General features: G+C 46.9%; 5 protein-coding genes, 2 long non-coding RNA genes and 3 pseudogenes across 16 annotated transcripts; 5 read left to right on the top strand and 5 right to left on the bottom strand.

Annotated features, from left to right (window-relative positions):
* The first annotated feature begins 22,589 nt into the window (after positions 1 to 22,589).
* On the top strand, positions 22,590 to 26,424 carry LOC142765183 (uncharacterized). The gene is made up of 2 exons (XR_012884078.1): positions 22,590 to 24,659; positions 24,820 to 26,424. It is a non-coding gene; the product is annotated as an uncharacterized LOC142765183 (long non-coding RNA).
* Positions 26,425 to 88,084: 61,660 nt separating this feature from the next.
* LOC119159477 (Aldehyde dehydrogenase) lies at positions 88,085 to 146,883 on the top strand. 3 transcript variants are annotated; one of them, XM_075865755.1, is made up of 12 exons: positions 88,085 to 88,216; positions 89,374 to 89,478; positions 90,841 to 90,981; positions 91,060 to 91,139; positions 93,029 to 93,140; positions 95,620 to 95,862; positions 105,000 to 105,102; positions 108,125 to 108,309; positions 109,443 to 109,607; positions 142,026 to 142,183; positions 146,068 to 146,182; positions 146,768 to 146,883. In XM_075865755.1, exons 1-12 carry the CDS (start codon positions 88,196 to 88,198, stop codon positions 146,798 to 146,800), a joined length of 1,461 nt encoding a protein of 486 aa, XP_075721870.1. In that variant the 5' UTR covers positions 88,085 to 88,195; the 3' UTR covers positions 146,801 to 146,883. The 3 variants fall into 3 exon arrangements, with proteins under 3 accessions (XP_075721870.1, XP_037268142.1, XP_075721875.1); XM_037412245.2 differs by lacking the exon at positions 88,085 to 88,216 and adding an exon at positions 88,958 to 89,221; XM_075865760.1 differs by lacking the exons at positions 88,085 to 88,216; positions 142,026 to 142,183 and adding an exon at positions 88,958 to 89,221.
* Positions 124,700 to 156,310, bottom strand: pr (6-pyruvoyl tetrahydrobiopterin synthase purple). 2 transcript variants are annotated; one of them, XM_075865776.1, is made up of 6 exons: positions 155,920 to 156,310; positions 149,136 to 149,215; positions 149,028 to 149,050; positions 148,889 to 148,945; positions 147,866 to 147,936; positions 124,700 to 124,886 (listed from the first exon to the last, which is right to left on the bottom strand). In XM_075865776.1, the coding sequence occupies exons 1-6, from the start codon at positions 156,267 to 156,269 to the stop codon at positions 124,850 to 124,852; spliced, it is 618 nt and encodes a 205-aa protein (XP_075721891.1). In that variant the 5' UTR covers positions 156,270 to 156,310; the 3' UTR covers positions 124,700 to 124,849. The 2 variants fall into 2 exon arrangements, with proteins under 2 accessions (XP_075721891.1, XP_075721889.1); XM_075865774.1 differs by lacking the exon at positions 124,700 to 124,886 and adding an exon at positions 147,018 to 147,321 and having other exon boundaries at positions 155,920 to 156,280.
* A 33,418-nt stretch (positions 156,311 to 189,728) lies between these two features.
* On the top strand, positions 189,729 to 301,758 carry LOC119159474 (mitochondrial mRNA pseudouridine synthase RPUSD3). Of its 3 annotated transcripts, XM_037412241.2 has the most exons (8): positions 190,046 to 190,390; positions 190,475 to 190,540; positions 191,073 to 191,208; positions 258,685 to 258,792; positions 271,948 to 272,035; positions 273,414 to 273,546; positions 273,846 to 273,991; positions 301,389 to 301,758. In XM_037412241.2, exons 1-8 carry the CDS (start codon positions 190,177 to 190,179, stop codon positions 301,596 to 301,598), a joined length of 1,101 nt encoding a protein of 366 aa, XP_037268138.1. In that variant the 5' UTR covers positions 190,046 to 190,176; the 3' UTR covers positions 301,599 to 301,758. The 3 variants fall into 3 exon arrangements, with proteins under 3 accessions (XP_075721831.1, XP_037268139.1, XP_037268138.1); XM_075865716.1 differs by lacking the exon at positions 190,475 to 190,540 and having other exon boundaries at positions 189,729 to 190,390; XM_037412242.2 differs by lacking the exon at positions 258,685 to 258,792 and having other exon boundaries at positions 189,730 to 190,390.
* On the top strand, positions 191,215 to 196,507 carry LOC142765166 (uncharacterized). Its single transcript, XR_012884063.1, has 2 exons — positions 191,215 to 196,172; positions 196,299 to 196,507. It is a non-coding gene; the product is annotated as an uncharacterized LOC142765166 (long non-coding RNA).
* On the bottom strand, positions 239,471 to 240,586 carry LOC142771378 (uncharacterized; annotated as a pseudogene).
* An 18,194-nt stretch (positions 301,759 to 319,952) lies between the features above and the next one.
* On the bottom strand, positions 319,953 to 329,026 carry RpL24-like (ribosomal protein L24-like). Of its 2 annotated transcripts, none has more exons than XM_075865735.1 (4): positions 328,894 to 329,026; positions 327,824 to 328,010; positions 327,686 to 327,749; positions 319,953 to 320,318 (listed from the first exon to the last, which is right to left on the bottom strand). In XM_075865735.1, the coding sequence occupies exons 1-4, from the start codon at positions 328,984 to 328,986 to the stop codon at positions 320,156 to 320,158; spliced, it is 507 nt and encodes a 168-aa protein (XP_075721850.1). In that variant the 5' UTR covers positions 328,987 to 329,026; the 3' UTR covers positions 319,953 to 320,155. The 2 variants fall into 2 exon arrangements, with proteins under 2 accessions (XP_075721850.1, XP_037268137.1); XM_037412240.2 differs by lacking the exon at positions 328,894 to 329,026 and adding an exon at positions 328,111 to 328,320.
* On the bottom strand, positions 320,292 to 325,462 carry LOC142765150 (uncharacterized; annotated as a pseudogene).
* LOC142765156 (uncharacterized) lies at positions 320,292 to 326,353 on the bottom strand (annotated as a pseudogene).
* On the top strand, positions 328,528 to 452,415 carry LOC119159472 (myogenesis-regulating glycosidase). 4 transcript variants are annotated; one of them, XM_075865691.1, is made up of 9 exons: positions 329,020 to 329,158; positions 336,235 to 336,321; positions 341,996 to 342,299; positions 356,548 to 356,784; positions 357,341 to 358,137; positions 370,601 to 370,751; positions 402,255 to 402,461; positions 402,669 to 402,857; positions 449,563 to 452,415. In XM_075865691.1, exons 1-9 carry the CDS (start codon positions 329,154 to 329,156, stop codon positions 449,884 to 449,886), a joined length of 2,301 nt encoding a protein of 766 aa, XP_075721806.1. In that variant the 5' UTR covers positions 329,020 to 329,153; the 3' UTR covers positions 449,887 to 452,415. The 4 variants fall into 4 exon arrangements, with proteins under 4 accessions (XP_075721813.1, XP_037268134.1, XP_075721806.1 ...); XM_075865698.1 differs by lacking the exons at positions 329,020 to 329,158; positions 336,235 to 336,321 and adding an exon at positions 328,528 to 328,613; XM_037412237.2 differs by lacking the exon at positions 336,235 to 336,321 and having other exon boundaries at positions 329,019 to 329,158.
* The last annotated feature ends 40,793 nt before the right edge of the window (positions 452,416 to 493,208 follow it).

The raw sequence follows: 493,208 nt of genomic DNA, 5'->3' as shown, positions 1-493,208 counted from the left end.
TTCACCATGGGGCGGTATGCGAGCTTTACTGCCGCGTTCAAGCTGAAGGCGCTAGACTACGCGCTAGAGCACGGCAACCGCGCTGCCAGCAGTCATTTCGGCGTCGATGAAATCCGGATCCGATATTGGAAAAAAAAGCGTGACATGCTCATGGTCACTAACAGCATGCGAGGGCTTTCCGCGGACCCAAATCTGGCAAGTTCCCTGACATTGAAAAGGCAGTTCTCGAATACGTGAAGGACATGTGTAAGGACAATTATGCAGTGTCATTAGACATAATACAGACGCAGGCGTGCACAGTTTCCTGGACGCTGTGAATAGTTACAAAGTACTTCCGTGCCAGTTCTGGCTGGACCACATGCTTCATGCGGCAGAATGGACTGTCGCTAGCATTTCCAACGCGCTCGACAGAACGGAAGATAAGATGAACCTCTGTGGGACAGTGAAGACATTGCCGGTTGCGACAGGGAATCCTGCGGCGGCGACACTGACGCCAGTGATGCTACGGAGTCTGAACGTTAGGGGGTCAGAGAGGTAAGAAATAAAAGGGCAGTGTGCCATGCATGTAGCTCCTGCGTAACGCGTGCATTTTATTACAAAGGTGAGCCTTAATTTACTTCTATTTTTGTTTATGTTCATGATAGCTACCGAAACCCCCGAACGCAGAGATGTTACTTGACTCGTACTTCACTGGTTCTTGACTCAAGACAGTCTTGCCGGTCACCATGAATCGTTCTCGAGTATGACTTGAAGGCGAGATGGCTTGGTCAAAGTCGGGACAAGTTTCAAGTCAGCTGCGGAGCTAGCTTGAAAGCGACTTCATGCGTTATTCCAACATGGCCACCTCTAGAATGGATGTCGCGCGGAGGGTGGCCGCTTTTGAGTTTGCTTGCCTCGCCATAAGCGTAGCATTTTCTGAGGCGCACTGCCTGGCGAAGATTCTTGGACCCGCTTTACGTAACCGTGGGAATTCGATGGAGTTGTACGACGAGGAACAATTCCACGCTCGATACAGATTCACGAAGAACGCCGTGCAGCAGCTACTGGGTATGTTGCCACTCTGTGAAAGTGGGGACAACGGCCTGTGCCCCCAGTGTTACAGCTACTGATGGCTCTCGGGTTTTACGGCGCTGGCACATTCCAGTCACCGGGAATCTCGTCCGCATTCCGTAGTCGACAGTTTGCGATGCTGTAGGAAAAGTTACGCTACTCGTCGCAAAGCACCTGTACGCAATGCTGGTGCGCATTCCGCAGCCGGCAGCACTTTCTATAGTTATGCGGGACTTCTATGAAGTGGCTGAGTTCCCAGGTGTTATAGGCTGTGTCCACTACACACACGTGCGTATTAATAGCTTCGGTGGGGACGACGCCGAAGTGTTCCGTAATCGCAACGGCCATTTCTGTTTTTCTTCAACGCGACAATTTCCGCCTCTTTCGGTGCAAAATTGACTCGGTGCTGTGTCTGTGTGCCTCGTCTATCCTTTCGTCCCGTCTAGGGCGCCGTTTCTCGCCCAGAAAGGCATCGCTTGTAGCACGACGCTACGTAAAATTCCACACACACAAAAAAAGAGGCGCCCCTATCACGGTTTTTTTTTATCCGCGTCGCCATGATGCAGCGAGACACTGCTGCACCCCGCGAGAGAGAATTCTGCTGAGGGCAATGTCCTGACCCCCGCTTTTTCTCTTGTTTACCAAGCTCAACAAAAGGATATGAATCACATTTGTTCCCAGAACTTGCGTTTTTTTTTTTTTTTCATGATAACTGCGACCTAGCCCATTACAGGCATGCACACAGGCGAACAGAAAGGCAACTACCGTGAAAATCGCGTCACCTCGTGAGCCAGGCCAGCACAAATACATGCCGTGGCGTTCGATTAAACAAAAAGACGAAAGAACCCAACGCGATGCTTGTTTCGCCTCCAAACAAGCAACCGTGGAGAAACGCGCCGCATTTGGGTGGCCACTAGAACCAGCGGGCAACGAACGCTTTACAGAAGCAACACTGCGCATCGCTGTGGCGGCAGGCACCACGTGCCGCTCGTTAGCCGTAAAATGGCAAGAATATGCTTGTGACCCTTCGTCTTTATAGTTATTTTAAAACGTATGGTTTTTTTTTTTTTTTTGCTGTAATGCATGCCTTACGCGAACAACTTCATTATTACCTTCGTTAGCAGGCGTGCAGCGTGTTCCTGCTTTGGAGCTTGTTCTCGACTTGACCAAGCAAGACAGCCTGACCCCCGAATGCAGAGTTGTGTGATAAGATTAGTTTGCCGTTCCGGCGCCCGGCGGCGTCGATGTTGCAAGGAAATAAATACGGTGCACATGACCAGCCAGTCAGTGTGGAACCCGCCAACGTACGTGTGTGTGATTCGGTCCAGCGACCGGCATGGCTCAGGACTATCCGGTTATCACAAGTGGCGACGAGGTCGACTGACGAACCGGACGGGCACAGCACAATCACACGTCGTCATGCCTGTCGTCGGGAAGCTGGATCCGTTCGACCCGAGTACATCGGAGTGGGCGGAATACCGTGAGCGGGCCGAGCTGTACATCGCGAACGACATCCCGAGCGACAGACAGACAGCCGTATTTTTGACATGCTGCGGTCCAGAGACTTATTCTCTGCTACGAGGCCTCCTAGCACCAAGCAGGATTGAGGAACTTTTTGCGCGACTTACAGGGGGCAAGAAGTTCACAAAGCTTGACTTGCAAGATGCCTACCAGCAGGTTCCACTCGATGAGGAGTGCCAATAGCTAGTCACCATTAACACTTCGAAGGGGTTATACCAATTCACAAGGCTGCCGTTCGGGGTTTCATCAGCTCCGGCTATATTTCAGCGAGAGATGGAAAATCTGTTGCACGACCTTGACAATGTCGTAGTGTACTTTGATGATATTCTGGTCACAGGAACCAGTGACAAAGAGCATTGGGAAAATTTGGGCCGAGTGTTGGATCGCCTGAAGACCGCGGGACTGCGACTGAAGTTATCCAAATGCGAATTCATGAAACCAGAAGTCCAGTACTTGGGCCATACCATTAGTGCGGCTGGGCTGCGTCCAAAGCCGGCTAAGACTGAAGCAGTGCTGGAAGCCCCCGCACCCCGAGTGGTCAAGGAACTTCAGAGTTACCTCGGGTTGGTTAATTTTTACAAAAGGTTTTTGCCGAACCTTTCTGCCGTATTACAGCCGCTCAATAGTTTGTTGGCGTCGGGAACACCATGGCGCTGGGAAACTGATGAAAAGCAGGCGTTTCGGAGAAGCAAGGAGCTATTGGCCTCTGCTGCTATATTGGCGCACTTTGACCCAGGAAAGCCCACTGTGGTTGTCACTGATGCATCTCCCTTCGGGATTGGAGCAGTACTGGCGCAACGAGAGTCATCTGGAGAAGAGCGCCCCATTGGTTTTGCCTCCCGAAGCCTGGCAACCGCGGAGAAAAACTACAGCCAATTAGATAAGGAGGCATTGAGCCTTGTATTTGGCGTTACAAAGTTCAGGCAGTACTTATGGGGCCGGCAATTCGAAGTCGTCACAGATTACAAACCGCTGCTCGGCTTGCTCGCAGTAGACAAGCCAGTTCCCGAATCCTGTTCTCCGAGAGTGCTAAGGTGGGCCTTGCTGTTGTCGGGGTACAGTTACGACCTGAAGTATAGGCCGGGTTCACAAATTGCACATGCTGATGGGTTAAGCCGGCTACCTCTGCTAGCTGCCGAATTTGTTGTTGACTGCCCTGCCGAAGTGTTGATGCTGGAAGGAGTATACCCAGGGGTGCTGTCGTCAAATGCTGTTGCGGCAGCCACCCCCGGAGACCCGGTGCTGTCACAAGTAAGAGCAGCGTTGTGGTCAGGCTGCCAGATAAACCTAGGGTCAGAGGAAAGACCCTACGAGACGCGCTTTCATGAGATGAGCGTGCAAGGGAACATTCTATTGTGGGGCAACAGAGTCATTGTTCCAAAATCCTTGCAAAAGGAAGTCCTCCAGCTGCAGCATGAGTCATCCAGGACTGTCCAAAATGAAGGCAGTTGCGCGTAGCCATGTGTGGTGGCCTAGCCTGGATAACGATATAGCGATAACCATTCAAAGGTGCCGTATTTGCCAGGAGCATCAAAGAGTGTCACGACCAGTGCCTGTCATGCCCTGGCCGTTCCCGGAGAAACCGTGGTCACGGCTGCATGTGGACTATGCCGGTCCTTACAGGAACACCTATTTTTTTTATCGCAGTTGATGCGTTTTCGAAGTGGATTGAAGTGTTCCCAGTCTCTACACCCTCGGCGGAAGCAACTATTTCCTGCATGCGCAGTATGTTCGCAAACCAAGGCCTTCCAGATGTGGTCGTGTCAGATAATGGGCCAGCATTTACCAGTGAGCTTTACTCCACATTCCTCAAGAAAAACGGGGTGAGGCGAATGCTGGTGCCGCCGTATCATCCAGCGTCAAACGGTGCTGCAGAGCGGGCCGTGCAGACTGTCAAAAACAAGTTGCGGAAGGCTGGCCCTGGAGATATTCGCACTCAAATTGCCCGCATGCTCCTGACATACAGGTCGACGCCTCACGAGGTCACGGGTTGCTGTCCGTCGAAGCTGCTGTTGGGGCGGAAGCTGAGGACTGCGTTGGACCTGCCACACCCAGACCTCAGGACCAAGGTGCTACAGAAGCAACTTAAGCAGAAAATCAGATGCGACAAAGGAACAAGACCCAGGGTTTTGGGCCACCCGGGTGACCAGGTGTTCTTCCGTCCAGGACCTGCGTGGCTCCCTGCAGTCGTCACCGAACAACGCACTTCGTCCATGGATGTTCTACTGGAAGACGGACGACGGTTAACTCGACATCTGGATCACATCCGCCAGGCCCCCGAGGAACTGAGTGCAGACAACCAAAAATCAGGCAGCCCAGTATCTACCGGTCTTGCTCCAAGCTTGGACGTGGGTCAGACGCAGCTAACTGGTCTTGCTCCAGGCTTGGACGTTGGTCAGAGGCAGCTATCTCCGGATCGTCTTGGGAACTGCTGTCACAGCACCCAGTACTCCTGTCCTGCGTCGAAGTACCAGAATTCGACGACCAGTATCGCGCTACGCACCTTAAACAATTCTTTGCAACCATTAATAAAGGGGGGAGGGACGTGATAAGATTAGTTTGCCGTTCCGGCGCCCGGCGGCGTCGATGTTGCAAGGAAATAAATACGGTGCACATGACCAGCCAGTCAGTGTGGAACCCGCCAACGTACGTGTGTGTGTGATTCGGTCCAGCGACCGGCATGGCTCAGGACGATCCGGTTATCACAAGTTGTTACTTGGCTCGCGACTTCGACTTGACTTGAGCAAGTCGGCGTGAAGCAAGCAGCGGACTTCACAACGCCCAAATCAGCCTTCGCGTTTCATAGATGCTCAGGCTGTCTTGCTTGGGCAAGTCAAGAACGAGCTTCAAAGCAGAAGCACGCTGCACGCCTGCTAACGAGGGTAATAATGAAGTTGTTCGCGTAAGGCATGCATTACATAAAAAAAATCCATACGTTTTCAAATAACTATAAAAACGAAGAGCCACAAGCATATTCTTGCCATTTTACGGCTAACGAGCGGCACGTGGTTAGGGTGGCTTGTTGCCCGCTGGTTTTAGTGACCACCCAAATGCGGGCCGTTTCTCCGCGGTTGCTTGTTTGGAGGCGAAACAAGCATCGCGTTGGGTTCTTCCGTCGTTTTTTTTTTTTTTTCAATCGAACGCCATGGCATGTATTTGTGCTGAGCTGGATCACGAGGTGACGCGATTTTCATGGAATTTGCCTTTCTGTTCGCCTGTGTGCATGCCTGTAATGGGTAGATCGCAATTATTATGAAAAAAAAAGGTTCTGGGAACAAATGTGATTCGTATCCTTTTGTTGAGCTTGGTAAACAAGAGAAAAGGCGGGGGTCAAGACATTGCCCTCAGCAGAATTCTGTCTCGTGGGGTGCAGCATTGTATCGCTGCATGATGGTGACACGGATAAAAAAACCCGTGATAGGGGCACCTCTTTCTTATGTGTGTGTAATTTTACGTAGCGTTGTGCTACAAGCGATGTCTTTCTGAGCGGGAAACAGCGCCCTATACGGGACGAAAGGATAGACGAGGGACACGGACACAGCACCGAGTCAATTTTTTTTTTTTTACCGAAAGAGACGGAAAATGTCGTCGTGTTATAGAAAAACAGAAATAGCCTTTGAGGTTATGGAACACTTCGGCGTTGTCGACACCGGGGCTATTAATACGCACGTGTGTGTAGTTGACACAACCTGTAACGCAAGGGAACTCAGCCACTTCATAACAGTCCGCCGGCTGCGGAAAGCGCACCAGCATCGCGTACAGGTGCTTTGCGATGAGTAGCGTAACTTTTCCGACTGCACGGCACACTGCCGACTACGGAATGTGGACGAAATTTCCGGTGACTGGTTGGTATGTGCCAGCGCTGTAAAACCTGAGAGCCATCAGTAGCTGTAACACTGGATGCATGGGCTGTCTTCGGTTGTCTCCACTTTCACGGAGCGGCATCATAACGAGCAGCTGCCCCACGGCGTTCTTCATGAATCTGTACCTAGCGTGGAATTGTTGCTCGTCGTACAACTCCATCGGATTTCCTTGGTCACGTAAAGCGGGTCCAAGAATCTTCGGCAGGCAGTGCGCCTCAGAAAATGCTATGCTTATGGCGAGGCAAGCAAACTCAAAAGAGGCCACCCTCCGCGCGACGTCCATTCGAGAGGTGGCCATGTTGGAATAACGCATGAAGTCGCTTTCAAGCTAGCCCCGCAGCTGACTTGAAACTTGTCCTGACTTCGACCGAGCCAAGTCGCCTTCAAGTCATCCGCAAGTTCGAGAACGATTTATGGCGACCGGCAAGACTGTCTTGAGTCAAGAACGAGTCAAGTACGAGTCAAGGAACATCTCTGCATTTGGGGGTGAGCATCTATGAAACGCGAAGGCTGACTTGGGCGTTTTGAAGTCTGCTGCGTGCTTCGCGTCGACTTGCTCAAGGTAAGTTGAAGTCGCGAGCCAAGTAACATCTCTGCATTCGGGGTCACAGTGAATAGCCTTCGCGTTTCATAGATGCTCAGGTTGTCTTGCTTGGTCGAGTCAAGAACGAGCTTCAAAGCAGAAACATGCTGCACGCCTGCTAACGAGGGTAGAAGTGAAGTTCGCGTAAGGCATGTATTACATTTAAAAACATACGTTTTAAAATAACTATAAAAACGAAGGGCTACAAGCATATTCTTGCCATTTTACGGCTAACGAGTGGCATGTGGTGCCAAGGAGGCTACATAAAACTTGCTGGAGTGGAAGCCGCCTATGCGCCGCTACAGGAGAGAGTGAAGCCGCGCCGAGCGTGCGGCGGCCATATTGCCAGTGGCAGAAAAGAGCCGAGTGCTGCAAATTTATGCTTCATCGTGCTGCGGGGGAAGTGACTCGTGTGTTTATAAAGCAACGAAAACAAGTCATTCTGGTTGTCAATGTTTATTGGGACTTGTACGCAGCCAAGTGGCATGTAGAGAACTCAAAGTGCATATGCGTCAAATAGCGATGCCTAAAGCAAACACATCATCGAGAACATAGGTGCCCTACATGTGGTTGAAAATTATTGCCCTTGTCAAAAGTGGTTCCACTTTACTTTTGACCGATTCTCGTTTTTTTTTTCCTTCGTCAAGTGTTGTATCCTCATTTTTACGTATTGTTCGGCGATTTGCCTGCACAAACCGTAAACCTGATTATCAAGCGTACTCAAAGTCTAGGACGTGTTGCTCTAGTTTATGAAACTAGTTTTTCTCGGAGGAAGCTCATAGAACTTTCAGGATGAGGTGTTTTCCTCTTCACTTCACCGTTGTGATGGAATCACATTCAGCCTATAGCCACCCCAGTCCTCGGCTTCTTTACAGAGGCTAATTACATCTCGCGACGGTGAAACAAGACCACCTCGCCTCTTACATTTAATTGAAGGTGTCAGATCATCTGAGTGCATGGCTGCTATGCACTCTTCACAGGTAGTTACAGTTCGACCTTTCGAACAATGAAGCCTTCTATGTATGGAACCACGGAACCGACAAAAGCAGAAAAGCTTTCAGGCTAGTCAATGCGATGCGTATTGTCGTGGTCATCGGGCTGCAGGACTGGGGCCTTGCGCATGTCAGTGAGATTGCTCCTTGGATCTACCATGGCTGCAGGAGTCATTGCATTTAATACAGAGAGAACATCTTGGGAGCAGTGTCCAGAACTTGAAGACATGACTTCCGTCTGAACCAATAGACGCTTATATGCAGCCATAAACTGTGAAGCTGTTGGGTTGTTGTTATGGCCGCCTCATCCACGTATTGATTCAAAGAAGTTTTCGGCATAGCCTTGACTGAGTTTGTGTGTCAGTAAGTATTTCGATCAGCTGACCCTGGCTGACAAGTCTGTGAAACATTCTTTCCGTGCTTGCCATGCGTATCCAAAAACCAATGAATCCGTTTTTTTAGGTCCTTCTGTCACTGCCGGATCTCTCAGCCCGTTTATGTACGCTTGAGTCTTTGCAAAAAACGACTTCCAGAATGCTTCGTTTCCCTGCCGAAGGGGCGCTTTGTACGACCTTGCCAGCGGGTTCCTGGAGTTTAAGATGTCAAACAAGCGATCAAAAGTTCTAATAAACGTAGATCTTGTGCTGACACCCTTGAATTGCAGCAGCTGTAGGTTTTGTTCGCAGAAGTCCAAAGCGTCGGCAACTGAGGCACTCGATCAGTTGTACAGCATATCATCACTTCATTTTCTTGCTTTTCCCATTGGACGTGGACTTTCGTAAGTTTGTTTCCGAGCCACAACCCTTCTTCACGTTGAAGTGCCTTCAATGCCACTTCATAACCCCATTTCAAATGCTTCCCTTCAATGCCAAAGAGGTGGTCAAAGCACTCTGGCGCGAAGTGCACAGAGCGAAGTGATCTCAGTCTTTCGCATTCTACCTCTCACGGCGAACAGCCCACTCCCAGAGGCTCCACGTTATGGGATCTTTAGGAAACCTGTAAAACAAATCCGGACTGTTATGTTTTCCCCGCTTAGATCGCGCCAGCTATGGCTCCCTTTAGTAACGAGTGCGGAATGGCTATGTTGAAGACGTTTTCGTGTACGTACAGATGGAATGTGAGGCCACAACCTTTTTTCAACCTGTTGGCACATTTGTAAACGACGCAAGAGGCAACCCTTGTAAACTATTTGTCTTTACATGCCGACAAGGTGAAACAAGAACGGACGAAATCAGCAGCTCGCGATGGCGCTGAGCACGCTTTTTGCCACTGGCAAGATGGCGGCGGCCGGCTTCACTCGCACAGCGCCCCTGCCACTCCAGCAAGTTTTATGTATCCTCCTTGCGTCAGCCACCCTACTTGCGTGGTGCCTGTCGCCCTCCGTGCTGCCGCCACAGTGACGCGCAGTGTTGCTTCTGTAGAGCGTTCGTTGCCCGCTGGTTTTAGTGGCCACCCAAATGCGGTGCGTTTCTCCACGGTTGCTTGTTTGGAGGTGAAGCAAGCATCGCGTTGGGTTCTTTCGTCGGTTTTTTTTTTTCAATCAAACGCCACGGCATGTATTTGGGCTGACCTGGCTCACGAGGCGATGCGATTTTCACGGTATTTGCCTTTCTGTTTACCTGTGTGCATGCTGTAGTGGGCTAGGTCGCAGTTATATATGAAAAAAAAAAACAAGTTCTGGGAACAAATGTGATTCGTATCCTTTTGTTGAGCTTGGTAAACAAGAGAAAAAGCGGGGGTCAGGACATTGCCCTCAGCAGAATTCTGTCTCGCGGGGTGCAGCAGTGTCTCGCTGCATGATGGTGAAGCGGATAAAAAACCCCGTGATAGGGGCACCTCTTTTTTATGTGTGTGGAATTCTAGGTAGCGTTGTGCTACAAGCGATGCTATCTGAGCGAGAAACAGTGCCCTAGACGGGACGAAAGGATAGACGGGGCACACAGACAGAGCACCGAGTCAATTTTGTACCGAAAGAGGCGGAAATTGTGGTCGTGTTTAAGAAAAACAGAAATGGCCTTTGCGCTTACGGAACACTTCGGCGTCGTCTCCACCGAAGCAATTAATATGCACGTGTGTGTAGTCGACACAGCCTGTAACACCAGGGAACTCAGCCACTTCATAAAAGTCCCGCATAACTATAAAAAGTGCTACCGGCTGCGGAAAGCGCACCAGCATTGCGTACAGGTGCTTTGCGATGAGTAGCGTAACTTTTCCTACTGCATGGCAAACTGTCGACTACGGAATGCGGACGAGATTCCCGGGGACTGTTTGGAATGTGCCAGCGCCGTAAAACTCGAGAGTCATCAGTAGCTGTAACACTGGGGGCACAGGCTGTCCTCGATTGTCTTCACTTTCACGGAGCGGCAACATACCCAGTAGATGCCGCACGGCGTTCTTCGTGAATCTGTATCGAGCGTGGAATTGTTCCTCGTCGTACAACTCCAACGGATTTCCTCGGTCACGTAAAGCGGGTCCAAGATTCTTCGGCAGGCAGTGCGCCTCGGAAAATGCTACGCTTATGGCGAGGCAAGCAAACTCGAAAGCGGCCACCCTCTGCGCGACGTCCATTCGAGAGGTGGCCATGTTGGAATAACGCACGAAGTCGCTTTCAAGCTAGCCCCGCAGCTGACTTGAAACTTGTCCTGGCTTCAATGGAGCCAAGTCGCCTTCAAGTCATCCGCAAGTTCGAGAACGATTTATGGTGACCGGCAAGACTGTCTTGAGTCAAGAACGAGTCAAGTACGAGTAAAGTAACATCTCTGCATTCGGGGGTCAGGCTGTCTTGCTTGGTCAAGAACGACCTTCAATGCAGAAGCACGTTGCTCGCCTGTTATCGAGGTTAATAATGAAGTTGTGTGCGTAAGGCATGTGTCAAAGCGAAAAAGTTCGTATATTTCAAAACACATCTCTGCTCAAAGTGCTAAAAGCACATTTTTTTCTTTTACTGCTACCGAATCGACGCATAAAACCGCGCGGACTACATTGATACCAAGTATTTCACTGTGGGTGAGCTTTTTGACCCTTTTTTGAGGCTCTTCTGGTTGCCCATCTGCTCAGCTGAGCGCGCTAGGCTGAGGCTACGGCGGAGCGGCCGCCGGCCCTTCTCGGAAGGGTGTTTCAGTACTCCACGCACGGAATGTCTATGCAAGTCTCTGTCAATGGGGAGGATATCGCTCCCAATGATCTTAAAGATTCTGGATGGCCTGTGGCTACCACTAAACGTAAACTTCGTGGGACGCATACCCCCAGGACCGAGACGCAAGCAAGCGTCTCCATGCACGGCGACGCGTGGTCGCCTCAACGCTCCCAGGCTGCGATGAAGAAGCGTCTTATCGTTGCTTCTAGACTTCCTTACCTTCCAAGAGATCACCATCGAGTCATCGTGAGACCTTGAAATGGCCTGGACATGAGAACTGTGAGTCAAATTAAGTTCGCGAAGGCACTCGCAGTGGCTGCAGCGCTGAGTGAGGAAGAAGTCACGGAAGACGTGGTATGCCCGAATATGATGCAGAACATTGCAGTTATGAGCACTCCAGCGGAGAGGAACGCCAGAGCGTATTCCAAGATCACCGCCATTACTCTCGGTACCGCCAGTTTTGATGTTAGTGCCTACCGAGCTGCCCCTGATGACAGCTACAAAGGTATCATCAGGGGTGTTGACGCGGACATCGGTCAAGAACAACTTTATTCACTTATTGTACACCCAAGGAACCCGACTGCACTCCAAGTGAAAAGAATCAAGAATTCCACCACGGTGATCATTCTCTTTGACGGACTAAAAGTGTCAAATTATGTCATATGTGGAAATATTTTGGTTCGCTGCACCCCGTATCGTCGACAGACGGATGTCTGTTATGCCTGTGGAAATCTAGGTCATCGAGCCGATGTTTGTCCCCATCCAGAGGAGGTGGTCTGTAGAAGGTGTGGTATGTCATCTCCTTCGGAAGATCACGCCTGCACTCAAGAATGCAAGTTGTGTGTGGGTTCCCATGTCACGGCAGACAAGACGTATAAGCATCGTTTTCAAGTGCCCTACATAGTCCGTCGACGAAGACGAGAGCGACGGATGCAATATACGATGGAATTTGCGGAACAAGACGCCGACGACATGAACATCACAGATGGTGGAGGAGACTTGCTATCGCTACCAGCCGCTGCAGGCGGCCGTACTACGACTGAGTGCCCGAGCAGAAGCTGGCGCCCGCTTGACGTCAGCCAACAGCTACAACCACCGCGAGGGCGATCCTGTTCCAGAGACAGAGCAAGGGGCCGTTCGAGATCCAGAGGGCATTCTAGATCCAAGGGCCGTTCTAACTCACGGGTGCCTACCATCCCGCAATGGCGTGCAGCAAGGAAATCAATACCAGACCTGGGCATCCAAGATCAAGGGCTCCCAACCACAGGTAAAGGGGGGTAGCAATCCAGAGCAACACTCAGATATATATGCGCAGTTGCAAAGGGAAAATGTTAATCTCAGGGCCATTGTCGAGCTACTCAGGGCTGAAATAGCCGACTTAAGGAAATCACAGCAGGTTTCGTCTCCGTCTCCCTCAAACACAGTTCCCTGTACGGCCACAGTTCCCTGTACAGAGGCCACATCGGATGCGAGTCACGATGAGGTACCCATGGACGTCCATCCAGGGGCAAAACCAACAAAAAGGAGAGCGCTAGCACAACCGGCCAATAACGAAGACATAGATTTCAAAACTGAGGTCAAGGATACCTTGAGTGATATCAAAAATGCTCTCAGGGCGGTGTTTGAGTCGATTGCGGTATTGGACAGCAGAGTCACAAAGATCCAGGCTGACCAAGTTAAAGCTTTACAATCTGCCGAGGCTACTCCGGCCCAAGTAATACCTAAGGTCAGGATCGTGCAGAAAGTAGCAACCCGTAGCGTCTCCCAGGAGAGAGCTCTTGAAGGTCCCAACTATGGCGGGACACCTTAACAATTTCGTAATTTGGCAGTGGAACTGCTGGGGCTTCCAATCAAAGAAGGGAGCTCTCCAGCAGTATATTAAATCCCAGCCAATTCGACCACATGTTATTACGCTACAGGAGACGCTTACGGAAACAATGAGCCTGCCAGGCTACACCCATCACATCACGAAACCTCCAGATGGCCGCGGTATCTGCACGTTTGTGTCCAAGAAGTATACTTACATTGAGCACAATTTGCACATGGCAAATAGCAAAATTGAACACTCTCTTTTAAAAATTATACCTAGCCGCAACCTTAAAAATAGCATTTTCATACTCCACATATATAGCTCTCCAAAAGGCAGGCACCATCGCTTCACCTTATTGTTATCGAAAGCCATTACGATCGCTAGAAAAGTGGACGCACCCATAGTTATAGCGAGAGATTTCAACGCACCCCATCAAGCTTGGGGCTACCCTCGCACCACTGCCAAGGGAGCCGAGCTCTGGCAAGCGGTATCGGATCTGAATCTTACTTTGGTCACTGACCCCACGTTTCCTATCCGCACTGGAAATTCTTGCTCTAGGGATACTACTCCGGACCTCACCTTTGTCGCAACCACGGGGGAGGTATCATGGTTAAACTTGGGAGAAAACTTGGGGAGTGACCATTGTGTTCTGAGCACGACATTACACATTCAAGCAAAACCCCCTAAAGCTTTCAAATTCACAGAATGGGACCTCTTCCGTAAGATCAGAGCGGAGAGGGCAGAGGAGATTAATGACTCACTGAATTTCGACACGTGGCTGTCTCAGCTGGTCGAAGACGTCAAGTCGGTCACCGAAACGATAGAGACTGATCTTCCGGTCAATAAAATGGATAGCAGGCTTGCTCATCTTCTTGAGGCTAAAAGCGCTCTCCTAGACAGGTGGAAAGCAGACCGTATGAATCGAAGACCGCGAAAACGCATTGCAAGTCTTAACCAGGAAATAACGACTTACTGTCAGACGCTGGAAAAACAGCACTGGGACCATATTTGCAACAAGGTGGGTGGTCATATGAAAGTTGGGGGAAAATGGAACCTCCTCAAACACCTGCTGCAGGATACCAAATTTAAATCCAACCAGATGCGCTTGGTAGACCGAATACTGCACTCAGAAAGGAAGGTTGAATCGGACATGGAAATAACGAAGTGTCTGGCAAAGAGATACCTCCCTTTGGACGCAACCCAGCCTCCTTCTGGCTACGCGCAATACACGGGATCACCAGCCTTCGAATGGGACAAGCCCTTCCAGGAAGCAGAGGTCCGGACCATATTAAACAATCTTAATGGAAACTCCAGCCCGAGCCCGGAGGGCATTACAAACAAGACACTACGCAATTTAGACGATGACTCTGTCACCTACCTCACCGAAGAAATCAATCGTATTTGGGAGACGGGGACTTTCCCTGAGCAATGGAAAAGAGCGTCGATTTTTCTCATACCTAAACCTGGCCAGAGTCCCAGTTTTAGCAACTTACGACCCATTTCACTGACGTCCTGTATAGGCAAGGTCGCCGAGCATGTCATCAACGATCGAATATCAAAGCACATAGAGAAAACTAACCTGTTCTCGTACAACATGGTGGGTTTTATACCACACCTATCTACTCAGGACGTCATGAAAATGGTTAAGCATCACATCATAGATCAGGAGACAAAAGACGTTAGAGCTATTCTTGGTCTGGATCTTGAAAAGGCCTTTGACAATGTCTCGCACTCCCACATACTTGCCTCCATCTCTTCCCTTAACTTAGGAGCCAACTCTCACAAGTTCACCAGCTCGTTCCTCAGGAACAGAAAAGCCACTATACAGCTTGGGGATCTCAAGTCTGAGCCCTGCGATCTCGGTTCCTTCTGCACCCCGCATGGAGCAGTCGTCTCTCCACTGCTTTTTAACATTGCAATGTGCGGCCTTGCTGCAAAGGCCTCAAACCAAGAAGGCATCAAGTTCGCCATCTACGCGGACGACATCACCATATGGGGTGTCGGTGGCTCGGAGGGCTCTGTGGAGAGCTCTCTTCAAGAGGCCATAGACTGTGTTGAGGTGTACATAAATAAAATGGGCCTCAAGCTCTCGCCAGCAAAGTCCGAACTTCTCTTATATCGACCCACGAGATGGGGACCCAAACCCAAAAGCTGGCAACCACTGGCCGACATCGACATTAGGTTGCACACGGCATCGGGGCAGCGTATTCCAAGGCTGGACTTCATACGCGTTCTGGGCATGATTATCGAGGCCAATGGACAGAAAGGCCGCACGATCGACCGTCTGACTTCCAAGGCGAAGGGGTCATCCGACTAACCTCACGCATTTCTAACAGTTGGGGTGGTCTTCGAGAGCACAACCTCCTCAGACTATTCCATGCATTCTTGATGAGCCACATAAGCTATGTCGCATCTATGCACAGGTTGCAATTCCATGAAAGAAATAAATTGAACATCCTCATAAGGAAAAACATCAAGAAAGTTCTTGGCATTCCTATGCGCACAAGCACTGAGAACCTTATGAAACTTGGAGTCCACAACACGCTTGAAGAAGTTATCGAGGCTCAACAAACGGCACAGGTTGCCAGGCTTTCGATAACACCAGCGGGGAGAAAGATTCTGGTTGACACTGGAATCAACCCCCTGACGCTCGAAGTGCAAAATACGCCACTCGATGATTATATACGCTCTCGCATCAAAGTGTGCCCCCTTCCACGAAATATGCATACACAGTACAACGCGGGCAGGCGTGTCGCTCGAGCCTCCTCTCGTTTAGCTCAAGCTCACAAACACTCGTCTGTTTTATGCTTTGTTGATGCCACCCAGTATGGCGTTTCCGTTTGCTTTGCGGTAGTATCCGTAGATACTAAGGGTCAGATTTTATCCTCGGCGTCGGTTCGAACCACTTCTTCTTACAAAGCAGAACAGATGGCCAGTGCAGCACTCCTTGATCCACAAAGGACTGATATTTATACCGACTCTAAATCCGCTGCTCGGGCCTTCGCTTCTGGTTCCGTGTGCAAGGAAGTTTTGAGAGCTCTCGCTCACAAGGAACTCACCTACCACACAATTATTTGGTTCCCTGCTCACCTTGGCTTGAGGGTCGGATGCCTTCCTAATGTCAACGAGCTAGCCCACTCCAAGGCGCGAGGCTTCACTTACCGCGCCGGGACTTAAGCTTCTCAGACAGAGGAGTCAGCCCCCAGCCTTCATTTTAGGGACATTTTGACTACCTTCAACGAGATCACGAAGCATTATCAATTAGGCCGTAGGTCCTTTTTATTGCCACACGAAAAGTTGTCTAGGCCACAGGCAATTTCTCTTCGCATGCTTCAGACGGGAACATACCCTATAGTCTCGTAACCTGTAGCCATTACTCCGATATTTCAGAACTTTGTCCGGACTGCCAAAATCGCAGTGATTTTAACCACATGCTCTGGAGGTGCCCCTCTTTACAAAGAAAAAATGAAGAATTTTCTGAGAACTCCTTTCATTTAATGCTCACGAGTCCGGTTCTCATACAACAACGTCCAGAAAGCCCATGATGCGGCAGTGAGGCTGGGCCTCCCCGTCCCAACGTCGGAGTGGCCCGCGATCCTACCCCTTTAAAACGGGGGTGGAATCCTTCAGGACCCCAATAAAAGTTTTTCATCCATCCATCCATACTGCTACCGAATGCCACATGACGCCCACGTGATGCCCGCCGCGCCGCGACGTGCAGTGTTGCTTGTGGAAAGCGTCCTTTTTCACCTGGTTTCAGTGGTCGCCCAAAGGGAGCGCGTTTCTCCAGCTGTTCATAATTCATCGTATTTTGGTGTCGAACGTATCGGAGTGTATATGCCCATCTCTGGGTCGCAACTGTTAACAAAGCATAGTGATTTCTCGTCATCCTCTCGTTTCCATTCGCCTGTGGACATGCCTGTGGCGGGCTACGTTGTAGTTATACCTGAATAAAAAAAAAGCAACAAGTACTAGACACGCAGTGTACAATGTCCCTGTGCACACCCACGTGGGTGTCCTAACATTAAAAAAGCTAAATAAAATCGGAGATGCTAACGGTTTGTCTAAGTTTATTGGGAAGAGAATAAGTGCGGATGAGGATCGCGGGCTTCTGCGGCACTTTTTTTTTCTAGAGGGGAGGGGTCGTAATAGTAATATTTATCTACTTTTATTTGGTGTCTGCATCGTGATTAGCAGGATCTACAGCTGAGAGCGTATGTGCTATAAATCCAGGGTTTGGTATTATGAGGAATGCCATATGAGAGTGCCTCGAAAATTTTGACCACCTGGTGTTCTTTATCGTGCATAGATAAGGGACAATATAAGGCCATGATCATTTTGTCTCTACCAAATGCGACGACCACCGGGGCGTACGGGGGGGGGATACAAATTTGTTTTGCGTGTTAGTGAGGGCCAGGGGGGGGGGCACGATCGCGGTCAGCCTCAGGATGTCTGCTGGAAGCTTTGTCAAGAACAATGAAAAGGGCACAGGCCTGCTAGGTGAACGAAGGGTTCATTCACCCTTTTGTATTGCATAGCTACGAGGAAATCCAAAGAAACCCTTCGTGTTTCTAGCAAAAAAAAAACTTGTTCCGTAGTCAATAGAGAAACCCCGAGTATGAGCAGCTTTTTTTGATAAATATTTGTAGCTTTGTGCTGCAGAGAAGGAGGACCGCCAGGCGGCCATGGAGTGCAGACACGCATGTCGCGTCGGCTCCGCAGATTTTCAGTGATTCTCAGCGTGAAATTGAATAATTGACGGACGCCTTCTTACAGTGAAGAAAGTGGAATTTCCACGGAACCCCGCGATACCACTCTCAAGTAGGTGGACGTTTCATTTTCGGCACATTGACCACATTTCTGTAACGCCGACGAACGCACGACGCCGTTGCCTCCTGCTGCTGTGCATAATGCGCTTGGCCTAGCCCACGGACGCTGGCGTCTTGAGCCCCTTCAAGGCGGCGTGTTATCGGGTTAATGCCACAGGATGGCTACGATGAGCGTGGATGGCGAAGATATCACGCAAAAAGAGTATGAGAACGACGCAGGTTGGCGCCTTGTGAACAGAAGAGGACGAGTCAACAAAGAAACCACAACGCATGAAGCCAAGGACCAAGAAACGCACTTCTCAAGCGAGAACGTGGTCAGTAATAGATGGAGGAAGGGACAGAGAGCAAGACAAATTGCGGCTGCGAGCAGAATGCCCCGTCTGCCGAAGGAAGATTACAAGATAATTGTGCGCCCACGTGACGGCTTCAAGGTCACTGACTACGGGATCAATCGTCTAGAATGCTGCATCGCCAACGCCGCTAAAATACCCAGGAATGAATCGGAAGAAGACACGGTATGTGCCAACTATAAACAGAACATTCTAGTGGTCAGCACACCATCAGAGGAGCGCGCCGAAAAATACAGAACCATCGCTAAACTGAAGATTGGGGACAAAGAATTCGAAGCCAATGCGTACGAGTCAGCTCCGGAAGATACATCTAAAGGGGCGATCCGAGGTGTAACGCAGGACGTGTCTCCAAGAGAGATCGTGGAAATGCTGGTAACCCCGAGAAATCCGACAGTCTTCATGGCCAAGAGGATGGGAAACACCACAAACGTCATCGTCCTCTTCGATGGGCATCGCGTTCCAAGTTATGTGAGCTACGGAAGAGCACTGGTCAAGTGCTCACTATACTGCAAGAAAATAGACGTGTGCTACCAGTGTGGACGCCTTGGTCACAGAGCTGACGTCTGCCCGAGCCCGAATAGCAGAATATGCAGAGGGTGTGGCACTAAGAACCCACCGCAGGAGCACGAGTGCGAAGTGAAGTGGTCTTTGCCAGCTGTGTGGCAAAGACCACCCGACGGCAGATTGCCATTGCAAGGCCAGATTTAAGGTACCGTATCTGGTGAAACGACGCCGCTGGGAACGAGCCCGACGGGAGGAAAAAGAAGCACTTTACTACGAGACGGAAGCGAAAGCACTTCACAGGCAAAGATGGGGCGACTCAGGTCAACGATCGGAACATCGGACGCGGGACGCATACGGACCAGAAGCCTTCACCAAGCTTCAAGCACAAAACAAAAACCGCTCTACGTTTACTACCACCACATCTATGTCGAGGTCGAGATCGAGGTCCAGATCGCGGTCCAGATCGAGGTCTAGACCCAAGACCGGCAACACCGGGTCTCCCCGATCAAAGGAGGGAGGAGGATCCCAAAGCTCAAAAGGACCGAGCGGCGTCCGTGGCACCGCGGGACCCTTCCAGGTGAGCTGGGCTGATGTGGCTTCCGGGGCGCGCGCGGAGGCAGAGGCTGCTTTTCAATGTAGGATTAAGGCGCTAGAGAACGAATTGGCGCAGATCAGGCAGAACAATGTTGCATTTATGAATGAGATTAGAAAACTCAGGGAAGAAAATGATTTTCTGAAAAACGGAGGGGTTTCACGCAACGAGGAAACCTCACAAGTTATAATGAAGGAAAAAGGCGCAGCAATGGAGGAAGAGGTAGCAGCCCTCACCCCTGTTAAACGTAAACCAGAGAACGCTCCGATTAAAAGCGTGGTAAAGAAACCAAAAGCAGTGGCGACGCCACAAGAAAGACAGGAGGAATTCGCAAACACCATGGAAGCTAAAATGGAACAAATTGAAAGAAAATTGCAAACTAAGCTCGAACAACAAGAAGTTAGATTTGAGGCAAACATAGAGGCCAAAATTGGGGAGCTAGGCAAGACGATATTGCAGAAAGTGCAGCAAATGGTGGCTGATTTCGACGCCAAGCTAGCAATATGGGGATCGCAGTAAAGTGGTGGGGGCCCAGTTAAGACGTCTTTTAAACCGTACGCTAGGACCTCGGCGCCCACCGAGGGATTAGAGAGCCTGTAACGCCGCCATGGACAGACAAAATAGCTACACGATTTGGCAATGGAATTGTCGAGGATATAATCGAAAACGATACATTTTGCAACAACATCTTAAAGACACCAGCACCCCGGATGTTATAATGGTGCAAGAAACGCACGGGCTGTTCAAACTGTCGGGATATAAGTCATTCGGCAGTGCTGATGGGGAGACAAAGGTATTAGCAACGTTGGTTAAGCGAAATCACGCGGTGGTGCAACATGACACGGAAATCAAGGCAATAAATCACATTCTCCTCGAACTCATACCCACGCGAAAAACAGAGGACAGTCTTTTCGTATTGAATATTTACAGCAGTCCTAAATGCAGAAAGCACGAATTCCGCACGCTGTTTCGAAAAACCCTCGCTATAACGGGCAACCGGGCGCTAGTGATTGGAGGAGATTTCAACGCCCCACACGGTGCATGGGGATACAGGATCGAAACCCAGAAAGGCAGGAACTTCTGGTTGGACGCACAGGAGGAGGGCCTGACGCTCGTGACCGATCCATCCATTCCTACAAGAACAGGTACTAGCGTTTGCGCGGATACCACGCCAGATTTGACGTTCACCAAAAATATACTGGACACGCAATGGACCAATACGCAACATGACTTGGGAAGCGATCATTTTATACTTGAAATGACGGTGAGGGCAGGGCCGCGGAAGGCAAAAGGCAGACAACTTAAACTTGTCGATTGGGACAAGTTCCGAAACATCAGAGAGGAGCCCGACGAAATGATACGGAGTATTGAGGAATGGACCGAAAAGTTAAAACGAGACGTGGAGGCCGCTACGCAAACGGTGCCACCGGAGGCGCAGCTAGAGTATATAGACAATAAGCTTCTCCACATGTGGGAAGCTAAGGAAGGTTTACAATGGAGGTGGAAAAACCAAAGGTACAACCGGACACTTCGTAGAAAGATAGCTAAATTGAACAGAGATATAGAGCAATACGCCCAGCAGCTGTGCAGACAACAGTGGGAGGAAAAGTGCAATGACATGGACAACCAGGTAGGAATGGCGAAAACGTGGACCATCCTTAGACATTTGTTAAACCCGGACGGAAACAAGTTGGCAGAAAGGCACAATATTAATCGGTTAATACAAAGATATCAAGGTACAGAGCAGGATTTCCTGAATGAAATCAAGAAAACATACATCTCTCGAGCGCTTCCGGTTACACACCCTGATTACACAGGGCTAGCAAATGATGATTTAGACAACGAGATCGGGGAGGCAGAAGTGAGGGCCGTCTTGCAAAAACTCAATACTAGATCAGCACCTGGACCAGATGGCATAACTAACAAAACGCTATGCAATTTGGATGACGAGTCCATAACTAAGTTAACTGAATTCATTAACAAATCATGGAAGGCAGGACAGATTCCGCAACAATGGAAGACGGCAAAAATCGTGTTAATACCCAAGCCAGGCAAGCGAGTGCAGATTGCGGACTTGAGACCCATATCTCTCACATCTTGCGTGGGGAAACTCATGGACCACGTGATTCTGGAGAGGATAACTACCTATCTAGAGGACCGGGATGCGCTTCCACCCACAATGATAGGGTTCAGGAGGAACCTCTCAACGCAAGACGCAATGATACAGTCAAAAACATCAGATTATAGATAATCCGGGAACAGTGACAAAGGCCATTCTAGGGTTAGACCTCAAGAAGGCCTTTGATAATGTAACCCATGCAACGGTGCTAAGTAGGGTAAGCGATCTAGATCTGGGACAACGGACGTACAATTACGTGCGTAATTTCCTGACGGGAAGGAAGGCAAAGATTATGATAGGGGACCTAGTTTCAGAGGAAATTGAGATGGGCAGTGCAGGTACGCCGCAAGGCTCGGTATTATCACCTATGTTATTCAATCTGGCTCTAATTGGACTGCCAACCAAACTCCAAGCAATCGAAGGACTGAATCATACTATATATGCAGATGACATCACCCTATGGGTGAGAAGTGGTAGTGATGGCGAAATAGAGGAAACGCTTCAAACAGCAGTCGAAACGGTTGAGCGGTATCTGGAAGGTACTGGGCTAGCCTGCTCTGCGGAAAAATCAGAGCTGTTGCTGTACAGACCTACTCGTAGAGGTCGCAAACCAGGCAACTGCCTGCAAGGTCTTGCTCATAGAGAAGAAATTCAGTTAAGAACAGCCGATGGAAAAACCATACCCATAGTCGACAGGATCAGAGTACTGGGTCTGCTCATCGAAGCCAAGGGCAACAATGGAGAAATCCTCAGGCGACTGAATGCAAATGTAGCCCAAATAATGGGACTCATAAAAAGGATAGCAACTAAGCACAGTGGCATGAGGGAGGAAAACACGATAAGGTTGATACAGGCATTCGTGATTAGCAGAATAGTATACGTAGCGCCATACTTAAAATGGCAAGTCGCGGAAAAGATCAAGCTAGACTGCCTCATTCGAAAAATATTCAAACTAGCTATAGGGCTACCGATTAGCACAAGCACCGACAAACTGTTACAGCTAGGCCTGCACAATACAATAGATGAGCTTATTGAGGCGCAGCGTACTGCGCAATATGAGCGTCTCTCTAAGACACGAGCAGGAAGACATATTCTAGAGCGACTAGGTATAACGTATCACACGCAACACGGCGTTAAGGTGGACATTCCAAAAGAGACCAGGGAAACAATGATGATACCACCCTTGCCAAAAAACATGCACCCCGAACACAATAAAGCTAGACGAGAGACAAGAGCAAAACAAATACAAAAAAAAAGTTCGGTAATGACAAGGACGCAGTTTTCGTAGACGCTGCTCGATACAAACGCAAACGGGGGTTTACCGCAGCCGTAATCGATAGCAACAAACGCTGTATGACATGCGCGACGATACGCACCACAAGTACCGAGACAGCGGAAGAGGTAGCCATAGCGCTCGCTGTAGCTCAGACAAACGCAACCGTGATAGTCAGTGACTCTCAAACGGCAGTGAGAAACTTTGCCAACGGCCGCATCTCCCCGGAGGCACTACGTATTCTCAAAGGAGGGTGTCGAACAAGCCCCAGAAATACATATATTATATGGACACCTGCTCATGCCATCGCGGGGGACAGCAACAATGGGGCTGTACATGACGCAGCTCGAGGGCTCACCGACCGAGCTGCCCTCTCAAGTGCCGCCCCAACCTCCTCCGGTGATTACGGCGTGGCAGACGAGTGGGAGTGGGAAGACAGAATGACCAGATACAATGAAATTACAAAGCATTTTAGATTGCAGAGGGGCATATTCCCGCCCCCTCACCCAAAATTAACAAAAAGACAGTCTGTCGAATGGCGGCAGTCACAAACTAGGACATATCCGAATCCTGCACTATCGCACATTATATATCCTGATATATACAAAACGGACAGGTGCAAGCGTTGCGACTCCAGAGCCACTCTGGAGCATATGTTATGGGAATGTAGAGGGATTAGTACTCATAACAAGTATGCGGCCCCTGCTGACAGCCTTCGCGCGCGCTGGGAAGCCGCAATGCTCAGTTCCGTCCTCGAAGACCAAATGTGGGCCGTCCAGCGGGCCGAGGAAGCCGCCAGGATTCAAGGACTCCTGGCCGTAACCTAGGCGGGGCCAATCACCCACCCCATCTACTCGCCGGACTCTGAATAAAGTTCTTTCCTCCTCCTTTGTGCTGCAGATGTCTGGCATTTTTTTTCAACCCCACACGTCTGCACCAAACGAAACAAAAATTCCTGATATGTGTGCTAGGAAATGGCTTTTGGGGAAAGCAAGGCTCACCGCCGCAGCGCGTCACTTTTCTGAGCGAAATCGTCGAGCCAAGGAGGAAAGACTATCCGCTCCGAGATGTCGCAGAAAAGTATGATATCGTCCCAAGAGACACCTCAACGCAGGGTGGCACCACGCTTCACCGAAGACGAAAAGATGGTGCTTTCTCTCTCGTGAGAGATTTCAAGCACATCATCGAGTGCAAGAAAACTGACGCAGCGTCGACAGCGAAAAAAAAAAATTAAACATGGAAAGAAATTGCCAAGCGCGGCAATTACAATCATGGAATCACCCGGCGCGACCACTTGCACCTCAAGAAGTGCTGGAATAACCTCAAGCAAAAATAGAAAGAGGAAACTGCCTGTGAAAAAAGAGAGAGCCACAAAACTGGTAAGCTGAACGTGTTATGCATGACTGGCTCACTTTTGATCTGCCACATGTTTTGTAGTCGGTAGAAATGCGAGTGCTGAGAGCAAATGGTCATGACCATTAAATTTTGCAGAGCATGTCGAAAAAAATAACTACTAAAAATTGCATTTTCCTCGAAGAACGGTCTTTAAGTTGGCCTATAACATGCGCGATCAGTGCAAGGTGTTTTCGAGAAACCTAATAAGATGCATTTGTAGACAACTGACGTATTTTGGCTTTTTACAAAAAAATGCATATAAACACGCTAACGTTTGTTCTGCGCAATGTTTTGCTATTTTTTCCTTGAGTTGAACCAAGTCAACTACATTGCACTCAACTTAGGAGAGAGGAACATCGGAACCGCTGTTTTTTGTGTGTGTGTGTGTGCAAGACGTTTATCAAAACTTGCTTCATTCTGCATTGAAACTTTATTTCTGATTAGGAGGGGGATCGGCGCCTTCCGCCATGGCTTCTATTTATGAATTGGTTGGGTCAATTGCGGATCACATGGTGATAAGGGTGGAGAACGCCTTTGATTCTGATGCCACAGGGTAACAGCCCTCCGTCGCAGGTCTCCCTGTCTTGAGGCTGCTACAGCCCATGACTGATGGTCGAGATGAAGCGGACTTCAATTGCCACGGTATGGTGTGTTGCATTTTAAGACGTAATGATGATCTCCTCAAAATTTAACCATTTATATTTCTCAGAAATTGCTCTTTTCTGCATGCAGTCGTGTACAGGTGTTTGCGTCATAGACAATACTCCGATAGTACCATAATACCATATTTTCTTTATTGCAGATGATCCGTGGCAAGGTGCCGCCGCTGTAGAGCCATCACAGCGGCCAATATCGAGATCTCGGTTTTGCCTGCGATCTCTAATCATGAAAGCTTGTTTTTAAACGTATCTTTTTGTGACTTAAAATTCTTGCTTTGTGCTGCTTATCGATCGCCTGATGCAACCGACTCGTTTCTTTGCAAATTGTACGATTATCTTTTGCCCTACCGTGGTCACCCGGTTATTGTAACAGGCGATTTTAATCTGCCGAGTTTTGACTGGAATCGACCTACTTATGGAGAGAGTGACCCATGTGATACTCTCTTAGACATGATGTTGGCTATAAGCTTAAAACAGTTAGTTTTGGAACCTACCCGTCTTGACGCCATTCTAGATTTATTTTTTGTTAGTGACGTATTTTCTAGTGGTGTAGCAAATGTAGATCCTGGTATTTCTGACCACCGGCTCTTATCGTTTTATTGTTCTTCTACCGGGTTTGGCAGTGTTGAAGACCAACCGGTCAACCATGTCAAAAATTTTGACCGTGCCGATGACGCTTCTATCATTGATTACTTAGAGTTAAAATTTGATATCCAAACTAGCAATGATGTGCACACGTTGTGGACGCACTTCAAGGAAACAATAAAATACTGCATCGAGCATTTTGTACCCTTAAGGAAGGTTAGAAATAAACGTCACAAAGAATGGATTACCCGAGATATCATTCAGACCAAGCGTAAGATTAAACGTCTTAGGAGAAACAGGAGTCTAGGGGAGCAACATTTACAAAGCTTGAAGCAGTCTTTGGAATGTAAAGTTAAATCAGCGAAATCTCATTATTTTACCGTAACACTTCCTGAGTTCATTAAAAATGACCCCTCTAAGTTTTGGCGGTTTTTGGGTGAACGGAAAAATATTCTGAAAGAAATAGCTGTAAATGGTAAAATTGTAAGAGACGACAAAGAAATAGCTCAATCATTCAATCATTACTTTCAATCAGTCTTTTCACCAGGCGGATCAGTTCCTAAACGCCCAACAGATTATTCAAATATACCTGTTATTTCGGATCTCGGAATACTGGCATTATTACGAAAGCTTGATCCTAGAAAAAGTCCCGGCCCCGATGATCTTCCTAATGGATTCTTGAAACGGTATGCTGATCAGCTATCTGCCTTTTTAACTAACATTTTCCAGATCTCTCTCACATCAGGTGAAGTCCCGTATGATTTTTTGGTTGCTAGGGTCAAACCACTGTTTAAAACGGGAGACAAACTTTCAATTTCTAACTACAGACCCATTTCCATCACAAGTAGCTGTTGTAAAATGTTGGAGCATGTTATTGTAGGGTTCATTCATGAATTTTTGGCTGAAAGGAACATTTTGTCGCCCTATCAACACGGTTTTAGAAAAAATATGTCCACTGTTACGCAATTGGTCACTACTGTTCATCACTTCTCTGCGGTATTGGACGAGTCTGGACAAGTTGATGTGGTTTTCCTCGACTTTAGCAAGGCCTTTGACAAAGTGCCACACGAAAAGCTTTTGTATAAACTTGAACACATTGGCCTTCCTGATTGCCTTTTGAACTGGATAAGAGCTTATTTAAATAAACAGTATGTTGATATTAATGGTTGTTTCTCTAATTTTCTTGCAGTTACCTCTGGGGTACCCCAGGGCAGCGTGCTGGGACCGTTGTTGTTTCTTCTTTATATAAATGATTTAGCCCACGTAGTTCCCGAAACTGTCTCCATCAGGCTGTTTGCCGATGATTGTGTTGTTTTTAGAGAAATTCGCTCACCTGATGACTGTGAAGTTTTGCAGGAATCCCTTGTTGCAATAGAGAGTTGGTGTGATCAGTGGGGAATGATGTTGAATGCTGGAAAATGTGCATTTCTACGAATAACGCGCAAAAAACATTTCTTCAACTCCCAGTACTTCTTGCAGAACACTTGTATTGCAGATGTTGGGGAGTACAAGTACTTGGGCCTCACTTTGAACTCTAATTTATCTTGGTCATCCCACGTAAAACGTATTTGTTCTGCTGCATTTACTAAGTTGTGTTTTTTGAGACGAAAATTAAGGCATTCTCCAAGTCACATTAAGCTTTTAGCCTATGAAACTTTTGTTAGGGCTAAACTCGAATATGCTTCCGTGATATGGGATCCGCACGTGAAAAAAGATATCTACATGCTTGAGCTCGTTCAGAGAAAAGCGGTGCGTTTCATTTTTAACAAATATGGGCGTTACGATTCTCCGTCGAAGCTCATGACTGACAATGGCATTCAAACCCTAGCAGTTCGTAGACGCTTGGCCCGTTTACTCTTCCTCAACAATATTGCTACTTCTAAGGTGAAAATAACTCCGTCAACTATGATTAAACCGCTAAGCACAAGAAGGACCCGTCACATGCATGCTCATTCCTTTCAGCCTATCTTCGCCAAAACTAATCAGTTTAAGCACAGCTTCTTCCCACGTACAATTTTCGAATGGAATGCGCTCCCGGAAGCAGTGATACAAGCTAAAAAATTTTCCCAAGCGCTCCAGGAAAGCATCTGTGGCTAAGTATATGCATTGTATGGTGTGCTATGCCTTGACCAATCTGTCTTGTACTCCTTTTTATTGTTTTTATTTTTATTCTTTGTATGCATGTGTAACAGTGTTATGTGTATTGCCAAATGCCCCTCCTGCTTGGGCCACAAACTGGCCTGCAGTATTCGCAATAAATAAATAAATAACAGGCACAGATGCCGACGAAGACGGCAGACCTTCTTCTGATTGCGAAGCGAATACTGCTGCCGAAGGTTGTGCAAACAGCCACCAGGCCGCCGGAGCTGCTGGAAGTAGCACTTCTGCAGCAACTGTTGCTGCTCAAGTATGCAGGACACTTAGGGGCCGGATGTCTGTTCTGGAAAAGACGCTGTCTGCGGAAAACGCAACTCGTGCGGAACTCCTTAAAGAAGAGCACACGGTCCGTGTCCGGCTTTTACAGGAGGACCACGATTATATGACGCTGGAATGGGTCGAAAAAAGAAAGCATGAAAATAAAGTGCGAGAGCTCGAGCTTTCAAGGCACAAAAAGGAGCTTGAAAATAAAAAAAAATGAGATTGAAATACTACAGATTGAAAAAGAATGAAAAGAGGAACAGCCTTACAGGCTGCAATGTAATGTGCCTCATTTGTAAATAAATGATGAGATCTCTCATAAAACTATGAAACCATGTAAGTGTATATTTTTATGCATGAATGATAAGCAGATGGGCGTGTACAGCAGCCCTAAAAGAGGATGTATGGCCGAGTTCTCGATATATGCAATTTTTGCCTATGTGAAGCTCTTGCGTATGAGCAGGTCCCGCGCTTGATTTCCTGAACGGCTGTCGGCGAGGAGATCAACAGGTGGCAGTTGCACTGTTCTTGTTGCCACTGTACTGATGGGGGAAGGCTGTGGAACCCTTTGAGCGGGTGGCTCTGGTTCCCTTAATAAGCAGGCCAAGTTGTGGAGTGCAGCACAAGCTGCGATTATGTGCACGATATTTTTGGCCTTGTGCTGCATTCGCATGTCCAGGCAAGGGACATGCGAATGCCTCTTACACACGCCGAACGCCCTCTCAACTGAGTTCCGAGTCTTTATTTGGGCTCTTTGGTACCTCGGTGAATGAAGCAATACTGTGCATCACCCCACAAGCGACTTGATTCAATGTAACACCACAAAACCATGCTCCGACTATCTGTGACCATGCACTGACACGTGAACTAACCTTTCCTTAGTCATCTGACGGAGGATGGTCAGAGAAGCAGCCATATTTACAAACCATTGTTACCCCCTTCCCCCCTACGTAATGTCCCATGAGAGGCCCTTGACTCTTTCATTACCGTGCTGAAATGGTTGTTTTTCATATGTCTCGGGAAGATCATTTTTGCCAGTTGGAAAAATACTCCAGCGCGCAGTGAAGCATTCCAAACTTGTCACAACAAAATGCTCATTCCATAAAATGTATGTTGTAGAGCAACAAAAACCTTTTAAAATGAAAAAAAAATTGAAAAGTGAAATTTTTGGTCACAATCTAGTAAACACTGCAATACAAAACACTATATATGTAAAAATATTCAGAACAAAGTAAATTCAGAATATGTATTTTGTAAATAAATGACTTAGGAACAGCATAAAAATGAATGTTGTACAAAAATGTTTCTGTTCACATAGACAAAGTCGGAACGGAGGTGCTGCTCCGTTGCTCGTGCCATGCGGTGAAGCGTTGCATGATATTTCGTGAGACACAAGTGAGACACTTGGTCCCGACGTGGGAGTCGCCCGCTGTGCGCTGACGTGCGCCTTGCAGGACCTCAATAAAGTTTCGCAACCAACCAACCAACAAGTGTACTTGTACACTTTTTCTCAGTAAATTTTGTTGTGTCGCTATAAGTGTTCGAATATAGGTAGATGGATACCTGTGATATAAATAACCCCTCTATAAATAAGATGTCCAATGAACTTGGCTATTTCATCTAGCATCGCCTCTTTCCATGAGCCACGTTACACCGCATAGGTTGGCGTTCCAATATATGCATCCAAGCATATTTCTTTCCATTTTTGCGCATATCGTATAAAAAAAAACAATATTGTGCGTAACTCTAAAGAGCTTCGCACTGCTCCGTAGTCTGAGCCAAGATGTGCTCCGAGGGCCTTCTTCTTGTTAGGAGAAGCTGTGCAGCCAGCGCCTAACACACTGCGCCCCAGCGAAGTGTGGACCACGCACGTAACCTGAGTAGCGACAATATTGCGCGCAAGGTCAGAAGCTATACGAACTTGCGGCGGAGGAAACAACTTGATGTGAACAAAAGAAGCCCATGAACGATTGCGGATATCTCAGGATGACACAAAACATCGTCGCCATAAAACTGACAACTGAAATGCTGTCATCCTCGAATGCCAAGCTCATCATCACTCCATTCAGGTGGGGTTGTAAGACAGCTACGAGCAGCGCATGCAGCGCTAATGCGCACCCATGCATGCGTGACTACTTCATAACGATGCAAGCAAAACCAAAGCTGCTGGAAACTGTGGCTATCATTACTGCTCAACATAGTCAAATTTCGAAGCTGGCTATTCAATTTGTTATTTGGCTTGCTGAAGTGCTTTTCATTACAGAACTTCGATATTACTGTACTATAAATCGCGAGGGGCACGCACTTCTATCAAGTTCCTCAGCCTAGTGCCCGACCGTGCACCCAGACAGCAGCCGCGGCCTGCCGGCTGCGCTCTAGATCATACTCTAGTTCACTATTAGCACTGAGCACAGCCGGGCTAGACTGCACCGTGCGCGCTCCCTTCTTACGGCCTTCGCAATGGGTGTAGTATATGCCTCTCGCCACTCCTTTGAGGGCGCCACTGCGACCCTGCCATCTTCCGCCGCCCCGTACAGCGCGCGAACACATGAATTCGGGTGAACTTCTGCATTCACCGTGCGTTTAAAAACAACTTGCCTAATTGTTAAAGGCACAGAAATAGTTTGTTTTGACTTCTTACTTGTGTTAGGCGCATCGAGCTTAAGTTTATTGAAAAATGTGTAAATGTAAGAGCCCGAAGTACAGCTATCCGCTATCAAACGTGTAGACCTTCTAAGGTCTGAAAATGAATATTTATTGCTCATAAGCATATGCAATAGTTGCAAATTTCAAGTAAGAAACTTTGCCGGATTTCACAAATGTCTTGATCACCGCCTAAAATGCTTCTTAGTCGGCTTGTGTGTGTATGTGGAAAGCTTGTCGTTTGCGTCAGCCAGTTATAGTTTGTGTGGTTGACGAGGAAAATCCGTAAGGATTTTTCGGCTATGAGATCTGCGGATCGCCGAGAGTGGCTGTCGTCAACGCTTTCAAAGCAGCTTAAGGTGGGAGTGCGTTGCAAGTAGGGCTGGACTGCTGGTTGGAAAACTTCTAGCACACTCCTGCGTGGCAGGTGTTCAGAGGCCTTATCAAAAAAGACCACTATCTTGTCCGAAAGAGCTAGAAACTCGAGCCTCGGGTAGTGTAGTTCGCGCTTCTCTTGTGCTCGCAGCAGCCTGTGCAGCTGATGCTGGTTGTTGGTCGTCAGCAGCGCAGCGCAAGAGTCGCATCCGAGGTCTGTAATAAGCTTAGCGATGTAACCGCCGAGGTATGCTAAGCTGGAGAAGGTGACAGATGGAGACGAACAAGCCTCGTACTGCAACAAAGATCTCAGGTCCGTATCAAGCATATTTGATATCATCGCAGCCTCCTCTTCAACTTTCAAATTTGATAAATTGATTTCTTTCGGTCTTGGGATGTGCAACTTAACGATGTGGTCCAGAGCGGTGATGACGGCTCTAGCATCCAGCATTTCATTCCCGCCGCATGTCATTTCCGCCGAATATTGCTTCCATGGGGTCACTGTTCAATTTCTTTGTTATGACATAACTGACGCTTCGCTCCAGGGGGGATTCTGTTGTTTCCACTGTCGACCTTGTAAAAAACAATATGCAGATCCCATGTACGGTGGTAATCGATGATATGCGAAGCACAAATAAGAAATTATGATATGCCACTTTAAAATGAGCACAACGTTACAAGGTGGAGTTAAATAATGCCCTACGTGACTTCCGTGTCATGATTATTATGCTTGGATGGGTCGTTTACCTTCGTCATCTATTTATGTCACGTGATACCAAATTTAGCATATGAGGAGTTAGCGAAACGACCGCGAGCCCGCTATGAGCGTGGTGTGTTGTCATGTTCTTACATGACACACGTGTCAAGATTACCATGTTTGTACGATTCATACATTTCGGCAACCATTGACGTCATGTAACACCAAATTCGGTGTATGTAGAGCTAGCTAAAGGGCCGCGAGCGCATCCTGAAGGGCCCAGTATACTCCTATGTAGCGTTGACGCGCGCGCACGCTGGGCACAGCGACGCTACGTTAGCAAAACGTGAGTACTCTATAGTCTGACGCCAGACGTGACCAGCGTCCGTCGTTGCGGCTCGACGGCAACCGGTGCGAAATGCGACATGCTGCATTTCACGCCGATGCGTTACCCATACTACACTGCGTCTCCCTTGAAGATGTCATCTCCCTTGAAGGCTTTACCCTGGAACATGTCGGCTGCAGTGCCAAAACATACGCCTACATGCTGCCTTTTCTCTCCAACCGCCCAGTCACTGTAGGGATTGCCAATATCCGGAGCGAGCTTTTTCAACTCCCTGATAAAGGCACGCCGCAAGGCTCAGTGATATCACCACTGCTTTTCAACCTGGTCCTCCTTAAGCTCCCACGTCTCTTGGACGCTGTCCCTGGGATACATCACGCGTTATACGCCGTTGATATCATTATGTGGACAAAAGGTTCAAGCGGGGATGAACAGGAGGACCGACTTCAAGAGGCGGTTAACATCACTGAAGGATATCTCAAGACATCCAATGTGCTCCAGAAAAGTCGGAACTGTTAATACTTGCGGCACGCACCCGGGGCAGACCACCAAGCTACAACACTCCTGACCTACAAGTCTTTCTACAGGGAGTCCACATACCACAAGTTGACCCGCTTCGAGTCCTTGGACTACATATACATAAAGATGGGTCTGGCTCCGCTGCCGTATACCCCGGCTGCAGAACACTGTGACACAACTCACTCACCTAATCCGAAGGGTGGCTAACCGCCGCAGTGGTTTCAAAGAGCATGACACCCTAAAAATGGTACAAGCTCTCCTTTACAGCCGCATAACGTACGGAACTCCCTACCTCAACCTGAAGACAGCGGAGAAACAAAAACTTAATCTGCTCATACAAAAGGCTACAAAGTTTGCCCTAGGACTGCCGCCAGCCGCCTCCACTGATCGACTGCTTCGCATGGGAGTTCACAATACGTGAGAAGAACTCACCGAAGCACCCCTCATCAACCAGGTCGAGAGACTCAAGCTGTCGCTCACAGGGCAAGCCGTCCTTCGACGCACAGGATACCAGACTACCCTAGAACCCAACGAAAAATGCAAAGGCAAAATACCGTCACACCTGCGAGAAAGCCTTGAAATTAAGCACATCCCTCGAAACATGCATCCTCAACATCACCGAGAAAGGCGGCTTGCCAGGGTTAACATGATTCGAAAAAAAAAACATGGCAATGACCCGCAGGCGCGATACGTGTACGCAGCCAAATATCCGGGACGTAATGCCTTCGCGATTACCGTCGCAGATTACAAAGGCGCGGTGCTGGCATCACCGACTATCCTCGCCAAACGTGTGGAAACAGCTGAAGAGGCTGCTATAGCACTCGCCACCCAGACGAATGAGGATCCCAACGTGGTCTTTACCGACTCACAAACAGCGGCACGGAACTACCTGAAGGGCAGGGTCTCCACGGTGGCGATTAGGTTACTAAAGTGCGTGGACGATCCCCCTCCCTACACATGCATCGTGTGAATTCCGGGCCGTGAAGGTCTCGAGGGAAATGAAGCGGCACACACCACAGCCCGTGAATGCGTCAACCGGGCATTCCCATACGAGATCCGAGGCACCTCCCACTCAACAACAAAATCAGTGGCAAGAGAAGCTGTACCACTAACGTATCATGCAATACTGCAACATTATCGGCTCGAACGCAGGTTATACCCTCCGCCACATCCAAAAGTCACAAGAGACGAAGGGACTGACCATAGGCGCCTTCAAAGCAACACGTTTACCCACGGCGTACTATTGCACCATATGAGGCCAACGTCGCACAGCTACATCTGCCCTCACTGCAATGTGGCAGACACTCTGGCGCACCTCCTACTGCAGTGCAAAGTAAGCGTCCGAAGACTACGAGCAGCAGCACCAGATGCGGACCAAACCTCCTCAGTGAAGCGTGGGAGGCTGCGATCTCCCAGCCGGACCTGGTTGAGCAGCGTCAACTCGTCGCTCGAGCTCGGCGGGCTCTCCAAGCCAGAGGGTTCCTAGAAAAAGGGACCCTCCCACCTTCACTCACAAGCTTCATTCAATAAATGTTTTCCTCTCTCTCTACTTGCCGAAAAGTTGGGGCGTCAGTTTCTCCTCCTAAACATGTTCTTCCACGAACTCGAAGTATAGCGCAGAAATGATTTGCACTGGAGATATTAGTTATTAAGTAAGCGGCTAGCGAGTGTAAGCAGCTGCATTTTTCACATTATTCATGGATGTAATTTTGCAGTACGAAGGAACGCAAAAGAGCTCGGGGTCTCCGGAATGAATGTTTACAGGTGGTGTTAACACTTTGACAATGCACGCCACTCCTCCAGGGCATGCCATCTGAAGGGGATATTCAGCAACAAAAGTTCACTTTTTTATATTTTTAACCGTTAAAGATACAAGTCACGTACGTGTTTCAAAGAGCTGTCAAACAGCAGACTACCGCTTTTAGCCCTGAAAAGCACTACAGATGTATTTGCAAAATTAAAGAAATAGAAAATAGCTAGCAAAGGGAAGGTGTGCTCGTCATTTCTGTAAGCGACCTTTAATTGCGGCCTCGTCCGATGAGAGCAAGTGCCAAAGGTGTTTGTTGCTCGCCGCTTGCTGAATAGATGCAGTGTTGTTTATCTCTCTCTCTCTCCGATCGTCGCCAATGCTTTATGCTTCATGCATTAAGCCTCTTTAGCCAGTCTTCAGCATTTTACTGAGCTTCAGCTCTAATTACCGACGAGCACATGTACACCTAAATTATGCGTTGAGCTGTCTGATAACATTAGTTTTTTTTTAAGGAGAGATGATTCCTCTGCCTCCGACTTCTTGAGTAATCCCCCTCCCCCTCATCGTCGAGAACCCTTATTCCACGATTTCACATCGACAATCTCCCTTGTGCCGTGTGCGCGGCGCAGAAGATGCAATGGCAGGGTCGCTACGCCCCTACCGCCGACGTGTGGCGAAACATACTCAGAAACTCTCCCATTGTATTCGTGACGGTTGAGAAGGAAGTTAGAGGTGTGTGCCGAGGGGTCAGCACGCCGACGCCGACAGTTTTTGCTACGCCGCCGCCGCCGACGCCAACCGATCGGCGGGCAATTCATGTGGGATACGTTGTTTTCCCCTTCTCTCAATGGGGGTTCGATGCCAAGTTCTGATGGTATTTTCCGTCCCGTTTTAGTGATGGCGAGGCGCATGACTTGATTCGTGTGGTGTGCATGAAATAGTTCGGATACGTATCCCACATGAATGGAGGCAAGACTTCATCATCAAACCACTACCACGCAACATGCATCCTCAGTTCCACGAACATCGACGTCGGGCACGGGCAAAAGTTCACGACAACTACTCAGATACTGAGGGCGCCTTCTTTGCCGATGCAGCTCGACCAGTGAATGGCAAATACACAGCAAGCGTCATTCCTTGTGGAAAACAGGTTGATTGTATATCAGCCTAGGAGACAGACACAACTAGTATGGAAGAAGCAGGAATCACCCTCGTCCTACGAAACCCAAGGTCCACCTTTGTTCTAACAGATTCAAAAGCAGGCCACCGAAATTTTTGTAAAGGCTACATTGGCCCCATCGCTCATCGACTTCTCACACAACTCTCATCCTCACGCGCAGAGGGCGAATGGAAACAGCTGATATGGATACCCGTCCAATGGCAATGAGCTCGCCCTTGCCTTGGCCCGAGAGCTAGTCTTCCGGACCTCCGACCCCGGCATATCGCACCCACCCTAAGCTATGCGTATGAACCCGCTCCTAACATGAACTGATATTCTAGAACATCAAAGACTCGAAAGATAGAAACTTCCGCCCCCGGGGCCAAAGCTCAGTAAAGAATCTCGGGTAGCGTGGCGTCGCCTGCAGACTTTGTCTTAGCCCAATTCATCCAAGATAGATCCCGACACATACGCACCACAGTGCAGGTTCTGCATCACTAAGACAGCCACCCTGTACCACATGGTATGGGAATGCCCACACAATCCACCTCTACAAGCCAGAGCACAGCACATCATTATAGGGTGGGAGGCAGCTCTGTCCAGCTCGGGTCCGAAGACCCCAGAGGCCCTCGTGAGACGAGCGAGGACAGCGGCCCGTGCCAATGGAATACCGGACTAAAAGGATACCACTCGCCGACATTTCTTCCTCGGCCGCAAAGAAATGTTTTATTCTCTGTCTCTCCGGCGTGCCATCTAAATAACTTTTTCCCAGCTGACCAACGTTTATTTTGCACCTTCTGTCACCAGTCAGGCCTTAATACTGTCGACTTCGCAAACGCATTGAACTTAGTTCACCTGCCATTTCAAGTTAAATAAGTGGACTATAAAAAAAAACAACTTGTCGACTGCTCCTAATCATGTTGAATTAGATTTAAACGTGAATTTTAAGATACTTTTGAGTTCACTGTATTTCAGCGAATCCCGGTCAGTGACAGCGCCAACGGCGGTGTATGGCGAGGACTGTCGACATATTCTAGCGGACGAGAATTTGTAATAAGTGAGGCGGGCTTTGAACAATGATCAAATGTGTAGAACTTCGGTACTGGAACATTCATAATTATGACTGTGCAAGCGAGTCGAAGAACAAAGGCAGATCAAATGCGAAGGGTGGGGGGCCAGAACTGGGGACGGGCAAGGTAGAAGCGCGATGTGTATGGAAGATAATGTTATAACTGAGGAAGGGCTAGCTGTTTAGGGCATATTTACAAAGAAATGTAAAATGACAATTATTATACCAAATGTTCTATTAAACATATTAAATCAACAATATGGGCGAAATCGTGATCACCATAATTTAAGTTTGTGTAAACTGTGAAGTAGCGCACAGAAGATGAATGCAGACAAAACAATGAAGCGTGGGTTTGCATTTTCAACGTGCTTTGTCCTACACACCGTGCGATGCTCCACGCGTGCTATCAAAACAAGTAATCTGCGTTTACTTCACCAGTTTTTATCTCGGAATTAATTCAACTAACTATGGATGCCGATTTATCACAACCGTGTTTCAAAAAGGACACCACATATGTAGCTTGTTCGGCGAGTTGGTTTCTAATATTTTTGGAAGAACAAACTAAGGAGATCAATCTGACAGGACATCGAGTGAAATGTTTATGGCGGAAAGTCCTCGAACCCATGTACCAGAAGCGCATTCATGAAAATTAGGCTGAGGCGTTCCACAGCTGTACACCTAACACTACAAAGGCAACAAGCGTGTCAAAATGGTTCGAAAAGCGCCCTTCTATGATCAACGTCACGTGCACCCGCTATCTATCAACGCGAATCCCTTATCTAGCTGTAAGGACAACTGAAGGATCACTTATACATGCGTTGCATTTTGCCCTTCTTTGTTTTTTTAAGGCTTCAAAATCTTCACGTTCATTCTATTCCTTTCTTTGCCGATGACACTGATATATTGGGGACGCAGAGACTAGCGAAGAGGTCAGTTTTGTGCCTGAAGGATGTTCACACTGCCTATAGGTGTCACTAGGCCTCGACCCGTCTGATCTCTGTAGACATAACAGCATGACAAAGGAACTTTTTTCAGGTCATTGTATGTCATTGGCAAAGGAAAAAAAAATGAACGCGAAACTGGTGAAGCCTTCGAAATAAAAACAGAGCGAAGTGTCATGTGAGTGATCCCCCAGCTTTCCTCACAGATAGACTTGGCGTTGTAAGAGGTTGAAAGGAGGACGGTCGCTGCTGATGGCATGCCACCGCTGCCACCAGTTGTTACGTTCGGAAGGAAGGACGCTGGAGGATACGAGAACGAAACAAGGTTTATGACACTATTTACACATATTTACAGAAAGGAAGGGTTAGTGGTTTCACAAACCACGAGCGTGGTGATTGAACATTACATAGTTCAGAGCTACGTCCAGCACTCTGCGACGTCGTTTTAAGCCCTGTTAGGCTCCTCCTCTCCAAGTGGAACACCAATCACACACACACAGGTGAGGGGGGCGAGCATGCACGGTCCACGTGAACACTGCACTGCAAGGTGGCGCCAGCAGGGCTCTTCCTCGTCGTGTGTGTGCCGCTAGTCGAGAGTTCCCAGGATCCTGGCAGCATACTTCAAAGGGTCCGCCGCACAGCTCGCCCAATTAGCGGGGCGATCTGCGGTGGCCGCCGCGGTCTTTTCCAGGAAGATGCTTTCTTTGTTGCCCTCCCTCGTTGTGCCGACACGACGTCTCATCCTCCGGCTAGCGGGGACAATGCCTGGCGGGCACAGGCAGCTGGCCGGTCGTCTACTTGATTGGGGATTAAAAGGAGCGCCACTCTCCTGTCAGTTCTGGCGCCGGTCACGCCAATTTCCCCGTCGCCCGATGAGTTGTCGAGGGCATCATTCACCGCTTCTGCTCCAAGAGACGACAAAAGGGTCCTCATTTGATAGACGGGAACTCGCCTTTGCTTGCTGCTTGGTCTGGATAATTGCTCAAATCTTCGGCAGCGTCGGCCAGACTGGGCGCCGAAGGGATTTAGAACCTCTCCAGTGGATCGGCTTACGCACAAAGGCGTCTGCCCAGACGAATTTCCAGGCCAAACTTAACAGCTCCTCCGCCGCCCGGAAAATCTCGGCTGGCCAGCGCTCCCAACCGCTGGGCACGAAGAGAATGGTTGTTGACGAGGACGATGGCCTGGCTTTCTCCCTCCAGCTGCGAACTCGAAAACAACTCTCAAACCAGCTCACAATGGTCCATACCAGCAAGGCCAACCACACAACACAATGCCATGCCGAAGTCAAGCACATTGGACCCGCTTAAAACCCTCCAGGCTTTTCAAGAAACGCAAACAAAAGAAAAACTTGCACGCTAAAATTTTGAGACACAATTTCGTGCCGCCAAAGTTACAACAATCATGGATGTGGAGATGCTTACTAAAGATGGAACAAATTGCCGTGTGAGAAAAACACACAAAGGCAAATACAATTTGGCCCCATATATCCGTAATCCCATTTTTACAATACTGGCTTTCTCCCACTATCCGCACTACTAAGTTGTAACTCACATTTAACATCATGACTAATTTCATGTAAGACAACTACTTAATTTCCACACAAATGCAGCCTGAACCCACAAAAGGTATCTGGGCGCATTTTCTATTCTCTCATTACAAAATTTACAAGGTGTAGTCGAGAGTACCTACTTTTATGTCACTCTGACGCCAACAAATCTCTCTCACACATGAGATCGAACTGCGTTTTTATACATCAGTAAAATGTATTTCTAGCCTCAGAATTTGGTGAACGCAATGCTCTCAATATATCGAACTGTGTAAATCTTTAAACGCTTCTCTAATCTCAACGTTCGCTATAACATAACGCTCAGCGAAAGAATTCACCTGATCCCTGAGCACATACTAAAATAATAAAAAGAAATGCAACTCGTGTGCTAACACGCTCATTTGCTGGATGTAGTTTCATGTCAGCCCATGTTTTTAAAGAACGCACATTGCTGTGCGCCCTAGCACGACATCATACTCTCATCCAAAGAGCGTCAGCACACCAATCGCACACCTAACCATAGGCCATTTCCCTGTAACTCAACTAAAAACACTTACAATGCCCTTAGAAAATCTAGAAGGGAAAACTGTATCCAAACAAACTAGCCTGGGAGAGGACAAAGGAGTATTACTTCAAAACCAAAAATAAGCAAAAAGCATGCTACTAAGAACACTCCTTTGTTCACTCACCAGCTTACAGTTGTCCCTCACTTCAATCGCACTCGTGGCGGTCGAGGACTTGGCGGATTTCGAGGGCGCCCGAGGCAACGCCGCGTAAGTGCTACAAGCTGAACAGCGCAGTCACGCATCATTCGCGATTTCTGCGGGCTTTTGTCAATCTGGCGGAGGGAATACGAGCAACGCGTGGGAAAGAGCGTCGGTGTCCTCTTTGGTCTAGCTCCCGAGTGGTGTTTAGCTATTGTGGCCTTTCTTCTAGGACCACGACGACACTCTTTTCCACGAAAAGCTCTAAATCTCCATCGCGCATTCCGTCGGGAGGACTCGCGCTGTACACTACCAGTTCGCCGCTTGTGCCTTACTGCACGACACAAAGACCTTGTTGTTGAACTGGCCGATGACCTACCCTTGTCTCGTTCGCCCGGCCGATTGCCGCCTTTTATATTCCTTAGTCGCTCCGCTTTCTTGCGGCAACGTTTGCGACCATTTCCCCCACTACTAGGAGGTTCGCCTCGGGTTGCGTCATCGGTGGCTTTGCAGCTCAATGGTGCACCATGACACTTGCTGTGGACGGAATCGGAAGACTGGTGCTTTACACGAGATTCCGTTTGCGAATCCGCTTTCTTTGTACTTTTCTTCCGACGGCTAGGACGCATGCACACAGAGTTTGACGCCGATGCAGAACCCCTAGTTCTGTTCGCTACGCTCAAACGCGTCGAGCCTTTCTTTACACCCGTAGTGCATTTTGTCTCGCTCATAACTCTCCGACGTCACCTGCGTCTGCGCCGCTTCTTGCGGGTTGTTTCCGAGCTTGCCGATAGCAACTCACACTCGTGAACCCTCTCACAGCTGTTTCAGTCGCGCAGTCTAAATGATTTTCAAAAAAAAAAATCACCTATTTCACACTCTAGACTGGCGGACAGCTTGACGCTCTCAGAAACAGCGCAGCTGCCTTCCCTCAAACACTCTAGCTCGCATTGCTGGGAGCTGTCGCCAACTGCACTGTTACCGTCACTCTCTACATTCGCTGCTTCTGAGCTTTCTCCGGTGTTCTTGGCTACTTCGACCTCCTTTGCAAGATCCACCGTCGCGACAAACACAGTTGAGGTCTGTGCCAGATTGTCTACAGCTATTCTAGCTGTTTCGCTTACAGTTAACTGGCACAGCACCTCGTCGCACTCGCTCTGGCCTTTGTCGGCCCCTCTAATTATAGCAGCATCTTCCGCAGCTCTCACATTCGGTTCATCTTCGAACCTGCTGCGCTCTTCACATGTGCTAGCCTTCTCTAAAGTTCTGGGCTGCACCTCGCACTTCTCGTGCGCTACACTTGCGAATGGCTGAAACTTCCGCTGCCTTGCCTCGACTTTTTCTTCCGACAGTTTAATCACTAGGCTGAGTGCTCGCTCACGCTCTTCACCTCGCTCTCGTTTTTCTATCTCCCATTTTCGCTCACTATCTACCTTTGTGCTATAAGAGACACGCGGACCTCTCTCAGGCTTGGTTTTTCTACCAGCACAACGTCGCGCGTTCTTCACGGGAGCGTTCGTGAGCTTGTACTTAATTCGCTTTCTGTCAACTTTGATGCCGAAGCACCGCAGTAAAGCTGCCTTAGCTACATCGTACCTATTGAACTGTTCCTCGGAAAGGTATAGTATCCTACCCATCAAGTTGCACGGAAGGACACTCGATAAGGCGATAGACCAATAGTCCTCGTCGAGCTCTAGTTCTCTGCAAACTTTCTCGTAAGAGGTTAGATAACTTTCTAAATCCTCACCCTCTTCAAATGCATGGATCCTCGAATTTACTTGAGACCATCTAAGGCACTGTATCGATCTTTTTCTCTCTTCCTGTTTTGATTTCAGGCTTTCCTCCCACTGCTCTCTCTCTTTCTGTCGTTCCAATCTTTCTTTTCCTTCTCTTTTTTTTTCAATCCCTGCTTTCCTTTTCTTTTATTTCCCGTTCCTTTCGTTTCCGTTCCTCTCGTTCGCGTTTCTCTCGCTCCCGTTCCTCCATTTCCTGTTTTTCAAAAATCTCCACTGCGTTTTTAATTTCCTCCTCACTGGCTTTTTGCAAGATCAGCCTTCAAATCGCTGTCCTGCCCATTCCTTCCTCTATTTCAATGCCTAAATGCTTACTCACACCCAAAAGTTCATCTCTTAGCATTGCCTTCCACGACATGATTGCCGTTGTACTTTGGTCCCGCATCTTACACATAATTAGGTGATCTCTACAACTCACAAAAGGTAATCTCCCTTATCCACTCACAATCCAGCTTCTAATAAACTCACACTCACAAAATGAAGCCTGGAAAGTTATAGCAAAGACCAAGCACTCACCACATTACAGCACCATGTCGCGAGGTCCGTCTCACCGCTGCCAACCAGTTGTAAGAGATGGAAAGGAAGGTCGCTGATGACATCCCACCGCTGCCACCAGTTGTAAGATCGGAAGGAGGAAGTAGCTGACGGCATCCCACCGCTGCCACCAGTTGTAAGATGTTGAAGGAAGGACGGTCGCTGCTGATGGCATCCCACCGCTGCCACCAGTTGTTACGTTCGGAAGGAAGGACGCTGGAGGATACGAGAACGAAACAAGGTTTATGACACTATTTACACATATTTACAGAAAAGAAGGGTTAGTGGTTTCATAAACCACGAGCGTGGTGATTGAACATTACATAGTTCAGAGTGACGTCCAGCACTCTGCGACGTCGTTTTAAGCCCTGTTAGGCTCCTCCTCTCCAAGTGGAACACCAATCACACACACACACAGGTGAGGGGGGCGAGCATGCATGGTCCATGTGAACACTGCACTGCAAGGTGGCGCCAGCAGGGCTCTTCCTCGTCGTGTGTGTGCCGTTAGTCGAGAGTTCCCACGATCCTGGCAGCATACTTCAAAGGGTCCGCCGCACAGCTCGCCCAATTAGTGGGGCGATCTGCGGTGGCCGCCGCGGTCTTTTCCAATAAGATGCTTTCTTTGTTGCCCTCCCTCGTCGTGGCGACACGACGTCTCATCCTCCGGCTAGCGGGGACAATGCCTGGCGGGCACAGGCAGCTGGCCGGTCGTCTACTTGATTGGGGATTAAAAGGAGCGCCACTCTCCTGTCAGCTCTGGCGCCGGTCACGCCAATTTCCCCGTCGCCCGATGAGTCGTCGAGGGCATCAGTCACCGCTTCTGCTCCAAGAGACGACAAAAGGGTCCGCATTTGAAAGACGGGAACTCGCCTTTGCTTGCTGCTTGGTCTGGATAATTGCTCAAGTTTTCGGCAGCGTCGGTCAGACTGGGCGCCGAAGGGATTTAGAACCTCTCCAGTGGATCGGCTTACGCACAAAGGCGTCTGCCCAGACGAATTTCCAGGCCAAACTTAACAGCGTTGACATTTTGGTGTTCCGTGGATATCGGCTGCTTCATACCACTACCTTGAAACTATATGTATGGTATGGGAAAAGAATGTATGGCTATATGTGCAGCTGTAGAGCCCTTTTAAGCATGTGCTTCTGGTTAGTATTTGTAGGGGCTTTCTTTAATAACATTTAGTTTTAAGTCCAGCGCTTGTCTTTTCTGGTTCCTATGCTGCATTCATGTTTTTTCTTTGATTTCTTCTTGAGTAGATCGGTAAATATTCCTATTATCGCCATGTGGGCATAGCAACCCCCTTCCTAATTCTCCCATATTTCACCATCTTGAACGCACACAAAAGGTCTTCATCCACGCGTGACGTCAACGAGAGATGTGTTCAGACTATAAGTCGGCAAACTCCTTTATGAGTCTGTTAGAGGAATCGAAAGACTCAGATTGAAGTGTGAGCCTTAGTCTGAGTGAGTCCGGCTGAGTTACACTTAGGTAAGCCTCAGTCCGAGTGAGCCCGGCTGAGTTTTACCACGGTGTGTCTGAGTTGAGCGAGTTCTTAGTTCGGTTCAGCAAAATTTTGGTTAGTCTGGGTCCTTGCGAGTCCTATGCGAAAAAAAAACTTATTTATTGAGAGCGTCTTTTTATTTTGCTGACCTATGGTTACAAACATTTAGTCTCATTTTATGGCGTGCATTGTAATCGTGTACGTGCCCGGCTTGTAAAGCCACAAAATTGATTTTTTAAATTGTAAATTTGTCTAATTCCCCACACCCTTTGAGCTCGTTCCAGTGAAGGTCCTTGATAAAAACCATTGGTTCATATTTTCGATTAAGGATGATAACCTTGACCTAAAGGCACGGAATGAAATGGCGACATAAAATGCACCACTGAGATGCGATATCAACATTAAAATCCTAACATGACTAACAAGCTAACGTATACTGCCTAATTCCAAGGTGCACATCTAGTTGTAAACTTGTTTGCAGTATCACGGACCTAATGTCGTATCGCACTGGCATGATTTTACGATTCGAAGTTCAAGTGTCGGGTTCAAGTGTCGGGAAAAGATCCGGGGCCATGCATCGATTATGGGCGTCTTAACGCCATAACTCGTGACCAAAATTACCCAATACCAAACCTAGAGGAGAGGGTAGAAACCGTGTCGCAGTCTAGCTATATTTCCACGTGACCTCGTGCGAGGGTATTGGCAAGTCCCCCTTACGGAGCGCGCAAGCCACTATGCCACATTCGTCTCTCCATTCGGAACTAATCGTCCACTTAAGCTGAGCTTTGGATTAAAAAATGCGCCCTTTTGTTTTTCAGGCTTAATTGACCGCGTTTTTAAAGGCATCTCTGAGTTCGCTCTGCCGTATCTTGACGAGGTCGCCATCTTCTCAAACAACTGGGAAGCACATGTCGAGCATTCACGCGTCGTGCTGAACAGGTGAAAGAAGCTGGTCTTACCGTGAAACCTACTAAATGTCACCTAGGTTGCGGCGAGGTGTCGTAGCTGGGACACGTTGTGGGGCGTGGCTGGCGTAGACCTTCAGAAATTAAGGTAGCCACAATCGTGAACTATCCACGACCAACCACAAAATCTGAGATGAGAGCATTCTTGGGCCTAGCTGGATACTATCAGCATTACGTGCAAAACTACTCTAGAATCGCCAGCCCTATAACTGACGCACTTCGAAAGTCCGAGCCGGTTAAAGTAGTATGGGACTCAGAAAAGGAGAATGCGTTTTGCCAGCTGAAACAGGCCTTAAGCAAAAAGCCCGTTCTCATGGCACCCGATTTCTTTCAAGACATTTGTGATTCAATGCGTAACGAAATGCCAGTTTTGTATTTACGTCGAAAACTCAGCTGCAGGGAAGAGGCATAAAGTACCTCTGAAAAGGATTGCGTTTGCCTCGTGTGGACCGTTCAAAAGCTAGCCTGTTATGTCTCCGGTTCGAGGTTTGTGGTCGAAACGGACCACTGTCCTCTAACCTGGGGAAATAACATGTCGCCTAAAAGTGGCCGGTTACTGAGGTGGAGCATAATACTCCGACAGCACAACTTTGACGTTCGCTACAAAAAAAAAAAGAAAGCTAAACGCCAATGAAGACGCATTGAGCCGTGCGTTTTAGTTAGAACCTTCTCAATCTTTCGGTTTCTCGCTGGCGATTCGGGGCAAAATTTTGTCCTCATTGCGGCCTTGGCTGAGCGCTGTCGTCCAGAGTGATCTCAAGGGGCCAACTTTATGTTGCATTCTATTTCATTACGTTGTTGTACGTGTAAAAATTTGAGTTCTCATTTTAAGAGTCTTTTGTCCCACATGCGCCTCTTGATGTAGAGGGAACGAAATTCTGATAGACACGTAGCTAGGTATATGTTGTACTATACTTTGTCTGGTGTTCTGTGGGGTAACCGAGGGCACTTGCTTTTGTCGTGTGTTGTCTGTTGTCGAACCGTTCTCGACAAGCTGCAGAACCATCGACAAGTGCTGAGACCAAAAATCGTCAGAAGGGACGAGTGAATCTGGCCAACAAGTTGTGGCGACAAGCCAGTGGAGCTGGGATCCGTCCTCAAGAAGGGAATGTGTGGACGGAACTGAGCCTAGAGCTACATTCTCCCCATAGCCCTGGAGGCAAACCTGGAGGGACCTGGTGAACGAGTGCGCCTGACATCCGAGCCACGTGGAAGCAGCTCGTCTTTCCGGTGCATTGTCTGGCGGCGGGGGCGCTGTTACGCCTGGGAGTCCACACTGAACGTCAATCCTCTGCAAAGGCAATCTGTGTCAAGTCCAGTGCTCGAGCCTGCCTGACGCGATCAAATCAACGACTTCATCAAGCGGCGGCGCCGGTCTGTCACGCAACGCACAGCGAGCTCCCTCAGTCCATGAGCCCGATGAAACAATCGGCGCCTTCCAGTCTGGCGAGTCTTACGCAATGCGTGGCAACATCCCTCGTCCTTGGGTGCAACCACGCGCAGCGGCGGGTCCCCATTGAATGATTCTGACATCACGGCCAGCGGCGCTTCTGGTTGCACGTTTAGTGACTCATAGGATTAACCCGGTGCCTATAAAAAAGCCCTGCGCGTCGCCAGCAGTAGACCTATGTGTCAGAGAAGGCTCTCGTTGCTTCGAGCGCTTTCACTGTCGGCGCGGTTGGTGTCCTTGTAAGCGGCAAGTTTCGTGGCGCCCATCGTAACCTCGTCGGCGGTGCGCTTCGTAACAGTTGACCTATGCGGCAGAGAAGAGCCGACGGATGCGTGCGAGAGAAGACATCTAGGCTCTTCGAGTCCCTAAGCTCTCGGCCCCAGTGCTGAATTTGTAACGCCTCTATTTCTATGCTGTACATAAACCTTGCCTGAACACACCGTCGTATCGTCCGCTCGTCTATCAGCTCTGCGGAGAAGCAATCGCGAGCTGAGAAACCTACGCTACCAAACGGCTGGCGACCTTGGCGGCGGAGTTCGGAGCAGTGGTGCCTTCGGGACTGTGTTGGCGTCTCGCCTTAGTAACAGTATTCAGATTCATTGAATGCTGCCGAATGAAAATCGCAGCGCACACTGGATTTCTAGTAGCTGAAGAGATTGCTGAAGCTGAAAATGATTGAATCAGGCATGTGCAGCAACAATCCTTCAGAGAAGAAATAAGCTCGATTCGGGAAGGCACAAGTGCAAAGGAGGACTCTATAATCAAAGACCTCAATTCGTTCTTAGATGACAACAGTATCCTTTGGGTCGGTGGGCGCTTGTTACACCTTGAAGCATTTGAAAAGTCAAAATACCCAGTCATCCTCCCGCACGATCATCACTTTTGCACATTATTGACAGTACGAGCACACTGCAAAACTTTACATGGGGGCGTGAGAGACACTTTGTCACATTTAAGAGAGCATTATTGGATCTGCCGGGCACGAACACTGATGAAGAAAGTGATACACGAATGCTATACGTGCAGATGCTTCAGTATAAGCTCCGGCGATGCTCCGACAGCTCCTATAGCACGCCATTGTTTGACAACGACGAACCCATTCGAAGTCACTGGAGATAACTTTGCAGGACCGCTCTTCGTTCTGACTACAGCCGGGGCCGCAGAGAGCAAATGCTACATAACATTTTTGTATGTGCTACATCCAGAGCAGTCCACCTGGAACTGGTTTCGAGCCTGACCTCAGAAGCCTTACTCATGTGTTTAGAACGCTGTGTAGCACGAAGGGGTCTCCCTCACGTAATTCATTCAGATAATGCAAGAACGTTCAAGAAGACGTCAAGAGACTTGAAGATGCTCTGTCGGATGGTTTCATAAGAGGACGTATCAACATACTTGGGTCAGAAGAGGATCACCTGGAAGTTTATTCTTCCCAGAGCTCCAGGGGGGGGGGGGGGCGGATGGTGAGAGCGTCTGGTCCGGACTATCAAGCTTCCACTGAAAAAGGCTCTCGGCAAAGCTTGACTTAACTTTGAGGAGCTGACTACTGTGCTATCGGAAATGGAGGCGGTTGTGAACTCGAGGCCTCTCGCCTACATCGAGTCTGACAGCGGGGAACCTCGTGCGTTAACCCCAGCAGACCTCATTATTGGAAGGAAACTTATGGTGCTACCACAGGGTGGCAATGATACGCCAATGAACCTAACGCGCACGGAAGCTTTACGACGGCATGCATACAGAAAACGGCTAAGTGAAAACTTTTGGAACCGGTGGACAAAAGAATATCTGCTTCAACTTCGATCAACGCACTTTTCGCGGTCTAGACCCACCAAAGAAGTTAAAGCGGGAGACATCGTCATAGTCCATGAAGAAAAATTACCCCGACAAATGTGGAAACTTGCATGGGTTCTGGAAGTCTACAGAGGAGCTGATGACCATGCCCGTTCGTGTAAGATCCAACAACAGCGAGGGGTTGTTACCACAAGGGTGACACAAAACTTTATTCGCTCGAGCTGATCTAGTGACTTGGCGGCCGGGAGTATGTTTACTCAAGCGCAGCGCCAAATCAAACCGAGGAAGAAGAAGCGCCTCCTTCCGCGAGCAAGTCCGTGCTCACAGGCACTTTCAGCCAGGAGTCGACCAAAACAGCTGAAAATAAATGTCGTTTTGTAATGTTTAATACTCACTTACCAGTGAACCGTATGCCATTTTAAACACCCGTCTCTGAGGAAAGGAAAGTTGTTTGCTGCATCGGTGGAGCATCGAGTAGAGGGTTCGTCCCACGAGGTGGTCTCATATGAGTCGGGAGGTATTTAATAAAGAGAAATGGAGAGAGTGAGCTTGGTGCTCGAGAACGAGATCGGGAAGCAGGGACAGAGGTCGTGGTTAGCGCAGACTCTGATCCAAGGTTGATACTTAATTCATACGAGAAGTTGGTGTCGATGTGTGAAGTATACGAAGGGCTCGGCAAGTAACGCCGACGTTAATATTAATACAGCCCAGTGCTTACTGTGCGATTGGTTTAGTGGCCACCGCGGCCTTTGTTTGTAAATAAGTGTCAATGTGTAAATAAACTGGTTTGCCAGGAAGTGAGCGAGCAGTCCAGTCCTTCAGCGTGTCGTCGTGATCATCTGAACCATCGAGATTACATCCATCATCCCAATCTTTACTAAGCACGCACACTCTGATCTCCCTCAACGTAGTATCAACCTTGTATCAGAGTCTGCGCTCAGCACGACCTCTGCCCCCGCTTCCCGATTCTCGTTCTCGAGCACCAAGCCCCTTTCTCTTCATTTCTCTTCATTAAATACCTCCCGTCTCATCTGAGACCGCCTCGTGGGACAAACCCCTTACACGATGCTCCACCAATGAAGCAAACAACTCTCCTTTCTTCAGAGACGGGTTTCCGCCTCTGCGTTCCCATACTTTGCTATCCTCCGAGCATCGGCTAAAAAGAACTCCGTCATTTCGTCGACGTACAGCTTGAAAGATACTTTTGTGCGACAACAAGCCTATCTAGACGGCTGGTCGGCTGTCTGGCGTTAGTAGACGTGATTTTGCCGTATATCAACACGTATTGTTACAACATGGCGCCACATTATCTTTTTGGGAGTGGTGTCGTGACAGTGACCACTTTCTGGCTCACCGTGAGAGTGCTACCGCCGTGCGGGTGCCTCTTCAGCACAAGGTGCGGTGAACAAAGGGTCACGGGGTTTGACGACAAAAACACGTTTCGAAGAGAACGGCTTAGTCCGCGTCTGCGCAGCCTCTTTTCCCGGGTGCCGTCTTTTCATCGGGTGCCGTCTACCGACTGGCCATCCTTCGCATGCCCCAAACACAACTCTAGGGTTTGCATTGCGGGAACCACCCAGTAGCCATGACGGAGGGGGGGGGGGGGGGGCATGTGATCCCCGGTGTGCCCTGTCATGCACCCCCCTTTTTGCGCCAGCCGTGTATGGGTGGGACTGTTGTAGCGAAACGTCGGGGTTGTTCAAAGTTAGGCGCGTCGGACGACCAGGGAGACGAATAAGTGTGAGTGAAACTCCGCGGAGGCAATCGATGAGAAGACAACACGATGGTTTCGGGGAGCACTCATTGGGGGTTTATTTAGCTAACGCAACTTCAATTTACAAATAGCACTAGGTCACAAAGACAAAACAGAAAATGGTGGCCTACCCCTCGGCTTGCATGGCTGGTCTCCGGTGGTGAGATGCGCTGTTGACCCCGACTCCGCTCTCTTCAAAAAGAGCCCGAGTCGCTGCTTAAATAGGGTTTTTTAGCGTCCCTGATTGCGCGGACCAATCAGGCAAGCCGAGGATAACTAAATCAACATCAGTTTTCGTGGTTGCCTGAAGCCTGCCTCACGACAAAATCAGTTCACTTTCTGTACACACCACTTTCCGGCAAGCAGAAGCGACGCGCACACATGGTCTCAATTTTCGGCCTCTGGTCGTCCCGCGAAGTACCCCTGCTGTGTTCCTGCAGTCGTTTGCGCACGGGGCGCGAAGGAAACGAATCCTGCCTCGCGAAAAAACTGTGGCAGCTTCTGGAAACGGTTGCATTCTCTGAAACGGCCTTGACGAGCTAACAAGCGCTCAAATTTCGGTCCTCTTTTGCCCCGGAGGACCAAAAATGTGGCTCGCTCGTTTGAAGTGTGGGGGGCACAGTGATTAGAAGAAGGAGAAAGGCACCCAATTTCTGCAGTTTGGTCCAAAGCAGGGCGCGGTGCCTGCTTTGGCGCGAAGCGCACAGTGACCGACCAGACGTGGTCCTTTCTGTTCAGACTCATTCTTCCTGAAGGCGCGCTCCCCGGGACAAGTTAAACGTCGCCGCTAAAAAGGGCATCTGGCAAAAAAGAAACTCCAGCTGTATCTGAAAAAGAACAAAGTTTTCCGCGAAACATTGCCCTCGCGACACCTCCCGCCTACGAAAAAGAGTGTCCCACTCGTTTTATCTGCAAAACACGACAAGAAATAGACTAAATATACGGAAAGGTTTTGCATTCAATAAGTGTGTGAGATGCTTATTTAAAGACACTTATGCATGTGTATAAAAGGTGAGAAGCTTTAAAAAATAACATAAAAACAACAGATGAAAAAACAAAACAAAATCATTGGGAACAGAAATGTATAGGTTCCCTCGTCGGTACTGTAATACAACTCAGTGTCCTTGTCGTAAGCGCTGACATTCTGTTGTGCGTTGTTACCACTTGAAAATGTCTTCCAGTCGGAGTAAAGTTCAGTGTCCGTGTAGTAGCCTTTGCACTGCTGTACTAGAACAATAGTCTGTGTCCCGCGCGCACAATGTTGCAAACGGAGTTCTTCACCCACTCGCGAACTGCACTCGCGCACATCACCATTGGAGCCGCACTCGCGCACAACACTTTGATAGAATCCCTGTTCATCACTCGTTGCACTGTTCCCGCGCACAACACTTCGATGCAATCCGCGGTCATCTCTCCTTGCACTGCACTCGCGCACATCACCACCTAGATCGCGCACCTCATGATTATCGTCAGACTCATCGTCCGCGTCGTCGGCATCGGAGCCCAATCGAACGTGGCAGGGCTTTAAACGCGCCACATTCACAACGTCACGTTTTTTCCCAGTTTGGTCTACCACCTCCCAGTTGTTCTCGGCTACCCGGCGCACAAGACCGAAAGGTCCGTGATATTTGTGAAGAAGCTTCGTCGTCTTCTCTTTTGCCCGGGAGGGAGTCCACAAGTACACCAAGTCGCCCTGATGATAAACAACACTTCGTCGCCTAGCATCATAGCTGCGTTTATTCTTCTCCTGCTGACGCTTCTCCCATTCATTTACTAGTTTTGGAGACTGCCACAGCCTGCGAGCCACTTTCATTGCATCCAGGATGTAGTCGAATCCGCGTTGCGCGCCCGACCTTACATCCACCGGTAGTGTCGGTTCATGTCCGTGAAGAAGAAAGAAGGGAGTGAATCCAGTCGTCTCGTGGGTGGAAGAATTGTATGCAAAAAGAATGTACGGTAGAAATTCATCCCAGTCACGGTGGTGTGAGGAAACATACATGCTGAGCATGTCAGCCAACGTGCGGTTAAAACGCTCGCACAAGCCGTTGGCCTGTGGGTGGTATGCTGTTGTGGTGGCATGCTCGCTACCCACGAGCCGGAATATTTCTTCGGTCAAGTTGGCGACAAAGTGCTGTCCACGATCGCTTATTACTTTCTTCAGGACACCATGACGTAGGACGATTTGTTCGACGAAAGCTCTGGCTGCTTCTGCGGCAGTGACCGCTGGACACGCGACAGCCTCGACCCATGTCGTATGGTAGTCGGTAATCACGACGATGTAGCGGTTCCCTGCTTTGGATTTAGTGAAAGGCCCAATAAAGTCCATGCCCACCTGCTAAAAAGGTCGACCTGCAGGTGGGATCGGTTGGAGGAAACCGGCCGGCCTCCCCGGTGGTTGCTTTCGTGTCTGGAAATCGGGGCAGGAGAGAACGTACTTGCTTACGTACTTTATTTATTTATTTATTACAAGTACCTACATCGCCCATTGGGCATTGTTGTAGGGGGGTTACAGTAGAAAATAGAATACAAAACAGCAAAATCAAAGGCAAATAAATCGTGCCTTACAGTATACAGGAGAAATCAACACTTGTAGTACAGCATTAGAACAAAAGTACAAAACACAGGATTATACAACGAAAGCAGTAATTATACTTATAAAAATCAACCACCAAGAGAAGTACAAAGCCAACGTTAAATATATGGGTTATTTCAGCAGCTCAAAATGCTGTTTCAATGGCTGTTAGGAAATTAGAATCAGAGAATAATGGCATTTTTAGCGCATTCCAGTCACTAATAGAATTTGGAAAGAAAGAGTATTTAAGGACATTCAATCGACAGGTATATTCTCTAATTTTATATAAGTGATCTTTCCGTTCGGACATATAACTAGGCGTCTTTAAATACCGCTCTTTATTTAGCCCAGTCTTACCGTGATATATATTATAGAGAAATTTAAGTCTTTGAACTTTCCGTCGTCCACAAAGGGGTTCCCATCCCAAGGCCTGAAGAATTCCAGAAGACCTTATTCTAAAATCGTAGTTTCCTGTAACAAACCTAGCAGCCCTTTTTTGCACCCTCTCCAACTTTTCTTTTAGTACATTCGTGAAAGGGTCCCAAGAAACACAAGCATACTCTAAAATTGGGCGCACATTTGTAATAGGCAGGGTTTCCTTGAGTGTTTGCGGCGCGTCGCTGAAATTTCTTTGAAAAAAATGAATTAAGCGCGAAGCTTTGGCTGTGACTAGATCTACGTGACTGGTCCAATCTAGTGTTGCCGTGAATGTTACGCCGAGATACTTAACTTGATCTACCTTTTGTGCTGCGCAGGAATTTAAGTAATAAGACCTGGATACAACCTTTTTTGTTATTAAATTGCACATGAAAACATTTAGTTAGGTTCAAACTCATTTGCCACTGAGCACACCAAGACACAATCTTATCGAGGTCAGACTGAAGTACTGTGGTGTCATCAAAACACTTGACTGGGCAATACAAAACACAATCATCAGCATAAAGCCTCACTGCTGATTTCAAACCCAGTGGAAAATCATTGATAAAAATCAAAAACAGAAGCGGCCCCAGGACCGACCCCTGTGGCACCCCGGACAGTACATCAGCTGTTGATGAAGACACACCATTTATCACAACACATTGCTTGTGTCCGCTGAGATAATCCTTAATCCAGTCTATGAGGGTTTTAGGAATACCAAGAAACGACAACTTATGAAGCAAAAGACTGTGGGGGACGACATCAAAAGCTTTTTTGAAGTCCAAAAAAAAAATAGCCTCCAATTGAATGCCCTGGTCGAATGATGAAGCGATGTCATGTACGAATTCGGTTAGCTGTGTAACACATGAAAGGCCTGCGCGAAAGCCATGTTGAGACGGAGTGAAAAAATTATTATCTTGAAGGTGTTTTATAAGGCAAGAATAGATTATGTGTTCCAGTGTCTTGACACAAACGGGGGTTAGCGATACCGGTCTATAGTTAGATATATTATCACGGACGCCGGATTTGTGCAAAGGCGTGATATTGGCTAACTTCCACTCTCGTGGCGATTTTCCATACCTTATCGATACTTCATACAAAGCAGCTAGAAATGGAGCTTTATGATCAGCACATCTTTTTAGTATGTGGTTTGAAATACCGTCGGGACCATGCGCAGACAGGAAATTCAGCCTATTCAAATGTTTTCTTATACCTTATTCAGTTATTATGATATCATTCATAGCGGGTAACGATCTGAGTGTCGTAACGGGAGATATCGGGCTTGGCGGAGAAAAAACGGATTGAAAATACGCATTGAAGCATTCTGCTCTACTCATATCATCTCTAAGTAGTTCGTCATTGTGCATGATAAAGGGAATTCCACTGTACGACGAGAAAATCTTCGGCCAGAAATATTGGCGACGAACTTTCTCCCATGTGCGCTTGACACCTAAGTGGCCTGCCGTGGTGTCGTCATGGCAGTACCTTAAAATCTCAGATGTCAAGCACTTAGAGACAACGAGCGCCACACAATCCTCCTGAAACCCTTTCGCCCTTCGATACAGTACACCGTCGATCAACCGAAAGCTCCGTGCCATTCTTTTAGTTCTCCTGACAACGGGCGCATCCGGTTGCTCAAGGTGCTGCAAAATTCCTTTCATACATGGGTCTGCCCTCTGCTTTTTTTCAACATCCACCTGATTCAGAACCAGCAACGGTAAGGAATTTTCTTCGCTTACAGGCGCGGGATTATGAGGAAGGCGGGAAAGCGTATCGGCATTTCCATTCTTGAGGCCAGGGTGGTGTCGCAACGTTATGTCGAATTCCTGAAGCAACAGGGACCATCGCATAAGACGACCGTTCGGATTCCTTACTTTCAATAGCCAAGCCAGGCTGGCTTGGTCAGTCACGACCGTGAACTTAGCACCAAATACGTATGGCCGAAACTGTGCGCAGGCGTACACAACGGCGAGACATTCTTTTTCAGTTGTACTGTAGTTCATCTCAGCCTTGTTAAGGTTGCGGCTGGCATAGGCGACGACTCTCTCTTGAGTTCCAATTTTCTGTACAAGCACGGCGCCAATGCCGTAATCACAAGCATCAGTGTGCACCTCTATCGGCTTTCCCGGCTCAAACTGACGCAGAATTGAGGCTGTGACCAGCTTCTCTTTGAGGGATTGCATGGCCACTTCGCATGCCGCATCCCAGACGAAAGGAACACCCTTTTTGATTAAGTTGGTCAGAGGTCGAGCCTTTTACGAGAAAAATCTTTGATGAATCGCCGATAGTAGTTACAGATCCCGAGAAAGCTATGTACACCTTTCTTGTTTCGTGGCTTGGAGAATTTTTCGATCGCTGCTACTTTGTCTGGGTCCGGCCGGATGCTTTCACCTGTGAGAATGTGTCCAAGATATTTGATCTCCTGGCGGGCGAAGCTGCATTTCTTGGACTTCAGTCGTAAGTTTGCCGCGTCCAAAGCCGAAAACACACTTCCCAAATCTTGCAAATGAGTTGCCATAGTCTTCGAGAAAATAACAAAGTCGTCCAAGTAGGCCAAACAAACTTCCCAGAGAAGACCACTGAAGACTTTGTTAATCATTCTCTGGAATGTGGCAGAGGCGTTGCACAGGCCGAAAGGGACAACATTGAATTCGTACAGGCCAGGTCCACAGGCAAATGCGGTCTTTTACTTATTTTCCTCCTTGATACCCACTTGCCAGTAGCCTGATGTTAGATCAAGTGTGGTGAAGTATTTCGACCCCTGTAGCACGTCGAGAATGTCATCAATTCGTGGCAGTGGGTGCACATCTTTTTTAGTGACCTCATTGACTCTGCGGAAATCGACGCAGAAACGCCAAGTCCCATTTGGCTTCTTCACGAGGACGACAGCTGATGACCAAGGACTGTGAGACTCTCTAATTATCCCATCGCGCAGCATTCCTTCTACTTGTTGCTCAATCTGTTGCCTTTCAAAAGGGGAATGACGATATGGGTGCTGATGAATTGGTCGAGAATCGCCTGTGTCGATCACATGTTCAGCGACGTGAGTCTGCCGGATGGGGTTGTCACTGCTCGTAAATAGATGGTGGTACTTCTCAATTAGCGACAGCAGATCATCCAGTTCAGATGGCTGTAGGTGATCCCCAGTCTCTATGTGAAACTCTTGAGGCACTCGATCGTTCTCGGGGGCCGTGATTGCCAGCTGTGCGTCATGAATAGATGAAGCCCATCCAAGCTGTGTTCCGCTGAGCAGGTTTACTGGCGACATGGTAGGATTAGCTACGCGAATGAGGCCTCTCCCATGCACGATCCTCGTTATTGTGCGTGCAACCTGAAGTCCGTTTCTGAGCGTGTTGTTCGGTTCGACGAGGTGAATTCCGTCCCTTGCGACCTTTGCTTCAATAGCGACGTCTGTGCGAGGTTCAATGCGAATTTGCTCGTGGCACCGCACTGTAAGTACATCATTATGTTCGGGGGCACTTGAGTCTATACGAAGCCGGAAAATTTCACCGTTTAGCTGCAGCTCTTTTTTGGAGAAATCAATGAGAAGCCGGGGTAATCGACAAAAAGAAAGACCACCGAGTAGCTCGTACGGGCAATCCTTGACAACTAAAAACGTCTCGTGAACTTCGGTGGTGTCAAATTCAAGTTTTATTTCAGCTTCACCATTGGGGGTGAGCAAGCCTCCGCCAATTCCTCGGATGAATATGTATTTTCTTGATTTGGATGAAGCACATATTTTGTTAGCTAATTCTTCGGAGATGACATTTACGGACGAGCCGGTGTCAATTACAAGTTTTGTTTCTGTACCGTTGGCTTGTGTGGGGACTGCGAGAAGCTGACCTTCCCACAATGTGCCGATGGGGCGGCCGGGCTGGCCCCCTAGGCCCGGCCGTTCTCGTTTCCCGAAGGATTAGGCTGCCCATTCTGATTGCCTAGGAGCTCCGCCTGATCGTTCCTGCCATCTCGGAACCGCTGCCAGCACTGTTGTGCTATGTGACCTATGCGGCGGCAAATCTGGCATCGGGGACGCCCGTCGTTGGCACGGGAAGTTCTCTGAGGCCAAGGCATTGGGGGGCGACGCACCTCGTCTTCGACGCTTTTTAGCCGGTCAGACAGCAAGGCGATCGAGTCCGCAATCGCTTTCAGGTCTCTCTCGCGGTCGGCAGCCTCCCGCGGGCTACGCAACTCGGCCGCGGCGCAAGTGGCGACACACGTAGGAGGAGGGTGCCCTGTCGCTGCAGTGGGTGCAAACCCTACGGGATGCGCGATGTGTTGCATCCACGACTGCGATCCGGTAGAATACTGGATGCAAATCGGTTGTGGCCCCGACGCACGGCTCATCAAAGCTGCCTGATTTATGCGTTGCAAAATTTGGAGGAATGCAGCGCAGCTCTCCGGGTTTGCGATTATCATCTTCTCAACAACATCCGGACGCAAACCGCGCATAAGGTGCCGCAACCAATCATCTTCCATCATGGACGGGTTCACTCTTGCACACAGCTGTACGACGTCATAATAGTACTGCTTGGGGGTTTCGGACGGCAATTGGGTGCGGTTTTGTAGCCGAAAATGGGCGATCTTGACTGAGTGGTGACTCGTAAAGGACGTTTTAGTAGCGTCGCCCATTCTTCCCATGTATTAGGGGCACCGGTTAGAATTTGAGTAGTGTGCCACTTTTTCGCATCTCCCTCTAAAGCCAGATATAGAAATTTCACCTTCGTGGCTAGGTCCCAATTGTTAAGCGACGCTACATGTTCGTAGCAAAGTAGCCACTCGGAAAAAGATTCCTCCGGCGCGCCTCTAAAGACTGGTGGTCCGACGAAAGGTTTAGCTTGGGGGGTAGACATAGCAGAGAAGAAAGTAGGGGGTTCCGTCATAGTAGAGCAGTCAGAGGTAGGTTCCTGATATTTGTTGTTGACTCAGAGCATAATTTCAGAGCGGGACTATCGCTACCCCGCACCTCCACCACTTTGTAGCGAAACGTCGAGGTTGTTCAAAGTTAGGCGCATCGGACGACCAGGGAGACGAATACGTGTGGGTGAAACTCCGCGGAGGCAATCGATGAGAAGTCAACACGATGGTTTCGGGCAGCACTCATTGGTGGTTTATTTAGCTAACGCAACTTCAATTTACAAAGTGCACTACTAGGTCATAAAGACAAAACAGAAAATGGTGGCCTACCCCTCGGCTTGCATGGCTGGTCTCCGGTGGTGAGATGCGCTGTTGACCCCGACTCCGCTCTCCTCAAAAAGAGCCCGATTCACGGCTTAAATAGGGTTTTTTTAGCGTCCCCGGTTGCGCGGACCAATCAGGCAAGCCAAGGATAACTAAATCAACATGAGTTTTCGTGGTTGTCTGAAGCCTGCCTCGCGACAAAATCAGTTCACTTTCTGTACACACCACTTTCCGGCAAGCAGAGGCGAAGCGCACACGTGGTGTCAATTTTCGGCCTCTGGTCGTCCCGCGAAGTACCCCCGCTGTGTGCCTGCAATAATTTGCGCATGGGGCGCGAAGGAAACGAATTCGGCCTCGCGACAAAACTGTGGCAGCTTCTGGAAACGGTTGCATTCTCTGAAACGGCCTTGACGAGCTAACAAGCGCTCAAACTTTCGGTACCCTTTTGCCCCGGAGGACCGAAAATGTGGCTCGCTCGTTTGAAGTGTGGGGGGCACAGTGGTTAGAAGAAGGAGAAAGGCACCTAATTGCTGCAGTATGGTCCAAAGCACGGCGCGGTGCCTGCTTTGGCACGAAGCGCACAGTGGCCGACCAGACGCGGCCCTTTCTGTTCAGACTCATTCTTCCTCAAGGCGCGCTCCCCGGGACAAGTTAAACGGCGCCACTAACAAGGGCATCTGGCAAAGAGCAAACTCCAGCTGTAGCTGAAAATGACAAAGTTTTCCGCGAGACATTGCCCTCGCGACACTGTGGTGCGGCCCTGCTGTGTTTCTTCACTTCCAGCCCAGCCTACCTGGTGGTCCCTTTCTGTCTCTGATGGTGTTGTTCACAGTCATCACTGGACGAAACAACTGCGTCATCTGTACGGACCAGCATCGCCGCGACGTCCACCAACGGACAATACTGTCGAGGTAGCGTCTTAAACTTGACAACCCTTTACACTTTTCTGCACTTGTCTTTCACTTTCTCTCTTTCTTCTATCTCTTTCTTTCTATTTATTTATTTAATACCAACAGTGCCCATACAGGCATTATAGCGGGGGGGATACAGGAAAAGAACATGAAAAGTGCAGGTTCACATAAGTTTATGTTCTTCCTTCTACTTATTGGGCATGTAAATGCCAAACCGTGTCCGCCTCAATATTATTAAAACAACGCTCCGCAGACCTCTGTGCTCGTCGACCCAACACATTAGGACACAATAATGCGTTACCGTGCCCACAATTTTATTTTTAATAGGCTTTTGCCTAAATTTGCGCTTTGGGTTGACTTTAAAACTCCTTTTATTTATTTTTAATCAGCTTTTAACCTGGTATGCTTTGGCAGGTACAGGTTTTTCCCATGCCTATATTTCTCCATTTTTTTACACCAACAATGGGAATGAAGTTCACTGGAGCGTTGACCTTGCAGCGGTACAACTTTGTTGTGCGCTACCAAAAAGGGAGTTTCAACGTCATGGCTGACGCCTTTTCGCGAGCCCTAGATTTGGCGTCTGACACTGGTGCCCGCTACTCCTGAGAGCAATTGCACATTGTAGACTTCGGTGCCTCTGTCTCCATTGGGTTGAACGGCACGAACCCCGAAGGCGAAGTCCCTTCCGAGGCGACAGCCTCAGGTTAGGATGCATACCTGGTAGACACGGTGACGTCCGACGGTATTGTCTTCAGTAGAGAGGACCTTCTCAAGGCACAGCAGTACGATCCGTATTGTGAGCAAAGTTTTGACAAGCTCAAGGAGCTGTGCTCCGAAGAGGAGCGGGGCGGTCAAGCCGCCGGGCGCAATCAGACAGCTGGTGTTGCTGTCGGCGCCGAGTGCCAGACGCAGACTGGTATTGCTGCGGGCACATTGGAATCATACCTGCTCGATGCTGTTCTCCTGCGCTACGTACTATCTGAAGAAGCTCTCCAGGAGTTTTTCAAGGTGGTGATACCCCGCCGACTAAGAAAATTGACCCTTCGGTATTTCCACGACTCGTAGTTGGCCGGACATGCGAGTGGCGTTAAGACTTTTCAAAATTTGTGCCGCTCTGCTACCTGGCCTGGCATGAAGCGCGATGCCCTTCACTATGTCCGCTCATGCCGCGTGAGTCAATGCGTGAAGCTTAGCAGGGGCAAGACTTCCGGGCTCATGCAGCCGATTGACAGCCAAGAACTCTGGCGAGTCATGGCCTGCGACATTGTGGGACCCTTCCCAAGAAGTCGGAGAGGTCATGTTTTTTTCCTGGCTGTCACAGATCATTTCACCAAGTGGACCGAGCAGTTTCCCCTTCGGAAGTTGACAGCGCGCGCAATCTGGGACAAGTTCACCGAGGCCTTTACCCACTTTGGCTTTCCGGCAGTGCTGTTCACGGATAATGCGTCCCATTTGACGGCCAAAGTGTTTGTGGATGCGTGCGCTGTCTTTGGCATCAAGCACCGTAAAACGACCACGTATCACCCGCACGCCAACCCGACTGAACGGATAAACCGGAACCTCAAGCCCTTGCTGACAGCCTTCGCGAAGCAACACAGGGATTGGGATGCTTGTCTTAACGAGGTAGGCTTCTCCTTGCGGTCCACGGTGAACCATTCGACCTGGTTCCTTCACATCGGGAAAAAGCTGCCTAACCAATAGAACGCGTTCTGCGGGACGAAAGTGGGGCTACGTGGCGGAACTGCGCTCACGAATGGACGCGGCCCTCAGCATGGCAAAACCGCGAGCTGCGCAAGAGGCTCACAGCTGTAGAATCGTACCTTTCCCTCTCCTTACATTCTTCACCTCATGTGCCCCTCTCTTTGCCCGTCCTCCTCCTGCAAATATTGCTTCGCACAGAATGCAAATCTATCATACGGGGGCACGCTAAGCACTCCCCTCCCCTGTCCTTCCGAAAAGTAGTAAGTAATGTGGAGCAGTGGGAGGCTGCCTTGCGCAGCTTGGAACCCGACGTTCAGGAGGCCATCCTGGGTTGGGCATAGAGGTTTTTGAAGTACTACCGGGCGTAGAAACCTCTACTCATCTCTGTCCTATTTACTCTTTCGTTTCCAAAGGAAAAATAAAGTTTTTACCATTACCACCAATACGACTTATGGTGACCCCGCTACTCACCGTAGCGGACGATCACCGCGGGTTCACGCTTAGCGAGCCACAGGGCCGCGACTCCGTCACTTACTCGCGTGTAGCGCTCCACTCCACGCGCGCTCAAATAATAAGGCGTTTAGCGCGGCGCGGAAAACACACAGTGTTCCAATACAAAACACACGACACTTTATTGCCTCTGGCGGCACCCCGAACAACAGTACAACGTCCGCTCCCGGGACGCGGGTAGCAAAGGCATCCGCACGCGGACGTTCACAATAAGGGGAAAACCGCGAGCATGTCGCAGCTGGCAATGGCGAGATTTGACACGCCGGTCGGGAAAAGGTCCATCGCGTCTATGCTGCGCACTCTCACGATGGCCAATGGGCCTGGTCGCGAGTGTTAGGGCAAACCCCGTACGCGTAGGCCTACGGCAAGTGCGGCTCGGTGTGGTACGACCACTTCAAGCACTAGGCACCACTGCGGGCTTAGCGTACGGTACCGAAGCTAGCACTCAAGTAAACACGCCTGCCGAGGTGCCTAAGGCAACCCCAGGCAGGCTACAGTCCGGCGATTGCCAAAGGGGACGCGGACGAAGGAAAACACGTGCTTACCCGGCGCCGACCACGAAGAAGAGGGCCCAGCTCCCTCGGCGCGACCGTAACCCGTTGGATGGATGGATGGATGGATGGATATGGCAGTACCCGTTAGATTGGGTGGTGGCTAGCGCCACCAAGCCGTGATACTTAATAAACCAAAAACTAGATTTATTTTTTTTCTTTAAAAAGTGAGTTTGAGGATACGTACTTTGCAGTAAAGGGTTTAATTTTCACTCGTGCCTTGACTTTAGCCACCAATCAGATAACCTCCTTCTAGTTAAGTCTACCCGCTTAAAGTCTATTTTGCCCTCCTGGTCCCTAAACCCCAGTGCTTTGTAAAACTCTGCGCCATCATCCTGAACTATAGGGTGAAGCCCTTTACAGAACATTATCAAGTGTTCGGCAGTTTCTTCTTCCTCTTCACACGCACCGCATACTGTGTCTACCCCTTCGTATTTGGCCCGATATGTCTTAGTTCGCCGTACTCCCGTCCTGACCTCAAACAGTAGAGAACTACCCCGAGTATTATCATAGATCCTTTCCTTGGCAATTTCCTGCTTAAAAGTTCGATAGATCTCTAGTGGGGACTTCTTAATCATGCCCATTCTCCACATGTCAGTCTCCGTTTCCTTCACTTTCTTCTTAACCGATAGTTCTTTTTGGTTTGGCCACCTGCTGTTTTCTAAGTATTTACCAGTCAAATTCCTGGTTCGCTTCCTCCATTTTGTATCGACATTCTTCATGTACAAGTAGCTGAAAACCTTCCTAGCCCAACGCTCTTCCCCCATTTCTCTCAATCGCTTCTCAAGTTTTATCTTGCTGCTAGCTTCCCTGCCCTCAAATGATGTCCATCCCATATCACCTTGTACTCCCTGATTTGGTGCATTCCCGTGAGCTCCTAAAGCAAGCGTACCGATTCCACGTTGCTTAATTTCTAATCTTGCTTGAACTTCTGATCTCATGCACAAGACCGCATTGCCGAACGTCAGCCCAGGAACCATGACCCCTTTCCATATTCCTCTCACAACATCATACCTACTGTAATTCCACAGTGCCCTATTTTTCATCACTGCTGCATTCCTGTTACCTTTAGTCGTCACGTATATTTCGTGTTCCCTCAGGTACTCGGTCCCATTGCTTATCCATACGCCCAGATATTTGTATTTATCTGTTATCTCTAGCGTGATCTCCTGTATCCTAAGCTCACTACCTTCGTTGTCATTGAAAATCATGACTGCTTATTTTTCCTTACTGAATCTAAAATCTAACCTATCTCCCTCATTACCGCAGATGTCCATCAATCTCTGCAAATCATCCTTGTTGTTGGCCATTAGCACTATATCATCAGCGTACATTAATGCTGGTAGTGCCTGATCAATAAGTTTTCCTTGTTTGACTAAAGAGAGGTTGAAGCCCAGCCCACTTCCCTCTAATTTGGCCTCTAATCCTTGTATGTACATCATGAATAATAAGGGTGACAGGGGACACCCCTGCCTAAGCCCTCGTTTTACCTCGGCAGGCTTGGATACCTGTTTTTCCCACTTTATAACTACCTTGTTACCTTTATAGATATCCTTTAAAAGATTAGTGACTACATGTTCCACGCCTAGTGTGTCGAGTATTCCCCACAATTCCTCTTGAACCACGCTATCGTACGCTCCCTTATTATCCAAAAATGCTAGCCACAGGGGCCTGTGTTCCTTTTCTGCTATTTCAATGCACTGCGTCAGTGAGAACAGATTGTCTTCCAACCTTCTGTGTTCCCGAAACCCATTCTGAAGTTCCCCCAGCACCCACTCACCATCTATCCATGCCTGCAGTCTTTCCTTTATAATCTGCATCGCCAGCCTGTAGACCACTGATGTCACTGTTATAGGACGGTAGTTGTTTATGTCAGCTTTGTCCCCCTTTCCTTTATAGACCATGCTCATCCTGCTAAGTTTCCATCCATCGGGAACTTCACCATCGATTATTATTTTGCTCGCTGCCTCTCTCAAAGCCTGCTTAGACTGCAGGCTTAATGTCTTTATCAGCATAATTGGAATGCCATTTGGGCCTGTTGATGTACTACTAGGAACCCTTTTCTCAGCCCTTTCCCACTCTCGTTATGAAAATGGAGCCATTGCACCACTTGATTCGTCCTTGTCTATTGTGGTGCATAAAGTACCTCTTTGTTGAAATTTTTCTGTCACCCTTGTTCTTATATATTCAATAGCTTCGTCCCATTCTAGCCTAGCACCTTGGGCTGTAGTTATAAAACTCTGCTCTAGGCTCGTCTCATTTCCTAGGCAGTTTAGATGGTTCCAAAATTTCGCAGCTGCCTTTCTATCTTTTTTATGTACTTCTGCCAGCCACTGAGCTCCCTTTCTTCTAATCTTTTCATTGATCAGAAGGGATGCATCCCTTCTACAGCTTAGAAAGGTTTCCCATTTTCTTTCAACATCATCTTTCGGTTCACCCCGCTGCTTAGCATGTCTGTGTTCCCTAGAGGCTTCCCGGCGTTTTGCTATGGCTCTCTTAACTTCCTCATCCCATGGCGCCACGTGCCGCCCGCACCTGGCGCCATCTATTGCCACATGGTGTTAGCAGAGCAGAAAAGCAAAAGGGTGTGGCCGTGTGGCGGAATGCCCGCGAAAGGGTCGCGGGCGCGCCTCAGATCCCCACATCCTCCGCTCCTTAATTCACCCTATATGCCGGTCTGCAAAGGCAGCCGGTCGTCGCCCATTCATGCAAAGTCGTCATGCAATGGGCAACCGCTAGCCTCAGCCTCGCTCTGCAACTGCTGCTGAAGGAAAAAAAGAACAACACAACAATGCACTTGAGAAATACCATGGCGCCGCGGAAGAGGAGTAACGGAAGTTCATCATGCTCACGCAAGAGCGCGTCCACGGCTCGGAGGGGAAGCGTCACGCAATGTTTGACTTGGGTGACTGCGTGGATGCGAGAGTGCAAAGCGAAAGTTCTAGTTGAGGTCCTCATGCGAGGAAAGGGCTCACATTCATCTCGTCGATCTTGACGACAGGCCCGTGAGTCCGACGAACGCCGCCTCGGTGGAGGTTCGATGGGCCTCGTTGCGACTGCCGGCCCTTCTGCTGGAATCATGGTCGCCAAATTCACTGGCTGCGAAGCGTCCTGTGGCGTTGGTCGAGTCGTGCACAGCGTCTGCGACAGCTGGCCTCGTGCAGGAGCCGTGATAGAAAGGCCAGCAGAGCTTATCAGCGACGGTCGGGAGCAGGGATCAACCGGGCTGCCTAATGACCGCAGGTCTCCGAACACCTCCAGAGTCCAAGGTGGTGTAGGGGTCGGTGACTTCTTAAGCTGTCGCCACACGCACGCACACACGCACACACACCTCCGACGATCGGGTCTCTCCAAACGCGCACCGCAAAGGAAGGCGCAGAGTGTCCTTTGTCCCTCTCCCCACGCTAAAACACCAATTCACAATCCCCTCCTCCCGCGAGAAAAAAAAAGAAAACATGAAAAAAACATCAAGTAAACAAGAACACTCAAATGACAATCAGCAGCAGTAACTGGGCGGAACCGACTTCTTTGCAAGCACTGGCTGTAAAGAAGTTAGCTAACTTAGACTAGACAGTAAAAACGAGGGACCTTCGGTTGCGGAAATAAGCCCGCCGTCCGGCGCGAAATCAATCAGGTGACCGCTTCCTCAGATTATACCGGTGCGTGGTCCGAATGCAGTCCGCCGCGCCGGGTGTGCGCCGCTGCTTGCGCGAAGAGCCACTGGGCGCTGGCGCAGGCTCGTCAGACCTCGAAGCAAAGGCTTTCAGGTCTGCGATGTGGGCACGGCTGAGTTTTCCCGAAAGCGGGTCTTTCATCAAGTACGCGAGTGGAGTCCAAGCTTTCTCCGCTCGGTACGGACCAAGCCACTTTGGAGCGAGCGAAGTGGAGAAACCCTTGCTCGCATCGCTAAGAGCGTGGTTGCGCTTCAGGACGAGGTCACCTACTTTAAATGAAAGGTGGCGACGTTTTTGGTCGTACTGGGCCTTTTGCTCGGCCCTGGCCGATGCTAAACTCTGCCTCGCTCTACTGAGAGCTCGACAAAGCCTGTCCCGAAGTGTTAAAGCGTAAGCAGAACAGTATGCCGGTTCTTCTTCGTCTCCGAGCTGGCATTGCATGACACTGGTCACCGGATTTGCCAACTCCCTTCCGAAATTAAGGAAGGCGGGAGAGAAACCAGTAGAGCGACTCTCGGAGGTTCGGATTGCAAACGCGAGTTTACTCAAACGGTCTGCCCAGTCCTTTTGACTTTCGGCAAAGGCCGCCAACATCGGTTTGAGCGTACGATTGGTTCGCTCCGTCAAATTGGACTGGGGATGGTAGGGCGAAGTGGTGCAGTGATCTATTCCTAGGGAACGGCACGTATCGCCAAACTACGAGCGGTGAAATATGACGCATCGTCCGTGATCAATCTTTTCGGAAAGCCGAACCGACAAAACACTTCCTGTAGCCTCTCTAGCACTGCTCACGCTGTCACTTTCCGCAGCGGAAACAGCTCCACCCATTTGGAAAAATGATCAACGACTACCATCAGATGTATGAACCCCTGCTTACTCCTGGGGAACGGCCCCATTAGATCGCAGGTGGCTACTTGCCACGGACGCTCACTGACAATCGGTTTCATGAAGCCGGGCGGCTTGCGACCCCTTAATTTCACCGCTTGACAGACGTGGCAGGAACGGCAATAGCGAAAAATGTCACGCTTCATGCCAAGCCAAGTCACAACCTTGCTCAGTATCGCAAAACTTTAGAGCCACTCAGGTGACCGGCCATGGGCTCGTCGTGAGAGGCTCGCAACAGTGCGCCTCTCAGACTTTTAGGCACAACCACCTTAAACGGGTCCACTGACTCCTCATCGGTGGCTATGTATTTCAGCAGGAGTCAATCATGGTCCAGCAAGTGTGTATCCGCGGGGGACCCAGCGACACACGCCGGTTCCCGTCCCCCTGCGCCCGCCGCACTACCAGTTAACGTTTTTAGAACTAGGTCTAATCTAGAAACGTTGCTACCAGCAGCGCCTTGGCGCTCCGTCTCCCTGAGACCGTCGCTCAACTCGCGACAAAACGAATCATCTTGCTGGGCCTTCAGTAACTCTTGTCTGCTGAAAGCGATTCCCATTTTCCCAAAGGGGAGCTTGGTATCGTTGCCACTCAGGACTGCAGCCATCGCCTCCGCTCGCACTGGCGTCATGGGTTCGCTTCCCTTTCACCCCCCCCCCCCTCTCGCCCGCTTCGCGGCGTGCTGCTTGCCTGGCCCGTGGAAAAAGGTTGGCTCGTCGGCGCACTCACCCTTTTCTCCACTCGGCGGCTCCGCCGCCGTTTCGCCCACGCCGCTCGCTTGCGCAAAGGACCGCTAGTGGTTGTCGCACCGGGATCCAGGATCCTGGTAGACACTGGGGCACGAGATAGCGCATCAGCTACCACGTTAGTGCTCCCCTTCCGATACTGCACTGAAAAGTCATAATGTTGTATTAGGAGAGCCCAGCGCGCTAGCCTGCCTGCAGGCTCACGGAGCCGCATCAGCCAGCTAAACGCGCTGTGATCTGTTTGCACCACAAATTTTGTCCCATCAAGGTAGACATCAAACTTCCGCAGTGCAAACACGATGGCGAGACACTCCCTCTCGGTCACGGAATAATTACTTTCTGTGGGTATCAACGAGCGGCTGGCAAAGGCCAACGGCTGCAACATACCAACGTATTCCTGTAGGAGAACTGCTCCTAATCCCAGATCGCTTGCGTCAGTCTGGACAACAAACGGTCTGGTCAGGTCGGGGAGCTTGAGCTGCGCCGTCTCCGCAATGGCGCTAGACAGGTGGCAAAACGCCTCGTGCTGCTCAGGTTCCCATCGCCACTAAGCTGACTTACCCAAGAGCTTGGTCAAGGGCGCCTGCACTCGGGCACAGGACGGAATAAACGACCGGTAAAAATTGGCCATTCCGAGAAAGCGGCGCAGGCCGCGTACGTCCTTGGGCGCAGGGAAATCGAGGATTGCTTGAAGTTTCTCCCGATCTGGCTCAATGGAGCCTTCGCCCTGCGTGAAGCCAAGTAACTGAACTCGGGTTCGCGCTAGTTGGGCCTTTGTGTGATTTAACGTCATCCCGGCGGCTCTCACCCTCTCGAGCACATCGGCAATGTGGGCCAAATGCTCTTCGAAGGTTCGTGAATAAATCACGATGTCATCGAGGCAGCACACGCAGTAAGACCACTTTGCTTCCCCGAGGACGCGGTCCATGAGTCTCTGAAAAGTCGCAGGAGCATTGCAAAGAGCAAAGGGCATACGAGTGAACTCAAATAACCCCTTTTGGAACGTAAACGCGGTCTTGCACCGGTCACTCTCATTCATCCGGACCTGTGAGTAACCTTTGGAGGCATCTAATGTGTTAAAATACTGCGCAGTGTCGAGGTTTTTGACGATAGAGCTAATCGTGAGCAGTGGATAGGCATCCTTACGAGTCACTCCGTTCAGACGGCGGTAGTATACGCACAGGCGATGACTGTCATCTTTTTTAGGCACCAACACAATTGAAGACGCCCAGGCGCTGGACGAACGGCGAACAATTCCAGCTGAGAGCATCTCGTCCAGCAAGCTGTCAATTACCTGCCTCTTGGCCTGGCTGACGGGCCTGGGGTCTGGCAACACACTTCAAAGGAAGTGCGTTGCCAGTTTCGATCGAATGGCTCACCAAATCGGTACAGCCGGGTTGATTGGTGAAGAGCTCATCGTATTCGCATAACAATGCCGACAGACGAGCCTTCTGTGTATCATTCAATTGAGTCGCACAGGCGATCAAAGGATGCGGAGCCTCTTCGTGTCGTGCCGCTCGATCCCAATGGGGATTTTGAGCCGACGAGTGCATAGCGCAGGGGCCTGCCCCCGAAGTTTGCACGTGACACGGTTTCGACGCTTCAACTGCACAGGCAACAGAAAGCGCCGGTGGGCTGATGAACGGCTTTAGCTCGGAAAAAGGTCCGTCGCGATAGCCTCGATTCGCAATGTCCACTACGATACCGGTTTTTAGGAGAAAGTCCCGACCGAGAATCACAGGAACACTGAGCCCTGGAAGATACACGAAACGTGCGCGTCTCATTCTGCCTCCCCATCTGACATTCAACCTCGCGGCGCCCGCCAACTGGGCCACGCCTTTCACGAGGGTGAATGTCGTTCGGCTGTCCCGCAAGCGCACCGAGCGCTTCTGCAAGTGGGACAACACCTGTTCGCCAAACAACGAACCGCTTGCACCCGTGTCCAGCAACGCCGAGAATTCGCGACCGACAATGGTGACCCAAATAAACGGCGCGTGCGCACCAGAAAGACTGCTTGCCGGGTACGCAGAGGAGAGAAGCAAGGGTTCGGCTGCTCGTGCCTTCACGAACGGCCCGCGCTCCCGTTTCCCTGCCTCACAGGAGGCACAAACGCGGAGCACTCCCTCGCTATGTGCCCTCGTTGACGGCAGCGGAAGCAGCGCACTCCATCGCGGTCCCTTTCCCGAGACGGAGCAGCTTCGAGCTGCAGGAGTCGGTTCGCCGCATGATGAAAGGAACCACTCTGACGACCGTTACCACCGGTAATGCGCTGGGTCGGATTTCGTCCCTGCTCGCGCGCGTCGAGTTGCGATGCAGCACCCGCTGCACGCCTCCCGTGCGTGTAGGGATCTAAAGCTCGATCGCTTATCTCCCACGTGCGCCCACCTGTAGCGGTAGCCGCAATTAAAGGCAGCTCCGGCGGGCTGTTGCCGCTGAGGAAAGGTCGTGGCCCCTCCCCACGAACAGCGCGGTTCAAGGGCCTCGCTGGCTGGCGGTGGCGGGCGATAGGAACGCGTGGCGAGACTGTCGCCTTGGATGCGCTTTGCCTCGACGGCCAATTCCTCCAAATCATGGAAGCGACTGCCGTGCAGGTACGCCGAAAAAGTCGGGTGTGCCTGCCTAATCACCCGTTCGACGCGCTCCTCGTTCGAGGCTCTGGGCTCAGCGATAGAAAAAAGGTCGTCCATCGCGTGTACGTACTCCTGAAGCGACTCATCAGGAGCTTGTGTGCGGAGCTCGAGCTTGCGCCACATCCTACTCTCGTAGTCAGCGGGTAAGAATTCGCGCAGGAAGGCCGTGTGGAACTCATCGAGGGTTGCTGCTCGGTGACCGGAAAGCCGATGCCACCTGGCCGCCGTGTCAGTCAGTGCAGCCGGGACGATGCGTCCGAGCACTTCCTGGTCGTCTAGACCCATGGCTCTCTGATAACGTGTGAGGGAGTCCAGGTAATCTCTTGCACTTTGCAGAGCACCATAACCGCTGTAGGTCGGAACGGCCAACATGACAGCGGATGAGGGCGTTTCGGAACGGCCGAAAGCGTTTGGACTGCCCCCGTGAGTCCCTGAATCATTTGGGCGGCATTTTGCAGCAGCGCCTGTGCGCCCGCTTCAAAGGAAGTTGTCGGTGCATTAGCGGCGCGGGCGAGAGATGGGGAACTGTCTCCGAGCTCGATAAGTGGTGCGGTTTCAAAATGGATACCGGCCGTCGCGACTTTGGGGAGCGCCTGTTTTTCACAGCTGACTCTTGGGGCAGCTTCACGCGAAATTGCTAGGCTGCTTGCGGCTAGCGGTACAGGCGCGTGCTCGAAATGAGCTTGGCTGCTAGGTTGCGTAGCAACCAGCGGAAAAATTCGGCAACTGCTGAGGCTACGGTGCCAATCTGCGCCCCGGAAGCTCCACTGAGAGCCGTTTCGGAGCGCTGTGACATGGAACTATTCCAAAGGGAGCAGTAGCATCCGATTCGCCCGCGTGCGCTGTTCGAGTTGGGCTATGGCCCCGGACCCAAAACACGCTACCTCTCCAGTGGGAGCGTTTGCGTAGCGCCTCGTGTCATTCTGACTGGGGCTTGTGACAAGTGAGGGTGCGCGATTGTGATGCTCAAGGCGGGAACTGGCCCTGTTCTCGAGCAATGCAGTATCTGCTAAAAGCGCCAGCGGACAGAACTCACGCCGAGTAGACATAACGCAGGTAAACGCGGCGAGCCTGATTCGCAAAGGCGGGCTGACTCGGCTAAGACTAATCAAAGGCTTAATGAGCCTTTGATACCACGTTGGGCGCCAGTATCGTGACCCCGCTACTCACCGTAGCGGATGATCACCGCGGGTTCACGCTTAGCGAGCCACAGGGCCACGACTCCGTCACTTACTCGCGTGTAGCGCTCCGCTCCGCGCGCGCTCAACTAATAAGGCATTTAGCGCGGCGCGGCAAACACACAGTGTTCCAATACAAAACACACGACACTTTATTGCCTCTGGTGACACCCCGAACAACAGTACAACGTCCGCTCCCGGGACGCGGGTAGCAAAGGCACCACGCGGTCGTTCACAATAAGGGGAAAACCGCGAGCACGTCGCAGCTGGCAATGGCGAGCTTTGACACGCCGGTCGGGAAAAGGTCCCTCGCGTCTATGCTGCGCACTCTCACGATGGCCAATGGGCCTGGTCGCGAGTGTTAGGGCAAACCCCGTACGCGTAGGCCTACGGCAAGTGCGGCTCGGTGTGGTACGACCACTTCAAGCACTAGGCACCACTGCGGGCTTAGCGTACGGTACCGAAGCTAGCACTCAAGTAAACACGCCTGCCGAGGTGCCTAAGGCAACCCCAGGCAGGCTACAGTCCGGCGATTCCCAAAGGGGACGCGTACAAAGGAAAACACGTGCTTAACCGGCGCCGACCACGAAGGAGAGGGCCCAGCTCCCTCGGCGCGCACGTAACCCGTGCCGCCCGCACGTGGCGCCATCTATCGCCACGTGGTGTTAGCAGAGCAGAAAAGCAAAAGGGTTTGGCCGTGTGGCGGAATGCCCGCGAAATGGTCGCGGGCGCGCCTCAGATCCCCACAGACTGCACTCTAAGGCAAAATTACCCGAAAAAAAAAAGTAACGGAGCCCAATAGGCGCGCGCGATGAACTGATAGACCATTGAGGAGCAACCACAGAGGGAAGCGCGCAGCGCGAAGACCATTTAGTCCCCAAACACGCTCCAGAGGGATGAACCGCCCGGGGATCGCATGTAGTGCGAAAAGCGTTGCCAAGGTGACTAGCCGTCCTTCTCCTCCTCTGCTGACTCAGTCTTTCCTCGTATTTTGCTGGCGACGGTTCGCGTCGCGTCGTGCTTAGAGTGCTCAACCACGGTTGCCTGGATTCGACGATCTAGGAATTACGACGTGGTGCTGGTGTGTACGCTTGGATGAGCGTGGGCTGCTGCTTTTACGTTTCGCTGCACCCATGAAATCTGGAGCAAGTCTCGACATGTCACCACGCCGCGCTTATATCTCTGGCTTCAAGACAGTCATGACCAACACACGACAGCAACAGTTGGGAAGGCCCCGCCGCGGTGGTCTAGTGGCTAAGGTACTCGGCTGCTGACCCGCAGGGCGCGGGCTCGAATCCCGGCTCCGGCGGCTGCATTTCCGATGGAGGCGGAAATGTTGTAGGCCCGTGTGCTCAGATTTGGGTGCACGTTAAAGAACCCCAGGTGGTCTAAATTTCCGGAGCCCTCCACTACGGCGTCTCTCATAATCATATAGTGGTTTTGGGACATTAAACCCCACATATCTATCTAACAGTTGAGAAGACCAGTATGGCGGTCGAAAAGACAGCAGGCCTATCGGATATATACTTCATTCCGACTCAGGGCTGACATCAGCGCTGGATTCTTAAGCAAGTAGGTTATCATTCTTTATTCTACTCTAATTGTCACGTGTGCGATACGGATCGCGCTTGCCGGCAACGGGCTTGGTCGTGTTGCATATCGCACGCACGAAATGCACCACGAAGGTCAGCTTGGGCGTCTGCAGTTCGACCGTGTTATGTGACCGCCTGGAAATTGGCCGCCATTGCCGTCGGCCTCCCATACGATCGCTCATCGAGTGCTCGCCTGTCTTCGCCGTCGCGATGAGCTCCGGGCTGATGATATTGGGCTGAGACCTCGTCGATGTGTAGGGAGTCGTCGAAAACACGTTGCGGGTTCTCGTAACGAGTTTGGTTGTAGTATGTCGCGCGCTGTAAGTGAACCAGCTCGGGCTGGCAGGGCCTTCGCTAGCGTCGGAACTCACTGAAAATTGGTCGCCATTACAGTTGGCTTTCCCGTCAGTCAGTCGCAAGCAGCTCGGCGCCGTTCGTTGGCCGCGGCGGCAGACTCGCGTTTGCGTGCTGCACTCCAGCGAGTTTGTGGAAAAGGGCCGCATTACCGTCGATTCCTTCGGCGCTAGCTCCAAACCAGCTCGGCGCTGTTCGTGGCGGTGGCCGAGCGTACGCTCACTCTTCTGTTCGAAGTTCGCTGGCGGCAGACACTCCGCGTGCTGCGCCTTGTTTGGTCTTGCGTGCGCTTGCTCGAGCTGAACGACGTCGCTCGCTTAGGATTCACCGACTGGTTAGCGGCACGGTGGTTCGCGGAGTTGTGGCTGAGACCACCGCTACTAAGCTGTTGCGCTACGGGGATCGAAATGAGTCTGACGATGTGTGACATCACGGCGAAATTATTAGCATATTGCCACGTTCTATTTTTCAAGTTTTGTTATCGCCCCAAAACACTGCACAATTCTCAGCGAAAACCGCGCCTGCAGTTTTCGAGAAGCTTCCGGACTTTAGTAGATCATTTCGAGAAGATCACGCCCACTCTGTGAACTGTACAGATTATTCTGGAACCTACACCACCGCCAGCGATAACGCTAGGACATTCGATGGCACGAGTACAAATGCCGACGCACTTCGCCGCTTGTGAGTAGTTGACCGACGGCTGACGCTCCGTTCACCTTTATCAGTCCAACAAAGTCAATAACGTTATCAACAGAAGAAGCACTACCGCCGCGCACGCCATCAGGAAACCATGCCTTGAATGTGCTGGAAGAACAAGTCACCATTCCGCCTCGCTCCAGCGTCATTATTTCAGTCGGCGCTCCTAAATTACCTGACTTGGAAGGCGTCGTTGAAGGCAGTCAACATCTGTTGGTCACCCGAAATATTTGCGTCGCAAGAGGAATTGCAGAGCTGCGGGGAGGCAAAGCAACGGTTATGCTCACGAATTTCAGCAATGAGTACAAACATGTGAACAAAGGAACAACGGTCGCATACATCGAAGAAATTGTGGACGCCACCAGTGCTTTCGCCCTCACCGATTCTGCGGAACCTGCTCAGAGGAACCAAGCCCCTCCCACAGCTTTCGATGTCAATCCCAGACTTCCGAACCATAAGCAAGAACAGCTCAAGGCCCTGCTCCTGCAATACGAAGATTGCTTTTCATCGTCATCAAAAATTCGGCAGACCCCAATTCATGATTATCATGTTTGCACCAGTCACATACCTTGGTCATCCATGCGCGTACTTTAATATTAAATTTGGTATATGTGACGCTTGCGAAACGGCCGCGAGCGCATCATGAGCGTGGCATGTAGTGATGTTGTCACATGACACGCATCTCATGTTTATTAAGTTTGCACCAGTATCATACCTTCGTCATTCACTCACGTGCCGTAATACCAAATTTGGTATAAGTGAAGATAGCGAAACGGCCACCAGCGCATCATGAGCGTGGCATGTAGTTATGTTAGTACATGACATGCATGTCATAAGTATCATGTTTGCACCAGTCACATACCTTCGTCATCCATTCACGTACCGATACCAAATTTGGTATATGCGACACTGGCGAAACGGTGGCGAGAGCATCATGAGCCTAGCATGTAGTCATGTTGCTACATGACACGCACGTCATGATTTTCATGTTAGGGTCTGTCTCTTGTGTTCACCATGCAATCATGCCATACTATAGCAGTTTTGCAACATGCCATGTGAATGAAACCACCGCAAGAGGTGCATGATCATGAAATGTAAATTATGCCATTCATGACATAATTGTCATGATTTTCATGTTATGACTAGTCGAATATGTTTTTTAATGCAGTCATGTTATGCCATACCAAGTTTGGTATCGATAGCACTGTGACGTCCCCGCAAACACGGACTGAACCCCGGTCCTTTCAAGATGTTTACGCTCGTTTCTTAAACCCACGCATTAAAAAAAGGAAAAGAAAACATTCGGTGTAACGAATGGGCATTCCGGAGTGGAGTACCTGGAAGGATTATTTCTACTGTTCTCGCCCCCCCCCCTCTCGCTCAAACACGAAGACCGGGCGGCGCCTTGTTGTCTACAGACAGTGTGACAGTGTACGGTGGAAATAATCCACGCGCTCCCTTCAGGTTTGTGGCATGGGGGAGCAGCAGAGCACCTTTTGTTGGTTCGGGGAATGCGACCCTGCTGCAGCGCCTATGCCGGGTCCGGCCTGGCTTTCCGTCAGCCTCCGTGGCTCCAGGGCTCATTAATGCGTTCTGCGCAGATGGCCACCCGCGGCGTTGAATGACGAAGAAGCGGCGGCTGCGGAGAATTTCGCGGGAGACACCGAGCTGCATGGAAACGTTGAGACTCGGTCTGTACATCAGATCATCAAGTACCAGAAACCGGGGCAATTGGTTCGGCCGAAAACATTTCGGCACAAGACTGCAAGCTCCGGACGTTGGTCATTACAGACGACGCACTTTGTCGGAAGCATCGGGACCATTGTTCGCCCGTAATTAAAGTGACTTCGGACAGCTCGCCCATCTCTCTTTCTGAGGCTTGAGTTTGTACATTGTTACTTGCTCGGCTTTGTTTGGGAGAGGGTTTTCTACTAGTGTGGGCCGCGGGGGTGGCCGTCGAAGATGATACACTGCGACTGACAAGAAAATATGCCGCGTCGATAGTCGCGATTGGTTTGGTGCACCGGCAGGGCGGAGTCGGAACCCGAGAAAAGCGGCCGCGGGTCAAGGAAGGAGAGAGGCGAGGAGAGTCATTCCCAGGGGACAAAAAGAAGTACACGGTGACGGAAGGGGACAGATCAGACCTCGACGCCAAGAACCAACCTTGGGCCCCGACTCGAGCAGCCAACTCCGAGGCCCCGACTACATGGGCATTCTGTGAGACGAACTTCACCTCCCTTACTTAAACGAGCTTTGCGGGAAGGGATGCGGCATATTGAGACATTGCGCGGTTTTATTAATTTATGACTTTATCATTTGTGTCGTCGTGTGTTTACTCTGTGTTGAGGCACCCTTGTATTGTCACCGTTACTTCGCTTATGTATCCTGTTTCGCGTGTCGCGAGTATTTGCTGATGTGTTACAATTTCGTGTAACAGAGATGTCGTTCACGGACAATATGTGTGTACGCCATTTGCACTTGCTATTGAATTAAATGCGTCCATGATTAAGAAAAGATCGTGACGTCTCTTACTTCCCGGCCGCAGCACGAATCCCTGTATGTGGAAAGTGATTGAGACACGTAGCAAAGAGGGGACCGGATAAAAAGGGGGCTGAAGGGTCTTCCCTCACTTTGGCGATCGGTGACGTAGTGGGGACGTCTCAGCACTATCGAAACGGCAAGGAGAGCTAAAAGTCGTAGGCGTCTAGATAGATAGATAGATAGATAGATAGATAGATAGATAGATAGATAGATAGATAGATAGATAGATAGATAGATAGATAGATAGATAGATAGATAGATAGATAGATAGATAGATAGATACGCTCGAAGTAGTCGAAGTTTGCTAAGAAATGCTTCGTGTAATTACAATACATGTGATGTTGTGAGAGGAATTTGGAAAGTGGTCATGGTTCCTGGTCTGACGTTCGGCAATGTGGTCTTGTGCACGAGATCAGAAGTTATAGCAAGATTAGAAATCAAACAACGTGGAATAGGTTGGCTTGCTTTAGGAGCTCACGGGAATGCATCAAATTATGGAGTACAAGGTGATATGGGATGAACATCATTCGAGGGCAGGGAATTAAGATAAGAACATGAGCCCCGCCACGGTGATCTAGTGGCTAAGGTAGTCGGATGCTGACCCGCAGGTTGCGGGTTCGAATCCCGGCCGCGGCGGCTGCATTTTCGATGGAGGCGGAAATGTTGTAGGCCCGTGTGTTCAGATTTGGGTGCACGTTAAAGAACCCAAGGTTGTCGAAATTGCTGGAGCCCTCCACTGCAGCGTCTCTCATAATCATATGGTGGTTTCGGGACGGTAAACACCACATATCAATAAAAATAAAAGCAAGATAAAATTTGAAAAGCGATTGAGAGGAATGGGGGAGGAGCGTTGAGCTAGGATGGTTTTCAGCTACTTGTACATGAGGAATGTCGATACAAAACAGAGGAAGCGAACCAGAAAATTGACGGGTAAATAGTTAGAAAAGTGCAGGGGGCCGAACCAAAAAGAACTATCAGTTGTGAAGAAGGTGAAGGAAACGGAGACCGACATGCGGAGAATCGGCATGATTGAGAAGTCGGGATACTAGAGATCTATTGCACTTTAAAGCAGGAAATTGCCAAGGAAAGCATCTATGACAATACGAGGGGTAGTTCTCTACTGAAGGGTTGCTGATCAGGCGAGTTGGTCATCCATGAACGTAGCGTGTATTAGCGCAGTACATGAAAGAAAGGGACACGATACAGACGTAGAGACAGGTAAGCGCTAAACTTCCAACTGATTATTTCATGCCAAGCACACATTTTATACATCCGCGACCAAGCACAACTCATCTTGCGCGTGTTCTTAAACCAAGGAACGTCATTTCGTTTTCTGACAAGAAAATCGATGTCGAGCTAACACACAAACTGCCTGAATTCTTCTATAACCTCGGTTTTTTTTTATCTCCCGTGTGAGCTGATCTCTAGAATGACCGATAACTATGCAACTATACAGATCAGGGGAGCACCCACAGCCTTTGCAGTGTGCCGCCAGGAATCCTCCCGGCGTGAGCTTATTTCTCGCGCTATAGCAGTGCTCGCGTAACCTGTCATTCAGACACTGTTTTGTTTGCCCAATATAGTACATCTCACAGGATAATAGAAACTTGTAGATAACACAGGGTACACAAACAACGAATCTAACGTGGTGTTTCTTATCACAAGCTGGGGGAGCAACATTTCTTGGACAAGTGAGCTTGCAAAGCTCCCCTGGTTTCTTGGGTGCTGAAAAAACGACACGTACATTAGCCCTCTGGGCCACTTTCTTTAAGTTGTGAGAAATTGTGTGCATATAAAGGATTACACCCACTCTGCAGCCCGAGTACTCCGAAACTTCACGCATGTTTTCTTTTCGAGACTTTTGGAAAATGCGCTCGGCTACAGAAACCTGTAACAGAATTGGGTAGCCTGCTTCGGTTAGACGATTGCTTTGGGTCTTGAAATTGGACGCCATCGTGTGGTGACACGATTTGGTCATGGAATTTTTAAAACACAAGTTTGCGATGCCCCTCTTAATGAGTTTTGAATGCGCGGAAACGAACGAAAGAATAGGCTTATTCGCTCGCGGCTCATACCAGAAGCACGTGTGATCTTCCGAGCAAAATAATCTGAGGTCCAAAAACCGAATAGAACCCCCTTGTGGAAGTTCGCAAGTTACCTCCAGGGGCGCGAGACATCCCTTAATTGCGGGCAACACATCATCAACCCTCGCCTCTACGTCAACAGAAGTGCAGTCAATTGAAAACAGGAAGTTGTCGACAAAGCGAAAACTTTGCACACTTTGGTGTTTTGTAGCGTTTTAGACAAGGTAATGCTAAGACCAGATGAAAACAAATCACTAAGAATGGGTGCTATAGACGCACCGATGCACCCCCCCCCCCTTTTTCTTTTTGAATATACAGTTCGTGGTCGAAAAGAAGAGACCACCGGAGGAGCTATTGTCCATGGTGAGACAGCTTGCTAGGTTGGTCCCAGAGGAGGATGCGACGCGTGTTGTATCAGAATGCGTAGATGTCATTTTACTTATCTTCCACTTTTATTTCTTGGAACAACACACTGTATTTGCAAAAAAAGGGCGTGTGTATCGGTTCGTGTATAGTACCCATTCTTAGTGATTTGTTTTATCTGGTCTTACATTGCTTTGTTTAAAACGCTACAAAACACCAAAGTATGCAAAGTTTTTCGCTTTGTCGATGACTTCCTGTTTTTAATTGACTGCACTTCTGTTGACGAAGAGGCGAGGATTGATGATGTGTTGCCCGCAATTAAGGGATGTCCCGCGCTCCAGAGGCCCTTGCGAACTTCCACAAGGGGGTTCTATTCGGTTTTTGGACCCCATGTTATTTTTCTCGGAAAATAACACGTGCTGGTAGTATGAGCCGCGAGCGAATAAGCCTCTTCTTTCGTTCGCTTCCGTGCTTTTAAAACTCATTAAGAGGCGCATCGCAAACTTGTGTTTTAAAAATATCATGACCAAATTGTGTCACTACAAGATAGCGTCCAGTTTCCAGACCCAAAGCAAACGCGTCTAACCGAAGCAGGCTACCCAATTCTGTTACAGGTTTCTGTAGCCGAACGCATTCTCCAAACGTCTCGAAAAGAAAACACGCGTGAAGTTTCGGAGTACTCGGGCTGCAGAGTAGGCTTGATCCCTTACATGCAGACAATGTCTCACGACTTAAAGAAAGTGGCCCAGAGCGCTAATGTACGTGTCGTTTTTTCAGCGCCCAAGAAACTAGGGGAGCTTGGAGCTTTGCAAGCTCACTTGTCCAAGCAATGTTGCTCCCCCAGCTTGTGATTAGAAACACCACGTTAGATTCGTTGTTTGTATATCCTGTGTCATCTACAAGTTTCCATTATCCTGCGGGATGTACTATATTGAGCCAACAAAACGGTGTCTGAATGACAGGTTACGCGAGCACGGCTATAACGCGAGAAATAAGCTTACGGCGGGAGGATTCCTGACGGCACACTGCAAAGGCTGGGGGTGCTTCCATGATCTGTATAGTTGTATAGTTATTGGTCGTTATAGAGATCGGCTCACACGGAAGATAAAAGAAGCCGAGGCTATAGAAGAATTAGGCCATTTGTGTGTAAGCTCGTCATTGATTTCCTTGTCAGAAAAGGAAATGACGTTCCTTGGTTTAAGAACACGCGCAAGATGAGTTGTGCTTTGTCGCGGATGTATGAAATGGGTGTTATTGGCATGAAATGAACAGTTGGAATTTAGCGCCTGTCTGTCTCTACGTCTGTGTCGTGTCCCTTTCTTTTATGTACTGCGCTAATACATGCTACGTTCATGGATGACCAACTCGCCCGATCAGCAACCCTTCTGAACTTCATTTCTAGTTCAACGGGCCCCTTCTTCTTCGCACGTCATGATCATCATGCTATCGTTTCGCTGATTGCGGAAACTGTGTGTAAAGCACGCTCTCTTGCATTCTGTGCACGTCGAAAAATCATCCCGCAAGAAATAGTTAGCCTCTTAGGAGGCTTCATACCGTCACCGAGACACTCGTTTATGATTTGCAAGATCCTACGTTCGGAGCTGTACCGCCAAGTGTGTCTCTACCGCCAGGTTCTGATCACAGAGTTGCGGTGCTCCGGGGATCTCGTGTCTGCGAATGGCAGGATTCGGGCATTCGCGCGCTTCGTCGACCAGAGGACAGGATGGCTGTGGCAACTTCATTTGAAGCAGCTCCGGAGCCGTCTACCGGAAAAAAGACCCATGCAGAAAGGCCCTGATCATGGGGCTTCGCAGCTGGATCTTCCAGGTTTCATCCACGACGCGCTCTCGCTGGGTCCAAAGTTGGCGGTCGGAAAGAAGAAACCACCGGAGGAACTATTGTCCATGGTGAGACAGCTTGCTAGACTGGTCCCAGACGAGGATGCGACGCGTGTTGTATCAGAAGGCGTAGATGTCATTTCACGTCATAGCATCACGCGTCCCAACCATTCTGTCAAACGCGTTGCCGATTTTTTTGACTATCAGTGCGTTGTGTGTATTACCCACTGACAAGGAAGGTGGCTTCACCGTTTTGCCTACAGGCACGCTTTGTGCTAAGGCAGACAATACCATCTCTAGTGTTTTTAAACGAAATGATGACATCACTCTGCCTAAGGCTAAGGCACAGGCCAAAAAACTTTGTGGCAGGTTCAATCTCGATAAGTTGCGGAAGAGTATTAATGACAGCAAGCGATGTCACCTCCAGGTATTGTTCAGTGTTAAAACTCACAAACCAAACGTCCCTTTAAGGGTAATTGTATCAGAGGATGACACCTGGCAGAATTCATTCGCTTTGTTTCTTCAAGCCAAGCTTAATTGTTTGCCCGTGACTGATCCGTTCTTGATTAGGAACTCGGATCAAGTGGTTGGGTTTTTGAAGGACCATCCCCGAACAGGCTATCAAGCATTTTCGGTAGATAAAAATATGTGTATTATTCAATCCCTCACAGTGCTCTGTTGTCTTCTAATGAACATGCGATCGATGAATATGGCGCCACGCGCTTTCAAAACGAAGCTTCATTGTCAATGACTCATGTTTTTAGAACTTTTATCTTTTTACTTATCGCCCACTTTTTTGTTGGAACAACGCACTGCATTTGCAAAAAAAAAAAAAAGGTGTGTGTATCGGTTCGTGTATAGCACCCATTCTTAGTGATTTGTTTTCATCTGGTCTTAGCATTACCTTTTCTAAAACGCTACAAAACACCAAAGTGTGCAAAGTTTTTCGCTTTGTCGACGACTTCCTGTTTTTAATTGACTGCACTTCTGTTGGCGTACTCGCGAGGGTTGATGATGTGTTTCCCGCAATTGAGGTATGTCTCGCGCCCCTGGAGGTCACTTGCGAACTTCCACCAGAGGGTTCTGTTTGGTTTTTGGACCTCAGGTTATTTTTCTCGAAAAATCACACGTGCTGGTGATATGAGCCACGAGCGAATAAACCTCTTCTTTTGTTTGCTTCCGCGCATTCAAAACTCATTAAGAGGGGCATCGCAAACTTGTGTTTTAAAAATGCCACGACCAAATCGTGTCACCACAAGATGGCGTCCAGCTTCGAGACCCAAAGCAAGCGTCCAACCTAAGCAGGCTACCCAATTCTGTTACAGTTTTCTGTAGCCGAACGCATTCTCCAAACGTCGCGAAAAGTAAACACGCGTGAAGTTTCGGAGTACTCGGGCTGCAGAGTAGGCGTAATCCCTTACATGCAGACAATTTCTCACAACTTAAAGAAAGTGGCCCAGAGGCCTAATGTACGTGTCGTTTTTTCAGCGCCCAAGAAACTATAGGGGAGCTTTGCAAGCTCACTTGTCCAAGAAATGTTGCTCCCCCAGCTTGTGATAAAAAACACCACGTTAGATTTGTTGTTTGTGTATCCTGTGTTATCTACAGGTTTCGACTATTCTGCCAGATGTACTATATTGGGCAAACAAAACGGTGTCTGAATGACAGGTTACGCGAGCACTGCTATAGCGCGAGAAATAAGCTCACGGCGGGAGGATTCCTGGTGGCACACTGTAAAGGCTGTGGGTGCTCCCCTGATCTGTATAGTTGCATAGTTATTGGTCGTTCTAGAGATCGGCTCACACTGGAGATAAAAGAAGCCGAGGCTATAGAAGAATTAGGCCATTTGTGTGTAAGCTCGTCATCAATTTCCTTGTCAGAAACGAAAATGACGTTTCTTGGTTTAGGAACACGTGCAAGATGAGTTGTGCTTTGTCGCGGATGTATAAAATGGGTGTGATTGGTATGAAATAAACAGTTGGAAGTTTAGCGCCTACCTGTCTCTACGTCTGTATCGTGTCCCTTTCTTTCATGTACTGCGCTAATACACGCTACGTTCATAGTTCTCTACTGTTTGAGGCCAGTGCGGGAGTGTTGGGAACCAAAGCTTATCGGGTTAAATACGAAGGCGTAGACGCGGTATGCAGTGCGTGTGGAGAGGAGGAGAAAACTGCCGAACAGTTGATAATGTTCAGTAAAGGGCTCCACCCTATAGTCCAGGATGGCGCAAAGTTTTTCAAAGCACTGGGGTTTAGGGACAGGGAGTTCAAGATATACTTTAAGCGGGTAGATATAACTAGAAGAGATTATCTGATAGGTGGCTACAATCAAGGCATGAGTGCAAATTAAATCCTTTGTTACGTCTAAATTAGGCGTGAGGGGGTTTATTGAACTGAAGGATGGGATGGCGAGGCCGCACGGGACAAAGCTGCCGACAGGTCTCCCTTTTTTTTTCTAAATCCCCACTTCTATTCCCTCTTCTCAGTCCGGCACATACATGCCGTAATATTCCCCCTTCGCAGACGAAGCGCACCGCGCGTGTCATGCATCGTCTCGCAGTCAAAAGCTTTGAGGCGACCCACATGGGTAACCTCAGTCTTTGTGGATCGTCTCCCACTAGCTGTCAGTCGTGCTATTTTATAATCCACTGCACTGAGGTGCTCAAGGACAACGAATGGGCCAGTTTAGTAGGCGAGGAGGTTTTTGGACAAGCCACACTTGCGCATAGGCTTCCACACCAGGACAAGATCTCCCGGTTCATATGTGACATGGCGTTGCTTGCTTTCGTAGCGCAGTTTTGAGTGGTCTTGTGATTCTATAGTACGCAGGCGGGCAAGACGGCGAGTTACTTCTGCAAGCAAGGTGTTTCGCCTATCGAATGATCGTCATTGTCATGAAACGAAAAGATAGTGTCCAGGGTATAATGAGGGGATCAAACATAAAGGTCGAAGAAAAAAAAAGGGCTGTGAGTGGTGGTGTTGTGTTTCGCAGTGTTGAAGACATACGAGATGAACGGTAGGACGTCGTCCCAGTTTTTGTGATTAGACGCCACGTAAATTGAGAGCATATTCACCATGTGTCCGGTTTGTGCGTTCAAAAGGCCACTCGTCTGTGGATGGTAAGGTGTCGAATGTCGAAGTTCTGAGCCACACATACGGAGCAGTTCCTCGACAACGTCTGCCATAAACTGACAGCGACGGTCACTTATTATGGCGCGAGAAGGTCCGTGGCGCAGTACAATAGAGTGCAGGAGGAAGGAGAATACTCGGCCAGCAGTCGCAGATGGCATAGCGGCCGTCTCGCATGCAGTAGCGGGTAAGATTATTGGCGCACACTACAATCCATCGGCTGCTTTTTGCCAAGCGCAGAAAAGTACCCTCGAGGTCAATGCTAACTTGCTCAAATGGAGATCTGGGAGGTGTCACAGGCTGCAGAAGTTCGGCCAGAGCAGTCGCGACTGATTTGTGCGTCTGGCATTGTGTGCAACTGACCACGTACTGCTCAACTGGTTGGCGCATGCGTGGCCAGTAAAATCGCTCCTGTGTACGAAGGAGTGTTCGCGTCATTCCCAGGTGACCCGATGTTGCGTCGTGGTGCGTGGAGCGCAGAACAGAGGAACGGAGTGCGTGCGAAACCACCAGCAAGAAGCGGGAACCTGTGGCCGAGAAGGTCTTCTTGTAAAGTAATCTTTGACGAACGCAAAAACGTCCTGCCAAAGTGGATGCTCGAGCGTCAGCAAATAACGGCTTCAAGCTGACGTCCTTCCGCTGCCTGTTTGCAAAGGTAGTCTTGTCCGGGAATATTGAAGTCGCTGACGCAATTAGGGGATCGAAATTGCCGGCATCTCAAAGTGTTGTAGTAAGCGGCTTCCACTAAAGGCAGTTAGTGTCAGCGTGCTTCCTACCACTCTTGTATAATCGCGTGAAGTCATACTCTTGCAAGCGCAGGGCCCAGCGTGCAAGGTGGCCAGATGGGTCTCGATGGCTTACAAGCCAGCACAAGGAATAATAGTCTGTGACCACTTGGAAGAGACGACAGTACAGATATGAACGGAATTGCTGTGCAGTGAAGATGAGTGCCAAACATTCTTGCTCAGTCACTGTGTAATTCCGCCCCGGTTTATTTTTGTGCTACTGACATATGCAATGACATGTTCATTTCCATTGCAGTGTTGTAGTAGAACTGCACCTATGCCAATGCCACTGGCGTCAGTATAAACTTCGGTCGGCGCAGGAGGGTCAAAGTGCCGGAGAATAGGCTGCGACGTGAGTGAGACCTTGAGTTGGTTGAAGGACGTCTCACAGTCATGTGTCCATTCAAAACTAGCACCTTGACGTAGCAGACTAATAAATCAGCGAAAGTACGAGCACAGGCCTAGGGAGCTACGAATCTCTTTCGTTGAGCGAGGTGGTCTGCACGCCTTCACAGTTGCTGTCTTGTTTTGTCAGGCCTGATACCATCTTTGTTAACGAGGTGCCTAAGAACCAAGGTTTGTCGCTCGTCGAAATGACACTTCTTCGAATTAAGAACAAGGCTGCAGCGTTTCTAATACATTCCAGAACAATGTACACGCGTTCGTTGTGCTCACGAAATGTGCGCCCGAAGATCACGATGTCATTTAGGTAGGACATACAGACGTTGCAATTTAGGCTACGCAGAATAATATACATGAACCTTTGGAATGTGGCACGAGGATTACATAATCCAAACGGCATCAAGTTAAATTTATAAAGTCTGTCTGAAGTTATGAAAGCAGTCTTTTCCTTGTCCACTGGATGCATAGGGATCTGCCAGTAGCCTGGCATGATGGGCAAAGGAGAAGGCAGGCCAGTGAGTCGACGACTCCGGCGAAGTCCTAGGGGTAGAGGTCCCGTCGTTGGTTGTTATACACAGCACCCTCCACCACTCTGTTACGTCTAAAGTAGGGGTGCGAGGGTTTATTGAACAGAAGGCTCGGATGGTGAGGATGCACGGGACAAAGCTGCCGAGAGATCATCTTCCCAAAGTCCACACTTCTATTCCCTCTTTTCAGTCCGGCACATAGGCCGTAATACCTTCACTGTAAGAGAAAAAGAATAAAACATTTATTTGCGACCGAGGAAGAAATGTCGGTGAGTGGGCTCCTTAGTCCGGGATCCCACTGGCACGGGCCGCTGTCCCCGCTCGTCTCACGAGGGCCTCTTGGATCTTCGGATCCAATCTGAACAGAGCTGCCTCCCACCCTACAGTGTTGTGCTGTGCTCTGGGTTGTAGAGGTGGATTGTGTGGACATTCCCATACCCTGTGGTACAGGGTGGCTGTTTTAGTGACGCAGAACTTTCACTGTGGTGCGTATGTGTCGGGATCTATCTTTGACAGCATGTATAGATTGGGGTAAGACAAGTTCTGCAGGTGTCGCCATGCTATCTGAGATTCTTTACTGAGCTTTGGCGCTGGGAGCGGAAGTTTCCGTCTTTCGAGTTTTTTATGTTCTAGAATATCTGTGTATGTTAGAAACGGGTCCATAGCCGAGAGTGGGTGCGATATACAGGGGTCGGAGGTTCGGAAGAGTTATTCTCGGGCCGAGGCATAAGCGATCTCATTGTCTCTAACTCTGCAGTGGACGGGTATCCATATCAGCTGTTTCCATTCGCCCTCTGAGCGTGAGGACGAGAGTTGTGTAATAAGTCGATGCGCAATGGGGCCAATGTAGCCTTTACGAAAATTTCAGTAGGCTGCTTTTGAGTCTGTTAGAACGAAAGGGGACCCTGGGTTTCGTAGGGCGAAGGCGATTCCTGCTTCTTCCACACTAGTTGGGTCTGTGTCCTGGGCTGATATACAATCAACCCGTTTTCCACAATGAATGACGCTTGCTGTATATTTGCCGTTCACTGGTCCAGCTGCATCGACAAAGAAGGCGCCCTCAGTATCTGAGTAGTTCTCGTGGACTTTTGCCCGTGCCCGACGTCGATGTTCGTGAAACTGAGGATGCATGTTGCGTGGAAGTGGTTTGATCATGAAGTCTTGCCTCCATTCATGTGGGATACGTTGATTTTCCCTTCTCACAATTCACTGCAAGTACCAGCCCTCAACTTCACTATTTAAAGGGGGAAAAAGATGAATCTATAGTTTTTGGTTCACTGAGTATTACGGCTAGATGACGTTAGCCAGCGCCCGATCTGAAGGGTACAGCGTATAGGTGTTTTGTGGTACGGCCATATCAATCCATCCATTCATCCATCCATGTCTGTTGGCTCCCACTTCTTTATGCGATTTCAGCCGCCTTTTTGACAATCAGCTCCAAGTTTTTTTTTTACTTTTGTGAACGGCCCTTTAGCGCTTTTTACGAGGATATCACTATTTTCGTAGTGAGTGCATTTTCGACACTTTATCAGGCTTTGACCAGTTGACGTGGTGCGTCGGCTGCTCAGCCTGACCGCGTCTAGGCTTAGCGCGAGTACGACATTGGACCTGGCCATGACTACGGCTTACACGTGGTAGAGCCGGGCCCAGTGAGGTCCGTGTTCGACGAAACCAGATGCAATGCCCGAGACAATCACATTGGACGGAATGAACGCTACGCAAGACGATCTACGCATGACGATTCTCAGGGTAATCTAAAGAAATCAGCAGTGTTCTTAAATGAGTGTGACGAGGCTGGTCTGGTGCTGCCGAATGGTGGAGCTGCCCAGGCTAAAGGAATACCGTTACCTAGGTGTGATATTGTCCCCATAAAGGTAGCTCGTCTCGTGACATGAAGCTCACCTGAGACAAGCGCAGCACTGATACAGCCGAATACTTCAATGCCTATGTCGCTGCAGTCGATACCACATATGGTGCACGACCTGTGGAAGGCCTTGTACGTGCCTGGTCTCACCTACGAAAACTCGGCCGTTTGTCTGTCAGCCCCGACAATGGATTAGCTGGAGCGAGGGCAGATGGAGGTGGGCCGCATAGCCTCAGGCTGCTATGGGCGTGTCGCCGTGGAGGCTATATAGGGGGATGTCGGTTGGTCTTCATTCGAGGTTCGAGAGGCCTGCAGCAAAACCACGTTTGAATGTCGGCTACGAACCATGAATGACAAAAGGTGAGCACGCAGGTTCTTTCGTTCTTCAAGGGCGCCCGCACTCAATGGAGGCGACGAGTGATGGTCCTGGGGCGAAAATACGGCCTCCTGGACTCTATCGAAACCAGACCTGAACGGGAGACCGCAAAAAGCATTCGTTGATGATATGTGGGGTTTAAAGTCCCGAAAACAAACCGTATTCGTGACCACGTACGAGAGGTGGAGAGAGAAATGTGACATGCAGTCAGCTATGCTCGCCAAGAATACCCTCAACATGTACCGGAAGAGCAAGAAAGACATCGCAATGGACCAGCACTGTATGACAACAGCTAGGTGCTGCCCTGCTCTTTGAGGCTCGAGCGGGCGCGCTGTGCACTCTGAACTGTTAAAGTCATTTTGATGGTGGTGGTGGTAGTGGTTAGAAGAGGAAAAAGGCGCCTATAGTTTCTGCAGCCTGGTAGGGAGCACGGCGCAGCGCCTGGATAGTGCCCCCGAAACGCTTGTGGCTCCGAGTCTGTGCAGGACCTCTGGAGGGTAGTGGGAGACTATCGAGAACTTGCTCCGGCTCCACTCTTCAAAGCTGACTTCCCCTCATTTAAAGGGCACCCCTTTACCGCAAGCCCTAGGATTTCGTGATGCGGAGAGAAAGCGTGCAGCAAAAAACAAAAACGTGCGCACCGCGATAGCTTGCCTCAAACTGTGGTGGAGGGACACAAAGTGGACACGCACGGTGCCGGAACTTCTTGACCTGTGAATTCTGAATTTTGCGTGTATGTTCTTTTTCACCTATTTTTTTACAATTTATATTTATTTTACTATCTATCTATCTCTCTATCTTTCTATCTATCTATCTATCTATCTATCTATCTATCTATCTATCTATCTATCTATCTATCTATCTATCTATCTATCTATCTATCTATCTATCTATCTATCTATCTATCTATCTAACTAACTTCAGTGCTGGTTCCTCATTGTGAAGGCTCAGTTCTAGTATGGTGGCTAGCCACCATAGTTCTGGCACGGCCACTGGATGAAAGAGCGGACCCGTGCGCTCCTTCATCCAGCGGCCGTAATTCTGGCATCATGGCTCACGCCATGGAGGAAGGAAAAAGGTAAGGAGAGGGCATGCCCAGCCGGCGCAGGGCGTAAAAAATGTGGCGGAAATGACATCATGACGGCCATACTTAGTAGGCACAATGGCGGCGTTGTTATGGTTACGTGTTGCGCAGTGAAGCTGGTCTAGCAGTGAGCGGCCGCGGCTGGCGGCGGAATGTGTGCCTCCCCAGGTTCGTGCTGAGCCGTGGCGGACAATATCTGTGCTCTGCGCCGCGTTATTGGTTACGCAGTGTTCGTCTGGCTGTTACATTACTCTTAGCAACGTTTACAAATCTCTTTGTCCATCACGGGGTTTTAACAGTGCGTAGAACAAGTGCATATCCATGTGTCGTGCGGCGGATGACGCGGATGAAGCAGTTAGTGTTCAGCGAAATGGCGTTGGGCACCATGACGAAGCTGAATGACGACGAACGCCTTGCAGGTCAGTGACGGTTGAGCAGTGCTCCTGCTTGTGACAACGGACGACGCTGCTGAGCCCAGCTAGACGCAATGAGGACCGTGTGTGCATACGTAGTTTCGTGTTCTGTCTGTACAGTAACAACTTGCATGTGCGTATTATAACACCTTTTTGTTCCGTTTCGTATACTCTCCCCCAGCATTGCATGTAATCTCAACGTAACAGCAACCGCGTTCAAGTGTCACTTGCACCGTGCTCAAAGTCACCACAGTTGCAGAATGCTGACGCCGGCGAGTTTCACGCGGAACACGGACACAGTGGCCGGACGCTGTGTCGGCCGCGTAGCGGAATGCAACCGTAGAAGGTGCACGACCGATCGTGTTTTCTGTGCAGCTGCTGAATTAATGACGTGAAAGCGCTCGTCGTTGTCAGTGCATCTAGTGCGCGTTCTCTTGCACTTGCTTCGTTGTCGGTGAGCTGTTACTCGCTGTTAATACTCGGACGAAAGGATTTTGCCGAAGGTGTCGCGCTGGCCCAGAGTGTTGAGCCCCGTTCCATTAGTTTCGGATCGTCACGACAAGCGCGCGGCGCTGCTTACGTGCTTTCCAAACTGGAGAGAAAGTCGTGCCTTCTGCTTTACATTCGGATGTAAACAAGAGAGGAGAATTTGCCCAGTCAATATGGCCGACTTACGGCTTCATCGCGGCTCACGGAGAAAGTCGCGGCTCGAGGCTTCACAACGAGTGACGTCAGGGCCTCTCCTACCTTTCCTTCCTCCGTGTTCCCTGCTGAGCTTGCTGTCGGCTCGTAATTTGTCATTGGTAGTTGTCACACGCTGTCGCGTGGCGAACAGTTGAAACCGGCTCCCGGTGCCGAGCATCCGTGCGGAACGTCGACGCATCGACAGCCATGCTTATGCGAGCAACAGCGCGTAATTTGTCGCTACTCAGACTGTGCAGCGTGTATTATCAGTCCACCGCCGCCGTTGCAGTAGAGCCTGTGCGGAATCCTGACATCGCCTACACTCAGGTAAAGGGGAGTCGCAGTCAAGTCCCTATGATAGTAACCCTTCTTAAAAAAGGAAGATGCTGAAAAGTGCACCGGCCGCACGCGGTGGAGTCCGAACGCTGCAGTTCGTATTTTCCTGCTAGTTTTTCATACGCGTTTTGCTTCAACTTCAGATATTCATCAACAATGGATGGCATAACTCGGCGTCGGGCAAAACCTTTCCCACTGTCAACCCCACCTCAGGAGAAGTGATAGCTCACGTGCAGGAAGGTGACAAAGTAAGTCTTTCTAGGTTTGACTTGAACGCACAAACCCTGATGGTTAAAATAAATCTGTGGTCTCCCTGCCTCACTATTATCAATCGTGATTTTGGCACGCAATTAATTTTTGTTTCACATTGGCCCGCAAATCTCCGCACTGTGGTTCAATAGAATAAATGCCTAATAACGCTCACTTAAAGGGGAAAATAATGAACGTATCCTTAGTGCGTATGCGATCGGACAGCTCACATATTGCGCTCCCTAATGCATCCACGCTGGTGGAAGTCTGGGATGACATTATTTTGTTTCGTTTTTTTGTTTTTTTAATGTACAACACTGTGTGCATACAGTTCACAAGTATCTGGCAAGCAATTTGTTATGAATTCACTAATTAAAATGAACTAGTGTGGTGCATTTTTTGCATAGCGTCACATTGTTTGCGAGACCTAGCTGACACAGCATTCCTTAATGTCTGTGCAAAAAAAAAATCTGTGGGAACGCATAAACCGTGAATGTTTTTCATTTCTCCACAACTCTTCGAAGGTCTCTGAATCTGAGGCCAAAAATTTGTCCAATTGGTGAATGACTTATGTTGAGTACCTGCTGGCTTGCTCCAACAGATTAAGTATTAGGAAAAGTGGAAATTTTCATTGTTAAGCACAATATTAATGAGAGCTAATAGACAATGATGCCACAGAAAGTATAAGAAGTATAAGGGTAATTGTGTATGTAAGAAAGAAAAGTGGATGAAACAGTAAACTTGCTGGCAGGAACACAACCAGCGACCTTCAAATAAGGTCTGCTGACCGAGCCACAGTGGTGATCATCCCTCCGTCCACTTTATAACCAGGGAGTGTTAAACAGCACCAATTAAACATTGGTAATATCATGTCTGAATAGAAACTGTCATTGATTTTGTGAACATACGAAACATTGTTTACATTCTACTACACTAATAATGTGCACGAAATTACATACTCCTCTATTGGAATCGTCATGGATATTCTAACCATGGCTCTGGTAAGCAGGGAATTTCCAGGGGTACCTTTTGGGCTGAGGGCAAACTTGTCTACTAGTATATTGTAAGGCCGGGGTTTTATGTATTCAAGCAAAGTATGTGATACTGAGAGATCTAAAACACATGCAGGCATATGTGCATGCACATGTCAAGTGTAAAAATCGAAGTATGCATATTTCTGTAATATTTGTACTGTTGGCGGGTAATATTAATTGTACTTGGCTTTAGTTAATTTTCTTTTTAATTGCTTCCCTTATTACATTTCTTTCAAATTTGCTTCCCTGGGATGTGTACCACAGCGTATATTTGCCATGGTGGTGGTGTGCATATTCAAGTTATTAAAATGAGCACTGCTTTCTTAGGCTGATGTGGACAAAGCTGTGCAAGCAGCCAAGAAGGCCTTTGAATTGGGATCGGAATGGCGCACTATGGACGCCTCTGATAGAGGCATTCTGCTGAATCGTCTCGCAGACCTTATTGAACGAGATCGCTGCCTCATTGCTGTGAGTTGACATACTTTACCAACTTTGCATTTCGTCAACATGTGTGTGCATATTTAACAATTCCTTAATTTTAATCAGAGCTTGGAGACATTGGACAATGGGAAGCCCTTTGTGGATGCTTACAACATTGACCTGCCTCTTGTTATCAAGTGCCTCAGGTACTATTTTATCACCTCTATTTAATGCTTGAGCACGTTGGTGCTTTTTGAAAAAAAAAAAAAAAGTCTGCTTTCATGACTATCTGTGCATAACTAAAACTGGTTTTTCATCATGCGCAGACAGTCATAAAAGCAGATATTTAGTTAGCCTTGCATGATAAAATCTGTGGCCTATGCCAGGCATCTAGTCCTACCTGATCATAGTGAAGACAGTGTCTGCACATAGATGGAATGTATATTATTCATCGTCACACTTGCACAATTCATCATCTTATATGCTCTGTGTGGTTGCAGATTTTGTGGAAACTGGCCAAGTATTTTGGTGGAAATTTGTGACAAGGAACATAACCAAACATGCTCTGGTACAGCAAGATTAAAAGTGATAACATGGGTAGACATCATTGAGAAGTTGACATAAACCTCGAATTGAGTGTCACTTTTCAGATTGTCCCCATTGCAGAACAGTGCCAAGTTGGGCTAGTTGGTTCATTCTTGAAAGATTTAACTGCACTAATACAAGCAAGAACACAAAGTAAACATGCGCAAACTTGCAACTTTATTGAGTAAAGGAGGACATACTATATACGGCGAGTATGAATAGACAGAACGGGCTTATTGGCAAAAAGAAAGAAAGGTCACATGAACGCTTCAAGCACTGTTTCACAATCTAGGATTTAGTTGGTGCACTTCAATTGGAAAGCAGTGCCAATGAATTGCTGACACACCCTTTGTTTTCTGAATGGCATAGACCTCGTGGACATCTTTGTATTGCGGTCCTTATGGCAATTTGCTCTTTCTAGAAGTTGGTGGCACGCCTTCTTTTTCTCCTTTACACAGTCCCTGCAGTGCTTCGCCCTAAGTTATGGGAACAACCATCATATGAATAGTTCTTGAAATGTGAAATGTTCTTTTAGCCTGAACCTTTTGACTTTTTTGTATCACCATAAGGACCGCAATACAAGATAGCTATACGAAGCTTATGCGATTAAGAAAACAAGTGGTTGTGTCATCGATTCGTCGGTGCTGCTTGCTGATTGTGAAATACAGTATTTAGAAGCTAGATCGTAACTCTGTACTTGAAGCGTTCACTTGATCATTTTTTTTTTGCCAATGAGCTTATTCTGTCTTTTTATGTTCACTGTGTATATATATATATCATCCTTAATTCAATGAAGTTTCATTTGCGAGTCTGTGCACATGTTGTCCTTTACTTTGCTTGTGTCCTTGCTTGTATTAGCGCTGTTTAACTTTTCACGATTGGTCCCATAGATGACCTCAGCAATGCTTACTAAATGAGGCAGTACCTGCGATGCCATTTCAATATGCACTTCATCAGTGCAAATAGTTTTTTTTCACCATGCCAAACATGACCAGTTATGAACAGTTTTCTGTGTGACCTTGTGATTGTCTTTGCAGCCACCTGCAACATGCTCATATGCAGTTCCTTGTCAATAAAAGTTTGTTTGCAGCTTTACTTTCTTTTCTAGTCATGAGGGTACATATCTTCAGAATATATGAGGTAATTCTTAATATTGCATGTAATTAATTGGCAAATTATTGATATTCAATGTATCATATATGCAACTATGTGCTTTGCATCGTTTTCCGAGCTTAAATCTGCATTTTATGGCATCGCCAAACAATATTTCGTACATTAAGTGGGCACACAAGTATTTCCCTTACCATCATTGTCACTGCGCTTTCAAGCAGCACAAATTAGGTGGTACTATTTCCGCATTGTTCATTTCTTTTTGCAAGTAAAGCAGCTGGTGTTTCTTAATGCACTGCATTCATGTACTGCATAATGCTTGCCTTCTCTGTTGAAAAGAAGTATGTTCTGTGCTATAGCTATTGTGTGTGGCAGTATTGATTTATTCGCCTCTGTACAGGTACTATGCCGGCTATGCTGACAAAAACCATGGCAAGACTATCCCACTTGATGGCAGCTATTTTGCGTACACCCGTCATGAGCCTGTTGGTGTGTGCGGCCAGATTATTCCGGTAAGTGTGCCTGTGTCAACTGTTAATTAAAAAGACTGCTCATTATTATCATTGCATGCATTCAATGAACTGCATATGGTATGTACAAGATGTAGCTTGTGGGTTCTGCAAGTGCATTGAATTGTACTGAGGTCATGATACGCTAGTGTTCTGATGTAATGATGCCATTACTCATTAAAACAGGAGTACTCTTTGAACATTTCTATTGCTGTTCTCGAAAGTTGTTTACTCATCTACATTGACTAGGCAACATACTGAGCGACACTTTCTCTCTGGACGGCACAGTGTGGTTATTGAAATAAATTGATGCACCATGTAGTATTAAATGCATATATGTCATGCTTTTTTTTACTTTGCAGTCAAAGCTGATCTAGGCTGATGTCATGGTATGGCACATCTTTTTACTAATGGGGCCAATAAAAAAAATGATACATCTGTGAGGCTGCACAGTTTTCCTGATGTGTATTTTGTTTGAAATTATTTTTGCTGTTTTCAGCTTACTTCCATCCTAGCCGGCTGTGTTGCTGTAGCATCTTTTTTTTTCTAGTTTGTCTTTGTGTGTATTTCCACACATGACACACACATCACTCACATAAAACTCGCTGAAAGGATTTGTGATGGCAGGTTTGCCTCCTGCTAATTAACAAGTTCGTTTTTTCTCTCTTTTCATTCACACACATTCAGTGTAGTGCATTGGTTCAGGTGGTAAATTACATGACTCACAGCTGCCACATTTTTTCGCCTGCTATGTGCTAACTTAGTAAATGCAAGAGAAACTTCTGCACTAAATGTACTTCAGTTAAACAGGGTTTCACAAATTCATCAACAATATTATCTACCCTATTATGATCATAAGGTATCAGGTCAGATTCACTGCAGCATTGTGCTAAGTTACACTTCGCCATCCAAAGCTTGTACTGCAGCTGCGTTCAAAAGTTTACATATAATAAACGAGTCCTGTAGCACAGCTCTGCTGTACACATGTTCCCGAATTCAGAAGCCTTTCTGGTTGGCAGTGTAGATACTCATAAAATTAAAGCATAAATTGAGACACTGACACGAGAAGGAACTAAAAACGAGGCTGAGCACATGTCCTTATCTCAGTTTTTGTGCTAATTTCAATGGTAACCTATGTTCAACCAACTGTCTCCTCAGTCATTCTGGTCAGCAATAATGAATCTGATCACGCAGATTTGTATGGTAGGTTGTACTATTTGTCAGTTCTCGTAACTTGATTCAGCTGCACTGGTAAGGTGTATGGTGAAGGCTGTGTGGGTATAAAAAAACACAGCATATCCACGGAGTGAATGATGATGAGTGGGGCAAAGCATCAGTGCGTTCATCAGTCTGTTTTCTGTCCATGCGTCCGTCTGTCCATCCGTCCATCTGTTCTGTCTGTTTCTATCGCACTAGAGCACACATCAAATGGACGGATGCTTTGTCTCACTCATTATCATTCACTCCGTGTGTATGCTGGCTACGCAGGATGGACAGGACGACCGACCAGGTGATGCTATAAACAGTTTCGCCCCTACAAAAGTGGGATACTTAAGGTAGTATGGTAGGGTAAATGGTACATGTCAGTTTGAGCGTGATATGTTAGAAACAGCTGCAAGTATTTCCATAACATTTTACGTGCTCACAAAAAATGTTACTGGGGATCAAGTGACACTGTTTTTTATGTCTAGCTTGCCTATCCTACTTATGGCCCACTCCCAAATTTTAAAAGGGGTTCACTTATTCAATGTACTTTTTCTCTGCAACTACAGAAATAAATGTAATGATGGTCAGCTGTGCTATTGTAGACTCGTATGTTACATCTGAACTAAAAAAATATATTACATTTTTCGAGAAGTTTCTGTAAAAGGCCACAGAAGGTGGTTATTGTTTAATTTTTCTTACAGCTTCACTTTTTATCAAATCAGCATTTTTTTGGTTCAGGTCATTTCTAACTTGTTGTAGCTCGTGCATACAAAGTTTCATTGAAATCGATTCAATATTTTTTTTTGAGAAAACGTACATTGAAGTTAAAAAGTTAAAAAAAAATGCAATGTGAGAAAAACGAAGATTTATGTGGGCATACTGCTTACGCCAGAGGGTGCAGCGCGGCGTTTATACCGCTTGGAGTGGCTGCTCGATGTTGGGTTTCCACAGGTTGGTTCCTCAGAGTACAGCGAATTTTTAGGTGCCAAAGTTGCAAATTCGATTTCATGTGGGGGTTTACCCTATCATACCCCCTTGACAAACCTATTTGCACAGAGTGCTTTCTATAGCAGCTAAGTAGGCATGAAGCATTTTTCTGGATTGTGACTTGTTCTTCTCCATAAACAGTGTGCGCAAGGCCGAAAGATTTATTTTTGATATAATACAGCATGCACACTAATGAAGCAGCTTGGCCGATTATTTGTGCTGCAATATTACTGTCATCGAATGTGTCGCTCATTAAGCCATTAGTACTTGCTTTTATTTTGCCTTGCAGTGGAATTTCCCAGCGCTTATGCAGGCCTGGAAGCTTGGTCCTGCACTTGCAATGGGCAATACTGTGGTGATGAAGCCGGCCGAGCAAACGCCGCTGTCAGCCCTTCATGTGGCCTCTCTGGTGGCTGAGGCTGGCTTCCCACCCGGTGTGGTCAATGTGGTGCCTGGAATGGGCCCTACTGCTGGAGCGGCCATTGCAGCTCACAGGGATGTAGACAAGATTGCTTTCACAGGCTCAACCGAGGTTGGAAGCAATCTTCCTTTTTGTTTGCTTCTTGGAGCTTTTAAGTTTAACATGTATTATCATCATCAAGACCCCCCAAAAATTGTCAAAATACTTGAGAGCCCAATAGGGCTACACAAATATTGCTTTTACTCTGCTCTTGACTCTTATTTCGTGAGTCCTTTTGAAGGTTACATGTGTGTGTGTGCATGTTTACACAATTTAGATTAGTCATCTCCAGCCATCTTTTTTTACACTGCACATTTTTAAGTTTTTCAAAGTGACCTATCTGATAAAACATGTGTACTTAAGTCTTTAGCATTAATACTTTAAAACTTTTGATTAAATGCTTGTGGAGTAATTTAATGTACATTATTTACTGTTGTGTTCACACATCTTCTAAACTGCATTTTCCATATTGCTGTAAAATGTTTCTTATTCTGAACAAGTTCGGTCTCTCTTGACAAGCCATTCAGATTACCTTGGAGACAGGCCTGAATATAACAGCAAGCATGCTGCGGAATCGTCTTACTGCCGTGTTTATGAACCGACCTTTACTTATGGCCGAAAGGCTGCTTACGAAAGGACAGCAAAAGTGTAAGAAAAGTAAAAGGTTCATTTCAGAACCCTTTCTTATCCTCTCATAAAGGTGCCTTATCAAAGGCATCCTTAACTCGTCAAGTATAGGCCCTGGATACGAGAGTAGGTAAATTTTTTGGTACAGAATTATTACCTCGAGCAGCAATAAATTAGCTTTACTGCAAGCAAGCAACAATAGTATGCACGGAAGTAGCAATGTTTGTTTAGGCACCGGCAGCTTTCGATGAATTACACGTTTTTCATCTGGCCACTTTTCTGCAACTCCCGTTGAGGCAGGCTTTTATTTTTTAACTTCGATGTATTGTATGTTTCTTATGTGTTCGGTGATCGAAATTTCCGGAGCCTTCCACTATGGCGTCTCTCATAATCATATGGTGGTTTTGGGACGTTAAACCTCACATATCAGTCAATCTGTTGTGTTAGGTAATGTTATTGTGCTCGCTTAGCGTTTGATATTTCTTTTAACTTTTAGGGACGAAGCTCCTTAAAGTGTGGGTTTGTACATCCTCCGATGTATGTAGTAGTAGCAGCAGGTAGCCACCGGTGGCACATATTCGCTTTAGAGCTGGTATGTGCCACAGGGGATGCGAGATGGAAGATGGCGGTACAGAGTGTTCACTAGATGGACACATGGACAGACGGACGGAAAGACAGACTAGCAGATGGGCGGACAAATAAATGGACACGTGGACGTACGGACAAATAGATGCATGAAGTCATGGACGAACACACGGACAGACGGACGGACACATATATGGACGCACGAATGGTTGCACGGACGGACGGAAGCAAGAACGTACGAAAGCACGGATGGGCCGACGAACTTTTCGCCCCACTTATCATTCACTCCGTGGATATGCTGCAATTTTTTTTAGGGGCGAAGCTCCTTAAAGCGTGAGTCTGTCCATCCCTTGTATGTATGTAGTAGTTCGTTGCCACCGGTGACACATACTCGCTCTAGAGCGGCTATGTGCCACAGAGGTTGCGAGATGGGAGATGGCGGTAGTTAGAGTGTTCACTAGCAGACGAACAGATGGACGAACAGACAGATGTGCAGACGGACGAACAGACGTGCGGATGGACTCGCGGACGGACGCACGGGTGGACTCACGCACAGACTCGCGAACTAACAGACGGACAGACGCACGAATGGACGCACGGATGGCGGGCGGACGGACGGAAGCAAGAACGAACAGACAAGCACAGACCGCTTGACAGACGCTTTGCCCCACTCATCATCATTCACTCCGTGTATATGCTGTGATTTTTTTTTAATTTCATTAGATTTATTTGATAGCTTGAGAAGTTTTACAGCATTCTTTAATGAAGTGGTATTTATTGTGGAATGGTGCACAGAAGTGAACTTCGCCGACGAAATGGCTACGTCCTGACGGATCTTGTGAACAAGTACCAAGGCAGATGCCACGTGCCTTCAGAGAAAACGAAAAACATGCAAGCAGCTAGCGATAAAATTCAACAATCGGCACACTGTGCATCCGTGAACTGCTGACCAGACAATTAGAAAAGTGTTTGCGCCACTTCAAGAAGATTTACCGGTATGGAAAAGAAGGTGTTTTTGCAACCAAAGCAGGTATCCGCTCGACTGTATAGGAGGTATTCACTTGACATCATCCACAAGATATGCTAGCATCATTCCAGGATGCCGCCATCTTGGCGGTCTCGGTGGTTCGATCTGTTCATGGTGGCTGCAGTGACATTGTGGAGCTATCAGTTTTTCTCCGTTTTCATTGTGCACCTGTGGACTGCAATGGATTTAAGGGTGCACGCACACGAGCCAAATGAACCTGCGCGATAGTGCTACCCGAAAAAGTGCATCTGTGCAGCGGCATGGACTCACACGAACTTCAAGATGCTGAACTCCAACCCGATGTTGAACTGCTGCCGTGCGTCAACTTGCTGACATTACAAGTTTTATGTCACGTGATCAACTAAAAGCTTGCAAATCCATACCGGCCAAGACTCCTAGATTGGCCGGGAAACTCCCGGATTTTCCCGGGAACTCTCGGGAAACTCCCGGCCAATCCGGGAAACTCCCGGATTGGTAACTCCCGGATTGGCCGGGAAACTCCCGGAGGGTTCTCATGAAAATATTCCGAAATTGAAATTTTCTGCATGATCTGGCAGCATTGACAAAAAAACACCTCAGTATGCACCAGGCTTTTCGAACCTACCCCATTTTATAACGAACGAGTTTAAAAGGTGTTTATCTAAACGTACAGTAGAATCTCAGTGATGCGAAACCGTGGCAGATACGAATACATGAAATTCGCCAGCCATATTTCATTAGTTTTATTGGGCCTAAATTCGAATGTCCTGAACACATTTCGTAATCGCGGCGGGTGATACGGAAGACGAACGAAGGCTGATAGCAGCGTACTTGGAAGCTTCGGAAGTATGCGTGCAACCAGCAGACGCACTGTCTTCTACAGTGCATGTGATTGTCGTTGCCACAACCGCCGTGGTAAAAACCGCAGTCGCTCTTGACGCGATCATGTATGGCGACGACTTAGTTGACAGAGCGCCTTTTGTGCTTGATCAGTGTGTGCTTGATCAGTCAAAGCAATTCTGCTTTACACAAACTCTGCAGACAAAACTGCAGCAGATGCGATCATAGATAGCATAAAATGACTTAGTTTTGGTGGCAGATGGGATTAGATTGGTGGCAAATGCCCGTGGCTGATCTACGCCACGGGCACAAAAGTACTACACAGGGTGGCACGAGCACGTCTCCGCGATAAAGCTGATCCACGGAGACACCGGGACCAAGGCCCGGTTGCTCGAGCGAGGGCAAAGGCGCTCGCGTTGGCTTCGGAGGGAAACTGGTCGGCGTAGCTAGGCCAAGCCCAGGACACCGTACAACCCTTCGGCCGTGCGTACGCAGTGGCGCAACATAAGGTGAGCGGTCGCATCGGGCACGAGGCCCCGTCAGCGAAGTCCGACGAGCCCCGAGTGACGGGAGTCGACAGACGGAAAAGATTGCGTGGCTCACCGTTTGCAGTCCCGGGGAGTATCTATCTCCCGCTCCCAACGCAGCGCGCGAAAACCTCTCGGGAGACTCCGCGCACGGCGCCACAGTCAACATCCGGTACCGGGTGAGAGGGTTAAACGTCACTCTGCTCTCACAGCGCGGCAGACAGCAAAGGAGGGGAGACATGAGAATGGCAGAGAAGGCGGCAAAGCCCGCGCAAAGGCAGCGGGCTAGCCTCAATTCCCACAAATCTCACGCTGAGACGGCAAGCAGATCGAAACGTGCAGCGTGCTGCACTCGCACAAATGACGCAAGAAAACTATACACACAGGACGAGAGCCAACTAACAATGTTTACTGCTTGAATCGTAACGCATTGTTTAAACAAAAACGATGAATGATACGTAATCACAGGTGCTGATGAGTACAAACTTACAAGTGTCCCGGTTGTTATACCACGCTGTGTATGAAAAGCGTGCTCTTTTAGCAAATCGGGCCTGTGCAGAGACCGAAGTGACCTTTGTAGGCATGGCAACTAACACAATAGTTTCAGTGAAAGCCGAAGGCACACGATTGTCCCCACCAAAGAATAAGTGCGCGCACAGCATCTGAATCCCCCCCTCTCCTTCTGTGGTGCAAAATGAGCGTGAAAGATAAGAGTGCGTGGGCGCATCGCGATGAGCTGTAGTTTTTTTAGTGTTCACACACACACACACACACACACACACATATACATATATATATGTATATATATTTCATAGATACGTATAAATATACGGTGAATGATGTCGGCAATGGCGAGAAAACCAGCCTAGACTGTTTATATGATTTATCGCAATAAAAAGTGTCCAGACGCGTTTTTGGCATTCCTGTCAAAAGAATCTAGTGGTGAGCAAAGCTTTGACCTGCGCTTTTGCGGCAGCCAGTTGCTCCGTCTCCTTCGTTCACGTGTGTCCCAGAAAGACATACGCGAGTTGTTTTCAAGGAAATAGATTATGCTTGTTGTGTTCATCCTTTGAGACTCTCACATTAGTGGGAAAACCTAACATCGTGTGTTCGGCCACTCCAAGCCACTATAAGACCCCCCCCCCCATCCCACCCCCTCTTGTTTTTCGCGATTTTTTTTACGTTGCCGAAAAAAATATAGGCAAATAATCCAGCCCCCCCCTCCCCCGTTACGGAAATCTCCCGGATTCAGAATCCTTGAACTTCGCAGCTATAGAAATCCATGGAGGGTCAAAACTATTTTACGAGCGGATGGGTGCAGCAGCCGGGTGTGCAGGTTTTCCCTAACAGCACGATTATAGTAATAGCTGGAAAGGTGAACGGACTTTTCTTGTCTACTTGTAATTACAGTTATGGTGCTGTGCGAGCGTTGTGTCGATACTGTAAATACAGTAACGGGATGTCATGGCAGAAAAATGATCACAGCAATTTTTGCAGTGGCTGTTTCTTCTCAACAACCGCTGCGTACCGTGCTCATGTATAGCCGGCTGATGGCAGATGTTTAGTGCAGGCCTAGAAGTTTCACCGTACAGCACGATCACTGTTTTTGGGAAGATAAGCCGACTTCCCATTTATTTCTAATCACATTTCTTTTGTCATGCTAACGCCGGTGAATCTGGTAAACACAGAAGGGAAGGCAGGATGTCCCTGAGGTTAATGTGGTGAAACTACTCCATCCTTTGCCGTGGTGTCACCTGTGTGGTCTTCTGCCATGATTCAGCACCTTTGGTGTGATAAACCTACCAAGGCGACATTCCAGTCCCCAGGCTTTTTTATTGCGTGGCTGTTACAACTAATAATGGCACAGTTCACCACTATTGTTGCTGACTGGCGTGCAACCACGGCATGTACCGCCTCTCCTCAAATGCAAATGAACTCATTCAGACATTCCACGTAATACAGTCGAGCCCCCTTATAACGAACCTGAGCATGACGTGGCATCCGTTTGCTATATCCTGAAGTTCGTAGTAAATGAAACACGGCTTTTGAAAAAGTTGCGAGTGACAACAGAAACTTTTTTGCCCCCAAAAGTCCGTGATGCACGTGTTTCGAAGAGCAGAAGCGATAAAGGCAGTCTCGAGTTCGTTTAAAACGGCAGGGTGCTCGTTCGCCGAGGCCCGTGGCATAAACTGCATGAGGCACTGACTCCAAAGTTTCGTCATTCTCGCAATCCGATTCCTCCAAATCGCTCTCGCCACGTACTTCATTCACAATGCCCCAATTCGTGCACGGTTCCGTAGTGTCGGCATCATCATCGGCTGCAATTAAATCATCTTAACAGATGTCCCACCCGCTCTCCCATGTTAGAGTCGACGATGCACTGCCACAAATCGCCGCCGCAGTAGTCCTGTTCGGAAGCTTCAGGCTCAGCATCGGGCTTGACGTTGCAAAGTCGGCCTCGCGAAAACAGTTTCGCGCACATGTAGCCTTCAACGCTGCCCACGAAATATTCGCCATCTCCACAGCTGAATTACTGGGACGTCCGAAGCGGCAAGTTGGCTGCCTGGTAGTCAACAGCTATGAGCAAGTGCTCTGCAACGCGGCACCTAACGCGCAGATTCAAACCAAGTGGTCACACTTTCGATGTTTTGTTGAGTGGCAGGTAAAACCCTGCTAGTCCTGCCATCGGCCATCATGACCACACATGCACACCAAGAGCGAGCAAGATGCGCACACGTGACGCACATGCCAGAATGCGTGGAACGAGCTCTGGGCCCGTTTCCAGTCAGAAAACTAAACTAATTCGAGCTAACGTGGCGGGCGTCACGGAGCGGTAAAGATGGGCGAAGGGGTTGTGATCAAGAGAGTAGAGCAGACTTGCGAGAGAAAGGCAAGGAGTTACGTTAAAGAAAAGGGAGAATGCGGCAGGAGGGCAACCTTGAAAAGCAAAACACATGGGAATGAGGAAGGAGGCAGATTGGGTAGATTGCTTGAAAGGTGCACGAAACTCGCACGTAGAAAAATTTGGGGCAAGAGTGCCTGCACGCGCAGAATTCAAAGCATGGCCGCCTGGATCGGTGCGCGCGGCGGTGTTCTGAGAATCGGCGGCCGTGGTCAAAAAGTCGTTTTGTTGCGCCGGCGGATTTGCGTGGCCTCATGAACTTCGATATTTCGCGATTTGTTCCACGCAAATTAACAGCCGTTTTCGTGCTTCCGCACGCGCGCAGAAAGCATGCTGAATTGAGTGCGAAGTGAGCGAGAACAAGTCCTAAACATGAAACGAATCGCAGATTATCAGAGTCAGTGGGGTAGCGTACGCTTGTGCACTACACGCAGACGATAGGATACAGTCGGTGGACGAGGATGTTAGCAAACGGTCTGGTCACTGCAGGCCGGAGACGCCAACGACAGTACCAGCGGTCAAAAACAGGGTAGATGGCCGACCGGTCTTCAAACGATCGGTGGCAGTGTGGGTCTTGTCTGGCGATCCGGGGTGCTCAGAGTAGGGGGGGGACAAAGGACGGAGGGGTGCGTAACAAAAAGCAGTCGGGGCATGGAGGAAGGAAACGGCTTTCCTTCTTCCGTGGGTTGGGGAGAGCGGCAACTATAGGGTCCTGGAGGCAGGGTCGACGCTTAAAAATAAGAATGTATGGGCACCTCGCCGATGTCTGATCGGTGGTCGAAATTTGTTTCCCGGGAATTGGGCAGACCGCTGACTCCGTTCGCTGTAACCGATCAGCGGTGCTCGGAGACGTTCGTTGTAAGTGCAATTTTGTGCCATTGAACCAATGTATATTTTTACGGTCGCACGGATATTGTTCGTTTTAAGCGAAAGTTCGTTTTAAGTGGGGCCCTTATATGTGGGCTCGACTGTAAATACACACCGTGCACAAGACATTGCTGTATGTCAACTAAGGCGGACAGCTTCCACAGTACAGACCTTTGAAACTTTTTCTATCATGCGCGGACAGTGAAGACAGAGCGCACACAGAACGCAGCCCGGTACTGCACTCACGAATTCGCGAACGGCCATACCGCCAAGATGGGGGTGCTGCCCGGCGATGCTTTCGCCAACCTTGCGGATCAAGGTTCAGTGCATATGTACCCCCTATACTCGTGACACAATCGGCTACAAGACATTGACAAGGCCGTCGCTCCCAAGTTGAAACGTGCCAAATCCATAAAAGCGCGATGCGATCAGCAGCTGCATGAGACGGGACACAACGAACCCACTACCATGGATATTTTCCTGCGGAAAAAGCACAGTGAGCAGATTCTTCACGGCACTTTTTGTGAAGTGAGAGCGGCTCGAAAATTCCTTCTTGTCGTAGGTCTCAAACAGGTTTCGCTAATCGTTCAGGGCTCACCACAGCGGTGACGTGTATGCATAGGCTGTACCGTTCAATATTTCTTCTTTACGGTCCACATAATAAACAGAATACACAAAGTTGTCGTCCCCTGCCATGTTGCTTAAGGAAACCTCAAGGTAGGTCATAGGCTACCTTAACCGAGCCTTACCTAAGTGCGAGGAAAGTTCCACGATAAGTACAAGGTAGGTTCTTGAAACGCGTTAAGGGCGGACTTAAGGCTGAGGTTGACTGAAGTCATAAAGACAAGGATTACGGAGTTAGACAAGGAGAGCTGAAAGGTAGGTCTCAAAAATTAATCTGCAGAAAAAAGAAAGTAATGTACAACAATTTCGGAAGAGAGCAGCACTTTGAGATAGGTAATAGTCCACTTGAAGTTGTAAAAGACTATGTCTACTTAGGGCAGGTAACAACCGCAGAGCAGAACCACGAGATTGAAGTAACTAGAAGAATAAAAATGGGGTGGAGCACATTTGGCAAGCACTCTCAAACTATGACAGGTAGCTTGCCACTATACCTCAATAGGAAGGTATATAGCAGCTGTATCCTGCCGGTACTTAGCTATGGATCACAAACATGGAGACTTACAAAGAGGGTTCAGCCTAAATTGAGGATGACGCAGCAAGCAATGGAAAGAAAAATGGTAGGTGTAACCTTAAGAGACAAGAAGAGAGCAGAGTGGATTAGGGAACAAACGGGGGTTAAGTATATAATAGTTAAAATCAAGAGGAAATGGACATGGGCCGGGCATGTAGCGTAGACAGGAGAATCACTAGTCATTAAGGGTAACTAACTGGATTTCCAGAGAAGGCAAGAGGGTTAGGGGGAGACTGAAGGTTAAGTGGGCAGATGAGATTAAGAAGTTTGCGGGTATAAATAGGCAGCAGCAAGCAACAGGACCGTGTTAACTGGTGGAACATGGGAGACAGCCCTTTGTCCTGCAGTAGACGTAGTCAGGCTGTTGCTGCTGCTGCTGCTGCTGCTGCTGATGATGATGATGATGATTATGATGATAAGGACAAGGTCAAGTTAGGTTTTAGAATGCTGGGGTTAGTATGCAGTCATTTTAAGAGTGGATATTTGATTTTGCAGTTAGTCACTCTTGTTTAAAAAAGGGAAGTGTAAGGCATGCTTCTTTGCATAGCATCTTATACTGTAGAGAGAAATCGAGTGATGGTATATGTGTATATACAAAACCTTGACATTGTTATTTTTCTGGTGTGAAAAACTTGGTGAGCTACGTCTTGTGGGTCACAGGTTGGCCAACAGGTGATGAAAACTGCTGCCAAGTCAAACCTGAAGAAGGTCACATTGGAACTAGGTGGAAAGAGTCCCAACATAGTTTTCAAGGATGCTAACTGTGAGTGTACTCAAGATTTCCACCCATATTACTTGCTAGGCAGTTTTTACACAAAAGAAATTACACTAGCTTAGAGGAAGAGCATCAAACAGGCTATTGTAAAAACGAGGGGTGTGCGAATATTCGGACTTTCGAATATTTTTTTAATAGTTTTTGTTATTTGATTCGCACTGAAATTTTACTATTCGAACACTATGTGCAGTCAACGTTCAGTTGGCGGTGGTTCTATCTAATTTTTAATATGCTTCACCTCATCATATTCTCGCATTGTGAAAGCCGCCCTTCAGGCCCTACTGCGGTTGCAAATGTATTTACTACAGCTGTATGAATAGCAAAATGTTGGGGTGCCAAGTGAATTCACATATTGAAGAGCAAAATTGAATCCAATATTTTCTTAATATTTCTAGATTATATTTTGAATACTTTGAAGCAAAAATGCAGAAAAAGTTGGAGAGTGTTCCTAAACATATTCTTCTAAGATAGCAACATGAAAGTGTTTCTCTTGGCTAGGTTGATGAAATGCTGGTGGGGTGGTGTTTCACAGTTGTCTTACCAAGAATGAGGCAATGCAGAGGCTTAATTGTATTTATGCACATGATTTGGTGCAACCAAAGTGTTGCCGACAATATTTTACATGTGAAAGGCAAAGATGCTATTTTCTCAGCTTCTCCTCCTCTTTCAACTTCTGCAGAAGCCAAGTCAATGTGGCAAACAAGGGTGTGCTTCCTTCGTATGCAAAGCTCCAAATCTGCCTCGTAAGCGTCATTATGATAACACCTAAAATTTTAAATGCTAAAAATCTTGCATCTCACTTTTTGGTTTTCCTGCTCAAATTTTGGGTCTTAAACAGCATTAATTGAGCCTCCCCAAACCTGTCACATCTATCATGTTCATGTTGGAACCAGCGTTTTCTTAAAGGGTTAGCAAATAGGCTCAGACTCTTTTTACACCCGCCAAACAAGCTGACATATTCGTATGGTAGACCGGCACGTCAAATATTACAGCACTATGTGCCACGCAGACCTTCCATTTCGAAAAAACTATTCTCCTGCCTCATTAGCTTCTGACAAATCCCCCTTGTACATGCAGTGATGCAAGCTTGCCCATGGACAACTTGATGTGTTACTGAGCTCATCAATTGAGCTTTTGTCTTACAATACAGTGCTTTGGCCCTGTGGTGATGCAATCTCGGCCGTGCAGTCCACATTTTCATATGCCTGTGCTGCCCTCTGCCATTTCGTAGAGCTAGAGACTACTGGGAGAAGCAGTATTGCCAGAACGAAAGCCTCTGTGATAAAGAGGAGTCTCTCTACTTTACCCCCTGGGAAAGGGTGCTCCTGCGCTTCCTTCCCACGCCGCTATGACACGTGCTCATGCTCGGGATGCCCTGTTCCCTTGTTGGCTGTGTGCCTATGACTTATCACAGACATTTCACATTGCCGAAGTGGGCAAAGTCGCGATGATGGGCAACGTCTCCCCCTTCCTATGACGGAGAAGGGTCGTGAGGTCACGCGAAAAATGTGAAACCAGCTGGAACAGATGTTCCCTGTAACTTCCTTTTTATAACACATATTTGCAAAACTCTTGTGGCAGGTTGTTCATATAGCAAAAGTGCGCATATTTCTCTTATTAACAATTTTTGTACCTCGGGGTAGTTTACTGGCCCTTAGAGTCAATACATTTGCGACAGTAGCGGAGCCTAAAAGGAAGCTTTACTGCTGTGCGAGACTGTGATGGGGTGAAGCTTATTAAAAGTTTGAAGGGCTCACTGTTAATCGAACATTGACATTATTTGTCTGTTGGAAGTTCTAATAGTAAAATTTCAGTGCAAATGGAATAGCAAACACTATTAGAAGAATCTTCGAAATTTTGAATAATTGCTTACTCACAGTATTGATTCAAGACAACATGGAGATGATAGATGCAACAGAGTTGGTGTCTCAGCTAAAACTGTTTTGGACCTGGACTTTAGGCAGGAAGTCTGAAAAATGCGACGCTGAAGATTTTTAGCATCTAAAATATCAGATGTTCTTGTATATTGACGTCTACGAGGCAGATTTGGAACGCCAGACTTAAGGGGGCACGCCCTTTTCCGCCACATCAGTTGGGCTTCGTGAGAAGTTAAAAGAGGGAGGAGAGGCTGAAGAAAAAGTAGCATTTTTGCCTTTCATGTGTAAAGTAATTCTGTAGATACATAAAATTCAGTTTCTGCATTGCCTCATTCCTAATAAGACAACTATGAACCTCCACTCTTCCCACGCATCTCCAACCTGGCCAAAAAAAAACTTTCATGTTGCTATCTCATACCAGTCTGCTTAGGGATTCTCTCCAACTTTTTTCTGCAATAACTCTTTGAAGTATTCGATAATTATTAGAATTGCACTCAATTTAAATATTCGAATTTGCTTTGCACCCGAAATTTTGCTATTTGCACAGCTCTATTAAAAATCAAATGAATGTTCTACAGAAAGCAAAAGGGCAGTTCTATTCATGCAGTAGTGCTAATTTTGTGCACATAGAAATAATTTAATGTAAATGTCCTAGCTTATTTGCTCATAGCAGAGAAGATCTTGCTTCTTTGTGCCTACTTGTCATGTGCGACTTCCCCAAAGTGCTTATTCTAATCTATAAGTACTACCACTCATGATGACATTATTGATACAGCTGGCAGTGTGTCCCAGAATGCATCAGGTTGTGTGCAGGTCTGCGTGTAGTAGTTAAGTATATGTTGTGTAGACAGTTAGCAGGAGCCGATAGCTTTTATGGCATTACTGAATTGAGTAACAAGTGTTGTCATAGACAGAGAGGAACATAGAAACATCCATGATGTATATTATGAATTTGTGTATACTATGTTATGGCATGCATGTATACTCTGTATACCACATTTGCCAAGCCCGGGGGTATGCACTGTGTCAAACCTGATCTATGGATTTTTTGTCTGTATCAACCAAGCTCCATTGAATGTCTTTGAAGCTGAAGATATAAATCCTGATTGATTTATTGCATGCCACCGTTACAGTGGACGAAGCAATAGAGACTTCACATTTTGGACTGTTCTTCAACCAAGGCCAGTGCTGCTGCGCTGGCTCACGCATCTTTGTGGAGGGCGCCATCTATGAAGATTTTGTGGCACGCAGTGTTACACTTGCTAAGCAAAGAGTTCTTGGTGACCCCTTTGATGCCAACACCACACAGGGACCACAGGTATACTATACTACTCGGTAGCAGTTGCAATACCCAATTTGCCACATTCGACATGCCGTTAGTGTTATCAAAAAAAAAACCTAGGGGCACACAAGAGAGAAGGAAAACATGCAATAGAAACTATGACTACCAGCTGAAATATCGCACAGTGGCTGCAGTGCATTTTCTGCACTATGACCTCAGCATTTATTTTTTTTCCATCTTTGGTGTCTGTGCCTGTGCGTCTCAATTTTTTTCGTATGGGGTGAATCGCGACGAACCAGCTCAAATATATGCTGACATGAAAATCATAGGTTTAATCATGGCTGCGGCAGTCGCATTTCAATGAAGGTGAAATGGTAGAGGCCCGTGTACTGTACGAGGTCAGGGCACGTTAAAGAATACCAGATGGTTGAAATTTCAGGAGCACTTCACTATGGCATCTGTCATGATCATATCAGAGTTTTGGGACTTAAAATCTCACATATTATTATTGTTGTTGTTGTTGTTACTACAGCTCAACTATAATGTAGTTATGTGCCAGTGTTGCAGCATGCTTCCTTTTTTTTTTTTTTCGTAATACAAAATTTTTGCTTAAGCTCTTGAACAAAATGAGCTTTAAGTATAGCCTATATTGCACATTGTTAAAAGAAGAAACTTGCGGAAACAGCTAGTAAGTTAAATGTAGCTCGAAACGTGCTGTGTCCATGGGATACTGACACAAAAACTCTGGCCTTGCATTTTTCTGCTGCAATGTGTTGCTAGGGGCCTGTTAGTCATAACACGACACATCGTTTGCTGCAGCACATGGCAGATAATTTATTACAGGGACCTCATTATCGAATATCTTTAGTTTCGGTTTGAGAGAGCTCCAAAAACGAGAAGCAGCCGGGTGCAACTATCGTCACCTAATGTGTGCAGCTCTTGACCATGTCAGCACACACAACTGTGACACACTTCCGCATGGTCCGCATCAAGAATTACTTCAGAGTAGGAAACGGGGCTGCAGTGTCCCCATACACAAAACTTTCAAAGTGTGTGCCATGGCCATGCATTAGCGTACACTGCCGTACACTGTATGCATAAAATGTGTGTAAGTGCAAAGCCGGAACGACAGACTGTGAGTGCTATAACAAATATTTTTCAAAATCCAGGTGGACCAGGAACAGTTAGGAAAAATCTTGGCACTAATTGACAGTGGCAAGAGTGAGGGAGCCCGCCTCTTGTGTGGAGGAGCCAGGCATGGGTCTCGAGGCTACTTTGTTGAACCAACTGTCTTCTCAGATGTCAAAGATGGCATGCGCATTGCCAGGGAGGAGGTGAGGTCTGCGACAAAGCCTGCCTTGATTCCGGTGTTTTCGATATTTACCATTGTTCTGACAGTTATTGTGGTAGTACTGAAGATGACTGCATTTTTTCTAAGACAGCCACCCATCATGAGCATGAGCACTGTCACGCACAAGTGCAAGAAAACTATATTTGGATATATTTACACAACTATTTTTTTGTTACTCTTGGATGCAATGGACATGTGCAATAGTGTCTTTTATTGAGAATACAGAAACATTATTACTAAAGCTGTGCGAGTAGCAAAGCTTTGGGTGCGAAGCAAATTCAAATATTGAAGTGCGAATAGAATATTTCTTGAATATATTTCGAATATACTTTGAAGTGAAATTGCAGAAAAAGAAGTTAGAGAGGGTATTCTTATGAGATAGCAATGCGTTTGGCTAGGTTGATGGCGGGGTGGTGTTTCAAAGTCGCCTCATCAAGAATGAGGCAGTGCAGAGGCAGAATTTTATTTATGTGCACTGATGTTCCGTGCAGGAAATTTTTCCTTTTTCAGGGAATTTTCGCCTGTAATTTTGAGCCAAAGGGAAAAAGCGAATCTTTGTGAATGATATTGCAGGTAATTTCAGGAGTGGTTAAATTCCTTTGTGACTACTTATAATTAGCATTCACAATGCACCTTCATCTGCTGTGATCGGTTTTGGCACATGCACCACGCAAGCATAGCCTTTGAGATTTGTTCCTTATGTTTACGCGGAGTGATTTCTAGTTTACTATTGGTGTTAGACTTGAAGCCCACAATGTGCAGTGTACTAACAGTAAAGTTATGCTTTAGCTGGGCAGCAGTGGAGGGGCTAGTCATGATTTGAAAAGTCACCAGTACGTGAGACACATGGAATTATAGTATGTGTGTGCGTGGATGGGAGTGTAAATCAGTATTGTTGTGCAGGGAAATATGCTGGGAATTTCGTCTACGTTTGCAGGGAAAAATCACCGAAATAAGGAATTTCCATGTCCCTGAATGCGAATTCTTTGACGTAGCATGGAACGTCACAGTTTATGTGCATGGTCAGGTATTATTAAAGTGTTGTCTACAACACCTTATGTGTGAAGGACAATGATGCTATTTCCTCAGCTGCTGCTCCTCCTCCTACAACTTCTGTGGAAGCCCAACTGATATGGTGAACAAGGGTGCTCTCTTTTTGTGTTTGGAGTTGCTAATCTGCCTCCTAGATGTCAATAGGGAGCTTTCAAATAGAGTACACTAAGTTAGCGGCCGTTGTGGGTTTGGCGCTTGGGTATGGGCGTCATATAAATTTTTGAATAGCATTTGTCCTCTGAAAACGCTGACGGACACTCGGGTCACCACAAAGGAGCTTTGCCGGCTGCGCACTAATTCGGATTTTTTGCGGGTAAACCGCAAACGCTCCCCGCAGGGGCGCCTGTGAAAGCAGGCGTTTGGTGTGTAATGACACCACGGACCCGAGCTAATGGGGGAGTTCTGACTCCCTCCCACGCCTAGCCGTGCGTGGCTCCGCCGTGTCCGGGGAAGAAGGGATCCTGGGGGTTGAGCCGACGGCGGGTGATCGGACCTTTAAGGCCCCCCGGCAGAGGCAACACACCCCTTTGGCCCCGGCTTCACGTAGACGGCACTCCCGGATTGACCCGCCCGGGGGAATCGGCAGTCGCCTTTTCCTGTCTCCACCTCACATCTTCGTCTTTTCTCTTACTTTAAGGGGGGACGCGGCTTTGGGATCGCGAAAAATGGCAAAAAATTCGATTTTTTGAAACTCAAGTTTTCAGTTTCTGGAACCCTTTTTCTATCTGGTTCCAAAATATCTACACTGAAAACCGCGCAGAAGTGCTTCGGAAAATTCGTTTCACCCACCTAGGTAGCAAAAATTTTTCTGGAAATGGCGAAAAAACGGCGATTTTCAAAAACATTATACCTTCGCGATGCTTGGGCCAGTAGCCGGCTTCTTGGGCTCATCGGAAAGAGCATTTCTCCGTGTTTGACTTTCTCGCCTCAGCTGGCTCCTCTCTTTGACAACAAGCGAGCAAAAAGCAAATGTTTGAAGGTCGTTTTGAGGCCCTTGATTGGCCGTGGCCGCCATGTTGCCTCAGCTCGCCTCGCCATTGGCCCGATGTTCGCTCAGGGAGATCGTCGTCTGCTGCTTGTGCGTCGCGAGGACATGGCTCTCGAAAATCGCCACTTCGTGACGTGTTCACGGCTTGATGATCACCTAAGATATAACTACGATTTAGTTACGAGCAGTAGGCGGATGCGCGATCAGGTTACTACGAGCGGGAGCGCGGTCTACGAGCGCCACGCGTCATCGGAGTCGTCTTTAGCCCTAACTCCGCCGACAGCGAGACTGCGGGCAGGAACGACGCGCTAGCGCATTCGTGGCGACGTGCTTTTTCGCAAGCAACGAAGCTGAACGAAGCTGTAAGCGGCGGCACGATCTGATTACTACGAGCGGGCGTGCGGCGCGTCATCGGAGTCGGCTTTAGGCCTAACTCCGCTGACAGCGAGACTGTGGGCAGGAACGACATGCAAGCGCACTCTTGGCGACGTGCTTCTTCGCAAGGAATGTACCACATCACTCACTAGCTCCTCTGAATCTCGTACGGGCATTTTACGCATCGGCAGCAGACAACACAATCAAGCTTGTCACACCCCCCCCCCCCCCCCCTCACTGCCAAGGATCGCTCGGAACAGCGACTAGCAGTTTCGCGCGTTGTAATTTGAAAATGCGATGCCAAGTGCAGTGCGTGCCGATTTTTTGTCTTCGTAGTTACACATTTCACGCATCGTCATCGAACGCCGCCGGCAAGTGCATTATGCGCTGGCTGCACTGTCCACGCGGCCGCGCACCCCACGGTCATATGGAGTGCTGTCAGTAAGCTTTTGTGATGCGATTCAGGCGTGCTTGGAGCCGTGCTTGGTATCGCCACGAACGTCTATGAATGTTCCGAGGTTAATGAATTGCTGTAGATTAGAGTTTCCGCGACCGGCTGTACGATGATGCGTTTCACGGCTAGAGCGGCGAAAGAGCATGTGTGAATCAGTGGCACGAATTTTTATATGCCCGTTTCGTGTCATTAATTATACTGCTAGAAATTCCCGTGCCACCAGTCTTCTGCCCATATTTTTGTTATTTAGAAAGAAGGCATAGACCGTCATGGTGTGATCCATTCTTCTGATGCAATAAACCTCTCTCCAAATAAAAAAAGTTCAATGAATAATTGTAATCAAGTGCTTAATTACGCTAATTACAACTTCAGCACAAGAAATTATGTGTAATAATTTCAGAATATAGTTTTATTCAATTACAATCATTTCTGTCATACCTATCACACCACTCTTTCATACAAAGAACTTGGTTCAAAAACCACACTTGTTCTTTGTAAATCATGAAAAGAAGTCAAATATCACAAGACAAACCTGAGATCACAATTTTTAAGTGTCTTAGAGACGTAAAGAAAAGTTGAAACTTTAAACGCAGCTTTCTCAATACTGGTTTTTTTTTTTTACATTATGCTCAGCCCCTCCACATGGTTCAATGAAGAAATAATTTGTTTCTCATAAAGTATTTGTGGTATCGCTTCAAAATTTTTATGGAAGCACTGTGAGGTTATTCTTAGTGTCTGTGCCAATTTTCATCAATATCCATTTAGAAACAAAAAAGTTCATTGAAAAAAGCCTGTCGAAAACTTCGACAGGCTTTTTCTCACAAGTGTGTTTTGGACATTGTGCATTGCTCGTGGAAAGAGTAGCGCGAGAATGACTGACCGATTATGATTCTGTTTTTTTTACTGAATCCCTGAACACTGCTTGTGAATACGGCGATCTCCAATTTCTGTTTTGTGGCCCTGTTATTTTCCTAGACGACGATTTGTCCGTGCCACTGTTTCTGACTATGTGTGTCGGCAGCCATGATGATCTCTAAAAAAAAAAAAAGAACTTATTAAAAAATTCTGAGAGTGCTATACCCTGTAGCTTTCTTTTGAGTAAAGATCAACACCATTCGCAGCTTCCTGGCATGTTTTGTTGCAGTGCTAGGCTTTCCACGAGCAGACCATGTAATTGGATCGTGTAGCATTATGTAACTTGAGAACTACTGAAGCTATCATGATGAAACTGCATATTTCCCTATTCTAGATACTTATGAGTATGCATGCCAAATTTCATTGCTGTAGGTCAACAAATAATAAAGTTTTTTTTCAATGCCACCTCCCCCCTTAAATCTTTCCTGTCCTCTATTCACTGCCATTGACTTCCGTGTTTCCTGGCGGCCGGGGCTAACCCTGTGTGGCTATCCTACCTTGGATACACCATATTCGGTTATAGTGGTGGCATACAGCTGGCGTCTGCAGGGCCTGTACTTACCGACCCTGCAGCGTCCCCTTGTAGGACTCCATGGTGGGTGGCTGGCGCCGCTGCCGAAAATAAAGATTTACATATGGCTAGTTCCTTCCCCCCACTCCCTGATCGCCCTCAGAAAAGAGGGCACACCGATGAAGTCTTTCAGTTTTTTGGTCACCAGAAAGTATTTTTTTTCCCCAGATTCCACGTTGTCCACTCTGACAGGTCGGACGGACGGAAAAAACTTTATTTTTTATTTAAACATTATTTAAACCGGCCCGGGCTCAGGCCACCCCGACGTTTTGTGCGGTGAGGCGTAGCCTTTCCACCACTGTCAGGGCCTGCTGGATTGCCCACAGTTGGTCGTGCAGATCTGAGCTGGTCAGTGCACTTAGCCAACGCTCCTCGAGAAGGTCTGGTTTTATATTGTCCTCTCGGTATATTACTGTGACCTGTGTGCATTGCCATAGAATATGTGCCATATCTGCGTGTTCGTGCTTACAGAGGGTACAGATTGTTTGCGGGTATTGTCTGGAATTTACTCTGTTCAGGTGTACCGGATTTGAAAAGGTTCTGGTTTGCAATCTTTGCCAATCTGTTTCTTGATATCTGTCTAGCTGTTTGTGTGGTGGCGGATATTCTTCTCGTTGTCGCTTATAATGTGCCAATATGTTATGATACGTGACCAGTTTGTCTCTGTCGTCTTGTATCGCATGCCCATTATTGTCATGACCTCTATCGTTCCCATCGCCTCCACCGGAGTCGTCCCCCCCTCTGTGGTGGGTGCGGGGGGGCTGGGCCGTCGCTATCAGAGTCGTGGTGGGTTAGTTCTCGCACGGTTCAATGGGCCTTCTCGTTAAGGTTTTGAGGGATGGTTGTGTCTTCGATGTTTAATTCCCCCATGTGCGCCGGGATCCACTTGAGGTATTTGGGTACAATTTTGCCGTTCCGGAAGTCTTCTGCTCTGCGGTTCAGGATTTTGGCTGCTTCGGTGGAGACCCATCCCTTTGTGAAATTCCTAATGGCCATCTTGGAGTCACTGATTATTAATCTGTCGTGCTTTCGACCATTGACTACGGCCAGTGCAATGGCCATTTCTTCCGCTCCCTCCGAAGATCTGGTCCTTACGGAGCCCGCGGTCGAGGTCTTTCCTTTTGTGTCTATGACCGCTATTGCGAAGAAGGAGCCACGCACAACCCTATTACTGATATCTTTATTTCGGGAATACCGGGCAGTGTCTACAAAAAGCTCACCCTCCCGCATGCCGTGGTTTTTAAGGATAATTTTCGTGCGGCTTTTTTGTCTCTCAACGTTGTGTGCAGGGTGCATATTTTTTGGGATGTTTTCCGTAATTATCACGGACCGGACGTCCGGGTGAATCTGCGTCTTGGGACCTTTCATTCCGTGGTAATTGATGGAGATCTTTTCCATGATTTCTCTACTCGCCACGGTTCCAGACAATCGTTCGAGTTGCGCTATCCCTTGTGCTTCAGCGATCTCATCCAGCGTGTTATGTACTCCGAGTTGTAGCAGCCTTTCGTTCTTTGTGTATTGCGGTAGACCCAGCGCAGCTCTGTACGCTTTTCTAATCAGTGCGTCGACTTTGTCTTCCTCGGCTTTGTTACAGTGGACGAACGCTGCTACGTACGCGACATGGCTGATCGCAAAGGCCTGGACGAGTCGTACAACGTTTCTTTCGTTAATGCCCCTTCGTTTATTGGATACTCTTTGTGTTAGCCTAACGGCCGCCATGACTTTCTTTTCCAGGCGCGTTATAGTTTCCCCATTGGTTCCCCTGGCTTCGATCCAGAGACCCAGGACTCTGATCTTCTGAACCAAAAGTATCGCCGTGCCATTTCTAGTAGTTATCCTGATTCTTTTGTGTAATTCTGCTACGTTTCTGCAATGTATGCCTAGTATTTTGGGGTGGTATAGTAGCAGTTCTGATTTGGCCGGTGAGCATTCCAATCCGGTGCCATCCAGATGACTCTCGACTGCATCCACCGCCTCTTGAAGTCTATTCTCCATCTCGCCTTCACTGGTGTCTTGCGTAGTCTAAATCGTAATGTCGTCTGCATAAATTGTGTGATTGATGCCTTCGATTCGCTCTAATTTTTCTGATAATCCCATCATGACGAGGTTAAACAGCATCGGTGACCTGACGGACCCTTGCGGTGTGCCAGCGCTGCCCATGTCCACTTGGATGCTCTCCTCCTCGTCCAGTCTAACCGTGGCAGTTCTTCCCGTAAGAAAATTTTTGATGTACTTGTATGTGCGCTTGCCTAGGCCGAGTTGCGCAATTCGTTTTAGAATGGCTGCGTGCTCGACCACATGTCGAAGGCCTTCCTTAGATCTAGCTTGATTATTGCCCTCATGCCTCGTCAAATGGGGTCTCTGACTTGCTCCTTTAGTTGTATCATGGCATCTTGTGTGGAGAGCCCTCTTTTAAAGCCGATCATGTTGCTGCGGTATACGTTGTTAGACTCAAGGTAGCTGTTAACCCTGTTCTGGCAAGCATGCTCCATTACTTTACCGACGCACGAAGTCAGGGAGATGGGCCGCATGTTCTGGATTTCTAGGGGTTTATTCGGCTTAGGAATGAGGATCACGTCGGATTTCTTCCATTCATCGGGTATCTTCCCGTTTCTCCAGCACTCGTTTATGAAGTCTGTCAAACGGCTCGTTCCCTGGTCGTCCAGGTTCGGGAGCATCTTGTTGGACACTTTGTCGGGACCTGGAGCTGACTTGGTCTTGATAGTCTGCAGGACTGCCCTGATTTCTTGTTGTGAAAAGTCTCTGTCAAGATCTTTGTTGGGAGAACCCGAGTATTCCTGGTGTTCGACTGCCAGGGGTCTGCCGAGGTAGAGCTTGACGATTTCATCACCCATCTGATGGATGTTCCCTTTATACCTGTGTCTTAACTTGGCTATTTCCGCTTTCACCGCCGTTTTGGTGGCTGACGGGTCCAGCAGGTGCTTGAGGATTTTCCATGTCTTGCCTGTGTTTATGTTGCCGTCCATGGCATCGCACACTTCATCCCATTCTTGATGGCATAGCTGGGTACAGTGTGTTTCGATGTGCTTGTTTAGCTCGGCGAGTTTTCTTCTCAAATTTCGATTGTGTTTTTGCCTATGCAGCCGTTTCTGAATAGATTTTTTGGCTTCGACAAGGTGTGCAAGCCTGCTCTCTATCCGCATTGAGAGGGTTCCGCCACACTCATCTTCCTCTTCTCGTCGAGCCAACCAGTCATCCCACTCCATTTCGGTTGTGGCTTTTTCTACGTCTCGTAAAAGTTTCCTGCTCCATTCTTCTATGTTTTCGATGGGTCCCTTTATTCTACGTCTCGTAAAAGTTTCCTGCTCTATTCTTCCATGTTTTCGATGGGTCCCTGTTGTTTCTCGTTTCTGCTTTTGCGGAATTTGTCCCAATCTACGCGCCTGATTGTCCGTTTTCAATTCCTGGTGGGAGAATTGCCTAGGGCGATGCTGAGGATCCTGTGATCACTTCCCAGGTCTTCAAAGGTGTTTTCCCACGTGATTCGCCCGGCGTTCTTGCAGAGGGTTAGGTCCGGCGTGGTGTCCCTGTACGGACCTACACCGATTCTGGTGTGCGAGGCTGGCTCATTCAGAATGGTTAGTTCGGCCTTTGCGATGAGGTCGGCAAGGTTTTTTCTTTTCTTGATGAGTGCCCATATCCCCACTGCGTGTGTGGAGCGTTAAAATCTCCTCCAATAACAAGTCGGTTGTCGCCTGCGATGTTCATCGTTTTGTTAATTAGTTCTTCGAAATTATGCTTTAGGCCCTTTTTAGACGGGCTGCTGTATACGTTTAGGACAAAAGTGCTGCTCTCCTTTTTGCTGCGTGGCACGACTTCTATAAGAATGTGGTTGATATCCGTGACTTGCTGTGTAATGTGTGGGATAGCAACTAGCTCCTTCTTCACTAATGTGGTCAGGACTATGTCTCTCCCCTTTTCTTCTGTGCGTTGTTTGTGGGTGGCATACCCGGCAGTTTTGGCGTGGTCGAATGTCTCCTGCAAAATGATCACGTCAGGTTTTTTTCTTTTTGTGGTGATTTTGATTAGTTGCGCCATCGATGCTTTTTTATTAGAAAATTCCACTGCCAGATGACGAGTTCTCTCATTTTGGTGCCCGCTATGTCTAAGAAATTTTCTTCTCTAGCTTTTCGAGCCGCTTGTCGTATTTTAGTGCCAGCGCCTTACTCTCCGCCTCACTGTCGCTAAGTCGCACGACCAGCATCTCGAACATTTTCTCCATTTTGTCCGACAGTTTGTTGATCATGTCCTCGAGGACGTCTGTTTTTTTAGTGCTAGAACAGGGCCTTTTGACCTCTTTTTCTGAGTCATTTTGCTCTTTGGTTTTTGTCAGCGGGATTTTTCGCTTGGCGCCTGGTTGCTGTGTTTCCACTGCTACCATTTCTACCGCCTCATTCTCTCTCTCCCCTGTGGTTTTGGTCGCTGGCGTGGAGAAGGCCGCAATGGCGGTCGACGGAGGCGACGTCTGTATCTGCATTTTCATGAGTATTTCATTAAGTGTTTGCTGTAGTTCATCAATTTTTTTTAGCTGATTTACTGTTTTGCTTTTTTGCTTTTTCTAGCTCCTGTCTGAGTAGCTTGTTTTCCGTTCTGTATTCCTCTACGCATTTCTCTATGTCTCTGTAATTATCCCTAGCGTTACTATTATTGCCGGACCTTGCCGAATCGCGATTGGCCACTACGTCTGACCAGCCCACCTTGTCTGGCGTCTTCTGTTCTCCTTGCTGCTTCGTTGTCACTTCGGGCATCCTTCACCTCGAGGTGGATCTCCGCCCGCTCCTGGTCCTGGGTCTGCTTCTGGACCTTGACCCCAAGCGACGTAGTCCCCAGGCTCCCAGCCTGGACTTGGATCTGGATCTGGACCTTGATGTGGGTTGACGGGCTGGTTGTGTGTTGCTGCTTCCCCAGGTGTCCTGGTCTGGCGAGTCGGCTTCCCGATGGAGTTCTTCCTCGTTTCTCCTCGCAGCCCACCTTCGTTGCTTTACGAAGTATGGCGTCTTAAATTTAGTCCCGCATGTCCGGTCTGCCGTGGGGTGTGCGTCTCCACAGAGCTTGCACTTGGGAGTGCATTCATGGTCTCTGGTAGGATTTTTGGCACCACACGCCGGGCACAACTTGTCTGTCGGTCTTGGGCACACATCGGGCCTGTGCCCGAGCCTCCCGCACTCTTCACAAAAGTCTATTTGCTTCCGGTAGAGGGAAACTTTCATCATGATGCTGTTAAAGTAAGCCCACATGGGGACCCTGTTGCCTTCGTACAATAGTATCACGGTGGTCCTGCTCCCCAGTCTCTTGGCGTACGCCAATGAAGGGTTCCTCGCGTTCACCACGGCATGCATGAGCTGATCATGTGTGTACTTCAGGGAAATGTTGCGGATTATCCTCTTGGCCATGTGTTCCGGTGCCGAGACGTACGCGTTGGTCTCGTACTTCCTCCCGTTGATTTTTAAATCCTTGATTTTGACGAATTTCGTCGCCGTCTTCTCATCCGGTGTGCTGATCCCCAGGATATTGGGTTGGGGCAGATCGTGAAGATTTCGTTGTTGCTCACCCCTGCTTCTTGCCGTATGGCTTCGTCAAGGCTAGCTCTGCACGTGTGTCTAATGCTCAGCCCGTCTCTTGGTCTGACGATTATCTTGATGTCATCTGCAGGTAGCCTTGGCATCTTGCTTGCTTGTAAAATCTTGCTCCCGATGCTCTTCCCATCTCTGCGGGTCGGACTTCTCGAGCGGGTGCCTTTCTGTGCTGTCTCTTCGCCATAGCTCACACGGCCCTTCCTTTTATACGTGACTTCGATCCAGCCCTCCGTGTCGCCGTCAGAGTCTCGTCTTGTTGAATTGCTATCGTCACTTGGAGTTTCCCCCACTTCTGCATCATCTACGTCCATTTCAGAGGTGCGTCCGATCCCTTGGCTTACAACTCGGCACCATTGATCACGCTTCCCGAGGCCGGCGTCGGCCTTGTCGGTGTAGGCTTAGCTGGGCACACTTGTAACTCGGGTGGTTTTTCACATCGAAAAAGCTTCAAAAAAGAGTCTCTCACCTAGCTTTTTGGTGTCAAAGCGTTCGGATGGACCCGCTCTATGTGGTGGTGGTCGATTGCCAGGTATTTGACTTGATAAAACTGTGCAACACATTCATAAAAGGCAGAGCCGACGTGAAGCGCGTCCACAGCGTTGCGTTGCCCGGCAGCGTCCCCCACGCTGACACACCCGGCAAATCAGTACGAATGCTTTCACCTTGTCTAGTTTCAAAGTCTTTGACGGAAATTTTTAGCTCAGGATATAAAGCATCGAGAATGGCAAGTGGTGACCTCCTGTTGGAGCTCCGCGACCAGAAACAATATGAGAGACTGCCTAATCTAGTGAGATTCGGAGATACCAAATTAATAGTAACCCCACACCGAACCATGAACACCACCCGTGGCGTTGTTTCAGATGATGACCTTTTAGGGCTGACGGAGGCTGAACTCCTGGAAGGTTTCAGTGAACAAAATGTCATCAACGTGAAACGAATTAGGATGAGGCGTGATGGCAAAGAAGTCCAGACTAAGCACCTGATACTTACCTTCAATTCAAGTGTACTGCCTGACTCCGTTGAGGCTGGGTATATCAAGCTTCGAGTGAGGCCATATATACCAAACCCTCTCCGATGTTTCAAATGCCAGCGGTTCGGCCACAGTTCACAGAACTGCCGAGGCCGTCTAACTTGCGCGAAATGCAGTGCTGAAGAACACACATCAGATGCCTGTGAAAACGCTCTTCACTGTACGAACTGTAATGGGGAGCATACCGCATACTCACGGTCCTGCCCATGCTGGAAAAAAGAAAAGGAAATTGTCAAAATTAAAGTAAAACAAAACATTTCATTTAGGGAGGCACGAAGGCAGGTGTCCTGCCTACCAGAAACCAGCTTTGCTAAAGTGGCGCGTCAGGGGGCAGCGTCAAGACGGCCCCCGGCGCCTGTCTGGCACACGTGTAGTGAGCCAGCGGTGACGCCATCTGCCCCTTCGGCGGTTGCAGCCAGTGCTGCTCCGCCATCCAAGAAAGACCCACCAACCTCTGGGCTGGGGGCCGCGAAGGTGTCCTCTTTTGAGGCGAGGCCCTCAAAACAAACGCAGCGCTCGCAAGAGCGCATGTCCAGCGCCTCGCAAGAGGCAATTGACACAACACCGAGCGTGAGGGCGTAGCCAGCGCCTAAGGATCGGCGTGACTTCATCGACCGATCCAAAAAAGAAAAATCTCTCGTGTCACGGCCCCTGGAAAGGGTCCGTGAGCTAAATTTCCATCCTTGAGCACACAGCACAAAACACATCTAAAATGGACACACAGATCTTACAGTGGAATGTGAGAGGACTTCTCCATAACCTCGATGATATTAGAGAACTTCTTAATAAACATACTCCAAAGGTGCTGTGTGTTCAGGAAACACATCTCAAGTCCACACAAACAAACTTTCTAAAGCAATATGCCATCTTCTGCAAAGACCATGACGACGCTGCCGCTTCATCAGGCGGTGTCGCTATAATAGTTGATAAAGGTGTTACCTGTAAGCAATTAAACCTCCGAACTTCTCTTGAGGCAGTTGCTGTCCGAGCAGTACTGTTCGGGAAGCTACTAACAATTACCTCTATTTACATTTCCCCGTGTTATCAACTTTCAAAGACACAATTTCAAAGCTTCATTGATGAACTTCCTCCGCCATATATAGTCGTTGGTGATCTAAATGCACATAATCCCCTATGGGGCGACTCCCGTTTAGATGTGCGAAGACGCCTAGTAGAACACTTTCTGTTTTCGTCAGGTGCATGTCTACTAAACAAAAAAGAACCAACGTATTATAGCACTACACACAACACATACTCTTCTATAGAGCTGAGTATTGTCTCGAGTACATTAATTCCATATCTGGAGTGGTTCGTTCTCAAGAACCCCTTTGGGAGTGACCACTTCCCGATTATGTTGAAGTTAACAAAAGAAGATACATGCTTGCCTGACTTTCCTCGCTGGAACACCAAGTCAGCCAACTGGGAACGGTTTCGAGAAATTACATTTTTAGACGGAAATGAGATTGCTGATTTTAATATAGACGATGCTGTAGCATACCTGACAGGTTTTATTATTGACGCTGCAGTGAAATGTATTAAGCAAACATTTCACTAACGGAATGACCAATAAACTTTGCATCCCATGGTGGAACGGCGATTGTCGGAAAGCGCGCAATAGACAAAATAAAGCTTCGAGACTACTCCGCAATTACCCAATGGCTGAAAACCTCGTCAATTTCAAACAGGTTAAGTCCCAAGCCAGAAGAACGCGTCGTCTTTCAAAGAAAGAAAGTTGGAATAGGTATATCTTCGGTATAAATTCTTGCACTGACGAAACGAAGGTTTGGAATAGGGTAATAAAGTTAATGGGTCGGGAGTCACACCCCCTACGTTTGGTAAGTAGCCGAGGGGAGCGCCTGGAGGAGCAGGCGGACATCCTAGGCGAACACTTTGAATATGTCTTAAGTGCATCGCACTACACAGAAACGTTCTTAAGATTCAAAGAACGCGAAGAGCGGCAACCCCTTAAATGTAAACGTCCATCCAGGGAGGCTTACAACTGCCCATTTTCATTAACTGAACTTAAGGCATCTCTTGCGTACTGCAACAACTTGGCGCCAGGTGGCGATCGTATAATGTATGAAATGATCAAGTATCTTCACCCCGAAGCACTAAAAACACTCCTAACCCTCTTCAATACCATGTGGGAAGCTGGGTATATTCCATTGTCATGGAAAGAAGCGATAGTCATACCGGTACTTAAACTAGGCAAAGACCCGTCCTTGGCCGCCAGCTACAGGCCAATAGCGTTAACAAGCTGTTTATGCAAACTATACGAGAAAATGTTAAACCGGTGCTTAACCCACTTCCTAGAAAGTAACGGTATACTAGACCCCCTTCAGCATGGTTTCAGAGAGGGGAGGTCGACAATAGACCACCTTGTTCGCATAGAGACATATATCAGAGATGCATTCATTCATAGGCAGTTTGTGCTTTCGGTATTCTTAGACCTGGAGAAAGCGTACGATACCACATGGCGATTCGGGATTCTACGCGATCTTGCCGCCATGGGCATCCATGGGAACATGTTAAACACAATTGAAAGCTATCTGCCTAATCGAACCTTTCGCGTAAAAGTGGGAAATGCTCTCTCTAGATCATTTACCCAAGAGACTGGTGTTCCGCAAGGGGGGGTGCTTAGTTGCACACTCTTCCTTGTAAAAATGAACTCCCTGCAGTCAATAATTACAATCGCGATGTTTTATTCCGTGTATGTTGAAGATGTGCAGATGAGTTTCAAATCATGCAATATATCTATCTGCGAACGACAAGTGCAGCTTGGAATGGACAAATTCTCTAAATGGGCGGATGAGAATGGTTTTAAAATAAACACCCAGAAAAGTACTTGCGTACTCTTCTCCAACAAACGAGGGGTAATGCCACTACCAAACATTGTGAACAAGGGAGACCAATTCTCTGTGAGCAGCGAGCATAAATTCCTGGGAACCACTTTAGATTCTAAGCTCACGTTTATTCCCCATATTAAACATGTAAAAATGAAATGTCTGAGAGCGATGAACCTCCTAAAGCTCCTATCACGTACAACATGGGGTAGTGATCGGAAGTGTCTCTTGAACTTGTACAAAAGCCTTGTTTGGTCGCGCCTTGATTATGCCTCTATAATTTATCATTCCGCAATGCCAAGTGCTTTGAAAATTCTAGACCCCGTACACCATCTGGGTACCGACTTGCAACCATTGCTTTCAGGACAAGTCGGATCCAGAGTCTCTATGTAGAGTCGAATCAGTGGTCACTTCACCTGCAGCGATCCTATAGCAGTTTCACTTATTTTATAAAGGTACGCACAAACATAAAGCATCCTTCTTATTCAGCTATAAACGATATGACCGCTGCCACCTTCTACCATAATGGACCCGCAGCGAGAAAGCCGTTCTCTTTGTGTGTGAGAAACTTAAGTGAGGAAATGGGTGTTCCGCTGCTAGAACTTTGTCCTATGCCCACAGCAAAACATTTACCGCCGTGGCCGTGGCAGCTTATACATTGTGACACCTCATTTGCCGAGATCACTAAACACGCACCAGAAGCACATATTAAAATGCATTTCCGACGATTCCAGTCCAACTATTCATGTGTAGAGTTTTATACAGACGCTTCTAAGTTGCATGCAGGGGTTGTGTATGCAGCCGTCGGACCATCCTTCTCGGAATCCGGTGTACTGCACCCGGAAACAAGTATATTTACGGCTGAGGGTTATGCACTATTGTTGGCTGTGAAGCATATACGGAAATCAAACATACAAAAATCAATTATATTCACAGAGACTCGTTAAGCATCGTAAATGCATTAAGATCCCTTTTCAGATTCAGAAATCCGGTAATAATAGAGCTGTATTCCGTTCTGTGTACAGCGTATATGTTCAACCAGCATGTTACTATTTGCTGGGCACCTGGCCATAGAAGCATCGAGGGCAATGTGTTAGCTGACCAAATGGCCACGTCAATTATATTGCGCACTATTAACCCCACCGCTACTGTCCCTGCAACAGATCTAAAACCCTTCCTACGTAAGAAACTGCGAAACCACTGGCAACGCTTGTGGGACACAGAAATAAATAATAAGCTTCACTTGGTTAAGCTGCGGTTGGGTTACTGGCCCTCGGCTACAAGAACACGGCGAACTGATGTCCTATTCTGTCGCCTCAGAATAGGACACACATATGGTACCCATAGCTTTCTTCTGACTGGCGATGAACCTCCTATTTGTGGTAGATGTGGCGACAGGCTAACTGTCCTCCACGTCCTCCTGGAGTGTCCAGAAGCTGAAAGAGAGAGAAATAAATATTTTGCTTTAGCATACCGCTATCATCTCTCTCTACATCCTACTAGGTTTCTCGGCGAAAAGCCGCTTTCCGACGCAAAATCAATCCTTGGCTTTCTAAAAGATGTAGTATTGAATGTTTTTAGCCCAACAAGTTCATAGCGCATCCTCTGTCTAGAGGATGCCGCTGTGATAGCAGCTTTCATTAAGCCCAAACCTCCATGCTCTTGTTTAAGGGCTCTGCAGAGGCACTGGTGCTCCAGGCCAAGTTTTTATTTCATATACGTATCACTTTTGAAGCATTTTATGTCTCCTCAGCACACATCATTTGTCATTGCCATAATTTTACTATATATATATATATACACACATATATATATATATATATATATATATATATATATATATATATATATATATATGTATGTATATTTAATGCACCTACAGCGACTGTTTTTAGGCCCATTTACAGCCACGTCACATCTGTTTTATCCATACTGCATATCGCACAGTTCATTATCATCGTTCTGGCGCTTTTTGGCCACATCTGGCCCTTGTGCCAATAAACTCCACTAATCAAACCGCAAAGGCTAACGGTAGTTAGCGTCATGACGCATGCGCAGTGGTAGCGACTGCAATGAATAGCGTTTGCATACGCTATTCAAAAACTTCCTAATATATAAGAACACCTGAAATTTCAGATGCTAAATAACTTCAGCATCTGAATTTTCAGAATTGCTGCCAAAATTTCAGGTCCAAAACCGCATCGAGCCCCCATCCTCTGCCACTTTTATCATCTTCATGTGGGAACCAGCGTTTTCTCGAGTCCGTACATGTGCGACTGTAGCAGAGCCTGAAAGGCAGCTTTGCCTCAGTATGAGAGTTTTATGGGGTCAAGGATAAGTTTGAAGGGGTTGCTGTCAATAGACCTTTTTCAAGCAACTCCACAGGGCCCCGTGGGCGCGCGAAGCACTATGGGAAAAGTTGGTACACCGAGAGAACCGGCTCTTCTGCCGCCAGCTGCTCGTTGGCGCCGTGCGAGTGCACAAAACAAAAAGAACATGCCACCGCTTGTTCAATAGGGTCCGAACACACCTACATGTATCTACGCATAAAATGTGAAATGAATAACACAGTCAGTGTAGGTATTACTGGGCGAGTGTACATCAAACGTAGATGATGAGCGGCATGTCAGTTGTTGCGTACCGATACATGTGGTCAAAACCTGCTATTGTGAGGAATGTGAGCTGCAACACAGAATTCATAGTTATTGAAGGATGAACTGCTCATGCTTTTAATACCATCGCAGTTTGATTGGGCTCGTTAACACAAGGCTACAGAGAAGTGTTATAGTTATATAATTTTTAAAATTTTTATGAACAAGTCATGCGCTGAAAGAAAGGAAAGGAAAACGCATTCTGAACGCGTTTCAAGACGGAGGGATGGAACTAAGATTCACTGCGAGATAACTTGCTCTAATACTTTGTGGTTTCTTATAAGATGCTTGTGTCTCTGCGGAGCATGTTTGCTGCCAGTATATTCCACATTGAGTGAGACTACTAGTGAATTTTGTGTTGGCACTTTCAAATATTATTCAATGAGGACTAATGATGTCATGCTTACGCTCAGCGGGAAAAAAAAAATTCGGGCCCATTACAAGAGCATTAGTTCCAGTTGCAAGAAGGTACGGTGTCCTGCCTATATCATATTGCATTGGTTTGTTAACAGCTCATTCGCACTACAAAAAAAGATTAATCTGATGACCTTCACCCACAAAAAAAAAAACTAGGCATATTACATTTATTACATGCATATGTTTTGCAGTCTGAAAGGAAGTTGGGAAGCAATATGGGGGAGGGTTGTGTTTTCGGCACCTTAGGCTTAGTAAAATTTCTTCCATCGAGCGCAAAAGGTCGCAGGGATCTGCAGTGGGCAGAGAAAAGTACTATGAGAGGCATGCCAATTGTTCTTCCAATTGTTGTGCAAGAGCTCTCATCTGTACATCAGTCAGATGGGCTGATGTATCAACACGTGCCCCGGAGAGCATCAAAATTCATTGATTGAAGCCATCTCATCGCACCTCGCATATAAAGTCATGCAATTATAGCTTCAAAGGCCTGGGAATCTCGCAGTCACCCTAATTAGACCGCGCGAGGAATCTCGGGGACATATCATAAAGAACACCACATCTTGTTTGAGTCAATTAACCTTCACTATCACTACAACACAATTTTATTAATCAACGGTAAACACGCGCCTCGGTTCTTAGTCTTCTTGTACCTCTTCTCAATGTGCGTGATGCACCACCATTTTCTTATATATGTTTTCAACACGTGCGATAACCTTTCAGTCTTGAGTGAGCGTTTGCGGTGTGCATATTTCTTTCCTGGTCCTGCTTCTTTCTTTTTGGTCCGTAGGCTTTATTTCAACCTGCAGTTATAGTGCTAAAGGAAGTTGGTAAACGCATATGCTGCGAGTGGCGTGCAGTGGTCTAGTCAATGAGTTTTATTTCATGAAATTGTAGTTATTTCTAAAGCACTCTTTGAATATACCAGAACCATACAATTTACTCGTAAATAGTCTCAAATGACATTGATTCCTAATGCCTCCGTGAATTCGTGAACAGTACTTGCACCTTTTAGACAACCAAGTTGTACTGTTTTTTTGTTTATGTAGAAAGCGCACTGATGCTAAAGGATATTAATAATGAACTTAAGCTTCTGAGCCGCTCAGCTGGTTGAACAGGGGAACAAGTGCAAATTGTGGACAGGTCATCGCACCCAAACACTGAAGTTTGTGAGTGAATCACGCAGTAGTATATCACACTTTGCCGAGTTCACTTGATCTGAAAAGCGCTGGCACGGTGCAAACAAAGTTGGAGGGTGAGGTCCGCGCGCTCGTCATGGCGGTTGCTGTGGCGTACTAACTTTTCCCATAAAAGCTTGCGCGCCTGTTCGTGGCACTAGTGTGCTTGAAAAAGGTCTATTGGACGTTGACTGTATTTGTCTTCAGGAGTTCGAATAGTGAAATTTTGGTGCAAATCGAATCTAATTGCAAACACTATTAGAAAGGTATTTGATACTTCCAATATTTGCACTCCTTTATTTACTGTATACAGTGAAGCCAAAGACCCCTCCACATGCCTCGTGTAATGCCGACATGACCAGCATAGACAGAAGTAGTCAAATGCATCAGTTTTCCATTCTTAAATTTCGAGGTAACAGATCTGCCAGTGCTAGGTGTACAGGAAGCTTAATTTTTTTGCGCTTCTAAGGCCTTAGTATTTCAATTTTTTTGTTTTTCCACACTGCTGCCGAGCAGAGTTCTTGTGCTACTGGTATTTGTTTGTTTTTTCTCACTGTTGTCATCACTATTCTTATTGTCTAAAGCCATTCCGAAATGACTGGCCACATTACGCGAAAAACTGGCAAAAATGACACTGACGATAAACTTGGCGAGTCAACGGCAAAGCAGACCGAAATTGATGACCTCAGAAAGAAAATTATGTCACAACTTCATTCTTTGAAAAAAAAAAAAGTGTTCAGTACTGCAGCGATTCTTGTCACAGTGTGACTGAGATGGGCAGTGACATAAAAGAGGTAATAAAAGATATTAAGGAACTAAGGTTATGTAATGGAAGACTAAAGAAGGAGAACGCAAAGTAGATTGCGCGAGTCGACGAGCTAGAGCAATATTCTCGCTCCAATAATATATAGGTCAAGGCCGTTCATATAGAACCAGATGTGAATCGCGTGGTCTCGAAAATGCGTGAGATCATTGCAAAACAGTATCGAAGGATAATATTGACGTCTGTCATCGCGCGTTCCCAACTAAGCAAAACGAAGAAAACATAATTCTGCGTTTTTGGCGGCTGTTTTCCGGAAAAATATGCAAATTGCAAGGGTTATTGCCATTCACAAAGGGGGCGACAAAATGATGTGGGCAACTTTACACCTATTTCTATACTTTCAGTCTTATCAAAAGGCATGAAAAAGATTATGCACACACGTCTTTTTCGCTTTCTGAATAAACACTCTCTTATTTCATTGGCCCAGTACGGTTTTCTGAAAGGGAAATCCACAGAACAAGCACTACTAGCCAGAAAAAAAATTCACAATAAAGTATTTGAAGACGAAAATACAGTACTTGGCATCTATATTGACTTCTCAAAAGCTTATGATTCTGTGCAACATAATATACTTCTGCATAAGCTAGAGCATTATGGCGTGCTTGGCAAATCCAATGATCTTCTTCGTTCATACCTCCAGCATAAGTCAGTTTGTCACGAATGAAACCTTTAATTCAAATACAAAACGTCTTAAGACAGGAGTCCCCCAAGGGAGTATACTCAGACTGCTTCTCTTCGTCTACATTAACGACATTTTCTCATCTGTTACAAATTGTAAGTGGGTAAATTACGACGATGATACAGCCCTTTTTTTTTTTTTTTTTTCAGAAGAATTCAACCGAACGGGTTGGTATTCTTAGTCAATGGTGCGCTTGCTGAAGTATTAGAATGGTCATAAAGAAATGCTTTGAGAATTAACACAAAAAAAGACACAAGCCATATTTTTCCACACTCAACACAGTCATTGAGCCTACAAAAAATTGTATCTTGATAATGATATTGTAACGAGTGGTTGTGTTTATTTACAGATGAGGTGAAATGGCGCTGGGAAAGAGCAGCGTACTTCTGAGACAGGCTTAGTCCGCTTCACCCAACCACACAGCCCAAGCGCCGCTCCACTACTCTTCTTCTTCTTCCACAACCCGTACGCTCGCGCATCTTCGTTGCATTTCCCCCGGCGGCAGACGAAGCTCGCAGAGTGAGTTAAATATGCCTATGATGGTACTGTTTGAGGCAGGCTACGTGAACAATTTGCGTAGTGTGAGAACGTCGTTATTGGCTGTGACTCGGGTGACAACGTAATTCACGTCGCTGAGTCGAGTGACTATCACGAATGGGCTGGAATAGTTTGCTAGAAACTTCCGGTACAATCCTTTTCTGCGAACAGGAGTCCACAGTCAAACGTAGTCGCCAGGAGAAAAACTCTATGGGGATATGCCTGGCATCGTAGCGACTCTGACTGTGTTCTTGAGAAGACAGTGTTCGAAGTCGCGCTAGTTGACGTGCTTCTTCAGCACGACACAACGTCTGAGCGATGGATAGATCTTCCTGATAAGAGAAAGGTAATAGAGTGTCTAGAAAACTCTGTGGGCTTCGTGCGTAAAGCAGAAAGAAGGGCGAATGTCCAGTAACTTCATGCTTGGCGGTGTTATATGCGTAAGTAACAAACGGCAAGATGGTGTCCTAGTTCCTGTGGTCGGCACCAACGTACATCGATAGCATATTCGTAATAGTTCGATTCGTTCTCTCAGTGAGACCGTTAGTTTGCGGATGGTAAGGGGTGGAGTGGCGATAAGAGGAGCCACAGAGGCACAAAATTTATTCAACCACATCGACGATAAATTGCCATCCACGGTCACTGATGAAAACCCATGGAGCACCGTGACGCAATATGACCCGTTCTAACAGAAAAGAAGGAACAGCAGCTGCTGTGGCCGATGTCAGTGCGTCCGTTTCCGTATAACGAGTTAAATAATCAACGCACACTATAACATATCGGTGGCCGGATGAAGTCTTAGGAAGGGGTCTGAGCAAGTCAATGCCGACTTTTTCAAAAGGGGATGTCGGTGGAGGGATGGGCTGCAAATAACCTGCCGGGGCAGTGGTGGATCGCTTGTGGCGCTGATATATAGCGCAACTGGCGACGTACTGTTTTGTGGTCTTCCACATTTTCGGCCAGTAGAACCTCTCACGTAGTAGATGTAGCGTACGTGTGAAACCAAGATGACCGGATGCTATGTCATCGTGCATAGAACGAAGGACGACCTGGCGCAGGCTTTCCGGCACCACTAGAAGCAACAGGAGGCTGTTGGCTGAATAGTTTATCTTATACAGCAAGCCATTTGAAATTGTAAAGTGCTTGTCGGCGAAGTTATGTGCAGTTTCGAGCAAGCGTTTCAGGGTGGGGTCGCGCTGTTGTTCACGTTTGAAGCTGCTGGTATCTGGGAAGTCGGACGAGACAGAAACTAAATAGTCATCAATGTCGTCGTCGTCAGCATTGGTGTGTATTGAAGGAAGGCTGGATAAGCAGTCGGCATCCGTGTGACGTCGTTCGCTCCTATACGTCACAGAAAAGCTGTACTCTTCGAGGCGCAACGCCCAACAAGCCAGCCGGCCAGACGGGTCGCGAAGTCCCACAAGCCAGCATAGTGAGTGATGATCGGTCACTATTGTGAACTCGCGGCCATGTAGATACGGTCGGAACTTCTGAACGGTGAAGACGACTGCTAAGCACTCAAGCTCTGTGGCGGTGTAGTTCTTCTCTGCTCTGGTCAGTGTCCGACTGGCATATGCTACGACGCGCTGATGGCTGTTGCAGAGTTGGACCAGCACAGCGCCAACACCTAGCCCACTAGCATCAGTATGAAGTTCAGTCAAAGCGTCAAGAACAAAATGTTTCAGGATGGGCCTTAAAGTCAATAAAAACTTCAGCTGTTGAAATGCAGCCTCACATTTATCATCCCACAAGTACGGTGTGTCTTTATGAAAAAGGGACGTCAGTGGGGAGGCAAGTTGTGCGAAGTTCTTAATAAATCGACGGAAATATGAGCACAGACCCAGAAAACTTCGCAGGTCCTTCACTGTTCGTGGTTGTTCAAAGTTGCGAACCACTGCGGTCATCTGTGGGTCTGGTCGTACGCCTTCTTTATCCACGAGAAAGCCTAATACGAGGGCTTGACGTTTTCTAAAATGGCACATCTTTGAGTTTAAAACGAGGTCAGCTTCGCGTAAGCATTCAAACACAAGTGACAAGCGGTGGTTATGCTCTTGAAAAGTCTTTCCGTGGATAATCACGTCATCTAAATAGCACATGCAAATTTCCCATTTTAGTCCACGGAGTACTGTATCTATAAATATCTCGAATGCCGCTGGAGCATTTCACAAACCGAAGGGCATAACGTTAAACTCAAAAAGACCGTCTAGTGTTACGAAGGCCATCTTCTCTTTATCTGAGGGATGCATAGGAATTTGCCAATACCCAGAACGCAAGTCAACAGAAGAAAAATAGGAGGCAGAATGCAGGCAGTCCTTGGCGTCATCTATACGTGGCAAAGGGTAGACGTCTTTTTTTGTGATTGCATTTAGGGGACAATAGTCTACTCAGAATCTCCATGAATTATCTTTCTTCTAGACTAGAATGACAGGAGCTGCCGACGGACTACACGATTCTTGTATGATGCCCTTCTTTAGCATGTCTTCAACTTGCTCAGCGATGACTTTCCTCCTTTCGGAACGCGATATGCGATAAGGCTTCTGGCGTATTGGTGGTGCATGGCTTGTATAGATGCGGTGTTGCGTACGTGAAGACGGTGGCGTAACGGTAGACGTCTCATCTTGGGCAAAGTCAAAGACTGAGGCATAGCAGCGACCATTCAGTTGAAGGAAGTGACTTGTTGATTATACGGTTAATGCTGGCAGAATAGTCGGGGTACAAATTGGCGTGGGGTTTCTTTACATCCACCGACAGTTGAAGTGACCGTATGGTAAGAGTTCCTATATTGCTCTTGAAAGCTTGCCAATTTAAGTCCTGCAGGCAGAGATATGGGCTGCGCGGAAACGTTCACAGTCCGCAAATCGGCACAACCATTGACAATGAGCACGAGGCAACGAGGCACAATAACATTTTTCTTAAGTGCGTTACTGAAGTTCGGCTCTGCTAAACCGTAGTAAGAACCCGCACAAGGACGTAAAGAGTTTACGCGCTCAAACATTGCGATATGCGGGGCCAAGCAGACGTCTTCAGACACGGAAAACACGTCCGAGCAGTCATCAATGATATCTTCTGTCGATAGAGAGGGCATCACGGGACGAAAAATAATCCCACCACTACCACAATCCAGAGTGGCACCACACTCACGTAAAAAATCTATACCTAGAATGATGTCGTGGGTCGCACGTGCAAGCACCGTTAGTTCAGCTCTAAACATTTGATTTCCTACAGAAAGTAAAACAGAACACCAACCGGGCTCAACATTTCTCCCCCTATGCCGCGGAACGTAGCACTCCGATTCCAAGAAAACATTACTTTTGTCCCAAGGAGATTTTTAAAAGACATGCTCATTATGGAAACGGCAGCACCGGTTTCAACTAATGCAACAGTACTCACATTGTCTACAAAAACACTCACTTTGTTCTCAACCATTACCACACAAGGGGGTCTTGTTTAAGATGATTTTGCGGCCTCACCCCTATCGGTCACACCAGTTAGTTTCCCAGTGGTGGTGGCGTCCCCGAGCGGCGACGCAGGGATGGGGATCGCTGTTGGCGTGCGGGTGGTGGGGTAACGCTGCGGTCGGAGCAAGGCAAGTCAGCACGTGCTGCGTGGTGCTGTTGGAAAGAGCCCTGATATGGTCGAGACTTGCCAGCAGGCACATAGGGCGTGTACACGTTGAATCGTGGAGCTCGCTGCTGGCGATGGTAGCAGTACCTAGCGATGTGTCCAGGTAGCCCACAGTTGTAGCATGTACGGGTGTCGTGTCTAGTCATCCCCGGCGAAGTAGACTTCGTTGGTTGATAAAAGCCGGGCGATGGCGGCTGAGGAGTAAATCGCCGTGATGCAGCTTGCCTGCGTTCCTGGTTTTTGAGTGGCCGTTCACTCCTTCGTTTGAACCCATCGGTGTTATTCAAGCGAGGCTCAAAGTAGCTCTGACGCATCCGAGGTACCGGTGGTTCACGGGGCCGTTGGTTGAATGCACACTGATGACAGACATTGGCGGTGTCCACAGCTTGCAGTTGAGCTAGTTCTTCCTTAACCACTCGTCTTATAATCGAAGAGATGTCGTCCTGCGATAAAAGGTTGACACTTGCAATTGTGGGCACATTGTCAAGACGTGCGTGGGCACATTGTCAAGACGTCCAAATTTCGGTAGGATTCTTCTCCTCTTTAGCGCTTCAAACGCTCGGCAGTGTTTCCTTAGGTCACAAGGTGTGTGTAGGTCTTCCTTAGTGATAAGGAAGTTGTACACGTATTCCACGATTCCCTTGAGCAGATGACCTACCTTATTTTCGTCAGACGTGGTTGCACTCACGATTCCGCAAAGCTTCAAGACGGCCTCGATGTAGGTGGTGCATGTTTCGCCAGGTAACTGAGCTCTGCGTGAAAGCGTTTGCTCCGCATGCTTAACTTTAGAAGTCGAGTCACCAAAGCACCCCTTCAGCTCGTCCACAAAAATGTCCCATGTGGTCAATGCACTCTCGTGGTTGTCGAACCAAAGAGACGCGGTGCCGATGAGAAAGAACACCACGTTCTCGAGCTGCTTAGCAGTGCTCCAGTGGTCGCTGCGACTCACTCTTTGGTAGTGCTTAAGCCAATCCTCAACATCGTCATCCGGCTGCCCCGAAAAGGTCCTTGGTTGACATTCCAGCATGCCGCAGCGAGCTTGTCCCGGCGGGTGGGCGTGTTGCTCATCAGCAACGAGGTTGTTATGGCCTGCTCCGGCGTTCTCTATGTCTGGTAGCTGCGGTGGCAAGCCTGCAAAGCGTCTGCTTCGTCGCAAAATTGGTAGAGCTGGGTCGTCCAGATCGATGTACCCGGCACCTTCCACCAAACTGTAAGGAGTGATTGTGTTTATTTACAGATGAGGTGAAATGGCATTGGGAAAGAGCAGAGTACTTCTGAGGCAGGCCTAGTCCGCTTTACCCAACCACACAGTCCAAGCGTCGCTCCACTACTCTTCTTCTTCCACACCCCGTACGCTCGTGCATCTTCGTTGCAATATAATATAATTAGTACTGTAAACGAGATTAAAGCTATAGGTGTTATTTTTACAGAAACATCGCCATGGGATAATAAGCATGTACAGTATGTTTGCAACAAGTTAAATTCCTTCACTGCTTTGATTAATGGAAACACTCAAATACTACCTCAAAAAGCTCAATGCTTGTTATACAATGGGTTATTTTTATCATCGGTAAACTATTGTCCCCTTGTATGGGGTAACACATTCTATGACAACTTGAAAAAACTCAGTGTATGCCAAAAGTGAGCAATTCGTGCTTTAGCCAACGTTCCGCATACTACTCACACTGCCCCTTATTTTGAAGCATTAGATATACCTAAAGTTAAATTGACCAACGCATTTTGTCTTTCCTGTGCATATCGTCTCGCCATAACGACTAACAACATAGACTTCATCACTTCATTTCGCCTAACAAGACGTCGCTATGCATACAACACAAGAAGTCAGGACCTCTGGCTCCTGCCATTATGTCAAACTATGGAAGTCAATCGATATCATTCCAACTACCCGCACTTTTAAATAGACCTTCTAAATATAACTTATCTGCTGAGACGGCTTCAATACGCACCCTTCACTCATTTTTATTGGGTGATGATAAAAGCTTCTTTTTTCACTAGCATCTCGTTGTGATAGTCAGATGTGTGTGCGTATCTGTTCGGTGCATGGCGTTTTTTTTTGCCTTCACTATTTCTTTTATTTATTTTTTTCTGTTGTGCTTTTATTGCCTTCATAGTACTTTATTGGCATAAATTATAAACTTATGTTGTATAGATTACAGTATTTTCAATTGCGATTGTGCCTTTCTTTTTCCTTTTACCCCCTCTTTATTCTTCTGAATTGCATGACTGTGTCTCATTACGTATTGTAATGCACAGTTCAATGAACACTTCTAATAGACTAATGTAGGCAGGGCGAACTTGTGCCCGAGAATAATAACACAGCTAGAAAGGAATCTTCTAGCAGTCCCAAGGATTCAGCTCTGCTTCTTTCTTTCTCCACGTTCTTTTTTCCAACACGGGTCGCTCGCAGCTGGGCTCCGCAGGCTCGTGTGCCGCAAACCATCCGGTGGGCAAAATCTACTTTTAAGTATATCTACTTTTAAGTATTGGCTAGCGCGTGTAACTTAAAGTCACATTGTGTCATTGCCCCCCCCCCCCCTTTCCAGAGTGCATCGTCCCGGTGCTTGTGCCGAACTGGTTGCATGGCGATCATTCACTACACCTCGTCGTGGATGCAGTAACGTCGAACTACGTTGTGTCCTTGAGGTTTCATTGCCTGTCCTGATTTTGTTGGTTTTATCCTGACAACATGCACAGTTTTCGTGCGATACCGCCATCGTGAAGAAATATCCTGTCCCTCTGGCATCGCTTCGTAGTTGAGCGAGCCAATGCGGCGAAGCACTCTGTACGGAACAAAATAGCGGTGAAGCAGTTTTTCCGATAGGCCACGTATACGTACAGGAATCCACACGCATACTCTTTCTACTGATGCGTACTAGACGTCCCTTCGCCCCAGATTGTATCGGTGCGTGTCGGTTTTTCTGCTGTTGTAGAATGCGATATCGTGCCATCTGTCTGGCTTTTTTTGCTCTTTGTATGTAGTCGTGAACGTCATAGTCATTCTTGGACGTCTCGTCGATAGGTAACATTGCATCTAAAGGTGTCGTTACCATCCGGCTAAAAACAAGTTGGACCAGCGTCATTCGTGTTGTCTTTTGCATCGTGGTGTTATAGGCGAATGTTGCGTAGGGTAATATTTTATCCGAAGTGCGGTGTTCTGTATCCACGTACATTGACAACATATCAGCCAGCCTTTTGTTCAGCCGTTCGGTAAGACTATTTGCTTGAAGATGATATGCCGTCGTTTTCCTATGACTGGTGTGCATCAATTTCATGATACATTTCATCAGGTCAGCCGTAAATGCAGTTCCGCGGTCCATGATCAAGTTCTTGGAGTTCCGTGCTGCAGTATGATGTTGGAGACAACAGAATTCGGCTACTTAAACGGCTTATCCTTTAACAAGAGTCGCTGTCTCGGCATATCGGGTTAGATAGTCAGTCGCAACTATTATCGACAGTTTTCCCGTTGATGACGTAGGAAATGGGCCCAGTAAGTCCATTCCCACTTGTGTGAATGGGGCCTCTGGTGGTTCTATCGGTTGAAAGAGGCCTGCTGGTTTAGCGGTGGGGCTTTACGTCTTTGGCAGTCCCGGCAAGTTCTGACATAGTGTCGTACAGAGCTAAGCAACTTCGGCCAATAGTATTTAGTGCGGATGAGGGCTAACGTTCTGTTTACTCCTAAATGTCTACCTGATGGATCGTCGTGGCAAGCCTTCAAAATCTCTGGTCGCAGAAGTGAAGGGACAACAAACAGGAATGTCGCTGTATTGTTGTCAAAGTTCCCTTTATACAGGATGTTGTTTTGTAGGATGAACGCTAACAAGTTGCGGGAAGAAGGTCGTGAAACATCGACAGACTGTCCTTATAGGTACTTGATCAAGAGGAGTAGCTCAGGGTCAGAGGATTTTGTTTAGTAGGATGAACACTTAACAAGTTGCGGGCAAAAGGTCGTGGAACATCGACAGACTGTCCTTATAGGTACTTGATCAAGAGGAGTAGCTCAGTGTCGGAGGGTGTTGTTTCGTAGGATGAACGCTAACAAGCCGCGGGCAAAAGGTTCTGGAACATTGACAGAATGTCCTTATAGGTACTTGATAAAGAAGAGTAGCTCAAGGTCGGATCACTGATGATGTGCCATCTCTGACGATGTCACAGCTCCCAAGAAAACAAAATCTTTATCGTCCTCGTAGAAGCAGAAGCAGCAGGTTGAATCGAAGCACGTGACAAGCAATCCGCATCACTGTGCTTGAGACCTGATTTATACACTAGCGTGATATCGTACTCCTGTAATCGCAGGTTCCATCGTGCAAGCCGTCTACATGGGTCCTTGAGATTAGCCAGCCAGCATAGCGAATGATGGTCGCTTATAGCTCGAAAAGGCCTACCATATAAATATGGGCAAAACTTGCCGATAGCCTATACCACGGCAAGGCATTCTTTCTCAGTCGCTGAGTAGTTCACATCAGCTTTCGAAAGAGTGCAACTGGCATACGCAATGACTCCTCCTTGTCCGTTTTGCCATTGGATGAGTACAGCCCCAAGACATTGCTTGCATCCGTGTGGATATCAGTTTCTGCTTCCTCATCAAAATGCGCTGGAACAGGATGGCTTTGAAGAAACTTCCGTAGTTCATTGAAGGCATCCTCTAGTTTGGCAAGCCATACGAAAGGCATTTCGTCTTTCGTCAGCCACGTCAGGGGTTCAGCGATTCGTGAAAAATTTTTAACGAACCGTCGATAATAGGTGCAGAGACCTAAAAATTGCTAAAGAGCCTTCTTGTCTGTTGCCTTCAGAAATTTCGCTACGGCCTCAGTTTCTGCAAGGTCTGGGCGGACACCTTCTGCACTAATGACATGGCGGAGAAAAAGGAGCTCACGAAAGCCGAAATTACATTCCTGCGATTTTATCGTCAAGTCTGCTGACTTGATAGCAGTGAGCACGACCCAGTGTTGCTCGAAGGTAGCAGAGAAGACTACAACATCGTCGTGATAAACCAGGCACGACTGCCATTTCAGACCGCAAAGCACCGTATCCATCATTCGTTGGAATGTGGCGGGTGCTGAACAAAGGCCAAAGGGGAGTATCTTGAACTCGTATAAACCGTCCGGTGTTACAAATGCTGTCTTTTCACAATCATCTCTTTCGTCAACTTCTATCTGCCAATATCTACTTTTAAGATCCAGTGAGGAAAAATACCTGGCATTTCGCAGTTTATCCACAGTGTCATCAATTCTTGGAAGAGTTTAAACGTCCCATTTAGTGACGGCATTGAGCTTTCAGTAATCAGTGCAGAAGCGTAAGGTTTGGTCTTTTTTCTTCACGAGAACAACAGGTGACGCCCATGGACTTGATGAAGGCTGGATTACGTCATCCTTGAGCATTTCTTTAACCTGATTACCAATAGCTTCTCTTTCTCTTGGCGACACTCGGTAGGGATGCTGGTATATTGGCTTCACTGACTCATCGACAATGATGCGATGTTTAGCGATAGAAGTACGTCAAACTTCAGACGACAACGAGAAACATTCGGCGAATTTCCTTACCAGACCCTCTATTTGCTCTTTTTGGCTTGGTAGTAGCCCTGTCTCGATGTCGACGGTTGCAAGGGCGGACTCTACATCTTGCGAATCAGACTCATTAATTTTGAAAGTGCGCAGCTCTGTAACCTGGACGAAATCATTCAGACTGGCGATGAGGGTTCCCTTTGCAACGTGCTGCACCGCATTTCCAAAATTTGTAGGTAGAACATTCGTACATCCTTCACGTAACTTAACGAGGCCTCGTGCCATGCAGATCCCTTTTTGGAGTATCAAGCAATGTTGTTATCAGCAAATCCTTTGAATTCACTGAATGCTTTGTTGGTTACTGCAACAAATATGCTCGATCTTGGCGGCACCATGACGTCATAATCTGGAATACAAAGGTCATATACATTTTCTTCAGTTTCAAAAGTAGCAATCGCGTGCCTAGTCGCAAATTAGATGAAAGATTCTCGCAAAGTAATTACAGTGTCATTAGCCTATAAGAAATACATGTCGATAATCAAGTCTCTTGAGCATTCTGGCAGCACAATAAAAGTGGCGACGTACGTGAAACCCCGTATTCCAATTCTTGCTGTGCATATTCCAGTTGGGTCGATGAGGTGCCCTCCTGCTGTGCGAATTTGTGGTCCCTTCGAAGGAGTCGGCACTTTCTTAAGTATTTTAGAAAGTCCGATACTTATCACTGAATAATCTGTGCCTGTATCTACCAGTGCAATGACTTTGTAGCCGTCAACCAACAAACGTAAATCGGAAGCAACATCACTATCGAAGCACCAGTTTCTGAGTCAGTCGTTGTTCAGAGTCAGCGATGGAGTTTTTCTGCATTAGCGTCGACAGCCGCCTTGCCTCCACAGGTTGCAGACTCTAGTTTTCTACGCGGGCTTGGGGAACGAGACCTTGGGGAGCTTGCTGAAAGTCGGGGTTAAGCGACCTGTACCTCCCCGTGGTCGTTGCTAAAGGTTGGTGTCGTTGGAAGCCACCTGAGCTTTGACAACTCGACAGGTATTCTTCAATTTTGAAGGGGCGTTCACCATTTCGTGGTCGAGTTGCATTGACAGGAAAACCTTGTAGTCCTGCCTGGCGATAGCGACACGTTCAGTAGAGGTGACCAGCCTCCCCACAGTGGTAACGAAGCGGTATCCTGTCGGGAGTGCGCCAGTGATTGCTCTTCCCGAGTCTCCTCTCGGGCGTTGGCTGCAGGGTGCTGGGCGGCATCGGGTACTGCATAGGTGTAGCCTCTGCAATGTCCGCACGTCTTGGAGATCTTCGCAGTAGCACATCGGCAAACATCATTCTCGTCTGCTGTTGTAGTGGCGGTTCTGGCTGTGCATTGCTCAAAGGTTTGCGTATCACCTGCCTGACCTCCTCACGTATTATTTCGGCCAGAGACGAAAGCATTGAAGCGTTCTATCAAGGCGCTGCTTCTGGAGTTCTTCTCAAACAGACTGCACTAACTCGCATAGTGCTTTCATGCTGTTACCGAAGACTGGTGGCAACATGTCCAAGGAAGTGATGATCGTATCCCGGTTGTATAACCTTGCTCGCTGTTGTAACGTCCTTTCCATTGTAGTCTCCTCGGAATGAAACTTGGCGACGGTGCACGGCGGGCTCCGAATTAGTCCAGCAAAGAGTTCTTACTTCACGCCTCACATCAGATGACGCAGCTTCCTGTCTTCGCTCATATTTGGATCCGCTCGGCGAAATAGGCGAGATATCTTTTACATACATGGCGACACTTTCATTATTGCGCTGATTTCTTGTCTGGAGCGCAGCTTCAGCCCTCTTTGCGGTCTTGTGTTTGGGAAAGCAGCAAGTAGCTCCTGTCGAAAGTCATCCCACGACCGAAAGGCAGCTTTGTGGTTTTTATACCACGTTCGTGCGCTATCTTCTAGCGCGTAGTAAATACTTCCAAGTTTGCGCTCTTCTGCTTATACGTTAGCCTTTGCGATGCGTTCAAAGTGTTCAAGCCAGTCCTCCATGTCTTCGTAGCTTTTGCCGTGGAAAGGCTTTGGTAGCATTGGCTGGTTCACTACAATGTTGGCTGGAGTGACCTGAGCTGTCATGTTAATTGAGTACCCGTTCTGAGCCATTGAGGTTCTAAGGGAAGTAGATAAAGGTGAAAATTCAGGACCCTCACCACATAGGCGTCTACTGCAGTGCTGATGAACAGGTGTCAGCTCATTGGGTCCAAATCGCTGTGGTTCTGGACTGTGCTCCGTCGCTGAAGAGGGGCTTGGCATCGTACCCAGCACCTCCACCAAATTTGTGACGCACAGTTCAATGAACACGTTTAATAGACTTACGTAGGCAGGGCGAACTTGTGCCCGAGAATAATAACGCAGCTAGAACGGAATCTCCTAGGAGTCCCGAGAATTCACTTCTGCTTCCTTTTTCACGTTCTTCTTTTTTCCAACATGGGTCGCACGCAGCTGGACCCCGCAGGCTGGTGTGCCGCAAACCAGCCGGAGCGCATAAGGCTAGCGCGTGTAACTTGAAGTCACATTGTGTCAGTATAAAGTTTCTTAAAGAATCAAATATTTTGTTGTTTAACCTAGTTTTTACTACATGTTGCCACTATTTATATTAGTGCACTGAATTCAAATTTTATATTTCCAGCAAATTTTTTTTTCTACTTGACTATTTGCTGCTGGACTTTGTAGGCTGCCGAAGCTTTGTCAAGCTGCAGTACTGCGGCTTTTTTCCGCTGCCCCTATATTTCTCAAGGAGAAAGAAAAGCTGATTTATTGATTGATTGATTGATTGAAGGCAGCACACGTGAAAATGACTAGCTATTGCGGTTCATGTAGCATTTTCACCAAGATGACTTCAGCCACTTGCGTCTCACAAGACCTTGAGAAGGCATTGCATTGCTGTTGTGTTTCAGTAGTTTGGTAGCTACCAAGCAGCATTGGTAATGCCTCCAGTATTGTACATTCTGCATGGTGATCAGTTTTTTTGTTGTTCTATTTTATTTTGTGTGAAAACAAGTTCTAAATTAGTTTTGTCGTGTCAATAGATGCACTGTTTGGTTTTTCAGTCACCTGCAATTGTTTAACGCATGCAGTTTCTGGCTAAACCTAGAGTGTACAGCTGCCTTTGTCTCCATTGCAGATATTTGGGCCAGTAATGCAGATTTTGCGTTTTGAAAACATTGGCGAGTTGATCGAGCGTGCGAACCAGACTAAGTATGGTTTGGCCGCAAGCCTTTTTACACAAGACCTTGAGAAGGCATTGCATTTTTCATCTGGGATCAAAGCAGGAACTGTGTGGTGAGCATTAGCAGCTTTCTCTACAGCTGTGGCTTGAGTTGGATAGTGAAAATTACTGCGCTTTTGCAAGTCATTTGGTGTGACTGATTTTTAAAAGGCACACTGTGGTTTCATATAATTTCTTGCTTGAGTTGCAGCATTTCGTGAGAGAATTGGCGTGGTTTTTATTTGTAAAGAATGCAATATTTTATTGTAATAATTACCAGTTAAATTCTTATCACAAGACATTCAGTATTGAGCTTGTTGAAACATATTGTATATGCTGCAAATCAACTTGAAAAAAGTAACACTCGCATCTCTTGCCACTGTTATTTTGCACTGTTTGTGTCATAGTGAAATCAAATTTTTATCGAATTGGCCTTGAGAAGATAGCGTGGCGCCACCCATGTCATGATGTCACTCATAGGATGCCGAATTGTGTCATCTGCTGGTACCACGTGCTTTTTCCACCACGTTTCTTTGTTGTGTACACCGCATGTGCTTCCCATTTGTCATTAAGCTAATTTTTTTTTTAAGATGGGGTATGACCTGGTAAAGCTTAGAATAACGGAGCTGGTGGTTAGGTGTTCATTCTGGAAGACGCGAACACGGACACAGGAAGGAAGTCTTCTGTTGTTGGGGTGTGCTCACTTCCCTGTCTTTCAGAATGAAAGACCTGATATTTCAGACAAACATACTGCGTACGAGCCAGAGTCCCCTGGTGGGACTCATTTGTAGCTCTCTACAATCCCCGCGCAGCAGATGTCATAGCTAACGATGCTAGTGACATCACGAAAGCTAAGCTAAGCTGCTAATACGTTATTAAATATTTTCCCCGCGAGAATTCTTGGACTATGTTTAAAAGGAGCCACAGAACAGTAATAACACCCACCCGTGCGGTTCAAATGCACGGCTGTCAATGAACACTTGCGAATGGTGAGCGTGGAGAATTGAAAAACATGCTTACAAGCGCTCGTGGGATATACAGGGCCAATTTGCTTGCTCTTGTGAACTGGAAATCGCTTGCTGATTTGCTGGCCAATTGACTGCTCTTTTTAGTTGTGATATAATAAGATTGATGGTTGTGGTGTACACGTATCCCGAAGGAGTATGGCCACCAGCGTGGGTCCGGTCTTAGCGAGCCGGAGGGCACGCGTTAACCGTCGCCGTGGCGAGAACACGATACTGCTCAAAGTCGCAACACTTTATTGTGGCAACACCAAATGCAGTACAGCCTGTTGCAAAGGCGCGACAGGAAAGAAATAGGCTTATCCACGCCACGGGCATAAAAGTACTGCACAGGGTGCCACGAGCACGTCCCCGCGGTAAAGGTGATCCACGGAGACACCGGGACCAAGGCCCGGTTGCTCGAGCGAGGGCAAAGACGCTCACGTTGGCTTCGGAGGGAGGCGGGTCGGCGCAGCTAGGCCACGCACTAGGACACCGTATCGCCCTTCGGCCGTGCGTACGCAGTGGGGCAACAAAAGGTGATCGTTCGCCTCGGGCGCGAGGCGCCGTCAGCGAAGTCCGACGAGCCCTGAGCGACGGGAGTCGACAGACGGAAAAGATTGCGTGGGTCACCGTTTGCAGTCCCGAAGAGTATCTGTCTGCCCGCTCCCGACACAGCGCGTGAAAACCTCTCAGGAGACTCCGCGCGCGGCGCCACAGTCAACATCCGCTACAGGGTGGGGGGATTAAACGTCAATCCGCTCTTCCAGCGCGGCAGACAGCAAAGGAGGGCAGACATGTCGGGACATGAGAACGGCAGAAAAGGCGGCAAAGCCCGCGCAAAGGCAGCGGGCTAGCCTCAATTCCCACATGGACATTGGAGTTTCGTTTTTCTTTTACTTCATCCACTTTTCGCCGTGGCTTACACTTGTCGGCAACATATCGATGTTAGTTTTCAGGGCCTTCGATGAGATGGTAAATGTGACTGTGTTTGTTTTCTAAGGACCTCGTCGTGGGAGTTATTTGAGATGTGGTTGGTCTTTTTTTTACTTAATTTGTTAATTTACAGTGAGACTGTCGTTTTCAATCATCAGCAAATTGATTGGCAAATGCATGCAATGAGCTACCGGGAGCCTAGTGAGCGTACGTCAGCTCAGCTGTTACTGAACATCTCAGAAATAGTGGCGAACATGAAATCTTTTTTACGAAAGTGCTTTCTGCGGACCCGCGAGTTAGCATTAGCGTCTTATTCCATTTTCAGCTTTACCAGTCAAGTGTAGCGCATTCCTTCGCATTTGGGGCAATGATGAAAAGCTACCGGGACATTTGTTGCATACACTTGGCACTGAGGCATCTAACTGTACACCAACAAGCTAAAGCTGCACGCTGTCTGCCGCGGTGGTGTGGGGGTTACAGTACTCGGCTTCTGACGTCATTTGTTCGATCCCGACCGCGGCGATCACATTTCAATGCAGGTGATATTCTGGAGGCCTGTGCTCGTTAAAAAAATACCAGATTGCTAATATTTCAGGAGCCCTCCACTACGGCATCTCTCATAATCATATCGTGGTTCTTGTGCGTAAAACCACGGATATTATATTATTATCAAAAGCTGCTTGTACGCAACCTAATAGTGCTTACATGGCAATAAACCACGGATATTATATTATTATTAAAAGCTGCTTGTACGCAACCTAATAGTGCTTACATGGCAATGATATGTCCAGCAGGCCAAATTAAGCTTTACACGCCAGGCAACGAATGCCGCGCACAGCGATCTCACCCTAATGTCGCATTCCACAACGACTATACAGCAAGGTGAGCAGAAGCATCCTATCTGTGACGTCAAAACAATTGCAGCGCACCTCTGACCTGTACCTATAGAGGCCCTCGCGACCAATGTCTGTGCTACGACATAAATCATACGAAAAAATCCAATACTAACATGGGTTGTGTGCTCGTGCCAGTGTTTCGACAAGTGGACTTGTCGTCAAGGCTCTGTTCAGATGTTCTTCATCGCAGGCTTCCATGTTACCTTTCCTTCTATCTTTTTTTATTTATATAAATCAAAATTACAGGAGTATAAGGCTTTTAAACATAGTACACTAAATTAGCATCCACTTTAGTTCAATTAGTGATGTGGGTTTTTTAAATTTCATGTCTACAGAACAAAAAGAAATTTAAACGTAGACGTAAAGCTAGCAGTTTCATTTTAATGAGTCTTTGGCATGGCTGATAGCCTAGACAAACCAATGGACGAAGCATTTAGTCACTGATCGATTATTGCAACATTTCCTGTGGCACCTCCACTACCTTCTTTGTACTATGTAATGTACTACAGCTGAACCTCTTCATAAGAGACATGCACTGGACAGTGAGTCTTTTCCGTTATAAGAGGTGTCTCTTATAAGCAGGGTACTTTATATGCACTTTTTTATCAGCCCCTATTTCACTCTAGGCACACTAGTGTCTTTTTTATCTGTTAGTCTCTAAGGGTTTAGATTGCACTTTATAACGGTCAAGTTTCAGATATGGTACAATGCCTCTCTAGATCTTTTTCTGGAGCACCATTCATATTGCGGATGTCTCAATATAAATAGTTGTTAACATTAGTGCAACTGTCAATGCCACTACAGTTCACATCGCTGATATACGGGCTGCACCGCAGCATGCAACTATTTGAAATGGGGTGGACCGTTTGGTTGAGTATTGCAAGTAGTCGCTTTCATTGGCTGACTCGAGTCGTAAGCCGTGCACTCATACTGGCATAAGCTACCATTGTCTCAACTTACAGCAGCATCTAAGTGAATTGTTTTGCCATTCACCACTGCACACTTCAGGAATTTATGGAAAGTATGTTACAAAGCAACTTCCATATTTCGTTTTCATGCTGCGTGGTGTGGAAAAAAATTAATTTTATCATTTCGTATAACCTGAAAGTTTATTTTCTGCTTCAGGGTGAACTGCTACGATGTGTTGACTGCCCAAGTACCTTTTGGTGGTTACAAAATGTCTGGCATTGGCCGTGAGCTTGGAGAATATGGCCTTGAAGCTTACACCCAAGTGAAATCGGTAGGTTCACGGGAAGCTTAATTGGCTGGCAACTATTTTCAGTCTATAGCCAGCTCTAAATCCCAATGATGAGACTGAAGCAAAGGGAACTAGTCTTCCCCCTTCATTATTTTCTCCTGCTTCCAAAGACATGACCAACTTCCTAGTTATACAGCTACAGTTCGCAACTGCTGTGATAACACTTCTGTGTAATGGCACTTCAACTTTGGCCACAGGCACTCTCTTGAATGCTTTTACTTTTGCTCAGTGTTCTTTGAAAAGCACACCAAAGAGTAGTATGGAATAATTTAGGTCTTATGTACTTCAAAGACATTTCTCAACCACTTAGTGGAAAGTATTTTATATGACAAAGTATGAACAATATTTACACCTCGCATGGATGAATTTATAACTGTGGAAAATTGAATTGGCTGACTATACATTTTTTTTTGTAATGTGTAGGTATGTTTCAAGTTGGCACATGTAATACACTGGAAAATCACTGCCATCCTAACTGTTGAAGTTCTCAATATACTGCAAATAACAAAAGCAATAATATGAAGCTTATTGAATGCTACTTACCATGTTTTCTTTTTGTACCTTCAGGTGATCATGAAGATCGGACAGAAAAACAGCTAAGCTAAAATATACATCACTTTGTTATGTTACATATAACCTGTATATTTTTATATTCCTAGTTGAATAAATGATTGGAATTTCCATATTTGTGTGTGCATCACAATAAGTGCTCCATCCCTGTGGCTCACATCACTGTTAATGAGCTCAAAATATGACAAGATTAGCAAGGAGACTTGCAGTGTAGACACTGGGCAGCCACCACCACCAAGAGGCGAGATATGTTTTGTTGCGATTTATTTCTTCAAGCAATAGCTAGGGACTCTACCTAGCGACATAGAAGTGTGACCGGTGTAATAGGAGCTGCATACAATTTTCAGGATAAAGAGGCTTAGATATGAAACTACTATTTTTCCATGCCAAAGGACGACTGCAGTACAGCAAGCGTGTGTCAACAGCTTCACAGTCCTTCGTACGTCACTACATTCTTGTCCGTCTCGTGCAACCGCACACAAAGCTGCAGCTCCTTGGGCAGCACCTTGTGCAGCCGCTGCCAGACAAACACTGCTACATTTTCTGTTGTGCTGAAAAAAAATGTCATGCCAGCAGTATTACATGGCATGCAAGCATTTGTGTTTTCAAATGAAATTGACTTCTGTGAAAGCAGCTCAAGAGTTTTTAACTGGTTATTTCCGGAGGATCTGGCAGCAGTACAACTGCCTAAGACTGCAAATAAGGCGTACTGGGTCTATAAACTGAACCCAATGACATAAGTGAAGCCATGTAGTCTCTACCATATAACCATCTTCTAGCAATACAAAGTCTTTTTTTTTGCACAGCCAGCATGCTCTAACCTACCTCTTTCATTTTACTGAGCCGCCCCCCACCATTTTGGTAGGGGCTGAGACAACCACTATTGACCAGAAGCATAGCTTCACAGCACAGCCTCACTTTTCTGCCAGGGGAAGGGCATGTGCAGGGGTGTCGTGAAAAAGACTGTTTGAAGCCAGTTGCATTCTCTAGAAGCCCTCTTTTAAACTGCCTAATTTTCATGAATATATATAGTATGCAACTTTTCTGTATTATAAGGGAATGCATGAACTGGAAATAACTTGTGTTAGTTCATACCTGACTGCTCTCTGAAAGTATGGCACATCTTTGTCCAAATTCTTGTGATCAAGAGCATCCATCACTTCACTCTGCAATGGCCATACATGTTTTAGACAATGCATGTTGGTCCTTGTTTGCATAGCGGAATTCGTTATACTGCACCATGCACTGTCACTGCAAGTACACAATGCATACAGAATGATTTGGGCACTGCCCAAAGCTTCGCACAGGACTAGCAATGAATAGATGTGGTTTAAAAAATAGTTTTTTAACTGTTCAATTGTGGGCATAATTTCGCCGACTGTTTTAAGAGTGAGCTGAGTATTGAAAGTAGAGTTGCTAAGCAATTGTTCTCGCACCAACTTGTCTCGAGTTGTTCAACACATGAACATTTCATAAATTGAAAATAAAAGTGTTTGATGTGTGATGGACTAAATATTTGTTGGATTCTCCACAGTTATTTAACTTGATCTGGAAATACTTGTACAGCCTTACTCATTAAGCAGTTTGTGGACATGTTAAGAAATTGATATTATGGCTTGTAGTGGTGGAAACTTGCCCAAGGCTATGGCAACAATTCGGACCTTTCTTGCTGAATACTGCTGTTTGAAGCAGAATTTAGGCATAGCAATGCAGATAATTTTCCTAGCGACCTGATTATTATTTTTCTCGTAGGAGGTAAACATTATTTTTTTACTACCTTAACTGGTCCGTTAATCTTGTTAATCCAGTCTTCATTTAGTAGTTTGCCCCCTCGCTTGTGGTTATCTTATATCTAAGCAGATTTTTGCCATATTTGCACATGATGAGCAGGTAGTTTTCAGTATCAACTTCAATAAGATAAAAATTCAGGCAAGTTTGTCTTCTGTAATGAGTAAGCCTCTGCACAAAACATACCAAATCTTTAATGATGAAATGAATGCTAACAAAATGAACACATATACAACACACAAATATACTAGGATTGCAAAAGAAGGAATTGAAACTTGACCTGTCAGCCTTATAGTTTCAGCTAAGGGTAGAAAAGTCAAGAGGGCTGACCTGTATATATTTCTTCAGGTCTATGATGTTGATTACCATTCCTGTGGCTGTGTCCACCTGTTGCGGCAAAGTGCAAACCAGAAAAAAAAAATCGTACCTTGCATGTCCTGATAAGCTAGAAAATATGTACACCACTTACAGGGCCAGTGACTGTGACTTCCACTGAAAAGAAATGTACGCTGCAAGTAATAACACTCATGGATACTGGTGACAAATCTTGCATACCACAGAAAAACAAAATGCTCACATTTGTAGTTGTGACCATGACCATTTGGGTTGTTGCACTTTCCAAAAATGGCAGCATTTTGAGCATCTGAAAGGGATGGGCTGCAAACAGACACAAATGCTGTGACCTTAGAATAAGGTCAGCTTTTTTCATGCAACGCTGTGTGCCGAATGTTATGTTTAGAAAGTACACATGGTATAATTGCCCTCTGTTATACAGAGAGTCAGTAGAGCAAGTGCTGCATTATCACCAGACAAGTTTTCAGGCGGAATTGAGCTTATAATGATAGCCTTCCATCTAATCCTTTAGCTTTAGTGTATATCTTCCAATGCCCTGCCGCGGTGGTCTAGTAGCTAAGGTACTCTGCTGCTGACCCACAGGTCACGGGATTGGATTCCGGCTGCGATGGCTGCATTCTCGATGGAGGCGAAAATGCTGTAGGCCCGTGTGCTCAGATTTGGGTGCACAATAAAGAACCCTAAATGGTCAAAATTTCCAGAGCCCTCCACTACGGCATCTCTCATAATCCTATGGTGGTGTTGGGACATTAAACCCCACATAACAATCAACCAAACCAAAATCTTCCAATATTTCAATCTTCTCACAAGACCAATTCAAAAGCTATGCATAGGCTAGTTTACAGGCATGGGCGTCTGCAGGGGGGTGCAAAAGGGGCACTTGGCCCCCAAGTCACACCAGAACTTGCCCACACCCAAGCAACACCTGCGCTCTCCCCCTCCCCCATACACGATGCAACGCTGGTTTGCACCTCTCAAGAAAAAAATCCTGCTGATGACCATGTTTTCAGAGTGATTTAAGGCATTCAATGTTAACCTGAAGCAGTGAATTCCTATTCTGCAGTGCCCACGGTTACTGTGAAGGCTTCTTGAAAGGTGCATATCAGGAACTTCCACGTGGCTTTGGTGGAGTTAGACAGCATAATACGATACAAAGGAAGTACTGCCCAAAAACACATCAGATATACACAAATGCGAGCATTGCTTTGATGCTTCTATAGTAACTAATTAAGAAAAAGTGTCATACACTTAAGATGAATCATTTTACAGCGAAAGCTGTTCTGAGATCACAACTCTGGTCACACACAGTTGTCCGCTGGCGCCGCTGGTGTCCGTAACTACATAGCTCGAAATTAGAAAAAAACCTAGCACCAAAGACACAGTGGGGCTCGAAACCTGGGTATGCTGGTTGCCAGCCCAGTATTCTACCACTGAGCTATGCTGGCACTTGTGACTTGTTGGCAAACTTGCCTTACGCATGCTTGCCTAACGCAAGTTTGCCTAAGTTGGTTGCCTAAGTTGGCAAACTTGCCTTAGGAAAGCAATCGCGTTAATACGATTTATAAAGCATTTTAAAACAGCAAAAGAACAACCAGTCGTCTCATAACGCAAATAGCGTAACGAGTCTGTCGTCCAATGCTCCAACCCATTACAAAAGCTTGTTTTGTTCCCCTATTAACTGTGGCGCATACCCACTTCAGCCATAATTCTTCATCGTCGTCAGCCTCAGCATGAACAATTGGCATGAAATTCTTTCCAAAAGTTTTAACGGATACCACGCTTCTTAGAAGAATGATGAAAAATAGCATAGCGAATGCCGGCCTACAACCCAAAAGTTTAATATTGGCGCCCTAGTGGATATGAAGCAAGTGTGCTTGCAGTAGTTACCCAATGAGTATTTTGAAAAGGCTCCCAAAAGCTGCTCTTCTAGCTTTCGCTGTGACTGCTACACCTTCCACGCAAGCGTGTTGTTTTCTTTGTATTATTGTATATTTGTACCAATATTTTAAAAAAATCCAGCATAGACACGTGATATCTGGGCACTGTATTTGTCAACCCCAGCCATGCGTGCTTTCGCCCAACATTTATAGAACTTGTTCAGTTTGAAAACTCTGCAGTGTTGAGCGGGGCGGGCCACTTGCATAGTGGTGACTAAAAGTGGCACTGTTGTCGCAACAGGCTTCAGCTAGTCCAGCAACGTGCATCAGATAGAGTATGTTTTTCGCTGCGATTGCACTCGGTCCGCGTGTTGCAGTACGCAGAGTGAAGATATTTTGCATGCGGTTGTGTTTTAAATAGCGTAGATGTTTGTTCGTCTGCAATGCCGACTTGTTGTGTGCCTAAGTGCCCGAGGCACTTCTGACCTCCACGTGACCTGGCTCTTCGTGTAGTGTGGGATCACGCTATTCCTCATCTCTAAAAGGCTGTCAGGTAAATCGCGAGTTTGCGATGTGCATTTTTATGCCGATGACACCTTGAAAACCTACACAACATTCTTGATGGGGAAAATGTCCCACATGCTCACGATAGTGAAGTGGAGGCTTGTATGGGTAATTGTACCTAAAGTTTTTCGCGACCTCCTGTGGTATCTTCAAAGCCACAAAAAAAAAGATTCCAGATCAAGAGAGGATGGACGAAGAAAAATGCTTCATTAAAGTGCATTAAATCGCCACGCAAGCCTGAAAACTGTGCGGATACGGCAAGCGGTGCACTCACTTTTGAGTGTCGCATCTCACTTTCGACGACGACGGTAATGCCATTCCACACAATGATTTTGCAACTATTTTCAACGACTACTTTACATCTGTGTTTACAGTGGAAAACTTTTTCAATATGTCTTATTCCCTAGAGGTTAGCTACGAGTACATGAGCCCTATAAATGTTACATCTGAGGGAATAGCGTCATTAATCAACAAATTGAAAATATCCACTTTATCTGGGGCAGACAGCATTAACTCGAAAATTCCTAAAATAACAGTTATCCCGTCAAGTATATTTCTCGCTCAAATTTTTCAGCATTTGTTGAGCACAGGTTAAATTCTATACGATTGGAAAATTGGCAAAGTCATTCCCGTTCACAAATCGGGAAATAAAAATAAGGTTAGTAACTATCTACTGATATCACTAACTAGTGTCCCCGGTAAATTACTTGAATACATCATTTTCTCAAATGTCTCATTGTCTAAATGTAACTTGGAATCTAATAATTTTTTTTTCATAACCAACATGGGTTTAGAAAATGTCATTCATGCAAAGCGCATCTTTTAGAATTTACTAATGACTTATTCTGACATGCTGATGACAATTCTCAGACCGACTGCATATTCATAGACTTTTCAAAAGCATTCGATCGTGTCGACCACTGTTGGCTCATAGAAAAGCTTTCATCACTAAATATTGATTCCTTAATTGTCTCCTAGTTTCGAAACTTCTTGTCATTCCGCAAACAGTTCGCAATCATCGAAGCAACTTCATCTCCCATATCTGACGTTTCTTCTGGTGTTCCACAGGGGAGCGTCTTAGGCCCTCTATTTTTTCTTATATTCATTAACGACCTGTCATCCCAGATAGCATTCAAAATCAGATTGTTTGCAGACGACTGTGTGCTATATAGAAAAATTGATATGGTCGGTGACCATAGGGCGCTTCAACGTGACCTTGATCGTATAACACATTGGTGCGATCAATGGCTTATGAGCTTGAACACTAACAAATGAAAAATTATGAATTTCAGGCAAAAGCTATCGATTTACGCATTTACATATTCCCTTAAGAATGACACTCTCTTAACTACATCTTGCTACAAATATCTTGGTATTCATTTCACACTTAGCCTATCGTATTCTACGTGCATAGACAAAATAACTGCAGAAGCATTGCAAACATTAGACTACCTAAGACGTAACCTTATCAGCACACCTGCGACTACTCGCAAGCTCGCCTACCAAACTTTCATACGCCCTCGGCTTGAATACGCATCAGCCATCTGGTCTCCCCACCAGGACTACCTTATAAAATCCATTGAAGCTGTCCAGAATGGTGCAGCTCACTTAATTGCTCATGAATACAACAGACTATCTAATATAACAAAAATTAAGCATTCAATTTCACTTCCACACCTTCAGACACGTAGGAATATTTCTCTAATCTGCTTGCTACACGAGACAATTTACACTAACCGTCAAATCACGTTGCCTCTCACAAAACCACATCGCTCTTCGAGCCGTCTCAATAATAGCATGTGCTTTCAATGCTTTTCAGGGCAAACGCTCGCATATAACAACTCTGCACTTCTTCGGGGCATAAAAATGTGGAACACACTACGTTCTAAACATAGCAACACATGAGGTATTTGTATAAATAAATACTGAAAGTGTTCGATTGCTGTCTGCGAGTTGGCGGAGTATCGACAGCTCTTGTACCCAGCCAAACAAATTTGCTCAGACCCGATTGGGAATTTCCAATCAGATCTGATTAGAACCACTTGAAAATTTCCAATTGTGTTTTGGGACACTAATTGGAAGATTCCTGTGGGTTTAATAAGTCATCCTGTTTGGTTTGAATGGGACTGACCAATAGAACCGATGGGTTACACCATCAAAATCGAAATGGATCAACCAATTAGACTAGCAGATGAGCCCAGTTCACCAATTGAAAATAATATAGAGTTGTAATTGGATTTATCAATTGTCTGACCAACTCAAACCATCAAAAGCATACACGTAATCCAAATGGTTTGACCAATTAGATTGATTGGTCAGACCAATCTGTGTAATCGGAAAGACCGTGTTGCTCTGAATTAAAGGTACGACCTGTTAATCTTGTTGGAGACGCATCAAAGTTAAGAAGCCATATTGTTGGATTGCATTACTGTGAAATGAAAAATTTCTTTACTATTGTCATGTTCATTTCTCTAAACATAACCTTGCTCAACATGCCAGTAAATTCAGCCTAGTAAAGTTGTGCAAGGTCCCAAGAACAATTGGGTAATTTTTGTGGCCAGCTGTAAAGTGAATCGATCAGAAATAAATGGCACACTTTGTCAACCATATTAAAGCGCAAAGATATTTTATTTCAGTAGTATTGGTGTAATCGCAAGCACTTTTCTATGAACTATTTTCTTGTTTCACAGCTTTACTCATACCTGTGATGAACTATTGAAACCAATTGACAATCAGTGAAGTTCAATTATAATAAATTGGTGAAATTCCCATTAGAACCCTATCTGGTATAAAAGGTCCTCAGTGCATCCCTATTCATAAATTTTACTGTAAAACTCTATTAATCATTCGATCACCCGGAACCCTCATGCATTTCTCTTGACTGGATATTAAATATAAATAATACCAATTCATTATGCAATGAGGCCCTCCCAGAACTGTTCTATATAGAGTACCAATTGAACCTGTAACAACCTGTAATTGGTCCTATATATAAAAATATAAAATTGAAGGCCTGTATAATGATAAGGCCTGACATTTACAAATACCCAAACATTCAATTGGAAGAACGATCTTTCAATATGGATTGACCACAATTAAAATTGCACAAACATTTGGATTATGGAAAATTCTAATGGAGTGGCAAAATAAAAAATTTGCACCAATTTCCGTGACCATTTAGAAGTATTAATTTCAATTAGGCTATCCCATTGAGATTCAAGGTCCCAATCGGTTTTAGCAAATGGGGGCCATTTGGTATCGTCATGCAGTTGGACCAAGTGACTTTTTTTTTTTTTACTATGTTAGAGAACCAATTGAAGAAGAGCCCATGGGCTAGCATTGTAATTTGAAACTTCAGAGCATATCCCATTGAAACCTATTAGATAATGGGTCACACCAACTGTGGCCGCTTGAGACCAACTGGAATTCCTAATCGGTGGCAATGGTTTTTTTATTTGGCTGGGTATAAACCTGATATGATATAAACCTGGGTTTGTGGCCTCTCGTGCAGTAAAGGCTGAAGAGCACAAATGCGTCACCGTCGCAGAGGATATGTCAGTGAGTGTTAGTGCGCATGGGCGTGTTGCAAAAACATTTAAACTGAACACAGAAAGCAGCTGCTATTAGTATTAACCTGGAGTTTATAATTGATAATCTGCATAGTTTGTTCGAAGCTAAACCTCTCGATCTCAATGAGCTCCCTTCTGCCACTTGCGCAGATGAGCCAGCAAAAAAAGAAAAAGAACTTAAACAGATTGAGTAAAAAGGGTGTAGTTTTGTCCCACAACAATAATTGTCGTTCGGCTTGCTTGTGCTTCCTTTCTAAAAAAAAACTCGGTGCTGGCCACTTTCCTATTGAGAACTTCATGTAGTGCTCGACCCGCGGCGATAGTGCAAGGAATTAAAGGACTTGCACTATCTCGCGGTCCTTTCAAAAAGACTTAACTTTTATTTGATTTTTTTTTTAGAGTGTAGAGTCACAACCGCTGTATAAAAAACAAAAAAAAAGCTTTTTTTTTTTTTTTTTATCCAGCGGCCGTGGTAGAGAGCGCGAATCGCTGCCTTTCCGAGACGTCGCACTGTCATCACACGTCACGGCGATGCCACCCTCTCGATATAACAACCGAAAGTGCCTTTTTAATATTATAAAAGTATATGCGATGCAGTGTGACAGCACTCTTTTTAGAGTTCTCCAAACACGTCTCCTTATCGACAGCAAATCCCAAAATATTCAAAATTCGTGCCGTACAAGTGAAAACTGCTGTGCGTCCGGAATTGGCTACAAATACTCCAACCATCACAGGATATAAATCAAATTCTATATGGATGCTTCCGTTTCGGTGAAATTTTGTATGTGCTTAGTTATCGCCTTCAGTTCGTGTCGTGATTTACTTGTGGAATTCTCTATCATGTCCTACACAGCCGTCCTCCATGGTCAAAACTCACTAAAAGATATGCCGTGAGCATTATGACTGGACAAATATGTTTGCACCTCTGTGGTTCGACAGTGCTCTGAGCACGCTGCTTTTCCTTCCGATCTCGAGCATTTTAAATAGGCGCTGTCACCTGTGCAAGCGATGCGAGGCGCTGAATGATTCAATCCGCGTCACCGATGCAACAGGTGTCGCCGTCGCGTTCCTGCTGCACCCGTCCCCCATGATCTGGCCACAGAACACCAGAGAACGGAAATTGTACCTTTGGGCTGTTGTATCAAAATAACATGCAAATACGTAGCGGCGGCGTACTAAACTGCAAAACGCGAGGCGAGATAGCGCTGGTAGTACTATCATCATCAAATAATTGACGCAGTTTTTGTTGTCGGTACAGTGTAGTTGTCGGGCACGGAGGAAGAAAAGGTAAGGAGAGGCCCTGACGTCACTCGTTGTGAAGCCGCGATGAAGCCGGAAGTCGGCCATATTGACTAGGCAAATTCTCCTCTCTTGTTTACATATGGATACACTAGGAACAACTCTGGCGCTAGTGCCTACGGGAGCTGCAACGCACGGCGCTTCAGAGAGCATGGGAATGATGGGTAGCACACACATTTGTCTAATCTTCGTACTTCTGCCCTGCTTTTAGCTTCGTTTGTGTTCGTGTGGCTTGAAGCTGTTTTCTCACAAAACAAAAAAATCAGCAAATGTTCAGTGATTGTGCTTCACCAACTTATTTTTTAAAGCTTATTTTTTTAACCCAGGTCACAAAGTTTAAAAGGTTTTGTTCTTTTCTTTAAAACAAAACCGTAACCAGCAACAAACGAAGCCGCAAGTACGATTCTCCACCCACAAGTACGAAGACTAGGCAAATGTGTGTACTACCCATCATTAGAGGTGTGCGCTGAAGGGTCGGCGCGCCGTCGCCAAAAATTTTTGCTGCGCTGCCGCCTCCGACGCCAACCGATCGGCGCGCCGCCGTCGCCGACGTGTTTAGTCGGCGCGTCATTTAAATAAGTTTTTTTTTTCCAGCTTGTCTACGTTTATTTTGCATCTTCTGTCACCAGTCTGGCCTTAATTCTGTCCACTTCGCAAATGCATCAAAATTGGTTCAGCTGCCATTTCAAGTTAGATAGGTGGGACTATAACAAAAAAAAAAAAAACCTTGTCGAGTGCTCGTAATAATGTTGGATTATATTTAAACGTGAATTTTAAGATACTTTTGAGTTCACTATATTTCAGTGAATCCCGTTCAGTGACATCACCAACGGTGGTTTTTGGCGATGACTGTCGACATATTCTAGCTGACGAGAATATGTAATATGTGAGGTGGGCTTTGAACAATGATGAAGGATGGGAAAGTCGGTACTGGAATATTCATAATTATGAGTATGCAAGCGAGTCGAAGAACAAAGCCAGTTCAAATGCGAAGGGGGGGGGGGCAGAACTGCGGAAAGTCGGTACTGGAATATTCATAATTATGACTGTGCAAGCGAGTCGAAGAACAAAGGCAGTTCAAATGCGAAGGGTGGGGGCCAGAACTGTGGACGCGCTAGGTAGAAGCGCGATGTGTAATGAAGATATTGTTATAACTGAGGAAGGACTAGCTGTTTAGGGCATATTTACTAAAAAAAAAGATCAGTTAAGAAACTGGACTACACGCATGGCCTTTAATGAACAAAGAAGGGAAAATGAAAATTAATATACGAAATGCTCCATCAAACAGGAACGATTTCACTGTATCCGCAGGTTGAGCAGGATCAACAGTATCGAATGAAATAATGATCTCCATAAATTAAGTTTGTGTAAAGTGTAAACTAACCCACAGAAGATGAATGCGGACAAAACACTGAAGCGTGGGCTTGTATTTTCAAGGCGCTTTGTCCTCCACACCGTGCGTTGTTCCACGCCGCGCTATCAAATCAAGTAATCTGCGTTTCCTTCACTTATTATCTCGGACCTAAATCAACTAACTATAGATGCCGATTTGTCACAACCTTGTTTCAAAAAGGACACCACATACGTAGCTTGCTCGGCGAGTTCGTTCATAATATTTTTGGAAGAACAAGCTAAGGAGCTCCAGCTGACAGGGCATCAAGCGACATGTTTATGGCGGAAAGTCTACAAACCAATGTACCAGAAGCGCATTTAAGAAAACTAGGCTGAGGTGTTCCACAGCTGCACACCTAACACTACAAAAACAAGAAGCATGTCAAAATGGTACAAACAGCACACTTCCATGATCAACGCCACGTGCACCCGCTATCTAGCAACGTGAATCCCTTATCTAGCTGTAAGGACAACTGAAGGACCACTTATACATGCGTTTCACTTTGCCCTTTTTTGTTTGTTTCTTAAGGTTTCAAAATATTCGCGTTCAATCTATTTCTTCCTTTGCCAATGACACTGATATATTGGGGACGCAGAGATTAGCAGAGAGGTCAGTTTTGTGCCTGAAGAATGTTCACACTAGGCGTCGACCTGTCTGATCTCTGTAGACACGGCCGCATGACAAAGGAATTTCTTTCGAATCATTGTATGTCATTGGCAAAGGAAAAAAATATTGAACGCGAAACTCGTGAAGCCTTCGAAATAAAAACAGAGAGAAGTGTCATGTGTGATTGATCCCACAGCTTTCCTCACAGATCAACTTGGTGTTGATATTTTGGTGCTCGATGAATATCGGCTGCTTCATACCACCACCTTGAGACATTTTTTGTGCAACTGTGGTTAAGATAGCCTTTTTAAGCATGTGTTTCTGGTTAATTTTTGTAGGCGCTTTCTGTATTAAAATTTAACTTTAAGTCCAGCACTTGTCTTTTCTGGTTCCTACGCAGCCTTCATGTTTTTCGTTGATTTGTTCTTGCGTAGATTGGTAAATATCATCCCTATTATCGTTATGTGGGCATAGCAACCACCCTTACACTCTTTCTCATTCTCCCAAATTTCGTCATCGTGAACGCCCACAAAAGGTCTTCATCAACAAGAACGAGAGATGTGTTACCATTATAAATCGGCAAATTCACTGATGAGTCTATCAGAGGAATTGAAAGACTCAGATTGAGGCGTGAATCGGAGTCTGAGTGAGTCCGCCTAAGTTATACTTAGGTAAGCCTCAGTCCGAGTGAGCCAGGCTGGGTTTTACCACGAAGACGTCTGAGTTCGAGCGAGTTCCTAGTTCGATTCAGCAAATTTTGGTTAGTCTGGGTCCTTGCGAGTCATATGCGAAAAAAAAAAACTTATTTAATGAGGTCGGCGTCTTTTTATTTTGCTGATCTATGGTTACAAATATTTATAGTCTCTTTTTATGGCGTACCTTGTAATTGTGTATGTGCCGGCTTGTAAAGCCACAGAATTAATTTCTAAATTGTAAATCTGTCTCATTCCCCACACCCTTGAAACTCGTTCCAGTGAAGGTCCTCAATAAAAGCCACTGGCTCATATCTTCGAAAAAAATGATAACCTCAACTTAAATGCACGGAATGAAATGGCGACACAAAATGCACCACTGAGATGAGATTTCAACATTATATAATGCTAACGTGACTAAAAAGTTAATGCATACTGCCTGTTTCTAAGGTGCACAGCTATTTGTAAATTTTTTGCAGTGTATTTGGTCACGGAGCCATTGCCGTTCGCGCCGGCGTGTTTTCACAATTTGAAGTTAGAATTTCCAACAAGACGTTTGGAGTATCTCCTAAAAAAAACTCATAATTTTGGTGATGTAATACTGATTTTAGGCATCGCTTTGGCTTCAACTTTATTGCCAATAGGTAATGCATTTATAGAGTACACCGTTCGCCGACTCTGACAAAGTATAATGAGCAATTTATGCTCATGCATGCTACAAAACTCGTATGATCTTTTCTCAGAGAAGAACGCATGTCGGATTGTGATAATAACTAGAGGGAAAACTGAATAATTATCCGTAACTTCGTTATTATGTATCTAGTGGAATTCACAACTGTTCGGAATAAATGAACATGGCTTTAGGAGGACATGAAAGTGGGTTGTGCAGCATGTTCTGGCACATGTGCAACTCCCGGGAGTTTCATTACGCAACATCGTGACTTACATTGAGGTTGATCTACAACTATGTCCCCAAATCAAAGGAAAATGAGCACTGTATTCCACCTTCATAAATCATGGGGCTTCCAAGGCGACAGAGCAGCACGATTCGCGAGCATCGAGTACCTCTACGCTCTCTCCTGCATTGAACTGCTTGTCCTCAGATGCAGCTTCCGTTCTTTGTATTAATAAATGTGGCGATTCAAAAATTACGGAGCGAAAAACAAAATATTCACAAGAACGAGAGAGACAGGACGGGCGCTTGTGAAGGCCCTTTTGATGTATTGTTTTGCGCTAATTAAGTTTACATCTCGACGAATTTCAAGTTTTTTTAATGTAGTGACAACACATGCTGTCTGCTTTTATATCATTTCCTGCCGTGTGCTACGTTGAAAGATTTCCGAATGGATTTCAAGGAGGAAGGGGGCAAGAATTAACACACCGCTCCTGCCGTGCGCGATGCTTAGTCATTGGAGAAAACAAATTCCTTCAAACTGTAATGCTGTCAAAGATTTTGTGACCCCCTCAGGAATTGAGAAGCTTTTAAACATTTTGCCAGAACGCTTGCCAGAACGACAGCATAGCAGCGCCGTTTATTTTTTTGTATTTTTTCTTACTCAAACTCTCTTCCATTCACAGTCAGGTTCGTGCGCGATGCTTAGTCACTGGAGAAAACAAATTCCTTCAAACTCTAATGCTGTCAAAGATTTTGTGACCCCCTCAGGAATTGAGGAGCTTTTAAACATTTTGCCAGAACACTTGCCAGAACGACAGCATAGCAGCGCCGTTTTTTCCTTTTGTATTTTTTTTCTTACTCTCTTCCATTCACAGTCAGGTTTGACACGTGGAAGCAATTTCGGCGGTTCCTCACCTGCCATTGTGTTTGCCCAGTCTATTCTGCGAAAAGCTTGACGACACGAGCTTTTCGAAGGCTCAAATTACTCATACCTGAGCTTTTGCGTTCTTTGTACGCCCCAAGGAATGCAGACAGGCTACATAACGCAGCAACGAGCTCTACTCTCCGGGTTTAGGGCCTGCAGCATAGATATCTGTATTATTTCAAAATTGAGCATTCGGTAGAAGCCTCTACTTGGTTGGGATAAAAAAAAACAGAAAACTTTCACCAATATTCATATTAAGAAACCCGATGTTTTGAAGCCTGATTGGCTTTTCTCTTCAGAAGTGAGAAGGCCCGAGATGTTTGCCACCACTCGTTGCAAGTCCTGGAAGTGGAGAAAGGCAGTGTCCCCAGTGGTGGGGTTGTTGTCTTCCACTATCTGCTGACTGTGCCAGTATTCAAAGGGGTGCCGCCGGCGAAAGTTTCTTTCCGTTTAGATCACCGCGGTGTCGAGACTGGTAGAGGTGTGCGCCGACTGGTCGGCGCGCCGCCGCCGAGAGTTTTCGCCACGCCGCCGCCGCCGACGCGAACTGATCGGCGCGCCGCCGCCGACGTTTTTCATCGGCGCAATCGGCGCGCCATTTATGCGCCAGCACTGACTTTTCACAGATTTGTCTTCTTTTTCATCTTGATTCATAGCTTCGTTTCACATTTTATGTAGCCAGTAGAAATCAGGCTTCTTAGTTATCTTCATCCAGCTTCAGAAACCGAGAGTACCACTATGAACAGTGGCACAAGTGCGGCGGCCGCTGCATGAAATGACATATTGGGCAAATTGACAAAAAAATAAATGTAACAGTTACAGTAAAGCATAGACATTGCCATCTTAAGCTTAAAAGCTTAAGATGTTTTTTTGTGTCGTAATTAGCTATGATTATGGTCATACGACGTTAAATGTAATGGCCCAGCGTTTTGATGCGTGCGAGTTCACCATAGCACTATTTGAATATTCATACGGATGCAAAACGGCATTATTATCAGTCCAAGATGGCAGCCTGTAATTGTGCCCGAAACAGTTCTTATATACAAAAGAAATGAAGTGGTAGCAGTGCAGCACGAATGCAGCGCATTAGATGAAGAACTACATAAAGCCCCGAAAGATGAATTCGAAAGGGAGAAGTTTAATGAAGATTAAAAGCGTCGAGTCCATGCTCGAAGCTACTCAGGGTACATCAGCACCTGTCCGCGGTGTTAAAGTCGATAATTTTCGAGGATGACCACTTATATGCAGCGTCTGAACATGCAGAAAATATTCACCATCTGTTTTATTCTTTAACTTATCTATTGGTACCGGCCTTTTAAGACATTGGATATCCGGGATGAAGATGCCAAGGCAGTAAGATGGCAAGAGAGGGAAAGGAATGCTGGGGGATTAACCATATCTTGGCATCCGGTTTGCTGCCCAGCACTGGGGGTGGAGAAATATGGGCAAGAAAGGGCGTGTAGAGAGACAGAAAGGAAAACGCATGTGCACTCAGGAGTAAGACGACAAACTTAACAGAGGATTTATTACATTCTGTACAGACAGGGCGAGAGATCTCTTACGAATGAGCTGGGTGGCTCACTATAAAGTGTGCGTTTTGACTAAATCAGGGAATGGGTCCAGAATGCGCTGTTGAATCACGAGACATACACACCATTTCTGACGGTGCCGCTCACGCTCGCTCAAGTCAAGATCTTTGATTGGGGCGTGGCCACCACACTGCACCTGTGACACCAAAAACCATTGTGATCGTCTCGTCGGACGTATTATGTTGTCGGAATGCCACCTCACTTCCGGCTAAGATGGACGATACACGGCGGACAGCAGGCTGGCAGCCCTTCAGTGACTTGTTTGATGAAAAAAGAACGCGGCCCTCCCCCGTCGGCCCAGGCGCCGCGCGCAACAACGGCTATCTAGTGGTGAGAAGTAGCGTAATAAGCTTGCCTGAGGCCACCAGTTTTAAAAATAACAAAACAAAATTAAAAAAAAAAACTTGCCAGTAGAGACTTTACAAAAGACGGCTGGATTCATCAAAAATGCAGAGACCGAAATTTGAGCGGCATGTCATATATGACATAGTCCAGCAAACTGGTTTTCATCACGTAACTTGAACGGACCTACTGGCACTGGGAGAGGTTAAGAATGATTGTCGCTGACAGATGTACTTCTGTTGCGAAGGTAATGCTCAAAATCAACCAAATAAATCTTTACATTATATTCAAGTCTTGATTAAAAAGTAAGTCAAGTTAGAAAGCTCCATAGGTGGCCAAATAATAAATTACTTCACCGTACTTTATGAAGAAGTAATTTGCAAATAAATAATGCAACCGCTGTTTAATTGACAATCAATGACATGACCGCAATCAACGGTATGTCGTCGTTATAAAAACTGGAAAGTTATATGTGGACACGATCGGGCGAATGCGGCGGAGAACGAATAGGTCACGCAATAAAAGCGATGTGATGTTGCACATTTTCATCTGAACAACTCCGTGCCCTTTTGCTTGCTCGTGATGTATTCGAGGAGCTAGCCAAGTGTCAGGTAGAAGTCAAGCAGAGTAGCCGGTGCTGATAAGAGCAACGTTTATATACACTATTTACACACTAAAGGTAGCGTAATACTATATGTTGATGGTAGCATCATGGAAGCTTAATGAAAGCTTTCGAGAGCTGGTTCAGAGCGTCTCGGTGCTCGCGTTTTAAGCCGTGGTCTTCCTAAAGTTCTCTGCAGGAGAAAACAATGGACAGTTTACAATAATCTGCAAGGCATCTTTTCTGTAAGGTTAGTTTTCCAACCAAAAACTCTCGTTCGCAGACTGCTTTTCTCGCTCATTTTGTTTTTGCCATACACCTTTTTGAGATCTTGTTGTGCTCGCGTGCCTTCGCTGGAATTTGGAGAGGTGACATTTTGTTGTACTCGCGTGCTCGCGTGCATTCGCTGGAATTCGAAAAGGTAAAGGCACATAGAGGGAGAAAAGCAGTCTGTGAACGAGAGTTTTTGGTTGGAAAATAAACCTTATAGGAAAGCCGCCTTGCATATCACTGTAAACAGACAGACTGCATGTCCATTCAGTCCAGGGCAGTCCAAAGAAATTGCCGTCTTCATCTTCGTCCCCCAAATGGTGGGGGTAGTGGTTAGAAGAAGGCGCCTAATTTCTGCAGCCCAGCAGGGAGCACGGCGCAGCGAATAAAGATAAAAAAAACGAGAAGGAGAAAGAGAGAGAAAGTCAAACACTGCCTTCTTTTCTACCCAGGAAATAGAAAGGATGCACGTTCAGTTCGCCACACGGCGAGAGAGAAACACAACATAGGTCATAATGCAATAATACGCACAACACAGCACAGTGCAATAACGTTGCATCACACGTGCAGAATAGGGCCTGCAGCGCTAGGCAGGCTAGAGCCTGGGGGAGTGGAAGACTTGAAAGCACCACAGAGTGTGGGAAACATACCTGACGACGAATCCCAACCTCTCGGCTAATTATTCAGCGCGTCTCGTGGCACGTCGAACAAATCAAGCTGCCTCGATTTCCGACAGCTCTTCCTAGGCCGTCAGTCAGGCGTGTCCAAAGAGTTTTTGACGAGGGGAGCCAACAGCCCTAAAGAATTCGAAGTATGACTTTCGTGTTGTCGCCTCTTTTGACGCACCTCGAGAGCGTTGACCCGGAACAAATCAGGGTAGGTGAGGTGACTTTCCGCGAACCTTACCTGCTTTCCAAACCAGTTACTGCATGCAAGCTTCCCATGAATGGATGAATGTGTAGTTGAAGAAAAAGAAAAAGACACTATCTTTCCTTGCGAGACCACAGCTCAGTCCCTTGAAGGGAAAGGGGAGAGTGGAGGAAATAGTTTAGAAGTAGGTAGGAGGAGAAGGTTTGGAAAGACGTGACAGTCATGGCTGCTAGAGCAGAAAGAGAATAGGGGCCGTCGGCAGGGCAGTCCGAGTCGTACAACTTGGAAATGTGGAGCTGCAACCATGTACGCAGATACCTATGGTCATTCCCACGAGAAAAAAAAAAAATTCTGGATCACCTTTCTTGGGCTAGAATACAGAAAACTAGCTAAACGAGAAAACTAAAATAAGTAAAAAAATAACCGATAATCTAACCACCCATTGTCACCACAGCTGCGGAAGGAAAGAAGCAAAAACGTAATCCGCAACCTCGTCACCAGCGGCTACACAAAGGCATTTCTTCGTAGAACACTGTGTATAAGAAAAGACACGGGAAACACGACACCAATGGCGCCGCAACGACGCCACGTGTCGACCAAACTTGAGCTCAGGGAACAGGGAACGAAGCACAATGGCAGAACACTGCGAGACCACTCGCAACATATCTGCGTCATACATACCAGTCCCGACGGCACGGTGTACAGCTCGTTGGGTTGTATTGTAGTCTTTCTGAATTCCTTGAAGTGCGCAAAGAGCGCGAAAGGTTGGGTACAAGGAACTTGAACATAGAAAACGACTTTGCCATCAAACCTTTTGCAGTGTGTACTGGACGAACGCAGCGACGGGTGACGAACGACAGGAATTCAGTTCTTATGCGCTTCAGAAATGACTATGAATGGAAAAGTTTTTGAATGGGAATGAAAAAAAAATAATCAAAAACATGGGTGTTGCTATGTCGGTGCAACAGAATTGCAAGCCTGTTGGAAAAAGATGGCAGCAATATCTCATAAAGAGACTGGAGAATTAAAAGCCTCTCTGATTGCCGAGAAGTAACAGAATTCTTCAATCACGTTACAGCTTGAATAAATTGATTTCCACGAGTGATGAAGGATCACGTATGGCATGAACGGTGCGTTTCTGCCTCCTTCCTTCTTGAAATATGGCCGCGACAATTTTCATGGTAACCTAAATTACGCAGCCACTGTTTAATTGGTAGCAAATGACATGACAAAACCCATGATCTGTGTCATCGCTACATTTTAACAAAACTTGAAATCCTGCCAGATGGCGCATTGCTATCGGGAAATTTCGAGCGCTAACTAATGCCTCCACGCGACGTTCACAAGCACCCGTCCTGTCTCTCTAATTTTTGTTAGCGCCTTGTTTGGCGCTCACAACTTTCCAGATCGCTACATTTATTCAAAAAGAAATTGAAGTGGCATCTCAGGGCACAAGCAGTTCAACGAAAAAGAGAGAGAACGGGTGCTCGATTGCTCGCGAATCGTGCTGTTATCTCGTCTTTGAAGCCACTTTAATAATGAATCCGGAGCTTTGCTCTTTTTCTCCGTTGATTAGGTACATAATCATAGATCAAGCTCGGTGTGGATTGCGATGTCATGTAATAAAGGTGACCTGGAGTGGCACATGTGTCACAACATGCTGCAGAACCCAATTCCATGCCTTCGTACCGTCATGCTCGTTTAATACGAACGTTTGTAGATTGGAATACAAAAACAACATGAAAAGACCGAGAAATATTTAATTCTTCCGTTCGTTAGTAATGTACTTCGTTATGCGTTTTTCTGTTCTCTGGGAGCGTATCACGAGAGTTGTGTAGCATGAATGAACATAAATTGCTGTTTCTATTTCACCACAGTCGTTGAACGGTGTACTCTATAAACGCATTATCTACAATAAACTTTGTGCCAGCACAATGCATGAAATGCTCAATTACATCGCCAAAAAAACGCGGATTTCACCGAAAGAAACTCGTAAACCTCATTAGATATTCAAACGTCAAATTTAGAAATAGCAGTGCCATGAACGAGATTAACTCCTTGGCCAAATTTCACTGCAAAAAGCGCTTGAATAACTGCACCTTGCAGGTATGCAATATACATTGCATGAGGTTTTAGAAGTGTGGTGACATTATTAGTTAAGGTTACATTGTTTTAGCGTTGAATTAGCTTTTTAGTCACGTTTACTGTGCTTTTAAAGTTAATATTTCACCTCATCGGTAATTTAGTGACGTCATTTCATTTCCACAACTTTAAATGAGAGTTATGAATAGTTGGTATCCAAGCATTTTTTTAAAGATATGTGACTGGTGTTTATCAAAGGACCAACCCTAGAACGAGTGCCGGGGAGGGGAGGGGGAGATATGAACAGTTTATAATTTGAAAAATAGTTTATAATTTGAATGAAATTCAGGATTAAAATTCCTGAATTTCAACTAATTCAGTAACCTGTGGCGGAAGAGCCTTTTGAATTTTCAGTTTCGGTTTCTGCGCCGCCGACGCCGCCGCCGCCGACGAAAATTGGCCGCACGCCGCCGCCGATGAAAAAACCGGCGTGCGCTGACAACGCCGCCGCCGCCGACTCTGGACGACCCCCACGCCGCCGCCGGTCAAAATCGCCTCGGCGCACATCTCTAGGGACTGGTATGGTGGCCAACCCGCTTACAAGTTCTGCCTTTGCACTCGGTCCACTGTTCATTTGACCAAAGTCATTCTTGTGCAGCCACATTTTTTCAAGCTGCAGGACCACTTGATGTCTCCTTCAAGCCCACACTTCTAAGTCTTACGACTCGCGTTGCCCTTCCATCGGCCCCTATCCGCTTTCTCTCTACCAGACATGGCCGTCAGATTCTTTCAAACCTTCTCATTCTACCTACTTCAAATCTCTCCCCCCCCCCCCCCCCTGAGCTGAGCACTGAGCTGTGCTCCCGCAAAGGCTTCAACCACACACATACATTCAAATTTTTTCATGGAAATTCTCGGTTTAGTTGGCGCACGCGATCCTGCACACGACGCCTTGCGCTTTTCCCGCAGGTCTTTGGACCAGCGGATGAAACTGCCGATGGTGGTGGAAAGCTTGTGGGAACGTCGACTCCTGCCTTCTTAACTTCTCTGGCGCCCAAGATGTAGGGGATCCACACGTGGCGTTGTTGCGGCGCGGTGGTGTCACATTTTCCCCTTTTCTCTTACGGAAGGCTCTGTGAATAAACGCCTTTAGAAATAACCGTTGATGCCAAGGTCACGGATTATTTTCTCCCCTCCTCCGTTGTAGTGACGAGTGGTGATTGGATGATTGGTTATTTTGATAGGAGTTTTCACGTTTGTTCAGATTTTTTTATTCTTGCCCGATAAAGGTTATTTCAAACATTTTTGTTCGATTATGGTTGATTTTCATGGGAAGCTAGCAGTAACTGGTCTGTGAGGCTGGTGGGATTTGCCAAAACTCGCCTCAATCACAGCTGGCAAGCACAGAACAAAGCTGAGCGACGGGTTATGAGAAGGCATGGAGATAGCATAGGAAGATGAAAGGACAGGATCTTTTGCGCAATTAAGCGTTGCTAAAGCGTTTGCGGCAGACATTTAATTTACAACTGTACATTACGCCCATTCCCCCTCCCCCCCCCCCCCGTCCCCAACACATTGTGCTAGGAGATAAGACTGGCGCGCGTCATAAATAGCCCCTATTTTTTGGACTCTATGAGCAAAAGGCAATTGAGCGGGAGGAGGCTACCGCCAGCCTATTAGAGCCAATGAAGGGCGACCTTCGAAAAAAATGGGAAGGGCGGACCGAGCTAGAGCTGCGGGTAAAGGAACTAATGGCGCTTTGCCACGGCCCCGAGCGGTGTGAGACAGAAGGCGTGGGTAGCGGAGAAGGCGACAGGCGGGAAGAAACAGGCGAGAAGGGAGGTCAGGCGGCCGCAGTGTCTGGCCACAGCACGGAGGCTCCGAGAACATACAGCTCGGTGGCGCAGCAGTCTTCAAGCAGGGCAGAAACACAGGACAGACGGCAGAGAGAGATACATGTGAAGCAAACAGGGGCGCCATCACAAACAGAAAGCCAGCGATTGGAGCGTAGAAGGGTCCTAGTGGTGGGGGACTCTAACGTGGCCAGGGTTAGGGATGGCGTCTTCAAGACAGTGAAGGAAGATGGGAGAGTCAGGGTGGAGGTACAGTCAGGGAAGAGCATAGTGGGTGCACTGGCCAAAGCTCAGGAGGTTGTAGAAAACTGCATGGAGGGCGAAAATCTAGTCATTATTCATGCTGGGCTCAATGATGTGTTGAAGGGCAAGGATCAAAACCTTCAGAGACCATTGGAAGATGGGACGCGTAACCTCCGAAAAGCCCCTGGAAGTGTGCATGTAACCATACGCACAGTCCCAGAGGTCTGGGGCAGCCTCGTGGGATTGAAAGGATGGTAGTGGAGGCCAATTGTGTGATCAAGGGTTTGAGCCGGCAACTCAGATAGAGCGTAATGGAAATTAACCAAGACGTGTACGAGCCAGGCGCTCGTCCCTTTGCACAGGATGACATTCACTACAGTGGTGCGACGAGCAGGAGGGTCGGTAACAGAATGGGTCGCCAAGCCATAGCTTTTTTAGGGGGACCCGGAGCCCTGAGGCCAACAATGTAGCCAAAGACGGACCTAAAGGGGCACAAATATTCAAGCCACACGAAGTCCGCTAGAAAAGAAATCGACGAAAGCACAAGGGCCGAGCTAAGTCGGACGTAGGCTATATTAACATGCAGGGTGGCAGAAATAGGTTAAAGTGGGAAGAGATAGAAAAGCATTTGAGGCAGGAAGAGCTGATGGTATATGGAGTTGTGGAGACACATCTTCGGGACCTGGAGCAACCACCTTGCAATCCAGACTTTCTATGGGAATATTGCAATAGAACAGAAGGCAGCAAAAAAGGGGGGTGGATTTGGTGCATTTATACATAAGAGCATGGGTCGGCAAAGAGTCAAGCAGGGATGCAAGGAACATTTATGGCTAAAAGGGAAAGTGGCAAGGCAAAAGACACTCCTTGGTTTCGTGTACTTGTGGACGGGAGCAAAGGCCAGAGAAATGACATTCAGAAGTTAGGAGGAGAGTGCGAGATAATTATACTAGGAGATATGAATGCACACACAGAAGATATACATGAGTATACTGACTCAACAGGCAAAATGATCATGCATATCTGTGAAAGGCATGATTTGATCATTTGCAACAGCACCGAGAAGTGTGCAGGGCAAATAACATGGGATGTAGGAACGCTGCAGTCAACGATAGATTACGCACTGATGTCACATAGCATGTATGGTAAGCTCAGGGGAATGCACATAGATGAAGGTGGCTCCAGAAGTCTGGGTAGTGATCACAAACGTATCAAGCTAAGTTTTGGAAGAGCAGCGAAAGTGGGAAGAAGACAAGATGAGCAACTACAGGAAAATTTTCATTCAGGAAGGCAAATAGAAATTGTTACTAAACAAATTGAGAAAGTAATAACTGAGGATATTAAAAATGTGTGGACATACACAAATTTAATTAGACTGTTTGGGCTAGAGCTTGCTAAGGCACGTGACAAGTCACCCCGGAAAAGAAGACACAAGCCCAAGTTGGTGGGATGAGGAAGTTAAGAGAGTCATAGCAAAACGTCAGGAAGCCTCAAGGGATCACAGACATGCTAAGCAATGGGGTGAACCAACAGATGATCTTGAAAGAAAATGGGAAATCTTTCTAATCTCTAGAATGGAAGCATCCCTCCTGATCAATGAAAAGACTAGAAGAAGGGGTGCTCAGTGGCTGGCAGAAGTACATAAAAAGGACAGAAAGGCAGCTGCGAAAATTTGGAAGCATCTAAACTCCCTAAGAAACGAAACAAATCTAGAGCAGAGGTTTATAACTACAGCTCAAGGTGCTATAGGCTAGAAGGGGACGAAGCTATTGAATGTATAAAAACAAGGGTGACAGAAAATTTTCAACAATGATGAATCAAGTGGTGCAATGGCTTCATTTTCACAACGAGAGTGGGAAAGGGCTGAGAAGAGGGTTCCAAGTCGTACATCAACAGGCCCAGATGGCATTCGAATTATGCTGATAAAGACATTGGGTCCGATGTCTAAACAGACTTTGAGAGAGGCAGTGAGCAGAACTATAATCGATGGTGAAGTCCCTGATGGATGGGAACTTAGCAGGATGAGCATGATTTATAAAGGAAAGGGGGACAAAGATGACATAAACAACTACCGTCCCATAACAGTGACATTAGTGGTCTACAGGCTGGCGATGCAGATTATAAAGGAAAGACTGCATGCATGGATAGAGGATGAGGGGGTGCTGGGGGAACTGCAGAATGGGTTTCGGAAACACAGGAGGTTGGAAGACAGTCTGTTCTCACTGACGCAGTGCATCGAAATAGCAGAAAAAGAACTCAGGCCCCTGTGGCTAGCATTTTTGGATATCAAGGGAGCGTACGATAGCGTGGTTCAAGAGGACTTGTGGGGAATACTAGACACACTGGGTGTGGAAGATGGAGTCACTAATCTTTTAAAGGAAATCTATAAAGGTACCAAGGTAGTTATAAAGTGGGAAAAACATGTATCCAAGCCCACAGAGGTGAAACGGGGACTTAGGCAGGGGTGTCTACTTTCGCCCTTGTTATTCATGACGTACCTACAAGGATTAGAGGCCAAATTAGAGGAAAGTGGACTTGGCTTCAACCTCTCTTTAGTCAAACAAGGAAAACTCATTGATCAGGCACTATCAGCATTAATGTACACAGATTATATAGTGCTAATGGCCGACAACAAGGAAGATTTGCAGAGATTGATGGACATCTGCGGTAATGAGGGAGATAGGTTAGATTTTATATTCAGTAAGGAAAAATCAGCAGTCACGATTTTCAATGACAACGAAGGTAGTGAGCTTAGAATACAAGAAGTCACGCTAGAGATAACAGATAAATACAAATATCTGGGCGTATGGATAAGCAATGGGACCGAGTACCTTAGGGAACACGAAATATACGTGACGACTAAAGGTAACAGGAATGCAGCAGTGATGAAAAATATGGCACTGTGGAATTACAATAGGTATGATGTTGTGAGAGGAATATGGAAAGAGGTCATGGTTCCTGGGCTGACGTTCGGCAATGCGGTCTTGTGCATGAGATCAGAAGTTCAAGCAAGATTAGAAATTAAGCAACGTGGAATAGGTAGGCTTGCTTTAGGAGCTCACGGGAATACACCAAATCAGGGAGTACAAGGTGATATGGGATGGACATCATTCGAGGGCAGGGAAGCTAGCAGCAAGATAAAATTTGAGAAGCGATTGAGAGAAATGGCGGAGGAGCGTTGGGCTAGGAAGGTTTTCAGCTACTTGTACATGAAGAATGTCGATATAAAATGGAGGAAGCGAACCAGGAAATTGACTGGTAAATACTTAGAAACAGCAGGTGGCCAAACCAAAAAGAACTATCGGTTAAGAAGAAAGTGAAGGAAACGGAGACTGACATGTGGAGAATGGGCATGATTAAGAAGTCCGCACTAGAGATCTATCGAACATTTAAGCAGGAAATCGCCAAGGAAAGGATCTATGATAATACTCGGGGTAGTTCTCTACTGTTTGAGGCTAGGACGGGAGTACTGCGAACCAAGACATATCGGGCCAAATACGAAGAAGTAGATACAGTATGCAGTGCGTGTGGGGAGGAAGAAGAAACTGCCGAACACTTGATAATGTTCTGTAAAGGGTTTTTCGCCAAGCAAACTTTCTACGTGGCTCATCGGAGATCGGCTCAACGTTGAGCGGCAGGATCCTTTTAGCTAAAATTTGGTTTGCTTTTCATTCTTCGTATTTCTTGTTATTTTCTCTCAATTGAAACGTTGTTGCAGCCCTTTGGAGGTCAGGCAAGTCAGAATATTCTGATGTCTTTCTCATCACCCGGCCAAGGGCACTCCCCTTGGCTGGCCTCACTACCGGTCAAGGATTGGCCGCTCGATACCTTGCTACGCAGTAGAGATAGCTACGTCCCTGTGGCTCTGGTTCCTACAAAGGGGGGTTCCATTCCAATGAAGAATCCGAAGGTGATACAAGTGGAGCTTCAGAAGGCCTCGTTGCTTTTCCAGAAGATTACTGAGGTCCGCCAGTTCGGCCGAGGGGGTATCCTGTGCTGCTCTGCAGACCAGGATTGCGTCCGAGAGCTTCTGAATTGCTCTGAGTTTGCTGCACAGCCGGTGAGGCCGTTTATTCCAGCTCATCTTGCATGTAGGAAGGGCATAGTCCGTGGGGTGGATACGAGTCTGGCACCTCAAGAAATTCTTGACTTATTTGCTGTAGCTGGGGCAGTTTCAGTCTATCGATGCACCCGAACGACTGATAAAACAAAATCGCCTACTGAATCAGTTATAGTAACTTTTGCAGGAAGAGTTAGGCCAACAGAAATTAAGGCATGGCCACTAATCTACAAAGTAGAACCACTTTCCCCGAAACCTTTGCAGTGCTCAAAATGTTGGCGATTCGGCCACAGCATGAAAGGATGCAGATCACAGGCTAGATGTCGTCTGTGCGGAGAGAGTCATGACAGCTGCGATTGCAAATCTGATGACCAGAAGTGCTGCTTGTGTAATGGAGCGCACCCTGCAGACTCTGCTGATTGTGGCGCAAAAGAAAGAGAAATGGGTGTTCTAGAAATCATAGAACGCAGGCGTTGCTCTAGGAGAAAGGCGGTAGCAGAAATGCATGAATGATCGAAAGGTTACGCAGGCATAACATCCAGGCACACAGCGGCAATGGATGCATCGCTCGCAAAGTCGATAACTGAGGCTATTTAAAAGTCCACTGAAAAAGGCAATGCAGCATCTGGCAGCTACTCTTTTTGAAGCCTTGGCTGATATGTTAACACAACAGCTGACACAAATAATTGGTACAGTTTATGTGCAAAAGCGGCATTCACACGCGCTGTTGATTTCAAGGGGTACAGAGGAGGAAAATCACACAGTCAATCATAGATCTATCTCTCCGAAAGCAAGGTCTTCAAGAAATAGAGTTCAGGCTGAGTCATAACCTGTGACAGATGATTCAGGAGACTTTACAGATATGGACACAGAATCTCTAAGAACTTTGAAACGTAACAGATCTCCCCCTTCTAAAAAGTCTTCTCAGAACCCAAAATCCAAGAAATACTTGTCAAAGAAAGACTTCTTTCAGAAGCTTTCAAAAAAATGATTTCTTGAAAAAGATATTCTGGATCAGGCAGTTTCTTCTGCCGGTATAGCATCAAAATAGGTTCCCTAAAAATTCTGCAGTGGAACTGCCGGTCTATTTGGTCGGCAACTACAGATTTAATATATATTTCTTCGCAATCTTCTCCCGACATAATTGCCATTCAGGAAACCTGGCTTGCTAACGGTAAAAAATTCTACATGAAAAATTACCGATTAATCCGGCTGGATCGGCCGAGTAGAGGTGGCGGTCTGGCTTTCTTAATATCAACTAAATTTAGTCACAGAGCCAAGATATCGTATCAGTGTATGGATACGAATTACGAAATTCTGGTGTTAGACAAAACACTACCAGACTGCTCGCCTTTCTCTTTTGCAAATGTATACTTTCCTGCAGGAGTTCAAGACACGAGATGCCTCGATATCTTAGTAGCTTCATGCAGAAAAGAATTAGTACTGTGTGGTGATTTCAATTCACACCATGTGTCTTGGGGCTTCAAATCTGATGTATGCGGAAGACGTTTGTGGGAATGGACGCTTGATAATAACTTTTCCTGCTTCAACTCACACGTTGCTACATTTGTAAGAGGTAACTCTAAATCGATTATTGATTTAACATTTTACAGCTCCACTTTAAGCATATCCTCGTGGAATATATTAGATTGTGCTACAAATAGCGACCACCTTCCCATTACGTTTGAAATTAAGTTCCCGAGGTTTAGTTTGGCAGGGAAAGTTGGCTCATTCGTAAATTATGCTAAGTTACAAAAAGACTTAAAATCTACGTTAACTTTTCGCGAGGAAATGCAGAAAGACCTTAGGGCTATGAGTCTATGTGCGGTGTTGAAACGATCATTAAAAAATTCAACGTTTACTGTAAACTCGAACACAGCGGGATCTTTTAGCCCGTGGTGGAATCTAGAATGTGTCAGGGGGTATAGAAAGCGAAAAGCAGCTTGGAAAACGCTGTTAATTAACCAATGCCCCAAAAATTGGAGTGATTATAAATTCATGGCCACCGATTTTAAGCGTCTAGTGCGCAAAGCAAGAGAAGACTATGATATGAATAAATTTAATTATCTGTCTAAGTCTAAAAATAAGAAAATGCTTTTCAGGTTTTTACGTGCGAGAAAAATGATTCCACAGACATAAAGCAGTCATTCCAACATTATGTCTCCTCGCGAACTCTCTGAATTCTTGGAAAATATTGCTAAAGGCTTGCAAACCAGGTTTACGACAATTATGCCAAAGTCCATGGTGAAATTAAGGGAGGATTGTGATTTCCAGGAGGTATTTTTAGCGGAACTGGCGGATGTGATGAAGAGCTTACCGCCCGCTGCTCCCGGACCTCATGAGGTGACCTCTACAATGATTAAAGTGCTATACGATATATCCTCACATGAAATCCGTAATATAGTCAACTATTCACTGAAAAATTCTTGGATTCCGGCAGATTGGAAGCTTTCCAAAATAATTCCGATACTTAAGAAACAGAGAATGGAGTTTACTCTGGATAACATAAGGCCTATTTCATTGACATCTTACCTCGTCAAGCTTGTAGAGAGAGCCTTAAATGCCCGTATAATAAACTACATCAATGAACATACAATACTAAACCCCAGACAAATTGGCTTTAGATCGGGATACTCCATTTGGTGTGCACATGTGGATTTGGAAAGTCGCATACAGCTGGCTCGGCATCGCCGCGAATACTGTGCACTAGTCACTCTAGACTTAGCTAAAGCGTACGACAAAGTGGAATATCCTATCCTAATCCAGCAGATGCAAGACTATCGCTTTCCAAAATATATAACAGCATGGATTACAGAGTTTGTGAAAGACCGAGAATTTTATAGCTTCTTGGATGGATGCTCTTCTAAAAAATATAAGCAAACACGAGGTGTACCTCAGGGCTCAGTATTATCCCCGGTGTTATTCAACATATTACTAAGTTCTATTCCAACTCATCAGGATATCCAAATTTACGTATATGCAGATGATATTGCTTTCTTCGCAACAAACAGTGATCTGCACTCATTGTATCAGGCATTACAGAAATACATGAACATGCTAGAAGGATGGCTTGACAATACCCATATGTCATTGAACGTCAAAAAAGGTGCGCTTCTGCCATTCTCTTTTAAGGATCGTGTCAACATTTCCCTGATGTAGGTTGGCTGTAAAGCATCACGTGCCTTGGGGTGGTTACGCAAATTGGGAAACAGAAAAATAGGATTGCGTAGGAGTACATTGATAATGATTTACCAGATGTATGTGCGGCCTATTATGGAATTCGGGTGTGTATTATTTTCAGGCAGCGCGGCTTACAAGATGAAACAATTAATATTAGTAGAAAGAGAAGCTTTGCGCTTGTGTCTTGGACTCCCCAAATTTGTGGCAAATAATGTTGTGTATGTGGAAGCGCGCCTTCCACCTTTGTTAATTCGTTTTAGAATACTTACAGTTCAAACTTTCTTAAAAATATACAATTCGCCTCTGCGACAAGCTTCATACGTTTTTATTGAAGAACCAACCGCATTCTTTGGAACACAATGGTCTAGACTACACTCCCCTCAGATTAGGTTCGTACAAGCGTTGCTAGAGCCTATCAATGTAAATATTTATCAGATTGGCATAATGAAGACGCCTAATTCAAAACTTGAAATTAAATTTGATGATATTGCCACGAGGAATTGTTAAGGCGCAGTACAACGCAGACGTTGTTAAAAGAGGAACGCTGACGGCATCGCTACGACTCATGAAGCCCGCCGGAAGGCACGAGCCGGCCCAGCCTGTGCACGAGCTGCTACCGAGCAGCGGAAAAAAGAAGAGAAGAAGAGGACGACGAGCGTTCGCTGCTTTCTCCCAGCTACTGTGTAGTTCTTTTGGCTTTGGGCACAAGTTCGCCCTTATTAAACCTTGTAAATAGGACGTCCCGGTTGTGAGGTTGTTATATCCGTTACATTTTCTGGTGGAGGTGCGGGGTACATGATTCCGAGCCCCACGCAAGAGCGAAGTCCAAGCACTGACCAGCCGCAACCAGTGGAGCTTACACCGGTGCACCAACGAGTCAGCCGCCGTATCCGAGGAGAGTTGCCAGAATTTGGGCCACTCCCTTCTGTATCAAGGGCATCGGTGACGGAGACAAGCGCCGCCACCACCATGACGAGCCAAGTTACGCCGGCACAACTCATCGTAAGCCAACCGGTCATCCCAAAGGTGTTTCATGGTGACCCATACGAGGACGCCGAAGACTGGTTAGAGCATTTCGAGAGAGTGGGAAATCTAAATCAGTGGAACGAGGAAGGCAAGCTGCGTAACGTCTACATTGCGTTGGAAGACTCTGCACGAGTGTGGTACGAAAACCACGAGGCATCTCTGACGTCGTGGCAAGAGTTTCGGCGGCAGCTACTGAGTACGTTCGCCAACAGTGATCGCCGGGAAAAGGCGGAAGCAGCTCTCCGCACACGGATTCAACGAACGAACGAAACTGTCGCGATGTACATCGAAGACATGTCCCGCCTTTTCAAGCGAGCTGATCCTGGCATGACGGAAGACAAGAAAGTGCGCCACCTCATGCACGGGGTAAAGCAAGAATTGTTCGCGGGACTCATCCGCAATCCGCCCCGTACTGTTGCTGAGTTTCGGTCGGAAGCAACAACCATCGAAACGACGCTTCAGCAGAGAGCCCGACAGTACAACCGCGACGTAGCCGGTGCATCCGCAGGAGTCTACTCAGCAGGCGTCGTGGATAATCTTGACACATTGCGCGAGCTCGTCCGGTCTGTTGTCAGGGAAGAATTAAGGAAACTGCAGTCACCTGATGTCACCCCCGAGCTGTCTCTTGCTGAAGTTGTCCGAGACGAAATTCGACAGGCCATGCGGGAGCCGCGGAGTGATGTGCCGGCGACACGACGGGCGGTAACGTACTCCGAGGTGCTCAGGCGACCTACTCTGCACTGTTCGCCGATCGAGACACCAAGTACTTATGTGCAGACAATGCGCAGCCCGCCTGAAATCGTAGAGGCAACACGCACTCCACCTCGTGCGAGAGAGATGATGCCACGGAAGAGCGATGTGTGGCGAGATGCCACACGTAGGCCCTTGTGTTTCCACTGTGGAGAGGCTGGCCACCTGTACCGATTCTGCCGATATCGTCAAGCTGGTCTTAGGGGATTCGCCATCAATGCACCGTGTCCGCGAAACGGCGAAAGACCTTCCGAGATTGAAGAATACCTATGCTCACGTCGGGAATTTGACCCGCCTCGTCGTCATCAACCACGCTCACCATCCCCTATGCGCTACCGCTCGTCTAGCCCACGTCCCTTCCCAAGCACGTCTAGGCAGCGTTCGCCTAGCCCAAATCCGGGAAACTGAAGAGGGCGACCTGTGGAGGCGAGGCCGCTGGCGACTTGGGATGTGAAGATCCTCCACTGCGGTACGAGCCTGATAACGACGACTGTTTCCAGGTAAAGGAGTGCAGTACAGAGAAAATTACTTCAGACTTGCCGTTGGTGATTGACGGACTAGAGCTCAATGCTTTGATCGATACTGGTGCGGATTATTCTGTGATAAGTTACGAATTAGCGAAGCGACTCAAGAAAGTTCTGACCGAATGGGGTGGACCTCAAGTACGTACTGCAGGTGGTCACCTCATAACCCCTTCCGGCCGATGTACCGCAAGGGTCATGATACGGGGCTTCACTTACGTCGGTGACTTTGTCGTCCTGCCTGTGTGCTCGAGGGAAGTGATACTGGGAATGGATTTCCTACAAGCTAATGGTGCGATTATCAATTTACAGAGGTCGAGCGTGTCCTTTTCGACGGAGCAAGCTTTAAAGGTAGCACGATCAGATGAACGATGTACCACTCCACTGCGCGTCGTCGACGATGATGTGACTGTACCGCCACGGAGCAGTATAATGGTTCTCGTGCATAATGATGCATTCAGCGACTACGAGGGTGTGGCGGAGAGCAACGTGGATGTTTTCTTGAAAAGAGGCGTTTGTGTGGCACGAGGGATTATCCAGCTGCGAAACGGGTGCACAGACATCCTCTTGACGAATTTCGGTAACGAATTCCAGCACATCGCAAAAGGGACGGCAATAGCGTTTCTTCATGAGTTCTGTGAAGTGACAGAAATATGCAGTCTTGAAACGACGTCACCGAATGTGAAACTTCCATCTGATGCCTGCGACACAATATACGTAAATCCTAATCTTTCAGAGATTCAACGTCAACAGCTATACGACCTCGTGCGGGAATTTGGCAGCTGTTTCTCCAACAGTTCAAAGGTACGGCGCACGAGCATTACAAAACACAGGATCATAACGGACGAGACAACCAGGCCGGTATGCCAGCACCCGTATCGTGTTTCCCCTAAGGAAAGGGAAGTCATCAAGAAGCAGGTACGAGAAATGCTTGAAGATGATGTTATCCAGCCTTCTAACAGCCCGTGGTCATCTCCCGTGGTGCTTGTCAAGAAGAAGGATAACACGCTACGGTTTTGTGTCGACTACAGGAAACTGAATGCTGTGACTAAACGGGATGTATATCCCCTTCCACGCATCGACGACACGTTAGATCGACTTCGGTGTGCCAAGTTCTTCTCATCACTAGATCTGAAAAGTGGATACTGGCAGATCGAGGTTGATGAACGTGATCGCGAAAAGACTGCTTTTGTTACCCCGGACGGACTTTACGAATTTAAGGCTCTCCCGTTTGGTCTCTGTTGTGCGCCGGCAACGTTCCAACGCATGATGGACACTGTGCTTTCCGGATTGAAGTGGCAGTGTTGCCTAGTGTACCTAGACGACGTGGTCATCTTCGCGGCTACATTTGAGGAGCACATCAAGCGCCTTCGGTCAGTGTTAGAGGCAATCCGTTCGGCAGATTTGACAATCAAGCCAGAGAAGTGCCGATTAGCTTTCGAAGAGCTTCGTTTTCTTGGGCATGTCGTCAGCGCCCAAGGTGTTCGCCCTGATCCTGATAAGACGGCCGCCGTCGCAAGGTTTCCGGTGCCAACAGACAAAAAGTCAGTACGGAGATTTCTAGGTCTATGTGCGTACTATAGACGATTTGTGAGAAATTTTTCAAAGATCGCAGAACCCTTAACGAGACTTACGAGAGAAGATGTGCCTTTCCAGTGGCAAAACGAGCAACAAAGCGCCTTCAACGAATTGAGAAAGAGGTTAGAAAACCCCCCGATTCTTTCTCACTTTGATGAGACAGCCGACACGGAAATACACACAGATGCCAGTAACATCGGCCTTGGATGCGTTCTAATACAGTGGCAGAAAGGTGAAGAAAAAGTGATAGCTTATGCCAGTCGGACTCTAACAAAAGCAGAGACAAACTATTCGGCCACGGAAAAAGAATGCCTTGCCGTCGTCTGGGCCATCAGTAAATTTCGGCCGTACCTATATGGTAGACCATTCAAGGCAGTCAGCGATCACCATGCGCTTTGCTGGCTGGCGAACATAAAGGAACCATCTGGACGACTAGCAAGGTGGAGCCTCAGACTGCAAGAATACGATATAACCGTCGTATACCGATCTGGCAAAAAACATACCGATGCCGACTGTTTGTCACGGGCTCCTACAGACACACCACTATCAGAAGAAGACGACTTTCCGTTCGTAGGAATTGTCGAGACCACTCAAATAGCCGAACTCCAACGTACAGACAAAGAATTACTCCCGCTTATCGAACACCTGCAAGGAATTGACGTACAAGTACCCCGTATATTTTCTCGAAGCCTCGCATTGTTCTGCCTCCGAGGAAACGTTCTCTACAAGAGAAACTTCAAGCCCAACCGCGAAAAGTTCCTGCTTGTCGTTCCAGCAACTATGCGACAAGAAATACTTCGAGCGTGTCACGATGAGCCCACATCTGGACATTTGGGTGTGACGCGAACGCTTGCAAGGATCAGTCTCCATTATTATTGGCCCAAGCTACTAGCTTCAGTGCAACACTACGTCAAAACATGCCGCGAGTGCCAAAGACGAAAAACACCACGTTCTAAACCAGCGGGCCTTCTACAACCTATAGATCCACCGAAAGCGCCTTTCCGCCAAGTTGGAATGGACCTCCTTGGACCCTTCCCGACATCTTTACTCGGCAAGAAATGGATCGTTGTGGCCACTGATTATTTAACTAGATACGCCGAAACAGACTCTTTGGAACGAGGAACGGCAGCAGAAGTGGCCCAATTCTTCGTACACAAAATAGTCCTGCGACATGGCGCTCCAACGGTTGTAATCACCGATCGCGGAACGGCTTTCACGGCGCAACTTTTGAAGTGCCTGCTCAACATGACTCACACTGTTCATAGGAAAACCACTGCATATCATCCTCAATGCAATGGCCTGACCGAACGCCTTAACAGAACTTTAGCGGACATGATATCCATGTATGTGGATGTCGAGCACAAAAAGTGGGACGAAATTTTACCATACGTCACTTTCGCCTACAATACGGCTGTGCAAGAGACCACCAAAATCACCCCATTTGAACTAGTTTACGGTCGTGCTGTTACCACAACACTGGATGCTATGTTACCAATAGACCAAGATGACTACCCCCCCGATCTTGACGACTTTCTACAAAGAGCGGAAGAAGCCCGCCAGTTAGCAAGATACCGAATACGCCACCAACACCGCATCGATGCCGACCGCTACAACCGAGGAAGACTTGACACGCGATATGACGTTGGCGACAAAGTGTGGATATGGACTCCAGTACGACGACGAGGCCTCTCCGAAAAACTCATTTCACGGTATTTTGGCCCCTACGAGATCGTACAGCGACACAATGACCTCGTCTACGAAGTCAAGCCTGCAGGCCACCTGCATTCGAGGCGACGCAATCCCACGGAGCGTGTACACATTGTACGGATGAAACCGTACTACGACCGATTCCAAACCTAGCCACCCCAATACCTTGACGTACTGCAACCTCATTTTTACAAACTTGCACACACAAAAAAAAAAAAAAACAGCCTCATCGCAAGCATCGGGGCGATGCCGCTTGAGAGGGGGGATAATGCCACGAGGAATTGTTAAGGCGCAGTACAACGCAGACGTTGTTAAAAGAGGAACGCTGACGGCATCGCTACGACTCATGAAGCCCGCCGGAAGGCACGAGCCGGCCCAGCCTGTGCACGAGCTGCTACCGAGCAGCGGAAAAAAGAAGAGAAGAAGAGGACGACGAGCGTTCGCTGCTTTCTCCCAGCTACTGTGTAGTTCTTTTGGCTTTGGGCACAAGTTCGCCCTTATTAAACCTTGTAAATAGGACGTCCCGGTTGTGAGGTTGTTATATCCGTTACAATATTTTCCTCTCTAATGCGAAACAACTGCCCCTTCAATATTTAAATACTCAGTTAAAAGATTACTTGACTCATCTGCCCATAAACAACATTATTGCGACGGATGCATCCGTATTGAACGAAAAGGCTGGAATAGGCATCTTTTGTACTTCTCTCGGCTGGTCTTTCTCAGTTCGATTACCAGATTACACGCCTATATTCATCGCTGAATTATTTGCTACAATTCTAGCGCTTCGTAAACTTCCTGCAAGCGAATCAGAAGCGGTCATACTTACCGATTCTCTCTCAGTATGCGCTGCACTATCTACAGCAAAAAATTTGACATTATTGAGTATTATTAGCAGTTTATTACCAGAAAACCTGAAAAAAATTCACTTGCTATGGATACCTGGCCACTGCGGGATTTATCCAAATGAGATAGCAGACTCGTTAGCCAAAGCATCTTTAAGCGGACCACTCTTACCTATTTTACCTGCTTTCGCCTACGTAACAGCACTCAGATAGAGAAATTCTTGTTTGCACAAAAACATAGAAAAATTATCATTGGATAAAGTCAGAGACTTCGTACATCTAAGATATTGCTGGAACAAACAATGGTGTGTATCTCGGCAGTTAGAAATTACAATCACCAGATTACGATGCAGAATTCCGCATCTGAATTACTACCTACATAAAGCTGGACTAACAGCATCTCCGTTGTGTCTCTTTTGCAAGGAATCGGAATCAATAGATCATTTCTTTTTATCCTGTCAACGTTATGCTTATCAAAGGAAAAGATACCTGGTCGAACCAATTGAGAAGCTAGGTTTAAAAATAACCGTGGGACTAATTTTATCCTTCGTAGGGATTACATTAGGTTATAGCCACAGGGAAGTTTTCTCTGCTGTGTGCGAGTACATAAGGGCAACAGAGAGATTGCCCTGTTAGCCTATTGTTATTATCTAAGGCTACGAGACTACCTGAATGCCTGAATTAGTACACTTGAGGATCCTGCCGCCCGGTTCTTGGCCGATCCCCCTTTGTGGGCGAGTGCAAGCAAAGCTGAAGGTTCATCATCATCATCTTCTTCTGTAAAGGGCTTCACCCTATAGTTCAGGATGATGGCGCAGAGTTTTTCAAAGCACTGGGGTTTAGGGACCGGGAGGGCAAGATAGACTTTAAGCAAGTAGACTTAACTAGAAGGAGGTTATCTGATTGGTGGCTAAAGTCAAGGCACGAGTGAAAATCAAGCCCTTCACTGCAAAGTACGAATCTTCAAACTCACTTTTTAAGGGGAAAAAAAAATCTAGTTTTTGATTCATTAAGTATTACGGCTTGGTGGCGCTAGCCACCGCCCGATCTAAAGGGTACAGCCATATCCATCCATCCATTCATGTAGCGAGCGTTGGCGCTGGGGCACGGAGGAAGGAAAGGTGCTGGGGCCACGGAGGTGCGCTGGAGCAGTTGCTGCCTGTTTGTAGTGGCGGTCGGTGTGTGCGAGTTTTGTTACTTTGAGAACTCGTCGCGCTTTGCATCCTCAATCCCCTAGGTTATTCGGTGAACAGTGATGTGGCCTGACAAGCAGTGACCCTCAAACGAGGTTAAAATGCTTCCGCGGCGGCAAAACCACTGTTTTGCGCCAGGCTGTCGTACAGGTTACGTCAACGTGAAGGGCAGCAAGAAGCCGTCTTTGTTCGGCGTTCCGAAGGATGCAGCCCTGAAGAAGCAATGGGAAAGAAATTTGCACCGAGCGGAAAAAGCTCTGGCTGACACATCTGCCGTGTGTGACCTTCATTTTCAGCCGAAGTATGTGCTACGGGACTACGTGCATATAATCTACGTGACTGGACTGCGTGTGACTATAACCAGTGTGCTAGAAATGCTTTCTTATTTGACAGAGAAAGTAGCATTTAAATACATAATTACATCAAAGACCAGCCAAGACCCATTAGAAAATTTATTTGGTATTATACGTCAGTCATCTGGCAGCAACGACCACCCCACGTCCACTCAGTTTTTGCTTACCATTACATGTCTGTCGTTCTATGGTGTCGTGAAAACAGTTAGCCAGGGGAATGGTGACCAAGGCGAGCTAGCTTCATTGCTGGAGATCAATGCTGCTACTGGCACACTGCCACAAGACGATTCAGTTGGCAGTGCAAGCACAGTGAATGAGACTATGGTGCCAGCACCTATTGACCACAACCAGCATATTGCTAGAAGTGATTCCAGGCTGATCTTTTATGTTGCTGGCTATATTGCGTGAAAGGTCATTAAAACAAACTGCAAAGTTTGCATAACACTACTCACGATGCCAGCTCGAGGAGAAAATTTTCAGCTCACTCGTCTAACCACCTTTCGTGACAAAGGTGGACTGTTGTATCCATCTATCCACCTGTACAGTTTTGTGAGCAAGCTAGAAAACATGTTTACAGAGTGCTTTTCTTGGTACAAGTTGCATTCTGACAGCATTTTGGATGTATTGACAATCGTGAAAGAAAAGTTTTCCCAAGAAGTTGGGTGCGCACAACATGCCCCTGGCCTCTCAAAAGACGTAATCAGCTTTTATATTGTTACACGGTTTTGTAAAAGGCATTAATTCTGATAAAACCAAGAAGCAGGAAAAGGCAAAGCATCTAAAAGAATAACGGCTATTTGGGCTAGTTGGTTGGAATTCATGATAATAAGGCTGCAGCGCGAGCACAAAAATGCTAGAAGAAAAGTGAAACGAAAGGCGAGGCAAGGAAAGCAAAGAGGACAACACGAACAGCCGGAACAACCTTTGCATGCAATTGTTTCTGAAAGAGGAACCTGGCAGACGCTATTGGGAGGTTATTTGCAGAAACCACTAGTGGAGGTCAGTGGCAGAAACATCTATCTAGTTTATTTTTGGTGGTGGTGGTGAAAACATTTAATAACCATTAAATGGTTACAGAGAGGTGATTGGGTTGGGGCCTACCCTCACAGCACTAGGTGGAACCCCTATTCCGGGGCTCCATTGGCAAGCAAAGCCGCCCGCGCCCATTGAACCAGAGACTCTTGGGCCTTCAGGTCTTGACAGCCGAGCAGGGCCGCCTCCCAGTCCTCTCTCGTGGGATCGGGGTTGGGGGAATAGATGGATTAGTTTTGGATGACCCCTACCACGTCCGTAATTCGCAAGAAGTTGTCAGATACCTCAAGGATCATAATCCAATTGGTTGCCCTGTTTTAAGTATCGATGTTGTAGATTTGTATTACTCCATTCCTCAGATCACATTGTTAAACTATGTTAGAGATTGTATAACCAAGGATAATCATGAAGATATGTTCATTAATGATTGTGGCATCAGTGTTAATTCTTTCATGGAACTTTTACTTTTCTACTTGAACTCCACTTCTGTTTCGTGGGGAGGGTCTCTTTATTGACAACGTAAGTGAGTTTGCTTTGGGTCAAGGGTCGCCCCGGTTCTGAGTGACATTTTTCTGGCCAAGATTGACACCATCCTCAATGAAAAACTCGTAGATTTGGTGCAAACCGCTTTCAGATATGTGGACGAGATTTAATTTTTCTGCTGCCTTCCGTAACGAATAGGAAAAACCTGGCTGAACTTGTATTGAGTGCTTTTAAAACACATGGAGGTGGGCTAGACTTCACTTGCGAAGTTCTCCAACAGTGATCGCTGAGGTTCTTAGATATTAATATTACATTGTTTCCAAATCACGTATGCTGGGAATACCAACCGCGAAGTGTTAAACCCTTGTTAAACTATGCTTCCTGCCACACAAAACTGGTCAAGAGAGCTATTGCTTCGTCGGCTGTAAGTGCTGGCTTATCTAAGTCATGCCTACACAAGATGACTGATAGTGTAACAATGCAGATTATCAGACTTTTGTCAGCGGGATTTCCAAATTCCGTTATTTCTTCAGTGCGCGAAGCTTTGTTGCAGAAAATCAAACATAAACAAAAAAAGGCAGGAGGAAATAAAGAGCGAAAAAGAGTTGCAGTCATACCATACTTCCACAATATACCTCATGGCTTGAAGAAGGTAGGCTCGAGATATGGTGTGGATGTAGTTTTATCAGCCCCGTGCAAAGTAAGCCAGATTTGCAAGATGACGGATGAGCGCTTCAGTGAAATCACCAAAAAAAGTTGGACATGCGCCGTAAAACACATAAATGAATTTGTAGATTGCGCAGTTGGTGTTGTTTACATGCTTCCTTTAACGTGCGGTCGTTGTTATTTAGGCCAAACTGGGTGGTGCATTAATAAAAGGTTAGGAGAACATATGATGTATGCAAAGGAATTAGTTCAAACCTCGTTCTGCTCTGTAAAAGCTGCGGGTGCCAGCCTCGATTTTCGGGCGTGAATGTGCTGGTACGCCACATGGACAAAGTAACTCGTGAAATAGCTGAGGCGTATTTTATTAGAAAACATGGTGACGGATGCGTGAGCCAACCTTCGGTGGCCTTGCATGACAAAGAGTTCGCACGTTTAGATAAGGGTTAGCCATTTTATCATTGTACCTTCTTTTTATCAGACCCTTTCCCAGAATTTGTCACGTTGCTGACGTTTGCTGTTAGTAGATTGCCTGTTGTATATATTATCATGTGTGCTGCGAATAATAAAATTCAGTTGGTAGTCAGCGCTCGTGTTGTCCTCTTTGCTTTCCTTGCCTCGCCTTTCGTTTCACTTTTCTTCTAGCACCTTAGTGCTCGTGCTGCAGCCCTTATTATCATGAAAGCATCTAAAGTTGAGCCACTGCTCCCGAAGAAGAAATATCAAGTAAGCAACTGTGCCCAATATATATCTGATGAATAAATTGTCACGTACTTGTGCCCAGTACTTGGGGAGAGTGGCTTCCTGTTTTTCTTATCTGTGGATTTTTACAGTCTTTGCATAGGAATATTCAGTGCAGAAATAGCCAAATTACAAAGCCAAGATAATGGAAATCTGCAGAACGAATGAGCAGCTAAAAATTTTTAAATATTGTGAAATGTATAACATTAAGAGCTCGTGGTAAACTCCCGAGTGTGTGCCAAGGTCAGCTAATAATTTCACACGCTCGTAAAAGGCGTACGTGACGAAAGTAGGGCCCGAGAAATGCAAAGAATCCAGTTTACGATTGATAGCCGCACAACGTAAGCTTTGAAAAGTTCGCCATCGCTGCTTATCACTTGTAAGAGAATTTAAATGCATCTCATGTTTGCACAGCATCCCTTGCATGCATCGAGTTCAGCATGCAGTTTAATCGCACGAGTTACACCGACGGAGTTTATGAAAAGAATGTTTTCTACAGCTTTATTCGCACGAGTACTGACGGTATTCGGTGTGTTTCATTTAACATCAAATAACGAGCTAACAGTTTAGCTGCATCCACCATGCTACAATGTTCTAGATGGTTACCTACGTGCACATGTAGGCCAACGGCCTACGCACGCAGCTCCACGCTAGTTTTCTTTCTTTATTCTTATTGTCTTAGCGACATCAGCATCACCGTTTACACGGCCGAAATTCGCGCGCATTTCCGTCCAGTGCATGGGATAACAGCGCACAAAAAGCATGATTTAAGTTGCGCACCAACGCCTCCGTTAGGCAGTGCCCTACATTGAAGTCACTGGTGGCGCCATCACACGTGTGACATACCCGGCGTCAAGCAGGGGACCCCAGCAAGCCCACTACTCTATTCTAGATCACTTTACCAAAGGTGCAGTTTTCGTTCTTTAGGTGTTCTGTGGCCTGTTCTTGTGTTCTGTGGTACGGCCATTGGATGAAAGAGTGCGCTTTTTCATCCAGCGGATGGTGAAGTTCCCGATGTATGGAAACTTAGCAGGATGAGCATGATCTATAAAGGAAAGGGGGACAAAGCTGACATAAACAACTACCGTCCTATAACAGTGACATCAGTGGTCTACAGGCTGGCGATGCAGATTATAAAGGAAAGACTGCAGGCGTGGATAGAGGATGAGGGGGTGCTGGGGGAACTACAGAATGGGTTTCGGAAACACAGGAGGTTAGAAGACAATCTGTTCTCACTGACGCAGTGCATCGAAAGAGCAGAAAAGGAACACAGGCCCCTGTGGCTAGCATTTTTGGATATCAAGGGAGCGTACGATAGCGTGGTTCAAGAGGAATTGTGGGGAATACTGGACACACTAGGCGTGGAACATGTAGTCACTAACCTTTTAAAGGATATCTATAAAGGTAACAAGGTAGTTATAAAGTGGGAAAAACAGGTATCCAAGCCTGCAGAGGTAAAACGGGGGCTTAGGCAGGGGTGCCCCCTGTCACCCTTATTATTCATGATGTACCTACAAGGATTAGAGGCCAAATTAGAGGGAAGTGGACTGGGCTTCAACCTCTCTTTAGTCAAACAAGGAAAACTTATTGACCAGGCACTACCAGCATTAATGTACGCAGATGATATAGTGCTAATGGCCAACAACAAGGAAGATTTGCAGAGATTGATGGACATCTGCGGTAATGAGGGAGATAGGTTAGATTTTAGATTCAGTAAGGAAAAATCAGCAGTCATGATTTTCAATGACAACGAATGTAGTGAGCTTAGAATACAGGAGGTCACGCTAGAGATAACAGATAAATACAAATATCTGGGCGTATGGATAAGCAATGGGACCGAGTATCTGAGGGAACACGAAACATACGTGACGACTAAAGGTAACAGGAATGCAGCAGTCATGAAAAATAGGGCACTGTGGAATTACAATAGGTATGATGTTGTGAGAGGAATATGGAAATGGGTCATGGTTCCTGGGCTGACGTTCGGCAATGCGGTCTTGTGCATGAGACCAGAAGTTCAAGCAAGATTAGAAATTAAGCAACGTGGAATAGGTAGGCTTGCTTTAGGAGCTCACGGGAATACACCAAATCAGGGAGTACAAGGTGATATGGGATGGACATCATTTGAGGGCAGGGAAGCTAGCAGCAAGATAAAACTTGAGAAGCGATTGAGAGAAATGGGGGAAGAGCATTGGGCTAGGAAGGTTTTCAGCTACTTGTACATGAAGAATGTCGATACAAAATGGAGGAAGCGAACCAGGAATTTGACTGGTAAATACTTAGAAAACAGCAGGTGGCCAAACCAAAAAGAACTATCGGTAAAGAAGAAAGTGAAGGAAACGGAGACTGACATGTGGAGAATGGGCATGATTAAGAAGTCCGCACTAGAGATCTATCGAACATTTAAGCAGGAAATCGCCAAGGAAAGGATCTATGATAATACTCGGGGTAGTTCTCTACTGTTTGAGGCTAGGACGGGAGTACTGCGAACCAAGACATATCGGGCCAAATACGAAGGGGTAGACAAAATTAAAGTATGCAGTGCGTGTGGAGAGGAAGAAGAAACTGCCGAACACTTGATAATGTTCTGTAAACGGCTTCACCCTATAGTTCAGGATGATGGCGCAGAGTTTTTCAAAGCACTGGGGTTTAGGGACCGGGAGGGCAAGATAGACTTTAAGCAAGTAGACTTAACTAGAAGGAGGTTATCTGATTGGTGGGTAAAGTCAAGGCACGAGTGAAAATTAAACTCTTCACTGCAAAGTACGAATCCTCAAACTCACTTTTTAAGGAAAAAAATAAATATAGTTTTTGGTTCATTAAGTATTACGGCTTGGTGGCGCTAGCCACCGCGCAATCTAAAGGGTACAGCCATATCCATCCACCCATCCATCCATCCATCCATCTATCCATCCATCCATCCAGCCGTGTCTGTGGTCTGTGGTATAAGAGGTCCGTTCGATTCACCTGCACCGGTCGGAACCGGTTCACGGCTGTGCACGCGAAGTTCAGAAATCGTGCAGCGTGAGTTCAGTGGTGCAGGCACAGCACGTCATCCGAAACAAATGACGATGTGCCGACAAGGTGTTGGCCTTATTTCTTTTCGGTTAATTTACACCATTCAGCAAACACCGACCTATGGCGAAACGCACATGTGGGCAGTTTATGAGGCGCAAACATCTTGGCAAAACACATCGCATTTGTAGAGGTGGCTACGTCTAAGTGCTGCGTCGTCTGCTCAGCTGCACGCGCGCCTGCACCAAGCCGGCACCGTCAGGGAAAGAGGTGCAGGAAAATTGTGAACCGGTGCTGCACCTTTCGAACGAATGGCAGGGTTCAGCGGTCGTCAATGCTGCACCGCTGAAACGAATGGTAAGGTGCAGCAGCACCTCGTGAACTGGTTCACGTGGTGCAGGCGAATCGAACGGACCTAAGATTTACCGTGTTTTGTGATTTACCTTTGGTGCGATGAAGCGCATGTGCATCTTGGCGTTGCTTTCACGACGCCCGAGCAGTCCGAGACTTCTCTGTACAGCAGCAGCAAAGCCTGCTTCGGAAGACGTGCCGCATTCAAGCGAGAAAGACTCCGAAGACGAAAAACACGTGTACAGCAATCTGTACCCGTGGAAGTCTAAGGGCGAGTTTGTGAGAGAATTAGCGGGCAGTATATTTTATAACGAAGGTGAGTATCCCAACCGGCCCTGGGCTGGGAAACGAGAGTGTGCCATCCTTGTTAATGAAAGCGACGTTTTCTTCTTATGACCAGATGGGCTTATTGCACTCAGCAAACCGTACGGGGTTCCCGTGACCTTTGATTTCCGTAATGAAGGCCGTAAGTTGTCGTACACTCTGAAATCTTTTCTCAGCTTAACTGCATGCTCGAGTAGATTCTCGACAGCTTTGAAATCGTACCTATGTTGACATAAATAGGGAGTTTACGAACAAGGCCCCCAACAATTCGAAGCCCCGAAGCCCTTTGCGTATGCACGCTTTCGGTCAAGCAGGAGCGAAACGTTTTCTTCAAATGGGGTCTGCGGCATCCAACTCTTGGTCATGTCACCTCAATGGGTGCCATCACGTTTGTCTGACGCGAAGCTTTTGGGGCAGGCTTTGGGGCTCCCGCTAAATTCAAGAAGTAGCGTTCCCAACTCAAACGCGGTTAGGGTATTGGGCATGCGCAGTGGCCTTCACGCTCTTTCTTGGGGGCCCCTATTCAAAAACTCCCTAATGTCACACGTTACATTGTTGCACTATAATATGTTTGATTTCTCATGTAATTGATCACCACGCTGAAATTGCATGCTCTTACAGCCTCTGTCAACATGTACTTACTTTTAAATTATCATATATTTATATCTTTTTAGGGTCCCAAAGTATGCTCAAGCAACGCCTTCATGTCTCGGGCCTTGGAGAGTCACCTTACAGTCTAGAAGATGCCCTGGAAGGCTTGGCAATCCACTTGAACGTCGACCAGGTTATTATTGTCAAAGCAGCTGAGAGGTACTTCAATGTCTATCGTTATGTGCACGCTTCCTTGATGTGTGCAAAGAAATAACATATTTTTTTTGTATAAGCATTTGCATACACGTGTATATGTATGTATTGTTACGGATGTGATGGGTTTATTTATACTGAAAATGCCAGCGCTCAACTGTCACTGCTGAATCACCATCGCTCGAGAGTGTCCTACCTCCTCTTCTTTCTCGCTCTTTCAGTCCGTGTTACATTTTCCTCCGGGCAAGACGAAGCTCAGTGAGCGAGTAGAAGCGATCGATTGTTGTAGGGCTTCAATCGGGCCTTGTGCACAATTTGTGTCTTACGCTAACGCTGGTTGTGAGCTGTCACTTTCGCAACAACGTAAGTGTCGTCACTCAAGCACTGAGTAATGACGAATGGTCCTGAGTACTTGAAAAGAAGCTTCTGTCAAAGTCCCTTTTTTCGAACGGGCGTCCACAGCCAGACGAAATAACCCGTAGCGAAACTCACAGGTGGGTGTTTTGCGTCGTAACGGTCTTTCGCGTGAGCGTGGGCGGAAAGAGTTCGGAGCTGAGCAAGTCTACGAACTTCTTCGGCTCGGCACAAAGTTTGCGCGACACTGGCATTTTTGTTCGTCGAAAAAGGAAGTATGGTGTCAAAGACACTTTGGGGATGACGAGCATAGAGAAGACAGAAAGGCGTACAACCTGTGACCTCCTGTTTTGCGGTAATAAAGGCGTATGTAACAAAAGGTAATACGGTATCCCAGTTCTTTTAATCTGCTGCGACTCACATTGAAAGCATCAGTCAGTCAGTCAGTCAGTTTATTTTCCTTAAAGACCCCCAATGGGGGTATTACATAAGGGGTGGGAATAATATTTAACAAACGTAATCAATACATGGGTTTCAACTATATACATTTTTTCATATTACAAGGAAATATGCATGTACAATGAATAACACACGTAACCAACATGTAATTCAAAAAAGCACTTAAAGGTTATTTGTTAGAAGATGGTCAGTGACATGTTGTGCAAAAGAAGATGGACATATTATGTCGACAATGGAAAAAGGGAGGTCGTTCCAGTCTTTTGCTGTGCGGGAAAAAAATGACGCGAGAAATGTTGATGTTCGAGCGCGCATTAATGAAACCTGCTGCGTGTGGCTTGTCCTGGCTGATATGCGTGTTGCGGGTTTGATGTAAGATGGTTGATGCAGGATTGAACTGTGAAAAAATTTATGGTAAAGACAAAGAGAAGAAATGCGCCGACGAAGAGCGAGCGATGGAAGATTGGATAGTAATTTTAGTGATGTGACGCTGATGTCGTATGAATACGAAGAATGAATGAAGCGAGCTGCACGGTTTTGAACTGATTCTAGAGCGCAGATGAGGTATGCTTGGTGCGGGTCCCAGACGGCGGATGCGTATTCCAATTTCGGTCGCACTAGTGATGTGTAGGCAAGTAATCTTACCTGCATTGGAGCACTTTTGAGGTGACGTTTTAAAAAGCCTAAGGTTTTGTTAGACGATGAAATGATGTTTTGGACATGCGTACGCCAGATCAGATCGCTAGTCACGGTGACACCTAGGTATTTATAAGAGTTAGTCAGTTCTAGGGGTAAGCTGTTGATTGTGTACGGAAACATGAGCGGATTATTGCTACGCGTAAATGACATAGTTTTGCATTTATTTACGTTTAGTGTCATTAACCAAGTGGTACACCATTTCGAAACGTTAGTAAGATCGTTCTCTAAGGTTAACTGGTCAGAGGTGTTTAGTATTGTGCGGTAGACGACGCAGTCATCTGCGAACATACGTATATTACTGGTTACATGCAAAGGTAAGTCGTTAATATAGATTAAAAATAGTAGCGGGCCAAGGACGGAGCCTTGAGGGACACCTGATGTTACTGGGATGGCAGTAGACAGGTGGTTATTTACAGCGACGCGTTGTGATCGATTAGTAAGGAACTCTATTATCCATTTTATGACGGTGGGATGTAAATTTAGTTGGGAAAGTTTAGCGAACAATCGTTGATGAGGCACCTTATCGAATGCTTTAGCGTAATCAAGAAAAACGGCATCAGTTTGCACGTTAACGTCGAGGTTAGTATGAATGTCATGCAAGAAGGCTGCCAGCTGTGTTTCACACGACAACCCCTTACGGAAGCCGTGTTGTGAAGGGTGAAAAAAATTATTGCTGTCGAGAAAATTCATTATGTGGGAGTAGATGACATGCTCCATGATCTTGCAGGGGACGCTTGTTAGGGAGATGGGGCGATAGTTAAGTGGAGAGTTTCTATCGCCTGATTTGAAGACCGGAACGACCTTCCCTATCTTCCAGTCACATGGGATGATTCCTGAAGAAAGGGACTGGGAAAATATTAGAGCAAGAAAGAGCGAAGCACTCTCTTTAACATTTTTTAGAATTTTGGAATTGATACCATCCATGCCCGCAGAGGATGACAATTTCATTTTTTCCATTATAGACAATATTCCATTTGCGCAGAAATTGATTGCTGGCATGTCATGATTACAATTAAAGCCAAGTGAAGGTATGCGGGAGTGTGTGCTTGATTCATCAGTAAAAACTGTAGCAAAAGAAGCGTTGAATAGATTCGCACATTCCCCGTCAGTAATAGCTTCACCAGATTCAAAGGTTAGTACAGTGTCACGCGGTTTGTCAGCCTTAAGTGTTTTCCAGAACTGTCTGGGATTAGTCTGCAGTAGCTTGGGTAGGTCTGTGTTATAGAAGAAGTTTTTTGCTTTGCGCAGGGCTAAAAGATAATTGCGGTCAGCCTCATAGTACCTATCCCATACACTCGGTTGACCTGCACGTTTGGCAGATCGGAATAAACGTTTCTTTTTATTTTCAAGGCGTTTTAGATTTTTAGTAAACCAGGGTTTGTTGCAGGTGCTTGTGAAGCTGACTTTAGGTATGAATTTATCGGTTAGCTCCGTCAGTTTACCGATAAAGCGGGTCCAATTCGTATCTACTGTGTGTTGATGTAAAGTTGCTTGGAAAGTGTGGAAGAATGCGCTAAGAGCTTCGTTTATCGTTTCGTAATCCCCTCTGTCATATAGATGGATCGTTTTTTTGTAGGTTTCTCGTTTAAGCGGTTGAAAAGAAAAAGTGGCGTGAATTGTCTTATGGTCACTGATTTCGGGTAGATAGTGAATGCGTGACAGGCTTTCAGGATTGTTGGTTAGTATCAGATCCAGGACACTGGCTGTATCTTGCGATACACGTGTTGGCACAGTGACTAGTTGGGTCATGTTGAAGTTTAGGCAAATATCAAGAAACGCATTAGCATCACCTACACCCGTAGATGAATGCACATTGCCGGTGCGCCATTCTATTTGTGGGAAATTAAAATCACCGAATAAAAGTACGTGCGCGTTTGGATGAGCAGACGTGAGCTGGCACATGGCCTGATTAAGTTGGTTGCTAAAATTGGAACTAGCACGGGGTGGTCGGTAACAAACGCCCAGTACAACGGACTGAGGCCGTGCCTTAATAAGTACCCAGAGCATTTCTAGCTCTGTTTTAATATGTACGACTGAGCAAGATAATTGCTCGTGAACAGCAATGAGTACACCGCCACCACGAGTAGATGCGCGGTCATTCCTGTACAACTGGAAGTTTGGTAATTCTGACAGAACTTCGTCATCACGGATGTCATCAGTTAACCACGTTTCGGTAAGTAATAGCACATTGCTTTCAGAGGATGATACAGTGCTAGATATAAGTTCCCGTTTGGGTAGGAAACTGCGAATGTTAGTGTAAATAACAGAAAGTGAAAGAGTTTTGCTAGTAACCGCAACAGCGGTCGTTTTTTTTTCCCGGTGGCTTGATTGCTACGATAGTTCTTTGACGGTGTTTGATTCGGCGTCGAAAATGTAGCGCTTCTGATTCATGTGCAGTGTTTTGAAGTGCATTGAAAATGGCTTGTTGTTACTTCTCGCAAAAGCAATTAGTTGTTTTCTAGCATTTTGGACTGAGCGTGAGAAGTCTTCACCTATGCCGTAACTTGTCCCCTTAAGCTTGCGACCATTCGATAATATTGCAGTTTTTGTCTTGTGCAGAGCAATCTTCACGATTATGGGCCGGGAGCGTTCAGGTGAATGTCGACCGAGACGATGCGCGCGTTCGATATCTCTTGGTTCTAAGTGAACCTGTAGGTTGTCCCGGCAAAGATTCATTACCAGCCGCTCCGATTCAGAGAATGTTTCAGATGCGGAAGGGTCCGGGATACCGTAAAATATTAGGTTGTTTCGCCTTGAGCGATTTTCAGCGTCATCAATACGGGCTTCTAGTGCAAAGATTCTGCAGGAGGTCTGCTCCGTGTTAACGCGCAGGACTTCTATTTCTTTTCGAAGTGGTACCAGAGACTGATAATGACTTTCAAGGTCTGATAATCTTTTGTTCAGTTCGCCAATTGTTTTATCGGTGTTACCGAGCTGAGACTTCAAGCCCTGTACTTCTGCAATTAGTTGTGTTTGACCTGTAGACAGCTTACGCAATTCAGCAAGAAGGTTCTCAGAGATATTTGAAGGGCCAGGGTTAGTTTCAACATCTCCAGCTAGAATTAGTAGTGCACGAACTACATGGACACACTCGGCAATAATAACCATACAGCAATGCGGGCTTGGCAGCTGTACCAGAAAGTAATTACCAGATCTTTTCGAAAAGACAACGTAGGGCTCACCAACCTGCATAGCGGGAGCGTATTGATTAGTGATCCGTGCAGTGGCACAGACACCAAGCCCACAGCGCTCCGTTGAAGGTCCTTGTTCTTTTATAGGTGTCGGGCTCGTGGATGTCGACGATGATGCAACCGTCCAGGCTTGGTTGAGCTCAGCTGCCCAGAGTCCCTCTTTTGGTCGAGCCAGGCATTTGACGATAGGCAGAGGGCATGCGCTGCCTTCGTCGCTTCCAGGACAGCTGAAGCCATGTTCCGCCGGCGCTACCGCATGCGCAAGCGCAGGTATCAGCAGATGAGCGATGACGTAACGGACCATCTGCATAGCGGGAGCGTATTGATTAGTGATCCGTGCAGTGGCACAGACACCAAGCCCACAGCGCTCCGTTGAAGGTCCTTGTTCTTTTATAGGTGTCGGGCTCGTGGATGTCGACGATGATGCAACCGTCCAGGCTTGGTTGAGCTCAGCTGCCCAGAGTCCCTCTTTTGGTCGAGCCAGGCATTTGACGATAGGCAGAGGGCATGCGCTGCCTTCGTCGCTTCCAGGACAGCTGAAGCCATGTTCCGCCGGCGCTACCGCATGCGCAAGCGCAGGTATCAGCAGATGAGCGATGACGTAACGGACCATCTGCATAGCGGGAGCGTATTGATTAGTGATCCGTGCAGTGGCACAGACACCAAGCCCACCATGTTGATGATGGTAAGATTGTTGCGCTAAGTGAGGCCGTTGGTCTGAAGGTGGTATGGCATGGAATGCCGACAAAGCCGTAGCAACTCTTCGACAACATCAGCGGTAAACTGCTGGCCGCGATCACTTATTATCACACTAGGGGCCCCGTGATGGAGTATAATCGAGTGCAGAAGAAACCATGACACATCAGATGATGTGGCTGAAGCAACCGCCATCGTTTCAGTATACCACGTCAGGTAATCTAAGCACACAATAATCCAGCGAGGGCTGGTGGTAGACATGAGGAAAGGGCCCAGTAAATCGTAAATCGATGCCGACTTTTTCGAATGGTGATGTTGGCTGCTTAACCGGTTGCAGTGGGCTGGCCAATGGCGTGGTAGGTTGTTTGTGGCGTTGGAAAACATCACAACTTGTCATGTAGTGCTTGGTGGTCTTCCAGAGGCGAGGCCAGTAAAAACGTCGCATACGGTGAAGCGTTCGGGCAAATTCAAAGTGCCCAGACGTGATGTCATCGTGCATGGCTTGGAATACCGCAAGACACAGGCATTCTGGCACGACGAGGAGTAGTGTGGAACTATAGCTGGAGTAATTCTTACGATATAGTAGGGCTCATGAATCACGAATGGCGTGGCGCGTTTAGAGCTACGAGCCACACCGATAATTGATTTCAGCGAAGGGTCACGCTATTGCTCATTACGAAGACGTCCAAATTTGGGAAGTTGGAGGAGTAATTAGCCAGGTAGTTATTGAAATCATCATCAGCATCCACAGTCGAAGATGGAAGACAAGATAAGCAGTCGGCATCTGCGTGACATCGACCACTCTTGCAGGTCACAGAAAAATTATATTCTTGAAGCCGTAAGGCCCAACGAGCCAACCGGCTAGCTGGGTCACGTAGTCCGACGAGCCAACGAAGAGAATGGTGATCTGTGACGATTTTGAATTGCTGGCCGTACAAATAAAGTCTGAACTTTTGGACGCCGAAAATAACTGAAAGACATTCCACTTCAGTGACCGTATAATTCCTCTCCACCTTAGTCAAAGTACAACTTGCATACACCACGACGTGCTGGCAGCTGTCGTGATACTGAACTAGCACGGCACCAACGCCGATACCGCTAGCATCTGTATGCAGTTCCGTGAGTGCCTCCGAGTCAAAATGGCGCAAGAGGGGCCCGGAAGTGAGCAAATACTTCAGCTGCTCGAAAGCAGCCTCACACTCAACAGTCCATCGAAATGGGGCGTTTTTGTGGAGCAACTCTGTCAGAGGATGAGCAAGTTGGATGAAGTCTTTGATAAACTGGCGAAAATTAGTACACAGGCCCACGAAGCTACAGAGATCCTTCACAGACTTTGGTTGTTTGACGTCTCAGACAGCATTGATCTTTTGCTGGTCTGGCAGTATACCGTCCCTGTCGACTAGATATCCGAGCACAAGGGCTTCACGCTCACCAAAATGACACTTCTTAGCGTTTAAAACGAGACCAGCTTGTTTTACGCAATCTAGAACAACGCTAAGTCGATGGTTATGCTCGTGGAATGTCTTGCCGAAAATAATTACAACATCGAGATAACACATACATATCTCCCATTTGAGACCGCGAAGGATGGAGTCCATGAATCGCTCGAAGGTAGCTGGGGCATTACATAAGCCAAATGGCATTATGTTAAATTCAAATAACCCATCAGGCGTGACAAAAGCAGTCTTCTCTCTGTCAGACGGATGCATTGGTATTTGCCAGTATCCAGACCTTAGGTCGACGGATGAAAAGTATGCGGCCGAGTGCAAGCAATCAACAGCATCATCGATGTGCGGATACATGTCATTCTTTGTGACGGCGTTGAGATGGCGCTAGTTAACACAAAATCGCCAAGCATTGTCTTTCTTTTTTACCAATATAACAGGATCTGCCCAAGGGCTGCTTGACTCTTGAATAACGCCTTTCTGCAGCATGTCGTTGACCTGATCGGTGATCACTTTTCTCTCTGTCGGGGATACGTGATAGGGTTTCTGGCATATCGGTGTAGCATCTTTCATGTTGATGCGGTGGTGCATACGGGATTCGGTCAACATGGAAAAACGCTTGCCTTGAGCGAAATCAAAGACTCCCGCGTAGCGTGTAAGCACCTCCTCGAGGACATACCGCTCGAAAAAAGGCAACCACTTATTGATCATGCGTTTCATCTCGGCTGAGTAGTTGGGTGCAGTATGAATGATGGCTGGAGACTCTGAGACTATTCTGACGTCGACTGTGGCCTGCTCCTCAAACGTTCCCAGTTTTAATCTGGCTGGTGGAGCAACAGGCTCTGAGACTGCGTTGAGCAACCACAAACAAGCATGTCCGTCGAGGGCTGTAAGGACAGACCGTGGGACCAGCACATTCTTCTTAATGGCGTTTGTATGATCGGGCTCGACAAGTCCAGTACAGGGTCTCGAGCGCATGTGAGAAGAGCATACGGAAACAAACGTTGCTGTTCGACCAGGGATCGTCACATCTTCAGACAACGAAAGCGCATCAATGCGGAGAGTCGGAAAATCGTCAACTATGGCAGCTGGCAACTTACTTTGTAGAAGAATCTCACCAGTTCCACAGTCAAGCGTAGCGCCGCATTCATGAAGGAGGTCTATCCCTAAAATGACGTCATGAGTTGAGCGAGCCAGTACAGTGAATTCAACTTGGAAATTTTGTTCACCAATCGTGAGTACAACTGAGCATATACCAGCAGAGCATAACGCTTCGCCTCCAACCCCACGAAAAGTTTCTTTACGATCCACTGCGATTTTTACTTTTTGGCCCAAGAAACGATGCTTGAAATCAAGACTCATAACTGAAATAGCAGCACCAGTGTCTACAAGAGCAAAAGTATCTACACCGTCTATACACACACGCACTTTGTTAATCAACGTCACAGCAGAAGGAGGAATTGGCGAAACTGATTGTCCCGCGACCGCATCTCCATCGGCCGCACCAGCTAGTTTCCCAGCTGATGCGGGGAAGATGACCAACGGCGCGGAGACGTCGACCAGCGGGAACGTGTCAACGGGAACCAGCGGGAACGTGAGGCGGCGTCAGGCTTTGCTCTGAGGCAAGAGACTCGCTGCGGAATTCGTTAGGCCATAGCTGTCGGGGACGGTGGTCGGTCGTGTGAGCGGTCCAGGTTTCGTGCATACGATGCGGGTACGTCGAATAACGTGGCAGCACAGCCGTTTCGTGCATACGAACAGGGTACGTTGAAAAACGTGGCTGCGCAGGCGGCCGGCTGAGACAGAAGCATGAAATATGCCCTGGGAGACCGTATGTGTAGCAAACGGGGACTTGTCAGCTTACATTAGTAGGAGCACAGGCGGCAAAAGTACACGGAGACAGGTCGTGCTCTGCAGGAACATTCCATGATGACGCATAGTAGTCTTCTAGTAGAGGCCTGGTTGACAATGGTCGAAGGTCTGCAGCAGCACGTCAGGATGATGACATCCGGTGGTGGCCATGACCGTCGGGGAAAACCGAAGCCGCGGGGTAAAATCAGCAGTTTCTGTGCACGGTTGGTTTTTGACGTGGCGCTCTCGCATCCAGTAAAGAGGTGTTTCGGGGCACGCGGCGAACGAGCATTGGTGGTGAGTGTCACCTGCGTGAAGCCATACGAGCTCTTCTCGAACTATTCAACGTACGAAGAAGAGAATGTCTTTGCAGTTGGCGACATCCGTACTTGCAACAGTGGGAACATGTTCCAAGCGCCTGAACTTGGGTAAAATTCTCGGGGTCTTCAACGCCTCGAATGCGGGACACTGCTGCCTGAAAATAGGAGTGTTCACATTTTCTTTTGTTATGAGAAAATTGTACACATCCCCGGCATTGTCTTTTAACAAATGACCGACTTTCTCTTTGTCAGCCATATTTGCGTCGACGATCCCGCAAAGCTTCAATACCTCTTCAATGTAGGTTGTGCACGTTTCACCGGGCAACTGAACCCTATGTGACAGCGTTTGCTCAGCTTTCTTTTTCATTGAACTCGTGTCCCCAAAGCAGGCCTTTGTTCCTCAACAAATATATCCCAAGTTATGTACATGGTTATGTACATGGTGCCATTTGAATGGGGGGGGGGGCTGAATTGTAACATGGAAAACGTCTAACTTGAGGGTGGCCCGCCATGGTCATTGATGTTAAAAAGCGGTTGTAAGGACGCAGCTGTGCAGTAAGCACTCACAGCGAGGGTGGCGTCCTCAATTCCTGTAAGCGTGCAGCTGCCATCGTCATCTACATCATTTTCTATGGCGTGAGGCAAGGAATAGCGGCCTGACACGTTTTTATCAGACCGCTAGATCGTCGGACGTTACGCGACGACTGTGCCAAGTGCTGGCCAATGATTGGGGGGGATCGTTTCCGTCATTTTGGCAATAGCAGAGGTCAGTGCAACAGAAATTCGGTATTCTAAAGCATTAAAACGGGCATCCATGTGGGCCTCTTGACGAGCCTCAAGTGCAACTTCCGCCCTCAGTGCTGCCGTCGGGACCGTGGGCTCACTCTCCATAGCCTCAGCTGTGGGTGAGGAGGAACTGGTTAGCTCTTTCGATTTGGATTCTAGGAGCGCAATTTTTTTTAGCAACATCTCAATTCTCAATTTATCCCGCGAGAGCTGCTATCTTGGTTTGCTCTGCACTGCGGGCCACGGGGGACAAGGGGGGCGGCCCTGCCTGTACCGCTCACCTGCGTTCCGTGTTTTGCAACGTTGGCCCAGGTCCTGGTCTCGCCGCGTGATTGCATTGTCGACAGTTTTTCTTTGTTGCCTTGTGGTGGTGGCGGCGTCGGCGGCCCCTTACTGTCGTTGCCCACAGATGGTGCCGGCTTCGCAGTGTTGTCGTCTCGGATTGGTGACTCACTGGGGAGGCCAAGATGGGCGGCTCTTCGTCTTGGCTGCCGATTTTTTCCCTCTCACCCTTCTGGGCGATCACCTAATGGGTGCGGAATTTTGTCGCACATTCTGGCGAGTTTGTTGCATGTTCACGACCATATACTGAGCGCCGTAAAAAGCACTTGCGAGGGGCTCGCACCCCTCCACAAGAGAAGCTTTGTGTCCCCATAGTCCGCAACTGTTGGGCTGCGTGTTGGGACATGCATCCGCTCAATGACCGACGGACCCACACTGGCTGCAAGCTGGAATAGTGCGGTAGTATTTGCGCACTGGAATAAGCATGTTCTCATAATGTACGAAACGCGGTTTCACCTTCCTGGCGAAGGTGACTCGAGCCTTGTTAGAGGTTCGGAATTTTCCCACCTTGACGACTGTGCCTGCTCTCCATTGCACCTGCTCTCGAAGCAATTCAGTGGTGTCTGAGTTGCTGACGGCGATGACGCTGTGGCACACATCGCCGCCCTCTTGTCGGAGGTATCCATGGAGCAAGATCACTCCACGCTCAGTCTTCACCGAAAATTCCCCGAAAAGCCGATTTGCCGCTGCTGGGTTCGGGGTGTGGATCAACACGATGTTTTGCTCACGAGATGGCACAATCGTGATTGAATTTGCCAGCTCGGGTCCGAGGAAGGCCATAAAGGCGGCTCCTTAACGGTACTCCGAAAATGCTTGGTACAGCGTGACATGTTTGCGTGGCTTGAGCATGACCACGAAGTACTGTGGGCCTGGTTTTGGGAATGGGCGAGGCCTCCCGTTCGTAATAGCCTTGCCTTTGCCTCCTGCAGCACGCGATACTGGAGGCTGCGTCTTGCTGGCCGGTGTTCCGGAGGCGGGGATGGTGTTCGACGCCACCGTTTTGGCTTGAACAGACGCGCGACCGCTTTATGCAGCGATTGATGCCGAAAACTCGGAACAGCGGAGTTGTCGTCTTGACAGGATGGAAGTGTAGTCCAAGCCATGCCTTCGGTATCGTAACCCCGCAGGTGAGACGCGGTGGCTGAAATGTTACCTCGGGTGGCCGGTGCGATGCCGTCGGTGTTCCAGACTACCAGGTCTCGGCGTCGCCGTTAGGCGTAACGATGTTCCCTTCGTGGCCGGGTGAACTTTGGCTGTAATGACTTGAAAAGCAGGCCCGCTGGGTCAAAGTTGATTACAATGAGGTCCGGACGACTTGCTGCGTCGGTGGACGCCAGGCTTGGCGAAGTGCAGTTGATTGAGCCGTGGCTCCGGCCGAAAATTGACGGAGCCGATGCGCCGCACGTCTTGCTTCGTCGCGCACTCGCAGTCCCTTCCCAAGAGAATCTAGTAGGGAGCGAAGCTTTGACCCGCCCTTTTAAGGCAGGCAGCTGAGCTGTCCCGTACGTTCACGTGTGTCCCAGTAAGACATACACAAGCTGTTTTGAAGGAAATAAATTCTGCTAGTTGTGTTGATCCTTTGAGACTCTCACCCTAGTGGCAAACCCTACCTTCGTGTGTTCGGCCACTTCAAGTCGACCGCAACGCTGATGTTTGCGCTTGTGATTGAGACTTCTCACCCCCTCTTGCTTTTTTGCCATGTTTTTTGGTTGTTTGTCCTTGGGTTTTCAATTTTGGGTCAGAAAAAAAAAAAGAGGAGCAAGTGTTTTAGCTGCCCTCCCCGCTGCGAAAATCTCTCGGATTCAGAATCCTTGAACTTGGCAGGTATGCATGTTGCAGGTACTTGGGTAGGTGGCATCGCGAAAGCCTGTGCAGGAACATAACTCAACTTGACCAGTCGCTCAATGTGAGGATCTAGTCTCGGGTACCAATATAGCGTTCTGGTGATGCTCTTCATGTAAACCATTCCGGGAGGAGTTTCATGCAGCAGGTTTAGTGGGCGCCTTCTTACACCAAAGGGTGAAACAATGCGATGACCCCAGTATACCAAATTGCCACTTACGGTCAGTTCTGTTCTCCTGTTAAAGTACGGCCGGTACTGCTTGTGGTCCTGTGGGTGGAACCGTAGCCATTCTTCTAAAATCCATTCTTTACTTGCTGAAGAGTAGGGTCTAGATTGGTTATTATTTTCACCTCTCAGGCTCATATTGCCGTTTCTTCCATTGCTTGGGCCAACAAAACATACTCTCTTTCGGAGGCATGGCTCTCTCGTGGCTTTGTATTCGATATTGCCAACCGGCTAAGGGCATTTGCATTCGAATGTTCACTGCCTCTACAATACTGCATTGTACAGCTGTAGTTGGCGAGAAACAAGGCCTAACGCTGAATCCATGCGGCTGCCATCAGTGGTATCGTTTTTTTGGGGTTGAATAAATCGGTGAGATGTTTGTGGTCCGTCACCAGGACAAACTCATTCCTGTACAGGTAGTCCTTGAACCGTGCAACACCGAACACAAGGGCTAGAGCCTCTTTTTCCAACTGTGAGTAATTACATTCTGCCCATGTAAGCTTCCTGGAGCGGAAACCAATTGGATAATCAACACCATTGCAGGGTTCGTACAGGTCCTTGAAATCCTTGAAAATCCTTGAATTTCAAAAATGCATTTTCATTCCCCTTGAAAGTCCTGGAATTTTTCGCCATCCTTGAAAATCTTTGAATTTCCTGAGCAGTGCACTCTCATATTGATATCGCGACCTCTTAAATGTGGTACATCGGTGTGTGAACCTGTCAAGCTCCCCATTTATGAAGCAGAAATGCAGCGTGGGTGCACATGATCCCGTTTTGCAAAGGGGCATGTGAAAAAAAAAAGTTAGTTTCTGGTGAGGGTGAAGCAGTGAATGTGATAGCAAGAAATTAGAATGTGACACGAAGAAGGGCAAGCAACTCCATACATGCAACGCGGCGCTCAACATAATGAGCGACTGTTATAGCTCGACACTGGAAGCGTGCTGCTTAAACAAACCAAGAACAGTGCTATAAAAGAACACACATGTATCCACAGGATGACTGTAATTAACCACTGTCCCAGTGGTTACTTTTTAATTGTTGAGCAACGTGCTGCGAGTGTCAACTGTACACAAGCTGACACTCCTGATGGAATGGAGCCATCAAATTTCAAGGCTATAGCAAGTACCGTGTGCTTAAGAATATATTTTAAGTCATTTCCCAAGTGTACCTAAATGCTTATTCTTCTAATCGACGTGTGTGCTTAAGAATATATTTTAAGTCACTTCCCAAGTGCACCTAAATGCTCATTCTCCTAATCGAGACCTATCGCGAGCATGTCCAACACTGACCTAACTCTACAGGAAGGGCAACAAAAGTTCTAGTGATGTCACACCAGATCTGTAGTCAGCTGAGTGACCTCCGGACTTCCGCCCCGTACATACTGGCAAAGCATCACGGCTGCTGCAAGTAGCGGAGAGTTTGTTTTGCAGGTGCTTGTGTGGCACATGTGTACGAGAGCTGACAATACTCAGCATGACGCGTGCAAAGCTTTGTGATCACGAGACTAAGTCAGCTACACTACCATGTACCTGCACAACTCAATCCCCACAAACATGAACTAAAGATTGTCCATATCAAAAAGGTGACAAATTATATAGCAAGAATAAATTAATCTTGGTGGGTATATCGTGCTTATTGGAGCTATAATTAAAGCTTGCAGCAAAGAGCATGCAAGCCACAAATATTGTGGCACGACCCCTTTAAGGCCTGACTACACCTGTGCGTTGAAGCCCATCAGCGCGTTACTTTCAGACATGACATTGTGCCCTCTCTCTATGGAGAGGGTGTGAGAAGTTATAAAGATTACGCCTTTTTTTTACAAATGTTATATCCATATATTGTAAGTACGATAAAATTGGTCATTTCTGAAAATTTTAGAGTGAGGAATTTCAACTTCGCATGCCGGTTTGAGTTCTTGAAAAACTTTCTACAGGCCCTGGAAAGTCCTTGAATATTCTTGAATTTTCGCTTTGCAAACCTGTAAGAACCCTGCATTGATTCGATAGGACACAACAGCTCCTATACCTACAGGTGACGCGTCGCACTTCAGCCTCAAGGGCTTATCAGGGTAAAAATGTGCTAGAAATTTGGAGGCCTCCATTGTCTCCTGAACTTTTTGAAAGCATTCCTTTTCTTCATGGTTCCACTGCCACTTGGCATCTTAGGCGAGAAGTGCATATAATAAAGCTAGCACGGTTGCCAAGTTCGGCAAAAATTTGCCATAGTAGTTTGACAAGACCTATAAATGCTTTCAGCTTGCTCACTAAAGTGTGCTCCGGTGCTTCGTGGACAGCCTTGATGTTCTAGTCTTTTGGCCGCAATCTCTTATCGTCTATACGATGGTCGAGAAAGTTGACCTAGCCTTGCCGGAACTGCACTTTTGCTTGTGCAACCGAGGCCCATATTCCCGCAATTTTTGAAGGACTTTCTGCAGCCGTGACAGGTCGTTTTGCTTTTCGGCGACGATATCAATGAGGTACTCTGTACTCCTGGAATATCGCTCTGAAGCGCGTCCATTGGTCTCTGAAATATGGCGGATGCGAAACTTACACCAAAAGGCAACCATTTAAAACAGAAAACACCCTTTTGAGTGTTCAAAACTACCATTTTCTGGGCGTATTCATTCAGAGGTAGCTGATTATAGACATGACGAAGATACAACGTCGTGAAAACTTCCCCGCCGTTCAACTTCACAAAAATGTAATCCACTCTCGGCAACGGGTACTGCTCCGTCACAGTAGCCGTGGTTGACAGTCATTCGAAAGTCTCCGCAGATTCTAGGTGACCCATCCTTTTTTAGAACTGGTATGACTGGTGTTGCCCACTCGGTGGTTTTCACTGGCGTGAGGACGTCCTGGGCTACTAGCTCATCCAGCGCATCCGACATCTTGTTCCTCAAGGCGTACGCTATAGTCCGGACCTTAAAAAACTGCAGAACAACGTTTTATTTTAGTTGAAAGGTCACAGTCACCAGTGGTCCCTTGTAAAAGTTATGACCTTGAGGGAAAACGTCGGCATATTGGCTAAGTGGGATCCCTAGTTTTGTGTTGGCTCTGTTGAACCCCATAGGTGGCACGTTTGCGACTACGTTTGTAAACATAGGAACTCCGATTTCGTTGAAGGCCTTTATCGTATCATGTCCACATAAAGACTGTCCCGAGCACTCGACCACTATGATCGTGCCTTGCATATTCTTTCCATTGCATCTGGCCGTCACACTTAGTTGTCCCAGCACGAGAAGTTCGCCCAAGAGACAGAACAGTTTTAGTTGAGTTTTTCGCAGCGGCGGCCACTTTATTTCATACTTCCAAAACACTGCTGCTGAAATGATGCTTGCAGGTCATCTGGTGTCCACCAACATTGTTAAAGGAATGTTATCCCAGCTGACGACTCTATAAATAGGTTTAACTTTTCGGATACTTGCTTCTTAGTGAAGGACGGTCTTTATGGTGTACAAGACCTTACTATCGTCTGAGGTCGTGCAGTCTTCAGCTGTCATTGCGTACGCCCCTTTTCGTTGTGCATCAGCATATGACCTTTGCTGTTGGTGATAAGATGTTGCTGACTGACACATTCAGCTCAGGTGGCCTCGTTTGCCATACCTCTGGCACACTGTACGCAGGTGCTTGCATTCATTATCGGCATGTTTTTCGTTGCCACACCATCCACATCGGCAATGCGTGTCCGGCTTTGTCCGAAATCGTCCAGTCCGGTTCCGTTGGCGCGCAAAATTTACCGCACCTTGCTCCATTCAGGGCATCATTCGGGCGTTCTCAGTGGCTTCCTGTGCCGAAATGGCAAAGCATTCTGCCTGTTCTAGCATGAGCTTCCATTTTCAATAAATGTCAGCTAACGTTTTCATCATGCACGCCACACACAACTCGGTCTCTCAGTGTTCACTCGACGATGCCCCAAAATTGCACTTCCCCGCCAACTGTCTGATTTAGGCAATGAAATATACACATGGGTTCTCAAAATGGGTTCCATGAGCGACAGAACGTGTGCAACCCATTTCCGGTTTATGCTCATTAGCTATTAATTTATTTAGACAAGCAAGTTCCGATTGCATTTTGCATTTAAAAACGCCATCGCTTACGAAATCCACACATTGGTGTCTGCAGGTAGTGAGAAACATTTGGTTACATTCGAAGCCGTGGTGATAGAACACGCGTTCAAACCATTTTGAACGATATTAACAGCCACCTCATGATGCGTCACCTCATGATGACTCATGATGCGTCAACGATCACGTGGCACAGTTTTCAGGAATGATGATTTGCTACAGCTCCATTTTCTGATTCAAGTTCGCAACGAGTGCTTTAAGAGGCATGGCTGCGTGCCAGCTCTAGGCTACGTGAACTTTTGGGCTTAGCTTTATGTTCGATAGGTGTTTCAGTTGGCGTTTGTACCGCAGTGTGACTTCGTTTTTTTTTCTTTTATTTTATTCCTTCTGTGCAATAAATCCAGCCTCTGTACGTTAGATGGTTTATTTGCGTGGACAGGAATTTCTTAGCTTCACTGCGTAGTTCAAGCGCTTTATGCGAGTTGCGGCACGGGCAGCAATCGCAAGTCGAGGTATTATCGGGAGTTCTACGTTGACGGTGATGACCAACAATATTGATAAAAATAAAACTGGCCAACGTGTGCCGTATTAATGACACGTGGTTGCTCGCGTGGAGAGGCGTTATCAGTACTATTCACTTATCACTTAGTGCCATACGCATGCGCTGTACAAGATAGTCTGTGCAGAGAGGTTTCTTGGCTCCTGTGCTGCACTATTGAAGGGAGGCTTGCACAAGGTTCTCATGAACGACGGTGCTGTGCGCTTTTGTTGTGCGTTAGAAAGCTCATGAGGCTATTAAGTCACGCTTTTCTTTAATTAAGCGAAGGACCACTGTTGCGTAACTAAGATTTTTGTACAATCACAATTCTTGAATTTCTTTTTGAGTGTGATGCCTTTTATATTCTAATGCTACCGGGGAACCTAGTTTTCAACAAAACCTTTTTTTTAATATTATTTCACATGTTTGTTACGAGAGCTAGACAGGTCACGTGATATGTAAAAAGGTAGTGCAGTTCATACCTGGTGATACCTGGTACTTTCTTCAAAATCTGGTTCAGTGTGATGTGTACTATAAGTCAATTAAAATGTGCACTGGTGCCCCAACGTTGCAAAAAACTTGTATTTTCAAGATCCCAGGGCGACATATTAGGTCTATTCGTACCACCTGCACTTCGTAAACCGATTCACGGAAGCGCTGCGCTTTGGCATTCGTTTCACGAGTTCAGCATGGCGACAGCGGCATCGCAGTATTCGTTTAGAAGAAGTGCAGCTGTCATGCAAGGCTAGTTCACTAATTTCCTGCCCCTACATGCGAGTCCGTGCAGCACAAGATGGCTGCAGCAGACGACTCAGCCGATTGCATTGTTGTCTGTTTTAATGGCGTCCAACAAGTACGATAGTGAACATTTTCCGGTAGACACATGCCAAGCAACAAAAGGGGCGCCATCTACGAATCACGGCCTCCACAACCCGCAAGGCAGCCAACAAGTAGCAAGAGCTTGCACGAAATCTGCACTCTCATATTTGTTTTCGCGTGTCGTTGCTGCTGCACTTGCAGAAACGTCACCTGCACGAAAATAACACCCAGACGGCACCACGGTAAACCTGTTCTTGAAGTGCAGGGTGAATGGAATGAACCTATCAAATGCCACTAACTTCTCCAAAGCAAGGTTTTCCCGCTCCAAAATAGAAATTTGGCTGCTCCAAAGACTGCTCCCATTTTAGTCTCGGCTGTCTCAACCCTGGCGGTGGCATATAAAGCATGAGCTGAGCAAAGATAAAGAGATGTTTGGTCGGCGAGCACAACATTATGCCCTGCGTAAAGATCAACAGCTGCTGATTTCAGCCATTAGTGCGGCAACACAAGCCTAAAGGCATGTGCCTTTATTCCCAGGCAGAGGCTACGAATTAAATGTTATTGTGTTGCGACTGCAAAAGCGAAATGTGTGAGGCGATGTGATACTTTGGCTCCTGCTCACCATATCAGCATTTACGAATGCAAATTCTCGTTGAAGCGAGAATCCCTGCATAGTCACCAGTGTCAACTGTGCACAAGTGTATATATACAGCAGCGAAAGAACTGGCACACCAAGCCTATCATGTACACGAGACTTTGCCTGAGGTGGTTTACTGAATATTGAAAGAGAAACTTAGGAGGCTTGCTATTTAGGATGGAAACATGCAAATCCGAGCGTCAGAAGAAACACAGACCATTCAGAAAATCCTGATGAAGAGTGTGCCCGCACATGCCACAGGGTGACCACAAGCACAGTGGAATCTTACAACTGAGGCTTTCTCTATAAACTTTAATTCTGATTCGGGCGAACAGTTTCACAAATTTAGGTGTCAAGCTTGCGAGGTGTATATACTGGGTTGACAGAAACCGCACTTCATGCCCCAAAGTTTGATCACTGAAAGCAAGAGCAATGAATCGGAAAAACATGCGAAGAGTTGTGAAAAACAGGCTCGCATTTCTTAGGCCATGGCCTGGAACAGCTATCTAAAGGTGCGTGCGATAAAAGGGGATAGATGCAGGGTAATCATGGAAGTGCCTTGTTAAATCGTGTTCTACAGTGGCAGTGAAGGAAAGCAACAAGCCACCTACCTGGCGTAGCGATCCTTAGATTGAGTGGCATAAACGTTCACTGCATAGGAAATATGAATTGGCTTTACCACTGCGGTGGCCTTGAATTAGTGTTTCCGGCAAAGGGTATTGTACATATTTGTGCGCAGTTCTTGTCTTTGATAGCATTTGTTTGCCTGCCTAATTTACCTCCTATAGTGAAAGCATAGTGAAAACAGAGCGCATAAATTACCCTCATTCCCTGTCGTCCCGAAGGAACTGACTTGTTGAGAGTGCTCCCAACTAGAAAAAAAGAACAAAAAAAAAAAGATTCTAGTATCGCCTTGCTATCCTTGCGACAAAGTATTTTTCTTACATTATGCCCTGCAGTCAGCAGAAGTTCATTCCGATTCGCTTCGTTATTAGTGACTTAAGTTTCCAGGAAGCTGCGCTGTGTTCCTGCAGTCATCAACGCAATGAATACTCTTTGGTTCTGTGGTTTATTCAAACCATTGACGGATAACGCACAGCCGACTTCAAGAGTTCGCAAGCACCTACGTCCTCTTGAGTGAGCTTGATCTACCTATGGGGAACCGAAATATACTCACAGGTGTTCCTGCATTTCACTGCCATATGTGGAAATCAAACCCACGTCCTCGAGCTAAACAGTGCAACGCATGACCTTCTAATAAGGTATAGCACACACGGCTGAATCAGTTAGTGTATCCTGCCAAATTTCCACGTGTAGTCTAATCTAGCGGGTGTAGAGCACAGTAAGCGCGATTGACCGTGATGGGTTATTCTCGCAAGATGCACTCCGGCCGAGCACGTGTCGACTGGCCCGGTGTAAGAATAAGTTAGGTGCTGACACTCGATGCTCCACGTAAGGAGAGAGTGCGAGCAGATTGTGTACGCCAATGACCTTGAGCTACGAGTAGTTTTCGTTGCATGAGTTCAGATGGCGCAACTGTATGGCGAGCCAGGTATTCATGCGGTGCTCACTCTGAAATTTGCATGCAAAAAAACATCTTTCTGAAAGCTTTTCCTGCATGGAATCTTGTGACTTAGAACGCATTGCCCTGTGCCTGTGAGCCCTGTCAGTGCATTTGTTTTACTGATTCGACTTGGTGATTCATTGCACATATACCTCGACGCTGCACATGACACCGGGTATGCGTCAGCGGGCTTGTGCGAGTGGTGTTTTGTCCCGAATTGTGAGTCGCGGTATCGGACTTTTAGTAACGTGTGTCGCTTTTTAGGGCTCTGCGTGAACCAGAGCGCTTGGTTAAGTGGCAATGGGTAATTCCGAAAGATCACAGAGCTTTGCCGTCTATTGACCATTTGTGCGCGAAGCATTTCCCGGAAGAAGCGATCTCTGCAAAATACAAGGGAAGCGTCCTGTTTCATGCATTAAAGAAACCTGCGCTCACTTCACGTACTGTGCCTGCCATTTTCCCAGGCTGCCCAAGATATGTGACCGTGCAGTAAAAAAAGAAAAGAAAAAAAACAAAAAACAGGAAAGTTTTGTGACAATGGCTGGCTCTACTGACGACTTGTCATAAGTGACGGGGCCTAAAAGTTTGACTGCATCTGAAATGCCTTACACGATCGCTGAAAGTACGTCAAATTTATTGCATGTGTTGACAGTGACTCCACAGCATTGTGATGATGAATCGACAGGCATGCATGCAAAAGGCAGCGCCTCGGCTTCAGTAGCAACGGGCCTCCTGCACATGAAGAGAAGGATAGTTCTTAACATGACACTGATAATGTGGGCCTATGTGCTAGGTAGTGGTGATGGAAAAACTTTATTGGTTATTCAAGGGAATGGATAGAAGGGGAAAGAGCGAGTAGGTAGGTCCCTATTCCAGGACTCCAGTGATCCTTGCTACATGTTTCGCCTGGTCGAAGAGGAGGGTCTCCCACGGCTCCCTAAAGTAAGCTCGTAACCCAGGCGAGTTTGTCTCATGTGGTCTTGCTGGGCATTCCCACGTCGCATGTGACAGTGACGGTCGTGCCCCACACCATGGACAAGCGCTACCATATAATGTGGGATTCATGGGATGGGCCCTTTCCAAGTTGGGCTAGGTGTGCGTTTGAATTTTTCTATATGCGCGAGCTTCTGCAGTTCCCAGCTGCGGATTCGTTGGGGCTAAACGTTTTCTCATGTGTTGTTGGTGTTCGAGCATGTCTTGAACCGTAAGCAGACTATCTTGGCATGTGCTGTGGGCTCCCCGCTCGGTTTGTAAGTTCTCGAGCTAAGGCGTGTGCCCTCTCATTCTCTGGGATGGCCTCATCAGCTGGACACCATACGATTGCGTGGTCTTCTCGGAGCGAGTCGCCTAATATTCTTAGTGCGATTCACGGTAATCTCTCATATACGTACATTCTACACGCTGCTTGAGAATTGGAGATAACCAATGCCGATTGCCCAGTGCTGTCGGAATGTTTGATTGTCATGGCGATTGCTAAGGCTTCAGCTGTGGCTGTGCATTTGATGTTGACTGAGGCTGTTTTGCCTATCCCAAGAGGAAACTTGGGATAGGCAAAAATGGAATGTATGCACTAAAAGACAAAGAAGGCAAAATAACTACCAATATAGATAGGATAGTTAAAATAGCGGAGGAGTTTTACAGAGATCTGTACAGTAGCCGGTACAACCACGACTTTAATACTATAAGAACTAGCAGTAACCCGGATGACACTCAACCAGTAATGATAGAAGAAGTCAGAAAAGCTTTGGAGAGCATGCGAAGAGGCAAAGCTGCTGGTGAGGATCAGGTAACATCAGATCTACTGAAAGATGGAGGCAGATTGTGTTATAAAACCAGCCACCCTGCTTACGAGGTGTCTCCTGACGGGAAGAGTACCAGAGTCTTGGAAGAACGCTAACATCATCTTAATACATAAGAAAGGAGATGACAAGGACTTGAAGAATCACAGGCCGATCAGCTTGCTCTCTGTAGTATACAAGCTATTTACAAAGATAATTGCTGCCCCGCAGCGGTGGTCTAGTGGCTAAGGTACTCGGCTGCTGACCCGCAGGTCGTGGGATCGAATCCCGGCTGCGGCGGCTGCATTTCCGATGGAGGCGGAAATGTTGTAGGCCCTTGTGCTCAGATTTGAGTGCACGTTAAAGAACCCGAGGTGGTCTAAATTTCCGGAGCCCTCCACTACGGCGTCTCTCATAATGATATGGTGGTTTTGGGACGTTAAACCCCATATATCATTCAATCATCAACAAAGATAATTGCTAACAGAGTAAAGCAAACATTAGAATTCAATCAACCAAAGCAACAAGCAGGATTTCAAACAGGCTACTCGGAAATTGACCACATTCATACTATCAATCAGGTAATAGAGAAATGCTCAGAGTATAACCAACCACTATACATAGCCTTCATAGATTACGAGAAGGCGTTTGATTCAGTAGAAATATCAGCCATCATGCAGACACTGCGGAATGAGGGCGTCGATGAAGTGTATATAAACATCCTGGAAGAAATCTACAGGGGATCAACTGCTACCATAGTGCTTCATAAAGAAAGCAACAGAATACCAATCAAGAAGGGCGCAAGGCAGGGGGACACAGTCTCCCCAATGCTATTTACCGCATGCTTACAGAAATTTCCAGAAGCCTAGAATAGGAACAGTTAGGGATAAGAGTTAATGAAGAGTACCTTAGTAACCTGCGCTTTGCCGATGACATTGCATTGCTGAGTAACTCAGGGGACGAATTGCAACTCATGATTACGGAGTTAGACAAGGAGAGCAGAAAGGTGGATCTTAAAATTAATCTGCTGAAAACGAAAGTAATGTACAACAACCTCGGAAAAGAGCAGCGCTTCGAGATAGGTAATAGTGCACTTCAAGTTGTAAAAGACTATGTCTAATTAGGGCAGGTAATAACCGCGGAGCCGAACCACGAGATTGAAGTAACTAGAAGAATAAGAATGGGGTGGAGCACATTTGGCAAGCACTCTCAAATTATGACAGGTAGATTGCCGCTATCCCTCAAGAAGAAGGTATATAACAGCTGTATCTTGCCGGTACTTAGCTACGGAGCAGAAACCTGGAGACTTACAAGGAGGGTTCAGCTTAAATTGAGGACGACGCAGCGAGCAATGGAAAGAAAAATGGTAGGTGTAACCTTAAAAGACAAGAAGAGAGCAGAGTGGATTAGGGAATAAACGGGGGTTAAGGATATCATAGCTGAAATCAAGAAGAGGAAATGGACATGGGCCGGGCATGTAGCGCGTAGACAGGATAACCGCTGGTCTTTAAGGTGTGTAACCTTAAAAGACAAGAAGAGAGCAGAGTGGATTAGGGAATAAACGGGGGTTAAGGATATCATAGCTGAAATCAAGAAGAGGAAATGGACATGGGCCGGGCATGTAGCGCGTCGACAGGATAACCGCTGGTCTTTAAGGGTAACTAACTGGATTCCCAGAGAAGGCAAGTGGGTTAGGAAGAGACAAGATTAGGTGGGCAGATGAGATTAAGAAGTTAGCGGGTATAAATTGGCAGCAGCAAGCACAGGACCGTGTTAACTGGCGGAACATGGGAGAGGCCTTTGTCTTGCAGTGGACGTAGTCAGGCTGCTGATGATGATGAGGCCGTTATATTAGTTTTATTGCCTTGTGTGTTGTGATCGGCTACTATGACGTGTCCTCAGACAGTCCATGCGGCGTCCGTGTACAGCACTTCTTGACTGTGTCCGAAGGTTTCAATGAGTTGCTTGGCTCAGGCTTGCCTTCTGCCTTTGTGATACTTGGCATTCATCTTTTTTGGTATCAGTGTCGCTTGTATTTGCGTCCTGATGTGGCTCGAATGTGATTAATTTTGCATTGCAGTATCGCGGGTGAACCGGATAGCTCAGTTCACATAATAGTTGTTGCCCAGGTTGTGGTAGACACAGTCATTCTGTCTGAGTTATCATAACCGCGGCCTTCAGCTCCTCAAATGTGTTGTACACTCCTGTGTCGTGGAGTCTTTCATTCACAGTGTTCACCGGCAATCCTAGTGCCTCTTTGTAGGCGACCCGTATTATCTGGTCCTCCGTCTTGATTTCCGAGCAACTTAGGTTTTGATAGAGTAGAATGTATGTTATCCTGCTACTGATAAAAGCTTAAACCAGTCGTATTGTTTCGCTTTCGGACAGGCCTCTTCCTTTCTTAGCGATTCTTCCAATTAGTCAAGCTATTTGCTTCATTGTCGTTTTCAGGGTTGCGGCAGTGTAATCCGCTTGCTGATTACTTTGTATCCAGAGGCCCAAAATATGCATCTTGGTTCTTTCTGGAAGAGTGCTGTTTTTAATTGAAAATGCACATTTGGTATATTGCGGTAATTTTTTCCGTGGTCTCTGATTCATTCGGACTTTTCCTGTGCACAGGCCATGCCGTGGTCCTCCGCAAAATGTTTAATGGTGCTAGTTGCCTCTTGTAAGCTGCTTTCCTTGTGGCCTAATGAGCCTTTATGCATCCATAATGTAAATTCATCTGCATATATTACAAACTTGAGGTCTTGGATTTTATTTAGCCTATTTGTTCATGCAAATGTTAAACAGTAAGGGCGAGAGTAAAGCCCCCTGAGGAGTTCCTTTGCTGGCGAGGTCAATTTTCGGCAATCGAATTTCTTGTAGTCCTATTGTGGCACTTCGACTAGTTAGGAAGGACTTGACATAGTCAAAATTCTTTGTCCGCAGTCCATTTGCTGTAGTTTCTCCATTATAAGTTTATGGGACATAGGGTTGAGTGCGCTCTTTAGGTCCAACGCCACCACAATATTCTCCGCTCCAGTTGGCACGTTAATTACTTCGTCTCGAAGTTTAAGGAAAACATCCTCTGTCGGCAGATGTTTGCGAAAGCCATACATGTAAACGGATAGGAGGTTGTGCCTTTCGATGTGATCACTTAACGTGACGACTATTATTTTTTCAAACAGCTTTGCGAGACATGACGTAAGCGATATCGGCCTCAAGTTGTGAAGTGCTTTCTGTTTTTCAGGTTTGGGAATTAGGACCATAGTGGCTTCCTTCCATTGTTGTGGAATTGCTCCTGTTTCCGAAATGTCCTTGTTAAAGTAGTTGACTAGTCGTCCAAGTTGTTCATTGCTGAGGTTGTGCAACATTACGTTGGTGATGCCATCCTCTCCAGGTGTTGTGTTTTGTCTGATGTCATGTGCCGCTGCGTACAATTCCGCTACTGTGATGGGCTCATCGAGAGTGTCGTTTGGTGGTCCTTTATAGCTGAGAGCTTGAAAGCTATCGCCCCCTGTTTGCTTATATTTGTCTATAAGAGATTCTATCAGTGTTTGGCGGTCACCTTTGTATCCACCCGCTAGCATACGTATCGTTCTCGCTTAGACGCCTTTGTTGAGTCCGGATCTAGCATGCTGCGTAGAATCGCCCATGTTTTAGCAGTCGACAGCGTCCCCCTCAGCGAATTGCAAAACTGGAGCCAGTTCTCCACTTGTAGCTGCCTGGAATACTGATTGGCCTGCTTTGTCAGAGCTGCTATTTTTGCCCTCAGTATTCTGTTCAGCCTCGTGGTTTTCCAATGCCTCGTTAAGCTGCGCCGAGCCTCCCATAGGTGCAATGGATGTGGGTCAACTGCCGGAGTTTTCGTGGTGATAGATATGTTTTTTGTTGTGGCTGCGTGAGCCGTGTTTCAGCCGGGCGGTGCTCATTGAAAAGCCAATAAGATAGTGATAGCTGCCCAGATTTCATCTAGATTCTTCCATTGGCCTTGCGTTATGTTGAACGTGAACGTAAGGTCGGGGCAGGTGTCCCCACAGACCCTGTTCCCTAGTCTGGTGGGTGTTAGCGCAAGAGTTGCTAGCTCCAGATCATATTTTTCTGTAATTTATACCTAGTTTCTTCCTTTGGGCGTATCTCGTCTGTATCCCCGATTGGTATGGGGAGCGTTGAAGTCGCCTAGGAGTATGAATTTGCCTTTTCGCTCTAGGAGGCCCATAGCATACTCAAGAATTGCCAAAATGTCTGGCTGACATTCCTTGGGAGGGCTGTAATGTTGCAAATAAATATCTTCTATTTCACTTTCTTCATCGTATGCATTTCAATAATTTGATGCTTTGTAACACACTGAAGGGCGTAGTGCGTGCTCACTGCTATCCCTTTGTGCACTAATGTAGCAACACGCGGGTATTGATGATTCGTGACTGTGTAGTAAGCCCTAAGCTTAGCTGCACCCTTTCCTACTTCTTGAAGACATATAATATCAGGCTGACTGATTGCTTGATTAATGTACTTATGGAATGCCGCCGCTCTTTTTTGAAAACAGCGGCAGTTTCAATGCCATATCTCAGCGGTGTTTCTGGTTCGAAACTGTTTACAAGCCATTGTTGATCACACTTTCGACTTCTGTCGAGTCTGAGATTGCATCGTTTGTAGCCTTGCTCACTGTTGATGCTGTAGAATTGCTGTTCACTCTTTTACGCATCGGTCTTTGTCGGGCAAGCATTTTTTCTATGTAGTAAGTCCCTGTAAATCAGTGTATAATTGTTGCTGGTAGTTCTGGATGCTTCGCATCTCTTGTACTAGAACTTGTAGGGTTTTTTCTATAGATTGCACGTCTTGTGTGCGTACTGGTGAAGTCGCATGAGTGGACTTCGTTTGAACGGCAGTATTGGCAAGTTGGCTTTTGAGTGCAGTGATTTCCAGCTTAAGCTAATCTAAGCTTTGCTTGAGTTGCTTGTTTTCGGATACAATTTTTGGTATTCTGGATTTTATGTTATGGGAGCCGTGGTAGAAACCTCCCCCGCCCAGCTCACCTTGTTATTGAAGGGATCCTTCTTGCTCGTTGGGATGACAGATCTTGGCATGGGCCATGTGTGCGTGGACTGGGACTTGGACGGGAGTTGACTTGAAGAGTCCGAGTCCTTATTTGACCTCGGTGTCGTGATCTCATTGGTTGTCATATTGATGCAGCTTGCTCTTTGATAATCTTGCTCTTTCCTTAATGGTGGCCATGCATCGTCATCCGTGTCTTCTGTGTCGTACCAATGCGGCCTTGGTGGAGATTCTTTGCTGGAAGCTTTGGCTAGCCCGGGTGATTTCTTTGTGGGTTTTCTCTATTGGCTGCAGTTGTTTGTAGCGCTTCTTGCAGTCCTTCGAGCCGGCAAGATGTTCTTCCCCACAGGTGGTGTAGGTGGGTTTACATTCGTGCTCCGCCTCTGGCTTCTTAGCGTCACAACGGTTGCACACTGAGGAATGTGGGTGAGGGCAAATGTCCGTCCTGTGGCGCGTTTGTGTGCATGCATTGCAGAACTGCACAGTATGCTTGAATATGTAACATGGCATTTCTCCCCCCTCATGTAGTAATGTAGTTTACAAAGCAAGCTACTATTGGGCCATAGAAAGTAATGACAGCTGTCTTTGTTTCACCCAACATTCGCGCTCGAAGGATCTCGACGCCTTGCCTTCTGATGCGCACATTGGCTAGAAGCGTTTCTGGACTCGTGCGTGGTGCAAGACCATGCACAACGCCCTTTTTTGTATCTTGTCCTGCTGAGATATAAGTGTTCACTGCATTGCATGTTGTTTTCCGTTAATAACGAGTGTCGTTATCTTTCTAAAGATGTCTACTATCTCTTGGTTGGGGATAGATACAATAATGATGTTTGATCCAGGCTTCAGGTGCAGAAGAAAGTGTTTGCCCCTCACCTTCCTTTGTGCGGCCATGATCACTGCTTCGGAGACCTGCGGTGCTGTCAAGTCTTTGACTGGCAGCCCTTGATGAGGTCAGAAAATTATTTTGAAGTCGTCCTTTGGCAGAGGAGGTAGTCTAGCTGCTCCTGACTTTCTCTTCGTCGGTGGTGGCTTGGTGGGTCCTGGGTGAGAGCTCGATAAATCATACCCGCTCGCAGTTGTGGTCGCTTTTTTCCCAGCTCTTGCGAGAGCCATTTTCTGGCGAACAGTCAGTACCATTTGCCAGTCTCCTTCTTTATCCTCCTCCCGCTCGGCGCACAAGGTGGGCATATCGGTGTTGTGTAGGCCGATGTCGCCCCCTTCGTTGGTGTCATGGCACTTCATGTAGTCCTGATCGAAGTCTGAGAGCGCAGCGTATGCATTGAGTGGTTGGTCCAAGCTTGCAGCTTCAGGGCAGTTATGGTTAGGCGTGTTCATCATAGCATTCGGCCCTGTCGGTGTCCTAACCCCGGCAGCAGCCAGCATCTCCATCTGTTGCGGCAATGTGCCCGGTGTCTCCCGCACAGCAGCCAACGCTGCTGCCGTAGGTGGTGTTAGCACATCGTACTCCTGTGGTGGGCATGTCCTGGCCTGTATTTACGAAGAGTCGAAGAGCTCACCAGTAACTGTGCTGTCCGCAGAGTCCTTGGATGTTCCCGAATCACATCAAATTCAGCACATCTAAGGAAAAACTGGTGAAAAGATGGAAAATCACGGAGCGTCATGCAGAGCCAGACACTCAGCATGGCTTCACCTAGCGTCCTTCTGTTCACTAGCAATCCCACATATATCCCTATGCACTAGGGACTCAGTTACTCATCACGCCGGAAAAGTAATTACTTGTTTTAAATTCAGATGCCACTCTTTTGAGCTGCCTCATCTAGGCCTGTTGGGACAAGGAAAAATTAAATGTTGTAAAATAACCAGTGAACAGAAATCATTGTACATGCTATTTCTGTGATGCCACCATGTTTTTTGTTTTTTTTTTAGGGACGAAGCTCCTAAAGGCGTGGGTTTGTCCACTCCTTGTATGTTTGTACATGACCGCCTATAGTTCCACCTTTGCCAACTGCCCACTACTTCGCCCTTGTAAACATCCCATTATGCCCCATTACCGATCCACTACTTAACTGACCAATAAGCAAATACTGTTGAGAAGTAGCCAATATGAAATGCAAGATAGTCGTGTACTTGTATTCAGGTGCGCGTTAAACAACCACAGATTGTCCCACTGTGTCGATTCCTTGTTTGTACGGGACCGCCTTTAGTTCTACCTTTCTCAACTGCCCACTACTTCGTCCTTGCAAACACACCACTGCGCCCCATCACCGATCCGCCACTTCATCGACCGTGAAGCCTTTATAATAAAGGGGGAACGAAAGTGTCGTATTGCTACCACTTACGAATAATAAAATTTATTGTATAAATATATACAGTGTTTGTTGCGTCTTTGATGATGTAGTGGGTGATATTCGTGGACGGTTCAAGGTTTAGTGATGGAACCCTCCAGCGTTTCGCCCCACTCATCATAATTTACTGTGTGGATATGCTGTGATTTTTTTTACGTTCTCTATACTCATGTGATTATAATTAGTTTTTCATACTTTTGTCATCAAGCCAGGTTTTCTCGTTTTTTGAAGTCTCTAGCACTTCAACGTCACTGTTTTCAACATTGCTGGCCACTGTATTCATGACATAACATTATTTATTAAAGCGAAAGCCTTTGATAGCTTTAGATGTCTCATCAAATGCGAAACATGATTGTTGGCATTCCGCGTCGGTAGCTTGAAGAACGAGCTGCACGAAATGTACTGCTTTAGGTAGTGAGCTCGCTTTCACTGTCTGATAAGCACTTCATCTTGTTGAAGTCCACGCGGCTTAATAAAGTAGCGCATAGGATGGCTGATGGCACTGGCCCTGCAGTCCAGACATGTGTTTGGTACGGGTTAACCTACATTCAACCTTCGGGACCCCATTAAGCTCTTCCCACCATACTATGCTGTTTACACTGGCTGAATAGGAGTCATCTGCGGGACGCTAGCAGCAAAACTGGCAAAGGTAGTGTGTCGATTTAAGTTCCTAATAGAATGCATGTAAGTTTCGTGGCACATTAGTTGAAAGCTTTCCGACAAATTTTAATTCATGTTTATAAGCAACCGGAACCCCACAGCATTATCCGCGCGTGCACAAACACGTAGGCACACATGCACTCTCATACCCTCACAAGCACTTCCACATATACTATCGGCTTTCTAATAGCTAGGGTGCCTTTGCCCTCGGGCTGCTACCCTTATTGCAGACACCTCAAATTTACTCTCACAGACAACACTGCTTTTTTGTTCTGAATAAAATATGCCCACGCCGCCGACAACAGAATTTCAGCGAAATTAGCTCTTTACTGCTATCGCTCAAAATGTGACCTTTCTCCAGGCCAACGTTTGCTGTTGTCGGAGCATTTACGTGACAAAAACACTGTTAGCAAATAAGCTACATAGAAAATTAGGAAATCAGTTTCATTACAGCGGAGTCACTGTGTATTAATTTATTCACACCTATGTACATGTGTATATATCGAGCGCAATGAACAAGAGAGGCTCCGCAGCAATAACCTTCTATGCGCAGATCGGAGTCGCTCCCCAGTGAGCTCATTGGCCCATCCTCTGTGAGCGCCATCTGTCGCATCAAACGGAAATACCCCTTGCAGCGAACACAATCTGGATGCGGCGCCAGATGCAGTGTCATCACCTAACTGATTCTTACACCGTGATTGACACAGAGCTTGCGTTTATTTGTTGAGGTGTTTTGTTCGTAGCAATGACAGAAAGGAACACTGAGCGAGCACAAAACAGTTTTCGTGTTATTCCTTTATGTGTGCCTAGTCTTGTATTTATGCTGTTTTGCTATGGATTCATACCAACAAGCCCAGATAACTACACTTTTAACCTGCACTTTTTTGCAAAAAGAAAAAAAAGTGGCAACATTCCAGAGATACTCCACCTACATACGTCTACTTACTTTGCTTGTATCGCACACGCAGTGCCGGCGTTTTTGCTATCTTTTGTCTGTTGACCTCACCCCTCGCTTATTCACCACTCGCTCATTATCAGCCTCATTCCTTGGGTGAACCTGAGTTAGTCCGCAAGCTAACACACACACACACACACACACGCACACGCACACACACACACACACACACACACACACACACACACACACACACACACACAAGGGATGTTCCAAGGATACGGCTTTCCTTTTCACCTGCCGACCCTCAGCCCCATTTAGAGGATTGATTACCTGCTTTCACGCTATATCACTGAGTGGTGGCAAGAAGAAAAGACTGGCTCAAGGAGCGGGCGGTGGGGTGCTAGTTGGGTGAGGATATAAAGGGGTCCATGCTTTCAAGTTAAGAAAGACAAGCTCTCCTGAGGTAAAATGTTTTTCCACGCCACCTTTAGAAAGCTCCCAAGACTGGGAGCTTTCTAATACACTGCTTTCATTTCGTCCGTCTAGATGGCACCAGAGGAAGAAATTTGTTGTAGTGATAAAAATATTATAGATTTCTCGGTAATCATGCAGTATTTCTGTATGACTCAAGTGTGTAATTATATCAGGAGACCGGAACTATTGTATAGTAAGCTGTGAAAGCTGAGATTCAACGCAGTTGAAGATTACTGTGGTTTTGTTGGTGTTTGGGGCATGATAAATTAAGAAAATTTGGGAGCTTTGTTTTGCATTTCTGCTAGCAAAAGCTCTACGTTGAAGAGATAGACTAGGGGTCCTATTCATCTAGGTGCAAATTCAACTACAGAGGTTGAGTAGCTTCCCACGAAAATGGGCAGAGGTAGGTCCATGTTTTCAAAATATTGCCCAATTAGATCACTTTAATTAAAAAACCAGAAATCGAAGATCAATGAAATTGAACACTTTGGTGAGGAACATTATTAACTATACACGTCCCTAAAATGAACATCCTCTAGCCAGTAGTTAGCGGACAGTCTACAGCTAAAGTTACAAAATTTGACTGTTTTCATAAGAATACCAACAATAAAGTAGAAGTCCTACATAAATTTTGTTTGTTCAGGAAATAGATAAATATGTCTTAAATGTACTGTACAAAAAACAGTGCTGTAACTGTAACAGTTCTTAAAAAAATGGTCACAACTGAGGCAAAGTCAGGCCATACTGGGTAACTAGTGCTCATTCTTGCCTGCCCTACCCTAAACAATAACGGTTGATTTGGTTTAAGTGATTTAGTGATTCTGTCCTATGTACGGTTGACGCAGAAGCCTGTAGCTAATGTTCCAGCCGCACACAGTCGTACCGTGCACGATTAACGTCCCCTGTCCGTAGCTAGTCTCATTGCAGCTACACGGGTTCGGGTGAATAAGGCAACAGGCTAGGTCAACAACAACACTTTATTGCTAGGCATTATCGATAGCGTGCAAATGTCGCAAGGAGATAGTGCAGAAACAAGAGTAGACGCTTACTCTTGGTCTTTGACGTCCTCGGCTCACAGGGGGTTGCGGGTTCGACCTCTTTTGTTCCTGGCCGGTGTCAGAGAGAGCATGCAGCCGTCCACACGCTCGTTTTTTGCCTGATACGGTTTCCCTTTCCCCCAAACGACAGAGACTGCTACATGAGAATATCTTGTTATTCATCATCGAAGAAGGCTAGGACAGAGGGTCCGAATCCGTGCCCTCCTGCGGTCGGCTCTCTGCCGTGGGTGCAGCCGGTGCACCCACTTGTCACCGTTGTATCCGAAGTAGCCACCACCACTGCTGCCGTGCCCACTTGCATTATGGCCAGTCTTTGCCACCACTGTGGTCTCATCCGCCGTTACTGCCACTGCTGTCACTTTCGCTGCCGTTACTGCCGCCCTGGATCCGGTGCCGGTATCACACTGGTCCGGACTGCGTCCCGTCGACCTTCGCCACTCAGGTTGTTGGTGGCAACTGAGGAAAGCCAGTTGGTGACAGGTCTCTTTCAGCACAGGCCCCAGGCTGCCCTCTCCTGCGTGGTCTGGGCTGCCGCATCAGGTCACAGCTTCGCTGGTCTGGCAGGCTCGGGAGTCTCATGTATGGTGTGCCATGCCATGGCCTTAAGGTAGCGGAAACCAAGGGTGCCCGAACAACCATGGGTCGGTCAGGTAAGCTCGTCGTCGTGACAGTGGCTTCGAGGCAGCTGGCTCTCCCGGCTGGGCTGGCGGCTGGTCACCCTGGCGCCTCTTGCGTAAAGGCCCAATAATGAGGGTGATGGGGTAGGTTGGAAGTGGCGTTGCTTAGTTGGGTGGGGCCGCGATGACGACATAGATGATGTTGGGGGTGATCCGCCGAGAGGACCGGTCTTCTCTTTGAGTTGTTCCGGTGGCACCTCTTTCCCTTTCGACTCTCCATCTGCTCAGTGAAAGTCAACACAGAAAGAAGGACAGGTTAACAATCGCACATGTGTTGCGCGCGAACCCTTGCACCTCGTGTCGAATATATCAAACACGATGGTGAGCCATGCAATCTTTTCTGTCCATCGACTTCCGTCGCTCGGGGCTCGTCGGACTTCTCTGACGGCGCCTCGCGCCAGAGGAAAAACGCCCATCTTTTGTTGCCCCTCTGCGTACGCTGAACCGAAGGGTGGTACGGTGTCCTAGTGCGTGGCCACGCTACGCCAACCCGTCTCCCTCCGAAGCCAATGCGAGCGCCTTTGCCCTCGCTCGAGCAACTGGGCCTTGGTCCCGGTGTCTCCATGAATCACTTTTACCACGGAGACGTGCTCGTGGCACCCTGTGTAGTACTTTTATGCTTGTGGCGTGAATAAGACCATTTGCTTTCTCGCCGCGCCTTTGCAACGGGCTGTACTGCGTTTGGTGTTGCCACAGACAATAAAGTGTTGCAACCCTGAGCAGTATCGTGTTCTTGCCACGGCAACGGTTAACGCTTGCCCTGCGGCTCGCTAAGACCAGACCCATGCTAGTGGCCGTACTCCTTCGGGATACGCGTCACTACACTGGCGCCCAACGCAGTATCAAAAGCTCTAAGCTTTTGACTGCTCTTAGCGAGTCAGTTCGCCTGCGTGATTTGGGCTCGTTGCAACATGTCTGCTTTGCGGGATTTTTGTACGCTGTCCTTGTTAGCGGATGCCGCCCTGCACAAGGAGGTCATTGCCTGTATTGACGGGAGCCCTTCGGCACCCGTCCGTGTCGGCACCCCCTATTGCGGTGACGACACGAGACCACTAGCCGCTCCCTTTGGAGATGGGGCGTCGTTTCAGAATGGGCCTCTTGCCCTACCCAAACGGTACACACAAGCGCCTCTGACTGCTAATGCGCCCTTCGGCGTGCATGGCAGTTCGTTGGCACAACGCTCGCAGTCAGTTCCCTGCGGAATTGACGGGGCGCAGGCTTTGGCCCTTGCCGACTTTTGCCTGCCTTCAGGCCAACAACTTTTTTTTTGACAACAGGCCAATTCCACAAGGAGCCTATTTTGCTTTGGGAATGGCGCGCAGGGCGGTGGTCTGTTTGAAACCTCCCCACTGATCGAGCTGGGCAACTGCTCACCTTCGCTCGACCGCGCCGATAACGCACCAACCGCTTCCTACGAAGCCGGTGCGACTACGCAGACGTTGCTGCAGAACGCCGTGCAGATGATCCAAGCACTCCTGGGAGCTATGCAAACGCTTTAGGCTGGTCCGGAAAGTGGTCACCCCACTGTTATGTTGCCTTTGCCAATCTAAAGCGGATACGGTGATCAGCTCACCGCCCGAGATTACCTTGACTCTCTGTCACGTTATCAGAGAGCAATGGGTTTGGATGATCAGGTGGTGCTCGAACTTGTTCTTCCACCTGCACTGACTGACACGGCGGTGAGATGGTATAGGCTTACCGGTTACCGTGCAGCAACCCTCCAGGAGTTTCGTGCGGGCTTTTTGCGTGAATTCCTACCCGCTGACTACGAAAGTAGGATGCGGCGAGAGCTCGAGCTTCGTACACAAGCTCCTGACGAGTCTTTACAGGAGTATGTACATGCGATAGATGAACTTATTTCTATCGCTGAGCCCCAAGCCTCGAACGAGAAACGCGTCGAAAGGGTGATATGGCAGACACACCCGACTTTTTCGGCTTGCCTGCGCGGCGGCCGCTTTCGTGACTTGGAGGAGTTGTCCGCCGAAACTAAGTGCATTCAAGGTGGCCTTCTCGCCGCGTGTGCCTATCGCCCACCGCCGCCAGCCAGCGATGCCCTTGAGCCGCTCTGTGCCTGGAGAGGGGCCATGACCCTTCCCCAATAGCAACAGCCTCTCGACGCCGCCTTTGCGGCTGCAACCGGCTGTGCGTAGGAGTTGAACGATCGCGCTCTTGATCCCTTTATGCATGAAAGGCGGACAGCCTGCGTTGCTTCACCTGAAACCTCCATACAGGGACGCTTTCCGACCCAACGTAATGTGGGAGGTGCGGCTCGCAGAAACGTATCCTGTGATAACGTATCGAGCCGATCACGACAGCTAGAGGCTGCTCCGTCTGGGAAAACAGACCGTGATGGAGTGCGCTGTTACCGCTGCCGTGAACGAGGGCACATAGCAAGGAAATGCACCGGATCCAGGCCTCCAGCGAGGTAGGGAGATGGTTTCCAGGTCGTTCTTGAATGCACGAGCGACCCAACCTTTGCTTCTTCCCTCTATGTGCAGGGCAGCAAGAAATTTTTCTTGCTGATACGCACGCGCCTTTCATTTCGGTCACCATTGCTGGCCGTGAATTTTCGGCGTTGCTGGACACATGCGCTAGCGTCTCGTTGTTTGGCCAACAGGGGTTGTCCCACTTGCAGAAGCACTCAGTGCGCTTGTGGGATAGCCGAACGACATTCGCCCTCGCGAAAGGCGTGGCCCATTCGGCAGGCGCTGCAAGGTTGACTCTCAGATGGGGAGATCGAATGAGACGCTGCCGTCTTGTTCATCTTCCAGGGCTCAATGTTCCAGTGAATCTCGGTCAGGACTTTCTCCTTAAAGCCAGTATCATTGTGGACATTGCGAATGGTGGCAAACGTGGTGGCCCATTTTGCCAACTCAAGCCGTTTATCAGCCCGCTGTCGCTTACCGTTGCCTTTGCCGCAGAAACGTTAAACGTGCCCTGCGCAGAGTTCGGGGCCAAGCCCCTCAACGCATTTGCCCTCTGAACAAGAAGTGCGGCACGAACCGTGTCGTGCGCCAACTCCGGGGTCGTACACTGGCGTTCCGCCCTTGTCGGCTCGAAACCTCTGTGTGGATCAACCGACACGACACGAAGAGGCACTACATTCTTTGGTCGCCTGGGCGACTCAGTTGGGTGATGCACAGAAGGCTCGTCTGTCGACACTGTTACGTCAGTACGACAAGCTCTTCACCGATCAACCTGGCTGAACCGATTTAGTGAGCCATGTGATCGAAGCTGGTGACGAGTTTACTCGTATGACCTTTGGTCTTTGCAATGCTCCTGCGACATTTCAAAGACTCATGGACCGCGTTTTCGGGGAAGCAAAGTGGTCATACTGCATGTGCTACCTCGACGACATTGTGATTTATTCATGAATCTTCGAAGGGCACTTGGCCCATGTTGCCGATGTACTCGAGAGGGTGAGGACCACCAGGATGACGTTAAGTCCCACTAAGGTCCAGTTAGTGCAGACCCGTGTTCAGTTACTGTGCTTTACGCTGGGCGAAGGCTCCATAGAGCCAGATTGAGAGAAACTTAGAGCTATTCTCAATTATCCCTAGCCAGGGACGTACGTGGCCTTCGACGCTTTTTAGGAATGGTCAACTTTTGCGTTCCTTCATTCCGTCCTGTGCCCGACTGCAGTTGCCCTTGAGCAAGCTCTTGGGTAAGTCTGCTGAGTGGCAATGGAGACTTGAGCAGCGGGCGTTTTGCCAACTGTCTAACGCCATAGCGGAGACAGCGCACCTCAAGCTCTCCGACCTGACCAGACTGTTCGTTGTACAAACTGATGCGAGCGATCTGGGTTTAGGAGCTGTTCTCTTACAGGAATACGATGGCATGTTGCAGCTGTTGGCCTTTGCCAGCTGCTCCTTGGTCTCTGCGGAGAAAAATTATTTCGTGACCGAATAGGAGTGCCTCGCCATCGTGTTTGCACTGCGGAAGTTTGACATCTATCTTGATGAGACGAAATTTGTGGTGCAAACGGATCACAGTGCACTCAGCTGGCTGATGCGGCTCCGTGAGCCTGCCGGCAGGCTGGTGCGCTGAACTCTTAGGATACAGCACTATGACTTTTCAGTGCAGTATCGAAAGGGGAGCACGAACGTGGTAGCTGACGCGCTATCTCGTGCCCCATTGTCTGCTGAGGACCTTGATCCCGGTGCGACAACCGCTAGTGGTGCCTTAGCACATGCAAGCATCGATGGGAAACAGCAGCTTCGCCGCCATCCGGCGAGAAGGGTGAGTCCCCATGCGGAAAAACCTTGGCTGCTAACCAGGTAAGTGGCGCACTGCGAAGCGGCCGTGCGGGGGAGCTTTCCGAAGGCCACGAGGCTGAGAGCGAACCCGTAACGCTGACTCAAGCGGTTGTTGCTGCGGTCCTGAGTAGGCGCGATACCAGACTCCCTCATTTTGGGAGAATGGGAATCGCTTTCAGCAGAGAAGAGCTTCTGCAGGCCCAGCATAGTGATCCGTTTCGTCGCGAAATGTGCGACGGTCTCAGAGAGATGGAGTGTTGTGACGCTGCTTGTCCTGCAGCGGGCGCAGATAGTGACTGTCTCGACGAGATGGAATGCCGTGACGCTGCTTGCCCTGCAGCGGGCGCGATTAGGGGGCTCGAACCAGCGTGCGTCGCTGAGTCCCCGGTGGATTCATATTCGCTGGACCATGACGGGCTCCTGCTGAAGTATAAACCACTGACGACGAGTCCATCGACCCGTTTAAGGTGGTCGTGCCCAAAAGTCTGAGAGCCGCACTGTTACGATCCTCTCACAACGAACCCATGGCCAGTCACCTGAGTGGCTCGAAAGTTTTTGCAAAACTGAGCCTTGATGTGACCTGGCTCAGCATAAAGCGAGACGTTTTTCGCTATTGCCGTTCTTGCCGCATCTGTCAAACGGTAAAATCAAGAGGTGACAAACCGCCCGGTCTGATGAAACTTATTGTCAGTGAGCATCCGTGGCAAGGGGCCACCTGCGATCTAATGGGACCATTTCTCAGAAGTAAGCCGGGGTTCATTCACCTGATGGTAGTCGTTGATCACTTTTCGAAATGGGTGGAATTGTTCCCTCTTCGGAAGGTGATGGCGCGAGCGGTGCTTGAGAAGCTGCAGGAAGTGTTTTGCCGGTTTGGCTTCCCGGAAAGGCTCATCACTGACAATGCTTCGTACTTCACCGCTCGGGTATTCGGTGTCACGTGCCATTCCTTTAGAATCGATCACTGCATCACTTCACCCTACCATCTCCAGTCCAATTTGACAAAGCGCGTCAATCGTACGCTCAAACCGATGTTGGCGGCCTTTGCCGAAAGCCGAAGGGACTGGGCAGAGCATTTGAGTGAGCTCGCATTCTCAATTTGAACATCCGAAAGTCGCTCAACTGGTTTCTCACCTGCCTTCTTAAATTTTGGAAGGGAGTTGGCAAATCCGGTGACAAGCGTCACTCAATGCCAGCTCGAGGGCGAGTAGACACCGGCAGGCTGCTCTGCTTACGTGTCGACACTTCGGTACAGGCTTTGTTGAGCTTTCTGTAAAGCAAGGCAAAGTTTGGCATCGGCCAGGGCTCAGCAGAAGGCCCAATACGACCGCAAGCATTGCGACCTAGTTTTTGAGGTGGGCGTTCTTGTCCTGAAGCGTAACCACGCTTCTAGTGATGCCAGTAAGGGGTTCTCAACCTCGCTCGCTCCTAAGTGGCCTGGTCTGTACCGGGTGGAGAAAGCTTGCACTCCACTCGCGTACTTGCTGAAAGATCCCCATTCGGGAAAACTAAGCCGTGCCCATATTGCAGACCAGAAGCCCTTTGTCTCACGGTCTGACGAGCTCGCGCCAAAGCCCTGCGGCACTTCGCGCAAGCAACGGGGCACACCCGGAGCGGCGGACCGCATTCGGACCCCGCACCGGTATAATCTGAAGAAGCGGTCACCTTTGTGATCTCGCGCCCGACGACAGACTTTTCCGCAACCGAAGGCCCTCAGTTTACTGTCTAGCCTCAGTATAGGTTAGCTCCTTTATGGCCTTTTCTCGTAAAGAAGTCGACCTTGCCTGTTTGCTGGGAGTGTTTCTTTTAAAGTGTTCATGTGTATTATGTTTTTACGTTTCTTTTGTCTAATATTAGGTGTTATTTGAATTTTATTTTCTTTTGTTTATTTATTTATTTACAGAATACTGCAATCCCATTTAAGGGCCCCAGCAGGAGGGGCAAGATCATAACATTGCACACAGGTGTAAAACAGCAAGAACTATTAAAAGGTACATCATATACAAAAGATACAAAAAGATATATCATAGGTCATGGTTAAGTACGCTCAAGTGCCTCTACAGAGCCGGTTAACGATTGAGGTAGGAAGTTCCAGTCGTTTATGGTTCGAGAAAAGAATGAGTATTTGAAAATGTTTGTTTTGGCGAAATAAGGTGTTAATGAATGAGTTTGTCGATGCTGGGTTTGTCTTGTCGTAAGCAGTTTCAGATACAAATCGTGGTTTACTGACAACTTGTTGTTATTCAAAAGAAAAAGAAATTTGAGCCTGTGAATTTTACGACATTTTTCAAGTGTGGTTGTACTGTTTTCTTTCATAAGGTTTGTGGGGGAATCAGTTCTTCAGTACTTGGAGTAAATAAAACGGACCGCTTTGCGTTGGATTAGTTCGAGAGCCTCAATGTTTCTTTTTGTGTATGGGTTCCAGACGATTGAGGCATATTCCAATGAGGAGCGTATAACAGTCAAATAAGTTACTTTTTTTACAGTAGAAGGAGCATGCTTTAGTTTGTGTCTCAAAAGACCAAGTTTAAGGAAAGACGACGCGCAAATATTAGAGATGTGCTTATTCCAGCTGAGGTCGTCGATTAGAGTGACACCAAGGTACTTATACTCAACAACCTGAGCTAGTGGCTGGGTACCAGATTGATATGTAAATGGCAAAATATTTTTTTTATTGGTTACTCGCATAAAGACGGTTTTGTCTGTGTTTAACCTCATCTTCCATTGCTCACACCATGCAAAGATATTTTGGAGGTTAGTGTTTAGCAAGACCTGGTCGTCATAGGAAGTTATTTCATTAAACAGCACACAATCATCAGCAAACAGTCTGATCTGAACCAGCGAGGAAACAGTATCAACAATGTCATTAATATAAATTAAAAATAATAAAGGCCCAAGTACACTCCCTTGGGGAACCCCAGAAGTTACAGGGAGGGGTTCAGAGCAATTACCGGCAATGCTTACAAACTGAACGTGGTCAGACAAATAGGAAGAAATCCAGGAAATTATAAATTCTGGAAGGCCAATCGATTCCAGTTTTTGAATAAGCTTATCACGAGGAACAAGGTCGAATGCCTTCGTGAAATCTAAAAAGATGACATGAACTTGACCTGCCTTATCTAAAGTTTGTGAAAAACTGTGCACAACAGAGATTAACTGCGTTTCTGTGGAAAACCCTTTCCTGAAACCATGCTGAACATCTGAAAGTATGTTATTTTATTAAGAAACGTTATAAAAAATTTAGCTATGATATGTTCAAGCACTTTGCAAGACGAAGACGTTATAGAAATTGTACGATAGTTTGGCACCAAATCTTTGTCACCCTTTTTGTGCACTGGAGCAATGCGTCCCACTTTTCAGTCACAAGGCAAGCGGCCGGAACGGATGGAAGCGCGAAAAATGATAAGAAATTCTGATGGCATCTTGGCGTGTCGTCGTAAAAAAGTGTTGGGAATTTTATCAGGACCGGTTGAAGTTTTAGTTTTCAAATTCAGGAGCAACGAAATAATACGGGGTAAAGATAAAATATCTGCAATGTCGTCATTACTTCGAGAAAATCGGTACAGTTGCTTGTTAGAGGCTGAAAAAACGTTATGGAAGTACAAATTAAAATGATTGGCAATAGTTTTCTTGTCGACAATAATTTCTCCTTCATGTGTTATTTGCTCAACACAATTGGCCTTTTTGCTCAAAAAGTTCCAAAATTTTTGTGGGGCAGACGTAATAAAATTGGGTAGAGTATCCTGAAAGTATCTAAACTTAGCTATCATCACAGCCTCGTTCAGTGTGTCCTGGGCAGAAAGAGTAATATTGCGTGGAGCACCCTTTCGTTTAAGCTGCTTTAGTTTCCTTTTCATGTGCAAGACATTTCACGTGATCCAAGGATTTGATTTGCGTGTTTTTTCTAATTTGCTAGGAATAAAATTATCTAGACAATGCAGGCATATTTCTTTGAATTTGTTCCACAATACTTCAGGGTCAGTTCCTTGAAAGCTGCTGACGGAAAGATCAAGGTGGTCCAGAACACTCTCGTCATTTGCACGTGAAAAGTCTTTCACGGTGATTGATTTGGCATGGCGCGTAGTGCAAACAGCCCGCATAGGACAAGAAAAATAAACCATCTCTTGATCCAAAAGGCCAGGGTCGACCGATACAGAAAAGTTCAATCGATCTCATTATAAAAACCAGGTCAAGCAAGGATGCACTTGCGCCATGCACCCGTATCAGTTGGGTAACAATTTGATGCATGCTTTGGCTTATCATAATATCAAAGAGGTACGACGTATGCTCAGTTTTTTGTGTTCAGAAAAGGAGAGCTCCAATCTATTCCTGGCAAGTTGAAATCGCCTGTTAGTATTATCATGCCTACATGTGTTCATGTAATCGTAAAGTGACCGAAAGAAATCGGGCGGTGAATTGGGTGCGCGATAAACTGCAAGAACGGCGAATGATCGTCGCCAAAAGGAAATTTTTATAATGACACTTTCGTGGTCTTGAATCTGATGTATTAAAAAAGATTTTATGTCGTGTCTGACAAGGATAGCAACACCGCCTCCTCTAGAAGCCCTATCTCGTCGGTATGCCCGATATGACGGCGGAAATACGTTCTCATCGCAAATTTCAGGCCGGAACCATGTCTTGGTTAGAACAACCACATGTGGATTGTAGTCTAAAATTAACGCTTCTAATTTCTGCGCCTTGTTGACAATACTACGAGCGTTCAAGTTCAAAATTCGTAGTTCTTTATCAACAGGAGTCACGAGTCAGGGACTGGGTGGGCGGCTTTTTTGGCTGGTGATTTTAACCCTAGCGTTCTTTGCATTGTCCCATTTGTACGTATCTCGGTCTACATGAATTTTGTCGTAATTGAGGGTTACTTTCTTGCCCTGACCTTTTTCAGACTTTGCGCTCTCCCACAAAAGCTTTCTTTTTCTGAGAGTCTCTTTTGAATAGTCATTTTGTAATGATACGTCAGAACCTTTAAGTTTGTGCACGTTTTTTAACATTTTTTCTTTCTCGTTGTAGTCCTGAAAGAACACAATAACTGGAAGTTGGCTGCCCGGCTTTCCAATTCTATGAATTCAACCGACAAAACGACATGGTGCTTGAAGTTCATTGGCAAAAAGATCAGTTCAAACGTCCTTTCTTAAAGTTTTGGGGGTTTCCGAGAGATTTTCCTTGATGCCAAAAACAATAAGATTTGAACGCCTAGTTCTGTCTTGTATGTCAATAATTTTTTCTTGAAGAAAGTCAACCTTTTGTTCAACACTATCTATCTTGTCTACTCTTTTTTCTAGTTGATTGATTCGCACAGACAAGTCCGTAAGTAATCTCTGCATGCCATCCTGCTGAGTTCGTAAAGCAGCCACTTTGGAAGTCAACACCTTCTGGCCCTCCAAAATTTGCATTAACATTTCATGAGTACTATTTTTCGTCGACAGACTGTTGGATACATCCGAAGAGGGTCCGGGATTCATCTCAACGTCACCGCACACAAGTAGCCTGCACAACCAATACACATCATAGGCAATGTGAAGGCACTTCCGTGGGCACGGCAGAACCAGAAGACCATGACCGTCACTTTTGATAGAGTAATAATAATCAGCAACCTGCACAAGGTAGGCGAAAAGCTTGTAAGGCAACATGCTGGAAACTGGTCCACCGTGCCCACTGAAGAAGAACGCCTGAAACCGTTCTTTTAAAGGCTGTCTTGTCGATGCCACGTGTGCATCAGCTAGGGTGTTGTGCAGGGCCGATGGGGGAGGGGAAGCCGAACTGGATAACATTGGTGCGTCCGGGTAGTAGAGGCACGTGTCGGTAGCCCATGAAGCAGTGGTTTGTCCCGATGAATGGGTGAGACCAAGCAGAAAAACCTGCACAAGGTAGGCGAAAGGCTTGTAAGGCAACATGCTGGAAACTGGTCCACCGTGCTCACTGAAGAAGAACGGCTGAAACCGTTCCTTTAAAGGCTGGCTTGTTGATGTCACGTGTGCATCAGGTGGGGTGTTCTGCAGGGCCGATGGGAGAGGGGAAGCCAAACTAGATAACGTTGGTGCGTCCGGGTAGTAGATGCACGTGGCGGTAGCCCATGAATCAGTGGTTTGTTCCGATTTGTTCCATGAAGCAGTGGTTTGTACCAAACAGAAAAACCTGCTCAAGGTAGGTGGAAGGCTTCTAAGGCAACATGCTGGAAACTGGTCCACCGTGCCCACAATCGGCCAGTGATTGAGTGTCATTTTGCTCTGTTTTACTTTTTTCTTTTCATGTTTATTTCTTCTACCGCGAAGGGAGTTGTTACCTTGAGTATCGGTGCGTATGCTTGGAGAGAGACGAAGGACGCTTTGCACCTACGCTGGCGCAGCCGTCGGCGGTGTGCGGGCTTCTGTGTGTGTGTAAGTGTGTGACGCTTCAGTGCGTGCCCGTCAAGAGTGCGCGTCGTGGCTTCGCCCCATCGATGTGGACAATAGAGGTGCCCGGGGCACTGACCTACTGGCGCTGTGCTCTGCTCTTGGCGGTCAACGAGAAACCCTGCTGCCTTTTCCACCATGGCTCCTGCGCGAGGCCCGCTGACAGCAGGTATATGATGCCGGCCAACGCCAGGGCGCCTCGCAGCCAGTTCCGGTTCGGCCTCCCTGATCACTGGACAGGCCCGGCTTCCCGCAACGTCCCAGCTCCGTCATCGAGCCAGAAATGCGGGGCCTTCTAACAACAACTGAAGCGGCGTCCGTCGGACTCGTGAATAATCAAGAGCAGCAACGAGCCGTCAGAGAGCCCCCTTCCGTGCCTCTGATCTCGCACTCGGCCATCGCAACTAGCGGACATTGTCACGCTCTTCCGCCCCCCTCCGTGCAGTGGACGCTATTCTTCCCAAGCACCACGAACATTAGTCCCACTTTACTGTGCTCCCTTTCGCAATTATTTTTATAGTCTCATGTGTTTATTTTGTTATAATGTTTTTTTTCTCCTATGTCACCATTCTTTAGCAGCAGTTAGAGGGCTGGACTGAGGTTAGCTGTCGCTCGTAGCGGTGTCATTTTAATTGCGTGGGTGACGTCCGGCTGTCTTTGCAGACCGGTAAAGGGCAAATTTAGAAGAGGGGGATGTGAGAATTGAGGCTAGCCCGCTGCCTTTGCGCGGGCTTTGCCGCCTTTTCTGCCGTTCTTATGTCCCGACATGACTCCCCTCCTCCGCTGTCTGCCGCTCTGGGAGAGCGGAGTGACGTTTGAACCCCTCTCACCCAGTAGCGGGTGTCGACTGTGGTGCCGCGCGCAAGGTCTCCTGAGAGGTTTTCCCGCGTGTGCGTTGGGAGCTGGTCAGATACTCTTTGGGAACTCTTTGGGACAGCTGACGGTGAGCCAAGCAATCTTTTCTGTCCGTCGACTCCCGTCGCTCGGAGCTCGTCGGACTTCGCTGACGGCGCTTCGCGACCGAGGCGAACGCTCACCTTTCGTTGCCCCTCTGCGTATGCTCGGCCGAAGGGTGGTACGGTGTCCTAGTGCGTGGTCAAGCTACGCCGACCCATTTCCCTCCGAAGCCAACGCGAGCGCTTTTGCCCTCGCTCGAGCTAGCGGGCCTTGGTCCTGGTGTCTCCGTGAATCACCTTTACCACGGAGACGTGCTCGTGGCACCCTGTGTAGTACTTTTACGCCCGTGGCGTGGATAAGCACATTTGCTTTCCGGACGCGCCTTTGCAACAGGCTGTACTGTGTTTCGTGTTGCCACAGACTATAATAAAGTGTAGCAACTTTGAGCAGTATCGTGTTCTCGCCACCGCGACGGTTAACGCGTACCCTGCGGCTCACTAAGACCGGACCAACGCTAGTGGCCGTTCTCCTTCGGGATATGTGTCGCTACAACTTCCACCCATTTAGTGAAATTATCCGTGATCACCAGCAGGACGTCATTAGAATCCAGCGGATATGAATGCAGCGCACTCACAGCACTACCAGCTGTTGGCGAGCGCTCCGCACTGACAGCAATACCAGCTGCCCCCATGTGCGCTGTGGCACCCGGCTCCCGGAGCCCGTCAAACACCTTCCGACAAAATGGATCTTTCTGCTGAGCTTCTAATGGTTCCCTTCTGCTGAAAACAATTTCTGGGCTAACGACAGCCTCTACGTGGTTCATACTTTTGCCTTGAACTAACGTTTGCTCCGCTGTTTCCATTAGCGCGAGTGTCTCGCTCTCAATTTTTCAATTCACTTTATTACCTTAAAGACCCTCTAGAGGGGGTATTACATAAGGGGTGGGAAACGTACAACAATTGTAATACATATGCAAGATGGGTACAAGTATGAACAGGGATAACCAATACAGAAATAAAATCAGTATACAGTATCAGTATACATATTAACAGGCGTAACACCTTGCCAAAAAAAAAAAAGAAGACGAATTGAGAACCAACCAGTGGCACAAAAAGGAACAATGTAATGTATTCAAATTGGAAAGAAACGAGTGGCATTTTGTGTAAATGTTGAGTCGCACATTATGGTGACGAGATCAGTGGAAAGGCCATTCCAGTCGGAAGCTGCACGAAAAAAAAAAGGAGGCGGAAAATGTCGTGGTACGGGCGCATGGCCGGCCGACATGAAAGGAATGAGTGGTGCGGTGAGATGTGCGGGCAGGAGGCAAGATGTAGGGCAGGTGGCCCAGTTGACTGTGATAGAGCTTGTAGAACAAAATGAGGCTGGCAACTCGGCAACAAATGTTAAGGTTTGAAAGATTGGATTCTTGTTTAAGAGATGAAACACTCACGTTATATGAATACGAGTAATGAATGAATCTAGCTGCTCTATTCTGGAGTGATTCTAGTGCGTCGGTTAAGTATGCTTGATGAGGGCTCCAGATAGGCGACGCGTATTAAAGTTGGGTACGAATTAAAGATTTATAAGCTTGTAGTTTTACTGGAGGGGGAGCATGACGTAAGTGCCGCTTTAAGAACCCAAGCAATCTGTTAGCTGATGATATGATATTGGTAATGTGGACACGCCATGATAAATCGTTACTCAAAGTGATTCCCAAGTACTTGTATGTGATGACATTTTCCAATGCAACTTTACCGATTTGATAAGAATAGGTGAGCGTGCTACGCCGATGGTGAAACGAGAGAGACTTTCATTTATTAGGGTTTAGTGTCATTAGCCAACGATTGCACCAGTTAAACACATGGTTAATGTCATCTTGCAATGCAACTTGGGCTGATGTATTAGTAATAGTACGGTAGATTACGCAATCGTCTACAAACATACGAATATTGCTGGGTACATGAAAAGGTAGATCGTTAATGTATACTAGGAATAATAGGGGTCCAAGAACAGATCCTTGCGGGAAGCCTAATGTTACTGCCAGAGGGTAAGAGTTATGTCCATTAACGGTAACGAATTGGTAACGATTAGTCAAAAATTCTCGAATCCAAGTTAAAATTTTAGGGTCTAAGTTTAATTTTGAAAGTTTCAACATCAGGCGGTTGTGGGGTACTTTGTCAAATGCCTTTGCAAAGTCAAGAAAGATAGCATCAGTCTGTATGTTATTGTCCAGGTTAGTGTGCAAATCATGAACGAAAAGGGCAAGTTGGGTTTCACAGGAAAAATTTTTTTGAAATCCATACTGTGCGGAATGAAAAAGTTATTAGAGTCCAAGAAGTGCATGATTTTGGTGTGAATGACGTGTTCCATGAGCTTGCAAGGCACGCTTGTTAAGGAAATGGGGCGATAATTGAGAGGACATGATCTATCGCCTAATTTCAAGACTGGAATGACCTTTCCTATTTTCCAGTTTATTGGTAGGTTACCTGTGCATAATGACTGACAGAACAATAGTGATAAGTATATGGCAGACATGTGCTTGGTATTTTTCAGAAATTTTGAGGCAGACATGTGCTTGGTATTTTTCAGAAATTTTGAGGTAATATCGTCTGATCCCACTGAATAAGAGAGATTGAGTTTGTCTATTAACGATATTATTCCGGAAGCGACGAAATCAATACTGGGCATTGCAGAGACGATGCTAGACCGAAAAATCGGAAGGGGACTGTTAGTTTCGTTTGTGAACACGGAAGTGAATGCTAAGTTAAATACTTCTGCACATTCAGAATCACTAACTTCCCCTCCCGAAAGATTATTCAAAATAATACGTGGAATTTTCTTAGGGTTAAATACTTCCCAAAATTTCCTAGGATTATTTACCAAGATCTTCGGAAGATCAGTATGAAAAAGTGTTCTTTTTGCGGTTCGAATGGCATTATAATAAAAGGTTTCAGCTTCTTTATACCTATCCCGTGCGCTGGCGGTAGCTGCGTGTTTAGCTGCACGAAAAAGTCATTTTTTCTTATTTTCAAGTTGCTTTAAAAATTTAGAAAACCATGGATTTTGATGATTAGAACGGAAGGTGGTACTGGGAATAAACTTGTTTGTTAGCTCCTTAATTTTATTTTCAAAAAATTAACCAGTTATCGTTCACTGATCGTTCACTTAATGTTGTTTCAAAATGAGGTAGGAAGGCTTCAAGTTCAGCGTTTATTGCGTTGTAATCCCCCTTGTCGTACAGACGTATAGTTTTACTGCATGGTTTGCGTAGTTTAGGGACGCATTCAAAAACAGCATAAATAACTTTGTGGTCGGTAATCTCAGGAAGAAGTGTAATATGTGACAAGCTTTCGGGTTTAGTTGTCGGTATTAGATCCAGAATATTAGAAGTTTCACCAGCGATACGTGTAGGTTTTGTTATTAGCTGTGTTAGGTTAAAATTTAAGCAGACGTTAATGAATTCTTTTGTTCTGGAGTGGCCTGTTATTAATCGGTTGGTGTCTTGCCAATCGATGTCAGGAAGATTAAAGTCACCAAAAAATAGGATATGCGCGGTAGGATATTTAGTAGTTAGCTGGTTGAGTATATCGTCTAAATCTTGTGCGAAACTTGAGTCATTGTCCGGTGGCCGATAGCACACACCTAGCAGAATTGTCTCCGGTACAGCGCGGCAGACAAACCACAGAATTTCCAGCTTGCAAGGGACATTTACAAGTGAACAGGATAACTGCTTATTGACAGCGATAAGTATGCCACCGCCACGTGTTTGTTTCCTGTCTTTCCGGAAAACAACAAACTCTGGCGATTCGGCAAGGACCTCACTATCGGTGACGTCATCCTTCAACCATGTTTCTGTGAGAACCAGTATGTTGCTGTCCGATGTTGATACAAGGTTTGATACTGCGTCGCGTTTTGAAAGGAAGCTACGTATATTAGTGAAGATTAGAAAGAAGGAAAGGCTTGTTTTAGGTGTTGTAACATTAACACGTTTTGTTTATTTTTTTGGACAACGGGGCGATTGCTTGGAAATTTCGTTTACAGTTTGGGAGTTTTCGTTGAAAACGTGTCTTTTTACCAAGAAACAAAGTCTTGTACCGCACGGAGAAGGGCTCAGATTTCGTAGGGGCAAATTCAACAAGATGCTTTCGGGCTTTTCGAACGGATTCGGAGAAATCTTCCCCAATACTGTAATTAGTACCTTTTAGTTTGCGTCCATTCGAGAGAATTTCCTCTTTGGTTTTAAAAAAAGTGAATTTGGCTATCCTAGGCCGCTTGTGATCATGCCGGTGCCGACCAAGGCGGTGAGCACGTTCAATAAGTTTAGGGTCAAGAGTTAAGTTTAGGTGGTGTTGCGATAGTGGTTAATAAGTATTTCTTCGGAGTCTGAAAATTTTTCGAACGGGTTCGGATCAGGGAGGCCGTAAAAGATGAGGTTATTTCTTCTGGAACGATTTTCGGCGTTGTCAACCCGCGCCTCTATGTCGCAGATTTGACGGGCCATTATTGCGGTGTTACCATTAATTGTTTTGACATCCTTCTTAACTGTCACAAGAGCTTGGTAGTGAACTTCAAGCTCCGTAATACGTTTAGTTAGATCAGCCATGGCTTTGTTTGTTGTTAGTAGCGCAGATTTAAGTCCCTGCGTTTCCTCGAGCAGTGTAGACTGACCCGTAGATAACTTTTGCAACTCGGAAAGAATAAGGCTTGCTGAGAGGGGGTCTTTAGGTGGATGGTCCTTAGGGAGAGAGTTTGGGCCAGGATTGGATTCCACGTCCCCCGACAGAAGTAAGAGAGCGCGAGCGACATTCACGCATTGAATGGCAAGGACACAACAGCAATGTGGGCTCGGTAGCTGTACCAAAAAATAATTGCTATTTTTTTTTGTGAACAGGTCATATGGTACGCTAACCTGCATTGCAAAGACGAAGGGGTTAGTGGACCGTGCGATGGCACAGCCACAGAGCCCACAAAACTTGACGGGTGGTTTCTGACAATTTATAGCTGTTGTCGTTGAACTGGTTGACGACGGCGGTGATACGATGATGACGTCGGTGGTCCCGTGATTTGCTGGCGGCACAGCAGGACAGCCGGATACGTTAGCGGCACGCATGAGAAGGACGGTGTCATACCCGGTGCAGAGTCACTCTCGGCACGTTGGAACATCCGATGAGGCAGCCAGCAGAGCAGGAACCAGCAACTGGGCGATGATAGGGGCGAGCGCCTGCATTGCGAAGACGAAAGGGTTAGTGGACCGTGTGATGGCGCAGCCACGGAGCCCACAAAGCTTGACGGGTGGTTGCTGACAATTTATGGCTGTTGTCGTTGAACTGGTTGATGACGGCGGTGATACGATGATGACGTTGGTGGTCCCGTGATTTGCTGGCGGCGCAGCAGGACAGCCGGATGCCTTTGTGGCACGCATGAGAAGGACGGTGTCATACCCGGTGCCGAGTCGCTCTCGGCACGTTGGAACATCCGATGAGGCAGCCAGCAGAGCAGGAACCAGCAACTGGGCGATGATAGGGGCGAGCGCCTGCATTGCAAAGACGAAAGGGTTAGTGGACCGTGCGATGGCACAGCCACAGAGCCCACTTCCGAGTTTGTCACGTGACTTGACTCGTGTCAGACTGGAGCATGCGATAGTGCGTCGGCCGCGGCATTGTTCTTACCCTTACGGTATCGAACGGTCGTAACCCTGCAGCAGCATTGGTCAACGCGCCAAGCGACCACTTGGTTTGTTCAAGCGTCTCAACCATGTGAGCACCTTGTGGTCCGTCTCAATCACAAACGCAACTTCGTTAGTGTAAAAGTCAAACTTCCGGAGAGCGAAAACTGCCGCAAGACATTCTTTTTCGGTTACCGTGTAGTTCCTCTCCGCCGGCGTCAACATACGGCTTGTGAACGTAATCGGTCGGAAGGAACCCCCATGCTCCTGAAGCGGAATTGCTCCTAAGCCCTGGTCGCTTGCGTCTGTGTGAATTCCAAGCTCCCTGTTTCAATCGGGTAACTGCAGCTCAGCCATGTTGTCCAGCAACTTCGTGAGACGATGCAGTGTGGCCTCCTGCTCTTGGCTCTAAGCCCAATGCTCGCCATTCCTCAAGAGCTTTGTCAAAGGCGCTTGCACTGCCGCGCAGTCTGGAATGAACTGGCGATAAAGTTCACCATCCTCAGGAAGTGCCTCAGCTCACCGATATTGTTCGGCGATGGATAGCTGACTATCGCTTCAAGCTTACCCTTATCCGGCAAAATGCGACCCTCGTCAAGCGTAAATATCAATAATGTTACAGTTGAGCCCGCTTATAACGAACCTGAGTGTGACGCCGCATCCGATCGCTGTGTATCCCGAAGTTCGTTGTTAAAGAAACATTAAAAAAAGTTGCGAGTGAAAACACAGTTTTTTTGCCCCCAAAGGTCTGTGATGCACATGTTTCGAAAAGCAGAAGCGTTAAGTGCGGTCTCGTGTTCATTTAAAACGACAGGGTGCTTGTTCGCCGAGGCCCATGGCATAAGCTGCATGAGGCACTGGCTCCAAAGTTTCGTCGTTCTCGCAATTCGATTCCTCCAAATTGCTCTCGCCGCCTACTTCATTCACAATGCCCCAATCCGTGCACGGTTCCGTAGTGTCGGCACCATCATTGGCCGTAATTAAATCATCGCAACACATGTCTGACCCGCTCTTCCAGGTCAGAGTCGACGACGTGCTACCACAAATCGCCGCAGCAGTTCAGAAGCTTTAGGCTTGGCCTCAGGCCCGACGTCGCCGATGTCGGCTTCGCGAAAACAGTTTCACGCGCAGTAGCCGTCACCACTGCCCACGAAATATTCACCATCTCTACAGCTGAATACCGGGACACCCGAAGTGGCAAGTTGGCTGCCTGGTGGTCAACAGCTATGAGCAAGCGCTTCGCAACGCGGCACCTAATTCGCAGATTACGCTCAAGCCAAGCGCTCACACTTTCGATGTTTTGTTGAGCGGCAGAAAAAAGCGTGCTAGTCCTCCCGTGGGCCATCATGACAACATACGCACACCAAGAGCGAGCAAGACACGCACATGCGACATGCATGCCAAAACGCGTGGAACAGCTCTGGGGCTGTTTGCAGTCAGAAAACGAAACTAATTCGAGCCAGCGTGGCGGGCGTTGCGTAGCGGTAGAGACGGGCGAAGCGGTTGTGATCAAGAGAGGAGAGCAGACTTGCGAGAGAAGGGCAAGGAGTTGTGATAAAGAGAGGGGAAGATGGGGCGGGAGGGCGACCTTGCAACCAAAACACACATGGGAAGGAGGCAGGTTGGGTAGCTTGCATGAAAGGTTTGTGAAACTCGCACGTAGAAAAACTTGAAAAGAGTGCCTGCACGCGCACCTGCGCGCGCAGTAGTCAAAGCATGGCCGCCTGGATAGGTGTGCGCGGCGGTGTTTAAAAATTCGGCGGCCGTGGTCAAAAACCGTTTTGTTGCGCCGGCGGGTTTCCGTGGCCTCACGAACTTCGATATTTCGGGATTCGTTCCGCACAAATTAACAGCTGTTTTCGTGCTTCCGCACGTGCGTGGAAGGCATGCTGAGTTGAGTGTGAAGTGTGCGAGAACAAGTCCTAAACACGAAAAGAATCGCAAATTCTCAAAGTCGGTGGGGTAGCGTACGCTTGTGCACTAGACACAGACTATCGAATACAGTCGGTGGCCGACGATGTTGGCAAATGGTCTGGTCACTCCAGGCCGGCGATGCCAAGGACAGTACCAGCGACCAAAAACAGGGTAGATGGCCGACCAGTCTTTGAAAGATCGGTGGCAGTGTGAAAACACAGGCTTCGTTTGGCGATGCGGGGGTGCTCAGAGTAGCGGAGGGATAAAGGACAGAGGGGTGCTTAACGAAAATCAGCCGAAGCATGAAGGAAGGAAACAGCTTTCCTTCGTCCATGGGTTGGGGAGAGCGGCAACTAGAGGGTCACAGAGATAGAGTAGGTGTTCACTAATAAGAATGTATGGGCACCTCACCGATGCCTGATCGGTGGTCGAAATTGGTTTCCCGGGAAGTCGGCAGACCACTTACTCCGTTCACTGTAACCGATCAACAGCGCTCAGAGACGTTCATTGTAAGTGCGATTTTGTGCCATTGAACCAATGTATATTTTCACAGTCATGCGGATATTGTTCGTTTTAAGCGAAAGTTCATTTTAAGTGGGGCCGTGGGGCCGTTATATGTGGGCTCGACTGTATTCGGGTCGCTGCTATCTGAGCTTTGTTTGGGTTCAGAGTGATGCCCGTGGACCTCAGCCTTTCTAGAATGTCTCTCAAGTGGCGCAAGTGCTCTTCGAACGTTTTCGAGTAAACCACTATGTCATCTAGATGTGCGAGTGCGTGCTGCCACTTTACATCTCCCAAAACACGGTCCATTAGCCTCTGATACGTAGCGAAAGCTTCCACCAAGCCAAAAGACATTCTCCTGTATTGGAAAAGTCCCCTGTGGCACGTGAAAGCTGACTTCTCTTCATTCCGCTCGTCCATCTCAACCTGAAAATATTCACGGCTAGCATCGAGCGTAGTGAAGCACTTCGCCCCACCTAGGTTGGATACCAACGATGAAATGAAGGGAAGAGGGTACGCGTCCTTCTTCGTACCCTCATTCAGCCTGCGGTAGTGTACCCAAAGGCGATACGTATCATCTTTCTTTGGAACTAGCATTACCGGGAAACACCATGGGCTGTTTGACCTCTCAACTATGCCTGTGTCAAGAAGTTCATCCAAAGCGACGTCAAGTGCTTTCCGCTTAGCCAAGCTGATCGGTCGGAGTTGCATTTCCAAGGTCGTGCATCACTAGTGCCAATTCTATGCTTGACCAGCGTAGTGCAACCGGAAAGGTCAGTAAACATCGCGTCATACTCGTACAACGCGACGACAGCTGCGCTCGTTCCCCTTCTAGTAGGCTCTGTGCCTCTACCCGAAAGCGGGTCCACTGACCTTCCCTGCAGTGTGGCACATTGTTTCGGCGGGGTAGTTACTCGCTTTCTCGACTCACTTTCCTCCTGGCGTGTTCGTGCCTCTCTCTGCGATTGGCATGCCTTTTTCAATGCGGAGCCTCAGAGAAAAGCTTTAGCGCATCTCCGTCGCGCTCGTGCTAACCGTTGTTTGCAATGTCAATCACAATACCCGACTTGGCGAGGACGTCTCCCTTAGGATTAGAGACATTGACAGCCCAGGAAGATGCGCGAAACGTTGTAGCCTCACGCGTCTACCCAGCGGATCACGAGCCTAACTGCGCCGCTCGATTGTGCTGTGCGCCTAGCAAGGTAGAAGATGGTGTTGCTTTGTCTCAAGCGGATATTGTTCTCGCGGAGATGGTGCAACACGTCGTCGCCGAACAAAAAAGCACTTGCCCCAGTATTCAAAAGTGCTACGAACTTCTTTCGAGCTATCGTTAACTCGATTAGCGGCGCGAGCGAGCCTACGGCCTGACTTGCGCGACAGACTGACGGTGCAAGTGATCTGAGTGCATTGGTGGAATTAGTGATCACTGCGCGATGCCCGATGTGGATCACTAGTGGCGCTGTCCATTTCCCGAACCACGCGTTTGCTCTTGACCCGGTGTGCGGTCGCGTTCACGGGCGATGTGCCCCAACGCGCCACACCGATAGCAAGGACCGCGGACACCACGCTGGCTCGATTGTAAGTTGCCTCGATCAGGTGGTCCTCGCTCTGGGTTGCGCCGCTCGTTAGGCCTCGTGTCGACCGCGTGCTCCTGCCTTGGAATGTCATGCGCGAGGGCAGCGTGGGCCGTATGGAGCGTGTAAGCGTAGGGGTCTGTAGCGCGGTCTGACAGCTCCCAACCGTGTGGTGAGTGTTCATCAGCGAACGATGCTGACGCACTACCAATAAACGCTTCTGAGGCTACCATGCCGCCATTCCACGCACAGCGGCGGAGGTGTGCGATACGTTCGCGCAACGAGAATGTCCCCTTGTATGCGCTTTGCCTCGGTGGCGAGCTCTTCAAGGTCTGCGAACTTACATTCCCTGAAGTGCGCTGCAAAAGTCGGGCGCGCTTGTCGCATAACGCGCTCGACTTTTTCTGCGTTGGTGACGTGAGGATTAGCGAGACAATACAGTTCGTCCAACGCCCGTACGTACTCCAGCAAGGATTTGTCCGAATGCTGGGTGCGTAGCTCCTATTCCCTCTGCAAACTCCACTCATAATTAGCCAGTAGGAATTCACCGCGGAAGCTGTCGCGGAACTCTTCTATTGTGCGGGCGCGATGTCCGATTAGTCGGAACCATTAAGCCGCTTGCTCCGTGAGCGACACCGGGACCACACACTCAAGAAGTTCGGCATCAGAAAGCCCCGTCGCCGGCGACAATAGAGCATCTGGTCAAGATACTCGTTGGCGCTCTTGCAGACGTGGTAACCCGTGCAGGTATTTATGTCTACCTTGACATGTGGTCGCACAGTCTGTACGGGGGCCTGCACTGTGTTTGGCAGGGCGCTCGCAAGGCTTTGCATAAGTGACAGTGTACTCTGTAAGAGTACCTCGCTCGAGGGCAAACTATTGCCTGCAGACTCGCCAACAGTTGCGGCGCATGTCGGAACAGCTTGTGGGGGTGCCTCCCTGTTCACGTCGCGAGATGTCGGAGCGCAATGCGTGACGCTTTCCGTCGTAGGCCTAATCTCTGCAAACGCGGTCTCTGCACCCTCTTGATCATCCCGCGTGAAACGACCAAAATCTATGTTGTCAGAAAGTCCTAACAGTGCCACCACGTTAGCCAAAGGATCGCCACTCTGCCACGCGACATCAAACAACACTGACAAACCTTGGAATTTCGACATGCCTGTTATCCTAAGTGTGGAGGAGCGTCGGTAGTTGCTCACTTCCACAAAACTAGCCGCGTTGCCTAATTCGTTACATTGGGCGCCGGATGTAGTTGTTCCGTCCTATGTACGGCTAACGCAGAAGCCTGTCTATACCCAATGTTCCAGCTGCACACAGTCGTACAGTGCACGATTAACGTCCCCTATTCGTAGCTAGTCTCATTGCAGCTACACAGGTTCAGGCGAATAAGGCAACAGGCTACGTCAACAACACTTTTTTGCTAGGCGTTAGAAATAGCGCGCAAATGTCGCGGGGAGATAGTACAGAAACAAAAGTAGACGCTTACTCCTTGGTCGTTGATGTCCTCGGCTCGCAGGGGGTTGCGGGTTTGACCTCTTTCGTTCTTGGCCGGTGTCAGAGAGAACATGCAGCTGTACGCATGCATGTTTTGTTGCCTGATTCGGTGTTCCTTTCCCTGACAAGAATACTACCTTTTCTGGCTGAGGGAGCAGAGACATGTTCTGCACGCCGGTAAAGGGGGATCGCGAGCTGCGGCCTTGGGGTGTTCCCGCAACTAGGCTTTCGCGTTGCCATAAAAGGGAAAGGGAGGCTGGGCGCACGTGCTCCGCCACAGTAAACATATTTATAATTTACTAAAATCAAGCTTTTTATTGATATAAGCGGATAAAAGACGCCCCCCATCCCCGGATTTCTTCAGTGGGCATGTCGGCTGGTCATCTTGTAGCACCATGTTCAAGCCGCTTCTTTTTTACGTGCAGGTTAGTAACAAAGTATCATCTGTTAAAATTAGCAATCGTTATTTCGTCCAGCTGACGTGCCCACATAGCTTGTATACCTTGTATTGTGACATTAAGCAAGTGTTTTTGTCCCTACTGATGCTATGCGGGGACGTTGAAACCAATCCAGGACCCTCCACTGCGGATTGTTGTCACAGTTGATTGAAGGTCAAAACAACCTTTAAAAAAGGCTTGATGATATCGAGCTGAAATTGAAAACTGTGGAGGAAACTTCTGAGATAATTAAAGGGTTCAGCGATAAACTTCGCAGCCTGGAAAATACGGTTCAAGACCTAGAACGTAAGCTCGTTGATTTAGAGAACAGAAGCAGGCGTAACAACCTTGTTGTGTTCGGCATACCGGAAAAGAATGATGATGCCTCTGACGACCTCATGGATAGCTAGTCTGCAATGTGTTCAGGCATGCTTTAGACGTGAACGTAAACTCAGTCGAGCGAATTCATAGGCTAGGGCGAAGGCAGCATGGTAAAAATCGCCCAGTGATCGTGAAGTTTTTGGACCACAGGGAAAAAGTTAACGTTCTCAAACGTTGCTTCAAATTAAAAGGGAAGGGAATCTCAGTCTCGGAGGATTTCTCTGCAAGCACTCGGCACGTCAGGAAGTTACTATGGAACAGCACTTCAGATATTAGGAAATCTGGCACAAAGGTTAAACTTGTACATGACAAAATTAAGATTGACAATCGATTGCTAACATTAGATGAAGTTCAGCATGGAATGGTTTCTGCGAGCAGACCGCTTACCAGAGCAACTCGCAACAAATGAAACGACAAAAACGGGAGACTTTTCCGATGCCTAAATATCAACGCCCGTAGTATTCTAGCAAAAAGCGATGATTTAGACAGCGTTGTGTTAACGTATCACCCTCACCTCTTGATAATAACTGAAACCTGGCTTCGCACCGACGTTAGTGACGATGAGATCACGCCCCGGGGTTACCGCATCTATCGCAAAGATAGGAGTAGTCGAGGCGGCGGAGTTGCAATCATATTTAAGGAAACCTTACAAGTTGAAAGATTAGCCGATATACCAGATCTTGAATGCGTAATTGTGAAAGTAGACACAGGTGATCTTAAGTTCATAGTCGGCGCTTTTTGCTGCCCCCCAGGCACAGACGAAGTATTCTTTGATAAGCTTAATGAATTTCTTTGCATGGTCCACAGCTGCTCTAGTAATATAATAGTTGGCGGTGATTTCAACGTTCCTTCAGTTATATGGGATACTGATTTTCCTGTACCGTCTTCAAATGCAGCGAAACGTTTAGTCGATATAGTCCTTTTTCATGATTTAACTCAACTAGTTAAGCAACCAACCCGCGTACAGAATGCTACTGCTACAACTCTGGATCTTTTTTTCATTAGCAACAGCATGCTGCGTCGTGTGGCAGACACCAATGTGCTTGATGGAATACCCGATCACAAATTGGTTTACATGTGCACTAATCTTAATGACGTTCCAAAAGGCTAGAGGGAAGAACGCGTGGTGTCTGTCTTCTCGCGCGCAAAAGACGTAGAAATACTGGACCCATTAGACTTACATTTTTCTCGATTCACTTTACTTTCTGAATCTAGTACTTGTACTGTTAACAACCTTTGGTGTTTCTTCAAAAACCTTGTGTTGCAGTGCGTTCATGACTTTGTGCCAGAAAAAGTGAAAATAATAAAAAATGTTAGCCCATAGATTACTATGCCAGTTGTTCGTTTGGGGCGAAAGGCAAACAGGATAAGAAAACGGCATCGTCAGAACCCCACTCCGTCGACCATGCTTAAACTCGGTAAGGTGCGTAAAGAATTAAAAGACAGTATCAAGGAAGCGAAAGATCAGTACTATAACGTCACTTTAGAAAACTTCTTGCTGTCATCCCCAGCGAAATTCTGGCAGCATTTCGCCCCAAACAAGAAGCGTTTTCATAATATATGTGTTAATGGGACTATCGTAACTAGTAAAAAAACTATTGCAGAATCTTTTAACACGTTTTTTTGTTCAGTGTATACTGATGACGATGGAAGTAAACTATGTTCAAGAACGCTTCATGATATCCCACCAATAAGTGACCTTACAATATCTGAGGAAGGAATCTTGTCTCTACTTCTTAACATAGATCCCAAAAAGGCGCCTGGTATTGATAGCATACCTAATGCGTTCCTTGTGAGGTATGCTGAATGGTGCTCGAAGTTTTTGTGCATCATTTTTCAAAAGTCACTGTCGCAGCGCCCGCTTTCAGATGACTGGAAATTGGGAAAAATTATCCCTATACCCAAATCACCTAACACTTCTCTCGTCTCCGCCTATAGACTGATTTTCCTGCTTTGCTCATGTGCGAAGGTATTAGAACATATTATATTCAAGCATTTCTCAGTTTTTATCGAGGAAAATAATTTAATCAATGACCGACAACACGGCTTTCGAAAAGGATTCTCAACCGTCACACAACTGTTGAAAACCGTTCATGACATTGCAGCTATTCTAGATAGGCAAGGCCAGGTTGACATGATTTTCCTAGACTTCGAAAAAGCATTTGATTGTGTGTCGCACCCAAAACTTCTCGCGAAACTTAAACCTATACTAAAAAACAGTACATTAACTACATGGATTGAGGCCTACCTTTCTTATCGAAATCAAATAGTTTCTATAGATAACGTCCAGTCTGATTCACGACAAGTGAAATCGGGAATCCCTCAGGGCTCTGTGCTTGGGCCACTTCTTTTTTTAATTTTTATAGACGACATTGCCAATGATATCCCGGTTTCTATTAGGTTATTTGCAGATGATTGCATTCTCTATCAGGAAATACGTAGTGCAGACGACCAGGCTCTTTTAAACACAGCGTTAACAAAAATATCTTCTTGGTGTGCAGTGTGGCAAATGAAGATTAATGAAAAGAAAACGGTAGCTATGACCGTTACGCGCAAGCTGCTTCTTTTGAAACACTCATATTCCATCAATGGTCAAAAACTATCGTTTGTTAAAACTTATAAATATTTGGGGGTTGTATTAAGTGCAGATTTTGAGTGGAATGAGCATGTTTCCTACATTGAAAAGAAAGCTTTACAGAAACTAGCATTTCTAAGACGTTCCTTGCGCAAATCTACCCCCAAATTAAAATTAATTGCGTATAAAACTTTTATCCGCCCGATCCTCGGGTATTCATCTGTGGTTTGGGACCCTCATAGCCAAGTATATATTAAAACACTTGAAATGATTCAAAGAAAAGCAATCCAATTTGTATATAATCGCTACAGCGCTCTGACGTCACCCAGTGAACTGTTAAAAAAAGCTGACTTGGATACTTTGCAGGCAAGACGGCAACACGATCGATTGAAGTACGTGTTTCTACTTTACCACGACAAGTTACGCATAGACAAGCATGCGTACATAAAAACGGTTCATCGACGATCAACTCGTTCCGAGCATCCAAAAAAACTGAAGGAATATTCCTGTCAAACAAAAGCCTTTAAAAACACTTTTTTTCCGCGCACTGTCACTAATTGGAATGCTCTTTCTGCCGATCTGGTGAACTGCGAAACCGTTCAGTCGTTCATGGAGAAACTCAAACACCAGCAACCCACTTGACTTTGATCTTTCTTTGCGCTTCGCCCTCTATTTTTCCACTGCGTATCCTGAACAGGCTTCTATTTATGTTCCACTTTTTATCACTTTTTTCATACCAATGCATTGTATTTTTGAAATGTTGCGATTTTTGAACCGTTATATGATGATTGTTTCTTAGTTCTGTATGAGCTGATGTTTGTCATCATAGTTTTTTTTGTATGTGTACGCGTAAACCACTACAATTGTGTAAGTACTAGCGTTTTACTTTGGTGTACTAATTCTTCATGGTGTAAACTCTACGTGATGTGTTTCCTTTCCTGTTGTATCTTCATATTTGTTTCCTTTTTTGTATCACCCACCCCTGCCTAAGGCCTCATGTGTGAGGCTGGCAGTACTTCGGAAATAAATAAATAAATATATAAGTCGACTATATTGTTACGTAAAATGAGACGTGACGTGACAATTTTCCAGTGTATTTACACCGATAAAATCGAAGCGCAGCACACAAAGCGGGCAATTCAGTCCTCTTCATCGTCTTCTGTCCACAGAATAATTCACCCTTCATGCGATAGCTACGTAGCATTACCCCCCGGTTGTAAAAGCACCGGCTCGATGCACTTTATACGTGTTCTTCAGAAGGAGGGCAGTATGGTTTCAACCTACTGACGTGGACTACGTCACTGGGGGTGTTTGCAGACAGGTTAGTCCCGGAGACTGGAATGACCTCATAGGTAACGTTCGTTACCCGTCGTATGATACGATAAGATCCCTTGTACTGAAATAGCAACTTCTCTGACAATCCAACACGACAAACTGGGCGCCAGAGAAAAACTGGAGGACCAGGTGAGAAGTCAACGTCGACATGCTTGCTGTCGTAGAGAGCCTTTTGGATTGCTTGTGAAGCCAACAGTCTAGAGCGGGCAATCTGACATGTGTGGTCGGCACGAGCGACAGCGTCGCGTGCGTATTCACTCGGCAAAGGTGTAGTAGTCTGTAGTAGCGTGTCCAGTCTTAAGGTTCGATTACGGCCATAGAGCATATAAAAAGGTGAATAACCTGCGGTATCATGACGAGATGAATTATAGGCAAACGTCACGTGAGGTAGCGCGAGATCCCAATCATGGTGGTCAGATGAGATATACGTCAAGAGCATGTCCGTGAGGGCGCGATTAGGCGTTCGGTAAGCCATTTGTTTGAGGATGGTAGGAAGTGGTCAGTTTGTGTTGCGTTGAGGAAGAGCGCAAAAGGTCGTCAAGTAGGCATGACAAAAATGCGCGTCCACGATCGGTGAGCGATTGCCGATGAGTGCCACGGTGTAGAATTGCGTCGTGGAGCAAAAAGTCGGCAACGTCAGTAGCAGTGCTAGTGGGTAGGGCTCTAGTGATGGCAAACCTGTTCGCATGGTCTATAGCAACGGCGACCCACTTGTTCCCAGAGTTTGATTCAGGGAACGGTCCGAGAAGGTCTACACCAACACGAAAGAAAGGCTCGGTAGGGATGGAGATCGGGTGAAGGAGTCCAGCAGGGGGTGCGGCAGGTCGTTTTCGACGTTGGCATTTATCGCAGGAGGCCACTTAGCATCGAACGAACCGCGCGAAACCACGCCGAAAGAAGCGGCGCTGGGTGCGGTCGTGCGTGGGAGATACGCCAAAGTGGCCGGCAGTTGGTTCATCGTGAAGCTCATGCAGGACCGCTGAACGTAGATGGTTAGGCACGACTAGAAGTAGCTCAGGGCCATCTGGCTAGATGCTACGATGGTACAGCGGGCCATTTAGGAGAACGAACATGCAGAGTGACACGTTGTTAGGGTCAGATTCCAGACGTGCAATGAGTGATCGCAAGGAAGGATCACGACGCTGTTCATCACCAATCTGACGAAACCTAGACATGGACATGATAACATGATGCTGCAGGGGCCAAGCTCGCCGACCGATTGATCTGGTTGGTCAACAGGGTAGCGGGACAAGCAATCGGCGTCCAGACGGAGGCGTCCAGACTTGTAGGCAACTGAGTAAGAGTACTTCTGAAGACGCAACGCCCAACGAACAAGTTGTCCAGAAGGGTCCTTCAGTGAAGAAAGTCAACAGAGAACGTGATGATCTGCGACGACAAGGAACGGACGGCCACACAAGTAAGGACGAAATTTCGAAACCGCCCAGACAAGGGCAAGGCGTTCTTGTTTTGAGTTACGCTCAGACTGTGAAAGGAGACGACTTACATATGCAATTACATGATCAGTGCCCCACTGAGTTTGGGCCAAAACTTCCCGATGCTGTGACCACTAGCGTATGTACGCACTTCTGTAGAAGCATCTGGGTCGAAATGTGCAAGTATGTGTGGTGTCGTTAGAGTGGTGATTAGTGAAGAGAAAGCGTTAGCTTGAAGAGGACCCCTAATAAAACAGGATGACGTGTTTGAGAAGGTTTGTGAGTGGGCGTGTGAGTGCCGCAAAATCTTTCACGAACCGACGAAAGTTAGCGCATAGGCCCACGAAACTGCGAACATCGTGGATAGAGCGCAAAACGGGAAAGTTCGTTACTGCGCGTACCGAAAGCATCCACAAGGTGGCCCAACACAGTAATTTGACGAAGATTGAAGCGACACTTCGAGCAATTCAGCTGGAGGCTGGCATGTCGGAATGTTGATAGAATGGTCGAAAGGCATTGAAGGTGTGTGGCGAAGGTGGGTGAGAAGATTATCACTTCATGTAAGTAACACACGCACGTCGCCCATTTAAATCCTTGAAGCAGCGTGTCCATCATTCTCTCGAAGGTTGCTGGGGCATTGCAGAAACCAAACGGCATGACCTTGAATTGGTAAAGGGTGCGGGGGTAACAAAAGCAGTTTTCACACGATCCATTTCGTCTACAGCAATTTGCCAGTAGCCAGATCGGAGGTCGAGAGATGAAAAAAATGGTGGCGCCATGAAGACAGTCAAGTGCGTCGTCAATACGTAGAAAAGGATACATGTCTTTCTTGGTTATTTTGTTAAGGTGCCGATAATCAATACAGAAACGCCAGGAGCCGTATTTCTTTTTTACCAAGACTACTGGGGAGGTCCAAGGGCTTGACAATGGTTCGATGATGTCTTTCGATAGCATGTTCCCCACTTCCTTCTGAATCACTGCTTGTTCTGATGTGGACACACGGTAAGGCCGACGGTGGACGGGCGCAGAGTCACCAGTGTTAATTTTGTGCTTGACAATATTAGTCTGGCCCAAGGGACGATCACAGATATAAAAAATTTCACTGTAGAAGGCCAAAACGCGGCAGAGAGCGTTGGCCTGATGAGGCGGAAAGTCTGGTCCAATCATTTTCCGAAAGATGGCTTCGGCAGAACCGGGTAACTGTGAGACCTCGGCTTGGTCCGGAAAAGTTACAGTGACAACGTTTATGTCATCATCTCTTATGGCAGTGAGTTGAGCAAGCAACATCTGGTAGGGCAACACTTGAGGAATGAGGCCGAAATTTAGGAGTGGAAGAAACACACAGTTGTCCACAATGGTGGCGATGGTATGCGGCACTGTAACACTGTGTGTTATTCGTACGTCTGTTATCGGTGTAACGATGTAGTCTTCATCGAGAACTGGAGGGGTTGATGACAGACAGACGTATCTCACAGCTCGAGGCGGCAAAAGAACAAAAGTGGTTGGACCCAAGCGACCGACGGGCTTTTCACAGGCATCAGAGAGGAGGGGAAGGTCGAGACTGAGCGTGCCAGAAGAACAGTCAATTAAAGCCGAGTGTGCCGAGAGGAAATCAAGGCCTAGTATGATGTGATGGGGGCAAGGATCTAGAAGGGCAAAAAGGACTACGGCATGACGACCAGCAATGTTGACATGAGCAGTGCACATTCCGACGACTTCTACAGCGCCGCCATCGGCAACACGTATGGCTTGAGTCGTAGAGGGCGTCATGATCTTCTGCAAAATGCGGTCTAGATGAGCGCTCATAATAGATAGGTGGGTGTCTGTGTCAACAAGGGAAGTAACAAGAACATTGTCGACTTTTACTTCAATGAGACTGTGGTGTGGGGGCAGCGTCAGTAGAGGGTTTTCGGGCATCATTGGTATAGCAGCTTCACCTCCATAAGCTGCAATATCTAGTTTTCCTGCTGCGATCGTGCAGAGAAGCTTGGCGAAAAAGCGCCGAGGCAGCAGAGAGCGGGATTGGCGGTGAGCGGCGGCGATGAGCGGCGACGGTGAGCGGGAGTAGCGGCGACCGGAAAAGGGGCGTCAGTGGGGAAAAGATTATGAGGAGGCGGCGAGTAAAAGTAGGACAGTGTAGCGACTGGACGTCCAGAAGTGGTAGTGCGCATATAAGTAGGATAGCTATGACGTGGTGGGTTGGACCAGCGGCGGTGGCAATAACGAGAAATATGTCCAGGTTGATGACAGAAAAAGCAGATAGGCTGGTTGTCAGGGGTTCGCTATTGCATAGGGTTCTGGAAGGGCAATGATGGAGGAGATCGGTGAGCGTTACCTGGGGGGTATGGGCGTACTTCAGTGTGGGTCACGGGACACGCTGACGGAAGATCGATATTAGCGAACTCCCGCCTTACCACAGTTTGAATTAAGGCTACTGATGGGTGTGATGGGTCAGTGGCTTGGGTTGTAAAAACAGGCTGTTGAATGGGACCTGGACAGGCAGCTTCAAGCTCCCGACGAACGATTCGAGTGACGTGGTCATAGGTGAGTAGTTGGTGAGTGGCTTCACAAGAAGTTGCGGCCGTGTTGGGCAGTTGTGTGAATTTCTGCATGATATTGCCCCGCCGCGGTGGTCTAGTGGCTAAGGTACTCGGCTGCTGACTCGCACGTCGCGGGTTCGAATCCCGGTTGCGGCGGCTGCATTTCCGATGAAGGCGGAAATGTTGCAGGCCCGTGTGCTCAGATTTGGGTGCACGTTAAAGAACCCCAGGGGGTCGAAATTTCCGGAGCCCTCCACTACGGCGTCTCTCATAATCATAAGGAGGTTTTGGGACATTAAACCCCACATATCAATCAATCAATTTCTGTGTGATACGGCGGCTCTTGAGGTGTTCAAATCCCTGGAACTCTTTGATGATTTCATCGATGATGGTGACGTTAGTGTATACAAGCAGGTTGAAGGCATCGTCAGCAATGCCTTTGAGCACATTCGATACCTTTTCAGGCTCAGGCATGTGTTCGTCAACCTGGCGGCAAAGGGCGGTGACGCCGTGATAATACGCGACATAGGATTCGGTAGATGTCTGTGCCTGAGTAGCCAACCGATTTCGCGCAGTTATCTGTCGTGCAGCGGTGTTCCCAAAAAGGTCACGGATGTTCTCCGTGAAAGTTTCCCAGCTGGTAATGTCGGCTTCGTGCATCTCGAACCACACCCGCAGAGGGCCATCAAGGTAAAAAGCATCTTGGCAAGCTTGAGTGTCCTGTCCCACCTGAAGCTGGCGCTGATCTGTTCATACACGTTGAGCCACTTGTCAACGTCAAGGCAAAATACGCCAGGATCATGAACAGAAGGTAGGACAACGTAGGTAGGAGTTACAGAAAAGGCGGGTGGTGAAGACGATGTTCCTTGAACTTGTAACATGGTAGGACCCGTGATGATGTGGCTGTTGCGGAGCTTCATGATTGGTACAGGGAAGGACCAGCACATCCACCACAAATATGTTACTTAAAATGACACGGGACATGACTATTTGCCAGTGTATTTACACCGATAAAATCGGAGCGCAGCACACAGAGCGAGCAAACCAGTCCTCTTCGTTATCTTCTGTCCACAGAACGGTTCACCCTTCATGCGATAGCAACATAGCAATATAAAGCCAGTAGAACAGCCACCACTTCAGATGAAAAAGAAGCAAAAATAGTGTGCTTGTGCCCCCGGAATGAGACTGCTGCCTTAATGAGTTTTTACTGTAATGAGCTTTGAATGTGTGTGCTTGCGTGGGCGCACTGACGATCATGCTGCGGCTAGCTTGTTGGTGCAATATTATTCACTTCCTTATGTCACTGCTTTTGTACATAATCTTGCTTTTATTTTTTGTGCTTATTTTATGGGCTTGCTGCTTATGTATAAATGTATATGTAAACTGAGGGAACATTAAGCTAAATTAAGGCTAAATTTTATTCCTCTGTGTGTGGCATGAAAAGCCCTTGCATGCTCCAAACACAGAGGTAGGTGCTCCAAAAGCAGACTTTGCCTGTTCCGATAGCCACTCCAAAATACTGGAAGGCGTTCCTACCACTGGACCACTTTATTGCGATTATCCGCCGATAGCAATTATATGCACTCTCTCGGCTGCATTTTGCTGCCGGCATCATTCACCGTATACGTATACGTATCTATATATATGAAAGCGCAACAGAGAAAGATAATCTAGAAAAAGACTCCGGCATGCAAGATTGAACGTCCTACCTCTTGCTTGTGAGTGGGAGGCATTAATCATTGAGCTAAGAAAGGGTGCCTCTTTCAACGTCAAAACGTCAAGGTCTTTATATCTACCACTTACCCCTGGCGATTGCCACATAGGGGGAACTATCGTGTTTTCAGTATTACCAGCAAGATGGCGTAATGAGCGCACGTCTCCTAAAGCCCGTGTCACCAGATTGTCACGACGTGGCGGTGGCGCGTGTGCGCCTTTATCTCGAATGAAGAGAACTGTACGCTTTGAGATTTCTCACCAGAACGATTCTGTTGTAGTTACCAGGCACACAAAGATCATTGCACAGTCCCTGTTTGCAAAAATGGCGCGCTTTTCAGACACAGCGAAGTAACAACTGAGACATTTATTCGTGTTCATCTCTGCCTGTGAGTACGTTTCGTGCGTGAATTGTGCATGAGAAATGCGGGGCATGTTTCGATCTGCTTGCCATTCGTTGGGTGACCTTCCAATTTATTCCTATCGCGTTCATTGCTTCGCCTTTGCGGCCAAGGTGTTACTTTTTTATTTTTCGATTACTCATGCATTTATACGCCGCGTAATTGTCAGTACTAGTATGATTTTTGATGTCTAGAAAGGTTACTGGCAGTCATTTGGAGCAGTGTAGGACATTTCTGCAGCCCTAAAAAAAAAACTGTGTCAGTTTTTTTTAATGCCACTCCTATTTCTCAGTTTTAAGAATCTCTTAGAGACAGTAAGATTGAACGTGTTGGTATAACATGATAAAGAGTGCTTAACAGTGCAAACGACAGGAGAGGATCTCTTGTCGTGTGCGCAGAAATCTTTTGAATTTCAGAGTCCCCACTTTGGCAGAACAACATTTGAACTTGCAGAGTCTGTCTAAAGATATGCAGGTGTGGCAAATGCTAATGTGGACTTCATCATAGCCTACACTGTAGGATGGGTCATAATACTATTTTTATAAAAATAGCAGTTGTCAAGTTTAGTCTGAACAATTTAGATGGTGTTGAAAAGTTCGTGCATATTTTTTTCTTTTTCGTAATGTAAGCTTATATAATACTGTTCCAAATTTCATCTTTCGTGATAAAAATAGATGCTTTTTCATAGTAACCTGCTCTAAATTAGGATTTTAGTGCTCCAAAAGTAACATTTTGCTGCTCCAAAGTTTGCTCCAAATTCTATTTCGGCCGTTGCACCCCTTAATATATGTGTGTGTGTCACCGCCCTGCCAGGGCCCTCCCCCCCAATGATGGGAGAATTTGGGTCCTGCAATTAAAACAAAAACTAAATGCAAGCGAACAGGAACAGCCAGGATAAAAGCAACACCATGTGCTTGGTTTGGAGTGAATGTGGGACTTGGCAGCAAAGAGAATTCAAGTCTCTTGAAAAACTGAGAGACAAATGAAGAATATTCCCCAATTCGTAAATGAATTAGAATTCAACGATAAAGTAACAAAGATAGGGTACTTTACAGTAAAGTATGGGCTGTAAAAGAAGACTATTGGTTTGAATTTTTATGATTTGGACAGAGGTGTACCTTTCATTTTATCATTATGCTCTCGTGATATGTTTCACGCCTGATACGATAGTATCTGCTTTTGAAACGAGCAGATTGTTTGGCCAGCTTGTACTGATAATAATGCACCAATTCACTCACTTCTTAGGTATGCTAGTGGTGCCACCATTCTGGCGTCCAACGAGCGGGCTGCACAGCGCACCCACAAAGCTGTACTGCGGGTAAAGCCGATGCAGATAGCATACACCACTGCATGGTGAGCCTTCAGTTTTGCAAAAGTGTCTTTGTATTGAATCTATTCATTGACCAGAAAAATATGCATGGCATATAAAAATATTAAGCAGTCGCATAATACTTCGGACTACCACCTTTATCTCTTTCCTGTCTGAGAGAAAAAAAAAAAGTAAAAATGCTGATTTGCTCCAAAAGTAGTGTTATTTGATCTGTTTTAATAATCTTTTCAAAAGTTGAATGGGAAAAATTTGAGTATTTGACTGATAAAAGAGACCTACACATATGTGTGGGCTGAGATTTTGTTCTTGTGATCGGCTGCTGTGGGAAGTACCCTCAGAATGGCTAATCGAAAAAAATGAAAAAACATTTCAGCCCTGCGCATGGAAAATTTTGGAGAATTTTTGGCCACTCTAGAGGGACATGTTGCTTGCATCTTCCACACAAACTAAGACCTGGAAGTGTGCAGTGAAGTCCTAATCTTACTTTCATATGCATATACTGCTGAAAAAACATGTAAATCAGGGATGCACGTGCTAGGGCGCCATTTTTGATGGGTGATTGCTCACCCCTCTGGTGACGAAATCGATGAACTACTGAAACAGATCTCTTCTCGCAAACGTTGACATGAGTAGCACGCAGTTATGAAACCAAAACTGAAGCATGGGCTGTTCAGTGAGCGTTGTTATTCACCCACATGTTTGTGCATGTCAGGCCGTAAAGGGTTATGACAGTGCTCACACATGAGCATGTAGTTATGGTGCGCTCAAAGAAGTGTTTAAAAATGAAAAGAAAAATATTTGTACTGATATTGCATTTGGCTTTCTTATCTTGTATTATATTCCATATATAATAAAAAGAAAGGCAAGAAGGGTAAGATGGAGCTCGGTTATGAGAAATTCGAAAACAGGGGGTGGGTTTCGACAAACGGACTTGTCTTTTTCAAGCTTGTGTGTGGGTGCGCTTTGTGTCCCTATCTAAACAGAGGAGGAAGAAAGGGCACCGTGGCGAATTGGGTGCGTCAGAAGAAAAAGGGTATTCAGTGATAAGAAAAATTTAGTGTTGGTGGGGGGTGTGTGCGTGTCACTGATTTAAAGTTTTTTGAAGAAAGAATCACTTAGAATATCCTATAAGGAAGACTTGACATTTAACGGTCTCTGCTACTCATGTACCATACCGCATGGACTCAAGAGCCTCTTTTGAAACATTCATATCTACTGGCTGAGGTGTATTAAAGGGATCGATAGCTGCCAAGAACGTGAAATGAGATGACACCTCTGATGGAAAGGTTCTCTATTGCACTGACTCAAACCAACGCTGTTTTGTGTGTGTGTGTGTGTGTGTGTGTGTGTGTGTGTGTGTGTGTGTGTGTGTGTGTGTGTGTGTGGAGAGAGAGAGAGAGAGGTGAATTCATATCTCATACTTTATTGAAAGTTGGCAGCACTGGCAGTAAAAACATGTTCTTACTCTATGAAAATGTACATTATAGGGTCAGGCTCTTGGAGTGAGCGGACACAGCAGACGCGATTGGAATGAAACAAACGACACACATTTATTTAACTACTTTTAGAATGATGATATCGTCAGCTGAATTATTATAACATTAATTGTCATCAACACGCTAAAACAACCGGACACAAAACTCAGCATAACAAACACAAAGCGGCGAACACTTGACTTACCACGAGGGCCCGCGAGCGACGAATCGTGGTGCCGCTCCAACAAGCCCACCGTGAAAGACAACCGTTCGCGCCAACCGTCCCCAGCCAAAGAGACCCGCTCATTTCTCCCGTGCCGCCACTAAGGTTTGCAGCCAGGTGTCACTGCCGGCGCCACCGTTTTAATCATGATGATGATGGTGGTGCTCGCGAGCACCACGCCATCTACCGCCATCATCATGATGATGATGGTGGTGCTCGCGAGCACCACGCCATCTACCGCTCGGTAGTTGTATACCCGAAATGCGGCCAATGCACGAAACACTTACGGCACGAGGTGCAAACAACTTTACAGGGGGTGTTAGCACCCTTACAACATATAGGTCTGTGTACACACAGTTTCAAGGCCGCTAAATTTTTGGAACGAGTTAGTTTTTTCATCTACTCTTTGTCTCAGAAATTATGCACACTGCCGTGTGTAGTGACTTTTTCGATGACTTGGTTTAGCGCATGTATCCAGTCACCACCCACGACACTGCAAACAAGGTATCTTTGTCAGACAAGCAAGGCGGATCAGTAGTGATGATGGCAACCATGTTCACCACTTAAACAACCTAAAGAAAACGTTGGTGAAAGAAATTGGTGGTGAAAGTACAATGCCCTAGGCAAGGTCCACAAGCAGCACGTAACTTGGACCGGAAATCAGTGATAGCTATAAAAGCCCCCATAGCACAACCAAACCAGCTGCTTGCATTTCTGAACAAATATTTAAGTGCGCTTACAAACATTACTAATATTCTCTGCAAACATTATTCAATATTGAAATACCTCGGTTCAGCTGACGCTTTATTCAAGCAACAGCAAGATGGCGCTGATGTTAAAGAGAGACGAAGCGAAGACTGATGATGGTTATTGACAGATGAGGAAGATAAGTCCAATCAATTCTTAAACTAATTTCCCCTGTGGACGGAAGCGGCCAGCCTGGCCGCAAATTACGCTGTGGAACGCATACAATAGGGCTTGAGATGCGAAACGTGCACAATCTCTGTCCCACGGCAGTGTTGGTCAGTGGGGGCATGAACAGGTGTGATACGGTAGCTCACCGGTGAGGTCTGTTCGACAACTTTGTAGGGGCCAAGATAGCGCGACTCAAGCTTCTCGCATAAGCCAAGCGTTCGTGCAGGAGTCCACAGAAGTACATCGTCGCCAGGGCGGTAGAAAACGACGCCGTGAGTGGCATCGTAACGATGTTTGCAATCTTTGCTAGCTTCGGTTTTTACACGGGCAAGACGACGGCATCGAGCAACACGGGACAGAAATTGGTCGCAAATGAGTGGTGAAGAGTTGACGGGGCCAGAAAAGAATGAAACGTCGAGTGGTGATGTCAGTTGGCGTCCGTATACTAGGAAAAATAGAGAACAAACTGTGGTTTGTTGAACTGACGTATTATATGAATTTGTGACAAAGAAAAGAATGGCGTCCCAATGGCGATGGTCCGGTCGGATATATATGGACAGCATGTCGCACAGCGTGTGATGAAATCTTTTCGTTAAGCCATTGGTTTGTGGGTGATAGCTAGATGTTTTATGAATTGTTTTTCAATGCTTGAAGAACTTCACTGAGCGTGCTTGAAAGAAATGCCTTGCCCCGGTCGCTCAAAAGAACACAATGGGCTTCGTGACGTAGGAAAAAAGCATTCAAGAAGAAAGTTGCTACTTCGAAAGCAGTTCCTGAAGTGATCGAGGCCGTCCCAGCGTACCGGGTCAAGTGATCAACCGCGGTGGCGATCCATCTCTTGCCGTCTGATGTAGTTGGTAGGGGCCCGAAGAGCTCAATTCTGACTACAGAGAATGGCTCCCCTGGGCAAGGAAGTGGTTGTAGTGTCCTGACTGGAGCAGTAGTGGGCCGCTTGCGGCGTTGGCAAAGTGCGCATGAGGCAATATACTTAGCTACCGTCGTGGAAAGACCTGGCCAGAAGAATCGACTGCGAATGTGCTCGTAGATTTTCTAGTAACCAAAGTGGCCTGACATTTAGGTCGTAGAACTTCAGTGCGTAGAACTTCAGTGCGCAGAACTTCAGTGCGCAGAACTTCAGTGCACGCAGAACTTCAGTGCACGCAGAACTTCAGTGCGTAGTGCGCGTGGTACAACGGGAACCCATGGATGGCCTTCAGGGTGGAAAATGTATCGATAGAGCACATCGTCCTTCAATTTGAATAGCCGGAGTTGTTTCCGGAGCCTGGCACTTAGGGAAGATTAAGCACCGGTAAGCCGACCGATGAGGTCAGTGCAATAAGAATCGGCTCGCTGGAGAGGGGTAAGCACTGATGGATGCGTGGATGAAGATAGGGAAGAAATGGATGATATCCATTTCTTCCCTACCGTTTAGAAACAAGTTGTTTCTAAACGATGACGTTTATGGGTGGGACGACACAGCTGGTCGCAGGGTGTTTCTACGTAAGTCTTCCCGCTCGAAAAAATGACAAAACCAAAATAAAAGTGAGCATGCGCAAAAGACTTTCCGATTGCTGTGCCTGAATGCTCAAAGTGTATGCAACAAGCAAGAGCAACTCGAGCACCTTTTGCTTTCTTACGTCCCACACGTAGCAGTAATATCGGAGACATGGTTGCACCCTAAAATTCCAGATAATTGCATATTTCCTCCTTCATACTCATGTTATCGGAAAGATCGTCAAACAAGAGGGGGCGGAGTTGCTATCCTTGTTAAACGCGAGGTATCGTCCGTTTCCTTGCCTGATATTAATAGCTGCCACGAAAGTGTTTTTTGTAAAGCTGTAATTGCTGGTAACCCTATTATTATTGCGGGAGTCTATAGGCCCCCTGGCGCCCCACCGGCTTTCTTGATAGACCTGTACGAGCACTTAGAAAAATACCGAAATTAAAACATCATTATTGCAGGTGATTTTAATATGCCAGGCATGCATTGGGAATCAATGAAATGTGGTTCTATTGATGTGCAGAGTGCTGAAATATTACTAGACATGTCGCTTACTTACTCCCTTACGCAAACAGTCCTTGATCCTACGCGCGTGACAAGTTCAGCTTCTTCAATACTAGATCTCGTTTTCTGTTCCACAAGTTTTGAATCCTGTATGGCAACAGTTTTAGATGGCATTTCTATTTATTTATTTATTTATTTTATCACATACTGCGGACCAAGTATGGTCCGCAGTATGTGGTAAATGGCATTTCTGATCACAAATTATGTATGTGATCACAAATTATGTATGTGAGTATGTGATAGATGCAATTTCTGATCACAAATTGGTCAATTTCAATTGTTCTTTACCTCGTAGAACAAGGTCATCTAGACCTGAGCCCATAGTTGTAAAACAGTATTCTGCTGCAGACGATTTCCAGATTGTTCACTACCTAGAAGAAGCTTTGCTATCATTTTGCGACGGCAGTGTTAACTCGCTATGGACACGATTCAAATTTTATTGCCACTTCTGCATTCGCAATTTCGTTCCAGATAAACTTAAAAAAGTTGGCCGTACAAACCCCTGCATAACGCGCGATCTAATTCACCTAAAACGCAAAATTAAAAGGCGAAGAAAGCAAAGAATAGCTAATGATGTAGTTCTGCGCGATCTAAGTGATACTTTAGCATCCAAGTTGAAGGAGGCTAGGGAACATTATTACACCGAGACACTAGGCCGCTTTGCGGCAGAGAGTCCACGAAAATTTTACCGGTTCTTACAAAACAAAGACAACCGTATCCCTGATGAAATAATGAACGGAGAAACCGCTGTCACGAATAAAAGCGAAATAGCAAACGCATTTAATTCCTACTTTCAGAGCGTTTTCTCAAGACCACAAAACTTGAGTATTATGACGGTGCCAGGTCCTTCAAGCCTAATAAATATATCCTTGGAAGGGGTGACAGAACTATTATTGCAGCTAGACGTAAAAAAATCGACCGGCCCTGACGGTATCCCAGCTGTTTTTCTAAAGAGGTATGCTGAAATTATAGCTAGATTCCTAGTAATAATATTTGATGTTTCGATTAAAACTAGTTCAGTGCCCGTAGATTGGCTGCTAGCACGTGGAATTCCGGTATTTAAGAAAGGTAACAGATTATTAGTCAGCAATTATCGACCAATCTCCCTTACCTGTATTTGTTGCAAATTACTAGAACATATTATAGCGAAATATTTAAATACTTTTCTTGAACAAAACAAAGTAATTCACAGCACGCAACATGGCTTCTGACGGGGATTATCTACCACCACACAATTATTAGCAACTGTCAACGAGTTCTCCAAAGTTCTGGACAAGTCTGGACAGGTTGATGTCATCTTTATGGACTTTTCCAAGGCCTTTGACAAGGTCCCGCATATCAAGATAATAGATAAAATGAAGGATATTGGCATTCCTCCGGAAATAATTAACTGGGTCATAGCATACTTAACGAACAGAAAACAGTACGTAGATATAAACGGTTTCACCTCTGGTTATTTGGGGGTGTTATCTGGAGTCCCGCAAGGGTCAGTTCTTGGGCCTATACTATTTAATGTTTATATTAACGATTTAGTTCAAGCCATCCGACCTGGCGTGTCTGTTAAGTTATTTGCAGACGATTGCATAATTTTTAATACCATAAATTCTATCTCTGACCAGCGTGACTTGTGTGAGAACTTAATCTACATAAAAGAATGGTGTAAAAAGTGGGAAATGGTAATTAATTTTGAGAAAACTGCATATTTATGTCTGAGTAACAAGATCCGAAAACTGGAGTTTACTTATAATGTAGGTGGATACGCTATCAGGCAAGTAGAAGAATTCAAGTACTTGGGCGTAACGATTACATCAAAGCTTAGCTGGACAGCACATATTGATGGTATATGTTCTGCTGCCAGGAGAAAATTAGGCTTTCTAAAATATAAATTGGGTCGTTCTTCTAGTTCACTAAAACTTAAAGCCTATAAAGTCATAGTTCGTCCTTCTCTTGAATATGCCAGCATTGTGTGAGACCCCCACAGAGCTGGTAATATACAGAAAATAGAAAAAATACAACGATTAGCTGCTCGATTTATATACAACCGGTATAGATGTCGCGATTTGCCGTCAGCCCTGTTGCAGGATGCGAACCTCCAACTTTTGGCCGATCGAAGGAAAACTGCACGGCTTAACTTTTTCCGCCTTTTATACTTTTCCAGATCAGGATTGCATGCATCAGATTACATAACACAAGACACAACCAGGTCTTCACGTCATAAACATAGTCATAGCATTACACCTATATTTGCACGTACTAACATTTACAAGTACTCATTTTTCCCGAGAACTGTCTCTGATTGGAATGCTCTGCCCCATGACTCCCCTATGCTCAACACGCCGAGATGAAACTATACCCTTTTCTTGTCGCTTAAGTCTGCTTTTTTGCCTGTATTTGTCCCTTGTTTTTCACGAATTTTTATTGTACATGAATTTTGTTCTGCAGTGAATGTATACTGCAGCGGAAGTGTATGTATGTAGTAGAATTTTGAACTGTATTGCCCTCTCCTGCATGGACCATACTTGGTCCGCAGTATGTGATAAATAAAAAAATGAAATAAAATATCGATGAGGCATCCTCCGCATAGCCAATTTGACAATGGAATGTCCCGTGCGCCGAAGACTGCAGCAAAGGGAATTGTGACAAAGCGTCGGCATCTTGGTGTTGTCTTCCGGTCTTGTAGATGACGTCAAAGTCGTATGATCGTAACCGGAGAATCCAGCGACCAAGTCGCCCCGACAAGTTTTTGATTGTGGACAACCAGCAAAGAGCATGGTGGTCTGTCACAACAGTAAAATTTCGACCATGTAGATACGAACGAAATTTTTGCGCCGATTCCTTGTCCACTAGCGTTAGTGTGTAATAACGTAGGGGCCTTGTCATTGAAATAACAAAGCACCGGTGGGAATGTCAGTGCGTGCTTGAGTTCTTGAAATGAGGCTTGGCATTGATCATTCCCATTGAAGGAACGGGTACTAGCAAAGAGCTTGTGGAGAGTAGCGGCAATAGTGGCAAAGTTGCGAATGAAGCGGCAAAAGTACGATGCGAGTCCAAGGAAACTGCGTAGTTCTTTGGAATGAAAGGGGCGCGGGAAATTGAGGACGGCGGAAATTTTGTCCAGATCGGGCTGGATGTCATCTTTACTAACGAGATGTCCCAGAACTTTTATAGCTGTGTTGCCGAAATGGCACTTCATTGTGTTTAGTTAAAGTCGAGCATTGGAGAGACATGTGAGCGCTTGATCTAGGCATTGCAGATAATCAGCAAAAGTGAAAGAAAACACGACGATATCACCAAGATAGCATACACAAGTTTTCCACTTGAGGCCACGAAGAACAGTGTCGATCATCCTTTCAAATGTGGCGGGAGCATTCCATAGGCCGAATGGCATCACTTTAAAGGGGTACTGACACAAAAAATTTGGCCTCCCGTTTTTCTGCTGCAATGCATTGCTGTAGGGCTGTTAGTCATGACATGACACATTGTTTGCTGCCGCCTGCGACAAATAAATTATTGCAGGCCCCTCATTATCAATCAGTTTGAGTTTCAGTTTGAGAGAGTTCCTAGCGTGTGCAACTGTTGCCACCTTGCGTGTGCAACTATTGACCCCGTCAGCACATGAAACTGTGACACACTTCCGCACGATTCGCAAGAAGAATTACTTTCGAATAGGAAATGGCACTAGAATGTTGCCAAACACAAAACTTTCTAAGCGTGCACCACGGTCACACACTCAGAAACAGCCGCCAAGAAATATAGACTTCGGAAACTAATGCGGCAAAAGAAAAATGGGGGTTATGGCGTCATCATAACTTGTTTTGTTGGCCGCAGCGTGGCGACATGAAGGAAATAGGGGGTCACCTGTTGGTCACCTCCGACTCCGAGTGTGTCTATAGTGCTATGGAGTCGGTCGCTCTCGCAAACTTCAAAATTAATTTAAAATACTTTCCAACCTATATTCGCTGTTGATATCTTGCAGATGGTATACAGATGTTCACGAGAATCGACCCCGCAGGCTATCTCGGGCCCCGAAATTTTGTGTTAGTACTGTCACGAGGCCGTTTAATGGGCAATCTCTCGTGTAGGTTCGTGTAAACAGAAAACCGATGACATAACCGTCATCGGGAAATAAGCCGACGAGACCATTTGCTTCCACCCAAATCTCCAACACTCAACATATTTAGAAATTCCTAAAAGACAAAGACAAAGAACACAGCATGCGTAACTAAAAAGAGGTTAGCAAGAAGAACAAACAGCTAAAGACGTGAACAGTGCATTACATAAATGTTCAGTGGAAAATAAACCTTGTCACGACATAGCGGGACGAGGTGCTTGCAGCGAAGGCTGTGCTACCAAGGCATGGACGCACTCACGCAAACGATGACAGCGGTGATCTGGGGCTTGCGACTGATGCGATGGAGTAACAGTGAAGACGCACTCGTGCAGCAGGGAAAGACTGGTGATAGCTTGAGACGCTCACGTAGTTGACTGGCACGGAAGGAAGCGTCTGGCTGGTCGAAATCAGTGACCTTTCGGCGTTTGATAGCCGCAGCTCGCACACGAAGCCGGAGACGTTTCTTGGCCAAAGCCAGAAGACCAGAACAAGCCTGGCCCAGGTCAGGTGACGAGAAGAAGCTCTGTGTCCAGGTGGGAGACTGCTGGGACCTTGATGCAAGAGCTCTGCTGGCCGCCGCTCCCGCGCCCTGGCAACCTTCTTCACTCGGTCCCGACTCGGTCACGTCTGCTTGGCTTCGCTGTTCTTCTCCCGTGGCTCTCCTAAATCTCCGTGGAGGCACTTTATTGGCCCAAAATGTTCATGCTCACACGTGCCGCAAGCGAGCGTCTTCATCGTCCTCTTTGGTTCAGGCTGATGGTGTGGCGCACTTTTCAAATGCGCACAATCACATCACAGTACCCCTTTAAACTCGTAAAGACCGTCCGGCATAGAAAAGGCGGTCTTTTGTTTGTCTGCTTCGTCCATTGGAATTTGCCTATATCCGGACTGAAGGTCAAGGGTGGAGAAGGATTGGGTGCCTTGCAATGAGTCAAGTGCATCATGTATACGGGGCATTGGATATGCATCCTTTCGGGTAATCTTGTTGAGCGCACGGTAATCAATATAAAATCGTACCGATCCATCCTTGTTTTGTACCAATACAACGGGTGATGACCAAGTACTGGTAGAGGGTCATATGATGTTTCTTTTTAGCATATCGGTCACGTTCTGCTCGATGATTTTGCGCTCAGCCAAGGAGACTCGGTAGGGACGACGGCGTACAACAGTCTGCCCTTCAGTGTCAATGCGATGATGCGCAACTGTGGTCTGTCCCAGTGCCGAAGCATTGGCGTCGAAGGAGGCCTGGTGTTTCATTAGCAAACTTAGCAACCCCTCACGTTGAGAAGCAGAGAGGTCGGGATTTATCCCGGGAGCGAAGGAGGAGGAAGTAACAGGCTGGCCTTGTTGTGGCTGAGCTTGCAAGGCGTCAAGAGAGAACAAACGTACCGGTTGGGTACCACATAGCACGACACTGCAGAACCTTGGGGTAGGAGGACAGGTTCTGGGGTAGGGTTCAGGCCAAGGACTAGCGCAGTGCTGTCTTTAAACCGCACCAGGCTGAAGGGGAGTACAATGTCGCGAGCTAGACAGTGGCTGGAAGGGGTGATAAGGACATCACCATTGGCAATATTCGGAAAAGTGGTGGTGATGAGTTACTCCTGACCCGGGAGCAGTATAGAATCGGAAGCTGTGAAAAAACGCAATGGTTTCTCATCGACGCGTTTGCTGCAGTGATCGGTCTCGGTCATCTGGACTACACGTTGACGGCAAGAAATTAATGCAGATGCTAATGAGAGAAAGTCCCAACCTAAAATTAGTTCATGAGCACAAGAAATTAAGAGAGCGAAGGTGATGCGATGAGGAATACCATCAATGAAGACACGCGCTGTACATTGGGCCGATGGTCTAATTATTGCTCCATTGGCCTCAATCAAAGATGATCTAAGGTAGGGCGTCTTCACTTTCTACAATGGAGATCACAAGTCGGCACGCATAACTGAAATAGTTGCTCCCGTGTCCAACAAAGCCAACACCCGCACACCTTGCACAGTCACCAATAATATGTTTGACGGTTGTTCAGGAGGACTTGGGTTATTTTGCCGCGATGCAGTTTTCTCTCTAAAAACTGCACTGTTTTGTTTTCCGATCGCTGGGCAGACAGTTGAGAGACAGGCCGAAGTGGTGAAACAGAGCGTCAAAGTTGTGAAGGGGAGCGTGGTCGGGAGGCACGTGTATTGTTGGTCGTGTTGGAAATGTGCACACGAGACGGAGATCGGTGGTTGGAAGGACTGTCGGCATAACGGTAGTAACCTCGAGCACATGTGTCGTGATGTTCAAAAGTGGCATAACCACGACGTTCATCTTGCTGCCGACGTCGGCAGAAGCGGGAAATGTGTCCTCGAATAGTAGCAAATAGGCCGTGGGGCCCGCCAAAAAGAATGGTTGGTAGGGTTTGGTGGACGGGCGACTAGAGGTGCAAGATGATTGTGATCAGGCACAGGTAATGGTACTTGAGACGGCGAGGGTTGCATTGAGGCGATCTGTGCGTACGAAGCGGGTTGGGGGCAAGGTGGAGCATGGTGGGGGCTTTGAAATGCTGCCCTAATAATGCCACACAAATCGCTAGAGACGGGTGGAGCAGGAACGTTGTTAGCAGAAGGTACACTGTAGGCTTGCAATTCCTCACGAATTATGGCTCGAATGATAGATCGGAGCTCCATACTGTTTGCCAGGGGGTTCTCAGAGAAGTCGGGTCGCAGGCGGATTGACTGCAAGGTATCAAGCCGCTGGCATACAGAGACGACGTCGGAAACCGTGGAAGGGTTGTGTGCGGCGAGGGCATTGAAAGCGGTAGGTCCGATACCCTTCAGAAGGCGCCGGACACGACCAGCTTTTGGCATGGTGTCGTCGATACGGCAGCAAAGTGCAAGCACATCCTCAATATAAGAAGTGTAGGACTCTCACCTCAATGTTGAACGCGTTCTGCCAATTTCTTCCGAGCAACTTCTGAACAGACGGCCGGTGTGCCGAAAATACGTCGGAGCTGGTCTTTGAAGGAAGACCAATCCCAGAAGCCACTCTCATAATTTAGGAACCATGTCTTGGCAACGCGTGCTAATTTCGATGTCTCGTTCCAGTTGTTGTAGACACCTGTGCGGCCATAGTTGTCGAGCCAGTCTTCGACATCTTCACCAGGCAGACCGGAGAAGATTGGAGGCTCCCGAGGGGGGTTGTTGACCAGGCTGGGGTTGGCAGCGAGTGGTTGGGCTGGCGGGTGGTTCGGTTGGGCTTGCTCTTGCGCCATGGTGCTCTGCTGGCATAAGCAACGTCTCGAACGGAGCTCCAGGAGCTGGCTTTGGATGTAGAGAGGTTGAAGAGATCAAGAAGTACCTTCCACCACTTGGAGTACTACGGTTCAGCTGACGCTTTATTCAAGCAACAGTAAGATGATGAAGGGGGACGAAGCGAAGACTGATGATGGTTATTGACAGATGAGAAAGATGAAGTCCAATGAATTCTCACAATATTAACAAGCAATGAGCACCTAAGAAAGAAGTTTCCCGAAGTTCCTATGGTTGTGCATTAGCGCAGTTGGAATTTTAAGGCCATGTTGGTGCATGCTAATGTAAATTATTCTACTACCCACATAACACTTTGTTCTCGTCAAAAATGCTATATAAACCATTACACTACCCACATAACACCTTGCTCTCATCAAAAATATAAGACTTGCCAACACCTTCGTGATGACATTGGAGTTAAAAGCACTGAAAGTGATTATGTGCGTCATATAAAATTTAGCTTTACCTGCACTAATTCAAACGTTGTCTGCATGATCGAATGTACATATTGTCACAAATGGCCCATTGCCAGAACAAAACAGCCAGTTAATGTTAGGTTTAAAGGGCGTTGTTCAGATATGACCAAAAATTTTTCGAAAGCATTGTCATAGTATTTTAGTGTAGCAGGTCACAGCTTCGACGACCTCAAACTTTACATTCCTCAATCAGACTTCTGTTTTCATTGTTAGTGCATAATTTTTTTGTTAAAGGAAAGCTCTTGATTTCTTGTATGCTGAAGCATAGCATATCAGCATCACCACTTGGTTGGCATCATGAGATGGAGTACACTTCACTGTTGAACAAGCTGTAGAATTGGCTCACTTAACTTTGTTCACCTGTTGCGATCACAGCTTCGTAATAGGGTGAGCCAATCCTGCAGTCAACGATGCATAGTCTCATTGTTTCCTCGTCATGCCTTGTAAAACGCTGTGCAGAGCATGACTGCTTGTACTATAACCTTTGAAGAACTGTTTGATTAACACTGTGCTTCACATAGCTTGCAAAGCGTGCTTTGGATCTGCTCAAATTTTGATTGCTCAAACTGCTAATTTGAAAGATTTTCAATTCCTGCTCTGTGGTGTTGCTGTTACATTATATGTTTTAGGATAATTGCCAAAGGTTACCCCGTGCATGATGAGGTCAAGGAAAAGGTCGCCATGAAGCTTATATCTGTGGGTGACTCAGAAAAACGTGTAAGTGCAGTCTCCGATTTCAGTAATGATGTGCATTGTAAAAGACGTTATCATGTTTGCGTGAGCATAGCACACTATGATTGCGGAGGTCAATGAACTGGTGATGGCACATTCCACAATAAACAAACATTTGGATGCTCACGATTGCAAAATTATGTTACATATTTGGGGTTCCTAAAAGGGAAACAATCTCACCTGCATGCTTAAAGTGGTAAGCTGCCAAGAAATTTGTACGCAATGCTCGAAAAAGAATTCTCAGAATATATGAAAAGTTATTTCTCGTTTGAAATTCAAACTTGGGACCAATGCATTTGCGCAGTGGTTACCCTTTCATCTGTGTTAACCGAATGGCTAGTAAAACGCATTGTGTGGGTGAATCGCACTACAACCCAAAGCACAGAATGGGCATACAATGTGGCAAAATCAGCCCTTGTGAAGCCTACATTGTACAGAAATGTCGGTAAAAAAGAAAAGTTATCATTAATAATCCACCTGGTTGGCATACAGGAAACTTGTACATAACAATCTTATAGCACATTTTTGTGCGAGGATAAATTGACTGGCAAGTCAAAGTTAAGGGATGTGGAAAAATCAATGTTCATTTGCTTCACATTATCACATAATTTGCTTTGTTGCTGCGATCCACTGAAGGCTGGTTAGATTTTGAGAGAAAACTATTTTTTAATGATTTAAGCAATTGAGGCTCAGATCGCATAGAAATCAGGTTGGTGTTATATTTTTTAGTCTGAACTCCGTATGGGCCTACTTTTTTCAGCCTTGCTGCTGTTAAAATAGTGGTTATTTCTGATGTATTGGTTATTTTTTACTGTGTTTGTTTTGATATTGCATATCACTTCTGATGCTTGTTGAGGCAATATCTGTTCACTCAGCATGATATTCTATTTCTTACAATCTACAGCATGTGTTAGCTCATGTGGTGCACATCAGTAATGAGCATCTGTGGCTGAATGGTAAGAAAGCGTTTGTAAATTAATGTACGATATATATGCAAGTTCCAGCTTGGACTGTAGGTGAAGAAGAACAAATTAGACAAATTCATGTTATGCATCCTGTTGGCACTTCACTGTGGCCATTACATTATTGCCGGCCATTTGAAGCTGCAGACATTTCTCGCTTACCTCATGCACATTGATCTGTTATCGGGTCCCTGAAATGGTTTTTAAAAACTTTTTAAAATTTGCATTTGTTTGTAAGGTTTTTGTCCATTGAAAAATAGCTGTTTTCTCCAAAAGCTAGCATCACTGTGTCTGTGCATCAGTTATAGTGTGGTTCATTGCTATTTGTTCTGTTCAACCTTCAAGTAATCCTATTATTGCAAGGCAAAAAAATGCAAAAGGCTTTTATTTTAATCTGGCAGGTAGAAGTGTTACGGAAGTTCAGTAAAACTGCGGCCAAGTCACAGTTGGTGAAGACCGTAACTGCCGAGTGCCGGACCTTGAGCAAGAACACCAACATGGCCGTGAGCCTGCTTCAGGTGGCCACATCAAACGGTATGGCAATTGAGCATGCCCTTCTGACCTTCTAACTTTTGCCGTTGCCACTGAGAGAAGTGGGGATTGCTGCCATCAAAAGTTAGAATGTGAATAAAGATTTCCCGTAGAATGGTAGGGTACCATTCATTGCCATAGGAGCACTCAAGAACTGCAACGTGTTGAACAAGCATTACAATAAATGCGAAGCATTTCTCTGAAAGGCACACTAGCTGATGATCCTTTGTTGATGGTGTATACAAAGACATTGCTATGCAAATGTGTCTGTATTGTTCTGTTTTTTTCATGTGTGCGTGCAGTGCACAAGAGTTTCTTGCGTGCTTATGTGGCCAGCTTGGCATCTTGCGTGATGGGTGACTTGAGCCCTAACGCCTGCCTCACGAAACACCACCAAGGGCGGCCCTTGGTACTGTCTCCTATGGCAGCTGGTGCTGCCAGACCTCAGGTGTGTTTCATTGCCATCTGATTCCTGACATTTCTTTTGCACCCTTTCCTGTTTGCTTCTTTCATGTTCAGTGCATTATGTTTAGTCAACAGGGTGAGTTATCTCTCTAGCCTTCACGTGTATGAAACAGTATATACAGGGCTCAGCGAACTGTGAGCAAGGTAGGAACACACACATGAAGCAAAGAGTAGGCACACAACACGAGCGCCCGTGTGTGTGTTTCTCCCGCACTTGCAGTTCACGAAACAATTATGAATTACCAACTATCCTACCTTTCTATCCTGTTGCAATATACAGGGTGTTTCAAGAAATGTGTCCAACATTATTTAAAAATTGCAGAAAGGAGGCATCTGTGTGCTACCTGCAACGTTCCCTTTACTGTGGAAGAAGGCATCTTCAGATGCACAAAAACAGTCATTACGGCAGTAATTATGAAAATCAAAACAATTGACTTTTTAATAAGGTGAAATAGCCGACTGAGTCCAGTGGGTGAATGCATGTCCTTCCTGCGAATAGTCTACAGCCACTTTAAAATTTTTGGAGAGTGCCCACTGGTAATCACCATGGAGTGATGAAAGCTGGCTAATTTGCAGGGCTGCAACAGCTGGGCCAATTGCACCAATTCGATACAATTCCCTATTTGTGCGCCGAGCTGCGCCAAAACCATGAAAATTGCTGAAGTTGTGCCACACTGCACCAAAATGCCTGACCAGCCTCAAAATTTTCTTATTTGCGCTACCTTGAGCGAGAAATGAAGGCCACGATAGCCACCTGCAGTTTTTGTCATCAATCAAAATCCAAGTGTACTGTGCCTATAGCTCTGAACCACGGTGTAAGTTTATATTCATTAGGTCATGACACCCATGAGACGATATCGACATGATAAAGTAATACAGGTGTCACACGAGCACTTTTAATTGCGATCAGGGTGATCTGGATCGGTTTTATTAATCTCAAACTTTGTGGCCTCTGCTACACGGCCCACGCTAATCCAATTTGGGCTTGGGTCAGATGAAAAGCACCAAGTCACTCGTTGCACTTGCGTTTCGTCAGACATGTCATTGACAAAACTCAGCGTATGGTGTTTCAATAGAGGCACCGATATTTCAATAGAATCACCGATATGTTATTCATGCAAGAACCACTCGAACGTCAAAAACTTTGCATGCCACTACAAAAGTGATTTCATAATTTCATCATTCGGTAGAGTTTTCTTTGCACTTATGGGTATTTCTGTGCGATATTCTTAGTCTTCACTTTTATTTCTCATGACACCTGCTCGTAGCTGTCCAGTTGCAGCGAAACGGAAATTTCGTACACGCCAGAGTTTCACTTCTGGTGCCTCAAGTCTCCCAGTTGCTCCTGCGAGTGGTGAATTACTGTAAAGGTCTCTTAATTCGACAGCAAAGTACGCGTACGCTGCGATGTAGTCAAAAAGCTGGCAACACTCATAATCAATTTGATTCGAGGTGCTCCAACTGCTTCGAGGGAGCGAGAGTTGCACTTGCTTGCATGTAGTCGAAAAGCTGGCAACACTCCTAATCAATTTGATTCGAGGTGCTCCAACTGCTTGGAGCTTGTCTCCAAGCAGTTGGAGCACCTCGAATCAAATTCAAGACAAGAGATCAAAGACAAGAGTTGAACTTGTCTGCTTATCGTCGGTTGCTTCCATAACTACGTGTGGTGAATATGAATCTTAAAATATGCAACATTACAGATATCTTATTCAATTGAAACAGTTTAAAATTTTTTTATACATAAATATCTAGCTTATTGAAAGTATTTTTTACAGAACTATGCTTGATGTTTTGTATTCATTTGCGTTCAAAAAGCTCGGCCAAAGGGTTGCAGACGACATCAAATCGCGATCTCTCCGCCAAGAAAGTATTTTTTACAGAACTATGCTTGATGTTTTGTATTCATTTGCGTTCAAAAAGCTCGGCCAAAGGGTTGCAGACGACATCAAATCGCGATCTCTCAGCCAAATCGCGATCTGCGGATTGCTATAGTCTTGATCTCGATCAGGCCTGATCGTGATTAAAAGTGACTGTATAGCAGCACCTAGTCCGGATAGTGGTTAATCTGGATTGGCATTGATCGCGATTAAAGATGCCCGTGTGACACCGGTATAACAACACAGCACGCCCATAGGTCTGCTGATCCCAGAGGATCCCAATCGGTGGGATGGCACAACTTAAAAGCCAAAAATGCATTGCCATAGCCAATAACGCTCAGCGGAAAACAGCAAAAGCGGCTACGGCTTTTCAGGAACTTAAGCTGGAAGCGTGTACAGCGTTTTCTGCATGCGAACAAACTCGACAAGCTGCGAATATCGGCGCTGCTGGCGAGCACGTTGGTCGCCATAGAAACACCACACGAAATATTTTCCTGTCTTGAAGTTGCGTCATTCCCGCAAAAGATAACTGGGGCCGTTGCCGGGCCAACAAGCGTGCCCACCCTATAGCCCTGAACCACAGTGTGAGATGCATATTCATTAGGTCAGGACACTCGCAAGACAATATCGACATAACAAAGTAACAATGCCGTGCGCCTATAGGCTTGCTGACCGCAGAGGATGCCGATCGGCGGGACGGTGAAACTTAAAAACAAAAATGCATTCCTGTACTCAATAACACTTTATGGGAAACAGCAAAAGCGGCTATGGCATTTTAGGAACTTAGCAGAAAGCGTGTACTGCATGCGAACTAAGTCGACGTGCTGCAAATATCAGCGCTGCCTGCGAGCACGTTGCTTGCAATAGAAATAGCACATAAAATATTTTTCTGCCTTGAAGTTGCGTCGTCCCCGCGATAAATAGCTAGGGTCGTCGCTGGGCCAACGGGTGTGCGTCGTCATTACTTTATCTGGTGGGACGCGCTTTGCAAGCGAGTCAAGAAGTGGTGCCCTAAAGCTAACCCCATTGAAGGGACCGACAACTTATATTTTTCTATCCAGTTTTTCCCAGCGCGACCGAAAACTTGCCCTTCACAGTGTTCGCAGCTGCAGTAGTTGCTCTCAGAAGCACGCAGTTATTTTATAAGCAGTATTTTTTTATTTTAGAGGCTCTGAACACCTATGTGAATTTTCGTCCAGGAACGCTAAGAATTGATAGAGATGCCTGTAGCCCCTTCTAGTGACCTATGCATGCTGTCATTGTTTTGCTTTCACAAGAGTTCCTGTAACTATGCTTAACCACATTTATTATGAGCTTAACAACTATTTTTGAAAGTAACAAGTTGTTACAAAGGTGCAATGTGGCTTTATACAGCTTTCTTGTATTTGTACCACGCTGCATGCACCTGTGCCCAAGGTTGATGCACCTGTGTTGTAGATGGCTTGTCCCGTTGTCATTACTTTCTTGACACACGAGCCAAGTCAAGTCTCCAAAAACGTCACTGCGCGTCATTTCTGAGACAAAGTTTGGGAAAAAAAAACCGCCTCACTCCCAAATCTTAGGGACTTGAAAACTGCATGCACGGTTTCATGAGCACGTAGAAAAGTTGCTCAAGATGCGCTGACGAACACGGCATCGTTACGTCATGCGAAGGCAGCACCAGTTTATTGGGTACTATTAATGCATGCCTACAAGAATATTTTTATGGAGTGATATCTTGTACTTTAAAAAAGCAAACAATATTTCAATACTAACACGAATATTGTTGACCACGTACTCTAGTTTTCATGTGACAGGGCAGCTCGGATAATTGAAGTTTTTGATGCTTGGTGGCGCCACAGGCTATTTTCATGATATTCAATGAAAAAATAAAGATATAACTTCACTTCCCATGAAAAAAATAAGGTTGGTTTCAGTCACTATGAGGGACAATCTTTCCATTTGTGCAGTCATCTTATTTCATGTTTTTGGTAGTTGTCGGTCTGTTTAATATCCAAAGACTTTTAACTGTTTCGTTACCATGCGAAAATGGTGGTTTTTTATATGTCTTGGAAAAAAATTAATTTCAAGCACAACAATCGTCACAGGACATATCGCGACACACCAAATTCTGTATAAGCAGTCTTTTTTAAAAAACATAAATTTGAAAACAAAAACAAATGATGTGACAAAGAAAAATTAAATAGTGTGCCTTTTTTGTACCAGCTTTGAAGAACACTAACAAAAACACAGAATATCTACAAGAGCAGAATAAACAAAGAAAAATAAAAATATATATTTTGAAGGTAAATTACCCAAGTACCTGATAAATCAAAGTGCACGGGCTGTACAGCGTCATCGTTCAGGTATATGAAAAATACTGAAACCACTTCAACTTTCATGCCATGCGGTGAAGCAGTTCCTTGTGCTTGTAATACATAAGTGTACACCACACTTCTAACTGATAACATTCTTTTTGAACTCTACTTTGCGTTCCTCATAATATTTTTGGCAGTTATGCCTTCTGGGCGTCTTTTTAGGAAAGTGCTCCACTGTTTCTGGCAAAGGATTCACTCTTAGAACATCTTCGCATCAAGCTCCAGCAGCTGTTGAGTGAGCTCCAGCTAGAAGGAAAGCTGGTCAAAATGAGGGCTTCTCTGCAATTCTGGTGAAAAGAGATCTCGCTCGCTGTGTTTTTGGAATATAATACAGTCGAACCCTGCTACAACGAAAGGGGTGCAGAAAAAAATTTCGTTGAAGCGAAAATTTTGTTGTTGTGAAATCGAAAAAATATAGCCTATCTGAACTAGCAAAACAAAGGAACGTTTATTCTCAAAATTCAAAAAGTGTCCGCTGCTTTTTATTCTATCCCAGCAGCATCACGACGGGATTCTCACCCATGCATAGAGAGGCCATGGTGAAAAGCATGCTGAAACAATGACTACAGCCGCTTTTGCGAACGAACCAAACAGTTGCATTAACACGTTAACACCAGCAGCTGTTCGTCAACAAGATGCCGAGATGGCAGCAGGGTATCGTGGAACGGTGACTTTTGCCTTATTTTATGCCATTCTTATCTATCACTTGTGGCTAGCTGATTTTGGTGGTAATGCAAACGAACAGCCGCTCTGACTAGTTACCACATGGGCAGAGCGAACAAAATGATAAGCATCGGAATTGTAAAAGGCATTCTTCCGCAGATGCACCCAGCAGCTGCGCGAACGAAACCATGAACCATAGAGTTTCATACAATAATACCCAGAGAGGAATCTGGCACTGCGATCCTGTACCCTTATGGGAGTTATGGGAAGTACAGGCTTCGAAGATCGCATTAGCCAGGGAGCTGTCTGCGGATCTTTTCCTGCAGTTTCAGTTTCATTCTTCGCATAGAGTTGGTAGCGGGGTGGGTGCAAAGGACTTAAGCAGCGCCTTTGTTGTTCAAAGGAGCTAAAAGCTGCTAGGCCTTTCAATTTACTGCAACGCTGGAGCTGTATATGTTGTGTTTGACAGTTTAAGCGAAGCGTTGTCCACTCCCCGCTGCGCATAGACGTAGCGTCCCATGCCAGTGTAGGATATTACACAGAGATCACGTTTGTTGTTAGTGCTTTTTGCCCAAGCTCGTTGAAATCAACTGCAAAACGACGACGACGCGAAGTAGACGCACCGTCATGCTCTTCTGGCTCGACTTCACAACAAAACGAGAGGTGCGTTGGGGGCAGACCACTTGAACAGACGCACCTGGCATCGCAGCAGACAAATTGTTAAGTGTTCTTCACTTAATATTGTGCTGTTATTTTCATAAATAGATATTGCGTACTTTCGAGGGCAAACCGAGAATGTTCGTTTTCAAATGTTGTAAGGAATAATTCATTACATCTTGAGGCCAAATCTGGAACTCAACGGCAGAGTATGCGTACCCTGGTGGTTAAATTTGTCGAGGTTTCACTTCCACCGCCTAGTCACAAAAACCTTTTGCAATAAAGTTTGCGTGCAAAAAAATGAAGCAAGTTTCAATGAGACATAACTTAATAACACTTTGTTTTACACTCGGAAAAGAAGCGTCGCCAAACTCAAGAACGTAATCCATTCAAAGCAGATCCGAAGCCTGTACTTCCCATCATTCTCATGCGTGTTCAATTGCCGCTTAAGGAGCTCGCGTAGACACTAGCGCCAGATTCCACTCTAGGTATTATTGTATGAAGCTCTATGCCATGAACTAAGCAACTGAGCTTCAGCTTCGAATCGTCTGCGGCTATACAGTAAACCCAGTGTTTAACATTTTGATGCATTTTCAGAAGCTGAAAATACGTCGACGAAGTCTAAAACACACGTTGGCACCACCAAAAACTACCGCTGTTCAGCCAACATGGGCGCCGCCATTGCTCGATAGCGATGGCAATGAGACTGCCCTGCTTTTGCCATTGAGAAAAGCAGGGCAGTCTCATCACTAGTCTCATCTTGTCAAGTCATCAGATAGCAGTATTCTCATACTAACGGAAACGTGGCTTACAAATGACGTCACCAACGCGGAAGTGCTCGCCGATCTACCGGATTTCGATGCTTATTGGAAAGACCGCACAGGCTCTCGCGGGGGTGGTGTCCTCATTGCAATCAGTAATCAGTTACCATGTTCCGTTATTAACGTCGACTCAGACTTGGAAATTTTGTGGGTGTTGGTTCAGGCACTGCCGCAATTTGTATTATTAGGTGTTTGCTATCGGCCTCCACATAACAATCCTAACTTTTCTTGCGCACTTCAAAGCATTTTAAACCAGCTTACATCAAAGTATTCTAAAGCTGAAATTGTTCTTTTCAATTTTACTGGTATCAACTGGGAAGACGTCTAATTTAGCAGAAATCAGTGGTTTTCTTAGTGTTTTTCTTGATTACAACCTAAAGCAGTTAGTAACGGAGCCAACGCGTGTCACATGCGATTCCTCTAATATTTTGGATTCAATACTAACAACTAGTCCTGATAGCCTGTCTTCAATGCACTATCTCCATGAGATCAGTGACCACAAAGTTATACATGCAGACTTTAGTTTCAGCCCTGTTACTCATCACATACGCAAGAAAGTTATAACCTTATATGATAAGGGTAACTACGATGCTATAAATAATGAACTTACAGTATTTCTTCTGACATTTCAGTCTAAAATTGACCACTGCTCTATTCAGGAGAACTGGCTAGTTTTCAAACAAAAGCTGACTGACCTAATAGCTAACTTCATTTCTAAAACCACTATTCGTGTTAACAGTCATGAGCCATGGTTTAATAAGTCTTTGCACCGACTGGACAACAAGAAAAAGCGTACATTTCGGACTGCCAAGCTACAAGAAGGCTACCACAACTGGAATAAGTACTACGAGGCTGAAAAACCTATCTGACAGCTATCCGTGATGCTAAGTTCAAATTTTTTAACAATGATTTGCCCAATATATTAACTAACGAACGATCCCCGAAAGTTCTGCAGGTAATTAACCCTAAAGCAGTTATCAGCTCCACTCTTACTAACGAATCTGGAGAGGTTCTTTTAAATATGAATGTGCTGATGCCTTCAATACGCCTTCTCATCAACCAAACGCACCCTTACCTCTATTTTCTTCTCATATCACTCTTGCCATGCCTGAAATCAGTTTTACTGCTGACGGTATCTCATTTCTCATTGAAAAGTTGAAGCTTTCATCAGCATCTGGACTAGATGGTATTAATGTCAAACTGCTGAAAAATATACATCACATTGCATCGGAGTATCTTCGGAGTATCTTGTTTTGTTATTTTCACAATCTTTTTCAACAGGCATCATCCCAGTCGGAAAGTGGGAAAGGTCGTTCCTGTCTTCAAATCTGGTAACAGGAACTCTCCACTAAATACCGACCAATCTCTTTAACCAGCGTACCCTGCAAACTCATGGAACACGTCATTTACTCTTACGTCATGAACTTTCTCGACTCCCATAACTTCTTTCATCATTCTCAACATGGGTTTCGTAGGGACCACTCTTGCGAAACCCAGCTTGCCATCTTCGTTCATGACCTTCATGCCAACCTCGACATTAACAAACAAACCGATTCTATATTCCTTGATTTTGCGAAAGCCTTTGATAAAGTACCCCGCAAACACTTAATATTAAAACTGTGTTCATTAAACTTGCACCCATGTGTACTTAACTGGATAAAAGAATTCCTCACTAATCGCATGCAATCAGTGTTTACAAATGATAGTTTGTCTGTCCCTCTTTCGGTAACATCGGGTGTACCGCAGGGCTCTGTCCTTGGTCCTTTTTTATTTCTAATTTACAATAATGACCTTCCGATGCACACATCTTCAGATTACCGCATGTTTGCTGATGACTTCGTCATTTATCGTACCGTCACTGACCCTTCTGACCAAATGTTATTACAAGACCTCAACCATATCCTACAATGGTGTGATGACTGGCTTATGACCTTAAACCCTACTAAATGCAAACTAATCTCATTCACTCGCCGTCTAAACCCCCTTCACTTTTCTTATAACATAGCTAATGTCCCTGTCGAATCAGTAACCACTTACAAATAACTTGGAGTCACTTTATCCTACAATTTGTCATGGAACACTCACATTAATAAAATCGTATCAATATCTAACAGAACCCTGGGCTTCTTAAAGCACCACTTACGCAGCGCTCTGAGTCATGTAAAACTACTTGCTTATACATCATTAGTTAGGTCTAAGTTAGAATATGCATCTCCCATTTGGAACCCGCCTGAAGTTGGTCTTGCATATTCTCTTGAATCCATTCAAAATCGTGCAGCTAGCATTCATGCTTCATACTCATACGACATCAGTGTTTCATCCCTCAAAGCCGCGTGTAACTTATCGCCTTTATCATGTCGCCGACGAATCGCAACCCTCTCATTATTTCACAAGTTTTTTCACTCTCCACTTAACCGCCCTCCTTACATTATCCCTGCAGCTCACATATCTCATCTCACCGGCCATGCGCATCAAGCTTTTCGCTTACGTGCCCATACTAAAACATTTTCTGCTTCTTTTTTTCCCAGAGCAGCAAAAGACTGGAATGGCCTTTCCCACGATATCGCCACAATCACCCCTCTATCAAGCTTCGTGCATAATATTTCAAATGTAACTTTACATTGATTATTGCGACAAAAATATCGATTGTATGTTACCCACCCCTTATGTAATACCCTCTCGGGGGTCTTTAAGGAAATAAAAATGAAATGTGATACCTCGGAACAGAATTCAACAGCATAAATAAGCTGTATCGGTCATCGTAAGGAGGGCCTTTTCGAAAGCTTCACCATGCAGGCTCTCATCTTACTATCTCTTCTATAACATGCCTCGGAAATTCTGCCCATCTCGGACATCAGACGGGGAACTCCTTCCTCATAAATGAGAACTAAGTCTCCAGCATTCACACTCTGAGTCCGATTACCAGAAGTGAGCTAAAAAAAGTAATCGATCCACCAGTGTTTCCAAATGTGCTCCAGCATTTGATTTCCGTGTCTCCATCGCCTTGTCACTGTCTTTTTTGTCGAATCCACTTTTTTTCGAAAGATGGTAGAATGGTAGATCTCTTTCTCGTGAGAAAATGGGCTCGAGTTTGTATTCGAGGATCCTCAGGAGACGTCGAGAGATGGGTTAGCGGGCGAGAATTCACGATATCTTCAACTTCATGGAGGATTCTGTTCAGATACTCAAGCATCAGCTTTGCATGTCTCAGTAATGTTCGAAGGCATAGCTTGACTGTTCTCATCAACCTTTCTCAGAAGCCTTCCCACCAGCCCGTTCTCTCAGCAATAAACTTCGAATTTATGCGCGCAGCCATGCGCAGTGGCTTTGAAACGTTCCATCAAATAACACTTTCTGCAAGACCGCAGAATCTCTTGCCGCCCCTCGACATGGTCCTTTTTCAAGGTGCTCATACAGTGCTGTAGTACTATGCATGTCAATGAGAGGAAGCGTCAAACACGACCCGCAGCTTTGTTGCCGTTGAGTCATCGCGCAAAATAGCTTGGTGAGGCATAAAGTAAACTGGATGACTGCCATCCCCCTTCTTCGATACTCCTCCAGCGAAATCAGTCTCCCGTAGCTTAGCATGATAGAGCCATATTCCAAGCCTAATTTGGGAGGTTGCAGCATTTTTCGGCCAAGGCTCTGTAATTGCGGGATTATCAGAAAGTTGGCCACATCTTTCTTTCCAGAGCAGTGCTACATCGTAGCGATCATCCTTCATTTCGATAGGCTGTTCGATCTCACCAACAACCGCTTGGGCCTCCTCAAAAGGTCCCATGGGCTGATCCAAGATCTCCATGCTTTATAAATCCCAGGACTTTTGAGCAAGTCTTTCCACAGCTTCGACAGAGGTGGTCACTCTCAAAATGCATGCTTTCAAAGAGACATGTGGGGAGGTATGAATGCCCATCGGACCCTGAAACATCCAGTCAGAAACCGAGCCAAGTGCAACCAAATCGGGATTTTCGGTGTGACATCATATCTTTCCAGTCATAAACTTCCATAGATGGTCAGCACCAATTAAAAGCTCAATTCTAGGTACGACAGGCATTCCCGGTAAAAACAACTTGTCTGCAATGGGCTGTCCACCATCTTCCATAGCTTTCACAAACTCATTTTCAACCGGCACCTGTATGACATCCCTGCAAATGAACGGCATCTCAATGGCTTCAATGAAGTAAACCTTTCCGCCATACTGACTGCGCAGACACACCTGTACTAAACAGCACTCTTGATGGGCTGAGCAGGAGTCTCCGAAGTTGGATTCTAGCTTTTCCAATTTTCTTGAGATTGAGGCTTCTAGAGATGTCTTTCCGAATGAAGGTACGATGGCTGCCTCCATCCACTATACCTCTTATGTAGCCGCAAAGTTGCTCTTCAACAATCCATAGTTTGCACGTTTGAAGCAAGACCTCATTGTGCATCGTGCTCTGGTTACCCGTGTGTAAGGTGTTGGCATCCACCATGTGCATGGGGCCTGGAGTCTTGTTTTTTTGCCAGGTAGAATCACAAATGGATGTAACATGTCTGCTTTTGCACTTCCCACACGTAACTCTACGCCTACACTCTTTTGCGTGATGTTCGCGCCATGTATAGCAAAAATATTGACTGTCACCTTTCAATTTCTTTTAAATTCTCTTCTCAGCCGGTTCCGCAGTCGCAGACCTGTGTACTGTGGTCGGTTGAACTGCAGAATAAACACTGCTTTCCCACCTCAGATACCACAAGCGGCACGGCTGAAGTTGGTGCTGGAGATGAATGTCCTCTTTCCATTTTCTTCTTGTAGCCTTTCTCCCCAGCTTCTCCAATTCCACTTTTTTCCCGACTGTCAACTTCTATGAGTAGAAAGGACAAAAGCTGCTCCCGCTCACCCTCGGTAGAGACTGAAGATGAAGGAGCGTAGGCATCGCCTGCTTCAGCCTCTCCTGTCCAGCTTCCAAGGCGTCGAGTGGTTGATGTTTCTCTGTAATAAGAGACAATAATATCGGGTAGCAGCGCCTTGAGCAGAATATCTGTCATCATGGGTGGAGTAGGTCGCGGAACCAACATTAAGTCCCTTCAGTCCACATACGTCACATTTCACATGGTCTAGAAGCTTTGTTAAGCCACGAACATCACTCTATGAGCTCACTGAGGGCAGGCCCCTCAGCTGGGCAAGGTGGTCCTGCACAATATGCCGGGTGTCTTCAAAGCACCTTGATAGTAAGGCCACAGTATCATCGTAACAGTCTCCTGTTGCTTGCAATCCGGCGTTGGATGGCGCCGCCGCACCACTCAGTAGGCTTCCCAGGTAATGGAACTTCTCTCCTTTCGTGAGGCTGCTGTTTTCATGAACCGTTTCTTTGAACTGCTTCCAAAACGTGCGCCACTGTCTCAACTCTCCGCTGAACGTCTGTAGTGGCAGAGCGAGCAAGCTTTACAGCGCTTCAGTGCGACGTTTCGCCGCCAAGATGGCTAGCCTGAAGTATGTCTGCGGTCTCTACTCTTGTTGTAGCTCGGCCTCGGCGCAGTGCCAGCTTTCGTGCTTTCAGTTCAAGCATTCCCCTCGCTGCATCGTTGTACTTGATGACCTCGTTGGTCTCAGCAGCAAATTCTTCATCGGGTATTGACTGTTCTAGTTCCGTATTGAGCTTCAGTAGTTCTTCATTGTTCACCTGAAGTCTGTCGATGACCGAGCACAACACACCGATGTCTGTTGTGTCCAAAGCAGTCCTTGCTTCTTTGAGCAGCCTTGTGCTCTGCTGCCAACGTGCCGTTCGTTTATCTTTTAGTCGATGCATCTTTAGTTTAAAATGATTGATATGTAGGGTTTTAACGCTTCAAAACCACCATATGAGTATGAAAGACGCCGTACTGGAGGGCTCTGGAAATTTAGATCACCTGGGGTTCTTTAAACACCCAAATATGAGCACACAGACCTCCGCATTGTCGCCTCCATCGAAAATGCAGCCGCTGCAGCCGAGATTCGATCCCGCGACCTGCGGGTCAATAGCCGAGTACCTTAGCCACTAAACCATCGTGGTGGGGCCTATAGCTTGAAATAGTTGTCGATGTCGCTCACCTTTTCTTCGTTACTATAGCCTGATTTGCAGTCCTTTGTTCTCCATATTGTCCTGGAGGACGTTGTTTCTGAGTTTCGGCGCCATTAATTTGTTGTGACTATCATAAAATAGTTGTGAGCGATTAAAGACAAGTCAACAATGTTTAACAAAAACACAAACTGTATTACATAAACGTTACACGAACACACAGTCATGTCTGTCATCACACCACATATCGGCATTCCTTCCCAGGAGTCGAGAAACTACAGTGGCGGGGCCAAGCACACTTGTATTGTTGCGGTAACAGGATAGAAGAAGGTTGGTCCACGCCTGCCCGAAAACTAGATTTTATAACTCTGTCTTTCTTGTCTGCCCGCCTTCGCTATGCGCCCCCCCTCTAAATACGAAACACATAAATGTAATGAAAAGACACAATAGGCGGTGTGCTTTGTTGAGAGTGAGGAGACCGGTATTTGAGATGTGTTTGAACTTATCGGCACGTTGCGTTTTTATTCTTTTTTCTGCTCGCAAGTGCTTTATTAATATTTTATTGTGGTGGTTTTCAAGGATGTTGTTCAATTGGTACGAGAGCCATGCTGTCTGCATCCTGGGGTGAGGAAAGCTTAGAGCTCCTGGATTGTAGGCCAGGCCTGAAGCGAGTTAGTACGGAAGCCTCGTGGGTGGTTCGATTTTCTGTAAAAAGCTTCTTCTATCTCCTTGGGCTCAGGCAACCAAGCCTCGTTGCTGTCTTGTCTTGCAGCTCGATGCCGGGACGTCACGACACCGCCCGGGACGGTGGGCGCCAATTGCTCGGTAGGCTGCTGTGTTCGGCAAGCGAGTAGGGCCACCTTACAGAGTGGATGTTTTCTTGTGGCTACCTCTTCTGCGCCTGGGCTGGGTGCTGGATGGATGTCGGCTGTTGTCGAGTGACTCATTAGGCCTAAGGCTCTGCACAGCCACCTGCGCAAGTGGCACAACTAGGTGGATCGAGGCAATTAGGGGTAACGCATCAGCATCGTTCGCTGATCAGCACGTACCACTCGGTTGAGAGCTGCCAGACCCCGCTTTAAAACCCTACGCATATGCGGTTCACAGGCCCAGGCCGCCCCCGCGCGTGACATTCCACGGCAGGAGCGCGTGGTTGACACGAGGCCTAACGAGCGGCGCAACCCTGTAGCGAGGACCACCTGATCGAGGCGACTTGAGATCGAGCTGGCGTGGTTTCCATGGTTCTTGCTATCAGTGCGGCGCGCCGGAGCACATCGCCAGTGAATGCCACCGCTAGCCGGGTCAGGAGCAGACGTACAATTGGGGAAACAGACGACACAGCCGGTGATTCACATCGGGTTGCGCGGTGATCAGTAATTCCACTGATGCGTCCGAATCACTGGCGCCCTCAGTCTGTCACGCAAGTCAGTCCTTAGGCTCGCCCGCGCCGCTAATCGAGTTAACGATAGCTCGAAAGAAGTTCGTAGCACTTTTGAATACTGGGGCAAGCGCTTCTTTATTCAGTGACAATGTGCTGCATCAATTCATCTCTGCGAGAACAATATCCTCTTAAGACTAAGCAACACCATTTTCCGCCTTGCCATGGGCACAGCACAATCTAGCTAGCGGCACAGCTAGGCTCTAATGTCTCTAATACTGGGTCGAGACTTCCTAGCCAAGTCGGGTATTGTCATTGAAATTGCAAACAGTGGTTACCGAGAGCTCGACGAAGACGTGCTAAAGCTTTTGCCCAACTCTGGTTTTGCCCAGCGTTGGTTATCCAACCTCTGCGCCAAAACATGGCTAGGGGGACACACAAAGGCAGGCGAACTGCGCGGGTTACAGCTTTGCAGGGACGCTATGGGTCCCGTCTTGGAGTCTTCTATACGGACGCGTCCGGCCCTCACCATGTGGGGTGGTACACGGCGGCCGTAGTCCATCAAAACGTGCCTGTCCAAGGGCTTCTATTTCGAGCCACGGACATCACTCATGCGGAGAAAGTCGCCATAGCTCTCGCCGCAGCGGACCCCGCATCTCGGTTTATTATTACCGATTCGCGGATCACGTGTCAGAATCTTGCTAAAGGTCGTATCACCGTTCGCGCTACTCGAATCCTTAAGCGCTGTGATCAGATGGACCGCCAAAATACACGTTTCGTCATCTGGACTCCAGCTCACGCAGGACTAGGTGGTAACGAGGCTGCCGATGCCTTGGCCCGTGCATTTTTGGGACCCGCCTCGCCCTTCATCGCCTGATGATCTAGAACCTAATGCGGTAACCTCCTTTCGCGAAATTACAGTGATGTACAAATCGAAAAGGCTCCGATTTCCGCCCCCAACGCCGGGCCTGACTAAGTCTGGCAAGCGCTGGTTGCTGCGCCTTTACACCAACACAGTATTTACACAACGCAGTATTTGCACTGCGCCTTTACACCCAAACAGTAAGCACTTTAATCCGGCCTTCTCCGCGAATGCCCGCACTGTGCCCATCTGCTTGCGGATACTTTTCACATGGTGTGGGCATGCCCTTCTAACCCGGCAGTCCCCCAATCACTTCCCCTACACCCCCTACCCGAGAGAGCTGGGAGGCTGTCCTGCTCGGCTGCTTGGCCTTGGCGGGCCAAAGAGCCCTCGTGGCCAGGGCGCGTGCTGCCGCAGAAGCCACAGGGGTCCCGGACTAGGGGCTCCTCCTAGAAAAGGTCGGCCCTTGAGGTCGTCCCTCTCTCTCAAATGTAAATAGTTTCAGTAAATGTTTTTCATCACCACCACCACCTAAAGCTTTTCTCGAAGGCCCCCGCATTTACAAAAACATGCCAATCGCAGGGGGAGGCACGAGTACTCGATGAGGAAAGCGTGCTGAGAAAACGAGTAACCACCCCACCACAACAATGTGCCTCGCTACAGGGGAGGTCAGTGCACCCGCTTTTGGTAGAGGCGCAGAGCCTGCCAGAAAGGAAAAGAGTGCAGCTGACGTCACTGTTGTACGAGTATGACGTGATGTTCACTGACCGCCCAGGCCGCATTGCGCTGGTCATGCACAGAATTGACACAGGTGATGCACGACCTTGGAAATGCAGTCCCCGACAGATCAGCTTGGCTAAGCGAAAAGCACTTGATGCCGCCTTGGACGAACTCATTGACACAGGCGTAGTTGAGAGGTCGAACAGCCTGTGGGATTTCCTGGTAGTTCTAGTTCCAAAGAAAGATGATACGTATTGTTATGGGGTAAACTGACGGGTAGTGGGATACTAGCAGAGGAAAGCCCCAGGACAGAGAACGAGGAAGATGAAGTGTGAGAACAGTGAGGCTGGTGGCAATGGCTGCCAGATTAAAGCTGTGTTAAGTGTATTTTGCTTTTGCGTGTTTAGTGGCCGTTACATTTGGTGGCAGCGGTGGGATTCGGCAGCATGGAACGCCCGAAGGACGATTTGGCGAGGGAAGCACTTGAGGATATCTTGGCAAGGTATGACAGAAAGTGGGAGGTCTTGATTGAACAGGTGCGCTTTGACTTCACCAATAGAAGGAAGTATACTGCTCTTGCCCCCTACTCAGTTGTAGTGGTGGGCGCTCAGGACGTCGGAGATCGTGTGGTTGCTTAGGAACAAAGCCATGTTTGTTACAACAATGAGCCAAGCGTGCGCTAAGATGAACCGATGTGCTGTGTTGGCGGTGTGTGTAATGTTGAGGAGAACGCATGCGGAGAACGATGTCAGAATAAGTGCAACGAGGTGAAGAAAACGTAGGAGATGGCCGTATGCAAGTGGCACCACTCAGCTTTGTTAAAAGCAGTTGCTCAGACAATCTGGTGAATCCGAATGGCACAGGCGGAGAAGCTTGACGCAGACGCCAAAGAAAAAAAGAAGATTTGACGACTTTGCTGAAGGACATTTCCAGAGCCTGGCGTTTGCTTCTTGTGACTTTCCATCACAGCCGGGACCAACCACAATGACTGTGCAAGACACATCAAAGAACCTGTGCTCTAAGCTACGGCATCAACCATGAAAACCAGAGCAACAGCCCAAGCCTCTGTTTCGCTCACTTTAAACAGCTTTCCGATAATAACCGATGACAGGGGGCTATGGGACCTCTATGTCGAACGTAGGAATATCAGGGCACGGTAAAGAGGCGAAGACATACGTCACTCTCATCATGAGCTGAACAACATCAAGCAGGGACCTGTTCTTCAACAGCTGGTGACAAGTAAAATTATTGTGGAGAGACCGCGGAGCCAAGAGACAACTTATGAGGACCAGGTTCGCACTTCGGAGAATACCATTGAAAAAGCAGCGCAACGGGCAGGCGAAGTTTCGTACCGTGCAGCCCAAGATTCTCTCCAAGCTCACGGTTGTCGACAACAGCTTTTTTATCACCCCGTGCAAATTTTCCACAAGCAGCCTATGTCTTGAGAATGAAGACGGTTCGTCATCGCAAAGACAATCCGCTGCGTTCAGTGCAGCACCATGCACTGCACCTTGGTCAAGAACATAGGTAGAACTCCCGTCAAGGAACAATGGTATCTGGTACGTAGCCACCAGGATGCAAGATGGGAGATGGCGGTACTTGGAGTGTTCAGTAGATGGACGCAAGGAAGGCCAGACAGACTATCAGGCGGATGGACGGACGCGCGGAGTATGTGCCACAGGGGATGCGAGATGGCGGTACCTCGAGTGTTCACTAGATGGACGCTTGTACGGACGGACAGACGCATAGACAGATGGATGCAATGACAGACGGACAGACGCATGAATGGACGCCCGAATGGTCGCAGGACGGATGGAAGCAAGAACGGATGGATGGAAGCATGGACGGGCTGATGGATGCTTTGCCCCACTCATCATCATTCACTCCGTGGATATACTGTGATTTTTTTATCTTGCGATACACGAGTTCGGAAAAGTGACCTTTGCTTTTTTTAGCTGGATGTTTTGGCCACCGCCCATGTATTAGCTAGCAGTATTGACCATCGTACCACATGGGCAAGGAGCCCGAAGCTCCCTTCCCTCTGCCCTACTGCATTGTTCTGTCAAGTGTTTTGGAATGTACGCAGCAAGACTGATGTAACCCGTGGCTGGCTGTCTTCTGCGCATCATCAGCGCCGCTGGCCAGGAATCGTGTCGTGAGATTGGGCGATGACATGCCTGGAACCTGCGCAACTGCCTGCAGTCCAGCGCCTTTGTGAGTGCTGGTTGCAACCAGAAGACGTGTCGGCGCGAATGACGATCGTCGCGCTGACGACAACGTTGCTGTTGTGCAACCGGTACTGAGGTGAAGTCGTCAAGCCGCACAGTGTTGACTGGCGGTGGTGTTGTCGTGCACGGACATTATGCAGGGACATGTGTTGTCATTTTTTGTTGGAGCTTGTGTAGCTGATTTTTTTTTTTCATGTTCTTCTTTTCGGGATATGGTTTGAATTAAAGTTGCAAGAATGTAGGGGTGCTGACACCTCCTGTAAAGTTGTTTGCGCTGGGTGGCGTACGTGTGTCGCGCAGGAGCTGTATTTTGGGGTCACAACTATTGAGCGGTAGGTGGCGTTGTGTTCGCAAGCATTGATCACCACTATCATTATCATGGTTAGATCGGTAGCGCCGGCAGTGACCCCCTGGCGGCAAGCCTTGGTGGCGACAGGAGAAAATTAAGCGAGTCTTTTTCTCTGGTGGCGTTTGGCGCAAACGTTTGTTTCTCGCAGTGGGACCCCAGTGCACGGCACCACGGTCCGTCTGTTGGGGGCCCTTGTGGTGGGTCAAACGTTGGCGCTGCTGTCCTTGTGTTATGTTGTTAAGTGTTGTGTAATTATGTGCAAGGTTATCACACTTGATACTATGATAATTCGGCTGACAATATCGTCGATCAAAAAGTAGTTGAATAAATATGTGTTGTGTTAAGGCGTTTAATAGCCGGTCCACAGCGAGCAAGCACAATGGCGACAGTAACGGCCAAGCACGGGCTCTCAGTGCGAGCGGCGTCCTTGTTGGGTAGCCCCACTAGAAGGTACTGAAGAGTTCGACCCATTTCATAGTTCGGAGGCTTCGCTACAATTACTCCGGGGTCGAAGAGGGAGCCGCCTGGCGACCTAACAGCTTGTTATTATGAGCGGGTCATAATAAGCCTTCAGGCGCTCCACGTTGACGATGTCTCGCCCACGGCGGCGCATGTCCGAAGATTGTTCAACGGGTTCGATCAGATAGTTGACGGGTGAGGTGCGCTCGATGACACGGTAGGGGCCTTCGTATTTGGGACGTAGTTTGGAAGAGAGGCCAGCGGCAGAGGTCGGGATCGAGAGCCATACAAGCGCACCAGGAAGGAACGTGGGCTCAGAAGTGGCGCTGGCATCACGGATACTCTTCTGCCGCTCTTGCTCTTGCGTCGTAAAAGTCTTGGCAAGCTTGCGACACTCTTCAGCAAGCCTGGCTGTCTCGGAAATAGGTGTACACTCAGATGGATCCGGCGTGTACGGGAGTATCGTGTCCATGGTGTGCGACGGGTGCCTTCCGTACAGCAAGTAGAATGGTGAAAAACCAGTCGTACTCTGAGGGGCGGTGTTGTAGGCGTAGGTGACGAAGGGCAGTATATTATCCCAATTAGTGTGGTTGGCAGCGGCGTACATAGAAAGCATGTCGCCGAGGGTGCGGTTAAAGCGTTCGGTGAGGCCATTCGTCTGTGGGTGGTAAGCAGTAGTTTTGCGGTGGACAGAATGGCACTCCGTCTGAATGGCTTCGACGACTTCCGACAAGAAGACACGGCCTCGATCGCTGAGAAGCTCTTGGGGTGGTCCATGGCGCAGTATAAATCGATGCAGCAGGAAGGACGCAACATCGCGCGCAGCAGCCGCAGGGAGAGCGGCGGTTTCGGCGTATCGCGTTAAATCGTCAACGGCAACGATGGCCCAGCGGTTACCAGCGGATGTCAGAGGAAGTGGTCCATACAAATCGATACCTACGCGCCCAAAGGGACGGTCAGGGCAAGGTAACGGTTGTAGACTGGCGTGCGACATGTGGGCTGACGGTTTACGGCGTTGGCAAGTGAGGCAAGAGCGAACGAACTGCTGCACATAGCGGTACATCCCGCGCCAGAAGTAGCGTTGTCGAATGCGATGGTAGGTTTTGAATACCCCAGAGTGCGCGCATTGCGGATCAGAATGGAAAGACTCACATATCTCTGACCGCAGACTGCGGGGTATCATGAGTAACCACTGCCGGCCGTCGGTGTCGTAATTGCGTCGGTGTAGGAGGCCGTCACGAATGGCGAAATGGCGAGCTTGACGACGCAATGCACGCGTGGATGTCGTTGCGGATGGATCAGAGAGCATGTCGATGAGCGGACCGATCCAATTATCCTTTCGCTGTTCGGTAGCGATGATGTCAACATCAATGGCAGAAACAGCAGCCGAGGATACTGAGCAGAGCACATCACCTTCAGGCAGAGGGGAGCGCGAGAGGGCGTCGGCGTCAGCATGCTGGCGTCCGTTGCGGTACAGCACGCGGATGTCGTAGTCTTGTAAACGAAGAGCCCAACGGGCGAGACGGCCTGAGGGATCCTTCAAGGATGAAAGCCAGCATAGTGCATGATGGTCGGTGACGACATCGAATGGGCGACCATACAGTTGTTTGATCTGTTCTCACCGTATCTGCTGTGTTCGTTGACTCCAAGAGCGTGGTGCTCTTCATTTCGAGACCCAACATCATATCTACCGCTTACCGCTGGCAATGGCCACATCGGGGGAACTATCGTGTTTTCAGCATTACCAGCGAGATGGGGTAATGAGCGTATGTCGCCTAAAGCCCGCGTCACTAGATCATCACGACACAGCAGCGGCTCGCTCCCATCTCCCACGCGTACTTTGCCCCGCAAAGAGCTAGGGGGGACGCTCACGCGCGAGGGTTATCTCGAATGACGAGAATTGTATGCCTTGGGCTTTCCCACTGGAATGGTTCTGTTGTAGTTACCGGGCACACTAAGATCATTGCACTTGCTGCACAGTCTCCGTTTGCAAAAAGGGCATGCTTCTCAGACACAGCGAACTGAGACGCTTATTCGTTTTCATCTGTATCTGTAGGTACGTTTCGATCTGCTCGCCATTTGTCGCAAAATCTTCCAATTTATTCTTATTGCGTTCATTGTTTCGCAGTTGTGACATAGCTGTGACTTTTTTATTTTTTGATTACTCATACACCGTGTAATCGTGAGTACTACTATGATTGTTGATGTCTAAAAAGGTTACTGGCAGTCATTTGTAGCAGTGTATGACAATACTGCAGCCTCCATCCCCCCCCCCCCCCCCCCAAAAAAAAAACTCCCAGTTTTTTCCCCTCACTCCTATTTGTCAGTGTTAAGAATCTCCTGAATTTCAGGGCCCCAGTTTGGCAGAACCATATTTGAATTTGCAGAGTCTGTCTAGAGATTTGACAGGTACGGCAGATGCTAATGTGGGCTTCATCATAGCCTACACAATGGGATGGTTCATAATACTACATTTATGGAGATAGCAATGCTCACATTCACTCTGAACAATTTAAAGGTTCGTACATAGTTTTTTTTCTAAATGTAATACTTTTTAATACTGCTTCAAATTTGATCTTTCGTGATAAAAAATGGCCGTAACTTGCTCCAAGTTTCGATTTTAGTGCTTTAAAAGTATCATTTTGCTGCTAAAAAAAATTGTTTCCAATTCTATTTTGGCTGTTGCACCCCTGAATTCAGCACGCGAAACCAAAACTTACCCACCAAACAGGGCATCTACCATTCAATTTGAAAGTGCCCTCAACGAGGACACTGTTCCCCTTGCGTTGGGAGAGGAAGGTAAGTGGCCACAAAGCGAAGTGTCTAGATTGACTTTTGATAACGATGAGGGATGATCCATCACCTCATTCTTCATACTCTGCTTCATCTTCATCACAGTTGTATCCACCAATGGGACGGCCGTCAGCAAGCACTGTCTTAGCACCTGCACTAAGCTGCCGACTACTTAGGTTCACTGCTATTTAGGTGAACAGAACGTGCAAACTACCTCGTCCTTGAAAATCATTTCATGGTTTCGGTCTGTTAAACCCCAGCAGTTATTATATATTATACCCACGTTGTCTATGAGACTACTGGGATCCTTGTATGTGAAATATTCATCTCAGTAGGTGGTAGCCTCCGAGAGCTTGCTGTAGATAGCCGACACTTGCTATTTATCATCCTCTTCAAGTATTCTGGCTATTTAATTTAAAATAAACCTGGCCACACAATAAGTTGTCACATGAGTGTAGCAGAATCAGTCTACAAGAGGCATAAAACGAAGTAATGAAGTTAACCAAAACACGGAGCTTAAAGGCCTGGCGTGACCATATGGCTACACCTAAACTGGCACGCTTGCTGGCGAGCAAAGTATCAGTTAATCTATTTTAAATTTTCACCAAAGATCACATAGTACAGGTACTAAACAGGGACATGCTATTGCAGAAAATAAAACTAAAAAGAAATCTGCTTAAATGAACGAACGTAGCATGCCGACGTGTCAAAACGATGAAATATTATCTGGAGGCTATTTTAGCATCTCCCCCATTAACATAGAAAACTCCTGCCACATTCTGTCTGTAAGAGATACACTAAGCTATTGCTAGGCATAGTGCCATGATTATTAGAACCTTCATAAATTGAAAGATTTCAAGATCTAATGGGCTAAAAGGACTGTCTACCATTCGAAAAAAATTTCCTGATTGAGCCACAAATGTGAAGATCATTCATCACATAAGTGGCAACGAGCATGGTTTTTTCCCTTAAAAAATGAAGTATAATTTTACTTTGATGTTGAAAGGGGACAAAAAATGACTGGCAGCGTCACCCTACAGCGATGTGGTTAATCTTCTGGTAGGACAAGAAATTCCTGCTAGTTGGCTCATTTAGCCTAAAAACAAATATGTACAACTGGAAATTGTATTTTACGCACTTCAGGCAGCTTTAGGTTGTGCCAGAGAGTAATTTTCGCTTTTTTTTTTCTCACGTGTTACACTTTGCCGCCTCCGCTCGAGCAACCCCTCTCCACAAGAGACGAACTACGAATTTTTCAGGAAATCGCCTCACATCATAAATTCCACCTTAAAATCTATCTATAGGCAGCTAAACAGCTGAACGAAATGGAGGAAATTATGTGGCAACAATTGCAAACCGTGTTGATTCCGAACCCTCACCTGTACAGTAAATGGCATAGGAAGTGTTTAATTCCACATGTGCGCACTGTAATATCACTGCAGGTTTAGTGCACATGGTCTAAACCAGCCCTTCCTGCAATGATTCAAGTAGAAACATAGAATCTCGAGATGCCTTATTACACAGCCACCACGCTGAAGAACATCAAGTCATCAGTCTCGCCCTGATTGCCGCCGAGTTCCAAGGTATTCCGGCCGATGGCTATGGGGATGATCGGGGGCAGAGGCTGAAGCCTCCTCCACGTCATTCTAGAAGGGTGCAAATAAACCTTATTTCTCTCACACGCATTCAAAGAGTTGTCCGTCGGTGCTGCCAGCAGTATGTTTGTTTGCCTGCCTGCTTGCAAACAGCAGAAAAACGTGAGCTCGGCGTCCGCCATCGCTCTTAAGGGGAGATGCTGTTTGAAAAATGAGTTTTTTTTCAATATCACCGATTTTTTATTTTAACCTGTTTTATAAGATTGACTCACCAGCGCTCAAGATCGGGCCAACGACCACGCCGACGATCAGGGTGAGCAGGTACCACATCTTCGCTCTCTACTGTTATGAAAAAAAAACATACAGGTTGAGACTTAACTGGAGATGCTTTGAAGTTGCATCTAAAGAGCACAAGGTGCCTGTTAAAAGGTCCAAAGCGTGCAGTCTTCGAGCACCTTGCCGCCGATAATGCGCCGCCGCTCGCCATTGTTGATCGCATGAGCTAAAGAGGCGAGTCTCACTTTTCAAACAACAACAGTTTCTCTTGCTGATGTAGGGCAAGAAATAATAAAAAGAAGCACGCTTTTGTGCGTTTCTTGAACGCTGTGACTGGCTTATCATGTGGTACGGATCGGGGGACCGTCATTGGCCTTTGCGCGCATGTATGTGCTGTAAAGCCTATTTTCAGGGTCCATGTCTTGCTGAGCAGCGCAGCTAAACAATGCTTTTCTCGCGTAATTATCTCCGTTATGAATGAAAAAAGCCATTGCTCTCAAGTGAAAGCCGTTGTGCGGCGCGCTCTGTAGGAATAGGCTACGAGCAACTGGTCCGATTTGCGGCAGTTGTTGGCTTACAAAAGCCAATGCATCAAAAGTCATTCACACCCGTCAGCCGGAAAATTCGTAATGTGGCAATGGATGACGTCAGCGCCAATCTTGTGAGGTCGAAAGAGCTCGCAGTGAGAGAACTTAGCAGGGACGAAATTGCCATTATGTACGACGGCATGTGGCACAAACATGGCCACAAAATGGCATGACACTGGACTTAGTTTGGATTCGGCAGTCCTGTCGAACTTCTTCCTAGCTTGCAGTTGGCACATGACTCTGCCGGATGGAGCTGAAGTTTGGCAAGCGTTTTATGGCCCCATCTGTGAGCGAAATATGTGTGAGGATTCGGCTCGAAAAAGACGAGAGGGACAAACTTATGGTGCTGGCATATTTTAGTGGCAGTGGCCACTACAAAAAGAATTGTTCTTTTTGGTTGTCAAATTTTAAATAAAACTCAATTCTAACTTTAAATCTCCTTTTTCTCAAAACACAAATTTTACAATATTTTTTTCAATGTGCCCCTTCTTTTTCGGGCACTTCTAGTACTCGGATCTGCATGAAATTTTGCCCAAATTGTTTAGAAAGTATGACAAATGCAATTATCTAGTTTAAATATCAATATTTTATTGTCTAGTAAAAAATTGTATGTAAACCTTTACTAGGGTAGATGAAATATGAACTTTTTATGTCTATTGTTTTTCACGCCTATTACATATTTTGTATATGCTTCCTGATTAGTTATTTGAATTCTACACTTTATTTCAAGCATGAACTATGAATGGTAAAAAATTACACGGAAGTTCAGGGATGAAAAGAGGGGGGGGGGGGGGGGCAGAAGGGTTAAGGTTTTCACTTTGTCATGTTGCAGAGCTAAAAGTATGCAACTGGCAAGAAAACTAATTATATATTTGAAATCAGACTAAATAGTTCCATAAACAGCCCACGTTGCATTGCTATGGGGTGAATATTAAAAAAAAGCGTCTTCTAGTAGCATCTCCCCTTAAGAACAATTTTTTTGCGTGCCTTGAACGATTACTGAGGTATTTGTTTTATTCAACAAAACTTGATAATGGCCTGCTATGGGCAGTGTTATGGGCATTGGTCCCACGGATTAAAGGAAACTGAATGAAGATCGAGTAATTCTGTGTTAAAAGTGACTACACACTTTCCAGAGAAACTGCTGCAAAGTCAGGCACTTCATATGGTACGCTTTTTATTGTGACACAAAATATAACAGCAGTGAAGGGTGGTAGACTGTCCCTTTAATTCAATGAGCGGCAGTGCTGAACGTTACAGTCACTGTAGTTCGGTGCGGCTTCGCCCACGTTTGTGTTATCGTCCCTAAATTACGTCAAAGAACGCACTTCAAGAACTAAGCTTATGGACAGGAGATGCGAACAAGGAGGAGTTATTTTCCTCTGCGCATAGGACATAACCACAAAAGAATAATTGCACAGTGGACATTATTCTGAATGCTAGCGGTGGTTTTAGTTACAGTCGGACATAATACTGGCGGTGTGGTGTGACTGTGGCTGTAGTTATGCTTGGATGTAACACTAGCTACACCGTTGCTTAACAGACTTTCTTGCAGTGCTGTTAATTAAGGGAAGACACTGGTCTGAAAATTTTTTTTTAATTTTCAGTATTTCCTGCTGAAATTTTAATACAATATGTATTTTTCACAGCTGAAAACAAATATGCAATTAGTTTCTTGCTATCACTTTTAGATATTTAAATATTGACTGTTACATAAACTTGCATTCTGCCCAGCCTTTTGACATCTTCCTCATAAAATATTGCTAAAATTTGATATGACAGCATTCAATGAAGGCCAGGGAGTGCAACAAAATCATAATTTTATTTTTAGCTTCATAGGTACCAGAGTTATGGCCTTAACAAGTATACTCATTAGAAATCTGAAACTGTTGCTTAAGTTTGTTGCTAATTAAATCACTATTGTAAATAAAAATATTTCATTTTTTTGGTTTTCTTGCACTAATCAATGTATAAGCATTCAAATGCTGCAAGAATGATCAAAATCCGACTGCTACATCAAAAGATACTGTGGGCAATGGCTTAGGGTGTGATGAAAAATGTTGTTTTGAGAAAACGAGAAAGGAAGTTTAGGAACATGTTGAGCACTTACATTTATCAAGAAAAGGTGTGAATCAGTGCATTAACCATGTTAGAAGCCACCAGGAATGTAGTCATCATCATTCTTCTTGGTGCGCTTTCTTTTCATGGCATGCTTGAAGTTTTCAGCATGCTCATGCTTCTTCTCCGATGCCACTAGTCGGCGACTGTGTTTTTCTGAGCATATTTCAGCGGCCACAACACTCTGCTGCAGGTGCAGCTCCTTCAATATGGCGGCATCTGCTCTCCCTTTGCCAGCGTTGAACCTTGCGACAGTTTCAACCACAGCAGCTTCAACAGTGAAAAGCGACGCATGTTTTTTTTTTTTTTTGGACACGAGCGATCAGATGACGGAGTGCAGGCTCTCGTGTGGGTTCTGTGTTTCATTTTGTGGGTTCATTTTTGTGGGTTCATTTTCAATTTCACATAATCCTGGTATGTCTTCGTGTGCAGGCCTCTCCGTGAAATATTTAGGGTGGAAAAAATATCGTTGAGCGCAGTTTGCCCGTTTTCTGTGCTCATTGCCACGCGAACCGCGAGCACGTTAATTTCAAAGGGGCCGTGCGCTGCGTCCCCCCCTGATCTCGGCGAGCTCCATACGGTCCTCAGTTTACCGCACTCGTCACATGTGAGAACAAGTTTCGCGGCTATGCCATATTCGCGGTCTTCCTTGGAGATTCTGCCAGGCCCGCCACACACACCGCACTTCATACATTGAAGAAGTTCATTGACCAACTCTAAGCTAACGACGGTGACCGGCATGCCAGGCGTTGCGGCTCCATCCGAGTCTCGAAAAAAGACCGCTTGCATTTTGTGGCAGACTTCAATGAAAGACCTTGCAGAACTTCGCTCGCACGACACTCGATGGCCACTTTTTCAGCGTCGAAAACCAGGGGAGTGTCGACGCGCACAGCTCTCGTGTGATCTTGGGACGCGCCTATCACGTCCGTGATCGCGGGTGCCGCGACGGTGATAGTGCTGGCACAGCCTGCTTCTTCCGAGTTTTCAGCGGCAGAATGTCTCGCTGGTGATAAGGTGCGATCTCTCGGACGCCGTTTTCGCCTTTTTTTGAACGCATGAGCACTCGAGAACTTCCGATGACCGCCTGCCATTGCACCGAATGCACAGCCGTTGTTAGGCCTCTACGCAAAATAGCGGCTTGCACGCAGCTGTCTAGCAGACGAATCCCTTCGCGTCCAATAGGAAACCGGGAACTGCCCCACGTGACAAAAACGCACCAATGATGTGCGAGTATTCAGTTTTTCTTTATGCGCGATAGCTGCGTTGTTGCTAGACGAAAAACGTTCTTCTGCTAGGAACAGATAATAGAAAAATGCGTCTTTAAAATGAGACCAAAACGGCCACGCTACTTGGTGCGGTTCTCGCGCGCTGCGGCGTTGAATACGACCGTTTTTGAGGTGGTTTCGGAAGCGAAAATGGTCGTCAAACTGACTTTACGACCCAATAACTCGTCAAATACGCATTACAGGGCTATAATATTTTAGGAACAGCTTCCTTAGACCTTAATGATTAGGAAAAAAAATACTTCAAAAAAATCGGTTTTTCAGAAAATTTTCGGCCTCCCATACCCGTGTCTCCCCTTAAGCAATGTCTTCTTTTTCATGACAGCCTCTTCCAGACGCAGTCTGCAAGCAGCTGCGAGTATCCAAGACTCAGCAGCAAATAGTGCCTACCATGGTGCACTACCAAAGCTTACTGCTGCCTTGGTACCACGGAAAAGACCAACACTTGCTTCTGAGTGATCCCACACTGCCAAAACACTTCAGCTGGACCCTAGAAAGGCTTGGTCTTGTGCCAAGCTTGCACCCGAAAAAATGACTCCTGTGTGTAGGTGCCATGTGTGCTATGGTCTAAGCGTGTAATGCGAATGAGTGATATTGCATGACAGAAACTCATTTGTACTGTCAGTTTATGAATTCGCTTGCCCTAGGCCCAGGATGCTCTAGAAAAGCAATAAAAGCAGCCCATCACTACGAAATTGCTCGACTTCGCTGTGTTTATTTTACCATTGTTGAGATCTTAATGGCGTCCTAATCACATCACACCAGCGACTGCATTGCAACAGAGGTGGTGCTCATTGAAGAACCTCAAGTGGTTAAAATTTCTGGAGCCCTCCCCTACAGAGTCACTCAGTATAATTATGTGAGGTAAGGAAGCGGAAATTTTTTGTTATACTTTGTTAGACACAATAGTATTGAGAACTAACAGACAACACTGCCAAGTATAGAGGATGTTGAAATCAAAAGTTTGACGAAAGCTTGTCTGCTTGGGAATAATCATGGTCGGAAGGTAAAAGCAAAATGCCAACCAAGAAACATTACACAGACGTTTCAGCTCCCGTGCGGTTCAGATTTTCGTGAACCAAGACCTTCGTATGAGAGTATGAAACATATTTATAATGTCTTTTGGTCAGCACCTTGCTTTCACTTTTTGACTAATGGCCGCGAGATCGAGCATAGTCGCCGCCTGGTGGCGACTGGCCGAAGAGGTGAAGTGTGGATTGCTTGGTACGTCATCTGCTAGCCACGTCGTGTTTCTATGTGCACATTTATCAGGCACGTTCTCAAAGTGTAGTTTGTCTGGTCATGTCAGTGCGAGTGTAACTGTTTTTAGGTTTGCCTGAAACGACGTACGAAAGCATTTGGTCTTGCTCGGCTGCTAGTGCATTGTAATAAGATTGGCGAGTGCAACTTTCCAGAGTGCTGTTTATTGTCATCGTACCCTCGATTCACCAAAATAATTTCAGAGCGGGTGCCGCTTCCTGTTTTAAGCACATCCCAAAATGCTCTTGGTATCCTCCCAAGCACGACGATTATAAATTGGTGTGTGAATGCTGTGCTTTACAGCAACTCTGTTGTTAAAAAAAAAACAAAAAACACTCTAAGCCATGCACGTGCGCGCTGTTGGTAGGTGTACAACTACGACACTGTAATTTACCAATCATGGGAGGAGCCTTAGGTGTGTTTATCTGGACGTGGTACCACTACATAGAAATATTATTATAACATGAACTATGACACATCACTACTTAAAATGTGCTTAAAACAGAGTTACCGTGCACCACCATGTGCTTGGATTTAAAGGGGCTCTGCGACACTTTTGGGACAGCCATATTTAACACCGGAACATGTGTAGCAATTGTTACTGAGATGAATGCAACAAGAATAATGAAAATTCGTGTGCGGAGAGTGAAGTTATGAGCCCTCCAAGTTCAAAACTTGAGTAGACGACAGTGAGAAACGTTCTCTTTCGCATTTCACTCGCCTGCCGACGTCAAAGACCACTTCGAATCACAGCGGGCAGCTTATAAAAACATACCGAAAACGTCATCTCATGGTGGCCTTCATACAATGTCTCGCTACCGTTCTTTTTGACGGCATTGTTAGCATGGTTACTACAAACCACGTGCGTCGGGTAGCAGACACCTCCACGGTCAAACTGTGTAAGATGCACACGTACGTTTTGGGCATTGTAACTTCTTGGCTTGCTTGAAAGACGCTTTCTACGGCAACGCTGGCGCCCGCCGTCTGTCAAATTCTTGGCTCACTAAAAACGCGGCATGCGTTTCTACTTTTAGTTGCTGGCGTACCATAGCCTTGTTTGCAGGCTAAGTGCTGTGTTCATTGTTCTACAAATACGTCATTTAGAAATGGGAATGATTTCTTTCTGAGAAGGTGTAAAAACGTTTTTGCTGCTTTTAGTATTCGCTTGTATGGCCTAGCTACTACCATATGAATATTGCATGCTATTTGTCGCATCAAGCCAATAAAAAGCGAAACGGTCCTCGTCGTCACCTCACATGACATGATGTCACTTCCCATAACAAAAATAGCTAATGTGTGTCGCCGTAGTCTGAAATCAAGGCAGCTTGTCCTGTGAATTAAAATAACAGCGTAGATTTCGGCGTTGCCATTTGCGTAACGATATTAGCGCGTTCCACAGCACCAGTAAAACCAATGAAAAATACATGCTCAAGTAGTGTCGCAGGGCCCCTTTAAAAACGCTTTAAAAAGCCTAGATGTTGCAAATTAATTCAGACAGCATACCTTATATATAATGTATAATTTCACTGAATATTTCATCTTTTTTTTTACATTGTCTTCAGCGTTTGTGTGGCATTGTTTGCGACCAATGGAAAGCAGTAGTAATTTTTTGTCTGAAAAGAAAAAAAAACATGCACTTCCCATTAACCAGGCCTTTGAAGTAGCACTGTCATGCATGTAATCCATCAATGAAAGCTTTTTGCTGAACTATTATATAAGATTTTTATATATATGTATTTTTTACTGGTGCAAGGACATGTGCGTACACATAATAATTACAGTGTGGCGTAAAAGTAGTCAGTCTGGCTAAGGTACTCGGCTGCTGACCCGCAGGTCGCGGGTTCAAATCCCGGCTGCGGCGGCTGCATTTCCGATGGAGGCAGAAATGTTGTAGGCCCGTGTGCTCAGATTTGGGTGCACGTTGAAGAACCCCAGGTGGTCAAAATTTCCAGAGTCCTCCACTACGGCGTCTCTCATAATCATATGGTGGTTTTGGGGTGTTAAACCTCACATATCAATCAAAGCGTAGTCAGCCACTGAGCTTTCCTGACTACACTTATCGACTGTCCCACATTTCATGGTGAACAGAATGAGAGAAAAAAAATCATATGCGTATAAGGTGGGAACGGTGGTACTGAACAAATCGCATAGATATGCGGGCTTTCTATGATCTTTCTCTATATTTTGTTGTATACACATGAAAAAGAAGTAAATAAGTACAGTCGAATCTCATTGATTCAACACGCTTAATTCAAACTCACTGAGGTCCCGTCAAAGCTATGTGTATTCCAGTGGGCGAAAATGCCCGGCATTTCGAATGCGCAAGCACTTGCGACGGTTAATTCGAACATACTGCACCCTGAAAATGCTCTCGGCACCCTGCCTAATCGCGCGGCGGCACCTCCGACACCTCAACGGTGCGCGCGAAGAAAAGGAAAAGGCTGCGGTGGAATGTTCTTTCTCTCTTATATGCTGATCTGCTGCGCGCCTGCGCCACGCTTCTCTCTTTCCTGCCCCTGCCCCGTAAAGACTATTCTCCTTATAACGCCGTGCGCAAAGAAAGAAACAGGAAAAAAAAAGAAAGCTGTTGCGGAGTGTGGCTCTCTTTCACGCACCAGTGCCACTCTTCGCCCTTTCCCATCCTGCCACGCAACCTTTCTCCTTTCAACAACGAGCGCAAAGAGAGCGAAAAAAAAAAAGGCTGCCGTGGAGTGTTCGTTCTCTTTTAAATGCCAATCTGCTTTTCTTCACGTAGAGACGCTCCTCCTTTCTCGTCACGTGCTGGCCACACTGCGGCTTTGGCAGAAAGGGTAGTAACGGAGATGCAGCCATTGTTGTCTTTAGAGTGTCGGCTCTGGACATAGCCGCGCGCAAGTTCTCTTGCCAGGAGAATGCTGAAGCCGAAGTAGACTTACCTTGCAAGCTGTGCGCAGAATTGACTCATTGCAAGGCAAACGTGTGCAAATGTGCATAACCCGATTAGTTGAATTAATGACAGATGTCATGTGATTTGTGAATAAATGTAAGTCTTCTGAAACTTCCCCCTCGTGTGTTAGCGCAAAGCACATGCGCCACTGCTTGGAGAGCCTTCTGTTTATTTAGCTTTTATTAATTAGAACTTCCTTTAATTTGAACAAACTTTCGGGCCCCTTCGAGTTCGAATTATCGAGATTCAACTGTAGTTCAGTCACGCTACAGCAGTGCATAGCAGGCGGAACACAACAAACAACACAGCGAAAGCGTGACTTAGTGCGAAAGCGTGAACAGAGTCACCCAGGGCGAGCACCCTATAAAAGGCAGAATGCGCTTTACTCGCTGGTAATGTTAACGTTGCATAGGCATCGTGCACTGATTCAGCAGAGAAAAGCGTAGATATTGTCACGGGGTAAGAGTAGGCATTGTATAGAAATATATTTACAGAATGTACACGGAGCACTCTGTGTCCTTGAATTAAAATAACAAAGTGGCAACAACAACACGAGCTTTTGTTCAATCGTCATCTTCGTCGCCTTCATGGTGCATTCGTTGATGTTAATGATAACTTGTATCATATAGCCGCCACCGGTGAAAGCACCGTCTCGGCGCTTAAGAAAATGTGCGATCCTGCGCAGAGAAGTACGGCTTAAAGTGGGAGACGTGTACAATATCAGCGGACGGCAAGGACAATGAGGATGGAGTGTCCACGGAGGCGATCTCGTAGGTGACCTTGGTCAGTTGGCGCAAGACTTCGGAAGGCCTGTTGTAGCGAGCGAGGAACTTCGAGGACAGGCCAACGTGACGGTAACGAGTCCAGAGGAAGACCAAGGATCCTGGGGAGCAAGAGACAGCTCTGTGACAGCTGTCGTAGAGATCCTTTTGAGATAGCTGTGAGGCAGAAAGGCGATCCCGGGCAATCTGGCGGGCCGCTCGAGCCCAAGTAGTTGCATAGGGGCCGCTCGAGCCCGAGTAGTTGCATCGCGAGCGTACTCGGTAGGAGTCTCAGTATGTGACGGCAGAAGAATGTCAAAAGGCAAACTGGGGTGATGGCCGTACAAAAGATAGAAGGGAGAAAAGCCAGCGGTGTCGTGTCGGGACGAGTTGTAGGCATACGTCACGTAAGGCAAAGTGGCATCCCAATCACGATGATCTGCAGAGACATACATGGATAGCATTATTGTCGGTGTGTAGTTAAGGCGTTCAGTGAGTACATTTGTTTGCGGGTGGTAACCAGTGGGGAGTTTATGACATGTGGAACACGAGCGAAGAATGTCATCCACAACCTTGGAGAGAAATTAACGACCACGGTCGGTCAGCAGTTGAGGCGGCGCTCCATGGTGGAGAATAACATCATGAAGGAGAAAGTCCGCGACATCAGTAGCACAGCTTGTCGGTAGCGCTCGCGTGTTGGCAAAGCATGTCGCGTAGTCTGTAGCCACCACTACCTACTTATTCCCACTCAGAGATGTTGGAAATAGTCCAATGACATCGAGGCCGACGCATTAGAACAAGTTTGTTGGAATGTTGATAGGCTGAAGTTGGCTGGGTGGTGCCAATGAAGGATGCTCGCGGCACTGGCAAGACTCGCAAGATGCAACGCATCGGCGCACAGAGCGGTAAAGGCCGGGCCAGAAGAATCGACGCCGTACGCGGTGATACATGTGGGCAGCCCCGAAATGTCCAGCAGTTGGGGTATCATGAAGTTGTTCGAGCACAGTGGGGCGGAGCGTTGCAGGAAATACCAAGAAAAGTTCTGGGCCTTCGGTGCTTGTGTCGTGGCGATAGAGAATTCCGTCATGAAGCGTGAACAGGCGAAGGGAAGGATCCAAGGTGTCAAAAGCTAGATGGCGTATGATAGACCGCAAATTGGCATCACTGAGTTGTTCCGTAAGTATGTCCGTGAAATCAGAAATGGCAAAGACACAGGCATCAGAATCGTGCGCTGAGAGGTCAGGGGGATCAGCGGGATGGCGAGATAGACAGTCGGCATCCTGGTGCATTCGGCCAGTGCTCTTCTATTCCACATCAAAGCTATATTCCTGTAGCTTTAAAGCCCAACGACCCAGGCATCCAGAAGGATCTTTGAGGGAGGACAACCAGCACAGGGCGTGGTGATCCGTGGTGACTGAAAAGTAGCGGCCGAACAAGTATGGTCGGAATTTTCCAACTGCCCATACAAGAATCACTGAGCGCGAGGCACTCTCGCTCAGTGATTCTTGTATCATTCTCTCAAATGTAGCGGGAGCATTGCATAAGCCAAAGGGCATTACCTTAAGCTGGAAAAGTCCAGCCGGTGTAACAAATGCAGTCTTTTCACAGTCTAATTCATCGAGGGAAATCTGCCAGTATCCTGAACGCAGGTCGATTGAGGAGAAGTAGGCAGACCCGTGCAGGCAGTCGAGGGCATCGCCAATCCGTGGCAGTGGGTAGACGTCCTTGCGCGTGACTTTGTTTAAGTGACTTTAGCCGACGCAGAAGCGCCAGCTGCCATCCTTCTTTTTTACTAGAACAACTGGTGAGGCCAATGGACTGCAAGTTGGTTCAATGACGTCTTTTGTGAGCATTTTATCAACTTCACGTTGGATGACTTGTCGTTCTGCATGTGACACGCAATAAGGACGTCGTCGGATTGGGCTGGCGTCTCCAGTGTTGATCCTGTGAGCAACAACTGACGTCTGACCTAAAGGGCTGTCGCTTAAGTCGAAGATGTCCCTGAAGGATGCCAAGATATGCCGGAGATCGGCTGCCTGTGCTGCAACGAGGTCTGGCGCGATCATCTTGTCAAAGTCGGCATCAATGGAGCTCTGTGAAAGGATGCAGTAGCGGGCAAAGGAGCATCTGCAATGAATGCAGAAACAGAATGTTCACTGATGGAAGAGAAGTTGGCTAGAGTCATGCCATCTGGAAGAACTTGAGCGCACCAGCTGAAGTTCAGTATCGGTAGTGACGCCACATCATTCTTAATCGTCAACAGAGTATGAGGAAAAGCAACGTTTCCATCTAATGACACATCCAAAATCGGTGCCAGCACATAATCGCCGTCGGGTACTGGAAAAAGAGAGCTCATGGTTACATAGGTAACGGCTTGGGGCGCTAGGCGAACGTACTCGACAGAACACAAACGTGGTTGAGGTGTTGTTGGAGTGTCATAGCAATAAGGTAGGTCAAGCTGAAGCAAGCCTATTCCACAGTCAATTAAGGCAGAGTGCGCGGCAAGAAATTCCATGCTCAGGATGAGTTCATGGAACACTTCTCGAGTACGGCAAAATACACAGTTGTGGAGCCGTCAGCAACACTAACAAGTGCGGAGCACATCCCAAGCACAGTAAAAGTTCCACCGTCGGCAACTTGAATGCGCGGCACTGTGGGCGGTGTTAAAAGCTTTGTAAGGCGGCGGCGAAGCTCAGAGTTCATCACCGAAATGTGGGACCCTGTGTCTCCAAGGGCAACGAGTGCATCGTCTACTTTAACGTCTATGAGGTTGCGTCGTGTCGGCATAGTCGGAGGATTTGGCTGGCGAATCGTCGATGCAGCCTCACCTGTGGGAGCTGCATTGTCTAGTTTTCCTAAGTCAGATGTGCAGTCGGCGAAGGAGGACAGCGAAATTGGGGTGAGCGGGACGATGGGCGACGAGACAGTGCTGAGCGGGACTGGTGACCGGGAGGGGATGGTGACCGACAATGCACAGTCGACGAACCGTCACCACCGGCTGACCGAGGCAACTCGTGACAAGTTCTCAAGTGGCCATCATCTGCCTCTGCGCGACAGTGTAGCCATAGGAAGGCTGACGCCAATACCACCTGTTATTGAAATAGCCGGCTATGTGACCAACACGATGGCAGTTAAAGCAAATGGGCCGGTCATCAGCAGTCCTTCACTCAGCGGGATTGCGTGAGCGCGCTGGGAGCCTCTGGCCTTGGGCGTAGGAAACTGTCGGACGACGGTCAGTTGGTCGGGAGGGGCGGCAGTGCACACAGATTCCAGGCCAACGTTTGAAAGCTCTTCGCGAACGATGGCATGCACTAAAGGGACCATTTGGGAGCTGGACTGACAAGCATGAGGTAAAGTTGAAGCGGGAGACATAGCTTCAAGTTCTCGGCGGATGATCTTCGTGATGTGCTCTGCAGTCAGCGGTGCCTGTGGTACAGGCATGTCTTCGCACGACCATGTTGCTGCGGTGTTGGGAAGTCGTGCGAACTTATGGGAAATACGTCGGCTCTAGGCGGCCTCGAAACGCTGGCACTTTCGGATAATGGCATCTGCTGTGTCACAGTCCTTGCAAACTAGCGAATTGAACGCGTCATCGGCAATGCCTTTTAATAAGTGCCCTACCTTCTCGAACTCCTCCATGCTGTCGTCTGCTTTGCGGCGAAGGGCGAGCATGTCCTGTATGTAAGACAGGTACGACTCCGATGGCGTTTGAGCGCGAGATGCCAGCTCCTTCTTGGCCGCTGTCTTTCTGCCAGTCGATTTGTCGAACAGTGCACGCATCTTTTCTTTGCACACATCCCAGCTGCCAATTTCCGCTTCGTGGTTTTCAAACCACACTTTGGCTGTCCCCTTCAGGTAAAATGGGATGTTCGCCAGCATGAGCGTTTCGTCCCAGCGATAATTCCTGCTTGTTTGCTCGTACAGCGGCAACCATTCTTTAATGTCGACATTGTCGGTCCCGCAGAACGTGACAGGGTCTTTCAGCTGGGGCAGAACAACTGTCGTCGTTACGGTGGCCGGTGCAGAAGCTGGAGCCGGACCCTCTTATGTCAGCGTGGAAGAAACCAAGCGTCGGCCGCTGCGTAGCTCCGTCTTGTTATTCCGCACCACCACCAAAATGTCACAGGGTGAGAGTAGGCAAAGGGTAGAAATATATTTACAGATTGTACACGGAGTACACAGTGTCCTTGAACCAAGATGGCAGAGTGGCAACAACAACACGAGCTTTTGATCACTCGTCATCTTCGTCGCCTTTATGGCGCATTCGTTGATGTTAATGATGACTTGTATCAATATTAACAGTACACCGTAGTCAATGCATTTTATCCGCCAACAATCGGCTCAAACCACACGCAACGAAGTGCCGGTGCGTATATTTGTATACGTGCCACCGATCACCTTCCCACACTTGCGCAGGGATGGTGCTGCCACCTATAGCCCCATCTCGCCGTGAATGGGGGATATTGTTAATCGTAAACGTAATGTAAACATGACGAAAAATAACTTGCCAAGAGAAGGGACCAAACCTGTTATCTCCAAGTAATGCGTCCGATGCTCTACCAACCACGGTGGCTATACGCTCACATTTAAACGTGGGAGCGTCAGTCAGCGCTGCCAGTAGCCATGACAGCAAGTGTGTAACTTTCTTTTTCTGCCTGTTGAGGTCACAAAGCACGTGACCTTATTACGGGCTATTGGCGGTCTACTGGTGGCATCGAATGACACCTTAACTGCACATATTGAGAAGTGTAATGCACTCAGCACTTGTGCATATTGCATGTTCTTCGTCCATTCTCTCAGTTGCACCATGCCTTCCTGTTACATTTAGGAGCACTCGGTGAAGTTTAAAGCCAGTAACAATACCATTCTGCTTTTAAAAATGAAATTTTCCTGGACATTTCGTCATATGGATTGTTTTAAAATCTTGATAAATCAATTTTTAAATGTTTTCTTGCTGCGAGACATTAACTGTTCGCTTGTAAAAACATCTTATAATCTCTGTAAGTGTTCCAAAATCTAGAGATCATCTCATTGCACATTTTATAAATGCATGTTTCACTGTATTAATGAGAACTAACAGACATTAATGTCAGGGAATGCATAGAGAATGTTATTGGAAGTGCTATAACTGTAATGTAAACATGAAGAAAGGGAAGTGAACGAAAAGACAACTTCCTACCGGCAGGATCCGAACCTGCGAGCTTCAAATAATACATCTGGTGTTCTATGTGTCGGATTGGTCAGCTGCCATCTCGTCATGAGACCACGTACTACGTGACACTGCACAGGCAAGAAGGAGTGTTCCACACTCGTCTTACAAGTGACGTTGACGGACCATCCCACATTTAAAAAACCAACATGTGTACCCTATAAAGTGGACAGGGGGTTCGCCACCACCGTAGCTGAGTCGTACAGCATCGGATACATTATTTGAAGGTCACAGGTTTGGATCCTATGGATCTTACCGGTGACAACATATTGTGACGATGGAACGCGTTTATTTACAAGATGGGTAATGCAGAGGTGTAGCTCAGCGAAGGATAAACAGCGTCGCTCGCGAGCCAGTCGAGTCTCTTCTCCTCTTCGTCGAATCTTCGCTAGCGCGTTTCACTTCCCGGTTCGCAGACGATGCCCTCTGGGCGAGTCACTCAGATGGTTGATGGTGGCACGGTTTAAGGCGCGCAACATGTGTCAGTTGTGTTTTGCTAGAGCGGCGACCATTGCTTGTGACGCTCGAGATTACGTACGTGACGTCGCTGAGGCGGTCAAGAATGACGAATGGACCGGAATAGTGGGCCAAGAACTTCTGGCACAAACCACGTTTGCGGACTGGTGTCCATAACCACACAAGATCACCCTTACTATAAGATACGGAGCGATGGCAGGCGCCGTAACATTTCTTAGAACGCTGCTGGGATGCCAAGGTTCGGAGGCGTGCGATGCGCCGGGCTTCTTCTGCACGGCAGAGCATCTCGGCTATCGAGGTTTCCACGTCTAGTGTAAAAGGTAGTATAGTGTCGAGACAAAATCGTGGGGAGCGAGCGTACAGCAGGTAAAATGGAGAGTAACCTGTAGTCTCATGCGGTATTGTACGCGTACGTGATGTAAGGTAGCACTTCGTCACAGTTTTTGTGCTTAGAATCGACATAGATAGACAGCATGTTCGTGAGAGTCCGGTTCGTGCGCTCTACGAGACCATTGGTCTGCGGGTGATATGGCGTGGCATGGCGGAAATGGCAGGCAGACAGACGCAGGATCTCTTCAACGACGTCGGCAACGAACTGACGTCCGTGGTCGCTAATGACAACGCGTGGAGGACCATGGCGGAGAATTATACAGCGAAGCATAAACTGCGACACGTGCATGGCCGTTGCAGCAGGTATTGCAGCAGTTTCTGCGTAGCACGTTAGGTAGTCAACACAGACGACGACCCATCGATTGTTACTGCTCGATCGTGGAAATGGACCGAGCAGATTGACACCAACAGTCTCGAAGGGAGAGTTAGGAGGTGGAACAGGATGGAGAAGTCCTGGCGGCGTAGCCGTGGGACGTTTGTGTCGTTGGCATTGTTCGCATCCAGCAGCGTATTTTTACGTGTCGTGTCGCATCTTGGGCCAATAGAACCTTTGCTGGATTCGTTGAAGCGTTCTGGCGAAGCCCATGTGGCAGCAGGTTGCGTCGTCGTGTAAGGACCGAAAGACGTGAGCCCGTAAAGTGCGTGGAACAACTAGAAGCAGACGGGCGCCTTGTCCGAAATAATTCTTCTTGTAAAGGACGCCGTTATGAACCACAAAAGAGCTTGGGTTTGCGTGTTCATTTGCGGAGGCGAACAGAGAATCTAAGGAGCGGTCCTCTTGTTGGGCTGTCCGGAAAGTCGCGAGATCAGGGAACTCAGAGGCAATAGTGCCGATATACTGGTCGAAGTTGTCAGCGTCGCACTCAGTCGTCGGTAGAGGAAGGCGCGATAGGCAGTCGGCGTCTGCGTGCCGCTTACCGCTCTTGTAGCGTACTGTGAAGTCGAACTCCTGTAAGCGCAAAGCCCATTGCGCCAGTCGTCCAGATGGGTCTCGGAGGCCTACCAACCAGCATAGAGAATGATGGTCGGTGATTACCGAGGAGCGACGGCCGTAGATGTATGGGCGAAACTTGTGCACGGCGAAAACGACTGCGAGGCACTCCTGTTCTGTGACTGTGTAATTTCGTTCTGCCTTGCTCAACGAACGACTCGCGTAAGCGACCACGTGTTCAGCATTGTCATGGCGCTGAACGAGCACTGCACCAAGGCCGATTCCACTGGCATCTGTGTGAATTTTCGTTTCAGCAGAAGGATCGAAATGGCGTAGTACCGGTCCTGAAGTCAGTATGAACCGAAACTGCTTAAAGGCTGCTTCGCAATCCGGTGTCCAGTGGAAAGGGACATCTTTTTGCAGCAAGTCAGTCAGTGGTTGTGCTTTAACAGCGAAATTCGGAACAAATCGACGAAAGTAAGAACACAGGCCCAGGAAGCTACGCAACTCCCTGGTGGACTGCAGCTGCTTGAAGTTGCTGACAGCGGCGACTTTCTGCGGGTCCGGTCTCACGCCATTTTTATCCACCAGGTGTCCCAGAACCAAGGTTTCACGTTCTCCAAAGCGACATTTTTTTTAGTTCAGTGTAAGCGCAGCTTCCTCGAGACAGGTTAGAACGAGGTCAAGGCGATGATTATGTTCTTCAAATGTTCGGCCAAAAATCACCACATCGTCCAGGTAACACAGGCAAATTTCCCATTTGAGGCCCTGTAAAACGGTGTCCATATATCTTTCAAATGTGGCGGGGGCATTACACAAGCCGAATGGCATAACATTAAACTCAAACAGACCATCGGGTGTAACAAAGGCCGTCTTTTCTTTGTCAGCCGGATCCATGGGGATCTGCCAATACCCGGATCGCAAGTCCACCGATGAAAAATAGGGCGCTGAATGCAGGCAGTCGATGACATCATCGATGCGAGGAAGCGGGTACACGTCCTTAGTTATAGAGTTGAGACGTCGGTAGTCAACGCAGAACCTCCAGGGCCCATTTTTTTTTTTTGACCAAGATAACAGGCGCGGCCCAGGGACTTGACGATTCTTGAATTACGCCAGAGGTTAGCATCTCGCTGACTTCCTCTGAAATTACCTTGCGCTCTGACGCGGAAACTCGATAAGGTTTCTGTCTGAGGGGGTGCGCAGATTCGGTGTCGATCTTGTGACGAGTGCGTGTGCTGGGCGTCTGAGGTCTATGCGACTTCCGTGCAAAATGAAATACTTTAGCGTGCCTGGTCAGCAGTGTAACCAACACTTTGCGCTTACGCGAGGGAATAGACTTGCTAACCATCTTATAAAATTTGTATTCCGTGCTGGATACATCAGCATAGTCCGAATTTGCCGCATTGCTGAAGGCTCCTATGCAGATACTGCACTGCCCTTCAAACATGGCAAGGCGCATTCCCTCTGGTAACACAACAGACTCGGATGAGCAGTTAACTACCCATAATTTAGTTTTTCCCTCGGTGAGAGACACAACGCAGCGTGGCAGAAAGATGTTTTTCTTCATGCAAGGCAAAGGCAACGGCTCAATCACAATATCAGGAGAACTGAAACTTGAGTCGGCATTCGAAGCAGCAACGGGCACGCTGGCAGTAGACCATGCCGGTAGAATAGCGTCTTTAACTACAACGAGGTTGTCGTCTCCGCTACGCTGAGGCTGCTGGGCAAGGGCGGACAACAGAACCTCGCCTGCCCCGCAGTCGACAGTCGCACGGCACTCTTGCAAGAAGTCAATTCCAAGGATAACGTCATGCGTGGAATGAGCGAGCACTGTGAATTCTGCCTTGAACGCTTTACGAGCAACACGAACAGACACAGTGCACACACCTACTCGACACAAAGCCGTGCCGCTGACTGCTCGAAAAGTAGAAGATTTATCCCAATAAAACATAACCTTGCGGCCAAGTCTCTCCTTGAAAACTAAACTCATTACAGAAACTGTTGCACCGGTGTCTACCAGAGCCATCGTGGGAACATCGTCAATGAATACATGAACCTTGTTGTGAAGCATGTGAACTAATGGAGGCATACTTGTGTGCAAAGCGGTACGTCCAGCGACCTCGCCTCCATCGGCCGCGCCGGCTAGTTTCCCGGTGGCGGAGAGGAAAGCCGCGGCCGGGGATGAGGAGATGGGGACCGTCGCTGGCGCGTAGTAGGTGGCGTCAAGCTCCTCACAGAGGCAGGCGAGTCACTACGGATGTTCGGCCGGTGCCCGTGCTTCTGGGCAGTTGAATCCGAAGGCCAGTAGGCGTAATCGGGCTGTTGGCTTTGCCGTGCAAGCATCGCTGGTCGGTCAGAAAACGTCGTGCGTGGGCGACGTCGCGATGGGCAAAACCGGGCGATATGTCCCCCGAGGCACATTGAATGCTGCGGTGTGGATAGGATGCTCAGGGAACTGTCGCCACTCGGACACAAACGGAGGCGGTTGGCTGTCGTAGCTACAACTCCTGCGGGGCGCATAAGACGACTCGACGTAAGTAGCCTGTGGTGGCGGAGCCCTCAGCCGTGAACTGCGGGTGGAGTAACTGCGCTCGTTGAAACTCGCAGCATTGATGCTTGAAGATAGTGTATCACACTGCAGGTCTCCAGCTTGCATGGGAACAGAGACATGGCGACGCAGTTCCTCCCGTACAATCTGACGAATGGTGGAGGAGAAGTCGGCAGGTAGAGGATTTTGGCAGACATCGACGGTGGCAACAGTCGTGACGTTGGCCAGACGTCCGAACTTCTATGTGATGCGACGAGTTTTAAGAGCCTCGAAGGTTCGGCAATGGTTAATCACGTCGGCCACGCATTCCAGGCTCTCCTTGCCAATGAGGAAGTAATAGACGTCATCGGCGATGCCCTTGAGTATATGGCCCACTTTGTCTTCTTCCGTCATGTGGGCATCCACCGACTTGCACAACTTCAGAATCTCTTCAATGTAGGTTCTGCATGTCTCACCGGTGACTTGAGCCCTCTGCGACGTCTGCTCGGCACGTTTCTTCTTCGTTGCTGGGTCTCCAAAGCATTTCATAATTTCCTCCACAAACTGGTCCCAGGTTGTCAATGTGTCTTCATGGTTCTCAAACCATACCAGCGCCGTGAAATCGAGGAAGAGCCCCACGTGAGACAGCTGGCTAGCCGCATTCCAACCGTTCGAACGGCTCACCCGCTGATAGTGGCTTAGCCATTCGTCCTCGTCATCGCCGGGTTTCCCTGTGAAGGTTCGCGGCTCCCTGTAGTGGCAGGGCGACGTCCTTGCGGCTGGTTGCCTCCGTCCGAGCTCATTTCTTGAGGTAATGGTGCCAAGCCCGCTAGTCGACGGCTGCGGCGAAGCTCGTGTAGCGGTTCCGTCGTTAGGGGACGGTGCCTCTCCGGTATCACTTGGTAGTAGCTAGCTTACCCAGCACCTTCCACCACAATTGTGACGATAGAACGCGTTTATTTACAAAATGGGTAATGCAAAGGTGTAGCTCAGCGAAGGATAAACAGCGTCGCTCGCGAGCCAGTCGAGTCTCTTCTTCCTCTTCGTCGAATCTTCGGTAGCACGTTTCAATATCTTTCTGTCCATGTTTCTTTCTTCATATTTGCGTTAGTTACTTCCAATAACATCCCCTATGCTTTCCCTGGCGTTACTGTCTGTTCTCATTGATACTGTGTCTAACAAAGAAAACAAGCCCATCAACTCATTTCTTCATGTTTCGCTGTAGCGTACTGAGCTGTTCTGAAGTTAAATTCACCACAATTTTAGAACCACCTCCTCCCCCATCTCCTATACCCTCACTTAAAAGTACCGCGAAATAAATTGCCATGTTCTATTTGCAATGATTTGTTTCGTATTTTAAATGGGCACTGTGTGTTGTCAGTGACTGCTTCCTGTGTGTTGTCAATGACTACTTCATTTAATGTCGACAAAGAGAGTCACGCTCACTTGGTGTATAAAGTGGACAGGGGACACGAGAGGTTTTGTATTTAAAATAACAGGTTTTTATTACTAGACACTGCTGTATTTTTTTTTCCACTCTAATACTGAATTATTAGGATCTCTTGCTTACTGAAAATGTTTGTTTCGATAGAAGTGCAATATGCTACAAAAAAAGATATTACTCGCTCATCAGTGTATCAGTTTTCATTACACATGATGAGCTCAATGCCGCAATAATATGTCTGCACAAAATTAAAAAAGCTGGCTAATCCCTCTTTCTTAGGAATTGGTAATACACGCAAGTGAACCATGTTTTTTCAGAGGTAGTCGAGCATTCATTATGTGTTGTTTCGCCACAAGGGCGAAAGAGTGAATGTTACAGCAAATAATTGCAACGCGACATGAAGAATAGCAAGCCACACCTCTCTGCTTCCTCAAGCAGAAAGCATGAGTTAAATGAGCATACACAGGAAGAGCGCAGAGAAACGGCTGTCACACTCGACACTTGAAGCGGGCTGCTCAAACAGAAAGATGAATGAGTGGTGGAAGCACAGGAGGTACCAAGCACCCGAAACTTGATTAGAACGCACGCGATTGAGCCGCCACGCTAAAGAACATCTATACCCACATTAACCATGTCATGTGGAGGCACACGCGCACAGCAACGCCCAGTGTGGTGCAGCACGACGACCTTGGAGCGCGTGAGCCCAACACACAATTGTCGTGCCATCTCGCTACTGACGACGAAAATCAGCTGAAGCTGCTTAGCTTTGAGGACCGCCAGCAGTACATGGCGTGTATAAATAAATGGCTTGTCTTTACAATATGGAGAAGGTTCGTTATGTGACTAGCGTCACGCGCTCAGCTGCAAGAGGTTGCTGGTTCGACGTTACGCTGAGAACTTATCCTTCTCGTGTTTTCTTTGCAATCTGTCAGTATAGATTTTACAAAGTCGTTGTGATGGAAATACATCAGCGGAGCCGTGGTGGAACCCGGCATAAAATACTTTCGTGTTAAAAAAAAAAGCTACTAAAATTTAAGCATTTCTTCTCAATCTAATAAAACCTAAGCAGTTCTTTTGTATCAGAAATGCGTGTGCGTTTACCCACTCCTTATTTAGCCTAACAAAATTTAAATGCTGCTTAGAATGCATTAAACATCAAACAGTTGTCGCAACACTTAAAATATTGCTGAAGTAACCAAAGTCTTTTTTGATGTGCAGCATAGATACTCGGTTAAGAAAAAAAATTGGCAGATCCCATGTACAGAGGGAATCTATGATATGCCATGCATGAATGGGAAATGTTGATATGTCACTTTAAAATCAGCACAACGTTACGAGGTGGGGGTAAATGATGCCCTACATGACTTTCGTGTCATGATTATCGTGTTTGGATGTGTCTTTTACCTTCGTCATCTATTCTCATCACGTAATACCTAATTTAGTATAGGTGGAGCTAGAAACAGCCACGAGCACGCTATGAGCGTGGAATGTTATGTTCTTACATGACATGCGTGTCAGGACTATCATGCTTGCACCAGTCATATATTTCATCCATCTATTGACGTCAGGTAACACCAAATTTGGTATATGTGGAGCTAGCAAAACTGCAGCGACCGCATCATGAAGGGCCCAATATACTCCAATGTAGCCTTGACGCGCGCGCACACTGGGCACAGTGATGCTACGTTAGCAAATTGCGAGCACTCTATAGTCTGACGCCAGACGTGACCAGCCTTCGTCGTTGCGGCTCGACGGCAACCGGTGCGAAATGTGACATGATGCATTTCGCGCCGATGCGTTACCCATACAACACTGCGTCTCCCTCTTTTTGTGACGGAGGGACGCCGGACGCGCATGCATCAAAGCAATGCAGCACGCGCCTGCGAGTATATGGCAGGACCAGTGCCTGGCTTGACGCGACAAAATGAACGCCAGCAAGCACGCGCCCCGCGTCACGTCAAAGTGTATTGGCGCCTTAACTGTGGCATGTAGTCATGTTCTCACATGATACGCATGTCATGACTATTATGTTTGCACCAGTCACCTTCGTCATCCATTGGCGTCACGTTATACCAAGTTTGGCATATGTGAAGCTAGCGAAACAGAAACAACTGCGAGCGCATTATGAGTGTGGCATGTAGTCATGTTGTTACATGACACGCATGTTGTGATTATAATGTTTGGATGTGATTTACCTATGTTGTCCGTTCGCGTTGCGTAATACCTAGTGGTACATTTTCAGCTAGCGAAACGGCCGCGAGCGCAGCATGAGAGTAGCATGTAGTGATGTTGTTATATGACACGCATCTCATGCTTATATTTGCACCAGTATCATACTTTTGTCATCCATTCACGTCCTGTATTACCAAATTCGGTATAAGTGAAGCTAGCGAAACGGCCACCAGCGCATCAAGAGTGTGGCATGTAGTCATGTTGTTACATGACACGCATCTCATGATTTTCATGTTAGGGTCTGTCGCTTGTGTTTGCATACAAGCATGTCATACCATACCAGTTTTGCAACATGCCATGTGAACGAAACCACCGCAAGAGCTGCAGGACCATGAAATGTAGATGATGATATATATGTCACGAGTTTCACGTTATGACTGGTCAAATATGTTCTTCATACAGTCATGTACCATACCAAGTTTGGTATCGATACCATAATCGAAATGGTCAGGAGAGCTAAAAGTCGTAGGCTGCTAGATAGATAGATACGGTCAAAGTCGCCGAAGTTCGTTAAGAAGTGCTTTGCACTTAAAATTTGTAAAGGAGGTGAAATCTAGATAAATATGATCCCTGCGATGTAAAGTCTACTGTTTGAGTAACAGTACCAAGCTATATCTACATAGTACTAGAGCACATCCCTTTGTTGCTGAAGTCATCTATGTCATGCTGCAGAGCAACACAGATAGCAGCAATTTCCAGCCAAAGCCGTTGAAGCATTTCTAAAATTCAAAGTTACGGGTGAAAATTTTTTCTTCCTTTATTTATAGACATATGCCGCAAGGCTGTACTTTAGGCAGGCTTGGTACATTCAAGTAACAGTGCATATCCAACAAGGAAGCATTATATAGTTTTCCGTCACTGGTAAAGTGCAGGCTGTAGTCGAGTCCCAGCTAAATGACTGCCCGTTTGGTGTACACCATGGTGTTTACACAGTGTCAGTCCACTGCCATTTCCTCTTGGTCAGAATGCTCTTCGATAACTTCCACAATTGCCTGCTCTTTCTTCTTGAGCATCGCAGCTGGAGATCTGATGAGGCAGAGGTCTCTCTGAACTTCCTTGATGTCTCTCTGTTTGTCGAGCTCTTTGCCCTTCATCAACCTAGAAGATAATTGTTTGTACACAAAGAGTTCGTAAATACATCTCAAAAGTGGGTGCAAGGCAAATTTGCAACTCACAAAAAAGACATCTGCACAGATGAGGCAAATGCTGAAGTACAAAATTTATGTCCAATACAAACAAGGCTTCAATTTCTGAAAGCTCATGGTATCTAACAAAACTGTCTGCGATTTTATTAGTATTATTTCACATAATGCAGGCTCCTCTTGGGCCCATGCAGGAGTGGGTAAACTTGATTACACAAAAAAATTTAAGAAAAAATGGAACCGTATGTACAGAGCAACGAGTATTAGCACATACGAAATGAACAAGAAATATGCACATTGTACAGACACAAGGTATTCATATAAACAGGAAACAGCATTATAGCAACTTTGCAGACTTACAAGGTTGCGTATGTAATGTTAATGACACTGAATATTTTTTTTTTACCTTTCCAATTTTAAATTCTGAATGCTTCTCATGAATTCATAGATGAGCAGTTTACACTATCAGCAGGCAGTATACTCCAATGGGAAGTGGTGTGCAGAAATAAAGAATACTTGTAAGTGTTATTATGGCAGGGTTGTTGAAGTATTGATTTATTATAATTAATCAGAGTTGGATGGTGGATGAACTTATGTAGCTTGGGGTATTTGGCAAGAGCCGGGATAAACATTTCAGCCTAGAAACCATTCCGTATAAGTGGTTAGATGTTAGCCTCGAGATGCAAGTTCATAATGGACGTTTGTTAAGAATATTGTGAATATGTAAAGCAAGAAAGTGTAGTCGTAGGCATGCAAGTATTGAAATTAAGAGAATATTCTGTTTACGACTGTCCCAGCAGAAATGTATAGACCTGCAAGTATACATGTCATACACATAGTTATGAACAGGCCGGAGCACCAAGCTAATCACTTCAGAAAGTGGGCACTCCAATGCTCGTAAAATGTGCTGCTGCAACTTTAGCCAAATGCACAAATCTACCCACAAGCAATACTGGCCATGTTAGACCCTGTCATTAAGCAAGGTGGACAACATAGCAAAAGTACACCCTGGTGTTGCTGGCAGGGCTTCTTTAAAGTGAAAGCTTTCGATCCGCATCAAGATCATGTCAAAACTACTCTGACAAAGAAATGCTTGGCACATGAAATGGGGAGAAAAGCCACGTAAATGCGATCACTTGTGTTTTAGCAATTCATCGCCTGCTTTTGTAACCTAGTACCGGAAAACTAATCACATTTTTTTACAGCTAATTGTATTTGGTTACATTTAAAGACGATAGTCTTTCTTAGGGACCTTCGACGCAAAAATTTTGGTCCATCTGTATGTACATTTATCTTAACGGTACCCTTAATGATACCCTAAACGGCACCAAACGATACCCCAAAGGGCCGACCTCAACCGCAGGGCCCACCAATATTGCTCAAGATTCAGCATTCAAACTTGTGCGATTATTAATTGAAAAGCTATTATTGCACATATATGAGGCATTATAACAACACATCAATATTCTGCATGTGTGTATTTTTATTAAAAAAAGCATACATAAGTATATCTAAGGGGCGTAGCGTTTATCTCGCTGCGCTGACCATGCAACGCTTGCACGAAAAGGCAAGTGTTTCTAACGCTTTGCTAAGACAACACCGTAGTGGCACCTCCCCATCGCCTTGCGTTCTACACCTTATCACCTCCAAGACGAGTGCACAGGCCGCACTCTTCGTTTTCCAAGACATCTGCTAGATACTGCTCATGTCTCACGTGTGGCGCGACTTGATGCGCTCGTTCACCTCCACTGCACGCTCGAGGCACTCTCCACTGCACGCTCGAGGCACTCAATATCATTCACTGATTTTGTTGCGCAGAACATCAAACAAACGTTTTGTTCACTATCTCTAGACGCAAGACTATTGTCTTTCGACAACATTTGCAGTGTAACATGCAGATACGGGGCCAATTTTTTTGTTTTCCCGCAACGTATACATGCCGACTGCATGAAACTTGAATAAAACAACCGCAGCATATCCACGGAGTGAATGATAATGAGTGGGCGAAGCTTCAGAGGGACATCAGTAAACTGAATTCTCCGTGAATTTTGCCCAGTCGATCATCAAAGACGTGAGAAAAACTGTATACATATACAATGTGATCTTATTTGTAAATTGTAGCGAGACATATTGCTTTATGGTCGGTAAAGTGAAAGGAGCGTGGTTCTTGGATTAGCCATAGCGGAAAGTTCACAAAGATGAGATGGCATGTGTGAGCATGCACTGCCCCAGCTTCCCGAGCTCTCCGCTGCCTTGTCTGCGTTGCTGATTCTCGAAGCGTGCCAACTGCTAAGCGAAAGGGGAAGCACGGCAAAAGCGAACACGTTTTATAGTTGTGGCACAAAGCAGTCGCCTATCACGCTAGCACACATCGGAGCGAGGGCATCCATCCAATGAAAGTGCAGATGCACCATCTAGTGGTCTCCCATGACACTAAAGCATGCGTCTCCTACGCATTGGGAGGAGCAAGCGCCAGAGCCTTATCTAGTGAGCACTTGGAGTACTACGGCTGGCTACATTTGGCCTCCGAAATAGAGAGTGCTGCCGTTTTCTCTCCAATCGTCCCAATCGCTGCGCTCCCCAGTAAAACGAACAAGTATCGCCTCGCACGCCCGGCTACCACGAGAGGGCACAGATTCCGGCGGTGGCAGAGGTCGCGGCAGAGAGGAGAGCGCACGGAAATCCAGAGTGCGTTTATTTTTCGCATATGAGCAAAAGTCACGGCCAGAATCTTTTAGCTGCACTGAAGGCAAGTACTTCTTTTTCTGTTACTGCATAAATTATAGTCAAATTTATGAAGAAAAGCATGGCAACTGCAGAATTATTTTTTTCCATTACGGTCCATTTATCTCGGTGCTAAATACCTCGATTTGAGAAATATAGATGCATTCTAGCATTCCTCCTTTCTGGAGATGTGGATTAGGGAAAACTGGGCTAATTATAGTCGTTCAATCATATTGCCCTCGTATTAAGACACATCATATTAGTATTATATCACGTACGGATATTTATGAGGTAGTCAATCGAAGTGCAGTTACGCTTAATTAAGTGAGTGCCCATGTATTACTGAAATAAGGTGAAAAGTAATTTTGCCACAATATTGTGGAAGGCTTTGGTTAGCCGACATATATTTACTCCTCACGTCTTTCGCAGAGAAAGTGCCAGAGTTGTCAGTCTCCTTTTTTGTCATCTGTTTTGTTTATTATGTTTTGATAGCACAACGGCAATACCAGCATCGGGTTCATCTACTGTGCTCTCGACTGCATCCAAATCAAAGGGTCGCACATGCGGCAGAACGGCTTCTTTCTGAAACGTGTTCGTCAAGGTAGACTAGCGAAGGAAGAAGTGTAAATTGTCACTGCTATGTTTCATACCAGATACACCAAACTCTGAATGCGTCCAGCGCTACTTTTGAACCCGCAAAAAATCTCGATGTTCGTTCTTACATTACCCAAGATATCCACTAAACACCGTACAACTCGCAGCGCGAATGGGCAACCGTTCACACCGTGACCACTGCGCCGCTGTGATTAAATTAACATGCGTGTAAGAATTCTGGATATGGTGTTACAATAAAAAGCAGCGCTAGTTTAGTGAAAGGAGAGAAAAGGGAAACTATATATTCGATCGAGTACAACCCACGAGCATAGTCGGCAGCACTCTTCTGAATTCGCTTGCGGACCGGGCTGTCACTTATATTTTCTCCGCCAGAGCCCCCTAAACTATACAGCCCGCTAGCTTCGGAGTAGTAAGTACAGCACATGTGGATCTCTTGTAGAGGCATCGCACTTGTATGTGCAGCACAAATCTAGACTAAAAGAAAGCACATTTGAGAATATATATGCCCAAGCATTGACTTTCCCTCTTGTACACCTTGGCCTGACATTCCCAAATGAGTGCGGAGTTATATAAAAGCGCAAAACTATTTTTTTCTCACCACATGCACGCTTCACCAACAGCGCCGCAGCCTTTTCGACCATACACGATGCGGAGAAAAGGGCAGGCCACGCCCGCCTCTGGAAACACGCTCTCTCTGTGCGATTGGGACGGCCGGAAAGAAACCAGCCACGCGCCCACCGTCTTGGAGGCCATGGGCTACACACGGCCGGACTGAAGGAGCGGCATGCACGCACTCTCTTATGGCCTGCGCTTAGTGTCTAGTACCCACCTTTCACTGCCACATATTATTAACTGTTGGGGTTCTACATCAGAAAGCCACGATATGAGTATGTGGGAAGCCGCCAAAAATTTTGAAGCAAGGCTACAACAAAAACTTTATTTTTCCTCAAGGCACAAGATTTCAAAAGTAGCAGGTCATGAGTGTACTCGCCGATAAGCGAGACCACTGCTTTGCCGAAACAAACTTCAATGTCGAAAATGCCCTCTCTATGCCGACTTGTGTGGCTGGCACACCAAGGGCCACTTGTGTTAACATGTATAGCTGCGGATGCCGTTAATTGCGCTCGTTTCAAAATATCAACACATTCGTGCTTCTTAGAATCCGCGGCTTCTTGTCCAGCATTTCCAGTAAGCATGCTATGTCTGCTGATCCTGGCGTCGAATGCGATTGAGAGCCAACTACAGCTTCCTTCGTTTTGAAAAATGCCTCGAGGGCGTTACAGGTTCCTCCTGAAGTTGGCGCAGTGGCGCTCTCTGGAAAGCAGCTACTACGCTGATTTCGCTGAAGGCGTGTAATACGCTTCCAGGTTTTGCACAAGTGCGTTCTCACTTGATGTTTTCGATCGGGTGTTAGAAGACGGCGATAGCGGTGGTTCATGTACAGAGCAGCACAAAAGATATCCGTACCGCAAAGATTTCCCTCTCGTTTCTCCATTTGCTGAATAAGGTCTGTGCCAGTGGCGACGATATTGTTGTTGTCTTCATGGAATACGTCAAACACACACCGCAGAAATCTCCGATGGTCAGTTGTTCTGCCTGAAGCATTTTTGTGGCTTCTTGTGCCGCATGTAGGAATTCTATAATCATTTCTACTTTTACCCACATGCTTTCAGTCCAACTGGCGGTCTGGTCAAGGGGGAGAAAGTCTTTAGCAAAGCCCTTCAATTCAACGAACCTGGTCAACATGACCAACGTTGACATCTAACATGTCGAGCAATCGATAGCTTCGTTAGCCCTAGCTTCCTAATCAAACCCATGCTCAGCAGTGTGTCTAGCGAAAAGCTCCTTCATGGCACAGTGGTTGAAGAATTAACTTTCCTTTTTCGGCATACTGTATGTTGACGGCAAGCAGAGCCATGTGAAGTCGCGACGTGCAGCCAGTTTTCAAAGAAAACCTCTGTTTTCTCAGCGTCTGCGAAATTTCTTCCCTCTTGCTGTTGGCTTGTTTCTAGACCCTGTCCTTAACAGTCTCAGCTGTGATGGCTCACTTAGCACTGAGCGCTTTTAGAACAGGATCAATCATTTTGCGATAGCCAGGGTCATCAATTAGCCGTAATGGCCAACCATTTTTCAGGACTGGCTCAATGCAACAATTCATAATGCTGTCTTCTGTTATCTTAAATGAAACACACTTCGACATTGTAAGTTGAAACATGCTCTGTGTATAAACTTGCCTGAGCTTTACTGCAGGACAGCCTTCGCATCGTCAGACACAACACGCTTTGTAGAGCTGGCTTTGTTGGCCAGAATTATGTCGTACACTTCCTTGTGGTGCCGCTGCAAATGATGCTCCAGGTTTCCATCATGGTTGCCCGACACAACGTGCTGACAGTTATCAGCCTGACATGTTGTCTTGTCTAAGACGTCATATTTGAAATGCAGTTGAGCGCAGTTTGTTCTGTCGCGTCCCGTATTAACTAGCTGAAAAACTTTGTGAGGAAGCATTGCACCAGCAGAAAACGAAACAATAGGCATTGCGCAAAGCAGCGCCGATGCTACTTGTTGCTGCGGCTCGGAAGCGTAAGCGCACTGGCGCGAGCAGTGTTTCTGTGAGCGTCTAGGCGACCACAGTAGTTTCTTTGATACTTGCATTTGTCCATCACAATTTTATAATTGTGACAGCCTTCAGCGGCGTCGAGAAAGAACTGCTGCGTATTTGGATGCTCGAACACGACTGAAAACTCGCCAGGAAGAATACACTTCTACAAGCTACCGGTGCTGATTTACGATCTAAAGTGACGATGGTGATGGATTGCCGCTGATGATGCAGAAGGTATGCAATCGCACATTGTATACAACAGAGGTAGGACAAATACCGTGCTTTTATTTGTTCATATTTGTTAACACGCCTTTAGTAAGTGCTACAATGTTTACAGTAACATGAGACGTACCAGTGCCTCTCTTAGAAAAAGCAAGTGATGCAAAGCTTCACATTGTAAATAACTAATTGCTCTTAAATGACAATGAAACGAACAGCATTGTTGAATTGCAGACGTTTGAAGGCAGATGAGAGATCTGCTTTTCTGCGAAGACTGCCTTGCGTGTCAGGGGCAGGGTTTCGGGTCGGCAGCGGAGAACCGTAGCCACTGATCCACAACGGCGGACATTAGATTTCCCCTTTAGAGACCCGAGACAAGCGAAAAACAAATTCTTCCCACATTAAGATAAGCGCAAGTAACTGTACATTGAATTTGTAATCAAATAACTCAAAGCAGTGCTCCTAGCTTATAGTGGTTCATTTTCTCAAGAGCAAATCAAATTTATAGAGCAGGCTCAATGTTTTGTGTCAAGAGTGTGAGCATGATCTCAGAAGGTGCCCGTTATTCAATATGTGCGACCGCTGTTCTGATCAAGCAAACTGCAGCGCCGACAATGCCCACTACACGACGGCCTGTGCAAGAGGCACACAAATGTCCACTTTAATACAAACAGCTCTGGTGGAGACTTTCTTTTATTTTGTGCAATATTTCAACATCTTTGCTTTGGGATATCTGTCTGAGGTGCGCACTGATTCTGTACCCCGAGTTATGCCTTGATGCTCACGTTGCATGAGTTCGGTTTTTCTGTAAACCGAAAAACACAAAAATACTTCGTTTTTAATCCGGAACTAAACGTTCTGGGTACGTTTTCGTTCCGGTAAAACATACCCCCCCCCCCCCCCTTTTTTTTTTTCTCGTTTTCGGTTCTGTTCCGACAGCGTCTGCTGGTTCGAAATGCCTCCACTAAGCGATCGCTGCAACGAGCTCTCCGTTCCCTCTTTGTGTGCGCAGGGCGTAAGAAAGTGCACGTGCCACTCCTCAAGTCCGGCCGTGGGCTACGATGGACGATAAAAAACTAGCCCACACCCTAAAGAGCTTCACGCCTAAAAATTAATATACGCCCGTTTTCTGGACATGCGCGGTAAACAACACGACGCTCACTCACCTATTCATGACGTGATGACCCTGCCTCTTAGCTTTGATTTCCTCGACCCGTTGTATCGCTCTCACTGCAAGAAAAAGACGAACCAGGGCGTGCAAGATAGTCTCGGCAATATGCGGGAAAGAGCACGGTCATACATACCGGTGTTCTGCCACAGCTCCCTGTTGTACTTGATAGGCACGTTTCGCCTTTTCTCGAATTCGAAGGACGGGTCGACAGTGAGCTCTTTGCCGGCAGCCTTGCGGAAGGCTTTGGTCCACCTGGTTTTCCTCGGGTTGCGCTTTTTCTTGAAAAGCTTGTGACATTTTGATCTGCAAAACCTGAAAATCTGCGGAAAACAAATGGTTGCCCGTTGAAGCGTGTCGGCAGTTGTCCACGTATGACAACAACAAAAATGTGAATTTGCTCCAGCAGCGTCGACGACTCACCTTGCAATCATTGCGCACAAATTGAATGCCATGGCCCGGGTATATGGGCGATGAGCAGAAATAACACTTCTCAATCCTCATGGTGCCAAATTTCTACCTCTCTGCTAGAGACAGCAGCCACAGAACACAGTGTATAGCTAGTACAGTCACAGAACACCTACCAGTTATACTAGCCACTGTAGTATAGGTATAACACGTGCGCGGAAAGAAACCACACAGAAACTGCGCATGCGTGATTTTGTCAGTGTTGCTGTGACTGGACTGAGTTTTAGCATAGGTGTCCTGTCTCAACGCGTTGCTCTGATCTAAAACTCGCTAAACTGGCCAAAAGTAGTGCGTATGTGCCACAAAAAGCAGTAATTAAATTTTAGTAGTGCTTATTAACGTACTATTAATTATATGCTTTAAAAGTTTGATGTGCTTGTTGCGTTTAAAGACCAACAACGAGAGTAGATGGTACAACCGAGGCTATGAACCGATACAACCACAGAACACCTACAACGGTATTTGTTCATAGCGCTAACGAATCCAATCCGATCTACGTGTGGAAAAATTGAAAGTTATCTATATCTCTTTCGGCGATTGTTGTTGACCTTGCAGTCGAGTACTTAAGTGCTTTTGTGTGTGTTCCGCTGACAAAGTGGCGCTTGTTACTTCATGCGCATCCTCAAAATACCATTTCCGCCAGTGCACGTTATGACGCGTCAACAGTGAGCATGCGTCGCGTTGTCATTTCGACGGTGGTTTGTGAAGGCTGTCACCAATAGCGGGTTTTACCACAACCTGTGTACGCGACTCAGCAGGCTTCGACAAAGGCCGTGCGCCGAGTCGTCGCTGTTGTTGCGTCGCAGGTGCGTCGCGTGAGCGGCGATCCATGCGTGAAAGAGTGACAGCTGAGAGGACGCCGCTTCTGCCGCTGTTGTTCTGCGTCACTTCTTCAGCGCGTACGCGGCGTGTCGAGGAATGTTAGTTCTCTCCTGCTGCAGATAAGCGGCGGCACTCAATGATTAACTGTTCGAGTTCTTGACCAGCACAGGCACACGATGAGGTGAGTTGACCTGCCGTGTTGATGAAGCTTGCGTCGTCAGTCTCGGATCGGTGTGCGTTACGCGACATGCTGCACGCTTTGACGGATTCGTGGCGGTGGACGCTAGTGCTGATCGCGCTCGGCATTGCAGATTCCGCATTGTACGACGTGCTGAAGGTTGCATGGTGTTCAAAGCGCATGCGCCCTGTTCGAGGTGACAGTGAAATTGCACAAGACGTGCCGCGCAGGCAGCATTGAGTTTCATTTTTCTGTTTTTTTTTTCTTCGCTTGAAGTAGGCTCCGTGGATTGAGTTTGTCGAAGTTTTCTATGCACCGCTTTCTTGCGCCGGATGGCCCAGAACGCGCAGATGACTGGTTGGAGAAAGAGAGATGGGCGTGCTGGAGCGAAGTTGCAGCGGTCAGTAAATAATGTCCCCCCACCCCACCCATTCTTATCATGAATGTGCTTTGGCGAGGCATTCTGCTTCAGAAAGAAAAAAAAAAGTATGGAGTGAGGGATGAAGTGCCAGGTATTCTAACGTCCATTGAAAGCACTTGTGCTGTAATTTTTCCTCGCTCACGTCGGGCTTTGTGACGTCGTCTAGTGCTCGCGAATTTTCGCTTTAGTTTTGTTAACGTGTCTGCTACCTCCTTGAGCTGTTGCAGCTCGGTGACACGTTTTTTGTATATCTGCAGACCATGTCTACATCTCGCAAGCTTGCGGATGTCCAGTCATAGCGTGTTTGATACGGATGACAACCTTTATTTGATGAGTTTTTATTGCTTTAATTCTTTAGAAGCCACACAAGCTTCTTGGGCCTCGAACACTATGGAATTAATTTTATAACAGGGCTCCAGGGGAACTGAATAGTTCAGTGAAAGAGGTTGCACCCTTCCTAAAACTTGGTGAAAGTGCAGCATTGCTAATGTGTTTTAAGGTGAAGTGATTTTGATTTTTTTCAATTATCTGGAAATGAAAGATTGTTTGAGAGCCCTCTGAAGCTCACAAGAGTGCAAGCTTAGGATAGTTGATGCGTAGTCATATTTGCAAGTTGTTTCAGCACGCAAACGTAGGAAAAAGGGACATGATAGACAGAAAGAGCGTTGACTTTCAACTAACTTTATTTCATAGATTGGCAACAATATATATGCCTAAAAAAAGGATGATTACAGAACATGATAAAATACAAGCCATAATCAATGCGTCAGTATTAAAGCACGTGTTACAAGTCCTCTATTGCCTCAAAGCCCAGCCAGGTAATCCCGTTCTGCCTGTGATAAAGCAAGCGATGAGGTGCTTATGCATTTACCACCTTAGCAAGTGTATTTTTTCGGCTTCAATAATTTTTCGGGTAAGCTGATTCCTATGCCTTGCCAATATAGAGCACTGATCAAAGAGGGGGTGGTGCACCCAAAATCTCGGCAATGAATGCCAAGGTGCCCTTGTACCACAATGTGCACATTGTTTCAGTGTTCTCGAAGGCGGTCATTTATGCACCTGCCGGTTTGGCCGACATAGACGCACCCACATGTCATTGGAATCAAGTAGATGACTCCCACTGCGCGTGGGACGTAACGAAACATGTGCGCAACAGAGCACTGGGCAGAGTTTGCGCGAGGTGTAGTAACCCGTTTGCAAAGTCTCTGCAATTTTTTCGTTGCAGAAAAAAACCACAAGAACGTTGGCGGCTCGAGCAGTCTTTTTTAGCCTGTGTGAGACGTCGTACACGTAAAGTAATACGACAGGCCGGCTCTTTCTGACACTGTTGCACTTATCCAGTTTATCGCCTCGCTTCACAACAGTGACCAGCTTTTCCGCCACAGAAATGAGAACATGTGCGGGGTAACCAGCTTTGGTCAGACGCTCCACTTGCAGAGCAAAGCTGCGGTGTACCATGTGGGGACAGGACTCCTCTAAGGCGTTGGCAAGGCAGAAGTTAGCAATGCTTATCTGGTACATACTATCGTGATGGAAAGAAGCTAGAACGGCGGCAAGCGTGGCTTTCAACTCTGTTCAAGTGTGACATGCCTTGACTGTCGCTAGGTCAAAAACTCTGACACTGTCATTGACATTCTTGGGCGAACTAACACGGGGCTCCAGGCAATGTCTGTGGATATTAAGAACATTTTACTCTTGCCGCATGACCAAATATTTAAATATATAGAGGAATCCATAGGCAGTTTCCGATCATCAGCGTTCCAAACACGTACTGGAATTCATGACAGCAGCCTGTTAGAATTACTCGGTTTTTATTTAAAGGCCACCTTTGTATCATGGGATGACAAAAACTATCTACAAAAAAGTGGAGTATGTATCAGTTCATGTTTGGCACTCATTCTCAGTGACATGTTTCTACCACATCGTGATTGTGTCTTGTCAAACAAGCTTGAAGACTCTGTAGTTTTTAAAGTTTGCCGTTTTGTCGATGATTATTTAGTGTTACTGAAATGTGATAGTCGAAATTACCAGGCCATTTTCTCTGACGCGTTGACTGTTTTCCGAGAGGGCATGAAACCACATGTTTTAACGTATGAATCGCCCACTGATAATAACCTGAAATTTCTAGATTTGAAGCTTTTGCTTGGGATGTATGAACCAAGAAGTGGCAAGCCACTTTTGCCTTTCAGTTCAGCTCACTCAAAATTGGTCAAGCTGAGCATTGCTAACCTCTGCCTTGCCAATGCCATAAAGAAGTCCTGCCCCCAGATGGTACACCTCAGTTTTGCTCTACAAGTGGAGCGTCTGATCAAAGCTGGTTACCCCGCACATGCTCTCGTTTCGGTGGCGGAAAAGCTGGTCACTGTCGTGAAGCGAGGCGACAAGCAGGATTAGCGCAGCAGTGTCGGAAAGAGCCGGTCTGTCGTACTACCTAACGTGCACGAGGTCTCACGCAGGCTAATAAAAATTGTTCAAGCCGCCAACGTTCTTGTGTTTTTTTCTGCCCTGGAAAAATTGCAGAGACTTTGCAAACGGGTTACTACACCTCGCGCAAACTCTGCCTCATGCACCGTTGCGCACGTCTTGTTACGTCCCACGCGCAGTGGGAGTCGTCTACTTGATTCCACTAACGTGTGGGTGCGTCTACGTCGGCCAAACCGGCAGGTGCATAAATGACCGCCCCCGAGAACACTGAAACAATGTGCACAATGGTGGTACAAGGGCACCTTGGCATTCATTGCCGAGATTTTGGGTGCACCCCCCTCTTTGATCAGTGCTCTATATTGGCAACGCATAGGAATCGGCTTACCAGAGAAATTATTGAAGCCAAAAAAATATACTTGCTAAGGTGATAAATGTGGAAGCATCTCATCGCTTGCTTTATCACAGGCAGAACGTGATTACCTGGCTGGGCTTTGAGGCAACAGAGAACCCGTCACACGCGCTTTGATACAGACACATTATTCATGGCTTGTATATTATCTTCGTGTTGTGTAATCATCCTTCTTTAGGCATGTATATTCTTGCCACTCTGTGAAATAAAGTTAGTTAAAGTCGGTGCTCTTTCTGTGTACCCTGTCCCTTTTTGCTATGTTTGTGCACTGAAAAAAACTTTCAAATATGCCTCTGAAGCTGTTGTTATGGTGTTGAACTAATAAGTGTTCTTGTCCTATCAAACGTAAGCTTTTTTTTCATTTTCAGTTGAAACTTTAGTGACGAGCGTAGCAAAACACAAGTCACTATAACATAATCACTCAAAATATGTTCACTTGGTTTTAAGAAAACGGGCAGATTGAGCGAGTTAATAGGGTTCCATGATAGAAATATAAAGCAGCGCTTAGACAGAGGATGAAGGGAGGAAGGTCACACACATAGCGTTGAATTTGTGACTGGTTTATCAAAAAGCAACATGTATGTTTCTGAAAGGTGAGCACGCATGCTCATTGACAAAGATGATGTGCTTGTCAAACCATAAGACACAGCCTCATGTGACCATCCTAGTCAATCCTGTTTTTTAACAGGCTTGTTTCTTTTGATAATTATGCCAGCAAAGGTTGGCTAATGCAATCACACGATTTTCAAGGTATGTGGAATGCCTCAGCCACTTCTCTTGTGTAGGTGTCATTATGCACAAACAAGATTTCTCTGTCAACACAGTGCACACCCATAGTCAAGCAATGGTTGGACAAGTTGTTTAATTTCTTTTCTAATGAATTATTGGACTCAAGAAGCCTCAAATTAATGCACAATCGTTTCAACTATTCGGTTACCATGCAAAAGTGGTTATATTTCATATGTCTTGGAAAAATTGTTTTTGCCATTTTGAAAATTACTCTAGGACACATTGCAGCATACCAAATTTTGCTAAATATAATGCTATTTTAAAAAAACATATCTTGTAGAGCACCGAAAATATTTTAGAATGAATAAAAATGGGAAAAGTATAATTTTCGGTCGCCAGCTGGTAAACAGTGCAATAAAAAAACAGTATAAAGGCAAAAGTATTCAGAACAGAGAAAATTCAGAATATACATTTTGAAAATAAGTGATCCAGGAACAGTATAAACAATAATAAATGTAGGAAATGTTCCTATTAACATAGACAAAGAAAATCGGAACCAAGATGCTGTTTTGATGCTCCTGCCATGCTGTGAAGCATTGCATGGTTTTTTGTTTATTTTAGACAAAAGTGAACTCGTACACTTCTCTCAGTAAATTGTTTTTTTGCAATAAAAGCCTCCAAATGTTCAAATATATAAGGATACCAGTGATGTGAATAATACCTATATAAACCAGATGTCCAATGAGCTTTGCTATTTTGTCTAGCGTAACCTCCCTCCATGAGCCACCTCACTCAGTATAAGTTGGAGTTCCTATATATGCATGCAAGCATATTTCTTAGCATTTTGTACATCGTATTAAAAAAAAAGAGTGATATACCCTGATGTTCTAAAACTTTTCGTGCTGCTCTGTAGTCGGGGTCATGATGTGCCCTGGTAGCCTCCTTGTCTTTAGGAGATACTCTGCATCCAGTGGCAGCACACCACACCCTAGTGAAGTGTGGACCTCGCACGTAACCAGAGTAGCTATAAGATTGTGCACAAAGGTCAGTGGCTACGCACTTGCGGCAAAGAAGACAACTTGAGGTCGTAAAAAAAGCAAACCCATGAACAGCTGTGGATGTTTCAGGCTGGCTTAAAACATCATCACCCCAAGACTTGAAACTGGGGTTCTGTCATCTACGGACTCTAAGCTCATCCTCGCTCAGTTCAGGTGGGGTTGCGAGATAGTTTCGAGCGGTGCGTGTGTTCCGCAGCGCTGATGCGTGCACATGCGCTCGTGACGATGACGCCATAGGAGCGACTAGTGACACTAGATGTGACCCTGTGTCTGATACAAACGATACAAGCAACATCAAAGCTACCGGAAACTGGCTGAAAAAGCCAACTTGATACTTTAAACATGCGACGGACCTTTGGCAATATTTTTTTGTAGAATAAATTTTGCCTGACTCCCAGCAACAGCTCTTTATGGCATAAATTTTTGTATATTATCACTGCTCAACACTGTCCAATTGCAAAGCTGACTCTTCGATATTGGTCTTGCAAAGGTTCTTTTGATTGTAGGCCTTCGATGCTACTGTAGCATAATCACCAGAGGCATGCATTTTTTGTCAAGTTCTGCCAGCCTAGTGCATTTTCCCCACAACACATGTACTCTGGTTCGTGCAAATGTCTTTCGAAAATCACAATGTTGCCCAAATGGGCAAATTCAAATTGATTCTGAAAGTTGAGAGGCTGGACTAACTACCAGAAAGTTCTGGGTCCACGAGAAACAAATTTAACATGCCAGAATTGACAAATCAATGTGTTGATCACCGCTGATCGATTTGAATAGACGCTGTAATGAAAGAGTTTATGAGCAAGGTTTCTAGCTGAGACTCCACTGTACAGCAAAGTGTTCAGGGCAACGAAATTGGAACGTAAGCCAATAAAGAGCCTACCTGTTTAATTTGACCACGGTTTGCATATTGGTTTCTCAAGTCAATAGGGATAATACTTATAAAACTTCTCAATGAGCATGAGTAACGTGTACATATGATGCTTTCATAAGATATATCTTAAAGAGCACTGCACATGGCTTACAAAACTTAAATACTCTTTCTAGTGAGTTGGTCCTTGCTAGTGAGGTGGTTCGATGATGTTGTTAGCAAGCATCTTGTTTATATGATGCTGCACTCTGTCACGGAGACACTGTAAGAACATCTATTAATGGGTCGCATGTCCCCGGTATCGATACGATGCGTTACCAGAGACGTTTGGCCAAGTTGGGACAAGGCAAAATCAAAAACATCTCAGTATGACACCAACAAAAGGTGTAGGTCCTGGCTTAGGGAAGGTGAAAGGTCTAGGAAAATCATATCAACGAACTGGTCTTCAGGTGTTGCGCTACCAGCAGGGCGGCCTGACGACGGTTGTGGCGCATCGATGGCCAGGGCTACAGGGTTGTGTATGTAGAGAGGTGATGGAGTCCTCAGAGTGATGTTATCGGGAAGCAATTGTTTACAAAGTTCAGAACAGGCAGGCATGCGTGGTTTGCAGCAACAGTCACCAGTGAGTGAAGCAGAGCTACATGACGCGTCAGAAGAAGGGGTAAGCTGGTAGGCGCTATCGCGTACCGGAGGGTCCAGAGTAAATTAGACGTACGTCGCTGTACCTGGGCACAAGCGAATCAACTGGACTACGCATAAACGTGGTGGTGACGCCGCGGTGAGCTCGGGCATATCGGGAAGCTCTAACTGTTGAGGACCAGAAGAATAGTCGATAAGTGCAGAATGCATGCTCAGAAAGTCGTGACCGAAGATGGAGTTAAGGGGGAAATCATCCAGAACAGCACAGAGAACTGAGATCTTGCGATTAGCGAAGCTCACTCGCAGTATACATTCCAAGAACGCAAGAAGTGTTGACATCAGTGACATGAATACCAGTTGATGAAGCTGGCGTAAGGACCTCGCGGATACGACGACAAACGTGTGCACTCATGACTGATAATTGGGATCCAGTGTTGATTAGTGCCGAAACAGGCACACCATCTAGTTCCATGTCCAAAATGTTTTGTCGGACCGCCAAAGTCAACCGAGAATTTCCGACCAATGCAGGCCAATGCAGCATACACAGGCCAATGCAGCATCACTTCAGGGAATTTGGTCAATTTTTCAAGGAGGGAAGACGAGGGTATGGCGAAGGTGAGTGATGGGGCAGAGGTGACCGAGGACGTTGCTGGTTCTGTGGGGACAGCGAGCGGTCGTACCATGGAGCTAAGGTTCGAGCATTAAGGTTCGCTAGATTTTTTTTGGGTGTGATATGGTGAATATCAAGGGTTCTCGGCATGGCACAGTGCATGAGAAGACGATAACTGACGATAGCGATAACAGCGAGAGATGTGGTCTACCCCGTTGTTGTTAAAGCATATAGGCCTGTCATTATGTGTACGCTACTAGTTTGGATTATGGTATCGAGAAGTGGTCAGTGTTGGGCGGTAGGATGGAACAAGGCTGACCGCGAGACCACTTAGAGCCCACAAGGGCTGGATGCTTGCGTTTACCAGTTATTTGCACATGACGGCCTGGATCAATGCACCGTCGGGAGGGCCTCTTCATAAGAATGAGCCAGCGGAGCTGATGGGGATGCTACCTCGGTCTGTTGCCGCACAAGGCACAGGAAGTTGTCGGTACTGGGCAGCGGGAGCTGGAGGTTTTCACACGACGACATGGCAGCAGTGTTAGAGAGCCAGGCAAATTGCTGCGTAACTCCACGGATATTTGCTTCTTCGAAGCGTTGACACTCTCTGATGATGTCGTCAATGGTGGAACAGTCCTTGCAAACAAGCGAGTGGAAGGCATCATCAGCTATGTCTTTAAGAATGTGGCTGACTTTGTCAGCTAAGAGCATGTGATCGTCAACATGCTGACACAGGGCTAGAACATCTTGGATGTAGACTATGTACGGTTCCGTCGAGGTTTGTGCATGGCATGAGAGTTCTTTCTGGGCTGCTTGTTGGTGTGCAAAGGACCTTTCTGAAGAAGTCATTTTTTGTTACATCTCAACTGGTGAGCCCCTCCTCGTGCATGTAGAACCACACACTGGCTGTTCTCCTAAGGTTGATTGATTGATATGTGGGGTTTAACGTCCCAAAACCACCATATGATTATGAGAGACGCCTGTTCTCTTAAGGTAGTCGCCTTAAAGTTGGGCCCTGATGGTTGGTCTTGCTGACACGCTCATAGTTGGCCAGCCACTTTTCAGCATGTACTTTATTAGTGCCGCAGAAAGTGCTAGGGTCCCACAGATAGGTCACAATGACGTGGCTGGGGAGACGTAACAATATATTCAACTTTCTGCTGCAGTGACTTGAGTCACAATATTTGTGAACTACAGAGATGCTTATTATTTGTAGTTCTAATGCGTGTTTAAAAACCCTGTTTAGTCATCATCTTTTCATAGCACTTTACTTTGGCAATGCCCATGTTCCTTTATCTGTGGCTTGGAGACTTCGGTGTGCTTCAAAGTTGCTCTGCAGACTTTGCAGGCAAGATCATGGCGAGGCACTGTTATTAAATACCTTTTTAATTAAAAAAGTGCGCAGTGTATCCATAGGTCACCTAATAAATTGGTGCTTACTGAGACTCGCTCAAGAAATATATTTTGCTCTAAAGACTTCCTCGGAATCATACTCGCCAAAATTTTCCTCAACTGGACTTACTTGTATCACTAAACTTAAAGGGGCCTTGCAACACTTTTGCGACAGTCTTACTTAGTACCGGAATGCTTGTAGCAATGATTGCTGAGACATATGCAACAAGGATGATGCAAATCAGTGCACGAAAAGGGATAAGTCCTCTAAATTCAAAACTTGAGCAGGGGACGATGAGAAACGTTTCCTTTTGCTCTTCACTCGCCTGCTGACGTCGAAGGTTACTTCCAATCGCAGTACGGGTCGCTTGAAAACATACGGGAAATGTCGCTTCATGGTGATCTTCATATAGTATCTCGCTACTGCTTTTTTTGACGGCATCGTTAGCATGGATACCACGAACCTTCTGCGTTGAGTAGCAGGCACTCCTTCGGTCACACACTGTGTAAGATACATGCAAACAATTTAGGTGGGGACACTTCTTGACCTGTATGCAAGACGCGTTTTACGGCAATGCTAGGGTCCACCGCATTCCTTATTTCTGGCTCTCTAAAAACAGGGCATGCGTTTCCACCTATAATTGTTGGCATACCATAGTTGCGTTCACAGACTAAGTGTCGTGTTCCTTGTTCTGAAAATACATAATTTAGAAACAAGTAATTTCTGAAAAATTGTGAAAAGGGCTTTTTACGGTTTTCAGCATTCGTTCGTATAGCCTAGCTACCACCATATGAATATTGTACGCGATTTGTCACGTCAAGCCAACAAAGAATGATTGGTCTTTGTCGTCACTTCACATGACATGATGTCACTTCCCATTACAAAAATAGCCAATGTGTGTCGCCGTAGTCCAAAGTCAAGGTAGTTTGTTTCATGATATAAATTATAACAGCTTCAATTTTGGTGTTGCAACTTGTGTAACGATATCGGCCCATTCCACGGCACCAGAAGAACTGATGAAAAAGACATGCTCGAGTTGTGTCGCAGGGACCTTTTAATCACAACCGCACTCACTCAGACTAATGATTTCGCATGTGTGTGAGGGAGCCTTAGTGACTCGACTCAAGTCTATTGGCATAAAATTAGCGTTTTGTCCTGATGCCAATGTCTCAAATGCCAATATCTTGCATTTTTTATCGAAAATGCGACTTACAAGAGATACATTTGTCAAGAACTTGCCGTGGAAAAGTTTGGGTTGGAGGGGGGGAAGGGGGGGGACATGGGGCTTTTTTTTCTAACTCACATTTCTGTTCAATAAATATTGACCTGGCATATGAACGCTAGTGTGTTGAGATACGTGTGAGTAGACTCGAGTATTATGGTAAGACAATATAAAACTGATAGTAATGGTTCTAACAGGTAGGTATCACCATAGGTCGGCAACAAAAGGTAGGGCTTACTCAGGCTCCTTCAAAAAATATATTTTGTGCAAAAGACTCATCTACGAGGGACTAAATCTTGCTAATATTTTCCTCAACTGGACTCACTCGGACCCAGATTCACTAAAGTTTTTTGCAATGTGACTCATTTGGGCTTCAACTCTTGAGTTAGTTTGCCGACCTACCGGTTTATCTGACCATGCATTCACAGCAGTGGCTCTTTGCATATAACTGTTTTGTGCCTGACTCTCTGATGTGTGTCATAGCAATGAACTGTGCCATGGCATTTAATTAAAGGTTTCCACGTTGGACTCTTTCTGAATTTGTCATTTGTGTGCATTATTTCAAAAGGCTACTTGTCTTTTGCTATGTTGCTAGATGTAGCTTGTGTAGCATGAAATGCACATATATACCAGAACACAACGAGTTCAGTGTGTCGCACCATATTTAGGCAGCACGTCATGCGATCTGTCACAAAGTGCGATGAAGTAATACTTCGAGCTGCCATGCTAGCAGATGCTCCACAACTTAAACATGATGCTTCCCAAGCGAAGCCTGGCTTTAAGCATGTTCCGTGCTTTTCCTTTGCTGGAAAGATCTGCTGTTTTTTTTGTGTGTGTGTGGAACGTTGAGAAGACCTTCCTCGAAAGTCCGGAATGCCTACAGCACGTGCATTGCAGTCTGCGGAAGCAACTTTATCGGGTACATACTATCGCGATGGAAAGAAGCTAGAACGGCGGAAAGCGTGGTTTTCAAGTGTGACATGCCTTGACGGTTGCTAGGCAAAACTTGTTCTTTCAGCCGTCGTCATAGGAGCACTAGAATTCCGCACCGGCTTGCGCTTGCGCTCATGCTCCAGCTTGCGCTCATGCACCATATGTGTTTATCATGTGCTAGTTATACTTAGCACTATAAACACACAAGTTTTCCAAAAGTGCCAGCCAGAGCATGATTTTTTAGAGCAACAGTCACGCCAGCTGAAAGCACAGATTTGCCTAACGGCAGCCAAAGCATGTTGCTGTTCAATTGAGTTGAAAGCCATGTATTTTGCTGTCCTTGTTTCGTTGCATTGCGATGGTACACCGTTACAGTTGCACTCAACATGCACAGTTCGCGCATGCACATGTGAGTTTTAATATTTCATATTATTGGCACGTGACTTGTGAAAGAGTACGGCAATGATTTGGTACTGCATACTACAGGAATACTAGATAAACATTACTGCTGCAAAGTGAAATAGCTGTCATCAAGCTTTTAATCATGCAGTAAGTGTACCTACTTGTACACTTTTACTGGGGCCAATAGTTTTTTCGTGTTAATTTCAATTATTAATTGGTAGAGTCTGTGCAATCTGAAAACACCACACTGGCACAATTCCCACGTCGTGTTGTGATCTCTACAGGAAGCGTTGAGTAATATGTTCCTCTTGTGCTGATATTTTTTGCATCCAACGATGGCACAGGGGTGCCCAGATTACTTCCTGTAAGCGGGAAGCGGGAGCAGCGTGACTAAGTACTCTCATAGTAATAATGAGATCTAAGAGACAATAGTGCCAAGCAAAGTAATAGTAATGTAAATGTGAAGAAAAAAAAGTGGATGAAAAGATAACTTGCCAAGGGCAGGGACAGAACCTGTGACCTTTGAATACCCGTCCGATGCTCTACCAACTGAGCTACCATGGCAGCTGTCACCCCATCCACTTTATTGGGTATATGTGCGAATTAAGTGTCAGTGTCGGTCGGCATTCAATTATTATACAAGAGATTACTGTTCATCTGTCAGCTAGTAATAAGATCATGCTCTATGTGACGCCAACAGGCATAAAGAGTGTTCCACACTCACCCTAATGGCTACAGGCAACACTGACTGACACTCCCATGTTTAGTTTGCACATATAGCCAATCCAGCATTTCCTTCCCTTTTGAAGGAGTATGTGGTCACACAATGATATTGTATGCTGTGATTTAGGTATTTTTGATTTGTTTTTATTTTTTGTGTGCCAAGCAATTCAACTTGTCCCCACTGATTTAAATGTACTTTGAATTTGTAAACCCCCCTACAACAATTCTCCGAGAGGGTGCTGTAGGTATAAGTATAAATAAATAAAGTATAAATAAATGAAATGGATAGGTGGTGTAGCCTCCATGGTATCTCAGGTAGAGCATCGGACGCGTTATTCAAAGGCTGCAGGTTCGGTCCCTGCCCGTGGCAAGTTATCTTTTCATCCACTTTTCTTTCTTCACATTTACATTACTATTACCTTATATAACACCCCCTGTACTTGTCATTTTTTCCTGTTAATTTCATTATTACTTTGTCTAACAAAGAAAACGAGCCCTCAAATAGCCTTCCTTTCCTTCATTCATAGTGAGGTGCTCCCTTGTATTTTAAAGTTCCAAAGACATTGCTTGCTATGTCAACTTGGCACAACAAATACTTGCCTTGGCAGTTCAGAGCAAAGTGGCTGTCTGGGTGCAAGAGTATGCATCGGGAGCCTAGGCGCTTAGATGCTAGATAGGCGTGTCCTGGTCTATAGCGTAATCACTTGAACTACTGCCATTCCTTTTGTGTTTTTGCCCTGAATGTGGCTTGCCTGTTTCCTGTACCTTTCCTGTAAAAAGAAAAAACATTTGTTTCGGGTTTATCGTATACGTGTGATAGGGTAAGAAGTTAATTCTGAATTCTTCAGGTTTGCATGTACAGCCATCCTTGATAAGATGCTTGCTTAAGATGCACAAATCTGTTGACCATGATGGCCTGTGCAAACAAGAACACAGTACAAGACAAGGAAAACAAGAAAACCCAAGTACATATGTCTGATGTGGTGACTTGTTTTGTTTTCAACAGCCTTCCAGAGGCATTAGGGGCTGCCAGCACAGAGGACCTGCTGCCGCTTGCAAGTGTGGCGGGGCCCTCTTTAGAGCAGGAGGCCAACAGCCAGCCAGCGACAGCTGCCACCTCGCAGAATACCACACCACGGGACACACCACCATCTACACCAGGCCTGGCACGACGTATGTCGGGTGTGCCGGCCCTTAAGCTCAACCTTGATGACACCACTTGGAGCACCGTGCGGCCCCCCAAGGCTGTCGGTGCCACGCACCTTGCGCAGCGCAAGGAAGAACCGAAGCGCTCTGGACTGGCCAATAAGGTGCGGGATTTTGTGTGGCAACACTTTTACAGCGAACGAAAGCTGTTGTAAAACAACAGCCAGTTTTCATGGCACAGTGGTCTACTGCCAGTGTCCATATCAGTGACCACGCACAATGAGGAAAATTCACGGGAGTCTAGTACACTGTCACAAAGCAACACAGGTGCTTGACACTCCTTCACAAGTAGACCCTATAGAGGCATCTTGCTGGACAAGGAATCGAGTTGACACATGTACTGTAGCATGTTAAAAGAGGAAAATAACAACCATGTGTCTCACAATGCGAACGGCATAATGGAATGGTGGTTCAAAGCTTCTCACCCATTACAAAAGGTTAAGCCATAATTCTTTGTGATCAGCCACTGTATCAACTAAGTGCACATAATTAATGCTTTGAATACATATTGAGGCCTTCTCGCTTCTCTACACAGTGATTCCACTCCTGCGCCAAATAAGACTTACTGCGCCATCCTGCTAATATGAAAGAAAATTGTGCCACATTACGCCAGTGTCAGATTTGGGCGTGCCTATCATCGTCAATAGCCACGTGGGTGCGTCAAAACATGTGCATCCTGTTCTTGGGGCTGCAAATGTCAGATCTTGATACCTAGAACTGTTCTGCGGAATGAAAAGCAGTCGTGTGTACGTCTCAAGTAATCTGCGATGCTATGCTTGGTGTCGATGCTGCTTTTATTGTGCAAGTAGGCTCCATGGCTAAACGCGCTCTCAGCAGAGGCTCTTGATGTCTAGGCCAATCGGTAGCGTGCAGCGGCGATTAATTGGTGGACGTCGTCGTTCTAGGAACGCTGCTCATTTCAAGAGTCACACTGCATTTAATTGAAGCAGTTTTCACCAATACACGCCTGCTGCCAGAATGTCTGTCTCTTTTATTTCTAAACATCACGATCGAGTTTTCCGTGTTTCGTGTCCATTGAAGAGCATGTGAATGCTGAGGACGCGTTGCACTTTTCCTCAAATATACCTTATCCATGGGTCTTCATCCAGAAGAGCTTTTTCGTAATTCCTTCACCAGCACATCCGCGTTTGTAATCGCTCTTGCAGTCAAGGCCCCTAAAATAAAGGCCCCTCCTTTTTAAGCTCGTGAGTGCAAGGGCCCTAATTCTAATTTTTCGTGTGCTTTCAAAAAATATCATTTTATAATAAAAAAAATGCCTCCTGGTCGGAGCAGCCACAATTTGGTTTTGGTACCCGCACCTTTCAGACCGGGCTCATCGCTGACAGCCCTGATGTCGGAAGGCCCACTTTGAAGCTGCTACGTCATGTTACATGTCCACCCCTTGCTTTCCAGAGTTACAGCTGATGGTAAAAAAAAAAAATATATTAAACATCATAGTATTGCACAATAGACGAACAAAGTGCTTAGTAATGCAAACAACAGAAAGGGATAGAAAAGACGAGAAGAGAGCACTGAACAAACAACCAAGGTTTATTGCAAACGAACTGCAATATATAGGAAAACAGAATCTGCGCATAACCACGCAACATAAGCAAAATCGCACATACATGCGCCTAACGGCCTACCTTACCAAGAGCCAGTCACACCAGTGGACTCCAAATAACAAATTTCACATTCGTGAAGCAAAACCGAGGTACGCTAACACAGAAAGCACCAAGTTGTTGAATGTGGAAAGCTTCGGTAATCTCGCGCTCACGCTGATTTTTATATTGCCCCATGATCACACACTTGTCAAAAATTGGCTGACAACCACACTTTTTACAACGGTCCGCCAAGTGGCTGGGAACGGAGCCTTTTAGAGAGTAAGCGTTCTCCCTCAACTGATCATTTATGCATCGGCCTGTTTGGCCAATGTAACACAGCCCACGAGTAAACAATATCTTGTATACAATCGCTAAAACACATTCAACATAGCGCGTAGCATGTTTCTTAATGCATGCTTCTTTCTTAGGTCCTTCGCTGTTGACCGTGCGACGTAGCCCAGCGAGCTTGTCGGGTGCGCAGAACACAACTCTTACACCTATTTTTCCAGCGACCTTTTTTAGCCTATGGGAGGCCTCGTGTACGTAGGGAATAACAGCCGTGCTAGAATGAGGCTTGTTGAGTTGGCTGTTGCTTTGTCCCTTAGCAGGCACTTTTAGTGACTTAACGAGAGTCTCGGCAATGGAAGTTAGCAGTGGATTAAGAAAACCTGCTTGTTGAAGGCGGTGAACTTGGGGCGAAAAACTGCAATCTATCTGGTGGTGACAAGAGCGAGTTAGAGCTGCCTTTAGGCAGTAAAAAGCAATGCTTTGCTTGACTAGCTTAGAATGGGCGGACGTAAAAGGAAGAAGGCTTTTTTTTTATGCGTGGCTCGTATCGTCAACAGACATGGTTCACCAAAAAAAGCATTTCCGAGTCTAGAAATCGTAGCTTGGTATCAGAAATAAGCTCCGACGTTAATTCTAGTTAATCGTAGCTTGGTATCAGAAATAAGCTCCGACGTTAATTCTAGTTGCTTTATTTCACTCCAAAATGCGTCAAATATCTCATTGGTGGTTTGCCGAGGGTCAGATTGATCGATGCGGTAAAACACTAAAAAGTCGTCAACGTAGCGGAACACTTTAACTGTGCTTGTCTAATTAATGTTAGCCATGAGACTTCTGTCATACCGCGCAAGTAACAGGTCACTAAGAACCTGAGCTAAACACGAGCCAATGCACACTTCTTCCCGCTGAGTGTAGAAGGTGTCCTTGTGAAGTACAAAGGTCGAATGTAGATAAAAGTGCAGTAGTTCCGAAAACCTGTGAATATGAGTTCCACATGCATTCTGAAATTTGGTGCAGCCATAATGCTCAATGCACTGGCTAACTTCATCGCACACAAGGTCATGAGGTGAAGAATAAAACAAGTCCTTGACATCAACAGAGATGGCACTTTCTCGTTTCGGACACCCATTCCGGAGGTAATCACTGACAGTGACTGGGCTCTTGATTCGACAGTGTTCATCGATGGGCAGGACTGCTAAAGACTTTTGAAGATGCAATGCAACAGGGTGCTGCCAAGTACTGCACTCGGAGATGATGGCTCTGAAGGGATTGTCTTCTTTGTTTGTCTTCACTGAAAAGAAGACCGAAACGCTCAGGCTTTTTGCCGTTTTTACGGACTTCTCTAAAGTGGTTATTCCCACTTTGTCGCAGTTTTGCCGCTTGTGTTCTCACGCTCTAGTTCTTTTGATAGCTGGGAGCACCTTGAAATTCTTTCGCATGGCTTCTTTAGCCTTGCCGTCATACGATTGCTTTGGCATAAGCACAAGCCCTCCTTCCTTATCAGATTGGAAAAGCTTGACATCGGCCCTTCGTAGGCTGGCGACGACGACACTAGACCTTTGTCAAGCCGTCTTGATGTCTTGCAAAAGGCACTCAACCCCCTCCTGGACAAGTCGACCAATTTCGTCATCTTTTACTCGTTCAACGCTGCTTCTTACGAGGTTAAGCAGCTCCACCTTGTCCAGGTTTGAATGCTCTCAGAATTTCGGTCTATTTTGCAACACTTTTTTTACACCTGCAGGAACTGCAACGTCTCCAAGAATGACGACTTCTTTTTCTGGTGGGGTTCGTTAGCCTCTCTTTTTTGGCAGCCAAGATAGAAGCTGGCCCCATAAAAACTCAGCTGCTTGTCGCGCTAAGCGAGGATCCCGACGAAAGAACCTCTCCCCGATCCTTTGGTGCCTGCTTCAAATTTGCACTGGGAAAGCGTTCTGTGTAGAAGGGGATTTGTTGCCAAGCTTCGGAGCGAAGGATACGGCAAAGCCTGTTCGCATGTCCAGTAGACGGAGTAAGCCCTCCGAAGAGACGCAAGACTTCAGGAGGCAAGTAGGGATTCTTCAGAGAAAACGTGAACAGTCTTGCCCTACAAGATGCAGTGGCGTCAAGCTGACACATAAAGCAGATGACTGTAGGCACAACGATTATGTTGCTTCCTTGAGGACCCTTCAGTAGCAGGGCCTCCTCAGTGAGGTCTGCTGGATGATGCAGCCACTTTTGAGATGTGCGCTGAACTTGCAGTTCCTTGGGCACATCCTTGAAGATGCTGTGGCATCTTTGCAGAGATGTCTCTGCATGGGGAATTCGGGTGAAGTGCGTCCCTTCCCTCTCTAGCACATGCAAAGTATGCAGCCGCCATGTACTTGGAAGGCATTCCGCTTTGGTAGAAGGCCAATGCCAACACCACTTAAAGGGGGACAAAGGGGGTTTAATGCTCTCGCCTGGGAAGGTGCCTACCTCTGGTTTAACTGTGTATAACTGGAGGATATTTGTTTAACTGTGTATAACTGAGGACATTCTAGCTCCCTCGGGATAGTACGGTGCACACCAACTCCTTGGTGCAGTGCATACCCGCTCTTTGGTGCAGTGCATACACTCCAGGAAACAAAGCACTTTTTGTGCAGCCTGTTTGCATTGAGAGCACAACACGAAGGGTATTCGAGCCATCTGTAGCACATGTGCCAGTGATCACATTTGTGCCCTTAAGGGTAGATGCTATTCGAAGACACTTTTTTTTTTAAATATTCACCCTAGAGCAATGAAACTTGAGCTGTTTATGGCACTTTTTATGCTGACTTCAAATATTTAATTAGTTTTCTTGCAAGTTGCACACTTTTAACTCTGCAACATGACAAAGTGAAAAACTTAACCCTTTTGCCCCTCCCCCTCTTTTCATCCCTAAACTTCTCTAATTTTTTACCATTCTTAGTTCAAAATGTTTCAAATAAAGTGTAGAATGCAAATAACTAATAAAAATAGACATGAAAAGTCCATATTTCACCTACCCTAGTAAAAGTTGACATACAACTTATTTTTTATACAATAAAGTATTTGAATTTAAACTAGATAATTGCGTTTGTCATACTTTCGAAAAAATTTGGGCAAAATGTCATGTAGATCCGAGCACTAGAAGTGCCCGAAAAAGGAGGGGCACATTGGAAAAAATGGTAAAATATGTATTCTGAGAAAAACGAGCTTTAAAGTTAAAATTTAGTTTTTATTTATGAAAAATATCATTAAATTTGATGAAATTTGCACACCAAAAAGAACAATCTTTCTTGTAGTGGCCACTGCAACTAAAATACGCCAGCACCGCGAGTTTGTTCCTCTCGGGTTTTTCGAGCCGACACTTCACAGACATTTCAAAGACAGGGCCATGAAACGCTTGCCAAACTTCCGGTCCATCTAGCAGAGCCTTGTGTCAACTGCAAGCTAGGAAGAAGTTTGACAGGACTCTGAAATCAAAACTAAGTCCAGTGTCATGCCATTTTATAGCCATGTTTGTGCCACATACCGTCGTACATAATGGCAATGTCGTCCCTGCTAAGTCCTCTCACTGCGAGCTCTTTCGACCTCACAAGATTGGCGCTGACGTCATCCATTGCCGCATCACGAACTTTCCGGCTGATGGGTGTGAATGACTTTTGATGCATTGGCTTTTGCAAGCCAACAACTGCCGCAAATCGGACCAGCTGCTCGTAGCCTATTCTACAGAGAGCGCCGCACAACGGCTTTCACTTGCGAGCAATGCCTTTTTTCATTCATAATGGAGATAATTACACGAGAAAAGAATTGTTCAGCTGCGGTGCTCGACTAGACATGGACCCCACAAATAGGGTTCACAGCACATACAGGCGCACAGCGGCCAATGGCGATCTCCGATCCGTACCACGTGATAAGCCAGTCGCAGCGCTTGAAAAATATGCAGAAGCGTGCTTCTTTTTATTATTTCTTGTGCTGCATCAGCGAGAGAAACTGTTGTTCTTTGAAGAGTGAGGCTCGACTCTTTGACTCATGCGATCAACAATGGGGAGCGGCGGTGCATTATTGGCGGCAAGGTGCTCGAAGACTGCACACTTTGGACTTTTTACCAGGCACCTTGTGCTGTTTAGATGCAATTTTAAAGCATTTCCAGTTAAGTCTCGACCTGTATGTTTTTTTTATAACAGTAGAGATACTAATCTTATCAAAACAGGTGAAAATAAAAAATCAGTAATTTTGAAAAAAACTCGCGTTTTTCGACCCGCATCTCCCCTTAAATCCGAAGTTCACAGTTGCTCCTCTAGTGACACACCCGTGGCTGCTTTCGTGCTTGTTGAAGACGGGTGTCGCATTCTTCTCTGCTTGAGTAGCAATTGATGGCAGGCCTGGTACGGGGGTTATTTTGTCACCTGAGCCCTCTGGAGATAGGCCTGCTCTTTTTATCTCTGCGTCAGCCGTATTGGTCGCCCCACTTGCACGATGGTGTGCTATGGATTTGGACATTACAAAATACACGACGACAACTGCAAAACAAGTCGAGGATGTCAATATAAATTGCTATCGCAATAAAAACAAAATAGTTTTCACCTCCGATTCGTCTTAGGCTAACGCATAAGGTACCCCGTTAGTTTTTTCTTTTTCTACTTCTTGCAGTGCTTTCTAGAGCGCGCGAGGGCGTTTTGTGTTTACATACAGAATGTCCCAGACTTTTCACTAAAAGGAAAACGAAGTGTGTTAAAGCATGTAGTCCACCGTTTAATGCACTTTCTGATACTTCTGCAGAAGCTCAGTTCGGCCCTGGAAATGTCACTGTGCGAGCTTTTTTGCTGCAACTTTGTTCGCTTGCCGGAAGACCTGTAGACCTGAAAAACATTTTTTTTCTGCCTATTTTGTGGTGATGGACATTGTATAGTTTGTTCAGAGAGTATGGTGAAAACGAGAATGTGGCCCTTTTATCAGTGCTACCCTCACAACATAAACTCGTCATATATTGCCAGCTTTACTGCCACTCTGGCATGCAAACGAAATGCATGCATAGCTCAGCTGCTATTAAATGCTGTTTGGGGCTTGGAACCAACCCCGACACCACCTAGGACGGCTTTACATGTTTGAGTACTGAATAAGAATAGTTGTAGATTGTTTGGAGCAAAGTACAGCATCCTTTAAGGAGGTTTGGTTATTGTCATGACCTGCAGAGAAGTGCAAGCCCTGAAAAATCCAACCTGCACATGAAAGATATGATTAGCACATGTTGGCTGTGCTGAGAAATCGCAGCTGGCTTTTGGAACTGGAGTCCGAACTAGCACATGCATAAAATGCATATGATGGGGCACCAATGTGCAGCTGCACGTTGGCTGTGTTGTTCTTGTGGTGGTAAGAATGGGGTCCATAGTTTGACTTCTGGCCATTGCAGCTGCATTTCAAACTGGCAGAAAGCAAAACCAAGTTGTAACTGCATATGATAGAACATCGAAGATCATTCTGGGGCACTCCCTGAGGCATCAATCATAGTTACGGTGTTTTTTGATACAATAAAATCTATGGATGGATTTTATTTTCAAGATATGCTCTACCAAAATGCCTGAGAAATAAGGAATGGGGCTGAGTGTGTATTTGAGTTGAATGCAGGATAACCTGCATTCACACGGTTCTCTGTCCTTTACATTTAGTGTATGAAAAGGTTGCCTTTATTTAAATTTGGCGCCACGAGAGGGGGAGAAGAATGATGGGTGCTTGTCCTCTCGGCTGGGAATATATTTTTGCATTGTGTGTCTTAAACTTGGCACCCCCGGAGCTAAGCTGGTTTATTGTTTTTTGGGGAAGCGAAGTCTTGGGCAAACTCACTGAAGCTGGCACCAGTCCAGGGCATGTGTCGGCAAACGAAATGCGCACTGCAGTATGCAGTCTGCGCAAGGGCAGCTCTGTGGACGTCGTGCTGTGCCGTGCTATGCTCAACGCTATTGTGGAAACCCTCAGGCATGTGTAGCCCTAGTGCCGAGCTTACTATTTCCTCTTGGGGATGGGGTGCTCTTACTGGTTTTTGCGAAAGGTCTGTACTCTGATGATTCAGCTTTATTCTAGTGCCTGCTTGCCCTTTGGCTTAGGATACTGCTCCTTAGCACACTGTGGATTGTGGGCATTTGTGCTGGTGCTGTGCTGGTGCCTGATAAACCTTAGGAAACATATGCCTTTGATGTAGGGTCGTGCAAAACTTTATTTCATTTTAGCTGCTGCTTGCTCATTTCTTTAATTTGGATTAACAGTAGTTTGCTATTGCTTACAGTATAATTTACAGTACTGAGCTTTTTTTTGATTTAATTGGATGTTTTGTTTCAACTCAATGCTAAACTAGGCTATGTTTCAGTAAGTTCTCAGTAGCATTAAATAAATGGAACCTCAGTATTTGTTTGAATGTAGACTATTGTTTACATTTTTACATTACATTTATCAGTTGATGGGATGTTTTCAAATGCAGAGTACTGCTATGAGGAAGCATTCACTTGATTTCTTTGCTTTTTAATAGATATTCTACAAGCTTGGTGCCTAAAACTGTCTTTAATGCACAATGGCATGCAAAGTAGGAGGCTCTCAAATACAGTTTCTTATTGTTTTTTTTCTTTATGTTGTTGTTACCATCAATTACTGCAGATTGGTTGCTATGGAGCTGCAGTTATGTTTTTCATAAATGTTTCATTGTTTTGCCTTGCAAAGGAATTGTATATGCAGCACTCATTTTAGCCTTCACTCTTCACATACTGTTTTCTTATTTAGGCTTTCTTCAATTTGAGGATACTGATGCATTTTTTTTTCCACCCTGTTACTACTCTGTGATGCCAGAATCTCTCCAATTTATGAAAAATGACCAGGTATGACCTAGGTACTTTAATGTGACCTTTTCAAATTGTCCACCAAATAAAGCTTGCTTTAGCATTTGTTTATAAGGAATTTGTGCATCCTGTAAAAATCATAGGAGGCAGCTATTGCATCGCACAGAAAGGTGCTGACACACATACCGTTCAGTAAAGCTGCAAACCACTTAGCTGTGCAATGCCAAAAGCTGGCTGTAGACTATACAGACAACATATTTTCAATTGTTGTTTTTTTGCATTTTGCATGGCATGATAAGCCTGGTTCCTTGCCATTGCTTCTTCTTGAGTGCACGGCATTCCTCCTCATTGATATCTCAGCTTCCATATTTTTCTTATTCTTTGTTTATTATTTATTCAATGATTACCCTGCTTAGCCCGAAAACGCCACACCAGGGGGAGTTACAATGTCGAAAAAAATACATCTCTATTAATACAGCACACTTGATTATTTGATAAACGATTCTATTCTCTAATAGAACAAACAAAAAATGCATTAGCATACAAATTAGATCTGATATGGTACTCTAAAATCTTGAAACAATGATCGTTTCACGAGGAGATATAATAAAGACTGTGAAGGTACTTTTCTTTTCAAATGCCGGTTTTACCTTGAAATATTTGGTACAGGATCTTTAGTCGTAATTTCTTTCGATGCGATGAGAGTAATTTACATGCTGCTTCCTTTTTTATATTGGTGCAAACTGTCATTTCTTTAGTACCAACTTAGGACCCGTTGCTCGTTGTCTAAAGCTTTCTGCGAGAAATTCGTAAAATGTCATTGACTATTTCACTGGTCCATGCACTTTTATATTGCACACGTGAAATGTGCAGCCACGGCTAGCTGGTTTTTGCTCTACGGGGCGACACATTGAGGAAGTTTTGGGTTCCGACATGGTCAGCCTAGGCCGTGCATGCTCCTGGCACACCACTTCAGGTAGAGCAAAACTGGCTGCTCGCGGGCTCTCTACAGACGTGGCCGCAGCTGTACTGTAACAAGGTCAGAGGTTTAACCCGTGACTTGAGTGGCAGCATACCAGCAATGGCGGAATTTCAAAATGCCACAAAATGAGAATTGGTACAAGCAGTGTAACTAAACTAGTGTTCATTTCAAAGTGATAGCTTAGTTATATTTGTGTCCTTATTTTTTTACAGTGGCCATGCACCATATTTCAGTGTGCTTCATAATTAGGCATTCACTTCATACTTACGGCTATACGGAAACATGTAATAGCAGCTATTTTGTAACATCTAAGGAGCAGCATGTAGTTGTTGACATATGCAAGTGGGGAAGCTGAAGAGGTCGCTGTCATAAGGGATACGTATATATTTTACAAAAGATATGTAATTGGCGCACAAGTACAGGCAAAACAAGTGAATGTGAACACAAGGAGTGGATAACAGTCCTCAAGTTAATAGTGTACAGGGTACTCCGAAGGAGCACAGTCACTAGTGCGGGTTTGGTCTTGGCGAGCTGCAGGGCTGCGTTCATTGTTGCTTCGCTTGACTAACGCCATCGCATACACGTGTTCGGACAGCCAGTGCGCCAAGCGCAGCATGGCTAGTACACAGTACTGCTCTCAAACAAGTCGCAATCCTTCGTTGCCTGCGGCAACACTAAAAACGCAGCACAGCACTCGTTGAAAACGGCAGCGGGGAAGCAAACAAGGCTTGTTCAGGCCATGGGCGAAAAGTACAACAAAAAGGGTGCTGCAAGCACGTTGCTCTCATGGTCTGAAGCGCAAAGCCCGATCTCTCAAGCGAGGGCAAAATCCGCTCGCGTTGGCTTTAAGAGGTACGGTATGGGGTACTACACTGTACCGCTCTTTACCGCTCTTCGGTCTAGCCACTGTACAGTACAGGTTGGCGTAGTAGACTGTACCACACTGTACCGCTCTTTGGTCTAGCGTTCGGAAGGTGCAACGAAAGGTAAGCGTTCGCTGCGTGTGCGAGGCGCTGTTGGCGAAGTCTGAGCGAGCTCCATAAAATGCGTGCTCACCCTTCATCGTCCAGAGGGTTTCTGATCGACTCTCGATGTGCGCACGCGAAATGTCCCGAGAGACTCGAGCGCAGCGCCACGAGCGACATCCGGGCGAGAGGGGTCAACGTCACTCTCACTCCCTCAGCGCTGACGAACCACGGGGGAGGGGAGGAGAGTCATGTTAGGACATAAGAATGGCAGAAATAGGCGACAAAGTCTGCACAGTGGCGGTAGGCTAGCCTCAATTCCTACAAGCTTTAGTTAAAGGGTGTCTAAAGCAAAGGGGTTGCTTAAGTTGAATTCACAGCTATGGAGGATGGCTAGAAACCAGTTTGTGGCATGCACTGCCGTGCCTTGGGTAGTGAACTCGTATCATATTTCTTTGTGTAAGCTATAAAAACTATTCGGTCTGCATGTTAGAATCATTGCATGTACAATGCTACAAGTATGGTGATAGTAAGGTGGTTTACATGTACACTAAAAGGACACAAAAGTCAAATAACAATACCGATTGTTGGCCTAGTTGGTACATGCTTACTGACATGCTTTGGCCGCAAGTAACACACGCACAAAGTAAAGAAATACTCAATGACAAACGCAAGCGGCACTTCCAACTAAAGTAGACCGGGCGCAAATACTTATCGGAGAAAAGATTGTTCGATAGCTGGATAGCGTAAGGCTGTGTGAAGACTGCGCATGTCTCTATGTTGCTATTTAAGTCTAGATTTGTGCCCAGTCTACTTTAGTTGGAAGTGCCACTTGTGCTTGTCGTTGAGTATTTCTTTACTTTGTGTGTGTGTTATTTGCGGCCAAAGCATGTCAGTAAGTCAAATAACAGTTTATGTGAGAGTGAAAGCTTAATATATGACAATTTCTAATACAACATTATGAACAGTATGGCCCTACTTACCGAGAAATTAAAGTAAATGCACGCGAACACATGCGCTACGATAAGACATTCTCGAAATGATCCCAGTAACGTCAAACGAACCCCCTACAATTAATCACTAGTAGTCAAACTAGCTACACTAAATAAAAAACCTTCCGTGCATCAAGAGATGTTATAAAATACTGTTTGTTCGCTTCTGTGTGATTCATGGAAAAAGGAACCTGCAGACGTTATTATGAAAAATGGAGCGAGTGGTTAAAAAGTTAAATTTTCGCCTGGTTAAACTAGACAGGTCGTGCCATCTAGCGGGGTCCAGTTGAACCAAAACACGTCTACCATCTCGGAGCCAATTGCAGCCGTTGTTTCTTCTGTGGCTCGCGCTGCTTTCGTTCTCCTGCTACTAGTGTCGGCGTCCGCGCAGTCAAGCTGGGTAGCATTGTGCACGGCAACAGTGATGCGAGACGGTCCGGCGGGTAATTTGAAGTGCGCTGACCTGATGCGAACCACTAAAACGTGATTTTATTTCAAAATAAGCATTTCCTTGGCACAAAAGTAACACTACGAGGTTTCTGGACCGCTATTTCAACAATCAACGCTCACTTAATGGTTGCCTTTAGTGTCCTTTTAAGCTAGAACATGTAATATTGATTCCTGAGGAACATAATATTTGGGAGAAAAATTTCTTTTTTGTTGCTTACTTAATGAGTGAATGCATATTTTTCAGAAAGCTTTTTAGTAAGCACATTAATGAATAATAATAATTGATGGGGTTTGATATGTCCCAAAACCACGATATGATTATGAAAGGCTCCACAAATTTCGACCACCTGGTGTTTTTTCACATGTACCTAATCTAAGCACATGGGCCTCGAGCATTGTCGCAAGCAAGTTAAAGGCCAACTGCAATGTAATTGTGTACACCACCAAAAGCCGATTTATAGGCAGTCCAGCTGGAGACAATGCTGCCTGCTAAATTTCAGCTTCAAAATGCAAGTCATTACCTAAGAAAAAGCTCACCGACAATGCGATTTTTTATACTGAATCTAGCAAAAACGATGCCATTACAGCTGACAGGACGCGACATCAGCAGCGGCGCGTCAGACCAGCCAATGCAACCGAATCGTCTCCTCTGCGCTCCAAAGTATGCACTTCGCGGCCGTGCTCCAGAGTTTTCTCTTGAAACGGTAACAAAAAAGCAGACAATCTAAACATGCATCGTGAAGGATACATGATCACAAATGCTGGATAAAGTGCCTATCTAAATACCGGCAGCCCACTTCGCACCTATTGTCTCGTCTTGCTGTGTTGGTGAACTTGCTGGTTCACAATAAATGATGCCGCTTGCTTACGCTTTGGATATCCTTGATTCATTAATAACTATGGATCATAAGATATTTTTTTCAATACCGATGCTTGCTTTGGCACACTCCCATTTGTTTCAAAAGCATCTCTGAATTTCTGTACATACTTGTCCGACTGCACCCAAAACCTTTACATAAAACCTACAGTCGTACAATCACTTTTCTTATAATGTGATTATGTGCTTTGAACAGAGCACAAAACATTTCTATCAAACTTCGCTGCTTTGACTACTCGCCACAAGAAACGAGCCGACCAGCTTTAGGAGCTTTGATTACCTGATCATGAATGGCGCAGCTTATCTAGGTTTTCCCAGGTCATCTTTTTACTAGTTGTGTCTTTAAATAGTGGTATGCTATAATTTAGCGAGCAAAGCACGCTAACAAAATGAATTTACGCTATACTAAAGCTATCAAATACGAATACATGTCGTCGCTAGTGCTTCTCGAAACCCTGGTCTTCGTCGAGTTTATGCCTCTCGGGGCTTCCTGCGGGCTGTTGTTTCCAGTCGTCGAATATTGAAGGCACTGCGTCTGGATTGAACATTTCCTGTTTCAACAGTGTTTTGGTGGAGAGACACTGGTCGTGTTTATATTCGTCATCTCTGAAGTTGCGCATAAAGCACGCTCTTTGATACCTCCCATTCCTTTCGCCTTATACTCCGATAACCCACAGCTTTTGGAGCTTCACATTTTTAGAAAAAGCATAAACTCTGGTCCCAGCCATAACATGTTCCTGCAGTCTACAGCTGCATTTCGTACTACAAAAGTTTACTCCTCTGAATAATCAGCTCGTAGATGGGCGGGACGCAGAAATGGAATGGATGCGACTGCAGGCAGTTCTACTCACAAATGGTGGTGAGCTCCAATTGACGTCATTTCCGTTTCTGTCCGGGAACACCGCTAGAGCTCTGCGTCGTCTGCTAGCTGACGATTAGAGCACCGATTACAAATTGAAGACATGATTGCTAGCTTTTTCACTGTGATCATCATTGCTTACTCAACATATACTACGCATTCGAAGCTAATTCTGCCCGAGTCAAGTTTCGTTGCAGTTGGCCGGTTGGAGACTGTTCCAAGTACTGCCAAAAGCTTTGGTAACGTCAAAAACCAACCTGATTATCATGAAATGCTAAGTTCAGTATATAAGAATAATGCTTCTGAGGCACTATTGTACTTTTGTGCTTAACCAATTGAAACTGATGTTTGGGGGCAAGAAAGTATTGTAAAAAGCAGTGTGTTGTGAACACCCATGGTAACCAGTAAGTCTTCTTCAAATGTTTGTGCTGCATACTACAAGGCGGGGCTTCAGTAGCCTTGTGGTTACCGATTACTATCATTGCACATGTGAGCCCTCTGTTGCTTCGCTGGTGTATTACTTGCTCTGCAGGCAGCCAAGGCACTGGCTTTGGTCCGCCAAAGTAGGACACCAGAATTCCGGTTCCGGCTTGTTCTGGCTGTGCTTTTTGTCAGCATAGTCAGTGTGGTGGTTCTCACATGGCACCTACACGAGGCATTCCAGGAAGCCACTCGGCTTTCAACCAAGTCGGACTTTGATCCTCAGACACGAAGGCTGCGCTTGCTCGATCGTGGAGGCCGCACCCTTCTTCAGGGAGAGCTCGGCCAGGTGAACATTTCGGTTCCTAGCCATGCCTGTCTCGAGGAATGTGCTCTTGTTTCTTAAATAGACTTGCAGGAGTACCTGCATATTTTAGATGTGTGCACGTAAAGCTTCTGAACCACTTCAGCACGCACTGCAACATTGCAGGCAGCTCAGTAAACCTGCTTGACAATTTCACGTACTAATTATAAAAAGAAAGCTGGTCAGACAGGCTTGTAGTCAACTCACTGCTATTTTTGCATACACTTAAATAAATATTCTACAACTTCACATTAAATTAATAAATATGTTATGGTGGCTTGCCCCTCGTTGCATGACCTTTTTGCTATAGCACATATGTTTAATGTGCTATAGAAACATATTTTTGTGTTAGCTTCTTTTCATAGTGACTTCAGCTCGTGGGGGTTCGAGCTTTACTATCACAACTCCTTCTTTGTTCCTTAAAGGAAAAGGTTAAGGCTCCTCTGCTATGTTGATTCACGACCTAAGTGCCACTTGATTCTGGTCACTGAGAAAGTGGAGGTTAAGACACTAACACAGGCGTTTAAAACAAACATTACAGGTGATCCCTCCAGCACTGGAAGCACACATCTGCCCTGTGCTGCACCTTGGCTACTGCTACGAGTGGAAGTATCGGGCTCGCCTCGAGATGCGTGTGGCACCCATGCAGGACGAGATAGCCTGCTATGAAGTGCACTGGCGGGCTGCAAGTGTTCACACGGAACTGGTGGATTGTTACGACCTCACCGGTGCCCACTGGTTTGGCATGGGTGAAGTGGGCAACCTCAGCTGGCCCCTCGCAAATCTCCAGCTGAACACTATGGCGTTTGAAACGGGTCGTGCTGACCCACTGGGTTCAGTGCTAGAACCGTACTGGCTGTCATCACGTGGGGTGTCGATTCTGGCCAGTCCCAATCAGGCCCTTATGTTCAGTTTCAATGCTTCTGGCAGCGAACGACTGTGCCTCGCCGCAAAGGAGGAGCTAAACTACACACTCTGCACGGGGCCCGACGTTTTGGCCATCCACAAAGCTTCGGCACCTCACCGTCCAGAGCCCAGCAATTTCACCGCCGCAGAGGAAGTCTTCGTCAGGCATCCAGTGCTCGTGCCCAGGCCAGGCGAGGACGGCAATCTAACGCAGGCAACCGTGCACGAGTATGCTAACCGATTTGTGAACCATGGTTTCAATGGTGGCTTTGTCTTAATCCGTGATGGCTGGCAGTACACTCAGGGCGACCTTGCCTTCTGGAAGGAGGCATTTCCTCATCCGGCTGAAATTGTGCGCATCCTTCATAATAAGGGAAACAAGGTTCTGTTGGACGTGCATCCCTACTTCTGCCTCAACTCAATCAACTTCAGGTGGGCATACATTTGTGTTTGTTCTAGGTGTGCTTTGTCATATAGTGTCCCAAATGCACACACACAGCACAACACAAAACTCTCGTGTCAGGTTTGTTCTGAATGAAAAACAATTACAAAAGCTTGATTCTTCGGACATTTTTAGACTGTTTCTGTACAAAAGTACTCCAAAATATACTACAGTACAGTCTCGATGATATGATTACGGTTTATGCGAATTTCGCGACGATAGGAATGTTAAGATTGTTTTGAATTACTACATTATATAAAATACACTGTGATTCGATTTTATACGAATTGCTTCCCCAGCCACTGGGCATATGAATGTGCAATTGGTCGCTGCACGCCAGTGGTTCAATGCGGCTTGTCTGTGGGAGGAAGGCTCATTCACTTTTGGCCTCGAAGGTAGCGAATGTGGCAGAACTCTCCATAATTTTCCCCTGGAATTAGTGGCCGAAAAAACATGCCGCGAAGCCGACTCGAGAAAAACGGTCCGAGTAATCCGCCAAAGGGTGTGCTCCGACTTTCAGAAACAAAACTACTTGATGTTCTCGCGTTGAAATTGGCATCACAGTGCACCTGCAAAGGACGCAACTCGAGCCAAGCCAAGCCGAACTGGACCAAATGTCACTGTTTGGACCATGGATCGTCGGGACACAGTGAATGACCGATTTTCAGGACTTTCTAGAGACTGGGAAATCGTACGAAAAAAAGATTCATGACTTTTTATTCTGCTCAAGGAATCAAATTGCCACAGCACCGTCTGAAATAGCTTGAATTTCTCCTAGAGTACAATTATCAGGTATTTCTGTGCATGCTCAGGATGTCGTAAATACATTCAGGGCTTGCCAATGTTCATTTGCAAACATGCATCGCGTTCGCGTGATGAGCGCCTCCGATATCGGCAAAGCACGGTGTAAGTTGCGGATTTATCGCATGGGGTGTGTAGAAACGGTGATGTAGAACATAAAGGATGAGGCAGAATAGAGCAATACTTGTCCGGACTTCTGTGATGTGTGTGCGCACTTAGAAGATGTGCCACTGTACGAGAATCGCTGGTTAGCGACATGTAGCACTTACTGCCAGTTGAGACTGATCGTTCCTAGTTGTGTGCAGCACATATCCTAAGCAGCTGACACCGTTCCTACCAACGTTTCTAGAACTAGGTAAGTTGCAAAACTGCCCGTGTCAGACGACCCGTCGCACGGCCCCAAGACAACTTCTGGTTTGGTGGCGTAGGCGCCACAACTTCCGCTAGCAGACGAAAACGCGCAATCGTCGTGGCAAGACGCCACGGTGGCCATTCTGAAAGAGCTTTGCCGACAGTATAATATCGGGATTTGCTGTTGTGCTGCCACAAGAACTTTATACTGCGTAATATTTTAGTGGTGTAAGGCAAATACAGTCGAGTCCACATATAACAGCCCCCCTTAAAACGAACTTTCGCCTAGAATGAACAATATCCGCTTGACTGTGAAAATATAGATTGGTTTAATGTCGCACGTCTCCGAGCGCCACCGATCGGTTACAGCGAATGGGGTCGGCGCTCAGCCGACTTCCCGGAAAACCACTTTCGACCACCGATGAGGCATTGGTGAGGTGCCCGTATATTCGTATTGTTAAACGCCGACCCTGCCTCCGCGCCCCTCTAGTTGCCGCTCTCCCGCCCTCCCGCCATGTCCTCCCCTCTTTTCACTATACCGCAACTCTCTCGCAAATCTGCTTTCCTCTCTTGATCACAACCCCTTTGCCTGTCTCCGCCGCTCCGCGACGCTAGCCACGCTGACTCGAGTTAGTTTCATTTTCTGACTAGAAACGGGCCCAGATCTGTTCCCCGCGTTCTGGCATGTGTGTCGCGTGTGCGCGTCTTGCTCGCTCTTGGTGTGCGTGTGGGATCAGGATGGCAGACGAGAGGTCTTGCACGCTTTTTCCTGCTGCTCAACAAAAGGTCGAAAGTGTGACTGCTTGGCTTGAGCGTAATCTGCGCGTTAGGTGCCGCATTGTGGAGGGCTTGCTCATAGCTGTTGACTACCTGGCTGCGAACTTGCCGCTACGGCGTCCCGGTATTTGTTTGTGGAGATGGTGAATATTTCGTGGGCGGTGGTGACGGCTACGTGCACGTGAAACTGTTTTCGCGAGGACAACTTCGTCGACCTCGGGCCCGATGTCGAGCCTGAAGCTTCCGAACAGGATCACTTTGGTGGCGATTTGTGGCAGCGTGTCATCGATGCCGACATGGGAGAGTGAGTGGAACATCTGTTGCGATAGTTTCATTTCGGCCGATGATGATGCCGACACCGCGGAACCGTGCACGAATTAGGGCATTGTGAATGAAGTACATGGCAAGAGCGATTTGGAGGAATCGAATTGCGAGATTGATGAAACTTTGGAGCCCTCATGTAGCTTATGCCACGGGCCTCGGCGAACAAGCACGCTGCTGTTTGAAATAAACTAGAAACCGCCCTTATCGCTTCTGCTCTTTGAAACATGTGCATCACGAACTTTTTTGGGCAACGAAAGTCTGTGTTTTCACTTGCAACTTTTTTAAAAGCTGTGTTTCATTTACTATGAACTTTGGGATACACCGAACGGATGCCGCATCAGGCTCAAGTTCGTTCTAAGCGGGCTCGACTGTACAGCATATCAATCAATCAATCAATCAATCAATCTTTATTTTTGCATAGTACGGTTACATCGTTAAGGATATGCAGAAGAGGGTCCCAAGGTCAGAAGAACCGTACCGGGACCCTCTGTACATGATCATTAGGTAAGGATTACAAAATATGCACGAAAATGCATAATAATGCATAATAATGGCTTTCTCAACTGCCCACGATAAACGATGCTTGATAGCATAACATACGAGTCTGTTCGCTAGTTGCTAGTTGGTTTACGTTCTCAATTAATTTTTAGGCATAAAAAAACCCAATTACAATGTCTTTTATCCTCGCTTGTGACTGTATTTTTCGTGCCTTAAAATAAAAACAACTATGTGGCGCAATCCCATGGCTTTTGTCTGCTTCTGTAGTCAGCTTTTTTTTTATGTCAATCTCGTTCTTTAGTAACTTAGGGCGTGGAAAAGCTGCACGTGCAGTGCTTTTCTTAAAGGGCCACTCACCAGGCCCCATACCGAATTTTAGTAAGACAGTGGAATTAGTTGGGTGTCCGATGAAGAACATTTTGCCACAAAAATTTTTCGAATTGTTTCATCACAAGCGGAGAAAACAGGTTTTTTGAAGTGGTGCGAAACGAGAATGAGAGGAGGCGAGCTCAAAACCCTTGCCACTCCTCCGCGTAGCCTTCGCAAGCCAAATCTCTTCCCCACCCTCGCCAGCATCCGACCATGAGGTGACGTGCGCATGACGTGCCTAAACAAGTCCAACCTCTGAGAACGCGAGCAGCGTTGCTTTGTTGACCAGCGTTATTTTGTGGTCTTCTGCCTGTTTCTGTGGGGTGGTTTGGAAACGCTAGCTTAGACACGGTAGAGTAGATGAGCACAATGAGTGCGTGAACGCGTAGGAGCGTTCCACAGCGGTCGTCTGCTCAATGCACTGGCCACGGGGACACGAACGCATGTGAAACGCTCGCACATTAGCCTCGCATCTCGTAGCATTTCACGGGAAAAATAAATAAAAGAAAAGCGCGCACAATTTTTTATCGCGTCTCATTATTTATTTCAAGTATTATTAATCTTTTAAAGCAACAAGCACATAAACTACGCATGTTACGTTAAATAATTTTTGCCATGTCACGTGGTATACTGTTGACAACGTCAGAGCAGACTCGTCTACATAAAGGACCAACGTCACTGCATTGCCTTGTACGTAGGGCCATTCCTACGCCTACGTCATGCCCTCATTCTCTATGCATGCACCCGCAGAGGGGAGGGAGAGCAGTTTTCATCTTGAAATTTGACCCATTTCCCCGGCGCGTAGCGTTGCAATGTTTGGCAGACGTGATCATGAACGCCGCCTCGTCTACCCATTGCGCTTGACAGCTCAAAATTGTCAAACCTGGTGAGTGGCCCTTTAAGCATGTCTTCCCTCCGCTTCTTCTTAAGTTCCTCTAATGAAACCTGTTATATAGCTGAAGCCAAAGCTTCGAGCAGGGACTGCACTTTGGCGTATCGGTGAGCACTTCGTAGTCATTACTCATGAGGCGTCCTGCTGACGCATTGGGACACCATGAAGACACTTTCAGCTTTTCTATGTCCTCCAGAAGTTCGGCCAATTGGGTGATGGTATCTGCATTGCCGGGCGATTTGGCTAAGTAATGGTGACGGCTACTAATAATGACTGTCATGTTTTTTGCGACGACTATGCATTTCTTCACTAATAGCGCTTTTTTCTTCTTTGAGCACTATAAACACCACAAGACGTCTTGTCCTGCCATTCTCAACTTTCCGCCTACATGCAGCAGGCAAACAAATGTTTTCTATGTCTTGAAGCGTCACACAAAATAAACTGCATGTTACTAAGCTGCAACTCGGTCAGTGGCCGGCAGTATTTAAGTCACGCCGCACACATGTTACACTAACACGGCTAAGGATAGGACCCACATACACAACACACTCACACCTTTTGTCTGGTGACGATCCACCATTGTGTGAGAGATGTGGTGAAGCGCAAACTTTGCTTTACATTTTAATTGAATGTAAAGAATTAGACACCCTTAAAAAACAATTCTTCCTATTACGTTATCAACAACAAATACCATTCCACCCTGCAATGTTCATTACTAGGGAACCATGTTTGAAACTCGAGTCATTACTGTAATTTTTAAAACAGGTGCAAGATTTCCATGTGTTTTACTCTGGGAACTCGTAGCGCGACCTCTGAAGAGAGGTCGCTGCTGCAGTTATTACAAAAACAGAACACATGCCTCCGACCCTTGTATACAAGGGCGTTCAAGAGGCATTTGTGCTAATGCTAATTATCACTATAGTTTATTATCATGATTCTTATTATCAAAACCTTTAGTCCCCCATTTTTACTATGCATATCACGCCACTGTCATGATTTTAATACTTATTTATTTATTTATTCATTACATACTGCTGACAAGGTCTTAAGCAGGAATGGGCATACAGAAATGTTTACTACAAAAAACATAATTGACATCACACAGCATACTGACAGTGGGTACAATTCAACACTTTTGTATTAATTTACAAAAAAAAACTAAAGAAAAACATTACAACAATGGCATAGCTTTGCTGACTGAAACGTACTAAAAAAATGGAAGCATTGCATAACTCTGGGCTGCATGACTGTACAAAAAAACTGTTTGTGGTTACTGAGAGCATGTAGAAATAAATCAACTGTTGGACACTGTACAGCATCGGGTGATAGGCAATTCCACTCACAGGTAGTTCTTGGAAAAAATGGATACCTGAATGTGTCTGTGCGGTTTACGTAATCTAAAACTTTCTTTGAATGATGTGAGCGCACAGCATATTCACCTATTTGTCTAATGTGCACTGTTTTATTGATACCAGTTTTGTTGTGGAGAATGAGGTAAAAAAGCTTCAGCGTCTCTATTCTTCTTTTCTCCTGTAGTTTTTCGAGATTCGCTTTAATTAGTAGAAGTGAAGGGGAAGTATGCCAACTATAACAATTAAAAACAAATCGGACAGATTTTTTTCTACCATATCTAATATTTTAATATTGGATTCGGTAAAGGAATCCCACACTGCAGCTCCATATTCTAATCTGGTCTAATGAAAGTTTTGTACACGAGAAGTTTGATGTGTGGTGTGGCATTCACAAGCCTCCTTTGCAAATAGCCAAGCTTCTTCATTGCCTTTCTTTCAATATATTCTATGTGTTCATTCCATTTTAAGTCTGATGTGAGTATGAGTCCTAAATATTTGTGTTTAGTGACTTCGGATAACGCATGACCATTGACGTGATCGGTAAACAGAAGTGGCTGTCTCTTACGCGTAACTCGCATTGCTACTGTTTTTTTATAATTAATTGTCATCTGCCAATTTTCACACCACGTTTGTAGCGTTGCTAGTGCAGTATTTAAAGATTCTTGATCACTGTAACTATAAATTTCCTGATATAATATACAATCGTACGCGAAAAGCTTTATTTTTATGAGCAAGTTTAGCACAATATTATTAATAAATAACAGAAAAAACAACGGCCCTGAAATTGACCCTTGAGGCACACCCGATTTCACGGGGGCGGAACTCGAGGTGACATTATCAATGGCAACACATTGGCTCCTCATTGAAAGATAAGCAGTAATCCATGCAAGTAATCTCTCATTTTTCAGAATTGGTTGGAGCTTAATTAGTAATTTCTGGTGACTCACACGATCGAAAGCTTTTTCAAAATTCAATAATATAACATCTACTTGACCATCCATATCCATCGCTGCTGCTAGGTCATGAAATGTCTTAATAAGCTGGGTTACCGTGGAATACCCTTTGCGAAAGCCATGCTGAAGGGGCGTGATTAGGTTATTTCTTTTGACAAACATAAACAGATGTTTGAATATTTTATGCTCTAGAATTTTGACACTAGTGCATAGCAAGGAAATAGGCCTAAACGAGGATACAAGCGAATAGTCATCAGTTTTTGGTATTGGAGTGATCTTAGCGTGCTTCCAATCACTCGGAAGTTCAGCGCGCAGGAGAGAAGATTGAAAGATCAAGCATAGGTATTTGGCATTCCATTCAGCATACCTTATCAGAAAGGCGTTAGGTACAGAGTCCATGCCCAGTGACTTTTTTGGATCGAGATGTTTTTACCCGCGTTAGCGCGAGGAATATTAAGGCCCCTATACAGCCATGCACCATATCATTGTCCACATCTCTAGTCACTGAAATGACTCTCTTTAGCCATCAAATGGCCCCTGCGCCATAAGCACCACACATCATCATTATGTCTTGAAGTGAAATTATGACGCCGCTCGTTGACGGTATCTCGGAACTTATTTGACTGTCTTCGAGCTCAGTGCTCAGAGATAGTCTATTCTTTTTCACGATAATATTCTGGAAAGTACCCCACTCCTATTGGGCAGCTTTCGCTTCTTTCTCGCTGATTTTGGAAGGTAAGTGGGCAAATTTGGGATATCCGTGGAATGCATCTTCCCATGAGGCCCCACTTTCTGCTGGTGATTTGTACCTTCTTACTATCGATGATGTGAGTGAAAAGCCTTCAGGATATTCTCCTCATGAAAGTGCATACAACACACGTGATGTGCTGGACAGTTTCTTATTTGCATGAGGAATAGTGTGGTCCCATGCATCTCGCTGCTCAGGTACACAAGGGGCACAAAAGAAATGTCGTGGTGTCTCTCATTTCCTGTAGCCACTCGTACCGCCGAAAATGCAACATGTGGGCATGATGAAAACACGCAACACGTACAAAGGAGAACAAGGCACGCTGAAGCACAAAACTGTTCGCGCAGAAAGAAGCCTCCACGAATAGCGACACACTGCAACATGCACAGCCAATGGTGGTTACGGGAGTGACACGAGCGAGCATGCAGTGAGTGAATTCGGATGGGACAGCAGCGCCACATTTGTCTCTGGCAGCGGCGGTGCCACGCAACATCGCTCAGTTTTGCAACTTACCTAGTTCTAGAAACGTTGGTTCCTACTTGGGCGCTTTTGTACGAATGTGTTTGTCATAAAAAAAAGTGTTCTTGATGCCCACTCTGTTCCTGATCGCTCACGGGTGGGGCGATGGCGAGCTGCTTTCGTTCGTAAAAGCACTGCATCAGTGCAGCGAACTTAGAAAGGCAGCGTGCGGGAGTGATTAAAAGCTTGCAGAACGCTTACAACTGCACCACATGCAGTAACAAGCAGTTAGCTGAAGATGCTTATAGCAAAGTGATTAAGTCCTACTGGCGTGTTTGCCGCATATCCGCCATCACGCCTCCGAGCATTTCTGGTGCTTATTCATTAGACATCACCTTACTCCGTGGTGATAGCGGCCCCTTTGAAAGTTTTTATCCCCTTCACCCCATTGCACTTTTGTGCATTGCGAGAAAGGCAACTTTCGGACATTACTGTGATGCTGAACAATTCTTGAAAGTGTTCGCTCAAGTCTACGAGGTGGTAGATGTAGCAAAGGCAGGGACTTTCTGTAACGCTGTTTCATACCTGGAATGTCAGCTGAAAGCCCAAAAAACAGACGCCGAAGAGTTTCAGCGTAGAAAATTTCAGACGTTTTTGTCAGTAGACGGCGATAGGGCTTGTGATGCTGTCGTGAAATCATTTGAATTTTTAGGCATGTCTGAAAAATTCACATCCTCAGCGGTCTGGGCATTCACTCCAGTGGCTGAATTGGTCACGGGCTCCCACGTCCTTTTTTTACATAGGTGGCATGAAATGGCAGCACTGCTAAATGGTCTGACCACACGTGGGTCTTGCAGCTCGTTTGGCTTATTGATGTAGTGCTGCGACCCCGCCAAGGGTGTCTAGGAGCTAAGATACTCGGCTGCTGGCCTGTAGGTTGCAGGATAGAATCCCGGCTCCTGCGGCTACATTTTCATTGGAGGCGAAAATGCTCTAGGCCCGTGTGCTCAGATTTGGGTGCACGTTAAAGAACCCTAGGTGGTCGAAATTTCCGAAGTCCTCCGCTACGGCGTCTCTCATAATCATGTGACAGTTTTGGGATGTTAAACTCTATGTATCAATCGATGCAGTGTTGCGTCCTCTCCCAATGAAGGGAGAGGGGAGTGCAGCTTTGCATAGCCTTGTGCCATTGCTTTCTGCATAAGGAAAGGGCTTTTTCACGACGTGAAAAAGCCACACGCCGAGACGTTACGTGCATGTGTGGTCAGGCTTCAAGTTACAGCAGCTTTGGCTGTGTTGTCGCACTATCACAGGCTCCCCCAAAACATTCAGCTGTGGTTAATTTCAACTTGCGTGTTCTTCTGCTTCTTCCAAACATTAAGCAGCTAACTTGCTCACTTTTTGTCTCAGAGGTTTTATTTTGGCCAGATATACATATTTTTTCTTATTTATTGTACATACTGAGAACATTCTGAGTGTATGTGGTAAATACACTCAAACCTCGTTGTAACGAAGTAAAATTGACTGATACATGGATATAAGAAACTGAATTAGTCTATCAAATAGTCTATCAAAAAAAAAAAAAAAAAAAACGACCATAGTGTGTTAAGTATATCGTTTTCTGTGAAGTTTGACGCTCGTTCGATGCGGCTCTTTCAAAACTCCCGCGCCGACCTTACAGTCACGCCCCGCCCGGCCGAGAGACCCGTCCTCCTCACGTAGCCAGCGGAGTGGATTGAGGAAGTGCTCAGCGGGTCACATAACTGAGAAGCGGCGCCGCGGTGCAAAGCGATTTCCCTCTCAGGACGGCAACAACTGCGTCTCCGCTGCTACCATGGCTGCTACCCTCTGCACCGAAAAAGGAAAACTCTCCCCGACAGCTTTTTTTTTTCTCTCTCTCTGTGCGCGGCCTTGAAAGGAGAAGCGTCTCCTTGTACGTGCAGAGACACAAAAGGGAGAAGCGTGGGCTTAGCGTGGCACAGGCCGACACCCTGGGGGTGCCGCACAGGCACGTCGCAGATTGGCATTTGAGAAAGAGAAAACAATTTGCCACAGTCTTTTCTTTCCTTTTTTTTTCTTTTACATTGTTGGGCGCAGTGTTGAGAGGTGCTGCCGCGGGATTGCGCATGGTGCTGAGAGGACTTTCGTAGCTCGGTATGTTCTCATTAACCGTTGCAAGTGCTTGCGTGTTCGAATTACAGGGCGTTTTCGCTCATTGGAATACACATAGCTTTGACGGGACCTCAGCGCGAGTTTGAATTACCTGAAAAAGTTCGAATTAATGAGGTTCGACTGAGTTTATTTTCCATGGCCCACGTGGTCGCGTCGCGGTACATCGGGCTGCGAGGCGGTTTCCTTCTTTGTATGCTCGTAGGTGTGCGCCCATCTAAGCATACATTGCCATGGAACTGTTATAATCTATATAACGAAATAATGGATATAATGAAATAACTGCGGCTCCCCTTCAAATTCATTATAACGAGGTTTTAATATATGTTCCCTTATTTTATATGAGCGCCTGATTTTTTTTACCACTCGAGGGTTTGCACACAGTTTTCCAAGCAGACATGATGGTCATGGAATTTGCTTTTAGTCAAGAAAAACCTGAAAAAGTCAGGGAATTTGAAAAAATCAGATTGGTACACACCCGGTAAAGTCACTGAGGGCACTTACAAAAAAAAAAAAAACAGAAAGCCGTGAGAGCTTGCGCGCCCACAACGTGCGAGCGAGCAGCGAGAAGCAACGTTTCTAGACTAGGTAGGTTGCAAAACTTCCCGCGCCAGACTACTCGTGACACGGCTCCGAGACAGCTTCCGGTTTGATGGCACTGGCGGCGCAACAAGCTTCTACTAGCAGATGAAAATGCGTAGTCGTTGTGGCAAGACGCCGTGGCGGCCGTTCTGAAAGAGCTTTGCCAACAGTATATTATCAAGATTTGTTGTGCTGCCGCAGAAACTTAATACTGCGTAATATTTAGCGGTGTAAGGCAAATACAGTATAATTATGGTTTTCTGAACTGCCCAAAATAAACAATGCTTGATATATATAGCATAACATACGAGTCTGTCGGTTAGTTGCTAGTTGGTGTACGTTCGCAATAGATTTTTAGATGCGAAAAACCCAATTACAATGTCTGGCATCCTCTTTTGTGGCCATCTTTTTCGGGCTTGAAAATAAATTACAACTATGTGGCGCAATCTCGTGGCTTTTGTGTGGTTATGCAGTCAGCTTTTTTTTTTTTTTTTTGATGTCAGTCACATTCTTTAGCAACTTAGACCGTCGAAAAGCTATGCGTGCAGCCATTTTCTTGAGCATGTCTTCCCTTTGCTTCTTCTGGAGTTCCTCTAATGAAACCTGTTAACACAGCTGCAGCCAAAGCTTCGAGCAGAGATCGCACTTTGGGGTATCGGCGAGCACTACGTAGTCATTACTCACGAGTCTGCCTGCTGACGCATTGGGACAACAGGAACACACTCGCAGCTTTTCTACGTCTTCCAGAAGTTCGGCCCATTGAGTGATGGTATCTGCATTGCCAGGCGACTTGGCTAAATGATGGTGACGGCTGCTAATGGTGACTGTCGTGTCTTCTGCGACAACAAAGCATTTCTCCACAAATAGCGCATTTTTTTTCTTTGAGCCCTAGAAACACCACAAGACGTCTTGTCTCGCCATTCTCAACAACTTTCTGCCAGCATGCAAACAAACGTTTTTTATGTCTTGAAACGAAATGACGCCACTAGTTGACGGCATGTCAGGACTTATTTCACTGTCTTCGAGCTCAGTGCTCGGAGATAGTCTATTTTTTTTCGCCGATGATATTCTGGAAAATACGCTTTCGCTTCTTTGTCACGGGTTTTGGAAGGTAAGTGGGCAAATTTGGGATATCCGTGGAATGCATCTTCCCATGAGGCCCCACTTTCTGCTGGTGATTTGTACCTTTTTACTATCGATGATGTGAGTGAAAAGCCTTCAGGATATTCTCCTCATGAAAGTGCATACAACACATGTGATGTGCTGGACAGTTTCTTATTTGCACGAGGAATAGTGTGGTCCCATACCTTTCGCTGCTCAGGTACACGTGGGCACAAAACAAATGTTGTGGTGTCTCTCATTTTCTGTAGCTACTCTACAGCTGAGAACGCAACATCTGGGCATGATGAAAACATGCAACACATACAAAGCAGAACAGGGCGCGCTGAAGCACAAAACTGTTCACGCAGAAAGAAGTCTCCACAGATATCGAGGCACTGCAACACGCGCAGGCGATGGAGGTTACGGGAGTGACACGAGCGAGCTAGGTGTTCTGTGAGCGAGCATGCAGTGAGTGAACCCGGATGTGACAGCAGCGCCACATTTGTTGCTGGCAGCGGCAGCGCCGCGCCGCGCAAAATCGCTCAGTTTTGCAACTTACCTAGTCTAGAAACGTTGGCGAGAAGCACGTGCATGTGGCAGACGTCGTCTGTTCCAGGCTATTTCTAGAAGCTCGTTTCAGGTGCTTTTTGGCCATAATTTTGGCAGTATCAGTTAGCTACTGCCGCTGGAACATTTGTCACACCTAGTTATTCATGTTATACACAAAAATTTCAAAAATTTTTGCATTACGAGGTGCTATTACGATTTTTATCTGTCGCGTCCATAGAAGCATATGTAAAAGATGGCAAGAGGCTAAAAGCGTCATCTGCGTAGCGTTGGCGTAAACCACATCACTCTGTGACACTATCGCATCCCCCTCGCCCGCTGGCACAGCCTTGGAGTTTCTCCTCCTCGAATACTTCTTTCTCCGTGTGTACTGCCCTGTTTCCGGGGGGGACGGGTTGGGAAGGAGAAAGGAGAACGAAAGCTGTTTCTTTTACTAAGAAACCTTTTTGCTGCCTGTGTCAAAGCAGAGAAAGTGTTCTCCTCTTTTAAAGAGGTTCCTTTCGCTTCTAGGGCTGCTATGGATGGAGAGTACCTCCTGGCTGACCAGAGTAAGGTTCCCCTGTTGACTCGCTGGAATGGCAGCCTGTGTGCTGTGGTCAACCTCTTTGAGGAACGGGCTGCCGACTGGTTTCTGGAGCAGCTTAGAGAACTAAACAGAACGGTAAGTTGCCAGTGTTACAGGTGACGAAGCAGTTCTCCCGACAAGTCATGCCTTTGTGTCTTTCGTGTATTTCGGCTGGTGTTCAGAAGAATCAGGGAGACAACTTCCTCGGATTTCAAATGTTCTGCAATTCTTTGCAGGGGTGGTGTTTCACAGAAAACATGGCACTTGATGAATGGGAATGCATAGTCATGTGCTCTTCTTAGGTCTAGTGTATTTGTGGTTGGAAGCCTGTGCCAATTGCGCCAACCTGCGTCAACTGGAAATTACTGCCCCATACTGCTCGAAAAGGGTCTTTTTGGACTAATTTGCGCTATTGCTGCGCCACAAGGTGGTTTTTGAAATGAAAGTAATGTTGACAGCATGCATCATGATCCAATAATTACATGATTTTCGCTTTCTTGTACACTTGAGCTGCTGCAAAAGCACGGAATGGTCCGATCAGTCATATCGACTTCAGCGCGATTGCGGCGGCACCTTTTCTGGTAACCGTTGGCCAAGAACGAAGGCGATGTGGCGACTACCGAAAAGTGCTCCAGTATGATTTATTACCGACAAAGAGCCGACATGTGTGGCCTTGCGCTGCTTTAAGGGGGCAGACTGGTTTTTGAAACCAAAAAGGGGCAAAAAATTCATTTTTAAAAATTGACATATTTGGTTTCTGCAAGTATTTTTCTATCTCTCTGCAAATTTTTACACATCAGGAAGTAGTAATTCTTTTGTAATGTCATTTCTAACTGTCCAGATTCTCGATGCTGTTAACATGCAGAACCTGCAAAAAAATGGGGAACCGACTTCGAGGCTTCTTCATGATTTGCCGGCACATGTGTTAGAATCTTTGCTACGAATTTATGAGCACCTTTATGAGGATTGCAAAACATGTGCACCATGATTGTTGCTTTTTGAAGAAGCTGTGTGTTTCCAGTTTTTTTCACTTTTCTCAAAAAAGTAAAATTACGACCGTTCAATTTAGAGGCCTCAATATCTCTGCAGCTAGGGCTGGTACAACAATAATTATTTTTGCAGTGGAAACATGTATGTGTGTAGAATGCAAGTATGGGAGCAAAATTTCAAGCCCAAGCCTTTTTAGTTAATTACTCATAAAAACTGTAACACAATTCCAACTGCTTTTGAAAATGGATTGTTAATCTTGCTGTAAGATAATCAAAAAAGGCCTAAGAACAAAAAACTCTTGTATACTTTCAATCTAAAGCCATTAGTCTATGTTGGCATATCTTAAATAACATTTTTAATTGAGCACATTTTTAATGATAACTTTAAACAATAAAGGGTGAACTTAAGTTATCTCAGGAACAAGATAAAACTATTTTAATATTTGAATTCAGCAGAAAAACTGCATAATCCTGTGCAGTTTGATCAAGATCACTGAAGAAATAAACAATGAAATGTCTAAGACCAGTCTGCCCCCTTAAATGGGGGACGAGCCCTTTGAAAACTGAATCGAACTATCGAGAAAAAGTCGATTTTTTGAAAACCAGATATACAGGTAGTATGTCTTATAAAACTATTTCTTCTGTAAATATTGTTACGGTGATTACAATGTCTAATTTAACGTGCTGCGGCAGCCGGTGAGTGGCCAGTGAGCGCTAAATATTCGCAATGACTACGGACTATAGGTGGCCCACCGTGCAATCCAAGATAGCTGTGGGAGGATGATCAACCCGTGAAGTCAAATTGAAAAAGATAGGACGTACTGACGTTTTTCCCATGCCACTTTCACCAAATAAACTCTTGATAGTTGATTGAATGTATATCGTACCAAAGTACCTTCCAAACAATAGGAACTGCTAAATGTTTGCTACCTCATTTCTTGCCGCAGTGCAAAGGGTGGTGGTGTCATCCAATCAACCGTGCATCAACGACACCTTGCGTAATCTTGCACATACTACAGAAAACTTCGCGAACTCGAATTGACCTATGAATTGAACAGCACACCGAGATTATTTGTGCTGAGCCTGCCTGACAGGTGTGTCGCAGTAGTGGGCCACAAGCAAGTAGCGCGCTGTTGCGACTGCATGGGACTGAATGTTTAATTTACCGATGGTTTCAAACATACTACGCTATCATCATTACCTGGCATTCACACACTGTAAAAGCACTGACGAATGCTATATGCATGTAAAACAGGGTGGGTTTCAACTGGAAAGGTCAGGAGATAACATTAACTATCCAATGTGACTGCAGAAAATCTTGTGAAGCTGATATGTGTACCTTGGGGCTACAGTTAAGCCTGGATATAACGAAATTGATAACTTTTCGGAAAAATTTATTATAGAGATTTCGTTATATGCAGGTTTTGTATGAAAATTTGGAAAACAGACGCGCAAATTAAACGAAAGGGGGACTGAAGACAGAGCTAACCCATAACGCTTATTTTATAGTAAAAAACTGCGTTATTATTGCGACAGCAATGATATGGGCACTCGGCAGGTTTTTGCCGTCGCCGCTGTGTTCTGCAACAAGTCTAAATTGATAACATGTCCCCGCGCATCGCGTCGTAACTCTCGAGCGGGTAAAATGGTGCGAGCGCTAAAGCAGAGATCAGATGAGTCGGCCTATCCCTATCACCTGCAAAGTGCATAAGATAACATCTCCCGCGTGTTAGAACTGCTGTCAAATGCTCAAACAGAAAATAAAGCACCCATCTTGAACGAACATGAAGCAACCCGGGCAGGGGGTTGGGGTGATCGCTCGAGTAGCAATTATGAACTTGTAGTTTAAGGGCGGTCGCGATTGCTGGCACACTTGCTATCTCGGTGAATATCTGTGTGGTTTCAACGCGAAAGGACTGTGTGAAACGAGCACTTCTCTCTGGAGCAGCCGCATTTCCTCACGCCAGCGTTTTGTAGGAGTCCCGCGATATCGGGTCCAAAAGAGTTAGCTGCCAGCCTTACCTCTTAGAATACCACAATTATTCACTATCGCATTAATTGCATTGCATTGCATTCAATACACCGTCGTGTTGCCAGAAATAATCAGCTAAACGCGAAAGCTACCAGCCTATGCACTCGCACAGCGGCGCAAGACGGGAAGTGCGTGACGAGTCGGCCTCCAAAGGTCCATTGTCACCGAGGTCTCGGAGAGTTTCCATCAGCGCCTAATCTGTCATCTTCTCGGTGGTGAGGACACGATGTTCGAAATTAATACAAATGAGTTTCGCCGCAAGGGCGAAGCAATGAATGCAATAGTAATAACTTGGAATGTAACGCTGAGCAAGTAGATCGAAACATACAGCGTGCTGTCACGCACAAATGACTCACGAAAACAACATGCACAGGACGAGAGCGAACTAACAACGTTTACCACTAGACACTTAACTGGCTGTTTAAAAAAAAAATGAGGCACGACGTAATCACAGGTACAGATATGAGTGCGAACTAACACGTGCCCCAGTTGTTACTTCGCTGTGATTGAAAACTGCACTTTTTGTTTTAGCAAACGGCGCCTGTCCAGCGAGCGATGTCACCTTGATCTTCGTGGGCTCGGCAAGTAAACGCAATCGTTCCACTCAAAGTTAAAGGCGCGCAATTCTCCTCACCGAAGGATAAGCGCGCGCTAGCTTTTAACTCTCCCCCTCCGCAGTGGGAAGTATAGTGGGAGATTAGCGCGCGTCAGCGCATCGTGACCAGCTCAATGCCGAGCACGGGCATTTTTGTCATGCGTTTTTTCAAATAATAGATACGTATACATATACAGTGAATAGTGACGGCCGCGGCAAAAAAAAACCAGCCGAGACTGTCCATATACAATAAAAATTCTTTAATTCGAACCACAAGGGAAAGCGGCCTCAGTTCGAATTAACGAAAGTTCGAACTGACGAAAGCGAAGAACAACAATATTACACTGCGAATAGGGCATAACAATTTATTTTCTGAAAAACTGTGATCGCGTTCGGCCTTCTTTTCTTGAAGGCGACAGCCAGCACTTTTTGCTCTAACGAGCGAATTTGGCGGCAGGCCTCTTCTTCGCCTTCTTCAAAGCTTAAGAAAAGATGGGCGGCATTAAATCCGGCCATGAATTCCGCAGCAGAGGGCCGCAATGGTGCTTCGTCCTCCTCCTCCTCATCATCGTCACTGGCAGCAACAGGTTCTGCACTTCTCACCTGACATATTATGTCGCCATCCGTGAGTTCACCACACACCACTGCACTTGAGTCCACATCGACGTAGTCCGCAAAGCAGACATCTTCCAAAACCTCCGCCATGGAGGCGGTGACGCCGTGTTCGAGCACTGGTGGCTCATCAGCTTGCAGAGCTTGGGTGCTGAAGCCACAGTGGCGAAAGCAATTTGTTATCATAAGCGCTGTCACTTGCTCCCAAGCACGCACAAGCATGTTTAGTGCACTTAGGAGCGTCACTTGGTAGTTATTGCACAAAATAATTCGTTTCAACATATGACGCCGATAAAATGATTTAAAATTTTTAATTATACCCTGGTCCATGGGCTGCAGTACTGCTGTCGTGTTTGCTGGAAGGAAGGCCAGCTCAATGGCCTTCGTCTCAACGGTGACTTTATGAGCCGAACAGTTGTCCACAAGAAGCAGGACATTGAGGCCACAGCGTTCGAACTTCTTGTCAAGCTTCCCCAGCCACTCCACGACCAGGCCTTTTTGTTGGCCGCGCAGTCTGACGGGAGGGACCGGATGTTCTTGAGGCAACGAGGACTTCTCGATTTGCCTATCACAAACTGAGGCAACTTCTCGGACCCGGTCATGTTCGCAGCAACCATTACAGTTATCCGTTCTTTACTTTTCTTCCCTCCCGTGCACTTGTCGCCTTTATATGTGATAGTTTTGATGGGCAGCAATTTGAAAAATAAAGCAGTTTAATCTGCATTAAATATGTTCTGCGGAGAATACTTCTCCATGTAGCCTTGAAGCACTTAGGAGCGCCAACCTTCACACGTTTCCATGTTGACGGCGTTCATTTTACCCGACACAGCACGAAAAACGGGGTTGTAGTGCTCGCTAAAATGGTGCAACCACCCATCTGAAGCAGCGAAGTCGTCGTAGTCTAGCTGCAGTGCGAAGTCCGCTGCCTTTGCCAGTATGACTGGGCCACTCAGTGGTATGTCCTACGAACGCATTTCCTTTATCCAAATGAGAAGCGCTTTCTCGAGGTCGGGATACTTTGCGGGCCGCAACCTCCTCCTTTTGCTCGCAACTTCTGCCTCCAAGCCGTCTTCAATAGTCCTACTATTATATATAAGTAGATAGCATCTTTTTCGGTATACCATGCTTTTTCGCAATATCTTGATTAGGCAAGAGTCCGGCGTTCACTTCCCGCAGGATATCAGCTTTCTCCAGAAGTGTTTTGGCACGGTATTTGCCGCGGGCACACACCATCAAGTCGGAGCAGCAGAATCGCAACAGTCTGGAAGCTACTACGGGCGCTACCGCAACAAACATTAGCCGAGTCCTAACACCAACACAAAGAATCGTGACAGTCGGAAGCTACTCCCAGCACCAACAACAGAGGTGTACGACGCACGCCCGAGACGGAGACTGCAGAGAAGGCTGGGCGAAGCTACGACGCACCCGTGTGCTGGTCATGCCATCTGTTGTCTAACAGCAACAACTACGCAGGATTTAGCGCCACTTCATAATGTTTCACTTAATAAAAAATTACAGCAGAGTCACCTTGCATAGCACTGATTTCCAAGAGAAATGACGCTGCGAGAAAGGCGGGAAAATGGGAAGTTGGTGTATAGGAAAACATATACTAGCGGGCTCCGGAGAGAGCACTTTTTTTCCTTTTGTTCGAACCGGGATTCAGGCAATCGACGTCAAACACAGACGGCACAAAGTAAACGGCAATGAAGAGAGCGGGGATAGGAGGGCGCTGACACAGCATTGGGGGCAGGGACTGACCTTATCGCCCCCTTGCACCCCTCGGAACCGCTACTGGGCTTGGCACAGCGCCTTTGCGTGAGTGAAAAGGGGGTGTAAAAGAGAAAAGGTGGAAAAAGAAACAAAGAAGAGGTTGTGAGCGGGAGGTCCCTCCGTCGTTCTGCTTGCTTCTCGTAGAAGTGAAAAATTTCCATAAATGTTGACAAATTTTCTTTTTCCCCTAAGTACCACCAAAATCCCCTAAATTTAGAGAAATTGCCTTCAATTTGGCAGCACTGCATGGCATAAATAGCGCAAAATGACCATTTGCCTGCCTTGCCCCCTCCTCCTTCTCCTCCTTCCAAAAAAAAAAATTCTGCCTGCGTCCCTGCCAAGTTTTATGCTTCGGTAGCATCAGCTTGCCTGGCTTTTCTGACAACGTAGCTGTGCTGCAATTAAGATATCAAGACGTGGCAGATAGTATGGGGTGCAGCAATCTATATTCATTTTAAAAACTTCAAATGACTTTCGAAAACAATATAAGATTTCCCATGAAATTGTATGAACAATGACATTCATTTATGATGCACTCTGGGTCCCGTCAAAGAAAGTGCACTGGCGCTCACGTTAGCAGGCGTGGTTCCAGGCCCAATGTCTTGCACAAACAGCAGTGAAGAAAAGCTGCATACAAGAAAAAGTTAGCAAACTACATATGAGTTCAAAAACAGAAGGCAGATTTCCAATTACAGATCTAATAAAATGGTTTCACGTATTTGTAAATAACAATCATAACTGCACTCAGGCGAGGCACGCATACAGTAGAAACGTTGCACTTTGTTTGCAACTGGCCGGCATAGTTGCAAGCATGCTTGCCTTCAAGTATTTGGCTTTGTCGCTCTTACGCATGCACCCACAAACATGAGCTGTAACCAGCAGAAGAACAAGATTATCCAAAATAGGTAGAGTCAGTCTGGCTTGCGATTCACACTGGCGTGTGTTCAATAGCTACACATTCGACCAAGATGCAACTGCCAGCGAACAACTGTCATACTTACCGTTTTAATTACAATTTTTTTAATGTTCCAGTAACGAAATGACAAAAAGTCAGGGCACCTAATTGGACTTACCGAAAGAAGCACGTTATTCGAATGGGTGGCGTTTCAGCTGCATCCTATATCGGCAACGAAGGTGGCAAGCAGATCCGGCCATTGTATTAAAACGAATTGCCGGCAAAAACACATAGTAGAACCTCTTTCACGAAGCACTGATGCAAAATATGCGGCAAACAAAATGCAGAGTGTTACTTGACTCTAAGTGATGGCCACCGGCCTGCTGATTGAGCCACCGCGCATCGTTGCGAAGGGGAGAACAAGTTTCATGGCCGCTGGATAAAAAACGCGGTTGTGAAAGTTCTAACATGCGACACATTGTACTGCGTCACCACTTAACCGAAGCCACGGAGTGCCCCAAGTTGATGCGAACTGGCGTCCACCTTCGATTACTTAAAAAAATTCAGAGTTCCTTGCATTCTACTTTTTGTATGTTTAGGTAATTGAAAAACCTGCTTAATTAGAAGATCTTTTAGTCTCAGGGACTTAGAATAAATGAGGCTTTACCATATGTCATGGAGCTATTTATATTCTTGGGTTATATTCATACTCGTGCCATACTATCAGTATTTCAGTATGTCTCACTACTAGCTGGCCTGCATCGAAACCTGTGCTGCTAGATTGTTCTCACTTTCCTTGTGTTTGTTTTCATCTGTGCACATGATTTCTGCAAACCCATTCCGCACTGCGAGCACATAACACCAAGGGACTGAGCATTCAAGTTCTTGTCCTGCATGGCTACTGGATTGGACGACGTGCCTCAAGGGGGCAGGGAAGCAGATATTGTTTGAGGTTCTCAATGAAGTGATGATAATACCACAGGCATGGAAATGCACATGAGTGAGGCTGATTGAGAAGCGTGGAACTGACAGCTCATCGCCAGACAACTATTGACACATCGCAATCATATCAGCTGTATGTAAGCTTTTTGGTCATATCTTGCCGGCACGACTGATGAGGTGGGCAGAAGAAAAGGTCCTCAACGAACTACAGAACGAGTTTAGACCTGGCCGCTACCTCAAGGGCAACCTTTTCGTGCTTCTACAAGCGATGGATATTGCAGTCAAAAAGAATCGACCCCTAATGGTTGCCTTTTTGCACATAAGCCAGGCATATGACACCATTGATTAGGCCAAGAAGTGGCATATTCTACAGGACCTGAAGGCACTTGCAGAATGGCTGAGCATGCTTCAAGAGTTATATGTAGACTCAACAGCAGTCATTCAGTTCGGGAACCTGACTACTGTTGCGAACGACGGACCGATCCCGCCGAAGCCACCACTGTTGCGAAAGACGGCGACGCCAACACGGCCCCGAAGGCGCCACTGCTTTCAACTTTGCCGGGAAGGTCACCAGCCGTTTGGTAGCGTATGTTTCTCAGCCCGCGACTGCTTCTGCGCAGAGCTGATAAGACGAGCGGACGAGACGACGGTGCGTTAAACAAGGTTTATGTACAGCATATATACAGAGGCGTTACAATTTCGGCACTGGGGCCGACAGAGACTCGAAGAGCCGAGCTCTCCTCTCTAACACATAGGTCAGCCTTTCGCCTAAGACCGCTGACTCACACACATGTCGGCTCTCCGACATGGGGACTCCTCTCTCTCGTAGGACCGCCGATCGCGACGCGCCGCAGGGCTTCTTTTATAGGCACCGGGTCCAACCAAAATGTCGAATCAGAAGCGCCGCTGGTCGTCAGGGCAGATTCCTCCAATGGGGTCGCCGCGCCATGCGTCAGACCACCAGACACGAGGACGCCGGCTCGCTGTCACGTGCGCCGCTGACTCAATGCACGTGGGCCAGAGAGGCGCCGCGCGTGTTCACGCCGTTGAGATGTTCGCGTCAGGCGGACTGCGGGCTGGCCTTGACCCAGATTGCCGTTTTCAGAGGCACGGACGTTTGACGAGGACTCGCTGGCATAACAGCACCCCCGCCGCCAGACAATGCACCGGAAAGACGAGCTGCTTCCACGGGGCTCGGTTGTCTGGTGCGCTCGTTCGCCAGGTCCCTCCAGGTTCGCCTCCAGGGCCATGGGGCGAACACAGCTCCAAACTGTTCCGGGAACACATCCCATTTTTGACGACGGATCCCAGCTCCACTGGCTTGTCGCCACAACTTGTCGACCAGCTTCACTCGTCTCTTCTGACCATCTTCGGTTTCAGCACTTGTCGATGGTTCTGCAACTTGCCAAGAACGGATCGACAACAGACAACACACGACACAAGCAAGTGCCCTCGGTCACCCAACAGAACACCAGACAAAGTATAGTACAACATATACCTATCTACGTGTCTATCGGAATTTTGTTCCCTCTACATCAAGAGGCACATGTGGGACAAAAGACCCTTAAAATGACAACTCAATTTTTTTTTTCCCACGTACAACAACGTAACAGATTAGAATACCACATAAAGTTGGCCCCTGTTAACAATTTACTTGCCGTACCCACTATAAGTCAACTAGCAAGACGCGCAAGCAATTTTTTCACTCTCCCGTGTTTACCCCCTCCGCATTAACTTTGGTTTCAAAGCACTTCGACTTTGCTTGAAACGATCAAAGCTCACTCTAATGCTTCACACAGCCCTTCTCTAAACTACTACAACCTGAGCTAGAGTAGTCTGGTGAACTGAGGGGAAAACATCAGGCACTCACCGCATCGATGTCGCTGACGCCGGCCGATCCCGCAGCTGCCAACCACTGTTGCGAGGCGCGCCTCCGACGACGTTACGAAGGGCGCTACGAATTTCACCGCTGCAACCACTGTTGCGAAAGACGGCGACGCCAACACGGCCCCGAAGGCGCCACTGCTTTCAACTCCGCCGGGAAGGTCACCAGCCGTTTGGTAGCGTATGTTTCTCAGCCCGCGACTGCTTCTGCGCAGAGCTGATAAGACGAGCGGACGAGACGACGGTGCGTTAAACAAGGTTTATGTACAGCATATATACAGAGGCGTTACAATTTCGGCACTGGGGCCGACAGAGACTCGAAGAGCCGAGCTCTCCTCTCTAACACATAGGTCAGCCTTTCGCCTAAGACCGCTGACTCACACACATGTCGGCTCTCCGACATGGGGACTCCTCTCTCTCGTAGGACCGCCGATCGCGACGCGCCGCAGGGCTTCTTTTATAGGCACCGGGTCCAACCAAAATGTCCAATCAGAAGCGCCGCTGGTCGTCAGGGCAGATTCCTCCAATGGGGTCGCCGCGCCATGCGTCAGACCACCAGACACGAGGACGCCGGCTCGCTGTCACGTGCGCCGCTGACTCAATGCACGTGGGCCAGAGAGGCGCCGCGCGTGTTCACGCCGTTGAGATGTTCGCGTCAGGCGGACTGCGGGCTGGCCTTGACCCAGATTGCCGTTTTCAGAGGCACGGACGTTTGACGAGGACTCGCTGGCATAACACTACTCAACCAATTGAGGTTACTCGGGGGCTGTGGCAGAGCTGTTCAGTGTCATCGCTTCTTTTCATGATATTTTTACGCAGAAGATTTATTCGCTAGCAGTGGTTCTAGCTAACGCTATGCAGAGGGCATAGTGCTGCAGGTCAACAGGGTAGCTCGAAAGTTCAACCCACAAAAACCACGTTGTCGTCTTCCTCCTTTTTCAGTGCTTGTGCCGAAGCGACAGTTCTATACACATACCATTACCCCGGCCGGTGAGCATCATCTTGGCGCCTGTTAAATGAGTGAGTGGGAATTGTGGGAATGGAGGCTAGCCCACGGCCTTTGCGCAGGCTTTGCCGCCTTTTATGCCGCTCTCATGACCCGACATGTCTCCCCTCCCCTGCTGTTTGCCGCGCTGGGAGAGCGGAGTGACGTTTAACCCCCTCACCCGGTAGCGAATGTTGACTGTGGCGCTGCGCGCAGAGTCTTCCGAAAGGTTTTCTGCTGCGTCGGGAGCAGATAGATACTCTCCGGGACTGCAGACGGTGAGCCAAGCAAACTTTTCCGTTCATCGACTCCCATCGCTCGGCGCTCGGCGGTCTTCACTGACGGCGCCTCGCGCCTGAGGCGAGCGCTCACTTTTTGTTGCCCCGCTGCGTACGCACGGTCGAAGGGTGGTACGGTGTCCTAGTGCGGGGCCTAGCTACGCCGACCCGTCTCCCTCCAAAGCCAACGCGAGCGCCTTTTCCCTCGCTCGAGCAACCAGGCCTTGGTCCCGGTGTCTCCGTGGATCACCTTTACCGCGGAGACGTGCTCGTGGCACCCTGTGTAGTACTTTAATGCCCGTGGCATGGATAAGCCTATTTGCTTTCCCGCCGCGCCTTTGCAAAGGGCTGTACTGCGTTTGGTGTTGCCACAGACAATAAAGTGTTCCGACTTTGAGCAGTATCGTGTTCTCGCCACGGCGACGGTTAACGCGTGCCCTGCGGCTCGCTAAGGTCGGACCCACGCTTTCGGATCGCTAAGATCGGACCCACGCGAAGACCGCGTTCACGTCCCACAAAGGGTTATTTGAGTTCACTCGTATACCCTTTGGTTTTTGCAATGCTCCTGCGACGTTTCAAAGACTCATAGACCGCGTGCTCGGGGAAGCAAAGTGGTCATACTGCATGTGCTACCTCGATGACATCGTGATTTATTCACGAACCTTCGAAGAGCACTTGGCCCATGTTGCCGATGTACTCGAGAGGGTGAGGACCGCCGGGATGACATTAAATCCCGCTAAGGTCCAATTAGCGCAGACCCGTGTTCAATTACTCAAGTTTACGCTGGGTGAAGGCTCCATAGAGCCGGACCGGGAGAAACTTTGAGCTATCCTCGATTGTCCCGTGCTCAAGGTCGTATGTGGCCTTCGCCGCTTTTTAGGAATGGTCAACTTTTACCGTTCCTTCATTCCGTCCTGTGCCCGACTGCAGGCGCCCTTGAGCAAACTCTTGGGTAAGTCTGCTGAGCGGCAATGGTGACTTGAGCAGCAGGAGGCGTTTTGCCAACTGTCTAACGTCTTAGCGGAGACAGCGCAGCTCAAGCTCCCCGACCGGACTAGACCGTTCGTTGTACAAACTGATGCGAGCGATCTGGGTTTAGGAACTGTTCTACAGGAATACGATGGCGTGTTGCAGCCGTTGGCCTTTGCCAGCCGCTCCTTGGTCTCTGCGGAGAAAAATTATTCCGTGACCGAAAAGGAGTGGCTCGCCATTGTGTTTGCACTGCGGAAGTTTGACATCTATCTTGATGGGACAAAATTCGTGGTGCAAACGGATCACAGTGCGCTCAGCTGGCTGATGTGGCTCCGTGAGCCTGCCGGCAGGCTGGCACGCTGGGCTCTCCTGATACAGCACTATGACTTTTCAGTGCAGTATCGAAAGGGGAGCACCAACGTGGTAGCTGACGCGCTATCTCGTTTTCCATTGTCTGCCGAGGACCTTGATCCCGGTGTGACAGCCGCTAGCGATGCCTTAGCACATGCAAGCGTCGGGGGCGAAACTGCAGCTTTGCCGCCATTCGGCGAGAAGGGTGAGTCCCCATGCAGGCAAATCTTGGCTGCTAACCAGGTGCACCGCGAAGCGGCCGAGGGGGGGAGCTTTCCGAAGGCCACGAGGCCGAGAGTGAACCCGTAACGCCGACTCAAGCGGTTGTTGCTGCGGTCCTGAGTGGGCGCGATATCATACTCCCCCATTTTGGGATAATGGGAATCGCTTTCAGCAGAGAAGAGCTTCTGAAGGCCCAGCAATTTTACTCGTTTTGTCACGAAATGTGCGACAGTCTCAGAGAGATGGAGCGCAGTGACGCTGCTTGTCCTGCAGCGGGCGCCGATAGCGACTGTCTCGACGAGACGGAGCACCGTGACGCTGCTTGCCCGCCCTGCAGTGGGCGCGAATAGGGGGCTCTAACCAGCGTGTGTCTCTGAGTCCATGGCGGATTCATATTTGCTGCACCATGACGGGCTCCTGCTGAAGTATACAGCCACTGAAGACCAGTCCATCGATCCGTTTAAGGTGGTTGTGCCTATAAGTCTGAGAGCCGCACTGTTGCGATCCTCTCACGACGAACCCATGGCCGGTCACCTGAGTGGCTCGAAAGTTTTTGCAAAACTGAGCCGCGTTGTGACCTAGCCTGGCATGAAGCGAGACATTTTTCGCTATTGCCGTTCTTGCCGCGTCTGTCAAACGGTGAAATCAAGGGGTGGCAAATCGCCCAGTTTGATGAAACCGATTTTCAGTGAGCATCCGTGGCAAGTGGCCACCTGCGATATAATGGGACCATTTCCCAGAAGTAAGCAGGGGTTCATTCACCTGATAATAGCCGTTGATCACTTTTCGAAATGAGTGTAATTTTTCCCACTTCGGAAGGTGACAGCACGAGCGATGCTTGAGAAGCTGCAGGAAGTGTTTTGCCTGTTCGGCTTCTTGGAAAGGCTCATCACTGACAATGCTTCGTATTTCACCGCTCGAGTGTTTGGTGTCACATGCCGTTCCCTCAGAATCGATCACTGCACCACTTCACCCTACCATCCCCAGTCCAATTTGACGGAGCGCGTGAATCGTACGCTCAAACCGATGTTGGCGGCCTTTGCCGAAAGTTAAAGGGACTGGGCAGACCATTTTAGTGAGTTCGCGTTCGCTATTCGAACATCTGAGAGTCGCTCAACTGGTTTCTCGCCCGCTTTCTTAAATTTTGGTAGTTGGCAAATCCGGTGACCAGCGTCACTCAATGCCAGCTCGAGGACGAGGAGACGCCGGTAGACTGCTCTGCTTACGTGTTGACAGTTCGGGACAGGCTTTGTCGAGCTTTCTGCAAAGCAAGGCAAAGTTTGGCGTCGGCCAGGGCTCAGCAAAAGGCCCAATATGACCGCAAGCATCGCGACCTAGTTTTTGAGGTGGGTGATCTTGTCCTGAAGCGTAACCACGCCCTTAGCGATGCCAGTAAGGGGTTCTCAACCTCGCTCGCTCCTAAGTGGCTTGGTCCGTACCGAGTGTAGAAAGCTTGCACTCCATTTAACCATATGGTGTAGTAGCGCAAATTCACGGGGACGTAGAGGACAAGAAAACACGACACTCGCTACACTCGCAACTAATTTTTATTACAGAAGCAGCACTTCATATATAACCCATAACCCTAGCGACACAGAAAAGAACTACGAACACTGAATCATTGCCAACAGAAGCTTTTGCGCAGACTCAAGCGATAGTACACGGCAGTTAAGCTTAGACACTTTTAGATGACATAACTAAAACAGCCCTGGGTAACATCAAATCAAAAAACCAAAAAATTTTGCGGGAATTCACACGTGTTTGAAACAAAATTTTGAAACGACAAAAAGGAGAGTATGACACATGCAAACACCGATCTCAATTAAGTCCTTCGAGGTAGCTGGCTTCTCGGTTACTTAACGAAACCGATGACTGACTAATGCATCCTTCTTTTCTTTTTTTAATGTGAAAGGCTTCGACAATTTCTCTGGTTAGTTGGTTTCCATGACGGAAGACTACGGTTGTGTCACTGTACAGTGGTGAGCAGCCACACTGGGAACAGTGTCTCTTTATGTGAGAATGAATGTCAGTTCCTAATGATCGCTTGTGTTCTAAAAGTCGGGTGTTCAAACAACGACCCGTCTGGCCGATGTATACCTTTCCACACGTTAGCGGCAAGCAATACACGACTGATAGGCTACACTTAACAAACTATCGCTTGAGTCTGAACTATCAAGCGATAGTACACTATCGCTTGATAGTGTACTATCGCTTGAGTCTGCGCAAAAGCTTCTGTTGGCAATGATTCAGTGTTCGTAGTTCTTTTCTGTGTCGCTAGGGTTATGGGTTATATATGAAGTGCTGCTTCTAAAATAAAAATTATTTGCGAGTGTAGCGAGTGTCGTGTTTTCTTGTCCACTTCGTTCCGTGAATTTGCGCTACTACACCATATGGTTAAATGATGTCTCACCAACTAGCCCAGCTCTCAACCCTACTTGCACTCCACTCGCGTACTTGTTGAAAGATCCCCATACGGGAAAACTCAGCCGGGCCGATATCGCAGACCTGAAACCCTTTGTCTCACGGTCTGACAAGGTTGCGCCAGAGCCCTGCGGCACTTCGCTCAAGCAACGGGGCACATCCGGAGCGGCAGATGGCATTCGGACCCCGCACCGGCATAATCTGAGGAAGCGGTCACCTTAGTGATTTTGCGCCGGACGGCGGACTTCTCTGCGACCGAAGGCCCTGAGTTTACCGTCATGCATCAGTATAGGTTAGCTTTTTTACGGCCTTTTCTCGTAAAGAAGTCGACCCCGCCCAGTCTGCTGCCGGTGTTTCTTTTTCTTAAGTGTTCATGTGTATTTTATGTTTATTTTGTCTAATATTAAATGTTATTTGTATTTTATGTTCTTTATTTTCTTTTGGCCACAGACTCAGTGCTATTTTGCTCTGTTTTTACTTTTTTCCCATGTTTATTTCGTCTACCGCGAAGGGAGTCGTGACCTTGAGTGTCGGTGCTTATGCGTGGAGAGAGAGACGAAGGACGCTTTGCGTCTACGCTCACGCAGCCGTCGCAGTGTGTGTGCGTGCTTCTGTGCGTGTGTAAGTGCGTGATGCCAGCTTCAGTGCGTGCCCGTAGAAAGTGCGTCATGGCTCCCCCCCCCATCGGCACGGACACTAGAGGTGCTTGGGGCACTGACCTGCTGACGCTGTGACGCTGTGCTCTGCTCTCGGCTGTCAGAAAGAAGAAGCTCTGCTGCCTTTCCTACCATGGCTCCTACGCGAGACCAGCTGAAAGCAGCTATATGCTGCCGGCCAACGCCAGGGCGCCTCGCAGCCGATTCTGGTTCGGCCTCCCTGATCACTGGAGAGGCCCGGCTTCTCGCAACGTCCCAGCTCCGTCATTGAGCCAGAAATGCGGGGCCTCCGAACCACAACCGAGGCAGCGTTCGTCGGACTCGCGGCTAATCAAGAGCAGCACGAGCCATCAGAGAGCCCCCCTTCCGTGTCTCTGACCTCGCACTCGGGCATCGCTACCAGCGGACGTCGCGCCCTTCTGCCCCTCCGCGCGATGGACGCTATCCCGCTTCTGCTCCACGAACACTACTGCTACTTTCCTGTGCTCTCTTCCACAGTTATCTTTATAGACTCATGTGTTTATTTTCTAATTAATGTTTTTGTTCCTCCTTTGTCATCATTTTTTTTTTCAGCAGTTGCAGGGCTAGACTGAGGTTAGATGTCGCTCATAGCAGTGTCATTTTAACTGCATGGGTGACTTCCGGCTGCCTTTTGCAGACCGGTAAAGGGCAAATTTAGGAGAGGGAGTTGTGGGAATTGAGGCTAGCCCGCTGCCTTTGCGCGGGCTTTGCCGCCTTTTATGCCGTTCTCATGTCCCGACATGTCTCCCCTCCCCTGCTGTCTGCCGCGCTGGGAGAGCGGAGTGACGTTTAACCCCCTCACCCGGTAGCGAATGTTTACTGTGGCGCCGCGTGCGGAGTCTCCCGAGAGGTTTTCATGCTGCGTCGGGAGCAGATAAATACTCTCCGGGACTGCAGACGGTGAGCCACGCAAACTTTTCCGTCCGTTGACTCCCGTCGCTCGGGGCTTGTCGGATTTCGCTGACGGCGCCTCGCGCCCGAGGCGAACGCTCATCTTTTGTTGCCCCACTGCGTACGCACGTCCGAAGGGTGGTACGTTGTCCTGGTGCGTGGCCTAGCTATGCCAACCCGTCTCCCTCTTAAGCCAACGCGAGCCCCTTTGCCCTCGCCCGAGCAACTGGGCCTTGGTCCCGGCATCTCCGTGGATCACCTTTACCGCGGAGACGTGCTCGTGGCACCCTGTGTAGTACTTTAATGCCCATGGCATGGATAAGCCTATTTGCTTTCCCGCCGCGCCTTTGCAAAGGGCTGTACTGCGTTTGGTGTTGCCACAGACAATAAAGTGTTGCGACTTTGAACAGTATCGTGTTCTCGCCACGGCGACGGTTAACGCGTGCCCTGCGGCTCGCTAAGACCGGACCCACGCTAGTTGCCGTACTCCTTCGAGATACGTGTCACTATAGTCTTAAAACGAGAAACGTAGACTACTTCCGTTCTGGGTTTAGCAGCCGATGAGTTTTTGTTGCAGAAATCTCATAGGTAACAGGTGTGACCTCACCAAGGACTTGGTCGGGCCCAACGTATCGCTATAGGGTCCTTCCATGCCAAACGTCCCAGCCATTTTGGCGACCATCTCAAATGTATATTTAAAAATTGTGCCGAATTACTACATTGAAAACAGTGAAGCAGTAGCATATTTCTTAGAGAAAAAATTTTTTGGTCATGTGGCCAGGCCCCGGAAACTCTCAAGTTCAAGTGATCACCTTCAGGGGGCGAAAAAATCAACCACGGTACGTTTTTTTTTTTTTTTTTTTCAAATACCCAGAGTGGATTTACTAACCTCTCTCGTCACCCGCGCTATTGCACTTTCTTGTTGGTGCGCCCTCGTCGGGGCCAAGTTTCAATTCTGGAATGATCAAATACTACATTTTTGCGTTTCGTTACGCATAAAAACAACCTGTTCTTATAGCAAATAGTTTTTCTTAAACATGTGCTGCGTCATCAATTGTTTGTAATAGTTTTTGCTCCAGCTGACTCGAGGTCAGCAGCAGCCTATCGACATCATTATCCTCTTTGAAAAATATACGGTGGCCAACGGTTGCGACGGTAGCTAACGGCTCGCGGTACATTCTGATGTGTCTTGGACTGTTTCGTTTCGCTGTAAATATTTCGAGCCTCTGCTGACCGACACACTCTTTCTTGCTCTGTTTATTTTGAGTCGTTCAAACTTTCGCGAAGGGAATTCAAGTGACTTCCGGGGAACGAAGCGACCGTTGAAGCCTTCATCGGATGAACACCTGTTGCAAGCCGGACCGGTGAGTAGAAACCACTTCAGTTTTTTAAGGACGGTTGCTTGCAGGGCTAGTTGGTTCATTTCAACATATGTAGTTTTTTTGCCAATGACTGTGTAGTTGTCACAAGGTGGCAGCGCATATCAATATTAAATTTTGAAAATTTTTATGTCTCAATTTGTCACCGGACAATGTGTGTTACTTGCGTTTGAGAAACATCACATAATCATGTGTGTGGTTTTGCTATAGTGTGACAAAGAAAGTGTCACATAACTTAGAAATACTTCTTTTTCTGCCACAGCCTCCTGGCCCACCTAACATGGAAGCAGCTGTGTACAATGGACAAAGCACCTGCTAAATTACATGCCTTGTGAAGAAACAGCCCTGAGTGATACACGTGTTATGAGGTACCATTACATATATGTATAAAATACTGTTGTTTACTAGTTAACTGAGTTTATTTATTTACTTTGCAAAATTTCATGCATTGATACTTGGTGATGCTACTTGTTTTTCCAGACTGCTATGCAACGACAAGATGACTACCCCTGAATGTCCACTCTGGAAGCATGTGAAAACATCTGAATGTCCACTTCAACAGGTCAACTCGAACCTCACACATGCAATGCTGTACTTGTGAATGTTTTACCGCGCATATCGTAGAGGGGTGCTTTAGATTGGCCACAAGCATTAGCTGCCTACCGTGGCATGGAATCTACACTTAAATTATGTTGAAACTGTAACACTATTAGTTACATTGCGTGGCACTGCTGAGCTCAACAACACACGTTTGATCCCAGCCACAGTGGCCATATTTCGGTGCGGGTGAAATGCTAAGACGCTTGTGTGCTTAAGGGTTTGTTCGATTCGCCTGCACCACATGATCTATTTTACAAAGTGCTGCACCTCGCCATTCGATTCAGTGATGCAGCTGCTACGTGCCAGTGCAGGCAGTTGAAGAAAAAGCATATAGACTGGCACGAGCTAATCTGTGTGGCTGGCGCTGCTCACTTAACCGGCCGTAAATACTTCTCTGACTACCCCTCCGAGGTGGTCTCCTTCTCGTAACATATTTGGTGCAGTTGTGCTATCCCCGTCCTCGCCACAGAACTCCGAAGCGGACGCTCCCTCGCGGCTTTCAACATGACCACTCAAGACTCAGCTACATCCTCCCCGGTCGCCCGGCCTTCTGCCCTGCCTGTCAACCCAGCGCCCGCAACAACTTTTGTGACACTGCCCCCCCTCAAAGACCCCGGCGTGTTCTCGGGCCGTGAGGGTTCCGACGTCGACAAAAGGCTACGCCTCTACGAACGCGTCAGCGCCACTTGCAGGTGGGATCCCACACTTTTGCTCGCAAACGTCATCTTTTATCTCGACGGAACCCCTCGTGTATGGTTTGAAAACCACGAGCATGATATAACAAGCTGGGACAGCTTCAAGGAAAAGATCCGTGAACTTTTTGGCAACACCTCTGGTCGTCGTGAAGCTGCGAAAAATGAGTTGTCGACTCGCCCATAATCTTCCGCAGAGTCTTACATCGGTTACATTCAGGCTGTCCTCTCACTATGCCGCCAAGCTGACGAAAACATGTCCGAGCCTGAGAAAGTTGCGCATATCCTAAAGGGTATTGCCGACGATGCTTTCAACCTGTTGGTATTCAACAATGTGTAATCTGTTGATGCGATCATTCAAGAATGCCGCCGGTTCCAACAAGCTAAAAGCAGGCACATCTCCGATCAGTTCTAGCGCCTTCCGAACACCGCTGCGACGTCCTCGTGTCTCGACACATATCACCCACCTGACACCTGTGACAACTTGATGTGACTCGTCAGGCGCGAACTTGAAGCGGCTGCTCAGGCTAATGTGAGACCAACGTCCCCTGATCCCTCTCCTCCAATTACGTTGCCCCTCATTCAAGCAGTCGTCCGGCAGGAAATCGCCAGCTTGGGAACTCACACTATCTCACCGCCTTCCCGCGCCGACTACCAGCCCCAATACACGCATGCACGTCCCTTACCGGCTGGCTCTCTCTCAACGTTCCGTAATCTGTCCGCATGGCGAACACACAATGACACGCCGATCTACTTCTCGTGTCACCGAATCGGGTACATTTCTCGCTATTGCAGAAGTCGCTGGGGTCCTCCTCCACAAGCCTCCTCTCGTCCCATCTATGCACGTTCTGCCTATCGCCTTGAGACCAGCCACGACCATTTTGCCCAGGCACCTGCTACTGAACACTGCTACTCCCACTCTCCATCCCCACAGCGTCACCAGTCTCATCTCCACAGCCCCGCCGATCGTCTTCTCCCGCCTTCTCACGAGGTTCCCCAACGGAAAATTAAGTGTTGCAGCCCCCGGAGGTGGCTCTGCATCGCTCGGACTGACCGAAAATCATTTCTTGACGATACCGACAAAACGGAACCTTATAGACGTTCAAGTAGACGCCGTACCTGTCACTGCTCTTGTCAACACCGGCACTCAACTTTCCGTGATGACGAGTGATTTTCGCCGCAAGCTCAAGAAGGTTCTCACACCTGCGACCACTCAGTTCGTCCGTGTTGCGGATGGCGGAATAGAATCTATCTTTGGAATGTGCTCTGCTCGTGTAAGCATTGCAAATCGACACACAGTTGTTCTCTTCACCGTCCTTGATAAATGCCCCCACTACGTAATCTTAGGCCTCGACTTCCTGTCAGCGCATTCTGCCCCCATAGACTGTTCGACCAGTACGCTCCGTCTACACTTGCCCGCAACAAAACCTCTTGCACAACGGCCAAGTCGCCTCTGCACAAAGGGACATGTGCGCCTCCCTCCACGGACACTGACCTACGTAAAGCTCGTCTCAATACCACCAGTTCCCGACAGTGACTATGTTTTGACCCCTATCACCGATGTCCTCGTAAGCCATGGCATTACGTTACCGCACACCATTCTGTCTGTCGCAAAAAACTCTACGTGCCTCCCAGTTGTGAACTTTAGCTTGACACCTCAAGTGCTGCCACAAGGGATCTCTTTGGCGTTGCTCTGCACCTTAGAAGACAATGTGGTGAATGTTTTCACGATGGCCGCACCTTCTGACCCCCACACTCAACATCAATCTGCCACTTGCTCCAACAGGGCTATTCAGTCAATGATCACTTCCAGTTTAACGCCGCAGCAGACTGATAAGCTCCACCGGGTTCTGCTGTCCTACATCGACGTTTTTGACCTCAGCGGCCATTCATTGGGGAAAGCTACTGGTATGACTCACCGCATAAACACTGGTAATGAGCATCCTATTCATAGGCGTTCATATCGGGTGTCGGCGGCCGAGCGTCACATTATCCTAAGTGAGGTCGATAAAGTGCTCACCAAGGACATCATTGAGCCATCCTGCAGTCCTTGAGCTTCTCCTGTAGTGCTAGTCCGCAAGAAAGACAGTGCATGGCGTTTCTGCGTTGATTATCGACACCTTAACAAAATTACCAAAAAAGACGTGTACCCCCTGCCACGAATAGATGATGCGCTTGATTGCCTCTATGGGTCCCACTATTTTTCTTCCATAGACCTTCGTTCCGGCTACTGGCAGATAGAGGTATATGAAATGGACCGTGAAAAGACGGCATTCATCACCCCCGATGGCCTATATCAGTTCAAGGTCATGCCCTTCGGCCTTTGTAACGCTCCAGCCACCTTCGAACGAATGATGGACTCCCTGCTCAGAGGATTCAAATGGTCCACCTGTTTGTTTCACCAACATTTGAAACTCATATAGAGCACCTCTCAGCCATCTTAAGAATATTCCGTCGCACTGGCCTGCAGCTCAACTCGTCCAAATGTCACTTGGGACGCCATGAAATCACAGTACTTGGCCATTTAGTAGACGCTAACGGCGCACAACCAAACCCGGCAAAAATCAGCGCCATCAAAAACTTTCCTTTACCACAATCTGCGAAGGATGTAGGCAGCTTTATCGGACTATGTTCCTACTTCCGACACTTCTTGAAAAATTTTGCGCACATAGCGAGGCCACTTACGGAGCTCCTCAAGAAAGACGTCCCGTTTTCATGGGGCTCCCAAGAGGCTTCTGCGTTCTCGACTCTCATCGCTCTTCTCACTACTCCTCTGATACAGGCACACATCAACCCTGCTGCCCCTTGGCACCTTGGTGTATCCCGAACGTACGAGCACGTCCAGTGCCGTTTCTTCTGACGAAGCCTTGCTCGCTCGGTACGCCGATACGTCGCCACGTGTGACCTATGCCAACGTCGTAAAACACCGTCGCTGCTACCCACTGGCCATCTTCAACCAATCGACATACCCGCGGAACCATTTTACCATGTTGGGTTAGACCTGCTTGGTCCTGACCTGCTTGGTCCTTTTTCCGCATCAACATTGGGAGACAGATGGATAGCCATTATTACAGACTACGCTATTACGCGAGCTCTGCCGACCAGCTGTGCAACCGACGTTGCTGACTTCTTGTTACGGGACTTTATATTGATTCATGGTGCTCCGAGACAGCTTCTCGCAGACCGCGGCCGTACATTTCTATCCCAAGTCATCGCCGACATTCTGCGTTCTTGTTCCATGCAACACACACTGACAACCGCTTACCATCCTCAAACAAACGGCCTCTAACCGCACTCTAACAAATACCGTATAAACGCGTGTAAGGGCCGCACTTTTTTTTTCAAGAAATGAGGGCCAATTTTCAGGGTGCGGCCCATACACGCAACGTGCAATTTTTTTTTTTTTTTTGAAGCAAAAGAAAAAAACGTACCAGCTAGCGAACGAAGAACGTTTATTGCAGCATACAGCATATGTGCTTAATCGTCGTCGCTCAACGAGTCCTCAGACTCGGTGTCCGAGATGGTGTGTTGCGGAGCACCGTCCTCCCACAAGCAGTCATCTTCCGCGCCATCCAAGCTGTTGGATATACCGGTGACTTTAAAGCTTCGGGTCACAACGTCCGTCGAGACTGAGTTTCACGCCGACAGTACCCAACCGAGAACAGCCGTAAGCGGTGCCCTCTTCAGCCGTCCGGTCGGCGTCTGCTCGTGGCTGCTGCTTGCCATCCATTCCGTGTAGAGCCTTCTGAATTCCACCTTAAAAAGTCGATTAACGCTGACGTCCAAAGGCTGCAGCATGCCAGTGAGGCCGCCCGGAATCACGGCCATGTCTGTGCCTACACGGCGCAGCTGTTCCTTCACCTTATCGGTAAGGTGACCGCGGAAACTGTCTAATACTAAAAGTGACCGTTTGGCTAACAGCGCTCCTGGTCGGTTTTGCCAAACACACTTCACCCAGTCGAGCACCAAGTCATCGTTCATCCACCCCTTTTCTTGGGCTCGAACTATGACTCCCTTGGGGAACACTTCGTTGGGAATTCTTTTTCTTTTCAATACGACGTACGGGGGTAGCTTCCGCCCGTCCGCGGTCACACAAAGCATCACTGTGCAGCGTTGGCGCTCAGCGCCGGTGGTCCGCACGGCGACGCTCTTTTTGCCTTTCAGTTCGACTGTGTAGTTTTCCGGGCAGTCAAACCATACAGGAGTTTGATCTGCGTTCCCTATTTGCGACAGTAGATAATTATGTTGAGGGCGAAGGCCGATGACATATTTGTGAAAACTAAGCACCTTATCGGTGTAGTCTTCTGGCAGCCGCTGGCACAGCGTGGTCCTTCGCCGAAAGGAGAGATCCTTCCTTTTCAGGAATCGTCGCACCCAGCCAGCGCTAGCCTTGAAAGTCCCAGCTGGTATATTCTTCGCACGTGCCGAGGCTAGTGCCTTCACGCGCAGCATGTCTGTAGTTAGTGCATATCCATCGTTCCGCACTTCTGTCACATAGCGGAACAACTCTTCTTCTAGTTCCGGAAACTTGCATGGCTTTCCTCGGAAAGCGCGGATTTTGCTGTTCGTGTTTTCCAGAGCTTCCTTTTGTGCGCACCATCTTCGAACGCACTTTTCGTCGACGTCGAATTTTCTGCCGGCGGCACGTTTCCCGTGCTCGAGCGCGAACTCGACCACCTTTAACTTGTAGCCAGTTGTGTAGCTATTCAGGTGCTTGCCCATCGTGCTACAACGTGAACGCTCGGCAGAAGACAAGCACGAGAGACAATACAGCGTGCACAACTCCTACAAATGGCCGGCTGAACTGCACAAGTTGGTGATGCTGATGCCGATATCGACAGCGCGTTTGTATAGTGGTGCGAGGCACGAAGGATAAAATCCCGGTTTAACCTTTAGGTAACGAGCATATGAACACTAATCAAATAATTGAAATATTTAGCAAACTTTATGAACACCTTAGCACGAAGAAAGTTAAACAAAACAAATTCCTACCGTCACGACACAGCGGGCTTTTTGCCGTTCTACTTACTGTACAGAAGAGAGCCGACTTTACCACTGGACACAGTCATCTCAGCTTACACCTCGTCCACCAGCGAGTATGCCCGCGACGCGATTGCACGAGCCGATCATGCCCGTCAGCTCGCTCGCGCTCGGCTGATGGCGTCACAAACCAACCAATGTCGTCGGTACGATGCGGAACACAGAGACGTACATTTCGCTCCCGGTAACCTCATTTTACTCTGGTCCCCCCATCGTCGGCTGGGCCTATTGGAAAAACTTCTGTCTCGTTACACAGGACCCTACCGTACATTGCGTCAAGTAACACATGTCGCTTACGAGATCAGCCCCATCTATCCATCATCTGCTGTGCGGTCCAGCGATCTACAGGAATGCGTCAGATAATGACCTTTAAAGCACCGGAACGGTGCCTCCGCCGCCGGGGGTCATGCCACGTGCCAGTGCAGGGAGTTGAAAAAGACAAAGCATATATACTGGCGCGAGCTAATCGGTGTGGCTGGCGCTGCTCACTTAACCAGCTGTAAATACATTTCTGACTACCCCTCAGAGTCTGTCTCCTTCTCGTAACAGAGCAATGGCATCTTCTAAACCATGCCATTTATCTCAAAAAGCAGAGGGGAAATACAGCACCAAAACTAGTTCATAATGTTTCTCTACCTCCTACTCTGACGGCCCTGGTTTGGTGCAGCCGCACGCACAGCTTAACAAACAACATAGCATTAGACGTAGGTACCATACCCACCTCTACAAACATGGCGTGTTTTGCCAAGATGTTGGCACTTCATTAAATTAAGTGAACAAAAATAAGGATTCTACCTTGTTGGCACCTTGTCATTCACTTGTGATGCCGATTTGCTGAACTCGTGCTTCACAAGTTCTGAACTTCTTGTGCACAGATGTGAACCTGTTTCCATTGGTGCAGGTGAACTAAACTGACCCTTAAAAGATGGAAGCTTGAAAATATGAAAAATCTATGAACATGGGGTGTCAGAGCAAATATTTCGACAAGCAGTCTTGTCTCCTGTGAGGCTACCATGCCATTTGTTTTAGCACCTGGAAGCCAGAATCAATCTAAATTTGCCCACTACTGTAAGACTCACGATCACTTCATAGCTGGCATGTGAATCCTCAGAATTTATTAATTGCATTACAAAGTGAACACCCCCACAGTGAGGGGCATTAACAGGCTTTCCGACATTTAGTTGTGCCTTGTGACAGTTAACAAACAACACTTAGAAATGTTTTGTTCCATTAACTGTGTTTAGCTCATACAAGTTTACAAAAAAATGTGTCAAAGCTCATAAGGCTGCACTAAATTGCTTTAGCTTTGCACATATATTCAATGTGCTCCTAAAATAATAAATCATAAAGGTGATGAGCACTTGCAGCACAGCTTCCTCAAAGACGTGAATGCTGTAGTGAAGAGCATGATTGTGTTCATTGGATGTGGTACAGTTCTTTTTTTTTTTCATATAGCAGAGAAATGTCCTAGATTTCTTTGAGCACATCTGCTTCTGTTTCAATTAAGTAGTCATAACTATAGTATCTACCACTATGAAGCGAAATTTTATGCACTACCGTCATGAAAAAAATCTAGGAAATCACACAGGTAGTTGAAACATACATGATCTTGACTTATCCACAGCCACACTGCAAGATAGTTCGTATTTCAAGTCCTAACATCTAACAGTAGCAGGGAGAAAAAAACTTCAGCTTCCAAGCACAAGTATACTGAAAAAGTAAACACAATAAATAAATGTGTAATAAATGTGACCTTTATTGATAAAGTATTTGGACAGATTCACATTATGTACCACCAATTGATTTCAGGAGTGCTTGCTTGCAAGAGAGTGCTCAAGTTCTATCAATATGTCTATGTAAAAAGAGGTTGTGCTAAGTGCTGAGCAGATAGTGTACTGTAAGAGCACCAACAAAAATATACAAACAACAAAATTGTACAATGCATGCCTAAAGCTTATTTTCTTAGAATTGGGCCTTTTCGATTTGTAAGCACACACCTCATAACTGTTCCTTTAGCATACATGTTCGCTGCATACTCGTCAGACCGGTCATTATCTGCGACGAGAAATTCTAGCTGTAGTAACTGTGTAACTTTACTCTAACAATACATGTAGCAAGCCTGAAATATTTTTAGGCCCATCACCTAAATACATATTACCTATGATATGGGCTCATGGCTGCGAATTAAAACTAGTGCTTACCCTGTCGACATGACGCGACATTGCACAATTGTGAAGTACTCAACGTAGCATTGCAGAGCAAGAAAAATTCGGAACTCCATGCATCTGCAATTGCTTACTTAACAAATTTAGCAAAACTGCATTGCTCTGACTGCGCGAGCTATCTATCGGCAATGTGCAGGCTTCCTTCCTGATTCCACATCATGCATTCACTTCACTTCAAGATCAACACTACAGGACAAGCGCCGCATCTGACGGCAGAATCAGACCTTTGTCCTGAAGCCACGCTATTAAACTCAAATGCCATAACACAATAAAAGCTACGTTCATTCAGCTATCTCGATGTTCAGTTATATGCATAAGCTTTTTAGGTGTCAAGAGTCTTTACACATCGGTTGAAAGCTTTCGTTATGTATCAGTGACTTGTTTCGTTCGGACCTGACCGTATACATTGGTTGTACCGGCTTGGACACTCACAATAAACGATGCAAACCTTACTTGATTGACGTTGTTTTTGCCAGTCGAGGCCAGCTAGGTCACCTGGCAATAATTACAGACGCGAAACCCGATTTAGCAACGAAAAAAAAAATACCAGAGGAAGCGAGCAGCGCGAAGCAGCCGCGAGCCCCCCACTTGCAGCAAAAAAAATGCGTCTCTTCATTGATGATGATAGTACTACCAGCGCCATTTCGCCTCGCGGTATTGTAGTTCAGTACGCCGCCGCTACGTATTTGCATGTTATTTTAATACAACAGCCGAAAAGTACAGTTTCCGTTGTCTAAACTAATAGGTGTTCTGTGACGTGGCTGCCTTTTAAACTTCCTGGAATGTCATTTGGGTGTTGTTTGTAGAAAGATTTTTAAAAAAATACCGCTCCTTCTTTGTATACTAAATTTGGTCTACATGTATAGTAAAAGTTTTTTTGTAAGGTGTTTGAAGCTCAGTAATATTAGTGTAATTTTTCTGGCACATACCCCACCAAGAATTTAGCCAAATTGTGTTATGTCAGCATTTTTTCTATTAGAGTACTTTACTTTGTATTAATATCTGAGTTGTGAATATTAACTCTACAGGAGATATATTTTGAGGAAAAAACATTTTTAAAGGTCTCAACCTGCTAAACTATACGGGGAAAAATCGCAACTTTTGCAAAATCGTCATTTTTCTCCATGTTGAGACGCAATTTGCACCATGTGTTGGTCCAACTAAAAATCATCCTTATACTTAAATCAAAAGCACATAAGGAGTTTTTTCATATGGCAAATCTTATCATTACATTTCTTGTTTTGAGGAAGAAAATAATTTTTTGAACTTTCCGATTGACAGCAATGGGGAATTTTGAAGTGGCAGCTGTCGTATGACCAAATGGGATGATAGGCGTCAATGGGGAAGTTAAAATTATTTTCTTCCCTTGCACTAATATTACTGAGCCTCAAAGACCTCAAGCAAAAGTGTTTACTTAATATGTAGACCTAATTTGACATAGAAAGAAGAAATGGTACTTTTAAAGTAAGTTTTTTCACAAAAAACACCCAAATGACATTCCGGGAAGTTCAGAGGCAGTCACGTGGCTAAAAATTTTTTATATTGGAAATATTCTAGCAGTTCTCCGTTTTCAGTGCAGTAAATGAGCACGATTTTTTTCTAATACACTTGAGATGGTCGCCAAAATGGCTGCGACATCTGGCGGGGAATGACCCTATAATAGTTTCTCGCAGAAGCCTACACGTCGAGATGGGAGCCACAAGAGAACAAGAGAGCCCGTAGAAACAATGACATCTCCATGTCGACGATCGCCAATAGACTTTTGTGCTCACTGCGACGATGATAACTAAGTGCGGGCTATCATGCGTGCCATGAGGGCATGGTTGACGGCATTTTGAGCATACGAAGCGGAAGATGGTTGGTCAGATGAAAGCAAAGTGTCCAAACGCAGTAAGGAATGATGCCCGAAGAGTAGATAAAATAGTGAGTAGCCGGCTGCTTCATGACGCAACGAGCTGTAGGCGAAGGTGGCAAACGGCAGAGCTATGTTCTAATCAGTGTCTTCGCTATATGTACATAGAAAGCATGTCCGTCAATGTGTGATTGGGGCGCTACATAAGGCTTTTAGTCTGAGGGTGGTAAGATGTGGTGAAGTTGTGACGGGTAGCACAAGATCGAAGCAGATCATCAAGCACACAAGATATAAAGCAGCGACCACGGTCCGTGAGCGTTTGAGATGGAGTGCCATGCTGGGGAATCATGTCGTAGAGCAGGAAGTCGGCAAAGTCTGTCGCGCAGCTGGTTGGTAGTGCTTGAGTAATTGCATACCAAGTAGCATAATTTGTGGCTACTGCAATCCATTTATTCCCAGTTGTTGAAGTAGGAAAGGGACCTAGAAAGTCCAACCTCACTCGATAAAACAGCTCAGCTGGAACTTCTGAAGGAGACCTAGCAGGGAGAGTCATAGGCTTCTTTCGACGCTGGCAGAAGTCCCAAGATTCAACATAACAGCGAACGGAGCGATAAAAACCCTTCCAGAATACCCACTGTCGGACACGGTCGTAGGTTCTGAAGGCACCTAAAGGACTAGCTCGCTGGATTCCGTGCCGACCGGTTGTGCCCTCGCGATCTCCGACGTCAGCGTAGCTCTGGCCGACTGGGCTCACCCTACGTCATCTCCTGACGCCGACCTCAGATGATAGTGTATCTATGACCGACTGGACTTGCTCTACGCCACCTCCTGATGCCGACAAGAGCTCTCGCAAGTGGTGCACCGTCCTTGGACTGCTGTGACCGTGTTTCCATCTTTCATATCTCTCCTATCCCCTCGATATGTCGTTCTCTGGCTTACCACCTCATGCCTCTTTCTCTCTCTCTCTACACCTTTAATTCTTTCCTTTTAATCCCTCCTCACCCCCATCCCTTGTGAGCTACTGTTGAGGTGTCGCTCGCTGAAGCAGACAGTTACGGGGCTCACTTTTCTCTTCCTCTCTCTTTTAGAACCACTTTGTGTGTGGCACCTAAATGTCCACTAGTTGGAGCGTCGTGAAATTGTTTCAGAACATCCTTGTGTAGATGATGTAGAACGGCGAGTAAAAGTCCTGCGCCGTTGGGGTGTAAGTTGCGGTGCGGTGGCACAAAGCGCTGTCTTGAAGTAGGAATCTGCCAAGTGAAGGGTCAGTATGGCCCAATTGAGGGTAGCCAATGATGGAGAGCAGCGATGGATCTTGGCGCTGTTTGTCTGCCACATGCCAAGACGCAAGCATCGGATTATAAATCTGTGGAGTTGGGTGGATCAACAGGGTGTCGGGATAAACAGTTGGCATCGAATTGAGGGTAGCCAATGATGGAGAGCAGCGATGGATCTTGGCGCTGTTTGTCTGCCACATGCCAAGACGCAAGCATCGGATTATAAATCTGTGGAGTTGGGTGGATCAACAGGGTGTCGGGATAAGCAGTTGGCATCGCTGTGCAGCTTGCCAGATTTGTACACAACTGAGAACATGTACTCCTGTAATCGTACTGCCCAACGGCCGAGTCTTCCTGTAGGGTCCTTAAGTGTTGACAGCCAGCAAAGTGCATGATGGTGTGTGACGACTGCGAACGGACGTCTGTATAAGTACGGACTGAATTTGGCGATGGCCCAGACAAGGGCTAAGCATTCCCGCTCAGTGAGGGAATAATTTTTTTTTTCTTTGCGACAAAAGACGGCAAGCATAGGCTATCACATGGTTGGTACCATTCTGTATCTGAGCGAGTATAGCACCAATGCCATGGTTACTTGCATTGGTGCGAAACTCTGTTCGAGCGGCTGGATCAAATCAGCCAACACAATATAATATATATAATCAGAATGGAGAGGCATCTGACCGAGAGCGGCCTACGCTTAGACCTCAGTTAAATGGAACTGACCGTGTCGTGCTGTAGAAGACGGCTTGGACTCTTATATGCAAACGATATTGTGCTGATGACTGGGAGCATGGTAGAGCTTCAATCCCTTCTGGACATATGCAGGGATGAAGGCAACAGACTCTGGCTGAGATCAAAGTCGGCGGCCATGCACTTTCCATCTGGGGCAGCACAGCAGATACCGCCAGTGCAGCTGCAGGGTGGTAGCGTTGCTTGGGTTGGGTGGGGACCTACAAGTACCTGGAGATAATAGTGTTAGCAACGATCAATTACACGCAGGCACACCAAGAGAAGCTCTGAGCAAAGGCAGCGGCCCAGCATGTTTTTTTGCGTTCCAGGGCGCTATGGGTCTTTATTCAATATGAAGTGGTTTGAGAGCTGTGGAAGCGCATGGCCGCACCAGAGCTGACTTTTGGCAATGCAGTGGTCTGCATTGCCACTTTGACAAGACTGGCACTGGAGACCCGACAGAGAGAGGCTGGTCGGCCGCACTACTTCGGAAGTCCATGGTGGCACACCAAATGTGGCTATACAGGGGGACCTTGGGTGGTCATCCTTCAAGGCTCACAAAGCGGGCGTACGAGCTTTGCCGCAGTGGTCTGCCTTATGGCCGTTGGACCCAGGAAGTGTACAAATACCTGCACCTTCGAAGCGTGAGCACCAAGTGGGTCACTCGAACCCGGCAGCTGGCCGAGAGATATGGGACCCCAACTGTCAGTCTGACCGAGCCACCACAACGGGAAGGGAGGCGAAGTGTCAGAAAAATAGTGAGGAAGGTGGAGCTCACAAGGTGGCACACACAGGCTCTGGCAAAGTCGCCACTGACGACCTACTGTGTGAGCAAGGAGACCATCGGCAAGGAAGCCCTGTATGACAACTCCTTGGGGAACAGCACTTCTCTTTGAGGCGCGTGGCGGGGTGCTTTATTGTGTTCTTTTTTGTGTTTCAGTCAAGACTACTTTTCAGTTATCGGCTCTACACATTGTTCGAGTTTGTCCGGCTCCGATTTGTTACCTTTTGTCTTTAGCATTTAGCGAGGCAGTACTGTCACAGTTAAGTGCACATTGGTGAAGTCACTACTGGGGTATGGCTCATTGCCAATTGAGAGATGCAACCCATCGTCTGTGTGGCATTCTGTAAGCCACTTTATATATCTTTTATTTTTGTGGCGGGCCTTACAGCTTGGAGTAGACGGCTTTGTGTTTCGTAATGCTAATGTCGAGAGATGCAACCCATCATCTGTGTGGCTTTCTGTAAGCCGCTTAATATATTATTCATTTTTGTGGCGGGCCTTACAGCTTGGAGTAGACGGCTTCGTGTTTCGTGGTGGCCAAGCACGGGCGCTGCCCTATGGCCAAGGGCGATGGGCATCGGCATTTCTTGGACGCTACCTCAAAGTTGCTGCCCGCAGCAGCCCTCTCCTCGGCACGCCGGGCGGTGCAGGATTTGTCACTCTGGCTCCACAGCCATCTACCTGGGCTGCACTGCAGGGTATTCTGCCCAAGGCAAGTGCTGCCTTAGCTGCATCCACTAACCACTATAGTAGTATATGACGTGTGCATCTCCCTCATGTTTTATGCTGTGTTTCACACATCCAAAACAGTGCTGCAAAAGCCATGCTACAGTTGATAGAACTATCCGCACGTTTTACATCCTTCCTAGACAACGAACACACAAAAATACTGACACTTATTTGCTGCATGGTTTTGCAGGTTCTGACCTTGGGCCTTTTGGGTCACCGTGTGGTCAGTCCTGGCTGTGTGGGTGGAGACTTGGTGGCCCCTGGGACCAAGCCTGAGAGGGAGCTCTACTTCCGATGGTGGCAGTTAGCCGTGTTTCTCCCTGTGCTGCAGTTTTCTGTGCTTCCAAGCGACTACAATGATGACTTCGAGCTCACAAAGGTCAACATTTTCTAGCTTCTGTTTTCACAGAATTTGATCCAATGTCAGTTTGAAGATTGGGACATGCTCAAAGGGCCAAAAGCAAAATACGTGAAGAGTGACAAGGAACTAGCCACAAGAAACATGAGGGCATTGTGTAGAATATTTTTTTAGGTGCCATTTGAAGGGGCCCTGGAACACTTTGAGAGCATGGTTGGAAAACACTGGTGATCAGTAGTGGATAGGTTTGTGTGAATGCAGTCAAATCCCGCTATAACTAAGTCTGCTACAACAAAATTTTTGCCACATCGAATAATTTGATTCCTCGTCAGCCATTCATAGAAAGCAATGTGAAAAATGTCTCGTCACAACAAATAGTTTTCCTGCATGCTTCTGCTTCAACGGGGAGGGGACGCGGCTTTCGTATCGCGAAAAATGGCAATAAAATCGATTCTTTAAAAATCAAGTTTTCAGTTTTTGGAACCCTTTTACTATATGATTTCAAGATATCTACACTAAAAACCGCGTGGAAGAGCTTCAAAATTTTCATTTCACCCTTATGGTGACCCCGCTACTCACTGTAGTGGATGGTCACCGCGGGTTCAAACTTAGCGAGCCACAGGGCCGCCACTCCGTCACCTACTCACGTGTAGCGCACCGCTCCGCGCGCGCTCAACTGACAAGGCGTTTAGCGCGGCGTGGCAAAACAGACAGGGTACAGAAATACACCGACACTCTATTGCCTTTGGCAGCACCCCAAGCAACAGTACAACGTCCCCTCCCAGGACGCGGAGAGCTAAGGCTCCTGCACGCGTTCACGATAAGGAGAAACCGCGAGCACGTCGCAGCAGGCAATGGCGAGCTTTGACACGCCGGTCGGGAAAAAGTCCCTCGCGGCTATGCTGTGCACTCTCACGATGGCCACTGGGCCTGGTCGCGAGTGTTAGGGCAAACCTCATACACGTTGGCCTACGGCAAGTGCGGCTCAGTGTGGTACGACCACTTCAAGCACTAGGCACCGCTGTGGGCTTAAGGTATGGTACCAAAGCTAGCACTCAAGTAAACACGGCTGCCTAGTTGCCAAGGCCACTCCAGGCAGGCTACAGTCCGGCGATTCCCAAAGAGGATGCGGACTAAGTAAACACGTGCTTACCCGGCGCCGACCACAGAGAAGAGAGAGCCCCTCCCGGCGCGCACGTGACTCGGCCTCCTGAGAACACATGCCATGCCCGCAACGGGAAAGGAATAAGAAATAGAGAGAGCAACGGGAAAAGAATAAGGAGAGCGGCCGTATGGCGGAATGCTTGCGAAATGGTCGTGGGAGCGCCTCAGATCTCCACATCCTCCTCTCCTTAATTCACCCTATATACTGGTCTGCAAAAGCAGCCGGTCGTCGCCCATGCATGCAAAGACGCAATGGGCAACAGCTAGCCTCAGCCTAGCCCTGCAACTTCTGCTAAAAAACCACAACCAACACACTTGAGAAATAAAAAAAAAACTTATATTGGCCTGCTGCAGCGTTACGGGGGGGGGGGGGGGGGGGAAGGCTCCGTGTGGCCCCACAGCTCTAATAGGCGGTCCACGTCCATGGTGGCGACGTTGTCCGTCGGTGGCCCGTCGCTGGTTGCGGGCGGTGGCAGCCCTGAAAGCAGTGCTGCGAAATGGGGGTCCTCCCCCATTTGCTGTCGGCAAAGGGCCGCCAGGTCGGTGTCCGTGCACTGGCTGAGCGGGGCTGGTTCCGAAGCCTTCCCCGTGGTGGCCATCCCCTTAGCAGCTGCCTTTGTCCGCGCCACGTGCATGGCACCCTTATAGTGGCACTGGTAGTGCACCGTCACATGGCACGTGGCGCAGAATTCCACCGCAGATTCGGTAGGCAGTTGGGCGTCTCCGGCTGCCTTTTCGATGTTCGCCAGTGTGCAGCTCCGGAATGGCCACGGTACACAGTCCAGGGGCAGGTCGCGCCGAATACGCTGCTGCGCCTTCCAAGGTGCATCGCTCGCAAAGTAGCGCGGCATCTCCTGCCCCTCCTGCCGCGCCCACGTGGCCACGCTTCGCCTTGGCGTTTTGGGGACCAGTGGCGTTGCCGAAGGTGTCGGTACCGGCCGCCGGGACGCCCGCTTGGAGGACTTGGGTGGTGCCGAGGTGGTAGGATGGGGCCGCCGAGGTGCCCGCTTTGTGGACTTCCTCCTCTCCCGGCGACTGGATTGTTGGCTGGAGGGCATGTTGCTTCACGACGTACTGCTACCAGAAAGAGAATGGCGCACCGCTGGCAATCTCCGGCTTCTCCCCCTCGTCTGACCGACAACCAGCGCCACCTATGTTTTTGTAGGGGTCGTTGACTTGGTTAACCAGCGCCACCTATGTTTATGTAGGGGTCGTATATCCAGTTCTTTCCCCTCCCCGCACCACACAGACACACACACCTGCACCACCAGAGCGTCCTTGAATGTTCTCACGCGTAACCGGTCGCTACCCCTCCGTAGGCCAAAAAAAGCAAAAAAAGAAAACATCAAGAAAAACATGAACACTCAAACGACAATCAGCAGCAGTAACTGGGCGGAACCGACTTCCTTGCAAGCACTCGCTGTAAAGAAGTTAGCTAACTGAGACTAGACAGTAAAAAGGAGGGTCTTCGGTTGCGGAAATAAGCCCGCCATCCGGCGCGAAATCACTAAGGTCACCGCTTTCTCAGATTATACGGTTGCGTGGTCCGCCGTGCCCGGTGTGCGCGGTTGCTTGCGCGAGGAGTCACTGGGCGCTGGCGCAGGCTCGTCAGACCTCGACGCAAAGGCTTTCAGGTCTGCGATGTGGGAACGGATGAGTTTTCCCGAAAGCGGGTCTTTCAGCAAGTACGCGAGCAGAGTCCAAGCTTTCTCTACTCGGTACAGACCAAGCCACTTAGGAGCGAGTGAAGCTGAGAAACCCTTGCTTGCATCGCAAAGAGCATAGTTGTGCTTCAGGACAACGTCCCCTACCTTAAATGAAAGGTGGCGATGTTTTCGGTCATAGTGGGCCTTTTGCACGGCCCTGGCCGATGCCAAACTCTGCCTCACTCTACTGAGAGCTCGACAAAGCCTGTCCCGAAGTGTTGAAGCGTAAGCAGAACAGCCTGCCGGTTGTTCCTCGTCCCCGTGCTGGCATTGCATGACACAGGTCATCGGATTTTCCAACTTCCTTTTGAAGTTAAGGAAAGCGGGAGAGAAACCAGTAGAGCGACTCTCGGAGGTTTGGATTGCAAACGCGAGTTTACTCAAATGGTCTGCCCAGTCCTTTTGACTTTCGGCAAAGGCAACATCGTTTTAAGCGTACGATTGGTTCGCTCCGTCAGATTGGACTGGGGATGGTAGGGCAAAGTGGTGCAGTGATCTATTCCTAGGGAACAGCACATATCAACAAACACCCGAGCGGTGAAATACGATGCGTTGTCCGTGACCGACCTTTTCGGAAAGCCGAACCGACAAAACCCTTTCTGTAGCCTCCCTGGCACCGCTTGTGCTGTCACTTTCCGTAGTGGAAACAACTCCACCCATTTGGAAAAATGATCAATGACTACCATCAGATTTATGAGCCTCTGCTTACTCCTGGTCAACGGCCCCATTAGATCGCAGGTGGCTACTTGCCACGGACGCTCACTGACGATCGGTTTCATCAAGCTGGGCGGCTTGCCATACCTTGATTTCACCGCTTGACAGACGTGGCAGGAACGGCAATAGGGAAAAATGGAGCGCTTCATGCCAAGCCAAGTCACAACCTTGCTCAATTTCGCAAAAACTTTGGAGCCACTCAGGTGACCGCCCATGGGCTCGTCATGAAAGGCTCGCAAGCAACAGTGCGCCTCCCAGACTTTTGGGCACAACCACCTTAAACGGGTCCATGGACTCCTCCATCGGTGGCTATGTATTTAAGCAGGAGCCCATCATGGTCCAGCAAGTATGTATCCACCGGGGACCCAGCGACACACGCTGGTTCCCGCGCCCCTGCGCCCGCGCACTACCAGAAGCGTCTCGGCGCTCCGTCTCCCTGAGACCGTCGCTCAACTCGCGACAAAACGGATCATTTTGCTGGGCCTTCAGTAACTTTTGTCTGCTGAAAGCGATTCCCATTCTCCCAAAGGGGAGCGTGGTATTGTTCCCACTCAGGACTGCAGCCATCGCCTCCGCTCGTGTTGACGTCATGGGTTCGCTTCCCTTTCGCTCCCCCTCTCGCCCGCTTCGCTGCGCGCTGCTTGTCTGGCTCATGGAAAGGGTTTGCTCGTAGGGGCACTCACCCTTTTCTCCGCTCGGCGGCTCAGCCGCCGTTTCGCCCGCGCCGCTCGCTTGCGCAAAGGCACCGCTAGCAGTTGTCGCACCGGGAACTAGGCTTCCGGTAGGCACTGGGGCACGAGATAGTGCGTCAGCTACCACGTTAGTGCTCCCCTTCCGATACTGCACTGAAAAGTTATAATGCTGTATTAGGAAAGCCCAACGTGCTAGCCTGCCTGCAGGCTCACGGAGCCGCATCAGCCAGCTGAGCGCGCTATGATCTGTTTGCACCACAAATTTCGTCCCATCAATGTAGACATCAAATTTGTGCAGTGCAAACACGATGGCGAGACACTCCCTCTCAGTCATGCAATAATTCCTTCCCGTGGGTATCAACGAGGGGCTAGCAAAGGCCAACGGCTGCAACACATCATTGTATTTCTGTAGGAGAACTGCTCTTAATCCCAGATCGCTTGCGCGAGTCTGGACAACAAACGGTCTGGTCAGGTCGAGGAGCTTGAGCTGCGCCGTCTCCGCCATGGTGCTAGACAGACGGCAAAACGCCTCTTGCCGCTCAGGTCCCATCGCCACTCAGCTGACTTAACCAAGAGTTTGGTCAAGGACGCCTGCACTCAGGCACAAAACGAAATGAACGTCCGGTAAAAATTGGCCATTCCGAGAAAGCTAAAAATTGGCCATTCTGAGAAAGCGGCGCTGGCCGCGTACCTCCTTGGGCGAGGGGAAATCGAAGATTGCTCGAAGTTTCTCCCGATCTGGCTCAATGGAGCCTTCGCCCAGCGTGAAGCCAAGTAACAACTCAGGTTTGTGCTAGTTGGGCCGGTGCAGGATTTAGCGTCATCCTGGCGGCTCTCACCCTCTCGAGCACATCGGCAATGTGGACCAAGTGCTCTTCTAAGGTTCGTGAATAAATCACGATGTCGTCGAGGTAGCACATGCAGTAAGACCACTTAGCTTCCCCGATTACGCGGTCCATGAGTCTCTGAAAAGTTGCAGGAGCATTGCAAAGAGCAAAGGGCATACGAGTGAACTCAAATAACCCTCTGCGGAACGTGAACGCGGTCTTGCACCGGTCACGCTCATTCATCCGAACCTGTGAGTAACTTTTGGAGGCATCTAATGTGTTAAAATACTGCGCAGTGCCGAGGTTTCCGACGATGGAGCTAATCGTGAGGAGTGAATAGGCATCCTTACGAGTCACTCCGTTACGGCGGTAGTCTACGCACAGGCGATGACTGCCATCTTTCTTAGGCACCAACACCATTGGAGACGCCCTGGCACTGGACGAACGGCGAACAATGTCAGCTGAGAGCATCTCGTCCATCAAGCCATCAATTACCTGCCTCTTGGCCTGGCTGACATGCCTGGGGTTACACTTCAAAGGAAGCGCGTCGCCAGTTTCGAACGAATGGCTCACCAAATCGGTACAGCCCGGTTGATGGATGAAGAGCTCATCGTATTCTCGTAACAGTGCCGACAGACGAGCCTTTTGTGTATCATCCAATTGAGTCGCACAGGCGATCAAAGGATTCGGAGCCTCTTCGTGTCGTGCCACTCAATCCCGATGAAGATTTTGAGCGGACTAGTGCATCGCGCAGGGGCCTGGCCCTGAGGTTTTAATGTGACACGGTTTCGATGCCTCTACTGCACAATCAACAGCAAACCCCGGTGGACTGATTAACGGCTTTAGCTCAGAAAAAGGTCCATCGCGATAGCCTCCATTCGCAATGTCCACTACGATACCTGTTTTTAGGAGAAATTCCCGACCAAGAATCACCGGAACACTGAGCCCTGGAAGATGAACAAAGCGCGCGCGTCTCATTTGGCCTCTCTATCTGACAGTCAACCTCGCGGCGCCCGCCGACTGGGCCACGTCTTTTGCGAGGGTGATGTCGTTCGGCTGTCCCGCAAGCGCTCCGAGTGCTTCTGCAAGTGGGACAACAGCTGTTCACCAAACAACGAAGCGCTTGCGCCCGTGTCCAGCAACGCCGAGAATTTGCGACCGGCAATGGTGACCGAAATAAACGGCACGTGCGCACCAGCAAGACTGCTTGCCCTGTACGCAGAGGAGGGAAGCAAGGGTTCGGCCGCTCATGCCTTCACGAACGGCCCGCGCTCCCGTTTCCCTGCCTCACAGGAGGCACAAACGCGGAGCACTCCCTCGCTATATGCCCTCGTTGACGGCAGCGGAAGCAGCGCACTCCATCGCGGTTCCTTTGCCGAGACGGAGCAGCTTCGAGCTGCAGGGTCGGTTCGCCGCGTGATCAAAGGAACCGCTCTGACGACCATCACCACCGGTGATGCGCTGGGTCGGATTTCATTTCTGCTCGCGCGCGTCGAGTTGCGATGCAGCACCGTCTGCACGCCTACCATACGTGTAGGGATCTAAAGCTCGATCGCTTATCTCCCACGTGCGCCCACCTGTAGCGGTAGCCGCAAAGGCAGCTCCGGCCGGCTGTTGCCGCTGGGGGAGAGTCACGGCCCCTCCCCACACACAGCGCGGTTCAAGGGCCTCGCTGGCTGGCAGTGGCGTGCGATAAGCACGCGTGGCGAAAATGTCGCCTTGAATACGCTTTGCCTCGACGTCCAATTCCTCCATATCACGGAAGCGACTGCCGCGCAGGTACGCCGAGAAAGTCGGGTGTGCCCTCCTGATCATCCATTCGTGGCTCTGGGCTCAGCGATAGAAAAAAAGGTCTTCCACCTTGCGTTTGTACTCCTGAAGCGACTCATCAGGAGCTTGTGTGCGGAGCTCGAGCTCGCGCCACATCCTACTCTCAGAGTCTGCAGGTAAGAATCCGCGCAGGAAGGCCGCGCGGAACTCATGGACGGTTGCTGCTCGGTGGCCGGAGAGCCAATGCCACCTGGCCGCCGTGTCAGTCAGTGCAGCTGGGACGACGCGTCCGAGCACTTCCTGGTCATCTATACCCATGGCTCTCTGATAATGTGTGAGGGAGTCCAGGTAATCTTTTGCACTTTGCAGATCACCATACCCGCTGTAGGTCGGAACAGCCAACATGACAGCGGGATGAGCGCGCTTCGGAACGGCCGAAAGCGTTTGGACTGCCCCCGCGAGTGTCTGAATCATTTGGGCGGCATTTTGCAGCAGCGTCTGTGCGCCCGCTTCTAAGGAAGCTGTCGGTGCATTAGGGGCACGGGCGGAGGGCGATGGGGAACTGTCTCCGAGCTCGATAAGCGGCGCGGTTTCAAAGTGGATACTGGCCGTCGCGACATTGGGGAGCGCCTGTTGTTCACAGCTGACTCTTGGGGCAGCTTCACGCGAAATTGCTAGGCCGCTTGCGGCTAGCGATACAGGCGCATGCTCGAAATGAGCTTGGCTGCTAGGTTGCGTAGCAGCCAGCGGGCAAAATTCGGCAACGGCTGAGGTTGCAGTGCCGATCTACGCCCCGGAAGCTCCACTGAGAGCCATTTCGGAGTGCTGTGGCATAGAACTGCCATGCATTCCAAAGGGAGCAATAGCAATCCCATTCACCCGCGTGCACTGTTTGGGTTGGGCTATGGCCCCGGACCCAAAACACGCTACCTCTCCAGTGGGAGCTGCTATGTAGCACCTCGTGTCATCCCGATTGGGGCTTGTGACAAGTGAAGGTGTGCGATTGTGATGCTCAAGGGGGCCGCTGGCCCTGTTCTCGAGCAATGCAGTATTTGCTAAAAGCGTCAGCGGACAAAACTCATGCCGAGCAGACATAACGCGGGTAAACACGGCGAGCCTGATTGGCAAAGGCGGGCTGACTCGCCTAAGACTAATCAAAGGCTTAGCACACTCATGGCAGCGTGCTTCTTCGCAAGCAATGAAGCACTTGACTCGCTAGCTCCTCGAAACCGCGGACGGGCATTTTACGCATCGGCAGCGGACCCCACAGTAAAGCTCGTCAACGTGCTTTGTATCGCCGCGAGCTTCTATGAATGTTCTGAGACAATGAAAGCCTCGTAGATTAGCACTTCTGCTACCGGCCGTATGATGATGCGTTTCATGGCTAAAGTGGCAAAAAAGCATGTATGAAGCAGGGGCATGAAGTTTATTTGCCCAATTCAGATCATTAAATAATCTGCTAAAACATTTCTGGGCCACCAGTTTTCTGCCCATAACTGTTCATTATTTGCAGGGATCCCGCTTCTTCGGCAACTGCGCCAAAGTGCGCCAAACAAGATTTGTTGCGCCAACCTTTGTTGTGCCAACCTTATCTTATGTTTTAATTGTTTAACATTGTATTATGTCGCAATGTAGTATTGTAAACGCTGCCAAAATTTTCTTTATTTTACAACCACTGACTGTTCATGTTAATTAATTTCGTGTTCCGTGCACGCGCTTGCCTTGTTTAGTTTTTCTACTAAGATGTTACTCTTGCTTTTCTGGCAGTCGTTTCCATCACAGTGCACTTTTCAGATTGTACCATATTGATTTCATCTTTATCTATATTTATCACATGTCATCTTTTACCATGTGTTGCTCCCCTTACACAATGCTCCGATAAGGAGCCTGTAAGGTATTGTGAATAAATAAATAAATAAATAAATAAACCTGATAAAATCGACATAAATTGTCCCAAACTGCGCCAAAACCTCTATGCTGGATGCGGCTCGCAGGGCAGTTTTACGCGGCTTTTGGAACAACGTCAGAAATCTTGATATTGCTAGACACTGTAATTGAGACAGTATTTAAATAGCATTAATTATTGCTCTAATTGCTGAAGAAAGCAGTCGAATCTAATGAGACAATTCATTACCTTACTGCAAACAGGCCGCTGCCGCTTTGAAAAATTGGCTGCCAGTACTTCTTCGGAGCAATGAAATTCAACCTCAAATTGGTCTAAACGCGAGGAGGACAAACTCGACGCTTTAAGGCTTAAAACCATCAAAAGGGTACTAGGCCTCCCTATGAGCACCAGCACGGACAGGCTCATGAGTCTGGGCATGCACAACACCCTCACGGAGGTGATTGAGGCACAAACACTAGATCGGGTCGCGCGACTCTCCTCCACGAAAGCTGGGCAGCGTCTCCTACAGTCGCTGGGATATCATCATACGGCAGGGGAGGAACAGAAGATCTTATCACAAACAATGAAGGGCACGTACGAGGTGGCACCTTTCCCGTGTAATGTTCATCCATAGTAAAATGTTGGCCGGTGAAAGGCACGAGGCAAGTCTCTCCTTGATTTTGTGGCTAGGTCCACAGGCAGTGTAGCTTTCGTCAATGCGGCGCAGTATGGCCGCTCCGATTCTTTTGCAGCTGTGGTTGTTGATCATCACGGTCGCGTACTCAACTCAGCTTCCATGAGGAAAGCGTCAGCCTTCGAAGCAGAGCAGGTAGTGACAGCCTTGGCGATGACGGACCCTTCGAGTCCAGGGATATTTACTGACTCCAGGGCTGCCGCCCGAGCCTTTGCCTCGGGGGCAATCTCTAGGAAGGCTGCCGCTATTTTAAATTCCAGTGGTGTAGTAGGCTATCACACAATCACCTGGTTTCTGACCCACATGGACACAGAGATGCATCCGACTCTTCCCAACGCCAACGAACTTGGCCATAACCGTGCGCGAGAAATCACGTGCCGTGGCGGTCCGGGCAGGTACGGAGGTGGGTTTGCGTATAACTTTAAAGATCCACTTGGCACCTTTAATGAAGTGACGTCCCATTATCAGTTTTCTAGGTGGAGGTACCCGCTTCCGCATTCTAAGCTAACTCGGCCTCAGTCGTCGTTTCTTCGAATGCTACAGGCAGGTTCATTCCCATCTTGTAGCACATTCAGCCACTTTGCTGATGGCATAACTCCAGGATGCCCTTGTTGTGAGGCACATAACTGCACACTCGCTCACATGCTCTGGCAGTGCCCAGCATTACATGGCGCAAAGTTCAGCACAGAAGACTGGGAGAGGGCTCTTAAACGCCCCGAACTCTCAGTCCAGGAGGCCTGTGAACGGGCGGAGGGCCACAGTCTTCCAGTGCTGGCGTGGACACGGCCAGCAACTGCGGCGGACCCCTCTTAGGGGGTGTCTGACCAGTTCTCCAGCAGCAAACAATATTCATTTCACTTCACTTCACTTTATTCTGCAGTGGGACCGCTATCAAAGCTCTGATGAGCGCAACTATAGCAGAAGACTGAAGATATGTCACTGTTAACGAAGGTGATGGCAGTGGTGTCAGTTATGCATTGGTTTACTCACGAACGCCAACACCATATATATGTACTCTAATCGCTAATGAAATCCGTTTTCAAGCTTAACCCGGTTGCAGCAAAAAATACCGTATTTATTCTCGTAAAGAACGCACTTTTTCTCAAAAAATCGGAGCGAAGTTGGGGGTGCGTTTATAATGCAGGGATTATTTTATGAAAACTTTTTTAGGATGAGCGAAAAATGCTTAAAGCAAAAAAGAAAAAGTTAGGTCGCTTAGCTTTTCGTATCGCACAGACTGTATGGAAATATGTTCTTTGTTGCACTTTACTCCTCTTCAGTGATTGATGGCGTTATCTTCTGCAAGCTGTTTTCACGCTGCACGCACACGCCATAAAAACATTTTGCGGCTATCTTTTCTCGCAATCATTTAACTGCAACAGTCGTATCTGCTGTGTTCTCGAGGAGTGCCCAGAAGTGAGTGCTACGACGCACTTTGCCAACTTCGCGGCAACCTCACATGACGACAACATTGTAATTGTAGCAAGTAACGAACATTGCAGCAAGCTACCCCCAAAACATCAAAACAAACCGTCAATAACAAGATTAACGACAAAATACGGCAGTCGCCTCACTTCTATACGAGAGGTTTTTGTATGCACGGTGAACAAGCGAAGCGAGAATCGGGGATGCTACCACGTTGTGGAAATCGTCACGATTTTTTCTGAGTGACAAGCGATTTTTTTTTTCTCGTTTTACAAAAACCTGAGACGCATTGTCGCTTATAGCATGCGCGGCGTTGGGCCTTAAAGTTTTGTATTTGCAGGAAGTGATCGTCGGTTGGTGCGGGCAGATTGGTGACCTTCGCTGGTCTTGCTCGCTGTGTGTTTATCAGCTGCAATGTCGCTGCACTTGCATTTGTGAACCCCGCTGTGGCGCATAGATAAAGAAGACGAGGGACGGGCTGCGCACAGATAGAAAGAAAAACAATACGGCACGTGGAAACGGGCAAAAGGGAGGAAGGAGCGAGCCGAGGAGGCCCAGGGAGGTCGGCATTATAATAACGAAAAAAAGAAGAGATCCAAAGGGTAAGTATGCGCCAGGTGTCGGTTAGCGGGACTGCAGTGGATGGATGTAGGGAATGTGTTTATTACGTGGGGAAAAAATCCAAATTTTGGCGACTGAAGTTCGGGGTGCGTTTATTATGCGAGTGTGCTCATTACGTGAGTAAATACAGTATTACGTGTAGGAACAAAACCAACATGCAAGAAGCATGATATATTGATTAATTTGTAGAATAAAAGAGCGAGAGACCACAAAAGGCCTCAAGTACTGGTTTAATAAGCAGATTTTCACGTTCCAAGGACAGTATGCTGCCGTTGAAGTTAGAATCCCATACAACGATAATATCCAGGGCATCCAATCAAGTGCACACGCGTGTACACTTGACTTCATGTTAGGACTGCCCCTGTGAAGCAGCGGTCGAGCCCACGTTCATTTCTCATGCTGCTTCGTGTTTATTTATTTTATTTATTTAATACATACTGCGGACCACACTTCGGTCCTAGCAGGAGGGCATGGTGTAATGCAAAGAGAAATACAATACACGCGAAACAAAACAAAAAAACAGTGCACAGTTACTCAGTATCGCAAGTACTACATTCGATTGTCTGGTTCCAGTCTGAAATGGTGCGTGGAAAAAATGAAAATTTGAACGTGTCCGTTTTCGCGAAGTACAGAGTTAGTGCATTTGGTTGGCGATGTCTTGTCGGTCTTGTGTTTAATGGAGAAAGAAAAGGGGTTGGATCAAGGGAAAGTTTGCGATTATATAAAAGAGACAGAAAATCAAGGCGGGACTTCTTTCTACGATCCTGAAAGGAAGGAATATTATTAGCTAGCATTATGTCTGTGGGGGAGTCCGTTCGCAAAAACCTAGAATAAACAAACCGAATGGCCTTCCGCTGAATCCTTTCAAGTTTTTTAACGTTTTGTTTAGTATGGGGGTCCCACACGATACTCGCATACTCCAGCTTCGGCCTAACGAAAGTGAAATAACTAAGAAGCTTTACGTTTGGAGGGGAATTTCTGAGCTTATATCTTAGGAAGCATAATTTTTGAAAGGCAGACGAGCAAATATGTGCATGTTCCATGATAAGTTGTTTGTTAGCGTAACGCCGAGGTACTTATAACTGTCAACCTGTGTGAGAGAAGACGATCCTAATTTATACACGTGTTCACTAGGGTTTTTCTTTCTCGTTACACAGAGATATACACTTTTTTCCAAATTTAATTCCATTCCCCATTCTACACAACACTCCCGCACGTTTTCAATGTTTTTCTCGAGTTCGTTCTGATCATTAGTACATGTGACTTCCCGAAACAAAACACAGTCGTCAGCAAACAATCGAATTTGAACAGTAGGGTCAACAACAGTTACTAAATCGTTAATATCCAACAAAAAAAGCAATGGTCCCAAAACACTACCTTGTGGAACCCCAGAGATGACAGGAAGACACCGAGATTCTTCTTCGTTAATTTTTACAAACTGTGCGGTTGGATAGGTAGGCTGCAATTCAGGAAACAAAAATATCCGGAATGTGAATGTTTTTAAGTTTTGCTATTAATTTGTCGTGTGGTACCTTGTCGAAAGCTTTTTTGAAATCTAAAAATATAGCATCAGTTTGGCCGTTATTGTCAAGACACGCTGCTAACGAATGAATTATTGCCACCAATTGGGTCGCCGTGGAATAACCTTTTCTAAAACCATGTTGAAAATTTGTTAGTACGGCATTTTCGTCTAGAAATTCAAAAATCTGTTTAGAAATAATATGTTCAATGATCTTGCTGCATTGAGACGTTAAAGATATCGGACGGTAATTTTGAAAGCTGGACCGGTCACCTTTTTTAAAAACGGGAACAATCAGAGCCATCCTCCAGTCACTCGGCAGCTTCCCAGTGGACAAAGAAGTACGAAATATTACTACAAGAAACTTGGCAAGTATTTCGGCATATCTGCGTAAAAAAGCGTTTGGAATCTGGTCTGCACCATATGAAGATTTGGTTTTCAAATTTAACAGCATAGATAGTACTCCAGAGTAAGATACAAAGTCAGCATCATAAATGCCAGGATCTGATATTAACAGTGGATACGTTTGCGCAGGAGAAAACACACTGTGAAAATAATGATTAAAATATTTAGCAATGATTCCAGGGTCAGTGTTAAGTAGAACCACATTATAATTAAGTTAGATATAACAAACTAATGAATATAGCAAAGCAATTGTAATTCCCCTTGAAGTTACCATAGATGCCCATGTATTTAAAACCTCGTTTTATTGAAGTGAAGATTTCCTCACAATAGATATAACGAATTATCCTTTGTCCACAATGAGCATTTACTGATCATTTTTGTATAAGTCAATTCAATATCTTTAATTTTTATAACGCATGACGGCTTACGTATCATCATGGCTGCGGTTATTCAAAACTCATGCCTTGCGCTCGCCGGGAGCCGCCTGCCAACACCTGCCTGGGTGTGTCCTCCTGCCTACCTTTTCCTCAGGAACTAATGGACTTGCCCGCGCAGCAACTCATGCGAGTGTGCGCGTCAGCCGACCTACCCTCTCTTGTAGAAACTCATTGACCCACCTCCGCATCTGACTTCCTTCTCCCCTTCAGCTCCACACTGGGACTACACCCTCTCTGGTATGGCGGAAAAAGTGGCTTTGTTCTGTTATGATCGGCTTGCCTGGCTTGATGCCGCTTTGTTGCATGAGACATTGTGGCTGAGCCTACCCTGATTTCTTCTGAGTCAGCGCTCCCAAAGATGCAACAAGAGCGGAGACAACAAAGAAATCGTTCTTCTAGTTATCCCAGGTCGTCGGCACCCCTCCTAAAACCCTTTGGACACGCCTGACTGACTGACGGATTAGGAAAAGATGTTGGCCGTTGAGGCGGCTTGCTTTGTCGTCACGGTGCCCCGGGCAAAGCGCCCAGCGTTTGAGCACTATCTGAGGATGCATTTTCCACGTTCTCTCCGTGGTACCTTGATGCCGCTGTTTCCACAATTTGTGGTCTGCCTGGCGGGGCATACCCATCACTGCAACAAACTACGAAATTGACTTCCATGTAAGTCTCAATGTCTTCGTGCTGTGCTGTGTCGTGCGCGGTGTGCAGTGTTTTCTCCCTTGCCATGGGCTGAACTGGGCATGCCTCTTCCCCCTTTCGTGAGTTAGGAAGGAGGTGGCGTTTCACCTTCCCCTTTCGGGGGCGAAGGTGAAGATGACAAACTTCATTGGACTGTCCTGGCCTCTATTGTTTTTTTCTGCAGGGAATCCTGGGAAGGCCAGGACATAAAATGCGAGTGCCGAGGCACTCTTGACAAGTTCTCACAAGCTCCCATCATGCTTCCGTCGAGAGCTTCCATCATGCTACCAACATCATGCAGCACGCTACCTGTAAATATTGTAATTAAAAGTTACTGTTAAAAGCTTCGGGCTCCTCTTCTCGACATCGCCCCGAGACTCTGGCTGGCTCCGGTCATCTGGGCAGAACCCCGATTACATCAGTCTCTTGCACAGTGTAAAAATATACAGGTGCTGACACTCTCCCTGCAACGCGTTGAAAAGTGCAATTCCAGCCCGTCCAGATAATGTTCAGGCTGTTATCAGTTATCCAGCAGCTTTATGGGTGCCTTCTTAGCGCTACAACAAGTGGGGTCAGCCGTCTTGGCAGCAAGCTCAGCAGAAACATGCATGCTGCCAATCTTTTTTGGTGGTGTGTGTGATTACACTGTTTTGAAGACGGGTTTCTTTTTTGTTTTCTTGTGTTTAATGTAATCGCTGCCAAAAAAACGTAAGGATCGCAACTTTAACCATCAGATTCTCCCCAAACCAAAGCGAAGACGTGAGAGCAACACATTGTCAGAAGTTGAGTTGAACGACGTTTATCAAGGCAGTTCAGTCGGTGTTGTTCCTGAACAGGAAAGCCTAAGAGTGTCGAACGATGTTGGCCGAGACGGTGCCGCTGATAAAGCTTGTGACCAATGATTTCAAGGGCTGTCATTTTCAAAGCTCACCATTTCAAATGAGTGGTCGGAAATTTTTCTGCCGTATGTTGGGGACTCGTTTCTTTATGCCGAGTTGGAAGCTGTTGAACATAGCATTGAAAAAACTCATTCGGATTAAGAAGCAAGCTGCTGAGAGTGCTGCAAACGCCGAAATTCTCTTAAGAACAATGAAGAGGCGCCAAAACGAACTAGTAGCTTGAGAAGAAGCAGAGTTGCTGATAAACAATGTGAGCAAATCGACTTGATGTCTCGGCGTGGGAATGGAGCCTTTAGCTGGTAAATACTCATCATTCAATGGAGTTGTGGGGTAACATAACTTTAATGTTTTTGCACTGAAGGCTCTACTACAACTGCCCCTCAATCGGGGCGCACACAGTTTTTTTGCTTCTTTCGGGCGAGAGTGTTCTTATCGCCGGCGCCCGTGTTCGGAGGCATTGCCGCGACGCGCAGGCGTAGAAGCGGCGCCAAACCGTTTCGCCACACCACCCCCCCACCCAGATAGGAGCCGTCGGGGTTGAAGAGGTTTGGGGACCCGCACCTGGCGTCCAAGGCGGGTAGTGTAGGGTGCGAGCCTAGGCGTTGCGTGCTTTTGTCGGCGAATTACGGGAGTCGTGCGGGGGTTGGTAGGCTCCTGGGAAAGGATGTATGATGGCTTTAGGCAGTCGATGAAAACGTGTACATTCTTTCCACTGATCTGCAGGGTGAATGTTTTGTCGTCGCGATGGATGACTTTGTAAGGTCCGGAGTAAGGCGGCTGGAAAGGTGCGCGTACGGTGTCGTCACGGAGAAAGGCATGCGAGCATGTTGCCAGGTCCTTAAACACGAACGGGGTCGGCTTGGTGTGGCGAGCCGCTGGTGACGGGCACAGCGCGCCCATTTTGCGACAAAGTCTGCAGGGTCCGAGCTGGTTACATCAGAGGTCGGAGCGGAAAGGAGTTCTCCAGGTAGGCAAAGCGGCTCCCCGTAGACGAATTCCGCGGGCGTGGCTTGAATGTCTGGCTTGAAAGTTGTGCGCAGACCAAGAGCGATGACGGGGAGAGCTTCGAGCCAAGTTGAGTGAGGGTGGCACATGATGGCTGCCTTGAATTGCCGGTGGTGAAACCGTTCAATCATCCCGTTGGCGCAAGGGTGGTAGCTAGTTGTCCGTGAACGCTCGAACCCAGTGGAGAGCCCGAGGAGCCTGAAGAGTTGAAATTCGAATTGCCTTCCCTGATCGGTTGTGACTCGACGAGGAGTGCCGAAGCGTGAAACCTAGCCGGAGAAGAAGGTTGATGCAACGTCTTCTGCGGTGATCCTTTCGAGCGGCCACACCTCGGGCCAACAAGTGTAACGATCGATGGCGGCGAGGCAATAGCAGTAAGGGCCGGCTGGTGGGAGGAGGCCAATGATGTGAATGTGGATGTGCTGGAACCATTCCGTCGGAAGGGGGAATTCTTCGAGTGGCGACGTGACGTGTCGGGTGACTTTGGCGCGCTGGCATTGAATGCATGTGCGTGCCCAGGTGCGGCAGTCTCATTGCATTGAGGGCCACGCGTACCGGTCAGTCACGAGGCGTGTAGAAGCTCGGATGCCGGGATGACTGAGTTTGTGTAACTGGTTGAAGAGGCTTCGGCGATGCAAAGAAGGGACGTATGGTCTCACTCGTCCTGTTGATATGTCACAGTAGAGAGCATCCGTTGACCCAGGAATGGTAACTTTTTGCAGTTGGAAGAGAAGAGCCCTTCTCGGGGAGCTGCTGGAGTTCGGTGTCCGTTTGCCGAGCTTCGGCGAGGGCGTCGGTTGTAACGGTTGGTAGCTCGACAACCGAGACGCGAAAGAGTGCGTCGGCGACCGCGTTTTCCTTTCCGCTGATGTGGTGGATATGTAGTGAATTGAGCGATAAAGGACAGCTTGTTCTGCTGGACCGGTGGAAGTTTTTCGCGGCGTTGGGAGAAGGCGTAAGTGATAGATTTATGGTCGGTGTATATGATGTCGTGCTGTGCCTTGAGGATGTGGCGAAAGTGTTGGACTGCTTCATAGATGGCAAGGAGCTCTCTGTAGTAGGCTGGCCAGGTCGGTCTCCACAGGGGGTGAGGTTGCATCGCCGATGCTGCCGGAAGGCGGGGGCGGCTTCGGGGAAGAGTTTCTGAAGAACGCCAAGGGGCGCCAGTTGTTGCCCACACGCTGCATGAGAGGCTCCAACGGCGGTGCTAGAGGCATCTGTGAAAAGACCCAGGGGCGCCTCTGGCTTGGGATAGAAGAGCAGCGTAGCATTGCCGAGGGCAGTTTTGCAGTCTTCGAACGCTTGCGTTAAGGCTGGGGTCCAAGTGACAGGATGGTTGTGCGTTGGCCGGCCAACGCATCATGGAGAGGGGCCTGATATGTGGCAGCTTTAGGCACGAAGCACCTGTAAAAGTTGAACATGCCCAGGAAACGGTGGAGATCTTTCGCTGTGGCAGGCAGCGCATAATTTTGAAGGGCCAGGATGCGGTCAGGCATGGGGCTATTTATTTCCTTCTGAAAAGATTTCATGGCCAAGAAACGTGACGACGGGGGCACCGAGCGTGCTGCTCTTCTGAACGTTTATGAGTAAGCCGTGTTCGTCGAAACGCTGAAACAGTTGACGAAGGTGTTGGCGATGGTCCGTTTCGTTGCGGGAGAAGATCAAGATGTCGTCTAGGTCGACGAAACAGAAGTCTAGGCCGCAAACGACGTCGTCGATGAAGCGTGAAAGGTTTGCCCCGCATTGCGGAGACCAAAACGTATGAAAGAGAATTCGAATAGGCCGAAGGGCGTGATAATTGCGGTTTTTGGGACGTCATCCGGGTTTACAGGAATCTGCGTGTAGGCCTTTACGAGGTCTACCACTGAGAAGATAGTGCTGCCGTCTAAGCGATGAGTAAAGTCCTGTATATGACGGATGGGGTACCTGTCGGGGACGGTGCGGGCGTTGAGGGCGCGATAATCTTCGCAGGGGCGCCAGCCATTGGTCTTCTTTGGTACCAGATGAAGCGGTGAGGCGTGAGGTCGCTCCAAACGGCGGGCAGTACCTTCGTGGAGCGTGGCTCCGAATTCGGCCTGTGCGATTCGTAGGCGGTCCGGGGCTAGCCGGTGGGCGCGGCGTGAGACAGGGGGGCCGGGAGTGGTACGAATGTAGTGCATGGTTGAGTGGCGCACCTCTCGCGGACGTCCCCTAGGTCGAGTCAGGTCGGGAAATTCTGCGAGGATGTCATGGTATGGGGACTGGTTCCCAATGGTGGATGCCTTGACGTTAGGCTGTTGGGTGGTCGCACGTTGGTCCGGTGTGGAAAGGCCTGTTGTAGCGTCGATAAGTCGGTCATATCGGCAGTCAGGTAGAAGATTGTAATACGCCAAGAAGTCGGACCCGATGATCGGCTCTGCGATGTTGGCGATAACGAAATTCCACGAAAAATCTCGACACAGGTTTTTGAAGTTGATGTTAAAGCGGAGCGAGCCGTAGGTCTTGATGGTCGAATGGCTCGCCGGGCTGAGCTCAAAGGACGTGCAAAATCGCTTGTCACGCAGGAAGGTTCGGGGAAAGCAACAGATGTCGGAGCCACAGTCGACGACGAACCGCTCCTTTGTGACTTGGTCGGTGACAAATATGCGACGACTTCTAAGTCTGCAGCTTGCGGCCGTCTCTACGGGCTGCCGTTGAAGTTTCCCTGACGTCAACCGAGCAAGCTTCGGGCTTTGATCCAGGCGCCTTTGAACCTAGTCCAGTTGATGAGTGATTTCATCGACATGGCGCGCGAGCTCGCCGCTGGACTGTCGAGTGTCAACGGCGCTGACGTTGAGAGGCGATACTGGCAACGGAATCTCGACGACTTGATCGGCGATGTGAGAGAGCTGGTTCAGCGGCAGATTCGGCTGCATCTGGAGTTATGGCCTGCGCATGTGAGGGTAGACGCTGAGGCCAGATGATACGGAGAAGGGAGTCGCCGACCGGGGTGCTGCTCAAGAGGTCACGCATGTAACGCAGGAGCTGCGATAACTTGCGGTCACCGAGTTCTTCGTGCTGGAGTAGGTGACACACCTTGTCGTCTTGTGAAGGGGAAAGCCGGCGGGTCAGTTCCCTCTTCAGGTGTAGGTAACGGTCATCAGCCGGGGGATTGCAAGTGTATCGCGAACCTCAGCTACATAGTGAGAGTCTAGAAGGGCGACGACGTAGTCATAGCACGTCCGTTCCTGGGTGATGCGTGCCGTGGAAAACCGCGCCTCGACTTGAGCGAACCACTCATCAGGCGCCTCTGCCCAAAACGGTGGAAGTTTGACAGCGACATGACAGACGTCCGTGTCGGTGGCGGCCGAAGCAATGGAGGCGCCCGAAATGGCAGGGACCGCTGGAGCAAAGTTTTGGTGGGTGTGGCCCAAGTGGGGCGGTGCACGGTCGTCGGACGAGAGCGCTTCATTTTCATTGCGCTGCTGCTGTTCCTGGAACTGCTGCTCTTGGTTCTGGATCACTTGCTACTTGGCCTGCAGTTGTTATTGCAGTTGTTGTACTTGTTGTTGAAGGGCAGCAAGGGTTTCCTCGTCGGCCATGGCGGTGCGGTACGTTCGTTTTTCTGGTCACCAGATGTGGGGTAACATAACTTTAATGTTTCCGCACTGAAGGTTCCACTACAACTGCCCCTCAATCGGGGCACACACAGTTTTCTTGCTTCTTTCGGGCGGGAGTGTTCTTATCGCCGGCACCCGTGTTTGGAGGCATTGCTGCGACGCGCAGGCCTAGAAGTGGCGCCGAACCGTTTCGCCACAGGGTGTTCTCTTCGAAGAACTGCACGCTTGTTGTAAATTACTTGAGTGCTTGTGTTCACTGCAAATATCGGAGAAAGCTGATACTCAACCAGCGTCCAAAAGACGATGTCAGAAGATGCTTAAGAAACAAAGTTCTCGCAATATACGATGCAACCTTCAGAGAACGAAAGCCAAGCTTAGCAGCGCAAACGTTAGCTTGAGTCAAATGAAAGCAAAAATGAGCAGTTATCTGAAGAAGCAGTAGCTGAAAGAATTAGAGGCCTTCGGTTGACGCTTCCCGACCGTTCAGTATGCGAAGCAATAATATAAAAGATATAAAACATACAGGACCAAACACAGACACTTGTATACACTTGTATGCAAAAAAAATAGATGTTTAAGTTGTATAAGTTAATACGTTGAAATTCACCTAATACTATGTGAAAGTACATCACTATTATATAAAATTTAGTAACTTCAAAAAGAAACAAGTTCGGCTGGTGTAAACGACCTCACCAAATTGTAGTCGGGTGTTCATGTGTACACTCACTATAGCGAGAGAACTGCTAGTGCCTATGCAGAAGGGCTGAATTTCACCATTAAGTGGCATTTACCGCATAAAAAGCTGCAATGACAACTCGGAACAATACACAAATCGGCCACACAGCCCGCTCACAGAGCCATCACGGCAGCGAGTGTAGCACTCCTTTAGCGAGCAGTGCCCTCTAGTGGCATGTGGACCAGTCATCGCTAGAAGGACCCTCTTTTTGGCGCCGCACGGCACACTTTTCCTTCTAGTACGCTGTAGTTGTAGTACAGTGTACTCTTCCAGTACACTAGTTGTATAAGCGCTTGCGTGGTTACAGCAGCAATGGAGCTAACTAAGCCTGGCTTTTTTTGTGGAGACTGTGCAAGTGTGCGCGGATATCCGCACTCGCGTCGCTTATGTTGGAACTATGCCGGGCAAGTGCAAATTCCGGTTGTCTTGGTTATGCATTGCTGCTTATAGGGAGTGGATTGCACCGGGTGCGTTTAAATCTCATGAGGCAATGTTTTACCATTTAAGAAGAGCTTCGACATGTCATCAATGGGGGAGTCTGCCCTTAAAGTCACATGAAGAGTACGAAGCACATTGAGAACGCAAAAGCGAATACTGTTCATGGCAACTTGAGTGTCTTCATGGTTCCAACCATACAAATAAAATAATGTCACGAGGTCGTGACGTGGACCAAGGCAGCAGACTTGAAGATCAGATGAAAGTCGTTATTCGGGCCGAACTTGTGGCCAAGAAACTAAAAATAAGATCAAAGCGATACACACTGGCACGACAGCGGTGAACAGAGCGTCGGCCGTCGATCAACTGATAAGCAGCGAAGCATGTTGGCATTTATACACTAGCGATCGAGCATTCTAGTGTTATCGCAAGTGGCTATGTATGTTCCAGAATAATCTGAAAGGTTAACGAGGTGGGCGTTGTCTTGACAAAATGATTTACTACAGCCTCGAAGCTTCTCGAACACCGTAGGCACGGATTGCGCTGAACATAGTGTAACGGTGCGATAACAAAACTTAAGGAAAGGAACGTGGCATTGCCCCCCTTTGAAAAAGGCATCATCCCGATGCTTTAACAGAAGATGAAAGTACAAAAAAGTAATGCCACAAAGAACAAGCAATAAATTATGATGCAGCAATAACAGCAACAACAAAATACACTGTTTCAGTTCGTTAACGCACATGAAACAGCTTGAGGCGTGCGACATGGACGACTTCAAGTAGCAATCGGCGTCGTTGAGAGTTTGTAATGCCGTCGGGGACAACTTCGTAATCGAGTGGGCCGAGGTGTCGAATTACCCTGTATGGTTCAAAATACCGTCGAAGATTTTCATTGAGTCTACGTTGGCGCATCGGTGTCCATACCCAAACACGTTCACCGGGCTGCTATTTAACGAACCGTCGTCGAAGATTGTAACGGCGGCAATCCGATGATTGTTGGTTCTTGATGCGGAGGCGCGAAAGTTGTCGGGCTTCTTCGGCGTGCTGAAGGTACTCACATCGAGGTTTTCTTTGTCAATAACGTTGGGTAACATGGTGTCGAGTGTCGTTCCCGGGGACCTTCTGTAGACCAACTTGTACAGCGTCATCTGCGTCGTTTCTTGTACGGCGGTGTCGTATGCGAAGGTCATGTACGGAAGGATGGCATCCCATGCTTTGTGTTCATGTCAACGTACAGGGCCAGCATATCGGCAATGGTCTTGTTTAGGCGCTCGGCAAGTCCATTAGTCTGTTTGTGGTACGCTGTTGTACGGCATTGGTTTGTCTAGCTGTATGCCAAAATAGCTTGGGTTAGCTCATCAGTAAATGCCGTACCTCTGTCGGTGATGAGGACCTTTCGGGCGCCATTATGCATGACGATGTTTTCGACGAAGAATTTGGCCACCTCCGATGCACTATCTTTCGGAAGGGTTTTCGTCTCGGCGTAACGGGTGAGGTAGTCGGTAGCTACGACGATCCATTTGTTTCTGACAGTCGACGTTGGGAATGGCCCAAGTAAGTCCATACCGATTTTCTGGAATGGACGGCGAGGTAGTTTGATGGGTTGAAGAAGTCCTGCTGGCCTTTTCGGCGGTGTCTTGCGTCACTGGCAGTCCCGGCATGTCCTCACGTAATGAGCGACGCCGGCGGCAAGGCGTGGTTAGTAGTATTTCTCTTGTATTCTTGCGAGTGTGCTGGAAAAACCGAGGTGACCAGCCACTAGGTCGTCATGCAGTGGCTGCATAATTTCCGGTCGCATTGCTGAAGGCATGTCGATAAGGTAGCTGGCTCGGGCAGGAGAGAAGTTCTTGTTCACGAGGACGGTGTTCTTCAAGAAAAATGACGCCAATCCTCCCCTGAAAATTTTTGGGATGACACTAGTTCGGCCCTCAAGGTATTTCACTAGCCCTCTCAGTTCCGGGTCATCTTGCTGCCGCTCGGTGAAGTCGTCGGCACCTATGATTCTCAAGAAGTACTCATCATCCTGGTCGTCCCGCGGTGCTGGATCGACTGGAGCACGAGACAGGCAGTTGGCATCGGAGTGTTTTTTTCCAGGCTTGTACACGACGGTAATGTCGAATTCTTGGAGTCTTGGGCTCCAGCGTTTGAGGCGACCTGAAGGGTCCTTCAAGTTAGCTAGCCAACACAGGGCGTAGTGGTCGCTCGCAACTTTGAAAGGCCTGCCGGAGAGATAAGGGCGACATTTCAACGCTGCCCAGATAATGGCAAGGTGCTCCTTTTCTGTTGTTGAATAGCTGGCCTCAGCCTTTGATAGTGTTAGGAGAAGGAGACCGACTTGGAGGGGTAGTCAGAGATGTATTTACAGCTGGTTAAGCGAGGAGCGCCAGGCACAGAGATTAGCTCGTGCCTGTCTTCTTCTTCGTCTCCATGCACTGGCACGTAGCATGACCCACGGCGGCGGAGGCAGCGTCCCGGTGCTTTAAAGGTCGTTGTCTGACGCATTCTTGTAGGGCTTGATCCGCAATACGTGTACAATATCACTGGACCGCACAGCGGATAATGATGGATCAATGGGGCTGATCTCGTAGGTGACAGGTGTTACTTGACGCAATATACGGTAGGGTCCTGTATAACGAGACAAAAGTTTTTCTGATAGGCCCAGCCGTCGATGAGGGGATTAGAGTAAAACAAGGGTACCGGTAGTGAAATGTACGTCTCTATGTTCCGCATCGTACTGACGGCATTGATTGGTTTGCGACGCCATCAGACGAGCGCGAACGAACTGATGGGCATACTCGCTGGTGGACGAGGTGTTAGCTGAGATGACTGTGTTCAGTAGTAAAGTCGGCTCTCTTCCGTACAATAAGTAGAACGGCGAAAAGCTCGCTGTGTCATGACGGGATGAATTGTACGCGAAAGTTGCGTAGGGTAAGGCAAGGTCCCAGTCTTGGTGGTCAAGCGACACGTACATAGCGAGCATATTTGTTAGAGTACGGTTAAATCGTTCTGTGAGGCCGTTTGTTTGAGGGTGGTAAGCGGTTGTCGGTGTGTCTTGCGTGGAACAAGAACGCAGAATGTTGGCGATGACTTGGGATAGAAATGTACGGCCACGGTCTGTGAGGAGTTGTCTCGGAGCACCATGAATCAATATAACGTCCCGTAACAGGAAGTCAGCGACGTCGGTTGCACAGCTGGTCGGTAGAGCTCGCGTAATAGCGTAGCGTGTAGCGTAGTTTGTAACCACGGCTATCCATTTGTTTCCCAATGTTGATGTGGGAAAAGGACCAAACAGGTCTAACCCAACATGGTAAAATGGTTCCGTGGGTATGTCGATTTGTTGAAGATGGCCAGCGGGTAGCAGCGACGGTGTTTTACGACATTGGCATAGGTCGTACGTGGCGACGTATCGGCGTACCAAGCGAGCAAGGCCTGGCCAGAAGAAACGGTGCCGGACGCGCTCGTACCTGCGGGATACGCCAAGGTGTCCTGCCGTGGGAGCGTCGTGAAGTTCGGTGAGAACACAATGGCGCAAATGCTTAGGCACAACAATGAGAAGGTCAGGCCCGTCTGGTCGAAAATTGCGGCGGTATAGCACACCTTTTTGAATGACAAATTAGTGGACGGAAGCATCATTTGGGGAGGATTCCTTGTGGCTTATGATGTCAAGCAGCACTGCATTGCGCTTCTGTTCTTCCCAAATGTTAAGGAAGTCGGACACTGACAACATAGAGTTCTCTGTGGGCTCGTCAGTGTCCTCGGGATCGTCGACAGGGTACCGGGAGAGGCAATTGGAATCATGGTGTAGACGGCCCGGTTTGTAGATTACCGAATATGAAAGCTCTTGCAGGCGCAAAGCCCAGCGACCAAGGCGGCCTGATGGATCTTTCAGAGAGTTCAGCCAGCAGAGTGCGTGGTGGTCGGTAACTACTGAAAATGGGCGTCCGTATAGATCAGGTAGGAATTTCGCCACCGCCCATACAAGAGTCAAGCACTCACGCTCTGTGATCGAATAGTTACGTTCAGGTGCGGATAAAAGGCGGCTGGCATATGCAATAATGCAATCATGGACATGTTGTTTCTGAGTCAGCAGTGCACCAATGCCGTGTCCATTTGTATCTGTATGGATTTCTGTAGGGGCAGCCGGGTTGAAGTGTGCCAGAATCGGAGAAGTAGTGAAAAGAGCGATGAGGGTCGAGAACGCAGAAGCCTCTTCGGAGCCCCATGAGAACGAGACGTCTTTTTTGAGGAGATGCGTAAGCGGCCTCGCTATGTGCGCAAAATTTTTCACGAAGCGTCGGAAGTAGGAACATAGTCCTATAAAGCTGCGTACATCCTTCGCAGATCGTTATACAGGAATGTTTTTGATGGCGCTGATTTTTGCTGGGTCTGGTTGTACATCCTTGGCGTCTACTAAATGGCCAAGTACTGTGATTTGATGGCGTCCTAAGTGACATTTTGACGAGTTGAGCTGCAGGCCAGCGCGACGGAAGATATCTAAGATGGCTGATAGGCGCTCTATATGAGTTTCAAATGTTGGTGAAAAGACGATGACGTCGTCCAAGTAGCACAAACAGGTGGACCATTTAAATCCTCTGAGCAGGGAGTCCATCATTCGTTCGAAGGTGGCCGGAGCGTTACAAAAGTCGAAGGGTATGACCATGAACTGATATAGGCCATCGGGGGTGATGAATGCCGTCCTTTCACGGTCCATTTCATTGATCTCTATCTGCCAGTAGCCGGAACGAAGACCTATGGAGGAAAAATAGTGGGACCCATAGAGGCAATCAAGTGCATCATCTGTTCGTGGCAGAGGGTACACGTCTTTTGTAATTTTGTTGAGGTGTCGATAATCAACTCAGAAATGCCATGCACCCTCTTTCTTGCGGGCTAGCACTACAGGAGAAGCCCAAGGACTGCAGGATGGCTCAATGATGTCCTTGGCGAGCATTTTATCGACCTCACTTAGGATAATGTGACGCTCGGCCGCCGACACCCGATATGGACGCCTATGAATAGGACGCTCATTACCAGTGTTAATGAGGTGGGTCATACCAGTAGCTTTCCCCAATGGACGGCCACTGAGGTCAAAAATGTTGATGTAGGACAGGAGAACCCGGTGGAGCTCATCAATCTGCTGCGGCGTTAAGTTGGAAGCGCGATCATCGAGGTAATAGCGCTGTCGAAGCAAGTGTCAGATCGATGTTGAGTGTGGGGGTCAGAAGGAGCAGCTATCGTGAAAACATCTACCACATTGTCTTCTAAGGTGCAGAGCGACGCCAAAGAGATCCCTTGTGGCAGCACTTGAGATCCCTTGTGGCAGCACTTGAGGTGTCAAGCTAAAGTTGACAACTGGGAGACACGTGGAATTTCCTGCGACAGACAGAATGGAGTGCGGTAATGTAATGCCACGGTTTATGAGGACATCGGCGATAGGGGTCAGAACATAGTCATCGTCGGTAACTGATGGTATTGAGACGAGCTCTACGTAGGCCAGTGTCTCTGAAGGAAGGCGCGCATGTCCCGTTGTGCAGAGGCGACTCGGCTGTTGTGGAAGATGTTCTGTTGCGGGCAAGTGTAGACGGAGCGTATTGGTCGAGCAGTCTATGAGGGCAGAATGCGCGTACAGGAAGTCGAGGCCTAAGATTACGTCGTGAGGGCATTTATCAAGGACGGTGAAGAGAACAACTGTGTGTCGATCCGCAATGCTTACACGAGCGGAGCACATTCCAACGATAGATGTTGTTCTGCCATTCGCAACGGAGACGAATTGAGTGGTCGCAGATGTGAGAACCTTCTTGAGCTTGCGGAGAAAATCACTCGTCATCACAAAAAGGTGTGCACCAGTGTCGACAAGTGCAGTAATTTGTACGCCGTCTACTTGTACGTTTTTAAGGTTCTCTTTTGTCCGTATCGTCAGGAGAGGGTTTTCTGTCAGTCCGAGCGATGCAGCGCCACCTCCGGGGGCTGCGACACTTAGTTTTCCATCGAAGAACCTCGTGGGAAGGCGAGGGAAGATGGTCGGCAGGGCTGTGGAGAACGAGACTTGCGACGTTGGGGGGATGGAGAGCGGGAGTAGCAGTGTTCAATAGAATGTTCTTGGGCAAGATGGTCGCAGCTGGTCTCATGGCGATAGGCAAAACATGCATGGAAGTGACGAGAGGAGGCTTGTCTAGGAGGTCTCCAGCGACTTCTGCAATGGCGAGAAATGTGCCCGATTCGGTGACACGAGAAGCAGATCGACTTGTCATCATGTGTTCGCCATGCGGACGGATTACGGAACGTTGAGGGAGAGCCCGTCGGGAAGGGACGTCTAGTTGTGTATTGGGGCTGGAAGTCGGTGCGGGGAGGCGGTGAAATAGGCTGAATTTCCAAGCTGGCGATTTCCTGCCGGATGACTGCTTGAATGATGGGCAACGTAATTGGAGGAGAGGGATCAGGGGACGTTGGTCTCACATTAGCCTGAGCAGCTGCTTCAAGTTCTCGCCTGACGAGTCGCGTCAAGTTGTCACTGGTGTCTGATGGATGATATGTATCCAGACATGAGGACGCCGCAGCGGTGTTCGGAAGGTGCTGGAACTGATGGGAGGTGCGCCTGCTTTTAGCTTGTTGGAACCGGCGGCATTCTTGAATAATCGCATTAACAGATGACACATTGTTGAATACCAACAGGTTGAACACATTGTCGGCAATACCCTGTAGAATATGCGCAACTTTGTCAGACTCCAACATGTTTTGTCAGCTTGGCGGCATAATGAGAGGATAGCCTGTATGTAGCTGATGTAGGACTCGGTCGAAGATTGTGCGCGATTGTGCGCGAGTCGACAACTCGGTCTTCGCAGCCCCACGACGACCAAAGGGGTCGCCAAAAAGCTCACGGATCTTTTCCTTGAAGCTTTCCCAGCTCGTAATGTCATGCTCGTGGTTGTCAAACCAAACACGAGGGGTTCCGTCAAAATAAAAGATGACGTGCGCGAGCATAAGTGTTGGATCCCACTTGTAAGTGGTGCTGACGCGTTCCTAGAGGCGTAGCCACTTGTCGACGTCGGAACCTTCGCAGCCTGAGAACACGCCAGGGTCTTTGAGGGCGGGAAGCGTCACAAAAGTTGTTGTGGGAGCAGGGTTGACAGGCCGGGCAGAAGGGCGGGTGACAGGGAAGGATGTAGCAGAGTCTTGAGTGGTCATGTTGAAAGCCATGAGGGAACGTCCGCTTCGGAGTTCCGTGGCGAGGACGGGGATCGCACAACTCCGCCAAATATGTTACGAGAAGGAGACCGACTCGGAGGGGTTGTCAGAGATGTATTCACAGCCGGTTAAGCGAGCAGTGCCAGCCACAGAGATTAGCTCGCGCCTGTCTTCTTCTTTGTCTCCATGCATTGGCACGTAGCAATAGCGACCGGCTAGTATAACTGATAACCCTTTCCAGGCCGTCGCTCTTTTACACAAGGACGGCGCTGAGTCCTACACTGCTTGCGTTAGTGTGTACTTCTGTCTCATCGTATTCGTCGAAATGCGCAAGTAGCGGCAGTGTCTGGAGGCATTGTTCGAGTTTCTGAAATGCTTCAATTTGTGGTGTTTCCCATTTAAATTCAATGTTGGTATTCGTGAGTTGCATTAGTGGCTCGGCGATCTGTGAAAAGTCTTTGACGAAGCGTGTGTAATAGGGGCGCAAGCCGAGATATCGGCTCATGGCCTTGTCGGTGGGTGACGAGAAGGCGGCGATGGCAGCTGTTTTCTGCGGGTCTGGGCACACTCCAGTCTTGCTCATCACGTGACCTAAAAACAGGAGCTCCTTGTATGCTATGCAGCACTTTTCTGGCTTTAGGCTAAGTCCAGAGCTCCTGATTGCTTAAAGTACGGATTTAAGGCGCTGGAGGTGTTCATCAAATCTCCATGAAAACACGACTACGTCATCCAAGTAAACGAGGCAAGTCTGCCACTTCAAGCCAGCGAGGACCGTATCCATGACTCGTTGAAAAGTCTCAGGTGCCGAGCAGAGACCAAAGGGCATGACCTTGAACTCAGAAGAGGCCGTCCGGTGTTGTGAAGGCAGTCTTTTCGCGGTCTCTCTCATCGACTTCGATTTGCCAATAGCCGGTCTTGAGGTCCATCGAAGAAAAGTACCTCACGTTGTGAAGGCGACCTAGGGCGTCGTCTATCCTTGGCAGCGGCTACACGTCCTTCCTCGTGATTTTGTTCAGGCGGCGATTGTCGACACAGAAGCGTAGAGTTCCATCCTTCTTCTTTGCTAACACCACCGGTGACGCCCATGGACTGACTCTTTGAAGGCTGAATGATGTCGCGTAGCATTTCATTTTGTTTTTTGTGGCCTCGCGTTCTCATGTCGACACTCTGTATGGGCTCTGACGGAGTGGCCTGGCACTTTCCTCTGTTACGATTCGATGTTTCGCGACATGAGTCTGTCGAATTCTTGACGATAACAAAAAGCATTTCTTGTATTTTAGCAGCAAGTTTTTGAGGTGTTCTCCTTCGTGCGTCGTAAGGCTCGGATTAACATCGAAAGCTGGTTGAAGCGCTCAAGTCGTCGTAGTGCATTCGGCAGAATCAATGACAGTGAAAACGTTGCTGGCTTCCAGTATTTCTTCGATGTAAGCAACCGCCATACCTTTGCTCACATATTTGTACTCATTGCTGAAGTTCGTGAGCATCACTCTTGTGTTACCTCCCCGCAGCTCGGCTATTCCTCTGGCGTCGCGAATTTCGTGGTTGATCAACAGGTGCTGGTCGCCTTTAACGATGCCTTGCATGTTTTTTTATTCTTGAGTGCCGATGGAAATAGTGACGCTGGAGCGAGGAAGAATGGTGACTTGGTCTTCTAGCACATTCAAAGCATGTCTCCCTGCCGGCGTGTACGGCGGCAAGGTTTTTTTTGTAGATAGCGTTATTGCCTCAAACTTTAGGCCGATGACGGCGCCGTGTTGACTTAAGAAGTTCATCTGAAGTATCACATCCCTGGAGCAGTGCTGTAAAATTAGAAAGCTGGCGGGGTAAGTCCGGTTATTGGTGGTTATTCTTGCTGTGCAAACACCAGCCGGCATTATTTTATGACCCCCAGCGGTCGTGATTTCAGGGCCTTGCCAAGCAGTCATCTTTCTTTAACTTCGTCGCGAAAGGCCTACTGACGACGGAAGAGTCGGCCCTAGTGTCGGCGAGAGCGGGGCGCTGTGACCGTCCAACATTACGTCGAAGTCACTGGTTCGTCGTCATGCGTTGCAGTTGGGTCGTGGCGTCGGGTCACGGCTACGTCTATTCGCTCCGCTGATTCTATGTTGAATCATGCCGTCTTCTGTCGGCTGCAAAGGTTCGAAGTCAAGACTCTTTTCATCTTGCGGCGCGTGCTTTCGATTACGTTGCGGCTGCGGCGAAGGATCTTTAGTAGTTCGTCGTACAGCAGCCGCACCTCCATCGGTTGCTGCCCCTAGTTTTCCGAGTAAGGGCTCGGAGATCGGCCCCGAGCAGCGCCGGTGTACTGCCCTCGATGCGGTGAGGTGTAGTGGCCTGGTGATGGCGAACGATAAGGTCGTCAGAGTAGACTGCGCTCCTGCAAGGTAGTCGGCGATGTCGTGCAGTCGTTCACCCCATAGTGGACACAGCGCGTTGATGTCGAAACTTCATAGACCCATCTGTTGGTATTGGCAACGGCGGTAGGTGTGCCCGGCCTCTCCGCAGTGGTAGCAGAGCGGGCAGTTGTCAGGTGCACGCCAAACATCTGTTTTTCTCGGCACTCTGCGCTGTCCCGCAGGGGAACGTTAGGACGTCGGTGTTGGTGGAAGCGGCGATGGCGTGTGCAGACGAAAATGCGACGAGGCAGTATCTTGGCGTAGGCGTGGAGGAGGGGCGTGACGGCGGGCTACAGCAGCATAGCTCATGACTTGTTGCTGCGGCCCTTGAGGCTGAGGAACGCCCAGCGATTGCTGGATCTCCTGGCGTATGACATCCGCGATTGAGTCCAAATGTGTGAAGCTGCGCTGAAGGAAGCAATTTGCGCAGTTCTTCTTGCATGATCGCTCGGATCGTCTCACGCAGGTCGGTGATTCCTAACGCTTGGATGTCAGCATAGCTTGTAGACGAGAAGTTATGGTTATATTGCTATGTCCGCATCTCGAGCGTCTTCTCTATCGTAGATGCCTCCTAAATGAATTCAGCGATCGTCTTTGGCTGTTTCCTGATCAGCCCGGCGAAAAGTTCTTGATTCAATCCTTGCATGAGGAGGCGAACTTTCTTGTCTTTAGGCATTTCGGGGTCGGCATGACGGAAGAGTCGCGTCATTTCTTTCGCGAAGATAGTCACATTTTCATTCGAGAGTTGCACCCTCGTCTCCATTAATGTGGCGGCTCTTTTCTTGCGGGCTATGCTCCTGAACGTGTCCAGAAACGTACAACGGAAGGGATCCCAGGTCTGAAGGGCAGACTCGCAATTCTCGAACCAGGTTCTTGCCGGCTCTTCCAGATAAATGTAGATGCGATGGAGCTTCTCTTCCATATCCCAGTGGTTGATGACGGCCACTTGATCGTAGGTCTCTAGTCAGGTCTCTGGGTCTTCACACGTTAATCCGCGAAAGGTCGGGGGGCTTTCTTGGCTGCTGCATCACTACCGCTGTAGGATATGTTGCGGCTGTCATTGTGCCTCTTGTCTTCGTCGCCGTGGCTTTTGTGTTGTCCGGGAGGGGTCTGTATTTGGGGGCTAGTCCTTTCAGTCTGCGGCTGGCTCGACTGTCACTGGTGGTGTCGGTGTCTTCTTCTGGACATGGGCTAGGTTCACGGCTTAACGGGGGCGTTCGGTACAAGAACGCAGCAGCATCTCCAACAGATGTCACGAGGTTGTGATGTGGACCAAGGCAGCAGACTTGATGATCAGATGAAACTCTTTATTCGGGCCGAACTTGTGGCCAACAAGCAAAAAGTACGATTAAAGGGATACACACTGGCACGATAGCAGCAAACAGAGTGTCGGCCGTCGATCAACTGAAAAGCAGCGAAGCATGTCGGCATTTAAACACTTGCTATCGAACATTCCAGTGTTATCGCTAGTGGCTACATACTTTCCAGAATAATCTGAAAGGTTCACGAGGTGGGCGTAATCTTAACAAAACGATCTAGTACAGCCTTGAAGCTTCTCTAATATCGCAGGCGCGGATTGCGCTGATCATAGTGTAACGGAGCGATAACAAAACTTGAGGAAAAGAACGTGGCAACAAAGTACACATTTTTTTCCTGTAAAAAGTGATTGGTTGAATTGTAGGGTTTAACGTCCCAAAACCACCATATGATTATGAGAGACGTCGTAGTGCAGGGCTCCGGAGATTTAGACCATCTGGTGTCTTTAACGTGCATCCAAATCTGAGTACACGGGCTTACATTTCCGCCTCCATCGGAAATGCAGCCGCCACAGAGCCGGGATTTGATCCCGCGACCTGTGGGTCAGCAGCCGAGTATCTTAGCCACTAGACCACCGTGGCGGAACTCCTGTAAAAAGTGGTGTTGTCATTTTCTGTGGTTTAAAGTGTTATTTTAGGTCCTTGAAAAGTACTTGTTAAGTCCTTAAAAGTCCTTGAAAACCTTTGAATTTTGTTTCACTTAGGTGCTATGAACCCTGGTAGCTGTATCTGATAAGCCTAACGTGCCGAGGCTAGGGCTTGGGCTGTGTCGCTAGACCAACAATACTGCACCTCCAAATATCGGACATGCAACCTCGCACAGCGTTCTGCGCACGTCAGATGTTTCTTCAGTAGAACAAAAGAGATCGAAAAAAAAGCATTGCAACGAGAGATAGAAAGGAATGTGTCGAAAGAGAAGCAGTCATGCCAGAGCCACGAACAGCGTCAGATAGCTACAAAGTGAAATCTGCCGGCATGAGCGTCTACTGATCATTTATAGAGCCCCAAATCATATATTTAAGACACCAAACTTCCTGAAGTTGAAGTGTAATTGTTTGACAGTTTTAATAATTTTTTATAGGTTATGAACTACCTATGTTACATGCGATAAGCGTGCAAGGAAAATTCAGCGAACAGACGTGGTGAAGATGCTGCACCAAAATGCCCAACCAACCTCAAAGTTTTCTCAGTTGCGCTAATTTCAGCTATAGCTATCGGCAGTTTGCATCATCAATCAATCCAAGCGTGCAGACCCTAACCCTAAACCATGGTCTAAGACGTATTCCCATTAAGTCAGGGCACTCACGACACGCAATCAACCAAATAAAGTAACAAAGCCATGGGAAATTGGTCCATTGACTGCTGCGGATACACATGGGTGGGATACACAACTTGAAGATAAAGAAGCGTTGCCACAGCCACCAACGCTTCGCGGGAAATATGAACTTCCTTGTCAAGAAAGGTGTCTATGGCATGTAAGCAACGAAAAGCAGGAAGCGTATGCGGCATTTCCTACGCACATACAGACTCAGCATGTTGCGAAAATTGGCGTTGCCAGCGACAACGTTGGTTTCTGTAGCAACGGCACATAAAATGGAACACGGCGGAGATGGTGCCTGTTGTAGATGCTGCCATCTAGGACAAGCCAGACGAAGCTGGTGATTGCGTCTGCTCGAGCTGCGCATGGCACGTGGCAAAGCTCCTAGGCTAGAACACGATTTCGGAATGAACCTGTGTCCACGTAACCCAGCCTCCTCCTTTTCGCTCGTCCCTGATGACTTCAACAGTGCCTTCGGGACGACTTCAAAATATGTAGTACGGGCTCATGTATCTTCGTGTCACAAAGAAAATGGATGTCATCAGCAGCTCAACAAATGACACGCTCCCACTTCGTTCTACGGCTGTCCTTAGGAAACGAGAACTCAACAAATGACACGTTCCCACTTCGTTCTTCGGCTGTCCTTAGGAAACGAGAACACTCGCAACTTTGACCCATTTGCCGTGACAATGCGCCCCGCAGCAGCATCGCGCAATCATTCAGATTCGCAGCCATATCCATTGCGAATATTCAGTGCACAAAGCGCATGACATATCCATGCTGCAGTTCATGGACACGAGTCGCCAGCAAGCACACCAGCACACCACGAAAATGTTCGTCTGGCTTGATGAGAGCAAGCGTAGGCACGTCGGTACATTGAAACACGGCAGTCTAAACGAAGTGACGTCAGGGCCCACGGCAGACAGAAACTGCAAGCAGGCCTGAAATTATCTAGGTGGCACTGGTCAAATGCAATCATGGGAGACCACGAAAGTACGTGCACAGTCAACACGTACCGTCTCAACCCAATATTTCTTGTCATAACGATGCAAACGAAGATAGCAATGACGCAGTTGCATAGAACAAGATTCTTGTGGAGGCGAAACTGCGTTCCCTTGGGCACCCTGAAAATGTCACAATATCGGGCACAACACTTAGGTTCCCTCTGTTGGGATACTCCGCTAGTTGAGGAGGAAAAAGGTGCGCAATGCTTTCGCCACGCTCTTGTTCAAGGCCACTCTGCTCCAACTCAGCCTTCGCGATTCACGTCCAACTGAGTGTGTTTCTGTGCGGCCTCGCCAGCAACAAATTTTAACGCAACCGCGTTACAAAGCTTTACAGAGCTCGTTTCGCAGAAAGGTCAACGGTGTCATCGTTGGTTAGGAAGGAAAAATTGGCGTTGTTCGTGACCGCAAAATTGAAACAGATGCGAATGTCTTCAGTTCTAGGTAGGAATCACAACCACGCATTCTTTATGGCATGTACCTGTTCAACCACAGAGCTAGAACACTGGTGTAAGGTGCTTTGAAAAGAAAAAGAAATCGCAGCATGTCCACGGAGTGAATGATAATGAGTGGGGCGAAGTGTCCGTCAGCCCATCTGTGCTTCCGTCTATCCACGTGACTATCCATGCGTCCATCCATTTGTCCATGCATCCGTCCGTGAGTCTATTCATCTTTCTGTCCGTCCGTTTGTGTGTCCGTCCGTCTTCTAGGACACCTGCACCCCAGCAAAGCCCAATGCAGCTACCAGCGCCCGAAGTGCATGGTTCGCTCAACTCTCTCGCACCGCGACCATCTTCCCAGCCTTACAACGCCTGGCACAGTTCGCGGCCGACTTGCTTCTATTGCGGCAACGGTGGTCATATTTCAAGGTTTTGCCGACGCCGTCAGCAAGACGAACGACGAAGCTACGATAACCTTGAACGGGACGACTACTACGCCGCTGGACCACCCTATCGTCGGCTGTATCCGAACAGCACATGTCGCTCGCCATCTCCGCAGAACTTTGACCCAGTTGGCAGTTCCCGGTTCTCACGTCGTCGCTCACCTTCACCGATGCGGCGTTCCTCTTCTCCTCTCCGACCTTCTACTTCGATTCCCGATCGCCAACTGGAAAACTGAACGGTGCAGCTTCGGGAGGGAAAGCTGCATCTTTCGAACTGCGTCAAACTCCTCCGGACCGCCCATCGAATGTTTTATTGGTGTATGTTGAAGGTATACAGACAGAGGCACTGGTGGACACAGGCGCATCACTTTCCTTAATTCGTGCAGACTTTTGTGCCCGCTTGAAAAAAGTTAGGACGCCCTACGATGGTCCTCCCCTTCGTTGCGCAGATGGAGTCCCTATTCAGCCTTCAAGTGTTTGCACAGTCCGCGTTTTCATAGATGGCATCCTTCACCACATTCAGTTTCTTGTACTTCCCTTGTGCACTCACACAGTAATTTTAGGATGGGACTTCCTTTCTTCGGCATCAGCTTTCATATCGTGTCGTCAGCGAGTCATTCAAATGTCAGCTACTGAGAGTTCATCCGATGTTGATCCATACAGCTTCCGTTTCGCTGCTGCCACTGATTGTTTCATTTCACCAGGAGATGAACAACTTCTAACGATCGCTTCGAGTACTATAGTTAACAGTGACGTGTTCATAGCTCCATCAGTTCACTCCAAACCTGCGGGGCTTACCATAGCACCCGGCCTTGTGCGGTTTAATGACGGTAAAGCATTGGTCACAGCCTTGAATCCAACTTCTTCGCCAGTGATGCTGCCCCAGGGCACTGCTGTGAGCTGCTTCGCTGACAGTGAGCCCTTTTCGCTGGTTCCCCTTCACGCAGAATCACCACCTTTGTCTGCTACTACTGATATCAAGGCTACCACTGTTACCTTAAATGACACCATAAGTCCTCACCTCACTGCCGAGCAAAAGAGAGACCTCTTAGACCTTCTCCAAAAGCACAGCCTTTTGTTTGATGTACATTGCAAAGTTCTGGGCCGCACCTCCGTTGCAGAGCACAGCATCGAAACCGAAGCCAGCTCCATTGTACGCCGCCGCCCATACCATCTCTCTTCGGCGGAACGGCAAATCATTGAGGAAAACGTCGCCGACATGCTCAAACGGGATATTATTCGACCTTCATCCAGCTCCTGGTCGTCTCCTGTGGTGTTGGTCCGGAAAAAGGATGGCTCTGTCCGCTTTTGTGTTGATTACAGAGCGCTCAATAACATCACGAAAAAAGAAGTATATCCGTTGCCACGCATAGATTATGCCCTGGACTCCCTACAAGGCGCAGAATGTTTCTCCAGCCTCGACCTCCGATGCGGGTATTGGCAAATACCTATGCGCGAAGCAGACAAGGAGAAAACAGCGTTTGCGACGCCTGACGGGCTTTACAAATTTAACGTCATGCCTTTTGGCTTATGCAACGCTCCAGCAACATTCGAGCGCATGATAGATACTGTCTTACGTGGTCTCTAATAGAAAACTTGTTTATGTTATTTAGACGACATCGTCATTTATTCTTCTACTTTTCCTAGCACTTTAAGCGTTTGGACGAAGTTCTAACGTGCATTTCGAACGCTGGCCTACAGCTCAATACAAAAAAGTGCCACTTCGCCAGCACAAGCATCAAAGTATTGGGTCACCTTGTCAGCAAAGACGGCGTTCGACCCGACCCCGACAAGGTTGCTGCCGTAATTAGTTTTCCACGTCCGCGCAATCAAAAACAATTGCGAAGTTTCGTGGGCCTGGCGTCTTACTTCTGCCGCTTCATCCGTCACTTTGCTGCCATTGCGGGGCCGTTACACAAGCTTCTGACGTCAGGAACGGATTTCACGTGGACTGACGAGTGCGAGAGTGCTTTCCAAGCCTTTAAGCGTGCTTTGACATCAGACCCCGTCCTCCGTCACTTCGATGAGAGTGCACCCACTTTCCTGCACACAGATGCCAGCGGCCACGGAATCGGTGCTGTCCTCCTCCAGCGCGACGACACTTCACGTAAGAGAGTAGTTGCGTATGCCAGCCGCGCACTAACACCTGCAGAGCAGAACTACCCGATAACAGAGCAGGAATGTCTCGCTGTCGTTTGGGCCACCCAGAAATTTCGACCTTATCTGTATGGACGCCGCTTCACTGTGGTTACCGACCACCATGCCCTATGCTGGTTGTCCTCGCTGAAGAATTTGTCTGGGCGCCTCAGTCGCTGGATACTGCGTTTGCAAGAGTACACTTTTGACGTTGTGTACAGGTCCGGCAAACAGCATCAGGATGCTGACGCTCTCTCTCGCTGCCCTCTGCCACTTTCATCTCCCACCACGCATGCTCAATGCCCCTCTGGTGATCAAGCGGCTTCCTCTTCACTCACGTTATCACCGCTAGCAGTTGCTGGCTCACTACCTTTAAACAGCAGCGCCCAGTTTGCCGCGTACCAACGTGACGACCCCTACTGTAACCGCATCATCGGATACTTGAATGGCTCGCCTTCTCCACCTAATGTCAGACTACGTCGTCAGCTACGGCTGTTCAAGCTAGAGAACAATGTATTGCAGCACTATACTTACAATGCAGATGGGCATCGGTGGGTGCCAGTACTTCCCCGTTCGCTCCGAAAACAAGTTCTCGAAGCATTGCACGACGACCCATCAGCTGGACACTTAGGATTTCAAAAGACCTACAACCGCGTTAGGAGCCGTTTCTTCTGGCCTGGTCTTTCTACCTTTGTGGCTAATTATGTCGCTTCTTGCGCACTTTCTCAACGCCGGAAACGACCAACTTCAGCTCCTGCTGGCTTATTACAACCCATTCCATGTCCCGACACACCTTTTGTCGTTGTCGGAATAGACCTCGTCGGGCCACTTCCCGTAACGCCAGCGGCCCACCGCTGGATCGTCACAGCCGTCGACCACCTCACACGATACGCGGAGACCGCTCCTCTACATACTAGCTCTGCCTCAGATGTTGCTGCCTTCTTTTTAGAAGCCATTGTGTTGCGTCATGGTGCACCTCGCGCGTTGTTGAGTGACCGAGGCAAAACCTTCCTGTCAACAATTCTCGGCGAAATCCTAAAAACTTGTGGCACAGTTCATAAGACCACATCTGCTTGCCACCCGCAGACAAATGGGCTGACAGAGCGATTCCACCGGACTCTAATCGACATGATATCCATGTACATCGGATCGAATCACGATAATTGGGCCAAATCTTGCCGTTCGTAACATTTGCACACAACACCGCTGTTCAACGAACCACCGGGTATTCACCTTTCTTCCTCGTCTATGGTCGTGCGCCGACATTCACCATTGACGCCTCTTTTTTCAATGTAATGACAAAAACATCGATGACTACGCCAGAACATTTCGTCGCCAGGGTTGCTGAGGCACGGCAACGTGCTCAACTCAACACGGAGGCCAGTCAACAAGACCGCAAGCAATGCTATGACAGGTTTCGTCGAGACGTCACCTTCCGTCCTGGAGATGAAGTACTACTTTGGACGCCTGTTCGCATACCCGGATTGTGTGAAAAGTTTCAGTCACGCTTTCTAGGACCTTACGTTGTTTATGAACAAACATCTCCTGTCAGTTACCTTGTCACTCCCGTCGAGGGTTCCTCGGACCGTCGTTACCGTGCCTCCGAGATAGTCCACGTTTCACGTCTTAAACCATTTGTGCGCCGTACCTTTCCCGCCTAAGTCTCGGCCGGGCCGGCCGCTCAAGTGCGCGGGGAAAATAAGTGTGAGCATTATTTATGCGTCCCATCTTTTCATCTGTACATACTCATTATCACCAGTCAAGTTTAGGTTGTGGGGCACATACTCGAGTCAATAAAGGAGAGTCTTGAGTGTACTCGACGCCATCTTACAATATTATTGCTAATGCAACAGCAAATGTCCTCAGCTACTTATTTATTGCTGGTCGCTTGTGTAACACTAAGGGTAGCACTTGTGTAACTTCGGCTAAATTTCTCATTTCAGTTTGGTTAGATTGTGTAAATAAATCTGAAATTACTTGTTAGTGTGACGTCACGTTCACAGAAGAGTACATAAATCACGATAACATGCTGACATTCGTGATTCATCTATAGAGTCAAGGTAGCTGTGCACCTCAATAGACGACTAAATTTCTCATTTCAGTTTGGTTAGATTGTGTAAATAAATTTGAAATTACTTGTTAGCGTGATGTCACGTTCACAGAAGAGCGCATAAATCACGATAACATGCTGACATTCGTGATTCATCTATGAAGTCAATGTAGCTGTTGCACCTCGACAGATTCCTTCTTGCCACCACATATTCAAACTTTGGCACTTGAAACGCTGTCCCCAGCTTTCATTGCGGCTGTGCGAGGACTTCCGTTGCACTTCAAGCGTCAGAGCCCAGAGACACAAAAGACAAACATGCATGTGCTCGTCAGAAAAAGAAAGAAAGAAAGAAAATTTTGCAATATGGCTCAGTTCTTGCAATTTTGTCATTACTCTTTGTCAAGGCAAGGTATACGGAATACGTGGGTAGTAGTTACTCATTTTTTTTGATGAAATGTTTATTTTAGAGGTGCGCAAACTAGGCAGGGACGCAAATCAATGGTAAATGCTGCAATCCAGGATGAATCAGATCTAATACAATCCACATCCTAAATAGTTGAGGCAGTAAATACAGCAGTTCAGGTCGATCTAATTCAATTCATTCCGATCTAAATCCTAAAAGGCGTGGGCTACAGCCATTATAGTAAACTAGATCACACTCCAGTTGCAGAATCGGCCAGGCTCCCGTGTCCTCGTTTTACACAGATGCTGCGAGTTGGCACCACTTCTACATTTCCTAGCAGCTTTGACTGCGATGTAGGACTATCGCAGGCTCCTTCAAACTTTCATCAAGGGTTACTTTTGACTGGTGTGTTGGCTTCGTGGTTATTCTGAACATCAAACAGCTGACATGCTGACTGCCTGGCTCAGGGGTTTTATTTTGCCTGGATATACATAGTTTTTCACATTTAATGCATGCGCTGAGAACATTGAGTGCGTCAGGTAAATATGTTTACTTATATGGAGTACCTGTGTTGTTTTTTTAACCACTCGAGTGTTTGTTTATAGTGCACACTCTTCCAAGCAGACGTGGCGGTCATGGAATTCGCTTTTAATCATCATAGAAAGCCTGGAAAAGTAGAAATATCAAATTATTAGACACCCTGTATACGTGCACCTTAGGTAGTTATAGTAAAACAAGCTGGACGAGTTATTATTTATCTATATATATTATAAATTTTTTTTTAGCACCCACAACAGCAGTTGCTTTACAGATGGGGAGTTCAGTTTTCTATATTCTGTTTAGCCATTTCTTGTTATGTTTGCCTGTCACATAACTTGCACATGCACTGTGCTGGTTCCCAGGTGATTATATGTTTTATTCCTTTCAAAATAAATTAGTTTAGAGTTAGCGCTCGTCTGTCTTTATCTTGTTCTGTTTCTTGTGTGCGCTAAAAGAAATTGTAATATGGACACATAGTTATTCTAAAGAGTGTAAAAGCAAAACTGAAGAGACCACACAAGACGAGCACTGGCTTCTAACTGGGATTTATTACGGAAGTTTAAAATATGTAGGCAGGAAAGACAGCAGAAGACCCATGATAAACTCCTCATCTTTTCATCATGTCTCTTCTGCCTACATGTCGTGCGTTTGTGAGCATTGCAAGCAGCCGCAAGATGCCACCACATGCATACATGTGCGCAACCCCTCTGTAAGTTAGTCGCACATTCGAAGAAAAACAAGAAAAGGGAGTGCTCAAGGTCGCAATAGAGGGACGGGACGTCTTGCCCCCTAGGCATCCTCCTCCGTCCATTGCTTTCAGCACTCACTGGCCCAAAAGCGAGAAAGTGCTTGAAGCATGCGAGCAATCCCTGTAAGTCCACTCATGCGTGACCAATTCTACAAATTCTTGCGGCATGCCATTCGTGTCATGCGCTAATAGTGAGACTATTCTACTATATCTAGGAGTTTGCAAATATTGGAAATTTTGAATATTTGTTCTGATTATTTTTCAGAGTGCTGGCTATTCGATTTGCTCTGGAATTTTCGCTATTCAAACTTCCCCGAGGACAAATTCTGTCAATGTTCGATGAAATGTGATCCTTTCAGATTCGTAATATGTTTCACCTCGTCACATTCTCTTAATGCAGCAAAATTGCCTTTTAGGCTCCACTATTGTTGAACTTTTGGAAAACACAGCACACATCCAATTAAAAGTGGCCCCTTTATATTTTTCAAATGCTTCACCTTATTACACTTTTGTATTACAGCAAAGTTACCTTGACATGACATTCTGTTATGGTTGCAAATGTACTGACTCCAAAAAATGCTGGTTCCAATGTGGAGATGATAGATGTGGCAATTACGGTAATGCTGTCTTGGACCTGAAAATATAATGCGGAAGACTTTCAGCATCCAAAATTTTAAATGTTCTTGTATGTTGGCGTCTACGAGGCAAACTCTTAACCCAAAGGGAGCACAACCTTGCTACCACTTCATTTGGGCTGCCGCAGAAGTTGAAAAAGGAAGAGAGGCTGAGGAAACGGCATCTTTTCCTTTCACATGTAAAGTGTTGTCGGTAACATTTTGGCTGCATGAAATCACGGTTGTTCTCAATGGTAAGGCACCCCTGGAAGTTGATGTGTCCTCTGGCAAGCCCTAAGGGTTAGTCTTGGGTCGGCTACTGTTTCTCATCTACATATAAATGTAATTTGTTTCGATATCTGATCACATATCAAATTATTTACCAATGACTGTGTTTTGTACAATACTATACATAGCCCCAATGATTGCATTACCCTTCAACATAATCTCGACAGGGTGATGTGAAAAGTGGCGTATGTTTATTAATGCTAAATAAACAGTGCATACGTCCTTTACAAGAACCTCTCCCCCTTCCCCCCACAACTTATTTTAAATTGTAAATGGCATCTTGGTGTATATTTCACACCAGACCTTTCCTAAAGCTGTCACATCAATGACGTCACAAATCAAGCCAGACGAGTTTCCCGCGCAAAAATGCAGAAAGATTACTAGTTGAGGCCAAGTCTCAACTATACAGTAGACTCCCTTTAAGATTAATTCCAAGAGACCACGATCATTTGTTTGTCTTATCGGGAGTTCATCTTATTAGAAGCGCCTCTAAAAAACAAATGCTAACATGTCAAGTAAACCTAAATATGTTCACTGAGAACACTGAATGAAGTATACTTATAATGGGGAAGAAAGGAATGAGAAAAAGCATTTAATTTGCTCAGCTTGATAAAAACTATGCTTTCAAATTGAGTACTCAGACCAATCCAAGTACTCGATTTTGCAAGTTCATAATAAATGTTCTCATGAATAAACTGCCACAACATTTTAACAATAAAACTGAAGTACAACTATATTTTGATGATTAGAAAAGATAATAGGGAGAGCCAAGCACAATTTTCCTTCTAAAAATGGGAAATTTATTCTTCTGGCTATTCACCTTTAGAGAAGCTAAGCTGATTTACTGGTTTTGCCATCACTTTTGGATACACCTTCATTGCATATGCAGATTTGGGTGCATACTAAAGAACCCCAGGTGGCCGAAATTTCCGGAGCCCTCCACTACGGTGTCTCTGATAATCGCATGATGGTTTTAGGACGTTAAACCCAACATATCAAATCGTCAACATTCATTGCATACTGTTACCTTGACAAAACCAATATATGCCAAGTTGCTTAAGAAAGTCTGCAAGGTTTTCTTTGAAGTTCGAACATTTTCTTATTTTCAGCCTGCAGTAGCTTTTCCTGAACGACATGCAGCTGAAGGTCTCCGTTTATGCTATCACGGTCAAAAGTCCTGGGCATGTATTTAGCATGCGAAATGAGGATCCTTTGTGGTGCACTTACATAATGAAAATGGTGCAGCACAATTTGCTGCATTTCACTGCAAACAGATATGATGCGCACAGGTCTTATGCAAAACAACGCAAACTGACCGCAGCAAGGGCTCAGGTGCCATTGTGTATGCATCTCAATCCTCTGATGGGAGTGCTAGTGTTGTATATGTGTTTTCTGTTTCATGGGTTTATAATCTGCAGCTATCTTTGTTTTCGTTTTCGCTTTCATTTGGCTTATTTTCGCCCCCTTTCCCTTGCATTTTCCCCTCTAGTCATGCCCGACCCCTTTTTCCTCTATTGAATATTTACCTTTCGTTGAGAAGATGAAAAAAAAAAAGCCATCAAAAAAAGCTCATGAGCTCTCAAGAAAGAAGAAAAAGAAGAAAGCGTTCGCCATGGACGGTTCTAACTGCTATGTGTAAATAATGTAAATATAGTCTTGTTTTTTCAAATTTCATGACCAGTTATTTCACACCCTCTTCTCCCCCAAGTGTTTCGATTGGGGTGTCCTCGCCTGATAGAGAGTTACTGCATCACTTAACCCTACTCTTCAACCTCCTTCATTTGAAGAATCTCGTCCTTTGCGTTCTTTTGTTTTCTACTGTGCTCCATTCAGTGAACTAAAGAACGCGAGGAGAATACGAAAGGACGAACGTTTGTTGTTGCTTTCTTTGCTGATAAAGCCAGTCCCCTTTTCTCCACCTACAAGGTCAGGATAAGGAAGAAAATGGCTTCATGTGCTGACCTTTCTTCTCCACTTATTTCGCTTTCTTCCTGCATGGCGCAATTTGCTTTCGATTGCTTTGAGTCTTTGTGCCAGGAAGTTTTTTTTTTTTCATTTTGCTTTTTTTGTTTGCCTGAATACCTCCATCAAGACTATAATTTTCGTTGCCCAGGGTGCCAGTCGTTAGTCGCTGCGAGAGTTCGTCTTAACAGACGAGGCCTGTTACGTCGTTCGTCTTAAGCAGATTTTTTTAAAATTTCGTCTATGGGAAACCAAACGAACACTTCCGTGTTGCTCGTTTTAAGTGAGAATTCGTCTTGACAGGAGTTTACTGTACATGTCTAACGTTCGGTCTATTTTCGACTACGCTTGGGCTGTGTGGATTCTGTGGAAGGCAAGCGACATGTCCAATTTAGAAAGAATTCAGAACATGGCTGTTTGGCTTGTCTGCTATGATTACACCGGGAATTTCAGGGTTTCAAAGGCAAAAGAAAAGCTTGGTTGGTAGCTTCTTTTGCAAATGAAAGGAACATCTGAGGTTGAAACTTTTTCAAAACGTATTTAATAACCGAACATGTCTGGTGCCCTCGAGATACTTTTGTAAACCGGATTACGTTCCACAGCAACTGGATCATGCCAATAAGATAAAATAAGCTGCTGGACTGTCGCATTTAATATGTCATTTTCCCCAGAATGATAAGCCAGTAGAATTGGTTGTTTCCTGAAGTGCCAGAAATCACTTCACATGAAGTATTTTCAAGTTCAGTGCTTGGTCTCCAGCAGTAAACTCGCACGGTTGTGTAAGGCCAACTGTACTCTAAACCTGATTTATACTGTGTATATCCTATGTATCACTTCAAAAGCTAAAATTGAATTTCATTTATTGTAATGTTGATGCGTTGGAATCTGTATTTCTCTAGTGTAATATTGTTTCCCCCCTCCCCCGCTGTAATGCCCAATGGCGATCTGGCTACTATGGCAAATAAAAAAATCACAGCATATACACGGAGTGAATGAAGATGAGTGGGGCGAAGCGTTCGTCAGCCCGTCCATGCTTCCATCCATCCGTTCATTGTTGCTTTCGTTCGTCTGCGCGGCTATCCGTGCGTCAATCCATGCATCCGTTTGTCTGTCCGTACATTCGTCTGCTAGTCTGTGTGTGTGTGTCCATCTAGCGAACACTCCAAGTACCGTCATCTCGCAACCTTTGGGGCACATAGCCGCTGTAGAGCGGGTATGTGCCACTGGTGGCTACGTACATATATACACACACATACATATATACATACATAAATATGGAGGAGCGACAGACCCAAGCCATAAGGAGCTCCGCCCCTAATAAATAAATAAATGTACTAATATCATTCGGCCTCTGCATTGCCTCATTCTTGATAAGGCAACTTCGAAATACCGCCTCACCAGTTCTTCATCCACCTAGTGATCGTGTTGCTATATCTCATAAGATTATGCTTAAGAATCCACTACAACTATTTTAATGCAATTTCACTTAGAACTATTCAATAAATATTCTAGATATTCATTCTAGATATTCTAGAAAATTTGTTATAAAGAGAATTTCGTTATATGCAGGTATGACATGAAAATTCGGAAAATGAAAGCACAAATTAAACAAAAAGAGAACTGAAGGCAGAGCTAACCAAAAACATTCATGTAGTGGTAACACTGTTATTGTGATAGCAATTATATGGACACACTCGACGAGTTCTTGCCATCGTCGCCATGTTCTGTAACAAGTCCGAATTGATAACATGCCCTCGCACATTGTAACTTTTATGAGCGATTAATAGTGGTAGTGACAATGTGTGCACGATTGCCCGCACAAAAGAAAAAGATTTTTAAAAAGCTGAAAGTCGTCAGGGACCACACCACACGCACGCAGTAAAACCATGCATTGCACACGGCATCGAAAACAAAAAGCTAACGACACAGATACCTCGGAAAACAATTCAGTACAGTGCTCTCCATATGCAGCGTGGCCCCTCATACGTGACGCTAACTAAACGCAAGGCACTGCATATGCAAAAATAGTTTTTGTTTTTTGTTTCTAGTTAGGAGGAGGGTCGGGAACATCCACGCATGCACCCTCGTTGGCAAAAACGGCGGCAATGCCGGTTCGGGGGGAGATAGACTCACCTGCCTGCCTCGTGCACACCCGCTTGCTTTCCATGCACATATCGACGCGAAATAATTTGCGCTCGCTCTTACCTGGGAGTCTCTGAGGCCACGAGCGTGTCGTGCGCCCCAGCGCCGTTTCACGGCCACGGGGCAGCCACGGAAGATGCATGCTCATGCCAAAATGACGAAACCTAGGGAAGAATTTCTAGATTGTCCGTGGCAAAAATCCGTTATATCAAGGATGTCTCCTGCTGTTATTTTGTTACATAGAGGTCGCAAATACTTGTGCTTCTACGGAGTAACGGCAGAGAACAGAAAGACTTCATAATATTGAGGAATTCGTTTTATGGAGGTCTTTTATAGGTAGGTTTAACTGTATTCAAGAAATTTTCGAAAAAAGATTTGATTCGCACTCGCATTTTATTGTTATGATTTGCTTCATATCCAAAATTTTGCTATGGTACAGCTGTAATTATAACTTATAAATGTGTTGCAGGGTGCCTTTGAAGGGTAGTGATGCAAGCCAAAGCAAAAAATTATCCCGTTTTTCTGAGAAATAGCATGCTTTCATTTGCCTTGCAGGTATCAAGAGTGCTAACGCAGTTTCGCAAGACCAGGGTTGAGCCGGCCATGAAGGAGGCCTTGGAGGAGGCAGCACCCTTGGTGCGACCTCTGTGGTGGCTGGACCCTCGAGATCACAACACGTATGGGGCAGGCCACCAGTTTGCACTGGGCAACAACCTCATAGTAGCTCCGGTATTAGAACCGGGTCGGAATTCTGCATACGTCTACTTGCCCCAGGGCTGGTGGTGCGAGGACCAGAAGTTGCACCGTGGTGGCAAGTGGATCAGTGTCACTGCACCGCTCGAGAAGGTCACTTACTTTTCACGCTCTGACAAGTGCTAAAAGCCTGGTGACCTGGGGGCAAGGTCCAGGCATGGCAATAAGCATTAACACGGTCATATCATAGTGCTTGTCTTGGTGCTCAACAGATTGCTGCCTTTGGCAGCATGGCTCAAGAGGAAGTACATTCCATTGTGCACAAGCCTGCGAGGTTGCTAGGTTTCGGGCTAGCTAGGTTTCGGGCTAGCTGGAGTTTGTAGATTGAAAGAAAGCTATGCAGCGTAAGTGCCACTTACGAGTCATTGTCACCATATCATTCACAAAAAAGTGTGATTAAATCAGCATAGTGGCAGCAGAACATGAGTACTAGCCCTGAGAAGGAACACTGGCGGCGCTGCGGTTGCGGTGATGTGACGTCACAACATGGACTCTTCTGCTCCATCAGCGCTTGTTGCCTTTTTCAGCGCCTGCCGTTGTGGGGATAAGAGGTGCGCCCGCGACCATTTCATGGACATTCCGCCGTACAGCCACTCCTTTTCTTTTCCCATGCTCTGGTAACGGCACGTGGCAATAGATAGCGCCATGCGGGGGCGCGGCGCTTGCTTTTGGGGGTTGCGAGAATCAGCGAGGCCGAGTCACGTGCGCGCCAGATAGTCTCTCCTTCGTTGGTCGGCGCCTGATAAGCACGTGTTTCCTTCGTCCGCGTCCCCTTTGGAAACCGCCGGACTGTAGCATGCCTGGCTGCCTTGACATCCCCGGCAGGCGTGTTTACCTGAGTGTTAGCTTCGGTACCGTACACTAAGCCAACAGCGGTGCCTAGTGCTTGAAGTGGTCGTACCACACCAAGCCGCACTTGCATTAGGCCTACGCGTACGAGGTTGCCCTAACTTCAGCGACCAGGCCCAGTGGCCATCGTGAGAGTGCGCAGCATAGCCGCAAGAGACCGTTTCCCGACCGGCGTGTCAAAGCTCGCCATTGCCAGCTGCGACGTGCTCGTGGTTTCTCTTTATGGTGAACGTCCGTGTGCGGGAGGCCTTGCCCTCCACGTCCTGGGAGCAGACGTACTGTTGTTCGGGGTGCCCCCAAAGGCAATAAAGTGTTTGTGTATTTCTGTTAATCGAAAACTGTCTGTTTTGCCGCGCCGCACTAAACGCTTTGTTAGTTGAGCGCGTGTGGAGCAGTGCGCTACACGTGAGTATGGTGACCTCGCTACTCACCGTAGCGGACCATAGCGGATGATCACCGCGGGTTCAGGCTTAGCGAGCCACAGGGCCGCGTCTTCCTCACCTGCTCATTCTTCTGTGCATGCTGGTGACGACAATCTAGTAAGTCACCGACCTCTGCACCACCTTGGACTCTGAAGGTATTCGAAGATCCGCAATCGTTAGGCAGCCCGGCTGTGTCCTGCTCCCGGCTGTCGCTGAGAAGCTATGCTGGCCTTTCCATCGTGGCTCCTGCACAAGGCCAGCTGTTGCAGACGCTGTGCACTATTCAACCAAAGCCAGGACGCCTCGCAGCCAGTTGATTTGGCGACCATGATTCCAGCAGAAGGGCCGGCTGTCATAGCGAGGTCCATCCAAACCACTACCAGGCGGCGTTCGTCGAACTCGCGGGCCTGTCGTCAACAATGGCGAGACAAAGGTGAGCTTGTGCCTCGCATGAGGGCCTCAACCAGTCCTCTCGCCTTGCACTCGCACATCCACCCGGTCACCCAGCCCAAACATTACGCTTCCCCTCTGCGCCGTGGATGCGCTTTTGCGTGAGTATCATGAACTCCCGTCACCCCTTTTCTGCGGCGTTATTGTATTTCTCAAATGTATTGTTTGTTGTTGTTCCATTTTTTTTCTTCAGCAGCAGTTGCAAAACTCTGCTGAGGCTAGCTATTACCCATTGCATGACGTTTTTGCATACATGGGCAACGACCGGCAGCCTTTGCAGACCGGTATATAGGATGAATTAAGGAGAGAAGAATGTGAGGATCTGAAGCGTGCCCGCGACCATTTCACGGGCGCTCCACCGTACGGCTGCTCCTTTTCTTTTCCCGTGTTCTGGTAACAGTGCGTGGCGATAGATTGTTCTCGGGGGCTGCGAAAATCAGCGAGGACGAGTCACGTGCATGCCGGAAAGGGTCTCTCCTTCGTTGGTCGGCGCCTGTTAAGCACGTGTTTCCTTCGTCCACGTCCTTTTTGGAAACCATTGGACTGTAGCCCGCCTGGGTGCCTTGGCATCCCCGGCAGGCGTGTTTACCTGAGTGATAGCTTCGGTACCGTACGCTAAGCCAAAAGCGGTGCCTAGTGCTTGAAGTGGTCGCACCACACCAAGCCGCACTTGCATTAGGCCTACGCGTACAAGGTTGCCTTAACTCTCGCGACCAGGCCCAGTGGCCATCGTGAGAGTGCGCAGCATATCCGCAAGAGACCTTTTCCCGACCGGCGTGTCAAAGCTCACCATTTCCAGCTGCGACGTGCTCGTGGTTTCTCTTTATCGTGAACGTCCGCGTGCGGGAGGCCTTGCCCTCCACGTCCTGAAAGCAGACGTACTGTTGTTCGGGGTGCCCCCAAAGGCAATAAAGTTTTTGTATATTTCTGTTAATCGAACACTGTCTTTCTTGCTGCGCCGCTCTAAATGCTTTGTTAGTTCAAGCGTGCGCGGAGCGGTGCGCTACACGAAAGTAGGTGACGAAGACGCGGCCCTGTGGCTCACTAAGCCTGAACCCGCGGTGATCATCCGCTACGGTGAGTAGCGAGGTCACCACACCGTGTACATGATCTTTAGCAATACATTGGTGTTTATTCATCAATTAGGTGACGCAAATTTTTCGACATACAAGTTACAAGGTTTCACGACTAGTGAAAGTTTTTAAAGCTGCAAGAAGTTTTCATAATTTAGCTTTGAAAAGGCAGACCCTGTCCGAACGGAAGATTTATTGTGAAGATTGTGATGCAGGAGAAGACGTTCATTGTTTTGAACGTGTACACCACAGAATGGGTGCTAAAAAAATATGCTAAGTGGTACTAACGTTATCACAACTAAACATAGACTCCAGGATTAGAACATGTCTGTGTTAAAGTATGAAAAAATGAAATTGATATGTGTTCAATTCACTAAATACATTGTGCTTTACCGTGCAAGTTATTTTATTTATTTATTTATGCCATACCCACAGTGCCACATGGCATTACAGTGGGGGGGGGGGGGGATGCAAAAAAAATTCAAAGCATACAGTTGGCAACAATCACTAGCAGCATCAGGAAAACAAATACATATACAAGAAGATCACGAGTGTACACTAATGTGCACCATAGTGAATCCTTGTGCAAAAATAAAAAAACAAGATTGCTAGTAAACAAGAATACAATAATTAATTTAACAATGAAGTGTAATATAGTGATAAAAGCATAATTACATGAACAAGAATGTACAATAAAGAAAAATACAATTGCAAGCATATAGCAGTTATCACTAGCAGTAACATGAGTGAACAGCAACTCTAATACAAGAAGAATTATTTTAGCAGTGAAAAAAATATGTCATTGGACGATATAGTTGCGACAGACTTGTCTAATTGATTCCAGTCCCGTATTGTTCTAGAAAAAAAAGACTTGCTAAAGGAATGTGTTCTGTGGGGAAATTCTATAACCTTATTCTTATGGTCAACCCTATGGGAATAGTTATTAGGTGCCTTTATGTAAAGATGCCTATCAATGCCAACTTTTGAATGAAAGATGTGGAAAAACTTCAAGCGAAGTCTACGTCTTCGACAATCTAGTGTATCCCATTGCAATAATTCTTTCGCGAGCGTAGGACTGAACTCTCTGTCGTAACGTCCACAAACAAATCGAGTGGCCAAGTTCTGCACCCTTTCAAGTTTTTCTGTGTCACATACTGTTGAGGGGTCCCAGACGACACACGCATAGTCAAGAACGGAATGCACATATGTTTTATAAAGCAATTCCTTAGTCGACATATTAAAGTTCTTTGCGTTACGGCGAAGGAACCCAAGCACTTTCCCGGCCTTGCCTGTTACCATAGTCAACATGTCGCTGCCAAGTTAGACGATAGGCACATTCCTAATTATTTGTATTCATTAACCTTACTTATAATCACATTGTTAATAGTGTACGATGTCTGAGACTTTACATGGAGTTACTGTCTTATTCAAGTTCAAATGCATGTGCCATCGTGTACACCAATCACTGATTTTGGTCAAGTCTCTCTGAATGAATGCTTTTTCCCGCGAATCCGTTATTTCCCTATACAAAACACAGTCATCTGCGAACAACCGTATGTGGGATTCTACGCCCTCAGTTATGTCGACGTAAATCAGAAATAAAAGTGGTCCCAGTACCGACCCTTGGGGGACGCCCGATGTTACCTGCGATGCACACGAACTGGCACCATTAACGATTACAGTCTGCTGGCGTAATGTCAAATAATCAGTGACCCATGCGATGACCTGTGAATTAATGCCATACATAGTCATTTTCTCAAGAAGTAAACGGTGTGGGACAGTATCAAAGGCATCTTTGAAGTCTAACAAAATGCAGTCATTCGTTTTTCTTTTGTCTAACGCGTATGCTATGTCGTGTGTAAATTCTGTCAATTGGGTAGTACAAGAAAAACCTCTTCGAAACCCGTGTTGCTGTGGCGTAAATAGTGAATACTTATTCATGTGTTCAACAATGGAGGTATATATTAGGCGCTCAAGAATTTTACATGCCACACTAGTCAGGAATATTGGTCGGTAATTAGAGACGTCACTTTGTGAACCAGACTTATGTATTGGGACAATCATTGCTTTTTTTCAATCTGAAGGAAGGCTGGCATCTAGAAGTGATTTATCAACTAGTACCTTTAAAAACTGCGCTAGTGTTGATGCACAAAGCTTAAGAAACGCCTTTGTGAGGCCATCTGGACCGTACCCTTTTGAGCTGTCTAATCTTTGCAATAACACTTGAATGCCGTGCGTGCTGATGTAAATATCCTCCATACTATCAGTTCGTATTTAAGTGGGGATCACCATCTCCAGGTGCTATCAGTGGCGTAAAAACAGAACTGAAATAACGATTGAGGCATTCAGCTTTATCAATGTTGTCATGGAAGACGTCATCACCAGAAATAAGCGTTGGGGTCGACACATTGTCTTTACCATTTCTTTTGACATGTTTCCAGAACTCTTTTTGTTTATCTTTGAGAAGGGATTGCAAAGATTCAGTGTAATCATGTTTTGCTTTAAAGGTGCATGTCTTAACTTCAAGTGTTACATTTTTCAGTCGTAACTTATTGATATCGGTCGGGGTATCACAAAAAGTACGGTAACATCTCAACCCTTTTTGTGTAAGTCTGCGCAGTTTTTTCGTAAACCACGGCTTACTTTTCGCTTTCCTAGCCGTTAAGTGCCACCATGGAACGAACGCATCACGTAATTCAGTTTTTCAAAAGAATCCACAACTCACTGACGCGAAGTTGTTCCGCAAGGGTCTCAAATACAACAAAGTAATTATCCAGAGACTCATTTATTTTTTCAACATTAGCTTTAGAATAATTCTATACGCGCCTTTGGTCGCACACTGATGTTTTAACGTATTGTAATTCATTTTACATAGCACAGCACCGTGATCACTAATCCCGGGCAGGACGTAAGTAGCAGTTACAAAACAATTGGTTTGTAAAAATTAAATCAAGGATAGTATTTTCCCGTGTGGGCTGCAGTACCATTTGGTGTAGTGCATGCAGACTCGAGATATTAATCATCTCCTGAGCAGATGCCCCAGATGGCGATATTGTGGTTGAGTGCTCATGCCAGTGAATGTTTGGCAAGTTAAAATCCCCCCCGATAATCATGAAGTCTGAATGCACCTCATCAATGGCACTTGCAAGCTGTAACATCACATCTATGGGAAAATCAGGTGCACGATAACAACTACACACAGTTATTACGTTCTTATTAGCGAGCTCGAGTTGACACCAGACAGCTTCACATGTTCCGACGACAACATCAAGGTTGGAAGACACTATGTCACTTTTAACTAAAATAAATACACCACCACCATGACCATTCCTATCTTTGCGGTAGCACATATAGTCTACCGGAAACACCTCGTCATCACGTATTTCATCATTTAACCAAGATTCGGTTCCAAGCACCACAGATGGTTCGGACATTCGAAGAAATGCCCAAAATTCATCTACTTTGTTTTTAATGCTTCTGCAGTTAATTACCAGGAAGGAAAGGTTCACTCCTCTAGATTGACAAGGTCATTGCAGTGCTAGAACTTGCTCTTTCTCTGCATCGTAACCATATTTTTTACCATTCAGTATCAGTGTGTCATATTTCAGTATGACCTTTTCACCTTTTTTTTGTGCGTTTTTGCATAATCCCACAGTATTTTTCTTTTCTGACGTACCTGCCGAGAAAAATCTTCAGAGACAGTAAATGTCGAGCCTTTCAGTTTACTAACGTTATGGAGAACGTCGAGCTTTTTCTTAAAATGCAGAAACTTGGCTATTAACGGTCTATTTCTGCCAACTTGGAATTTCCCGAGTCGGTGCGCACATTCTATAGTTAGAGAATGGATACCCAACTTGGAGCTTCATATCTCGGTTATGTGCTTCTCCGATTTTTTACTTGTTTCATTACCTTCGGTATCTTTTACACCATAAAAGTCGAGGTTATGGCGTCGACTACGGTTCTCTAACTCATCCACTTTTCGTGTCAGTGACTCTATTTCTTTCTTTTGGTTTTTCTGCTTTTTAACGGAGTCTAATATTGCACCGTTCAGGTGATCAATGTTCGACAGTTTAGTTTCTAACGTAGCGATACGACCACCAAGCTCACCTATTGCTACTCGATTTTCTGCCTGCGCGACCTCGATAGCACTAAGTTTCTCTTTAATAGCACTTTGACCGTCTAGAAGTTGTTGCAATTTTGAGTCAACTGCCGGCCCCGGGTTTAGTTCCACATCCCCGCATAAAAAAAATAAGTAGAAAGTAGAACGAAAGACGCCGTACGAGGCGAAAAGTACGCCTCGACCGAACGGTATCATTTGAGTGGGACACAACACAATCAAATAACACTTGGCATGGAATCGGCAAAATAAACACCCCATAATTTCGATCAAGAACTTCGGCACTGACCTGCAAGAACAACAGAAAATGCGTGAACGACATCGCAGAAGCCATGCCGATTCAACGCCCCGCTGACTCGGTGAAAACGCCCGCCTTATGTAGTCCGTCGAACTCAACCGATTTGTGACGTAAGATCCAATGTTCGTAGTCGGGCACTGCACATCTGCCGAAATTGGTCGAGGCGCAGACGTTCATTCCTTTCGTATACTGTAGCGATTTCCTGCCAGGGATCGTCGCTGCTCCGTCAATCAATGCTTCTTCTACCTTGACTCAGCTTTCGCCAGGATGTTATCCTCGATGTTGGGCTGCGCGTGACATGCCACCAATCTGCAAGAACAACAGGAAATGCGTGAACGACATCGCAGAAGCCATGCCGATTCCACGTCCTGCTGACTCGGTGAAAACGCCCGCCTTATGTAGTCCGTCGAACTCAACCGATTTGTGACGTAAGATCCAATGTTCGTAGTCAGGCACTGCACATCTGTTGAAATTGGTTGAGGCGCAGACGTTCATTCCTTTAGTTTACTGTATCAATTTGCTGCCAAGGATAGTCGCTGCTCCGTCAATGAATGTTTCTTCTACCTTGACCCCGCTTTCGCCGGGATGTGATCCTCGATGTTGGGCTGCGCATGACATGCCACCAATCTGCAAGAACAACAGGAAATGCGTGAACGACATCACAGAAGCCATGCCGATTTCACGCCCCATCTGCTAATTATCTAAATATTATCCACGCCCCATCTGCGATTCCACGCCTGCATCTGCGAATTATCTCAATGATTTGACAGGACTGTGCTTTCTCTAGCGAAAGACAATACATGAATATCACTGTCATAAGCAGTTACGTAACATATTCGCCACACAAAGGCAATAATACTGCCGCACACACAAAGATTTCGAAAATAATTATATATTTCCATTCACTGGGATCATATTGTTAAGTGAAAAATAACAGTAGTCAGTCCGCAGCCACAACACAGCTCACTGACAACGTCCACTTCTTCACTCTCAGTCTGAGGCACCCTTTTTGGGTATGTCCCACTATGTCTAGTTACAGTCAGCCGAAATGACGTAACACAACCCCCGGCGACAAAAGCGCTGACCCGGTGACCTGACACAGCAGGAGCAGTGTGGTAATGCTTGAGCCTTGATACGTGGATGATGTCCCGGGACAGCAGAGCAGAAGAGGTTGATGGATCAGCAGGAACAATTTGATATGTAGTGTCGGTCACTCATCTAAGCACGCGGTATGGGCCCGTGAAACGAGAGAAGCTTCTCTGAAAGGCCTGCATGTCGTGTAGAGGACCAAAGAAGAACAAGGGAACCTGTCGAAAAGTGTTCCTCGCGATTCCGCTCGTCGTAACGATGCTTCTGCGAGTCTTGGGACGCCGTTAATCTGCTGCGGGCAAGCTGACGAGCGTGGTCAGCTCGGGCAATAGCGTTGCGTGTATATTCAGAAGTAGACTGTGCAGCGGCTGGCAGGAAGGTATCCAACGGCAATGTTGGTTTGCGTCCAAACCGAAAGTAAAATGGCGAGTACCCAGCACCTCCACCAAAATGTTACGTGGAAAATAATAGTATTCAGTCCACAACCACAACACAGCTCACCGACAATGTCCACTTCTTCACTCTCAGTCTGAGGCACCCTTTTTGGATATGTCCCACTATGCCCTGTTATAGTCAGCCGAAATCGCGTAACAATATGTACGCATGTATTCTGAACAGTCGCCAGGCATTTATACCATGATTTGCATGAAATACTGGAGTGTTCCAATGCCGCGTCAGAAACGCTAATGGGAGCTTCACGGGGAAGCACCACTGATAGCAACGATTTCAACACAAACGTCAGAAAGTCGAAATGAACTTTTTCTGTGGCGCACTCATGGACGTGACCCAAACAGTGGCGTAACGAGAGAATGGCTCACCAGGCCTGTTCCCTACCCCCAAAATTGTTTCCCCATGTGGAGAGAAAAATGACCATTTCAAGAAGGTGCCCTCCCCGTATACCCCAAAAAAAATTTCATCCTATGAGGTTTTGGACCCATGTAATTATTAAACAACCTTCGCTTCGATGAGACGATGACTGATTTCGCACGTCATGTCCACCAACAGGTAATCAACAGCAAAGAAATTTAACATATGAGGTGGCTATCTAAACTGGTAGTTCGGAGCCCGACCGCACCATTGCTACGATTCTGCAAGAAGACAGAATCTGACAGCAATGGAAATTTCCGCACATAACCTCAAGTGCACTTAACCTCAATTATTTCAGTCAATTAAAGCTTCAAAATTATTGCAGAGAAACATGAAACTAAACAATGTATTGAGTGAGCAAATACATGAGAAAAACACACAACAGCGGCGGTGGTATTCTAGGGCGAGCACCTTCCGGTATATGTTGCGATACTCGATGCTGCACGTGAGCATGGGGCTTGATACACTTGTGAAAGCGCTGTCCGTAGATACGTAAATTTCTCTAGTACAAATTATTCCAGGGGAGAATAAGCCCTGATATCCCCAAAAGGAATCACCCATGCACATCTCAACCTTATAATGTAAATATGGTGTCTCTGTTCCTTTTCAGAGTCACATAATTAGGTAATAATGTGTTTTTTGTATCCAAACAGAAGCGTATTCTTAATTTTCATACCCATCGGAATGCGGCTGTCGTGGCCACAAATGAAATTCCTCATCAGGGTCAGCAGTGTCTTTTCACTCGATCATCTCGCATTGCAAATACGACCTAGCGCGTGATTGTGCAGAAGCAAATGTAAACTTTTTATTGTTTTACCTCAGACATTACCAAATCTGTTTTCTTCATTCATCTGCAGCTTGATAGAAGTAAAGAAGCAAATGCATAGATTGGAACAGTGCATGAAGCGAGCGCATCGGCGCGCTGCGGCTGGCATCGAAGAATCCGTGCCGGGACATCATCCGCTAGGCGGCGCCACTCCAACTTCTTGAGGCTAAAACTAACATGATTTTCTGCAACTGTGAAGCTTTCAGGTTTAATCTATTGTAAAAAATACAATGGAAAATTATGGGAAGGGGGGGGGACACTCGTGATGTTATTGCTACTGCATTAGAGCATTGAAAACGTGTGGTGGGCTGAGCAACTTTGCTTCAAGTTTAAGCATCTGTAGCATGTTTCATTCGTCTATAACGGTTACATACGTTAGTTTGGCTACTGACTACTGACCTTTCTATTGGTCTGTTTTATTTCAATAAGACTTGTGCTCGACCTATACTGATTGGAGTTGTATTCAGTGTTGTTGGATTCTGCTTGTCAGATCTGCTACCTTCTCACCCTTCGCTGTTTCCCTATTCACAGCCTCTCGTTAAGCTTATGTGATGCTGTCTCTTCAGGCAGAATAATAGATTCCATATCAATATAGATAATGGCGATAAGAGCAGCATTCTGAGCAAATTAGTAATTTGTTACTCGAGTGTAAATTGCAGCAAAAGAACGCACTGATGCAAGAGAGGGTCAGACAAACCAGAGTGGCAGAGATGTGTAAAAGTGCATAGTGCAACTACAAAGTGTAGGGAGTCTAGTACAAAGCCCTTCAGGCAAATAGGGTTCAGCTGTAGACCAATACGTGGAAATGACTTGGCACCTCTTTAGTGTGCGTACATAAAATGTAAAGCCCTGTCTGCTTGACATGCAGCTTAAATTAGCTCATTGTGGCTCATTGTTTCTTGTGACCGACATCTGCCAAGGAGTCGGCACTCATGTGTCCAATTAGTATGTGCCTTTTTGTCTTTGGATTTAGTATTCCGTGCTGGTTGGTGGAAAATTCATTATAATTGCAGAGGTGCTGCTGCGTTAAATCTGTAACTTGCAGCTAAGTGCCTTTTATATCTTTTTATAGTGTTTGCTCAGCAGGCATTTTCCATAGTTGTGAGACTCGGAGGCACTGGTTAACATGTACTAGTACAAATTATATCTTTTTTACCATAAGTGTCTGGAATATGAAAGTACCAGAAGCTTTAAGGTGGTATTATTCTTTGCAAGGATGTACACACTTGTTAAATCATTAGTTGAAAGCCAAATGGAAGATGTGTGTAGATCTTGCTTGTGCTAATGTATACGTTCTTGTCAGTGTGTGCTCAGAAACTGCATTTGAATGTTGTGATCCTTGTAGCGTGCTTTAGTCACTGTACTCTGCTGTAGTCAGCCGCAACTCAATGTCATTTGCACACTTTCCATAACATCAAAGTTCTTTTATGTTTTTGGATTTTGCTCCCATCCTTCACAAATCACCTAGCTGGTGTGGCTTATCAATACTGTGCATCCTTTTTCCTCATTATGAGAGGTTGCAAGCATAGTGGTCTTCCACAAGTTTAGCATTTACAGCACAGTAGTCAAACTTATATGCATATTTTATAGCCATGTAATCAGTTATCATTACTTTTGTGTTGCATTTCATGTATGTCATTACTGTGGCATTTGGTGCCTGCACTTCTTTTATCACTTCTCGAACAAAGATGTCAAAGGCAGTTTGCCACCCAATGGTGCTCGTCTGTTGCAAGAAAAGTCTCAGTTTTTGTGTTGCAGTTTGTGAATTTTTTGTCATCATCATCAGCCCATTGCATAATAAAAGCCTCTCCCATGATCAGCCAGTCAACTCGGTCCTGTGCTTTCTGCTGCCACTTTATACCTGCAAACTTCCTAATCTCATCTGCCCACCTAACTTTCTGTCTCCCCTGCGTTGATTTGCCTTCTCTGTTACCCTAATGACCAGCTGTTATCCTATGTCCACTTCTTCTTGATATTTGAAGATATTTTGAACTCCGGTTTGTTCCCTGACCCATCCTGCTCTCTTCTTGTCTTTTAAAGGGACCCACAACAAATATTTAGGGTGTCCACTTTCTTGAGTGTGACAGAAAGCTTACCGGTTTGAGATTGTAATCAGAGAATGGTAACGCGGAAAACACCGTTGAACATTTATAATCAGAATTTTTCGATTTGCAGTGATTATGCATTCTAAAGGAGACATACTAAACAGTGGATGTGATCGCAATAGCAATTATATGCCAGTGTAATGCCAGCAGTGATTAAAAGTGAAACTTTGACTACAGACACGTAATGTTGTGTTTGTCAAGCCTGCAGTTCCGTGACCACTGCTTTCTCGTGTGCTAAATTATTTTACAGGAGTTACAGCACTTTCTCAGGGTTTCTTATGCAACTAGTTTTTGCCGTGCACAGGTCGTTTTGCTGACTTAAGCCAAGTCGAGCTAAGCCAAATCTTCGAAAATGAAACAACGCGTTTACACATGGTCGACAATTCACACATCGTACTTCACGTGCTGCCTTCACGGCTTCAATATGTCATCGCTTGACAACTTGAGCGGTTTAATGGAACGAATTTGGGCTCGCATGCGTGCGTGAAATTCGGACCCCTATCAAGTAGCACCAGAGCGACATGCTTCGACGGACCGCCACCATCACCATAACCGGCAGCATGCATGAATGATAGCAATTTTCCATAGAGCAGTGGGTCGATGGTATTTCGCGTGCCGCAGCGATCGCATTCACAAGCTCGCATGCGTCTTCCAACGTGCCCGATGCGACAGGAATCGAGCTACTGTGGAAAATCCGCGCAACCACGCGCATGCGTAATTGCACTTGTTTCTCTTCAGAGGCCACGAAAGCAGCACTGATATTCATGCTCAACTTCTTTTACCTTGTAAGGCGCATGAAAAATAACATACATATTCAAATTTGAGCTCTTATTCTGGTGTGCTTTAAGTAATCACAGCAAAGTTATTAGGACTTAATATTTGTGGTTCATGGCTTTGGCTTTGGTTACTTTTAAAGGTGATTTAAAAATATAAATTTTACTCAGATAGCGAAAAGTATGTTCTCACCTGTCACCATACTTCACGCTCTTTTCCTTTCTATTTGAATCTAATCACCCGTTCTGGCCAGTTTTAAGGTTACGCCTGTCATTTTTCTTTCCATCGCTCGTTGCGTCGTCCTCAATTTAAGCTGAACCCTCTTTGTAAACCTCCCGGTTTCTGCTCCATAGGTAAGTACTGGCAAGATGCAGCTGCTATATACATTCCTCTTGAAGGTTAGTGGTAGATTACCATTCAAGATTTGAGAATGGTTACTCATTCTTCTTCTTCTAGTTATTTCACTCTCATAGTTCGGCTCTGCGGTTACAACCTGTTCTAAGTAGACATATTTCTTTACAACTTCCAGCATCTCTCCACCTATCGCAAAGTGCTGTTTTCTGCCGAGACTGTTGCACATCTTTTTTAGTGTTCCCTAACTTAACACTTGAAGCGGTATGAGCCTTTGGACAGAAGATGAAGAAGCGCGAGGGCCGGGGCAGGAAAGAAGAGGAGGATGAAGTGAAAAATAAAGCAGATTAAGATGGACGCCAGTTCCATACTGAAGCTTTAATGCTGTTCCGTTATTTTAAGTAGGAACACTACATTATTTTGGCGCAGCCGGCCATCGAAGCCATCATGTGGGTGACGTTCTTCATAGACGAGACCTCCGAGGAGATCATCTTTTCGAAGTACCAAGTTCAAGACGAAGCAGCGGTAGACCTACCTCGTGAGCTCAGCTCGGAAGAACTCGTAAACCTGGTTGTGGAAAAGGCAGCCGTAGACACTACTGAACTACGACGGAAAGATGCTGTGAAAGTGAACTTGCGTGTGGCGACCTTCAACGACCTAGTTCTTGAACCAGCGCGTCGAAAACACTCAGGATCACGATCTTCGACGGAAGAGGTGAGCCTCGTTTTGAAAGCTTTTCAGCTGCAACAGGAACAGATGCTTCAACAAAACCAAATAATGACATCTCTTATAAGCTCTCTGAATGCTGAGAGACCGACACCTAATTTCGTTGAACCTGATGCTTTCGACGGTGTGTCTTCAAATCCAGAAAGTTGGCTTGATTTCTACGAATATGCCGCTGGAAAAAACAAGTGGCTCTCTGATGAGGCTAAAATCACCAACATGCGCGTTTACTTGAGAGGTGTTGCGCGAAAGTGGTATGAAACATGCATTCTGGAAGACAGTGACGACTCTTGGAGCCAGTGGAGGAAAAAGTTTTTGACTGCATTCCGAAGCAATCCAGTAGAAAGATGGAACACGGCGCTTAATTTCAAGTCTGAGCAAAGCTGCCTTGTCGAGTACTTCTTTGAGAAACGCCGTCTTTTAAAGCTGGCGGAGCCTTTGCTTCCATCTACGGCCGTAGTTGCCTTAATAATGCATGGATTGCACACTAACGTGTTGAAGCAAGTGCAAATACTGTCACCAAAGACTCTAGATGACCTCCTCGCGTGTCTTCAGAACATACCATCAGCTTCGGAAACAAGCATAACCGCCGAGTCAAGCAGCTGTTTCAGTCGGAGTAAATCGGACTGGTCAAGCCGCGCTCAGCGAGAACCGAGCCACCTCGCAACTCGCACAGATAACTTGCCCTGGCGTGTTCCAAGAGGTCGAGTGAATAATATCGACACTGAAGCTCAGGAGTATTCGACAGAAAAAAACTAATAAACGAGGGTGATCAGTCCCACCCGATGACTCCAAATGAGACTGTTTATTTAAGTTGCTCTAGCCTACTTCACATTCCCGTCAAAGTAGGAAACAAACATATGATGGCTCTGGTAGACAGCGGTGCTTCTGTGTCCATTATAAATGCCAAGCTGGTGGATGCAAATCGCTTGCATAGTGGAAGAATTCTACGAGTACAAGGCTATGATGGAAAAGTAACGTTGCATGATCAGTGGGCCTTGGTAAACATCGAGTTCCAGGGTCAGCAAATAGAGAGCGAAGTGTTGGTGATAGAGGGGGTAACGTACGACTTTTTGCTATCAAGACCAGATATAAAGAAACTAAAGATCAACGTGTACTGGGACGATGTGGTTCTAGTAGAAGGAGTAGCAAGGAACGAGACAAATCAAGGTAGACAAGATAATCTACGAGTTGTCAAGTGCGCGGCGGATATCGCAACGACCTACCCTGAACTTGTATGCATAGGAAGCTATCCTCAGGCGATGAAGTCCCACAAGGTTCCTTTCGAACTCGCTGACAAGACCGTCATCCGGAAAGCACCTTACAATATGTCAAGGGAGCGAAAGATGTGGCTCAAGAAAGAGTTGCAGGAGATGCTAGATGCTGATATCATACGACCTTCGGTATCACCCTTCGCTTCTCCCATAACGATCGCACCGAAAGAAGACGGAACCTTCAGATTATGCACCGACTACAGGGTTCTCAATCGTCAGACAGAACTCATACCATTTCCTATGCCGAAGATCGACACAATTATAGATGAGACCGGGGGTTGCCGACATTTTTCCCGCATCGATTTATGCAAAGGTTTCTGGCAGATCCCACTAACCGAAGAAACAAAAATGTACACCGCTTTTATCACGCCATTCGATCTCTACGAATACAACCGGCTCCCTTTCGGTTGGAAAAACTCGCCAGCGTGGTTCCAGAAGATCATGAACGACGTCCTAAAGCCATTCCTTGGTGTTTTTTGTAATGTGTACATAGACGACATTATAGTCTTCTCCAAAACAGAGGCTGAGCATCAGGACCATCTGTCTCAGGTGTTAAACGCCTTGAGCTTGGCACATCTCAAGGTTAATTTTAAGAAGAGTGTATTCTTTCAACAAAAAGTGGTGTTTCTTGGAAGAGTCTTCGATGGGAACACCAAAAGCACAAAACAAGAGTCCGTCGAGAAGATCTCCCAGTTGAAGAAACCATATGACGTCCATTCACTGCGTGTGTTTTTGGGATTGGCAGGACATTTCCGATCTTTCATAAAGGACTTTGCTGTCAAAACTAGATGCCTCACGCGCTTAACGCAGAAAGAAGTTCCCTTTGAATGGAGTGACGAATGTGAGAGAGTCTACCGTGACTTGGTGCACAGAATTTCTTCTGACCCCGTTCTGCGTATACCAGATTTCACTTTACCCTTTGAATTGAACACTGACGCCTCACATTATGGGACTGGTGCAGTGTTGTATCAAAAATGTATTGAAGCATCTGGCCGAGAAAAGCGACACGTAGTCGGTTACTACAGTTACACTTTCAAGCCGTCTGAAACAAACTACACTACTACGGAAAAAGAAGCACTGGCGGTTCTGAAGGCCGTTGACTACTTCCGCACGTACCTGGAAGGTACGAAGTTCACTTTGTTCACCGATCACCAGGCACTCACTCATCTCTTGAATATGACCCAAACTAAAGGGCGTATCGCCAGATGGGTGAATTACTTGCAGCAATTTGACTTTACCATCTCGCACCGACCAGGACCGCTTTTAACCGATGCAGATGCTCTATCAAGATTGATGGTACAAAACAACACAGAAAAATCTGAAGAAATCAATGAAGTGAAGCTGTGGGAAGGCTCAGAACAACTGGTTTTTACGGAAGGTCGGTATCAAGTCCCACCAACTCTTGTTTCCAAAGTGCTTTACTTGTACCACGATAGCCCAGAATCTGGAGGACACGACGGCTTTTGGCGTACCTACAACAAGTTGGTCAAGAGGTTTACGTGGCCTCACATGAAGAAAGACGTTAGTCAGTACGTTCGTTCATGCCATGTGTGTCAAGTACACAAAGTCAAGTATAAACAGCCTACGGACACCATGATACTACCTTGCCACTCGAACGTGCCTTTTGAAGTAGTTCACCTGGATTTCGCCGAACTTAACAAGAAACGGGAAGGAGTCAGAAAAACGCAAGCTTTTCTGCTGGCCATAGATGAATGCACCAGGATGGTCGCGGCACGAGCAGGAAAAGAAGATGCAAATAGCGTCATAACCCTTCTCGAAAGGGACATGTTTAGAACTACGCGGACAATCGTATGCGATAACGGCCCCGCGTTCAAGAGTGAAAAGCTAGTAAGATGGGCTCGAGATCACAATGTATCGATCAAGTTCTGTGCGCCATACCATCCTGCGGCGAATGGGCTTGCAGAACGTGCCATACGGGACGTGAAACAATACATCAAGATGTACGATAGTTTTCCTGGGGGATGGAAATGTTCTTTAGAAGCAGCCGTAAAACATCATAACCGATCCTACACCAGTGGCTTGGGGTGCAGTCCACAGTACGCTTCTACAGGAGAGACCCCTATTCTGCAGGCAGACCGTGAGTTGGGACTCTTGGAAAACCTCAAGATTGTCGAGGAGAGGCAACAAAAATCACAGGAGGAGAGGTACCGAAAACGAATGAAAAAGAATTTCGACAAGAGGCATCGAGCAGACATGCCAGACATTCAAGTCACCGACCTCGTACTAGTGAGAAAAGGAATAAGAGATTCCAGTGCCAAATTTTATGGGCCTTACTTTGTGACCAAGACAGCCACCCAGAACGGAATTTTGAAGACTGTCTGGTACACTGGTGAACGTGGATCTGTTGAATGTGCTTCAATTGGGAATGTCTTCAAGTATTACCCCAGGAGGGGTAATTAAAAGAAAGCGGGAAGGGTGAAGCGGTATGAGCCTTTGGACAGAAGATGAAGAAGCGCGAGGGCCGGGGCAGGAAAGAAGAGGAGGATGAAGTGAAAAATAAAGCAGATTAAGATGGACGCCAGTTCCATACTGAAGCTTTAATGCTGTTCCGTTATTTTAAGTAGGAACACTACAACACTTATTCTTTTTTTGAGAATTTCAGACTGAATTTGATTAATGGATAGTTTGGAATTAGAGACATAGCGTCTGAAACATACTTTAGAATGATTGATAGCTTCAAGAAAATCTAAACTGACTCTCCATAAAAGTTTCTCGCTCACATGCATAACTTCAATGCCTCCGTCTTCTTGCTCTTTCACCATTCTGCTCTTTGTAAGTTTCCAGTGGGAAACACGGTGGTTGCATTGAGATAAAGCCTTAAGGTTTTGCAGTGCTCATGCTGTCTTATCTAGTACTTCACGGTTTCACGTAAGACTTAGCTGGAAGTGCTATGCAATCGCGTTATGCTATTGTGCATATTTCAAGCCTGTATAAAAAACTATCAGCACATGCGTTTTGAAAAATGTGCTTATATTCTTGGGCATTTCGTGGTTTATCACAAATTTGCTTCCAATTTTGTTTTATGCCCGCCCTCTAAAGTGGCTCTCAATGAAATGTTTGACCAGCTTTTCATATCTTGTTTACCTGCTCACATCTGCTCACATGTCTTGTTGCCCCATTTCACTGCTCTTGGAATATGGGGCTACAAACATAAGCCATTGCTCAAACATGCTCCGTGTATTTTTGTGCCGATCATTTCAAGCATATCTCCTGGCACCCTGCTCTGCCAAGTCATTGTTTACAGAGTTAGTGAAGTCATAGTGCAAGCAGTTATGGCTGCATTGCACTATGAGGACATGTTGCTTTTATGATATGTCAGCATGCGTTGTCACATTTAAATGTCTGTATTTGTCATGTGATGGTACAAAAATTGTGTTTTTTAATGCATTTTTGGTTAGTTGTGCTTTTGCTTGGCATTTGTAAGTGTGTGTGTGTTATGCATTGTCATCGTCAAATGATTAGCTTACAAACTTTTTACAAGTGGTTTTTTTCCCAATGTTCACATGGCAAAAAAAAAAGATTGCTTTTTCTCTTTCAGGCTGCCAAGTGTATAGGAAGTGTTCCTTGTTATATGTATATATATCATTAGCTGTGATAACCAAGAGTTTGTGAAACAATGCTGGTGGTACAGGTGTGTTGTTGCAAGCAGTGGCATTCTGGGGGATGTCCTTTCCAACTGCCTGTGGTGTGTGTGTTATCTCTCAGCCCCATGCGGTGACAAATGATCAAAGAGCCTGCCTGTGTAATGATCAAGGTGTTTTTTGTGTGTGAGGCTTAGTGCTCTTCATTGTTACCTCTTCATCGCTCTTCGAAAAGGGTGTTTGTTACGACAGTTCTAGTATTTTTCACCTGTTTTATGTGCGGTCCTAAAAGCAGCTCTAAAGAACATGAGTCACAAATTTTTAAATGACTGTGCTAAGGTTGTGCAAAATGCTCTTATGCATTTCCAAGAGGGGACAAGTTTTTGATGCAGTCAAGATACTTATATGTTCGTGCCGAGCTGCAGAAAAAAGTTGCTAACTTAAATTGCATTTTTGAATAAAATGAGTACTTGATGCTTGTTTTCTGTGTGCTGTTGAGAAACGTTAGAGAACTTGCAGCTTTGGGGTATGTTGGCATCAGTTTCTTCACATTGATGCTGGTAACATAAACAGCAAGGCTGGGCAAAGATACTTTGAGATTGTATCGCGATACGATGCAAGATACTCAAACAAAAGGTATTCGCTATACAGATACAGGATAATTCTTGAAAAATTCTATCCGATACGATACTTGCCAATTGTACTCTTGAGATACTACTATACATTCTCAACTTTGTTATTATAGACCCTTACAATCTAGCAGCGAACGCGCATGCCAAAAAACGGCTTGAAAACTTATGAAATGTGCCCAATGTCATTTTGATGACATGTCTTTCTGTATAATAAAAATTTTGTACCAAAGTAATTCGCCCGGCGTTCAGTCCTATTAACTTTGTTTACTTTTGAAGAACTCATTAGGGTTTATTTTAGCTGCTTAACAGGGCTGCTCTGTGGACACTCCGCTGACAGTGGTTCTTATTTGTCATTTCTGTAATTGATAGGAGTCGCTGCTACACTTGCTGAAAAGCTAGCGGGTTGCCATCTAAGCATACGAGCTTCAATAAAAGCCTTTGCATAATGGCACAAATACCAAAGTGCTCTTTCAGCTTGTTCATAAAAGACCATTTTGCAATACCGAACCATCGGTGAACAGCAGAAACAACACATCGACGTTTTAGTATAACATAGGCCTACGTGAAGACCACATTAAGCTAACATTACATTTCTTATTCTTCTTATCTGCCGGCATAAACCGTTCGTTATCAATGTACTCAATAGCGTGCAATCAATTTTCTTGAGCGAGAGAACATGTGCACCTCAGGGACTCCTCAGACCTATTGTATGTATTGTTATGTGATGGTGACTATAAAGAAAGTGGCATTCACTCTAGTTGAAATGAAATGCACTAATGAGCTAACTTGTGGCCAGAATATAAGTAATTCAAAGTGCAAGCAATGCGCGGTGTAGCCTGATAGCTGCAATAAGTGTTGTCGGCCTTCAGTGATCTGATCATCAGTGAAACATGCCTTGTATTTATGCAGTGCTCAGTGATCGCACCTTCCAGCGCTATTGCTGGGGCACATGTAAGCACACGAATTACCAGTATACGTACTGCACATAATCTAAATACAGTGAAGTTCAGTATAACGAACTTCAGGGGGTTGTGGAAATTCATTCGTTATTTTGAAAGGTCGTTAGAGTGAAAGCTCTCTAAAATTAACCATGAATACTTATTTTTCACTGACCAAAACGACTTACCTTTATAACGGTGGGCCCTTGAACTTGTTTTTCTTAACAAAAAATAAATGCATAAGCGAACAGTAAAAAATGCATGTTTACTTTAAATAAGTCTGATTATTTATTTTTTCCAACGTGTGCAGCACAAACGCGAAAGCCTCCAGCTCATTCACAATCTTATGGTGCAATTAGATTCTTTTGCCTTCGAGTTGCCGAAGAATATCCACTTTTTCGCTTGGGGAAAAACTGCTTACGCTTCTTCATCGCAAGCAGAGATGAACTCATTTGTAGTATCACCAAAGCGCAAATGCCGACTTGCTTTCGGACGCGAAAAGTAACACGACTGACAAACAAGGCCTCAAAAAAAAAAAAAAAAAACGCAGTGTCGCGGCCACAGGACACCTATATACTAAAGAGAAGGGAAACTGTACCTTTGACAGTGCAACGAAAATAAGAGCAGCGGTGGTGTTCTGAACTAACTTATCCGACCTAGAGATTGCGCTGCTAGGACTATCATCATTCATGGAGGAAATCTTTTCTTCCTCCATGTCATCATTGTGTTGAAGCAATATGGCGGCTGTTTTGGTGGCGGGGGCGTGTGGTCGCAGTGCACGCCCGCAGGTTTCGGACATTTATTCGCTGCTGTTGCGGGATGGTATACACGCGCACGACACTCTAACCTTACTATAAATATCTCCGCTATGCCGCCAAGTGACTGAGAGGCCTCAACTGGCAAAAAAACACGCCAAGCAAGTGAGCTTACATTGTTTATTGACAATCGTGAATGCAGCAGTTTATATGTAAACAAGGAACACTGTCTCTCACAGAGTTGAACAATACATGCAAAAAAAAACAGTAATAGCCATTTGTTTAATAAAATTACCCGCTGAATTGTGCAACTTTGTCTCTTGTCTCGTTCAGTTAGACAACGATATTTACACTGGACACCCCTTGCACAGTACTTGGTACTATGCTGCCCATTGTCTTTCTCACCACACATGCTCTCAAAAAGTGCAGTGTCAGTACGATTAGCCTGAGCCGCAATACGATATTTGACAACGCATTGGCGAGAAGCGCATCGTGTTGAATAAAAGGAAATGACCCCGCGCTGCTGTGCTAGGTATCCCTGCATATAACATTGTTCTCAGTATTGTGTTTAGAATCTGTGTTCTTACCTGCGTGTCCGATCATTTTACGACTAACTAGATCAACTTCCAGTTGTGGTAAGCAAGTGCATCCTGGGAAAACATTATTTACAGGATCATGTTGAAAAGGAAACTTAGTTTACAGGATCATATTGAAAAGGAGACTTGGTTTACGTTTCAAAACGGGTAAAAGGGTTGCAGTGACAGGCACTTTAATTGAGTAACAGTTGGTGAATAATGAAGGCCCGAGTCAAACATTTCAGCAAGTCAACATTCTTGTGAAAGTTGTCACGGATGACAAGTTAAGAGAATTGGCTACTCTTGCCCTTGCTTGCCTACTGTAGATCACCTAACAAATGAGATAGAGGATGCCTATTGGTGCTCCCAAAAGCACTCATTCGTAAAGAAGAAATTATGCACCAGTGGACAGCACTTGCAATACACTGCACATGACATATATGCATACAATAGGGACATATGGAATACTAGTAACACTAGACAGCTGAGAAGTGCTGGAAGTCACGGTAGCAATGTTAGAAAAATAGGCAGTGGATATTCATTACAGTCAAATCTGCATAATGAAATTTTCTACGATGTTTATTCACAAAGTAAGAGCCATTTCCTAATCTTTAAGTATTTGCACGTCAGACTGAAGAGTTATGTGCACAGCACAATCTGCTCCTTCTCAGCGAAAGTACTGAAGTGATTGTCCTGGCTCAGTAGTCATCTGCTTGACGGTGAACACAGACAATGCTGGTGAATACTGCTGCTCCCGCCTGTTGTGGGGTGCACACTGTATATACATATTTGCATGCAGAAGAATCACTAGCTGTTCCAATTTACGAGGAGTTGTGCACAGTTCATGGACCAACTATGAGGAGTGCGGTGTTGAGACTTCTGAAATGGCTGCACAAATGTGTATAGCAAAGAGTGGAGTACCATGCCAAGCATCCAGACTAGAATAACTGTTTAAGTAAACAGGATACTGCAATAGATTGAGGACTAACAGTCAGTGGTCTGTAAGACAGAGTTTCCCTTACTGGCCTCCCTACAATTTGCACAATTGTGGCCGATATTCCCAGATATCGCAAAGCTAGGTTCCAAAAATGCTTACCGACTAACTCAAACACTAAAGGACATCGACTGGATGAGCGTTTTTGGACTGCTACAGATAAAACAGGGATGATTTGTTTTCGCACACTGTTGCACAAGTGACGACGCTTTAAAGTGTACGCAATTGCAGAAACAACACAGTGGTGCCACCACTCCTTTTCACAAAAACCGAAAAAAAATTCAAGCAATTAGCTTACTCCAGCTAGAAAATGAAGGCTACCATTTTCCAAGTCGAAAAGGGAATTTTTAGTGCCTAATGTGAGCCACAGTTACAGCTGACATGTTATTATACTGTGAAACACTCACCATAGTAATAAGTACGATAACCGTTGATGATGTCACAACATTCTCATCCGGAATCAGCCTCCTACTTGACCAAAATCGGAACCAATTGGAAGATCAAATATTTTGGTAGGGAACATCAATTGCTCGCCCTGCTGTCCTGAGCCCTGCGATTATTTGCTTTTCTTTCACTTGAAAAAGTGGCTCGGGGTACGATTTGAAGACAGTGGGAAATTCAAAATCACCGTTTGCAACAGGTCCAATTACAAAGTGGCGATCTTTTATTCAGATTGACTAAAGAAACTGCTGCGACGGTACGAGAAGTACTTAGAAGTTAGCAGTGATTCCGTGGAGAAATGAAGTAGATTTTTACTAAACTAGGCTCACAAATAAAAACTTTGCTAATGAATATTTACTTCCTTGGAACCAAATGGCCTTTACTTTTTTAATGACCAATATTTTTATGCTTTGCATTGACAGGTGAATAAATGAGTTTTTTTTTTGTGCCAATGGTGCATAGTCATCAAAGACACTACTCGAACGATGGACAGCAGCAGAAGCTGAATTCGAATTTTAATTCTTTACTACTTCCGAACTGTCTGCCTCATTCTTAACACGGGTGTCATACAAAACTAGTCATCTTGGCTACGTATTTCACAGCAATATTTCTACATATTTCACAGCTGTTAGTAGACATTCGAATCATCATCTACAAACACTGGCTAACTCTGATTATACCTACTGAGTGTACTCAGTCATTGTTCTGTTAAAAATTAACATACCTTTAAAAATGCCTTGTCATGTGTCAGGTCTCTGACATTGATAAAATAATATTACTGTAAAAGGTCTTCATCTGAACTCGGTTAGTTAAAAGCTCACAGCCCGGTGTATTTCTATGGGGAGAAATCTCTCGACGATTTGAACACATTGGTATCCACAACAGCTAATTCAAACTGTGAGCCCCTTGTTTTGCTGCTCGCACAAGTCTGTCCAGAGTGATCACAACATTTTTCAAAAACAAACCAAACTAGAGGAGGAAAATAACTGAACAGCAGCATTTCTCAGCAGATGAGATTTCCTATGCTGAACTGGAGCCCTTGGACAAGCTAAGAATGATGGTCATGGAGTCACAGTGAAATGAATGCAAATAACTGATTACTTCCCATTTTGATTGCATTAACTCTGTCATGTAAACAAACATGTTTCGATACACAAATATTGACATACTAAAATAGGGGTGTTGTACGTCGAGAAAGGTTCAGATGCAGCTTGGCAAAATGTGCTTTATCAGGCAGGTCTGGCTAATGGCGAGCGGCGTGCGCGAGCTACTACTACAGCCACTGATCATCATCGTCTTCTTCATTACCAGCAGATTGTCCGTTATTCAGATTCATTACAATACATTAAACAGTAAGGCTCACTGCTTGCGTACATGTCGGTGCTTATTTTTGGCCTATCATCAGCCTGATTACACCCACTGCAGGACAAAGGCCTCTCCCATGATCAGCCAGTCAACTTGGTCCTGTGCTTTCTGCTGCCACGTTATACGTACTAACTTTTTAATACCATTGGCCCACCTTACCTTCTGTCTTCACTTTATGCATTTTCCTTCTCTGTGAATCCAGTCAGTTATCCTTAATGACCAGTGGTTATTCTGCCTGCGTACTACGTGCCCAGCCCATGTCCATTTCTTCTTATTGATTTCAACTAATATATCCTGAACACCGATTTGTTTCCTGACCCACTCTGCTCTTTTTTGTGTTTTAAGGTTTCCCCTATTATTTTCCTTTCCATCGCTCGCTGCGTTGTCCTCAATTTAAGCTGAACCCTATTTGTAAGCCTCCAGGTTTCTGCTCCGTAGGTAAGTACGTGCAAGACGCAGCTGTTATATACCATTCTTCTGAGGGTTAGTGACAGATTATCATTCATGATTTTAAAATGCTTGGCAAATGTGATCTACCCATTTTTATTCTTCCCTATTCTTCTAGGTATTTTACTCTCATGGTTCGGCTCCGCGATTTATACCTCTGCAAGACATGTCTTGCTTAATGAAGGCATGAGTTCTTGCACAGTTTCTTTTCTTAGAACTTTGATAGTGTCACTCCCACCATGCATGCAGTATAAGTAACTGTTTCAACACTACTATAGCTGTACCTACCACTGCTTTGTATCAGTCTTTACATTCACAGCAATCTATACACAATGTGAAAAAGACTTGCTGCTAAATATGCACTACTACAAGCCCATTTGTTACCTAGTTATATGTGATACTCTATGCAAAGTTTGACACATAGAGTGAAGTACAGTATGTGCACCCCATGACATGCACTGGCCAAGAATTTCGAAGCCTGCACATTTCCTGTAAACTGAGTAATTCATAAAGCAAGAAACAACAATATGTGCACCCAATTTCATACAGCTTGAACATACCGAACGCTATCACTGCTTTTCAGTATAAGGCTTCCATTTGTTCTCCTGGCATATTGGTGGTGCGTGGGGTTGTCACTATGGCAAGTGTAGAGCTTCTTAGGACTGGATGTGGGTAGCTTGCAAATCAATGGTCTCTCTTTAGTCCAGTTTTCTGAGAAGAAAAAAAAAACAGACTCATGAGCAGGGTAAGACAGAAATGGTTGAACAAATTATGTTCAATAAATAAAGTGTCTTCCACCATACTTTGCGAGGATTTTGGCCCATGAGCTTGCTTTTTGTGATGACACATTCTCCGCTGACTTGAAGTAGGTTCAGAGTGATGAGGATTCAAACGTACACTGATATGAGCAGTTCCTAGGAGGCTGTGGTTCGGTTGCAAGAGAAAAAAAAGAAACAGTCCTGGTTACTCTGGTAGAAGCGTGAATGGATTTGTGATGCATGATTAAGAAGAATATATATGGGAACACTGCACATAAGAAAGGTAGTGTGGACATAACATTGCTGTTTTTGTGAATTTGTCTTGTGGATGGCATTATAATGAATTTGTTTTAGAGACATTCTTCAGAGGACAAAGCTAGGTGATTCCCCAACTGGATGGACTATATGGTTCATGCAAATGTAATATGCTTCACTGCAAACTTACGCAAAATGTACAAATGCGTATATGTACTAAACGTTCACTTGGCTCTACTATGTATTGAATTTATGAGCATATATTGCAGCAGACTCATTTCGAGCAGAAACAGGTAGAACTTATGCTGTGATCTGTGCTACAAATTTTAGCAGTAAAGATATTTTCAGCGAATGTGACAACAATCTCAAACATTCACAAGGTGTGCATCTCATTAGCTGTACAGGTCAAAAAGCCTTATGAATTGACAAAAACTGTAGTGCATGCAAAAGAAAAGGCACATGATCAGATGCAAAGCAGCGCATTTTCACTTACCGGTGGACGCGCCCACATTGTGCAAAATTATTCTGTCTTCGTAGGCAGTCTCCGAGCGTTTGGCCGGCGTTGAATTTTCACGCTGAAGGCTGCGCAGCCAGACGTTGGTGAAGCACAGCAGCTGACAAGATTTACAGCCTTTAGAAACGTTCGCTTCGCTTTAGCGGCCCGTAAAGTCTGACACACAAGCTCGCATTGATATATCAAAGCTGAATTAAAACCGAGCTTCGCAATTCCGATCGACAAAAAGTACCGCAACTAATAGTGGACAATTTGAACAAATTAACTACAGTGTACTAGCAGGGGGTAGTGTGCTCTCTGCCCTATGCTATGCAGGTGGCGCTCTGAAGCCCCTCGGCGAGAGTGAGCTGGTGCAGTGCGAAGAATGCAAAAGCTGGTGCTACTTGGACGAGACAGAATTCTCGAGTTTGGCCGACGCGCAGAAGGCGAGCTTCGTGTGCAGGCTGTGTGAGGCACTGAAGGCGGCCGTGCAGCACATGGAGGCTAGCATCGAGGGGCTTCAGGGGGAGCTTAGGGCGGAACGGGAGCAGAGGATAGAGCTCCAAAAACTCTCGAAGTGTCGCGTGAGGAGGCTACCGCCAGCCTATCAGAGCAAATGAAGGGCGACCTTCGAAAAGAATGGGAAGGGCAGACCGAGCTCGAGCAGCAGGTAAAGCAGCTAATGGCACTTTGCCCCGGCCCTGAGCGGTGTGAGACGGAAGGCGTGGGTAGCGGAGAAGGCGACAGGCGGGAAGGAACAGGCGAGAAGGGAGGTCGGGGGGCCGCAATGTATGGCCACAGCACGGAGGCTCCGAGAACATACAGCTCGGTGGCGCGGCTGTCTTCGAGCAGGGCAAGAACACAGGACATGTTTATTATTTATGTTTATTACTTATGCTATAGCCATATTTTATTGTATGTAGCACTTTTTTATTTTATTTTTTCTAGCACTTTTTATGCACATGTAGTTATTTTCACTTTTTCTGCCTGCAATCTTCGTGCTGGAAATCCATGTAAATCGCTGTATATGTACATACGTTATGGTATTCTGTTTTACTTGTTGGTTTTCTCGTCACAGCACCGGACTGCTTGTTGTTACTGCCCTGTATAGTCTGGTCGTTGGGTCTCGTCAAGCTACTTATGTAGCTTTTAACCCAACGCAACCATCCAGCATGTATAAACTGGAAAATAAAATTGAATTGAATTGAATTGAATTGACAGACGGCAGAGAGAGAGAAACAGGTGAAGTAAACAGGGGCGCCATCACAAACAGGAAGCCAGCAATTGGAGTGTAGAAGGGTCTTAGTGGTGAGGGACTCTAACGTGGCCAGGGTAAGGGATGGCATCTTCAGGACAGTGAAGGAAGATGGGAGAGTGAGGGTGAAGGCCCAGTCAGGGAAGAGCATGGTTGATGCACTGGCCAAAGCTCAGGAGGTTGTAGAGAACAGCATGGAGGGCAAAAATTTCATAATTATTCATGCTGGTCTCAATGATGTGTTGAAGGGCAAGGATCAGAACCTTCAGAGACCATTGGAAGATGGGACGCGTAACCTCCGAAAAGCCCCTGGAAGTGTGCATGTAACCATACGCACAGTCCCAGAGGTCTGGGGGCAGTCGCGTGGGATTGAAAGGAGGGTAGTGGAGGCCAACTGTGTGATCAAAAGTATGAGCCGGCAAATTGGATACAGCTTAATGGAAGTAAACCAAGACGTGTACGAGCCCGCCCTCGCCCCTTTGCACAGGATGGCATTCACTACAGTAGTGCGACGGGCAGGAGGGTCGGTAATAGCATGGGTCGTCAAGCCACAGCTTTTTTAGGGGGACCCAGAGCCCTGAGGCCACCAGTGTAGCCAAAGACGGTTCTAAAGGGGCCCAAATATTCAAGCCACACGGAGTCCGTGGGAGAAGAAATCGATGTAAGCACAAGGGCCAAGCTAAGTCGGGCATAGGCTACATCAACATGCAGGGTGGCAGGAATAGGTTAAAGTGGGAAGAGATAGAAAGGCAGTTGAGGCAGGAGGAGCTGATCGTATATGGGGTCGTGAAGACACATCTTCTGGACATGGAGCATCCACCTTGCAATCCGGACTACGTATGGAAATATTACAATAGAATAGAAGGTAGCAAAAAGGGGGGTGGAATTGGCGCATTCATATATAGAGGTATGGGTTGGCAAAGAGTCGAGCAAGGATGCATGGAACATTTATTGTTAAGAGAGAAAGTAGCTTGGCAAATGACACACCTTGGTTTGGTGTACTTGTGGACGGGAGCAAAGGCCAGAGAGGAAAACCAGGTAATGGTAGAGTGTATATCAAAGGACATTGAGGAGTTAGGAGGAGAATGTGAGATAATTATACTAGGAGATATGAATGCGCACAACGAAGATATAGATGACTGTACTGACTCAACAGGCAAAATGATCATAGATATGTGTGAAAGGCATGATTTGATCATTTGCAACAGTACCGAGAAGTGTGAAGGGCAAATAACATGGGAGGTAGGAAGGCTGCAGTCAACGATAGATTACGCACTGATGTCACATTGGATGTATCATAAGCTCAGGGGAATGCACATAGATGAAGGTGGCTCCAGAAGTCTGGGTAGTGACCACAAACATATCAAGCTAAGTTTTGGAAGAGCAGCGAAAGTGGGAAAGATACAAGATGAGCAACGGCAGGAAAATTTTCATTCAGAAAGGCAAATAGAAATTGCTACTAAACAAAGTGAGAAAGTAATCACTGAGGACAATAAAACTGTGTGGACATACACAAATCTAATTAGATTGTTTGGGCTAGAGCTTGCTAAGGCACATGACAAGTCACCCCGAAAAAGAAGACACAAACCCAAGAGTTGGTGGGATGAGAAAGTTAAGAGGGCCATAGCAAAATGTCAGGGAGTCTCTAGGGAACACAGACATGCTAAGCAGTGGAGTGAACCAACAGATGATGTTGAAAGAAAATGGGACATCTTTCTAAGCTCTACAAGGGAAGCATCCCTCCTGATCAATGAAAATATTAGAAGAAAGGGTGCTCAGTGGCTGGCAGGAGTACATAAAAAGGACAGAAAGGCAGCTGCGAAATTTTGGAACCATCTAAACTCCCTAGGAAATGAAACAAGCCTAGAGCAGAGGTTTATAACTACAGCTCAAGGTGCTAGGCTAGAAAGGGAAGAAGCTATTGAATACATAAGAACATGGGTGACAGAATAATTTCAACAAAGAAGTGCCTTATGCACTACAATAGACAAGGATGGATCAAGTGGCACAATGGCTCCACTTTCACAACGAGAGTGGGAAAGGGCTGAGAAGAGGCATCCAAGTAGTACATCAACAGGCCCAGATGGCATTCCAATTATGCTGATAAAGACATTGGGCCGAATTCTAAGCAGACTTTGAGAGAGGCAGTGAGCAGAACAATAAACGATGGAGAAGTCCCCGATGGATGGAAACTTAGCAGGATGAGCCTGATCTGTAAAGGAAAGGGGGACAAAGGGGAAATTTCCTTCAATACAAGAACCCTATTACTTTATTATTGTGCCTATCCCAAGAAATGACGTTATTTATAATATAGAGGAGCCAAGAAACGTAACTTTATGCTATTTAATATTGCGCTCACGCACCAACGAAGACCAAAAGCTTTTATCGTGCACTGACTACTAAGCGGAGACAAATGTGCTATTTTGATAGTGAAGTAAACATCACATCCTTTTGATTAAAAATTGACACGCAGGAAAACTAGTAATAAGGCCAAAAATAACATTGTACTTCTTAAAGAATGAAAAGTCTTTCAATTTTCCAAGTGATACTTGATTTAGCAAGACCGAACACATGCACTTGCTTGAACGTATTGTAACACAGAACAGGACCACATGGATACTAGAGAAGGGCAAATCGCTCTTGTGCCCGCATAGTCGTGCGCTGTGTTAAGATATTGTGACGACGCGAGATTGACGAGCACACAAAGCGCCTCAAACAAATACGATTTATCGATCGCAGGAAACAGACTGCAACGACTTCTTCGTCTTTTGCCCTCAGCCAAGGACACTCACGCTGCTTCGTTGTCCTCACCACTGGCACATACGCGCGGCAATATTCCCCCTTTAAAAAAAAAAAACATCGTCCCGATGTTAAACGTTTGAGAAGCAAGGCGAAACCAAAACTGCACAGTTAGTCACTGAAAATAAGGCTTCATCCGAAGCACGTGGACAATTTCTGGTGAATGTCTGGTGAACCTGGCAAGTTGTCTGGCTTCTTCTGCTAGCTGGGTAAACTCTTCGGCATCCGTCTCATTGCCATAATTTTCATGAGGGAGCAAGCACTGCGTCTAATGTTGTCGTAACCTCGCGTCCGTAAAGGAGACTAAAGGGTGTCTTCCGAGTGGTCTCCTGACGAGCCGTGTTGTACGCGAACGTGATGTAGGGCAAAATGATGTCCCAGTTCTTGTGCTCTACATCTACGTACATGCTTATCATGTCAGCCAGGGTCTTGTTGAGGCGTTCGGTGAGCCCGTTGGTCTGAGGATGATACGCCGTTGTCTTCCTGTGAGCTGTACCACTTAGTCGTAAAACGGTGTCCAAAAGCTCGGCCATGAACGCATACCTCTGTCGGTGATGACTATTGCGGGAGCACCGTGTCTTAAGACGATGGCTTCGATGAAAAATTGAGCCGCTTCAGCTGTCGTTGCCCGTGGCAGAGCGCCTGTCTCTGTGTATCGGGTCAGGTAATCCGTGGCGACGATTATCCACCTGTTTGCAGTGGCAGACTTTGGGAAGGGGCCCAGAAAATTCATGCCAATTTGTGCAAACGGTGTCGCCGGCACTCGGACAGGCTGCAGCAGGCCAGCTGGTTTGATGGATGGTGGCTTGCGGCGCTGGCAATCTAGACATGCCTGCACGTAAGTTTCGACAACTTCGGCAAGTCTTGGCCATTAATAGTTCTGCCTTATCCTCGCCAATGTTCTTGCGTAACCCAAGTGACCAGCGGTAGGTTCGTCGTGACAGACTTGCAGTACCTCACGGTGAAGCGAAGAAGGAACGACAAGCAAGTAGCTGCTGCCGGTGGGTGAAAAGTTCCTCTTATAAAGAACGTCATTTCGCAAGCAGTACGACGGCAGCCTTCTCGCAAATAACTTCGGAACGCTATTCGTTCGCCCTTGTAGGTAATCTATAAGTGGTAGCAGCTCAGCATCGCCACGCTGCTGTTGAGAAAAGGCGGCAGTGTCCACAATTACGAGGAAGGCCGTGTCGTCATCGTCGTTGTCCGGGGATGCCGTCTCAACAGGAGACCGAGAAAGACAGTCGGCATCGGTGTGTCGTTTTCCCGACTTGTAGGCAACAGTGAAGTCAAATTGTTGGAGCCGAAGACTCTATCGTGCAAGGCGGCCAGACGATCTTTCCAGTTGACTAACCAACAGAGAGAGTGGTGATTGCTGATAACGGTGAATGGGCGGCCGTACAAATAAGGACGAAACTTCAGGGCTGCCCATACCGTTGCAAGACATTCTTTTTCCGTCGTAGTGTAATTAGCTTCAGCTCGGGACAGTGTCCTGCTGGCGTAGGCGATCACGTTTTCGTTGTTGTGCTTCGACTGTACGAGCACTGCTCCAAGACCCACATTACTAGTGTCTGTATGAAGTATTGTTGGCGCGTCTTCATCGAAGTGGGCCAGCACGGGGGGTGTTTGCATGTGCTGACGAAGCTCGTGAAACGCCTGCTGTTAGTCTTCACCCCATCTGAAAGGGGTATCTTCCCGAGTAAGCTATGTCAATGGCCATGCGATGTGCGAAAAATTAGCAATAAACCGCCGGTAATAGGCACAGAGTCCTAAAAAACGTCGCACTGATTTTTTTGTCTGATGGCGTCGGGAAGTTTGCCACGGCGGCACTTTTATCCGGGTCGGGTCGAATCCCTTGGCTGCTCAGGACGTGACCGAGGAATTGAAGTTCGTGGAAGCCGAAGTGGCACTTTTCAGGTTTTAGAGTAAGACCGGCCAAGCGTATTGCTTCAAAAACTGCTTCGTGCCTTCGTAAGTGTTCCTCGAAAGTCGCCGAAAAGACAATTACGTCATCCAGGTGCACCAAGCAGGTTTGCCACTTAAGTCCCGACAGAACCATGTCCATGAGACGCTGGAATATTGCTGGCGCCGAACACAAACCGAAAGGAAGAACCTGAAATTTATAAAGTCCATCGGGCATAACAAAGGCGGTCTTCTCACGATCTCTCTCATCCACTTCAATTTGCCAGTAGCCGCTTTTAAGTCCATAGACGAAAAGTAGCGTGCGTTTCGTAGTCTATCCAATGAATCATCAGTACGCGGCAGAGGGTAGACATCCTTCTTTGTAATCTGATTAAGCTTACGGTAGTCGACACCGAAACGCAAGCTACCATCCTTCTTTTTGACGAGTACTACAGGCGATGCCCAAGAACTGTTAGATGGCCGAATAACACCATCTTCTGGCATCGTTTTCACCTGTTTTTGAATTTCCTCACGCTCCTTTTGGGCGACTCGATAAGGATTTTGCCAAATGGGTCTGGCGTCGGAATCCGTGATGATGCGGTGTTTCGTCAGTGCCGTTTGACCAACTCTTGATGTGGATGAGAAGCAGCCGTGGAACTTGTTGATCAATGTGAGAAGGCGGTCTCGCTCAATGGGAGATAACATTGGAACAACGTCGACAGGTGTCGGTGTAGTGATAGTAGACGCTGCTGCTTCGTCCACTAAATGACAATCTTTCTTTTGCGAGAGTTCGTCAAAATAGGCAATAGCCATGCCTTTAACTATGTGTCGGCGCTCTCTGCTGAAATTTGTCAATAGTAGTTCAGCGCATCCGTCAATAACAGTGATGACAGCCCTGGCAACAGAAATGCCGCTAGTGAATGCGAGCTCCTTGATGTGTTCAGCGATGCCAGTACTGTTTTGTAACTTGTCACAGTACACGGATACAAGGGAACAACTTCGTGGCGGCAGTATGACGTCGCCATAGGCAGGCAATACAGAAGCGAGGTGGCTGGAGTGCCTCATCTGTAGCAGTCTCCGAGCTTACAGTGAACGTTACGCTTCTGTCACGGATCAATCACAGCCCCGTATTTGCGCAAGAAATCCATTCCCAATAAGAGCTGTTTACAGCACTCGTGAAGAATGACGAGGATGGCGACAAAGGTGGAACCAGCGATGAAGAGTCGGGCCGTGCACTTTCCAACCGGTGTCATCAACTGACCTCCTACAGTTTTTATATTGGGTCCCTGCCATGGCATCTTGACCTTCCTTATTCTGTGGGCTAGCTGCCAGCTTATTATAGAAAAGTGGGAGCCGGTGTCCACAAGAGCCGTCACTTGGTGGCCGTCAATGTGAACAACGAGGTCAGCGCTGATAACGTCGGCTACCTCGGCAGTTGTTCTGTTCGTCGGATTAGTCGTTGCTGTCGTCGTCTTCGGCATCGGTGGCTTCGAGCTGTTATACCGACACAGAAACGCAAGTCTGCAATGGGGGCTGTTCGGATGTTCGATTAATGGCAACCCCACCCCCCGAGGTCGCTGCGTCTAGTTTCCCCGTCGCGGGCTAGGGGCCCTGCCCCTGGTGACGTCGGCAAAACTGCGACGATTAGGTGAAGTGCCCCGCGCCGGAGATGGAGAACGTGACCCGGGCCTCATTGGATTCTGCGGCGGTGTGTTCATAGGAGTGTCATTGTTCGTGCGTCGATCGTCGTACGTAGCGTAATCATGGTAGCGAGGAAATATCGAGTACTGAGCGTCGCAATAACGGCAAACTCTGTAAACGTGCCCGGCTTCGCCACAATGAAAGCATACCGGTCGACGGTCAGCGGTACGCCACAAATTGGTTTTCCGACGCTGGTAGGTAAATGGGGACTCACTATTGAACCACGTTGTGGGCTTCAAATTTTGGCTAAATGGCATTTGTCTTGTCGGCAAGATTGGTGCGGCTGGGAAAGTCATCGGCGGTGACAACGGCTATGTTTGCAGGGTTGGTGGTGGTCCAGTCATTGGAGTCTGCTGTGCTGAAGGCGCGACTACAAGGTGTCGGACTGCATCAGCATAAGTAAAATGTCGTCGCACACCATTATAGCCGGATGAAGAGAGAGCCTGGCAGACCTCATCCCTGACAACATCAGCGACAAAAGACAATGCCGGCGTCGGTTCAGTTGCTGGAATTAAACCAAGCTGCCGAAGCTCCTCCCTCAAAATCTCCCGGATAACTTCCCGCAGAGGCCTGTCGTTGTCGCAGAGGCTCGCCGCAGTCGTAACAGGGCTACTCGCTCGAACGTTGACCAGGTTCTGCTGGCGGTACCGTTGTTGTAGGGCCCGTTCAATAGCTGTGGCTTCTTTCGTGAACTCATCTACTGTTGTTGGTTGTTGGTGGATTTCTCACAAGCCCAGCAAACAGTTGCTCCTTCACGCCTCGCATTAGATACCGCAGCTTCCTGTCTTCCGGCATCTCGGGATCTGCCTTGCCGAAAAGACGGGTCATGTCCTCGGCGAACAAAGCGACGCTCTCATTTGGTTTTTGAATTCGAGCTTCCAAGAGACGTTGCGCATTCTCCTTTCTGTCAAGACTACTAAAGGTGTCGATCAGCTGGTTGCGAAAGTCGTCCCACGTAGCCATGCTTCTTTCCCTGTTGATGTGCCACGTCTGGGCGTTGTCTTTCAGGTAGAAGTACACATTCGCGAGCTTGTCTTCTGGGGTGGCCCACTGGTTGTACTTCGCGCAGCGTTCAAAATGGTCCAGCCAGTCTTGTGCGTCTCATAGGTCTCGCCATGAAAGCAGTCAGGAATCATGGGATTCTGAAGTGTCATGTGCAATGTAGCTGCAGTGGCCATGGTGGTTGAAGGAGGCAAGCGATTGCTGGCAGTTTCTGGCAAGGGATTGAGCTCGGGAGCTAGGCCTCGCAGACGGCGGCTGGAACGGTGGACTGGTGTGTCGACGGGTGGTAGTGATTCCGGGCTCGAATGTCGGGTCCACGAATGGGTGCCAAGCATGAAGACGTACCCAGCACCTCCACCAGTGTGAGGACGCGAGATTTACGAGCACACAAAGTGCTTTAAACAAATACGATTTATCGATCGCAGGAAACAGACTGCAACGACTTCTTCGTCTTTTGCCCTCTGCCAAGGACACTCGCGCTGCTTCGTTGTCCTCACCACTGGCACATACGCGCAACAATATGTTCAAGTACTGTCACCAAATGGCCCAGCTTTCAGTCCTGTGTACATGTGCTTATTTGCGAACGTCCCATTATTACGACATAGCAAACAAGAACCCTTGTGACAGTGGTGTTGTCAGTACAGTGCACCAGACCCTAAATCTCATTCGGAAGTATATCTGCACAAACATGAAGTATATCTGCACAAACACGCCTACGCGGGAGTAATTAAACGCTGCGGCTCGCATGAATCAGCCAATGCTACTAACGTATCATCAAATGTGCAGGGAACTAAATTTGTCAAACAAACCACCGCACAGCACACACAAGACAGCCAGCACTTAAGCATATCACATCGACGCGGGATGTTGGTCATTCAACGCTACCGCTTGCACGAAACATCCACAGCACTCGATCTTCCTCCTTTAAAGAATCGGTCAGCTGAGAATCACTGCCGCATCACCATATTCCACATACACCGCCGCACAACACCAAAATCAACGCTGACGCCGGCGCACCGCTAAGGACTAAATCGCCTAGAAATGTTCACGTGATTTGGGTGCCTAGGCAGCGGGCGGTCACCAGAAAAGCACCTAGGACGCGGTCACAGAACACCTACCAGTTTAGAGAACGGAAAGTGTACCTTTGGGCCGTTGTATCAAAGTAACATAAAATTTGCAGCGGTAGCGTCCTGAACTGCAATACTGCGAGGACAGATGGCGCTGTACAAACAGGAAGCGCCACTTTTTTACAAAATGGCATTCTGCATGGATTTTGTGCAGCACGTTGGGCTAGGGTTGCGTTGACGCCTACGGTTCTATAGGTTCCTTTCTACGCTTGCATGCCATCACAAAATTATTACGTACAAGAAACTGTAACCGACGATCACATATCGCGTTCCTGTAAGGGAATTGTGCCAGGAGACCCAACAGGGCCTCAACTGGTGTAGGCACAAGCAACGTGGTAGGTGAAATCATTTTATTGTCCGCGTAAACAAATAGACACAATTAAACAGTTTGTTTCAAATTATACAAAAATCAAAATACACAACTGGAAAGCTGCACAAGTGCATACATGCGTTGAAAGAGCTCTAAGCAAGAAATGACGCTGAAATATGCGCGCTAACCGCTTACTGAATGACAATTTTCCTTCGGCTGACTGTTAGGTTGCTCGCTAAAAAAAGTATAAAAATAAGCACATCATTCGCCTACAACAGAATTGTAAGCGAAATGAGGCCCGTGTGCCTAATTCTAGGTGCACGTCAAAGAAATTTTCGGGGCCCTCCACTACGGCGTCTCATGCATGTCCTGGTTTTGGGACGTGAAATGCACACCTTTTAATATAATGAAAATTCGGCCCGGCTTCTGCACGGTAAACCTTATCGAGACGTACTAGCATGAGCATGATTGTATTGATCGCGATTGGCTCCTTGCACATGCTGCGAAAGAAGCTAATCGCAATATAAAAAAAAATGCTATCAAAAGTGACCGGTGTAAGGCCAGAGTTCTGCTGGCCAAGGAGTCGAAATTTGAGCAAGGAGTCGAAACTTGCTGCAATATATCCTGCTCAGCAAGCTCAATAAAAACAAGCCTTGAGGAAATAAAACTGTGCACGCTAGCTGGCGATGGCATTGACTGCAATTAAGTGGGCTGAGAGGAATCTCATCATGCATGCTTAAGGCGCCGCTTGGCAGTACGGCAAGCGCCTGGTCATGAATGAATTTCAGTTAGAATTGGTCCTGCAGTTGTACATTTTTCCTACAATGATAACACATTTGTCCAAAAGCACAAGTTCAAATTATAGACTGCGAGAACAGCTTACAAAATACACCACACATTCAATTGCCATTTAAACAGTACAGTAACAATACTCATGCAGACTCCTGTACAATAAAAAAAAAGGAACACGAGACAAAGCACTGTGCAAGCAGCTTGCAACAGCACTGAAAATATTACTTGGTTCACTCATTGCTGGTATTCCAGGGTTCCTGAATTTCTTGCTAAGTTGTCTCTTGCTTTCAGAACTTATAATGCAGTATTGAAGTTACGCTCGTGTTAAAACTCTCAGGTGATGAAACTGGAATAGGTTACAATTGGGGAAAGAGAGCAGCGTCTCAGTCGTGGAAAGCTCCCAGAGAAGCAGAAGAGTGGCACATAGTTCTAACCTACACGTGCAGGAGACTTATGAATATTAATGTTGTCAATGAAAGAACACCACATGTAGCGGAAAACTGAATAGCAGTTACAAATTGAACTACCAACACTAAACCACGACACCAAGGAGGTAAAAGAGCTGTACAAATAGACATGGTGCTTGTAGTGTCTAAGAGCTACTCAGAAAATGAATGCAGTGACACCATCATGTAACTAAGAACAGTTGCTACAGCTCAATACTTATGGAAGACTTAAATGCAAGAATAGGAAGAAAGGAAGTAAATGAAGCATTATAAACTATGCATTTTAGCTATGGGTTAGGGAACGTGAAATGTCAAGAAATAGTAATAATTATGGTATGTAATGAACACCTCCAGAAATTGTGGTCAGACGAAAGAGGACATAGAAAAGCCTTAGTGAACAAATAAAAAGTGAAATGGACTTCTACTATGGTAACCCCAGCATGATGCACACCATGAAGGTAGTGGGCACAGGCTAAAGAGGTAGATTGATTGATTTGTGGGGTTTAACCTCCCAAAACCGCCATATGATTATGAGAGACGCCGTAGTGGAGGGCTCCGGAAATTTCGACCACCTGGGGTTCTTTAACAGGCACCCAAATCTGAGCACAGGGGCCTACGACATTTCCGCCTCCGTCGGAAATGCAGCCGCCACAGCCGGGATTCGATCCCGCGACCTGCGGGTCAGCAGCCGAGTACCTTAGCCACTAGACCACCGCGGCGGGGCAGGCTAAAGAGGTCAAAGACTGCTTTTAACCTGAAGAGAACATGAACAAAAGAAAACTAGGCACCCTCTAGACAGCCTGCATAAAAGTAGGGATGCAGGAGTGGCATTAAGAACAAAATAAGATACATCAAAAGAATAAATAACTATAAAAAATTAACGAAACAGTCATGCAATGAAAACTTGTTGCTAGCTAGTGACATTGCATGACATTGAAGGAGTAGACAACATGCTAAGCTATATAAAGACGAAAGCACACAACACTGACATGTGTAAAATTTCTGAACTTATTCAAGCAGTTTTGGAATGTGAAAAGTAAGCTTTCCCAAAACACTGAAGACAACAATAACAGATGAAAGCACTGTACCTCAAGAAATAAAGAAAGGAAGCACCAAAGCGGCATGAACCAAATGCATACAGCAAAGGGTAAGCAGGGCAGCTAATTTGAGTTTTGATAAAACCAAAGCTAATGCACTTATTAAAGTCCCGGTCACCTAAGTCAGGGCAAAGTCTTCCCCACACATTGAAGGGGGTCATTGTATTGAACGCCCCCGTTCCCCACCTGGAGGGGAAAACAGTACATGCCTGTGCAAACAAGGATCAGCTGGAGGTATGGAATGGATACCAAGACATCAAATGTCATTATATAGCACATTTTGACCTCTAATTGCTATGCTGATCATGGTTGGTGCTAAGCGTAGTGGCAGTGAAATAAGCTTAAAATTTGCAGCAACTGTGCAGGGACAAAGATAGCACCTGGTTGGGTGCAAATAAGCAGTTGTTTACTCTAAATAAGTGCAGTTTGTCAGTTCATACACTAACATCAGTATTGTCCTAGCACAAAGCAAGCAGTGTAAAATAAAAGCAGCACCCATACCAAGTGGGCTGCATTTTGCAAAGTGAACACTTAAAGCTGATTCCACAAAATATAGAAAAGCATGGTATACCTGTTATATTAGATTTTGCTATTTTTCTTATATTATGCCCGGATGACCGAATAGCTAAAGCTCGCATTTAGTTTTCCCATAAAAATTTTTTTAAACCAAGGAAACGAAGAGAATCATTGCCAGGTGACAACCATTTCACAAAAAGTGCTTTTTCGTGAATTTATGACCATGCTAACAGTAATGCAAGCTATATATCACAAATATTTTATTAATTCTCGAAAAACATCATATTTATGAAACTCTCATTTTTGGAGCACGATGTCCGCTTTTGTGAACTTCATAACTAAAACATGTTTACAGCACTGATAGTACTTAATCGGGATAATTATGATCTGCATTTTCATTTGTCTAGTGACTTTCGATAGAGTGAGAAAAATAACCATTCGCAATTTTGCTGAAACGTTTTGAAACTGCGCTATCACATTGTGGAAAAACATGTTGCATTATTTTGACCAGCACAAACTTGCAAAGTTTCCAAAATCGAGTTTTCATAGTTTGATAGCGTAAGTCACATCTTTTTTAGGCATAAAAGTACAAGAGCGCACTTTTCTACTCAGATTTTACATAATACGTACAGTTATTTACGACAAGTAAAGTGTGTTCCTTAAAAAAAACGACTTCTTGAATGAAATCCAGTTTGAGCAGTTCGCGGCTTGGCTTGCATACGCTACCAATGAGTCTAAAGGGAGCCCCTCCCGGCATGCCCTCCTTTTCTTCCTGTTGTTCGGCTAGACCAAAATTTATATCTTGGATACTAATCAGTCGGCTTTGTTAATATGCTCGACAAGCCTTTGTAATTCTGGAAGAAAGAAGATATTTGCGATATATAGCGTCCATCGCTGTTAGCATACCCACTTTTCATAAAATGGCAGTCAGCCGACGATAATTCTCGATTTTTCTTTTGTTTGCTAAATTGTTTGTTTGAAAATAAACTGCGATTTTTAGCTGTTCGGATATGGGCATAATATAAAAAATTCCTCAAGAAGTACCTGAAATAACCATACCTAGATTTTTATCTTTCATGGAATCGACCTTAAATAACTGTGACTGCATTTATAGATTTCCTGATTCTGCCAAGTCATGTATCGCTTATTGTCACCTTACTAAGTGGCATACCCCTTTTGAGGAGCCCATTTTACCAAAACGTGCTAGTAGCTCCACCATAGTCAGCACAGCAAGTATGAGTCATAAAGCACAATTCAAATGACTAGGGACTTTGGAAAGTATAACTTTATTTGAAACAAAATACAACCTGCCTTCCCTTTTTCATGGTCACACGACACATGCAGCCCTTGCCTTAGAAATAAAAAATGGCATACATTTTGGTATGGCCACCAGAAGGCCTACAGATTTTATAGGCTTTTCATTTTGGCGATCTTGGTTGTCTTAGATCATCACACAACACTCCAGCTTCCTACCATAACCTAATAAAGTTACAGGGATTGAGTACTATAAAAGGCCGACTCTGCATCTAGTCTATATTGAAGTGAATAAATATTGCATTACATGCGCACAAAAGCACGGAATAGCTCGCTGTGAAGGTAATGCACCTTCAGACACCAGCAATGAGTGAAACAACATTGATTGTATGATACTGAAAGTGCAATACATATTGGGACTACTGAGGCACATAAAGGTGCCAAAGAAAATGCAAGAATGACTGAAGATCTGCAAATGCTAAGAAAACATGGGCATCCTGAAACATGATGAAGCCGCATACTTCAAACACACTATAATTGGACAGTACAGGACATAAGTTTCCCACTTATGGCTGTTAATTGGGTGATACTGTAAGTGCATTATATATTGTGACTACTAAAACACATAAAAACCCGAACAAAATGCAAGCTTGACAGAGGATCAGCAAATGCTTAAAAAACATGCACAATCTAAAACATGATAACACTGCATCCCTCTAATACACTAGAATTGGACAGGACATTTCACTTTCTCACCTAGGGCTGTCACACTAGTTTTTGAAGTTTTATTTTCGCAGCTGATTTCAATGTCTTAGCCTTGCTTAACTCAATGTTCTTGAATTTCAGGAACCACAGTATCCTGATTCGTACATATGTTTGCAGGAACAAATTATGGCAGTCTCCACTGCAAAATGGCCCTTTGGCGATCTCCAGAGCCAGGTCGAGGAGTGTGCGAGATACTCCTACAAGGTGTGCAACAGCACCAATTTGTGCATTGAATAAGGCTTCCAGTTTATGAACAAAAGACAGTGCTGCCTGAGTTGGCACAGTGAGGTGTCCTAGTGGCTTGCCCTCTATCTCCACTGCACGAAACATCATGTATACCTGACTATTCGAGGAGAGTTCTTGGCTGCTATCCTTCAGCAGTACTGTGCACTTCTCGCACGCCTTTTTCTTTAGGAAAGTGTGAACCAAATAGCCTGACACATAACAAACTATATTTGCCTCAAGCACATTAACTGATTCATCTACTGAAAAAAAGGCTAATGTCTTCAAGGCTCTCTGTTTCGCTCTGCGCAAGATCTTGTTGCACAAATCTGGATAGTGCACAATCTGATCGAGATAGCGACAGATTCCTCAGCTCACTCAGAAGAGCTGCTTTGTCCTCCTCACAATTACTGTGGTCTGAAAGTTTAAAAAGTTTGCCCACAATAATATGCCTCAAGCCAGCAGCGAACTGGTATGTGTTAGGAGTTTCATTGCACCCATGCTGTTGGCGAACAATGGCGAACATATTCTCCAAGACATCTTGGTTGAAACGCCGTGTTAACAAGAATTCGAAATTGAACGATTCGTGGAGGTCTGACCAGAGCATGATTACAGCCTTTATCGTTACTTGCCAGACCTGTATGGTTCGTGGTTGGCGAAGTGCATCAAATTTCCATGATTTGATCCAGGAAAGGCAGGATTCGAGGAAACTTATATGCTCAATTTTTTACTGATAGCATGCCTCATCTTCCTTTCTTCAATTTTGACACACGAGCTATTTAAGGAGTCGAATATCTGGTCCATTCTTTCAACGAATTCCGCAGTTTTCGTGGCCTGTGGTGAAAGAACTGTGAAGGCTACAAAAGCTTCCATGGCTAAATAAACACTGTTGCTGAAAACCTGCGCAGTGAACTTCACTTTCATATTCCCAAATGGGCTCTCATATATATGTTTATCAATCAACTTTGGGACATACTTCAACTTCAAGTGGTGGCTAGACTTGTACAATGTTCTTATGTAGTTCCAAGACACAACATCTTCACCGATTTTAAGGTCATGTTTGCGCAAGTTGTTCCTTGTGCATTTTAGCAAATGAGGTACACCAAAAATAAAGTACACCTTTGTGCCATCCGCAATAAAAAATGGACTATCGGGACTCACTCCAAGTTTTTTTGCTATCACACAATTGCTCCCCCCTTGGTCACATATTACTGCTTTTACAGAGAGGTTGCATGATTTTAGGTTGCCAATTAGCTGCTTGAGCAAGAGAAGAAGGGGTCCCGAACGAACAGTGCCGTCCCCAGTTAAAAAGGCCAGCGGTTGGACCCATTTTTTGCATATTCCTCGAACTAGCACAAGCACAGGAGTATTTGCTACACTGCCTGTCCTCTCTCTTTCATTATCGACGAATTTATGAATGACATCTTCCTTAGGGTCATACAGCAAGTTCCTTTTCAATGAAATTTCATCAAATACCAAGCAACAAGCTCGTTCGATTAATGGCCAGTTTTTAGTTTGTTCTTTGATTAGATCGAGGATAGCAGGCAACAAACCAGGTTTAATGGTAATGGCAGATAGCCATGTCCTCAGCGTTCTCACAGTTGGAAGGTTCAAAAATTTGGAAAGATATTTATATGCCTTCGGACTTGAGAAGTATAGATTTAGGGCAAACTTCCTAAATGGCATGGGCCAACGCCTTCCATGTTTTCTGAGGGGTTGCAAGTGCACTTGTACCTTTAGCAGTTCTAAGAAGTCCTTGCTAAGGTATTTCCCAGCTTCAGCAATGAGCT

Source organism: Rhipicephalus microplus, chromosome 1, assembly GCF_043290135.1.
Source record: "Rhipicephalus microplus isolate Deutch F79 chromosome 1, USDA_Rmic, whole genome shotgun sequence".
In the NCBI taxonomy this organism is placed as follows: domain Eukaryota; kingdom Metazoa; phylum Arthropoda; class Arachnida; order Ixodida; family Ixodidae; genus Rhipicephalus; species Rhipicephalus microplus.
This window is presented reverse-complemented; position numbering and strand designations above follow the sequence as displayed.

What these genes read in the sequence shown, in the direction of transcription:
- LOC119159477 (XM_037412245.2), top strand. Translation starts at nt 89,102, where the DNA reads ATGCTTATGCGAGCAACAGCGCGTAATTTGTCGCTACTCAGACTGTGC. An exon ending in GAGATCGCTGCCTCATTGCT is followed by an intron (nt 90,982 to 91,059) that starts GTGAGTTGACAT and finishes AATTTTAATCAG; the next exon opens with AGCTTGGAGACATTGGACAA. An exon ending in ACACCACACAGGGACCACAG is followed by an intron (nt 108,310 to 109,442) that starts GTATACTATACT and finishes TTCAAAATCCAG; the next exon opens with GTGGACCAGGAACAGTTAGG.
- pr (XM_075865774.1), bottom strand. Translation starts at nt 156,269, where the DNA reads ATGGCCGACTTCCGGCTTCATCGCGGCTTCACAACGAGTGACGTCAGG. An exon ending in GCCTCGCATCGCTTGCACAG is followed by an intron (nt 149,216 to 155,919) that starts GTGACAGCGCCT and finishes GTCTGTTTGCAG; the next exon opens with CCCATCCCTTTCAGATGCTC. An exon ending in TACTTTCAGAGAGCAGTCAG is followed by an intron (nt 147,322 to 147,865) that starts GTATGAACTAAC and finishes ATTTTTTTTCAG; the next exon opens with CACAACAGAAAATGTAGCAG.
- LOC119159474 (XM_037412241.2), top strand. Translation starts at nt 190,177, where the DNA reads ATGAAGCGCATGTGCATCTTGGCGTTGCTTTCACGACGCCCGAGCAGT. An exon ending in TGATTTCCGTAATGAAGGCC is followed by an intron (nt 190,541 to 191,072) that starts GTAAGTTGTCGT and finishes ATATCTTTTTAG; the next exon opens with GGTCCCAAAGTATGCTCAAG. An exon ending in ATTGTCAAAGCAGCTGAGAG is followed by an intron (nt 191,209 to 258,684) that starts GTACTTCAATGT and finishes CTCACTTCTTAG; the next exon opens with GTATGCTAGTGGTGCCACCA.
- RpL24-like (XM_075865735.1), bottom strand. Translation starts at nt 328,986, where the DNA reads ATGGATCGCCGCTCACGCGACGCACCTGCGACGCAACAACAGCGACGA. An exon ending in CTGCTGAGTCGCGTACACAG is followed by an intron (nt 328,011 to 328,893) that starts GTTGTGGTAAAA and finishes TGTTTTCCGCAG; the next exon opens with ATTTTCAGGTTTTGCAGATC. An exon ending in GGAGCTGTGGCAGAACACCG is followed by an intron (nt 327,750 to 327,823) that starts GTATGTATGACC and finishes TTTTTCTTGCAG; the next exon opens with TGAGAGCGATACAACGGGTC.
- LOC119159472 (XM_075865691.1), top strand. An exon ending in TGCAGGGTATTCTGCCCAAG is followed by an intron (nt 402,462 to 402,668) that starts GCAAGTGCTGCC and finishes ATGGTTTTGCAG; the next exon opens with GTTCTGACCTTGGGCCTTTT. An exon ending in ATGACTTCGAGCTCACAAAG is followed by an intron (nt 402,858 to 449,562) that starts GTCAACATTTTC and finishes TTTGCCTTGCAG; the next exon opens with GTATCAAGAGTGCTAACGCA.